The sequence below is a fragment of the Oncorhynchus mykiss genome, chromosome 24 (assembly GCF_013265735.2).
Source record: "Oncorhynchus mykiss isolate Arlee chromosome 24, USDA_OmykA_1.1, whole genome shotgun sequence".
Lineage (NCBI taxonomy): Eukaryota > Metazoa > Chordata > Actinopteri > Salmoniformes > Salmonidae > Oncorhynchus > Oncorhynchus mykiss.
The window spans coordinates 45,396,941-45,930,806 of NC_048588.1; the positions used below are offsets into that span (position 1 = coordinate 45,396,941).

At 43.6% G+C, this 533,866-nt stretch overlaps 1 protein-coding gene across 1 annotated transcript; it reads right to left on the minus strand.

Moving 5' to 3' along the window:
- Positions 1 to 174,137: 174,137 nt before the first annotated feature.
- On the minus strand, positions 174,138 to 486,225 carry LOC110503441 (contactin-5). The gene is made up of 22 exons (XM_036961468.1): positions 485,713 to 486,225; positions 471,563 to 471,686; positions 467,464 to 467,639; positions 415,654 to 415,749; positions 405,898 to 406,101; positions 388,313 to 388,415; positions 363,374 to 363,555; positions 359,264 to 359,400; positions 325,620 to 325,749; positions 312,655 to 312,799; positions 289,562 to 289,689; positions 287,506 to 287,681; positions 270,652 to 270,772; positions 255,191 to 255,349; positions 245,512 to 245,661; positions 238,382 to 238,452; positions 197,036 to 197,270; positions 188,408 to 188,517; positions 188,054 to 188,240; positions 187,202 to 187,314; positions 181,598 to 181,766; positions 174,138 to 175,303 (listed from the first exon to the last, which is right to left on the minus strand). Exons 1-22 carry the CDS (start codon positions 485,876 to 485,878, stop codon positions 175,191 to 175,193), a joined length of 3,195 nt encoding a protein of 1,064 aa, XP_036817363.1. The 5' UTR covers positions 485,879 to 486,225; the 3' UTR covers positions 174,138 to 175,190.
- Positions 486,226 to 533,866: the final 47,641 nt, after the last annotated feature.

Below are 533,866 nucleotides of genomic sequence, written 5' to 3' on the forward strand. Positions count from 1 at the left end.
TTTGGTGGTGACAGAGTGATCCATGTTGTTAGGGGTTTTGGTGGTGACAGAGTGATCCATGTTGTAAGGGGTTTTGGTGGTGTCATTAGAGTGATCCATGTTGTTAGGGGTTTTGGTGGTGACAGAGTGATCCATGTTGTTAGGGGTTTTGGTGGTGACAGAGTGATCCATGTTGTAAGGGGTTTTGGTGGTGTCATTAGAGCGATCCATGTTGTTAGGGTCTTAGTGGTGACAGAGTGATCCATGTTGTAAGGGGTCTTGGTGGTGTCATTAGAGCGATCCATGTTGTTAGGGGTTTTGGTGGTGACAGAGTGATCCATGTTGTAAGGGGTCTTGGTGGTGTCATTAGAGCGATCCATGTTGTTAGGGTCTTAGTGGTGACAGAGTGATCCATGTTGTAAGGGGTCTTGGTGGTGTCATTAGAGCGATCCATGTTGTTAGGGGTCTTAGTGGTGTCATTAGAGTGATCCATGTTGTTAGGGGTCTTAGTGGTGACATTAGAGTGATCCATGTTGTAAAGGTCTTGGTGGTGTCATTAGAGTGATCCATGTTGTAAGGTCTTAGTGGTGACAGAGTGATCCATGTTGTTAGGGGTCTTAGTGGTGTCATTAGAGTGATCCATGTTGTAAGGGGTCTTAGTGGTGTCATTAGAGTGATCCATGTTGTTAGGGTCTTAGTGGTGTCATTAGAGTGATCCATGTTGTTAGCGGTCTTAGTGGTAACAGAGTTATCCATGTTGTAAGGGGTCGTGCTGGCCTCCGTAGCAGACTGGGGTCCGATGACCGTGCCTTTCCTGGAGCTGGACGAAACAGAACCCATCACTGTCCTGGCAGACCTCACTCTCCTGGGGACCCTGGGTCACCTAGTTCTCCTGCTGGCCCCTGACCTCCTTGGCTTCCACTCTGGTCTCCCTGGTACCCCTGCAGCCTGCTCCCCTGAACCCTGACATCTGCCTAGGCCAACTTGGTAAAGTGATAGCCGTTGGAAGCTAGAGGGATGGTGGTGGAGTTGGAGCCGGGGCTGAGATCCACTCTGGTCCCCCCTAAGGCCACCGTCTGACCCTGACCTGACTGACTCTAAATCTTCTCTTCTTTGGCCCTGACTCTCACTCTTCTCTGGCCCTGACTCTCACTCTTCTCTGGCCCTGACTCTCACTCTTCTCTGGCCCTGACTCTCACTCTTCTCTGGCCCTGACTCTCACTCTTCTCTGGCCCTGACTCTCACTCTTCTCTGGCCCTGACTCTCACTCTTCTCTGGCCCTGACTAACTCTTCTCTGGCCCTGACTCTCACTCTTCTCTGGCCCTGACTCTCACTCTTCTCTGGCCCTGACTCTCACTCTTCTCTGGCCCTGACTCTCACTCTTCTCTGGCCCTGACTCTCACTCTTCTCTGGCCCTGACTCTCACTCTTCTCTGGCCCTGACTAACTCTTCTCTGGCCCTGACTCTAGCCCTGCTGGTGGTCTGATGATGCTGAGTTGTGTTTATGTGGAGGTAGTGGCCCTGCTGGTGGTCTGATGATGCTGAGTTGTGTTTATGTGGAGGTAGTGGCCCTGCTGGTGGTCTGATGATGCTGAGCAGTGTTTATGTGGAGGTAGTGGCCCTGCTGGTGGTCTGATGATGCTGAGTTGTGTTTATGTGGAGGTAGTGGCCCTGACTCTAGCCCTGCTGGTGGTCTGATGATGCTGAGCAGTGTTTATGTGGAGGTAGTGGCCCTGCTGGTGGTCTGATGATGCTGAGTTGTGTTTATGTGGAGGTAGTGGCCCTGCTGGTGGTCTGATGATGCTGAGCAGTGTTTATGTGGAGGTAGTGGCCCTGCTGGTGGTCTGATGATGCTGAGTTGTGTTTATGTGGAGGTAGGGGCCCTGCTGGTGGTCTGATGATGCTGAGCAGTGTTTATGTGGAGGTAGTGGCCCTGCTGGTGGTCTGATGATGCTGAGCAGTGTTTATGTGGAGGTAGTGGCCCTGCTGGTGGTCTGATGATGCTGAGTTGTGTTTATGTGGAGGTAGTGGCCCTGCTGGTGGTCTGATGATGCTGAGTTGTGTTTATGTGGAGGTAGTGGCCCTGCTGGTGGTCTGATGATGCTGAGCAGTGTTTATGTGGAGGTAGTGGCCCTGCTGGTGGTTCTGCTCTTTAATGCCGGTTGTCTTAAACATTTCAAATTTGAGAACCAATATTAATACAAACATTTTAAATATATCAGCTACATCATTGGCAGTGTAGAATGTTAATCAGATTTGAATGCATTTAGACTTAACAATTTACATTTAGTAGCATTATAGGTGAAAGGCATAGTATTTTTTATGAATTCTCATGCTGCCTATACACTGACATTTTCCTTATGATTACCTTCCTCGTCTGGGCTTGTCACGAGCACTCTCTTTCTGACTGAAAAACTCTGGCCCCCTCAAAAGAAACATTCACCATGGCAACAAAAACAAGCCATGACCTGGCTGAAAAACTAGTTTGGCTCATTGTCAAAAAGAATGGACTAACCTAGCTATTTAGCTAACTTACTGTATTTAATTACCACTTAAACATCAAGTGGTAATCACAACGTAGACCAAACATTAGCTATTGAAAGTAATGTTATTCAATCAGAGGTGTCTAACATTAGCCACCTAGCTAGCTAACATTACATAGTTAACACTGGCACTAGCTTAGCTAACTAGCTAGCCAGCTTTGTTAGCGGCAACCTAATTAGCTAAATAACGTGGTAGCTTGTTAGTTATTGCCACACACATCTGATTAATATGTTCAGCCTTTATGACAATAACAAGATGGCTAGCTCATTAGCCAACAAGAAGAGATTATAAATTACGGGGAGCTAAAACATGATTAGGAGATGAAACTTTGCTTATCAGACTCAAATACAATGGATTGGGTTAGTCAAAGCTAGGCTGGGCAATAGAACAATTCAAAATTCACCACCCAAGGCAGGAACACTAGCACGAGGCCATAGCAAATTCATTGAAAAAAACCTTTGCAGAGCCTCTTCTGACTGAAATGATGCTTAGAATTCCATTTCCCCTAAATAGCACAACTAAATGTAGCCCTTCTATATTTTACCACTACAATCTGTTCTTAGGATGAAACTGAAAAAAAACAAATTGTGTAGAAAGTAAACAGACATGGCCTTTACGTTGGGGAAATAGGAATGTCTAAAAAGCAGTCTTATTTAATCAGCTTACTATTTATCTGCTACCATTTGCCTTTTTTTGTGTTCAACATTTTGAGGTTTGAACATTAACTTCACTTTTCATTATTCACATTATTCTAATTCTCTGATTACATGGCAAACAGGTTGTAACGGTTTTCTTGGTGAGAAGGAGAGTCGGACCAAAATGCGGCGTGTAGATTACGATCCATGTTTATTGTGACTATAGCAACACGAATCTAAATACAAACACTATCAAAACAATAAACTTAATGAAAACCGAAACAGCCTATACTTGTGTATCCTAACACAGAACAATGACATCAGGACACTAAGGACAGGAACAATCACCCACAAACACACAGTGAAACCCAGGCTACCTAAATATGGTTCCCAATCAGAGACAATGACGAACACCTGCCTCTGACTGAGAACCATATCAGGCTGAACATAGAAATAGACAAACAAGACATGAAACATAGAATGCCCACTCAGATCACACCCTGACCAATCAAAACATAGAAAATACAAAGTAAACTATGGTCAGGGCGTGACACAGGTAGCACACTTCTAAAATCAAATCAAAGGCTCTGAAGATCTACCAAAGACAGAGATAAATACACATCTAATTTCCAGTGTGTGTTTATGTTAAAGGTGAATCAACAGTTACATCAATTGTTTTACTTATACATGAATTATATCTAACTCATTGATTCAGAAAATAATATAACTTATGAGCTTTGTTCAAGTGTCATTCTCTATCAGAACCCAAAATGCAAGCTTGTTTTACTCCAATGTTTGTAAATAAATAAATAAATAAATAAAACTGGTTAACATAAAATGGTTAAACTATCATTTTTGTACCATGGATGGTCAGTCCTGTAGAGTCTCATAACATGGTTAAACTATCATTTTTGTACCATGGATGGTCAGTCCTGTAGAGTCTCATAACATGGTTAAACTATCATTTTTGTACCATGGATGGTCAGTCCTGTAGAGTCTCATAACATGGTTAAACTATCATTTTTGTACCATGGATGGTCAGTCCTGTATAGTCTCATAACATGGTTAAACTATCATTTTTGTACCATGGATGGTCAGTCCTGTATAGTCTCATAACATGGTTAAACTATCATTTTTGTACCATGGATGGTCAGTCCTTGCATCCATAATCCTGTCCATACATTTTAGTGGTTACATTTCTCCAGCCCAATTCCAGCTTTTAGCAAAACAGTGTCAGGAGACCACATTGTTATTTTTTCCAACTGCTGATTGGCATTTAAGAAAGGGTTTGATTTTTTATAATTAACTAAATGTATGGTGTTTTTGGTTTAAGGGTATATGGACCATTGTTGCATTGTTCATTGTAATGTGGTAAATGGCTATTTTATGCTTTTAAGTGATCAAATTAACTAACACATATTGTATATATTGCAATTCTGAGTAATTACTAGGTATACAAGGTATAGAAATTGATGGTCAGATGACGACATGGCTTCGAAAAAAATGATTTGCAGTTGCTAAATAATATCGGCAGCACAACGAATGAAATCTCAGAAGATCCGTTTTCTCTTGAACACACCACTCCCCCCTTCACCCTCACATAAAAACTCCTCCACAAGCTTTTTTCTGTCCCTTTCCACACTGCTAACGCACGAGGAAGGACCAAAACTTCATTTAACAGATGACTGTTTATTACTATAATGATGATACATGTTTATTATTATTATTATTATACTATTTGTATTCTCATGTTTCAAAATTATAGTAGATTACCATTTATTACCATTTAATACCATTTATTACCATTTAATACCATTTATTACCATTTAATACCATTTATTACCATTTATTACCATTTAATACCATTTATTACAATTTATTACCATTTATTACCATTTATTACCATTTATTACCATTTATTACCATGTATTACCATTTATTACCATTTCAAATCAAAGTTTATTTGTCACGTGCGCCGAATACAGCAGGTGTAGTAGACCTCACAGTGAAATGCTGAATACAACAGGTGTAGTAGACCTCACAGTGAAATGCTGAATATAACAGGTGTAGTAGACCTCACAGTGAAATGCTGAATACAACAGGTGTAGTAGACCTTACAGTGAAATGCTGAATACAACAGGTGTAGTAGACCTCACAGTGAAATGCTGAATACAACAGGTGTAGTAGACCTGACAGTGAAATGCTGAATACAACAGGTGTAATAGACCTTACAGTGAAATGCTGAATACAACAGGTGTAGTAGACCTCACAGTGAAATGCTGAATACAACAGGTGTAGTAGACCTCACAGTGAAATGCTGAATACAACAGGTGTAGTAGACCTTACAGTGAAATGCTGAATACAACAGGTGTAATAGACCTTACAGTGAAATGCTGAATACAACAGGTGTAGTAGACCTCACAGTGAAATGCTGAATACAACAGGTGTAGTAGACCTCACAGTGAAATGTCGAATACAACAGGTGTAGTAGACCTCACAGTAAAATGCTGAATACAACAGGTGTAGTAGACCTCACAGTGAAATGCTTACTTACAGGCTCAAACCAATAGTGCAAAAAAGGTATTAGGTAAACAATGGGTAGGTAAAGAAATATAAACAACAGTAAAAAGACAGGCTAAATACAGTAGAGAGGCTATATACAGTAGAGAGGCTATATACAGTAGAGAGGCTATATACAGTCGAGAGGCTATATACAGTAAAGAGGCTATATACAGTAGAGAGGCTATATACAGTAGAGAGGCTATATACAGTAGAGAGGCTATATACAGTAGAGAGGCTATATACAGTAGCAAGGCTATATACAGTAGAGAGGCAATATACAGTAGCGAGGCTATAAGACGCCGGTTAGTCAGGCTGATTTAGGTAGTATGTACATGTAGATATGGTTAGTGAATATGCATATATGATGAACAGAGAGTAGCAGTAGCGTAAAAGAGGGGTTGGCGGGTGGTGGGACACATTGCAGATAGCCTGGTTAGCCAATGTGCCGGAGCACTGGTTGGTCGGCCCAATTGAGGTAGTGTGTATATGAATGTATAGTTAAATAACTATGATCAATAATCTTTAACATTAATTCAGTCACCTCTGGTCGAGAAACTTATTTTCCTAGTTCATCCATTGTCAAATTCATCAACCAGCATCGTCCCGCCCTGCCTTCTCACACAAGTAGCCAACTGGCATGTTCACATGTCTCATACCATTGTCAAATTCATCAACCAGCATCGACCCGCCCTGCCTTCTCACACAAGTAGCCAACTGGCATGTTCACGTGTCTCATACCCATGATCAACTCAACAAGCCACGACAAAAGCTTGTGCTGTCAGCGGCAGTGAGCACTCCGCTTCTCGCACAAGTGAGGAACATGTTGAGGAAAAATGTGCTGACCGCGAGATGTACTTTATTGTTTTCTACTCAGAGGGTGTATGCTCGCAGTGTCATATGAGATATGAAGATTAATATATAATATATGTTTACTAGAGTTGGGGTTAGTGCATCTGACTAGTGATTAGTTAGCCGGTGTTCAACACCTGCTATAGATAGTACATTTTTGCTCTCCCAAAAGCATCACAGGCCTCATACGAGATAGACAGATATAACTGTAAAGTAATGAGTAACCATTTTAGAAAATAATGGGACATATAGTCTTTGGTTGCAATTTCATGTCATTCATATTGCTGCTATAGCCCATAACTGATGCATCATGGTCTCATGCTGCCATCTATTGGAAATATTGAGCAATTCAAAGTTATTAATTCACATAAAGACTATGGTGAGGCAGCTGAGAAATAAAGGGTATTTTTCTTATTAGTTCCTGAGATCAGTCTCAGACCTGCCCCTCCTATCCCACGCCAATTGCTGTACTTCCACATAGAGGTTACTAGGTCACACCTGTTTCAAATAAAACATCACATATAGCTTGATGATCAAGTGTTCTACCTGGCAAAAATAAATAAAAAATAAAAATAAAGACAGCAACATTTTAAATAGCTTTTGATTAGGAAAAATATCATAATGCTATTTAGTGTTATAATGTTATTTACTAATCTAATATTATAACTACCCTACCCTACCCTAAAATTAGGGTTAAAAGTGTTCTACCCTACCCTAAAATTAGGGTTAAAAGTGTTCTACCCTACCCTAAAATTAGGGTTAAAAGTGTTCTACCCTACTCTAAAATTAGGGTTAAAAGTGTTCTACCCTACGCTAAAATTAGGGTTAAAAGTGTTCTATCCTACCCTAAAATTAGGGATAAAAGTGTTCTACTCAATGCTAAAATTACGGTTAAAAGTGTTCTACCCTACCCTAAAATTAGGGTTAAAAGTGTTCTACCCCACGCTAAAATTAGGGTTAAGGCTAAATTAGGTTATACGTAGGTTTAGGGTTTTTAATGCAACAAAACTATATGGATTTCCAGCTCTCTTGCTCCTCCTTGTAGCCTTCTGTGGGTACTACATACCTCATTTGCGACACTTGCTAGGCTCATAATCTGCGTCAGATATACAAATCAATGAGCTAGACCCATCCATTTAGTTGTTCAACTCAGTGAAGATGCGCAGCATTCGCTCAATTCGATGCCTACAAATAAACAAATTTCAAAGCATATCAAATTACCCAGCAGCCATTTATAAACTACAAATCATTTAAAAAAAAAAGGTTATTTCTTCATTTAAAAAATGTGTCTGGCTGTTTAAAATTGGCCACATCTTGAAAAAGAGGACAGGGACATACATTTTGTTTTACAGCTTTTTCTGAAGAAAAAAAAAGGTTTAACATTTAATCGATACGCGCCAGCCATCGGTAACACATTGGCTCACCACAATGTGTAACCAGGCAAAAAGGGTGCTTGTACATCAAGTAGCCATAACCTTGTTAATAATAAGTTACCTGAGGTAAGACTGCAAGGTTAACACAGGCAGATCTTATTGTCAACAATAGTGAAGCTGGCGTTGGGATGCAGAACATTGGCTGGGAACAGAATGTTCGGAAGGAGATTTGGTGCTACGCTGCTCAATAGAACTCATAGGAGCTGGCAGGGTGCAAAATGCACTAAAATGAGGCCTGTTTTTTTGCTACTACTTCAAAACTATGGCAAGCAACTGGGACATATGGTAATATTATGAAAAAAGCATTGTTAAAAATGTTGTGTCCAGCCTACCAAAGCATCTCTTGAGGATAACATACAGTACCCAAATCTAACTGCCGATAACTCAGGACCCGGAAGCAAGGATATGTATATTATTGATACAATTTGAAAGGAAACAATGAAGTTTGTGGAAATGTGAAATTAATGTAGGAGAATATAACACATTAGATCTGGTAAAAGATAATACAAACAAAAACATGAGTTTTTCCCATCATCTTTAAAATGCAAGAGAAAGGCCACACAACGAGATAGGATTCTATGTGTAAGATGCTGTCCACAAGATGGCAGAAGTGTGTGTGCAACGTTTCTGGCTGATTTTTTATTTATTTTACCTTTATTTAACCAGGTTGGCTAGTTGAGAACAAGTTCTTATTTACAACTGCAACCTGGCCAAGATAAAGCAAAGCAGTTTGACACATACAACAACACAGAGTTACACATGGAATAAACAAACATACAGTCAAAAATACAGTATATAAAGTATATATACAGTGTGTGCAAATGAGGTAAGATAATAGAGGTAAGGCAATAAATAGGCCATAGTGATAAGATGGGGCTTTATCTAGCAAAGACTTATAGATGACCTGGAGCCAGTGGGTTTGGCAACAGATATGTAGTGAGGGTCAGCCAACAAGAGCATACATGTCGTAGTGATGGGTGGCATATGGGGCTTTGGTGATAAAACGGATGGCACTGTAATAGACTAAATCCAGTTTGCTGAGTAGAGTGTTGGGGGGTATTTTGTAAATGACATCGGCAAAGTTTATTATCGGTAGGATAGTCAGTTTTACGAGGGTAAGTTTGGCGGCATGAGTGAAGGAGGCTTTGTTGCAAAATAGGAAGCAGATTCTAGATTACATTTTAGATTAGAGATGCTTAATGTGAGTATGGAAGGAGAGTTTACCGTCTAACCAGACACCTAGGTATTTCGCAGTTGTCCACATATCTAAGTCAGATCCGTCCAGAGTCGTGGTGCTAGTCGGGCAGGAGGTGTGGGCAGCAATCGGTTGAAGAGCATGCACTTAGTCTTACTTGCATTTAAAAGCAGTTGGAGGCGACGGAAGGAGTGCTGTATGACGTTGAAGCTCGTTTGGAGGTTTGTTAGCATAGTGTCCAAAGAAGGACCAGATGTATACAGAATGGTGTCGTCTGCGTAGAGGTGGATCAGATAATCACCAGCAGCAAGAGCAACATCACTGATATGTACAGAGAAAATAGTTGGCCCGAGAATTGAACTCTGTGGCACCCCCATAGAGATAGCCAGAGGTCCGGACAACAGGCACTCCGATTTGACACATTGAACTCTATCTGCGAAGTAGTTGGTGAACCATGCAAGGTAGTCATTTGAGAAGCCAATGCTATTAAGTCTGCAGATAAGAATCTGAACAACAACCAGTCTGCTGTGGTTTCACTACCTGAACAACAGCCAATCTGCTGTGGTTTCACTACCTGAACAACAACCAGTCTTCTGTGGTTTCACTACCTGAACAACAGCCAATCTGCTGTGGTTTCACTACCTGAACAACAACCAGTCTGCTGTGGTTTCACTACCTGAACAACAACCAGTCTGCTGTGGTTTCACTACCTGAACAACAACCAGTCTGCTGTGGTTTCACTACCTGAACAACAACCAGTCTGCTGTGGTTTCACTACCTGAACAACAACCAATCTGCTGTGGTTTCACTACCTGAACAACAGCCAATCTGCTGTGGTTTCACTACCTGAACAACAACCAGTCTGCTGTGGTTTCACTACCTGAACAACAACCAGTCTGCTGTGGTTTCACTACCTGAACAACAACCAGTCTGCTGTGGTTTCACTACCTGAACAACAACCAGTCTGCTGTGGTTACACTACCTGAACAACAACCAGTCTGCTGTGGTTTCACTACCTGAACAACAACCAGTCTGCTGTGGTTTCACTACCTGAACAACAACCAGTCTGCTGTGGTTACACTACCTGAACAACAACCAGTCTGCTGTGGTTTCACTACCTGAACAACAACCAGTCTGCTGTGGTTTCACTACCTGAACAACAACCAATCTGCTGTGGTTTCACTACCTGAACAACAGCCAATCTGCTGTGGTTTCACTACCTGAACAACAACCAGTCTGCTGTGGTTTCACTACCTGAACAACAACCAGTCTGCTGTGGTTTCACTACCTGAACAACAACCAGTCTGCTGTGGTTTCACTACCTGAACAACAACCAGTCTGCTGTGGTTACACTACCTGAACAACAACCAGTCTGCTGTGGTTTCACTACCTGAACAACAACCAGTCTGCTGTGGTTTCACTACCTGAACAACAACCAGTCTGCTGTGGTTACACTACCTGAACAACAACCAGTCTGCTGTGGTTTCACTACCTGAACAACAACCAGTCTGCTGTGGTTACACTACCTGAACAACAACCAGTCTGCTGTGGTTTCACTACCCCTCAGGTGGGACGAGAGTTCCAGTAAGAACTTAATTCATATGTTGACCTGAAGCTACAGTGCTGCTTGTAACATTTGGTTCAAACTTCAGCCACTCATCTCTGACTATCATAACCATGCATACCATAGCAGTGAGAGGAGTCACTGGACAGTACGATGGTTTGTTTAAAGCACATGAGAACCAGGGTCCAGCTCGCTAAATAAAAGTTTAAAGATCTGGGACAAAGATCTTAGTAAAGACTACAGGTCTTCACATAACCGCCATTGATGATGTAATCAGTGCTGTGTGCATCAGCTCTACCTTGTTTTTATACAGCTGGAGGACAGTATCTATGATGCAATAGTCTATGTGCCCCGGGGCTAGGGTCAGTCTGTTATATCTGGTGTCATTAGCTGGTGTCCTGTGTGAATTTTAGTATGCTCCCTCTAATTTTCTCTCTCCTCTCTCCCTCCCCTACGGGAGGACCTGAGCCCCAGGAACATGCCTCAGGACTACTTGGCCTGATGACTCCTGGCTGTTCCCAGTCCATCTGGTCGTGTTGCTGCTCCAGTTTCAACTGTTCTGGCTGTGGCTAGAGAACCCTGACCCTGACCCTTCACCTGACGTGCTACCTTGTTCTGGACCTGCTGTTTTCGACTCTCTACCGCATCTGCTGTCTCGTCCTCTGAATGCTCGGCTATGAAAAGCCAACTGACATTTACTCCTGAGGTACTGACCTGTTGCACCCTCGACAACCACTGATTACTATTTGACCCTGCTGATCATCTATGAATGTTTGGACATCTTGAAGAACCATCTGGCCTTAATGGCCATGTACTCTTGTAATCTCCACCCGACACAGCCAGAAGAGGACTGGCCACCCCTCTGAGTCTGGTTCCTCTCTAGGTTTCTTCCTAGGTTCCTGCCTTTCTAGGGAGTTTTTCCTAGCCACCCGTGCTTCTACATCTGCATTGCTTGCTGTTTGGGGTTTTAGGCTGGGTTTCTGTACAGCACTTTGTGACATCGACTGATGTAAGAAGGACTTCATAGTCCCTTGACTACAGCTTGATACAGCTTGACTACAGCTTGACTACAGCTTCTGACCTTCTCCTGTTCTAAGCTCTTATTTTTAGTTCACGTTGGGTTTTGCTCAACCTTGTGTTATTTTTAGTTCACGTTGGGTTTTGCTCAACCTTGTGTTATTTTTAGTATCGCTTTGTTATTGATTACTGCACTGTTGGGTTTAGAGCTTGCAAGAAAGGCATTTCACTGTACTTGTGCACGTAACATAAACAAAACTTGAAACACACACACACACTACTTAAGATTTTAGCTTTTATACGGAGCCTTAGCATTTACACTCTCGCTGCCATAACCCTAGAGGCTTTAATATGGAGCCTTGGCATTTACACTCTCGCTGCCATAACCCTAGAGGCTTTAATATGGAGCCTTGGCATTTACACTCTCGCTGCCATAACCCTAGAGGCTTTAATATGGAGCCTTGGCATTTACACTCTCGCTGCCATAACCCTAGAGGCTTTAATATGGAGCCTTAGCATTTACACTCTCGCTGCCATAACCCTAGAGGCTTTAATATGGAGCCTTGGCATTTACACTCTCGCTGCCATAACCCTAGAGGCTTTAATATGGAGCCTTAGCATTTACACTCTCGCTGCCATAACCCTAGAGGCTTTAATACGGAGCCTTAGCATTTACACTCTCGCTGCCATAACCCTAGAGGCTTTAATACGGAGCCTTAGCATTTACACTCTCGCTGCCATAACCCTAGAGGCTTTAATACGGAGCCTTAGCATTTACACTCTCGCTGCCATAACCCTAGAGGCTTTAATACGGAGCCTTAGCATTTACACTCTCGCTGCCATAACCCTAGAGGCTTTAATATGGAGCCTTGGCATTTACACTCTCGCTGCCATAACCCTAGAGGCTTTAATATGGAGCCTTAGCATTTACACTCTCGCTGCCATAACCCTAGAGGCTTTAATATGGAGCCTTAGCATTTACACTCTCGCTGCCATAACCCTAGAGGCTTTAATATGGAGCCTTAGCATTTACACTCTCGCTGCCATAACCCTAGAGGCTTTAATATGGAGCCTTAGCATTTACACTCTCGCTGCCATAACCCTAGAGGCTTTAATATGGAGCCTTAGCATTTACACTCTCGCTGCCATAACCCTAGAGGCTTTAATATGGAGCCTTAGCATTTACACTCTCCCTGCCATAACCCTAGAGGCTTTAATATGGAGCCTTAGCATTTACACTCTCGCTGCCATAACCCTAGAGGCTTTAATATGGAGCCTTGGCATTTACACTCTCGCTGCCATAACCCTAGAGGCTTTAATATGGAGCCTTGGCATTTACACTCTCGCTGCCATAACCCTAGAGGCTTTAATATGGAGCCTTAGCATTTACACTCTCGCTGCCATAACCCTAGAGGCTTTAATATGGAGCCTTGGCATTTACACTCTCGCTGACATAACCCTAGAGGCTTTAATATGGAGCCTTAGCATTTACACTCTCGCTGCCATAACCCTAGAGGCTTTAATATGGAGCCTTAGCATTTACACTCTCGCTGCCATAACCCTAGAGGCTTTAATATGGAGCCTTAGCATTTACACTCTCGCTGCCATAACCCTAGAGGCTTTAATATGGAGCCTTAGCATTTACACTCTCGCTGCCATAACCCTAGAGGCTTTAATATGGAGCCTTGGCATTTACACTCTCGCTGCCATAACCCTAGAGGCTTTAATATGGAGCCTTAGCATTTACACTCTCGCTGCCATAACCTTAGAGGCTTTAATATGGAGCCTTAGCATTTACACTCTCGCTGCCATAACCCTAGAGGCTTTAATATGGAGCCTTAGCATTTACACTCTCGCTGCCATAACCCTAGAGGCTTTAATATGGAGCCTTAGCATTTACACTCTCGCTGCCATAACCCTAGAGGCTTTAATATGGAGCCTTAGCATTTACACTCTCGCTGCCATAACCCTAGAGGCTTTAATATGGAGCCTTAGCATTTACACTCTCGCTGCCATAACCCTAGAGGCTTTAATATGGAGCCTTGACATTTACACTCTCGCTGCCATAACCCTAGAGGCTTTAATATGGAGCCTTAGCATTTACACTCTCGCTGCCATAACCCTAGAGGCTTTAATATTGAGCCTTAGCATTTACACTCTCGCTGCCATAACCCTAGAGGCTTTAATACGGAGCCTTAGCATTTACACTCTCGCTGCCATAACCCTAGAGGCTTTAATATGGAGCCTTAGCATGTACACTCTCGCTGCCATAACCCTAGAGGCTTTAATACGGAGCCTTAGCATTTACACTCTCGCTGCCATAACCCTAGAGGCTTTAATATGGAGCCTTGGCATTTACACTCTCGCTGCCATAACCCTAGAGGCTTTAATATGGAGCCTTGGCATTTACACTCTCGCTGCCATAACCCTAGAGGCTTTAATATGGAGCCTTGGCATTTACACTCTCGCTGCCATAACCCTAGAGGCTTTAATATGGAGCCTTAGCATTTACACTCTCGCTGCCATAACCCTAGAGGCTTTAATATGGAGCCTTGGCATTTACACTCTCGCTGCCATAACCCTAGAGGCTTTAATATGGAGCCTTAGCATTTACACTCTCGCTGACATAACCCTAGAGGCTTTAATATGGAGCCTTAGCATTTACACTCTCGCTGCCATAACCTTAGAGGCTTTAATATGGAGCCTTAGCATTTACACTCTCGCTGCCATAACCCTAGAGGCTTTAATATGGAGCCTTAGCATTTACACTCTCGCTGCCATAACCCTAGAGGCTTTAATATGGAGCCTTAGCATTTACACTCTCGCTGCCATAACCCTAGAGGCTTTAATATGGAGCCTTGGCATTTACACTCTCGCTGCCATAACCCTAGAGGCTTTAATATGGAGCCTTAGCATTTACACTCTCGCTGCCATAACCCTAGAGGCTTTAATATGGAGCCTTAGCATTTACACTCTCGCTGCCATAACCCTAGAGGCTTTAATATGGAGCCTTAGCATTTACACTCTCGCTGCCATAACCTTAGAGGCTTTAATATGGAGCCTTAGCATTTACACTCTCGCTGCCATAACCCTAGAGGCTTTAATATGGAGCCTTGGCATTTACACTCTCGCTGCCATAACCCTAGAGGCTTTAATATGGAGCCTTAGCATTTACACTCTCGCTGCCATAACCCTAGAGGCTTTAATATGGAGCCTTAGCATTTACACTCTCGCTGCCATAACCCTAGAGGCTTTAATATGGAGCCTTAGCATTTACACTCTCGCTGCCATAACCCTAGAGGCTTTAATATGGAGCCTTAGCATTTACACTCTCGCTGCCATAACCCTAGAGGCTTTAATATGGAGCCTTAGCATTTACACTCTCGCTGCCATAACCCTAGAGGCTTTAATATGGAGCCTTAGCATTTACACTCTCGCTGCCATAACCCTAGAGGCTTTAATATGGAGCCTTGGCATTTACACTCTCGCTGCCATAACCCTAGAGGCTTTAATATGGAGCCTTGGCATTTACACTCTCGCTGCCATAACCCTAGAGGCTTTAATATGGAGCCTTGGCATTTACACTTTCGCTGCCATAACCCTAGAGGCTTTAATATGGAGCCTTAGCATTTACACTCTCGCTGCCATAACCCTAGAGGCTTTAATACGGAGCCTTAGCATTTACACTCTCGCTGCCATAACCCTAGAGGCTTTAATATGGAGCCTTGGCATTTACACTCTCGCTGCCATAACCCTAGAGGCTTTAATATGGAGCCTTGGCATTTACACTCTCGCTGCCATAACCCTAGAGGCTTTAATATGGAGCCTTGGCATTTACACTCTCGCTGCCATAACCCTAGAGGCTTTAATATGGAGCCTTAGCATTTACACTCTCGCTGCCATAACCCTAGAGGCTTTAATATGGAGCCTTAGCATTTACACTCTCGCTGCCATAACCCTAGAGGCTTTAATATGGAGCCTTAGCATTTACACTCTCGCTGCCATAACCCTAGAGGCTTTTATATGGAGCCTTAGCATTTACACTCTCGCTGCCATAACCCTAGAGGCTTTAATATGGAGCCTTAGCATTTACACTCTCGCTGCCATAACCCTAGAGGCTTTAATATGGAGCCTTAGCATTTACACTCTCGCTGCCATAACCCTAGAGGCTTTAATATGGAGCCTTAGCATTTACACTCTCGCTGCCATAACCCTAGAGGCTTTAATATGGAGCCTTAGCATTTACACTCTCGCTGCCATAACCCTAGAGGCTTTAATATGGAGCCTTAGCATTTACACTCTCGCTGCCATAACCCTAGAGGCTTTAATATGGAGCCTTGGCATTTACACTCTCGCTGCCATAACCCTAGAGGCTTTAATATGGAGCCTTAGCATTTACACTCTCGCTGCCATAACCCTAGAGGCTTTAATATGGAGCCTTGGCATTTACACTCTCGCTGCCATAACCCTAGAGGCTTTAATATGGAGCCTTAGCATTTACACTCTCGCTGCCATAACCCTAGAGGCTTTAATATGGAGCCTTAGCATTTACACTCTCGCTGCCATAACCTTAGAGGCTTTAATATGGAGCCTTAGCATTTACACTCTCGCTGCCATAACCCTAGAGGCTTTAATATGGAGCCTTAGCATTTACACTCTCGCTGCCATAACCCTAGAGGCTTTAATATGGAGCCTTAGCATTTACACTCTCGCTGCCATAACCCTAGAGGCTTTAATATGGAGCCTTGGCATTTACACTCTCGCTGCCATAACCCTAGAGGCTTTAATATGGAGCCTTAGCATTTACACTCTCGCTGCCATAACCCTAGAGGCTTTAATATGGAGCCTTAGCATTTACACTCTCGCTGCCATAACCCTAGAGGCTTTAATATGGAGCCTTAGCATTTACACTCTCGCTGCCATAACCTTAGAGGCTTTAATATGGAGCCTTAGCATTTACACTCTCGCTGCCATAACCCTAGAGGCTTTAATATGGAGCCTTGGCATTTACACTCTCGCTGCCATAACCCTAGAGGCTTTAATATGGAGCCTTAGCATTTACACTCTCGCTGCCATAACCCTAGAGGCTTTAATATGGAGCCTTAGCATTTACACTCTCGCTGCCATAACCCTAGAGGCTTTAATATGGAGCCTTAGCATTTACACTCTCGCTGCCATAACCCTAGAGGCTTTAATATGGAGCCTTAGCATTTACACTCTCGCTGCCATAACCCTAGAGGCTTTAATATGGAGCCTTAGCATTTACACTCTCGCTGCCATAACCCTAGAGGCTTTAATATGGAGCCTTAGCATTTACACTCTCGCTGCCATAACCCTAGAGGCTTTAATATGGAGCCTTGGCATTTACACTCTCGCTGCCATAACCCTAGAGGCTTTAATATGGAGCCTTGGCATTTACACTCTCGCTGCCATAACCCTAGAGGCTTTAATATGGAGCCTTGGCATTTACACTCTCGCTGCCATAACCCTAGAGGCTTTAATATGGAGCCTTAGCATTTACACTCTCGCTGCCATAACCCTAGAGGCTTTAATACGGAGCCTTAGCATTTACACTCTCGCTGCCATAACCCTAGAGGCTTTAATATGGAGCCTTGGCATTTACACTCTCGCTGCCATAACCCTAGAGGCTTTAATATGGAGCCTTGGCATTTACACTCTCGCTGCCATAACCCTAGAGGCTTTAATATGGAGCCTTGGCATTTACACTCTCGCTGCCATAACCCTAGAGGCTTTAATATGGAGCCTTAGCATTTACACTCTCGCTGCCATAACCCTAGAGGCTTTAATATGGAGCCTTAGCATTTACACTCTCGCTGCCATAACCCTAGAGGCTTTAATATGGAGCCTTGGCATTTACACTCTCGCTGCCATAACCCTAGAGGCTTTAATATGGAGCCTTGGCATTTACACTCTCGCTGCCATAACCCTAGAGGCTTTAATATGGAGCCTTGGCATTTACACTCTCGCTGCCATAACCCTAGAGGCTTTAATATGGAGCCTTAGCATTTACACTCTCGCTGCCATAACCCTAGAGGCTTTAATACGGAGCCTTAGCATTTACACTCTCGCTGCCATAACCCTAGAGGCTTTAATATGGAGCCTTGGCATTTACACTCTCGCTGCCATAACCCTAGAGGCTTTAATATGGAGCCTTGGCATTTACACTCTCGCTGCCATAACCCTAGAGGCTTTAATATGGAGCCTTGGCATTTACACTCTCGCTGCCATAACCCTAGAGGCTTTAATATGGAGCGTTAGCATTTACACTCTCGCTGCCATAACCCTAGAGGCTTTAATATGGAGCCTTAGCATTTACACTCTCGCTGCCATAACCCTAGAGGCTTTAATATGGAGCCTTAGCATTTACACTCTCGCTGCCATAACCCTAGAGGCTTTAATATGGAGCCTTAGCATTTACACTCTCGCTGCCATAACCCTAGAGGCTTTAATATGGAGCCTTAGCATTTACACTCTCGCTGCCATAACCCTAGAGGCTTTAATATGGAGCCTTAGCATTTACACTCTCGCTGCCATAACCCTAGAGGCTTTAATATGGAGCCTTGGCATTTACACTCTCGCTGCCATAACCCTAGAGGCTTTAATATGGAGCCTTGGCATTTACACTCTCGCTGCCATAACCCTAGAGGCTTTAATATGGAGCCTTGGCATTTACACTCTCGCTGCCATAACCCTACAGGCTTTAATATGGAGCCTTAGCATTTACACTCTCGCTGCCATAACCCTAGAGGCTTTAATACGGAGCCTTAGCATTTACACTCTCGCTGCCATAACCCTAGAGGCTTTAATATGGAGCCTTGGCATTTACACTCTCGCTGCCATAACCCTAGAGGCTTTAATATGGAGCCTTGGCATTTACACTCTCGCTGCCATAACCCTAGAGGCTTTAATATGGAGCCTTGGCATTTACACTCTCGCTGCCATAACCCTAGAGGCTTTAATATGGAGCCTTAGCATTTACACTCTCGCTGCCATAACCCTAGAGGCTTTAATATGGAGCCTTAGCATTTACACTCTCGCTGCCATAACCCTAGAGGCTTTAATATGGAGCCTTAGCATTTACACTCTCGCTGCCATAACCCTAGAGGCTTTTATATGGAGCCTTAGCATTTACACTCTCGCTGCCATAACCCTAGAGGCTTTAATATGGAGCCTTAGCATTTACACTCTCGCTGCCATAACCCTAGAGGCTTTAATATGGAGCCTTAGCATTTACACTCTCGCTGCCATAACCCTAGAGGCTTTAATATGGAGCCTTAGCATTTACACTCTCGCTGCCATAACCCTAGAGGCTTTAATATGGAGCCTTAGCATTTACACTCTCGCTGCCATAACCCTAGAGGCTTTAATATGGAGCCTTAGCATTTACACTCTCGCTGCCATAACCCTAGAGGCTTTAATATGGAGCCTTGGCATTTACACTCTCGCTGCCATAACCCTAGAGGCTTTAATATGGAGCCTTAGCATTTACACTCTCGCTGCCATAACCCTAGAGGCTTTAATATGGAGCCTTAGCATTTACACTCTCGCTGCCATAACCCTAGAGGCTTTAATATGGAGCCTTGGCATTTACACTCTCGCTGCCATAACCCTAGAGGCTTTAATATGGAGCCTTTTTTGCTTTATTTCTTTAACAGCCTCTTCATGTAATTTTGTTTCCTTCAAATCAAAGGGATTAGAGGAAGATTACTATCGAATGCTAATGTACTACAGATGTACACACACACACACACACACACACACACACACACACTTCAATTTCTGTGTCCTGTAGCTTTCTAGGTTAAGGAGGATGAATCACAGTGGATGAAGGGGGAGATATTGTAGCATTACATTTAATACTACAAACACTGGGCCTCGAGGGACCCCCCTTCAAGCTAATCAGGAGTCATTCTGACTTTGGAATTAATACATTTCATATTTGCTATCACAAAAATAATATTTTGGTTGTTTATCAAGGTCTTTGGTAACATTAGAAAACCAAAAAATGATCAAATAACATAACAGCATTTATTAGTTTGTTACTGTAGGCCCCTCAACCTACATCCTGGACCTCCAAGGTCCCTCAACCTACACCCTGGACCTCCAAGGTCCCTCAACCTACACCCTGGACCTCCAAGGCCCCTCAACCTACACCCTGGACCTCCAAGGCCCCTCAACCTACACCCTGGACCTCCAAGGTCCCTCAACCTACACCCTGGACCTCCAAGGCCCCTCAACTTACACACTGGACCTCCAAGGCCCCTCAATTGCACCAGGTAGGGACAATTAATGAATGTATGTCTGTGTGTGTGGATGAGTGTATGTCTGGATGAGTGTTTACCACCATGTGGTTTAGAGAGGGTTAGAGGTTCCACCATGTGGTTTAGAGAGGGTTAGAGGTTCCACCATGTGGTTTAGAGAAGGTTAGAGGTTCCAGCTATTTAACACTGAGGGACACACACTGAGGGACACACACTGAAAGGTATTGTAATACCAGCTATTTAACACTGAGGTACACACACTGAAATGTATTGTAATACCAGCTATTTAACGCTGAGGGACACACACTGAAAGGTGTTGTAATACCAGCTATTTAACACAGAGGGACACACACTGGAAGGTATTGTAATACCAGCTATTTAACACTGAGGGACACACACTGGAAGGTATTGTAATACCAGCTATTTAACGCTGAGGGACACACACTGGAAGGTGTTGTAATACCAGCTATTTAACACTGAGGGACACACACTGGAAGGTGTTGTAATAACAGCTAATTAACACTGAGGGACACACACTGGAAGGTATTGTAATAACAGCTATTTAACACTGAGGGACACACACTGGAAGGTGTTGTAATACCAGCTATTTAACACTGAGGGACACACATTGGAAGGTGTTGTAATACCAGCTATTTAACGCTGAGGGACACACACTGGAAGGTATTGTAATACCAGCTATTTAACACTGAGGGACACACACTGGATGTTGTTGTAATACCAGCTATTTAACACTGAGGGACACACACTGGAAGGTGTTGTAATACCAGCTATTTAACGCTGAGGGACACACACTGGAAGGTATTGTAATACCAGCTATTTAACACTGAGGGACACACACTGGATGTTGTTGTAATACCAGCTATTTAACACTGAGGGACACACACTGGATGTTGTTGTAATACCAGCTATTTAACACTGAGGGACACACACTGGAAGGTGTTGTAATACCAGCTATTTAACGCTGAGGGACACACACTGGAAGGTATTGTAATACCAGCTATTTAACACTGAGGGACACACACTGGATGTTGTTGTAATACCAGCTATTTAACACTGAGGGAAACACACAGGAAGGTATGGTAATACCAGCGATTTAACACCGAGGGACACACACTGGAAGGTATTGTAATACCAGCTATTTAACACTGAGGGACACACACTGAAAGGTGTTGTAATACCAGCTATTTAACACTGAGGGACACCCCCTGAAGGTATTGTAATACAGAGGCACATCAATAAAGCCGAGCTTCAACCTTTTCATCTCGGTAATATAGAGTTTGTCAACAACAATATAGGCTCAGAGTGTGTTTTCCATCGGGAAGAGTGTTTTCCACCTGTTATTTCTTTACTTGGTAAACTGATCCTTTTGCCCAAACTCTGTCCCTTGTAATTCTCTACCCTTGGATTTAACCAGCAATTTTCTTTGTAATGACCGAATTTGGCCACGATGGGGTGAGGAGCACCAGGCATTTTGGCAACCAAGACTCCAATTCTGTGGACTCAGTGAAAACAATGTTTGATGCTTCATCTGCTGGGATCTGGAGTTTTGTATGTATAAAGTATTTTACAATTTCTTCAGCATTTTCATAATTATTCTCAAAAATACCAGGGAAAACCGGGTTCTCTCTCATCCAACGGGACTCAAAAATACCAGGGAAAACCGGGTTCTCTCTCATCCAACGGGACTCAAAAATACCAGGGAAAACCGGGTTCTCCCTCATCCAACGAGACTCAAAAACACCAGGGAAAACCGGGTTCTCTCTCATCCAACGGGACTCAAAAATACCAGGGAAAACCGGGTTCTCTCTCATCCAACGGACTTCAGGTCTAATAATGTCTCTGAGAATTGTATTGTCACTTGATGATGAATTATTGGTGTTTTGACCTTTGAGCTGTAGCTTGTCTTTGATCAGGAATTTTATTTGGAGCTGAATTCCTTACTGGCTTTTAGGTCAATTAACTCTTTGTGCACAACTTCTAGCATTGATAGTTTCTTGTTGATGGACTGTAGTATATCGGTTTCAATCAGAGTTGTTTCCAAGTCGACATTGTCCATAGATGCATTTCTGCATATTTTCACGTCTCGAGAACCTTGTTCTATTGTCATGGTAATGTCTGTGGAGGTATCAGTGCCGGTGATGTCCAATGCCCCAATGACCTTGAAGAATGCGTTGTCAATGAAAAACTATAGTTGGTCTAATTCAGTCTTGCTCCCAGGATGAGAAGCTCAGGTTTCATTTAAAATACCTATCCATTAATGTTGTTTTGGACACACTCTTACCTGCCGACTGTCTCCAGTGTGTTTGTCTAGGAAAGTACTGTGTAAATAATATTATAAACAATGCTGTTATCACTAACATAGTTCAGTTGGCTTTAGGAACAGATACATTGATTCAGCAAAAAGGCCCGTTCAGGTCCTTAAGGGTACGGCCTACACTTGACACTTTCATGTGACTTCTGCTATCAGAATTCAATGCTTGAATTTAAAAGACAAGTCTAGATGCACAGAAGTTGCTTTGTGGTCTGATTGTGTTCAGATCCATCTGACCACTTCATTGTCTGCAGATTCCTCCTCAGTCTGGATGCAATCAGCACACCGACAGCGCCTACAGTGGGCAACGTCATCAGCACTCCTTCCACAAGTCTCCATAAAAATGTTTTGGGCACATTTTCATTATAACGTTGGAGGAAATACGTTCCTAGGATGTGGGGAACGTGTTTGCTGGCCACAATTGCAGGCCAGCTAGCTAATATTTTGAATAAAATGTTTTTGTTTGGCTAGAGTTATGCTAACTCGTTTGCAATCCCTTTAGGGTTGCTTGCTAACTTGCTAGCTACAGAGGTTAGCTAGCTACTTGCCGACAGTAGTTGTTATATTATCATTTACATTTTATAATTGTGTTTGTATAATGCATACTGGCATTTGAATATAGCATGGGAACGGAACCACGTGTGGTCCTGGTGGACAAATTTCAATGAAAATGTAGACATATGACTTGTTGGGAGTTTCTTGATAAAAAACTCCATTATACAACATCTGCATGGACCGTCAAGTCTAGACGCGGCTTGAGACGCATGAACAGGGATTCAATTGTATATGGCGTAGGTCTACATCAGACCCTTTTTGTCCAACAAAAGTTCAACTCATCTCACCTTATTTCAGACGAGTTGTATACGTGCAGACAAATTGTGCCATTTTTTGATGGACAATCATATAATACCTTCATTGATTTGGCAACAGAAGACTCCCATTGAAGAATGATTAGCTCAATTAAAAATGTTCAGACATATCATCTGAGATTGACTCTATAGCAGACTTAACTAAAAGTATTGATAGAAAGTGCATGTTCCCACATCGATCCATTTGTTTAGTGTTTATACACAGTTATTCAAAAGTCACCTTCAGACAATACTGACATGTTGAACAGAGAAATATTGTTTCACAATGGTATGTATGGAAACATTTTTAGTCTCACAGTAAGATGTTGTTTTTTCTTGTAACTGGGACATACCTCTTGTAAGAACGGCTCTTTCTTCCTGGAGGCCATATGCCTCTCTAGAACGGTGTAGTATTTCTCTGTCTCCTTGTCAAACTTCTTCTTCCCTTCCTGAGAAAGACAAACGACAAAAACATTGTTGTAAAGTTCAGTAAGTAGGAAATTCAGCAACTCTTGGACGACAGCGAATGTTGATAAAAATGCTTTATTTAAAATCAACATATTGGTATAAAGTGTTCAAGAGATGGTGTCATTAACCAGATATAACAGCCGGTCTCTTACTGATTGTGTAAAGGTATCATGAAGGTGTCTTGGAGACGTGATGACACCACAAGGCCACTAGGGGGTAGTCTAACTGCATCACACCATGACAATATTCTCAACAAGTAATTTGAATTCTTGTCAATTAGAATGGGCCAAAAAAGCGGCATACAACCATGAAATGATCAGAAAACAATGTGAATATGGTCGCTGAGGACCTCAACATATTATCAATATAGTTCCTAGCAGAGAGACCTTTGCAATACCAGCTACAAAAATCAAAGATAACATATTTTCATAACATTCAGAATAGATAGCATTGACAGAATGGTGTATTTACGACAAAGCATGATATTAAACATAGCACATGTTTTTGATAGCATGTATGTGTGCAACAAGAGTTAGTTCTGTACTAGATACAGAGCATATTGTTCCTGCCTTGCCAAAGCTCCACCTGTTGTATTCAGTCTATTCTGTCTAATTCTATAAGGACCCATCCTCCCAACACTGTCACACTGTTTGGTTAGGTCAGGGTGTGACTCGGGTGGGAAAGTCTGTTTTATATTTCTTTGTTTTTGGCCGTGTGTGGTTCCTAATCAGAGGCAGCTGTCTATCGTTGTCTCTGATTGGGGATCACATATAAGTTGTCATTTTCCTTTTGGGTTTTGTGGGATCTTGTTTTCTGTTTAGTGTCTGTGCCTGACAGAACTGTTAGTTTTCGTTTTGTCATTTGGTTTAAGTGTTTTTTGAAAAAAAGGTATCATGAACACTTAGCACGCTGCGCTTTGGTCCACTCTTCCTACCTTCAACGAGAGCCGTAATACACTCACTGTGTCCCTGTTGTATTCAGTCTACTCTGTCTAATTCTATAAGGACTCATCCTCCCATCACTCACTGTGTCCCTGTTGTATTCAGTCTAATTCTATAAGGACTCATCCTCCCATCACTCACTGTGTCCCTGTTGTATTCTGTCTAATTCTATAAGGACTCATCCTCCCATCACTCACTGTGTCCCTGTTGTATTCTGTCTAATTCTATAAGGACTCATCCTCCCATCACTCACTGTGTCCCTGTTGTATTATGTCTAATTCTATAAGGACTCATCCTCCCAACACTCTGTGTCCCTGTTGCATTCTGTCAATTCTGTCTTCTGGTGGTGAAGGAGACCAGACAAGAGAGGTAAAGAGGGAGTTTACCTGCTGGTGGAGAAGGAGACCAGACTACAGAGGGAGTTTACCTGCTGGTGGTGAAGGAGACCAGACTACAGAGGGAGTTTACCTGCTGGTGGAGAAGGAGACCAGACTACAGAGGGAGTTTACCTGCTGGTGGGGAAGGAGACCAGACTACAGAGGTAAAGAGGGAGTTTACCTGCTGGTGGAGAAGGAGACCAGACTACAGAGGGAGTTTACCTGCTGGTGGGGAAGGAGACCAGACTACAGAGGTAAAGAGGGAGTTTACCTGCTGGTGGAGAAGGAGACCAGACTACAGAGGGAGTTTACCTGCTGGTGGGGAACGAGACCAGACTACAGAGGTAAAGAGGGAGTTTACCTGCTGGTGGAGAAGGAGACCAGACTACAGAGGGAGTTTACCTGCTGGTGGGGAAGAAGACCAGACTACAGAGGTAAAGAGGGAGTTTACCTGCTGGTGGTGAAGGAGACCAGACTACAGAGGTAAAGAGGGAGTTTACCTGCTGGTGGGGAACGAGACCAGACTACAGAGGTAAAGAGGGAGTTTACCTGCTGGTGGTGAAGGAGACCAGACTACAGAGGTAAAGAGGGAGTTTACCTGCTGGTGGGGAAGGAGACCAGACTACAGAGGGAGTTTACCTGCTGGTGGTGAAGGAGACCAGACTACAGAGGGAGTTTACCTGCTGGTGGGGAAGGAGACCAGACTACAGAGGTAAAGAGGGAGTTTACCTGCTGGTGGTGAAGGAGACCAGACTACAGAGGTAAAGAGGGTGTTTACCTGCTGGTGGGGAAGGAGACCAGACTACAGAGGTAAAGAGGGAGTTTACCTGCTGGTGGTGAAGGAGACCAGACTACAGAGGTAAAGAGGGAGTTTACCTGCTGGTGGTGAAGGAGACCAGGCTACAGAGGTAAAGAGGGAGTTTACCTGCTGGTGGTGAAGGAGACCAGACTACAGAGGTAAAGAGGGAGTTTACCTGCTGGTGGTGAAGGAGACCAGACTACAGAGGTAAAGAGGGAGTTTACCTGCTGGTGGTGAAGGAGACCAGACTACAGAGGTAAAGAGGGAGTTTACCTGCTGGTGGTGAAGGAGACCAGACTACAGAGGTAAAGAGGGAGTTTACCTGCTGGTGGAGAAGGAGACCAGACTACAGAGGGAGTTTACCTGCTGGTGGGGAAGAAGACCAGACTACAGAGGTACAGAGGGAGTTTACCTGCTGGTGGTGAAGGAGACCAGACTACAGAGGTAAAGAGGGAGTTTACCTGCTGGTGGGGAACGAGACCAGACTACAGAGGTAAAGAGGGAGTTTACCTGCTGGTGGTGAAGGAGACCAGACTACAGAGGTAAAGAGGGAGTTTACCTGCTGGTGGGGAAGGAGACCAGACTACAGAGGGAGTTTACCTGCTGGTGGTGAAGGAGACCAGACTACAGAGGGAGTTTACCTGCTGGTGGGGAAGGAGACCAGACTACAGAGGTAAAGAGGGAGTTTACCTGCTGGTGGTGAAGGAGACCAGACTACAGAGGTAAAGAGGGAGTTTACCTGCTGGTGGGGAAGGAGACCAGACTACAGAGGTAAAGAGGGAGTTTACCTGCTGGTGGGGAAGGAGACCAGACTACAGAGGTAAAGAGGGAGTTTACCTGCTGGTGGGGAAGGAGACCAGGCTACAGAGGTAAAGAGGGAGTTTACCTGCTGGTGGTGAAGGAGACCAGACTACAGAGGTAAAGAGGGAGTTTACCTGCTGGTGGTGAAGGAGACCAGGCTACAGGGGTAAAGAGGGAGTTTACCTGCTGGTGGTGAAGGAGACCAGACTACAGAGGTAAAGAGGGAGTTTACCTGCTGGTGGTGAAGGAGACCAGACTACAGAGGTAAAGAGGGAGTTTACCTGCTGGTGGAGAAGGAGACCAGACTACAGAGGGAGTTTACCTGCTGGTGGGGAAGAAGACCAGACTACAGAGGTAAAGAGGGAGTTTACCTGCTGGTGGTGAAGGAGACCAGACTACAGAGGTAAAGAGGGAGTTTACCTGCTGGTGGGGAACGAGACCAGACTACAGAGGTAAAGAGGGAGTTTACCTGCTGGTGGTGAAGGAGACCAGACTACAGAGGGAGTTTACCTGCTGGTGGTGAAGGAGACCAGACTACAGAGGTAAAGAGGGAGTTTACCTGCTGGTGGTGAAGGAGACCAGGCTACAGGGGTAAAGAGGGAGTTTACCTGCTGGTGGTGAAGGAGACCAGACTACAGAGGTAAAGAGGGAGTTTACCTGCTGGTGGTGAAGGAGACCAGACAAGAGAGGTAAAGAGGGAGTTTACCTGCTGGTGGAGAAGGAGACCAGACTACAGAGGGAGTTTACCTGCTGGTGGGGAAGAAGACCAGACTACAGAGGTAAAGAGGGAGTTTACCTGCTGGTGGTGAAGGAGACCAGACTACAGAGGTAAAGAGGGAGTTTACCTGCTGGTGGGGAACGAGACCAGACTACAGAGGTAAAGAGGGAGTTTACCTGCTGGTGGTGAAGGAGACCAGACTACAGAGGTAAAGAGGGAGTTTACCTGCTGGTGGGGAAGGAGACCAGACTACAGAGGGAGTTTACCTGCTGGTGGTGAAGGAGACCAGACTACAGAGGGAGTTTACCTGCTGGTGGGGAAGGAGACCAGACTACAGAGGTAAAGAGGGAGTTTACCTGCTGGTGGTGAAGGAGACCAGACTACAGAGGTAAAGAGGGAGTTTACCTGCTGGTGGGGAAGGAGACCAGACTACAGAGGTAAAGAGGGAGTTTACCTGCTGGTGGTGAAGGAGACCAGACTACAGAGGTAAAGAGGGAGTTTACCTGCTGGTGGTGAAGGAGACCAGGCTACAGGGGTAAAGAGGGAGTTTACCTGCTGGTGGTGAAGGAGACCAGACTACAGAGGTAAAGAGGGAGTTTACCTGCTGGTGGTGAAGGAGACCAGACTACAGAGGTAAAGAGGGAGTTTACCTGCTGGTGGAGAAGGAGACCAGACTACAGAGGGAGTTTACCTGCTGGTGGGGAAGAAGACCAGACTACAGAGGTAAAGAGGGAGTTTACCTGCTGGTGGTGAAGGAGACCAGACTACAGAGGTAAAGAGGGAGTTTACCTGCTGGTGGGGAACGAGACCAGACTACAGAGGTAAAGAGGGAGTTTACCTGCTGGTGGTGAAGGAGACCAGACTACAGAGGTAAAGAGGGAGTTTACCTGCTGGTGGGGAACGAGACCAGACTACAGAGGTAAAGAGGGAGTTTACCTGCTGGTGGTGAAGGAGACCAGACTACAGAGGTAAAGAGGGAGTTTACCTGCTGGTGGGGAAGGAGACCAGACTACAGAGGGAGTTTACCTGCTGGTGGTGAAGGAGACCAGACTACAGAGGGAGTTTACCTGCTGGTGGGGAAGGAGACCAGACTACAGAGGTAAAGAGGGAGTTTACCTGCTGGTGGTGAAGGAGACCAGACTACAGAGGTAAAGAGGGAGTTTACCTGCTGGTGGGGAAGGAGACCAGACTACAGAGGTAAAGAGGGAGTTTACCTGCTGGTGGTGAAGGAGACCAGACTACAGAGGTAAAGAGGGAGTTTACCTGCTGGTGGTGAAGGAGACCAGGCTACAGGGGTAAAGAGGGAGTTTACCTGCTGGTGGTGAAGGAGACCAGACTACAGAGGTAAAGAGGGAGTTTACCTGCTGGTGGTGAAGGAGACCAGACTACAGAGGTAAAGAGGGAGTTTACCTGCTGGTGGAGAAGGAGACCAGACTACAGAGGGAGTTTACCTGCTGGTGGGGAAGAAGACCAGACTACAGAGGTAAAGAGGGAGTTTACCTGCTGGTGGTGAAGGAGACCAGACTACAGAGGTAAAGAGGGAGTTTACCTGCTGGTGGGGAACGAGACCAGACTACAGAGGTAAAGAGGGAGTTTACCTGCTGGTGGTGAAGGAGACCAGACTACAGAGGTAAAGAGGGAGTTTACCTGCTGGTGGGGAAGGAGACCAGACTACAGAGGGAGTTTACCTGCTGGTGGTGAAGGAGACCAGACTACAGAGGGAGTTTACCTGCTGGTGGGGAAGGAGACCAGACTACAGAGGTAAAGAGGGAGTTTACCTGCTGGTGGTGAAGGAGACCAGACTACAGAGGTAAAGAGGGAGTTTACCTGCTGGTGGGGAAGGAGACCAGACTACAGAGGTAAAGAGGGAGTTTACCTGCTGGTGGTGAAGGAGACCAGACTACAGAGGTAAAGAGGGAGTTTACCTGCTGGTGGTGAAGGAGACCAGGCTACAGGGGTAAAGAGGGAGTTTACCTGCTGGTGGTGAAGGAGACCAGACTACAGAGGTAAAGAGGGAGTTTACCTGCTGGTGGTGAAGGAGACCAGACTACAGAGGTAAAGAGGGAGTTTACCTGCTGGTGGTGAAGGAGACCAGACTACAGGGGTAAAGAGGGAGTTTACCAAAAAGTCCAACCCACATTTGGTACAATGTGCAATGGTGGGTGAGTGACTTGGCCTTTGTAATAAAGAGCAAGGATGCATGATAAACAGAGTCCTGTCTCTGTCAGACAGATGAGGCTGCATGATAAACAGAGTCCAGCCTCTGTAAGACAGAGGCTGCATGCATTCACAACAAGTCACCAAAATCAATTACAGAGAGAAAAGTGGCCTGAACAAGCTTCTTTCTAGCCATAAGCGAGAAGCAAGCCTTATTACAAAAAAAATATTATTATGCACATTACCTTTTAAAGGACAACTCGTCATCCAACCAAGGCATCTGTAGGTATTTGTAGAATGACACTTTTTCAATGGATAAGCCACCAGATGTAACTAATGTTCTCTGGCAGAGTTCAAGCTCTGGTAAAGGTCATACATTTAGTTTTTCTGAGTTTGAGCCCATAAAGGGAGGTCTGCAGTGACTGAAAATCAGTCTGGAGCTCTTCAACGTCCTGAACCAGAGAAGGAGCACATTAATAAATGACTGTGTCTGTGTCTATCTGTATATAGTAGATGCAACTTTGCTGGTTGAATCCCATTTTTCAAATCGTTAATAAAAATTGAGAACAACACAGGAGCTAAAATGGAACCCTGGGGGACACCTCTATTAATCTCTAGAAAGCTAGACTTGTGATTGTCAGTATATACACATTGTGTTCTGTCAGAAAGATTAGTTCCTAAACCAATTTACTGCCCCTTCACTGAGACCAATGTTACTGAGTCTAGCTAGCAACAATTCATGGTCCACTGAATCAAAGGATTTTGATAAATCAACAAACACAGCAGCACAATGCTGCTTTTTATTATGTGCATTAATGATGTTGTTTACCACCCACTGCCATAGCTGCAGTTGTCGTGCAGTGCACCGATCTAAAGCCAGACTGAACCCCACTCAGTATGTACTTTTCAATTAAGATGTTTTTTTTAAACTGTGAGGTGACTAGATTCATAGACTTTGTCCAGGATAGGGAGTTCACTAGGGATTCATAGACTTTGGCCAGGGTAGGGAGTTCACTAGGGATTCATAGACTTTGGCCAGGATAGGGAGTTCACTAGAGATTCATAGACTTTGTCCAGGATAGGGAGTTCATTAGTGATTCATAGACTTTGGCCAGGATAGGGAGTTCACTAGGGATTCATATACTTTGTCCAGGATAGGGAGTTCACTAGGGATTCATAGACTTTGGCCAGGATAGGGAGTTCACTAGGGATTCATAGACTTTGTCCAGGATAGGGAGTTCACTAGGGATTCATAGACTTTGGCCAGGGTAGGGAGTTCACTAGGGATTCATAGACTTTGGCCAGGATAGGGAGTTCACTAGAGATTCATAGACTTTGTCCAGGATAGGGAGTTCACTAGGGATTCATAGACTTTGGCCAGGATAGGGAGTTCACTAGGGATTCATATACTTTGTCCAGGATAGGGAGTTCACTAGAGTTTCATAGACTTTGTCCAGGATAGGGAATTTAGAGATAGGACGATAGTTATTAGCATCTGAGGGATCTCCTCCCTTTAGCAGTGGGTGGACATAAGCTGATTTCCAAATGCTGGGTATGGAATTGGTCAAGAGACTCAAGTAGAAAATGTGAGCCACAGGTTCAGTAATAATTCCAGCTGCTTTCTTTAAGAGGTAGGGGGTCCAGGTTGTCTGGACCTGCAGCCTTTTTAGTGTCTATTGCCTTTTAGTGCTTTATAGACCTCAGCATAAAAATGATTAAAATGAGCTTACATTAGCGGCCTGGGCCCCCCCATTATCAACAACTGAACCAGCAGATATGAGGTGCTTGTTAAAAAACCCTACAATATCGGCTTTGTGCTTCACTTTTTATTTTATTAATTTATTTAATTTCACCTTTATTTAACCAGGTAGTCTAGTTGAGAACAAGTTCTCATTTACAACTGCGACCTGGCCAAGATAAAGCAAAGCAGTGTGAACAGACAACAACACAGAGTTACACATGGAATTAACAAACATACAGTCAATAATACAATAGAAAAGTCTATATACAGTGAGTGCAAATGAGGTAGGATAAGGGAGGTAAGGCAATAAATAGGCCATAGTGGCGAAATAATTACAATATAGCAATTAAACACTGGAGTGATAGATGTGCAGAAGATGAGTGTGCAAGTAGAGATACTGGGGTGCAAAGGAGCAAAATAAATAAATACAGTATGGGGATGAGGTAGTTGGATGGGCTATTTACAGATGGGCTATTTACAGATGGGCTATTTACAGGTGCAGTGATCATTAGAATCCATCATTAAATGGTCAGGAAGGCCAGAGGAGACATTAGAACCTGACACTGATTTGATTAGCTTCCTGAACTTGGTAGTGTTGTTTAGGTTCTCTGTGACTGCATTTAAATGGTAATCTGATTTAACGCTCTGAAGGAGGCCCAGTCAACAGGAGCATTTGTATGTCTAGCTTGAGCCCAAGATATATCTCTCTTTCTAATTAATTCTGCCAAGTTATCTGAAAACCAGGGATTGACCCTTCCACAGATTCTAAATTTCTTCACAGGGGCATGCTTATCACAAATCGACACAAACGTTAAATGTTTTTGTCCCAGGCAGTGTCAACATCGGGAATCAGACTTACATGACCTGTACCATAATATTGACAGAGTAAGAACGCTCATCAAATTGTCGGTCATTGTTGTATTTCTAACACAAGCAATTATACAGTGATCACTGACATCACTACAGAATATCCCAGTCCATGTGTATTTCATCACTGACATCATTACAGAATATCCCAGTCCATGTGTATTTCATCACTGGCATCATTACAGAATATCCCAGTTCATGTGTATTTCATCACTGACATCATTACAGAATATCCCAGTCCATGTGTATTTCATCACTACAGAATATCCCAGTCCACGTGTATTTCATCACTGATATCATTACAGAATATCCCAGTCCATGTGTATTTCATCACTGATATCATTACAGAATATCCCAGTCCATGTGTATTTCATCAGTGACATCATTACAGAATATCCCAGTCCATGTGTATTTCATCACTGACATCATTACAGCATATCCCAGTCCATGTGAATTTCATCACTACAGAATATCCCAGTCCATGTGTATTTCATCACTGGCATTATTACAGAATATCCCAGTCCATGTGTATTTCATCACAACAGAATATCCCAGTCCATTTGTATTTCATCACTGACATCACTACAGTATATCACTGGCATCATTACAGAATATCCCAGTCCATGTGTATTTCATCACTACAGAATATCCCAGTCCATGTGTATTTCATCACTACAGAATATCCCAGTCCATGTGTATTTCATCACTGACATCATTACAGACTATGCCAGTCCATGTGTATTTCATCACTGACATCATTGCAGAATATCCCAGTCCATGTGTATTTCATCACTGGCATCATTACAGAATATCCCAGTCCATGTGTATTTCATCACTGACATCATTACAGAATATCCCAGTCCATGTGTATTTCATCACCGACATCATTACAGAATATCCCAGTCCATGTGTATTTCATCACTGACATCATTACAGAATATCCCAGTCCATGTGTATTTCATCACTACAGAATATCCCAGTCCATGTGTATTTCATCACTACAGAATATCCCAGTCCATGTGTATTTCATCACAGACATCGCTACAGAATATCCCAGTCCATGTGTATTTCATCACTACAGAATATCCCAGTCCATGTGTATTTCATCACTGACATCATTACAGAATATCCCAGTCCATGTGTATTTCATCACTGCAGAATATCCCAGTCCATGTGTATTTCATCACTACAGAATATCCCAGTCCATGTGTATTTCATCACTACAGAATATCCCAGTCCATGTGTATTTCATCACTACAGAATATCCCAGTCCATGTGTATTTCATCATTACAGAATATCCCAGTCCATGTGTATTTCATCACTGACATCATTACAGAATATCCCAGTCCATGTGTATTTCTTCACTACAGAATATCCCAGTCCATGTGTATTTCATCACTACAGAATATCCCAGTCCATGTGTATTTCATCACTACAGAATATCCCAGTCCATGTGTATTTCATCATTACAGAATATCCCAGTCCATGTGTATTTCATCACTGACATCATTACAGAATATCCCAGTCCATGTGTATTTCTTCACTACAGAATATCCCAGTCCATGTGTATTTCATCACTACAGAATATCCCCGTCCATGTGTATTTCATCACTGACATCACTACAGAATATCCCAGTCCATGTGTATTTCATCACTGGCATCATTACAGAATATCCCAGTCCATGTGTATTTCATCACTACAGAATATCCCAGTCCATGTGTATTTCATCACTGGCATCATTACAGAATATCCCAGTCCATGTGTATTTCATCACTACAGAATATCCCAGTCCATGTGTATTTTATCACTGGCATCATTACAGAATATCCCAGTCCACGTGTATTTCATCACTGACATCATTACAGAATATCCCAGTCCATGTGTATTTCATCACTGACATCATTACAGAATATCCCAGTCCATGTGTATTTCATCACTGACATCATTACAGAATATTCCAGTCCATGTGTATTTCATCACTGACATCATTACAGAATATCCCAGTCCATGTGTATTTCATCACTACAGAATATCCCAGTCCATGTGTATTTCATCATTACAGAATATCCCAGTCCATGTGTATTTCATCACTGACATCATTACAGAATATCCCAGTCCATGTGTATTTCTTCACTACAGAATATCCCAGTCCATGTGTATTTCATCACTACAGAATATCCCCGTCCATGTGTATTTCATCACTGACATCACTACAGAATATCCCAGTCCATGTGTATTTCATCACTTGCATCATTACAGAATATCCCAGTCCATGTGTATTTCATCACTACAGAATATCCCAGTCCATGTGTATTTCATCACTGGCATCATTACAGAATATCCCAGTCCATGTGTATTTCATCACTGACATCATTACAGAATATCCCAGTCCATGATCCAAGATGGCGTAGCAGTAGGACGTATTGTCGTGTTGTGTCCCTTGTATATATCGTTTGTTTTCGTTTTTTTTTCTTCACATATCTTTAAAACTTTTTGCTGAACCTCAACTTCTTCTAAATACTCTCCTGCAACCCGCCTCACCCAACGTAGCTATTTTTCCTAAAGTATTTATATTTACTTCGGACCTTGGAACCCCTCAACCGAAGCTAGCCAACGAACTACCAGCTTCAGCAAAACATTGCTAGCGGTCTTCAGCTAACCGGTCATCAGCTAACCTTTAGCTCGGAAAGCTCTCGCCAGTTCGAACAACGCGACTCTAACCAGAGCATAACGGACCTATTTATTATTTTATTTTATTTTTCATCCCCGGATTCCCATCGCAAACGGAACATTTTGAGCTCCTGGGCTACAATATCCAGACCCACGACCGGTCCATCGATGTCACTGCATGAAGAGGAATAAACAGATACCCCCATCGCGACGTCCCCAAAGGCTAACTCTCTAGCCCCTGCTATCTCCTTGCTTGCAAATTCGGCCTGCTAACTGCTAGCTTGTTTAGCCCGGTCCGCTAACTGCTACCGTGTTTAGCACCGTCTACTAACTGTTAGCTTGTTAGCACAGGCCTGCTAACCGTCTGAATCGCCGCGTCCCAAACACTCACTGAACCCATATTTACTTTCTATCCCTTTTCGATTTTTAATTTGTTTATACCTTCCGGTAACCTGCCTCACCCAATGTGATACGGAACCGCTATTATCTTTACATTTTTAGAACACACTCAAGAACCTCCAGAAGCTAACCAGCTAACTGGCTACAAGCTATTTGGTCATTGTTAGTTTTCTAACCTGGATAACACTCGCCAGTCCAGCTTCCCTGCCCCATCCACCGCTGCCCCTTGGACACTGATCACTTGGCTACATAGCTGATGCATGCTGGACTGTCCATTAATCACGGTAATCCATTCTGCTTGTTTATGTTTTATCTGTCGGCCCCAGCCGCACTTAGGCTCTGTGTGTAGTTAATCCGACCCTCTCTGCCTAATCAATCGCCATTCTACCTGCTGTTGTTGTGCTAGCTGATTAGCTGCTGTCTCACCTACTGTTTTAGCTAGCTCTCCCAATTCAACACCTGTGATTACTGTATGTCTCGCTGTATGTCTTTCTCAAATGTCAATATGCCTTGTATACTGTTGTGCAGGTTAGTTATCATTGTTTTAGTTTACAATGGAGCCCCTAGTTCCACTCTTTATACCCCTGTTACCTCCTTTGTCCCACCCCCCACACATGCGGTGACCTCACCCATTACAACCAGCATGTCCAGAGATACAACCTCTCTCATCATCACCCAGTGCCTGGGCTTACCTCCGCTGTACCCGCACCCCACCATACCCCTGTTTGCGCATTATGCCCTGAATATATTCTACCATGCCCAGAAACCTGCTCCTCTTATTCTCTGTCCCCAACGCCCTAGGCGACCAGTTTTGATAGCCTTCAGCCGCACCCTCATACTACTCCTTCTCTGTTCCGCGGGTGATGTGGAGGTAAACCCAGGCCCTGCATGTCCCCAGGCACCCTCATTTGTTGACTTCTGTGATCGAAAAAGCCTTGGTTTCATGCATGTCAACATCAGAAGCCTCCTCCCTAAGTTTGTCTTACTCACTGCTCTAGCACACTCTGCTAACCCTGATATCCTTGCCGTGTCTGAATCCTGGCTCAGGAAGGCCACCAAAAATTCTGAGATTTCCATACCCAACTATAACATCTTCCGTCAAGATAGAACTGCCAAAGGAGGAGGAGTTGCAGTCTACTGCAGAGATAGCCTGCAAAGTAATGTCATACTTTCCAGGTCCATACCCAAACAGTTCGAACTACTAATTTTGAAAATTACTCTCTCCAGAAATAAGTCTCTCACTGTTGCCGCCTGCTACCGACCCCCCTCAGCTCCCAGCTGTGCCCTGGACACCATTTGTGAATTGATCGCCCCCCATCTAGCTTCAGAGTTTGTTCTGTTAGGTGACCTAAACTGGGATATGCTTAACACCCCGGCAGTCCTACAATCTAAGCTAGATGCCCTCAATCTCACTCAAATCATCAAGGAACCCACCAGGTACAACCCTAACTCTGTAAACAAGGGCACCCTCATTGACGTCATCCTGACCAACTGGCCCTCCAAATACACCTCCGCTGTCTTCAACCAGGATCTCAGCGATCACTGCCTCATTGCCTGTATCCGCTATGGAGCCGCAGTCAAACGACCACCCCTCATCACTGTCAAACGCTCCCTAAAACACTTCTGTGAGCAGGCCTTTCTAATCGACCTGGCCCGGGTATCCTGGAAGGACATTGACCTCATCCCGTCAGTTGAGGATGCCTGGTCTTTCTTTAAAAGTAACTTCCTCACCATTTTAGATAAGCATGCTCCGTTCAAAAAATGCAGAACTAAGAACAGATATAGCCCCTGGTTCACTCCAGACCTGACTGCCCTCGACCAGCACAAAAACATCCTGTGGCGGACTGCACTAACATCGAACAGTCCCCGCGATATGCAACTGTTCAGGGAAGTCAGGAACCAATACACACAGTCAGTCAGGAAAGCTAAAGCCAACTTCTTCAGGCAGAAGTTTGCATCTTGTAGCTCCAACTCCAAAAAGTTCTGGGACACTGTGAAGTCCATGGAGAACAAGAGCACCTCCTCCCAGCTGCCCACTGCACTGAGGCTAGGTAACACGGTCACCACCGATAAATCCATGATTATCGAAAACTTCAACAAGCATTTCTCAACGGCTGGCCATGCCTTCCGCCTGGCTACTCCAACCTCGTCCAACAGCTCCCCCCCCCCGCAGCTACTCGCCCAAGCCTCTCCAGGTTCTCCTTTACCCAAATCCAGATAGCAGATGTTCTGAAAGAGCTGCAAAACCTGGACCCGTACAAATCAGCTGGGCTTGACAATCTGGACCCTCTATTCCTGAAACTATCCGCCGCCATTGTCGCAACCCCTATTACCAGCCTGTTCAACCTCTCTTTCATATCGTCTGAGATCCCCAAGGATTGGAAAGCTGCCGCAGTCATCCCCCTCTTCAAAGGGGGCGACACCCTGGACCCAAACTGTTACAGACCTATATCCATCCTGCCCTGCCTATCTAAGGTCTTCGAAAGCCAAGTCAACAAACAGGTCACTGACCATCTTGAATCCCACCGTACCTTCTCCGCTGTGCAATCTGGTTTCCGAGCCGGTCACGGGTGTACCTCAGCCACGCTCAAGGTATTAAACGATATCATAACCGCCATCGATAAAAGACAGTACTGTGCAGCCGTCTTCATAGACCTTGCCAAGGCTTTCGACTCTGTCAATCACCGCATTCTTATCGGCAGACTCAGTAGCCTCGGTTTTTCGGATGACTGCCTTGCCTGGTTCACCAATTACTTTGCAGACAGAGTTCAGTGTGTCAAATCGGAGGGCATGCTGTCCGGTCCTCTGGCAGTCTCTATGGGGGTGCCACAGGGTTCAATTCTCGGGCCGACTCTTTTCTCTGTATATATCAATGATGTTTCTCATGCTGCGGGCGATTCCCTGATCCACCTCTACGCAGACGACACCATTCTATATACTTCCGGCCCGTCCTTGGACACTGTGCTATCTAACCTCCAAACGAGCTTCAATGCCATACAGCACTCCTTCCGTGGCCTCCAACTGCTCTTAAACGCTAGTAAAACCAAATGCATGCTTTTCAACCGTTCGCTGCCTGCACCCGCACGCCTGACCAGCATCACCACCCTGGATGGTTCCGACCTTGAATATGTGGACATCTATAAGTACCTAGGTGTCTGGCTAGACTCTAAACTCTCCTTCCAGACCCATATCAAACATCTCCAATCGAAAATCAAATCAAGAGTCGGCTTTCTATTCCGCAACAAAGCCTCCTTCACTCACGCCGCCAAACTTACCCTAGTAAAACTGACTATCCTACCGATCCTCGACTTCGGCGATGTCATCTACAAAATTGCTTCCAACACTCTACTCAGCAAACTGGATGCAGTTTATCACAGTGCCATCCGTTTTGTCACTAAAGCACCTTATACCACCCACCACTGCGACTTGTATGCTCTAGTCGGCTGGCCCTCGCTACATATTCGTCGCCAGACCCACTGGCTCCAGGTCATCTACAAGTCCATGCTAGGTAAAGCTCCGCCTTATCTCAGTTCACTGGTTACGATGGCAACACCCATCCGTAGCACGCGCTCCAGCAGGTGTATCTCACTGATCATCCCTAAAGCCAACACCTCATTTGGCCGCCTTTCGTTCCAGTTCTCTGCTGCCTGTGATTGGAACGAATTGCAAAAATCGCTGAAGTTGGAGACTTTTATCTCCCTCACCAACTTCAAACATCTGCTATCTGAGCAGCTAACCGATCGCTGCAGCTGTACATAGTCTATTGGTAAATAGCCCACCCATTTTCACCTACCTCATCCCCATACTGTTTTTATTTATTTATTTTTCTGCTCTTTTGCACACCAATATCTCTATCTCTACCTTTACATAACCATCTGATCATTTATCACTCCAGTGTTAATCTGCATAATTGTAATTATTTGCATACCTTCTCATGCCTTTTGCACACAATGTATATATAGACTCCCCTTTTTTCTACTGTGTTATTGACTTGTTAATTGTTTACTCCATGTGTAACTTTGTGTTGTCTGTTCACACTGCTATGCCTTATCTTGGCCAGGTCGCAGTTGCAAATGAGAACTTGTTCTCAACTAGCCTACCTGGTTAAATAAAGGTGAAATAAAAAATAAAAAAAAATAAATAAATGTGTATTTCATCACTGACACCACTACAGAATATCAAAGTCCATGTGTATTACATCACTACAGAATATCCCCAGTCCATGTGTATTTCATCACTACAGAATATCCCAGTCCATGTGCATTTCATCACTGCAGAATATCCCAGTCCATGTGTATTTCATCACTACAGAATATCCCAGTCCATGTGTATTTCATCACTACAGAATATCCCAGTCCATGTGTATTTCATCACTACAGAATATCCCAGTCCATGTGTATTTCATCACTGACATCATTACAGAATATCCCAGTCCATGTGTATTTCATCACTACAGAATATCCCAGTCCATGTGTATTTCATCACTACAGAATATCCCCGTCCATTTGTATTTCATCACTACAGAATATCCCAGTCCATGTGTATTTCATCACTGACATCATTACAGAATATCCCAGTCCATGTGTATTTCATCACTACAGAATATCCCAGTCCATGTGTATTTCATCACTACAGAATATCCCAGTCCATGTGTATTTCATCATTACAGAATATCCCAGTCCATGTGTATTTCATCATTACAGAATATCCCAGTCCATGTGTATTTCATCACTGACATCATTACAGAATATCCCAGTCCATGTGTATTTCTTCACTACAGAATATCCCAGTCCATGTGTATTTCATCACTACAGAATATCCCCGTCCATGTGTATTTCATCACTGACATCACTACAGAATATCCCAGTCCATGTGTATTTCATCACTGGCATCGTTACAGAATATCCCAGTCCATGTGTATTTCATCACTACAGAATATCCCAGTCCATGTGTATTTCATCACTGGCATCATTACAGAATATCCCAGTCCATGTGTATTTCATCACTACAGAATATCCCAGTCCATGTGTATTTCATCATTACAGAATATCCCAGTCCATGTGTATTTCATCACTACAGAATATCCCAGTCCATGTGTATTTCATCACTGGCATCATTACAGAATATCCCAGTCCATGTGTATTTCATCACTGACATCATTACAGAATATCCCAGTCCATGTGTATTTCATCACTGACATCATTACAGAATATCCCAGTCCATGTGTATTTCATCACTACAGAATATCCCAGTCCATGTGTATTTCATCACTACAGAATATCCCCGTCCATGTGTATTTCATCACTACAGAATATCCCAGTCCATGTGTATTTCATCACTGACATCATTACAGAATATCCCAGTCCATGTGTATTTCATCACTACAGAATATCCCAGTCCATGTGTATTTCATCACTACAGAATATCCCAGTCCATGTGTATTTCATCATTACAGAATATCCCAGTCCATGTGTATTTCATCATTACAGAATATCCCAGTCCATGTGTATTTCATCACTGACATCATTACAGAATATCCCAGTCCATGTGTATTTCTTCACTACAGAATATCCCAGTCCATGTGTATTTCATCACTACAGAATATCCCCGTCCATGTGTATTTCATCACTGACATCACTACAGAATATCCCAGTCCATGTGTATTTCATCACTGGCATCGTTACAGAATATCCCAGTCCATGTGTATTTCATCACTACAGAATATCCCAGTCCATGTGTATTTCATCACTGGCATCATTACAGAATATCCCAGTCCATGTGTATTTTATCACTGACATCATTACAGAATATCCCAGTCCATGTGTATTTCATCACTACAGAATATCCCAGTCCATGTGTATTTCATCACTACAGAATATCCCAGTCCATGTGTATTTCATCATTACAGAATATCCCAGTCCATGTGTATTTCATCACTACAGAATATCCCAGTCCATGTGTATTTCATCACTGGCATCATTACAGAATATCCCAGTCCATGTGTATTTCATCACTGACATCATTACAGAATATCCCAGTCCATGTGTATTTCATCACTGACATCATTACAGAATATCCCAGTCCATGTGTATTTCATCACTGACATCATTACAGAAAGTCCCAGTCCATGTGTATTTCATCACTGACATCATTACAGAATATCCCAGTCCATGTGTATTTCATCACTGACACCACTACAGAATATCCCAGTCCATGTGTATTACATCACTACAGAATATCCCCAGTCCATGTGTATTTCATCACTACAGAATATCCCAGTCCATGTGCACTTCATCACTGCAGAATATCCCAGTCCATGTGTATTTCATCACTACAGAATATCCCAGTCCATGTGTATTTCATCACTACAGAATATCCCCGTCCATGTGTATTTCATCACTGACATCACTACAGAATATCCCAGTTCATGTGTATTTCATCACTGGCATCATTACAGAATATCCCAGTCCATGTGTATTTCATCACTACAGAATATCCCAGTCCATGTGTATTTCATCACTGGCATCATTACAGAATATCCCAGTCCATGTGTATTTCATCACTGACATCATTACAGAATATCCCAGTCCATGTGTATTTCATCACTAACATCATTACAGAATATCCCAGTCCATGTGTATTTCATCACTGACATCATTACAGAAAGTCCCAGTCCATGTGTATTTCATCACTGACATCATTACAGAATATCCCAGTCCATGTGTATTTCATCACTGACACCACTACAGAATATCCCAGTCCATGTGTATTACATCACTACAGAATATCCCCAGTCCATGTGTATTTCATCACTACAGAATATCCCAGTCCATGTGCACTTCATCACTGCAGAATATCCCAGTCCATGTGTATTTCATCACTACAGAATATCCCAGTCCATGTGTATTTCATCACTACAGAATATCCCAGTCCATGTGTATTTCATCACTACAGAATATCCCAGTCCATGTGTATTTCATCACTGACATCATTACAGAATATCCCAGTCCATGTGTATTTCTTCACTACAGAATATCCCAGTCCATGTGTATTTCATCACTGACATCACTACAGAATATCCCCAGTCCATGTGTATTTCAACACTACAGAATATCCCCGTCCATGTGTATTTCATCACTGACATCACTACAGAATATCCCAGTCCATGTGTATTTCAACACTGGCATCATTACAGAATATCCCAGTCCATGTGTATTTCATCACTGACATCATTACAGAATATCCCAGTCCATGTGTATTTCATCACTGACATCATTACAGAATATCCCAGTACATGTGTATTTCATCACTGACATCATTACAGAAAGTCCCAGTCCATGTGTATTTCATCACTGACATCATTACAGAATATCCCAGTCCATGTGTATTTCATCACTGACACCACTACAGAATATCCCAGTCCATGTGTATTACATCACTACAGAATATCCCCAGTCCATGTGTATTTCATCACTACAGAATATCCCAGTCCATGTGCATTTCATCACTGCAGAATATCCCAGTCCATGTGTATTTCATCGCTACAGAATATCCCAGTCCATGTGTATTTCATCACTACAGAATATCCCAGTCCATGTGTATTTCATCACTACAGAATATCCCAGTCCATGTGTATATCATTACAGAATATCCCAGTCCATGTGTATTTCATCACTACAGAATATCCCCGTCCATGTGTATTTCATCACTACAGAATATCCCAGTCCATGTGTATTTCATCACTGACATCATTACAGAATATCCCAGTCCATGTGTATTTCATCACTGACATCATTACAGAATATCCCAGTCCATGTGTATTTCATCACTACAGAATATCCCAGTCCATGTGCATTTCATCACTGACATCACTACAGAATATCCCAGTCCATGTGTATTTCATCACTACAGAATATCCCAGTCCATGTGTATTTCATCACATCCCAGTCCATGTGTATTTCATCACTGACATCAATACAGAATATCCCAGTCCATGTGTATTTCATCACTACAGAAAGTCCCAGTCCATGTGTATTTCATCACTACAGAAAGTCCCAGTCCATAGGTATTTCATCACTGACATCACTACAGAATATCCCAGTCCACGTGTATTTCATCACTACAGAATATCCCAGTCCATGTGTATTTCATCACTACAGAATATCCCAGTCCATGTGTATTTCATCACAGACATCGCTACAGAATATCCCAGTCCATGTGTATTTCATCACTACAGAATATCCCAGTCCATGTGTATTTCATCACTGACATCATTACAGAATATCCCAGTCCATGTGTATTTCATCACTGCAGAATATCCCAGTCCATGTGTATTTCATCACTACAGAATATCCCAGTCCATGTGTATTTCATCACTACAGAATATCCCAGTCCATGTGTATTTCATCACTACAGAATATCCCAGTCCATGTGTATTTCATCATTACAGAATATCCCAGTCCATGTGTATTTCATCACTGACATCATTACAGAATATCCCAGTCCATGTGTATTTCTTCGCTACAGAATATCCCAGTCCATGTCTATTTCATCACTGACATCACTACAGAATATCCCAGTCCATGTGTATTTCATCACTGGCATCATTACAGAATATCCCAGTCCATGTGTATTTCATCACTACAGAATATCCCAGTCCATGTGTATTTCATCACTGGCATCATTACAGAATATCCCAGTCCATGTGTATTTCATCACTACAGAACATCCATGTCCATGTGTATTTCATCACTGGCATCATTACAGAATATCCCAGTCCACGTGTATTTCATCACTGACATCATTACAGAATATCCCAGTCCATGTGTATTTCATCACTGACATCATTACAGAATATCCCAGTCCATGTGTATTTCATCACTGACATCATTACAGAAAGTCCCAGTCCATGTGTATTTCATCACTGACACCACTACAGAATATCCCAGTCCATGTGTATTACTTCACTACAAATATCCCAGTCCATGTGTATTTCATCACTGACATCATTACAGCATATCCCAGTCCATGTGTATTTCATCACTACAGAATATCCCCAGTCCATGTGTATTTCATCACTACAGAATATCCCAGTCCATGTGTATTTCATCACTGCAGAATATCCCAGTCCATGTGTATTTCATCACTACAGAATATCCCAGTCCATGTGTATTTCATCACTACAGAATATCCCAGTCCATGTGTATTTCATCACTACAGAATATCCCAGTCCATGTGTATTTCATCATTACAGAATATCCCAGTCCATGTGTATTTCATCACTGACATCATTACAGAATATCCCAGTCCATGTGTATTTCTTCACTACAGAATATCCCAGTCCATGTGTATTTCATCACTACAGAATATCCCCGTCCATGTGTATTTCATCACTGACATCACTACAGAATATCCCAGTCCATGTGTATTTCATCACTGGCATCATTACAGAATATCCCAGTCCATGTGTATTTCATCACTACAGAATATCCCAGTCCATGTGTATTTCATCACTGGCATCATTACAGAATATCCCAGTCCATGTGTATTTCATCACTGACATCATTACAGAATATCCCAGTCCATGTGTATTTCATCACTGACATCATTACAGAATATCCCAGTCCATGTGTATTTCATCACTGACATCATTACAGAAAGTCCCAGTCCATGTGTATTTCATCACTGACATCATTACAGAATATCCCAGTCCATGTGTATTTCATCACTGACACCACTACAGAATATCCCAGTCCATGTGTATTACATCACTACAGAATATCCCCAGTCCATGTGTATTTCATCACTACAGAATATCCCAGTCCATGAGCATTTCATCACTGCAGAATATCCCAGTCCATGTGTATTTCATCACTACAGAATATCCCAGTCCATGTGTATTTCATCACTACAGAATATCCCAGTCCATGTGTATTTCATCACTACAGAATATCCCAGTCCATGTGTATTTCATCACTGACATCATTACAGAATATCCCAGTCCATGTGTATTTCATCACTACAGAATATCCCAGTCCATGTGTATTTCATCACTACAGAATATCCCCGTCCATGTGTATTTCATCACTACAGAATATCCCAGTCCATGTGTATTTCATCACTACAGAATATCCCAGTCCATGTGTATTTCATCACTGACATCATTACAGAATATCCCAGTCCATGTGTATTTCATCATTACAGAATATCCCAGTCCATGTGTATTTCATCACTGACATCATTACAGAATATCCCAGTCCATGTGTATTTCTTCACTACAGAATATCCCAGTCCATGTGTATTTCATCACTACAGAATATCCCCGTCCATGTGTATTTCATCACTGACATCACTACAGAATATCCCAGTCCATGTGTATTTCATCACTGGCATCATTACAGAATATCCCAGTCCATGTGTATTTCATCACTACAGAAAGTCCCAGTCCATAGGTATTTCATCACTACAGAATATCCCAGTCCATGTGTATTTCATCACTACAGAATATCCCAGTCCATGTGTATTTCATCACTACAGAATATCCCCGTCCATGTGTATTTCATCACTACAGAATATCCCAGTCCATGTGTATTTCATCACTACAGAATATCCCAGTCCATGTGTATTTCATCACTGACATCATTACAGAATATCCCAGTCCATGTGTATTTCATCACTGACATCATTACAGAATATCCCAGTCCATGTGTATTTCTTCACTACAGAATATCCCAGTCCATGTGTATTTCATCACTACAGAATATCCCCGTCCATGTGTATTTCATCACTGACATCACTACAGAATATCCCAGTCCATGTGTATTTCATCACTGGCATCATTACAGAATATCCCAGTCCATGTGTATTTCATCACTACAGAAAGTCCCAGTCCATGTGTATTTCATCACTGACATCATTACAGAATATCCCGGTCCATGTGTCTTTCATCACTACAGAATATCCCAGTCCATGTGTATTTCATCCCTACAGAAAGTCCCAGTCCATGTGTATTTGTGAGGGGTATTCCTTAGAATAATGTCCAATAGAGTTGATTTGTTAGGATTCGGTCTTGCAAGTGCATTAATTTATTGAGTGAGATTCAGAGAGTCACACAGTTCTTTAAAAGAGTCCGATACAGACGTAAGCATGTCCCTATTCAAATCTCCTAAAATAATGAATTCAGAGTCATTTAGCTTGTGCGGAAAGAGAGTTAAGTGCGTCTGTAGTAGGGTGCCGTTTCAAAGACACAGCTGCAGAGTCTGGACAGGCCTTAAAGACGCTCTGTCCAGAAAGTATCTGTCTGGCCCCTGGTCAAGTATCGGACCCTGTCCTTAGCTGTCTGTCTGTCTGTCTTTAGCTGTCTGTCTGTCTTTAGCTGTCTGTCTGTCTGTCTGTCTGTCTTTAGCTGTCTGTCTGTCTGTCTGTCTTTAGCTGTCTGTCTGTCTGTCTGTCTTTAGCTGTCTGTCTGTCTGTCTTTAGCTGTCTGTCTGTCTGTCTTTAGCTGTCTGTCTGTCTGTCTTTAGCTGTCTGTCTGTCTGTCTGTCTTTAGCTGTCTGTCTGTCTGTCTTTAGCTGTCTGTCTGTCTGTCTTTCTGTCTGTCTGTCTGTCTGTCTGTCTTTAGCTGTCTGTCTGTCTGTCTGTCTGTCTTTAGCTGTCTGTCTGTCTGTCTGTCTTTAGCTGTCTGTCTGTCTGTCTGTCTTTAGCTGTCTGTCTGTCTTTAGCTGTCTGTCTGTCTGTCTTTCTGTCTGTCTGTCTTTAGCTGTCTGTCTGTCTTTAGCTGTCTGTCTGTCTTTAGCTGTCTGTCTGTAGCTGTCTGTCTGTCTGTCTGTCTGTCTTTAGCTGTCTGTCTGTCTGTCTTTAGCTGTCTGTCTTTAGCTGTCTGTCTGTCTGTCTGTCTGTCTGTATGTCTTTAGCTGTCTGTCTGTCTGTCTGTCTTTAGCTGTCTGTCTGTCTGTCTTTAGCTGTCTGTCTGTCTGTCTGTCTTTAGCTGTCTGTCTGTCTTTAGCTGTCTGTCTGTCTGTCTGTCTTTAGCTGTCTGTCTGTCTGTCTGTCTGTCTTTAGCTGTCTGTCTGTCTGTCTGTCTGTCTGTCTTTAGCTGTCTGTCTGTCTGTCTGTCTGTCTTTATCTGTCTGTCTGTCTTTAGCTGTCTGTCTGTCTGTCTGTCTGTCTGTCTTTAGCTGTCTGTCTGTCTGTCTGCCTGTCTGCCTGTCTGTCTGTCTGTCTGTCTGTCTGTCTTTCTTTAGCTGTCTGTCTGTCTGTCTGTCTTTAGCTGTCTGTCTGTCTGTCTTTAGCTGTCTGTCTGTCTGTCTGTCTTTAGCTGTCTGTCTGTCTGTCTGTCTTTAGCTGTCTGTCTGTCTGTCTGTCTGTCTTTAGCTGTCTGTCTGTCTGTCTGTCTGTCTTTATCTGTCTGTCTGTCTTTAGCTGTCTGTCTGTAGCTGTCTGTCTGTCTGTCTTTAGCTGTCTGTCTGTCTGTCTGCCTGTCTGTCTTTCTGTCTGTCTGTCTTTAGCTGTCTGTCTTTAGCTGTCTGTCTGTCTGTCTGTCTGTCTTTAGCTGTCTGTCTGTCTGTCTGTCTGTCTGTCTGTCTGTCTTTAGCTGTCTGTCTGTCTGTCTGTCTTTAGCTGTCTGTCTGTCTGTCTGTCTGTCTGTCTGTCTGTCTGTCTGTCTTTAGCTGTCTGTCTGTCTGTCTGTCTTTAGCTGTCTGTCTGTCTGTCTGTCTTTAGCTGTCTGTCTGTCTTTAGCTGTCTGTCTGTCTGTCTGTCTTTAGCTGTCTGTCTGTCTGTCTTTGTCTGTCTTTAGCTGTCTGTCTGTCTGTCTTTAGCTGTCTGTCTGTCTGTCTTTAGCTGTCTGTCTGTCTGTCTGTCTGTCTGTCTGTCTTTAGCTGTCTGTCTGTGTCTGTCTGTCTGTCTGTCTGTCTTTAGCTGTCTGTCTGTCTGTCTGTCTGTCTGTCTGTCTGTCTGTCTGTCTGTCTTTAGCTGTCTGTCTGTCTGTCTTTAGCTGTCTGTCTGTCTGTCTGTCTGTCTGTCTTTAGCTGTCTGTCTGTGTCTGTCTGTCTGTCTGTCTGTCTTTAGCTGTCTGTCTTTAGCTGTCTGTCTGTCTGTCTGTCTTTAGCTGTCTGTCTGTCTGTCTTTAGCTGTCTGTCTGTCTGTCTTTAGCTGTCTGTCTGTCTGTCTTTAGCTGTCTGTCTGTCTGTCTTTAGCTGTCTGTCTGTCTGTCTGTCTTTAGCTGTCTGTCTGTCTGTCTGTCTGTCTGTCTTTAGCTGTCTGTCTGTCTGTCTGTCTGTCTGTCTTTAGCTGTCTGTCTGTCTGTCTGTCTGTCTGTCTGTCTGTCTGTCTGTCTGTCTGTCTTTAGCTGTCTGTCTGTCTTTAGCTGTCTGTCTGTCTTTAGCTGTCTGTCTGTCTGTCTGTCTTTAGCTGTCTGTCTGTCTGTCTGTCTTTAGCTGTCTGTCTGTCTGTCTGTCTGTCTGTCTTTAGCTGTCTGTCTGTCTGTCTTTAGCTGTCTGTCTGTCTGTCTGTCTGTCTGTCTGTCTGTCTGTCTGTCTGTCTGTCTGTCTGTCTGTCTTTAGCTGTCTGTCTGTCTGTCTGTCTTTAGCTGTCTGTCTGTCTGTCTTTAGCTGTCTGTCTGTCTGTCTGTCTTTAGCTGTCTGTCTGTCTGTCTGTCTGTCTTTAGCTGTCTGTCTGTCTGTCTGTCTTTAGCTGTCTGTCTGTCTGTCTTTAGCTGTCTGTCTGTCTGTCTTTAGCTGTCTGTCTGTCTGTCTTTAGCTGTCTGTCTGTCTGTCTGCCTGCCTGCCTGCCTGCCTTGCCTGCCTTGCCTGCCTTTAAATCAGTCAGTCTGCAACCACTTACGGCCCCTCTAACTCTACAAACACACATTAAGGGTCTATGGAGAGAGAAAAGCTAGAGAGAGGGAGAGGGGGGTGATATGGAGGAAACGGACCCTGTAACCAGACCCTGCCTGTCTGTTTTCCTTAGCCCCAACTATACCCCTTATTCTAAACCTAATCCCAACCCTAACCCTAATCTTAGCAAGCAGATGCTTATCAACAAACAGTATAACCATCTGTAGAGCATTTACTATGCGGACAATCCAAATAAAGTGGGACCATAAAGTCCAGGGAAGAGCTTGTGTTGCCTCAGCCCTCCCAAAAGAGTTAGTTCCAGAAAACTACTGGCATAAAAACACACGCATGCACGCACACTGAGAAAGAAAGAAAGAGAAAGATAGAGAGCGTGAAGGACAGACAGAGAATACAAATTCCATCTAGACACCGCTGTCCTATTTTATTTATCCTTTACTTTACCAGGTAAGTTGACAGAGAACACATTCTCATTTGCAGTAACGACCAGGGGAATAGTTACAGGGGAGATGAGGGGGCTGAATGAGCCAATTGTAAACGGGGGATTATTAGGTGATAGTTTGAGGGCCAGATTGGGAATTTAGCCAGGACACCAGGGTTAACACCCCTACTCTTACGATAAGTGCCATGGGATCTTTAATGACCTCAGAGAGTCAGGACACCCATTTAACGTCCCATCCGAAAGACGGCACCCTACACAGGGCAGTGTCCCCAACCACTGCCCTGGGCATTGGGATATTTTTTTAGACCAGAGGAAAGAGTGCCTCCTACTGGCCCTCCAACACCACTTCCAGCAGCATCTGGTCTCCCATCCAGGAACTGACCAGGGCCAACCCTGTTTAGCTTCAGAAGCATGCCAGCAGTGGTATTCAGGGTGGTCTGCTGCTGGTTAAAGGTCCAGTCGCCAGGACCACAAATACAAATTCCATCTAGACACTGTTGCCCTAGAGCACAGAACAAACTACACATATCTTGGCCTAAACATCAGCGCCACAGGTAACTTCCACAAAGCTGTGAACGATCTGAGAGACAAGGCAAGAAGGGCATTCTACGCCATCAAAAGGAACATAAAATTCGACATACCAATTAGGATCTGGCTAAAAATACTTGAATCAGTTATAGAACCCTTTGACCTTTATGGTTGTCTGGGGTCCGCTCACCAATCAAGAATTCACAAAACGGGACAAACACCAAATTGAGACTGCGTGCAGAATTCTGCAAAAATATCCTCTGTGTACAATGTTAAACCACAAATAATGCATGCAGAGCAGAATTAGGACGATACCCACTAATGATCAAAATCCAGAAAAGAGAAATTCTACAACCACCTAAAAGGAAGCAATTACCAAACCTTCCATAACAAAGCCATCACCTTCAGAGGGATGAACCTGGAGAAGAGTCCCCTAAGCAAGCTGGTCCTGGGGCTCTGTTCACAAACAGACCCCACAGAGCCCTAGGACAGCAACACAATTAGACCAAACCAAATCATGAGAAAACAAAAAGATAATTATTTGACACATTGGCAAGAATTAACAAAAAAACTGAGCAAACTAGAATACTATTTGGCCCTAAACAGAGAGAACACTGTGTCAGAATACCTGACCACTGTGACTGACCCAAAATTAAGGAAAGCTTAGGAAAGCTTAGGAAAGCTCAGTGAGCATAGCCTTGCTATTGAGAAAGGCCGCCGTAGGCAGACATGGCTCTCAAGAGAAGACGGGCTATGTGCACACTGCCCACAAAATGAGGTGGAAACTGAGCTGCACTTCCTAACCTCCTGTCCAATGTATGACCATATTAGAGACACATATTTCCCTCAGATTACACAGATCCACAAAGAATTTGAAAACAAATCGGATTTTGATAAACTCCCATATCTACTGGGTGAAATCCCACAGTGTGCATCACAGCAGCAAGATTTGTGACCTGTTGCCACAAGAAAAGGGCAACCATTGAAGAACAAACACCATTGTGAATACAACCCATATTTATGCTTATTTATTTTCCCTTTTGTACTTTAACCATTTGTACATCGTCACAATATGTACATAATATGACATTTGAAATGTCTTTATTCTTTGGGAACTTCTGTGAGTGTAATATTTACTGTTACTTTTTATTGTTTATTTCACTTTTGTATGTTATCAACTTCACTTGCTTTGGCAATGTTAACATGCGTTTCCCATGCCAATAAAGCCCCTTGAATTGAATTGAGAAAGAGAGAGATAGAGCTCATCTGATTAATCAATTTTAAAACTGGTTTACTTGGTGTTGGCCCAGACTGCAGACAGGACGTATGTTAACGGGTTCATAAAGAGAGCTGCTGCTGCTTTCAGGATCAAGCTGATGTTCACTGGTCCCCTGCTGAGAGGCTCTCTCCTCCACCTCAGGCATTTCTTAGAATCACATTGGAATAGGAAATATTTACAGAGCAGGCAACCTGCTGCAGAGAGAGAGCGAGGGAGGGGAGGGGGGAAACCTTTGAAGTCTGGCAGAGGATAGCAGAGGATAAAGTGGAAGGGAAGGCCCGCACCCGACTCTAACCCGCAAGTATAGAAAATGCACTGTACAGTCGGAGATACTGGAACAATATGTGAGAGGTTACTATTCCATTTAACCCATCTGAACAGTACTGTTACTGTACCACCCGTCTTGTGACTGTCAAATTTGTATAGTGCCTCATCATCACACACATTTCCCAAACATTAGGTCACTGTTATGTCCCTCCTTTCTCTTTATTTCAACTCTCCATCTTGTTAAATTAAACTGACTCCTTTATGCCTCAGCAGATCGGCAAGAACTTTTTCTGCTCAAGTTCCCAAAATAATTTGGCGTACATTTGACGTGCGTACAGTTAGACGCTAAAGTTTAGACTTACTCACTTACGCCAGATAATGGAAGAAACCTGTAGAATATACATATGAATTGCACAATAATTATACATTTATGGATTGTATTTTCTCTTTGTTCAACCTGCTTGATATCCACCCGCCCTTCATCCACAAAATATTTTGACCCTACTCCCGCATAGGGTTTAGCTCAGGATCACAGGGCGTCACAAGCAGGTGACCCAGATAGAAACAGGAAGCAGACAGTGAAGTAACAGGAAGGAGACACAGTACAGTAACAGGAAGACAGTACAGTAACAGGAAGGAGACAGTACAGTAAGTAGACAGCCCTGGTTTCATATCTCTAAAGAGCCCAGGTTTCATATCTCTAAAGACAGCCCCAGTTTCATTACTCTAAAGAGCCCAGGTTTAATATCTCTAAAGACAGCCCCAGTTTCATTACTCTAAAGAGCCCAGGTTTAATATCTCTACAGACGGCCCCGGTTTCATATCTTCACAGGATATAGCAAAGCGTAACACACACACACACATTTCACCATGGGCGACAGCTTAAATGGGGTCTGTGAGCAGGAACTTGAAAGCTGGAACCCGGCAGTCCATCTCTGTGTGCTCATTAGAACTATGGAGCAGGACGAAGGTGAGAGGGAGAGAAAGAGAGAGGGAGATAAATTGTGTGTGAGATTGTAAGAAAGGAAAAGAGAGAGGGAGAGAGAAGGTGACAGAGAGAGAGAGAGAGGGCATAAGAAAGGCTTCCGTGGAGCTACTATCCTTTTAGTAAAAAAGCAGGAAAGGTCTTCCCTCTCCCTCCCACACCCCATGCATTCTAAGGAGAAATCACACCTCCTGCTTTCTAAGGAGTCTTCACTCCTGCTTTCTAAGGAGCCATTACACCTGCTTTCTAAGGAGACATCACACCTCCTGCTTTCTAAGGAGTCTTCACTCCTGCTTTCTAAGGAGACATTACACCTGCTTTCTAAGGAGACATCACACCTCCTGCTTTCTGAGGAGTCTTCACTCCTGCTTTCTAAGGAGACGGAGGGAAGTTCCTTAAAGTGGACTGCACTCGCTGATTTGGCCATGTTTTTTGTCTTTCCCCTCAATAACTACTGGCAAGTGTGAGTTGGCTAAGGGGTGTGGTTTGATGTGGCTGTTTCCCCCCACTCAATCACAACAAACAAACCTCCTGTAGGTTCAGTTCAAAATCTAATCTATGGTGAGATGCCGGAGGAAACTTTGAATAGGTCAGTAGCCTACAGAATAATACATTTAATTTATGTAGATATTCAAAACTAAGTGTTTTGATACCTTTCAAATGTAGTAACATAGAATGAAAAACCCTTTACATAATACCATAGAAGCAGTGGCATTGTCATTCCAAGCTGGTAGAGACACTGTGCTAAGGAGACATTTTGTCTGATGGTAATATCTACCATGGTAACATGGTCATAGCTTCCTGTGTGGTGGTAATGGTCTTACCATGGTAACATATCAGAGTGGTCATAGCTTCCTGTGTGGTGGTAATGGGGTTACCATGGTAACATGTCAGAATGGTCATAGCTTCCTGTCTGGTGTCCCCAATACAACAAGAGTTCCTGATCCTGGTGTGGAACACTCAGGGTTTCTCCTTTTACGCACAAACACTCTGAGAGCCTCCAGCCTCCAACGATGCAATGTTGTCGTTCAGGCTCATTCAAAATAAAAGCCTGAAACTATGTATTGTGACACTAGACACATTAGGGAAGCCATAGAAAAAGGAATCTGGTTGATATCTCATTCACTGCTCAATAGGGACGCATAGGAACGCAGAGCTTTCTAAATAAGAGTCCCTTCCTGATTGGAGTTTTCTCAGACTTTCGCCTGCAATATCCATTCTGTTATACTCACAGACAATATTTTTACAGTTTTGGAAACTTTAGAGTGTTTTGTATCCTAAGCTGTCAATTATATGCATATTCTAGCATCTTGTCCTGACAAAATAGCCTGTTTACTTTGGGAACATTGTTTTTCCAAAAATGAAAATAGTGCCCCTTAGTTTCAAGAGGTTAACCTTTGGGCCAACTGGGGGCCCAAGGCTGGTTAGGAGACACCACTATTGTGATGAACTGAGATAATATTAGGGTAGCAATGTAATTCACCTTGTTAGGGCTAGGGTCCATTTTTCTCAATTTGCGCCTGACTGGCGTGCCCAAAGTAAACTGCCTGTTGCTCAGGCCCTGAAGCCAGGATATGTATATAATTGGTACCATTGAAAAGAAAACACTCTGAAGTTTGTAGAAATGTTAACATAATGTAGGAGACTATTACACAATAGATATGGTAGGAGAAAATCCAAAGAAAAACCAACCAGAATATTTTTGTTGTTGTTGAGAGCCTATGCTCTTGCAATGGAAAGTATAGGGAAATAATATATTCTAGCTCTCAGGATGCATGGTTTCCACAGGGTGTCAGCAGTCTATGTTCAAGGTTTCAGTCTTGTAACTTCCAAAACAAATGAGAAAGAATAGTTTTAGAACAGGGACACAGTCTTGGCAATTTGTGTATGTGTGTGCGATGAAGACAGAACGCACCTGCTAAAATCGGTTTCCTATTGAACATACTTCTTTCCGTATTAAATATTATAGTTTGATTACATTTTAGGGTATCTGAGAAGTCAATAGAAACGTATTTTGACTTGTTGAAACAAAGTTTAGGGGTAGATTTTTGGATTTCTATCTCTGCATGTTGAACAAGTTTTTATCTAACAAAATGACACTACATGTTATAGCTGGGACCCTTTGGATGACAAATCAGAGGAAGATTTTGAAAAAGTAAGTGAATATTTAATGGATATTTGTGAATTTAGAAACCTGTGCCGGTGGAAAAATATTTTATGCTGTTTGCCTCTGTTCTTACCTCATTCCCTTTTTGTCTCCTCTCTCCCACCTCATCTTTCTTCATTGTTTTAAAAAGCACATCATATGTGCTTTGAAGTACAGATTAAACTTGTGTTTATAATATAATATTACAATCATCATAATTATAATCCATGTATTATGTATTTATAACACCTGGATAATGAACTTCTTTCAATAAAGCGTTTCACCTTCTCTACTGGTTGAAATTAAGTATCTCCTTGAAATACTATCCTGTGTCCTCAGATTAATGGGAGTTAATGCAGATATGCATAGTTTATGCATAGTTTTTTCTTCTGAATTACAAATCAGCCTTTACTTAAACCGTGTTTCTAGTCTATTGCATAGATGTGTAATCATTGATGTCCCAGGAGTTGTAAAAGCTGTTGAAGTGTATAATTGTAATACATACATGCAGACACAGCATCATTTGAATAATGGAGTTTGATACACCTGGTATTGGATATGACTGAAACATTTTGTTTCAGAGATTCATGCCTGAACCACACCTTTACTTGCCAAGGTAGAGTACATGATCAGTGAATATATTCAATGTACAGGCTACAATGTGGGGATCTCATGCATGGTAATAACTACAGTACATGTAAATAGAACTTTCATCCTTGGCACAATAAAGTTATGTTATTCTACTATATCTATAGGCTCCATTAATGCCATTCAGACGTGAAGTTGATACAACAACTATGATAGCTGAGGTTCATAGATTGGTATGAATATTAGTTCAGAATCTAACGTTTCAGATTGGCTACATACTGTAGCTAGCTACACATCCATAGGCATACAGTTATTTTTATCCTCCACTACGCAATAAGCAAGTAAATAGTGAGCTATGTTAAATCAGCTAGATTGCAAGGCAAGCTTACACAATTGTACATTCAATTTGCAGAAAATGCTTAAGCTAGCTAGATTCTTTACATCCCTAAAATATTAAACACAAATAGAAAATTCCTTCTCCTGGCTAATGTTAGCTAGTCAGATAACTTGCTAAATAGCGATTTTGGTAAATTAACTTTATGACAAACATATATGCAAACATTTGTCTCTACATTAAGGGGGAGGAGAAGGTGGAAAAGAGTTTCCTAGTTAGAGGCAGAAGTTTGACATTTAGAATATAGGTAGAATATGGATTGGCAGCGGATACAGAGGAAGAGAATGTCGAGAGGAGGAAGTGAAAGGATGATAGGTCTTCTGGAAGTTTCGCTCAGCTGTGCTGTCTGCAGCCTTCTTCCGTAAGCTCGCAATGAGTCACTCAACCACGGAGCAGGAGGGGAGGGCCGAGCCGGCCGGGAGGAAAGGAGACAGTGCGAGTGATAGGATGCAGAAAGGGAGGAGAGTAGGGTCAAAGAGGCAGAATCAGGAGACAGGAGGGAGAAGGATTTAGCAGAAGGTCGAGAGAGAAAGAGAGCGAAGATTACGATGGTGCATGATCGTCTGGGTAGGGGCTGAGTGGTTAGGGTTGGAGGAAAGGGAGATGGAAAAGGAAACAAAGTAGTGATCAGAGACCTGGAGGAGGTGACAGTGAGATTAGTAGGAGAACAGAGACCTGGAGGAGGTTACAGTGTGATTAGTAGGAGAACAGAGACCTGGAGGGGTGTTGCAGTGAGATTAGTAGGAGAACAGAGACCTGGAGGAGGTTACAGTGAGATTAGTAGGAGAACAGAGACCTGGAGGGGTGTTGCAGTGAGATTGTTCTCCTACTAGAGACCTGGAGGAGTGTTGCAGTGAGATTAGTAGGAGAACAGAGACCTGGAGGAGGTTACAGTGTGATTAGTAGGAGAACAGAGACCTGGAGGGGTGTTGCAGTGAGATTAGTAGGAGAACAGAGACCTGGAGGAGGTTACAGTGAGATTAGTAGGAGAACAGAGACCTGGAGGGGTGTTGCAGTGAGATTGTTCTCCTACTAGAGACCTGGAGGAGTGTTGCAGTGAGATTAGTAGGAGAACAGAGACCTGGAGGAGGTTACAGTGAGATTAGTAGGAGAACAGAGACCTGGAGGAGGTTACAGTAAGATTAGTAGGAGAACAGAGACCTGAAGGAGGTTACAGTGAGATTAGTAGGAGAACAGAGACCTGGAGGGGTGTTGCAGTGAGATTAGTAGGAGAACAGAGACCTGGGGGATGTTGCAGTGAGATTAGTAGGAGAACAGAGACCTGAAGGAGGTTACAGTGAGATTAGTAGGAGATCAGAGACATGGAGGAGGTTACAGTGAGATTAGTAGGAGAACAGAGACCTGGAGGGGTGTTGCAGTGAGATTAGTAGGAGAACAGAGACCTGGAGGGGTGTTGCAGTGAGATTAGTAGGAGAACAGAGACCTGGAGGAGGTTACAGTGAGATTAGTAGGAGAACAGAGACCTGGAGGAGGTGACAGTGAGATTAGTAGGAGAACAGAGACCTGGAGGAGGTTACAGTGAGATTTGTAGGAGAACAGAGACCTGGAGGGGAGTCACAGTGCGATTAGTAGGAGAACAGAGACCTGGAGGGGGTTACAGTGAAATTAGTAGGAGTACAGAGACCTGGAGGGGGGGGGGGGGGGGGGGGTGCAGTGAGATTCGTAGGAGAACAACAGAGACCTGGAGGGGGTTACAGTGAGATTAGTCGGAGAACAGCCTCTAGTAAAGATGAGGTCAAGCATATTGCCTGCCTTGTGACTTGGAGGAGATTGGGAAAAGGTGAAAGCTCATTGAGGGACTCTCCAAGGGCACCTGGTGGGCGATAGATAACAATAATGTTAAGCTTGAGTGGATAAATGACAATGACAGCACAGAATTCAAATGAGGAGATGGACAGGTGAGAGAGGGAGAAAATATAAAATCTCCACTTAGGAGTAGACCTGTGCCACCACCAAGATGACCAGATGCTCCCTGACTATTAGAGAAAATGTAGTCAGATGAAGAGAGAACAGCTGGAGTAGCACTGTTGTCTGGGGTGATCCATGTCTCTGTCAGGACCAAAAAGTCAAGCTTCTCTCTCTCCCTCTCCCCTCCCTCTCTCCCTCCGTCCCCTAAGGGTGCTGGAGGCAATTATACCCGTTTGCTCTTTAGAAAGAGTCTTTGGTCTTCCCCTGGAATAACACACTTGGGTAGCTGACAAGCCAATCATGGATGGAGAGAGAGAGCGAGATGGAGAGAGAGAGAGCATAGGCACAAATATTCCAGACATGACATCCTGCCAAAGCAGCAGACAATACTACTCTTCATGCCTGAAAAGACAGACAGACTGTTTCTGCTGAAACCAGTAAGACTCTCTGAACCAAACAGCACAGCTGTGAATGATGACGAACATGTACCACCAGACAACATGTTGATAGGTAGAGTATCTGTATTGATGTACCACCAGACAACATGTTGATAGGTAGAGTATCTGTATTGATGTACCACCAGACAACATGTTGATAGGTAGAGTATCTGTATTGATGTACCACCAGACAACATGTTGATAGGTAGAGTATCTGTATTGATGTACCACCAGACAACATGTTGATAGGTACAGTATCTGTATCAGCTGTGAATGAAATAGAAGATGAAAAACAAGTGTAATATTTGTACATTGTTATATTAGCAGAACACCGATGGTTATTCATATATTTATATATCTATATATGTAAACTCATTTCATGAAGCTCCCGTCGACCAGTTATCGTGCTGATGTTGCTTCCAGAGGCAGTTTGGAACTCGGTAGTGAGTGTTGCAACTGAGGACAGACATTTTTTTTGCATTAGGTGCATCAGCACGCGTCGGTCCGGTTCTGTGAGCTTGTGTGGCCTACTACTTCACGGTTGAGCTGTTGTTGCTCCTAGACGTTTCTACTTCACAATAACAGAATTTACAGTTGACAATGGCAGCTCTAGCAGGGCAGACATTTAACTAACTGACTTGTTGGAAAGTTGACATCCGGTGCCATGTTGAAAGTCATTGAGCACTTCAGTAAGGCCATTCTATTGCCAATGCTTGTCTACTGAGATTTCTTGACTCTCTGCTCGATTTTATACACCTGTCAGCAACGGGTGTGGCTGAAATATTCAAATCCACTAATTTGAAGGGGTGTCTCATGAAACACATTCCAGACACTGGTACTTCTTGCTATCTTGGCATAACTGTAATTGGAAGATAAATATTGCTAGCTAGATAGGTTAGCCAGCTGTCGCTATCCTCAAGCTATCCTAGTTAGCTAGCTGCTGTCAAGTTTGCTAAGCACAAGGTCAGCACAGGCTTTGTCCAACAAATAGAAATGAATTAGCAGTTAACATTTAAACAGTCGGCAGTGAAAGTCTGGACACCCTTTGCCTTTGTCTTCACATTTTGATGCCTTAAAATACAATCTAAAAAGTGATTAAATTAGATTGTTTCCTTATCAATCTACACAGCCTACCCCACATTTTCAAAGTCAAATAAAAATTATAGAACATTTTCCAAATGACTATGAAATACAAAATGAGAATGTATGGATTGTGTAGAGTTAGTACTTGGCTGCCATTACAGTTGTGAATAATTTTGAATAATATTCTACTTTGCACATCTATTAGGGTAACATACAGTGCATTCAGAAATGATTCAGACCCCTTTTTAAAAAATGTTGTTATTTTACAGCCAATTTCTAAAATTAATTAAAACACACAATTTACCATAATGACAAAGCAAAAACGGTTTCTTAGACCCTTTCCTCAGTAATTTGTTGAAGCACCTTTGGCATCGAGTACAGCCTCGAGTCTTCTTGTGTATGATGCTACAAGCTTGGCACACCTGTATTTAGGGAGTTTATCCCATTCTTCTCTGCAGATCCTCTAATAATCTGTCAGGTTGGATGGGGAGCGTGGCTGCACAACTATTTTCAGGTCTCTCCTGATGTTCGATAGGGTTCAAGTCCGGGCTCTGGTTGGGCCACTCAAGGACATTCAGAGACTTGTCCCGAAGCCACTCCTGCGTTGTCTTGGCTGTGTGCTTAGGGTCGTTGTCCTGTTGGAAGGTGAACCTTCACCTAAGTCTGAGGTCCTGAGAGCTCTGGAGCAGGTTTTCATCGAGGATTGCTCTGTACTTTGCTCCGTTCATATTTCCCTCGATCCTGACTCATCTCCCAGTCCCTGCCACAGCATGATGCTTTCACCAACATGCTTCACTGTAGGGATGGTGCCAGGTTTCCTAGGCCTTTAGGAGCCTTTTGCCAAGTCCAAGCGGGCTGTTATATATATTTTACTGAGGAGTGGCTTCTGCCTGGCCACACTACCATAAAGGCTTGATTGGTGGAGTGTGCAGAGATGGTTGTCCTTCTCGAAGGTTCTCCCATCTCCACAGAGAAGCTCAGGAGCTCTGTCAGAGTGTCAATCAGATTCTTGGTCATCTCCGTGACTAAGGCTCTTCTCCCCCTATTCTCAGTTTGTCAAGCCAGCTCTAGGAAGAGTCTTGGTGGTTCCAAACTTCTTCCATTTAACCTCTTGATAGAGGCCACTGTGTTCTTGGGGACCTTGAATGCAGCATACATGTTTGTGGTACCCTTTCCCAGTTCTGTGCCTCGACACAGTCCTGTCTCTGAGCTCTACAGACAATTTCTTTGACCTATTGGCTTGGTTTTTGCGCTGACATTCACTATCAACTGCGGGACCTCATATAGACAGGTGTGTGCCTTTCCAAATCATGTCTAATCAATAGAATTTACAACCGGTGCACTCCAATCAAGTTGTACAAACATCAAGTATGATCAATGGAAACAGGATGCACCTGAAATTCGAGTCTCATAGCAAAGGGTCTGAATACTTACAGTACCAGTCAAAAGTTTGGACACACCTACTCATTCAAGAGTTCTTTATTTTGACCATTTTCTACATTGTAAAATAATAGTGAATACATCAAAGTTATGAAATGACACATATGCAATCATGTAGTAAGCAAAAAAGTGTTAAACAAATCAAAATATATTTTATATTTGAGAATCTTCAAAGTAGCCACCCTTTGCCTTGATGAAAGCTTTGGACACCCTTGGCATTCTCTCAAACAGCTTCACCTAGAATGCTTTTCCACCAGTCTTGAAGGAGTTCCCACATATGCTGAGCACTTGTTGGCTGCTTTTTCTTCACTCTGCGGTCCAACTCATCCCAAACCATCTCAACTGGGTTGAGGTCGAGAGTTTGTTGAGGCCAGGACATCTTATGCAGCACTCCATCACTTTCCTTCTTTGTCAAATAGCCCTTACACAGCCTGGAGGTGTTTTGGGTCATTGTCCTGTTGAAAAACAAATGATTGTCCCACTTAGCCCAAACAATATGGGATGGCGTTTCACTGCAGAATGCTGTAGTATCCATGCTGGTTAATTGTGCCTTGAAATCTAAATAAATCACTGACAGTGTCACCAGCAAAGCACCCACACACCATCACAACTCTTCCTCCATGCTTCACGGTGGGAACCACACATGCAGAGATCATCCGTTCACCTACTCTCCGTCTCACAAAAACACGGCAGTTGGAAGCAAAACTATCAAAATATGGACTCATTGGACCAAGAGGACAGATTTCCACTTGTCTAAGGTCCATTGCTCATGATTCTTGGCCCAAACAAGTATCTTCTTCTTATTGGTGTCCTTTTGTAGTAGTTTCTTTGCAGCAATTCGACCATGAATGCCTGATTCACGCAGTCTCCTCTGAACAGTTGATGTCTGTTACTTGAACTCTGAAGTATTTACAGTGGAAGTCGGAAGTTTACATACACCTTAGCCAAATACATTGAAACTCAGTTTCACAATTCCTGACATTTAATCCTAGTAAACATTACCTTGTTTTAGGTCAGTTAGGATCAGCACTTTATTTTAAGAATGTGAAATGTCAGAATAATAGTTGACAGAATGATTTATTTCAGCATCACATTCCCAGTGGGTCAGAAGTTTACATACACTCAATTAGTATTTGGTAGCATTGCCTTTAAATGGTTTAACTTGGGTCAAACGTTTCGGGTAGCCTTCCACAAGCTTCCCACAATAAGTTGGGTGAATTTTGGCCCATTCCTCCTGACAGAGCTTGTGTAACTGAGTCAGGTTTGTAGGCCTCTTTGCCCCCACAAGCTTTTTCAGTTCTGCCCACACAATTCTATAGGATTGAGGTCAGGGATTTGTTATGGCCACTCCAATACCTTGACTTTGTTGTCCTTAAGCCATTTTGCTACAACTTTGGAAATATGCTTGGGGTCATTGTCCATTTGGAAGACCCATTTGTGACAGATGTCTTGAGATGTTGCTTCAATATATCCACACAATATTCCATGCTCATGAAGCTATCTCATGAAGCCATCTATTTTGTGAAGTGCACCAGACCCTTCTACTAGGGGGGGGGGGGTGTTCTAATACGAGGGTGTTCTACTAGGAGGGTGTTGAGTGAAGCTTTATACCTCATTCGGAGGTCTGACAGGCTCTTACCAGACTTTCCACTGCTGCTCAGAGTTTGACCAGATGTGAGTTAGGGGAAGAGGTTGGAGTAGGGAGACTGAGTTGTTTCAGGGAGAACAACTGGCTACTTGAGGGGAAGTTGAGAATTAGACCCACACATCGTGGGTGACATTCCCTATTTAATGAACAACTTTTTTTTTTTTACATTGCCTGGCTCCAGCCACATCTGGTCTCTGTAATCTATTAGTAGATACGAACCCCACAATCTGAATCCCATCTGTTACGCATTGTGCTGAAAGTACACTTTAAAGTACAACCTCGATCTAGCTTCATTAAAAATAATTATAGTAATTTTAACAAACATATGTTACAGAGGTGATATGCTAATTGTGTTGAAAGAAAACAGCTTGTACATGTTTAAAGGATTTCCTGCCTCTCTCACCAGTGACGGGCAGAATGGTACTCTATTCCCTCCATAGTCTGACATTGACTTGCGTGTGTAGACCAGGCCTGGGACATTCGTTTCCATGGAGGGCCAAATTATTTTTGTTTTTTTTGCCATTGCGGGCCAGAATCATATTACAGGATTATGCATCATGTGTATGACTGTGTTGACAGATATATCTACTGTAAATCACATCCAGATATGCGACTTATTTTACTTTTTTAACATGCACAGAAATAAACCACATCCATGTTCTCCTTTTGGTAGGTCTTTTCATGATTTAACATGGAATGAACTACACGGAGGGAAAAGCACACTGTGCATTCAGCACCACAGACAGAACTCTTGTTAATGGGTATGCACAAAAACACAAGAAAGACAGAGTGCTCAACATTACATTTAATCTACTCAATCAGTGTGAGGAGTGAAGTCTCTGATGGGCAGTGAAGTCAGGGATGGTTTCTGACGTCGCTATGCGCAGGATTGCTGAGAGGTGAGAGTCAGTAAGAGATGATATGTGCCTTGACTTGTTATATTTCATAACTGAAAATGTCTGTTCACATACATAAGTTGACCCAAACAGTGCAAACATCTTCTGAGCATGACTCCTAATCTTTGGAAAGTTTTGTTCATCGAGAGATGCGTAGAACCTTGTCAGTGACATTGTTTTGAATAGTTCTCCAATCACTGCATCAGACTGAAGATGGATCAGCTCAAGTTGCAGGTCAGTGGGAGCGTTATTCACATTGAAGGTGAAAGGAGAGGAAACCAACAGCATGTCATTTTCAAACACTTTCAAATCATCAAAATTATGAGAAAACTCACCGTTCAAAGCACGCAGTGATGTGTACTTCTTCCGCTGGTCATCTGATAGGGAACAGACTGGTAGTGTCGGAAGGTGGGTGAGATTGTTGGCTTCTACTTGATGGGTCAGGAGGAGTAATTTTCCCTTGAAGGCTTTGACAAGGCTGTATATCTGATGTGCAAAGAGGCCCTTCTCTTGTAGTTTGGAATTCAGATAATTCATGAGGCCATGATGTCCAGGGTGAAGGCAAAATCAGCCAACCATTCTTCATCTTGCAGTTGAGGGAAATCCACATATTTTCCTATCATTTGCAAGAACTCGGCAATCTCCGACTTAAGGTCCCACACCCTTTAAAGCACCTTCCCGAAACTCAGCCATCTCACGTTTGTGAGAAATGCATGACCCGACTCTGTCTCTTCCGACAGTGAGACAAACTGCCTGTGATTTAAAGATGTTGCGCTTATGAAGTTTACCACTTTAGTGACTGTATCCACAACACGGCTCATTTTCAGAAAATATTTACAGAGCAACTCCTGATGAATAATGCAATGCAGGAAAATACTTTTCTGATCTGGTTTCAGCTCATTTACTTGAGCTCATATCCTTTTCAAAAGGACAATGTTTTTCCTGTCAAGTTTGGACACCCATCAGAGGTCCCACTGGATAACTTTTCAAAAAAAACTTTTCAAAACAAAGCTTTGCCACACACTTATTAACCTCCTCTAATAAATCTTTGTTTTGGTTGTGATCTTCATTGACTGCACTGAATCAAGCTCCTCTGTAATTTCAAAGGTTATGCCTCGTAAGAATATCAACAACTGGACTGTAACGGGTGTGTCGGTGGCAGAGAAGTCAGGCACAGGAAAACGAACTTGGTATAAACGGAGTCATTTAATAAGTGCTCATACAACTCCAAAAACCAAAATATAGAAAAAATAACATAAGTGGGTACAAAACCCGTTGCACACAGACACATGACTTGCACAAACATACAATAAAACAATCTCCGACAAAACATGAGGGGAAACAGAGGGTTAAAACACAACATGTAATTGATGAGATTGGAACCAGCTGTGAAGGAAGACAAGACAAATGGAAAATTAAAAATGTATCAATGATGGCTAGAAGGTTTGTGACGTCGACTGCCGAACACCGGCCGAACAAGGAGAGGGACCGACTTCGGCGGAAGTCGTGACATGGACTGTGTCACATGCATCACTGCTCTAAATCCAGGAGAAATAGGTGAAATCCTTTACCTTGTCTTTGAACTGCTGTTCCATATTCTCTGCGATGTCCTCAACACGCCGTGTCACTTCGTCTTCACAGGGAAACATTTACAAACAGCTCTTTCTTGTCGGAGCAAAGTATTGCTGCAGAGTCAATTAAACATTATTTAATGAATTCACCCTCAGCGAATGGTTGAGCAATTTTTTGGGACAGTACTACATAGCTCTCGCAATTCCATTGTTCGCTGAATGCAGTTGTGTGAAAAGTCCTTGTTGCTTTTGCAGGTCTATAACATGCTGGCAAGTTAGCTAGCTAACTACTAAATGTATTACCATTGTGTGCTAATAGGTGTCTGCACCATATAATGTGTCTACACCATATGTGAACTGATTGCCCCACATCTATCTTCAGAGCTCGTGCTGCTAGGTGTCCTAAACTGGGACATGCTAAACACCCCGGCCACCTTACAATCTAACCTTGATGCCCTCAATCTCACACAAATGATCAATGAACCTACCAGGTACAACCCAAAAGCTGTTAACACGGGCACCCTCATATACATCATCCTAACCAACTTGCCCTCCAAAGACATCTCTGCTGTTTTCAACCAAGATCTCAGCGATCACTGCCACATTGCCTGCATCCGTAATGGGTCTGCGGTCAAACGACCACCCCTCATCACTGTCAAACGCTCCCTAAAACACTTCAGCGAGCAGGCCTTTCTAATCAACCTGGCCCGGGTATCCCGATACTGATATCCCGTCAGTAGAGGATGCCTGGTTATTCTTTAAAACTGCATTCATCACCATCTTAAATAAGCATGCCCCATTCAATTTTTTTTTTACCTGGAACAGATATAGCCCTTGGTTCTCTCCAGACCTGACTGCCCTTGACCAGCACAAAAACATCCTGTGGTGTTCTGCATTAACATTGATTAGCCCCCGTGATATTCAACTTTTCAGGGAAGTTAGGAACCAATATACACAGTCAGTTAGGAAAGCTAAGGCTAGCTTTTTCAAGCAGAAATTCGCATCCTGTAGCACTCCAAAAAGTTCTGGGACATTCTAAAGTCCATGGAGAATAAGAGCACCTCCTCCCAGCTGCCCATTGCACTGAGGCTAGGAAACACTCACCACCGATGTATCCACAATAATTGAGAATTTCTATAAGCATCCCTGCCCCAGTCAACAGCTCTGCACCCCCACAGCAACTCGCCCAAGCCCCCCTGCTTCTCCTTCATTCAAATCCAGATAGCTGATGTTCTGAAAGAGCTACAACATTTGGACCCCTACAAATCAGTCGGGCTAGACAATCTGGACCCTCTCTTTCTAAAATTATCTGCAGAATTTGTTGCAACCCCTATTACTAGCCTGTTCAACCTCTTTCGTATCGTCTGAGATTCACAAAAATTGGAAAGCAGCCACGGTCACCCCCCTCTTCAATTTGGGAGACACTCTAGACAAACTGCTACAGACCTATATCTATCCTACCCAGCCATTCTAAGGTCTTCGAAAGCAAAGTTAACAAACAGATTTCCGACCATTTCGAATCCCACCGTACCTTCTCCACTATCTAATCTGGTTTCAGAGCTGGTCATGGGTGCACCTCAGCCAGGCTCAAGGTCCTAAACGATATCATAACCGCCATCGATAAGAAACAATACTGTGCAGCCATATTCACCGACCTCGCCAAGGCTTTCGACTCTGTCAATCACCACATTCTTATTGGCAGACTCAACAGGTTTCTCAAATGATTGCCTCGTCTGGCTCACCAACTACTTCTCTGATAGAGTTCAGTGTGTCAAATCGGAGGGCCTGTTGTCCAGACCTCTGGCAGTCTCTATGGGGGTGCAACAGGGTTCAATTCCTGGGCCGACTCTTCTCTGTATACATCAATGAAGTCGGCCCGAGAATCGAACCCTGTGGTATCCCCATAGAGACTGCCAGAGGTCCGGACAACAGGTCCTCTGATTTGACACACTGAACTCTGTCCGTATGATATCGATTAGTACCTTGAGCGTGGCCGAGGTGCACCCGTGACCAGCTCGGAAACCGGAGTGCACAGCGGAGAAGGTACGGTGGGATTCGAAATGGTCAGTGATCTGTTTATTAACTTGGCTTTGGAAGACTTTAGAAAGGCAGGGCAGGATGGATATACGTTTACAGGTCTTTAACAGTATGCACCCATTCTCAGTGGTTGATCTATAGCCGCGGACATGCACCCATTCTCAGTGGTTGATCTATAGCCGCGGACATGCACCCATTCTCAGTGGTTGATCTATAGCCGCGGACATGCACCCATTCTCGGTGGTTAATCTGTAGCCGCGGACATGCACCCATTCTCAGTGGTTGATCTATAGCCGCGGACATGCACCCATTCTCGGTGGTTAATCTGTAGCCGCGGACATGCACCCATTCTCAGTGGTTGATCTATAGCCACGGATATGTGCCTTCTCAGTGGTTGATTAGAATAGGGGGTTTCAGAACCTCGTGATACTTCACCTTCTCGCACCCATTTCAGCAGGCAGGTAGTACCCGCTCTATATAAGCAAGCCAAACTCTTGCAAGGCTAGACCTCCAGGGCTACTTAACAAGGACAGCCCATCACATTACCCTGGAGTGGGACATGAGATGTACCGTGCTACAGACATGCCCCCTTTATGAGAGTCTCCCAAGTGTGCATATTTCTCTCTGTTAAGAAAACATTATAGCATAGGCCTATACAATGTCTGAGCCGTGTTTACAAATTGATTTCACATTCATATTGCACTTTATTTTAGTGTGGTTGATGATTAATCATGTTTTCATTGAAGAAAATGCAAAGTGTTGTTATTCCTGAAGGTGCTCTCATCAGGCCTTACAGTTGAAGTTGGAAGTTTACATACACTTAGGTTGGAGTCATTAAATCTTGTTTTTCAACCACTCCAAATGTCCTGTTAACAAACTATAGTTTTGGCAAGTCGGTTAGGACATCTACTTCGTGCATGACACAAGTCATTTTTCCAACAATTGTTTACAGACAGATTATTTCACTATATCACAATTCCAGTGGGTCAGAAGTTTACATACACTAAGTTGACTGTGCCTTTAAACAGTTTGGAAAATTCCAGAAAATGATATCGCTTTAGAAGCTTCTGATAGGCTAATTGACATAATTTGAGTAGATTGGAGGTGTACCTGTGGATGTATTTCAAGGCCTACATTCAAACTCTGTGCCACTTTGCTTGACATCATGGGAAAATCAACAGAAATCAGCCAATACGTCAGAAAATAAGGTTCATCCTTGGGAGCATTTTCCAAATGCCTGAAGGTACCTTGTTCATAAGTACAAACAATAGTACGCAAGTATTAACACCATGGGACCACTCAGCCGTCATACTGCTCAGGGAGGAGACGCGTTCTGTCTCCTAGAGATGAACGTACTTTGGTGCGTACCAAGTGCAAATCAATCCCAGAACAACAGCAAAGGACCTTGTGAAGATGCTGGAGGAAACAGGTACAAAAGTGTCTATAGTCACAGTAAAACACGTCCTATATTCACACAACCCTTAAAGGCCGCTCAGCAAGGAAGAAGCCACTGCTCCAAAACCTCCATAAAAAAGCCAGACTACGGTTTGCAACTGCACATGGGGACAAAGATTGTACTTTTGGAAAAAAGTCCTCTGGTCTGATGAAACAAACTTTAAACGGTTTGGCCTTTCTAGGGAGTTTTTCCTAGCCACCGTGCTTCTACACCTGCATTGCTTGCTGTTTGGAGTTTTAGGCTGGGTTTCTGTAGAGCACTTTGAGATATCAGCTGATGTAAAATGGGATATATAAATACATTTGATTTGGTCATCATGACCAAATCAAATCAAATGTTATTCGTCACATACACATGGTTAGCAGATGTTAATGCGAGTGTAGCAAAATGCTTGTGTGTTTGGAGGGAAAAGGGTGAGGCTTGCAAGCCGAAGAACACCATCCCAAGCGTAAAGCACGGGCGTGGCAGCATCATGTTGTGAGGGTGCTATGCTGCAGGAGTGACTGGTGCACTTCACAAAATAGATGACTTCATGAGCAAGGAAAATTATGTGGATATATTGAAGCAACATCTCAAGACACCTGTCAGGAAGTTAAAGATTGGTCACAAATGGATCTTCAAAATGGACAATGATCCCAATCATACTTTCAAAGGACAACAAAGTCAAGGTATTGGAGTGGCCATCAAAAAGCCTGGTCTTCAATCCCATAGAAAATGTGTACTATTATTCTGAAATTAAAATAAAGTAGTGATCCTAACTGGATTAAATGTCAGGACTTGTGATAAACTGAGTTTAAATTTGTTTGGCTCAGGTGTATGTAAACTTCCGACAGCGGTATATGAGTGAAATATGGAGTCAGGAATACCAACACTTTGTAGTTTATTAAATGAGAACAATTACTCATTACCAGTAATATCGTTAAATTGTTTTATTTATTTATTAAATAACAGTAACTTCATTTCATTATCCACTGAAACGGAACCGTGACTCAAACTGCAATACATACCGAACCCTGACTCAAACTGCAATACGTACCGTACCGTTACTCAAACTGCAATACGTTCCATACCCTGACTCAAACTGCAATACGTACCCTGACTCAAACTGCAATACGTACCGAACCCTGACTCAAACTGCAATACGTACGAACCCTTACTCAAACTGCAATACGTACCGAACCCTGACTCAAACTGCAATACGTACCGTACCCTGACTCAATCTGCAATACGTACCCTGACTCAAACTGCAATACGTACCGAAACCTGACTCAAACTGCAATACGTACCGAACCCTGACTCAAACTGCAATACGTACCGAAACCTGACTCAAACTGCAATACGTACCGAACCCGGACTCAAACTGCAATACGTACCGTACCCTGACTCAAACTGCAATACGTACCGTACCCTGACTCAAACTGCAATACGTACCGAACCCGGACTCAAACTGCAATACGTACCGTACCCTGACTCAAACTGCAATACGTACCGTACCCTGACTCAAACTGCAATACGTACCGTACCCTGACTCAAACTGCAATACGTACCATACCCTGACTCAAACTGCAATACGTACCGAACCCGGACTCAAACTGCAATACGTACCGTACCCTGACTCAAACTGCAATACGTACCATACCCTGACTCAAACTGCAATACGTACCGAACCCGGACTCAAACTGCAATACGTACCGTACCCTGACTCAAACTGCAATACGTACCGTACCCTGACTCAAACTGCAATACGTACCGTACCCTGACTCAAACTGCAATAAGTACCATACCCTGACTCAAACTGCAATACGTACCGAACCCGGACTCAAACTGCAATACGTACCGTACCCTGACTCAAACTGCAATACGTACCATACCCTGACTCAAACTGCAATACGTACCGAACCCTGACTCAAACTGCAATATGTACCGTACCGTTACTCAAACTGCAATACGTACCGAACCCTGACTCAAACTGCAATACGTACCGTTACTCAAACTGCAATACGTATCATACCTGACTCAAACTGCAATACGTACCGAACCCTGACTCAAACTGCAATACGTACCGAACCCTGACTCAAACTGCAATACGTACCCTGACTCAAACTGCAATACGTACCGTACCCTGACTCAGTTTGAGTCAGGGTACGTACCGTATTACAGTTTGAGTCAGGGTACGTACCGTATTACAGTTTGAGTCAGGGTTCGGTACGTATTGCAGTTTGAGTAACGGTACGGTACGTATTGCAGTTTGACTCAAACTGCAATACGTACCCTGACTCAAACTGCAATACGTACCATACCCTGACTCAAACTGCAATACGTACCGAACCCTGACTCAAACTGTAATACGTACCGAACCCTGACTCAAACTGCAATACGTACCCTGACTCAAACTGCAATACGTACCGTATCCTGACTCAAACTGCAATACGTACCCTGACTCAAACTACATTACGTACCATACCCTGACTCAAACTGCAATACGTACCGTACCCTGACTCAAACTGCAATACGTACCGTACCCTGACTCAAACTGCAATACGTACCGTACCGTTACTCAAACTGCAATACGTACCGTTACTCAAACTTCAATACGTACCGTACCCTGACTCAAACTGCAATACGTACCCTGACTCAAACTGCAATACGTACCGTACCCTGACTCAAACTGCAATACGTACCGTACCCTGACTCAAACTGCAATACGTACCGTACCGTTACTCAAACTGCAATACGTACCCTGACTCAAACTGCAATACGTACCGAACCCTGACTCAAACTGCAATACGTACCGTACCCTGACTCAAACTGCAATACGTACCGTACCCTGACTCAAACTGCAATACGTACCGTACCGTTACTCAAACTGCAATACGTACCGAACCCTGACTCAAACTGCAATACGTACCGTACCGTTACTCAAACTGCAATACGTACCATACCCTGACTCAAACTGCAATACGTACCGAACCCTGACTCAAGCTGCAATACGTACCGAACCCTGACTCAAACTGTAATACATACCGAACCCTGACTCAAACTGCAATACGTACCGAACCCTGACTCAAACTGTAATACGTACCGTACCGTTACTCAAACTGCAATACGTACCGTACCCTGACTCAAACTGCAATACGTAACATACCCTGACTCACACTGCAATACGTACCGTACCCTGACTCAAACTGCAATACGTACCCTGACTCAAACTGCAATACGTACCGTACCGTTACTCAAACTGCAATACGTACCGTACCCTGACTCAAACTGCAATACGTACCGTACCCTGACTCAAACTGCAATACGTACCATACCCTGACTCAAACTGCAATACGTACCGTACTCTGACTCAAACTGCAATACGTACCGTACCCTGACTCAAACTGCAATACGTACCGTACCGTTACTCAAACTGCAATGCGTACCGTACTCTGACTCAAACTGCAATACGTACCGTACTCTGACTCAAACTGTAATACGTACCGAACCCTGACTCAATCTGCAATACGTACCGTACCCTGACTCAAACTGCAATACGTACCGTACCGTTACTCAAACTGCAATACGTACCATACCCTGACTCAAACTGCAATACGTACCGAACCCTGACTCAATCTGCAATACGTACCATACCCTGACTCAAACTGCAATACGTACCGTACCCTGACTCAAACTGCAATACGTACCGAACCCTGACTCAAACTGCAATACGTACCGTACCCTGACTCAAACTGCAATACGTACCCTGACTCAAACTGCAATACGTACCCTGACTCAAACTGCAATATGTACCGTACCCTGACTCAAACTGCAATACGTACCCTGACTCAAACTGCAATACGTACCCTGACTCAAACTGCAATACGTTCCATACCCTGACTCAAACTGCAATACGTACCCTGACTCAAACTGCAATACGTACCGAACCCTGACTCAAACTGCAATACGTACGAACCCTTACTCAAACTGCAATACGTACCGAACCCTGACTCAAACTGCAATACGTACCGTACCCTGACTCAATCTGCAATACGTACCCTGACTCAAACTGCAATACGTACCGAAACCTGACTCAAACTGCAATACGTACCGAACCCTGACTCAAACTGCAATACGTACCGAAACCTGACTCAAACTGCAATACGTACCGAACCCGGACTCAAACTGCAATACGTACCGTACCCTGACTCAAACTGCAATACGTACCGTACCCTGACTCAAACTGCAATACGTACCGAAACCTGACTCAAACTGCAATACGTACCGTACCCTGACTCAAACTGCAATACGTACCGAACCCGGACTCAAACTGCAATACGTACCGTACCCTGACTCAAACTGCAATACGTACCGTACCCTGACTCAAACTGCAATACGTACCGTACCCTGACTCAAACTGCAATACGTACCATACCCTGACTCAAACTGCAATACGTACCGAACCCGGACTCAAACTGCAATACGTACCGTACCCTGACTCAAACTGCAATACGTACCGTACCCTGACTCAAACTGCAATACGTACCATACCCTGACTCAAACTGCAATACGTACCGTACCCTGACTCAAACTGCAATACGTACCGAACCCGGACTCAAACTGCAATACGTACCGTACCCTGACTCAAACTGCAATACGTACCGTACCCTGACTCAAACTGCAATACGTACCGTACCCTGACTCAAACTGCAATACGTACCTTACCCTGACTCAAACTGCAATACGTACCGAACCCGGACTCAAACTGCAATACGTACCGTACCCTGACTCAAACTGCAATACGTACCATACCCTGACTCAAACTGCAATACGTACCGAACCCTGACTCAAACTGCAATACGTACCGTACCGTTACTCAAACTGCAATACGTACCGAACCCTGACTCAAACTGCAATACGTACCGTTACTCAAACTGCAATACGTATCATACCTGACTCAAACTGCAATACGTACCGAACCCTGACTCAAACTGCAATACGTACCGAACCCTGACTCAAACTGCAATACGTACCCTGACTCAAACTGCAATACGTACCGTACCCTGACTCAGTTTGAGTCAGGGTACGTACCGTATTACAGTTTGAGTCAGGGTACGTACCGTATTACAGTTTGAGTCAGGGTTCGGTACGTATTGCAGTTTGAGTGACGGTACGGTACGTATTGCAGTTTGACTCAAACTGCAATACGTACCCTGACTCAAACTGCAATACGTACCATACCCTGACTCAAACTGCAATACGTACCGAACCCTGACTCAAACTGTAATACGTACCGAACCCTGACTCAAACTGCAATACGTACCCTGACTCAAACTGCAATACGTACCGTATCCTGACTCAAACTGCAATACGTACCCTGACTCAAACTGCTATAGGTACCGAACCCTGACTCAAACTGCAACACGTACCGAACCCTGACTCAAACTGCAATACGTACCGTACCCTGACTCAAACTGCAATACGTACCGTACCCTGACTCAAACTGCAATACGTACCGTACCGTTACTCAAATTGCAATACGTACCGTTACTCAAACTTCAATACGTACCGTACCCTGACTCAAACTGCAATACGTACCCTGACTCAAACTGCAATACGTACCGTACCCTGACTCAAACTGCAATACGTACCGTACCCTGACTCAAACTGCAATACGTACCGTACCGTTACTCAAACTGCAATACGTACCCTGACTCAAACTGCAATACGTACCGAACCCTGACTCAAACTGCAATACGTACCGTACCCTGACTCAAACTGCAATTCGTACCGTACCCTGACTCAAACTGCAATACGTACCGTACCCTGACTCAAACTGCAATACGTACCGTACCGTTACTCAAACTGCAATACGTACCGAACCCTGACTCAAACTGCAATACGTACCGTACCGTTACTCAAACTGCAATACGTACCATACCCTGACTCAAATTGCAATACGTACCGAACCCTGACTCAAGCTGCAATACGTACCGAACCCTGACTCAAACTGTAATACATACCGAACCCTGACTCAAACTGCAATACGTACCGAACCCTGACTCAAACTGTAATACGTACCGTACCGTTACTCAAACTGCAATACGTACCGTACCCTGACTCAAACTGCAATACGTACCATACCCTGACTCACACTGCAATACGTACCGTACCCTGACTCAAACTGCAATACGTACCCTGACTCAAACTGCAATACGTACCGTACCGTTACTCAAACTGCAATACGTACCGTACCCTGACTCAAACTGCAATACGTACCGTACCCTGACTCAAACTGCAATACGTACCATACCCTGACTCAAACTGCAATACGTACCGTACTCTGACTCAAACTGCAATACGTACCGTACCCTGACTCAAACTGCAATACGTACCGTACCGTTACTCAAACTGCAATGCGTACCGTACTCTGACTCAAACTGCAATACGTACCGTACTCTGACTCAATCTGCAATACGTACCATACCCTGACTCAAACTGCAATACGTACCGAACCCTGACTCAATCTGCAATACGTACCATACCCTGACTCAAACTGCAATACGTACCGTACCCTGACTCAAACTGCAATACGTACCGAACCCTGACTCAAACTGCAATACGTACCGTACCCTGACTCAAACTGCAATACGTACCCTGACTCAAACTGCAATACGTACCGAACCCTGACTCAAACTGCAATACGTACCGTACCCTGACTCAAACTGCAATTCGTACCGTACCCTGACTCAAACTGCAATACGTACCGTACCCTGACTCAAACTGCAATACGTACCGTACCGTTACTCAAACTGCAATACGTACCGAACCCTGACTCAAACTGCAATACGTACCGTACCGTTACTCAAACTGCAATACGTACCATACCCTGACTCAAATTGCAATACGTACCGAACCCTGACTCAAGCTGCAATACGTACCGAACCCTGACTCAAACTGTAATACATACCGAACCCTGACTCAAACTGCAATACGTACCGAACCCTGACTCAAACTGTAATACGTACCGTACCGTTACTCAAACTGCAATACGTACCGTACCCTGACTCAAACTGCAATACGTACCATACCCTGACTCACACTGCAATACGTACCGTACCCTGACTCAAACTGCAATACGTACCCTGACTCAAACTGCAATACGTACCGTACCGTTACTCAAACTGCAATACGTACCGTACCCTGACTCAAACTGCAATACGTACCGTACCCTGACTCAAACTGCAATACGTACCATACCCTGACTCAAACTGCAATACGTACCGTACTCTGACTCAAACTGCAATACGTACCGTACCCTGACTCAAACTGCAATACGTACCGTACCGTTACTCAAACTGCAATGCGTACCGTACTCTGACTCAAACTGCAATACGTACCGTACTCTGACTCAAACTGTAATACGTACCGAACCCTGACTCAATCTGCAATACGTACCGTACCCTGACTCAAACTGCAATACGTACCGTACCGTTACTCAAACTGCAATACGTACCATACCCTGACTCAAACTGCAATACGTACCGAACCCTGACTCAATCTGCAATACGTACCATACCCTGACTCAAACTGCAATACGTACCGTACCCTGACTCAAACTGCAATACGTACCGAACCCTGACTCAAACTGCAATACGTACCGTACCCTGACTCAAACTGCAATACGTACCCTTATTCAAACTGCAATACGTACCCTGACTCAAACTGCAATATGTACCGTACCCTGACTCAAACTGCAATACGTACCCTGACTCAAACTGCAATACGCACCGTACCCTGACTCAAACTGCAATACGTACCCTGACTCAAACTGCAATACGTACCCTGACTCAAACTGCAATATGTACCGTACCCTGACTCAAACTGCAATACGTACCCTGACTCAAACTGCAATACGCACCGTACCCTGACTCAAACTGCAATACGTACCCTGACTCAAACTGCAATACGTACCCTGACTCAAACTGCAATATGTACCGTACCCTGACTCAAACTGCAATACGTACCATGACTCAAACTGCAATACGTACCCTGACTCAAACTGCAATACGTACCCTGACTCAAACTGCAATACGCACCGTACCCTGACTCAAACTGCAATACGTACCCTGACTCAAACTGCAATACGTACCCTGACTCAAACTGCAATATGTACCGTACCCTGACTCAAACTGCAATACGTACCGAACCCTGACTCAAACTGCAATACGTACCGTTACTCAAACTGCAATACGTACCGTATCGTTACTCAAACTGCAATACGTACCGAACCCTGACTCAAACTGCAATACGTACCGTATCGTTACTCAAACTGCAATACGTACCGTACCCTGACTCAATCTGCAATACGTACCCTGACTCAAACTGCAATACGTACCCTGACTCAAACTGCAATACGTACCGAACCCTGACTCAAACTGCAATACGTACTGTACCGTTACTCAAACTGCAATACGTACCGTACCCTGACTCAAACTGCAATACGTACCGAACCCAGACTCAAACTGCAATACGTACCGTACCCTAACTCAAACTGCAAAACGTACCGAACCCTGACTCAAACTGCAATACGTACCATACCCTGAATCACACTGCAATACGTACCCTGACTCAAACTGCAATACGTACCGTACCGTTACTCAAACTGCAATACGTGCCGAACCCTGACTCAAACTGCAATACGTACCGTAGCCTGACTCAAACTGCAATACGTACCGTACCGTTTCTCAAACTGCAATACGTACCCTGACTCAAACTGCAATACGTACCGTACCGTTACTCAAACTGCAATACGTACCCTGACTCAAACTGCAATACGTACCGTACCGTTACTCAAACTGCAATACGTACCCTGACTCAAACTGCAATACGTACCCTGACTCAAACTGCAATACGTACCGTACCGTTACTCAAACTGCAATAGGTACCGAACCCTGACTCAAACTGCAATACGTACCGAACCCTGACTCAACCTGCAATACGTACCGTTACTCAAACTGCAATACGTACCGTATCGTTACTCAAACTGCAATACGTACCGAACCCTGACTCAAACTGTAATACGTACCGAACCCTGACTCAAACTGCAATACGTACCGTACCCTGACTCAAACTGCAATACGTACCGAACCCTGACTCAATCTGCAATACCTACCGTACCCTGACTCAAACTGTAATACTTACCGAACCCTGACTCAAACTGCAATACGTACCGAACCCTGACTCAAACTGTAATACGTACCGTACCCTGACTCAAACTGCAATACGTACCGAACCCTGACTCAATCTGCAATACGTACCGTTACTCAAACTGCAATACGTACCGTATCGTTACTCAAACTGCAATACGTACCGTACCCTGAATCAAACTGCAATACGTACCGTACCCTGACTCAAACTGCAATACGTACCGAACCCTGACTCAATCTGCAATACGTACCGAACCCTGACTCAAACTGCAATACGTACCGAACCCTGACTCAAACTGCAATACGTACCGAACCCTGACTCAATCTGCAATACGTACCGTTACTCAAACTGCAATACGTACCGTACCCTGACTCAAACTGCAATACGTACCGTACCCTGACTCAAACTGCAATACGTACCGAACCCTGACTCAAACTGCAATACGTACCGAACCCTGACTCAAACTGCAATACGTACCGAACCCTGACTCAAACTGTAATACGTACCGTACCCTGACTCAAACTGCAATACGTACCGTACCCTGACTCAAACTGCAATACGTACCGTACCCTGACTCAAACTGTAATACGTACCGAACCCTGACTCAATCTGCAATACGTACCGTTACTCAAACTGCAACACGTACCGTACCGTTACTCAATCTGCAATACGTACCCTGACTCAATCTGCAATACGTACCCTGACTCAAACTGCAATACGTACCGTACCGTTACTCAAACTGCAATACGTACCCTGACTCAAACTGCAATACGTACCGTACCCTGACTCAAACTGCAATACGTACCGTACCCTGACTCAAACTGCAATACGTACCGTACCCTGACTCAAACTGCAATACGTACCTTACCGTTTCTCAAACTGCAATACGTACCGAACCCTGACTCAAACTGCAATACGTACCGTACCGTTACTCAAACTGCAATACGTACCCTGACTCAAACTGCAATACGTACCCTGACTCAAACTGCAATACGTACCGTACCGTTACTCAAACTGCAATACGTACCGAACCCTGACTCAAACTGTAATACGTACCGTACCCTGACTCAAACTGCAATACCGTACCGTGTGTTTGGTAAACCGTTACTCCCCTATATGGAACGAAACACTTGTGGATAGACAACTATTTTCTTGCAAGTGACAACAGCTTTTATTTTATTAACGTGACTATAAAATATGCATTTTCATAACTAATTCAGATGATATGCTACTACCGGTAAAGTACTTGAAATATTTCTTACATCTGACTTATTATTCTGTGAAACTTCTAGTGCTACTCTTTTACAATTATACTGAACAAAAATAGAAACGCAACATGTAAAATGTTGATCCCATGTTTCTTGAGCTGAAATGCACAAAAATCTTATCTCTCTCAAATGTTATGCACAAATTTGTTTCCATCCCTGTTAGGCCTGTCAGTGAGCATTTCTCCTTTGCCAAGATAATCCATCCACCTGACAGCTGTGGCATATCATGAAGCTGATTAAACAGCATGATCATTACACAGGTGGACCTCGTGCTGGGGACAATAAAAGGCCACTCTAAAATGTGCAGTTTTGTCGCACAACATATTCCCACAATGTCTCAAGCTGAGGGAGCATGCAACTGGCATGCTGACTACAGGAATGTCCACCAGAGCTGTTGCCAGAAAATTGAATGTTAATTTCCCTACCATAAGCCGCCTCCAACGTTTTTAGAGAATTTGGCAGTATGTCCAACCGGCCTCACAACCGTAGACCACATGTAACCACACCAGCCCAGGACCTCCACATCCAACTTCACCACCTGCGGGATCATCTGAGACCAGCCACCAGACAGCTGATGAAACTGAGGAGTAGTTATGTCTGTAATAAAGTGAGGAAAAACTTATTCTGATTGGCTGGGCCTGGCTTCCTAGTGGGAGGGCCTGTGCCCTCTCAGGCCCACCCATGGCTGTGCCCCTGCCCAGTCATGTGAAATCCATAGATTAGGGACTATTTAATTGATTTAAATGGACTGATTTCCTTATATGAACTGAATATCTTTGAAATTGTGGCATGTTGTGTTTATTTATTTTTTGTACATTTAACTAACTATTTAGCAGTCTTATGGCTTGAAAGTAGAAGCTATTCAGGTTCCTGTTGGTTAAAATACCAGGTGGTAAAATGCAGCTCCTCAATGGAGCATCTGTAGAACATTTTGAGGATCTGAGGGCCAAATCTGTGGTGCGTAATATATATATATATATATACAGTGCCTTGCGAAAGTATTCGGCCCCCTTGAACTTTGTGACCTTTTGCCACATTTTGGCTTCAAACATAAAGATATAAAACTGTATTTTTTTGTGAAGAATCAACAACAAGTGGGACACAATCATGAAGTGGAACGACATTTATTGGATATTTCAAACTTTTTTAACAAATAAAAAACTGAAAAATTGGGCGTGCAAAATTATTCAGCCCCCTTAAGTTAATACTTTGTAGCGCCACCTTTTGCTGCGATTACAGCTGTAAGTCGCTTGGGGTATGTCTCTATCAGTTTTGCACATCGAGAGACTGAAATTTTTTCCCATTCCTCCTTGCAAAACAGCTCGAGCTCAGTGAGGTTGGATGGAGAGCATTTGTGAACAGCAGTTTTCAGTTCTTTCCACAGATTCTCGATTGGATTCAGGTCTGGACTTTGACTTGGCCATTCTAACACCTGGATATGTTTATTTTTGAACCATTCCATTGTAGATTTTGCTTTATGTTTTGGATCATTGTCTTGTTGGAAGACAAATCTCCGTCCCAGTCTCAGGTCTTTTGCAGACTCCATCAGGTTTTCTTCCAGAATGGTCCTGTATTTGGCTCCATCCATCTTCCCATCAATTTTAACCATCTTCCCTGTCCCTGCTGAAGAAAAGCAGGCCCAAACCATGATGCTGCCACCACCATGTTTGACAGTGGAGATGGTGTGTTCAGCTGTGTTGCTTTTACGCCAAACATAACGTTTTGCATTGTTGCCAAAAAGTTCAATTTTGGTTTCATCTGACCAGAGCACCTTCTTCCACATGTTTGTTGTGTCTCCCAGGTGGCTTGTGGCAAACTTTAAAGGACACTTTTTATGGATATCTTTAAGAAATGGCTTTCTTCTTGCCACTCTTCCATAAAGGCCAGATTTGTGCAATATACAACTGATTGTTGTCCTATGGACAGAGTCTCCCACCTCAGCTGTAGATCTCTGCAGTTCATCCAGAGTGATCATGGGCCTCTTGGCTGCATCTCTGATCAGTCTTCTCCTTGTATGAGCTGAAAGTTTAGAGGGACGGCCAGGTCTTGGTAGATTTGCAGTGATCTGATACTCCTTCCATTTCAATATTATCGCTTGCACAGTGCTCCTTGGGATGTTTAAAGCTTGGGAAATCTTTTTGTATCCAAATCCGGCTTTAAACTTCTTCACAACAGTATCTCGGACCTGCCTGGTGTGTTCCTTGTTCTTCATGATGCTCTCTGCGCTTTTAACGGACCTCTGAGACTATCACAGTGCAGGTGCATTTATACGGAGACTTGATTACACACAGGTGGATTGGATTGTACATTAGTCATTTAGGTCAACATTGGATCATTCAGAGATCCTCACTGAACTTCTGGAGAGCGTTTGCTGCACTGAAAGTAAAGGGGCTGAATAATTTTGCACGCCCAATTTTTCAGTTTTTGATTTGTTAAAAAAGTTTGAAATATCCAATAAATGTCGTTCCACTTCATGATTGTGTCCCACATGTTGTTGATTCTTCACAAAAAAATACAGTTTTATATCTTTATGTTTGAAGCCTGAAATGTGGCAAAAGGTCGCAAAGTTCAAGGGGGCCGAACACTTTCGCAAGGCACTGTATATGTATGTATGTATGTATGTATGTATGTATGTATGTATGTATGTATGTATGTATGTATGTATGTATGTATGTATGTATGTATGTATATATATATATATATATATATATATATATATATAATAACCAGGACTAAAACTATCCAGAAAAATATAGATCACACTAATACACCAACACCAAATAACAGAGAACAAGCCCGCACAATACCCAGCGGGCCTAGTGCCCTTAAATAGCCTACAAACAAAACTAACTCAAAACAGGTGTAACCAATAGACCCAATTAACAGAAACAAACGGAAAGGGAATCGATGGCAGCTAATAGGCCGGCGACGACGACCGCCGAGCAGGAAGAGGGACCATCTTCGGCGGGATTCGTGACACATATACATTTCTTAGGGATGTTGACACCGAAAAACTTGAAGCTCCACTACAGCCCTCCGTTTCCTGTTGTCCACAATCAGCTCCTTTGTCTTGCTGACATTGAGGGAGAGGTCGATGTCCTGGCACCACACTGTCAGGTCACTGACCACCTCCCTATAGGCGGTCTCACCGTTGTCAGTGATCAGGCCAACTACCGTCGTGCCGTCAGCAAACTTGATGATGGTGTTAGAGTCATGCGCAGCCACTCAGTCGTGGGTGAACAGAGGGAGAACAGCAGGGAACATTCCTGAGGGGCCCCGTGTTAAGGGTCAGCATAGGGGTTGTTGCCTACCCGACTGTTTGGGGACGGCCCATCAGGAAGTCCGGGATCCAGTTGCAGAGGGTGGTGTTTAGTCCCAGGGTCCTTAACTTGGTTATGAGCATTGTTGTTTGAATTAGTGTCGCACTCCTTGAAAGTGGCAGCTCCTGCCTTTAGCTCAGTGCGGATGTTGCCTGTAATCCATGGCTTCTGGTTGGGATATGTACATACATACGGACACTGTGGGGTCGTCCCGATGCACTTATTATTAGTACACTCCTCAATGTTATCAGATGAATCATGGAACACTGAGCACCACACCATCATAATATAATCTAATGTAAGTTCTTCCCACTTCAGAACACTGAGCACCACACCATCATACTATAATTTAATGTAAAGTTCTTCCCACTTCAGAACACTGAGCACCACACCATCATAATATAATCTAATGTAAAGTTCTTCCCACTTCAGAACACTGAGCACCACACCATCATAATATAATCTAATGTAAAGTTCTTCCCACTTCAGAACACTGAGCACCACACCATCATAATACAATCTAATGTAAAGTTCTTCCCACTTCAGAACACTGAGCACCACACCATCATAATATAATATAATGTAAAGTTCTTCCCACTTCAGAACACTGAGCACCACACCATCATAATATAATCTAAATGTAAAGTTCTTCCCACTTCAGAACACTGAGCACCACACCATCATAATATAATCTAATGTAAAGTTCTTCCCACTTCAGAACACTGAGCACCACGCCATCATAATACAATCTAATGTAAAGTTCTTCCCACTTCAGAACACTGAGCACCACACCATCATAATATAATCTAATGTAAAGTTCTTCCCACTTCAGAACACTGAGCACCACACCATCATAATATAATATAATGTAAAGTTCTTCCCACTTCAGAACACTGAGCACCACACCATCATACTATAATTTAATGTAAAGTTCTTCCCACTTCAGAACACTGAGCACCACACCATCATAATATAATCTAATGTAAAGTTCTTCCCACTTCAGAACACTGAGCACCACACCATCATAATATAATCTAATGTAAAGTTCTTCCCACTTCAGAACACTGAGCACCACACCATCATAATATAATCTAAATGTAAAGTTCTTCCCACTTCAGAACACTGAGCACCACACCATCATAATATAATCTAATGTAAAGTTCTTCCCACTTCAGAACACTGAGCACCACACCATCATAATATAATCTAATGTAAAGTTCTTCCCACTTCAGAACACTGAGCACCACACCATCATAATATAATCTAATGTAAAGTTCTTCCCACTTCAGAACACTGAGCACCACACCATCATAATATAATCTAAATGTAAAGTTCTTCCCACTTCAGAACACTGAGCACCACACCATCATAATATAATCTAATGTAAAGTTCTTCCCACTTCAGAACACTGAGCACCACACCATCATAATATAATCTAATGTAAAGTTCTTCCCACTTCAGAACACTGAGCACCACACCATCATAATATAATCTAATGTAAAGTTCTTCCCACTTCAGAACACTGAGCACCACACCATCATAATATAATCTAATGTAAAGTTCTTCCCACTTCAGAACACTGAGCACCACACCATCATAATATAATCTAAATGTAAAGTTCTTCCCACTTCAGAACACTGAGCACCACACCATCATAATATAATCTAATGTAAAGTTCTTCCCACTTCAGAACACTGAGCACCACACCATCATAATATAATCTAATGTAAAGTTCTTCCCACTTCAGAACACTGAGCACCACACCATCATAATATAATCTAAATGTAAAGTTCTTCCCACTTCAGAACACTGAGCACCACACCATCATAATATAATCTAATGTAAAGTTCTTCCCACTTCAGAACACTGAGCACCACACCATCATAATATAATCTAATGTAAAGTTCTTCCCACTTCAGAACACTGAGCACCACACCATCATAATATAATCTAAATGTAAAGTTCTTCCCACTTCAGAACACTGAGCACCACGCCATCATAATACAATCTAATGTAAAGTTCTTCCCACTTCAGAACACTGAGCACCACACCATCATAATATAATATAATGTAAAGTTCTTCCCACCATCATAATACAAGAGGCAGGGTCTTGACCTTCATAAGAAAACAACAATTAAGATTTCTTTATTGCCTCCACATCAAAATGGCCTGTCCCATTGAGTCAGTGACAATATCAATCTGGCCTGTCCCATTGAGTCAGTGACAATATCAATCTGGCCTGTCCCATTGAGTCAGTGACAATATCAATCTGGCCTGTCCCATTGAGTCAGTGACAATATCAATCTGGCCTGTCCCATTGAGTCAGTGACAATATCAATCTGGCCTGTCCCATTGAGTCAGTGACAATATCAATCTGGCCTGTCCCATTGAGTCAGTGACAATATCAATCTGGCCTGTCCCATTGAGTCAGTAATAAAATCAATCTGGCCTGTCCCATTGTCCCACTGGCCTGTCCCATTGACTCAGTTATAACAGAACACATTATGAAGAGTTCCAAAATACTACCCTATTCCCTTTATAGCCTCATGGGCCCTGGTCAAAAGTAGTGCACTATATAGACAACAGGGTGCCATTGGGGACCCCCTCTTGGTTATTATTATTATTTTTTAAACATGATGGACTGACTGGTTTAAATGTGTATGATGTGAGAATGTATGTGTATGTGATTATTTTAAATGAAGGTGATGCCTAAGAAAAATGTCCATCCTGGATGGACAATAAAGTTGAATTTGATTCTATTTAACCTTTATTTAAGTATATTTAATTACCTCTATGGAGTGAATGTTGTCTTCTGAACCAGCTCCACAGTAGCAGGAAATTACTCTTGATTGGAAGCCAGAGAGGGACAGATTGGCTCTAAATTACCTCATGTTAATAACTTAACTGCCGTTAAGTCATAATGAGGCCATATTCAGAGGGGGGTTTTCAACAGACACAATAATTGGTCATATTCAACCTTCCCTATCAGGCAATTTTGGCTGCGGTTGGTAGTCTGGGGGTAGAGACATAGAAGTCACACTTTACATAGTCATATGGATATTAGACTACAGTACCGGTACAGAATACATGGTTTTTTAGCATCATGTAGCAGCCATCTTGGCCCACACAGATAGACTGGGATTCTACCAATACATCTAGCATCCAGCTTGGCCCACACAGATAGACTGGGATTCTACCATGACATCTAGCATCCAGCTTGGCCCACACAGATAGACTGGGATTCTACCATGACATGTAGCATCCATCTTGGCCCACACAGATAGACTGGGATTCTACCATGACATGTAGCATCCATCTTGGCCCACACAGATAGACTGGGATTTTACCATGACATCTAGCATCCAGCTTGGCCCACACAGGTAGACTGGGATTCTACCATGACATCTAGCATCCAGCTTGGCCCACACAGATAGACTGGGATTCTACCATGACATCTTGCATCCAGCTTGGCCCACACAGGTAGACTGGGATTCTACCATGACATTATTATTTCCTGATAAGCCTTGTTGTAGACCCCTATTATTTAATGATAAACCTTGTGTAGTAGAGCCCTATTATTTAATGATAAATCTTGTGTAGTAGAGCCCTATTATTTAATGATAAACCTTGTGTAGGAGAGCCATATTATATCCTGATAAGCCTTGTGTAGTAGAGCCCTATTATTTAATGATAAACCTTGTGTAGGAGAGCCCTATTATATCCTGATAAGCCTTGTGTAGTAGAGCCCTATTATTTCCTTTAATTGCTCGGAGGTGGATGTGAATCTGGAGAAGGTGGAGGAAGAGGAGGATGTGGAAGAGGTAGAGGATGTGGAAGAGGAGGAGAAGGAAGAGGAGGAGTTGGAAGTGGATCTGGAGGAGGAGGAGGTGAAGGAAGAGGAGGAGGATGTGGAAGAGGAGGAGAAGGAAGAGGAGGAGTTGGATGTGGATCTGGAGGAGGAGGAGGTGAAGGAAGAGGAGGAGGAACAGTATGTAGTGAAACATCCCTTACATACTGTGTCCTTTCTATTAACCTATATAGTAGCCTGTGCAGTAGCCTGTATAGTAACATGTGTAATAGCCTGTGTATTAGCCTGAATAGTAACATGTGTAGAAGCCTGTACAGTAGCCTGTACAGTAGCCTGCGTGGACTTTTCACCTTGTTCTTTATTAACAAGGTTGAGAATACAGGCCATATATACAGTAACTCATCCCCCTGGTCAGATACAGGGAGGCCATATATACAATAACTCATCCACCTGGTCAGATACAAGGAGACGGTATGAGGCTATATGGGCCTTTCAGTTTAATCTGAAGGCTGCAGGGTTAACCCTAACCCTATATGGGCCCTTCAGTTTAATCTGAAGGCAGCAGCCAATACTGTTCTCCTTGGAGACGTCTTACATAAATGCCAGTGAAAGGTCAATATTAAGATGACAATCCAACCCATCTGGGTGGGTGGAGAGATAGAGGAAGGAGATAAGGAGAGAGAGAGAGGGGAGAGGGAGAAAGAGACGGAGAGAGAGAGACAGAGGAGAGAGAGACAGAGGAGAGAGAGACAGAGGAGAGAGAGACAGAGGAGAGAGAGGAGAGAGAGACAGAGGTGAGACAGACAGAGGAGAGACAGACAGAGGGGGAAAGAAAGAGAGGAAGAGAGCGAGCCCTTCTCTCCTCGGCCTGGTCTCATTGGACTTACCAATATTGACCTCGTCGTCCGTCTCTGCGTCTCCTGTACACTCAAACTGGAACTCCTTGAGGGACTGAGAGAACTTATGGACAGCATTCGACAGATCTGGAGGAAGAGAGGGTCTGTGTACTGTATATCAGGTTTTATGGTTCTGAGTATTACTGTATTACTGGGGTGAAAGGACAGAGCTTTTGTAGCAGATGGGGATTTGGGAAAATCACTCCTCAGCCTGAAATCTTGTCACTTGCACTGCCGAATTGGGCCTTTTTCTGTGGCGCAGCTGTTTAGAACCAGAGAGCCCTTGGTTAGAGCCGTTGTAAATGACAAAGTACACAGATAGGGAGGAAGCTAAGCTGGCAACACTGTGGTCCATCACAGCGGCAGAAACAGGAACATTCCAGGAGATGATGGAAAACTCTTCTTACTGTCATTATACAGTGCCTTCAGAACATTTTCAGACCACTTAATTAACTTTTAAGACATTTTGTTACGTTATAGCCTTGTTCTAAAATGGAAAAGGCAAAACTCCATTATCACTTAGCAAAAACCATATTTTTGACATTATTGCAAATTTATAAAAATAAAAACAGAAATACCTTATTTACATAAGTATTCAGACATTTTGCTATGAGATCAGTTGTATCCTGTTTCCATTGATCATCCTTGACATGTTTCGACAACTTGATTGGAGTCAGTTTTATGGGGTATTGTGTGTCGATTGATGAGGGGGAAAAAATTATTTAATACCATTTTTTAAAAGGCTGTAATGTAACAACATTTGGAAAAAGTCAAGGGGTCTGAATACTTTCCGAAGGCATTGTAGATAGTAGCATGTACATAGTATACAAGTAGAGTATATAACGTAACATGGGAACTACCTGCCGTAACATCAGGAGACTAAACAACAACATGGATACTATCCACTATAACAGCAGGAGAAAAAACAACATGGATACTATCTACTGTAACAGCAGGAGAAAAAACAACATGGATACTATCTACTGTAACAGCAGGAGACTAAACAACATGGATACTATCTACTGCAACCTAAGGAGACTAAACATGGATACTCTCTACTATAACAACAGGAGACTAAACAACATGGATACTCTCTACTATAACAGGATACTAAACAACATGGATACTATCTACTATAACAACAGGAGACTAAACAACATGGATACTATCTACTGTAACAGCAGGAGACTAAACATGGATACTCTCCACTATAACAGCAGGATACTAAACAACATGAATACTATCTACTATAACAACAGGAGACTAAACATGGATACTCTCTACTATAACAACAGGAGACTAAACAACATGGATACTATCTACTGTAACAACAAGAGACTAAACAACAACATGGATACTATCTACTGTAACAGCAGGAGACTAAACAACAACATGGATACTATCTACTGTAACAGCAGGAGACTAAACAACAACATGGATACTATCTACTGTAACAACAAGAGACTAAACAACAACATGGATACTATCTACTATAACAACAAGAGACTAAACAACAACATGGATACTATCTACTGTAACAACAAGAGACTAAACAACATGGATACTATCTACTGTAACAGCAGGAGACTAAACAACAACATGGATACTATCTACTGTAACAACAAGAGACTAAACAACAACATGGATACTATCTACTGTAACAACAAGAGACTAAACAACAACATGGATACTATCTACTGTAACAACAAGAGACTAAACAACAACATGGATACTATCTACTGTAACAACAAGAGACTAAACAACAACATGGATACTATCTACTGTAACAACAAGAGACTAAACAACATGGATACTATCTACTGTAACAGCAGGAGACTAAACAACATGGATACTATCTACTGTAACAACAAGAGACTAAACAACATGGATACTATCTACTGTAACAGCAGGAGACTAAACAACAACATGGATACTATCTACTGTAACAGCAGGAGACTAAACAACAACATGGATACTATCTACTGTAACAACAAGAGACTAAACAACAACATGGATACTATCTACTGTAACAGCAGGAGACTAAACATGGATACTATCTACTGTAACAACAAGAGACTAAACAACAACATGGATACTATCTACTGTAACAACAAGAGACTAAACAACAACATGGATACTATCTACTGTAACAACAGGAGACTAAACAACATGGATACTATCTACTGTAACAACAGGAGACTAAACAACAACATGGATACTATCTACTGTAACAGCAGGAGACTAAACAACAACATGGATACAATCTACTGTAACAACAAGAGACTAAACAACAACATGGATACTATCTACTGTAACAACAAGAGACTAAACAACATGGATACTATCTACTGTAACAACAAGAGACTAAACAACAACATGGATACAATCTACTGTAACAACAAGAGACTAAACAACAACATGGATACTATCTACTGTAACAACAAGAGACTAAACAACATGGATACTATCTACTGTAACAACAGGAGACTAAACAACAACATGGATACAATCTACTGTAACAACAAGAGACTAAACAACAACATGGATACAATCTACTGTAACAACAAGAGACTAAACAACATGGATACTATCTACTGTAACAACAAGAGACTAAACAACAACATGGATACTATCTACTGTAACAACAAGAGACTAAACAACAACATGGATACTATCTACTGTAACAACAAGAGACTAAACAACATGGATACTATCTTCTGTACCAGCAGGAGACTAAACAACAACATGGATACTATCTACTGTAACAACAAGAGACTAAACAACATGGATACTATCTACTGTAACAACAAGAGACTAAACAACATGGATACTATCTACTGTAACAACAAGAGACTAAACAACAACATGGATACTATCTACTGTAACAACAAGAGACTAAACAACATGGATACTATCTTCTAACAGCAGGAGACTAAACAACAACATGGATACTATCTACTGTAACAACAAGAGACTAAACAACAACATGGATACTATCTACTGTAACAACAAGAGACTAAACAACATGGATACTATCTACTGTAACAACAAGAGACTAAACAACAACATGGATACAATCTACTGTAACAACAAGAGACTAAACAACATGGATACTATCTACTGTAACAACAAGAGACTAAACAACAACATGGATACTATCTACTGTAACAACAAGAGACTAAACAACATGGATACTATCTACTGTAACAACAAGAGACTAAACAACAACATGGATACTATCTACTGTAACAACAAGAGACTAAACAACAACATGGATACAATCTACTGTAACAACAAGAGACTAAACAACATGGATACTATCTTCTAACAGCAGGAGACTAAACAACATGGATACTATCTCGCTATCTACTGTACCAGCAGGAGACTAAACAACAACATGGATACTATCTACTCTCTACTGTAACAGCAGGAGACTAAACAACATGGATACTATCTCGCTATCTACTGTACCAGCAGGAGACTAAACAACAACATGGATACTATCTACTCTCTACTGTAACAGCAGGAGACTAAACAACATGGATACTATCTACTAACTACTGTAACAGCAGGAGACTAAACAACAACATGGATACTATCTACTCTCTACTGTAACAGCAGGAGACTAAACAACATGGATACTATCTACTAACTACTGTAACAGCAGGAGACTAAACAACAACATGGATACTATCTACTGTAACAACAAGAGACTAAACAACATGGATACTATCTACTGTAACAGCAGGAGACTAAACAACAACATGGATACTATCTACTGTAACAGCAGGAGACTAAACAACAACATGGATACTATCTACTGTAACAACAAGAGACTAAACAACAACATGGATACTATCTACTGTAACAGCAGGAGACTAAACAACAACATGGATACAATCTACTGTAACAACAGGAGACTAAACAACAACATGGATACTATCTACTGTAACAACAAGAGACTAAACAACAACATGGATACTATCTACTGTAACAACAAGAGACTAAACAACATGGATACTATCTACTGTAACAGCAGGAGACTAAACAACATGGATACTATCTACTGTAACAACAAGAGACTAAACAACAACATGGATACTATCTACTGTAACAACAAGAGACTAAACAACATGGATACTATCTTCTAACAGCAGGAGACTAAACAACATGGATACTATCTACTGTAACAACAAGAGACTAAACAACAACATGGATACTATCTACTGTAACAACAAGAGACTAAACAACATGGATACTATCTACTATAACAACAAGAGACTAAACAACAACATGGATACTATCTACTGTAACAACAGGAGACTAAACAACATGGATACTATCTACTGTAACAACAAGAGACTAAACAACAACATGGATACTATCTACTGTAACAACAAGAGACTAAACAACATGGATACTATCTACTATAACAACAAGAGACTAAACAACATGGATACTATCTACTGTAACAACAGGAGACTAAACAACAACATGGATACTATCTACTGTAACAACAAGAGACTAAACAACATGGATACTATCTACTGCAACCTAAGGAGACTAAACATGGATACTCTCTACTATAACAACAGGAGACTAAACAACATGGATACTCTCTACTATAACAGGATACTAAACAACATGGATACTATCTACTATAACAACAGGAGACTAAACAACATGGATACTATCTACTGTAACAGCAGGAGACTAAACATGGATACTCTCCACTATAACAGCAGGATACTAAACAACATGGATACTATCTACTGTAACAGCAGGAGACTAAACAACAACATGGATACTATCTACTGTAACAACAGGAGACTAAACAACAACATGGATACAATCTACTGTAACAACAAGAGACTAAACAACAACATGGATACTATCTACTGTAACAGCAGGAGACTAAACAACATGGATACTATCTACTGTAACAACAGGAGACTAAACAACATGGATACTATCTACTGTAACAGCAGGAGACTAAACAACAACATGGATACAATCTACTGTAACAACAAGAGACTAAACAACAACATGGATACTATCTACTGTAACAACAAGAGACTAAACAACATGGATACTATCTACTATAACAACAAGAGACTAAACAACATGGATACTATCTACTGTAACAGCAGGAGACTAAACAACATGGATACTATCTACTGTAACAACAGGAGACTAAACAACATGGATACTATCTACTGTAACAACAAGAGACTAAACAACATGGATACTATCTACTGTAACAGCAGGAGACTAAACAACAACATGGATACTATCTACTGTAACAACAAGAGACTAAACAACAACATGGATACTATCTACTGTAACAACAAGAGACTAAACAACATGGATACTATCTACTATAACAACAAGAGACTAAACAACATGGATACTATCTACTGTAACAACAGGAGACTAAACAACAACATGGATACTATCTACTGTAACAACAAGAGACTAAACAACATGGATACTATCTACTGTAACAACAAGAGACTAAACAACATGGATACTATCTACTGTAACAACAAGAGACTAAACAACATGGATACTATCTACTGCAACCTAAGGAGACTAAACATGGATACTCTCTACTATAACAACAGGAGACTAAACAACATGGATACTCTCTACTATAACAGGATACTAAACAACATGGATACTATCTACTATAACAACAGGAGACTAAACAACATGGATACTATCTACTGTAACAGCAGGAGACTAAACATGGATACTCTCCACTATAACAGCAGGATACTAAACAACATGGATACTATCTACTGTAACAACAAGAGACTAAACAACATGGATACTATCTACTGTAACAGCAGGAGACTAAACAACAACATGGATACTATCTACTGTAACAACAAGAGACTAAACAACAACATGGATACTATCTACTGTAACAACAAGAGACTAAACAACATGGATACTATCTACTATAACAACAAGAGACTAAACAACATGGATACTATCTACTGCAACCTAAGGAGACTAAACATGGATACTCTCTACTATAACAACAGGAGACTAAACAACATGGATACTCTCTACTATAACAGGATACTAAACAACATGGATACTATCTACTATAACAACAGGAGACTAAACAACATGGATACTATCTACTGTAACAGCAGGAGACTAAACATGGATACTCTCCACTATAACAGCAGGATACTAAACAACATGGATACTATCTACTGTAACAGCAGGAGACTAAACAACAACATGGATACTATCTACTGTAACAGCAGGATACTAAACAACATGGATACTCTCCACTATAACAGCAGGATACTAAACAACATGGATACTATCTACTGTAACAACAAGAGACTAAACAACATGGATACTATCTACTGTAACAGCAGGAGACTAAACAACAACATGGATACTATCTACTGTAACAACAAGAGACTAAACAACAACATGGATACTATCTACTGTAACAACAGGAGACTAAACAACAACATGGATACTATCTACTGTAACAACAAGAGACTAAACAACATGGATACTATCTACTGCAACCTAAGGAGACTAAACATGGATACTCTCTACTATAACAACAGGAGACTAAACAACATGGATACTCTCTACTATAACAGGATACTAAACAACATGGATACTATCTACTATAACAACAGGAGACTAAACAACATGGATACTATCTACTGTAACAGCAGGAGACTAAACATGGATACTCTCCACTATAACAGCAGGATACTAAACAACATGGATACTATCTACTGTAACAGCAGGAGACTAAACAACAACATGGATACTATCTACTGTAACAGCAGGAGACTAAACAACAACATGGATACTATCTACTGTAACAACAAGAGACTAAACAACAACATGGATACTATCTACTGTAACAGCAGGAGACTAAACAACAACATGGATACTATCTACTGTAACAGCAGGAGACTAAACAACAACATGGATACAATCTACTGTAACAACAAGAGACTAAACAACAACATGGATACTATCTACTGTAACAGCAGGAGACTAAACAACAACATGGATACAATCTACTGTAACAACAAGAGACTAAACAACAACATGGATACTATCTACTGTAACAACAAGAGACTAAACAACATGGATACTATCTACTGTACCAGCAGGAGACTAAACAACATGGATACTATCTACTGTAACAACAAGAGACTAAACAACAACATGGATACTATCTACTGTAACAACAAGAGACTAAACAACAACATGGATACTATCTACTGTAACAACAAGAGACTAAACAACATGGATACTATCTACTGTAACAGCAGGAGACTAAACAACAACATGGATACTATCTACTGTAACAACAAGAGACTAAACAACAACATGGATACTATCTACTGTAACAACAAGAGACTAAACAACATGGATACTATCTACTGTAACAGCAGGAGACTAAACAACAACATGGATACTATCTACTGTAACAACAAGAGACTAAACAACAACATGGATACTATCTACTGTAACAACAAGAGACTAAACAACAACATGGATACTATCTACTGTAACAGCAGGAGACTAAACAACATGGATACTATCTACTGTAACAACAGGAGACTAAACAACATGGATACTATCTACTGTAACAACAAGAGACTAAACAACATGGATACTATCTACTGTAACAGCAGGAGACTAAACAACAACATGGATACTATCTACTGTAACAACAAGAGACTAAACAACAACATGGATACTATCTACTGTAACAACAAGAGACTAAACAACATGGATACTATCTACTGTAACAACAAGAGACTAAACAACATGGATACTATCTACTAACTACTGTAACAGCAGGAGACTAAACAACAACATGGATACTATCTACTGTAACAACAAGAGACTAAACCGCATGGATAAAACCTATCTACAGTAACATCAGGAGACTAAAAAACAACATGGATACTATCTACTGAAAACAGCAGGAGACTAAACAACATGGATACTATCTTCTGTACCAGCAGGAGACTAAACAACAACATGGATACTATCTACTGTAACAGCAGGAGACTAAACAACATGGATACTATCTACTGTAACAACAAGAGACTAAACCGCATGGATAAAACCTATCTACAGTAACATCAGGAGACTAAAAAACAACATGGATACTATCTACTCTCTACTGTAACAGCAGGAGACTAAACAACATGGATACTATCTACTGTAACAACAAGAGACTAAACCGCATGGATAAAACCTATCTACAGTAACATCAGGAGACTAAAAAACATGGATACGACCTACTGAATACAGCAGGAGACTAAACATGGATACTCTCTACTACCTAGTGTAACAGCAGGAGACTGAACAACAACATTTATACTACCTACTATCTACTGTAACAGCAGGAGACTAACAAACATGGATACGACCTACTGAAAACAGCAGGAGACTGAACAACAAGGATACTATCTACTGTAACAGCAGGAGACAAAACAACAACATGGATACTATCTACTGTAAGAGCAGGAGACTAAACAACATGGATACTATCTACTATAACAGCAGGAGACTAAACAACATGGATAATACCTACTAACAGCAGGAGACTAAACAACAAAATGGATACTATCTACTGTAACAGGAGACTAAACAACAACATGGATACTATCTACTGTAACATGAGACTAAACAACAACATGGATACAATCTACTACCTATTTTAACACATGAGACATACAGTAGGTAGTATCCATGTTGTTGTAACAGGAGACTAAACATGGATATTATCTCGCTATCTACTGTACCAGCAGGAGACTAAACAACATGGATACTATCTACTGTAACAGCAGGATACTAAACAACAACATGGATACAATCTACTGTAACAACAGGAGACTAAACATGGATACAATCTACTGCAACAGGAGACTAAACAACAACATGGATACTATCTACTGTAACAACAGGAGACTAAACATGGATACAATCTACTGCAACAGGAGACTAAACAACAACATGGATACTTTCTACTGTAACAACAGGAGACTAAACAATAACATGGATACAATCTACTGTAACAGGAGACTAAACAACAACATGGATACAATCTACTGTAACAGGAGACTAAACAACAACATGGATACAATCTACTGTAACAGGAGACTAAACAATAACATGGATACTATCTACTGTAACAGCAGAAGACTAAACAATAACATGGATACAATCTACTACCTATTTTAACACATGAGACATACAACAACATGGATACTAACTACTGTAGGAGACTAAAGAACAGCGTTGATACTATCTACTGTTACAGCAGGAGACTAAACTACAACACACATGGTTTAGGTTCAGGATATAATAAAACTGTACATTCCTTTTTAAAGTACCTCCCTCTCCCACCTCTCCCTCTTTTTCGCAATCACCTATCCCCTACACAATTCCCTAATGGTAAAGCAGTGAAAACTACAGTATGACTGCATCGGGCCTCCAAGCCCCACAGGGCCTGTACCTGTCACTCAGTGTAATAGCAATTTTTTATAGTCCTCGTTTTAGCAGTGAAAGAAGCTCTGTGTTGCAACAGAATGCAGTTTGAAGGCTAGATATGTAGTCCCTCTCTCCCCGCCTGTAACCCCAGGATCTCTCTAACATCTTTCTCTAGCCCTGGGATATCTGTACTCAGAAACCCTTACTGCTCCTGTTCTGTTAGCAGGAATAATGAATATAGGGCAGGAGAGTGAGAGAAGAGAGTGAGGAGAGGAAGAGAGAAAGGAAGGGAGAAAGAGCGAGAGTGGGGAAAAAAAATAATCATGAGCTTAACGTGTTGTTTACATCTTCCAAATGAGATGAAAGAACCACCCCGAGAACCACTTTCTCTCTCTAATCACTGTAAATACACACACACAGTATCACACAGTACTACACAGCAAAACAACCACGGATTAAGTTTAAAAATAAGTTTAGTCCCAGGTTGACACATGGTGAAATAACACAACAGGAGGGAAGCACAGGAGCCTGCGGAGAACAAAGAGCATAACAGAGAATGATGACGCATCCTTGTGAGCTGTCACATCAACTGACAGGAGGAGGGAGGAAGCAGCAGGGAGAGAAGTGTCCACAGCACATCTCACCGTCCGAACACACGCAGCACTGACCTCATTCCATCATCCCACCATGGCTAGAAGAAAAACTGATTGTGTCGTGTAATTCAAGGGAGTGGAGGGTTTACTGCTTTGTGCTGCCTTCATATTTCCACTACAGCACATTGGTAGTGTTGGCATCATCCCACCCAGGGTAACAACACTAGCAATGTGCATGCACCGCCCACATGACGATGTGTCTGTTTCAGCCATCTATATCCTGGGTTTGAGGAAGTCTCGCCGGGTTGACTGCTTTCCATTCACTCCTGAGACTATTTCATTCTCTTCTTGCACCTGTCATTTCCTGTTAACGTTATGAAATCAAATTGTATTTGTCAACTGCGCCGAATACAACAGGTATAGATTTTACAGTGAAATGCTTACTTACAAGTCCTTAACCAACAATGCTTTAAGAAGTTAAGAAAATAAGTGTTAAGTAAAAAATAGAAAATAAAGTAACAAATAATTTAACGGCAGCAGTAAAATAACAATGTGGAGGCTATATACAGGTTATTACGGTACAGAGTCAATGTGGAGGCTAAGAACAGGGGGTACCGAGTCAATGTGGAGGCTATATACAAGGTATTACGGTACAGAGTCAATGTGGAGGCTATATACAGGGTATTACGGTACAGAGTCCAAGTGGAGGCTATATACAGGGTATTACGGTACAGAGTCAATGTGGAGGCTATATACAGGGGGTACCGGTACAGAGTCAATGTGGAGGCTATATACAGGGGGTACCGGTACAGAGTCAATGTGGAGGCTATATACAGGGTGTTACTTTGAGGGATAGTTTGTTTTTTCCTGGCACCACACGGCCATGTCTCTGACCTCCTCCCTATAGACTGTCTCGTCGTTGATCAGACCTACCACTGTTGTATCATCGACAAACTTAATAATGGTGTTGGAGTGGTGCAGTCATGAGTGAACAAGGAGTACAGGAGGACACTTAGCACGCAGAAGTGTTTGTACTGACCTGTCAAAAAACACCCCTGTAATGGCTGAAATGGGCTCAATGGAATAAGTTGTCTTCCAATTGAATCTCTTAAAAATGCTAAAGCTTTGTCAGGGTTGTAACGCAACCGTCAAGTCTTCCATCACAAGAAAGAAGAGTGCTCATCAAGCCAAACTAGTGGTGACGTGTTACTGTAAAACCAAAGACTGGTCATTAGAACCACACTACATGGAGTCAAAAGTTCATTCCAAATGGGCTTTTCCTCCATTTGTCTTTCAAATGATTTTCAGAATTTGTGCTTTTCTAAAATCAGACGTCACTACTGAGAAAACAAAAACTCACAATGAACACGTTGTGCTTTGAACACAACACAATGTGTCACAGTACGTGCTAGCTGCCATCTGCTCAGGATTTGTTACAGTGTTCAGACAACACTTCATTTCACCTAGCATTTAATTTGCACACATTTCGTCAAAGATCAATTATTTCTCTCAATGGGTGTGATCAACAGAGGCAACAGCAGGCAGTACACGTGTGAAGAGCAAGGGTGTGTGTATTTACTTTCATCTCCTGTCGGTAGGAGAGGGCTGTAGCTGCCATCGCCACACGCCCTTGAACCCCTGTGTAGAACCTGGGTGCATCCCAAATGGCACCTTATTCCCAATAGTGCACTACTTTTACACTATGGGCCCTGGTCAACAGTAGTGCACTATGGGTCCTGGTCAACAGTAGTGCACTATATAGAGAATAGCGTGTCATTTTGGACTCATACTCTGTGCCTGTCACCAGGGTGATCACGCGTCCAACGGACCCCTGGGTAAAGAGCCGGGCTGGGAATTATCAGGGACTTCACGATACGATATTATCACGATATTTCGGTGCCAATATGATATGTATTGCGATCCTCACGATTCTATCTGCATTGCGATTCAGTGCTGTCATTTTATTGCAATTCGACGTTCCAACATATTAAACACCGGATGTCTGCTACAGAGGAACAAGCGAGAGCATAAGAACATTTGTTATGATCACTTGTGGAAATGAATGCAAAAAAATACTTCCTATTTAAAAAGAAGATGGAGAATAAGCTATGAATGAAAAATACTGGAGTTTTGGTGCAGATACAGCCAACTGGCAAACAAATTATATTGCGATATTGTCAAAACGATATGATACGATATATAGCTGAAAATAATATCCCATTATGCAACTTTATCGATCCCCCCTCACTAGTAAATTCTCCAGAATGTCCACTCGACCAACAACACCCTGGGAAGAGAGTGTATTTGTCACCAGGACCGACCACATTCCAACACATCCCGTCAGGTACCAACTCAGGACCGACCACATTCCAACACATCCCGTCAGGTACAAACTCAGGACCGACCAAATTCCAACACATCCCGTCAGCTACAAACTCAGGACCGACCACATTCCAACACATCCTGTCAGGTACAAACTCAGGACCGACCACATTCCAACATATCCCGTCAGGTACAAACTCAGGACCGACCACATTCCAACATATCCCATCAGGTACAAACTCAGGACCGACCACATGTGGAAATTAAACTTGGAACACCAAAAACCTTCTGGTGCGTTTGTCACAGCTGTAAAAAGCTTGCTAGATAAGCTAGCGAACTTAGTCTAGTTGTTTTCTCAAGGTGAACATTTTCCTTTTTGACCACAGTATTCGGTGGGATGGTCCTTACAACCGAGGACGAAGCTATTTTTTCATTTTTTATTAAAGTTTCTAGATTTCCCGAAGGAGCATTTCAGTGAGCTACATTGCCTGCATGGATAGTTACGTTAGCAGCAGCAGGTGACTGTGTAGCACATGGGTAAGCTATTTGTCATGTTAACCATATATTATAGGTACGGCAGCCATTAATGTTAGTTTTTTTTAATGATCAAACTGTAGCTGATCTGTTAAAAACAACATTAGGTACCTAGCTAGTACAGTAGCTAATCTAGCTAGGTAATTGACAGATTTCCACTCCCAAAGAGAGAACTATGACAATACAAAAAACACAATTTCAATAAAATATGAAATGATAAAGAAAGTCTAGGTCTAATTTCAATATTTCCTCCGACGCATATACCTGTGGAAGCTGCTAAACCCTGTCTGACACAGATACCTGTGGAAGCTGCTAAACCCTGTCTGACACAGATACCTGTGGAAGCTGCTAAAACCTGTCTGACACAGATACCTGTGGAAGCTGCTAAACCCTGTCAGACACAGATACCTGTGGAAGCTGCTAAACCCTGTCTGACACAGATACCTGTGGAAGCTGCTAAACCCTGTCCGACACAGATACCTGTGGAAGCTGCTAAACCATGTCCGACACAGATACCTGTGGAAGCTGCTAAACCTTGTCAGACACATACCTGTGGAAGCTGCTAAACCCTGTCTGACACAGATACCTGTGGAAGCTGCTAAACCCTGTCTGACACAGAGACCTGTGGAAGCTGCTAAACCCTGTCTGACACAGATACCTGTGGAAGCTGCTAAACCTTATCTGACAGATACCTGTGGAAGCTGCTAAACCCTGTCTGACACAGAGACCTGTGGAAGCTGCTAAACCCTGTCTGACACAGATACCTGTGGAAGTTGCTAAACCCTGTCTGCGATGCCTCCCGAGTGGCGCAGCGTTCTAAGGCTCTACTGCAGCCTCTGGTTCCATCCCAGTCTGTGTCACATCCGACCGTGACCGGGAGCACCATAGGGCGGCGCACAACTGGTCCAGTGTCGTCCAGGTTAGGGGAGGGTTTGGCCGGGGGGGATTTCCTTGGCTCATTGTGCTCTAGCAACTCCTTACGGCGGGCTGGGTGCCTGCAAGCTGACTTCAGTTTCAGACACATTGGTGCGGCTGGCTTCTGGGTTAAGCAAGCATCATGTTAAGAAGCACGAAAAGAAGGACGAAAAGAAAGTTCTGGAGAGACTGAAGGGTACATCTCCAGTGGGTTATATAGTTGAAGTCGGAAGTTAACATACACTTAAGTTGGAGTCATTAAAACTCGTTTTTCAACCACTCCACAAATGTATTGTTAACAAACTATAGTTTTGGAAAGTCGGTTAGGACATCTACTTCATGCATCACCCAAGTCGTTTTTCCAACACTTGTTTTCAGAGTTTATTTCACTTATAATATCACAATTCCAGTGGGTCAGAAGTTTACACACACTGTTCACTGTGCCTTTAAACAGCTTGGAAAATGTCATGGCTTTAGAAGTTTCTGGTAGGCTAAATTACGTTTGAGTCAATTGGAGCTGTACCTGTGGATGTATTTCAAGCCCTACCTTCAAACTCAGTGCCTCTTTGCTTGATATCATGGGAAAATCAAAAGAAATCAGCCAAGACCTCAGAAAAACAGTTGTAGACCTCCACAGGTCTGGTTCGTCCTTGGGAGCAATTTCCAAACGCCTGAAGGTACCACGTTCATCTTTACAAAAAAATAGTATGCAAGTATAAACACCATGGGACCACGCAGGCGTAATAACGCTAAGGAAGGAGATGTCTTCTGTCTCCAAGAGATGAAAGCACTTTGGTGCGAAAAGTAGAAATCAATACCAGAACAACAGCAAAGGTCCTTGTGAAGATACTGTGGGAAATAGGTATAAAAGCATCTACATCCACAGTAAAACGAGCCCTATATCGACATAACCTGAAAGGCCGCTCAGGAAGGAAGAAGCCACTGCTCAAAAACCGCCATAAAAAAGGCGGACTACGGTTTGCAACTGCACATGGGGACAAAGATCGTACTTTTTGGAGAAATGTCCTCTGGTCTCATGAAATAGAACTGTTTGGCCATAATGACCATTGTTATGTTTAGAGGAAAAGGGGTGAGGCTTGCAAGCCGAAGAACACCATCCCAACCGTGAAGCACGGGGGTGGCAGCATCATGTTGTGGGGGTGCTTTGCTGCAGGAGGGACTGATGCACTTCACAAAATAGATGGCATCATGAGGAAAGAAAATTATGTGGACATATTGAAGCAACATCTCAAAACATCAGTCAGGAAGTTAAAGCTTTGTCGCAAATGGGTCTTCCAAATAGACCCTAAGCATACTTCCAAAGTTGTGGCAAAATGCCTTAAGGACAACTATGTCAAGGTATTGGAGTGGCCACAAAGCCCTGACCTCAATCCTATAGAAAATGTGTGGGCAGAACTGAAAAAGCGCTTGCGAGCAAGGAGGCCTACAAACCTGACTCAGTTACTCCAGCTCTGTCAGGAGGGAGGAATGGGCCAAAAATCACCCAACTTTTTGTGGGAAGCTTGTGGAAGATTACCTGAAACGTTTTACCCAAGTTAAACAATTTAAAGGCAATGCTATCAAATACTATTTGAGTGTATGTAAACTTCTGACCCACTGGGAATGTGATGATAGAAAAAAAAACTGAAAAAAAAATCACTCTAGTATTATTGTCTCTACTAAAATCATTCTCTCTGCTATTTTTCTGACATTTCACATTCTTTAAAAAAGGTGGTGATCCTAACTGACCTAAGACAGGGATCTTTACTAGGATTAAATTGTGAAAAACCGAGTTCAAATGTATTGGCAAAGGTGTATGTAAACTCCGACATCAATCGTAGATACAGGTTAGGTATAGATACAGTTTAGGTATAGTTTCGCACACAGGTTAGGTATAGATAGAAGTTAGATATAGATTAAGGTAAGGTGTAGTTCCACATACAGGTTAGGTATAGAAACAGGTTTGGTATAGTTTCTCATAGAGGTTAGGTATAGATACAGGTTAGGTATAGATACACATACAGGTTAGGTATAGATACAGGTTAGGTGGTTAGACGGCCTATAGGGAGGAGGTGAGGGCCCTCGGAGTGTGGTGTCAGGAAAATAACCTCACACTCAACGTCAACAAAACTAAGGAGATGATTGTGGACTTCAGGAAACAGCAGAGGGAACACCCTCCTATCCACATCGATGGAACAGTAGTGGAGAGGGTAGCAAGTTAAGTTCCTCGGCATACACATCACAGACAAACTGAATTGGTCCACTCACACAGACAGCATCGTGAAGAAGGCACAGCAGCGCCTCTTCAACCTCAGGAGGCTGAAGAAATTCGGCTTGTCACCAAAAGCACTCACAAACTTCTACAGATGCACAATCGAGAGCATCCTGGCGGGCTGTATCACCGCCTGATATGGCAACTGCACTGCCCTCAACCGTAAGGCACTCCAGAGGGTAGTGAGGTCTGCACAACGCATCACCGGGAGCAAACTACCTGCCCTCCAGGACACCTACACCACCCGATGTCACAGGAAGGCCATAAAGATCATCAAGGACATCAACCACCCGAGCCACTGCCTGTTCACCCCGCTATCATCCAGAAGGCGAGGTCAGTACAGGTGCATCAAAGCTGGGACCGAGAGACTGAAAAACAGCTTCTATCTCAAGGCCATCAGACTGTTAAACAGCCACCACTAACACTGAGTGGCTGCTGCCAACACACTGACACTGACTCAACTCCAGCCACTTTAATAATGGGAATTGATGGGAAATGATGTAAATATATCACTAGCCACTTTAAACAATGCTACCTTATATAATGTTACTTACCCTACATTATTCATCTCATATGCATACGTATATACTGTACTCTATATCATCGACTGTATCCTTATGTAATACATGTATCACTAGCCACTTTAAACTATGCCACTTTGTTTACATACTCATCTCATTTCCACATGCTGTACTCAATACCATCTACTGTATCTTGCCTATGCTGCTCTGTACCATCACTCATTCATATATCCTTATGTACATATTCTTTATCCCCTTACACTGTGTACAAGACAGTAGTTTTGGAATTGTTAGTTAGATTACTTGTTATTACTGCATTGTCGGAACTAGAAGCACAAGCATTTCGCTACACTCGCATTAACATCTGCTAACCATGTGTATGTGACAAATACAATTTGATTTGGTATAGATCCACACATACAGGTTAGGTATAGATACAGATCCACACATACAGGTTAGGTATAGCTCCACATACAGTTCTCCGTTAGGGGCTAGAAATTAGAGATAATAGATAAATAAGTATCAGATATTCTTACTGTAACAAGACAAGAAACCATTGAGACAGACAGAACTAGCTAGTTAATTACAGTCAACATGTGACGGCTTTAAAACACCATGGGGCTACTTGTCTGAAATGGTGTGTAGTCCTGTCGCCATCTAAACAAGGACTCTATTTCTGAATACTGCTAAAGCATGAAGGCCAAACAACGTGTGGTTCGATTGCTTTGTTTTCTCTAGGAATACTTTAGTATGTGTTGAGATCTGGGAAATGGAGAATGTTGTTGATAGTGTTGCTGTTCCAATGGCTGGGAGGCATACAACTCTGATAAAACCAGACTGAAGAGTAAGAGTAACCTTCAACTGCATACTCTGATGCCTACGTAGCTGCTGCTCAGTGCTCCCACAGCACCACTGCCCCCTCCTTGACATGGAGGGTACACTGCAACCTGGGAAACTTAATGTTGAAGCCTAGGTTACACTAAGCATCTGGTCGACATGTTCAAACTAAGCATTCCACACCTCAAGCATGATTTCATGTTCATTCTTCAGGATCGTTGTAAGGCAACGTTTCACACAAAATGCATGATTGACATGTTGGTATAAACTTCGTCTGGTGTAACAGTATTGCAAACACAACAAAAAGGCAGTCTATTTCATGTTCTGAATTACATGCAGATATATAGGCAAGCATATCAAATACAAGCAAGACAGACAGGCAGTCCAAACAGCATTTGTTTTCTCATTATCATTGCAAACATTGGCTAGTTATCTCTCGCTACAACATTGCATAATCTATGTAGATTATCATCACCAATAGGAGACAATCTAAAGCAGCAGTTAACTATGAAGAATGTCACTTTAAATGTACTACTAATTAAAGTGGTCTCTAAAATGCACTCCCTTTAAACTTACTACTAATTTGTCACGGTTGTCGTAAGAACGGGACCAAGGCGCAGCGGATGTCAAGTTCCACATATTTATTTCCAAGTGAAATTTAAGTAAAACAAAAACTATATCACTAAACGAACAACTAAACGTGACTACGTGGTGCACAAACACAAAACAATATCCCACAAACATAGGTGGGGAAATTAGCTACTTAAATATGATCCCCAATTAGAGAAAATGATACCAGCTGCCTCTAATTGGGAATCATACAAAACACCAACATAGAAAAATAAACTAGAACACAACATAGAAATAATAAACAAGAATACCCCCTAGTCACGCCCTGACCTACTACACCATAGAGAAAAAATGGCTCTCTATGATCAGGGCGTGACATAATTAAAGTGGTCTCTAGGCTGCTATTCCTTTAAACTTGTCCTCTAGACTGCTCTCCCTTTAAACCTGTCCTCTAGACTTCTCTCCCTTTAAACCTCTCCTCTAGACTGCTCTCCCTTTAAACCTGTCCTCTAGACTTCTCTCCCTTTACACCTGTCCTCTAGGCTGCTCTCCCTTTAAACCTGTCCTCTAAGCTGCTCTCCCTTTAAACCTGTCCTCTAGACTGCTGTCCCTTTAAACCTGTCCTCTAGGCTGCTTTCCCTTTAAACATGTCCTCTAGGCTGCTCTCCCTTTAAACCTGTCCTCTAGACTGATCTCCCTTTAAACCTGTCCTCTAGACTGCTCTCCCTTTAAACCTGTCCTCTAGACTGCTCTCCCTTTAAACCTGTCCTCTAGACTGCTCTCCCTTTAAACTTGTCCTCTAGGCTGCTCTCCCTTTAAACCTGTCCTCTAGACTGCTCTCCCTTTAAACCTGTCCTCTAGACTGCTCTCCCTTTAAACCTGTCCTCTAGACTTCTCTCCCTTTACACCTGTCCTCTAGGCTGCTCTCCCTTTAAACCTGTCCTCTAAGCTGCTCTCCCTTTAAACCTGTCCTCTAGACTGCTGTCCCTTTAAACCTGTCCTCTAGGCTGCTTTCCCTTTAAACCTGTTCTCTAGGCTGCTCTCCCTTTAAACCTGTCCTCTAGACTGCTCTCCCTTTAAACCTGTTCTCTAAGCTGCTCTCCCTTTAAACCTGTCCTCTAGACTGCTCTCCCTTTAAACCTGTTCTCTAAGCTGCTCTCCCTTTAAACCTGTCCTCTAGACTGCGCTCCCTTTAAACATGTCCTCTAGACTGCTCTCCCTTTAAACCTGTTCTCTAAGCTGCTCTCCCTTTAAACCTGTCCTCTAGACTGCGCTCCCTTTAAACCTGTCCTCTAGACTGCTCTCCCTTTAAACCTGTTCTCTAAGCTGCTCTCCCTTTAAACCTGTCCTCTAGACTGCGCTCCCTTTAAACCTGTCCTCTAGACTGCGCTCCCTTTAAACCTGTCCTCTAGACTGCTCTCCCTTTAAACCTGTTCTCTAAGCTGCTCTCCCTTTAAACCTGTTCTCTAAGCTGCTCTCCCTTTAAACCTGTCCTCTAGGCTGCTCTCCCTTTAAACCTGTCCTCTAGACTGCTCTCCCTTTAAACCTGTTCTCTAAGCTGCTCTCCCTTTAAACCTGTCCTCTAGACTGCTCTCCCTTTAAACTGCATTATATATTGCAAACTGGAATAATTTCATATTTCAATCTTGACATCTGTATTTTTCTTTGCAATCCTTTGTAAATATATTAATGGTTCAAAAATGAATAGCAAGGAGAAAGAGAGTGAATAAATGGAATGTCCACTTATTATCAGTGCTAGACTGGGGCGCTTGGTAAAAGTGTAATTTTCCTCTTCAGCTGTGTTAACATTACCTGCCATGAACCTCGACGAGACGGTTCAATTGGGGAAATTCGATGTGGAATGGATGGTGAGATTATATGACAAACATTAACCTATAAAAGAAACACTATTTCTTCCAAGATATTAACACGTTTTAGATATTCAAATACATTTAACAACACATTTTGAAATAGTGATGATATCAGAAGGCTATTTACTCTTCAGTTATCAACATGGTCCCTTTGATCAATTCATTGATGAATTTGTTAGTCCGGTCCAATTCAATTTCATGGTATTTTAGCCGTTCTCTGAAGTCAGGGCTATCCAGAAAATGATTGCTAAACACCAAAGTTGGTTGTCCCATTGTGAACTCAGAAAGAAGGACCGCTTATGTGTCACACACAATAAACTTGTTGTAAATTCTACAGGTGCTCTTCGCAAACTCAAGTTGTCGGGAACTTTTTTCCCTGTGCTTCCGCCATACTTTTATTTTCTTAGTAACATTTTCTCCAGAAACCATCACCAAAATAGCCAGTGATTGTGAGACACCTGCTGCTAAATTTTGGACACGTTTGGGTTGGCTTTTAGACACTGATTAACCCCACCTAGATACTAAATAAAAGCACATGAAGAAAGGTAGATGACGTTGCAAATGTCCTTTGTGTTTTCTTACCCTTCATGTCATAATACTTTTAATAAATACAAATACTTGAACAAAAACAACAAACGAACTGTTCTGCAAGGTGCAATACACACAAAACAGAAAGCAACTACCCACAACCCATAGTGGGAAAACAGGCTGCCTAAGTATGGTTCTCAATCAGAGACAACGATTGACAGCTGCCTCTGATTGAGAACTATGCCCGGCCAAACACAAAGAAATAAAAAAACATAGAACGCCCACCCTAGTCACACCCTGGCCTAACCAAAATAGAGAATTTAAAGCCTCTCTATGGCCAGGGCGTGACAATATCGCTGATTGAACTGAATTGAAAAGTGTAGTATAGTTCTGCACATACAGGCCAGCCTGTCAAGCAAAAACATAAGATAAATAGAATCTGTAAGGGAACACAGCTAGACGGTTTTACACTAAATTGTATTCCCATACAACCAAAGCAATGCTTATGACCCAAAGCAATACAGAGTTTGATGAAGGAATTGAGATACATTTGTGCTCATTATAAATACCAGGGAGAATACAGCCAAACAGAATATTGTACAGCAAGTACACACACTCTATCACAACAACTATTAAAATCCCATAAATGTTACTCCTTATGCCCTGTGACATAGCACCAACACAATAGAGGTGTTAAAACACCACACTAGTTCCTCAGCCCACATAGTTGAGGTCATCGATAGATGAATACAACATTCAACCCAGGACCATCTAGTCAGTATTAGATGAATACAACATTCAACCCAGGACCATCTAGTCAGTATTAGATGAATACAACATTCAACCCAGGACCAACAAGTCAGTATTAGATGAATACAACATTCAACCCAGGACCAGCTAGTCAGTATTAGATGAATACAACATTCAACCTAGGACCAGCTAGTCAGTATTAGATGAATACAACATTCAACCCAGGACCAGCTAGTCAGTATTAGATGAATACAACATTCAACCCAGGACCATCTAGTCAGTATTAGATGAATACAACATTCAACCCAGGACCAACAAGTCAGTATTAGATGAATACTGATGAATGTTTGTTGTCACAGGATAGGACTGTTTTGCGTTTTCACATTTCTTGTTTTTGTTAGTTTGTTCATGTGAAGTTATTTATTAAAAACATGAATCAAAACAACCACGCTGCGCTTTGGTCCGCCTCTCGTACAGACGAATGTCATTACAGAATCACCCACCCCAACAGGACCAAGCGGCGTGGTTACGGGCAACGGCAAGAGGAGCAGCAGGAGAAGCAACAGAGGCAGCAGCAACAGGAGCAGCAGCAGCAGCAGTGGGAGAGGCTGCACTATTTGGAGAAATGGACATGGGAGGAAGATTTGGATGGTAAAGGACCCTGGGCTCAGCCAGGAGAATATCGCCGCCCCAAGGAAGAATGGGAGGCGGCGAAAGCGGAGAGGCGCCGGTATGAGGAGGCAGCGCGGCGTCGTGGATGGAAGCCTGAGAGTCAGCCCCAAAAATGTATTGGGGGGGGGGGCTAACAGGGAGTAGGGCTACGCCAGGTAGGAGACCTGAGCCAACTTCCTGTGGTTACCGGGGGGCTAGAGAGAACGGGCAGGCACCGTGTTATGCTGTGGAGCGCACGGTGTCCCCAGTGCGGGTGCACAGCCCGGTGCGGTACATTCCAGCTCCGCGTATCGGCCGGGCTAGAGTGGGCATCGAGCCAAGTGCCATGAAGCCGGCTCTACGCATCTGGTCTCCAGTGCGTCTCCTTGGGCCGGCTTACATGGCACCAGCCTTGCGCACGGTGTCCCCGGTTCGCCTGCATAGCCCAGTGCGGGCTATTCCACCTCGCCGCACTGGCAGGGCGACCGGGACCATTCAACCGGGTAAGGTTGGGCAGGCTCGGTGCTCAAGAGCTCCAGTGCGCCTGCACGGCCCGGTCTATCCGTCACCACCTCCACGCACCAGCCCTCCGGTGGCAGCCCCCCGTACCAGGCTGTCTCTCCGGCCCATCCTTACAGGGGCTCCCTCCTCTCCAGCGCTGCCGGAGTCTCCCGCCTCTCCGGCGCTACCAGAGCCTTCCTCCTGTCCAGCGCTGCCGGAGTCTCCCGCCTGTTCGGCGCTACAAGAGCTACTCAGTCCGGCGCTTCCAGAGCCTTCCTCCTCTCCAGCGCCGCCAGTGCCGCCCGTCTGCCCAGCGCCGCCTTTGCCGCCCGTCTGCCCAGCGCCGCCAGTTCTGCCCAGCGCCGCCAGTGCCGCCCGTCTGCCAGGGGCCGCCAGGGGCCGCCAGTGCCGCCAGTCAGCCAGGGGCCGCCAGTGCCGCCAGTCAGCCAGGGGCCGCCAGTGCCGCCAGTCAGCCAGGGGCCGCCAGTGCCGCCAGTCAGCCAGGGGCCGCCAGTAAGCCAGGGGCCGCCAGTCAGCCAGGGGCCGCCAGTAAGCCAGGGGCCGCCAGTGCCGCCAGTCAGCCAGGGGCCGCCCGAGCAGCTGCCTCTCTGTCCCGAGCTGCTATCGCCCCTCTGTCCCGAGCTGCTGCCGCCCCTCTGTCCCGAGCAGCTGCCGCCCCTCTGTCCCGAGCAGCTGCCGCCCCTCTGTCCCGAGCAGCTGCCGCCCCTCTGTCCCGAGCTGCTGCCGTCCCTCTGTCCCGAGCTGCTATCGCCCCTCTGTCCCAAGCTGCTACCGCCCCTCTGTCCCGAGCAGTTGTCCCTCTGTCCCGAGCAGCTGCTTCACCTCTGTCTCGAGCTGCCCCTCTGTCCCAAGCAGCCCCTCTGTCCAGTGGGGTCATTGAGAAGGGTGGCCATGGTGAGAAAGCCACGGAGGCGGACAATAAGGCGGACTAAGACAATGGTGAAGTGGGGTCTGCGTCCCGCGCCAGAGCCGCCACCGTGGACAGACGCCCACCCAGACCCTCCCCTATAGGTCAAGGTTTTGCGGCCGGAGTCCGCACCTTTGGGGGGGGTACTGTCACGTTCTGACCTCTATTTCCTTTGTTTTGTATGTAGTTAGTATGGTCAGGGCGTGAGTTGGGTGGGCAGTCTGTTTGTTTTTCTATGATTTGGGTATTTCTATGTTTCGGCCTAGTATGGTTCTCAATCAGAGGCAGGTGTCATTAATTGTCTCTGATTGAGAATCATACTTAGGTAGCCTGGGTGTCACTGTGTGTTTGTGGGTGATTGTTCCTGTCACTGTGTTTGTTGTCACAGGATAGGACTGTTTTGCGTTTTCACATTTCTTGTTTTTGTTAGTTTGTTCATGTGAAGTTATTTATTAAAAACATGAATCAAAACAACCACGCTGCGCTTTGGTCCGCCTCTCGTACAGACAAACGTCATTACACCGACCAAGACAGAGCAACTTTTAAAGTTAATTCTGACCCACTAGCACACACACAGGACACACAACATAACTGAATTAACTCTTGACCCCTCACCATTATCGATCACCACTTAGCTGACAGTTCTAGTTGACAGAAAACCTAGGAATGCACTCACTGCCTTATCTTAAACACCCCAGAGCTAAGTTTTGTCGGTTCAACCATAGGTTAACGACCCTATCTGCTTACTTCACCCACAACCCATTCCTCCCCAGACTAGTTGGAATGGTGTTCATTATGTTTAATTACTCCTTGTTCATGCCACATAATCCCTTCTTTATGAACTAACATTATTAATCAGATATTGTAAAACAGGGTATAGTTTACTTAGTTACAGTTCTATTTAAAATGGGGATATTGTTCAGTCATTTATTCATAAAATTCCTAACAACAACCCAGGACCAGCTAGTCAGTATTAGATGAATACAACTTTCAACCCAGGACCAGCTAGTCAGTATTAGATGAATACAACATTCAACCCAGGACCAGCTAGTCAGTATTAGATGAATACAACATTCAACCCAGGACCAGCTAGTCAGTATTAGATGAATACAACATTCAACCCAGGACCAGCTAGTCAGTATTAGATGAATACAACATTCAACCCAAGACCAGTGATGTCAGTATTATTGTGTGTAATGATGTTTTCGGATGGATCTCACAGGGGAATTAACAAGGCTAGAAGGACTCAAAGCTGTGTTATTTTAATACCTGGGTAAATTAATGTGGTGTGTGTGTGTGTGTGTGTTTATAGATCAGTGAATGAATACCTTGGTTAAGGAGAGCCATACCACTACAGTATAATACTGTAGAACCTAATTGGAGCCAGAGGAATCACTCATTTAGAGAACACAGAGGGATAATTATGATAGTGATTTCAAAACTCAAAATTAGCATTCGCTAGGTTGGCACAGACGAGTGGATTCATAGTGCTTAAAATACCACTTGTGTTTGAGCATCGTGTGGCTGAAACATCTGTTTTTGCTGCTGTGGATATTTAAAATACATTACAACTGTGAAGCTTGAAGAATACCAGTGTGTCATGCTGAAGAGGAGATGAGAGGAGAAAGGCACAATTAAGTGTTGGTGTTATGTGAACATAGGTCATCATAAGCAGCAATGCATCAGTCTGGTACAGTAGTATTCTGCATTATCAGTCTGGTACAGTAGAATTCTGCATCAATCTGGTACAGTAGTATTCTGCATCAATCTGGTACATTAGCATTCTGCATCATCAGTCTGGTACAGTGGTATTCTGCATTATCAGTCTGGTACAGTAGAATTCTGCATCAATCTGGTACAGTAGAATTCTGCATCAATCTGGTACAGTAGTATTCTGCATCAATCTGGTACATTAGTATTCTGCATCATCAGTCTGGTACAGTGGTATTCTGCATTATCAGTCTGGTACAGTAGTATTCTGCATTATCAGTCTGGTACAGTAGAATTCTGCATCAATCTGGTACAGTAGTATTCTGCATCAATCTGGTACATTAGTATTCTGCATCATCAGTCTGATACAGTGGTATTCTGCATCAATCTGGTACAGTAGTATTCTGCATCATCAGTCTGGTACAGTGGTATTCTGCATCAGTCTGGTACAGTAGTATTCTGCATCAGTCTGGTCCAGTAGTATTCTGCATCATCAGTCTGGTACAGCAGTATTCTGCATCAGTCTGGCACAGCAGTATTCTGCATCAGTCTGGTACAGTAGTGTTCTGCATCAGTCTGGCACAGCAGTATTCTGCATCAGTCTGGTACAGTAGTATTCTGCATCATCAGTCTGGTACAGCAGTATTCTGCATCAGTGTTGTACAGCAGTATTCTGTATCAGTCTGGTACAGTAGTATTCTGCATCAGTCTTGTTCAGTAGTATTCTGCATCATCAGTCTGGTACAGTAGTATTCTGCATCAGTCTGTTACAGTAGTATTCTGCATCAGTCTGGTACAGTAGTATTCTGTATCATCAGTCTGGTACAGTAGTATTCCGCATCATCAGTCTGGTACAGTAGTATTCTGCATCATCAGTCTGGTACAGTAGTATTTTGCATCATCAGTCTGGTACAGTAGTATTCTGCATCATCAGTCTGGTACAGTAGTATTCTGCATCATCAGTCTGGTACAGTAGTATTCTGCATCAGTCTGGTACAGCATTATACTGCATCATCAGATTGGTACAGTAGTATTCTGCATCATCAGTCTGGTACAGCAGTATTCTGAATCAGTCTGGTCCAGTAGTATTCTGCATCATCAGTCTGGTGCAGTAGTATTCTGCATCATCAGTCTGGTACAGTAGTATTCTGCATCATCAGTCTGGTGCAGTAGAATTCTGCATCATCAGTCTGGTACAGTATTATTCTGCATCATCAGTCTGGTTCAGTAGTATTCTGCATCATCAGTCTGGTACAGTAGTATTCTGCATCATCAGTCTGGTATAGTAGTATTCTGCATCAGTCTGGTACAGTAGTATTCTGCATCATCAGTCTGGTAGTGTAGTATTCTACATCATCAGTCTGGTACAGTAGTATTCTGCATCATCAGTCTGGTACAGTAGTATTCTGCATCAGTCTTGTCCAGTAGCATTCTGCATCATCAGTCTGGTAGTGTAGTATTCTGCATCATCAGTCTGGTACAGTAGTATTCTGCATCATCAGTCTGGTACAGTAGTGTTCTGCATCATCGGTCTGGTATAGTAGTATTCTGCATCAGTCTGGTACAGTAGTGTTCTGCATCATCAGTCTGGTACAGTAGTATTCTGCATCATCAGTCTGGTATAGTAGTATTTGGCATCAGTCTGGTACAGTATTATTCTGCACCATCAGTCTGGTACAGTAGTATTCTGCATCAGTTTAATACAGTAGTATTCTGCATAGTTTAGTTTGATGTGTAGGGTACTTAGAGGGGCAGTGGGTTGTTAGACATGTGTGAGGTAGGATGTGTGGGGTAGGCTGGGGAGCTGTGGGTTTTTAGACATTCATGGGGCAGGATAGGGGCTGTGGGGGTTAGACCTGCATGGAGTAGGGAGGGGGGTTAGTGGGTGGTTAGACTTGTGTGGGGTATGTAGGGGGCTGTGGGTGGTTAGACATGTGTGGGGCAGGGTGTGGTGCTGTAGGTGGTTAGACATGCGTGGGGCAGGGTGTGGGGCTGTGGGTGGTTAGACATGCATGGGGCATGGTGTGGGGCTGTGGGTGGTTAGACATGCGTGGGGCAGGGTGTGGGCTGTGGGGAGTTGGACATGCGTTGGGCAGGGTGTTGGGCTGTGGGTGGTTAGACATGCGTGGGGTAGGATGTGGGGCTGTGGGTGGTTAGACATGCGTGGGCAGGGTGTGGGGCTGTGGGGGGTTAGACATGCGTTGGGTAGACTGTGGGGCTGTGGGGGGTTAGACTTGTGTGGGGTAGGATGTGGGCTTTGGGGAGTTGGACATGCGTGGGGCAGGGTGTGGGGCTGTGGGGAGTTAGACATGCGTGGGGTAGGGTGTGGGGCTGTGGGGGTTTAGACATGCGTGGGGCAGGGTGTGGGGCTGTGGGGAGTTGGACATACGTGGGGTAGAGTTATGTGGGGGTTAAATATGCATATGGTAGTTTAGTGAGATGTGGGTGATTAGACATGCGTGGTATAGGGTAGTGTGCTGTGCGGGTTTAACGTGCATGAGGTAAAGTGATGTGGGGGTTAAATATGTGTGGGGTTGGGTAGGGGGCTGTGGGGGGTTGGACATGTGTGGGGTAGATAATTACTATGGGTTGTCAGACAAGCGAGGGGTAGGGTAGGGAGCTGTGTGGGTTAGACGTGCATGGGGTAGGGTGATGCGGGATGTCAGACAAGCGAGGGGTAGGGTTCTGGACTGTGGGGGGTTAGACGTGCGAGGGGTAGGTTTCTGGACTGTGGGGGGTTAGACTTGCATGGGGTAGGGTTCTGGGCTGTGGGGGGTTAGACGTGCATGGGGTAGGGTTCTGGACTGTGGGTGGTTAGACGTGCATGGGGTAGGGTTCTGGACTGTGGGGGGTTAGACGTGCATAGGGTAGGGTTCTGCACTGTGGGGGGTTAGACGTGCATGGGGTAGGGTTCTGGACTGTGGGGGGTTAGACGTGCGAGGGGTAGGGTTCTGGACTGTGGAGGGTTAGACGTGCATGGGGTAGGGTTCTGGACTGGGGGAGGTTTAGACGTGCATGGGGTAGGGTTCTGGACTGTGGAGGGTTAGACGTGCATGGGGTAGGGTTCTGGACTGTGGGGGGTTAGATGTGCGAGGGGTAGGGTTCTGGACTGTGGGGGGTTGGACATGCGTGGGGCAGGGTGTGGGGCTGTTGGGGTTTAGACGTGCATTGGATAGGGTTCCGGACTGTGGGGGGTTAGACGTGCATGGGGTAGGGTTCCGGAGTGTGGGGGGTTTGCCAAGGCAGAAGCTAGTCTTCCTGGGGGTTTATTATGTTCTGAAAGATCTGAAAAATCTGGACCCCTACAAATCAGCTGGGCTAGACAATCTGGACCCCTACAAATCAGCTGGGCTAGACAATCTGGACCCCTACAAATCAGCTGGGCTAGACAATCTGGACCCCTCCTACAAATCAGCTGGGCTAGACAATCTGGACCCCTAAAAATCAGCTGGGCTAGACAATCTGGACAACTCCTACAAATCAGCTGGGCTAGACAATCTGGACCCCTACAAATCAGCTGGGCTAGACAATCTGGACCCCTACAAATCAGCTGGGCTAGACAATCTGGACCTTGTCTTTCTAAAAGATCCCCAAATATTGGAAAGCAGCCACCGTCATCCCCCTCTTCAAAGGGGGTCACTCTAGACCCAAACTGTTACAGATCTATATCTAGCCATCCATGCCTTTCTAAAGTATTCGAAAGCCAAGTTAACAAACAGATTATCGACCATTTCTAAACCCACTGTACCTTCTCCACTATGCAATCAGGTTTCCAAGCTGTTCATGGGTGCACCTCAGCTACACTCAATGTCCTAAACGATATCATAACTCCATCGATAAGAGACTTTACTGTGCAGCTGTATTCATCGACCTGGCCAAGGCTTTCGACTCTGTCAACCACCACATTCTAATCGGCAGACTCAACAGCCTTGGTTTCTCAATTGAATGGTTCACCAACTACTTCTCAGATAGAGTTCAGTGTGTCCCATCAGAAGGCCTGTTGTCCGGACCTCTGTCAGTCTCTATGTGGGTGCCAAAGGGTTCAATTCTTGGGCCAAATCTTTTCTCTGTATACATCAATGATGTCACTCTTGCTGCTGGTGATTCTTTGATCCACCTCTATGCAGACGACACCATTCTGTATACTTCTGGCCCTTCTTTAGACACTGTGTTAACTAACCTCCAGACGAGCTTCAATGCCGTATAACTCTCCTTCCATGGCCTCCAACTGCTCTTAAACGCTAGTAAAACTAAATGCATGCTATTCAACCGATTGCTGCCTGCACCTGCCCGCCCGCCTAGCATCACTGCGCTGGACGGTTCTGACTTAGAATATGTGGACAACTATAAATACCTAGGTGTCTGGTTAGACTGTAAACTCCTTCCAGACTCACATAAAACATCTCAAATCCAAAATTAAATCTAGAATCGGCTTCCTATTTCGCAAAGAAAGCACCCTTCACTCATGCTGCCAAACATACCCTTGTAAAACTGACTATCCTACCAATCCTCGACTTCGGCGATGTCATTTACAAAATAGCCTCCAACACTCTACTCAGCAAATTGGATGTAGTCTATCACAGTGCCATCCGTTTTGTCACCAACGCCCCATATACTACCCACAACTGCGACCTATATGCTCTCATTGGCTGGCCCTCGCTTCATATTCATCACCAAACCCACTGGCTCCAGGTCATCTATAAGTCTTTGCTAGGTAGAGCCCCGCCTTATCTCAGCTCACTGGTCACCATAGCAGCACCCACCCGTAGCACGCACTCCAGCAGGTATGTTCCACTGGTTATCCCCAAAGCCAACTCCTGCCTTTGGCCGCCTTTCCTTCCAGTTCTCTGCTGCCAATGACTGGAACGAATTGCAAAAATCACTGAAGCTGGAGTCTTATCTCCCTCACTAACTTTAAGCATCAGCTGTCATAGCAGCTAACCGATCGCTGCAGCTGTACATAGCCCATCTATAAATAGCCCACCCAACTACCTCAGTCCCATATTGTTATTTATTTTTGCTCCTTTGCACCCCAGTATCTCTACTTGCACACTCATCTTCTGCACATCTATCACTCCAGTGTTTAATTGCTAAATTGTAATTATTTCGCCACAATGTCCTATTTATTGCCTTACCTCCCTAATCTTACTACATTTGCACACACGGTATATAGACTTTTCTATTGTGTTATTGACTGTACTTTTGTTTATCCCATGTGTAACTCTGTGTTGTTTGTGTTGCACTGCTTTGCTTTATCTTGGCCAGGTCGCAGTTGTGAATGAGAACTTGTTCTCAACTGGACTACCTGGTTAAATAAAGGTGAAAAAAATAAAAGTAAAATAAAAAATAAAAAAAATAGCTTGGATCCCCATTGGTTCCTGCCAAGGCAGCAGCTACTCTTATTGGGATCTGGCTAAATTAATCAAATGTAAATCACATTACAATACATTCTTTACAGAATTCACAACACACTAAGTGTGTGCCCTCAGGCCCCTACTCCACTACCACATATCTACAACACACTAAGTGTGTGCCCTCAGGCCCCTACTCCACTACCACATATCTACAACACACTAAGTGTGTGCCCTCAGGCCCCTACTCCACTACCACATATCTACAACACACTAAGTGTGTGCCCTCAGGCCCCTACTCCACTACCACATATCTACAACACACTAAGTGTGTGCCCTCAGGCCCCTACTCCACTACCACATATCTACAACACACTAAGTGTGTGCCCTCAGGCCCCTACTCCACTACCACATATCTACAACGCAAAATCGGTGTTATCGTGTGTGTGTCTGTGCCTATGTTTGTGTTGTTTCACAGTCCCCGCTTTTCCATAAGGTGTATTTTTACCTGCTTTTTAAATCAAATTCTACTGCTTGCATCAGTTACCTGATGTGGAATAGAGTTCCATGTAGTCATGGATCTATGTAGTACTGTGCGCCTCCCCCCATAGTCTGTTCTGGACTTGGGGACTGTGAACAGACCTCTGGTGCCATGTCTTGTGGGGTATGTATGGGTGTCTGAGCTGTGTGTTAGTAGTTTAAACAGACCTCTGGTGGCATGTCTTGTGGGGTATGCATGGGTGTCTGAGCTGTGTGTTAGTAGTTTAAACAGACCTCTGGTGGCATGTCTTGTGGGGTATGTATGGGTGTCTGAGCTGTGTGTTAGTAGTTTAAACAGACCTCTGGTGGCATGTCTTGTGGGGTATGCATGGGTGTCTGAGCTGTGTGTTAGTAGTTTAAACAGACCTCTGGTGGCATGTCTTGTGGGGTATGTATGGGTGTCTGAGCTGTGTGTTAGTAGTTTAAACAGACCTCTGGTGGCATGTCTTGTGGGGTATGCATGGGTGTCTGAGCTGTGTGTTAGTAGTTTAAACAGACCTCTGGTGGCATGTCTTGTGGGTATGTATGGCTGTCTGAGCTGTGTGTTAGTAGTTTAAACAGACCTCTGGTGGCATGTCTTGTGGGGTATGCATGGGTGTCTGAGCTGTGTGTTAATAGTTTAAACAGACCTCTGGTGGCATGTCTTGTGGGGTATATATGGGTGTCTGAGCTGTGTGTTAATAGTTTAAACAGACCTCTGGTGGCATGTCTTGTGGGGTATGTATGGGTGTCTGAGCTGTGTGCTTTAAACAGACAGCTCAGTACATTCAGCTTGTCAACACCTCTTACAAAAACAAGTAATGATGAAGTGAATCTCTCTTCCAATTTGAGGCAAGAGAGATTGACATGCATGTCATTAATGTTATGTAATGTTAGAGCTGTGTAATTTTAAGGGCCAGCCTGTGACGGCCGTCGTCTTCCTCTGAGGAGCAGGAGTAGGAAATATCGGACCCGTGTGGTAAGTGTTTGTCATATTTATTACACTGAACACAGAAAAACAACGAACAAGCGAATAAAGAAAAACCGAAACAGTCCCTTATGGTGAAAAACACTGAAATGGAAAATAACCACCTACAACCCATAGTGGGAAAACAGGCTACCTAAGTATGGTTCCCAATCAGAGACAACGATGAACAGCTGCCTCTGATTGGGAACCATACCAGGCCAAAACACATAGAAATTCTTAACACATGAAAAAAACATAGAATGCCCACCCCAACTCACGCCCTGACCAACCTAAAATAGAGACATACAAAAGGAACTAAGGTCAGGACGTGACACAGCCGTGCTGCCCTGTTCTGAGCCAACTGCAATTTTCCCAAGTCCCTCTTTGTTGCACCAGACCACACGACTGAACAGTAGTCGAGGTGCGACAAAACCAGGGCCTGTAGGACCTGCCTGGTTAAAAGTGTTGTTAAGAAGGTAGAAACTAGGGCCTGTAGGACCTGCCTTGTTGATAGTTTTGTTAAGAAGGTAGAAACTAGGGCCTGTAGGACCTGCCTTGTTGATAGTGTTGTTAAGAAGGTAGAAACTAGGGCCTGTAGGACCTGCCTTGTTGATAGTTTTGTTAAGAAGGTAGAAACTAGGGCCTGTAGGACCTGCCTGGTTAATAGTGTTGTTAAGAAGGTAGAAACTAGGGCCTGTAGGACCTGCCTGGTTAAGAGTGTTGTTAAGAAGGTAGAAACTAGGGCCTGTAGGACCTGCCTTGTTGATAGTGTTGTTAAGAAGGTAGAAACTAGGGCCTGTAGGAACTGCCTTGTTGATAGTTTTGTTAAGAAGGTAGAAACTAGGGCCTGTAGGACCTGCCTGGTTAATAGTGTTGTTAAGAAGGTAGAAACTAGGGCCTGTAGGAACTGCCTTGTTGATAGTGTTGTTAAGAAGGTAGAAACTAGGGCCTGTAGGACCTGCCTGGTTAATAGTGTTGTTAAGAAGGTAGAAACTAGGGCCTGTAGGAACTGCCTTGTTGATAGTGTTGTTAAGAAGGTAGAAACTAGGGCCTGTAGGACCTGCCTGGTTAATAGTGTTGTTAAGAAGGTAGAAACTAGGGCCTGTAGGAACTGCCTTGTTGATAGTTTTGTTAAGAAGGTAGAAACTAGGACCTGTAGGACCTGCCTTGTTGATAGTTTTGTTAAGAAGGTAGAAACTAGGACCTGTAGGACCTGCCTTGTTTATAGTGTTGTTAAGAAGGTAGAAACTAGGGCCTGTAGGAACTGCCTTGTTGATAGTGCTGTTAAGAAGGTAGAAACTAGGGCCTGTAGGACCTGCCTTGTTGATAGTGCTGTTAAGAAGGTGGAGCAGCACTTTATTATGGACAGACTTCTCCCCATCCTAGCTACTGTTGTATCAATGTGTTTTCCCCGTGACAGTTTACAATTCATGGTAATTCCAAACACTTTAGACACCTCAACTTGCTCAATTTCCACATTAATGATTACTAGGGCCTGTTGAGGTTTAGCGATTAGAGAATGAGTTGTCCCAAATACTTTGCTTTACATTTCATATTCATAATCTGGTCAGATATTCTTGGATGTGCAGTGTCAGCGTTTGTTGCTGGCATGTCATCCCTACGTTTACTTATCTTGCCAATGAAAATGTAATTAAAATAGTTGGCAATATCAGTGGGTTTTGTGATAAATGAGCCATCTGACTCAATGAATGATGGAGCCGAGTTGGCTTTTTTCTCCCAAATTTCATTTAAGGTGCTCCAAAGCTTTTAATTTTTATTTAGCTTAGTCACATGATTTCTTAATGTGCAGTACATTTGCCAATACGTTGGGCTGCCAGACTTATTTGCCATACCTTTTGCCTGATCCCTCTCAACCATATCATTTTTAAATTCCTCATCAATCCAAGGGGATTTAGCAGTTTTTACAGTCATTTTCTTAATGGGTGCATGCTTATTAGTATCTTGGGCAAGCAATTTCATAAATGCGTCGAGTTCGGCATCTGGTTGCTCCTCATTACACACCACAGACCAGCGAATATTCTTTACATCATCAACATATGAACCACTACAAAACATATTGTATGACCTCTTATACACTGTATTAGGAAAGCCTTTGGTTTTCCTAGATATGACTACTATATTGTGATCACTACATCCTATGGATTTGGACTCTGCTATAGAGCAGATTTCTGCAGCATTAGTAAAGATGTGATCAATACATGTTGATGATTTCATTCCTGTGCTGTTTGTAACAACCCTGGTAGGTTGACTAATAACCTGAACCAGGTTGCAGGCACTGGTTACAGGTTGAAGTTTTTTCCTGAGTGGGCAGCTTGATGAGAGCCAGTCAATATTTAAATCGCCCAGAAAATATACTTTTCTGTTGATATCACAACCATTATCAAGCATTTCACACGTTATCCAGATACTGACTGTTAACACTTGGTCTATAGCAGCTTCCCACCAGAATGGGCTTCAGGTGAGGCAGATGAACCTGTAGCCATATTACTTCAACAGTATTTAACATTATCCAGATACTGACTGTCTATAGCAGCTTCCCACCAGAATGGGCTTTAGGTGAGGAAGATGAACCTGTAGCCATATTACTTCAACAGTATTTAACATGAGATCGTATCTAAGCTTTACAAGAATGTGGTTCTGAATATAAACAGCAACACTGCCCATGTTGGCTTTTCTGTCTCTTCTGTATATGTTATTACCACTGTACAATGTACACTGTGGTGGTAGTAGTAATGATGGTGGTGGTAGTAATGATGATGGTAGTTGTAGTAGTAATGATGATGATGGTAGTAATAATGATGATGGTAGTAGTAGTAATGATGGTGGTAGTTGTAGTAGTAATGATGGTGGTAGTTGTAGTAGTAATGATGATGGTAGTTGTAGTAGTAATGATGATGGTAGCTGTAGTAGTAATGATGATGGTAGTAGTAGTAATGATGATGGTAGTAGTAGTAATGATGATGGTGGTAGTAGTAATGATGATGGTGGTAGTAGTAATGATGGTGGTAGTAGTAGTAATAATGATGGTAGTACTAGTAGTAATGATGATGGTGGTAGTAGTAATGATGATGATGGTAGTAGTAATGATGGTGGTAGTAGTAATGATGGTAGTAGTAGTAGTAATGATGATGGTGGTAGTAGTAATGATGGTGGTGGTGGTGGTAGTAACGATGGTGGTAGTAGTAGTAATAGTAAAGTAGTAGTAGTAGTAGTAATGACGATGATGGTGGTAGTAGTAGTAATGATGGTGGTAGTAGTAATGATGGTGGTGGTAGTAGTAATGATGATGGTAGTTGTCCAATCTTGACTACTCTTCCTCAGATGACGAGGAGAACATTTGCAGTGTACAATTTATCGTAATTCTGTTCCGGCCCCGTGACCAGCCGCTCCTCGGCTCCATTTGATGATCCCTACTTCTCTGTCTGAGACTTTGTTCACGCTGTGCGTTCCAGCGTATGGATGGACGCTGACCTTTCTAAGTTCTATATCTTCTCAGCAGAGTTGAGGTAGCTGTCTACAGAAAGACCACAGAAACAAAGTGGTCTTGGTTTCTTTTAACATTGTTGACCTTCACAGAGAAGTCCTTGTCTTGTCAGGGCCCAGTAAGCAGAGTTAGCTCTGGGTGACAAATTACAAGCCTTGTGTGTGTGTTTTTTTGTTTAATTTTTAGAGGGTAGATCAACTTTAATATTGCAGATAGATTGTGGCTTCCATTAATGTAATTGTCTTCTTCATTTCCAATCTCCCATATATAAAGTTTTTGTAAATATATATACTGTATATATAAAATATATATTTTGTAAATAAAATAAACGTTACTATTGTCCCCTAACGCTACCACCCCTACCCTAAATGGAGTAAACTAATGGACAGCAACACAGGCTTCAACTTCCAGCTTATAAACTCGGCAAAAAAAGTAACGTTCCTTTTTCAGAACCCTGTCTTTCAAAGATAATTCATAAAAATCCAAATAACTTCACAGATCTTCATTGTAAAGGGTTTGAACACTGTTTCCCATGCCCAATGAACTATAAACAATTAATGAACATGCACCTGTGGAACGGTCATTAAGACACTAACAGCTTACAGATGGTAGGCAATTAAGGTCACAGTAATGAAATGTTAGGACACTAAAGAGGCTTTTCTACTGACTCTGGAAAACACCGAAGAGAGATGCCCAGGGCCCCTGCTCATCTGCGAAACGTGCCTTAGGCATGCTGCTAGGAGGCATGAGGAATGAAGATGTGACCAGCGCAATAAATTACAATGTCCGTACAGTGAGATGCCTAAGACAGAGCTACAGGGAGACAGGACAGACGGCTGATCGTCCTTGCAATGGCAGACCACGTCTAACAACACCTACACAGGATCGGTACATCCGAACAACACACCTGCGGGACAGGTACAGGATAGGAACAACAACTGCCCGAGTTACACCAGGAACGCACAATCCCTCCATTAGTGCTCAGACTGTCCGCAATAGGCTGAGAGAGGCTGGACTGAGGGCATGTTAGCCTGTTGTAAGGCAGGTCCTCACCAGACATAACCGGCAACAACGTAGGTGCATTGTTCATAGTTCATATCTATTGGTCTATTGGTTTATAATGCACAGTATCAGCATGCTGCTCTGTCTGTCTTTTGGTTTATAATGCACAGTTTCAACATGCTGCTCTGTCTGTCTATTGGTTTTTGATGCACAGTCTCAGCATGCTGCTCTGTCTGTCTATTGGTTTATAATGCACAGTCTCAGCATGCTGCTCTGTCTGTCTATTGGTTTATAATGCACAGTCTCAGCATGCTGCTCTGTCTGTATTTTGGTTTACAATGCACAGTCTCAACATGCTGCTCTGTCTGTCTATTAGTTTTTGATGCACAGTCTCAGCATGCTGCTCTGTCTTTCTATTGGTTTATAATGCACAGTCTCATCATGCTCTGTCTTTCTATTGGTTTATAATGCACAGTCTCAGCATTCTCTGTCTTTCTATTGGTTTATAATGCACAGTCTCAGCATGCTGCTCTCTGACTATTGGTTTACAATGCACAGTCTCAACATGTTCTGTCTGTCTATTGGTTTATAATGCACAGTCTCAGCATGCTGCTCTCTGACTATTGGTTTATAATGCATAGTCTCATCATGCTCTGTCTTTCTATTGGTTTATAATGCACAGTCTCAGTATGCTGCTCTCTGACTATGGGTTTATAATGCACAGTCTCAGCATGTTGCTCTCTCTGACTATTGGTTTCTAATGCACAGTCTCAGCATGCTCTGTCTGTCTATTGGTTTATAATGCACAGTCTCAACATGCTGCTCTGTCTGTCTACTGGTTTATAATGCACAGTCTCAACATGTTGCTCTGTCTGTCTATTGGTTTATAATGCACAGTCTCAGCATGCTGCTCTGTCTTTCTATTGGTTTATAATGCACAGTCTCAACATGTTGCTCTGTCTGTCTATTGGTTTATAATGCACAGTCTCAGCATGCTGCTCTCTGTTTATTGGTTTATAATGCACAGTCTCAGCATGCTGCTCTGTCTGTCTATTGGTTTATAATGCACAGTCTCAGCATGTTGCTCTCTGTTTATTGGTTTATAATGCACAGTCTCAGCATGCTGCTCTGTCTGTCTATTGGTTTATAATGCACAGTCTCAGCATGCTGCTCTCTGTTTATTGGTTTATAATGCACAGTCTCAGCATGCTGCTCTCTGACTATTGGTTTACAATGCACAGTCTCAGCATGCTGCTCTCTGTTTATTGGTTTATAATGCACAGTCTCAGCATGCTGCTCTGTCTGTCTATTGGTTTATAATGCACAGTCTCAGCATGTTGCTCTCTGTCTATTGGTTTATAATGCACAGTCTCAGCATGTTGCTCTCTGTCTTTTGGTTTATAATGCACAGTCTCAGCATGCTCTGTCTGTCTATTGGTTTATAATGCACAGTCTCAGCATGTTGCTCTCTGTCTTTTGGTTTATAATGCACAGTCCGAACATGTTGCTCTTTCTGTCTATTGTTTTATAATGCACAGCCTCAACATGTTGCTCTGTCTGTCTATTGGTTTATAATGTACATCCTCAATATGAATTGTCCAGGATGGGATCGTGCCTCTGCATTCCCATTAGAAACACTTCAGGCCTTTGTCTAATAGTTATCTAAAAACAATTACTTAACTAAGTGTTCCTCTCTCCAAAACTGTTCCTCCCTCCCAGACTGAGCTGGAGTCTAAGCAAGCATCCAAATGACAAGGTTTTTATTTTATTTGACATCAATTGGACACAGTTCTTTTGGTGGATTGTTAGGATAAGTTAAAAATATAGTTGTTTTAGCATCAGATTATGCTATGGAGGTTGAAAGGCACGTCTCCGTTATATAGACTGCCCATTTTGTTCCAGAGATCACACTATATGCTGTAACAGCATCTTTAACATTGTGGTCACCACATGTCTCTTGATGTCTGGGACCTTTCAGTCTCTGTAAGTGTGTGTGTGTCTTCCTGCCTGCCAACCATCTCCTGTGCACCACCAGTCTCCCCTCACCAGTCTCCCCTCACTCCCCTCTCCCGTCACGCCTCTCCCCTCACTCCCCTCTCCCCTCACTCCTCTCCCCTCACTTCCCTCTCCCCTCACTCACCTTTGCCCTCACTCCCCTCTCCGCTCACTCCTCTCCCCTCACTCCCCTCTCCCCTCACTCCTCTCCCCTCACTCCCCTCACTCCTCTCCACTCACTCCCCTCACTCCTCTCCCCTCACTCCTCTCCCCTCACTCCTCTCCACTCACTCCCCTCACTCCTCTCCCCTCTCCCCTCACTCCCCTCTCCCCTCACTCCTCTCCCCTCACTCCCCTCACTACTCTCCACTCACTCCCCTCCCCTCACTCCCCTCTCCCCTCACTCCCCTCTCTCCTCACTCCTCTCCCCTCACTCCCCTTTCCCCCCACTCCTCTCCCCTCACTCCCCTCTCCCCTGTTAGGCAGAAGGATGGTAGCTAAGAGGTGCATCCGATCAGTGAGGATGCTCCAATAGACAAGGGCTCAATGACTCAAGGTCACAGCATTTAACAGACAAAGACAACAGGCTTATCTAACCGCTTTCCTCTGCCCTTCTATCACCAGCAATCCCAGTCATAGCCCCTGAGTGACAGCTCCTCGTTAAAGATTTATGCTAATCACACAGTCCGTTAATCAAATCTTTAAGACCTTTAAACAGGTCAACATTCACAAGGCTGCAGGGCCAGACAGATTACCAGGACGTGTACTCAGAGCATGCGCTGACCAACTGGCAAGTGTCTTCACTGACATTTTCAAACTCTCCCTGTCTGAGTCTGTAATACCAACATGTTTCAAGCAGACCACCATAGTCCCTGTGCCCAAGAACACTAAAATAACCTGCCTAAATGACTACCGACCCGTAGCACTCACATCTGTAGCCATGAAGTGCTTTGAAAGGCTGGTTATGGCTCACATCAATACCATCATCCCGAAAATCCTAGACCCACTCCAATTCAAATACCATCCCAACAGATCCACAGATGACGGAATCTCAATCGCACTCCACACTGCCCTTTCCCACTGGACAAATGGAACACCTATGTGAGAATGTTGTTCATTGACGACAGCTCAGCGTTCAACACTATCATCACTATGCTAAGGACTCTCGGACGAAACACCTTCACATGGACTTCCTGACGGGTCGCCCGCAGACAGTGAGGGTAGGCAACACATCTGCCACGCTGATCCTCAACACGGGGCCCCTCAGCGGTCGTCAGCAACAATGAGACAGCCTACAGGGAGGAGGTCAGAGACCTTGCAGTGTGGTGCCAGGACAACAACATCTCCCTCAAAGTGAGCAAGACAAAGGAGCTGATCGTGGAATACAGGAAAAGGAGGGCCAAAGACGCCCCATTCACATCAACGGGGCTGTAGTGGAGCGGGTCGAGAGCTTCAAGTTCCTTGGTGTCCACATAGTATATTTAATCAAATATTTTCTTGACTGCATTGTTGGTTATAGGCTTGTAAGTAAGCATTTCACAGTAAAATCTACACCTGTTGTATTCATTGCATGTGACAAATACAGTTTGATTTGATCACTAACCTTGCTGAGGTTATAGGTGTCAGGTGTCAAGACAAAAGAAACACAGAGTAATTGATAACAGAGAAGACCAACCAACCTTTCTCTCCTGTTTTTGAGATTACTGATTGAGGTTGAATGTACTGACTCTGTAGTATCTATGGATACGAGTGTCTGCTAAATCACAAACATGTATAGTGGTTCGTCCTTTAAAAGTTGCAGCGTACTGCAGTACAGCTTGAGTGGTGCCGCAGATTTCTGCCAACCACTGGTACCATTAATGCTAGTTAGAGCTAGTTTGACCACCAGAGGACATATTTGAGAAGCATTTGAAAGCCTTCAATGTCAGCACGGTAATTAGTGAAATGCCCCTTAAAGTGAGCCATGACCAATATGACCAATATATATTCTCCTGCTAATAACAGGGTTAGTAATATATCTGTGAGAATATCCAAGGGGCTTTTGTATAACTCTAAATTGATAATAATAATAGTTGCTTTGTTTAAAAAATAACAATATTTTGGAGATTATTTCCTTTTCAAATAATGTAAAATGAGTGAGAAAAAGGCCATTCTTGAACATGGGGTGAGACACTTGTCAATAAAGCCATTTTGTTAATTTGAATATTTTTTTGCTGTTTTTAGATGGAGAGAAACCAAAAACCAACAGTCATCTAGTGGGTCTCCCAGTCAAGGCTGGCACGAGAATGGAACCAGCATCTGTAACAACAAAGCATGCACTGCTATGCAGTGGCTTTCGACCATTGTGCCACTCTAGCACTGATTGGTTGGGAGTGGGCCACACTACTACAGTAAAAGCAAAATAATCCTAACAAAATAAAATAGTAAAAACCTTAGTGTAACCACAGTTTTAGTTAATAATACTGAAGTCGTGCACATTCATCAGTCTCAATTTAGGTTCATGTCGCCCATTCATTGTCAGTTAGAGACACATTAGGACCCAAAAGCATAATTAGTGCTCTAACTCCCCCTTGTGGTGGTCTGGAGCAATGAAGTGGTGACGCAGGGTACCGTTTCTTGGCTAATGGTGTTGATGTGAGACATGACCTGCCTTTCAAAGCACTTCATGGCTACAAACGTGATTGATACGGGTTGGTAGTCATTTAGGCAGGTTATCTTAGTGTTCTTGAGTATAGGGACCATGGGGGTCTGCTTGAAACATGTTGGTATTAAAGACTCAGTCAGGGACAGGTTGAAAATGTCAGAGAAGACACTTGCCAGTTGGTCATCGTACACGTCCTGGTAATCCGTCTGGCCCTGCGGCCTTGTGAATGTTGATGTTTTTTAATTTTATTTTATTTCACCTTTATTTAACCAGGTAGGCTAGTTGAGAACAAGTTCTCATTTGCAACTGCGACCTGGCCAAGATAAAGCATAGCATTGTGAACAGACAACACAGAGTTACACATGGAGTAAACAATAAACAAGTCAATAACACAGTAGAAAAAAAGAGAGTCTATATACATTCTGTGCAAAAGGCATGAGGAGGTAGGCAAATAATTAAAATTTTGCAGATTAACACTGGAGTGATAAATGATCAGATGGTCATGTATAGGTAAAGATATTAGTGTGCAAAAGAGCAGAAAAGTAAATAAATAAAAACAGTATGGGGATGAGGTAGGTAAAATTGTGTGGGCTATTTACCGATAGACTATGTACAGCTGCAGCAATCGGTTAGCTGCTCAGATAGCAGATGTTTGAAGTTGGTGAGGGAGATAAAAGTCTCCAACTTCAGCGATTTTTGCAATTGGTTCCAGTCACAGGCAGCAGAGAACTGGAACGAAAGGCGGCCAAATGAGGTGTTGGCTTTGGGGATGATCAGTGAGATACACCTGCTGGGGCGTGTGCTACGGGTGGGTGTTGTCACCCATGTTGACCTGTTTAAAGGTCTGACTCACATCGGGCATGGAGAGGGTGATCACACAGTCGTCCGGAACAGCTGATACTCTCATGCATGTTTCATTGTTTCTTGCCTCAAGCAAAGAAGTAATTTAGCTCGTCTGGTAGGCTCGTGTCACTGGGCAGCTCGCGGCTGTGCTTCCCATTGTAGTATATAGTAGTTTGCAAGCCCTTCCACATCCGAAGAGCGTCGGAGCCGGTGTAGTATGATCAAATCTTAGTACTGTATTGACACATTGACTGTTTGATTGTTCGTTGGTGGTCATAGAGGGATTTCTTATCAGCTTCCAGGTTAGAGTCCCGCTCCTTGAAAGCAGCAACTCTACCATTTCGCTCAGTGCTGATGTTGCCTGTAATCCATGGTTTCTGGTTTGGGTATGGTTGGGGTATAGATTATGGATGTGAATCTTTAGTGCTCGTAATTGCTCTGAAACACAGACCACCGCCCCCAGGGAAGACCAGTGAGAAAAAAAATTGGTCAAACTTGTGAACGGAAGCTTGATTGTGTCAGCTGGAGAAAGAGACGAAGGAGCCAAAGAGTCTAACATAAGGCTTAGGTGGTGTAGTTGTTTGAAAGGGGGTCGATCTTAGGCTTGAATGTGATTGTTTGAGTGTCTACAAAGCCGTGCTTTGATTGGAAATATTAATCCGAGATCAGATCTGTAGAATACATGGAGTCACTGAAGAGTCCCGCTGATGTAAAACCCTGCCACTGACCCAGTCAGACTATACAGTTAGATCGTTAGACCAACCGAATATGCAGTTAGACTAACAGACTATACAGTAAGGCTGGAAAACTATATAGTTAGACATTTAGACTAGCAGACTAGACAGTTGGACTGGCAGACTGTACAGTTAAACAGTTAGATTGGCAGACTACAGTTAGACAGTTAGACTGGCAGACTATACAGTTAGACTAGCAGACTGTAAAGTTAGTACTGTACAGTTAGACAGTTAAATGAGGCCTCACCTCCTGGCTACACTAGTGACCATATCCTCCGTGCATCCCGCAAAGGCGGAGGTGTTGCTAACATTTACGAAAGCAAATTTCAATTTACAAAAAACAAAAAGGCGTTTTCGTCTTTTGAGCGTCTAGTCATGTAATCTATGCAGCCTACTCAATCACTTTTTATAGCTACTGTTTACAGGCCTCCTGGGCCATATACAGCGTTCCTCATAGAGTTCCCTGAATTCCTATCGGACCTTGTAGTCATAGCAGATAATATTCTAATCTTTGGTGACTTTAATATTCACATGGAAAAGTCCACAGACCCACTCCAAAAGGCTTTCGGAGCCATCATCGACTCAGTGGGTTTTGTCCAACATGTCTCTGGACCCACTCACTGTCACAGTCATACTTTGGACCTAGTTTTGTCCCATGGAATAAATGTTGTGGATCTTAATGTTTTTCCTCATAATCCTGGACTATCGGACCACCATTTTATTACGTTTGCAATTGCAACAAATAATCTGCTCAGACCCCAACCAAGGAACATCAAAAGTCGTGCTATAAACTCACAGACAACACAAAGATTCCTTGATGTCCTTCCAGATTCCCTCTGTCTACCCAAGGACGCCAGAGGACAAAAATCAGTTAACCACCTAACTGAGGAACTCAATTTACCCTTGCGCAATACCCTAGATGCAGTTGCACCCCTAAAAACTAAAAACATTTCTCATAAGAAACTAGCTCCCTGGTACACAGAAAAACCTGAGCTCTGAAGCAAGCTTCCAGAAAATTGGAACGGAAATGGCGCCACACCAAACTGGAAGTCTTCCGACTAGCTTGGAAAGACATTACCGTGCAGTATCAAAGAGCCCTCACTGCTGCTCGATCATCCTATTTTTCCAACTTAATAACTGAGGAAAATAAGAACAATCTGAAATTCCTTTTTGATACTGTCGCAAAGTTAACTAAAAAGCAGCATTCCCCAAGAGAGGATGGCTTTCACTTCAGCAGTGATAAATTCATGAACTTCTTTGAGGAAAAGATCATGATTATTAGAAAGCAAATTACGGACTCCTCTCTAAATCTCCGTATTCCTTCAAAGCTCAGTTGTCCTGAGCACAACTCTGCCAGGACCTAGGATCAAGAGAGACGCTGAAGTGTTTTAGTACTATATCTCTTGACACAATGATGAAAATAATCATGGCCACTAAACCTTCAAGCTGCATGCTAGACCCTATTCCAACTAAACTACTGAAAGAGCTGCTTCCTCTGCTTGGCCCTCCTATGTTGAACATAATAAACGACTCTCTATCCACCGGATGTGTACCAAACTCAATAAAAGTGGCAGTAATAAAGCCTCTCTTGAAAAAGCCAAACCTTGACCCAGAAAAGGCTGTTGCGCAGCAACTCACTGCCTTCCAGAAGACAAACAATGTGTACGAAATGCTTCAGTCTGGTTTTAGACCCCATCATAGCACTGATACTGCACTTGTGAAGGTGGTAAATTACCTTTTAATGGCGTCAGACCGAGGCTCTGCATCTGTCCTCGTGTTCCAAGACCTTAGTGCTGCTTTTGATAGCATTGATCACCACATTCTTTTGGAGAGATTGGAAACCCAAATTGGTCTACATGGACAAGTTCTGGCCTGGTTTAGATCTAATCTGTCAGAAAGATATCAGTTTGTCTCTGTGAATGGTTTGTCCTCTGACAAATTAACTGTAAATTTCGGTGTACCTCAAGGTTTCGTTTTAGGAACACTATTGTTTTCACTATATATTTTACCTCTTGGGGATGTGATTCGAAAACATAATGTTAACTTTCACTGCTATGCGGATGACACACAGCTGTACACTTCAATGAAACATGGTGAAGCCCCAAAATTGCCCTCGCTAGAAGCATGTGTTTCAGACATAAGGAAGTGGATGGCTGCAAACTTTCTACTTTTAAACCCGGACAAAACAGAGATGCTTGTTCTAGGTCCCAAGAAACAAAGATATCTCCTGTTGAATCTACCAAGTAATCTTAATGGTTGTACAGTCGTCTCAAATAAAACTGTGAAGGACCTCGGCCTTACTCTGGACCCTGTTCTCTCTTTTGAAGAACATATCAAGACTGTTTCAAGGACAGCTTTTTCCATCTACGTAACATTGCAAAAATCACAAACTTTCTGTCCAAAAATTATGCAGATAAATTAATCCATGCTTTTGTCACTTCTAGGTTACACTACTGCAATGCTCTACTTTCCGGCTACCCGGATAAAGCACTAAATAAACTTCAGTTAGTGCTAAACACGGCTGCTAGAATCGTGACTAGAACCAAAAAATGTGATCATATTACTCCAGATAGCCTCCCTACACTGGCTTCCTGTCAAGGCAAGGGCTGATTTCAAGGTTTTACTGCTAACCTACAAAGCATTACATGGGCTTGTTCCTACCTATCTCTCTGATTTGGTCCTGCCGTACATACCTACACCTACGCTATGGTCACAAGACGCAGGCCTCCTAATTTTCCCTAGAATTTCTAAGCAAACAGCTGGAGGCAGGGCTTTCTCCTATAGACCTCCATTTTTATGGAATGGTCTGCCTACCCATGTGAGAGACGCAAACTCGGTCTCTACCTTTACAGTCTTTACTGAAGACTCATCTCTTCAGTGGGTCATATGATTGAGTGTAGTCTGGCCCAGGAGTGTGAAGGTGAACGGAAAGGCTCTGGAACAACGAACCGCCCTTGCTGTCTCTGCCTGGCCGGTTCCCCTCTTCCCACTGGGATTCTCTGCCTCTAACCCTATTACAGGGGCTGAGACACTGGCTTACTAGGGCTCTTTCATACCGTCCCTAGGAGGGGTGCATCACTTGAGTGGGTTGAGTCACTGATGTGATCTTCCTGTCTGGGTTGACGCCCCCCCTTGGGTTGTGCCGTGGCGGAGATCTTTGTGGGCTATACTCGGCCTTGTCTCAGGATGGTAAGTTGGTGGTTGAAGATATCCCTCTAGTGGTGTGTGGGCTGTGCTTTGGCAAAGTGGGTGTGGTTATATCCTTCCTGTACGGGGGTGTCCTCGGATGGGGCCACAGTGTCTCCCGACCCCTCCTGTCTCAGCCTCCAGTATTTATGCTGCAGTAGTTTGTGTGTCGGGGGGCTAGGGTTAGTTTGTTATATCTGGAGTACTTCTCCTGTCCTATCCGGTGTCCTGTGTGAATTTAAGTATGCTCTCTCTAATTCTCCCTTTCTCTCTTTCTTTCTCTCTCTCGGAGGACCTGAGCCCTAGGACCATGCCTCAGGACTACCTGACATGATGACTCCTTGCTGTCCCCTGTCCACCTGGCCGTGCTGCTGCTCCAGTTTCAACTGTTCTGCCTGTGATTATTATTATTTGACCATGCTGGTCATTTATGAACATTTGAACATCTTGGCCATGTTATGTTATAATCTCCACCCAGCACAGCCAGAAGAGGACTGGCCACCCCACATAGCCTGGTTCCTCTTCCTTCCTAGGTTTTGGCCTTTCTAGGGAGTTTTTCCTAGCCACTGTGCTTCTACACCTGCATTGCTTGCTGTTTGGGGTTTTAGGCTGGGTTTCTGTACAGCACTTTGAGATATCAGCTGATGTACGAAGGGCTATATAAATAAATTTGATTTAAATTTGATTTGATTTGCAGCCGTTATGCAGGTTTAGTTCTGCAGCAGGTATACAGGTTTAGTTCTGCAGCAGGTATGCAGGTTTAGTTCTGCAGCAGGTATGCAGGTTTAGTTCTGAAGCAGGTATACAGACATAGTCCTGCAGCAGGTATACAGACATAGTTCTGCAGCAGGTATACAGACATAGTCCTGCAGCAGGTATACAGACATAGTCCTGCAGCAGGTATGCAGACATAGTTCTGCAGCAGGTATGCAGACATAGTCCTGCAGCAGGTATGCAGACATAGTTCTGCAGCAGGTATGCAGACATGGTACTGCAGCAGGTATGCAGACATAGTCCTGCAGCAGGTATGCAGACATAGTTCTGCAGCAGGTATGCAGACATGGTACTGCAGCAGGTATGCAGACATAGTTCTGCAGCAGGTATACAGGTTTATTTCTGCAGCAGGTATGCAGACATAGTTCTGCAGCAGGTATGCAGACATGGTACTGCAGCAGGTATGCAGACATAGTTCTGCAGCAGGTATACAGACATGGTACTGCAGCAGGTATGCAGACATAGTTCTGCAGCAGGTATGCAGACATGGTACTGCAGCAGGTATACAGACATAGTTCTGCAGCAGGTATGCAGGTTTAGTTCTGCAGCAGGTATGCAGACATAGTTCTGCAGCAGGTATACAGGTTTATTTCTGCAGCAGGTATGCAGACATAGTTCTGCAGCAGGTATGCAGACATGGTACTGCAGCAGGTATGCAGACATAGTTCTGCAGCAGGTATACAGGTTTAGTTCTGCAGCAGGTATACAGGTTTAGTTCTGCAGCAGGTATGCAGACATAGTTCTGCAGCAGGTATACAGGTGTATTTCTGCAGCAGGTATGCAGGTTTATTTCTGCAGCAGGTAAACAGTTAGACTGGCATACTAAACAGAATAGATAATTAGACTGGCAGACTATACAGTTAGACTGGCATACTAGACAGTTGGACTGGCAGGCTAGACAGTTAGACAGTTAGACTGGCAAACTAGACAGTTAGACAGTTAGACTGGCAGACTACAGTTAGACAGACTGGCAGACTATACAGTTAGACAGTTAGACTGGCAGACTATACAGTTAGACTTGCAGACTAGACAGTTAGACAGTTAGACTGGTAGACTATACAGTTAGACTGGCAGACTATACATTTAGACAGTTAGACTGGCAGACTATATAGTTAGACCGTTAGACTGGAAGACTATACAGTTAGACTGGCAGACTAGACAGTTAGACTGGCAGACTATACAGTTAGACCATTAGACTGGCAGACTATACAGTTAGACCATTAGACTGGCAGACTATACAGTTAAACAGTTCGACTGGCACACTATACAGTTAGACTGGTAGACTATGCAGTTAGACTGGCAGACTAGACAGTTAGACTGGCAGACTAGACAGTTGTTCTGGCAGACACGACAGTTAGACAGACTGGCAGACTAGACAGTTAGACTGGCAGACTATACAGTTAGACAGTTAGACTGGCAGACTAGACAGTTAGATAGTTAGACTGGCAGACTATGTAGTTAGACAGTTAGACTGGCAGACTCTACAGTTAGACCGTTAGACTGGCAGACTAGACAGTTAGAAAGGCAGACTATACAGTTAGACAGTTAGACTGGCAGACTCGACAGTTAGACAGTTAGACTGGCAGACTCTACAGCTAGACCGTTAGACTGGCAGACTAGACAGTTAGACAGTTAGAAAGGCAGACTATACAGTTAGACCGTTAGACTGGCAGACTCGACAGTTAGACAGTTAGACTGGCAGACTATATAGTTAGACCGTTAGACTGGCAGACTATACAGTTAGACTGGCAGACTATATAGTTAGATCGTTAGACTTGCAGACTATACAGTTAGACCGTTAGACTGGCAGACTATACAGTTAGACTGGCAGACTATGCAGTTAGACTGGCAGAGTATATAGTTAGACCGTTAGACTGGCAGACTATACAGTTAGACAGTTCGGCTGGCACACTATGCAGTTAGACTGGCAGACTATACAGTTAGACTGGCAGACTATATAGTTAGACAGTTAGACTGGCAGACTATACAGTTAGACAGTTCGACTGGCAGACTATACAGTTAGACTGACAGACTATACAGACAAAATCAAATCAAATTTTATTTGTCACATACACATAGTTAGCAGATGTTAATGCGAGTGTAGCGAAATGCTTGTGCTTCTAGTTCCGACAATGCAGTAATAACCAACAAGTAATCTAACTAACAATTCCAAAACTACTGTCTTGTACACAGTGTGAGGGGATAAAGAATATGTACATAAGGATATATGAATGAGTGATGGTACAGAGCAGCATAGGCAGATACAGTAGATGGTATCGAGTACAGTATATACATATGAGATGAGTATGTAAACAAAGTGGCATAGTTAAAGTGGCTAGTGATACATGTATTGCATAAGGATACAGTCGATGATATAGAGTACAGTATATACGTATGCATATGAGATGAATAATGTAGGGTAAGTAACATTATATAAGGTAGCATTGTTTAAAGTGGCTAGTGATATATTTACATAATTTCCCATCAATTCCCATTATTAAAGTGGCTGGAGTTGAGTCAGTGTCAGTGTGTTGGCAGCAGCCACTCAATGTTAGTGGTGGCTGTTTAACAGTCTGATGGCCTTGAGATAGAAGCTGTTTTTCAGTCTCTCGGTCCCAGCTTTGATGCACCTGTACTGACCTCGCCTTCTGGATGATAGCGGGGTGAACAGGCAGTGGCTCGGGTGGTTGTTGTCCTTGATGATCTTTATGGCCTTCCTGTGACATCGGGTGGTGTAGGTGTCCTGGAGGGCAGGTAGTTTGCCCCCGGTGATGCGTTGTGCAGACCTCACTACCCTCTGGAGAGCCTTACGGTTGAGGGCGGAGACAGACCGTTAGACTGGCAGACTATACAGTTAGACTGGCAGACTATATAGTTAGACAGACTGGCAGACTAGACTGGCAGACTGGCAGACTATACAGTTAGACTGGCAGACTGGCAGACTATACAGTTAGACTGGCAAACTATACAGTTAGACAGTTCGACTGGCAGACTATACAGTTAGACTGGCAGACTGGCAGACTATACAGTTAGACTGGCAAACTCGACAGTTCGACTGGCAGACTATACAGTTAGACTGGCAGACTGGCAGACTATACAGTTAGACTGGCAGACTGGCAGACTATACAGTTAGACTGGCAAACTCGACAGTTAGACTGGCAGACTATACAGTTAGACCGTTAGACTGGCAGACTATACAGTTAGACCGTTAGACTGGCAGACTATACAGTTAGACTGGCAGACTATACAGTTAGACATTTAGACTGGCAGACTATACAGTTAGACTGGCAGACTATACAGTTAGACTGGCAGACTAGACAGTTAGACTGGCAGACTATGCAGTTCGACTGGCAGACTACAGTTAGACTGGCAGACTATGCAGTTAGACAGTTCGACTGGCAGACTATACAGTTAGACCGTTAGACTGGCAGACTATAGAGTTAGACATTTAGACTGGCAGACTATACAGTTAGACATTTAGACTGGCAGACTATACAGTTAGACTGGCAGACTATACAGTTAGACATTTAGACTGGCTTACTATACAGTTAGACTGGCAGACTATACAGTTAGACTGGCAGACTATACAGTTAGACAGTTCGACTGGTAGACTATACAGTTAGACTTGCAGACTATACAGTTAGACTGGCAGACTAGACAGTTAGACTGGCAGACTATGCAGTTCGACTGGCAGACTATGCAGTTAGACAGTTCGACTTGCAGACTATACAGTTAGACCGTTAGACTGGCAGACTATAGAGTTAGACATTTAGACTGGCAGACTATACAGTTAGACAGTTCGACTGGCAGACTATACAGTTAGACTTGCAGACTATACAGTTAGACTGGCAGACTAGACAGTTAGACTGGCAGACTAGACAATTAGACAGTTAGACTGGCAGACTATACAGTTCGACTGGCAGACTATACAGTTAGACCGTTAGACTGGCAGACTAGACAGTTAGACTGGCAGACTATACAGTTAGACTGGCAGACTATAGAGTTAGACTGGCAGACTGGCAGACTATTCAGTTAGACTGGCAGACTATACAGTTAGACTGGCAGACTATACAGTTAGACTGGCAGACTATACAGTTAGACAGTTCGACTGGCAGACTATACAGTTAGACAGTTAGACTGGCAGACTATACAGTTAGACTGGCAGACTATACAGTTCGACTGGCAGACTATACAGTTAGACCGTTAGACTGGCAGACTATACAGTTAGACTGGCAGACTATACAGTTCGACTGGCAGACTATACAGTTAGACCGTTAGACTGGCAGACTAGACAGTTAGACTGGCAGACTATACAGTTAGACTGGCAGACTATAGAGGTAGACTGGCAGACTGGCAGACTATACAGTTAGACTGGCAGACTATACAGTTTGATTGGCAGACTATACAGTTAGACAGTTCGACTGGCAGACTATACAGTTAGACCGTTAGACTGGCAGACTATACAGTTAGACATTTAGACTGGCAGACTATACAGTTAGACAGTTAGACTGGCAGACTATACAGTTATACTGGCAGACTATACAGTTAGACAGTTCGACTGGCAGACTATACAGTTAGACTTGCAGACTATACAGTTAGACTGGCAGACTAGACAGTTAGACTGGCAGACTAAACAGTTAGACAGTTCGACTGGCAGACTATACAGTTAGAATTGCAGGCTAGACAGTTAGACTGGCATACTAGACAGTTAGACTGGCATACTAGACAGTTGGACTGGCAGGCTAGACAGTTAGACAGTTAGACTGGCAAACTAGACAGTTAGACAGTTAGACTGGCAGACTACAGTTAGACAGACTGGCAGACTATACAGTTAGACAGTTTGACTTGCAGACTATACAGTTATACTGGCAGACTATACAGTTAGACTGGCAGACTATACAGTTAGACAGTTCGGCTGGCACACTATACAGTTTGACTGCCAGACTATACAGTTAGACTGGCAGACTAGACAGTTAGACTGGCAGACTATACAGTTAGACTGGCAGACTAGACAATTAGACAGTTAGTTTGGCAGACTATACAGTTAGACTGGCAGACTATACAGTTAGACAGTTCGGCTGGCACACTATACAGTTTGACTGCCAGACTACACAGTTAGACTGGCAGACTAGACAGTTAGACTGGCAGACTATACAGTTAGACTGGCAGACTAGACAGATAGACTGGCAGACTAGACAGGTGTACTGGCAGACTAGACAGGTGTACTGGCAGACACGACAGTTAGACAGACTGGCAGACTAGACAGTTAGACTGGCAGACTAGACAGTTAGACTGGCAGACTAGACAGTTAGACTGGCAGACTATATAGTTAGACCGTTAGACTTGCAGACTAGACAGTTAGACAGTTAGTTTGGCAGACTATATAGTTAGACAGTTGGACTGGCACACTATACAGTTAGACTGGCAGACTATACAGTTAGACTGGCAGACTATATAGTTAGACCGTTAGACTTGCAGACTAGACAGTTAGACAGTTAGTTTGGCAGACTATATAGTTAGACAGTTGGACTGGCACACTATACAGTTAGACTGGCAGACTATACAGTTAGTCAGTTCGGCTGGCACACTATACAGTTTGACTGCCATACTATACAGGTAGACTGGCAGACTAGACAGTTAGACTGGCAGACTATACATTTAGACTGGCAGACTAGACAGTTAGACAGTTAGTTTGGCAGACTATACAGTTAGACTGGCAGACTATACAGTTAGACAGTTCGGCTGGCACACTATACAGTTTGATTGCCAGACTACACAGTTAGACTGGCAGACCAGACAGTTAGACTGGCAGACTATACAGTTAGACTGGCAGACTAGACAGATAGACTGGCAGACTAGACAGGTGTACTGGCAGACACGACAGTAAGACAGACTGGCAGACTAGACAGTTAGACTGGCAGACTATACAGTTAGACAGTTAGACTGGCAGACTATACAATTAGACAGTTAAACTTGCAGACTATACAGTTAGACAGTTAGACTGGCAGACTATACAGGTTGACAGTTAGACTGGGAGACTAGACAGTTAGACAGTTGGACTGGCAGACTATATAGTTAGACAGTTAGACTGGCAGACTATACAGTTAGACTGGGAGACTATACAGTTAGACTGGCAGACTATACAGTTAGACAGTTAGACTGGCAGACTATACAGTTAGACTGGCAGACTATACAGTTAGACTGGCAGACTATACAGTTAGACTGACAGACTCGACAGTTAGACTGGCAGACTATACAGTTAGACCGTTAGACTGGCAGACTATACAGTTAGACCGTTAGACTGGCAGACTATACAGTTAGACAGTTAGACTGGCAGACTATACAGTTAGATTGGCAGACTATACAGTTAGACATTTAGACTGGCAGACTATACAGTTAGACTGGCAGACTATACAGTTAGACCGTTAGACTGGCAGTCTATACAGTTAGACTGGCAGAGTATACAGTTAGACATTTACACTGGCAGACTATACAGTTAGACTGGCAGACTATACAGTTAGCCTGGCAGACTAGACAGTTAGACTGGCAGACTATACAGTTAGACTTGCAGACTATACAGTTAGACTGGCAGACTATACAGTTAGACTTGCAGACTATACAGTTAGACTGGCAGACTATGCAGTTAGACAGTTCGACTGGCAGACTATACAGTTAGACCGTTAGACTGGCAGACTATACAGTTCGACATTTAGACTGGCAGACTATACAGTTAGACAGTTAGACTGGCAGACTATACAGTTAGACTTGCAGACTATACAGTTAGACTGGCAGACTAGACAGTTAGACTGGCAGACTAGACAATTAGACAGTTAGACTGGAAGACTATACAGTTCGACTGGCAGACTATACAGTTAGACCGTTAGACTGGCAGACTAGACAGTTAGACTGGCAGACTGGCAGACTATACAGTTAGACTGGCAGACTATACAGTTAGACTGGCAGACTATACAGTTAGACAGTTCGACTGACAGACTATACAGTTAGACCGTTAGACTGGCAGACTATACAGTTAGACATTTAGACTGGCAGACTATACAGTTAGACAGTTCGACTGGCAGACTATACAGTTAGACTTGCAGACTATACAGTTAGACTGGCAGACTAGACAGTTAGACTGGCAGACTAGACAATTAGACAGTTAGACTGGCAGACTATACAGTTAGACCGTTAGACTGGCAGACTATACAGTTCGACTGGCAGACTATACAGTTAGACTGGCAGACTATAGAGTTAGACTGGCAGACTGGCAGACTATACAGTTAGACTGGCAGACTATACAGTTAGACTGGCAGAAAATACAGTTAGACTGGCAGACTATACAGTTAGAATGGCAGACTATACAGTTAGACAGTTCGACTGGCAGACTATACAGTTAGACAGTTAGACTTGCAGACTATACAGTTATACTGGCAGACTATACAGTTAGACTGGCAGACTAGACAGTTAGACTGGCAGACTATACAGTTAGACTGGCAGACAATACAGTTAGACTGGCAGACTATACAGTTAGAATGGCAGACTATACAGTTAGACAGTTCGACTGGCAGACTATACAGTTAGACCGTTAGACTGGCAGACTATACAGTTAGACCATTAGACTGACAGACTACACATTTAGACAGTTAGACTGGCAGACTAGACAGTTAGACATTTAGACTGGCAGACTATACAGTTAGACAGTTAGACTGACAGACTACACATTTAGACAGTTAGACTGGCAGATTATACAGTTAGACAGTTAGACTGGCAGACTACACATTTAGACAGTTAGACTGGCAGACTATACAGTTAGACAGTTATACTGGCAGACTATACAGTTAGACTGGCAGACTATACAGTTAGACAGTTCGGCTGGGACACTATACAGTTTGACTGCCAGACTATACAGTTAGACTGGCAGACTATACAGTTAGACAGTTAGTTTGGCAGACTATACAGTTAGACTGGCAGACTATACAGTTAGACAGTTCGGCTGGGACACTATACAGTTTGACTGCCAGACTACACAGTTAGACTGGCAGACTAGACAGTTAGACTGGCAGACTAGACAGATAGACTGGCAGACTAGGCAGACTATACAGTTAGACAGTTAGACTGGCAGACTATACAATTAGACAGTTAAACTTGCAGACTATACAGTTAGACAGATAGACTGGCAGACTATACAGGTTGACAGTTAGACTGGGAGACTTGATAGTTAGACAGTTAGACTGGCAGACTATATAGTTAGACAGTTAGACTGGCAGACTAGACAGTTAGACAGACTGGCAGACTATAGAGTTAGACTGGCAGACTAGACAGTTTGACTGGCAGACTAGACAGTTAGACAGACTGGCAGACTATAGAGTTAGACTGGCAGACTATACAGTTAGACTGCCAGACTATACACTTAGAAAGTTAGACTGGCAGACTCGACAGTTAGACATTTAGACTTGCAGATTATACAGTTAGACAGGTAGACTGGCAGACTATACATTTAGAAAGTTAGACTGGCAGACTATACAGTTAGACAGTTAGACTGGCAGACTATGCAGTTAGACTGTTAAAATGGCAGCCTCTCCAGTTTGACAGTTAGACTGGCCAAATACAGTTAGACAGTTTGCCTAACATTCAGTTGAAATTCCAAAGTTAACAATACATACCAATGGGCATGTGTGTTAACTGTCCAGTTGGGAAGTAGGGGAAAGTGGGAGTTAACTGTCAAATTGGGATGTATTTGGGATGTAGGGGAAAGTGGGAGAGAACTGTCTAATTGTGATGTATTTGGGATGTAGGGGAAGGTGGGAGTTAACTGTCCAATTGGGATGTTTTTGGGATGTAGGGGAAGGTGGGAGGTAACTGTCCAATTGGGATGTATTTGGGATGTAGGGGAAGGTGGGAGTTAACTGTCCAATTGGGATGTTTTTGGGATGTAGGGGAAGGTGGGAGGTATCTGTCCAATTGGGATGTTTTTGGGATGTAGGGTGAAGGTGGGAGGTAACTGTCCAATTGGGATGTATTTGGGATGTAGGGGAAGGTGGGAGTTAACTGTCCAATTGGGATGTTTTTGGGATGTAGGGGAAGGTGGGAGGTAACTGTCCAATTGGGATGTTTTTGGAATGTAGGGGAAGGTGGGAGTTAACTGTCCAATTTTGATGTAGGGGAAAGTGGCAGACTATACAGTTAGAATGGCAGACTATACAATTAGACAGTTAGACTGGCAGACTTTGCAGTTAGACAGTTAGACTGGCAGACTATACTGTTAGACTGTTAGACTGGCAAACTATACTGTTAGACTGTTAGAATGGCAGCCTCTCCAGTTTGACAGTTAGACTGGCCAAATACAGTTAGACAGTTTGACTAACATTCAGTAGAAATTCCAAAGTTAACAATACACACCAATGGGCATGTGTGTTAACTGTCCAGTTGGGAAGTAGGGGAAAGTGGGAGTTAACTGTCCAATTGGGATGTATTTGGGATGTAGGGGAAAGTGGCAGACTATACAGTTAGACCGTTAGACTGGCAGACTAGACAGTTAGACTGGCAGACTATATAGTTAGTTAGACTGGCAGACTAAAGAGTTAGACTGGCAGACTATATAGTTAGACTGGCAGACTACAGTTAGACTGGCAGACTATACACATAGACTGGCAGACTGGCAGAATATACAATTAGACTGGCAGACTCGACAGGTAGACTGGCAGACTATACAGTTAGACTGGCAGACTATATAGTTAGACCGTTAGACTGGCATACTATACAGTTAGACTGGCAGACTATACAATTAGACTGGCAGACTCGACAGTTAGACTGGCAGACTATACAGTTAGACTGGCAGACTGTATCACAATACATTATTTTGACTTTTTCTTGGATCTTAACACATTTTCTATGTGGTTTCATCTTTTCCCAGACTTCACGACGTGATCACCTCAGTTGTGTATTGTTTCCTACAAACAAGTTTTTTCTCAACTAACCCCTTGGCTCAATTTACCCCCCTACTAAAGCCACGATTAAATAGATCTGGTGCCAGTTCTCCAACACAGTACAAGACAGGACAAGACAGGACAAGACAAGCTGGATGGATGTAGTGGTGATCCACAAAATGGCTACCAAAAAATATTTGCCACCATTGGCTGCTGTCCTAATGGTTAGCTAATCAAAGTGAAAGCAACAAGGCTACCTCTCTTTACGCGGTTCGTAATTCCTCTGGGTCTGATACTTGAGATCTCAGCATGACCCTCAGTTCAACATCAAAGTCCTCTAACAGAGTTTGACGTGTGTTTTATCCCACTACGTAGTGCTTTAGTGATTTAAATAGATGATCTTAAATCCAACCAACCAACCATCTATTAATTATCACCATCTGACTCTACATAGTTATGCAGATGTGCAGATGAATTAAAATAACAAATCTGTATCTGCTGTCAAATTCCTGCTTGTCCACCAGTCCCTCTGTTTCCTCTGTGTTTCCTCTCTGTGTTTCCTCTCTGTGTTTCCACTCTGTGTTTCCTATCTGTGTTTCCTCTCTGTGTTTCCTCTCTGTGTTTCCTTTCTGTTTCCTCTCTGTGTTTCCTATCTGTGTTTCCTCTCTGTGTTTCCTCTGTGTTTCCTCTCTGTGTTTCCTATCTGTGTTTCCTATCTGTGTTTCCTCTCTGTGTTTCCTATCTGTGTTTCCTCTCTGTGTTTCCTCTCTGTGTTTCCTCTCTGTGTTTCTTAATGTGTGAATTAATGTTTTCTGAACAGTCTGATAATCTTTAATGTGCAACATCAAACGTTCATGCATCAGGGCTATTCCAATATGAGAGACCATCTCATTTGCTGCTCTAGCTCTCTGCATGCTTCTGGCTGTGTGATGTTTGTGGAAAGGAGCTCAGACTGCCCCTGCTATTATTTCATTATTTAGACGTAATTTCTTCATGTCTGGGTATCTGCTTTGGTCATCTTTTCTATCTTTACTTCCCGCTGTTCCACCCTTCTCTTCGCTTTCTCTTAACTTTGTCTTCTCTTTTCTTCTCTTCTCTTTATCTGCTTTGTTGCTTCACATTTTCTTTGCTTTATCAGGACCTATACATGAAAACGTCCTAATTCTCCATTTGTCGCCATGACAACAACCTGCATCCAGTGGCCTTCTTCCCTGCTTCTTCTTTGGAACTCAAAATGTTGATGTTCCATTCAGCTCCCAGCATCAGTGAACCCTCTGGCTGACCTGCATGCCAACTGTTGACAGTTGCTTTCTTTCATTCAAACACTTTGAAATCACTGGGATGTTCTGCTTTAATGGAAATGGATTGAAATGCTTCCAGTACTATATCGTTATTTTCTCACCCCCAACAAGGGAAATATGCCTTCTACACTGTAGGAGTATCATACCGTACTGAAAAAGAACAGTTGAAAAGCCCAAACAAATGCTTAATACAGTGCCTTGAAAAGGTATTCATCCCCCTAGGCATTTTCTCTGTTGTTGCATTACAACCTTAATTTAAATAGATTGCCATACGGATTTCATGTAATGGACATACACAAAATAGTCCAAATTTGTGAAGTGAAATGAAAAAAAAAACATACTTGTTTCAAAATAAAAAACTGAAAAGTGATGCGTGCATATGTATTCTCTTTGCTATGAAGCCCCTAAATAAGATCTAATGCAACCAATAAGTTGGTGCCCAGAGTAAACTGCCTGCTACTCAGGCCCAGAAGCTAAGATATGCATATTATTAGTAGATTGATAGAAAACACTCTGAAGTTTCTAAAACTGTTTGAATGATGTCTGTGAGTATAGCAGAACTCATGTGGCAGGCATAAACCTGAGAAAAAATCCAACGAAGAAGTGGGAAATCTGAGGTTTGTAGTTTTTCAACTCTTTGCCTATCCAAGATACAGTGAAAATTTGGTCCGATTGCACTTCCTAAGGCTTCCACTAGATGTCAACAGTCTTTAGAACCTTGTTTGAGGCTTCTACTGTGAAGGAGGAGAGAATGAGAGCGGATTGAGTAAGAGGTCTGGTAGAGTGCCATGAGAGGTAGCTGCGTTCCATTGCATTTCTAAAGACAAAGGAATTCTCCGGTTGAATGAAACATTATTGAAGATTTATATTAAAAAGATCCTAAAGATTGATTCTATACATCGTTTGACATGTTTCTACGAACTGTAATGGAATTTTCGTCTGGCCTGCGCGTCGTGATTTTGGATTTGTGAACTAAAGGCGCGAACAAAAAGGAGCTATTTGAACATAAATGATGGACTTTATCGAACAACACAAACATTTATTGTGGAACTGGGATTCCTGGGAGTGCATTCTGATGTTAAGTGAATATTTATAATGCTATTTCTGACTTCTGTTGACTACACAACATGGCGGATATCTGTATGGCTTGTTTTGGTCTCTGAGCGCTGTACTCAGATTATAGCATGGTGTGCTTTTTCGGTAAAGCTTTTTTGAAACCTGACACAGCGGTTGCATTAAAGGAGAAGTTTATCTAAAGTTAGTCTGTATAGTCTGTTAGTCTACTAGTCTACCTGTATAGTCTGCTAGTCTACAAGTCTACTAGTCTTTCTGTATAGTCTACTAGTCTACCTGTATAGTCTGTTTGTCTACTAGTCTACCTGTATAGTCTGTTAGTCTACTAGTCTAACTGTATAGTCTGTTAGTCTACTGGTCTAACTGTATAGTCTGTTAGTCTACTAGTCTAACTGTATAGTCTGTTAGTCTACTAGTCTAACTGCATAGTATGTTAGTCTACTAGTCTAACTGTATAGTCTGTTAGTCTACTAGTCTGACTGTATAGTCTGTTAGTCTTCTAGTCTAACTGTATAGTCTGTTAGTCTACTAGTCTAACTGTATAGTCTGTTAGTCTACTAGTCTACCTGTATAGTCTTCTAGTCTACCTGTATAGTCTTCTAGTCTACCTGTATAGTCTACTAGTCTACCTATATATTCTTCTAAAGTACTAGTCTACTAGTCTAACTGTATAGTCTGTTAGTCTACTAGTCTAACAGTATAGTCTGTTAGTCTTCTAGTCTACCTGTATAGTCTGTTAGTCTACTAGTCTACCTGTATAGTCTTCTTAGTCTACTAATCTACCTGTATAGTCTACTAGTCTAACTGTATAGTCTGTTAATCTACTAGTCTACCTGTATAGTCTGTTAGTCTACTAGTCTACTAGTCTAACTGTATAGTATTTTAGTCTACTAGTCTACCTGTAAAGTTTGTTAGTCTACTAGTCTAACTGTATAGTTTGTTAGTGTACTAGTCTACCTGTATAGTCTGTTAGTCTAATAGTCTACTAGTCAAACGGTATAGTCTGTTAGTCTACTAGTCTACTAGTCTAACTGTATAGTCTGTAAGTCTAATAGTCGAACTGTATAGTCTGTTAGTCTACTAGTCTACTAGTCTAACTGTATAGTATTTTAGTCTACTTGTCTAACTGTATAGTCTGTTAGTGTACTAGTCTACCTGTATAGTCTGTTAGTCTACAAGTCTACCTGTATAGTCTGTTAGTCTACTAGTCTACCTGTATAGTCTGTTAGTCTACTAGTCTACCTGTATAGTCTGTTAGTCTACTAATCTACCTGTATAGTCTACTAGTCAAACGGTATAGTCTGTTAGTCTACTAGTCTACTAGTCTAACTGTATAGTCTGTAAGTCTACTAGTCGAACTGTATAGTCTGTTAGTCTACTAGTCTACTAGTCTAACTGTATAGTATTTTAGTCTACTTGTCTAACTGTATAGTCTGTTAGTCTACTAGTCTACCTGTATAGTCTGCTAGTGTACAAGTCTACTAGTCTTTCTGTATAGTCTACTAGTCTACCTGTATAGTCTGTTAGTCTACTAGTCTACCTGTATAGTCTGTTAGTCTACTAGTCTAACTGTATAGTCTGTTAGTCTACTGGTCTAACTGTATAGTCTGTTAGTCTACTAGTATAACGGTATAGTCTGTTAGTCTACTAGTCTAGCTGTATAGTCTATTAGTCTACTAGTCTAACTGTATAGTCTGTTAGTCTACTAGTCTAACTGTATAGTCTGTTAGTCTTCTAGTCTAACTGTATAGTCTGTTAGTCTACTAGTCTAACTGTATAGTCTGTTAGTCTACTAGTCTACCTGTATAGTCTTCTAGTCTACCTGTATAGTCTACTAGTCTACCTTTATGGTCTACTAGTCTACTAGTCTACCTATATATTCTTCTAAAGTACTAGTCTACTAGTCTAACTGTATAGTCTGTTAGTCTACTAGTCTAACTGTATAGTCTGTTAGTCTACTAGTCTAACTGTATAGTCTGTTAGTCTACTAGTCTACCTGTATAGTCTACTAGTCTGTTAGTCGACCTGTATTGTCTGTTAGTCTACTAGTCTAACTGTATAGTCTACTAATCTAACTGTATAGTCTACTAGTCTAACTGTATAATCTGTTAGTCTTCTAGTCTAACTGTGTAGTCTGTTAGTCTTATAGTCTAACTGTATAGCCTGTTAATCTAATAGTCTACCTGCATAGTCTACTAGTCTACCTGTATAGTCTGTTAGTCTAATAGTCTAACTGTATAGTCAACTAGTCTGTTATTCTACCTGTATCGTCTACTAATCTAACTGTATAGCCTGCCAGTCTAACTGTATAGTCTGCTAGTCTACTAGTCTAACTGTATAGTCTGCTAATCTACTAGTCTAAGGATATAGTCTGTTAGTCTGCTAGTCTAACTGTATAGTCTGTTAGTCTACTAGTCTAACTGTATAGTCTGTTAGTCTGCTAGTTAAATAAACTGTATATTCTACGAGTCTACTAGTCTAACTGTATAGTCTGTTAGTCTACCAGTCCAACTCTATAGTCTGTTAGTCTGCTAGTTAAACTGTATAGTGTACGAGTCTACTAGTCTAACTGTATAGTCTGTTAGTCTACTAGTCTAACTGTATAGTCTACTAGTCTACCTGTATAGTCTGTTAGTCTACTAGTCTAACTGTATAGTCTGTTAGTCTGTTAGTCTACCTGTATCGTCTACTAATCTAACTGTATAGTCTGTTTGTCTACCAATCTACCTGTATAGTCGGTTAGTCTACTAGTCTAACTGTATAGTCTGTTAGTCTACTAGTCTAACTGTATAGTCTACTAGTCTACCTGTATAGTCTGTTTGTCTACCAGTCTACCTGTATAGTCGGTTAGTCTACTAGTCTAACTGTATAGTCTGTTAGTCTACTAGTCTAACTGCATAGTCTACTAGTCTACCTGTATAGTCTATTAGTCTGTTAGTCTAACTGTATAGCCTACTAGTCTACCTGTATAGTCTGTTAGTCTACTTGACTACCTGTATAGTCTGTTAGTCTACTTGTCTACCTGTATAGTCTGTTAGTCTTCTAGTCTAACTGTATAGTATGTTAGTCTACTAGTCTAACTGTATAGTCTGTTAGTCTACTTGTCTGTTATTCTACCTGTGTCGTCTGTTTGTCTACTAGTCTCCCTGTATTGTGTGTTAGTCTACTAGTCTACCTGTATAGTCTGTTAGTGTACTAGTCTAACTGTATAGTCTGTTAGTCTACTAGTCTAACTGTATAGTCTGTTAGTCTACTAGTCTAACTGTATAGTCTACTAGTCTGTTTGTCTAACTGTATAGCCTACAATTCTACTAGTCTAACTGTATAGTCTGTTAGTCTACTTGTCTAACTGTATAGTCTACTAGTCTACCTGTATAGTCTGTTAGTCTACTTGTCTACCTGTATAGTCTGTTAGTCTACTTGTCTACCTGTATAGTCTGTTAGTCTACTAGTCTAACTGTATAGTCTACTAGTCTAACTGTGTAGTCTGTTAGTCTACCTGTATAGTCTGTTAGTCTACTAGTCTACCTGTATAGTCTGTTTGTCTACCTGTATAGTATGTTAGTCTACTGGTCTACCTTTATAGTCTACTAGTGTACCTATATATACAGTGGGGAAAAAAAGTATTTTGTCAGCCACCAATTGTGCAAGTTCTCCCACTTAAAAAGATGAGAGACGCCTGTAATTTTCATCATAGGTACACTTCAACTATGACAGACAAAATGAGAAAAAGAAATCCAGAAAATCACATTGTAGGATTTTTAATGAATTGATTTGCAAATTACGGTGGAAAATAAGTATTTGGTCAATAACAAAAGTTTATCTCAATACTTTGTTATATACCCGTTGTTGGCAATGACAGAGGTCAAACGCTTTCTGTAAGTCTTCATTCCTCCATGCAGATCTCCTCCAGGCCTCTCTCATCTTTTTAAGTGGGAAAACTTGCACAATTGGTGGCTGACTAAATACTATTTTGCCCCTCTGTATATACAGGTACACTACTGTACTGTATAGTGTGCTAGTCTAACTGTAACCCTACCTAAAACCCCAAACCACAAGTAATGCTTAAAGGACTACATAGCCATCAAGGCCAGATCGTTCTTCAAGATGTTGAAACGTTCATAGATGACCAGCAGGGTCAAATAATAATCACAGATGTTGTAGAGGGTTCAACAGGTCACCTCAGGAGTAATGAGAGAGAGAGAGTAAGATAGAGAGTCAAAAACAGCAGGTCTGGAACAAGGTAGCATAGACAAAATAATACATGCTGTGGTGAAGATAAACATCAGTGTCCAACACTTTTAAACAAACCTTTTTAAGTTCAGGAACTTTGGATTTAGATTTTAGGTATGTCTAATGTGAATATGATTTAGACTCCAGGTTGGTTTGAAGTGAATATGATTTAGACGCCAGGTTGGTTTGAAGTGAAAATGATATATATATATATATATATAAATATATATAGCACACAGCATAACAGCTGCACCAACGCATAGGTACTCACACCACCAACGAACAAGGGAACAATAACCGACAAAGACAGAGGGAACAGAGGGCACATATATAGGATACTAATCAGGGGAAATGGGAACCAGGTGTGTGTAATCAGACAAGACAGTCCGGGGTTGATGATAATGAATCCTGTTCAGTGAAGCCTAGAAAGCCGGTTACATAGACCTCTGAATCTGGTGACCGGAATGAGCATCAGTACTAGGGGGATTCGTGAACCCCCAACGACACCAACCCCAGGGGACGGAATGAGGGGGGGATGGAATGAGCATCAGTACTAGGGGGATCCGTGACCCCCCCAACGACACCGACCCCAGGGGACGGAATGAGGGAGGGACAGAATGAGCATCAGTACTAGGGGGATCCGTGACCCCCCCAACGACACCGACCCCAGGGGACGGAATGAGGGGGGACGGAATGAGCATCAGTACTAGGGGGATCCGTGACCCCCCCAACGACACCAGCCTCAGGGGACGGAATGAGGGGGGAACGGAATGAGCATCAGGACTAGGGGGATCCGTGACCCCCTCCAATGACACCGACCCCAGGGGACGAAATGAGCATCAGTACTAGGGGGATCCATGACCCCCCTCCCAACGACACCGACCCCAGGGGACGGAATGAGTATCAGTACTAGGGGGATCCGTGAACCCCCCCCCCCAACGACACCGGCCCCAGGGGACGGAATGAGCATCAGGACTAGGGGGATCCGTGACCCCCCCAACGACACCGACCCATGGGACGGTCTGGGCGCCGATGGTGAAAATCCCTGGTCAGCGAGTCTTCCTGGATGCCCACCGCAGGACCCCAGCACCGCTCCTCTGGGCCGTACCCCTCCCAGTCGATGAGGTACTGGAGACGTCCCCCCCCACCTCGAATCCAGGACCTCCGGACCAAGGACGTCGGACTTCACTCGATGTCCAGAGGAGTAGGTAGGGTGTCACTGAGCCCATCCTCAGCGAGGGGACCAGGCTCCACTGATCTGAGGAGAGACACAGTCCTGAGCAGGGATAATGAGGTAACGCACCATTTACAACTCCCTGTTGATTACAGCAATGGCCCAACAAACCACGGGCTCAGATTCTGGCAGGGCAGGCGGAGGGGCAGGTTTGCGTAATGAAAGTTCAAGGGGGATCCGTGACACATAGAGTACAGTGATGTGTCCTATAAGGAGCATTGGCGGCAAATCTGATGGCTGAATAGTAAAGAACCTCTAACCGCTCAGATGTTACCTGCCGATCTATAAATTACGTCTCCGTAATCTAGCATGGGCAGGATGGTCATCTGAATCAGGGTTAGTTTGGCACCTGGGGTGAAACAGGAGCGATTACGATAGAGGAAACCAAGTCTAGATTTAACTTTAGCTTGCAGCTTGGATATGTGCTGAGAGAAGGACAGTGTACCATCTAGCCATACTCCCAAGTACTTGTATGAGGTGACTACCTCAAGCTCTAAACCCTCAGAGGTAGTAATCACACCTGTGGGGAGAGGGGCATTTTTCTTACCAAACGACATGACATTTGCTTTGGAGGTGCTCAGAACAAGGTTAAGGGCAGAGAAAGCTTGTTGGACACTAAGAAGGCTTTGTTGTAGAGCGTTTAAGATAAAATCTGGGGAGGGGCCAGCTGAGTATAAGACCGTATCATCTGCATATAAATGGATAAGAGAGCATCCTAGTGCCTGAGCTATGTGGATGTAAATTGAGAAGAGCGTGGGGCCTAGGATCGAGCCTTGGGGTGCACCCTTGGTGACAAGCAGTGGCTGAGACAGCAGATGTTCTGACTTTATACGTTGCACTCTTTGAGAGAGGTAGTTAGAAAACCAGGCCAAAGACCCCTCAGAGATACCAATACTCCTTAGCCGGCCCACATAAAATCAAATGTATTTATATAGCCCTTCTAACATCAGCTGATATCTCAAAGTGCTGTTCAGAAACCCAGCCTAAAACACCAAACAGCAAGCAGGTGTAGCACGGTGGCTAGGACCAACTCCCTAGAAAGGCCAAAACCCAGAGGAACCAGGCAATGAGGGGTGGCCAGTCCTCTTCTGGCTGTGCCAGGAGATTATAACAGAACATGCCCAAGATGTTCAATTGTTCATAAATGACCAGCATGGTCAAATAATAATAATCACAGTAGTTGTCGAGGGTGCAGCAAGTCAGCATTCAATGAATGGAATGGTCTACTGTATCAAAATCTTTGGCCAAGTCAATAACAATAGCAGCACAACATTGCTTAGAATCAAGGGCAATGGTGACATAATTGAGGACCTTTAAGCTCTCTAGGCTAGCGTCCCACCTGGCCAACATCCAGTGAGATTGCAGAGCGCCAAATTCAAATACAGAAATACTCATTATAAAAATTCAGAAAAGATACAACTATTGAATATAGGTTTAAAGACTAACTTCTTGTGAATCCAACCACAGTGTCAGATTTAAAAAATGCTTTACAGGGAAAGCATAACTTATAATTATTTGAGAACATAGCCCAGCAGATAAATCATTACAAACAGTAACCAACCAAGTAGAAGTCAGATATAGAGATAAAATTAATCACTTACCTTTGATGATCTGCATATGTTTGAACTCAGAAGACATTCATTTATTCAATAAATGTTCCTTTTGTTTGATAAAGTCTCTCTTTATATCTGAAAACCTCAGTTTTGTTCGAGCGATTTCTTCAGTAATCCACAGGCTCAAACACAGTCACAACAGGAAGACAAAAGAAATCCATATTTTATCCGTGAAGTTCATAGAAACATGTCAAACGATGTCTATATTCAATCCTCAGGTTGTTTTTAGCCTAAATAATCGATAATATTTCAATCGGACAATAACGTTGTCAATATAAAAGGTAAACAAGAAAGGCACTCTCTCTGGTCGCGCGCATGAAAAAGCTCTGTGACACGGCAGGGTCGACTCATTCAGACTGCTCTTACTCCCTAATTTTTCAGAATACAAGCCTGAAACAATTTCCAAAGACTGTTGACATCTAGTGGAAGCCATAGGAACTGGAATTTGAGTCCTAAGTCAATGGATACTGTAATGGCATTGAATAGAAAACCACCAAAAAAAAAAAACCTACTTCCTGAATGGATTTTTCTGAAGTTTTCGCCTGCTAAATCAGTTCTGTTATACTCAAATACATTATTTTAACAGTTTTGGAAACTTTAGAGTGTTTTCTATCCAAATCTACTAATTATATGCATATCCTATCTTCTGGGCCTGAGTAGAAGGCAGTTTACTTTGGGCATGCTTTTCATCCAAAATTCCAAATCCTACCCTAGAGAAGTTTTAAGGTTACAGCGACACATCCATAACCTGAGCCGAAACCAGATTGCATACCCGTGAGAATGCCATTAAATCAAGAAAGCCAGACAGTTGATTATTGACAAGTTTTTCCCACAGTTTTGATAAATAGTGAAAAATAGAAGTAGGCCTATAACAGTTAGGATCAGCTTGATCTCCCACTTTAAATAAAGGATGAATCATGGCTGCCTTCCAAGCAATGGGATCCTCCCCAGAAATGAAATACAGGTTAAAAAGGCTGGAGATAGGCTTGGCGGAAAAGAGAAAGGGTCTAAACCATTTGAAGTTTTCTGGGTGTCAAGATTAAAACTTCTTCAGTCTTGGGTCCTTTTTTCTGAAATTCCGCCTGACTGACGTGCCCAAAGTAAACTGCCTGTTACTCAGGCCCAGAAGCCAGGATATGCATATAATTCGTACCATTGGAAAGAAAACACTTTGAAGTTTGCACAAATGTTAAAACAATTTATGAGACTATAACACAATAGATATGGTAGGAGAAAATCCAAAGAAAAACCATCCGGAATTTTGTTGTTGTTGTTGAGAGCCCATGCTCTTCCAATTGAACGTATAGGGTCATATCTAAATCAAAATCCAGCTCCCAGATTGCAATTCCTATGGCTTCCACTAGATGTCAACAGTCTTTGTTCAAGGTTTCAGGCTTGTTTCTTCCCAAATGAGGAAGAATTTTGAGTTTTAGTAATGAGAGTCAGAGTTGGAAATCAGTCTGTGCGCGCGGCGAAGAGAACGAGCACCTGCTAACTTTGCTTTCCTTTTGAAATACTTCTTTCCGTATGAAAGATTATAGTTTAATTACATTTTAGGGTACCTGAGGATTGAAGAAAAACATAATTTGACTTGTTTTAACAACGTTTAGCGGTAGCTTTTTGGATTCCTTTCTCTGCATGTTGAACGAGTGGATTACTCAAAATGATGGCGCCAAAAAAACAGACTTTTTGGGATATTAAGAAGGATTTTATCTAACAAAACGACCATGTATGTTGTAGCTGGGACCCTTTGGATTGCAAATCAGAAGAAGAGGAAGATGGTCAAAAAGTTAATATTTAATAGCTATTTTTTTATTTTATGTGCTGGTTGAAAAATATTTTGATGTGGGGTGCCGTCCTCAAACAATCGCAAGGCATGCTTTCGCTGTACAGCCTATTGTAAATCAGACAATGCAGTTAGATGAACAAGACTTTACGTTTTTAACCGATATAAGACAATTGTATGTACTTAAATGTTTAATATCCATAATTGTTATGATTATTTATATGAATTTTATGCCCTCCAATTTCACAGAAATTGTCGACAGGTGTCCCGCTGGCAGGACTCCCAGCCTTATACAATGTATTTAAAAATGCAGTAACAACCTCATCATCAACTTTAAGGGACATGGGCAGTTATGGGGAGGAGGGATTATTCACCAGCTCTTTAATCGTTTTCCAGAACTTCTTGGGGTGAGACCCACAGAGAGAGAACTGCTCCTTAAAGTAGCTAACTTTGGCCTTCCGCATAGCCTGAGTGCTCTTATTTCTCATTTGCCTGAACGAGAGCCAGTCAGCCTGAGTATGCGTGTGCCGAGCCTTTTGCCAAATGCAATTCTGGAGGTGGATTAACTGTGCAATATCACGGTTGAACCAGGGGCTGAACCTGCTTTTAATTATCATGTTCTTTATGGGGGTGCGTTTTGTAGTGGTAATTTCCTGTATTACTAAACATTGAGAGAGCAAACCACACACAAGTCAGAGTTATATTATAAAGTCCATCTTTAATTATATATGAGCTTCACCATAGCCCTGTGACAGGTCAATTCAGTGTCTATAAATGAATTACCTGAGTGTTTACAAAATAGTTCTTAGTATCATTTATAGCCAAGACAAACCCATCTCAACTCACATGACGAAACACAGATCTTAGGAACATTACAAAGAAAGACTTTACTTGAGAGAGAAGTATCCCATAGCCAGACAGCATTAGCTATGAATTATCGTTCAGTTTGCTCTCTTAGACAACGTTCTACTTCTCGTTCTTGGTACTTCATATTACCAAACCATTACCTCATCCAATGGCATATATCAATTGTCAATTCTAGATACTCCCATCTCAAATACAACTCCTCCTGGACAAGCTCACAGAGACAGTGAGCATCTTAGGTCATATACTATGTCTAGATAAGGGCAACCTCAGAGGGGACATACAATAGTTAAGCACATTCCCATAAGAAGACAAGCTTTCATTCTGTCCTCCTCCCCTTCTGATATTCTTCATAGCATCACATGGTTTAACAGATACATTGACATATGATGATGACAAGCCTGACCTCTCCCCTCTCTGGGCCCCAAGTGACTAAGCCCTAGCTGAGAAGAGATAACTGCAACTGCCAACAGTATAGTCCAAGAATAAGATAAAACATCTTATTTATCTATGTTACCTAACTAATTCAGTTTGTTAACAATACCACTGAAAATATCAAAAAGAAGGTGAAAGCGTCTTGGACAGAGGGGATCAAGCTGATTCTATACCATTTTACAGAAGGTGAAAGCGTCTTGGACAGAGGGGATCAAGCTGATTCTATACCATTTTACAGAAGGTGAAAGCGTCTTGGACAGAGGGGATCAAGCTGATTTTATACCATTTTACAGAGGCCAGGTCATGAAGGGTGGCTTGCTCATTTAAGTTTTTTAGCAAGCGTCTGCGACAAATCAGGACAGGTCGTTTCACTGAGCAGCCATCATGAACACAGGCTGTAAAACAGTGATTACTAAGGTCATTACAGAAAACACCAGACTGGCACCATTGAGGAAAATAGCCTTTTCTGGGTGTCTGGAGTCATACCTTGTGGGATTGGTAATAATCTGAGAAATATTTAGGGAGTCCCATTGCTTTAGGACTTGGTCAGTTGGTTCAAGCATGTCCCAGTTTAGATCACCTAGCAGGACAAATTCAGACTTAGTGTAAGGGGCCAGGAGAGAGCTTAGGGCAGGTAGGGTACAGGTCGGTGCTGATGGAGGACGATAGCACCCAGCAACAGTCAACAAAGAGCTATTTGAACGTTTAATGTATAAAACCAGCAAATCAAATTGTTTGGGAACAGACTTGGTGGAGACAACTGAGCACTGAAGGTGATCCTTGGTAAAGATTGCCACTCCCCCAACTTTGGAAGATCTGTCTTGCCGAAAAAGGTTATAACCAGAAAGGTTAACATCAGTATTCAAATCACTCTTCCTTAACCACGTCTCAGTAATGACCAACACATCTGGATTGGAGCTGTTAACCCTCACTTTCAATTGATCCAGTTTAGGTAATAAGCTTCTAGTGTTAACGTGCAGAAAACCCAGACTTTTACGAGAAAACAGTGAAGCAGATATCAGAGAAATCAAATCACATCGAACTATATTTGCCACATGTCTCGAATACAACAAGTGTGGCCTTTACCTTGAAATTCTTACTTACAAGCCCTTAACCAAAAGTGCAGTTCAAGAAGAAGAAAATATTTACCAAGTAGACTAAAATAAAAAGTAACACAATAACAATAACAAGGCTATATACAGGGGACACCGGTACCGAGTCAGTGTGCAGGGGGTACAGGCTAGTTGAGGTCATCTGTACATGTAGGTGGGGGCGAAGTGACTATGTATAGGTAACAAACAGCAGCAGTGTACAAGAGGGGGGTGGGGGGTGTCATTGTAAATTGTCCGGTGGTGATTTTTATGAATTGTTCAGCAGTCTAATGGCTTGGGGGTAGAAGATGTTGAGGAGCCTTTTGGTTCCTGGACTTGGCGCTCTGGTACCGCTTGCCGTGCAGTAGCAGAGAAAACAGTCTAGAACTTGGGTGACTGGAGTTATTGACAATTTTATGGGCTTTCCTCTTACACCGCCTATTATATAGGTCCTGGATGGCAGGAAGCTTTGCCCCAGTGATGTAGTGGGCCGTTCGCACTACCCTCTGTAGCGTATTAAGGTCAGATGCCGAGCAGTTGCCATACCAGGTGGTGATGCAACCGGTCAGGATGCTCTCGATGGCGTAGCTGTAGAACCTTTTGAGGATCTGGGGGCCCATGCCAAATCTTTTCAGTTTCCTGAGGGGGAAAAGGTTTTGTCGTGCCCTCTTCAGGACTGTCTTGGTATGTTTGGACCATGATAGTTCGTTGGTGATGTGGACACCAAGGAACTTGAAACTCTCGACACGCTCCACTACAGCCCCATCAAAGTTAATGGGGGCCTGTTCGGCCCACCTTTTCCTGTAGTCCCCGATCGGCTCCTTTGTCTTGCTCACATTGAGCACAAGTCAGAATTGGGGCTAGCAACAGTAGATGGGCCAGGCTATACATGCACATTCCCAGATATCATCAACAGTAATCAAGGCACGGCAGAGGACAGAGAGAGCTCTGCATTGTTGATAAGATGGTAAAAATGTCATATTTTAAGACATGTTTGTTTTCCTGTGACTGCACATTCACCCACAGAACAGAGTTTATCCTGTTTGTTCTCCTGTGACTGCACATTCACCAACAGAACAGTTCATCCTGTTTCTTCTCCTTTGACTGCACATTCACCAACAGAACAGAGTTCATCCTGTTTGTTCTCCTGTGGCTGCACATTCACCAACAGAACAGAGTTCATCCTGTTTGTTCTCCTGTGACTGCACATTCACCCACAGAACAGAGTTCATCCTGTTTCTTCTCCTGTGACTGCACATTCACCAACAGAACAGAGTTCATCCTGTTTCTTCTCCTGTGACTGCACATTCACCAACAGAACAGAGTTCATCCTGTTTCTTCTCCTGTGACTGCACATTCACCAACAGAACAGTTATTCCTGTTTCTTCTCCTGTGACTGCACATTCACCAACAGAACAGAGTTCATCCCGTTTCTTCTCCTGTGACTGCACATTCACCAACAGAACAGAGGCAGTCTATTAGTTTGCTGACTTTATATAGTTAGGACGCCTACCTCTTTTTCGCCACAGCTTCCTCTTTCTTGTCCTGGGTATTTTTGCCTGGTCCGGAGTAAGCAGACCGTGTTGCGCCGCCGTCAACTTGTTGAAGTAGAAATCTTCCTCCAAATCAAGGTTAGTGATCGATGTTCTGATGTCCAGCAGATGTTTTCGGTCATAGGAAATGATGGCAGAAATATTATGTACAAAAAAAAGTTAGGATCAGCATAAAAATAAATAAAAAATAGCGGAATTGGTTGAGCTCGTAAAACGGACGCTATCCACTGGAGGGTGTTACAGTGGGAGAGTCAAAAAGTGGATAGTCATTGCCTTAAGCAGACCTTTTTGGCTGTCCTTCTTGGCTGATTAATGGTGCCATTGTTGGTCTCTAATTGTACTACCTGGTGTTATTGGTTGTCTGCAGGACATTGGGAATCTGAGTTCACGTGACCTAGCCAGTCTGGACACTTCATTGAAGAGAATTAATAAACAGGAGACGTTACCAGTTTATTGCCATAAATAGATTTATTGAATGGGAGTTCTAGCCGAGAAGCCTATTCAATGAATCACAATAAGGAGCCACCCATCTTCAGAATATTACCAGACATTGGATCATAGAAAACAAACATCAAGGTCTATTCATATGAAAATCTCAACAAAAAGTGTCATCAACAATATCCAATTATTTTTAATGTGGAAAAGTATTCATTATAAATTGCTCAGTATTATGTTCTCTTCCTTTGCTTACTCGGTAGAGGTGAATGATTGGATTGGTACTGTAGTGACCACCAACAGGTTATCTTACTCGGTAGAGGTGAATGATTGGATTGGTACTGTAGTGACCACCAACAGGTTCTCTTACTCGGTAGAGGTGAATGATTGGATTGGTACTGTAGTGACCACCCACAGGTTCTCTTACTCAGTAGAGATGAATGATTGGATTGGTACTGTGTAGTGACCACCCACAGGTTTTCTTTGTATCTTTTCTCTCTATATGGCACACCTCTCCAGCTCCTCTTTAATCCAACTGACCTATCCCAGTAATACTGACACACGGATTAAAATGACAAACTTTGAAAGCATTTAAACTTTCCTTCCTCATTAGCAAAAACTCCTCTAAGCCTCTCCCATACCAGAGCAGAGTAGGAAATGGACAATGTGACAAATACATCCGCGTGACACTCGAGAGGCCAGACAAGCCAAGATACAGGAGAAGAAAAGTCTGGTCAGTTCTTTATTACTTTGATTTCACAGTGCAGGGCCACTCAAATTGGCCTGACTGATCTGGATGTTACTGTAGCCTGCCTCACAGCCACCAAGTGAAGCCTCCAGTCATCAAATATGTCAGCCGGCTGAAGGGTTCAGTACATCAGGATTTACTGAGTATGAGAACACACACACCTACACACACACCAACACACGCAGGCACATACCACAAATGCACTCACACACATCCTGTAGAAAGATTTTAATGGAGCAACGATTGTTTCTTTATTATGTAAATATGTCTACCATAATTAATGCATATATTCAACATAACTTACAAAGAAAACTTTGATCTGTGAATATTTTAAACATTTCGAAATAAAACCATAATCCTTGAATATGTAAAAATATTTCACAAACATCCGTAAATGTAATTGTTTTTTATTCACAAATGAAACCATGATCCATACGCACTTTCAGCAAAAGTCAAATACCTCCATGATCCTTAAATACATGGAAACTTCACATAAACCACATATAAACCACATATAAACCACATACTGTATAAACCACATATATACAACATATAAACCAAACAACAAACTTAAACATATAAACAACAAGTAAACCAAACATAAATATCAAATAGACCAAACAACAAATAAACAACATATAAACAAAACAACAAACAAACATATAAACCAAACATAAACAACATGAAGTGAGGGAGATAAAGCTTTGCTTTATCTTGGCCAGGTCGCAGTTGTAAATGAGAACTTATTCTCAACTGGCCTTCCTGGTTAAATAAAGGTGTTCTCAACTGGCCTTCCTGGTTAAATAAAGGTGAAATAAAAATAGAAAATACAAATAAACAACATGTAAACCAAACAACATTTAACCACATATAAACAAAACAACATTTAAACCAAACAACATTTAAACAACATATAAACAACATGCAAACAAAACAACATACAAAACCAAACCACATATAAACAACATGCAAACAAAACAACATATAAACCAAACAACATTTAAACAACATGCAAACAAAACCACATATAAACAACATGCAAACAAAACAACATATAAACCACACCACATATAAACAACATGCAAACAAAACAACATATAAACAACATGCAAACCACATAAAAACAAAACAACAGTTAAACCAAACAACATGAACCACATATAAACCACATAACATATAAACCATGTATATAACACATAACATATAAACCACATATATAACATATAACATATAAACCACATATAAACCACATAAACCATACAAACCAAACAACATAAACAACATATAATCCACAAATATAACATATAACACATAACATATAAACCACATATTAAGCACATATATAACACATAACATATAAACCACATATAAACCACACAAACCATACAAACTAAACAACTTAAACAACATATAAACCATATGTGGTTTACATGTGGTTTATATGTGGTTTATATGTTGTTTATGTTGTTTGGTTTGTATGGTTTATGTGGTTTATATGTTATGTGTTATATATGTGCTTAATATGTGGTTAATATGTGGTTTATATGTTGCTTGGTGTATATTTTGTTTATATCAAATCCAGTCAGCTGATGTTCTGAAAGAGCTGCAAAATCTGGACTCTTACAAATCAGCCGGGCTAGACAATCTGGACACTCTCTTTCTAAAATTATCTGCCGAAATTGTTGCAACCCCTATTACTAGCCTGTTCAACCTCTCTTTCGTGTCGTCTGAGATTCCCAAAGATTGCAAAGCAGCTGCGGTCATCCCCCTCTTCAAAGGGGGGGACACTCTAGACCCAAACTGCTACAGATCTATCCTACCCTGCCTTTCTAAGGTCTTCGAAAGCCAAGTTAACAAACAGATTACTGACCATTTTGAATCCCACCATACCTTCTCCGCTATGCAATCTGGTGTCAAAGCTGGTCATGGGTGCACCTCAGCCACACTCAAGGTCCTAAACCATATCTTAACCACCATCGATAAGAAACAATACTGTGCAGCCGTATTCATTGACCTGGCCAAGGCTTTCAACTCTGTCAATCACCACATCCTCATCAACAGACTCGACAGCCTTGGTTTCTCAAGATTGCCTTGCCTGGTTCACCAACTACTTCTCTGATAGAGTTCAGTGTGTAAAATCAGATATGTTGTCCGGGCCCCTGGCGGTCTCTATGGGGGTGCCACTAGGTTAAATTCTTGGACCGACTCTCTTCTCAGTATACATCAATGATGTTGCTCTTGCTGCTGGTGAGTCTCTGATCCACATCTACGCAGACGACACCATTCTGTGTACTACTGGCCATTCTTTAGACACTGTGTTAACTAACCTCCAGACGAGCTTCAATGCCATACATCTCTTCTTCCGTGGCCTCCAATTGCTCTTAAATACAAGTAAAACTAAATGCAAGCTATTCAACCGATCGCTGCCTGCATCTGCCCGCCTGTCCAACATCACTACTCTGGACGGTTCTGACGTAGAATATGTGGACAACTACAAATACCTAGGTGTCTGGCTAGACCGTAAACTCTCCTTCCAGCCTCACATTAAGCATCTCCAATCCAAAGTTAAATCTAGAATTGGCTTCCTATTTCGCAACAAAGCATCCTTCACTCATGCTGCCAAACACACCCTTGTAAAACTGACAATCCTATCGATCCTTGACTTCGGCGATGTCATTTACAAAATAGCCTCCAATACCCTACTCAATAAATTGGATGCAGTCTATCACAGTGCCATCCGTTTTGTCACCAAAGCCCCATATACTACACACCAGAGCGACCTGCACACTCTCGTTGCCTGGCCCTCGCTTCATACTCATCGCCAAACCCACTTGCTCTAGGTCATCTACAAGTCCTTGGTAGGTAAAGGCCCCCCTTATCTCAGCTCGCTGGTCACCATAGCAACACCCACCTGTAGCACGCGCTCCAGCAGGTATATCTCTCTGGTCACCCCTAAAACCAATTCTTCCTTTGGCCTCTTCTTCCAGTTCTCTGCTGCCAATGACTGGAATGAACTACAAAAATCTCTGAAACTGGAAACACTTATCTCCCTCACTAGCTTTAAGCATCAACTGTCAGAGCAGCTCACAGATTATTGCACCTGTACATAGCCCATCTATAATTTAGCCCAATCAACTACCTCTTCCCCTACTGTATTTATTTATTTATTTTGCTCCTTTGCACACCATTATTTCTATCTCCACCTTGCACGTTCTTCCACTGCAAATCTACCATTCCAGTGTTTTACTTGCCATATTGTATTTACTTCGCAACCAAGGCCTTTTTTTTGCCTTTACCTCCCTTTTCTCACCTCATTTGCTCACATTGTATATAGACTTATTTTTCTACTATTATTGACTGTATGTTTGTTTATTCCATGTGTAACTCTGTTGTTGTTGTATGTGTCAAACTGCTTTGCTTTATCTTAGCCATGTCACAATTATAAATGAGATCTTGTTCTCAACTTGCCTACCTGGTTAAATAAAGGTGATCTGGTCTACCTGGGTTAAATAAAGGTGATCTGGCCTACCTGGTTAAATAAAGGTGATCTGGTCTAACTGGTTAAATAAAGGTGAAATAAATCAATATATAAAAAAAATCTTGTTTATATGCAGTTTAAATTTTGTTTGGTTTATATATGGTTTAAATCTTGTTTATATGTAGTTTATATATTGTTTATATGGTCAACTTCCTTGATTGAGTATCTCCCACCCAACCCAGAATTTGATTAGCACCGTCAGCATGTTGCTGGAGGCTAATAATGAACAAAACAAAATATTTCCACTACTTTACTAATGTGTACTTTTCTTTCAAAATGTAATGGTTATAGCAAGAATGAATAACTACATATCTATTACATTTGAATACTGTTTTCAACAAACTGCCAGGGGTATGTTGAGCATTCGTCAGCATTGTCATCACTGTCGTCGTCCTAGGGCCAGACTATTTGTGTAAATTCAATCTAATAGAAAAAGGGAAATAATTCAAGCACCTCTTGAAAATAACTTGAACCAAAACAAAGTGCAAGCTGTTCTCTAGGCTGATATCCAGCCCCTGTGGTATAAATCTTCTTAAGGATAGGGGGCAGTATTTCCCCTTTGGATGAATTGGTGCCCATAGTGAACTGCATCAAAATCTGTCCTAAATTGCTAATGTGTGCATATTATTATTATTATTGGATAGAAAACACTCTGAAGCTTCTAAAACCGTTTGAATTATGTATGTGAGTATAACAGAACTCACAGGGCAGGCAATCTTCCAAACTAGTTTTGGAATTCTGAAAGTTGGGGCAACTTTGACGTCATCGCCCCCTCCCTTCCCAACAAGTTATGGATCTGAAAACACTTCCTATGTTTTCCACTAGATGTCCTCATTCAGTAGAAAGTGGAATGGAGCATATGCTGTGAACTTTGACCTAATGGGATGAAATGTTGTAAGTGTCGCAAAGATTTTCATGTGCGTGAAGGCACGCTTGGGAAAGAGTGCTTCCTTTGTTCCAATCAGCCTCAAATGAACATGGATGTCCCGGTTGGAATGATATTCGATCTGTATGATTATAACATCCTGAAGATTGATTCTGCACTTAGTTTGACCAGTTTCGTCGACCTGTAATATGTAATTTGGAAGTTTTGATGAACAATTATTCTGGACCAGAAGTATTTTTTGGGGCATTTGAGCTGCAAGTGTTAGCAGATGCTACTACATGGACACTAGAATTGAACATTATGAAACAAAACTATTTATTGTTGAAGTAGGACTCCTTCCACTACATTCTGATCGAAGACCATCAAAGGTAAGGGAATATTTATGTTGTAATTTTGTATTTCTGTTGACTCCAACATAGCGGAGAAATATTGTTACGTCTGAGCGCCGTCTCAGATTATTGCAATGTTAGGCTTTTTCCGTAATGTAAAAAAAAAATGTGACACAGCGGTTGCATTAAGAGCCAGTGTATCTTTCTAAGTATATGTAGCACATGTATCTTTAGTCAAAGTTTATGATGAGTATTTCTGTTATCTGGCGTAGCTTTCTATAATTTCTCCGGACATTTTGGAGAATTTTCTGAACATGGCGTCAATGTAAACCGAGATTTATGGATATAAAATGCATATTATCGAACAAAACATAAATGTACTGTTTAACATGTCATATGACTGTCATCTGATGAAGATTTTCAAAAGGTTAGTGAATGATTTTTCTTTTAATCCTGCTTTTGTGATTGTATCTTTTGTTCTACAAAATGGCTGCCCATTGTCTTTGTTTTGGTGGTGGTCTAACATAAATATGTGCTATGTTTTCGCCGTAAAACATGTAAAAAATCTGACACGCTGGGTAGATGAACAAGGTGTTTATCTTTCATTTGAGGTATTGGACTTGTTAATGTGTGGAGGTTAAATATTTCTAAGAATATTTTTGCATTCCCTGCGCCACCCGGGGGGGTGTAGTTCCCGCATGGGAACCCATAGGCACAACAGGTTTATAACATAACCTGACATACCATCTAGCCCCATGGTATAACATAACCTTACGTACCATCTAGCCCCATGGTATAACATAACCTTACGTACCATCTAGCCCCATGGTATAACATAACCTTACTTACCATCTAGCCACATGGTATAACATAACCTTACGTACCATCTAGCCCCATGGTATAACATAACCTTACGTACCATCTAGCCCCATGGTATAACATAACCTTACATACCATCTAGCCCCATGGTATAACGTGCGCGTGCGTGCGTGCGTGCGTGTGAGAGTGACAGAGGGATGCAACCAGTGTAAAAGCACATCCACCCTATTATTGTGCCAGTGACATCAAAGATCTGCCCTAGAGAGCCTAATATGCCTCTGGCCATGGACAGGTGAAGGGTAGAGATTTACTTAAATATTAAGCCCAGAAGGGTACTTCTGGGCTTAAGACAGCAGCTGCCACTCCCTGAAAAACCAACAGAACAATGTCTGGTCTCTGTATCAGGAGGTTCCACATGGTGGACTCCTGAAGGCCCTTTGTCATTTGCTTCACCTGTCTCATTGTTTGTCAGACCACCTTAAAGACAAAATTACAATGTACACAAGCCTGTGGTGATGGGGAAGCAGTGTAGCTTTACCAGGCCTTTAAAAATGTTAGTGTCATGCAGTTAGACTTCTGGATATTGGTAGTTAGACTGCTGGATATTGACAGTTAGACTGCTGGATATTGGCAGTTAGACTGCTTGATATTGGCAGTTAGACTGCTGGATATTGACAGTTAAGACTGCTGGATATTGGCAGTTAGACTGCTGGATATTGGCAGTTAGACTGCTGGATATTGACAGTTAGACTGCTGGATATTGGCAGTTAGACTGCTGGATATTGACAGTTAGACTGCTGGATATTGGCAGTTAGACTGCTGTATATTGACAGTTAGACTGCTGGATATTGGCAGTTAGACTGCTGGATATTGACAGTTAGACTGCTGGATATTGGCAGTTAGACTGCTGGATATTGACAGTTAGACTGCTGGATATTGACAGTTAGACTGCTGGATATTGACAGTTAGACTGCTGGATATTGGCAGTTAGACTGCTGGATATTTACAGTTAGACTGCTGGGTATTGACAGTTAGACTGCTGGATATTGACAGTTAGACTGCTGGATATTGACAGTTAGACTGCTGGATATTGACAGTTAGACTGCTGGATATTGACAGTTAGACTGCTGGATATTGGCAGTTAGACTGCTGGATATTGGCAGTTAGACTGCTGGATATTGGCAGTTAGACTGCTGGATATTGGCAGTTAGACTGCTGGATATTGACAGTTAGACTGCTGGATATTGGCAGTTAGGCTAATCTGAAAACAAGACTCCCTAAATTTTATCAGCATATCGATTGCGCAACCAGGGGTGGAAAGACATTGGATCATTGTTACTCTAACTTCCGCGACGCATATAAGGCCCTGCCCCGCCCCCCTTTCGGAAAAGCTGACCACGTCTCCATTTTGTTGATCCCTGCCTACAGACAGAAACTAAAACAAGAGGCTCCCACGCTGAGGTCTGTCCAACGCTGGTCCGACCAAGCTGACTCCACACTCCAAGACTAATTCCATCACGTGGACTGGGAGATGTTTCGTATTGCGTCAGATAACAACATTGACGAATACGCTGATTCGGTGTGCGAGTTCATTAGAACGTGCGTTGAAGATGTCGTTCCCATAGCAACGATTAAAACATTCCCTAACCAGAAACCGTGGATTGATGGCAGCATTCGTGTGAAACTGAAAGCGCGAACCACTGCTTTTAATCAGGGCAAGGTGTCTGGTAAGGTGTCTGAATACAAACAGTGCAGCTATTCCCTCCGCAAGGCTATCAAACAAGCTAAGCGCCAGTACAGAGACAAAGTAGAATCTCAATTCAACGGCTCAGACACAAGAGGCATGTGGCAGGGTCTACAGTTAATCACGGACTACAGGAAGAAATCCAGCCCAGTCACGGACCAGGATGTCTTGCTCCCAGGCAGACTAAATAACTTTTTTGCCCGCTTTGAGGACAATACAGTGCCACTGACACGGCCTGCAACGAAAACATGCGGTCTCTCCTTCACTGCAGCCGAGGTGAGTAAGACATTTAAACGTGTTAACCCTCGCAAGGCTGCAGGCCCAGACGGCATCCCCAGCCGCGCCCTCAGAGCATGCGCAGACCAGCTGGCCGGTGTGTTTACGGACATATTCAATCAATCCCTATACCAGTCTGCTGTCCACACATGCGTCAAGAGGGCCACCATTGTTCCTGTTCCCAAGAAAGCTAAGGTAACTGAGCTAAACGACTACCGCCCCGTAGCACTCACATCCGTCATCATGAAGTGCTTTGAGAGACTAGTCAAGGACCATATCACCTCCACCCTACCTGACACCCTAGACCCACTCCAATTTGCTTACCGCCCAAATAGGTCCACAGACGATGCAATCTCAACCACACTGCACACTGCCCTAACCCATCTGGACAAGAGGAATACCTATGTGAGAATGCTGTTCATCGACTACAGCTCGGCATTCAACACCATAGTACCCTCCAAGCTCGTCATCAAGCTCGAGACCCTGGGTCTCGACCCCGCCCTGTGCAACTGGGTACTGGACTTCCCGACGGGCCGCCCCCAGGTGGTGAGGGTAGGCAACAACATTTCCACCCCGCTGATCCTCAACACTGGGGCCCCACAAGGGTGCGTTCTGAGCCCTCTCCTGTACTCCCTGTTCACCCACGACTGCGTGGCCACGCACGCCTCCAACTCAATCATCAAGTTTGCGGACGACACAACAGTGGTAGGCTTGATTACCAACAACGACGAGACGGCCTACAGGGAGGAGGTGAGGGCCCTTGGAGTGTGGTGTCAGGAAAATAACCTCACACTCAACGTCAACAAAACTAAGGAGATGATTGTGGACTTCAGGAAACAGCAGAGGGAACACCCCCCTATCCACATCGATGGAACAGTAGTGGAGAGGGTAGCAAGTTTTAAGTTCCTCAGCATACACATCACAGACAAACTGAATTGGTCCACTCACACAGACAGCATCGTGAAGACGGCGCAGCAGCGCCTCTTCAACCTCAGGAGGCTGAAGAAATTTGGCTTGTCACCAAAAGCACTCACAAACTTCTACAGATGCACAATCGAGAGCATCCTGGCGGGCTGTATCACCGCCTGGTATGGCAACTGCACCGCCCTCAACCGTAAGGCTCTCCAGAGGGTAGTGAGGTCTGCACAACGCATCACCGGGGGCAAACTACCTGCCCTCCAGGACACCTACACCACCCGATGTCACAGGAAGGCCATAAAGATCATCAAGGACAACAACCACCCGAGCCACTGCCTGTTCACCCCGCTATCATCCAGAAGGCGAGGTCAGTACAGGTGCATCAAAGCTGGGACCTAGAGACTGAAAAACAGCTTCTATCTCAAGGCCATCAGACTGTTAAACAGCCACCACTAACACTGAGTGGCTGCTGCCAACACACTGACACTGACTCAACTCCAGCCACTTTAATAATGGGAATTGATGGGAAATGATGTAAATATATCACTAGCCACTTTAAACAATGCTACCTTATATAATGTTACTTACCCTACATTATTCATCTCATATGCATACGTATATACTGTACTCTATATCATTGACTGTATCCTTATGTAATACATGTATCACTAGCCACTTTAAACTATGCCACTTTGTTTACATACTCATCTCATTTGTACATACTGTACTCGATACCATCTACTGTATCTTGCCTATGCTGCTCTGTACCATCACTCATTCATATATCCTTATGTACATATTCTTTATCCCCTTACACTGTTTACAAGACAGTAGTTTTGGAATTGTTAGTTAGATTACTTGTTATTACTGCATTTTCGGAACTAGAAGCACAAGCATTTCGCTACACTCGCATTAACATCTGCTAACCATGTGTATGTGACAAATAAAATTTGATTTGATTTGATTTGATATTGACAGTTAGACTGCTGGGTATTGACAGTTAGACTGCTGGGTATTGACAGTTAGACTACTGGATATTGACAGTTAGACTGCTGGATATTGACAGTTAGACTTCTGAATGTTGACAGGATATTGGCTCCTTTACTCAAAAAAAGAAAACAACAAATGCACCTGGTTCTGCCAGTGGCGCTGTTTTGCCTTTTGCGTACCTCAGGGTTCAGCCCCAGCCCCCATGTGTTGGGAAAAAGACCTGTCTAAATGTGGAAAAACAAGACCTGACCGAGACTAACCATCTTTAAATAACATAGAAATAAGTCATTGGCACATTTTTGGTTGAGATGGGGATCAATGAGATTACAACCTACACTGAGTATAGAAAACATTAAGAACACCTGTTATTTCCATGATAGACTGACCAGTTGAATCCACTGGTTTGTGTCATTAATTGCAATGCTGCCGGGTTATTCACGGTCAACAGTTTCCCGTGTGAATCAAGAATAGTCCATCACCCAAAGGACATTCAGCCAACTTGACACAACTGTGGGAAGCATTGGAGTCCACATGTGCCAGCATCCCTGTCGAACCTTGTAGAGTCCATGCCCAGATGAATTGAAGCAGTGCTGAGGGCAGAAGGTGGGTATGCAATTCAATATTAGGAAGATGTTCCTAATGTTTGGTATACTTATTGTATATTCACCCACTCAAAAAGACAGCCAAAAGTTAGCTGAACTTCCAGTGCTATCACTATGCTCTCAACCATCTAAAAGCACGAAAAACTCCAATAGAAAAACCATGTCTTATTTTTGGTTAAGTTGTCACCAAATGTTTATCACTGTGCTTTCTACCATCTGAAAGCATATCAAAGTTCAAATGGGAATACAATGTCAGATAAAGTGTGTTTGGAAAGTATTCAGCCCCCTTGACATTTTTCACATTCTGTTATGTTACAGCCTTATTCTAAAATGTATTAAATCGTTTTTTTCCCTCAATGTTCAAGTCTAAACCATAATGACAAAGCAAAAACAGATATTTTTAAAATGTTAGCAAATTTATTAAAAATGCAAAACTTAAATATCACATTTACATAAGAATTCAGACTCTTTACTCAGTACTTTGTTGAAGCACCTTTGGCAGCAATTACAGCCTCAAGTCTTCTTGGGTATGACGCTACAACCTTTGCACACCTGTATTTGGGGAGTTTCTCCCATTGTTCTCTGCAGATTCTCTCAAGCTCTGTTAGGTTGGAAGGGGAGCGTCGATGCACAGCTATTTTCAGGTCTCTCCAGAGCTGTTGGATCGGGTTCAAGTCCGGGCTTTGGCTAGGCAACTCAAGAACATTCAGAGACTTGTCCCGAATTGTCCCGAAGTTGTCTTGGCTGTGTGCTTAGGGTCGTTGTCCTGTTGGAAGGTGAACCTTCATCCCAGTCTGAAATCCTGAGCGCTCTGTGCAGGTTTTCATCAAGGATCTTTCTGTAATTTGCTTGATTCATCTTTACTTTGATCCTGACTAGTCTACTAGACAGACTAAAACAACCATATGGTCTCAGCAAAGTAGTCAGACTAAAACAACCAGCAAAGTAATCAGACTAAAACAACCAGCAAAGTAGTCAGACTAAAACAACCAGCAAAGTAATCAGACTAAAACAACCAGCAAAGTAATCAGACTAAAACAACCAGCAAAGTAGTCAGACTAAAACAACCAACAAAGAAGTCAGACTAAAACAACCAGCAAAGTAGACAGACTAAAACAACCAGCAAAGTAGACAGACTAAAACAACCAGCAAAGTAGACAGACTAAAACAACCAGATGGCCTCAGCAAAGTAGACAGACTAAAACAACCAGATGGCCTCAGCAAAGTAGTCAGACTAAAACAACCAGCAAAGTAGACAGACTAAAACAACCAGATGGCCTTAACAAAGTAGTCAGACTAAAACAACCAGCAAAGTAGTCAGACTAAAACAACCAGCAAAGTAGTCAGACTAAAACAACCAGATGGCCTCAGCAAAGTAGTCAGACTAAAACAACCAGCAAAGTAGTCAGACTAAAACAACCAGCAAAGTAGTCAGACTAAAACAACCAGCAAAGTAGTCCGACTAAAACAACCAGCAAAGTAGTCAGACTAAAACAACCAGCAAAGTAGTCAGACTAAAACAACCAGCAAAGTAGTCAGACTAAAACAACCAGCAAAGTAGTCAGACTAAAACACCAGCAAAGTAGTCAGACTAAAACCACCAGCAAAGTAGTTGGACTAAAACTACCAGCAAAGTAAACAGACTAAAACAACCAGCAAAGTAGTCAGACTAAAACAACCAGATGGCATCAGCCCAGTAGACAGACTAAAACAACCAGCAAAGTTGTCAGACTAAAACAACCAGATGGCCTCAGCCATGTAGACAAACTAAAACAACCAGCATTGTAGTCAGACTAAAACAACCAGCAAAGTAGTCAGACTAAAACAACCAGCAAAGTAGTCAGACTTAAACAACCAGCAAAGTGGTCAGACTAAAACAACTAGATGGCCTTAGCCATGTCGACAAACTAAAACAACCAGATGAACTCAGCCATGTAGACAAACTAAAACAACCAGATGAACTCAGCCATGTAGACAAACTAAAACAACCATATGGCCTCAGCCATGTAGACAAACTAAATCAACCATATGGCCTCAGCCATGTAGACAAACTAAATCAACCATATGGCCTCAGCCCAGTAGACAGACTAAAACAATGATATGGCCTCAGCACCGGTAGACAGACTAAAACAATGATATGGCCTCAGCCAAGCAGAAAGACTAAACAACTATATTGCCTCAGTGAAGTAGACAGACTAAAACAACCAGCAAAGTAGACAGACTAAAACAACCAGCAAAGTAGACAGACTAAAACAACCATATTTTCTTAGCCAAGTCTACAGACGAAAAGAAGACAGACTAAAACAATGATATTTTCTTAGCCAAGTCTACAGACGAAAAGTAGACAGACTAAAACAACCAGCAAAATAGACAGACTAAAAGTACAAGCAAAGTAGTCAGAATAAAACAACGAGCGAAGTAGACAGACTAAAACAACCATCAAAGTAGACAGACTAAAACAACCAGCAAAGTAGACAGACTAAAACAACCAGCAAAGTAGACAGACTAAGACAACCAGCAAAGTAGACAGACTAAAACAACCAGCAAAGTAGACAGACTAAAACAACCAGCAAAGTAGACAGACTAAAACAACCAGCAAAGTAGACAGACTAAGACAACCAGCAAAGTAGACAGACTAAAACAACCAGCAAAGTAGACAGACTAAGACAACCAGCAAAGTAGACAGACTAAGACAACCAGCAAAGTAGACAGATAGACTAAAACAACCAGCAAATTACACAGAATAAAACTACCAACAAAGTAGACGGCATAAAATAGTAGACAGGAAATAAGTTGAAAGAACAACAATGAGCAGCTATGGTTAATGATTCCTACGCAACATTTTTGGACAAGGAAAGACCTGCCCTGAGATGAGTGAAACAGCGCCTCACGTGTGTCTGTCTGTGGAAATGATACCAGATGGAGAGCAGCTTGATCTAATCCAATTGTTGAAGCAGGCTCAACCGATACCCTGCACGTTTCCTTACAGACAGAAGAACTAGCAAATAGTTGTTTTGAGCACACAACATTTCATTGTTTGAGTGAAAGAGAGATGCGTGCTGGCAACAAAAAACATGTTATGCCGATCATGGATAATTACAAAATATACTTGTGTCAAAATCGTGTTTGTAAAATTCTCGTTTTGTCCGAGTTACTCAGCACACTCCTACATTTTAGTAGAGTCGGAAAGGGACAATGCCCCTCGGTGTCAACTTCTTCCAGATTATAGTAAAGACAGACAGACTAGGGCTGGGAAATATAATGAAATTTGATGGTATTTGATGTTTTTGAATAATACAACTTAAATGTGCTTTATGAGTAGTGCATGACCCTACGGTGGCAACACATACATTGTAAGTGATTTCAATGTGTCTTTCTCCATTCTGATTGGTTTATACTGTTCAATTCAACTTCAAACAAAAATAATTTCCTGCATTTCCAACTATTTCTGCACTTCCTGTACTCATTTGAGATCATTTACACATTGCCAGTTATGGCTACATGATATGGGCAAGGAAATGAGGCCTTATTTTTAACCAAATGTTGCAATTGCGATTTGACTTGCGATTTAGAACAAAACACTTGGGTGAACTGTCTGAATCATGGAAATAGAATGATTATTCTAATTCTATACTTATAATATATATAATAGTGGGCACTTTGAATACAGTGTTTGACATGACAATGAATGAAAATTCCAGGGAGGTGTTATTGTGACATGTTAGGAAAAAAGGGATGGTCAGTGTTTCCTAGGAAACCCTATAATCAACATATTCACGCTTATTATATTTCTCTTTGATTTAGAAGATACTGTTGTACAAACAACATGCTGATATAGGCCTAGACCAGCACTGGTATCAGGCTGTATTAGCTAGCTACGTCTGCTCTGACTCAGTACATTTACAAGCAAGCAAGCTAACTAGGGATTAGCATTAGCAGCAAACACAATTTAGCTAAAATTGCTAAGAAACCAGCTGTTTGCTGGAAACACAAACTAATAGTGTGGTTATGGAACACTTGGAAAGTGGACACACCGTTGTCATCAACATTGTTGCATGAGCTGCATTGACCATGCAGACTGAACGCATGTGTCTCTTGGTCAAACGACAACAATTGTGCTCCTAGAGTGACAAGGGGCGGGGCTAGCTGTGTTTGGAAAGCAGCATGGAGAGAGAGCGGAGAGGGATGACTCAAGTAGCATGTAAACTATAAAAATGGATGTTACACACGACGTTTAACAAACCAAACATTCAAATACCATTATAGAAGGTGAAGTAAAAACCCAAACCGATCCGTGCATCAATACTGGTATAGCAAAATAGTTGGTATACCGCCCTAAGACAGGCAACCAGTTAAAAACATATATAGTGAAGACAGATAGCGGCAGGGTAGCCTAGTGGTTAGAGCGTTGGACTAGTAACCGGAAGGTTGCCGAGCTGACAAGGTACAAGTTTGTCGTTCTGCCCCTGAACAGGCAGTTAACCCACTGTTCCTAGGCCGTCATTGAAAATAAGAATTTGTTCTTTAACTGATTTGCCTAGTTAAATAAAGGTAATTGAAAAATAGACAGACAACCATTTAAAAAATATACATCACATTTATTTGTACTGACACCAATGAGTCTCCACAGACTTATCAAGTCTTTGTCTAAAGATGTGTTTGGGCACTACAGGTGAGGACAGGTATCACCTTACCTCTGATAAATCCAGCAGTCCAACACATGTGCTGAAAAGCATTGCTCTTTGCTATCAGAAAAACAGAAACTGTGACCTAGCTGAAACACACACCACTCACTTTTTTGTTTTGTTTCTAAAGGTAACACAATGTACAAAAAGCTAGTCTGGGAGTAGTAACATTTCTCGGGTACTATAAAACATGTTTATTCTTTCACTTCACTCTGTATGAATAAGGAAACATTGATCTTGACTGAGCTGCTGCTTGTTAGGCAGCCAAGGACTACATGGATACAGATAACTAATGAGAAGAGAGGCTGAATCAGGCTGATCACAGTATTACAGCCTTACAGACAGCCAGACAGTCGGACAGAGACAGCCAGACAGCCAAACTGCCTCAGCAGCAGCTTTCAGGGAATTGTTCACACTCTGTAGAGCCTTATGGCTTTGGCCGCCTGGAAGCAGTTAGAGGCCAGTCAGGTAAGAAAACAACGGCCCATAAAGTTAAAGTAAAATGCTTCCCAAATGGCACCCTATTCCCTACATAGTGCACTACTTTTGACCAGGCCCATAGGGCACTATATAGGGAATAGGGTGCCATTTGGGGTGCCCTTAAATTATTAAACAAAAAGTATTTCCACAACAATGTACAGTTACAGTACAACACAAGTAATGTTGGGAAAAAAGTGCAAAAAAAACATGTTTTCACAAATAATGTTTAGTTCAGCTCCTGAAAAATGTATACTTAAATAAAATAAATTAATGTTATTTTTTGACCATCCATTGTTTTGTTGGTGTCAAAAATGGATGTCCTCGGCAGGCCCCAGGCCTGGTTGGCTTATGGATAAGGTCAGAGAAAACAGACCGTCTGAGGAAGGGAGGGATGAAAGAGGTCCCTCCATGTATAGGAGGATGGCGGGATGGAGGAGCGAGGGAGGAGGTCTCTCTGTGTAGGCCTCACCAGGAAGCTGAAGGCACCAGAGGAACGGAGAGGAGCATAGCAGTAGTCCATGGCAGGCCCCACGGTAGCAGGCTGTGAACCGAACACTGGCCACTCTTCGCTCGGACACCTGGGTTAGAGGGATGGAGGGGTGGAGGGACGGGAAGACGAGGGGGACAGGGAGAATGAAGGAGTGAGGAAACAGGGGTGGAGGAATGGGGGCAATTGGGGTAGACAGGGAGATGGGGGATGGAGGGATGGAAGACAGGGGTGGAGCGATGGAGAGATGAGGATGGGGTAGACAGGGAGATGGGGATGGGGATAGACACAGGGATAGAGGGATGGGGTAGACAGGGAGATGGGGTGGGGGTAGACAGGGAGATGGGGATAGACACAGGGATAGAGGGATGGGGTAGACAGGGAGATGGGGATAGACACAAGGATAGAGGGATGGGGTAGACAGGGGGGATTGGGGGGTGGGGGTAGACAGGGAGAGAGAACATCTAGTCATTAGAGAGTCCATACCAGGGTTGGGGAGCAACAGACAACATGTAGCCTGGAATCCAGACCCGAGTTGGGGTAAATTCAATTTCAATTCCAGTCAATTCAGAAAATAACCAAAATTCCAATTCCAAAAATGTTAAAAAGCATTGAAGAGATTTGGAATTGGAATGTCAGTGTACTTTCTGAACTGACTGGAATTTAAATGGAATTGACTCCAACCCTGATCCAAATTGAAGATTGCTCCGATTCACTATAATGCCATCAGTGAAGTGAAATGATGTGTACCAAGTTTCATGATTTTATAAAATGTAACAATTAGACCTACAATTTGCACATCAAGCTTGGACTAACAGCATTACAGAGCTGCAGTATATTCAGTTTAACTAATTAGACAGCAGACTAGACAGCAGATTAATTAGAAAACAGACTAGACAGCAGATTAATTAGACAGCTGACTAATTAGAAAACAGACTAGACAGCAGATTAATTAGACAGCTGACTAATTAGAAAACAGACTAGACAGCAGATTAATTAGACAGCAGACTAATTAGAAAACAGACTAGACAGCAAACTAATTAGAAAACAGACTAGACAGCAGATTAATTAGACAGCAGACTAATTAGAAAACAGACTAGACAGCAGATCAATTAGACAGCAGACTAATTAGAAAACAGACTAGACAGCAGACTAATTAGAAAACAGACTAGACAGCAGATTAATTAGACAGCAGACTAATTAGAAAACAGACTAGACAGCAGATTAATTAGACAGCAGACTAATTAGACAACAGACTAGACAGCAGATTAATTAGACAACACACTAGACAGCAGATTAATTAGACAGCAGACTAATTAGAAAACAGACTAGACAGCAGATTAATTAGACAACAGACTAGACAGCAGATTAATTAGACAACAGAATAATTAGACAGCAGATTAATTAGACAACAGACTAATTAGACAGCAGATTAATTAGACAGCATACTAATTAGACAGCAGTTTAATTAGACAGGAGATTAATTAGACAACAGACTAATTAGACAGCAGATTAATTAGACAGCAGATTAATTAGACAGCAAAATAATTAAACAGCTGACTAATTAAACAACTGACTATTTAGAAAACAGACTAGACAGCAGAATAATTAGACAGCTGACTAATTGGACAGCAGACTAATTAGACCGCAGACTAATTAGACAACAGACTAATTAGACAACAGACTAATTAGACAACAGACTAATTAGAAAACAGACTAATTGGGCAACAGACCAATTAGACAACGTACTAATTAGACAGCAGGCTAATTAGACAGCGCAACAGACTAATTAGACAACTGGCTAGTTAAACAACAAGACTAAGTAGACAGCAGGCGAAGGTAATAACAAGGTATGACAGGCAGGCAGGCCTGTGCTATAATAAATCCAAACATTTCCGATAAACAGAAAATAATTTTTGTAAGGACTGGTTTCTTCTCACAGACACAATTTAATCTAAAATAATTCGCAAGCACCCACAGTAGTTTGAAGTATGCTAATTGTTGACATTAACTCTCAGGGGCTTTGAAATTGCAGAAATGAATCATTCGTCTGGCAGAGAAATAATAAAATGCACGTTTATGTGTTTGGACTAAAAAGCTTGTTACTTGTGTTTCTACAAATTATGGTAAACTTAACATTTGTCTTGTTTGAGACTAACTTAGCTGTGCAAGGAAAAGTCTCCCTCGTGGGGACATTTACTAATTCCCCAAGAGGACATAGGCTATTTTAAGCTTAGGGGTTAGGTTCAGCGTAAGGTTTAGAATTAGGGTTAGGGTAAGGGGTTAGTGATTAGGGTTAGGGTAAGGGGTTAGTGGTTAGAATAAGGGGTTAGTGATTAGGGTTAGGGTAAGGGGTTAGTGATTAGGGTTAGGAGTTAGGTTCAGCGTAAGGTTTAGAATTAGGGTTAGGGTAAGGGGTTAGTGATTAGGGTTAGGGTAAGGGGTTAGTGGTTAGAATAAGGGGTTAGTGATTAGGGTTAGGGTAAGGGGTTAGTGATTAGGGTTAGGAGTTAGGTTCAGCGTAAGGTTTAGAATTAGGGTTAGGGTAAGGGGTTAGTGATTAGGGTTAGGAGTTAGGTTTGGGTTAGGGTTATGGGTAAGGGGTTAGTGGTTAGGGTTAGGGGAGGAGGAGAAACAGGGGGGGAGGAAAATAGGGGATGAGAAACAGGGGAGGAGGAGAAACAGGGGAGGAGAAAAATAGGGGAGGAGGAAATAGGGGAGGAGGAGAAACAGGGGAGGAGGAGAAACAGGGGAGGGGAAAATAGGGGAGGAGCAAATAGGGGAGGAGGAGAAACAGGGGAGGAGGAGAAACAGGGGAGACGAAACAGGGGAGGAGGAGAAACAGGGGAGGAGAAAATTGGGGAGAAGGAGAAACAGGGGAGGAAGAGAAACAGGGGAGGAGAAAAAAATAGGGGAGGAGGAGAAACAGGGGAGGAGAAAAACAGGGGAGTAGAAACAGGGGAGGAGGAGAAATAGGGGAGGAGGAGAAACAGGGGAGGAGAAACAGAGGAGAAGAAAAATAGGGGAGGAGGAACAGGGGAGGAGGAACAGGGTAGGAGGAGAAACAGGGGAGGAAGAGAAACAGGGGAGGAGAAACAGAGGAGGAGAAAAATAGGGGAGGAGAAACAGGGGAGGAAGAACAGGGTAGGAGGAGAAACAGGGGAGGAAGAGAAACAGGGGAGGAGGAGAAACAGGGGAGGAGGAGAAACAGGGGAGGAGGAACAGGGGAGGAGAAAAAATAGGGGAGGAGAAACAGGGGAGGAGGAGAAACAGGGGAGGAGAAAAATAGGGGTGGAGTAACAGGGGAGGAGGAGAAACAGGGTAGGAGAAAAAAAGGGGAGGAGAAACAGGGGTGGAGAAACAGGGGAGGAAAAAAATAGGGGAGGAGGAGAAACAGGGGAGGAGGAAAATAGGGGAGGAGGAGAAACAGAGGAGGAGGAGAAACAGGGGAGGAGAAACAGGGGAGGAGAAAATAGGGGAGGAGAAACAGGGGAGGAGAGGAAACAGGGGAGGAGGAGAAACAGGGGAGGAGGAGAAACAGGGGAGGAGAAAAATAGGGGAGGAGAAACAGGGGAGGAGGAGAAACAGGGTAGGAGAAAAATAGGGGAGGAGAAACAGGGGATGGAGAAAACAGGGGAGGAGAAAATAGGGGAGGAGTAGAAACAGGGGAGGAGGAGAAACAGGGGAGGAGAAACAGGGGATGAGAAAAATAGGGGAGGAGAACAGGGGAGGAGGAGAAACAGAGGAGGAAGAACAGGGGAGGAAAAACAGGGGAAGAGGAGAAACAGGGGAGGGGGAGAAACAGGATCTAGTAGAGATAATATTCCAGTCAGTCTGTTTATGAGTCCTAGCCTGGTGTTTCAGTCTGTTTATTAATCCTAGTCTGGTGTTCCAGTCTGTTTATTGATCCTAGCCTGGTGTTCCAGTCTGTTTATTAATCCTAGTCTGGTGTTCCAGTCTGTTTATTAGTCGTAGCCTGGTGTTCCAGTCTTATTCATAAGCTCTAGTCTGGTGTTCCAGACTGTCTATTTATTTGCCCTTGTATGGTGGTCCAGTCTCTTTATGAATCCTAGCCTGGTGTTCCAGTCAGTTTATTATCCCTCGTCGGGTGTTCCAGTCTGCCTGGAAGTAATTTATACATACAGTTAATTCTGAAAATATTCAAACCCCTTGACATTTTCCACATTTTGTTATGTTACAGCCTTATTCTAAAACTGTTTTAATAACTTTTTCCTCATCAATCAACACACAATACCCCGAAATGACAAAGCGAAAACATAGAAAATAGCAAATTTAAAAATTCAGACCCATTGATATGAGTGTAACGTAGACGCTGCGAGTCAAGAATCAAGAACAGGGGGTGGATTTAATAATACAGAAAATATGGAACAATACAAACAAGAGTAGCGTCTGGACATGAGAAACACAACTAATACTGGCTGGGGAAAGAAACAAAGGGAGTGACAGATACAGGAGAGTTAATCATAGAAGTGATGGAGTCCAGGTGAGTCTCATGAGGCGCAGGAGCGCGTAACGATGGTGACAGGTGTGTGTAGCAATAAGTAAACTGGTGACAATGAGAGCAGAGAGGAGGAGAGGGAGTAGACATGACAGTACCCCCTCCCTGATGCGTGGCTCAGGCTGCAGGACGCCTACCAGAGGAACGGTCCCAATGACCAGGAGCAGGACGGTCACCTCTGATGAGGCGCGGGATCCTGAAGAGCCAGCTGAGGCGCGGGAACCTGAAGAGCCAGCTGAGGCGCGGGAATCTGAAGAGCCAGCTGAGGCATGGGAACCTGAAGAGCCAGCTGAGGCGCGGGAACCTGTAAACCCGGCTGAGGAACGGGAACTAGTGGAACCGGCTGAGTTGCGGGAGCCTGACGAACCTGCTGAGGCACGGGAGCCTGATGAACCGGCTGCGGTAGCCTGACAAACCGGCTTAGGCGCGGGAGCCTGACGAACAGGCTGAGTTGCGGGAGACTGACGAGCCAGCTGAGGCGCGGGAGACTGACGAACCAGCTGAGGCTTGGAAGCCTGATGGGATGGCTGAGGTATCCCCAGTTGCATTGACAATGGAAGCCTGATGAGCCAACCAAGGCTTGAGAACCTGACTATCCAGGTGAGGCATCCCCGGTTGCTTCGACAGTGGCCCTTGTACCCGACGTCACCAGCGAAAAATAAATTATTTAAAAAATCCCTGTTGCTTCCATTTTTTGAGGCTGTATTCTGTAACGCAGACGCTGGGCGTCAGGAATCAAACACAGGGGTGAATTTAATAATACAAAAAACATGGAACAATACAAAACAAGAGTAGCGTCTGGATGAGAAACACAAGTAATACTGGCTGGGGAAAGAACCAAAGGGAGTGACAGATACAGGAGAGGTAATCATAGAAGTGATGGAGTCCAGGTGAGTCTCATGAGGTGCAGGAGCTCGTAACGATGGTGACAGGTGTGTGTAGCAATAAGTAAACTGGCGACAATGAGAGCAGAGAGGAGGAGAGGGAGTAGACATGAAAATGAGACTCGTAGAGCTCCGAGACAGGATTGTGTCGAGGCACAGATCTGGGGAAGGGCTCCAAAAAATTTCTGCAGCATTGAAGGTCCCCAAGAACACAGTGGTCTCCATCATTCTTAAATGGAAGAAGTTTGGAACCACCAATACTCTTCCTAGAGCTGGCTGCCCGGCCAAACTGAGCAATGGGGGTAGAAAAGGCCTTGGTCAGGGAGGTGACCAAGAACCCAATGGTCACTGACAGAGCTCCAGAATTCCTCTGTGGATATGGTAGAACTTTCCAGAAGGACAACCATCTCTGCAACATTCCACCAAGCAGGTATTTATGGCAGAGTGGCCAGATGGAAGCCACTCCTCAGTTAAAGCCACATAACAGCCAGCTTGGAGTTTTCCAAAAGGCACCTAAAGGACTCTCAGACAATGAGAAACATATATACAGTAGACAGATGTGTGCCTTTCCAAATCATGTCCAATCATTTGAATTTACCATAGGTGGACAATCAAGTTATAGAAACATCTCAAGGATGATCAATGGAAATAGGATGCACCTGAGCTAAATTCATTGCAAAGAGTCTGAATACATATCTAAATAAGGTATTATTGTTCCAGTTTTTTTGTAGAATAAATTTGCTACAATTTCCCATTATGGGGTATTGTGTGTCGATTAATGAGTAAAACAAAATGCTGAAAAATTTAAATGGGTCTGAATACTTTCTGAATACACTGTATATACTGTATATTTAAGGTGACCTGGAAGTAACAGTAGGTTCCAGTCCTCCAATAGCCATGCTGTGACTGTATTTGACCAATTGAAACACGCTAGTAATTACAGAAGCACATTAGTTTGATTTGGGCTCAGTGTCTGTCTTACCTGAAGAGGTGAGTACTCTGACCTGGGAGCTGGTTGCTCCCTCTCCCCCCTCACTCACCGCCCGCACCTCAATGATGTATGTGCCCCCCTCAGGGAGAGAGAGGACAGCCGAGGGGGTGATGGTCCTCATTACCTGATGGTGGACACGCCCCTCCTGGCTCAATAACACCTGTAGCAGGACAATAAATAAATCAATTAATCAACGGTGGACAAGCTCATCTCAAGCCCACTCGACACCTGTGGTCGGACACGCAAACAAACAATCAATCAATTAACCAATTCATCAATCAATAAATCAGGTAATTAATTAATCAAATAATTATCAATGTTGGACACACCCCTCCTGTCCCAATAACCCCTCCTGACCCAAAAAACCCTCCAGCAGGACACACCCCTCCTGACCCAATAACCCCTCCAGTAGGACACACCCCTCCTGACCCATTAACCCCTCCTGACCCAATAACCCCTCCTGACCCAATTACCCCTCCTGACCCAATAACCCCTCCTGACCCAATAACCCCTCGACCAGGACGCACCCCTCCTGACCCAATAACCCCAATAACCCCTCCTGACCCAATAATCCCTCCTGACCCATTAACCCCTCCTGACCCAATAACCCCTCCTGACCCAATAACCCCTCCTGACCCAATAACCCCTCCTGACCCAATAATCCCTCCTGACCCAATTACCCCTCCTGACCCAATAACCCCTCCTGACCCAATAACCCCTCGACCAGGACGCACCCCTCCTGACCCAATAACCCCAATAACCCCTCCTGACCCAATAATCCCTCCTGACCCATTAACCCCTCCTGACCCAATAACCCCTCCTGACCCAATAACCCCTCCTGACCCAATAACCCCTCGAGCAGGACGCACCCCTCCTTACCCAATAACCCCTCCTGACCCAATAACCCCTCCTGACCCAATTACCCCTCCTGACCCAATAACCCCTCCTGACCCAATAACCCCTCCAGTTGGACACAAACAACAATATGGTTGAGACTGCTGATATCATATATCTAAATGAATGACTTTATTTGTGAGTAAAGAACGTCTATTTCTTCTGAGTTTGACGACTCCTATCTGTATAAGAGTTGAGCACAACATCTCCAGTTGTGAATATAACCTTGGTTCCATCACGAGGAGAATACATTACACAAGATAACAGAGAAAGAAAAGCCAACCGCTATGTTTCTACAGACACTGTCTTATTCCTGCAGCCACATACACAATGTTTCAGTTTCAATAGCCTTCCTATTGTTGTATACATGTTAGCTATGTTAATTCAGTGGGTCACTCTGCCAGAACTAATAATACATAAACGTGTGCTGGGCCTGTGGTTACTGGCTCCAGAGTGGTAATGGTGTTGGCTAAAGGCAGATTGTCTGTGTCTGGATAGTTTATGTATAAGGTGTATTGTACCAGGTAAGATGACTGAGAAGTTGACAACACATTCTCGTTTACAGCAACAATCAAAGGAAAAGTAGCAGGGAAGATGAGAGGGGTTGGATGAGTAAGCTGGGGTTGATTAGGTGGCTATATTATTGTGGAGGCGATAGCGCCCACAACAGTACGGCATTGGTTGAAGCTAGGGCCAATAGTTTGGCACTGGTTGAAAGTAGGGCTAATAAAATAGCATTGGTTGAAGCTAGTGCCAAAAGAAGGGCATTGGTTGAAGCTAGAGCATTGGTTGAAGCTAGGGCCAATAGGATTGCATTGGTTGAAGCTAGGGCTAATAGTAAGGCATTTGTTGAAGCTAGGGCATTGGTTGAAGCTATGGCCAATAGAATTGCATTGGTTGAAGCTAGGGCTAATGGTATGGCATTGGTTGAAGCTAGGGCAATAGCAAGGCTTTGGTTGAAGCTTGGGCAAATAATATGGCATTGGTGGACGCTATGGCTAATAGTATGGCATTGGTTGAAGATAGGTCATTGCTTCAAGCTAGAGCTAATAGTAGAGCATTGGTTGAAACTAGGGTATTGGTTGAAGCTTGGGCCAATAGTAGGGAATTTGTTGAAGCTAGGGCTAATGGTATGAGATTGGTGGAAGCTGGGGTAATGGTATGGCATTGGTTGAAGCTAGGGCCAATAGAAGGACATTGGTTGAAGCTAGGGCATTGGTTGAAGCTAGGGCCAATAGGATTGCATTGGTTGAAGCTAGGGCTAATAGTAAGGCATTGGTTGAAGCTAGAGCATTGGTTGAAGCTAGGGCCAATAGGATTGCATTGGTTGAAGCTAGGGGCAATAGTAGGGCATTGGTTGAAGCTAGGGCATAGGTTGAAGCTAGGGCTAATGGTATGGCATTGGTTGAAGCTAGGGCCAATAGGATAGCATTGGTTGAATCTAAGGCAATAGCATGGCATTGGTTGAAGCTTGGGCCAATAATATGGCATTGGTGGAAGCTAGGGCTAATGGTATGGCATTGTTTGAAGGTAGGGCCACTATGGCATTGGTTGAAGTTCTAGGGGCAATAGTAGGGCATTGGTTGAAGCTAGGGCTAATAGTATGGCATTGGTTGAAGCTAGGTCATTGGTTCAAGCTAGAGCTAATAGTAGGGCATTGGTTGAAGCTTGGGCCCATAGTAGGTAATTGGTTGTAGCTAGGGCATTGGTTGAAGCTAGGGCTAATGGTATGGCATTGGTTGAAGCTAGGGCCAATAGAAGGGCATTGGTTGAAGCTAGGGCATTGGTTGAAGCTAGGGCCAATAGGATTGCATTGGTTGAAGCTAGGGCGTTGGTTGAAGCTAGGGTATTGGTTGAAGCTTGGGCCAATAGTAGGGAATTGGCTGTAGCTAGGGCTAATGTTATGGCATTGTTGTAGCTAGGGCTAATAGTATGGCATTGGTAGAAGCTGGGGTAATATTATGGCATTGGTGGAAGCTAGTGCTAATGGTTTGGCATTGGTTGAAGGTAGGGCCAATAGTATGGCACTGGTTGAAGCTCTAGGGCCAATAGAAGGGCATTGGTTGATGCTAGGCTATTGGTTGAAGCTAGGGCCAATAGTAGGGCATTGGTTGAAGCTAGGGTCAATAGGATTGCATTGGTTGAATCTATGGCAATAGCATAGCATTGTTTGAAACTTGGGCCAATAGTAGGGCATTGGTTGAAGCTGGGACATTGGTTGAAGCTAGGGTATTGGTTGAATCTTGGGCCAATATTAAGGCATTGATTGAAAATTGTGCCAATCGTGTGGCATTGGTTGAAGCTATGGCTAATAGCATGGCATTGGTTGAAGCTAGTGCTATTATTATGGCATTTTATTTAAACTTTATTTTTAAATAGGCAAGTCAGTTAAGAACAAATTCTTATTTTCAATGACGGCCTAGGAACAGTGGGTTAACTGCCTTGTTCAGGAGCCGAACAACATATTTTTTTCCTTGTCAGCTCGGGGATTTAATCTTGCAACATTTTGGTTACTAGTCCAACACTAGGCTACCTGCCGCTCCAGGTTAGTTGAAGCTAGGGCCAATAGTATGTCATTAGTTGAAGCTAGGGCCAATAGTATGGCATTGGTTGAAGCTACGGCATTGGTTGAATCTAGGGTAAATAATATGGCATTGGTTGAAGCTAGGGCCAATAGTATGGCATTGGTTGAAGCTAGGGCCAATAATATGTCATTGGTTGAAGCTAGGGCTAATAGTATGGCATTGGTTGAACCTGTGACCAATAATATGGCATTGGTTGAAGCTAGGGCCAATAGTATGGCATTGGTTGAAGCTACGGTTAATAAATAAAAATCTCCCTACCATCAAATCTTATCCAATTTGACACCAATGTCAAATCAGCATGATTGGAAGCACACAACAAACTCTCCACCTCTCATCATGAGGTCCAGTCATTACCGAGAAAAACACACCGATTTTTTAAATGGTAGTTATCAATTGAGTTCTCAGAGTATTTACTAGGCCAACCTAACGTTAGCTGAAATTCTAGACGTTGGATTAAACTGAGACTATAAAAAAGTATCAAATGCCACCTTTGTTTAATTAGGCAAGTCAGTTACAAATTATTATTTACAATTTCAGCCTACTGGGGAACAGTGGGATAACTGCTTTGCTCAGGGACAGAATGACACATTTTTACCGCGTCAGCTCAGGGATTCAATCCAGCGACTTTTCAGTTTCTTGCCCAATACTCTAACCACTAGGCTACCTGCCACCCCACAGTATGTGTAATTTATCACTCTCATATGCTAATTTATGTCCATTAAGAACAAACAATGCGCTACCTTTTCTAAAACCGAGACCAGCAACTCGGTTGCTGCACAACAGCAGCTATCTAGTAGCAGGCTAGCAGCTGTAGCTAGCTAGCTAACACCAGTCAGATGAGAAGCAAGCTACAAAGAAGCAGGCTAGCTAGATATATTAATCTTTGGAAAGTTTTTCATTTGGATGTAGTCAGTTTGAGAAGGTTTGAATCTTAAGCAACCTGCCTTCACATAGTTTGAAGTACAATAGACCAACATGGCTACTGTAGTAGGTCAAAGCTGTGTGCTGGAAAAACCTTGGTAGAGCATGGGTGGAGTAGGCATTGTAGTGCTTCAGACCAATGCATACTTCTCACTTAAAACCTATTGTTTTGTTTATAATACAATATGATAGTATTATTGGATGAGTTAGCTGGGGGTGATTAAGAGACTATATACAGTATGGTTGGATGAGTTAGCTGGGGATGATTAGGAGGCCATAATAGTAAAATGGTCAGATTTTGAATTTAGCCAGGACAACGGGTCAGGATTGGCATTGAGCCAGGACACCAGGTCAGGATGGATATTGAGCCAGGACACTGGGCCAGGATGGATATTGAGCCAGGACACTGGGCCAGGATGGATATTGAGCCAGGACACCGGGCTAGGGTGGATATTGTGCCAGGACACCAGGCCAGGATGGATATTGAGCCAGGACACCAGGCCAGGATGGGCATTGAGCAAAGACACAAAGTCAGGATGGGAATTGAGCCAGGACACCCGGTCAGGATGGGCATTGAGCAAAGACAAAAAGTCAGGATGGGCATTGAGCCAGGACACCAGGTCAAGGTGGGAATTGAGCCAGGACACCAGGTCAGGATGGATATTGTGCCAGGACACCAGGCCAGGATGGATATTGAGCCAGGACACCAGGCCAGGATGGGCATTGAGCAAAGACAAAAAGTCAGGATGGGCATTGAGCCAGGACACCAGGTCAAGGTGGGAATTGAGCCAGGACACCAGGTCAGGATGGATATTGAGCCAGGACACCAGGTAAGGATGGATATTGAGCCAGGGCACCAGGTCAGGATGGACATTGAGCCAGGACACCAGGTCAGGATGAGTATTGAGCCAGGACACCGGCTCCTAGATAGGATGAGTATTGAGCCAGGACACCGGCTCCTAGATAGGATGAGTATTGAGCCAGGACACCGGCTCCTAGATAGGATGAGTATTGAGCCAGGACACCGGCTCCTAGATAGGATGAGTATTGAGCCAGGACACCGGCTCCTAGATAGGATGATTATTGAGCCAGGACACCGGCTCCTAGATAGGATGATTATTGAGCCAGGACACCGGCTCCTAGATAGGATGAGAATGAGCTGAGACGGTTGTAGAGTATTGTAAGGTGGGCGTACCTTGTATCCTATGACATCTGACTCGTTGTCTTTAGACTTGACCGGCTCCCAGTTTAGAGACACGTTAGTTCCTTCCTGAATCCACATGAGGTTGGCTGGAGGCTGGACTGGAGCTGATTAGAAAGCACAGAGATCAATTAACAATACAACTAAATACAAGCACAGGGAGTTATAATCTATTTGGTCTATTGTGGTACATTTCTGTTTCTTGCGTGCACAATAAAATATAATATGTCTAACAGTAATCAATCAATCAAATGTATTTATAAAGCCCTTCTTACATCAGCTGATGTCAAAAAGTGCTGTACAGAAACCCAGCCAAAAACCCCAAGAAGCAAGCAATGCAGGTGTAGAAGCACGGTGGCTAGGACAAACTCCCTAGAAAGGCCAGAACTTAGGAAAAAACCTAGAGAGGAACCAGGCTATGAGGGGTGGCCAGTACTCTTTTGGCTGTGCCGGGTGGAGATTACAACAGAACATGGCCAAGATGTTAACATATCGAATGAGAAAATGTCTCCATATCAGAATCAGCATCAGAATCACCTTTAATTGTCAAGTACATTTACATGTACCAGGAATTTGATTTGCATATACAGATATATCAAAGAAGTGAATGTCTCTTTATACAGTATGGCTGGTATGAGGGAATGTATTTACATACAGAATGGCTGGTATGAGGGAATGTATTTACATACAGTATGGCTGGTATGAGTGAATGTATTTACATACAGTATGGCTGGTATGAGGGGTGTACTCACTGTCTTTCCTGGTCTGTGCAGAGCTAGGTGGGCTGGCTGGTAGTGTGTGAGTTGCTAGTGTGTGAGTTGATAGTGTATGAGTTACTGTACTCACGATCTTTCTTGGTCTTGGCGGTGTTAGCGGTTGATGCAGGGCCCTGGCCGATACTGTTGAAGCCTCTGACTGTGATGACGTACACACTGTTCCCCTCCAACCCTGTCAGCACCATAGATGTCTCGTTACCTGCTGTCTTCTTCTTCTTCCCTGACTCCTCCTGCTCACTGTCCTTCCTGTAGCTCACCTGAGGGAAAGGACGAGTTGGGTTCTTTCCAATGACTGTTTCCTTTATCCTAGTATTTAGTAAAGAGGTGAAATCTAAAAATATTTGAGAAAATAGTACATGCACACAAACGTGCACACACACACACACACACAGTCATACACACAGATAGGCACACACACACTCACCTCGTATCCCCGTGGTCTCCCAGGACCAGGGTTGATCTGTCTCCAAGTGACCTTAATTTCCTTAGAGGAAATGCTGGAAGCTTTCACCTCAGATGGGGCGTCCCTGGGCTCTGTGGACGGAAACACACACACACACAGTCAACCTTAGAAACCCCAGGAAATATGGTGTCACACTATAACTGCTGCTAGCTCTTCTATTTTTATACAGAATGATGATAGATGTGTTGAAATTGAGATATTTACCCTACAGACACTAATACAGAATGATGGATAGATGTGTTGAAATTGAGATATTTACCCTACAGACACTAATACAGAATGATGGATAGATGTGTTGAAATTGAGATATTTACACTACATACACTAATACAGAATGATGGATAGATGTGTTGAAATTGAGATATTTACCCTACAGACACTAATACAGAATGATGGATAGATGTGTTGAAATTGAGATATTTACACTACAGACACTAATATGAATAATGACGGGGATATCATTATAATGAGGGGATTATTTAAAAGGCATACTATGAACATCAATCAGTATTATTCATCACAGTAAACATCAAATCAGTTGTCATGACTCTCCTGTGAAGATCTGAAGGATCAGGTTACAGTGGGTCAGCTCTACAGCGCCCTAACTGACAGGGTCAGTGTTACCAGACAGTGTTCAGACTGACAGACTCAGTGTTACCAGACAGTGTTCAGATTGATAGACTCAGTGTTACCAGACAGTGTTCAGATTGATAGACTCAGTGTTACCAGACAGTGTTCAGATTGATAGACTCAGTGTTACCAGACAGTGTTCAGATTGATAGACTCAGTGTTACCAGACAGTGTTCAGACTGACAGACTCAGTGTTACCAGACAGTGTTCAGATTGATAGACTCAGTGTTACCAGACAGTGTTCAGACTGATAGACTCAGTGTTACCAGACAGTGTTCAGACTGACAGACTCAGTGTTACCAGACAGTGTTCAGACTGACAGACTTAGTGTTACCAGACAGTGTTCAGATTGATAGACTCAGTGTTACCAGACAGTGTTCAGATTGATAGACTCAGTGTTACCAGACAGTGTTCAGACTGACAGACTTAGTGTTACCAGACAGTGTTCAGATTGATAGACTCAGTGTTACCAGACAGTGTTCAGATTGATAGACTCAGTGTTACCAGACAGTGTTCAGATTGATAGACTCAGTGTTACCAGACAGTGTTCAGACTGACAGACTCAGTGTTACCAGACAGTGTTCAGACTGACAGGCCCTGTCATGATCTCCTGTGAGGATCTGAAGGATCAGGTTACAGTGTGTCAACTCTACAGCGCTCTCTCCCGCAGAGGGGGAGAAGGGATGGAGTTGGCCATTTTATGACGGTCGTAAATACTTTGTAGGAACTCTGCCTTTGGACTTTGCAGGAGGAGGGGAAAGAAACTCCTTTCTTACAAGGAGATTCCTCCCACCAAAATGGTTGGAATCCATGGGCACTGAAAGAACAATTATGTCAGATCAGTTGTTGCTTTGTGACGTAACTGTATCTCTTAATGTTTATATTTCCCAGTTATCAAATTTACATCTAAATGTCGTGGAACTTATATGATTGAATATGAAACTATTTGTGAGAAGATGAAATGTGATGTTAGCCTTCTAAATGAGAATTGTTTTTCATATAAAAGTTTTAACCAGTCAGTAATCACAGTGAGCACAGACATTATGTCGGCGTCATGGAACGCCCCTTTCACAAGAGTTTATAAAAGGACTCGCTAACAAAATGTATATTAGACCAGAGAACCGTCCACATGCTGAAATGGTTACCATTTAAATAGACCAGCTATGTGCAGCGCCAGCTGAATACGTTATCAAATGGTTAAGAAATGTAAATCTCTAGAGACCAGCACATTGCCGGGTTGCTACGGGGAAATGGTTCTAGCTCTACAATAGACCAGTGTGACCTACAGCATGAGCTGAAAGTTACGGAAGGGTTAGAAACTCTGAAACTTTCTCTTGAAGAAGAAGACTACACAGGAACATTCAGTCTGCTGCTGTTTAAGTACTTTAGTCTAGTAAACGTGACAGAGGACGAGAAGACAAACAATTTATTCTCATCACTATAGACACCTCTATTCTAACGAACAGAGCCCGCTGAATAATGCGGGGTAGACCTATGGAGGATCCGTCCTCACGTACACTCCGAAATCTACTACAAATACAAAGGACATGGTGATCTCTGTTGGACAACCAGAGATTTTCTGTTGAATTACTCCCCGTAGATGGATTGAGTGTTTTCAACAGAGAGACAGCAAATACATACACACTTAAATATGTACATTGAAATTATTTTGAATGAGCGGACGTTCATTTGCAAAGTTTTCGCATTTGCACACATTGTATATAGATTTTTATATTGTGTTATTGACTGTACGTTTGTTTAGCCCATGTGTAACTCTGTGTTGTTGTATGTGTCAAACTGCTTTGCTTTATCTTCGCCATGTCGCAGTTGTAAATGAGAACTTGCTCTCAACTGGTCTACCTGGTTAAATAAAGGTGATCTGGTCTACCTGGTTATATAAAGGTGAAATAAAAAATAAAATAAAACAATTTCCATCAGCATAGTTACCAACTGTATGTATGTTAGTGAAGTCCTTTGTCTTTTCTCCCGCTCTTTCTTACATGCCCCTCCCTTTCCCTTTCTTTTGAATCCGCCATTTTGTGTAACAAGCCATCATATCGGTTTAGTCCACTAGGGACTTTTCATTGCATTGTGTCGTAATCCATGTTAAAGCTATCCTGTTTGTGTGTTTATGTAATTTTGTGTGATTATTTAGTTAGTTGGTAAATAAATAAATAATTAAGCCAATTTGTATATTGCTGATTCATAATTTATGCGTGCAGATATTCAAGAGTTTTGAAACATTCAGAATGAGACTGATAAGAGGTCAGAAAAAGTAATTATTTGACTGTGACTGAGAGATATTTATATCTTTAGAGTTTAGTCGGGAGATAGTAACTCGGTAAATAACTTTTCCTGTGGTGCCCCAGATTACTAATTAATGAATTGTTATATGATTAATTTAATTGCGTAATAATTGAACGTGTTATGTAATTATTTTATAAATAACTGTCACGTTCTGACCATAGTTCTTTTGTGTTTTCCTTGTTTTAGTGTTGGTCAAGACGTGAGCTGGTTGGGCATTCTATGTTGTGCGTCTAGCGTTTGACTGTTTTGGGTTTTGCCACGTTTGTTATTTTGTATTTGTGTAGTTGTTCACGTTATCGTCTTTTATTAAACATGTTGAACACGAACTCCACTGCGTTTTGGTCCTCCTCTCCTTCAACGGAAGAAAACTGTAACAATAACAGTCAAACACATTAATGATAGCCAAGACATGACTAAGTATATATTCATAACAGTAAACATCAATCAGTATATATTTGTTACAGTAAACATCAATCAGTACATATTCATTATAGTCAAGATCAATCAATGGATTGGAATTGTAGGTTATTGCTATTGCCTATAATTCCAACTCATTATAATGATTTTCCATTGACTCAAGTGGGTGGATTATTCCCAATGATATCAGAACTACTTTCAGAATATATCATCCATACATACTGTATATAGTATTTCAATCCTTGGGAGGTCAGAGGATATGTTGAAAAAAAGTGATACATTGAAAGTGGTCATTCCAAGTGACACCCTATTCAAAGTCCTTCCATGGAGGGCTGTGTCTGCTGCTTCCTGTTATTTTCTCCAATAAACAAACTCTCTGACAGAAAAGGGCCTGTGTGGCATCAATATGAGTCAGGAACATTATTTCCAAATACCCCATTTCCAAATACGCCATTTCAGGGCCCCCATACTACACAACGAGGATAAGGAAGTGGTTTTCTGTTTGGGGTAAGTTTTACAAAAAACGAGTGAAATCACAAAGAACGGTGTCTGGACCCTTCTATAACATACCATTTACACAGTGACGTATACTCATGGATACCAAGTGAAGCCAGACTTCCCCCAAAAATGGACCAATAATAAAAGAAAAAAACTTGTACAATTATTTATCTTTCATCTCTCTGTGTTTCATAATTTTCTTTCAATTCGCAAGAAGCTGAATGTCATCCGAGCGAGGGAAACAGCGCCCCTATGTTTTTTATTTTTTTATTTGATTTATTTCACATTTATTTGACCAGGTAGATAGCCTAGTTGAGAAGATGTTCTCATTTGCAACTGCGACCTGAAAAGATAAGCAAAGTAGTTTGACATATACAACAACAGAGTTACATATGGAATAAACAAACATACGATCAATAATACAGTAGAAAAATCTATATACAGCAAGTGCAAATGAAGTAGGTTAAGAGAGGTAAGGCAATAAATAGACGTGGTGGCAAAGTAACTACAATAAAGCAATTAAACACTGGAATGGTAGGATGTGCAGAAGATTAATGTGCAAGTTGAGAAACTGGGGTGCAAAGGAGCAAGATCAATAAAGAAATAAATACAGTATGAGGATGAGGAAGATTGGGTGGGCTATTTACAGATGAGCTATGTACAGGTGCAGTGATCTGTGAGCTGCTCTGACAGCTGGTGCTTAAAGCTAGTGAGGGAGATGAGAGTCTCAAGCTTCAGAGATTTTTGCAGTTCGTTCCAGTCATGGGCAGCAGAGACCTGGAAGGAGAGGCGGCCAAAGTAAGAATTGGATTTGGGGGTGACCAGTGAGATATACCTGCTGGAGCGCGTGCCACGAGTGGGTGCTGCTATGTTGATGAGTGAGCTGAGATAAGGCGGGGCTTTACCTAGCAGAGACTTGTAGATGACCTGGAGCCAGTGGGTTTGGCGAGAAATATGAAGCGAGGGCCAGCCAACAAGATCATACAGGTCGCAGTGGTGGGTAGTATATGGGGCTTTGGTGACAAAACAGATTGGACTGAATCCAATTTGTTGAGTAGAGTGTTGGAAGCTATTTTGTAAATTCGATGCTAATGCAGAACGCCACAGGATGTTTTTGTGCTGGTCAACGGCAGACAGGTCTGGAGTGTACCAAGGCCTATATCTATTCCTAGTTCTACATTTTTTTAATGAAGCATGCTTATTTAAGATGGTGAGGAAGGCACTTTTAAAGAATAACCAGGCATCCTCTACTGACGGGATGAGGTCAATGTCATTCCAGGATACCCCGGCCAGGTCAATTAGAAAGGCCTGTTTGCTGAAGTGTTTTAGGGAGCGTTTGACAGTGATGAGGGATGGTCGTTTGACCGCAGACCCATTACGGAAACAGCCAATGAGGCAGTGATCGCTGAGATCTTGGTTGAAAACAGCAGAGGTGTATTTGGAGGGCGAGTTAGTTAGGATGATATCTATGAGGGTGCCCGTGTTTACGGATTTGGGTAATACCCAATCAGTGTTGAGCTAAACTGAGTGAGCCAAATTGTGAATGGTCCTGGAGCACCAAAGTGTCAAGGGAAGCCAGTTTGGATTTGGCGTCACACCAATCACATCACAACAAAAGCAAAATGTCATTACTGACAGAAAAAACTTGAATTGTTCCATCTCATTGTGTTGTTGTTTTCCGGTGGTTAGCTAGCTAGCTAAAATTGGCCCTTTCCTAAATTAGCTATGGGTGGAGATAGGGATTTGGACTTGTACCATAGACAGCCACATCATATTTAGCTTATGTTGCATGGACTAAATAGTTTTTGGTATCTTTTATTTGTTACCAGTGGTGGAAAAAGTGCCCAGTTGTCATACTTGAGTAAAAGTAAAGATACCTTAATAGAAAATAACTCAAGTAAAAGTGAAAGTCACCCAGTGAAGTATGACTTGAGTAAAAGTCTAAAGGTATTTGGTTTTAAATATACTTAAGTATCAAAAGTAAATGTAATTGCAAAAATATGTTTAAGGATTATATCAAAAGTAAAAGTTAAAGTAAAAATAACTCAAAATTCCATATATTAATCAAACCCGATGGCATCATTTTCTTGTTTTTGAAATGTACGGATAGCCAGGGGCACACTCCAACACTCAGACATAATTTATAGATAGCCAGGGGCACACTCCAACACTCAGACATAATTTATAGATAGCCAGGGGCACACTCCAACACTCGGACATTTATAGATAGCCAGGGGCACACTCCAACACTCAGGCATCATTTATAGATAGCCAGGGGCACACTCCAACACTCAGACATCATTTATAGATAGCCAGGGGCACACTCCAACACTCAGACATCATTTATAGATAGCCAGGGGCACACTCCAACATTCAGACATCATTTATAGATAGCCAGGGGCACACTCCAACACTCAGACATCATTTATAGATAGCCAGGGGCACACTCCAACACTCAGACATCATTTATAGATAGCCAGGGGCACACTCCAACACTCAGACATCATTTATAGATAGCCAGGGGCACACTCCAACACTCAGACATCATTTATAGATAGCCAGGGGCACACTCCAACACTCAGACATCATTTATAGATAGCCAGGGGCACACTCCAACACTCAGACATCATTTATAGATAGCCAGGGGCACACTCCAACACTCAGACATCATTTATAGATAGCCAGGGGCACACTCCAACACTCAGACATCATTTATAGATAGCCAGGGGCACACTCCAACACTCAGACATCATTTATAGATAGCCAGGGGCACACTCCAACACTCAGACATCATTTATAGATAGCCAGGGGCACACTCCAACATCATTTATAGATAGCCAGGGGCACACTCCAACACTCAGACATCATTTATAGATAGCCAGGGGCACACTCCAACACTCAGACATCATTTATAGATAGCCAGGGGCACACTCCAACACTCAGACATCATTTATAGATAGCCAGGGGCACACTCCAATACTCAGACATCATTTATAGATAGCCAGGGGCACACTCCAACACTCAGACATCATTTACAAATGAAGCACGTGTGTTTAGTGAGTCCGCCAGATCAGAAGGCAGTAGGGATGACCAGAGATGCTATCTTAATAAGTGTGTGAATTGTCCTGCTAAGTATTCAAAATGTAACGAGTACTTTTGGGTGTTGGGAAAATGTCTGGAGTAAAAAGTACATCATTTTCTTTATGAATGTAGTGAAGTAAATGTAAAAGTTGGCAAAAATATAAATAGTAGAGTTCAGATATCCCAAAAAAATACTTCAGTAGTACTTTCAAGCATTTTTACTTAAGTACTTTACACTACTGATTGTTACTGTATTAGACTAAACAGGTGATCGATGATGTTGTTAAAGTTCAAATGGTGCTGGACTAGTGGAGGCAGCTCCTGTTGTTGACATGGTGCTGGACTAGTGGAGGCAGCTCCTGTTGTTGACATGGTGCTGGACTAGTGGAGGCAGCTCCTGTTGTTGACATGGTGCTGGACTAGTGGAGGCAGCTCCTGTTGTTGACATGGTGCTGGAATAGTGGAGGCAGCTCCTGTTGTTGACATGGTGCTGGACTAGTGGAGGCAGCTCCTGTTGTTGACATGGTGCTGGAAAAGTGGAGGCAGCTCCTGTTGTTGACATGGTGCTGGACTAGTGGAGGCAGCTCCTGTTGTTGACATGGTGCTGGACTAGTGGAGGCAGCTCCTGTTGTTGACATGGTGCTGGACTAGTGGAGGCAGCTCCTGTTGTTGACATGGTGCTGGAATAGTGGAGGCAGCTCCTGTTGTTGACATGGTGCTGGAATAGTAGCGGCAGCTCCTGTTTTCTAGTAGATTTGTGGTAACTCTCTGTGGGTCTAAATCAATGGTTGTTTACTAAAACATTTCAGAAAGATTAACTTGATTGACCATGCTGTAGGTCATGTAACTGTTTGTTACATACAATATGCTTTGTGGACTCCACCAGACAGATGTTGCTCTCCGGTTTTATGATGAAATAAAGGCGTGGTTGAATTTATTCTGTAACCGTGTTTTCTTACTGTCTGCATTTAGGCCTATATATCACTGTGTCAAGGCATATGAACTAACAGGTTATAGAGCAAACAACACAATTATCACAACACATAGGTTGTAATATGACTTTTTCCAAAATAAAAATAAAAACTTGAACATGGACAGATTTTGGGTGGAGTGAACCCACTCGCTTCGGCTCTTACTCTCAGTCACTCTATAAGACCTGTAGAACCAGGTGAGGGGAATTCCCTGGTTCAGTCACTCTATAAGACCTAGAGAACCAACCAGGTGAGGGGAGTTCCTTACTAATCAGTGAGCTTAATTCACCAGACAAGTACAATGATTGGAGGAATAAGTGTAGGAGGTCCTTTACTTTGAATAACTATTTTACATTTCCAAAACCAACAAATCAACCCATTGGCTAGATGACTATGGTGTGCTCTTTTGATCTTTAGACTTCTGAGATCATAGGACATGACATAAGAACTCTTTGGACATGACATTATAACTCTTAGGACATGACATGATAATTCATTGGACATGACAGAAGAATTCATTGGACATGACATAAGAACTCATAGGACATGACATAAGAATTCCACCCCTCAGCAGACACTAGTACATTAGATAAACAGGGGGTGAAGGAGCCACTTCCCTTTGAAGAACGTCAACCTTCCCAACACCTGCAAAGCCATCCTTAGATGTGTGAGTGCAAGAACTCACCTCCCTCTGCAGAGTACACAGTGACCACACCACTGAAGGGTCCGTCTCCCTTGTTGTTGTACACGCCCACTTTCACTTCGAAGGGGGTGAGGGGAGGGAAGGTCTCGTCTCTGTACTTGTATGTAGTGGAATCTGCTGATGTCACCATCTTCTCCTTCCAGCCTCGCGTACCATTGGCTCGGAATGCCACGATGTAGCCAAAGCCCTTGCCATTCTGGAACTCCTCAGACACAGGCTGGAAAACAAGGAAAGAGATTCAGTTTTATTTGATTGGATATAAAACCCAAATCAATGACCACAACATTGGTCATTTAAATATCTGAATACATTAATTTACATTCATAAATGAATTAATCTGTTCAAAAATCAGCCCAGCCTGCTGTAGATATTAATAATTGTATTGTATTCAAGAAGGATCCTTACAGGAGCCAATCTCGCCGCTCGTATCTAGCTTACAATATCATAATACAGACAGTTGTACCTACATCACCTTGTATCTACAGCACCTTGTACCTAGATCACATTGTACCTAGATCACCTTGTACCTAGACCACCTTGTACCTACATCACCTTGTAACTACATCACCTTGTAACTACATCACCTTGTACCTACATCCCGTTCTAACTACATCACCTTCTAACTACTTCACCTTGTACCTACATCACCTTCTAACTACATCACCTTCTAACTACTTCACCTTGTACCTACATCACCTTGTACCTACATCACCTTGTAACTACATCACCTTGTGCCTAGAGCACCTTGTAACTACATCACCTTGTAACTACATCACCTTGTAACTACAGCACCTTGTGCCTAGATCACCTTGTATCTACAGCACCTTGTACCTACTTCACCTTGTTCCTACTTCACCTTGTACCTAGATCACCTTGTGCCTAGATCACCTTGTAACTACATCACATTGTACCTAGAGCACCTTGTGCCTAGATCACCTTGTACCTACATCACCTTGTACCTGGACCACCCATAGCACATTGTACCTAGACAACCTAGAGCACATTGTACCTAGAACACATTGTACCTAGAGCACATTGTACCTAGACAACCTAGAGCACCTTGTACTTAGAGCACCTTGAACCTAGAGCACCTAGAGCACCTTGTACCTAGAGCACCTAGAGCACATTGTACCTAGACAACCTAGAGCACATTGTACCTAGAGCACCTTGTACCTAGAGCACCTTGTACCTAGATCACCTAGAGCACATTGTACATAGAGCACCTAGAGCACATTGTACCTAGAGCACATTGTACCTAGTTCACCTAGAACACATTGTACCTAGAACACAATGTACATAGAGCACATTGTACATAGAGCACATTGTACCTAGACCCCCTAGAGCACCTTGTACCTAGAACACCGTGTACCTAGAGCACCTAGAGCACCTTGTACCTAGAGCACCTAGAGCACATTGTACCTAGACAACCTAGAGCATATTGTACCTAGAGCACCTTGTACCTAGAGCACCTAGAGCACCTTGTACCTAGAGCACCTAGAGCACCTTGTACCTAGAGCACCTTGAACCTAGAGCACCTAGAGCACCTTGTACCTAGAGCACCTAGAGCACATTGTACCTAGACAACCTAGAGCATATTGTACCTAGAGCACCTTGTACCTAGAGCACCTAGAGCACCTTGTACCTAGATCACCTAGAGCACATTGTACATAGAGCACCTAGAGCACATTGTACCTAGAAAACCTAGAGCACATTGTACCTAGAGCACCTTGTACCTAGGGCACATAGAGCACATTGTACCTAGACCACATTGTTCCTGGAGCAGCTTATACCTAGACAACCTAGAGCACATTGTACCTGGAGCACCTTGTACCTAGAGCACCTAGAGCACCTTGAACCTAGAGCACCTAGAGCACATTGTACCTAGAGCACCTAGAGCACATTGTACCTAGACAACCTAGAGCACATTGTACCTAGAGCACCTTGTACCTAGAGCACCTAGAGCACATTGTACCTAGACCACATTGTTCCTGGAGCACCTTATACCTAGACCACCTAGAGCACCTTGTACCTAGACCACCTAGAGCACCTTGTACCTAGAGCATCTAGAGCACATTGCACCTAGAGCACATTGTACCTAGAGCATCTAGAGCACATTGCACCAAGAGCACGTTGTACCTAGAGCACATTGTACCTAGAGCACCTTGTACCTAGATCACCTAGAGCACCTTTCACCTAGAGCACCTTATACTTAGACCATCTAGAGCACCTTGTACCTAGAGCAACTATAGCACATTGTACCTAGAGCACCTTTCACCTAGAGCACCTTATACCTAGACCACCTAGAGCATCTTGTACCTAGAGCACATTGTACCTATAGCACATTGTACCTAGAGCACCTTGTACCTAGAGTAAATCAAAAAGAGAGTAGAGATATGAGAGTACATGGAAATATCATCCCTTTAACCCTGCTTGGTTTCCCACATATGCTGACAACTTGTTGGCTGCTTTTCCTTCACTCTGCGGTTCAACTCATCCCTAACCATCTCAATTGAGTTGAGGTCGGGGTATTCTGGAGGCCAGGACGTCGGATGCAGCACCCCATCACTCACCTTGGTCAAATAGCCCTTACACAGCCTGGAGGTGTGTTTTGGGTCATTGTCTTGTTGGAAAACAAATGATAGTCCCACTAAGCGCATACCAAATGGGATGACGTATAGCTGCAGAATGCTGTGGTAGCCATGCTGGTTAAGTGTGCCTTGAATTCTAAATAAATCATAGACAGTGTCACCAGCAAAGCAACCCCACACCATCACACCTCCTCCTCCATGCTTCACCATGGGAACCTCACATGCAGAGATTATCTGTTCCGCAACCAGAAATCCCCATGAAATCTGCCCACAAAACATAGCTATACCAATCCCCATGATATCTGCCCACATAACATAGCTATATCAATCCCCCTTGAGAAATGCCCACATACAGTGCATTCGGAAAGTATTCAGACCCCTTCACTTTTTCCACATTTTGTTATGTTACAGCCTTAATCTAAAAATGTATTAAATTGTTTTTTTCCTCATCAATCTACAAACAATATCTCATGATGATAAAGCAAAAACAGGTTTTAACCAATTTTTGCAATTAAAAAAATTAATAAAATATTTATATAAGTTTTCAGACCCTTTAGTACTTTGTTGAAGAACCTTTGGCAGCGATTACAGCCACAAATCTTATTGGGTATGATACTACATGCTTGACAGATCTATATTTGGTGAGTTTCTCCGATTCTACTCTGCAGATCCTCTCAAGCTCTGTCAGGTTGGATGGGGAGCGTGGCTGCACAGTTATTTTCAGGTCTCTCCAGAGATGTTCGATCGGGTTAAATTCCAGGCTCTGGCTGGATCACTCAAGGACATTCAGAGATTTGTCCCGAAGCCACTCCTGTGTTGTCTTGGCTGTGTGCTTAAGGTCGCTGTTGGAAGGTGAACATTCACCCCAGTCTGAGGTCCTGAGCGCTCTGTACAGGTTTTCATCAAGGATTTATCTGTACTTGCTTGATTCTATACAGGAACATTAATACAGTGTTCTGCATGGGAGACCAACTGATTCAGAACAGACTGAGGACTGCCTTAATTTAACCTTGATTTAACCAGCTAAGTCATTTAGAACACATTCTCTTTTACAATAAAGACCTGACCATGCAGTAAAGTAGACAAGTGCATCTCATCTAATCTAGCTTGACCACTACTTGTAATGTTTGTCTCTAGCTCGGTGGACTAACACAGTCTTGTGGCATGCAGGAGACCCACGTTGACAGCCAGGTGTATAGGTGTGCCTCCCTTACAGTGGTGTAGTGGAGGGTAAACACACGTAAACACTGTTTACTTATGGGTATACCTCCCTTACAGTGGTGTAGTGGAGGGTAAACACTGTTTACTTATGGGTATACCTCGCTTACAGTGGTGTAGTGGAGGGTATGGCCCCTACGACACAATACCATCATCTGTTGATCTATAAATCAAATCAATTTATTACATTTTGTATTAGTCGCATGCTTCACCTCCATATCTTTTTTTCAATAACCTCTTTGGTGATATGATTGTATGAACGTCTGCAAATGAAACACTAAACAGTAATTAAATCAAGATGTCACAAAGTCACAGCTGAATCCCAGTCGCTTCCCAGCTGTAATCTAACTTCTGTTCATTGTGATCAGCAAGTAACAATTTGGTGTTGTTTTTGAAGATATCCTGTCTCTAGATAAAATACAGGGTTTACTGGTGTTGTTTCTGAAGATATCCCGTCTCTAGATAAAGTACAGGGTTTACTGATGTTGTTTCTGAAGATATCCCGTCTCTAGATAAAGTACAGGGTTTACTGGTGTTGTTTCTGAAGATATCCTGTCTCTAGATAAAGTACAGGGTTAATGGTGTTGTTTCTGAAGATATCCCGTCTCTAGATAAAGTACAGGGTTTACTGGTGTTGTTTCTGAAGATATCCCGTCTCTAGATAAAGTACAGGGTTTACTGGTGATGTTTCTGAAGATATCCCATCTCTAGATAAAGTACAAGGTTTACTGGTGTTGTTTCTGAAGATATCCCGTCTCTAGATAAAGTACAGGGTTTCTGAAGATATCCCGTCTCTAGATAAAGTACAGGGTTAATGGTGTTGTTTCTGAAGATATCCCGTCTCTAGATAAAGTACAGAGTTTATTGGTGTTGTTTCTGAAGATATCCTGTCTCTCAGTAAAGCACATCCAGGATGTACTGTCGGTAAGTCCTATTGTGTGAATATTTTGTAAACGTTGATTGTTCATCTCTTGAGTTTGGTTTTCCCAATGTCAAACCTACCACCATCTTTCTCACATTGAGAGGTTGGAAATGTGATATTCTGATTCCCTTACAATAGATACAAGTGGATTGATTCTGATTAACTATCTACAGATACAAGTGGATTGATTCTGATTCACTTACTAAAAATACAAGTGGATTGATTCTGATTCACTTACAATAGATACAAGTGGATTGATTCTGATTAACTATCTACAGATACAAGTGGATTGATTCTGATTCACTTACTAAAGATACAAGTGGATTGATTATGATTCACTTACTGTAGATACAAGTGAATTGATTCTGATTAACTATCTATAGATACAAGTGGATTGATTCTGATTCCCTTGCAATAGATAGAAGTGAATTGATTCTGATTAACTATCTACAGATACAAGTGGATCTTTACTTCCGGCGCAGGCAGAGATGGCCGCCTCGCTTCGCGTTCTTAGGAAACTATGCAGTTTTTTGTTTTTTTACGTGTTATTTCTTACATTGGTACCCCAGGTCATCTTAGGTTTCATTACATACAGTCGAGAAGAACTACTGAATATAAGAGCAGCGTCAACTCACCATCAGTAAGATCAAGAATATGACTTTCCCGGAGCGGATCCTTTGTTCTGCCTTTCACCCAGGACAACGGAATGGATCCCAGCCTGCGTCCCAAAACAACAACGTTGTAAAAGAGGCAAACGAAGCGGTCTTCTGGTCAGGCTCCGGAGACGGGCACATCGCTCGCCACTCCCTAGCATACTACTCGTCAATGTCTAGTCTCTTGACAACAAGGTTGATGAAATCCGAGCAAGGGTAGCATTCCAGAGGGACATCAGGGACTGTAACGTTCTTTGCTTCACGGAAACATGGCACACTCTAGAGACGCTATCGGAGTCGGTGCAGCCAGCTGGTTTCTCCACGCATTGTGCCGACAGAAACAAACATCTTTCTGGTAAGAAGAGGGGCGGGTGCGTATGCTTTATGGTTAACGAGACGTGGTGTGGTGTGGTGTGGTCACAACAACATACAGGAGCTCAAGTCCTTCTGTTCACCTGATTTAGAATTCCTCACAATCAAATCTCGACCACATTATCTACCAAGGGAATTCTCTTCGATTATAATCACAGCCGTATATATTCCCACCCAAGCAGACACATCGATGGCTCTGAACGAACTGTATTTGACTCTTTGCAAACTGGAATCCATATATCCTGAGGCTGCATTCATTGTAGCTGGGGATTTTAACAAGGCTAATCTGAAAACAAGACTCCCTAAATTGTATCAGCACATCGATTGCGCAACCAGGGCAGGTAAAACCTTGGATCATTGCTATTCTAACTTCCGCGATGCATATAAGGCCCTCCCCCGCCCTCCTTTCGGAAAAGCTGACCACGACTCCATTTTGTTGCTCCCTTCCTACAGACAGAAGCTAAAACAAGAAGCTCCCACGCTGAGGTCTGTTCAACGCTGGTCCGACCAATCTGATTCCACGCTCCAAGACTGCTTCCATCACGTGGACTGGGATATGTTTCGTATTGCGTCAGACAACAACATTGACGAATACGCTGATTCGGTGAGTGAGTTCATTAGAACGTGCGTTGAAGATGTCGTTCCCATAGCAACGATTAAAACATTCCCAAACCAGAAACCGTGGATTGATGGCAGCATTCACGTGAAACTGAAAGCGCGAACCACTGCTTTTAATCAGGGCAAGGTGACCGGAAACATGACAGAATACAAACAGTGTAGCTATTCCCTCCGCAAGGCAATCAAACAAGCTAAGCGTCAGTATAGAGACAAAGTAGAATCGCAATTCAACGGCTCAGACACAAGAGGTATGTGGCAGGGTCTACAGTCAATCACGGATTACAAAAAGAAAACCAGCCCAGTCACGGACCAGGATGCCTTGCTCCCAGGCAGACTAAATAACTTTTTTGCCCGCTTTGAGGACAATACAGTGCCACTGACACGGCCCGCAACTAAAACATGCGGACTCTCCTTCACTGCAGCCGAGGTGAGTAAAACATTTAAACGTGTTAACCCTCGCAAGGCTGCAGGCCCAGACGGCATCCCCAGCCGCGCCCTCAGAGCATGCGCAGACCAGCTGGCTGGTGTGTTTACGGACATATTCAATCGATCCCTATCCCAGTCTGCTGTCCACACATGCGTCAAGAGGGCCACCATTGTTCCTGTTCCCAAGAAAGCTAAGGTAACTGAGCTAAACGACTATCGCCCTGTAGCACTCACTTCCGTCATCATGAAGTGCTTTGAAAGACTAGTCAAGGACCATATCACCTCCACCCTACCTGACACCCTAGACCCACTCCAATTTGCTTACCGCCCAAATAGGTCCACAGACAATGCAATCTCAACCACACTGCACACCGCCCTAACCCATCTGGACAAGAAGAATACCTATGTGAGAATGCTGTTCATCGACTACAGCTCGGCATTTAACACCATAGTACCCTCCAAACTCGTCATCAAGCTCGAGACCCTGGGTCTCGACCCCACCCTGTGCAACTGGGTACTGGACTTCCTGACGTGCCGCCCCTAGGTGGTGAGGGTAGGTAACAACATCTCCACCCTGCTGATCCTCAACACTGTGGCCCCACAAGGGTGCGTTCTGAGCCCTCTCCTGTACTCCCTGTTCACCCACGACTGCGTGGCCACGCACGCCTCCAACTCAATCATCAAGTTTGCGGACGACACAACAGTGGCATCTTGCCTATGCCGCTCTGTACCATCACTCATTCATATATCTTTATGTACATATTCTTTATCCCTTTACACTTGTGTGTATAAGGTAGTAGTTTTGGAATTGTTAGCTAGATTACTCATTGGTTATTAATGCATTGTCGGAACTAGAAGCACATGCATTTCGCTACACTCGCATTAACATCTGCTAACCATGTGTATGTAAAATATAACATTTGATTTGATTTTGATTTGATTTTGATTCTGATTCACTTACAATAGATATAAGTGGATTGATTCTGATTCACTTACTATAGATACAAGTGGATTGATTCTGATTCACTTACTAAAGATACAAGTGGATTGATTCTGATTCACTTACTATAGATACAAGTGAATTGATTCTGATTAACTATCTACAGATACAAGTGGATTGATTCTGATTCCCTTGCAATACTGATAGAAGTGAATTGATTCTGAGTCCCTTGCTATAGATAGAAGTGGATTGATTCTGATTCACTTACTATAGATAGAAGTGTATTGATTCTGATTCCCTTGCATACCTCTTACTATAGTTAGAAGTGGATTGATTCTGATTCACTTACTATAGATACAAGTGGATTGATTCTGATTCCCTTGCTATAGTTAGAAGTGGATTGATCCTGATTCACTTACTTTTGGTACAAGTGGATTGATTCTGATTAACTATCTATAGATACAAGTGAATTGATGAATCACTTTAAACTGAACACTGATGTAAGAACTGATCAATGATGATCATTTGTTTGGTCGGTATCACAAGCCAAGGATGATCATTCGTTTGGTCGGTATCACGAGTCAAGGATGATCATTTGTTTGGTCGGTATCACGAGTCAAGGATGATCATTCATTTGGTCGGTATCACGAGTCAAGGATGATCATTCACTTGGAGGGCATCACAAGCCAAGGATGATCATTCGTTTGGTCGGTATCACTCATCTATGATATTCATTCTGTCATGACTGTCCTGACCAGGTCAGGTTACAGGAGACCACAACCCTACAGATTATCTCTCAAGCCCAACAGAGGAGGAGAGATCCAGAGGTCTGAAGATGTGGGGGTTTTATGACCTCTCACGCCCCTGGTAAATCTCAGGCCATAGACAAATTCCTTTGTCCTGTTACTATGGAGAACCAGCCTCAGAACATTAAACATTAAATAAAGGGACTTTCGAACAATGGTTTCTGTCAGGCACAATGGTGGTCATGACAATAGATGGAATGTGAAAATGTATGTCATTTTTGTTTTGTTATTAAAGGTTAATAGATGACGTTATTACGAAAACATTGTAACGTGAAGAGTTTTCCTAGAATATGTTTGATGTTTATACATTGTACATTGTATGGAAAATATCCAAATCAAAGAGAAGGTTTTGGGGGAGATGAAATGTTAAGTTAGTTGTCTAAAATTGGATTTGAATAAAATCTAGACCTTGCCTCATTAACTTGGTACGCCCAGAGAATTGCCCTAAAGGTGGTTACGCCCACTTCTGACCCAAGGGTATAAAACCTGTGAGTAAAGAATTCACAGAGAAGACTACATGACCCAAGCTGCAGCCAAGGTCTAAAAAGTCAAAGAAACTCAGAACGCAACACAAGTTTGAAGACAGAGAAATCTTTTTCTACCCAAGCTACAGATGAGTAGCTGTGTCTAAGCGGGTGAATTCAAGCCGGACCCCCTTAGCATCCAATCCCAGCGAATCGAGGTATCTAAAGGGTTTCATTCCTATGCTGTGAGCTCTGAGCTACAGAGCTGTCTGTCCTCAGAAGACCCTTTCCAGAGCAAAGGGTGAGGGAACAGACTCCTAAGCCAAAAGGACACTGACATTGGGAGGACGATCAGAGAGTTGCGCCGGAGTAGTGCGTCATCGAGCAGCCTGAACGGTCCACGCAAAGAATCTCGGAGATCATCCCCACGTAATTACATCATTATATTCTGACCCATAAGAGCGGCAGTTTGGGGCAAGGCTAGGGTTAGAATAGCATAGCTGACAAATTCACCCAAATGTATATTTCTCTCGTGTACTTTCTTTTTTCTCTCTCTTTGAAATCCCCATTTTGGGTAACACGCGCCATACTGTGTTGGCCTGTTATACTAAGTTCTAATCAATAGCCTATAATGTGTTTTGGCTATGTGTATCTTTTATCATCATTTTAGCTTTTTAGTAAATAAATATTCAATTAAGATTGGTGTGGTACGAACTCATTGGTGAGACCCTGGTCAGTGCAGATTCACGGGCTATACGACGTTCAGAACGAGATTGGTAGAGGTAACTGGTTAATTAGCGGCTGTTGTAAAATCGATATGCTGATATTCTTTGAGTTAATTTGGGAAATAGGAACTCAATAAAAACTAGTTTTCCCATGGTGCCCCAGGTTAATGAGTTAATAATCGCTTTTTTCAGTTAATCATGCAATCAGAAACTTCCAATCATTCGGTGAGCAACAGTCGTCATATTAACTAATACAACGTCACGAAAATTCCTTTGGTCGGTATCACGAGTCAATGATGATCATGCGTTTGGTCGGTATCACGAGTCAATGATGATCATTTGTTTGGTCGGTATCACGAATCAATGACGATAATTTGTTTGGTCGGTATCACGAGTCAATGATGATCATTCATTTGGTTGGTATCACGAGTCAATGATGATCATTCGTTTGGTCGGTATCAAGAGTCAAAGATGATCATTCGTTTGGTCGGTATCTCGAGTCAAGGATGATCATTTGTTTGGTCGGTATCAAGAGTCAATGATGATCATTCGTTTGGTCGGTATCACGAGTCAATGATGATCATTCGTTTGGTCGGTACCACGAGTCAATGATGATCATTAGTTTGGTCGGTATCACGAGTCAATGATGATCATTCGTTTGGTCGGTATCACGAGTCAATGATGATCATTCGTTTGGTCGGTATCACGAATCAATGATGATAATTTGTTTGGTCGGTATCACGAGCCAGTGATGATCATTCATTTGGTTGGTATCACGAGTCAATGATGATCATTCGTTTGGTCGGTATCAAGAGTCAAAGATGATCATTCGTTTGGTCGGTATCACGAGTCAAGGATTATCATTAGTTTGGTCGGTATCACGAGTCAAGGATGATCATTCGTTTGGTCGGTATCACGAGCCAAGGATGATCATTCGTTTGGTCGGTATCACGAGTCAAGGATGATAATTCATTTGGTCGGTACCACGAGTCAAGGATGATCATTCGTTTGGTCGGTATCACGAGTCAATGATGATCATTGGTTTGGTCGGTATCAAGAGTCAAGGATGATCATTCGTTTGGTCGGTATCACGAGCCAAGGATGATCATTCACTTGGAGGGCATCACAAGTAGTGTACTACATTTGACCAGAACCCTATGGGTCTGGCATTATGTAGGGAATAAGGTCCCATTTGGAACGCACACCTGGTTCCAGATGCAGCTAAATGTTTCTGGATATAAATCAGGAAGTCTGCAGCATGTCTGCGATCAATAGAGATTAATATTGAAACAGACAGAGCACTAATGTGTGCGAGCTGCTTCTGGCAGCCAAAGTGCGTGATAGGGCTGGGGCTGGGGAGGGGGCTGGAGCAGCCAAGGTTGTGGGCTCAGTCAGGTTATTAAGTAGGATGCATGTGTGTATGAGAGGTCTGGGGATGGGGATGGAGCAGCCAAGGTAGTGGGCTCAGTCAGGTTATTAAGTAGGATGAATGTGTGTGTGTGTGTGTGTGTGTGTGTGTGATGGCTGCTCCCTCACTAGGAGACTATTGAGTAGAACATTACAGATGCCCTCTCAGTCACCCAGATAGAGCCACTGAGGGAGAGACACCCAGCAGGTCGGCTGGCTGGGGGGGGCGGGGGGGGGGGGGGGGGCTGTTTGGGCTAGACTGTATCAGCTTAGCCCTAGCAGCCCCCCCTATACAGTCTAGCCCAAGCAGCCCCCCCTATACAGTCTATCCCAAGCAGCCCCCCCCAGCCAGCACAGACCTAGCAGCCCCCCAGCCAGCCCTGACCTTAGCAGCCCCCCCTAACCAGACCATCCCTAGCAGCCCCCCCTATCCAGCCTAGCCATCGCAGCCCCCCCTATCCAGCCTATCCCTAGCAGCCCCCCTAGCCAGCCTAGCCATAGCAGCCCCAGCCTATCCCTAGCAGCCCCCCCTAGCCAGCCTAACCTTAGCAGCCCCCCCTCCTAGCCAGCCTAACCTTAGCCCCTCCCAACCAGCCTAGCTCCAGCAGCCCCCCCAGCCAGCCAGCCATATCATGCAGCACCCCATCACTCACCTTGGTCAAATAGCCCTTACACAGCCTGGAGGTGTGTTTTGGGTCATTGTCTTGTTGGAAAACAAATGATAGTCCCACTAAGCGCATACCAAATGGGATGACGTATAACTGCAGAATGCTGTGGTAGCCATGCTGGTTAAGTGTGCCTTGAATTCTAAATAAATCATAGACAGTGTCACCAGCAAAGCAACCCCACACCATCACACCTCCTCCTCCATGCTTCACCATGGGAACCTCACATGCAGAGATTATCTGTTCCGCAACCAGAAATCCCCATGAAATCTGCCCACAAAACATAGCTATACCAATCCCCATGATATCTGCCCACATAACATAGCTATATCAATCCCCCTTGAGAAATGCCCACATACAGTGCATTCGGAAAGTATTCAGACCCCTTCACTTTTTCCACATTTTGTTATGTTACAGCCTTAATCTAAAAATGTATTAAATTGTTTTTTTCCTCATCAATCTACAAACAATATCTCATGATGATAAAGCAAAAACAGGTTTTAACCAATTTTTTCAAATTAAATTAAAAAAATTAATAAAATATTTATATAAGTTTTCAGACCCTTTAGTACTTTGTTGAAGAACCTTTGGCAGCGATTACAGCCACAAATCTTATTGGGTATGATACTACATGCTTGACAGATCTATATTTGGTGAGTTTCTCCGATTCTACTCTGCAGATCCTCTCAAGCTCTGTCAGGTTGGATGGGGAGCGTGGCTGCACAGTTATTTTCAGGTCTCTCCAGAGATGTTCGATCGGGTTAAATTCCAGGCTCTGGCTGGATCACTCAAGGACATTCAGAGATTTGTCCCGAAGCCACTCCTGTGTTGTCTTGGCTGTGTGTGTCACGCCCTGGTCGAAGTATTTTGTGTTTATCTTTATTTATTTGGTCAGGCCAGGGTGTGGCATGGGTTTTTGTAGGTGGTATGTATGGGGATTGTAGCTAGTGGGGTGTTCTAGCTAAGTCTATGGCTGTCTGAAGTGGTTCTCAATCAGAGGCAGGTGTTTATCGTTGTCTCTGATTGGGAACCATATTTAGGCAGCCATATTCTTTGAGTTTGTCGTGGGTGATTGTCCTTAGTGTCCTGATGTCATTGTTTCTGTGTTAGGATACACAAGTATAGGCTGTTTCGGTTTTCGTTTAAGTTTATTGTTTTGGTAGTGTTTGTGTTTAGTGTGTTTCTTCATTAAACATGGATTGCAATAGACACGCCGCATTTTGGTCCGACTCTCCTTCACACCTAGAAAACCGTGACAGAATCACCCACCACAAAAGGACCAAGCAGCGTGTCAACAGGCAGGAGCAGCGCGAGGAGATGCGCAATAAGGATTTCTGGACATGGGAGGAAATCCTCGACGGGAGAGGACCCTGGGCTAAACCAGGGGAGTGTAGCCGCCCAAAGGTGCAGCGGGAGAAGAAACAACAGGAGCAGCCCAAAGAGGAGTACAGTATGGAGTATACGACTTGGGAGGAGATCGACAGGTGGGCGGCCGACCCAGGGAGAGTGCCGGAGCCCGCCTGGGATTCGATGGAGCAGTGCGCGGAAGGATATAGGAGAATGGAGTTTGCGAAGCAAGCAAGGCGGCGCGGACGGAGGCCCCATAGTCAGCCCCAAAAATTTATTGGGGGGGGGGCTCAGGGAGAGTGTGGCAGAGTCAGGAGCCAGACCTGAGCCAACTCTCCCTGTTTATCGTGAGGAGCCAAGGAGGAGACCAGAACCAGAGCCGGTGTTGGAGGTGAGTGAAACAGAGACTGTGAAGGAGTTAATGGGGAAATTGGAGGAGAGAGAAATGAGGGAGTTGCTGTGTTGGTGCATTTTGCATAGAATTCGCCTGACGGAACGTGTCAGGGATTTGATGGCACCTGGGTTAGCGCTCCATACTCGTCCTGAGGTCCGTTTTAGTCGGCTGGTGAAGTTGGTTCCAGTCTCACGCATCAGGCCTCCTGTGCCCATCCCTAGCCTTGCACGTCCTGTGCCAGCACTATGCATCAGGCCTACAGTGCGCCTCGCCTGTTCAGCGCAGCCAGAGCCTTTCTGCTCTCCTGCGCTGCCGGAATCTCCCGCCTGTTCAGCGCAGCCGGAGCCTCTCTCCTCTCCTGCGCTGTCGGAGTCTCCCGCCTGTTCAGCGCAGCCAGAACTGCCAGTCTGCATGAAGCAGCCCGAGCTGCCAGTCTGCAAGGAGCTGCCAGTCTGCAAGGAGCTGCCAGTCTGCAAGGAGCTGCCAGTCTGCAAGGAGCTGCCAGTCTGCAAGGAGCTGCCAGCCTGCAAGGAGCTGTCAGTCTGCATGGAGCAGCCTGAGCTGTCAGTCTGCATGGAGCAGCCTGAGCTGTCCGTCTGCATGAAGCAGCCCGAGCTGTCAGTTTGCAAGGAGCAGCCAGAACTGTCAGTCTACATGAAGCAGCCAGAGCTGCCAGTCTGCAAGGAGCTGCCAGTCTGCAAGAAGCTGCCAGTCTGCAAGGAGCTGCCAGTCTGCAAGGAGCTGCCAGTCTGCAAGGAGCCGCCAGAGCTGCCTGTCTGCAGGATGCCGCTAAAGCTGCCAGCCTGCAAGGAGCTGCCAACCTGCAAGGAGCTGCCAGTCTGCAAGGAGCTGCCAGTCTGCAAGGAGCTGCCAGCCTGCAAGGAGCTGTCAGTCTGCATGGAGCAGCCTGAGCTGTCAGTCTGCATGGAGCAGCCTGAGCTGTCAGTCTGCATGGAGCAGCCTGAGCTGTCCGTCTGCATGAAGCAGCCCGAGCTGTCAGTTTGCAAGGAGCAGCCAGAGCTGTCAGTCTACATGAAGCAGCCAGAGCTGCCAGTCTGCAAGGAGCTGCCAGTCTGCAAGGAGCTGCCAGTCTGCAAAGAGCTGCCAGTCTGCAAAGAGCTGCCAGTCTGCAAGGAGCTGCCAGTCTGCAAGGAGCTGCCAGTCTGCAAGGAGCTGCCAGTCTGCAAAGAGCTGCCAGTCTGCAAAGAGCTGCCAGTCTGCAAGGAGCCGCCAGAGCTGCCTGTCTGCAGGATGCCGCTAAAGCTGCCAGTCTGCAAGGAGCCGCCAGAGCTGCCAGTCTGCAAGGAGCCGCCAGAGCTGCCAGTTAGCATGGAGCAGCCAGGGCCGCCAGTCAGCATGGAGCAGCCAGTCAGCATGGTGCAGCCAGAGCTGCCAGTCGGCATGGAGCTGCCAGTCAGTATGGAGCAGCCAGTGCCGCCAGTCAGCATGGAGCAGCCAGTCAGCATGGAGCAGTCAGAGCTGCCAGTCGGCATGGAGCTGCCAGTCAGCATGGAGCAGCCAGAGCTGCCAGTCAGCATGGAGCAGCCAGTCAGCATGGAGCAGCCAGAGCTGCCAGTCGACCAGACTCTCCCAGATCTGCCGGTCGACCAGACTCTCCCAGATCTGCCGGTCGACCAGACTCTCCCAGATCTGCCGGTCGACCAGACTCTCCCAGATCTGCCGGTCGACCAGACTCTCCCAGATCTGCCGGTCGACCAGACTCTCCCAGATCTGCCGGTCGACCAGACTCTCCCAGATCTGCCGGTCGACCAGACTCTCCCAGATCTGCCGGTCGACCAGACTCTCCCAGATCTGCCGGTCGACCAGACTCTCCCAGATCTGCCGGTCGACCAGACTCTCCCAGATCTGCCGGTCGACCAGACTCTCCCAGATCTGCCGGTCGACCAGACTCTCCCAGATCTGCCGGTCGACCAGACTCTCCCAGATCTGCCGGTCGACCAGACTCTCCCAGATCTGCCGGTCGACCAGACTCTTCCAGATATGCCAGTCGACCAGACTCTTCCAGATCTGCCAGTCGACCAGACTCTTCCAGATCTACCAGTCGGCCAGGATCTGCCAGCCGGCCAGGATCTGGTAGATTCATCAACCTGCCTGAGCTTCCCCTCAGTCCCGAGCTGCCTCAGTCCCGAGCTGCCCCTCAGTCCCGAGCTGCTCCTCAGTCCAGTGGGGTTCTGGGTGAGGACTACTAGGCCATGGTCGGCAGCGAGGGTGGACTATCCAGGGACGCGAGGAGAGGGGACTAAGACATTGATTGAGTGGGGTCCACATCCCGCGCCGGAGCCGCCACCATGGACAGACGCCCACCCGGACCCTCCCTATTGTTTTGAGGTGCGTTCGGGAGTCCGCACCTTAGGGGGGGGGTTCTGTCACGCCCTGGTCGAAGTATTTTGTGTTTATCTTTATTTATTTGGTCAGGCCAGGGTGTGGCATGGGTTTTTGTAGGTGGTATGTATGGGGATTGTAGCTAGTGGGGTGTTCTAGCTAAGTCTATGGCTGTCTGAAGTGGTTCTCAATCAGAGGCAGGTGTTTATCGTTGTCTCTGATTGGGAACCATATTTAGGCAGCCATATTCTTTGAGTTTGTCGTGGGTGATTGTCCTTAGTGTCCTGATGTCATTGTTTCTGTGTTAGGATACACAAGTATAGGCTGTTTCGGTTTTCGTTTAAGTTTATTGTTTTGGTAGTGTTTGTGTTTAGTGTGTTTCTTCATTAAACATGGATTGCAATAGACACGCCACATTTTGGTCCGACTCTCCTTCACACCTAGAAAACCGTGACAGTGTGCTTAAGGTCGCTGTTGGAAGGTGAACATTCACCCCAGTCTGAGGTCCTGAGCGCTCTGTACAGGTTTTCATCAAGGATTTATCTGTACTTGCTTGATTCTATACAGGAACATTAATACAGTGTTCTGCATGGGAGACCAACTGATTCAGAACAGACTGAGGACTGCCTTAATTTAACCTTGATTTAACCAGCTAAGTCATTTAGAACACATTCTCTTTTACAATAAAGACCTGACCATGCAGTAAAGTAGACAAGTGCATCTCATCTAATCTAGCTTGACCACTACTTGTAATGTTTGTCTCTAGCTCGGTGGACTAACACAGTCTTGTGGCATGCAGGAGACCCACGTTGACAGCCAGGTGTATAGGTGTGCCTCCCTTACAGTGGTGTAGTGGAGGGTAAACACACGTAAACACTGTTTACTTATGGGTATACCTCCCTTACAGTGGTGTAGTGGAGGGTAAACACACGTAAACACTGTTTACTTATGGGTATACCTCGCTTACAGTGGTGTAGTGGAGGGTATGGCCCCTACGACACAATACCATCATCTGTTGATCTATAAATCAAATCAATTTATTACATTTTGTATTAGTCGCATGCTTCACCTCCATATCTTTTTTTCAATAACCTCTTTGGTGATATGATTGTATGAACGTCTGCAAATGAAACACTAAACAGTAATTAAATCAAGATGTCACAAAGTCACAGCTGAATCCCAGTCGCTTCCCAGCTGTAATCTAACTTCTGTTCATTGTGATCAGCAAGTAACAATTTGGTGTTGTTTTTGAAGATATCCTGTCTCTAGATAAAATACAGGGTTTACTGGTGTTGTTTCTGAAGATATCCCGTCTCTAGATAAAGTACAGGGTTTACTGGTGTTGTTTCTGAAGATATCCTGTCTCTAGATAAAGTACAGGGTTAATGGTGTTGTTTCTGAAGATATCCCGTCTCTAGATAAAGTACAGGGTTTACTGGTGTTGTTTCTGAAGATATCCCGTCTCTAGATAAAGTACAGGGTTTACTGGTGATGTTTCTGAAGATATCCCATCTCTAGATAAAGTACAAGGTTTACTGGTGTTGTTTCTGAAGATATCCCGTCTCTAGATAAAGTACAGGGTTTCTGAAGATATCCCGTCTCTAGATAAAGTACAGGGTTAATGGTGTTGTTTCTGAAGATATCCCGTCTCTAGATAAAGTACAGAGTTTATTGGTGTTGTTTCTGAAGATATCCTGTCTCTCAGTAAAGCACATCCAGGATTTACTGTCGGTAAGTCCTATTGTGTGAATATTTTGTAAACGTTGATTGTTCATCTCTTGAGTTTGGTTTTCCCAATGTCAAACCTACCACCATCTTTCTCACATTGAGAGGTTGGAAATGTGATATTCTGATTCACTTACAATAGATACAAGTGGATTGATTCTGATTAACTATCTACAGATACAAGTGGATTGATTCTGATTCACTTACTAAAAATACAAGTGGATTGATTCTGATTCACTTACTGTAGATACAAGTGAATTGATTCTGATTAACTATCTATAGATACAAGTGGATTGATTCTGATTCCCTTGCAATAGATAGAAGTGAATTGATTCTGATTAACTATCTACAGATACAAGTGGATCTTTACTTCCGGCGCAGGCAGAGATGGCCGCCTCGCTTCGCGTTCCTAGGAAACTATGCAGTTTTTTGTTTTTTTACGTGTTATTTCTTACATTGGTACCCCAGGTCATCTTAGGTTTCATTACATACAGTCGAGAAGAACTACTGAATATAAGAGCAGCGTCAACTCACCATCAGTAAGATCAAGAATATGACTTTCCCGGAGCGGATCCTTTGTTCTGCCTTTCACCCAGGACAACGGAATGGATCCCAGCCTGCGTCCCAAAACAACAACGTTGTAAAAGAGGCAAACGAAGCGGTCTTCTGGTCAGGCTCCGGAGACGGGCACATCGCTCGCCACTCCCTAGCATACTACTCGTCAATGTCTAGTCTCTTGACAACAAGGTTGATGAAATCCGAGCAAGGGTAGCATTCCAGAGGGACATCAGGGACTGTAACGTTCTTTGCTTCACGGAAACATGGCACACTCTAGAGACGCTATCGGAGTCGGTGCAGCCAGCTGGTTTCTCCACGCATTGTGCCGACAGAAACAAACATCTTTCTGGTAAGAAGAGGGGCGGGTGCGTATGCTTTATGGTTAACGAGACGTGGTGTGGTGTGGTGTGGTCACAACAACATACAGGAGCTCAAGTCCTTCTGTTCACCTGATTTAGAATTCCTCACAATCAAATCTCGACCACATTATCTACCAAGGGAATTCTCTTCGATTATAATCACAGCCGTATATATTCCCACCCAAGCAGACACATCGATGGCTCTGAACGAACTGTATTTGACTCTTTGCAAACTGGAATCCATATATCCTGAGGCTGCATTCATTGTAGCTGGGGATTTTAACAAGGCTAATCTGAAAACAAGACTCCCTAAATTGTATCAGCATATCGATTGCGCAACCAGGGCAGGTAAAACCTTGGATCATTGCTATTCTAACTTCCGCGATGCATATAAGGCCCTCCCCCGCCCTCCTTTCGGAAAAGCTGACCACGACTCCATTTTGTTGCTCCCTTCCTACAGACAGAAGCTAAAACAAGAAGCTCCCACGCTGAGGTCTGTTCAACGCTGGTCCGACCAATCTGATTCCACGCTCCAAGACTGCTTCCATCACGTGGACTGGGATATGTTTCGTATTGCGTCAGACAACAACATTGACGAATACGCTGATTCGGTGAGTGAGTTCATTAGAACGTGCGTTGAAGATGTCGTTCCCATAGCAACGATTAAAACATTCCCAAACCAGAAACCGTGGATTGATGGCAGCATTCACGTGAAACTGAAAGCGCGAACCACTGCTTTTAATCAGGGCAAGGTGACCGGAAACATGACAGAATACAAACAGTGTAGCTATTCCCTCCGCAAGGCAATCAAACAAGCTAAGCGTCAGTATAGAGACAAAGTAGAATCGCAATTCAACGGCTCAGACACAAGAGGTATGTGGCAGGGTCTACAGTCAATCACGGATTACAAAAAGAAAACCAGCCCAGTCACGGACCAGGATGCCTTGCTCCCAGGCAGACTAAATAACTTTTTTGCCCGCTTTGAGGACAATACAGTGCCACTGACACGGCCCGCAACTAAAACATGCGGACTCTCCTTCACTGCAGCCGAGGTGAGTAAAACATTTAAACGTGTTAACCCTCGCAAGGCTGCAGGCCCAGACGGCATCCCCAGCCGCGCCCTCAGAGCATGCGCAGACCAGCTGGCTGGTGTGTTTACGGACATATTCAATCGATCCCTATCCCAGTCTGCTGTCCACACATGCGTCAAGAGGGCCACCATTGTTCCTGTTCCCAAGAAAGCTAAGGTAACTGAGCTAAACGACTATCGCCCTGTAGCACTCACTTCCGTCATCATGAAGTGCTTTGAAAGACTAGTCAAGGACCATATCACCTCCACCCTACCTGACACCCTAGACCCACTCCAATTTGCTTACCGCCCAAATAGGTCCACAGACAATGCAATCTCAACCACACTGCACACCGCCCTAACCCATCTGGACAAGAGGAATACCTATGTGAGAATGCTGTTCATCGACTACAGCTCGGCATTTAACACCATAGTACCCTCCAAACTCGTCATCAAGCTCGAGACCCTGGGTCTCGACCCCACCCTGTGCAACTGGGTACTGGACTTCCTGACGTGCCGCCCCTAGGTGGTGAGGGTAGGTAACAACATCTCCACCCTGCTGATCCTCAACACTGTGGCCCCACAAGGGTGCGTTCTGAGCCCTCTCCTGTACTCCCTGTTCACCCACGACTGCATGGCCACGCACGCCTCCAACTCAATCATCAAGTTTGCGGACGACACAACAGTGGCATCTTGCCTATGCCGCTCTGTACCATCACTCATTCATATATCTTTATGTACATATTCTTTATCCCTTTACACTTGTGTGTATAAGGTAGTAGTTTTGGAATTGTTAGCTAGATTACTCATTGGTTATTAATGCATTGTCGGAACTAGAAGCACATGCATTTCGCTACACTCGCATTAACATCTGCTAACCATGTGTATGTAAAATATAACATTTGATTTGATTTTGATTTGATTTTGATTCTGATTCACTTACAATAGATATAAGTGGATTGATTCTGATTCACTTACTATAGATACAAGTGGATTGATTCTGATTCACTTACTAAAGATACAAGTGGATTGATTCTGATTCACTTACTATAGATACAAGTGAATTGATTCTGATTAACTATCTACAGATACAAGTGGATTGATTCTGATTCCCTTGCAATACTGATAGAAGTGAATTGATTCTGAGTCCCTTGCTATAGATAGAAGTGGATTGATTCTGATTCACTTACTATAGATAGAAGTGTATTGATTCTGATTCCCTTGCATACCTCTTACTATAGTTAGAAGTGGATTGATTCTGATTCACTTACTATAGATACAAGTGGATTGATTCTGATTCCCTTGCTATAGTTAGAAGTGGATTGATTCTGATTCACTTACTTTTGGTACAAGTGGATTGATTCTGATTAACTATCTATAGATACAAGTGAATTGATGAATCACTTTAAACTGAACACTGATGTAAGAACTGATCAATGATGATCATTTGTTTGGTCGGTATCACAAGCCAAGGATGATCATTCGTTTGGTCGGTATCACGAGTCAAGGATGATCATTCGTTTGGTCGGTATCACGAGTCAAGGATGATCATTCATTTGGTCGGTATCACGAGTCAAGGATGATCATTCACTTGGAGGGCATCACAAGCCAAGGATGATCATTCGTTTGGTCGGTATCACTCATCTATGATATTCATTCTGTCATGACTGTCCTGACCAGGTCAGGTTACAGGAGACCACAACCCTACAGATTATCTCTCAAGCCCAACAGAGGAGGAGAGATCCAGAGGTCTGAAGATGTGGGGGTTTTATGACCTCTCACGCCCCTGGTAAATCTCAGGCCATAGACAAATTCCTTTGTCCTGTTACTATGGAGAACCAGCCTCAGAACATTAAACATTAAATAAAGGGACTTTCGAACAATGGTTTCTGTCAGGCACAATGGTGGTCATGACAATAGATGGAATGTGAAAATGTATGTCATTTTTGTTTTGTTATTAAAGGTTAATAGATGACGTTATTACGAAAACATTGTAACGTGAAGAGTTTTCCTAGAATATGTTTGATGTTTATACATTGTACATTGTATGGAAAATATCCAAATCAAAGAGAAGGTTTTGGGGGAGATGAAATGTTAAGTTAGTTGTCTAAAATTGGATTTGAATAAAATCTAGACCTTGCCTCATTAACTTGGTACGCCCAGAGAATTGCCCTAAAGGTGGTTACGCCCACTTCTGACCCAAGGGTATAAAACCTGTGAGTAAAGAATTCACAGAGAAGACTACATGACCCAAGCTGCAGCCAAGGTCTAAAAAGTCAAAGAAACTCAGAACGCAACACAAGTTTGAAGACAGAGAAATCTTTTTCTACCCAAGCTACAGATGAGTAGCTGTGTCTAAGCGGGTGAATTCAAGCCGGACCCCCTTAGCATCCAATCCCAGCGAATCGAGGTATCTAAAGGGTTTCATTCCTATGCTGTGAGCTCTGAGCTACAGAGCTGTCTGTCCTCAGAAGACCCTTTCCAGAGCAAAGGGTGAGGGAACAGACTCCTAAGCCAAAAGGACACTGACATTGGGAGGACGATCAGAGAGTTGCGCCGGAGTAGTGCGTCATCGAGCAGCCTGAACGGTCCACGCAAAGAATCTCGGAGATCATCCCCACGTAATTACATCATTATATTCTGACCCATAAGAGCGGCAGTTTGGGGCAAGGCTAGGGTTAGAATAGCATAGCTGACAAATTCACCCAAATGTATATTTCTCTCGTGTACTTTCTTTTTTCTCTCTCTTTGAAATCCCCATTTTGGGTAACACGCGCCATACTGTGTTGGCCTGTTATACTAAGTTCTAATCAATAGCCTATAATGTGTTTTGGCTATGTGTATCTTTTATCATCATTTTAGCTTTTTAGTAAATAAATATTCAATTAAGATTGGTGTGGTACGAACTCATTGGTGAGACCCTGGTCAGTGCAGATTCACGGGCTATACGACGTTCAGAACGAGATTGGTAGAGGTAACTGGTTAATTAGCAGCTGTTGTAAAATCGATATGCTGATATTCTTTGAGTTAATTTGGGAAATAGAAACTCAATAAAAACTAGTTTTCCCATGGTGCCCCAGGTTAATGAGTTAATAATCGCTTTTTTCAGTTAATCATGCAATCAGAAACTTCCAATCATTCGGTGAGCAACAGTCGTCATATTAACTAATACAACGTCACGAAAATTCCTTTGGTCGGTATCACGAGTCAATGATGATCATGCGTTTGGTCGGTATCACGAGTCAATGATGATCATTTGTTTGGTCGGTATCACGAATCAATGACGATAATTTGTTTGGTCGGTATCACGAGTCAATGATGATCATTCATTTGGTTGGTATCACGAGTCAATGATGATCATTCGTTTGGTCGGTATCAAGAGTCAGGTTATTAAGTAGGATGAATGTGTGTGTGTGTGTGTGTGTGTGTGTGTGTGTGATGGCTGCTCCCTCACTAGGAGACTATTGAGTAGAACATTACAGATGCCCTCTCAGTCACCCAGATAGAGCCACTGAGGGAGAGACACCCAGCAGGTCGGCTGGCTGGGGGGGGCGGGGGGGGGGGGGGGGGCTGTTTGGGCTAGACTGTATCAGCTTAGCCCTAGCAGCCCCCCCCTATACAGTCTAGCCCAAGCAGCCCCCCCTATACAGTCTATCCCAAGCAGCCCCCCCCAGCCAGCACAGACCTAGCAGCCCCCCAGCCAGCCCTGACCTTAGCAGCCCCCCCTAACCAGACCATCCCTAGCAGCCCCCCCTATCCAGCCTAGCCATCGCAGCCCCCCCTATCCAGCCTATCCCTAGCAGCCCCCCTAGCCAGCCTAGCCATAGCAGCCCCAGCCTATCCCTAGCAGCCCCCCCTAGCCAGCCTAACCTTAGCAGCCCCCCCTCCTAGCCAGCCTAACCTTAGCCCCTCCCAACCAGCCTAGCTCCAGCAGCCCCCCCAGCCAGCCAGCCCTAGCAGACCCCCCCCCCGTAGCCAGCTCTGATAATGACAGTTTGATGGAAGCTAATCCGTTTTCTAGGAACACCGTAGTTAGTTAATTATCCAGCCATGGTGATTGGTCCTCATGGAGGGTTGAGTTGTGAGTTCCAACTCCCTCCACCTCCACTCTCCCTCAGGTCCCACAGACCTGATGCCAAGACACTGACTGTGCAGGTGTTTGTCACTTTATTTCATTTAGACAAAGATTTAATTCTGGCAGTTAACATTTTTCGATTAAATACCTATCTTGTCTAATAGATTCCATTAAAATGTGGAGCAGGTCTCTTTAGAAAAGAACACAAACACGCATCCAATGTGGTCTCACTGTTTAAAATGATATCTTATTCCATAACAAATGCTATTGTGCTACCTTCACATATCTTTAAGTAAATGTTATAAAGCGTAATCATAACCACATGCAAAAAACCACAAAGCACTCACGGATCAAGATAGCCTTAACCCGACACCATGTTGTGCTACTGGTACTTTTTGAACAAACATTTATAGTGGTTTGTAATTAAAATGTCAGCATAGATCCAGATAAATGAACTGTCAGCGTAGATGCAGATATAAGTGTAGTGATTATTCTGTTGGTAGTCTAATGAGAGGTTATTTTTATTTATTCTAATGAAAACAGTTTTAAATGTATTTCCTGTTTTCCTCCCCAATTTTGTGATATCCAATTGGTAGTCTTGTCCCATCACTGCAACTCCCGTACGGACTTGGGAGAGAAAAAGGTTGAGAGCCGTGCATCCTCCGAAACACGACCCTGCCTTGCCACACTGCTTCTTGACACAATGCTAGCTTTACCTGGAAGCCAGCCGCACCAATGTGCCGGAGGACACACTGTACACCTGGTGACTGTGTCAGCGTGCATGCGCCTGGCCCACCACAGGAGTCGCTAGAGTGCGATAGTACAATGACAACCCGGCCAGCCAAACCCTCACCAAACCCATACAACGCTGGGCCAATTGTGTGCCACCTCATGGGTCTCCCAGTTGCGGCCGGCTTCAACACAGCCTGAGATTGAACAAGGATCTATAGTGACGCCTTAGACCACTGCGCCACTCGGGAGGCCTCTTCCTGAGAGGTTCACCGCTGAACAGCAGAGCACAGCCTAACAGCAGAGCACCGCCAAACAGCAGAGCACCGCCTAACAGCAGAGCACCGCCAAACAGCAGAGCACCGCCTAACATCGGAGCACCGCCTAACAGCAGAGCACCGCCTAACAGCCCAGATAAACATCCTACTATATGGAACCTGGGCTGATAAGCATCCTGCTATATGGAACCTGGGCTGATAAACATCCTGCTATATGGAACCTGGGCTGATAAACATCCTGCTATATCGAACCTGGGCTGATAAACATCCTGCTATATGGAACCTGGGCTGATAAACATCCTGCTATATGGAACCTGGGCTGATAAACATCCTGCTATATGGAACCTGGGCTGATAAACATCCTGCTATATGGAACCTGGGCATACGACGCGGCAGGGTAGCCTAGTGGTTAGAACGTTGGGCTAATAACTGGAAGGTTGCAAGTTCAAATCCCTGAGCTGACTGTTGTTCTGCCCCTGAACAGGCAGTTAACCCACTGTTCCTAGGCCGTCATTGAAAATATGAATTTGTTCTTAACTGACTTGCCTAGTTAAATGAAGGTAAAACAAACACTTCTCCTCAATGTGAATATTATTTTCCTTCTTTGCCACCCAAATGGCACTCTATTTCTTATATAGTGTACTACTTTTGACCGTGAACCCTAAGGGATATATAGGGACACAGCCCCAGTGACAGTTGAACCTGCATAATGTACTTAATAAGAATATCCATCACCTACATCCACATCTGGTCCCTCGTTCCCCAGTCAATAGCACCTTTAACTGCCCCCATTTCATATGCTACAGCTTTGTTCACTTGTCTACGCCTCCTTTCCTCTGCACAATTACAATGACTGCATCCCAAATGGCACCCTATTCCCAATATAGTACACTACTTTTGAACAAATCTTTATGGGCCCTGGTCAAAAATGGTGCACTAGGGTGCCATTTGACACTCAGGCAATTCTCTCTCGCCACTACTCTTCAGATAGAGCCAAAGGTGCTCTCTCAGATGACAAACATTCCACGCTAATATGGTGGTAACATGGTGAGAGATTGATGAAGTTTTGTAGCAGCATTGTAAAGAAGAAGAGGGACAGCAGATGTTCCTAAACATCCCTGCATGGCATTATGGGGGATTGGATGGAGACTGAAGGTTAATGATCATTACTGCTCTCTATGGAGACCACAGCTTCATAATCATCCATTCCACACTGCTGCAGATAAGACTAAAAAACTTACATGCAGGCACCACACACACTAACTAAAAACTACAAACAGACCTGCCTGCTCACAACAATACAGTCCATCAGAAGTCAACAAACATGTAACAGCTTTCAATAATGTTGCAGTAACAGGTCACCTGAAACAAACACCACTAACTGCCATTTGGTACGAAACAATCTTGTGAGAGACGGTACCAAATATTACCCACATTTTCCACTAAATAACAGCTAAATATGAACTGAAACTGAGTACTGTATAAATCAAATCACTGCAGAGAGGAAAACTACTTCCCTTCACAAGCAGGGAAAAACTACATGGAATCAATATAAATAATAATTTATTAGATTTATATAAACGTTTTACATAGTAAGAGGGGGATATAGCAATTGTTTTGATATGCAATTAAGCCATGCAGTATGCCAGAACCACACATTATGTTGGGCTGATATGCATGTGATTATGTTGGGCTGATATGCATGTGACTATGTTGGGCTGATATGCATATGATTATGTTGGGCTGATATTGATGTGACTATGTTGGACTGATATGCATATGATTATGTTGGGCTGATATTGATGTGATTATGTTGGGCTGATATGCATATGATTATGTGGGGCTGATATTGATATGATTATGTTGGGCTGATATGCATATGATTATGTTGGGCTGATATTGATGTGATTATGTTGGGCTGATATTGATGTGATTATGTTGGGCTGATATTGATGTGATTATGTTGGGCTGATATTGGTGTGATTATGTTGGGCTGATATTGATATGATTATGTTGGGCTGATATTGGAGTGATTATGTTGGGCTGATATTGGTGTGATTATGTTGGGCTGATATTGATATGATTATGTTGGGCTGATATTGATATGATTATGTTGGGCTGATATTGATGTGATTATGTTAGGCTGATATTGATATGATTATGTGGGGCTGATATTGGTGTGATTATGTTGGGCTGATATTGATGTGATTATGTTGGGCTGATATTGATATGATTATGTTGGGCTGATATTGATATGATTATGTTGGGCTGATATTGGTGTGATTATGTTGGGCTGATATTGATATGATTATGTTGGGCTGATATTGGTGTGATTATGTTGGGCTGATATCCATATGATTATGTTGGGCTGATATTGGTGTGATTATGTTGGGCTGATATTGGTGTGATTATGTTGGGCTGATATTGATATGATTATGTTGGGCTGATATTGGTGTGATTATGTTGGGCTGATATCCATATGATTATGTTGGGCTGATATCCATATGATTATGTTGGGCTGATATTGGTGTGATTATGTTGGGCTGATATCCATATGATTATGTTGGGCTGATATTGATATGATTATGTTGGGCTGATATTGGTGTGATTATGTTGGGCTGATATTGATATGATTATGTTGGGCTGATATTGGTGTGATTATGTTGGGCTGATATTGGTGTGATTATGTTGGGCTGATATTGATATGATTATGTTGGGCTGATATTGGTGTGATTATGTTGGGCTGATATTGGTGTGATTATGTTGGGCTGATATTGGTGTGATTATGTTGGGCTGATATTGATATGATTATGTTGGGCAGATATTGGTGTGATTATGTTGGGCTGATATTGGTGTGATTATGTTGGGCTGATATTGATATGATTATGTTGGGCTGATATCCATATGATTATGTTGGGCTGATATTGGTGTGATTATGTTGGGCTGATATTGGTGTGATTATGTTGGGCTGATATCCATGTGATTATGTTGGGCTGATATTGATATGATTATGTGGGGCTGATATTGATATGATTATGTTGGGCTGATATCATATGATTATGTTGGGCTGATATTGATATGATTATGTTGGGCTGATATTGATATGATTATGTTGGGCTGATATTGATATGATTATGTTGGGCTGATATTGATATGATTATGTTGGGCTGATATTGATATGATTATGTTGGGCTGATATTGGTGTGATTATGTTGGGCTGATATTGGTGTGATTATGTTGGGCTGATATTGATATGATTATGTTGGGCTGATATTGATATGATTATGTTGGGCTGATATCCATGTGATTATGTTGGGCTGATATTGATATGATTATGTGGGGCTGATATTGATATGATTATGTTGGGCTGATATTGATGTGATTATGTTGGGCTGATATTGATATGATTATGTTGGGCTGATATTGATATGATTATGTTGGGCTGATATTGATGTGATTATGTTGGGCTGATATCCATGTGATTATGTTGGGCTGATATTGATATGATTATGTTGGGCTGATATTGATATGATTATGTTGGGCTGATATCCATGTGATTATGTTGGGCTGATATTGATATGATTATGTTGGGCTGATATCCATGTGATTATGTGGGGCTGATATCCATGTGATTATGTTGGGCTGATATTGATGTGATTATGTTGGGCTGATATTGATGTGATTATGTGGGGCTGATATCCATGTGATTATGTTGGGCTGATATTGATATGATTATGTTGGGCTGATATTGATGTGATTATGTTGGGCTGATATCCATGTGATTATGTGGGGCTGATATCCATGTGATTATGTTGGGCTGATATTGATATGATTATGTTGGGCTGATATTGATGTGATTATGTTGGGCTGATATTGATGTGATTATGTTGGGCTGATATTGATGTGATTATGTTGGGCTGATATCCATGTGATTATGTTGGGCTGATATTGATGTGATTATGTTGGGCTGATATTGGTGTGATTATGTTGGGCTGATATTGATGTGATTATGTTGGGCTGATATTGATGTGATTATGTTGGGCTGATATTGATGTGATTATGTTGGGCTGATATTGATATGATTATGTTGGGCTGATATTGATGTGATTATGTTGGGCTGATATTGATGTGATTATGTTGGGCTGATATTGATATGATTATGTTGGGCTGATATTGATATGATTATGTTGGGCTGATATTGATGTGATTATGTTGGGCTGATATTGATGTGATTATGTTGGGCTGATATTGATATGATTATGTTGGGCTGATATTGGTGTGATTATGTTGGGCTGATATTGGTGTGATTATGTTGGGCTGATATTGATGTGATTATGTTGGGCTGATATTGATATGATTATGTTGGGCTGATATTGGTGTGATTATGTTGGGCTGATATTGATGTGATTATGTTGGGCTGATATTGATGTGATTATGTTGGGCTGATATTGATATGATTATTTTGGGCTGATATTGATGTGATTATGTTGGGCTGATATTGATGTGATTATGTTGGGCTGATATTGATATGATTATGTTGGGCTGATATTGGTGTGATTATGTTGGGCTGATATTGATATGATTATGTTGGGCTGATATTGATATGATTATGTTGGGCTGATATTGGTGTGATTATGTTGGGCTGATATTGATATGATTATGTTGGGATGATATTGGTGTGATTATGTTGGGCTGAGATTGATGTGATTATGTTGGGCTGATATTGATATGATTATGTTGGGCTGATATTGATATGATTATGTTGGGCTGATATTGATATGATTATGTTGGGCTGATATTGGTGTGATTATGTTGGGCTGATATGCATGTGACTATGTTGGGCTGATATTGATGTGATTATGTTGGGCTGATATTGATATGATTATGTTGGGCTGATATTGATATGATTATGTTGGGCTGATATTGATGTGATTATGTTGGGCTGATATTGGTGTGATTATGTTGGGCTGATATTGATGTGATTATGTTGGGCTGATATTGATATGATTATGTTGGGCTGATATTGGTGTGATTATGTTGGGCTGATATTGATATGATTATGTTAGGCTGATATTGATGTGATTATGTTGGGCTGATATCCATGTGATTATATTGGGCTGATATTGATGTGATTATGTTGGGCTGATATCCATACGATTATGTTGGGCTGATATCCATGTGATAATGTTGGGCTTATATCCATGTGATTATATTGGGCTGATATTGAAGTGATTATGTTGGGCTGATATTGATGTGATTATGTTGGGCTGATATTGATTTGATTATGTTGGGCTGATATTGGTGTGATTATGTTGGGCTGATATTGGAGTGATTATGTTGGGCTGATATTGATATGATTATGTTGGGCTGATATCCATGTGATAATGTTGGGCTTATATCCATGTGATTATGTTGGGCTGATACTGATATGATTATGTTGGGCTGATATCCATATGATTATGTTGGGCTGATATCCATGTGATTATGTTGGGCTGATATTGATGTGATTATGTTGGGCTGATATTGATATGATTATGTTGGGCTGATATTGGAGTGATTATGTTGGGCTGATATTGATATGATTATGTTGGGCTGATATCCATGTGATAATGTTGGGCTGATACTGATATGATTATGTTGGGCTGATATCCATATGATTATGTTGGGCTGATACTGATATGATTATGTTGGGCTGATATCCATATGATTATGTTGGGCTGATATCCATGTGATTATGTTGGGCTGATATCCATATGATTATGTTGGGCTGATATCCATGTGATTATGTTGGGCTAATGCTGATGTGATTATGTTGGGCTGATATCAATATGATTATGTTGGGCTGATATTGATGTGATTATGTTGGGCTGATATCCTTGTGATTATGTTGGGCAGAAATCCATTTGATTATGTTGGGCTGATATCCATACGATTATGTTGGGCTGATATCCATGTGATAATGTTGGGCTTATATCCATGTGATTATGTTGGGCTGATACTGATATGATTATGTTGGGCTGATATCCATATGATTATGCTGAGCTGATATCCATGTGATTATGTTGGGCTGATATCCATATGATTATGTTGGGCTGATATGCATGTGATTATGTTGGGCTGATATCCATGTGATTAATTTGGGCTGATACTGAAGTGATTATGTTGGGCTGATATCCATGTGATTATGTTGGGCTGATATCCATATGATTATGTTGGGCTGATGTCCATATGATTATTTTGGGCTGATACTGATGTGATTATGTTGGGCTGATACTGGTGTGATTATGTTCGGCTGATATCCATGTGATTATGTTGGGCTGATATCCATATGATTATTGTGGGCTGATATTGATGTGATTGTGTTGGGCTGATATCCACATGATTATGTTGGGCTTATATCCATGTGATTATGTTGGGCTGATACTGATATGATTATGTTGGGCTGATACTGATGTGATTATGTTGCGCTGATTTCCATGTGATTATGTTGGGCTGATATCAATGTGATTATGTTGGGCTGATATCCACATGATTATGTTGGGCTGATATGCATGTGATTATGTTGTGCTGATATCCATGTGATTATGTTGGGCTGATATCCATGTGATTATGTTGGGCTGATATCCATATGATTATGTTGGGCTGATATCCATGTGATTATGTTGGGTTGATATCCATATGATTATTTTGGGCTGATACTGATGTGATTATGTTGGGCTGATACTGGTGTGATTATGTTCGGCTGATATCCATGTGATTATGTTGGGCTGATACTGATGTGATTATGTTGGGCTGATACTGGTGTGATTATGTTCGGCTGATATCCATGTGATTATGTTGGGCTGATATTGATGTGATTATGTTGGGCTGATATTGGTTTGATTATGTTGGGCTGATATTGATATAATTATGTTGGGCTGATATTGATGTGATTATGTTGGGCTGATATCCATGTGATTATGTTGGGCTGATACTGATGTGATTATGTTGGGCTGATATCCATGTGATTATGTTGGGCTGATACTGATGTGATTATGTTGGGCTGATATCCATATGATTATGTTGGGCTGATATTGATGTGATTATGTTGGGCTGATATCCATGTGATTATGTTGGGATGAAATCCATTTGATTATGTTGGGCTGATATCCATACGATTATGTTGTGCTGATATCCATGTGATAATGTTGGGCTTATATCCATGTGATTATGTTGGGCTGATACTGATATGATTATGTTGGGCTGATATCCAGATGATTATGTTGGGCTGATATCCATGTGATTATTCTGGGCTGATATCCATATGATTATGTTGGGCTGATATGCATGTGATTATGTTGGGCTGATATCCATGTGATTATGTTGGGCTGATATCCATGTGATTATTTTGGGCTGATACTGGTGTGATTATGTTGGGCTGATATCCATGTGATTATGTTGGGCTGATGTCCATGTGATTATTTTGGGCTGATACTGAAGTGATTATGTTGGGCTGATATCCATGTGATTATGTTGGGCTGATATCCAGGTGATTATTTTGGGCTGATACTGGTGTGATTATGTTGGGCTGATATCCATGTGATTATGTTCGGCTGATATACATGTGATTATTTTGGGCTGATACTGGTGTGATTATGTTGGGCTGATATCCATGTATTTATGTTGGGCTGATATCCATGTGATTATGTTGGGCTGATATCCATGTGATTATGTTGGGCTGATATCCATGTGATTATGTTGGGCTGATATCCATATGATTATGTTGGGCTGATATCCATGTGATTATGTTGGGCTGATATCCATGTGATTATGTTGGGCTGATATCCATGTGATTATGTTGGGCTGATATGCATGTGATTATGTTGGGCTGATATTCATATGATTATGTTGGGCTGATATCCATGTGATTATGTTCGGCTGATATTCATATCATTATGTTGGGCTGATATCCAAATTATTATGTTGGGCTGATATCCCTGTGATTATGTTGGGCTGATATCCATATGATTATTTTGGGCTGATACTGGTGTGATTATGTTGGGCTGATATCCATGTGATTATTTTGGGCTGATATCCATGTGATTATTTTGGGCTGATACTGATGTGATTATGTTGGGCTGATATCCATGTGATTATGTTGGGCTGACATCCATATGATTATGTTGAGCTGATATCCATGTGATTATGTTGGGCTGATATCCATATGATTATGTTGGGCTGATATCCATGTGATTATGTTGCGTTGATATCCATATGATTATTTTGGGCTGATACTGATGTGATTATGTTGGGCTGATATCCATATGATTATTTTGGTCTGATACTGGTGTGATTATGTTGGGCTGATATCCATGTGATTATGTTGGGCTGATATCCATGTGATTATGTTGGGCTGATATCCATGTGATCATGTTGGACTGATATCCATATGATTATGTTGGGCTGATATCCATGTGATTATGTTGGGCTGATATCCATACGATTATGTTGGGCTGATATCCATATGATTATGTTGGGCTGATATCCATATGATTATGTTGGGCTGATATCCATACGATTATGTTGGGCTGATATCCATATGATTATGTTGGGCTGATATCCATATGATTATGTTGGGCTGATATCCATACGATTATGTTGGGCTGATATCCATATGATTATGTTGGGCTGATATCCATATGATTATGTTGGGCTGATATCCATATGATTATGTTGGGCTGATATCCATATGATCATGTTGGGCTGATATCCATATGGTTATGTTTGGCTGATATCCATACGATTATGTTGGGCTGATATCCATATGATTATGTTGGGCTGATATCCATACGATTATGTTGGGCTGATATCCATATGATTATGTTGGGCTGATATCCATATGATTATGTTGGGCTGATATCCATATGATCATGTTGGGCTGATATCCATATGATTATGTTGGGCTGATATCCATGTGATCATGTTGGGCTGATATCCATGTGATTATTTTGGGCTGATACTGGTGTGATTATGTTGGGCTGATATCCATGTGATTATGTTGGGCTGATATCCATGTGATTATGTTGGGCTGATATCCATATGATTATGTTGGGCTGATATCCATGTGATTATGTTGGGCTGATGTCCATGTGATTATGTTGGGCTGATATCCATACGATTATGTTGGGCTGATATCCATGTGATTATGTTGGGCTGATATCCATGTGATTATGTTGGGCTGATATCCATACGATTATGTTGGGCTGATATCCATGTGATTATGTTGGGCTGATATCCACGTGATTATTCTGGGCTGATGTCCATGTGATTATGTTGGGCTGATATCCATGTGATTATGTTGGGCTGATATCCATGTGATTATGTTGGGCTGATATCAATATGATTATGTTGGGCTGATATCAATATGATTATGTTGGGCTGATATCCATGTGATTATGTTGGGCTGATATCAATATGATTATGTTGGGCTGATATCCACATTAATGTGTTTCAAAGTTATTCTTATGTACGGCATGCTGTTGTGTCCTTGAATAGAGGCCATCAGATCGATCACCATATTCTCCATACAGAGTCCTTACAGTATACAGTATCTTCTCTGGAGAGAGGAGCCTCATTCATAAAGGAATCCACATTACCCACACATAACATAAGATCACATGTTGTAGCTCCACATAATAATTAGTCACAGTGATTCCTTACATGCTTAGTAATCTACACACATGGTCCATAAACTACGCTTAATGAAGTTGAAACATCTGACAAGTATTCCCCGGAACGATGAGAAGTACCTAATGAAAGACACATAGAGCCCTCTACAAGATCGTCAGTCACCACACAGGAGGCTGGACCACTCTGACTGATACCTGGCAACCAGCGTTGGCTGCTTGTGAAGTTGCGGATGTAGAAAGTGTCATTGGGTTTTAACTGTCTCTCCCTTGCGTGGTGGTCAGGTCTCTCTTTTTGTTTCTCCTGCTTCTGTTCCACTCATGCTTTGATGTCCGGACATCTCAACTGGAGCTTGACCTGTGGTTGTTTGTGGCGTGATGCGGCACTGGAACAAGAACCGAGAGAGCTTAGTTGTAATGGTTCCCCCAGTCATCTTTTTGAGCCCTTCTTTCAGTGTCTGCACACCCCGCTCCACTAAGCCATTTGAGGACGGGTGAAACGGAGCGCTGCGGAAATGGCGAATAACGTTTCTCCGCATGAATTCTTGGCACAAGTCACATGGGAAGGTTGTCGCATTGTCAGACACAAAAGAGTCAGGCAGACTATGGAAACACCTGGCGAAGCTTTGGGATGGTTGTGGTCGCTGTGATGTTGCTCATGATGTGAGCCTCCAGCCACTTGGTGCGTGTCCACCATGACAAGTAACGTGATCCACAAAAGGGCCTGCAAAGTCTATTTGCAGCCTGTAGTACAGATGTAGTGGCGTGGGCGGAGACATCTTCTGGTTGATCTGGCACTCAGAACATGATTTCACATTGGTTTCTGCATCCTGATCCATGTTATGCCACCAAACCTGGCTAAACTTTTCACCCGGGAGGCACCCGGGTGAGCCTCATGGACCTCATCCATGACTTGTGTACGGCCAGGGGCCGGAACAACCACTCTGGACCACCAGAGTATGCAGCCATCCTGCACACTCAGCTCAGTTTAACACTTTGCAGAAGGTCTCAGTCCACCATCCTCTATGACAGGAGGCCAAACCTGCCTGTTATGGATGATGCGAATTTTCGCAGCTTTTTGTAAAAAATCACGCAACATTTCAAAGTCCTGCTACTCATGCCAGGAATATAGTATATGCATATGATAAGTACGTGTGTATAGAAAACACTCTGAAGTCTCTAAAACTGGTTAAATCGGGTCTGTGGCTATAACAGAACGTGTTTAGGAGTAAAAATCCCTGGTAAAACTTTTTACCAAAAACACAAAAAAAAGATTTGTCCGCAATTCAATGTATTATTTAAGGCGACAGAAAATATGTAAACGCCTACAGCTTCCACACGATGTCGCCATTGCTGTCAATTTCTGACTCATTTGTCCTTGGTTACAACACGAATAGACCCCTCCTTTCTTGAGGCGCACCACAGTATGTTGTGAAACTGAAAAAATGGACGATGATTTCCAGACTTGCTGCTATCGAATACAGATCGCCCCGTGATCAATTTGATACATCATTAACGTTTATTAATACCTAAAGTTGGTTTAGAAATGTCGTTTGAAGTGATTTGTAAAAGTTTATAGGCGACTTTTGTAATTTAAAAAGTGACGTTGCGTCTTGTAAATGGGCTTTTTGCAGCACCAGACTGGCCTTCAGCAAATTACATTTTGGGTATACAATGACGGATTTAATCGGGAAAAAGACCCAATTGTGATGTTTATGGGACATATAGGAGTGCCAACAAAGAAGCTCGTCCAAGGTAATGAATGTTTTATATTTTATTTCTGCGTTTTGGGTAGCGCCGGCTACCGCAAAATCTGTTGTTTACGTGTCGTGCTGGTATTTTGGGGGGTGCATGCTATCAGATAATAGCTTCTTATGCTTTCGCCGAAAAGCATTTTACAAATCTGACTTGGTGGCTAGATTCACAACGAGTGTAGCTTTAATTCAGTACCTTGCATGTGTATTTTTATGAAAGTTTGAGATTTATCGAGTACTATACTCGAGTACTATAGGTGGCGCTCTGAAATTTCCGCTGAGCTGTCCCTGTGCAGGGACCACCTCCGTAAGGTGATAAGAACCTTTTCACCTGGGCCAGGATAGGATCCCGGTCTGTCCACTGTTTGATCTATTTGGCATTCATAGATGAGTTTGACAATCTCTCCATTAGGAAAATTGTCTCGGGAGGCACCACAATTGTGGCAGGCATCTCTGGTAGCGGGAGATGGCTGAGCGCGTCTGCATTTGCATTGTCCTTCCCCGCTCTGTACACGATAGTGTACTGGTAAGCTGACAGTGTAAGGGCCCAGCGCTGAAGCCATGTAAGCAATGCATCTTGATTCACTGAAAAGTCTCATCAGTGGTTTGTGGTCAGTGCATATGGTGAGGCACGAATGAAAGCGTTTCAAAGCAAAGACTATGGCCAGACCTTCCTTGTCTAACTGTGAATAACGCTTCTCAGAACTCGTCAGCGTGTGTGATGCGAATCCAATGGGTTTCTCTGACCCGTACTCCATCTGATGACAGCGTACTGCCCCGACGCCATAGGGCGAGATGTCACATGACAGAATGATCTCTTTGTCATGATCAAAAGGAACCAGCAGTTGTGCTGATTGTAGTAGTGCTTTCTCTAACCCTAACCCTAACTATAACCCCTAACCCCTAACCCCTAACCCTAACCCCTAACCCTAACCCTAACCCCTAACCCCTAACCATAACCCCTAACCCTAACTATAACCCCTAACCCTAACCCCTAACCCTAACCCTAACCCCTAACCCTAACCCTTTCTCTTCCTTGAAAGCTTTCTCTCCCCAGTTCCATTTACAGTTTTTGTGGCGCAGCTGATAAAGTGGAGCTAATACTGTTGACAGCTCAGGGAGGAACTTGGTAATTCACTCCTCCTCCATTTTATTTTTAATGGCATAAAGCACTGTCCTGGGCTTGAAAAAGCGAGACTAGGCCTGAGGATCCACAAACAGCTTAACTGCAGTTCGCCCAGTTCATCTTTGAATCCGGGTACTTTTGAATGACATTCTCAGTCTTTCGTGTGTGTTTTTCTCACCCCAGTTCAGTTGTATTTTGGTGAGCCAGTCACACCCTAGTAAACCAGGCCCATTCCCTTTAACCACCAGGAGCCGTGCTCTCGCTTCCTGGCTGTTGTATGCAATGTCCACCTCCAGAGCCCCCAGCAATGGTATGATCTCCCCAGTGTACATACACAGTCTGATCCCCGCCAGTGTGAGGGCGAAAGCCTGTTTTGAACCCCACATTTGTTTTGTAGGTCTCCTCACTGATAACAGAGGCAGAGCCCACTGTGTCAACCCCCATCCTCATCTGCTTTCCATCTAACTCCACTGTGACATAGATGGGCTCAGTGCGTGGCTCACTCACAATAAACATGTTGTAGGAACAATGCTCTTCCACCTCCTCTGTGCTCTCTAGGTGGTGCTGTGAACTTGCGTTTGTCCAGTCTGCCCATCCTCTGGCTTGGTCCTAGGACCCCTGCATTTTTTAGCTAAATGTCCCTTTTTGTTGCAATTGTGACAGACAGTAAGTACCCTTGAACTTACAGTTGTTTGCATAATGTGTTCCCCACATCTGAAACATTCCACTGCTTTTCCCCTTTTTTTCTGCCGACTCTTTAGTCACCTGATGCGCTGCACCACTACTACAGTTGTCCTTTTGCATATTTTTACATTACTAGCGGCCATCTCCATCCCTTGAGATAGTTCCAATGCTCTCTTGAAAGTCAGTGTGGTTTCCCCAGCAAACGGTGCTGTGTGCCGTCTTCATTAATGCCACAGACTAATATGTCACATGTCCTATAACACAGCCCCAAATGCACAACGCTCAGAGAGTTCACACAATTAAACAACAAAACAAAACAGACTGACCACTTTTCTGGAAATGGCAGTTAAACGTGAACCTCTGGACAACCACTGAAGGTGTTGGATTGTGGTGAGTCTGAACGAGAGCAACTCCCGGTGTCCGTGGTGTTGCCAAATTCCTCAGTAGCTTGTAGGTTTTAGTCCCACACACACTCAAGAGTGTGTTTAGCCTAATCTGTAATTCCATTTCCCCAAAAAATGTGTCCCAAACTTTCCACATATTCCATCCAGTCCTCGTTCTCTTCCACAAAGTCAGTGATAGTCCCAAACATTGCCATTATAATGCCAACTTGTCATTGATCCTCATTAGTGATCAGCCACAGCCTCGAGGCTGTGGTTAGTAGCTCCAGGCTGTGGTTAGTAGCTCCAGGCTGTGGTTAGTGGCTCCAGGCTGTGGTTAGTAGCTCCAGGCTGTGGTTAGTAGCTCCAGGCTGAGGTTAGTAGCTCCAGGCTGTGGTTAGTAGCTCCAGGCTGTGGTTAGTAGCTCCAGGCTGTGGTTAGTAGCTCCAGGCTGAGGTTAGTAGCTCCAGGCTCTGGGCATGTATACATGCTTTCTTTATAGTCATTTTAGGGCCTTATTCTGACTCAAGCCCTGTGCAATCGGTTTGGATCAATGACATACAGTTCCTGGTGTCACATATGTTAGTAGCTAGTGTCATGACACCTGGCTGAGGATGTTATTAAAAACTGTATGAACTAAATACTGTAACTTAGGAAGGAAATCCCCTTTATCTGTCAAGTTTCCATCAAATACATTGTCTGTAATATCAAAATGGATTAAACAATTTGTGTTAAGATAGGAATGTGATTTTAGGAGTCATAAGAGAGAACTTCTAATCATATCCTTTGCACATTAAGTAGTCACGCCCCAAATGAGGTCAGAAAGCTTGTCAGTGGGATGACACTGCCCTAATATGCATATATTAGCATTTGGGACTGAGTAAGAGGCAGTTTACTCCTATCCCAAAGAAGTTCTTTAAACAGCTTGGAAAATATCAGAAAATTATGTCATGGCTTTCGAAGCTTCTGATAGGCTAATTGACATCACTTGAGTCAACTGGAGGTGAACCTGTGGATGTATTTCAAGCCCTACCTTCAACCCAGTGCCTCTTTGCTTGACATCATGGGTAAATCAAAAGAAATCAGCCAAGACCTCCGAAAAAACTGTAGACGTCCACAAGTCTGGTTCATCCTTGGGAGAAATTTGAAGGTACCACATTCATCTGTACAAACAATAGTACGCACGTATGAACACCATGGGACCACGCAGCCATCAAACAGCTCAGGAAGGAGACGCATTCTGTCTCCTAGAGATGAACGTACTTTGGTGCGAAAAGTGCAAATCAATCCCAGAACAACAGCAAAGCACCTTGTGAAGATGCTGGAGGAAACAGGTACAAAAGTATCTATATCCACAGTAAAACGAGTCCTATATCGACAAAACCTGAAAGCCCGCTCAGGAAGGAAGAAGCCACTGCTCCAAAACCGCCATAAAAAAGCCACACTACGGTTTGCAACTGCACATGGGGATAAGGATCGTACTTTTTTGAGAAATGTCCTCTGGTCTGATGAAACAAAAATAGAACTGTTTGGCCATAATGACCATCGTTATATTTGGAGGAAAAAGGGGGAGGCTTGCAAGCCGAAGAACACCATCCCAACTGTGAAGCACGGAGGTAGCAGAATCATGTTGTGGGGGTGCTTTGCTGCAGGAGGGACCGGTGAACTTCACAAAATAGATGGCAACATGAGGTAGGAAAATTATATGGATATATTGAAGAAACATCTCAAGACATCAGTTAAAGTTAAAGCTTGGTCACAAATGGGTCTTCCAAATGGACAATGACCCCAAGTATACTTCCAAAGTTGTGGACAACAAAGTCAAGGTATTGGAGTGGCCATCACAAAGCCCTGACCTCAATCCTATAGAACATTTGTTGGTGTCACGGCCGTCAGAGGAAGAGGACCAAAGCACAGCGTGGTGGGCGTACATATTCATTTTTATTAGGGTTAGGATGACGCCGACAGACACAATAAACAATACAAAAACAACCGTGAAGCTTAAGGACAATGTGCCACAAACAAAGTTAACTTCCCACACTGAGAGGAGGGAAAGGGCAACCTAAGTATGGTTCCCAATCAGAGACAACGATAGACAGTGGTCCCTGATTGAGAACCATACCCGGCCAAAACATAGACATACAAAATCATTGAAGACAAAAACATAGAATGCCCACCCCAAATCACACCCTGACCAAACCAAATAGAGACATAAAAAGGCTCTCTAAGGTCAGGGCGTGACAGTGGGCAGAAATGAAAAAGCGTGTGCGAGCAAGGAGGCCTACAAACCTGACTCAGTTACACCAGCTCTGTCAGGAGGAATGGGCCAAATTCACCCAACTTATTGTGGGGCGCTTGTGGAAGGCAACCCAAAACGTTTGACCTAAGTTAAACAGTTTAAATGCAATGATACCAAATACTAATTGAGTGTATGTAAACTTCTGACCCACTGGGAATGGTATGAAAGAAATTAAGGCTGAAATAAATCATTCTCTCTTCTATTATTCTGACATTTCACTTTCTTAAAATAAAGTGGTGATCCTAACCGACCTAAGACAGGGAATTGTTACTAGGATTATATGCCAGGAATTGTGAAAAACTTAGTTTCAATGTCTTTGGCTAACGTGTATGTAAACTTCCGACTTCAACTGTATGTAGCATATCTGTATATATATCAATTGTATAAATTATTGAGTTTAATTTGGGAGATAGTAACTCGTTAACAACTTCTTCCATGGTGCCCCAAATTCCTAATGAGTTAATTGTTATGTGATTAATTGAATCGGGTAACAATTAAACATAGTTAGTGGAATAAATAAATAACAGTCATCAGATTAATAAAAGTCACGACACTAAGCGCCTGAAATAGGAGAGTTCTGTTTTATGGAGTGGGGTTAAGAGGACTAGGGTTAGTGTGTGAGAGAGTGAGTGAGTGTGTGTATCTGTGTGTGTGAGAGTGAGTGAGTGAGTGGGTGTGAGTGTATCTGAGCTAGCGAGGGCAGTGTTGTTGAGGATTAGAGGTTAAAAAAGGCTCTTACCTCCCAGGAGGTGACCAGTTCATGCCTGCGGCCGTTCCCTCCACTGACGTTAGCTGGGGCCACCGAGGGGACTGGAAGTTTTGGACACAAGAAAAAAACAACACCAGCCATCACACGTCATATCTCCTGCCAGACCCTAGTTGACTGTTATTTACCAAGTCAGTTCAACTCTGCTCAACCCATAGCTATACTCATTTGAAGAGACTCAAGACCAGTTGAAATGTGGAAAATACAAGCTTCAATACCACTACAGTATCGATGACCTATAGCTCTTGTCCCAAGAAACTCAAACGGAATCGTAAAAGTAGAGTTATACCAGTATATGCCATTTAGAATACTTTTTATTTATAAAGAATCACTATTCATAATATACAGTGGGTGGACACCTCCTCATCCAACATCTCATGGACACCTCCTCATCCAACCTTCTCATAGACACCTCCTCATCCAACATCTCATGGACACCTCCTCATCCAACATCTCATGGACACCTCCTCATCCAACATCTCATGGACACCTCCTCATCCAACCTTCTCATGGACACCTCCTCATCCAACATTTCATGGACACCTCCTGATCCAACCATCTCATAGACACCTTCTCATCCAATATCTCATGGACACCTCCTCATCCAACATCTCATGGACACCTCCTCATCCAACATCTCATGGACACATCCTCACCCAACATCCTCACCCAACATCTCATGGACACCTCCTCATCCAACATCTCAAAGACACCTCCTCATCCAACATCTCATGGACACCCCCTCATCCAACATCTCATTCCAAAACCATAGGTATTAATATGGAGTTGGTCCCCCCTTTACTGCTATAACAGCCTCCACTCTTCTGGTAAGGCTTTCCACTAGATGTTGGAACATTGCTGCAGGGAGGGCATCCTGACTGGTTGCATCACTGCCTCGTATGGCAACTGCTTGGCCTCTGAGCGCAAGACACTACTAGGTAGTGCGTATAGCCCAGTTCATCACTAGGGTAAGCATCCTGCCAGGACCTCTATACCAGGTGGTGTCAGAGGAAGGGCCTAAAAATTGTCAAAGACCCCATAGACTGTTCTCTCTGCTACCGGTACCGGAGTGCCAAGTCTGGGTCCAAGAGGCTTCTAAACAGCTTCTACCCCCAAGACATAAGACTCCTCAACAGCTAATCAAATGGCTACCCAATGTCACCCACCACCTTTTTACGCTGATGCTACTCTCTATTTATCTATGTATAGTCACTTTACCTCTACCTACAGGTACATATTACCTCAATTACCTCGACTAACCGGTGCCCCGCACATTGACTCTGTACCGGTACCCCCTGTATATAGCCTCCACATTGACTCTGTACTGGTTCCCCTTGTATATAGCCTCCACATTGACTCTGTACCGCTACCCCCTGTATATAGCCTCCACATTGACTCTGTACCAGTATCCCCTGTATATAGCCTCCACATTGACTCTGTACCGGTACCCCCTGTATATAGCCTCCACATTGACTCTGTACCGGTACCCCCTGTATATAGCCTCCACATTGACTCTGTACTGGTTCCCCTTGTATATATCCTCCACATTGACTCTGTACCGGTACCCCTGTATATAGCCTCCACATTGACTCTGTACCGGTACCCCCTGCATATAGCCTCCACATTGACTCTGTACTGGTTCCCCTTGTATATAGCCTCCACATTGACTCTGTACCGGTACCCCCTGCATATAGCCTCCACATTGACTCTGTACCAGTATCCCCTGTATATAGCCTCCACATTGACTCTGTACCAGTATCCCCTGTATATAGCCTCCACATTGACTCTGTACCGGTACCCCCTGTATAAAGCCTCCACATTGACTCTGTACCGGTACCCCCTGTATATAGCCTCCACATTGACTCTGTACTGGTTCCCCTTGTATATAGCCTCCACATTGACTCTGTACCGGTACCCCCTGTATATAGCCTCCACATTGACTCTGTACCGGTACCCCCTGTATATAGCCTCCACATTGACTCTGTACTGGTTCCCCTTGTATATAGCCTCCACATTGACTCTGTACCGGTACCCCCTGTATATAGCCTCCACATTGACTCTGTACCGGTAACCCCCTGTATATAGCCTCCACACTGACTCTGTACCGGTACCCCCTGTATATAGCCTCCACATTGACTCTGTACTGGTTCCCCTTGTATATAGCCTCCACATTGACTCTGTACCGGTACCCCCTGTATATAGCCTCCACATTGACTCTGTACCGGTACCCCCTGCATATAGCCTCCACATTGACTCTGTACTGGTTCCCCTTGTATATAGCCTCCACATTGACTCTGTACCGGTACCCCCTGTATATAGCCTCCACATTGACTCTGTACCGGTACCCCCTGCATATAGCCTCCACATTGACTCTGTACTGGTTCCCCTTGTATATAGCCTCCACATTGACTCTGTACCGGTACCCCCTGCATATAGCCTCCACATTGACTCTGTACTGGTTCCCCTTGTATATAGCCTCCACATTGACTCTGTACCGGTACCCCCTGCATATAGCCTCCACATTGACTCTGTACTGGTTCCCCTTGTATATAGCCTCCACATTGACTCTGTACCGGTACCCCCTGCATATAGCCTCCACATTGACTCTGTACCGGTACCCCCTGCATATAGCCTCCACATTGACTCTGTACTGGTTCCCCTTGTATATAGCCTCCACATTGACTCTGTACCGGTACCCCCTGCATATAGCCTCGCTACTGTTATTTTATTGTTGCTTTTTTATTAATTCGTTTTTTACTTCAGTTTATTTTAATAAAGATTTTCTTAACACTGATTTTTCTTAAAAATGCATTATTGGTAAAGGGCTTGTCAGTCAGCATTTCACTGTAAGGTATACAGTCGTGGCCAAAAGTTTTGAGAATGACACAAATATTAATTTTCACAGTCTGCTGCCTCAGTTTGTATGATGGCAATTTGCATATACTCCAGGCCATTTTGGAGGATGGCCTGGTGTCAAGAAGGGCAGCAAAGAAGCCACCTCTCTCCAGGAAAAACATCAGGGACAGACTCATGTTCTGCAAAAGGTACAGGGATTGGACTGCTGAGGACTGGGGTAAAGTCATTTTCTCTGATGAAACCCATTCCCGATTATTTGGGGAAAAAAGCTTGTCTGGAGAAGACAAGGTGAGCGCTACCATCAGTCCTGTGTCATGCCAACAGTAAAGCATCCTGTGACCATTCATGTGTGGGGTTGCTTCTCAGCCAAGGGAGTGGGCTCACTCACAATGTTGCCTAAGAACACAGCCATGAATAAAGAATGGTACCAACACATCCTCCGAGAGCAACTTCTCCCAACAATCCAGGAACAGTCTGGTGACAAACAATGCCATTTCCAGCATGATGGAGCACCTTCCCATAAGGCAAAAGTGATAACTAAGTGGCTCGGGGAACAAAACATCGATATTTTGGGTCTATGGCCAGGAAACTCCCCAGACCTTAATCCCATTGAGAACTTGTGGTCAATCCTCAAGAGGCGCATGGACAAACAAAAACCCACAAATTCTGACAAACTCCAAGCATTGATTATGCAAGAATGGGCTGCCATCAGTCAGGATGTGGCCCAGAAGTTAATTGACAGCGTGCTAGGGCGGATTGCAGAGGTCTTGAAAAAGAAGGGTCAACAATGCAAATATTGTTGTGAAATGCTTGTAATTATACTTCAGTCTTCCATAGTAACATCTGACAAAAATATCTAAAGACACTGAAGCAGCAAACGTTGTGGAAATTCATTTTTGTGTAATTCTCAAGACTTTTGGCCACGACTTGCATTCGGCGCAAGTGACAAATAACATTTGATTTGATTGGATTTGATTTCATTACATTCAGCCACAAGAGTATTAGTGAGACTGGTACTGATGTTGGGTGATTGGAGATGATGTAGACAATTACATCGATGAAATCTACAATCTAGCTGCAATATTAAAGCTGATTCACCCCCTACAAACGGTTTAATTAAACATAAAAACATGTCCTTTTAGTGGAACTAAGGGAACTAGCCCAAACCATGAAAAACAGGCCAAGACCATCATTCCTCATCCACCAAACTTTACAGTTGGGACTATGCATTGGGGCAGGTAGCGTTCTCCTGGCATCCGCCAAACCCAGATTTGTCCGTCGGACTACCAGATGGTGAAGAGTAGTGATTAATCACTCCAGAGAACGCATTTCCACTGCTCCCTAGTCCAATGTCGGCAAGCTTTACTCCACTCCAGCAGACACTTGGTATTGCGCATGGTGATCTTGGGCATGTGAGCAGCTGCTTTAATTGGTTGAGGAGTTTGTTAAATAAGCAGATGCAAGGCAGAGACACAGATACAGAGACATAGAGAAACAGAGCCTCAGAGCCTCATAGCCACAGAGAGAGAGAGCCCCAGAGCCACAGAGCCACAGAGCCTCAGAGACACAGTCTCAGAGACACAGAGACACATAGCCTCAGAACCACAGAGTCTCAGAGCCTCAACCTCTCAGAGCCTCAGCCACTCAGAGCCTGAGCCACTGGGCCACTCAGAGTCTCAGCCACTCAGAGTCTCAGCCACTCAGAGTCTCAGCCACTCAGAGCCTCAGCCACTCAGAGCCTCAGCCACTCAGAGCCTCAGCCACTCAGAGCCTCAGCCACTCAGAGTCTCAGCCACTCAGAGCCTCAGCCACTCAGAGCCTCAGCCACTCAGCCACAGAGTCTCAGAGCCCCAGAGTCTCAGCCACTCAGCCACTGAGCCTCTCCGAGCCTCAGCCACTCAGCCTCTCAGAGTCTCAGAGCCTCAGCAACTCAGAGTCTTATAGCCTCAGCCACTCAGAGCCTCTCAGAGCCTCAGCCACTCAGCCTCTCCGAGCCTCAGCCACTCAGCCTCTCAGAGTCTCAGAGCCTCAGCAACTCAGAGTCTTATAGCCTCATCCACTCAGAGCCTCAGCACCTCAGCCACTCAGAGCCTCAGCGACTCAGCCTCTCAGAGTCTTATAGCCTCAGCCACTCAGAGCCTCAGCACCTCAGCCTCTCCAAGCCTCAGCGACTCAGCCTCTCAGAGTCTTATAGCCTCAGCCACTCAGAGCCTCATCACCTCAGCCACTCAGAGCCTCAGCACCTCAGCCTCTCCGAGCCTCAGCGACTCAGCCTCTCAGAGTCTCATAGCCTCAGCAACTCAGAGTCTTATAGCCTCAGCCTCTCAGAGTCTCAGAGCCTCAGCCTCTCAGAGTCTTATAGCCTCAGCCACTCAGAGCCTCAGCACCTCAGCCACTCAGAGCCTCAGCACCTCAGCCTCTCAGAGTCTTATAGCCTCAGCCACTCAGCACCTCAGCCACTCAGGCTCTCCGAGCCTCAGCCACTCAGCCTCTCCGAGCCTCAGCCACTCAGCCTCTCCGAGCCTCATAGCCTCAGCCTCTCCGAGCCTCAGCACCTCAGCCACTCAGCCTCAGCACCTCAACCACTCAGAGCCTCAGCACCTCAGCCATGGCCAGGTTAATATATTATATTTCTGGAAAACAATCCCTGGTTTGGATTACATACATACGCACAGTTAGGAACAGAAACAGTCTATATCCCAAATGGAACCCTATGGGCCCTGGTCTAAAGTAGTGCACTACAGAGGGAATAGGAACCCTTTGGGCCCTAGTCTAAAGTAGTGCACTACATAGGGAATAGGAACCCTTTGGGCCCTAGTCTAAAGTAGTGCACTACATAGGGAATAGGGTGCCATTTGGGACGCACAGGGAAATGCCGTAGCAAAGTTAACTGGTGTAAATAGTCTATTTTACCAGCTGCTTTATCTGCATTGCGTTTTTAACAGGAGATAATGATTTCATGAATGCTTTGTATATTTCTATTTTAGAAATAGTATACTGCCGAGACGGGTTATTTTGTTTTGCTAGTTGAGTAAGAAAAACATGTCAGTTAAATGTGATGCTTTCGCTTAGTGAGATAAATTATTTTTGGATTGAACTGTAGTCAGTTACATACTGTATGTTCATACATACATACTGTATGTAACTGACTCTGTAGTCAGTTACATACTGTATGTTCTCACCCAGCTGGACCCACACCCCAACCAGACCTCCACCTGCTAGGCCCACACCCCAACCCAGACCTCCACCTGCTAGACCCATACCCCAACCCAGACCTCCACCTGCTAGGCCCACACCCAACCCAGACCTCCACCACCTAGACCCACACCCCAACCCAGACCAATACCTGCTAGACCCACACCCCAACCCAGACCTCCACCTGCTAGGCCCACACCACAACCCAGACCAATACCTGCTAGACCCACACCCCAACCCAGACCTCCACCTGCTAGACCCACACCCCAACCCAGACCAATACCTGCTAGGCCCACACCCCAACCCAGACCTCCACCACCTAGACCCACACCCCAACCCAGACCTCCACCTGCTAGGCCCACACCCAACCCAGACCTCCACCACCTAGACCCACACCCCAACCCAGACCAATACCTGCTAGACCCACACCCCAACCCAGACCTCCACCTGCTAGGCCCACACCACAACCCAGACCAATACCTGCTAGACCCACACCCCAACCCAGACCTCCACCTGCTAGACCCACACCCCAACCCAGACCAATACCTGCTAGGCCCACACCCCAACCCAGACCTCCACCACCTAGACCCACACCCCAACCCAGACCTCCAACACCTAGACCCACACCCCAACCCAGACAAATACCTGCTAGACCCACACCCCAACCCAGACCACCACCTGCTAGGCCCACACCCCAATCCAGACCAATACCTGCTAGACCCACACCCCAACCCAGACCTCCACCTGCTAGGCCCACACCCCAACCCAGACCAATACCTGCTAGGCCCACACCCAAACACAGACCTCCACCACCTAGACCCACACCCCAACCCAGACCTCCAACACCTAGACCTACACCCCAACCCAGACCAATACCTGCTAGGCCCACACCCCAACCCAGACCAATACCTGCTAGGCCCACACCCCAACCAAGACCTCCAACACCTGAAGGGGAGCTATATTCCATCATGAGGGACCCACAGAGGTGGTGTTGGTGGCACAGTTTCACACACACACACACACACACACACACACACACACACTAAAGTTACCTGCTTCTTTAGTACGGACCCTTCTGGATGGGGCACTGGGGTCTCCTGTCCCGATAGCGTTGCTGGCCACCACCCTGAATTCATAGTCCACCCAGGGGTTCAGGTCCACAGCCATGGCTGACTCCATGTCCCCTGTCACTGGCTCTGGGTCTGGAGAGGACGGAGGGAGAGGGGAGATAGAGAGACATTCACGACCAGAACCGCATGATAAACAGGGCCAGAACAGTCGAAATACATCAGTGGAGAACAGAGATGTTGGCTCAGAATTAAACAGGACATGTTGACACCGCAGCATTGCAGTAGGGAAAATATTGTATGTTCAAATCATAACTCTGTTATTGAAATACACTCATGGAATGGTATGATGTAATCTTGCCACAATGCAGATACACTGACTCTGCAGTTGAACTGATCACTATACGCTCTGATGATCCACTACAGTTATATTGTATCGTACTCTCTGATTCCTTATTATGGCTGACTTTCTAATATTGTAAAGATAAATATGACAGGACAGGACTGGCTGGCTGGGATAGCCAATGCCGGCTGGCTAGCCACAAACCCAGCTTGTCAAGGTTAAACCAATTATCCATAGGGCAAGTAAGTGAACAGTTGGCTAAAAAAAGTAGATGGATTCGTCCCAAATGGCCCAATTCCAGTTATAAAGCACTTCTTTTGACCAGGGCACCAGACTGCCTCTACCATTCCTCATATTCACCACCAGACTGCCTCTACCATACCCCATATTCACCACCAGACTGCCTCTACCATTCCTCATATGTTTAGATCACTGTGGAGTGACAAATATTCCAAGGCATAATTGGCTGGGTTGGACAATACCCCTTATGCACATTCCATCATTTAATATTCTAAACACACCTCCTACCGGCGTGGAAATTTCCAGTGTCGCATATTATAGAACGGAAGTCAGTCTCGTTGTTATCGACGATATAACGTTACTACCACTATGTCACAGTTTTTTACTAGGTGTCTTCAGGACTTGCCTCAAATTAATATTAATGATGTACGTTGAATTGTTAAATCAGCCTCCGAGACTCGCAAGAATGAAAAGGGGTTCAAGATGTACAGTGGGGAGAACAAGTATTTGATACACTGACGATTTTGCAGGTTTTCCTACTTACAAAGCATGTAGAGTTCTGTAATTTTTATCATAGGTACACTTCAACTGTGAGAGACGGAATCTAAAACAAAAATACAGAAAATCACATTGTATGATTTTTAAGTAATTATTATTAATAAATAACCCATCCAATCTACCTGTCATGTCTTTACTATCCTTAACTGAAGACTTTTAGTTTTTCATCAAAGATTCACTGTAATTAGCATTACGCGATTAAACGGATTAATCATGTAACTGTAATTAACTAGGAAGTCGGGGCAACAAGGAAAATATTCCGATTACAAAGTTATAATTTTCCTAATATTACTTTTCAGATATTTTCATATCTGATCAATAGTCTTCTGTTTAATGAATTCTTCTTTACCTCATGTTAGTCAAGGCAAGCTTCAATGCCATACAACTCTCCTTCCGTGGCCTCCAATTGCTCTTAAATACAAGTAAAACTAAATGCATGCTCTTCAACCGATCGCTGCCTGTACCTGCCCGCCTGTCCAACATCACTACTCTGGACGGCTCTGACTTAGAATACGTGGACAACTACAAATACCTAGGTGTCTGGTTAGACTGTAAACTCTCCTTCCAGACCCACATCAAACATCTCCAATCCAAAGTTAAATCTAGAATTGGCTTCCTATTTCGCAACAAAGCATCCTTCACTCATGCTGCCAAACATACCCTTGTAAAACTGACCATCCTACCAATCCTCGACTTCGGCGATGTCATTTACAAAATAGCCTCCAATACCCTACTCAACAAATTGGATGCAGTCTATCACAGTGCAATCCGTTTTGTCACCAAAGCCCCATATACTACCCACCATTGCGACCTGTACGCTCTCGTTGGCTGGCCCTCGCTTCATACTCGTCGCCAAACCCACTGGCTCCATGTCATCTACAAGACCCTGCTAGGTAAAGTCCCCCCTTATCTCAGCTCGCTGGTCACCATAGCATCACCCACCTGTAGCACGCGCTCCAGCAGGTATATCTCTCTGGTCACCCCCAAAACCAATCGTTCCTTTGGCCGCCTCTCCTTCCAGTTCTCTGCTGCCAATGACTGGAACGAACTACAAAAATCTCTGAAACTGGAAACACTTATCTCCCTCACTAGCTTTAAGCACCAACTGTCAGAGCAGCTCACAGATTACTGCACCTGTACGTAGCCCACCTATAATTTAGCCCAAACAACTACCTCTTTCCCTACTGTATTTATTTTATTTATTTGTTTTGCTCCTTTGCACCCCATTATTTTTATTTCTACTTTGCACATTCTTCCACTGCAAATCTACCATTCCAGTGTTTTACTTGCTATATTGTATTTACTTTGCCACCATGGCCTTTTTTTTGCCTTTACCCCCCTTATCTCACCTCATTTGCTCACAACATATATAGACTTGTTTATACTGTATTATTGACTGTGTTTGTTTTACTCCATGTGTAACTCTTTGTCGTTGTGTGTCTCGAACTGCTTAGCTTTATCTTGGCCAGGTCGCAATTGTAAATGAGAACTTGTTCTCAACTTGCCTACCTGGTTAAATAAAGGTGAAATAAAAAAAATAAAGTCTAATTTCAAACGTCGTAAATTGTTGGTTTTCTACACAAACCCAGTCTTCACTATGAGTCATCCATACATCAATTGTCTTAAAATCATTTATTTACTAACTAAATTATTCACAGAAATGCAAATTCACACAAACAGTAGATAGTTACAAGGAAATGATAACGGAGTTTCCCTAGTGGGATAAACCGGCATCGTGGCTTGGTGTACAAAAGGGAAGTAGGGGTCGACTGAGATAAGACAACACACAGTTGAAAATTATAACAAATGAAATGCTAATCGTTTGCACATGAACGCTCACTCATTCGGGAATAATTGCAATCAATATATTGTGAGCGGACCAAGTAATTGGGCGTCACTCTAAAGCGGGAAGGTGGAATAAACGAGTCAGGAGTAGGTTTTCTTGATTGAACACAGTTCTCTATTGAGGGCATTTGGTCAACACAAACACTCCAACATAATCAATGAAAATCTTCCAAGGAAAAACATACATCTTCTCCAGATGAAACAGGAACACAATAGGATTATCTTTGAACTACAACAAAAGTCACGGGATTGTCACCGTGTTAGTGGTTCTTCCTGGATAGCTCTTCTCTCTCGGTGGCCATCTTCCAGAGATAGTTTTCCCCTTCCTTCTCTGCTGGTTCCATTCTCTCTCTTATAGGGGAAGGAGAGCATGTCATTAGTACCGTTAGCTGTGCTTAATTGCCTCTGGTTACATTGTCTCCCATGCCTTGTTGGGCTACTATCCGTGAGCCCAGCCTACCCTCTGGTGGTCCTTCCACAATATATATTTACGCTCAGTGTGTCGTCGGGTCTCTGTTGAAAAGTTTGTTTCTGTTGGAGAGTCTGTCCGTCCTCTCTCTCTCCCTTAGAATGGGGAGTTCAGAGTGACATTCATTCATGTCGTTATAGAATAGATGTTTCGGTGGTTGTCGGCAGACTAGTAATTAATATCAAAGACTTGTTCTTATTCTGTCGGTATCGATAGTCTAAGAGTTTAACCATGTGGGATGGTTAAAAGATTCAGCAGTCTGGTCTCAAACCTTGTTCCTCTCGCTATCGAGGTAAGCTGGTCTGCAACCTTTGTCCTCTCGTAATTGAGAGCAACATGGTCTGTTGAGAAATTTTCAAAGTGGGGGTTTTATTCGGGAGAGCAGAAAAAGCTTTCTCATGACGCCAGGTCCTAACTGTGCTCATGGGCGGTCCTCTGATTTAGTTAACCTGTCTGGGAACGGGGTCCCTCTGTCTCCCATGAGTTGCACAAAATTGTACCAAACGGACCAGTTCATAGCTGGATTCTTCACCGATATTTTATACCTTCTCCAGAACATGAATTTAGTTTGGTTCTCCAGTTCTGTGAGGTGGAAGAAATTCCTTTGTTCTCTATGAAAATTCACTCTGTCTCTATACTGTGGCCATGAGGAGATAATCTCCTCCAGGAATTTACGACCTCTCTGACCACAGCAGCCTGGGTGTAGGAGACAGGGAGAGGGGGGTGGGGCTTGCTGTACCCAAAGAGGGCAACGTCATGACATGCCTCATCACCATATTGTTATTTATTTAGCTCCTTTGCACCCCAGTACCGCTACTTGCACACTCATCTTCTGCACATCTATCACTTCAGTGTTTAATTTAAATAACAGTGAACATGTTCTTCAATGTAAGATGAACTTTGGGATAATAATTAATAGTAAATAAACAATAGTAATACTTGATAATAATAAATATGGTATAGGGCACCCCTCAGCAGGAAAAACAACTAGACAGTCATTTGTGCCATCCCTCCTAAATAGCTCGGGCTAATGTTCCTATGGAGTCAGTAAGGCCACCAGGCTAGTCTGTTTATTAAAAATGTTTTATTGGTATGTAACTGTTATGAAGGTTGTATTGTCAATTTTGTTTTGTATTTAAATGCCACTTTAAATGTGTACATGACGCTGAAACAAAATTTCCCCATGGGGACAATAAAGTCATGAATGATTACTGTACCTTGTGTAAAAATGTATATCCTCGTCAGAACCAGCAAATCGCTGTAGACCAAAGCCGTGTTGGGCGGTCAGTTTCTCCAGCTTGGATTGAAGCTCCTCAATTTCTCTTACGTGCTTATGGTTTGCCATGTCCAGGGCTGCGGGGTCAGAGACTGCACAGTAATCATGTGTCTGGACCGGATCAGAGACGGCACAGTAATCATGTGTCTGGACCGGATCAGAGACGCCACAGTAATCATGTGTCTGGACCGGATCAGAGACGGTACAGTAATCATGTGTCTGGACCGGATCAGAGACGGCACAGTAATCATGTGTCTGGACCGGTTCAGAGACGGCACAGTAATCATGTGTCTGCACCGGATCAGAGACGGCACAGTAATCATGTGTCTGGACCAGATCAGAGACGGCATGGTCCATAGGCAGCACACCTTGTTCCTCATCCTCCTCAGTCGAAGCAGAAGGTTTCAGTCTTCTTTCCCAAACACCAGGTCTCTTTTGAATGTGCTAGTTCCACGCGAAGACTGTAGGAACAACACCCTTTTTCAGGTATTGTCACCCCCCAATTTTTCCCTCAACTAAGTCACTCTCGACGAAATGTGTACTACACACCTTTGCGTGTTTGGTGACAGTAAAGTTGTCACGACGTACAGCCACCAACCACCTTTTACTGTGCTCTACGTTGAACGGGATACTATGATAGCTCACAATACCATGACATTTGGAATAAACTGAACACAGAGGCACTGAACAATGTGAACAATCTGAACAACTAATGATAAAAACAAAAGCAGAAATCGCTCCGGAAGTCATCAACCCGGTAGGATGTAAATTAGAACATTGGATGCGGTGTAATGCATAGAGCCTATTCTGAGTAGCAAGCCTTGAATCCAGTTTGTCAATGTTCATATTATACACATCACTGTGTATAAGTAGCTCCGTCTCATCAAAAAGATACAAACACACCATAATGGAAAACTGTCGTTTATACTGTCATTTGGGGTATCATCAACAGTAAAATCATCTGAAACGTTTTACTTTAAAAGATGGTGCATTGTGGGAAAATGTTGTTGGCTTGGAAAGAATAGCTGTATTTCGAACGGTAGTGTAATTCAACCCCACAGAATACAGTGCCATATTGTATTTCTGGTGGTCCAAAAACCGATTGACTGCTAGTGGGTGCATGGCGTTGATGTTTCTGGCTCATTCATTTATTTTGAGGCGTGTCTTGTAAGAGGCTATATTTGTTGCACCCTTTAGTGAGAATGCTGTACCAATTAAACTCCTTATGAGGTTACAGTGCCTCATCCATTTAAAATCTATAGGGGACAAATTCGAGTGGCAGGAAGTCATCACCCTTAAATGGTTGAGCATGTTGCCATGTTCTTTTGGTCTGTTTTTCCATGTAGTCACCAGTTTGGAAGCCTTTGGCTCTAGAAGTGTAAGTCATATGAAACACCAAATATTCATTAATATGCTGTAATGTGGAAATACTTTACCTAGCAGCCAACATGCTTTCACCAATCCCTTGTAAATACAGTAAAATACTATAAAATACAAACCCATCCCCTCAATGAATTTCATTCATTCATCCATTCATTCAGTCAAACATTCACTCCAATTATGGTAGCTTTTAATTTTGTACAGTATGATACAGTCAATTTTAGGGTATTGTACTAAGTGATGTGTGCTTTGATAACATAATAATAATAATATTAATATAAATATAATATTAATATAATATAAGAATACTGTAGTTATACTGAAATATGAAATACTGAATTTAATAATAATAATATAATATAATAATACTGTAGATATACTGCAATATGAAATACTGTTTTGAATAATAATAATATAATAATACTGTAGATATACTGTAATATGAAATACTGAATTTAATAATAATAATAATATAATAATACTGTAGATATACTGTAATATGAAATACTGACTTTAATACTAATAATATAATATAATAATACTGTAGATATACTGTAATATGAAGTACTGAATTTAATCCTAATAATATAATATAATAATACTGTAGATATACTGTAATATGAAATACTGAATTTCACTTGCCACTGAGCTGCCTGTAAGTTACTGTCAAATTCACGGCAACCCTTTTACATTGCAATGGCCTTTCTTCCCAGTCTGTGTTGTTGAACAAGGCCTAATGGCCTTTCTTCCCAGTCTGTGTTGTTGAACAAGGCCTAATGGCCTTTCTTCCCAGTCTGTGTTGTTGAATAAGGCCTAATGGCCTTTCTTCCCAGTCTGTGTTGTTGAACAAGGCCTAATGGCCTTTCTTCCCAGTCTGTGTTGTTGAATAAGGCCTAATGGCCTTTCTTCCCAGTCTGTGTTGTTGAACAAGGCCTAATGGCCTTTCTTCCCAGTCTGTGTTGTTGAACAAGGCTTAATGGCCTTTCTTCACAGTCTGTGTTGTTGAACAAGGCTTAATGGTCTTTCTTCCCAGTCTGTGTTGTTGAACAAGGCTTAATGGCCTTGCTTCCTAGTCTGTGTTGTTGAACAAGGCTTAATGGCCTTTCTTCCCAGTCTGTGTTGTTGAACAAGGCTTAATGGCCTTTCTTCCCAGTCTGTGTTGTTGAACAAGGCTTAATGGCCTTTCTTCCCAGTCTGTGTTGTTGAATAAGGCCTAATGGCCTTTCTTCCCAGTCTGTGTTGTTGAACAAGGCCTAATGGCCTTTCTTCCCAGTCGGTGTTGTTGAACAAGGCTTAATGGTCTTTCTTCCCTGTCTGTGTTGTTGAACAAGGCTTAATGGCCTTTCTTCCCAGTCTGTGTTGTTGAACAAGGCCTAATGGCCTTTGTTCCCAATCTGTGTTGTTGAATAAGGCTTAATGGTCTTTCTTCCTAGTCTGTGTTGTTGAACAAGGCTTAATGGCCTTTCTTCCCAGTCTGTATTGTTGAACAAGGCTTAATGGCCTTTCTTCCCAGTCTGTGTTTTTGAATAAGGCATAATGGCCTTGCTTCCCTGTCTGTGTTGTTGAACAAGACCTAATGGCCTTTCTTCCCAGTCTGTGTTGTTGAACAAGACCTAATGGCCTTTCTTCCCAGTCTGTGTTGTTGAACAAGGCTTAATGGCCTTTCTTCACAGTCTGTGTTGTTGAACAAGGCCTAATGGCCTTTCTTCCCAGTCTGTGTTGTTGAATAAGGCCTAATGGCCTTTCTTCCCAGTCGGTGTTGTTGAACAAGACCTAATGGCCTTTCTTCCCAGTCTGTGTTGTTGAATAAGGCCTAATGGCCTTTCTTCCCAGTCTGTGTTGTTGAACAAGGCTTAATGGCCTTTCTTCCCAGTCTGTGTTGTTGAATAAGGCCTAATGGCCTTTCTTCCCAGTCTGTGTTGTTGAACAAGGCTTAATGGCCTTTCTTCCCAGTCTGTGTAGTTGAATAAGGCCTAATGGCCTTTCTTCCCAGTCTGTGTTGTTGAATAAGACCTAATGGCCTTTCTTCCCAGTCTGTGTTGTTGAACAAGGCTTAATGGCCTTTCTTCCCAGTCTGTGTTGTTGAACAAGGCTGAATGGCCTTTCTTCCCAGTCTGTGTAGTTGAATAAGGCCTAATGGCCTTTCTTCCCAGTCTGTGTTGTTGAACAAGGCTTAATGGTCTTTCCTCCCAGTCTGTGTTGTTGAATAAGGCTTAATGGCCTTTCTTCCCAGTCTGTGTTGTTGAATAAGACCTAATGGCCTTTCTTCCCTGTCTGTGTTGTTGAACAAGGCTTAATGGCCTTTCTTCCCAGTCTGTGTTGTTGAACAAGGCTTTAATGGCCTTTCTTCCCAGTCTGTGTTGTTGAACAAGGCTTAATGGCCTTTCTTCCCAGTCTGTGTTGTTGAACAAGGCTTAATGGTCTTTCTTCACAGTCTGTGTTGTTGAACAAGGCTTAATGGTCTTTCCTCATGTTCTATGTTAATGAACAAGGCATAATGTAAAATAACAAAATGAAAAGGGGTTGCATCCCAAATGGCACCTTATTCACTTGTGCACTACATTTGACCAGAACCCATAGGGATCACCATAGGGCTCTAGTCAAAAGTAGTGTTCTATCTAGGGAATAGGGTGTCATTTGGGCCACAGGTATTGTGAATCATCCTAAATCTATCGACATGATTCATTATGGAGCTCTAAACTTTTCTATTATTCTTATCCTCCCAACGCAGAAGCAGCAGCGGTACAGATTACACCTACTGAGTCAGCAGTCATCCTCTGACATGAACAGATAATTATATGGTATTACTGTCATGGTACGGGGAAATAAACCCAATGAAATAGCGACAGCTCAGTAAAAATCCTGTGGTTTCTCACTGCCACCTCAGGAATGAGCTTTGCCATTCATAACGGATAGAGGTTAATTTTCCGGTAATATCGGACATAATTCTGCATGTAATTTAGACCACTGAAATTACCTTTTGAGCTCCACAGACTTGTTTTTATTAAGCTCTGTTGAACAACAGCCAAGTTCTGAACAGGAAATTACAGTTACAATGAATACATCATCGTGGACAAGAACAAAACAATGCACATCCAGCGTTAGTCTCCAGTCGGGGACATTCGAAGTCTAGAGTTGATATTTCCTTCGATATCGGTTTCCACAAGCCAATATATCCTGTATGTAACTTAACATCTCTGGCCTCCATATCGGTTTCCACAAGCCAATATATCCTGTATACATCTCTGGCCTCCATATCGGTTTCCACAAGCCAATATATCCTGTATGTAACTTAACATCTCTGGCCTCCATATCGGTTTCCACAAGCCAATATATCCTGTATGTAACTTAACATCTCTGGCCTCCATATCGGTTTCCACAAGCCAATATATCCTGTATGTAACTTAACATCTCTGGCCTCCATATCGGTTTCCACAAGCCAATATATCCTGTATGCAACTTAACATCTCTGGCCTCCATATCGGTTTCCACAAGCCAATACATCCCCTATGGAGCTAAACATCTCTGGCCTAAAACAGGACAGCATCCATACCTGTCCTGAGGGTCTGCCAGCCCAGGGAAAAAGGGCTCCGGGCCTGGAGATTGTAGCTGCTGATGGGGCTGTGGTTGTCCACCCCTCCACTCCACGACAGGGTGGCTGTAGTGTCCGTGATCTCCTCTACTATCACCACACCAGGGGGTCCTGGGGGGCCTAGAGGGGGATTTATAGAGAGAGAGAGAGAGACGGAGAGAAATTTAGAAACCTAAACATAGAGACCAAGACCTAAACATAGAGACCAAGAAAATCTGGTCACTATGGTGAATCACAAAAACAATACAGAAATACACTACGGACAAAGAAGGAGCATCACTACAAGAATACATAGAATCTAACCACTTCTGGGAAAATTTGAAAACTCTAAACAACACGAAGCATTTTCTATCCAAAACCACTTCTCCAAACTTTTTGGCTCTATAACAAAGAACAAACAGCAAAAACACATAAAGTTGAAGTCGGAAATTTACATACACCTTAGCCAAATACATTTAAAGTTTTTCACAATTCCTGACATTCAATCCTTGTAAAAATCACCACTTTATTTTAAGAGTGTGAAATGTCAGAATAATAGTAGAGAGAATGATTTATTTCAGCTTTTTTTCCTTCATCACATTCCCAGTGGGACAGAAGTTTACATACAATCAATTAGTATTTGGTTGAATTGCCTTTAAATTGTTTAACTTGGATCGAACGTTTCTGGAAGCCTTCCACAAGCTTCCCACAATAAGTTGGGTGAATTTTGCTCCATTCCTCCTGACAGAGCTGGTATAACTGAGTCAGGTTCGTAGGCCTCCTTGCTCGCACACACTTCTCAGTTCTGCCAACAAATTTAATATGGGATTGAGGTCAGGGCTTTGTGATGGCCACTCCAATACCTTGACTTTGTTGTCCTTAAGCCATTTAGCCACAACTTTGGAAGTATGATTGAGGTCATTGTGCATTTGGAAGACCCATTTGCGACCAAGCTTGAACTTCCTGACTGATGTCTTGAGATGTTGCTTCAATATATCCACGTAATTTTCCTACCTCATGATGCTGTCTATTTTGTGAAGTTCACCAGTCCCTCCTGCAGCAAAGAATCCTATTTCAGCTTCCTATTTTGCAACAAAGGCTCCTTCACTCTCGCTGCCAAACATACCCGCGTAAAACTGACTATCCTACCGATCCTTGACTTCTATCACAGTGCCATCCGTTTTGTATTCCAAAGCCCCATAGACTACCCACCACTGCGACCTGTATGCTCTCGTTGGCTGGTCCTCGCTACATATTCGTCGCCAAACTCACTGCCTCCAGGTCATCTATAAGTCTTTGCTATGTAAAGCTCCACCTTATCTCAGTTCACTGGTCACCATAGCAACACCCACCTGTATCACAAGCTCCAGCAGGTACAGTGCCTTGCAAAAGTATTCGGCCCCCTTGAACTCTGCGACCTTTTGCCACATTTCAGGCTTCAAACATAAAGATATGAAACTGTATTTTTTTGTGAAGAATCAACAACAAGTGGGACACAATCATGAAGTGGAATGACATTTATTGGATATTTCAAACTTTTTTAACAAATCAAAAACTGAAAAATTGGGTGTGCAAAATTATTCAGCCCTCTTAAGTTAATACTTTGTAGCGCCACCTTTTGCTGCGATTACAGCTGTAAGTCGCTTGGGGTATGTCTCTATCAGTTTTGCACATCGAGAGACTGAAATGTTTTCCCATTCCACCTTGCAAAACAGCTCGAGCTCAGTGAGGTTGGATGGAGAGCATTTGTGAACAGCAGTTTTCAGTTCTTTCCACAGATTCTCGATTGGATTCAGGTCTGGACTTTGACTTGGCCATTCTAACACCTGGATATGTTTATTTTTGAACCATTCCATTGTAGATTTTGCTTTATGTTTTGGATCATTGTCTTGTTGGAAGACAAATCTCCGTCCCAGTCTCAGGTCTTTTGCAGACTCCATCAGGTTTTCTTCCAGAATGGTCCTGTATTTGGCTCCATCCATCTTCCCATCAATTTTAACCATCTTCCCTGTCCCTGCTGAAGAAAAGCAGGCCCAAACCATGATGCTGCCACCACCATGTTTGACAGTGGGGATGGTGTGTTCAGCTTTGTTGCTTTTACGCCAAACATAACGTTTTGCATTGTTGCCAAAAAGTTCAATTTTGGTTTCATCTGACCAGAGCACCTTCTTCCACATGTTTGGTGTGTCTCCCAGGTGGCTTGTGGCAAACTTTAAACGACACTTTTTATGGATATCTTTAAGAAATGGCTTTCTTCTTGCCACTCTTCCATAAAGGCCAGATTTGTGCAATATACGACTGATTGTTGTCCTATGGACAGAGTCTCCCACCTCAGCTGTAGATCTCTGCAGTTCATCCAGAGTGATCATGGGCCTCTTGGCTGCATCTCTGATCAGTCTTCTCCTTGTATGAGCTGAAAGTTTAGAGGGACGGCCAGGTCTTGGTAGATTTGCAGTGGTCTGATACTCCTTCCATTTCAATATTATCGCTTGCACAGTGCTCCTTGGGATGTTTAAAGCTTGGGAAATATTTTTGTATCCAAATCTGGCTTTAAACTTCTTCACAACAGTATCTCGGACCTGCCTGGTGTGTTCCTTGTTCTTCATGATGCTCTCTGCGCTTTTAACGGACCTCTAAGACTATCACAGTGCAGGTGCATTTATACGGAGACTTGATTACACACAGGTGGATTGTATTTATCATCATTAGTCATTTAGGTCAACATTGGATCATTCAGAGATCCTCACTGAACTTCTGGAGAGAGTTTGCTGCACTGAAAGTAAAGGGGCTGAATAATTTTGCACGCCCAATTTTTCAGTTTTTGATATGTTAAAAAAGTTTGAAATATCCAATAAATGTCATTCCACTTCATGATTGTGTCCCACTTGTTGTTGATTCTTCACAAAAAAATACAGTTTTATATCTTTATGTTTGAAGCCTGAAATGTGGCAAAAGGTTGCAAAGTTCAAGGGGGCCGAATACTTTCGCAAGGCACTGTATATTTCACTGGTCGTTCCCAAAGCCAACACCTCCTTTGGCCTCCTTTCCTTCCAGTTCTCTGCTGCCAATGACTGGAACGAATTGCAAAAATCACTGGAGTTGGAGAATTATATCTCCCTCACTAACTTTAAGCATCAGCTGTCAGAGCAGCTTACCGATTGCTGCAGCTGTACACAGCCCATATGTAAATAGCCCACCCACCTACATCATCCCCATTTTTGTTTTTGATTTTCTGCCCTTTTGAGCACCAGTATTTCTACTTGCACATCACACCTCATCTGCACATCTTTCAATCCAGTGTTAATATCTCATGTGTAACTCTGTGTTGTTGTTTTTGTCGCACTGCTTTGCTTTATCTTGGCCAGGTCGCAGTTGTAAATGAGAACTTGTTCTTAACTGGTCAACAGGTTAAATAAAGGTGAAATAAAAAAACAACAGCAACTCAAGACCTTTTGTTCACCCGACCTATAATAACTCACAATCAAATGTATTCCCCCTCAAGTCGATACCACGATGGCCCTCAAGGAACACTGGACTTTTTGCAAACTGTAAACCACATATCCTGAGGCCGAATTTATTGTAGCTGGGGATTTTAACAAAGCAAATTTGAGGAAAACGCTACTGAAGTTTTATCAACACATTACCTGTAGTTGTTGCTCTGGTATAACACTTGTCCACTGCTACTCCCCCTTTTGAAATGCCTACAAGGCCCTCCCCTGCCCTCATTTCAGCAAATCAGATCACAACTCCATTTTGCTCCTCCCTTCCTATAAGCAGAAATTCAAACAGGATGTACCCGTGCTAAGGTCTATTCAACGCTGGTCTGGCAAATTAGAATCCATGCTTCAAGATTATTTTGATCACGTGGACTGGGAAATGTTCCAGGTAGCCTCTGAGAATAACATTGACGTATACATGGAGACAGTGACTGAGTTCATCAGGAAGTGTATATGGGATATTGTTCCCATTTTGACTATTTAAACCTATCCAAACCAGAAACCGTGGATAGATTGCACCCTTCACGTAAAACTGAACGCATTTAACAAGGTGACTGGGAATATGGATGAATACAAACAGTGTAGTTATTCCCTCCATAAGGCAATCAACCAAGCAAAATGTCAGTACGGAAACAAAGTTGAGTTGCAATTCAACGAGACGTATGTGGCAGGGTCTACGGATTACAAAAGGAAAACCAGCCACATATTGGACACCAACGTCCTGCTGCCGGAGAAGCTAAACACCTTCTTCGCCCTCTTTGAGGATAACACAGTGCCATCGACGCAGCCCGCTCTCATTCTCCATTGCAGACGTGAGTAAGACATTTAAAGGTATTAACCCTCGTAAGGCTGCCGGCCCAGACGGCATCCCTAGCCGCTTCCTCAGAGCATGTGCTGGCCAGTTGGCTGGTGTGTTTACGGACATATTCAATCTCTCTCTATCCCAGTCTGCTGTCCCCACATGCTTCAAGATATCCACCATTGTTCCTGCACCCAAGAAAACGAAAGTAACTGAACTAAATGACTATCGCCCTGTAGCACTCACTCATCGCCCTGTAGCACTCACTTCTGTCATCATGCTTTGAGAGGCTAGTTAAAGGTAATATCACCTCTACCTTACCTGACACCCCAGACCCACTTCAATTAGTTTATACCACCCCAATAGATCCACAGACGAGTCAATCATTGACTATAGCTCAGCTTTCAACACCATAGTACCCTCCAAGCTTATCATTAAGCTCGGGGCTCTGGGTCTGAACCCACCCTACGCAACTGGGTTCTGGACTTCCTGACAGTTTGCCCAGGTTTGCTGAAGGTGCGAAACCTCCACTTCGCTGATCTTCTATACAGGTGCCCCACAAGGGTGCGTGCTCAGCCCTGTACTCTCTGTTCACCCATGACTGTGTGGCCACGCACGTCAACTCAATCATCAAGTTTGTAGACGACACAACAGTAGTGGGACTGATTACCAACAATGATTAGACGGCCTACAGGGAGGAGGTGAGAGTCCTGGCGGAGTGGTGCTAGGAAAGTAACCTCTCCCTCAACGTCAACTAAATGGAGCTGATCAAGGACTTCAGGAACAACAGAGGGAGCACGCCCCTAAGTTCCTCGCAGTACACATCACTGACAGTGTGGTGAAGAAGGTGCAACAGTGCCTCTTCAACCTCAGGAGGCTGAACATTTTTTGCTTTGCCCTTAAGACTCTTTCCAACATGTACAAGATCCACAATTGAGAGCTTCCTGTAAGGCTGTATCACCGCCTGGTACGGCAACTGCAGCGTCCGCAACAGCAGGGCTCTCTAGAGGGTGGTGCGGTCTGCTTAACGCATCACCGGGTGTACACTGCCTGCCCTCCAGGACACATACAGCACCCGATATCACAGGAAGGCAAAAAAGACAATCAAGGACATCAACCACCCGAGCCACAGCCTGTTCACCCCGCTAGCATCCAGAAGTCGAGGTCAGTACAGGTGCATAAAAGCTGGGCCCGAGAGACTGAAAAACAGTATCTATCTCAAGTCCATCAGACTGTTAAACAGCCATCACCAGCTGGCTACCACCCAGTTACTCAACCCTGCACCTTAAAAGTTGCTGCCCAATATACATAGACATGGAATAACTGGTCACTTTAATAATGGAACACTAGTCACTTTAATAATGGAACACTGGTCACTTTAATAATGGAACACTAGTCACTTTAATAATGGAACACTAGTCACTTTAATAATGGAACACTAGTCACTTTAATAATGGAACACTAGTCACTTTAATAATGGAACACTAGTCACTTTAATAATGGAACACTAGTCACTTTAATAATGGAACACTAGTCACTTTAATAATGTTTACCTGCTGCTTTACTCATCTCACATGTATGTCCCTCCTCTATCACACTGGAACTGATCACCAAACATTTTGCTCCCTGCTTTTATGTGACCATCTACTCTGGTCTGGATTTTAGCGATTTTTATTACCGTTCTGGTTTGCGATTATATCATCTTCATGGTCTTGCCCCCCCCCCCCCCCCCCCCTACTCTGGTCTGTCTCTCCCAGTCTGGTACAGGTGCCCCCCCCCCTGCCCTGGTCTGTCTCTCCCAGTCTGGTACAGATGCCCCCCCCCCAGTCTGTCTCTCCCAGTCTGGTACAGGTGCCCCCCCGGTCTGTCTCTCCCAGTCTGGTACAGGTGCCCCTCCCCAGTCTGTCTCTCCCAGTCTGGTACAGGTGTCTCCCCCCCTGCCCTGGTCTGTCCCCCCCAGTCTGGCACAGGTGCCCCCCCCCCCAGTCTGGTACAGGTGCACCCCCCAAGTCAGTAGAACAAAACAAAACAAGAAGTCTATATACAGTGAGTGCAAATGAGGTAAGATAAGGGAGTTAAGGCAATAAATAGGCCATGGTGGCGAAGTAATTACAATATAGCAATTAAACACTGGAATGGTAGATGTACAGAAGATGAATGTGCAAGTAGAGATACTGGGGTGCAAAGGAACAAGATAAATAAATAAATACAGTATGGGGATGAGGTAGGTAGATAGATGGGCTGTTTACAGATGGGCTATGTACAGGTGTAGTGATCTGTGAGCTGCTCTGACAGCTGGCGCTTAAAGCTAGTGAGGGAGATATGAGTCTCCAGCTTCAGAGATTGTTGCAGTTCGTTCCAGTCATTGGCAGCAGAGAACGACCAAAGGAGGAATTGGCAGGGAAGACGACCAAGGGAGGAATTGGCTTAGTGGGTGACCAGTGAGATATACAGTGCCTTGCGAAAGTATTCGGCCCCCTTGAACTTTGCGACCTTTAGCCACATTTCAGGCTTCAAACATAAAGATATAAAACTGTATTTTTTTGTGAAGAATCAACAATAAGTGGGACACAATCATGAAGTGGAACGACATTTATTGGATATTTCAAACTTTTTTAACAAATCAAAAACTGAAAAATTGGGCGTGCAAAATTATTCAGCCCCCTTAAGTTAATACTTTGTAGCGCCACCTTTTGCTGCGATTACAGCTGTAAGTCGCTTGGGGTATGTCTCTATCAGTTTTGCGAGACTGAAATGTTTTCCCATTCCTCCTTGCAAAACAGCTCGAGCTCAGTGAGGTTGGATGGAGAGCATTTGTGAACAGCAGTTTTCAGTTCTTTCCACAGATTCTCGATTGGATTCAGGTCTGGACTTTGACTTGGCCATTCTAACACCTGGATATGTTTATTTTTGAACCATTCCATTGTAGATTTTGCTTTATGTTTTGGATCATTGTCTTGTTGGAAGACAAATCTCCGTCCCAGTCTCAGGTCTTTTGCAGACTCCATCAGGTTTTCTTCCAGAATGGTCCTGTATTTGGCTCCATCCATCTTCCCATCAATTTTAACCATCAGTTTGAAATATCCAATAAATATCCAATAAATGTCGTTCCACTTCATGATTGTGTCCCACTTGTTTTTGATTCTTCACAAAAAAATACAGTTTTATATCTTTATGTTTGAAGCCTGAAATGTGGCAAAAGGTCGCAAAGTTCAAGGGGGCCGAATACTTTCGCAAGGCACTGTACCTGCTGTACCTGCTGGAGTGCGTGCTACGAGTGGGTGCTGCTATGGTGACCAGTGAGCTGAGATAGGCCGGGGCTTTACTTAGCAGAGACTTGTAGATGACCTGGAGCCAGTGGGTTTGGCGACGAGTATAAAGCGAGGGCCAGCCAACGAGAGCGTACAAGCCACAGCGGTGGGTAGTATATGGGGCTTTGGTGACAAAATGGATAGCACTGTGTTAGACTGCATCCAGTTTGTTGAGTAGAGTGTTGGAGGCTATTTTATAGATGACATCACCGAAGTCGATGATCGGTAGGATGGTCAGTTTTACGAGGGTATGTTTGGCAGCATGAGTGAAGGATGCTTTGTTGCGATATAGGAAGCCGATTCTAGATTTAATTTTGGATTGGAGATGCTTAATGTGAGTCTGAAAGGAGAGTTTACAGTCTAACCAGACACCTAGGTATTTATAGTTGTCCACATATTCTAACTCTGAACCGTCCAGAGTAGTGATGCTGGACGGGCGGCCAGGTGCAGGCAGCGATCGGTTGAATAGCATGCATTTAGTTTTACTTGCATTTAAGAGCAGTTGGAGGCCACGGAAGGGGAGTTGTATGGCATTGAAGCTTGTCTGGAGGTTAGTTAACACAGTGTCCAAAGAAGGGCCAGAAGTATACAGAATGGTGTCGTCTGCGTAGAGGTGTATCAGAGAATCACCAGCAGCAAGAGCAACATCATTGATGTATACAGAGAAGAGAGTCGGCCCGAGGGTTGAACCCTGTGGCACCCCCATAGAGACTTCAAGAGATCTGGACAACAGGCCCTCCGATTTGACACACTGAACTCTGTCTGAGAAGTAGTTGGTAAACCAGGCTAGGCAATCATTTGAGAAACCAAGGCTGTCGAGTCTGCCAATAAGAATGTTGTAATTGACATAGTCGAAAGCCTTGGCCAGGTCGATGAATATGGCTGCACAGTATTGTCTCTTATCGATGGCGGTTATGATGTCGTTTAGAACCTTGAGTGTGGCTGAGGTGCACCCATGACCAGATCTGAAACAAGATTGCATAGCGAAGAAGGTATGGCGGGATTAGAAATGGTCGGTAATCTGTTTGTTGACTTGGCTTTCGAAGACCTTAGAAAGACAGGGTAGGATAGATAGTAGTTAGTTAGTCCACACCGGTTGTTACCAAGCATGACAAATACAATTTTATACTGTTGGAGACAGTATAAATTATGATTTAGAGGGAACCTGAGATACTGGTGGAGACAGTCTGATTTAGAGGGAACCTGAGATACTGGTGGAGACAGTCTGATCTAGAGGGAACCTGAATCTGTACCAGTTGTGGTTGTGTCTGATCTAGAGGGAACCTGAGATACTGGTGGAGACAGTCTGATCTAGAGGGAACCTGAGATACTGGGGGAGACAGTATAAATCATGATTTAGAGGGAACCTGAGATACTGGTGGAGACAGTCTGATTTAGAGGGAACCTGAGATACTGGTGGAGACAGTCTGATCTAGAGGGAACCTGAGATACTGGGGGAGACAGACTCACTTTGCCCAGAAGGCCAGCCCAAAGCCGCTCAGCGATCATCTAAAGACTCACCTTGCCCAGAAGGCCAGCCCAAAGCGGCTCAGGGATCAGCTAAAGACTTACCTTGCCCAGAAGGCCAGCCCAAAGCGGCACAGGGCTCAACTAAAGACTCACCTTGCCCAGAAGGCCAGCCCAAAGCGGCACAGGTCAAAGTTAAAACACAACACAAGAAGTGGGAGGCCTGGAGGGTGCCCAGGCTTGCAAATTTGGTATTAAAATGAATACGAATGAGGTTTTTATTTCAATCACTTCATGATTATGTGATGGTGTGGATGTGGACCCTTCTCCGGTTTCAAACTGTCAAACATATGCTTACCTCAGCAGCTTCATCTGAAGTATGTGTAATCTGCAAGTGGTGCAACACATACAAACACACATTCCAAAAAGTCTGAAGGAGAGGACAGGAGGAGCCGTGAGAGACACGCTGGAAATCAACCTCTCCTGACAGCTGGTGCTGGCCAATGAAAACCAACGCTGTGTATCTCAGAGAAGGGTCCACAAAAGGGTCGGTTTGAAAGTTACATTTGCATTCCGAGGAGGGATATTAATATTTAATATGCATTCTGTGTCGCCATGGGAACTAGCTAACCAGTAGAGGAGGATTGTTTTTTTTAGTCTGGATGAACAGCGTGAAATACGTTTCCCTGTCTGGTCTGTATGGCCCTTAATAGGTTCTGCTCCACAGCAGTCAGTCAGTCATTAAAACCGAGGTGTATGAAACCATCAAACCATCAAATCACTGCACACGAGTGAGTTAACAGAATTTAGGAAATCATTAGGGTGTCATTGAGCTCCATTTGATTCCTGTGTGATTCCCATGTCTATTGAGAGGACTATGAGCGAGCCATGTGGCATGGTGAATTTAATAAGTAATCTGAATGGTGGAGAATAGATCATGGTGGAGTCAGATTCAGACATTAGAGTGTAGCTCAGGGAAGGAAGCCCATCTCATCTTTTCACTAAAAGAGCCTGTTAAGGGCCCTCCATGGGTGATGCAGCAGGAGACAAAATAGTGACCTGCTGAGACATTCAAACAGGCCAATACTTGGTTCTGTTCAAACAAATCCCTCCTCCTGTCATCCTCCTCCTGTCCTCCTCTTCCTCCTGTCCTCATCTCCTCCTGTCCTCATCCCCTCTTGTCCTCCTCCTGTCCTCCTCTCCTAGTCCTTGTCCTCCTCCAGTTCTCTTCTCCTCCTCCTGCTGTCCTCCTCCTCCTTCTTCTGTCCTCCTCTTCTCCTGTCTTCTTCTCCCCCTGTCCTCCTCCTCCCCCTGTCCTCCTCCTCCTCCCCCTGTCCTCCTCCTGATCTCCCTGTACTCCTCCTCCTCCTCCTGTCCTCCTCCTGTCCTCCTCCTCCTCCCCATGTCCCTCTCCTCCTCCTGTCCTTTCCTCTTCCCCCTGTCCTCCTCCTGTTCTCTTCTCCTCCTCCTGCTGTCCTCCTCCTCCTCCTGTCCTCCTCTTCTCCTGTCCTCTTCTCCCCCTGTCCTCCTCTTCTCCTTCTCCTGTCCTCCCCCTGTCCTCCTACCCTGTCCTCCTCGTCCTCCTCCTCCTCCTGTCCTCCTGTCCTCCTACTCCTCCCCATGTCCTCCTCCTCCTCCTGTCCTTTCTTCTTCCCCCTGTCCTCCTCCTGTTCTCTTCTCCTCCTCCTCCTCCTCCCCCTGTCCTCCTCTCCTAGTCCTGTCCTCCTCCTGTTCTCTTCTCCTCCTCCTGCTGTCCTCCTCCTCCTCCTCCTGTCCTCCTCTTCTCCTGTCCTTTTCTCCCCTGTCCTCCTCTCCTCCTTCTCCTGTCATCGACCTGTCCTCCTCCCCCTGTCGTCCTCCTCTCCCTGTCCTCCTCCTCCTCCTCCTCCTCCTCCTCCTCCTCCTGTCCTTCTACTCCTCCCTCTGTCCTCCTCCTCCTCCTGTCGTTTCCTCTTCCCCCTGTCCTCCTCTCCTCCTCCTAATGTCCTCCCCCTGTCCTCTTCTCCTCTTCCCCTTATAATCCTGTCCTCCTCCTCCTGTCCTCCTCCTTCCCCTGTCCCTCCTTTCCTCCTCCCCCTGTCCTCTTCTCCTCCTCCTGCTGAGACTGCTGAGACATTCAAACAGGCCAATACTTTGTTCTATTCAAACAAATCCCTCCTCCTCCTCCTCCTCCTCCTCCTCCTACTCCTCCTCCTGTCCTCTTCTCCTCCACCTCCACCTCCTGCCCCCCTCCTCCTCCTGTCCTCATCTCCTCCTGTCCTCCTCTACTCCACCTCCTCCACCTCCTCCTCCTCATCCTGTCCTCCTCAAATCAAACCAAATCAAATCAAATCAAATGGTATTTGTCACATACACATGGTTAGCAGATGTTAATGTGAGTGTAGCGAAATGCTTGTGCTTCTAGTTCCGACAATGCAGTAATAACCAACAAGTAATCTAGCTAACAATTCCAAAACTACTACCTTATACACACAAGTGTAAAGGGATAAAGAATATGTACATAAAGATATATGAATGAGTGATGGTACAGAGCGGCATTGGCAAGATACAGTAGATGGTATTGAGTGCAGTATATACATATGAGATGAGTATGTAAACAAAGTGGCATAGTTTAAAGTGGCTAGTGATACATGTATTACATAAAGATGCAGTAGATGATATAGAGTACAGTATATACATATACATATGAGATGAATAATGTAGGGTATGTAAACATTATATTAGGTAGCATTGTTTAAAGTGGCTAGTGATATATTTTACATAATTTCCCATCAATTCCCATTATTAAAGTGGCTGGAGTTGAGTCAGTGTGTTGGCAGCAGCCACTCAATGTTAGTGGTGGCTGTTTAACAGTCTGATGGCCTTGAGATAGAAGCTGTTTTTCAGTCTCTCGGTCCCAGCTTTGATGCACCTGTACTGACCTCGCCTTCTGGATGATAGCGGGGTGAACAGGCAGTGGCTCGGGTGGTTGTTGTCCTTGATGATCTTTATGGCCTTCCTGTGACATCGGGTGGTGTAGGTGTCCTGGAGGGCAGGTAGTTTGCCCCCGGTGATGCGTTGTGCAGACCTCACTACCCTCTGGAGAGCCTTACGGTTGTGGGCAGAGCAGTTGCCGTACCAGGCGGTGATACAGCCCGACAGGATGCTCTCGATTGTGCATCTGTAGAAGTTTGTGAGTTCTTTTGGTGACAAGCCGAATTTCTTCAGCCTCCTGAGGTTGAAGAGGCGCTGCTGCGCTTTCTTCACGATGCAGTCTGTGTGGGTGGACCAATTCAGTTTGTCTGTGATGTGTACGCCGAGGAACTTAAAACTTACTACCCTCTCCACTACTGTTCCATCGATGTGGATAGGGGGGATGTTCCCTCTGCTGTTTCCTGAAGTCCACAATCATCTCCTTAGTTTTGTTGACGTTGAGTGTGAGGATATTTTCCTGACACCACACTCCGAGGGCCCTCACCTCCTCCCTGTAGGCCGTCTCGTCGTTGTTGGTAATCAAGCCTACCACTGTTGTGTCGTCCGCAAACTTGATGATTGAGTTGTAGGCGTGCGTGGCCACGTAGTCGTGGGTGAACCGGGAGTACAGGAGAGGGCTCAGAACGCACCCTTGTGGGGCCCCAGTGTTGAGGATCAGCGGGGTGGAAATGTTGTTGCCTACCCTCACCACCTGGGGGCGGCCCGTCAGGAAGTCCAGTACCCAGTTGCACAGGGCGGGGTCAAGACCCAGGGTCTCGAGCTTGATGACGAGCTTGGAGGGCACTATGGTGTTAAATGCTGAGCTGTAGTCGATGAACAGCATTCTCACATAGGTATTCCTCTTGTCCAGATGGGTTAGGGCAGTGTGCATTGTAGTTGAGATTGAATCGTCTGTGGACCTATTTGGGCGGTAAGCAAATTGGAGTGGGTCTAGGGTGTCAGGTAGGGTGGAGGTGATATGGTCCTTGACTAGTCTCTCAAAGCACTTCATGATGACGGAAGTGAGTGCTACTGGGCGGTAGTCGTTTAGCTCAGCTACCTTAGCTTTCTTCGGAACAGGAACAATGGTGGCACTCTTGAAGCATGTGGGAACAACAGACTGGGATAGGGATTGATTGAATATGTCCGTAAACACACCAGCCAGCTGGTCTGCGCATGCTCTGAGGGCGCGGCTGGGGATGCCGTCTGGGCCTGCAGCCTTGCGAGGGTTGACACGTTTAAATGTTTTCCTCACATCGGCTGCAGTGAAGGAGAGTCCGCATGTTTTAGTTGCGGGCCGTGTCAGTGGCACTGTATTGTCCTCAAAGCGGGCAAAAAAGTTATTTAGTCTGCCTGGGAGCAAGACATCCTGGTCCGTGACGGCGCCAGGTTTTCTTTTTGTAATCCGTGATTGACTGTAGACCCTGCCACATACCTCTTGTGTCTGAGCCGTTGAATTGAGATTCTACTTTGTCTCTATACTGACGCTTGACTTGTTTGATTGCCTTGCGGAGGGAATAGTTACACTGTTTGTATTCGGTCATGTTTCCGGTCACCTTGCCCTGATTAAAAGCAGTGGTTTGCGCTTTCAGTTTCACGCGAATGCTGCCATCAATCCACGGTTTCTGGTTTGGGAATGTTTTAATCGTTGCTATGGGAACGACATTTTCAACGCACGTTCTAATGAACTCGCTCACCGAATCAGCGTATTCGTCAATGTTGTTGTCTGACGCAATACGAAACATTTCCCAGTCCACGTGATGGAAGCAGTCTTGGAGTGTGGAGTCAGATTGGTCGGACCAGCGTTGAACAGACCTCAGCGTGGGAGCTTCTTGTTTTAGTTTCTGTCTGTAGGCAGGGATCAACAAAATGTAGTCGTGGTCAGCTTTTCCGAAAGGAGGGCGGGGCAGGGCCTTATATGCGTTGCGGAAGTTAGAATAGCAGTGATCCAAGGTTTTTCCACCCCTGGTTGCGCAATCGATATGCTGATAAAATTTAGGGAGTCTTGTTTTCAGATTAGCCTTGTTAAAATCCCCAGCTACAATGAATGCAGCCTCCGGATAAATGGATTCCAGTTTGCACAGAGTCAAATAAAGTATGTTCAGAGCCATCGATGTGTCTGCTTGTGGGGGAATATATACGGCTGTGATTATAATCGAAGAGAATTCCCTTGGTAGATAATGCGGTCGACATTTGATTGTGAGGAATTCTAAATCAGGTGAACAGAAGGACTTGAGTTCCTGTATGTTGTTTTGGCCACACCACGTCACGTTAACCATGAAGCATACGCCCCCGCCCCTCTTCTTACCAGAAAGATGTTTGTTTCTGTCTGCGCGATGCGTGGAGAAACCAGCTGGCTGCACCGACTCTGATAGCATCTCTCCAGTGCTCCTCCTCCTCCTCCTGTCCCCCTCCTCCTCCCCCTGTCCTCCTCCTCCTCCTGTCCTTTCCTCTTCCCCCTGTCCTCATCTCCTCCTCCTCCTGTCCTCCCCCTGTCCTCTTCCCCTTCTCCTCTTCTCCTCCTGTCCTCCTCTCCTCCTCCCCCTGTCCTCTTCTCCTCCTCCCCTTATCCTCCTCCTGTCCTCCTCCTGTCTTCCCCCTGTCCCCCTCTCCTCCTCCTGTCCTCCTCCCCTCCTTCTTCTATTCCTCCTCTTCATCTTACTCATCTGCCGCCACTTCTTCCACCTCAACCTAATCTTCTTCATCATCTTCCTCCTCTTCCTCATCCTCCTCATATTCCTCCTCCTTTTCATCGTCCTCCTCCTCTTCCTCCTTCTCCTCTTCCTCCATCCCTCCTCATCCCGTCAAAATGAAAGGGGATTTTCAGTGTAATACCAATCACACAGTGTAACCCTCCATGGGTGATGTAGCAGGAGGCAAGCAGTGATCCGTGTCAGAGAGGTTGAGTGATAGTATCAGGAGGAGGGTTGAATGTGACCCAAACCACAGGTATAGGATAAATGTAACCCTAACCTTAACCATTAGAGGATGAAACAAAATATGACCCTGGATCAGGGGATTAGGGGCATTTATTTATTTATTTATGTATTTATTTCTCTCTCTCTCTCTCTCTCTCTCTCTCTCTCTCTCTCTCTCTCTCTCTCTCTCTCTCTCTCTCTCTCTCTCTCTCTCTCTCTCTCTCTCTCTCTCTCTCTCTCTCTCTCTCTCTCTCTCTCTCTCTCTCTCTCTCTCTCTCTCTCTCTCTCTCTCTCTCTCTCTCTCTCTCTCTCAGAGCTACAGTACAGAGGCAACCTACAGATAACAAGGTAGTAGGTAGAAATTAGCCCCCCTAACTACTAATCCACAGTCAGCTTTTTCTCATCCCCCTGATAGTTTAGTTTATCACAGGGGGTAGGTTCGGGCTAGTTCCCAAATGCCCCATGTTCCTACTGTCGACTTGAGAGATAATGAGCTCACCTCTGACAAGGACTTCAGCCTCAGCAAACAAAGTGTCAGCGCTGGTCTGAGCCCGGCAGCTGTATTTCCCAGCATGCTGCAGTAAGATGCTTCTGATCATCAGGTCCACCGTGGAGGACTGCTGTGTGACAGGCAGAGAGTCAACAACAACATCAAATTAGAGAGAGTGTGGGGGAGGGGGGTATGTTTGTGTGTGTGTGTGTGTGTGGGGGGGGGGGGGGGGTGGAGTGTGGAGGGGTATGTTTGTGTGTGTGGGGGGGTGGAGGGGTATGTTTGTGTGTGTGTGGGGGGGGGGGGGGGGTGGAGGGGTATGTTTGTGTGTGTGTGTGGGGGGGGGGGGGGGGTGGAGGGGTATGTTTGTGTGTGTGTGTGTGTGGGGGGGTGGAGGGGTATGTTTGTGTGTGTGTGGGGGGGGGGGGGGGGTGGAGGGGTATGTTTGTGTGTGTGTGGGGGGTGGAGGGGGGTGGAGGGGTATGTTTGTGTGTGTGTGTGTGGGGTGGAGGGGTATGTTTGTGTGTGTGTGTGTGGGGTGGAGGGGTATGTTTGTGTGTGTGATGTGCGTGTGTGGGGGGTGGAGGGGTATGTTTGTGTGTGTGATGTGTGTGTGTGTGGGATGGAGGGGTATATTTGTGTTTGTGATGTTTGTGTGTGTGGGGGTGGGGGGGTATGTTTGTGTGTGCTTATGTGTGCACATGTATAATTGTTTGAGTGTGTAACATAAACTTAGCAAGAGATATCCAAATCCGGCCTCTCTGTAGCAGAGAGATATCCAAGTCCGGCCTCTCTGTACTTGGCACCTGAGAAATCTGATGCTGCTCACATCCTGTACTAGGCTCATGCAGGCTTTAAAGAGATTCTTGTCAAGTTCAGGTGCTTGCTAGCTGTTACTTTTCCTCCACTCCTCACTCGTCTTTCTTCACTCTCTCTCTCTCTCTTGAAATGAGAAACGCCTAAGGCAAGACTGTGGAATTATTCAGTCTAAAGACACCTGTTTAGCACGAAACCTGATTACAATGACATCCCATGAAGCAGACTGATAGGATTCCTGTGTGCCAGAAGACTGTTGTCACTGCTAGCACCTGAGGTCTCCAGAGGATGGGTGATAGGATGTCTAGCTATCTGGAGACAGGGGAGGATGGGTGATAGGATGAGTAGCTATCTGGAGATAGGGGAGGATGGGTGATAGGATGTCTAGTTATCTGGAGACAGGGGAGGATGGGTGATAGGATGTCTAGCTATCTGGAGACAGGGGAGGATGGGTGATAGGATGTCTAGCTATCTGGAGACAGGGGAGGATGGGTGATAGGATGAGTAGCTATCTGGAGACAGGGGAGAGTGTAGGGTATTGTCACCCCAGGTTTTTCAACAACCTATCTGTAGACTGTGAGGCATAGCATCAATACTGCTCCCCTGTCTCCAGATAGCTAGACATCCTATCACCCATCCTCCCCTGTCCAGACTCACATTAAGTGTCTGCCCACTTGGCACAGATGTCAATTCAACAATTTTGTTTGTGAAATGACGTGGAAACAACGTTGAAACAACATTGATCCAACCAGTGTGTAGCCAGTGGCATTGATAACATGTAAGTGTGTTCATTGTCTGTAACTGATGCCTGCCCATACCATAACCCCACTGCCACCAAAGGGCACTCTGTTCACAGCGTTGACATCAGCAAACCGCTTGCCCACACAATGCCATCTGCCCGGTACAGTTGAAACCCAGATTCCCCCATGAAGAGCACACTTCTCCAGCGTGCCAGTGGCCATCGAAGGTGAGTATTTCCCCACTGAATTCGGATGCCTAACTTCCTTTAGGTTAAGCTGCTGGTGAGAACGCCGAGTACGCAGATGAGCTTCCCTGGAAGGTTTCTGACACAGAACATAAATATCAAAGCAACATGTAAAGTCATGTTTCATGAGTTGAAATAAATTCTAGACGCACAAAACACGTATTTCTCTCAAATGTTGTTGCACAAATTTGTTTACATCCCTATTAGTGAGCATTTCTCCTTTGCCAAGATAATCCATCCACCTGACAGGTGTGGCATATGAAGAAGCTGATTAAACACCATGATCATTACACAGGTGCACCTTGTGCTGGGGACAATAAAAGGCCACTCTAAAATGTGCAGTTTTGTCACACAACATAATGTTTGAAGGGGTACGGGACTATAAACGTTTGGGATCCACTGTTATAGAGAATTTGGCATTACGTCCAAACGGCCTCACAACCGCTGACCACTTGTAACAAAGCTGCGCCCCTGCCTAGTCAACTGAAATCCATAGATTAGGGCCTAATACATTTATTTCAATTGACTGATTTCTTTATGTGAACAGTAACTCAGTCAAATCTTTGAAATGGTGATATGGTGTGTTTATATGTTTGTTCAGTAAAAATATATATACATATGTATACAGTGGAAGCAGGAAGTTTACATACACCTTAGCCAAAGACATTGAAACTCTGTTTTTCACAAATCTTGACATTTATTCCAAGTAAAAATTCCCTGTTTTAGGTCAGTCAGGATCACCACTTCATTATAAGAAAGTGAAATGTCAGAATAATAGAAGAGAGAATGATTTATTTCAGCTTTTATTTCTTTCATCACATTCCCAGTGGGTCAGAAGTTTACATACACGCAATTAGTATTTGGTAGCATTGCCTTCAAATTGTTTAACTTGGTTCAAACATTTTGGGAAGCCTTCCACAAGCTTTCCACAATAAGTTGGGTGAATTTTGTCCCATTCCTCCTGACAGAGCTGGTGTAACTGAGTCAGGTTTGTAGGCCTCCTTGCTCGCACACACTTTTTCAGTTCAGCCCTCTATGGGATTGAGGTCAGGGATTTGTGATCACCACTCCAATACCTTGACTTTGTTATTTTTACTTTGGAAGTATGCTTGGGGTAATTGTCCATTTGGAAGACCCATTTGTGACCAAGTGTTAACTTCCTGACTGATGTCTTGAGATGTTGCTTCAATATATCCACATAATGTTGCTTCAATATATCCACATAATTTTCTTTCTCACGGTGCAATCTATTTTGCACCAGTCCCTCCTGCAGCAAAGCACCCCCACAACATGATGCTGCCACCCCCACAATGTGATGCTGCCACCCCACAACATGATGCTGCCACCCCCACAACATGATGCTGCCACCCCCACAACGTGACTCTGCCATCCCCACAACGTGACTCTGCCACCCCCACAACGTGACTCTGCCACCCCCACAACGTGACTCTGCCACCCCCACAACGTGACTCTGCCACCCCCACAACGTGACTCTGCCACCCCCACAACGTGACTCTGCCACCCCCACAACGTGACTCTGCCACCCCCACAACGTGACTCTGCCACCCCCACAACGTGATGATGCCACCCCCACAACATGATGATGCCACCCCCACAACATGATGCTGCCACCCCCACAACATGATGCTGCCACCGCACAACATGATGCTGCCACCCCCACAACATGATGCTGCCACCCCCACAACATGATGCTGCCACCCCCACAACATGATGCTGCCACCCCACAACATGATGCTGCCACCCCCACAACATGATGCTGCCACCCCCACAACGTGATGCTGCCACCCCCACAACGTGACTCTGCCACCCCCACAACATGACTCTGCCACCCCCACAACGTGACTCTGCCACCCCCACAACGTGACTCTGCCACCCCCACAACGTGACTCTGCCACCCCCACAACGTGACTCTGCCACCCCCACAACGTGACTCTGCCACCCCCACAACATGACTCTGCCACCCACATAACATGACTCTGCCACCCCCACAACATGACTCTGCCACCCCCACAACATGATGCTGCCACCCTCACAACATGATGCTGCCACCCCCGTGCTTCACGGTTGGGATGGTGTTCTTCGGCTTGTAAGCCTACCACTTTTTCCTCCAAACATAATGATGGTCATTATGGCTAAACATTTCTATTTTTTTTTCATCAAACCAGAGAACGTTTCTCCAAAAAGTATGATCTTGGTCCCCATGTGCAGTTGCCAACCGTAGCTTTTTTATGGCAGTTTTGGAGCAGTGGCTTCTTCCTTGCTGAGCGGCCTTTCAGGTTATGTCGATATAGGACTTGTTTTACTGTGGATATAGATACTCTTGTACCTGTTTCCTCCAGCATTTTCACAAGGTCCTTTGCTGTTGTTCTGGGATTGATTTGCACTTTTTCCACCAAAGTACGTTCATCTCTAGGAGACAGAATGTGTCTCCTTCCTGAGCGGTATGACTGTATGCCCATGGTGTTTATACTTGTGTACTATTGTTTGTACAGACAAACCTGGTACCTTCAGGCATTTGGAAAATGCTCCCAAGGATGAACCAGACTTGTGGAGGTCTACCATTTTTTCTGAGGTCTTGGCTGATTTCTTTGGATTTTCCCATAATGTCAAGCATCTGTTTTGTCAAAGCATCATATACAACCCACCACTGCGACCTGTATGCTCTTGTTGGCTGGCCCTCGCTTCATACTCGTCGCCAAACCCACTGGCTTATAGATGACCACATCTATAAATTGCTGCTAGGTAAAGCCCTGCCTTATCTCAGCTCACTGGTCACCCACCCGTAGCACGTGCTTCAGCAGGAATATTTCACTGGTCATCCCCAAAGCCAACTTCTCTTTGGCCACCTTTTCTTCCAGTTCTCTGCTGCCAATGACAGGAACGAATTGCAAAAATCACTGAACCTGGAGTCTTATATCTCCCTCACTAAATGTATTAAGCATCAGCTGTCAGAGCAGCTTACTGATCATTGCACCTATAATCAGCCCATCTGTAAATAGCCCACCCAACTACCTCATCCCCATATTGTTATTTTTTTTTTGCTCCTTTGCACCCCAGTATCTTTACTGCACATTCATCTTCTGCACATCTATCACTCCAGTGTTTAATTGCTAAATTGTAATTATTTCGTTACTATGGCCTATTTATTGCCTTACCTCCCTTATCTTACTACATTTGCACACACTGTATATATACACTGCTCAAAAAAATAAAGGGAACACTAAAATAACACATCCTTGATCTGAATGAATGAAATATTCTTATTAAATACTTTTTTCTTTACATAGTTGAATGTGCTGACAACAAAATCACACAAAAATTAGCAATGGAAATCAAATTTATCAACCCATGGAGGTCTGGATTTGGAGTCACACTCAAAATTAAAATGGAAAACCACACTACAGGCTGATCCAACTTTGATGTAATGTCAAAATGAGGCTAAAACAAGTCAATGAGGCTAAAACAAGTCAAAATGAGTCAATGAGGCTAAAACAAGTCAAAATGAGGCTCAGTAGTGTGTGTGGCCTTCACGTGCCTGTATGACCTCCCTACAACGCCTGGGCATGCTCCTGATGAGGTGGCGGATGGTCTCCTGAGGGATCTCCTCCAGGACTAAAGTATCCGCCAACTCCTGGACAGTCTGTGGTGCAACATGGCGTTGGTGGATCGAGCGAGACATGATGTCCCAGATATGCTCAATTGGATTCAGGTCTGGGGGACGGGCTGGCCAGTCCATAGCATCAATGCCTTCCTCTTGCAGGAACTGCTAACACATTTCAGCCACATGAGGTCTAGCATTGTCTTGCATTAGGAGGAACCCAGGGCCAACCGCACCAGCATATGGTCTCACAAGGTGTCTGAGGATCTCATCTCGGTACCTAATGGCAGTCAGGCTACCTCTGGCGAGCACATGGAGGGCTGTGCGGCCCCCCAAAGAAATGCCACCCCACACCATGACTGACCCACCGCCAAACCGGTCATGTTGGAGGATGTTGCAGGCAGCAGAACGTTCTCCACGGCATCTCCAGACTGTCACGTCTGTCACATGTGCTCAGTGTGAACCTGTTTTCATCTGTGAAGAGCACAGGACACCAGTGGCGAATTTGCCAATCTTGGTCTTCTCTGGCAAATGAAAAACGTCCTGCACGGTGTTGGGCTGTAAGCACAACCCCCACCTGTGGACGTCGGGCCCTCATACCACCCTCATGGAGTCTATTTCTGACCATTTGAGCAGACACATGCACCTTTGTGGCCTGTTGGAGATAATTTTGCAGGGCTCTGGCTCTGTGCTCCGCCTCCTTTTCCCCCGATTGCTCAGTTTGTCTGGGCAGCCAGCTCTAGGAAGAGTCAAAACTTCTTCCATTTAAGAACGATGGAGGCCACTGTGTTCTTGGAGACCTTCAATAGTGCAGTTATTTTTTGGTATGTTTCCCCAGATCTGTGCCTCAACACAATCCTGTCTCTGAGCTCTACGGACAATTCCTTCCACCTCATGGATTATTCTTTGCTTTGACATTCACTGTCAACTGTGGGATCTTACATGCAGTATACTGTACATCATCATCTTCATGGTCTGTCAGGCAACATCAGACAGTTTGAGATGAGATGAAGGATCTTTATTTGAGACAGTTTGCTTCAGCAGGAAGATAATCCTGTATCGACAAGAAATGTGAATTATTATGTGATATAATTAATGGACATTTTTGTAAGGATTGATACCTTTTTTCGTAAGGGAAAATCAAGTCTGAAATTTAAAAGTGGAAATGACCAAATTACCAACTACAGAAGCGTTTTTAAACATCAAATGCATTACTTTTCAGGATGTTTTCACACATTATATGTATCGTTCCAATCAGAGTTGGATTGTTTTTTACGTTGTATTTTTTTCATTTGGTCAGGTTGGTTTTTTATTGCCAACTGTCAAATGAAATAAAATGCCTCACGTTTCATGCAAGTCATTTTTTTTATTGTAGAAAAAGAAATCTATGATTATCTTGAAACATAACTCACGACTTCCGCCGAAGTCGGTCCCTCTCCTTGTTTGGGCGGTGTTCGGCGGTCGACGTCACCGGCCTTCTAGCCATCACTGATCCATTTTTCATTTTCCATTGGTTTTGTCTTGTCTTCCTTCACACCTGGTTCCAATCCCATCAATTACATGTTGTGTATTTAACCCTCTCTTTCCCCTCATGTTTTGTCGGAGATTGTTTGATTGTATGTGATGTGCATGTATTATGTTGGTGTGCGACGGGTTTTGTTCCCACTTATGTTATTTTCTACATTTTGGTTTTTGGAGTTTTATCAGCATTTAAACAACTCTGTTTATTCCAAGTTTGTTATCCTGTGCCTGACTTCCCTGACACCAACACGCACACCTTACAAGTGCGCTCCTTAGAGTGGATAGTTTTCACACCAGTCCAAAGAAACCGAAGGGTGGAAACCCGCCAGTTTGGAAAAACCGCTCCGAACCAATTTGGTGTAAAATACCAGTTAAAGAAAAGTTCTCCTGCAACAGGTTTATCAAATTAAGGTCCTACATCTGTAAGGAACCCTGAATCTCACCTTTAGTTTCAGTACCGAACATGGCAGAAATGGAAGTACCAACTGTCATTACAGGCAGTTTCTAATTAAGGGAAAGGGAAATGTAGAGTAAGTATCTGGATTCATCAAATGTGTTTTAGTTTATTTTCCTGTCTTCTACATACAGCACATGCTGTTTAGTTTCATTATCACTCCATTTGATTACCCAGAGACGAATCAAGGGTTAATAAATTAGCCAACCCCATCTGACTGCCAGCTTTTAAAACTTAGCCATCCCAATTACTGAGCTCAATGAGTCCTTCATAGCTCAGCAATGATAAGTGAAGATGGTATAAAATTAACAATATTAAAGGCATAAGCCTGAAGGAAGAGGCAGAGAGGCAGATCAGTCTGAAATGTGCTAGTGAGGTGTGAGTTGCTGCTGTATGGGAGCCAATGGCATTAGGAACGGAAGGAGAACAGGGAGATTCATCCCCATTAGGAACGGAAGGAGAACAGGGAGATTCATCCCCATTAGGAACGGAAGGAGAACAGGGAGATTCATCCCCATTAGGGAGAGAAGGAGAACAGGGAGATTCATCCCCATTAGGAACAGAAGGAGAACAGGGAGATTCATCCCCATTAGGAACGGAAGGAGAACAGGGAGATTCATCCCCATTAGGGAGAGAAGGAGAACAGGGAGATTCATCCCCATTAGGAACAGAAGGAGAACAGGGAGATTCATCCCCATTAGGAACGAAAGGAGAACAGGGAGATTCATCCCCATTAGGAACAGAAGGAGAACAGGGAGATTCATCCCCTTTAGGAACGAAAGGAGAACAGGGAGATTCATCCCCATTAGGAACAGAAGGAGAACAGGGAGATTCATCCCCATTAGGAACAGAAGGAGAACAGGGAGATTCATCCCCATTAGGAACGAAAGGAGAACAGGGAGATTCATCCCAATTAGGAACAGAAGGAGAACAGGGAGATTCATCCCCATTAGGAACAGAAGGAGAACAGGGAGATTCATCCCCATTAGGAACGGAAGGAGAACAGGGAGATTCATCCCCATTAGGGAGAGAAGGAGAACAGGGAGATTCATCCCCATTAGGAACAGAAGGAGAACAGGGAGATTCATCCCCATTAGGAACGGAAGGAGAACAGGGAGATTCATCCCCATTAGGGAGAGAAGGAGAACAGGGAGATTCATCCCCATTAGGAACAGAAGGAGAACAGGGAGATTCATCCCCATTAGGAACAGAAGGAGAACAGGGAGATTCATCCCCATTAGGAACGAAAGGAGAACAGGGAGATTCATCCCCATTAGGAACGGAAGGAGAACAGGGAGATTCATCCCCATTAGGAACAGAAGGAGAACAGGGAGATTCATCCCCATTAGGAACAGAAGGAGAACAGGGAGATTCATCCCCATTAGGAACGAAAGGAGAACAGGGAGATTCATCCCCATTAGGAACAGAAGGAGAACAGGGAGATTCATCCCCATTAGGAACAGAAGGAGAACAGGGAGATTCATCCCCATTAGGAACAGAAGGAGAACAGGGAGATTCATCCCCTTTAGGAACGGAAGGTGAACAGGGAGATTCATCCCCATTAGGAACAGAAGGTGAACAGGGAGATTCATCCCCATTAGGACAGGGATGAGAACAGGGAGAATGATCCCATTAGGACAGGGATGATGATAACAGGGATGATTTCTTTGAGTGGGAGTTAAACCTAATGCCATATGGGGTGTGTTTGTGTGTGTCTCTGCTCACAAGTGTGCATACATGTGATGTGTGTGTGGGATCATGAGTGTGTGCGTGCTTGTGCATTTGTGAGTTTGTGTGTCTGTCTGTGTGTTTCGCCTGGCACCGCCTGGGTACTGTAGCCTCCCCCTGTACCCTCCCCCTTAATCAATACTTGAAGACTGTGTTAACCTTTTCATTTCCCTGCCAAGGTCATTTAAGCCATCAGCCCTTCCTACTCCATCCTTGGCAAAGGGAGAATGACACTTTCTAAGCAAGAACTTATAACGGCTCATATAATCTTCAGTTGCATCTTGGTCTGGTCAGCAGGTAGGAAGCATTTTTCATGTGACCAGTCAACCTTGGTCTGGTCAGCAGGTAGGAAGCGCTGGGCTGTTTGAACATGAGAGTATCACCTACTGTGTGTGTTTGTGTGTGTGTGTCACCTCTGTGTTGTAGATGTGTATCAGTCCTGTGTTGTAGATGTGTATCATTCCTGTGTTGTAGATACCTATCACCTGTGTTGTAGATACCTATCACATGTGTTGTAGATGTGTATTATCCCCTGTGTTGTAGATACCCATCACCTGTGTGGTAGATGTGTATTATCCCTGTGTTGTAGATACCTATCACATGTGTTGTAGATGTGTATTATCCCTGTGTTGTAGATACCCATCACCTGTGTGGTAGATGTGTATTATCACCTGTGTTGTAGATACCTATCACCTGTGTTGTAGATACCTATCACCTGTGTTGTAGATACCTATCACATGTGTTGTAGATACCTATCACATGTGTTGTAGATGTGTATTATCCCTGTGTTGTAGATACCTATCACATGTGTTGTAGATGTGTATTATCCCTGTGTTGTAGATACCTATCACCTGTGTGGTAGATGTGTATTATCCCTGTGTTGTAGATACCTATCACATGTGTTGTAGATGTGTATTATCCCTGTGTTGTAGATACCTATCACCTGTGTTGTAGATACCTATCACATGTGTTGTAGATACCTATCACATGTGTTGTAGATGTGTATTATCCCTGTGTTGTAGATACCTATCACATGTGTTGTAGATGTGTATTATCCCTGTGTTGTAGATACCTATCACCTGTGTGGTAGATGTGTATTATCCCTGTGTTGTAGATACCTATCACATGTGTTGTAGATGTGTATTATCCCTGTGTTGTAGATACCTATCACCTGTGTTGTAGATACCTATCACCTGTGTGGTAGATACCTATCACATGTGCTGTAGATGTGTATTATCCCTGTGTTGTAGATACCCATCACCTGTGTGGTAGATGTGTATTATCCCCTGTGTTGTAGATACCTATCACATGTGTTGTAGATGTGTATTATCCCCTGTGTTGTAGATACCCATCACCTGTGTGGTAGATGTGTATTATCCCTGTGTTGTAGATACCTATCACATGTGTTGTAGATGTGTATTATCCCCTGTGTTGTAGATGTGTATTATCCCTGTGTTGTAGATGTGTATTATCCCCTGTGTTCTAGATGTGTATTATCCCCTGTGTTGTAGATGTGTATTATCCCCTGTGCTGTAGATACATATCATCCCTGTGTTGTAGGTGTGTATTATCGCTGTGTTGTAGATGTGTATTATCCCTGTGTTGTAGGTGTGTATTATTGCTGTGTTGTAGATGTGTATTATCCCTGTGTTGTAGGTGGGTATTATCCCCTGTGTTGTAGATGTGTATTAACCCCTGTGTTGTAGATGTGTATTATCCCCTGTGCTGTAGATACCTATCATCCCTGTGTTGTAGGTGTGTATTATCGCTGTGTTGTAGATGTGTATTATCCATGTGTTGTAGGTGTGTATTATCCCCTGTGTAGTAGATACCTACCATCCCTGTGTTGCAGTTGTGTGTTATCACCTGTGTTGTAGGTGTGTATTATCCCCTGTGTTGTAGATATCTATCATCCTTGTGTTGTAGATGTGTATTATCCGCTGTTTTGTAGATGTGTATTATCCGCTGTTTTGTAGATGTGTATTATTCCCTGTGTTGTAGATGTGTATTATCCCCTGTGTTGTAGATGTGTATTATCCCCTGTGTTGTAGGTGTGTATTATCCCTGTTTTGTAGATGTGTATTATCCCATGTGTTGTAGATTAGTATTATCCCCTGTGTTGTAGATTATTATTATCCCCTGTGTTGTAGGTGTGTATTATCCCCTTTTTTGTAGATGTGTGTTATCCCCTGTGTTGTAGGTGTGTATTATCCCCTGCGTTGTAGGTGTGTATTACCCCCTGTGTTGTAGATGTGTATTATCCCTGTGTTGTAGGTGTGTATTATCCCCTGTGTTGTAGATGTGTATTATCCCCTGTGTTGTAGATGTGTATCATCGCTGTGTTGTAGATATGTATTATCCCCTGTGTTGTAGGTGTGTATTATCCCCTGCGTTTTAGGTGTGTATTACCCCCTGTGTTGTAGATGTGTATTATCCCTGTGTTGTAGGTGTGTATTATCCCCTGTGTTGTAGATGTGTATTATCCCCTGTGTTGTAGATGTGTATTATCCCGTGTTGTAGATGTGTATTATCCCCTGTGTTGTAGATGTGTATTATCCCGTGTTGTAGATGTGTATTATCCCCTGTGTTGTAGATGTGTATTATCCCCTGCGTTGTAGGTGTGTATTATCCCCTGTGTTGTAGGTGTGTATTATCCCCTGTGTTGTAGATGTGTATTACCCCCTGTGTTGTAGATGTGTATTATCCCCCGTGTTGTAGATGTGTATTATCCCCTGTGTTGTAGATGTGTATTATCCCCTGTGTTGTAGATGTGTATTATCCCCCGTGTTGTAGATGTGTATTATCCCCTGTGTTGTAGATGTGTATTATCCCCCGTGTTGTAGATGTGTATTATCCCCTGTGTTGTAGATGTGTATTATCCCTGTGTTGTAGATATGTATTATCCCCTGCGTTGTAGGTGTGTATTATCCCCTGTGTTGTAGGTGTGTATTATCCCCTGTGTTGTAGGTGTGTATTATCCCTGTGTTGTAGATACCTATCATCCCTGTGTTGTAGGTGTGTATTACCCCCTGTGTTGTAGGTGTGTATTATCCCTGTGTTGTAGATACCTATCATCCCTGTGTTGTAGATGTGTATTATCCCTGTGTTTTAGGTGTGTATTATCCCCTGTGTTGTAGATGTGTATTATCCCTGTGTTGTAGATGTGTATTATCCCGTGTTGTAGATGTGTATTACCCCCTGTGTTGTAGATGTGTATTATCCCTGTGTTGTAGATGTGTATTATCCCTGTGTTGTAGATGTGTATTATCCCCTATGTTGTAGATGTGTATTATCCCCTGTGTTGTAGATGTGTATTATCCCTGTGTTGTAGATGTGTATTATCCCCTGTGTTGTAGTTGCGTATTATCCCCTGTGTTGTAGTTGTGTATTATCCCCTGTGTTGTAGATGTGTATTATCCCCTGTGTTGTAGATGTGTATTATCCCCTGTGTTGTAGATGTGTATTATCCCTGTGTTGTAGATGTGTATTATCCCCTGTGTTGTACATACCTATCATCCCTGTGTTTTAGGTGTGTATTATCCCCTGTGTTGTAGATGTGTATTATCCCCTGTGTTGTAGATGTGTATCACTGTGTCTCTGTAGACGTTATTAAAATTAACTGTGTGATTCACTCTGTCTCTATGTAGACGTCGATACACTTGATAGTGTAATTATCTGCATCTCTGTGTCTCTGTCACTGTGTATACGTTGATAAACATGATTGAGAGATTCACTGTCTTTTTGTCTCTGTGTAGAAGTTGATACACTTGATTGTGTGATTTACTGCATCTTTAATCATGGTGACATCAGGGATTATGTGACCTTGACATTAATTGATCCTAATTCAAGAAGTCTTTGGTGCAATGAGCCGTGCCTAAACTCAGTAACTATAAACCCTCCCCCTCAAACCTACCAAATGCCTGGGTAAATTGTAATTCTTAAGAAAATGGATTTTAGGCATATGGCTCTGCATATGGCACTTCTAGGATAGGAAAATACAGGTTAGATCATCCAACAAACTGCTTTAGTCAATATGATCTACACTTCTACTAAATGTTTATCCATTACACAGAAACAATGGGGTCTTTCATTCTACTTTATTTATCCAGGTTTGTCCATTTATCCTCACTGAAATACATCTTCCTTACAGGAGAGACTACGTGTTTTTTTTCATGACAATTAGAAATGAGAAAAATCGAAATCATAGACAATTTAGGTGTAACTACCTACTGTATTGAGGTATAAAAGCCAACTGTATTGAGGTATACCGACCTACTGTTTTGAGGTATAAAGGTCTACTGTATTGTGGTATAAAAGCCAACTGTATTGAGGTATATTGGCCTACTGTATTGAGGTATAATGACCTACTGTATTGAGTTATTACGACCTACTGAATTGAGGTATAACGATCTACTGTAATGAGGGATAACGGCCTACTGTGTTGATGTATAATATCCTACAGTATTGAGGTATATTGGCCTACTGTATTGAGGTATAACAACCTACTGTATTGAGGTATAACGACATACTGTATAACGGCCTACTGTATTGAGGTATAACTATCTGGTGTATTGAGGTATAACGGCCTACTGTATTGAGGTATAACTATCTTGTGTATTGAGGTATAACAGCCTAATGTATTGAGGTATAACAGCCTAATGTATTGAGGTATATTGTCCTACTGTATTGAGGTAAAACTATATTGTGTATTGAGGTATAATGGCCTAATGTATTGAGGTATAACGGCCTACTGTATTGAGGTATAACAACCTACAGTATGGAGGTATAACGACCCACTGTATTGTGATATAACGGCCTATTGTATTGCGGTAAAATGTTCTATTGTATTGAACTATAAGACGACAATATTCAGGTATAACAGCTACTGTATTGAGGTATAACGACCTACTGTGTTAAGGTATAATGGCCAACTGTATTGAGGTATACAGTACCCCTTGATTTATTTCACATTTTGTTACGTTACAACCTTAATCTAAAATGGATTAAATAAAAAAAATCCTCAGCAGTCTAAACACAATACGCCATAATGATAAAGTGAAAACAGGTTTTGAAATAATAATAAAAAACAGATACCTTATTTACGTAAGTATTCAGACCCTTTGCCATGAGACTCAATTGAGCTCAGGTGCCTCCTGTTTCCATTGATAATCCCTAAAATGTTTCTACAACCTGATTGGCGTCCAACGGTTTGACACACCCTGTCATTAATGTAAAGGAAAGGAGATCTCGGTCTCAAAACCAAGGAATGTTCTTTATTAACATACTTTTTCGCGCCAAAACTCTAACACGTTCTAAAGCAAATACTGGAACAATATTTCTAACATAAGAACGAGGGATGGTCAGAGATGATCTGTAGAAAATGAATGTTATATTGTTTTTTATTTTGTGATGTCATTAACATGTTTATAAAGGAAATACTGTAACTTAAAGTATTTACTCTACATGTATGAAGTCTCCATCCTTAACGTTGTATATGAAAAAGTATAAGTATTTTTGTTAAGATGTGATTTCAGGAGGTATAAGAGAATCTATCTCCTAGAAACTGAGCATAGTAAGTAGCCATGCCCCAAGTGAGGTCAGAGAGCGTGTCAGACTGACGGAACCGTCCCCTTCGGCCAGAGTGCTTAAAAGGATTGATAACAGAAATTCACATTAGACCAGAAAAGCGTGGAGGAGGTAGCTACATGTTTGAAATGGTTGGAACTGTGAACCTCAACACAAGGTGAAGAAAATAAACTCACCTCCCAGACTAGACCAGAAGATCGCCAGGCTGCAGCTGCACATGTAAAAAGTGATGACTAAACTCTGACTAACAACACGATTTGGAGAGAGGAGAAAACTCCCCTCTTGAACAAAGACTGGAAGGGCTGATAAGCTGTCCTGAGTCAAATATCTACAAAAGCAAACTCTTCAAACCATCCTATTACTCTTGTCAAATCCCCGTAGTACACTCATCACCCCACTGGATCATCGGCTGGCTGGCCTATCTTCAAATAAGCAGCTTCAGGAGCAGATGGAACATTTTTGTTATTAAACTGCACCGTTTGGAAACAGTTTTCGCTCTTCTCTGCCGCCAGTACGCACCCCTTACAGTCTCTCTCTCTCTCTCTCTCTCTCTCTCTCCCCTCTCGCTCTCTCTCTCTCTCTCCCCTCTCTCTCTCTCTCCCCCCTCTCTCTCTCTCTCTCTCTCTCTCTCCCCTCTCTCTCCCCTCTCTCTCCCTCTCTCTCTCTCTCTCTCTCTCTCCCCTCTCGTTCTCTCTCTCTCTCTCCCCTCTCTCTCTCTCTCTCTCTCTCTCTCCCCTCTCTCTCTCCCCTCTCTCTCTCTCTCTCCCTCCATATTCTTCGTAACAAGCCGCCATATGTTTTCAGTCCGCATGGGACCTTTTTACCATTAAGTGTTTATTCTGTGTTATTACTTAGTTAGCTAGCAAATAAATAATTAAAGCAATTATTGTAGTACTGAATCATAAGTAAGGCTTGTGTTTTTACAAATGCAGGAAGTTACGACTGTTCAGAATGATGATATGATAAGATGTTATGATTTAATACCTTTGGAGTTTAATTAATACCATTGGAGTTTAATTTAGAAGATGGTAACTCTTTAAACAACCACTCTCGTGGTGCTCCAAATTCCTAATGAGTTAATTGTTTCATTATTCATTTAATCGGGTAACAATTAAACATAGTCAGTGGATTAAATAAATAAGGGGTCATCAGATTAATGAAAGTCACGTCACGACACAGTGCATGTCAGAGCAAAAAACCAAGCCATAAGGGCGAAGGAATTGTCGAGAGCTCCAAGACAGAATTGTGTTGAGGCACAGATCTGGGGAAGGGTTCCAAAAAAGTTCTGCAGCATTGAAGGTCCCCAAGAACACAGAGGCCTCCATCATTCTTAAATGAAATAAGTTTTGAACCACCAAGACTATTCCTAGAGCTGGCCGCCCCGCCAAACTGAGCAATCGGGGGAAAAGGGCCTTGGACAAGGAGGTGACCAAGAACCCGATGGTCACTCTGAATGCCAAAAGTCACGTCTGGAGGAAACCTGGCACCATCCCAACAGAGAAGCATGGTGTTGGCAATCAGGCTGTGGGGATGTTTTTCAGCGGCAGGGACTGTGAGACTAGTCAGGATCAAGGCAAAGATGAACAGAGCAAAGTTCAGAGAGATCCTTGATGAAAACCTGCTCGAGAGCACTCAGGACCTCAGACTGGACTCAGGACCTCAGACTAAGGACCTCAGACTTAAGTTATAACTAGCTACTGTATTGAGTTATAACTAGCTAGTGTAGAGTTAAAACTAGCCTCTTTATTGAGTTATAACTAGCTACTGTATTGAGTTATAACTAGCTACTTTATTGAGTTAAAACTATCTACTGTATTGAGTTATAACTAGCTACTTTATTGAGTTATAACTAGCTACTGTACTGAGTCATAACTAGCTACTTTATTGAGTTATAACTATTTACTGTATTGAGTTATAACTAGCGACTGTATTAAGTTATAACTAGCTACTGTATTAAGTTATAACTAGCTACTGTATTAAGTTATAACTAGCTACTGTATTGAGTTGTAACTAGCTACTGTATTGAGTTATAACTAGCTACTGTATTAAGTTATAACTAGCTACTTTATTAAGTTAAAACTAGCTACTGTATTGAATTATTACTAGCTACTGTATTAAGTTATAACTAGCTACTTTATTGAGTTCGCTACTTACTCTTTGGATGTATTCAAAATGTCCACCCTCCTGTTGGAAGTTGAGGGGCTGCTGGTTGAGGAGCCACTGGAAGGCCACTTCCAGAGACGGGTCATGTGACACCTTACAGCTGAGCACCACGCTCTCCCCCACCGTCACCTCCACTTTGCACGGGCTCAATTCCACACGCATGGCCTCTGAAAGCACAGCAATGCTATATCTTATCACTGTCATCACAGTACTGCTACATCTTATCACAACACCTCTGAACAGGACACAACACTGCTGCACTGTTAGGTTATAACGCTAACGCTGATATAGACTCAGTGATCTTCACATGCTAATACTGCTGCACTGTTAGGTTATAACACTAACGCTGATATAGACTCAGTCATCTTCACATGCTAATACTGCTGCACTGTTAGGATATAACACTAACCTAGACTAGGTCTCTTCACATGCTAATACTGCTGCACTGTTAGGATATAACACTAACCTAGACTAGGTCTCTCCACATGCTAATACTGCTGCACTGTTAGGATATAACACTAACCTAGACTAGGTCTCTTCACATGCTAATACTGCTGCACTGTTAGGATATAACACTAACCTAGACTAGGTCTCTTCACATGCTAATACTGCTGCACTGTTAGGTTATAACGCTAACGCTGATATAGACTCAGTCATCTTCACATGCTAATACTGCTGCACTGTTAGGATATAACACTAACCTAGACTAGGTCTCTTCACATGCTAATACTGCTGCACTGTTAGGATATAACACTAACCTAGACTAGGTCTCTTCACATGCTAATACTGCTGCACTGTTAGGATATAACACTAACCTAGACTAGGTCTCTTCACATGCTAATACTGCTGCACTGTTAGGATATAACACTAACCTAGACTAGGTCTCTTCACATGCTAATACTGCTGCACTGTTAGGATATAACACTAACCTAGACTAGGTCTCTTCACATGCTAATACTGCTGCACTGTTAGGATATAACACTAACCTAGACTAGGTCTCTTCACATGCTAATACTGCTGCACTGTTAGGATATAACACTAACCTAGACTAGGTCTCTTCACATGCTAATACTGCTGCACTGTTAGGTTATAACGCTAACGCTGATAGAGACTCAGTCATCTTCACATGCTAATACTGCTGCACTGTTAGGATATAACACTAACCTAGACTAGGTCTCTTCACATGCTAATACTGCTACACTGTTAGTATATAACACTAACCTAGACTAGGTCTCTTCACATGCTAATACTGCTGCACTGTTAGGATATAACACTAACCTAGACTCTGTCCTGTTCAAGTGATAACGCTGGGTATTGTCAACTCGTCTGACTATTAGTGTCATACCATCTATGGTGTGTCTATGGTTTATAATACAAGACAAAGATAGTCAGAGATAACCACTAACTCTAGCCCATTACATTGCCATCTTAGGACCCACCATAGCTGACGCTAGACTGGTCACAGATCTGGATGTGCTGACCTGAGACAATTCTGACTATCTGTGTTATTTTATACATTTTTTAGCAGACACTCTTATCCAGAGCTACTTACAGTAGTGAGAGCATCAGTTTTCATTCTGGTCCCCCAGGGGAATCACAATGCTCTACCAGCTGAGCTACATGGGACTATGCCTTGTAGGCCTATGGCTAGAGTGGCATGGCAACAATAATCCAGAGAAATTGACAAAAGCACATTTGGCATCTGAAGTGTCATTATCAAAACAAATCCTGAACACTAAACCCTGATGCAGGTCAAGCACTCTACACCCAGGGTCTCTTTAGATCTCAGCTGTGAATGCTGCATTACATTACAGGCCCTTTTACCCTGTCAAATAGTGTTCCCTTGTGAAATTATTCTTGAATGTGAAAACCCTTTTGCTTCACGGTCGAGCGAACAGAAAGTCCGTTCCTTCTCCCCCTCTCTCTCACCTCCGCTCCGCCCCGGCACTCAGGCAAAGGTGGCGGAAACGACATTGGGGAACTGTTTACTGGTGGGTGACCAGCATTAATTTGGCAGAAAAATAAAGCCCCCCTGGGCATCACTTACCTTTTACCCGGAGCATGGCCGTCATCTCAGCCGAACCAAACTGATTCTCAGCTCGACATACATAGTCCCCCTCGTCAGAGCGACTGGAGTTGATGATCCTCAGAGTGTTATTTCGTAATAACATTATCCTGTCAGAGAAAATATAGAACAAAGGCAATACAAATCAATACAGGTATGGAAACAAAACAGCTTCATGCAGGTTTAGTAGCTTGTATTATTCATTAAAATCATATGAAGTTGCTGGAAGAGGGAAGATCAGCTCAGAAAGTCAAAGAGCAGCATATGTAGGTGTTTTAGAACGTCCCTTTGGGCATATTAAACATTTCCTGTACTGTATGTTCTATCTAGGTCCGACAAAATGATTGTACTGATTTCCAAGGGCAAGTTGTGCAGATAGAGCCCACGGAAAGGTCATGCTCTATGTATGTAGTATATGTATGTAGTATATGTATGTACTGTATATGTATGTAGTATATGTATGTAGTATATGTATGTACTGTATATGTATGTAGTATATGTATGTACTGTATATGTATGTAGTATATGTATGTACTGTATATGTATGTATGTAGTATATGTATGTACTGTATATGTATGTATGTAGTATATGTATGTACTGTATATGTATGTATGTAGTATATGTATGTACTGTATATGTATGTATGTAGTATATGTATGTACTGTATGTATGTACGTAAGTACTGTTCATATGTGCTGTATATGTACGCTAAATTGCGTTTCAAATCGGTGACGTCACTTGCTCGGAGACCTTGAAGTAGTGGTTCCCCTTGCTCTGCAAGGGCCGCGGCTTTTTTGGAGCGATGGGTAACGATGCTCCGTGGGTGACTGTTGTTGATGTGTGCAGAGGGTTCACGCCCGGGTATGGGTTTAAAGTTATACTGTTACATATGGTATGTATGTACTGTACATATGTACTGTGTATATGTACTGTATTTATGACTGTATATGTACTGTATACTTTTGAATGTGTACTTTTGAGAAATGAACAAGTATGGCTGTTCAGAACGAGGGTCGAGTCTAGTGTACTGATGTGTTTGGGGCGTACGACCTAGCGCTCGCTCCACTTCATTTTTTCAGCTGTTGAACATGGTTTATTCAATCTTAAATTTGATAGATTATTTAAGGTATAAATACCTAAAGTTATATTAGGAAAGTTGTTTGAAATGTTTGGACCAAGATTACAGGTAACTTATTAGATAATGTGTAGTCATGTTGGGCGAATTGGAACCAGTGTTTTTCTGAATTAAACGCCAAATAAATGGACATTTTGGAGATATAACGACGGAATTAATCTAACAAAAGGACCCTTTGTGATGGTTATGGGACATATTGGAGTGCTAACAGGAGAAGATCTTCAAAGGAAAGGTATGAATTATATCGTTATTTCTAAGTTTTGTGTCGCGCCTGGCGGGTTGAAATATGATTGTCATGTGTTTGTTTGATGGGGTGTTATCATCAGATAATAGCATGGTTTGCTTTCGCCGTAAAGCCTTTTTGAAATCTGGGATGGTGGCTGAAGTTAAGAGGTTAAGGTGAATTTTAGTGTATTACACTTGTGATTGTATGACAGTTAAATATATCTAATAATTTATTTTGAATTTCGCGGTCTGCATTTTCACCGGATGTTGTCGAAACGTTGCGCCAGTGGAACCCCTAGCCGTAAATTACTATTGTAGCTGAAACCGGCAGATTTTTCATGGAATATCTGCGAAGGCGTACAGAGGCCCATTATCAGCAACCACCACTCCTGTGTTCCAATGGCACATTGTTTTAGCTGAGTCTATCATTTTAAAAGACTAGTTGATCATTAGAAAACCCTTTTGCAATGAAATAGTACCCACAAAAAAACAGTCTCAACATCAACAGTGAAGATGAGAGTCTGGGATGCTGGTGTTCTTTTATTTGTATTGTCTGAGATATGGCATTTTCTTTGCAACTCTGCCGAGAACGCAGCAACCCGGAGTCGCCTCTTAAATGTTGACGTTGAGACTGTTTTGCGGGTACTATTTAATGAAGCTGCCAGTTGAGGACTTGTGAGGCGTCTGTTTCTCAAACTAGACACTCTAATGTACTTGTCCTCTTGCTCAGTTGTGCACCGGGGCCTCCCACTCCTCTTTCTATTCTGGTTAGAGACAGTTTGCGCTGTTCTGTGAAGGGAGTAGTACACAGTGTTGTATGAGATCTTCTGTTTTTTGGCAAATTCTCCCATGAAATAGCTTTCATTTCTCAGAACAAGAATTGACTGACAAGTTTCAGAAGAAAGTTATTTGTTTGTGTCAATTTTGAGCCCGTAATCGAACCCACAAATGCTTATGCTCCAGATACTCAACTAGTCTAAAGAAGGCCAGGTTTATTGATTCTTTAATCAGAACAACAATTTTCAGCTGCGCTAAGATATTTGCAAAAGGGTTTTCAAATGATCAATTAGCCTTTTAAAATTATAAACTTGGAATAGCTAACACAACGTGCCGTTGAAACACAGGAATGATGGTTGCTGATAATGGGCCTCTGTACGCCTATGTAGACATTCCATAAAAAATGTTGCCGTTTCCAGCCAAAATAGTAATTTACAAAATTAACAATGTCTACACTTTTATTCGGATCAATTTGATGTTATTTTAATGAACAAAAATATGCTTTTCTTTAAAAAACAAATCAAAACAAATGTTATTTGTCACATACACATGGTTAGCAGATGTTAATGTGAGTGTAGCGAAATGCTTGTGCTTTTAGTTCCGACAATATAGTAATATCCAACGAGTAATCTAACCTAACAATTTCACAACAATTAACTTATACACACACAAGTGTAAAGGAATGAATACGAATATGTACATAAAAATATATGCTTGAGCGATGGCCGAACGGCATAGGCAAGATGCAATAGATGGCATAGAGTACAGTATATACATATGAGATGAGTAATGTAGGGTATGTAAACATTATATAAAGTGGCATTGTTTAAAGTGACTAGTGGTACATTTATTACATCAAATGTTTCATTATTAAAGTGGCTAGAGATTTGAGTCAGTATGTTGGCAGCAGCCACTCAATGTTAGTGATGGCTGTTTAACAGTCTGATGGCCTTGAGATAGAAGCTGTTTTTCAGTCTCTCGGGCCCTGCTTTGATGCACCTGTACTGACCTCGCCTTCTGGATGATAGCGGGGTGAACAGGCAGTGGCTCGGGTGATTGTTGTCCTTGATGATCTTTTTGACCTTCCTGTGACATCGGGTGGTGTAGGTGTCCTGGAGGGCAGGTAGTTTGCCCCCGGTGATGCGTTGTGCAGACCTCACTACCCTCTGGAGAGACGTACGGTTGTGGGCGGAGCAGTTGCCGTACCAGGCTGTGATACAGTCCGACAGGATGCTCTCGATTGTGCATTGTAAAAGTTTGTGAGACAAGCCACATTTCTTCAGCCTCTTGAGGTTGAAGAGGTGCTGTTGTGCCTTCTTCACCACGCTGTCTGTGTGGGAGGACCATTTGTTTGTCTGTGATGTGTACGCCGAGGAACTTAAAACTCTCCACCCTCTCCACTACTGTCCCATTGATGTGGATAGGGGGGTGCGCCCTCTGCTGTTTTCTGAAGTCCACGATCATCTCCTTTGTTTTGTTGACGTTGAGTGTGAGGTTATTTTCCTGACACCACACTCTGAGTGCCCTCACCTCCTCCCTGTAGGCCGTCTCATCGTTGTTGGTAATCAAGCCTACCACTGTTGTGTCGTCTGCAAACTTGATGATTGAGTTGGAGGCGTGCATGGCCACGCAGTCATGGGTGAACAGGGAGTACAGGAGAGGGCTGAGAACGCACCCTTGTGGGGCCCCAGTGTTGAGGCTCAGTGAGGTGGAGATGTTGTTTCCTACCTTCACCCCCTGGGGGGGGGCGGCCCGTCAGAAAGTTCAGGATCCAGTTGCACAGGGCGGGGTCAAGACCCAGGGTCTCAAGCTTAATGACGAGTTTGGAGTGTACTATGGTGTCAAGGAAATGTCTAAGTGAGACCAAACTTTTGAACTGTATTGTATAAGCTACATAAACTGGTTCACTGTGAACCGAAGTGGTGCCTTCCTATTTTAGGATCAACTTTTCTGGGTGACCTTCAATACGATGACCTGAAATCAGTTTCTGACGTGATTCTAAGTACCACACCAATAACAACAGCAGACAGAGTGAAATGGATAAACAGCTCAATACATGTTATTTTTCCATCTACCGACCAATCAACAATTTAAATTCCTTAATCAAGGCGATTTACTGATAACATTAAATAAGTCTAATCTCCAATAAGATTACAACACTGCTGTTATGGGTTGCGATAAGGTCTAAGCTAATAGGGAACAAGCGTTGACTGGAAATTCAGCCACTTTCATTCCAGCCTCAGTGGAATATGCATTAGACTGAACAGTGTTAAAACAATGTCCCTAATGGGGACCTATTCCCTGTATAGTGTACTACTTTTGTAAAATAAAAGTAGTTTACTGTATTGGAAATAAGGTGCCATTTGGGACAGGAACTCACACAGTTATATTGTTTTAAATGACCAAACAGCTGCTAATTGTGTTGTAATAAAGCAACAACACATGGAGCGTGTACATTTTCAAGTAGGCTACCCTTCATGGTGTGTCAATGTATATGATCTGAAGCATGGTGTATTTAAAGGGAACAAGGCACCACTTTCAACCAATGTACCACATTTGATTACCTGTGTAGTGTGCATGTGCCATTGATTACCGGTGTGGTGTACATGTGCCATTGATTACCGGTGTGGTGTACATGTGCCATTGATTACCGGTGTGGTGTACATGTGCCATTGATTACCGGTGTGGTGTACATGTGCCATTGATTACCTGTGTAGTTTACACATACAATTGATTACCTGTGTAGTGTACATGTATAAGTGATTACCTGTGTAGTGTAGATGTACTATTGATTACCTGTGTAGTGTACATGTACCATTTGATTACCTGTGTAGTGTACATGTACTATTGATTACCTGTGTAGTGTACATGTACCATTGATTACCTGTGTAGTGTACATGTACCATTTGATTACCTGTGTAGTTTACATATACAATTGATTACCTGTGTAGTTTACATATACAATTGATTACCTGTGTAGTGTACATGTGCCATTGATTACCTGTGTAGTTTACATGTACCATTTGATTACCTGTGTAGTGTACATGTGCCATTGATTACCTGTGTAGTTTACATATACAATTGATTACCTGTGTAGTTTACATATACAATTGATTACCTGTGTAGTGTACATGTGCCATTGATTACCGGTGTAGTTTTTGTATTAATTAGGGATCCCCATTAGTTTTAGAAGAAAGGTCTTTGTTTCTGACCATTTTGAGCCTGTAATTGAACCCACAAATGCTGATACTCCAAATACTCAACTAGTCTAAAGAAGGCCAGTTTTATTGCTTCTTTAATCAAAACAACAGTTTTCAGCTGTGCTGACATAATTGCAAAACGGGTTTTCTAATGATACATTTGTCTTTTAAAATGATAAACTTGGATTAGCTACCACAACCTGCCATTGGAACACAGGAGTGATGGTTGCTGATAACGGGCCTCTGTACGCCTATTTAGATATTTCATTTAAAAAAAACGCAGTTTCCAGCTACAATAGTCATTTACAACATTAACAATGTCTAAACTGTATTTCTGATCATTTTTATGTTATTTTAATGCACAAAAAAATTCCTTTCAAAACCATATATACAGTGGGGCAAAAAAGTATTTAGTCAGCCACCATAATTTGCAAATCAATTCATTAAAAATCCTACAATGTGATTTTCTGGATTTTTTTTCTCATTTTGTCTGTCATAGTTGAAGTGTACCTATCTTTTTAAGTGGGAGAACTTGCAAAATTGGTGGCTGACTAAATACTTTTTTGCCCCACTGTATATATATATATATATATATAGAGAGAGAGAGGAGAGAAATAAAAGGCTCATTACAGTGGAGAGGTTCTGACAGTCATCCAACTCAGTGGAGGTTGGTGAAGAGAGCAGATGGCTTTAGACTGTGGACCTACTGACAGACCAGGACCTAGTGTAGAGAGCAGATGGCTTTAGACTGTGGACCTACTGACAGACCAGGACCTGGTGTAGAGAGCAGATGGCTTTAGACTGTGGACCTACTGACAGACCAGGACCTGGTGTAGAGAGCAGATGGCTTTAGACTGTGGACCTACTGACAGACCAGGACCTGGTGTAGAGAGCAGATGGCTTTAGACTGTGGACCTACTGACAGACCAGGACCTGGTGTAGAGAGCAGATGGCTTTAGACTGTGGACCTACTGACAGACCAGGACCTGGTGTAGAGAGCAGATGGCTTTAGGCTGTGGACCTACTGACAGACCAGGACCTGGTGTAGAGAGCAGATGGCTTTAGACTGTGGACCTACTGACAGAACAGGACCTGGTGTTGAGAGCAGATGGCTTTAGACTGTGGACCTACTGACAGACCAGGACCTGGTGTAGAGAACAGATGGCTTTAGACTGTGGACCTACTGACAGACCAGGACCTGGTGTAGAGAGCAGATGGCTTTAGGCTGTGGACCTACTGACAGACCAGGACCTGGTGTAGAGAGCAGATGGCTTTAGACTGTGGACCTACTGACAGACCAGGACCTGGTGTAGAGAGCAGATGGCTTTAGACTGTGGACCTACTGACAGACCAGGACCTGGTGAAGAGAGCAGATGGCTTTAGACTGTGGATCTACTGACAGACCAGGACCTGGTGTAGAGAGCAGATGGCTTTAGACTGTGGACCTACTGACAGACCAGGACCTGGTGAAGAGAGCATACGGCTTTAGACTGTGGACCTACTGACAGACCAGGACCTGGTGTAGAGAGCAGATGGCTTTAGACTGTGGACCTACTGACAGACCAGGACCTGGTGTAGAGAGCAGATGGCTTTAGACTGTGGACCTACTGTGAACATGGCTTATTGGCTACAGTCTCTGTTCTCCTTTCAGTGACTGACAGACCGAAAGGATTAGTCCTTTCCAAACTTCCTTTTATGTTTGCAGATTTTCAATCCCATTATATTTGAGCTTGGACCTCAGGAATATAGATGCATATTTACCAAGTTGTATTTTTTTATAAAAAAATGATTTTTTTCAATTCCAAAAAACAAACAGATATTATCTGAATGACATTGGCTGGGAGAAAGGGGAGAGAGAGAGAGGGGGTATCTTGGCTCCTCTCTAAGTTGCCTTGTAGGCAGGCAGGGAACTCATCAAGGCAAAACAGAATCTTCATAAGGAGACTGAAGCTTGGAAACATTCTTCAAATTAGGGAAAGATAGCACACATCCACAAAGGATGGAAGAGGCAGGAAGGAAGACCACATGCTAGTTGGGTATACAGCACTATGCAATTGAAACCAACCTGACAGAGAGAAAATAAATGGTGTCTGGCTATGTGATAGAATAACTTGTTTTGTTGTTTTATCATCTCATAATAACAATAAGACAATGGGGGTTTTATTAGGTCTTATTTAAGAACAAGGCTTTCTAAGAATGAAATAAATTAAAATGGTATTCAAATACTAATGTGTTTAATAATGTTTATGAAACACTAAATAATTATGCCCATTCTTCTGTCTGTTTGACAATTGATTCTGTCTGTCTGTCTGTCTATCTGAAACTAACAGTGACTTTCCATTAAGGAGACAACAACGCAGAACATTAGCGGAAATCCATGTTAATTACAAACATTCATTAAGTCAGCACAGCTGTCAATGTCTGATAAACGCTAACGGATGTAGCTGCTTCGATTCCACTCCTCTACCCCTACACCCCTGCTCTGCCAGAATGTAACTTCTCGCCCTCCCTGCCTCCACAGAGGTCTTTCTTGCCAATCGTTAATGTCAGAGACAGACAATCTTCTGAGAATTTGTAATCCTGGCCAAGACATGGAGACGCATCAGTCTTCAGTTTATCTCAGTTCAGCTGAAGGAGGATCATCTCTCAAGGCGGTAATGAGAAGCATTATGGATATTTACCTTCGGTATCAGAGATGTATGTCTGTACTTTCAGAAATCAGCCCTCAGACACTGTTCAGTAGGCTGCAACAGATTTCCCTGTGAAAATATAATTAGCATAATAAAAAAAAATCCCCATCAGAATCCATCTGTTTAAGATCAGAATTTTTTTTGGCTGGGTCTCAATCCACGGCCAGATACCATGTTGTCCTTTCGAATATATGGTGGAAGGTCACAGAGTTACAGCGGTGTTTGTTAGACCAGGAGACATCCCGAAAATCGTTTTTCTCGCAAAAACGTCAGAAGCGTCCAAACAGTTTGGGCTACAAACTAGTATGATCCCACTATGGAAAATGAGACTCTTTAGGACTAAGCCTCTTTTTCCTCAATTTCCGCATGACTGACGTGCCCAAAGTAAACTGCCTGATGCTCGGGCCCTGAAGGCCCTGAAGCCAGGATATGCATATAATTGTTTCTGTTTATTGGGTTTAATTGGGTACACCTGTTTTGAGTTAGTGTTTGTTTGTTGGCTATTTAAGGGCACTAGGGCTGCTGGGTATTTGTGCGGGCTCGTTCTCTGTTATTTTGGTGTTGGTGTAGAAGTGTATTCTCATTATTTTCCGGACAGTTTTAGTCCGGTGTATTTTGGTCTGTTGGTTTCTTACGCCCTAATGTTGGCATGTCCATGTCTCCGCTGTCATTGGAATAAATAGATTCACGTACGACATTACCTGCTCTCTGCGTTTGACTCCTCCACCGCACCATTTGTAGAAGTCATAATAGGAAGTTGTCTCGCTAGTGGGATGCCTAGCCATAAAAGGTTTTAAGGTGTTCTCCGTTTTGCTCTGTACTGCCCACAAGTCTCAAAATACTCATATGAAGGTAACCCAGTACCAGTTAAAAAATTACTGGAGGTACTGTATTTTTGGAAGTACTTTAGTGCCAAAAGAAATGGGTAAAATATGGTAACCTATTTTTTTTTACAAAAATCCCAAGCATTCGTATATCTCTCAGATATAGGACAGACACTTAAAAACCTACTTCCTTTTTTGTGACCAACTTTTTATCTAGTTTGTCATTTCTTCAGAAGGGGGTTTACATGTACAGGTAAAACATTCAAAGTCATTTGCATGAGCTTTCCAGTAGTTGTTTATATATATATATATTACAGAGATGAATCCTTTCGGGAGACCAGATAATCTGTTTGCAAATTACATAATTGGATGGTTCGACAGCTGGGTTTCCCATGGAACTCATAGCCAGCATAGTGTCCAATGGAACTCATAGCCAGCATAATTTCCCATGGAACTCATAGCCAGCATAATTTCCCATGGAACTCATAGCCAGCATAGTTTCCCATGGAACTCATAGCCAGCATAGTTTCCCATGGAACTCATAGCCAGCATAGTTTCCCATGGAACTCATAGCCAGCATAGTTTCCCATGGAACTCATAGCCAGCATAGTGTCCAATGGAACTCATAGCCAGCATAATTTCCCATGGAACTCATAGCCAGCATAGTTTCCCATGGAACTCATAGCCAGCATAGTTTCCCATGGAACTCATAGCCAGCATAGTTTCCAATGGAACTATTTAGCCAGCATAGGTTCCCATGGAACTCATAGCCAGCATAATTTCCCATGGAACTCATAGCCAGCATAGTTTCCCATGGAACTCATAGCCAGCATAGTTTCCCATGGAACTCATAGCCAGCATAGTTTCCATTGGAACTCATAGCCAGCATAGTTTCCCATGGAACTCATAGCCAGCATAGTTTCCCATGGAACTCATAGCCAGCATAGTTTCCAATGGAACTATTTAGCCAGCATAGGTTCCCATGGAACTCATAGCCAGCATAATTTCCCATGGAACTCATAGCCAGCATAGTTTCCCATGGAACTCATAGCCAGCATAATTTCCCATGGAACTCATAGCCATAATAGTTTCCCATGGAACTCATAGCCAGCATAGTTTCCCATGGAACTCATAGCCAGCATAATGTCCAATGGAACTCATAGCCATCATAGTTTCCCATGGAACTCATAGCCAGCATAATTTCCCATGGAACTCATAGCCAGCATAGTTTCCCATGGAACTCATAGCCAGCATAGTTTCCCATGGAACTCATAGCCAGCATAGGTTCCCATGGAACTCGTAGCCAGCATAGTTTCCCATGGAACTCATAGCCAGCATAGCTATAATGGAGAGTGATACCTGGTAATGCTTCTTTCAGATCTTGAAATGTCCTCAAATCAGTACTATCCATGACATCACCAAGGGTACGGATACAGCATTTTGACCATTGGGGCAATGTGAAAGGAAGTCCTCCAGATCACAAGGCATTGTTGTTAAATAATGGAGTCAGGGCATACCTGTAAGGTCCTGGGTGCCGTGAGGGTGAAATCAGGCGCAGGAAAGCAGAGTTCAATAAAGTGCTTCTTTAATGCACACACTGTGAACCACGGTCACCCCACTTTCGGGTGCTCAAACTAAATGCCCCAGACACAGGGAACGAAAACAGTCCAGCACTAAATACATGAACATCTAATGCAAACACCAGGGTTACAATAATCAATCCTGCACAAAGAACCAGGCGGGCCGGCTGACTAATAAAGCCTCACTAATTATAACCAACTCAAAACAGGTGTACTCAATAAACACATAAGGAGGGGGAGAAAAGAATCAGTGGCAGCTAGTAGGCCGGCGACGACGACAGCCGAGCGCCACCCGAACGGGAAGGGGAGCCACCTTCGGTCGGAGTCGTGACAATGCCCTTTCGTTTCCCAATTGCATAGCTTTTAAAATTTGTTTCAAACAGAAATTGTTAGAGCAATAATAGGACCAATGCGTAGTTTAAATTGTTAAAGAGAAAATGAACACCATTTCTTCCAGGGCAATGGGAGCCATCATATTTCTCTCTATTCTCAGCCAGGGAGCTGAAGAGTCATGTCTAAACCAATTTGTAATTGGGTGAAATGCTAAAGCTGGAAATACAGTTAGAAGTTTGGAACAGATTGTCCTCCAGTGTCTTTCCCTCTCTGTAAATGTGTTCATTTAATCCGGGACATTTGACCTTTCCATATTTATTTTGAAAACGCACTGTGGATTTTATCCCGATTGCTGGAAGGGGGAGACATTGGAAGCATTGAGGTCACGAAATTCAACCGAGGCAATATATTACGTAATTTTCACAATAGGTATTCTGCTGGTTAGAGTGACTGGGATGTTAATCAATACACTGAGGTCTGATTTAATTGATTTAAGTGTTCTGTTGAAGTTTTTGGCAATGGTTTTATCAAAAAAAGGAAATATATCTACTCCTAAATATTTGTGATGAGTTGCGATCGGGATTCCATAAGTATTGATTGGAGTCTCTTTCCTTGAGGGGGAGTAGGGCAGATTTGGTTAAATGTATTTTACAGTGCCTTCGGAAAGTATTCAGACTCCTTGACTTTTTCCTCATTTTATTACGTTACAGCCATGTTCTAAAATTGTTTTTTTTTTAATCCTCAGCAATCTAAACACAATACCCCATAATGACAAAGCAAAAACAGGTTTTAGATTTTTTTGCTAATTTATTAAACATAAAAGACAGATACCTTATTTACATATGTATTCAGACCCTTTGCTATGACAATAGTAATTGAGCTCAGGTGCATCCTGTTTTCATTGATCGTCCTAGAGATGTTTCGCGCAACTTGATTGATTGGACTTTTCCATATAAGGTCCCACAGTTGACAGTGCATGTCAGAGCAAAAACCAAGCCATGAGGTCAAAGGAATTGTCTGTAGAGCTCCGAGACAGAATTGTGTCGAGGCACAGATCTGGGGAAGGACTGAGCAATCGGGGGAGAAGGGACTTGATCAGGAAGGTGGCCAAGAAGCCGATGGTCACTCTGACAGAGCTCTAGAGTTCCTCTGTGGAGATGGTAGAGCATTCCAGAAGGACAACCACTGCAGCCCTCCACCAGTCTGGTCCTTGTGATAGAATGGCCGGACCCACTCCTCAGTAAAAGGCACATGACAGCCTGCTTGGAGTTTGCCAAAAAGCACCTAAAGGACTCTCAGACCATGAGAAACAAGATTCTCTGGTCTGATGAAACCAAGATTGAACTCTTTAGCCTGAGGAAACCCGTCTGGTGGAAACCTGGCACCATCCCTACTTTGAAGTATGGTGGTGGCAGCATCATGCTGTGGGGATGTTTTTCAGCGGCAGGGACTGGGAGACTAGATATAATAATAAGTCAAATATGTATTGCTGTAGACTACACCACTGCTGTTATCCTTAACGGCAAGCGTTTATTCAAGTTGGATAATCTTTGGTTGCCGACAGCAGTCGTACCATTGGAAGACAGCTTGGACAGTAGCCTACAAAAGCCTATTCCAGCTCTTATCCCGCGATCCATCACACATGATTGGTGTGTCATCATACTGGTCGCTGACTTGTGGTCAGAACCAGCTTAAACGTGCACATTTTTTCCAATGCTGATTTGAATGTCATTGAGAAAACAGAAGTGTCAAATATTTTTTCGCAAACATCCTTTCTGAATTAAAAAATAATCCTTGAAGTAATCATTGAGATTTTCAAAAGTGTCTGTAATCTGATTACAATGTTTTCGCTGGTAATGTAACAGATTACAGTTACCGTATCTTGCTAATCGCTTACATGTAATGGATTACATCTCAGCATCCTGGTCCCTCCTTCACTACCTCTCAGCATTCCTTAGACATTGTACACCAGCTGTTACTGACAAATACAGTGCCTTGCAAAAGTATTCAACCCCCTTGGAGATTTTCCCGATTATGTTGCAATACAACCTATAATTCAAATAGATTTTTATTTGGATTTCATGTACTGGACATACACAAAATAGTCCAAATTGGTGAAGTGAAATTAAAAAAATTACTTGTTTCAAAAATAAAGAAATAAAGAAAAAGCTGAAAAGTGGTGCATATGTCCTCAACCACTTTGCTATGAAGCCCCTGAATAAGATCTGGTGCAACAAATTACCTTCAGAAGTCACATAATTAGATAACTAAAGTCCACCTATGTGCAATCTCAGTGTCACATGATCGCAGTATATACAGTTGAAGTCGGAAGTTTAAATACACTTAGGTTGGAGTCATTAAAACTCATTTTTCAACCACTCCACAAATTTCTTGTTAACAAACTATAGTTTTGGTAAGTCGGTTAGAACATCTACTTTGTGCATGACACAAATAATTTTTCCAACAATTGTTTACAGACAGATTATTTAATTTATCATTCACTGTATCACAATTCCAGTGGGTCAGAAGTTTACCTTGACATGAACGTACTTTGGTGCAAAAAGTACAATTCAATCTCAGAACAAGAACAAAAAACCCTGTGAAGATGCTGGAGGAAACAGGTACAAGTATCTATATCCACAGTAAAACGAGTCCGATATCGACATAACCTGACAGGCCGCTCAGCAAGGAAGAAGCCACTGCTCCAAAACAACCATAAAAAGCAAGACTATAGTTTGCAACTGCACATGGTGAGAAATGTCTTCTGGTCTGATAAAACAAAAATAGAACTGTTTGGCCGTAATGACCATTATGTTTAAAGGAAAAAGGGGGAGGCTTGCAAGCCGAAGAACAACATCCCAACAATAAAGCACGGGGATGCCAGCATCATGTTATGGGGGGTTCTTTGCTGCAGGAGGGACTGGTGCAGTTCACAAAATAGATGGCCTCATGGGGAAGGAAATTTACGTGGATATATTGAAGCAACATCTCAAGACATCAGTCAAGCTTGGTCACAAATGGGTCTTCCAAATGGACAATGACCCCAAGCATACTTCAAAAGTTGTGGCAAAAAAATAAAATAAAAAAAGTCAAGGTATTGGAGTGGCCATCACAAAGCACTAACCTCATTCCTATAGAAAATGTGTGGGCAAAACTAAAAAAGCGTGTGCGAGCAAGGAGGCCTCCAAACCAAAGACTCAGTTACACCAGCTCTGTCAGGAGGAATGGGCCAAAATTCACCCAACTTATTGTGGGAAGCTTGCGGAAGGCTACCCAAAATGTCTGACCCAAGTTAAACAATTTAAAGTCAATGCTACCAAATACTAATTGAGTGTATGTAAACTTCTGACCACTGGGAATGTGATGAAAGAAATAAAAGCTGAAATAAATAATTCTCTCTCCTGTTATCCTGACATTTCACACTCTTAAAATATGTGGTGATCTTAATAAACTAACTGACCTAAAACAGGGAATTTTTACTAGGATTAAATGTCAGGAATTGTGAAAAACTGAGTTTAAATGTATTTGGCTAAGGTGTATGTAAACCTCCGACTTCAATTGTATACACCTGCTCTGAAAGGCCCAGGATTCTTGGTCTTGGCCATGGTGGAGAGTTTGGAATCTGATTAATTGTTTGCTTCTGTGGACAGGTAACAAACTGAGATTAGGAGCATTCCCTTTAAGAGCGTGCTCCTAATCTCAGCTCGTTACCTGTATTAAAGACACCCGGGAGCCAGAAATCTTTCTGATTGAGAGGGTGTCAAATACTTATTTCCCTCATTGTAGTCTCACTTTTGTTATTTTACTGCTGCTCTTTAATTAATTGTTACTTTTATTTCTTATTGTTTTAGGTATTTTTCTTAAATCTGCATTGTTGGTTAAGGGCTTTGTTATGTGAATTATGTTATCAATGTTCATGAACTGAACTTCAATTAAACTGCTCAGTCTGCAACCCAGAATTTGTAAGAGTCCCAGCTACAATAGTCTGAAAGTTTATTCACGAGAGCTCTCCCCCGTTGTACAAAACCATCCATTTTATACTGGCTCCTTACGCACATACCTTCACACACAAACAGTAGGTATCCTACGCACATACTGTATCACTACCCAGCCGACAAAGTTTAGGGAGACCGTGAGAAGTACTCCCTGCCCTCTCCTAAATCTCCCAGCCTAGCCAGGTCGGCACCAAATTTTGCTCAGACAGTCTGTGTTTACGATACTATAAAGATACAGTGCCTTGCGAAAGTATTCGGCCCCCTTGAACTTTGCGACCTTTTGCCACATTTCAGGCTTCAAACATAATGATATAAAACTGTATTTTTTTGTGAAGAATCAACAACAAGTGGGACACAATCATGAAGTGGAACGACATTTATTGGATATTTCAAACTTTTGTAACAAATCAAAAACGGAAAAATTGGGCGTGCAAAATTATTCAGCCCCCTTAAGTTAATACTTTGTAGCGTCACCTTTTGCTACGATTACAGCTATAAGTTGCTTGGGGTATGTCTCTATCAGTTTTGCACATCGAGAGACTGAATTTTTTTCCCATTCCTCCTTGCAAAACAGCTCGAGCTCAGTGAGGTTGGATGGAGAGCATTTGTGAACAGCAGTTTTCAGTTCTTTCCACAGATTCTCGATTGGATTCAGGTCTGGACTTTGACTTGGCCATTCTAACACCTGGATATGTTTATTTTTGAACCATTCCATTGTAGATTTTGCTTTATGTTTTGGATCATTGTCTTGTTGGAAGACAAATCTCCATCCCAGTCTCAGGTCTTTTGCAGACTCCATCAGGTTTTCTTCCAGAATGGTCCTGTATTTGGCTACATCCATCTTCCCATCAATTTTAACCATCTTCCCTGTCCCTGCTGAAGAAAAGCAGGCCCAAACCATGATGCTGCCACCACCATGTTTGACAGTGGGTATGGTGTGTTCAGGGTGATGAGCTGTGTTGCTTTTACGCCAAACATAACGTAACATTTTGCATTGTTGCCAAAAAGTTCAATTTTGGTTTCATCTGACCAGAGCACCTTCTTCCACATGTTTGGTGTGTCTCCCAGGTGGCTTGTGGCAAACTTTAAACAACACGTTTTATGGATATCTTTAAGAAATGGCTTTCTTGCCACTCTTCCATAAAGGCCAGATTTGTGCAATATACGACTGATTGTTGTCCTATGGACAGAGTCTCCCACCTCAGCTGTAGATCTCTGCAGTTCATCCAGAGTGATCATGGGCCTCTTGGCTGCATCTCTGATCAGTCTTCTCCTTGTATGAGCTGAAAGTTTAGAGGGATGGCCAGGTCTTGGTAGATTTGCAGTGGTCTGATACTCCTTCCATTTCAATATTATAGCTTGCACAGTGCTCCTTGGGATGTTTAAAGCTTGGGAAATCTTTTTGTATCCAAATCCGGCTTTAAACTTCTTCACAACAGTATCTCGGACCTGCCTGGTGTGTTCCTTGTTCTTCATGATGCTCTCTGCGCTTTTAACGGACCTCTGAGACTATCACAGGGCAGGTGCATTTATACGGAGACTTGATTACACACAGGTGGATTGTATTTATCATCATTAGTCATTTAGGTCAACATTGGATCATTCAGGGATCCTCACTGAACTTCTGGAGAGAGTTTGCTGCACTGAAAGTAAAGGGGCTGAATAATTTTGCACGCCCAATTTTTCAGTTTTTGATTTGTTAAAAAAGTTTGAAATATCCAATAAATGTCGTTCCACTTCATGATTGTGTCCCACTTGTTGATTCTTCACAAAAAAATACAGTTTTATATCTTTATGTTTGAAGCCTGAAATGTGGCAAAAGGTCGCAAAGTTCAAGTGGGCCGAATACTTTCGCAAGGCACTGTATATTGTACAGATATATTGTTATACCCTAATTCTGACTAAAACTACACACATAATTAATTATACTTTTACTGACTAAAACTACACACATCATTAATAATAATTGTATGATTCTAATCAATTTCATACAATTATATGGTTTCAGGGAATATTCTAATCATGAATTTAAACATATAAATTCCATTATCAAATATAAATTCCATTATCAGGCTTGTAAGTAAGCATTTCACTGTAAGGTTAGGGTTAGGGTTACCTGTTGTAACCCTAACCTGTTGTATTCGGTGCATGTGACAAATACACTTTGATTGGATTTGAATAATCTTGAAATGTATTCTAAAACTCACAGGCAGCCAGTGCAGAGACTTTAAAACCCGGTGTAATGTGTGTTCTCCGTCTGGTCTTAGTCAGTACCCGTGCTGCAGCATTCTGTATGTTTTACAGTTGACCAACGGCTCTCTTGGGTAGACCAGATAGGAGAGCATTACAGTAGTCAAACCTGCTTGTCATAAAAGCACAAATGAGTCTCTCTGTATCAGCCTGAGAGAGAAATGGCCGCACCTTGGCAATGTTCCTCAGGTGGTAAAAAGCAATTTTGTTCAAATTACTAATCTGTGAATTTAAATTTAGAACAGAATCTGAAATAACACTTAGGTTTTTTTACCTGGTGTTTTATCTTTGTGGCCAGTGATTTAAAATGTGCAGATTCTGTCTTTGTGCTTTGGCTCCAACAATAAGTTGATTTAGCTGGAGGAAGTTGTGAGCCATCCAAGTATTTAAATCACTAATACAGTCTAATCATTTATCTGTCGAGCTAAAATCCTCTGGTAACACAAAAATGTAAAGTTGTGTATCGTCTGAGTAGCAGTGAATATCAATGCTGTGCTTTCTGATAATTCTGCCACGGGTAACATATATGAACTAAACAGTACCGGACCCAAAATAGAACCTTGTGGAACACCACATGTTATATGTGTTTTCTCTGAGTTATGTTCTCCAAGGTTGATAAAAAAACTATTGACCGATTAAATAAGTCCTAAACTAATTTAGAACTGGACCGGAGAGGCCAACCCACCTCTCCAGACTGTCCCGAAGGACATCATGGTCAACAGTGTTGAATGTAGCACTTAAATCCAAGAGTACAAGGCCGGAGAGCTGTTTGGCATCTGTGTTGGCTCTAAGATCATGTACCACTTCAACTAAGGCTGTTCCTGTGCGGTGGTGGGCACAAAAAACAGTTCGGATTTTTTTAAAAATACAGTTGCCACTTCAAAAGTTATTTTGCTGTTTGAAAATCAATTTCTCCAGAATTTTGCTTAAGGATGGAAGATTGGAGATTGGCCGAAAATTGCTTATAGATGAACAATCGAGATGACTTTTCACCAGAAGGGGTTTCACCATAACAGTTTTGAGTGCAGTGGGGAAAGTGTCTGTGAACAGGGAATGATTAACAATAGCTTGCACTTCTTCAGATATGCAATTAAAAACTGTTTTGTATAAGGTGGTGGGGATATGATCTAGAAGGCAGTTGTGATCTCAATTTCCTGACCATGTCTGTGTCAACCAGGAAAATAAATCCATAATGCCTTTGCGTGGTAGGCTAGGACACATATCATCAAACTTCTCATTAGGTCTTGCTTGTCTGATACCCAGCCTAATGTTTGCTATCGCTGAAATATGCCGCAAAATCATGACATTTACATGTGGAGGAAAGTTCACATAGGTTTGTGGGGGTAGGATTTATCAGGCCATCGACGGTCAAGAAGATACCTCTCTTGTTAGTGATCAAGTTAGTCAAATGAGACCATATGGCATTTTTAATGGCCTTGTTATATATACAAAGTTGCTCTCTTAGAATATCATAAAAGACCTGGCAAAATGTAAAGTATGGGCCCCTGAGTGGCACAGCGGTATAAGGCACTGCATCTCAGTGCAAGAGGTGTCAGTACAGTCCCTGGTTTGAATACAGGCTGATTCACATCCGCCTGTGATTGGGAGTCCCATAGGGCGGCCCACAATTGGCCCAGCATCGTCCAAGTTTGGCCGGGGTAGGCCGTCATTGTAATTAAGAATTTGTTCTTAATAACTGACTTGTTGAATAAAATAGTAAAACTTTAGGACTAATGTAAAGTGACAGTAGGAGTAATGTAAGTTGACACTTTAGGACTAATGAAAAGTGACATGTTAGGACTAATGAACAGTGACACTTTAGGACTAATGTAATGTGACATGTTAGGACTAATGTACAGTGACACTTTAGGACTAATATAATGTGACATGTTAGGACTAATGTAATGTGACATGTTAGGACTAATGAACAGTGGTGACATGTTAGGACTAATGAACAGTGGTGACATGTTAGGACTAATGAACAGTGGTGACATGTTAGGACTAATGAACAGTGACACGTTAGGACTAATGTAATGTGACATGTTAGGACTAATGAACAGTGGTGACATGTTAGGACTAATGAAAAGTGACATGTTAGGACTAATGAACAGTGGTGACATGTTAGGACTAATGAACAGTGGTGACATGTTAGGACTAATGAACAGTGGTGACATGTTAGGACTAATGAACAGTGACACTTTAGGACTAATGAACAGTGACACGTTAGGACTAATGTAATGTGACATGTTAGGACTAATGAACAGTGGTGACATGTTAGGACTAATGAAAAGTGACATGTTAGGACTAATGGACAGTGACATGTTAGGACTAATGAACAGTGGTGACATGTTAGGACTAATGAACAGTGACACTTTAGGACTAATGAACAGTGACACGTTAGGACTAATGTAATGTGACATGTTAGGACTAATGAACAGTGACATGTTAGAACTAAAAGACAGTGGTGACATGTTAGGACTAATGAAAAGTAACATGTTAGGACTAATGAACAGTGACACTTTAGGACTAATGAACAGTGAAATGTTAGGACTAATGAACAGTGACACTTTAAGACTAATGAACAGTGGTGACATGTTAGGACTAATGAACAGTGGTGACATGTTAGGACTAATGAACAGTAACATGTTAGGACTAATGAAAATTGACATGTTAGGACTAATGAACAGTGACACGTTAGGACTAATGTAATGTGACATGTTAGGACTATTGAACATGTTAGAACTAATGAACAGTCGTGACATGTTAGGACTAATGAACAGTGGTGACATGTTAGGACTAATGAAAAGTGCAACCTCTGTTCCAACCTCTCTGTTCCAACCTCTCTGCTGCAACCTCTCTGCCCCTCACCTCTCTGCTCCAACCTCTCTGCTGCAACCTCTCTGCTGCAACCTCTCTGCTGCAACCTCTCTGCTGCAACCTCTCTGCTGCAACCTCTCTGCCCCTCACCTCTCTGCTCCAATCTCTCTGCTCCAACCTCTCTGCTGCAACCTCTCTGCTGCAACCTCTCTGTTCCAACCTCTATGTTCCAACCTCTTTGTGCCAACCTCTCTGTTGAAACCTGTCTGCTCCAAAACCTCTGCTCCAACCTCTCTGCTCCAACCTCTAACCTTTCTGTTCCAACCTCTCTGCTCCAATCTATCTGCTCCAACCTCTCTGCTCCAATCTCTAACCTTTCTGTTCCAACCTCTCTGCTCCAACCTATCTGTCCCAACCTCTCTGCTCCAACCTCTCTGCTCCAACCTCTCTGCTGCAACCTCTCTGCTGCAACCTCTCTGCTTCAACTTCTCTGCTTCAACCTCTCTGCTCCAATCTCTCTGCTCCAACCTCTCTGCTGCAACCTCTCTGCTACAACCTCTCTGTTCCAACCTCTATGTTCCAACCTCTTTGTGCCAACCTCTCTGTTGAAACCTGTCTGCTCCAAAACCTCTGCTCCAACCTCTCTGCTCCAACCTCTAACCTTTCTGTTCCAACCTCTCTGCTCCAATCTATCTGCTCCAACCTCTCTGCTCCAATCTCTAACCTTTCTGTTCCAACCTCTCTGCTCCAACCTATCTGTCCCAACCTCTCTGCTCCAACCTCTCTGCCCCTCACCTCTCTGCTTCAATCTCTCTGCTCCAACCTCTCTGATTTAACCTCTAACCTTTTTGTTCCAACCTCTCTGCTCCAACCTCTCTGTTCCAACCTCTCTGCTCCAACCTATCTGCCCCTCACCTCTCTGTTCCAACCTCTCTGCTCCAACCTCCAACCTCTGCTCCAACCTCCAACCTCTCTGCTCCAACCTCCAACCTCTCTGCTCCAACCTCCAACCTCTCTGCTCCAACCTCCAACATCTCTGCTACAACCTCCAACCTCTCTGCTACAACCTCCAACCTCTCTGCTACAACCTCCAACCTCTCTGCTACAACCTCCAAACTCTCTGCTCCAACCTCTCTGCTGCAACCTCTCTGCTCCAACCTCTCTGCTCCAATCTCTAACCTTTTCTGTTCCAACCTCTCTGCTCCAACCTCTCTGCCCCAACCTCTCTGCTCCAACCTCTCTGCTCCAACCTCTCTGCTCCAACCTCTCTGCCCCTCACCTCTCTGCTCCAACCTCTCTGCTCCAACCTCTCTGCTCCAACCTCTAACCTCTCTGCTCCAACCTCTAACCTCTCTGATCCAACCTCTCTGCTCCAAGCTCTCTGCTCCAACCTCTCTGATTTAACCTCTAACCTTTCTGTTCCAACCTCTCTGCTCCAACCTCTCTGTCCCAACCTCTCTGCTCCAACCTCTCTGCTCCAACCTCTAACCTCTCTCCTCCAACCTCTAAGCTCTCTGCTCCAACCTCTCTGTTCCAACCTCTCTGCCCCTCATCGCTCTGCTGCAACCTATCTGCCCCTCACCTCTCTGCTCCAACCTCTCACCTCTCTGCTCCAAACTCTCTGCCCCTCACCTCTCTGCTCCAACCTCCAACCTCTCTGTTCCAACCTCTCTGCCCCTCACCTCTCTGCCCCTAACCTCTCTGCTGCAATCTCTCTGTTCCAACCTCTCGCTCCAACCTCCAGCCTCTCTGCTCCAACCTCCAGCCTCTCTGCTCCAACCTCCAGCCTCTCTGCTCCAACCTCCAACCAGCCTCTCTGCTCCAACCTCCAACCTCTCTGCTCCAACCTCTCTGCTCCAACCTCTCTGCTGCAACCTCTCTGCTGCAACCTCTCTGCCCCAACCTCTCTGCTTCAATCTCTAACCTTTCTGTTCCAACCTCTCTGCTCCAACCTCTCTGCCCCTCACCTCTCTGCTGCAATCTCTCTGCTCCAACCTCTCTGATTTAACCTCCAACCTCTCTGCTCCAACCTCTTACCTCTCTGCTCCAACCTCTAACCTCTCTGCTCCAACCTCTCTGCTCCAACCTCTCTGCCCCTCATCGCTCTGCTGCAACCTCTCTGCCCCTCACCTGTCTGCTCCAACCTCTCACCTTTCTGCTCCAACCTCTCTGCTCCAACCTCTCTGCCCCTCACCTCTCTGCTCCAACCTCCAACATCTCTGTTCCAACCTCTCTGCTACTACCTCTCTGCCCCTCACCTCTCTGCTGCAACCTCTCTGTTCCAACCTCTCTGCTGCAACCTCTCTGCACCAACCTCTCTGCTCCAACCTCTCTCCTCTAACCTTCAACCTCTCTGCTCCAACCTCCAACCTCTCTGCTCTTAACTCCAACCTCTCTGCTACAACCTCCAACATCTCTGCTACAACCTCCAACCTCTCTGCTCCAACCTCTCTTCTGCAACCTCTCTGCTGCAACCTCTCTGCTGCAACCTCTCTGCTCCAACCTCTCTGCTCCAACCTCTCTGCTCCAACTTCCAACCTCTCAGCTCCAACCTCCAACCTCTCTGCTCCAACCTCTCTGCTCCAACCTCTCCGCCCCAACCTCTCTGCTCCAACCTCTCTGCCCCAAGCTGTCTGCCCCAATCTCTCTGCTCCAACCTCTCTGCCCCAACCTTTCTGCTCCAACCTCCAACCTCTCTGCACCAACCTCCATCCTCTCTGCTCCAACCACTCTGCTCCAACCTCCAACCTTTCTGCTCCAACCTCTCTGCTCCAACCTCTCTGCTCCAACCTCTAACTTCCCTGCTCCACCCTCTAACCTTTCTGCTCCAACTTCTCTGCCCCAACCTCTCTACTCCAACCTCTCTGCTCCAACCTACAACCTCTCTGCTCCAACCTCTCTGCCATAACCTCTCTGCTCCATCCTCCAACCTCTCTGCTCCAACCTCCAACCTCTCTGCTCCAACCTCTCTGCTCCAACCTCTCTGCTCCAAACTCCAACCTCTCTGTGTGCATTTTAGAGGGTTGGGATAAAACAAAAGTGACATTTCCATTTAAGCTTTGTGTTGGAAAATAAAATAATTTTAGGGGTTGGTTTCCTACAAACAGATTAAGCCTAGTTCTGTACTAAAAAGCAAGCTCAATGGATAATCTCCATCGGAAATAATGTCTTAGACCAGGACTAAGCTATTTCGTTGTCTGGGAAACTACCCATAAACCTTGTTGCTTCTTTTCAAATTCCATCCATACCTTCTGCTGGGATGAATGCGTCTGTCTCCTCTCCTCCATGTTACTCTAGGCTTGGGTGATGCTCGGGGTTTACACTCCAACAACACGTCCTTCCCCAACGTGGCGATCAGACGGACAGGGTTAAGGCTGAAGACTGGGGGCGATGCTGTGGAACAGGCCAAAGTGGGCATAATACTATCAAATCAAAAGAGACGCATAACCGTTCAACATGATGGAAATTGAATATTTTACCTTGCAAATAAATATCATAATAATTGTTTTGGTCCATTTAACAATTATCAAGAGCTACAACAAGAGCTACAACAAGAGCTACCTCAAAACAATTTAGAACCAGGAACAGATATAACCCTTGGTTCACTGCAGACCTGTCTGCCCTTGACCAGCACAAAAACATAATGTGGTGTTCTGCATTAGCATCAAATAGCCCCCGTGATATGCAACTTTTCATGGAAGTTAGGAAACAATATACACAAGCAGTTAGGAAAGCTAAGGCTAGCTTTTTCAAGCAGAAATTTGCATCCTGTAGCACAAACTCAAAAAAGTTCTGGGAAACTGTAAAGTCCATGGAGAATAAGAACACCTCCTCCAAGCTGCCCATTGCACTGAAGATAGGAAACACTTTCACCACCAATAAATCCACGAAAATTTAGAATTTCAATAAGCATTTTTCTATGGCTGGCCATGCTTTCCACCTGGCTACCCCTACCAAGGTCAACTGCCCGGCACCACCCACAGCAACTTACCCAAATAGCTGATGTTCTGAAAGAGCTGCAAAATCTGGACCCCTACAAATCATCCGGGCTACACAATCTGGACCCTCTCTTCCTAAAATTATCTGCCAACATTTTTGCAACCCCTATTACTAGCCTGTTCAACATTTATTTGGTATCGTCTAAGATCCCCAAAGATTGGAAAGCTGCTGCGGTCATCCCCCTCTTCAAAGGGGGAGACACTCTAGACACAAACTGCTACAGACCTATATCTATCCTACCCTGCCTATCTAAGGTCTTCGAAAGCAAAGTTAATAAACAGATCACTGACCATTTCGAATCCCACCGTACCTTCTCCGCTATGCAATCTGGCTGCCGAACTGGTCATGGGTGCACCTCAGCCACGCCCAAGGTCCTAAACGATATCATACCCGCCATCGATAAGAAACAATACTGTTCAGCCGTATTCATCGACCTCGCAAAGGCTTTCCACTCTGTCAATCACCACATTCTTATCAGCAGACTCAACAGCCTTGGTTTGTCAAATGACTGCCTCGCCTGGTTCACAAACTACTTCTCTGATAGAGTTCAGTGTGTCAAATAAGAGGGCCTGTTGTCTGGACCTCTGGCAGCCTCTATGGAGGTGCCACAGGGTTCAATTCTCGGGCCGACTCTCTTCTCTGTATACATCAATGATGTTGCTCTTAATGCTGGTGATTCTCTGATCCACCATGCAGACGACACTATTCTGTATATTTCTGGCCCTTCTTTGGACACTGTGCTAACTAACCGCCAGACAAGCTTCAATGACTTACAATGCCATAGGCATCTCCAATCCAAAATTATATCAAGAATCGGTTTCCTATTTAGCAAAAAAAGCATCCTTCACTCATGCAGCCAAACATACCCTCGCAAAACTGCCCATCCTACCGATCCTCGACATCGGCGATGTCATTTACAACATAGCCTCCAGCACTCTACTCAGCAAATTGGATGCAGTCTATCACAGTGCCATCTGTTTTGTCATCAAAGCCCCATATACTACCCACCACTGCGACCTGTACACTCTCGTTGGCTGGCCCTTGCTTCAAACTCGTCACCAAACCCACTAGCTCCAGGTCATCTATAAGTCTTTGCTAGGTAAAGCCCCACCTTATCTCAGCTCACTGATCACATAGCAGCACCCACCCGCAGCACGTGCTCCAGCAGGCATATCTCACTGGTCACATAGCAGCACCCACCCGCAGCACGCGCTCCAGCAGGTATATCTCACTGGTCACAGTGTAAATGAGAACTTGTTCTCAACTGGCCTACCTGGTTAAATAAAGGTGATCTGGTCTACCTGGTTAAATAAAGGTGATCTGGCCTAGCTGGTTAAATAAAGGTGATCTGGCCTACCTGGTTAAATAAAGGTGATCTGGTCTACCTGGTTAAATAAAGGTGATCTGGTCTACCTGGTTAAATAAAGGTGAAATAAAACACATTTAAAAAAAGAGTTACATCAAGAAAAATATAACATGTTAAGCATCAAAATCAAATCAAATCAAATTGTATTTGTCACATACACAAGGTTAGCAGATGTTAATGCGAGTGTAGCGAAATGCTTGTGCTTCTAGTTCCCGACAATGCAGTAATAACCAACAAGTAATCTAGATAATAATTCCAAAACTACTACCTTATAGACACAAGTGTAAGGAGATAAAGAATATGTACATAAAGATATATGAATGAGTGATGGTACAGAGCGGCATAGGCAAGATACAGTAGATGGTATTGATTGCAGTAAATACATATGAGATGAGTATGTAAACAAAGTGGCATAGTTAAAGTGGCTAGTGATACATGTATTACATACAGATGCAGTAGATGATATAGAGTACAGTATATACATATACATATGAGATGAATAATGTAGGGTATGTAAACATTATATTAGGTAGCATTGTTTAAAGTGGCTAGTGATACATGTATTACATAAAGATGCAGTAGATGATATAGAGTACAGTACATACGTATACATATGAGATTAATAATGTAGGGTATGTAAACATTATATTAGGTAGCATTGTTTAAAGTGGTTAGTGATATATTTTACATAATTTCCCATCAATTCCCATTATTAAAGTGGCTGGAGTTGAGTCAATGTGTTGGCAGCAGCCACTCAATGTTAGTGGTGGCTGTTTAACAGTCTGATGGCCTTGAGATAGAAGCTGTTTTTCAGTCTCTCGGTCCCAGCTTTGATGCACCTGTACTGACCTCGCCTTCTGGATGATAGCGGGGTGAACAGGCAGTGGCTCGGGTGGTTGTTGTCGTTGATGATCTTTATGGCCTTCCTGTGACATCAGGTGGTGTAGGTGTCCTGGAGGGCAGGTAGTTTGCCCCCGGTGATGCGTTGTGCAGACCTCACTACCCTCTGGAGAGCCTTACGGTTGTGGGCGGAGCAGTTGCCGTACCAGGTGGTGATACAGCCTGACAGGATGCTCTCGATTGTGCATCTGTAGAAGTTTGTGAGTGCTTTTGGTGACAAGCCAAATTTCTTCAGCCTCCTGAGGTTGAAGAGGCGCTGCTGCGCCTTCTTCACAATGCTGTCTGTGTGGGTGGACCAATTCAGTTTGTCTGTGATGTGTACGCCGAGGAACTTAAAACTTACTACCCTCTCCACTACTGTTCCATCGATGTGGATAGGGGGGTGTTCCCTCTGCTGTATCCTGAAGTCCACAATCACTTACTACAGTCTGGATAATACAGTATGGATAATACAATATGGATAATACAGTATGGATAATACAATATGGATAATACAGTCTGGATAATACAGTATGGATAATACAATATGGATAATACAGTATGGATAATACAGTATGGATAATACAATATGGATAATACAATATGGATAATACAGTCTGGATAATACAGTATGGATAATACAGTATGGATATTACAGTATGGATTACACAGTATGGATAATACAGTATGCATAATGCAGTATGGATAATAAAGTATGGATATTTTTTTACAGTATGGATAATACAGTATGGATAATACAGTATGCATAATGCAGTATGGATAATACAGTATGGATATTTTTACAGTATGGATAATACAGTATGGATAATACAGTATGCATAATGCAGTATGGATAATACAGTATGGATATTTTTACAGTATGGATAATACAATATGGATAATACAGTATGGATAATACAGTATGGATAATACAGTATGGATAATACAGTATGGATAATACAGTATGGATATTTTTACAGTATGGATAATACAATATGGATAATACAGTATGGATAATACAATATGGATAATACACTATGGATAATACAGTATGGATAATACAGTATGGTTATACAGTATGGATATTTTTAAAGTACATGTTCTCTGAGAAATATGCAGTCATAATTATCCAGTCCATAAATAAACTAAAGTGTTCTACCAGAGATAAAACAAATCCAGGCTAAATGATCAAAATGATTCAACCCTCCCTCTCTCATCTTCAACATGTACAGTTAATTACTGCTGCTGTTTCCCCAGGGAATCCTTATGACAAATCAGATGACTCAAATGTTTTCCAAGCCAACTGATCAAATCATGGACTTAATTGAGTTGACATTTGAAAAATGTGTCTCAAATGGCACCCTATTCCCTTTATAGGGCACTACTTGTGGCACTATATAGGAGACCCTATTCCCTTTTTATAGGGCACTACTTGTGGCACTATATAGGAAACCCTATTCCCTTTATAGGGCACTACTTTAGGCACTATATAGGAGACCCTATTCCCTTCATAGGGCACTACTTTAGGCACTATATAGGAGACCCTATTCCCTTTAGCAGGCACTGCTTTAGGCACCATATAGGAGACCCTATTCCTTCATAGGGCACTACTTTAGGCACTATATAGGAGACCCTATTCCCTTCATAGGGCACTACTTTAGGCACTATATAGGAAACCCTATTCCCTTCATAGGGCACTACTTTAGGCACTAAATAGGAAACCCTATTCCCTTCATAGGGCACTACTTTAGGCACTATATAGGAAACCCTATTCCCTTCATAGGGCACTACTTTAGGCACTATATAGGAAACCCTATTCCCTTCATAGGGCACTACTTTAGGCACTATACAGGATACCCTATTCCCTTCATAGGGCACTACTTTAGGCACTATATAGGAGATAGGATGCCATCATTGCGTGCAACGTGTGCCATAAGCGAGGGAACATGTGGAAGGTCACGCAGATGACAGACGGGTTGTTATTTGGTCTCTAATTTGTCAACGTGCTGTAAAATCTTCTGTCAAAACAATTAGTACATAGCATTTACAGTTTACTGCTGTCACGTCTGTTGGATAGTGTATGTCGAGATAGTTCCCCAAACAATAGACATTTAGATAAATACAATGAAAAACTAAAACATTTCTGATACTGTTTGATTCTCATTTGAAAATATATTGGTATTTTTCTCTCAGTTTAGTACCAAAATAATTACAAACAATTTCAAACTGTGTCACAAAGCTAACGTTTACAATGTGAAACAACATCAGGATCATCTGAGCACAAACGATATGCAGCAGTAGTTGTGCATGCTACAAGGTCACCAACTTGAGAACTGTGTAAATAGGAGACATTGCTTCAAAGTAAAGTTCTCTGTCTGCATACACTAACGCAGTGAGCAGGGCTCTGGGGCCCAGGGTCTATAAGCTGGGAGGCTTTGTCATCACCGGTTATTTAGAAACTGACTGATGCTTTGGAGGTGACAGAGATGAGGACATCTCCTAGTCAGCTAGCGCTGGTTCCTGACTGTTGGCCAGCCCCTACCCCTTCTTTCCATCCATCGCCCTCTCCATCCCTCCCAGCATCCCTCTCTCCATTCCCTCCCTCCATCCCCCTCTCCATCCCTGTCTGTCCCCCCCTGTTTCCCCTCTCTTCCAGCAAGCCCCTGCACCATCTACCACCCACTCCATCCCTCCATTCCCTCTCTCTTCTCCTAGAATTGACAGAGACCAGTCTGACTGTGGCAGGGATGGCACAGATCCCCTAGGCCATGGAAACCACCAGGGAGAAAACACAGCACTTGCTGTGAGGGAGGGGTAGGAATCTCGATCTCAGTCAAGAGAGAGAGAGGGAGGGAGGAAAGAGGCGGAGGGAGGAGGAGGGGGAGTAGAGGGGGAGTAGGGAGGGAGGAGAGGGGAGTAGGGAGGGAGGAGAGGGGAGTAGGGAGGGAGGATAGAGGGGGAGGAGGGAGGGATGGTGGGTAGGCATCTTCCTATCAGCCAAGAGAGAGTGAGGGGAAGGTGGAGAGAGGTGGAGGAGTGAGGGAGGGTGGGGTATGCTGGAGAGGAGAGGAGATGAGAGGGGAGAAGAACACGTATGGTCCCATATTGAAGCTGACAGGGAGAAAATGAGTGTATCAACAGAGAGAAGTGGACATAGAGAGAGAGAGAGAGAGAGAGAGAGAGAGAGAGAGAGAGAGAGAGAGATGTAGTATGATGGAGAGGTAGACATTTATCATTTCTCTCAGGCCTTTGAATTCACCAGAGACACTGTCACAACTGACGAGCAGAATCTCCAAAGAACTACACTGAACAAAATTATAAACGCAAGAAGCAAGAATTTCAAAGATTTTACTGAGTTACAGTTCATATAAGGAAATCAGTAAATTGAAATCAATTCATTAGGCCCTTATCTTTGGATTTCAAATGACTGGGAATACAGATCTGTTGGTCACACATACCTTTAAAAAAAAGGTATTGAAGCAGCATCTCAAGACATCAGTCAGGAAGTTAAAGCTTGGGTCTTCCAAATGGACAATGACCCCAAGCATACTTCCAAAGTTGTGGCAAAATGGCTTAAGGACAACAAAGTCAAGGTATTGGAGTGGCCATCACAAAGCCCTGACCTCAATCCTATAGAAAACTTGAGGGCAGTACTGAAAAAGCGTGTGCGAGCAAGGAGGCCTAAAAACCTGACTCAGTTACACCAGCTCTGTCAGGAGGAACGGGCCAAAATTCACCCAACTTATTGTGGGAAGCTTGTGGAAGGCTACCTGAAACGTTTGACCCAAGTTAAACAATTTGAAGGCAATGCTACCAAATACTGATTGAGTGTATGTAAACTTCTGACCCACTGGGAATGTGATGCAAGAAATAAAAGCTGAAATAAATTATTCTCTCTACGATTCTGACATTTCACATTCTTTAAATAAAGTGGTGATCCTAACTGACCTAAGACAGGGGATTTTTACTAGGATTAAATGTCAGGAATTTGTGAAAAACTGAGTTTAAATGTATTTGGCTAAGGTGTATGTGAACTTCCGACTTCAACTGTATATACAGGAGGTATGGGTACAGAGCCAACGTGGAGGCTGAAATAATTTGTCTGTAAACAAATGGATAAAAAATTACTTGTTTCATGCACAAGGTAGACATCCTAACCGACTTGACAAAACAAGAAATGTGTGGAGTGGTTGAAAAACGAGTTTTAATGACTCCAACTCTGTACTGGTACCTCCTGTATATAGCCTCCACATTGACTCTGTACCGTAACACCCTGTATATAGCCTCCACATTGACTCTGTACCGTAATACTCTGTATATAGCCTCCACATTGACTCTGTACTGGTACCCCCTGTATATAGCCTCCACATTGACCCTGTACTGGTACCCCCTGTATATAGCCTCCCCATTGACTCTGTATCGGTACCCCCTGTAAAAGCCTCCACATTGACTCTGTACCGGTACCCCCAGTATTTAGCCTCCACATTGACTCTGTACTGTAACACCCTGTATATAGCCTACACATTGACTCTGTACCGGTACCCCCTGTATATAGCCTCCACATTGACTCTGTACCGGTACCCCCTGTATATAGCCTCCACATTGACTCTGTACCAGAACCCCCTGTATATAGCCTCCACATTGACTCTGTACCGGTACCCCCTGTATATAGCCTCCACATTGACTCTATACTGTAACACCCTGTATATAGCCTCCACATTGACTCTGTACCGTAACACCCTGTATATAGCCTCCACATTGACTCTGTACCGGTACCCCCTGTATATAGCCTCCACATTGACTCTATACCGTAACACCCTGTATATAGCCTCCACATTGACTATGTACCGTAACACCATGTATATAGCCTCCACATTGACTCTGTACCAGTATCCCCTGTATATAGCCTCCACAATGACTCTGTACCGTAACACCCTGTATATAGCCTCCACATTGACTCTGTACTGGTACCTCCTGTATATAGCCTCCACATTGACTCTGTACCAGTATCCCCTGTATATAGCCTACACATTGATTCTGTACCGTAACACCCTGTATATAGCCTCCACGTTGACTCTGTACCAGAACCCCCTGTATATAGCCTCCACATTGACTCTGTACCGGTACCCCCTCTATATAGCCTCCACATTGACTCTATACCGTAACACCCTGTATATAGCCTCCACATTGACTCTGTACCGTAACACCCTGTATATAGCCTCCACATTGACTCTGTACCGTAACACCCTGTATATAGCCTCCACATTGACTCTGTACCGTAACACCCTGTATATAGCCTCCACATTGACTCTGTACCGTAATACCCTGTTTATAGCCTCCACATTGACTCTGTACCATAATACCCTGTATATAGCCTCCACATTGACTCTGTACCAGTATCCCCTGTATATAGCCTCCACATTGACTCTGTACCAGTATCCCCTGTATATAGCCTCCACATTGACTCTGTACCGTAATACCCTGTATATAGCCTCCACATTGACTCTGTACCAGTATCCCCTGTATATAGCCTCCACATTGACTCTGTACCGTAATACCCTGTATATAACCTCCACATTGACTCTGTACCGGTACCTCCTGTAAATGGCCTCCACATTGACTCTGTACCGGGACCCCCTGTATATAGCCTCCACATTGACTCTGTACCCGTATCCCCTGTATATAGCCTCCACATTGACTCTGTACCGTAATACCCTGTATATAGCCTCCACATTGACTCTGTACCAGTATCCCCTGTATATAGCCTCCACATTGACTCTCTACTGGTACCCCTGTATATAGCCTCCACATTGACTCTACACCGGTACCCCCTGTATATAGCCTCCACATTGACTCTGTACCGTAACACCCTGTATATAGCCTCCACATTGACTCTGTACCAGTATCCCCTGTATATAGCCTCCACATTGACTCTGTACCGTAATACCCTGTATATAGCCTCCACATTGACTCTGTACCGTAATACCCTGTATATAGCCTCCACATTGACTCTGTACCGTAATACCCTGTAGGAGACTTTTATCTCCCTCACCAACTTCAAACATCTGCTATCTGAGCAGCTAACCGATCGCTGCAGCTGTACATAGTCTATTGGTAAATAGCCCACCCATTTTCACCTACCTCATCCCCATACTGTTTTTATTTATTTATTTTTCTGCTCTTTTGCACACCAATATCTCTATCTCTACCTTTACATAACCATCTGATCATTTATCACTCCAGTGTTAATCTGCATAATTGTAATTATTTGCCTACCTTCTCATGCCTTTTGCACACAATGTATATATAGACTCCCCTTTTTTCTACTGTGTTATTGACTTGTTAATTGTTTACTCCATGTGTAACTCTGTGTTGTCTGTTCACACTGCTATGCCTTATCTTGGCCAGGTCGCAGTTGCAAATGAGAACTTGTTCTCAACTAGCCTACCTGGTTAAATAAAGGTGAAATAAAAAATAAAAAAATAAATATAGCCTCCACATTGACTCTGTACCGGTACCCCCTGTATATAGCCTCCACATTGACTCTGTACCAGTACCCCCTGTATATAGCCTCCACATTGACTCTGTACCGGTACCCCCTGTATATAGCCTCCACATTGACTCTATACCGTAACACCCTGTATATAGCCTCACTACTGTTAATATACTGCTGCTCTCACTATTTGTTATTTGTATTTGTTATTTTTTACTTATCTATTTTTTTTAAACACTTATTTTTATTTAAACTGGATTGTTGGTTAAGGGCATGTAAAGTAAGCATTTCACTCCACACCTATCGTATTCGACACAAGCCTACAAGTGAATACTGCAGGACAGACAAACAGCTTTAATAGAAACATACCAGTGAATACTGCAGGACAAACAAACAGCTTTAATATAAACCTACCAGTGAATACTGCAGGACAAACAAACAGCTTTAATAGAAGCCTACCAGTGAATACTGCAGGGCAGACAAATAATTTTTGTACAAAACACAAAATATTGTTCACTAGTGTTGTGGTCGTTCAGGATAAATCACCAACATCTTTCTCCTTTCTCCTCCTGTCATCTTTCCCCTTGAGCATCTAACCCTCTAAGTCACTGTTATCCATTCCTCCTCTGAAATAGAGACAAAATAAACTACTCTGGGCTGCCAACCTTCAGTCTGATGCATACAGACATCTCTTTGCATATAACCACAAGGCTCTGCATGCATCCCAAATGGAACTCTTTTCCCTAAATAGTGCACTTTTTTTTGACCGGAGCCTTATGGACATAGTGCACTATATAAGGAATAGGGTACAATTTGAAACACATCCTCTGTCTTTCTTCTATTCATGGGAACAACTGTTCAGGTTCAATCAGGCTCCATTGATTGCCAATTAGCCTTCTCAACATTTAGTTTTATTCTCTTGTGTTGCTATCTTTCTACCTTATCAGGCTGTGGCCTATTTAATGTTGCTATGCCAGTTTCACTGTTTATAGAGTCACAGAAAAGACTAGGCTTACCTTTGTGGATGAACAGGCCATTTTAAATGAACCTTTGTGGATAAACAGGCCATTTTAACTGAACCTTTGTGGATGAACAGGCCATTTTAACTGAACCTTTGTGGATAAACAGGCCATTTTAACTGAACCTTTGTGGTTAAACAGGCCATTTTAACTTAACCTTTGTGGATAAACAGGCCATTTTAAATGGACCTTTGTGGATAAACAGGCCATTTTAACTGAACCTTTGTGGATAAACAGGCCATTTTAAATGAACCTTTGTGGATAAACAGGCCATTTTAACTGAACCTTTGTGGATAAACAGGCCATTTTAAATGAACCTTTGTGGATAAACAGGCCATTTTAACTTAACCTTTGTGGATAAACAGGCCATTTTAAATTAACCTTTGTGGATAAACAGGCCATTTTAACTGAACCTTTGTGGATAAACAGGCCATTTTAACTTAACCTTTGTGGATAAACAGGCCATTTTAAATGAACCTTTGTGGATAAACAGGCCATTTTAACTGAACCTTTGTGGATAAACAGGCCATTTTAACTGAACCTTTGTGGATAAACAGGCCATTTTAAATTAACCTTTGTGGATAAACAGGCCATTTTAACTGAACCTTTGTGGATAAACAGGCCATTTTAACTGAACCTTTGTGGATAAACAGGCCATTTTAACTTAACCTTTGTGGATAAACAGGCCATTTTAACTGAACCTTTGTGGATAAACAGGCCATTTTAACTGAACCTTTGTGGATAAACAGGCCATTTTAACTGAACCTTTGTGGATAAACAGGCCATTTTAAATTAACCTTTGTGGATAAACAGGCCATTTTAACTTAACCTTTGTGGATAAACAGGCCATTTTAAATGGACCTTTGTGGATAAACAGGCCATTTTAACTGAACCTTTGTGGATGAACAGGCCATTTTAAATGAACCTTTAAAGATATCTTATTTAGAAAAACCTTTATGAATAAAGGTTAAATACACCTTCCCTTTAACATAATGACAAACACACCAGAACAGACCTTCCCTTTAACATAATGACAAACACACCAGAACAGACCTTCCCTTTAACATAATGACAAACACACCAGAACAGACCTTCCCTTTAACATAATGACAAACACACCAGAACAGACCTTCCCTTTAACATAATGACAAACACATCAGAACAGACCTTCCCTTTAACATAATGACAAACACATCAGAACAGACCTTCCCTTTAACATAATGACAAACACACCAGAACAGACCTTCCCTTTAACATAATGACAAACACACCAGAACAGACCTTCCCTTTAACATAATGACAAACACACCAGAACAGACCTTCCCTTTAACATAATGACAAACACACCAGAACAGACCTTCCCTTTAACATAATGACAAACACACTAGAACAGACCTTCCCTTTCACATAATGACAAACACACCAGAACAGACCTTCCCTTTAACATAATGACAAACACACCAGAACAGACCTTCCCTTTAACATAATGACAAACACACCAGAACAGACCTTCCCTTTAACATAATGACAAACACACTAGAACAGACCTTCCCTTTAACATAATGACAAACACACTAGAACAGACCTTCCCTTTAACATAATGACAAACACACTAGAACAGACCTTCCCTTTAACATAATGACAAACACACCAGAACAGACCTTCCCTTTAACATAATGACAAACACACCAGAACAGACCTTCCCTTTAACATAATGACAAACACACTAGAACAGACCTTCCCTTTAACATAATGACAAACACATCAGAACAGACCTTCCCTTTAACATAATGACAAACACATCAGAACAGACCTTCCCTTTAACATAATGACAAACACACCAGAACAGACCTTCCCTTTAACATAATGACAAACACACTAGAACAGACCTTCCCTTTAACATAATGACAAACACACCAGAACAGACCTTCCCTTTAACATAATGAAAAACACACCAGAACAGACCTTCCCTTTAACATAATGACAAACACACCAGAACAGACCTTCCCTTTAACATAATGACAAACACACCAGAACAGACCTTCCCTTTAACATAATGACAAACACACCAGAACAGACCTTCCCTTTAACATAATGACAAACACACCAGAACAGACCTTCACTTTAACATAATGACAAACACACCAGAACAGACCTTCCCTTTAACAAAATAACAAACAGCAACAAACCGGAGATAGCTGGTGGGTACGCAGCTGTGGTTGGTTCAGGAAGCAAACTGAAATTCCAATTCCAAGCAAAGAGGAACATTTGAATTTCTGTTTATTTCCTTTATTGACTGAATTGAAATGGAATAGACTCCAACCCTGGTTTGCTGTAGGGCTTTTCCCAGTTTACATTATTATTTTATTGTATTAAGTTCCATTTAGTACCAATAACTAAAGGCACACATAGTGTTACAAGGAATAGAACAACAACAGGAAAAAAAAAACAGCATACCTAAGATCTTGAGTTCTGCGCTGCAGTAGATGGCTCCGTATTTGTTCTCAGCGACACACTGGTACATCCCAGAGTCAGCCTGTTGGACCTTCTGGATAATGAGCTCTCCATTCACCACCTCCACCCTGCTCTGAAACACAACATACTCCATTCACCATCTCCACCCTGCTCTGATACACAACATACTCCATTTACCACCTCCACCCTGCTCTGAAACACAACATAATGCATTCACCACCTCCACCCTGCTCTGAAACACAACATACTCCATTCATCACCTCCACCCTGCTCTGAAACACAACATACTGCATTCACCACCTCCACCCTGCTCTGAAACACAACATACTCCATTCACCACCTCCACCCTGCTCTGAAACACAACATACTCCATTCACCACCTCCACCACCTCCACCCTGCTCTGATACACAACATACTCCATTCACCACCTCCACCCTGCTCTGATACACAACATACTCCATTCACCACCTCCACCCTGCTCTGATACACAACATACTCCATTCACCACCTCCACCCTGCTCTGATACACAACATACTCCATTCACCACCCCCACCCTGCTCTGATACACAACATACTGCATTCACCATCTCCACCCTGCTCTGATACACAACATACTCCATTCACCATCTCCACCCTGCTCTGATACACAACATACTGCATTCATATTCTAGAACTGGGTATATTGCTGAAATGATGCTGTGTATTCTAGAACTGGGTATATTGCTGAAATGATGCTGTGTATTCTAGAAATGGTTATATTGCTGAAATGATGCTGTGTATTCTAGAACAGGGTACATTGCTGAAATGATGCTGTGTATTCTAGAACTGGGTATATTGCTGAAATCATGCTGTGTATTCTAGAACAGGGTACATTGCTGAAATGATGCTGTGTATTCTAGAACTGGGTATATTGCTGAAATAATGCTGTGTGTTCTAGAAATGGTTGTATTGCTGAAATGATGCTCTGTATTCTAGAACTGGGTATATTGCTAAATAATGCTGTGTATTCTAGAACTGAGTATATTGCTGAAATGATGCTGTGTATTCTAGAACTGGGTATATTGCTGAAATCATGCTGTGTGTTTGAGAACTGGGTGTATTGCTGAAATGATGCTGTGTATTCTAGAACTGGGTATATTGCTGAAATCATGCTGTGTTTTTGAGATCTGGGTATATTGCTGAAATGATGCTGTGTATTCTAGAACTGGGTATATAACTGAAATCATGTTGTGTATTCTAGAACTGGGTATATTGCTGAAATGATGCTGTCTATTCTAGAACTGGGTATATTGCTGAAATGATGCTGTGTATTCTATAAATGGTTATATTGCTGAAATGAGGATCTGTATTCTAGAACTGGGTATATTGCTAAAAGATGCTGTGTATTCTAGAACTGGGTATATTACTGAAATGATGCTGTGTATTCTAGAACTGGGTATATTGCTGAAATCATGCTGTGTGTTTGAGAACTGGGTATATTGCTGAAATGATGCTGTGTATTCTAGAACTGGGTATATTGCTGAAATCATGCTGTGTTTTTGAGAGCTGGTTATATTGCTGAAATGATGCTGTGTATTCTAGAACTGGGTATATTACTGAAATCATGCTGTGTATTCTAGAACTGGGTATATTGCTGAAATGATGCTGTGTATTCTAGAACTGATTATATTGCTGAAATGATGATGTGTATTCTAGAACTGGGTATATTGCTGAAATCATCCTGTGTATTCTAGAACTGGGTATATTGCTGAAATCATGCTGTGTATTCTAGAACTGGGTTTATTGCTGAAATGATGCTGTGTATTCTAGAACTGGGTATATTGCTGAAATTATGCTGTGTATTCTAGAACTGGGTATATTGCTGAAATAATACCTGTTTATTCTAGAACTGGGTATATTGCTGAAATGATGCAGTGTATTCTAGAACTGGGTATATTGCTGAAATTATTCTGTGTATTCTAGAACTGGGTATATTGCTGAAATGATGCTGTGTTTTCTGGAACAAGGTATTTTGCTGAAATCATACCTGTGTATTCTAGAAATGGTTATATTGCTGAAATGATGCTCTGTATTCTAGAACTGGGTATATTGCTAAATGATGCTGTATATTCTAGAACTGGGTATATTGCTGAAATGATGCGGTGTATTCTAGAACTGGGTATATTGCTGAAATCATGCTATGTATTCTAGAACTGGGTATATTGCTGAAATGATGCTGTGTATTCTAGAACTGGGTATAATGCTGAAATTATGCTGTCTATTCTAGAACTGGGTATGTTGCTGAAATGATGCTGTGTATTCTAGAACTGTGTTTTTGCTGAAATGATGCTGTGTATTCTAGAACTGGGTATATTGCCGAAATCATGCTGTGTGTTTGAGAACTGGGTATATTGCTGAAATCATGCTGTGTATTCTAGAACTGGGTATATTGCTGAAATTATGCTGTGTATTCTAGAACTGGGTATATTGCTGAAATCATGCTGTGTATTCTAGAACTGGGTATATTGCTGAAATGATGCTGTGTATTCTAGAACTGGGTATATTACTGAAATCATGCTGTGTATTCTAGAACTGGGTGTATTGCTGAAATAATGCAGTGTATTCTAGAACTGGGTATTTTGCTGAAATGATGCTCTGTATTCTAGAACTGGGTATATTGCTAAATGATGCTCTGTATTCTAGAACTGGGTATATTGCTGAAATGATGCTGTGTATTCTAGAACTGGGTATATTGCTGAAATCATGCTGTGTTTTTGAGATCTGGGTATATTGCTGAAATGATGCTGTGTATTCTAGAACTGGGTATATAACTGAAATCATGTTGTGTATTCTAGAACTGGGTATATTGCTGAAATGATGCTGTCTATTCTAGAACTGGGTATATTGCTGAAATAATGCTGTGTATTCTATAAATGGTTATATTGCTGAAATGAGGCTCTGTATTCTAGAACTGGGTATATTGCTAAAAGATGCTGTGTATTCTAGAACTGGGTATATTACTGAAATGATGCTGTGTATTCTAGAACTGGGTATATTGCTGAAATCATGCTGTGTGTTTGAGAACTGGGTATATTGCTGAAATGATGCTGTGTATTCTAGAACTGGGTATATTGCTGAAATCATGCTGTGTTTTTGAGAACTGGTTATATTGCTGAAATGATGCTGTGTATTCTAGAACTGGGTATATTACTGAAATCATGCTGTGTATTCTAGAACTGGGTATATTGCTGAAATCATGCTGTGTTTTTGAGATCTGGGTATATTGCTGAAATGATGCTGTGTATTCTAGAACTGGGTATATAACTGAAATCATGTTGTGTATTCTAGAACTGGGTATATTGCTGAAATGATGCTGTCTATTCTAGAACTGGGTATATTGCTGAAATAATGCTGTGTATTCTATAAATGGTTATATTGCTGAAATGAGGCTCTGTATTCTAGAACTGGGTATATTGCTAAAAGATGCTGTGTATTCTAGAACTGGGTATATTACTGAAATGATGCTGTGTATTCTAGAACTGGGTATATTGCTGAAATCATGCTGTGTGTTTGAGAACTGGGTATATTGCTGAAATGATGCTGTGTATTCTAGAACTGGGTATATTGCTGAAATCATGCTGTGTTTTTGAGAACTGGTTATATTGCTGAAATGATGCTGTGTATTCTAGAACTGGGTATATTACTGAAATCATGCTGTGTATTCTAGAACTGGGTATATTGCTGAAATGATGCTGTGTATTCTAGAACTGATTATATTGCTGAAATGATGATGTGTATTCTAGAACTGGGTATATTGCTGAAATCATCCTGTGTATTCTAGAACTGGGTATATTGCTGAAATCATGCTGTGTATTCTAGAACTGGGTTTATTGCTGAAATGATGCTGTGTATTCTAGAACTGGGTATATTGCTGAAATTATGCTGTGTATTCTAGAACTGGGTATATTGCTGAAATAATACCTGTTTATTCTAGAACTGGGTATATTGCTGAAATTATGCAGTGTATTCTAGAACTGGGTATATTGCTGAAATTATTCTGTGTATTCTAGAACTGGGTATATTGCTGAAATGATGCTGTGTTTTCTGGAACAAGGTATTTTTCTGAAATCATACCTGTGTATTCTAGAAATGGTTATATTGCTGAAATGATGCTCTGTATTCTAGAACTGGGTATATTGCTAAATGATGCTGTATATTCTAGAACTGGGTATATTGCTGAAATGATGCGGTGTATTCTAGAACTGGGTATATTGCTGAAATCATGCTATGTATTCTAGAACTGGGTATAATGCTGAAATTATGCTGTCTATTCTAGAACTGGGTATGTTGCTGAAATGATGCTGTGTATTCTAGAACTGTGTTTTTGCTGAAATGATGCTGTGTATTCTAGAACTGGGTATATTGCCGAAATCATGCTGTGTGTTTGAGAACTGGGTATATTGCTGAAATCATGCTGTGTATTCTAGAACTGGGTATATTGCTGAAATTATGCTGTGTATTCTAGAACTGGGTATATTACTGAAATCATGCTGTGTATTCTAGAACTGGGTATATTGCTGAAATCATGCTGTGTATTCTGGAACTGGGTATTTTGCTGAAATCATACCTGTGTATTCTAGAACTGGGTATATTGCTGAAATTATGCTGTGTATTCTAGAACTGGGTATATTGCTGAAATAATACCTGTGCATTCTAGAGCTAGGTATATTGCTGAAATTATGCGGTGTATTCTAGAACTGGGTATATTGCTGAAATCATGCTGTGTATTCTGGAACAAGGTATTTTGCTGAAATCATATCTGTGTATTCTAGAAATGGTTATATTGCTGAAATGATGCAGTGTATTCTAGAACTGGGTATATTGCTGAAATCATGCTGTGTATTCTAAAACTGGGTATATTGCTGGAATCATGCTGTGTATTCTAGAACTGGGTATATTGCTGAAATCATGCTGTGTATTCTAGAACTGGGTATATTGCTGAAATGATGCTGTGTATTCTAGAACTGGGTATATTACTGAAATCATGCTGTGTATTCTAGAACTGGGTATATTGCTGAAATCATGCTGTGTATTCTGGAACTGGGTATTTTGCTGAAATCATACCTGTGTATTCTAGAACTGGGTATATTGCTGAAATGATGCTGTGTATTCTAGAACTGGGTATATTGCTGAAATAATACCTGTGCATTCTAGAGCTAGGTATATTGCTGAAATTATGCGGTGTATTCTAGAACTGGGTATATTGCTGAAATGATGCTGTGTATTCTAGAACTGGTTATATTGCTGAAATGATGATGTGTATTCTAGAACTGGGTATATTGCTGAAATCATCCTGTGTATTCTAGAACTGGGTATGTTGCTGAAATGATGCTGTGTATTCTAGAACTGTGTTTTTGCTGAAATGATGCTGTGTATTCTAGAACTGGGTATATTGCTGAAATCATGCTGTGTGTTTGAGAACTGGGTATATTGCTGAAATGATGCTGTGTGTTCTAGAACTGGGTATTTTGCTGAAATCATGCTGTGTATTCTGTATCTGGGTATAGTGCTGAAATCATGCTGTGTATTCTAGAACTTGGTATATTGCTGAAATGATGCTGTGTATTCTATAACTGGGTATATTGCTGAAATGATGCTGTGTATTCTGTAACTGGGTATATTGCTGAAATGATGCTGTCTATTCTAGAACTGGGTATATTGCTGAAATAATGCTGTGTATTCTATAAATGGTTATATTGCTGAAATGAGGCTCTGTATTCTAGAACTGGGTATATTGCTAAAAGATGCTGTGTATTCTAGAACTGGGTATATTACTGAAATGATGCTGTGTATTCTAGAACTGGGTATATTGCTGAAATCATGCTGTGTGTTTGAGAACTGGGTATATTGCTGAAATGATGCTGTGTATTCTAGAACTGGGTATATTGCTGAAATCATGCTGTGTTTTTGAGAACTGGTTATATTGCTGAAATGATGCTGTGTATTCTAGAACTGGGTATATTACTGAAATCATGCTGTGTATTCTAGAACTGGGTATATTGCTGAAATGATGCTGTGTATTCTAGAACTGATTATATTGCTGAAATGATGATGTGTATTCTAGAACTGGGTATATTGCTGAAATCATCCTGTGTATTCTAGAACTGGGTATATTGCTGAAATCATGCTGTGTATTCTAGAACTGGGTTTATTGCTGAAATGATGCTGTGTATTCTAGAACTGGGTATATTGCTGAAATTATGCTGTGTTTTCTGGAACAAGGTATTTTGCTGAAATCATACCTGTGTATTCTAGAACTGGGTATATTGCTGAAATCATGCTGTGTATTCTGGAACTGGGTATTTTGCTGAAATCATACCTGTGTATTCTAGAACTGGGTATATTGCTGAAATGATGCTGTGTATTCTAGAACTGGGTATATTGCTGAAATAATACCTGTGCATTCTAGAGCTAGGTATATTGCTGAAATTATGCTGTGTATTCTAGAACTGGGTATATTGCTGAAATCATGCTGTGTATTCTGGAACAAGGTATTTTGCTGAAATCATACCTGTGTATTCTAGAAATGGTTATATTGCTGAAATGATGCAGTGTATTCTAGAACTGGGTATATTGCTGAAATCATGCTGTGTATTCTGGAACTGGGTATATTGCTGAAATCATATCTGTGTATTCTGGAACAAGGTATTTTGCTGAAATCATATCTGTGTATTCTAGAAATGGTTATATTGCTGAAATGATGCAGTGTATTCTAGAACTGGTTATATTGCTGAAATGATGCAGTGTATTCTAGAACTGGGTATATTGCTGAAATCATGCTGTGTATTCTAGAAATGGTTATATTGCTGAAATGATGCAGTGTATTCTAGAACTGGGTATATTGCTGAAATCATGCTGTGTATTCTAGAACTGGGTATATTGCTGGAATCATGCTGTGTATTCTAGAACTGGGTATATTGCTGAAATCATGCTGTGTATTCTAGAACTGGGTATATTGCTGAAATGATGCTGTGTATTCTAGAACTGGTTATATTGCTGAAATGATGATGTGTATTCTAGAACTGGGTATATTGCTGAAATCATCCTGTGTATTCTAGAACTGGGTATGTTGCTGAAATGATGCTGTGTATTCTAGAACTGTGTTTTTGCTGAAATGATGCTGTGTATTCTAGAACTGGGTATATTTCTGAAATCATGCTGTGTGTTTGAGAACTGGGTATATTGCTGAATTGATGCTGTGTGTTCTAGAACTGGGTATTTTGCTGAAATCATGCTGTGTATTCTGTAACTGGGTATAGTGCTGAAATCATGCTGTGTATTCTAGAACTTGGTATATTGCTGAAATGATGCTGTGTATTCTATAACTGGGTATATTGCTGAAATGATGCTGTGTATTCTGTAACTGGGTATATTGCTGAAATGATGCTGTGTATTCTAGAACTGGTTATATTGCTGAAATGATGATGTGTATTCTATAACTGGGTATATTGCTGAAATGATGCTGTGTATTCTGTAACTGGGTATATTGCTGAAATGATGCTGTGTATTCTAGAACTGGTTATATTGCTGAAATGATGATGTGTATTCTAGAACTGGGTATATTGCTGAAATCATCCTGTGTATTCTAGAACTGGGTATGTTGCTGAAATGATGCTGTGTATTCTAGAACTGTGTTTTTGCTGAAATGATGCTGTGTATTCTAGAACTGGGTATATTGCTGAAATCATGCTGTGTGTTTGAGAACTGGGTATATTGCTGAAATGATGCTGTGTGTTCTAGAACTGGGTATTTTGCTGAAATCATGCTGTGTATTCTGTAACTGGGTATAGTGCTGAAATCATGCTGTGTATTCTAGAACTTGGTATATTGCTGAAATGATGCTGTGTATTCTATAACTGGGTATATTGCTGAAATGATGCTGTGTATTCTGTAACTGGGTATATTGCTGAAATGATGCTGTGTATTCTAGAACTGGTTATATTGCTGAAATGATGATGTGTATTCTAGAACTAGGTATATTGCTGAAATCATGCTGTGTATTCTAGAACTGGGTATTTTGCTGAAATGATGCTGTGTATTCCAGAACTGGGTATATTGCTGAAATGATGCGGTGTATTCTAGAACTGGGTATAATGCTGAAATGATGCTGTGTATGCTAGAACTGGGTATATTGCTGAAATGATGCTGTGTATTCTAGAACTGGGTATTTTGCTGAAATCATACCTGTGTATTCTAGAACTGGGTATATTGCTGAAATTATGCTGTGTATTCTACAACTGGGTATATTGCTGAAATAATACCTGTGTATTCTAGAGCTAGGTATATTTCTGAAATCATGTTGTGTATTCTAGAACTGGGTATATTGCTGAAATGATGCTGTGTATTCTAGAACTGGGTATATTGCTGAAATAATACCTGTGTATTCTAGAACTGGGTATATTGCTGAAATGATGCGGTGTATTCTAGAACTGGTTATATTGCTGAAATGATGCTGTGTATTCTAGAACTGGGTATATTGCTGAAATAATACCTGTGTATTCTAGAACTGGGTATATTGCTGAAATGATGCGGTGTATTCTAGAACTGGTTATATTGCTGAAATGATGCTCTGTATTCTAGAACTGGGTATATTGCTAAATGATGCTGTGTATTCTAGAACTGGGTATATTGCTGAAATGATGCGGTGTATTCTAGAACTGGGTATATTGCTGAAATCATGCTGTTTATTCTAGAACTGGGTATAATGCTGAAATTATGCTGTGTATTCTAGAACTGGGTATAGAAATGATGCTGTGTATTCTAGAACTGGGTATGTTGCTGAAATGATGCTGTGTATTCTAGAACTGGGTATATTGCTGAAATGATGCTGTGTATTCTAGAACTGGGTATATTGCTGAAATCGTGCTGTGTGTTTGAGAACTGGGTATATTGCTGAAATGATGCTGTGTATTCTAGAACTGGGTATTTTGCTGAAATGATGATGTGTATTCTAGAACTGGGTATATTGCTGAAATCATGCTGTGTATTCTAGAACTGGGTATATTGCTGAAATGATGCTGTGTATTCCAGAACTGGGTATATTGCTGAAATGATGCGGTGTATTCTAGAACTGGGTATAATGCTGAAATGATGCTGTGTATTCTAGAACTGGGTATATTGCTGAAATTATGCTGTGTATTCTAGAACAGGGTATATTGCTGAAATAATGCTGTGTATTCTAGAACTGGGTATATTGCTGAAATGATGCGGTGTATTCTAGAACTGGGTATAATGCTGAAATGATGCTGTGTATTCTAGAACTGGGTATATTGCTGAAATGATGCTGTGTATTCTAGAACTGGGTATATTGCTGAAATGATGCTGTGTATTCTAGAACTGGGTATATTGCTGAAATAATGCTGTGTATTCTAGAACTGGGTATATTGCTGAAATGATGCTGTGTATTCCAGAACTGGGTATATTGCTGAAATCATGCTGTGTGTTCGAGAACTGGGTATATTGCTGAAATTATGCTATGTATTCTAGAACTGGGTATATTGATGAAATGATGCTGTGTATTCTAGAACTGGGTATATTGCTGAAATGATGCTGTGTATTCTAGAACTGGGTATATTACTGAAATTATGCTGTGTATTCTAGAACTGGGTGTATTGCTGAAATGATGCTGTGTATTCCAGAACTGGGTATATTGCTGAAATCATCCTGTGTATTCTAGAACTTGGTATATTGCTGAAATTATGCTGTGTATTCTAGAACTGGTTATATTGCTGAAATGATGATGTGTATTCTAGAACTGGGTATAATGCTGAAATTATGCTGTGTATTCTAGAACTGGGTATAGAAATGATGCTGTGTATTCTAGAACTGGGTATGTTGCTGAAATGATGCTGTGTATTCTAGAACTGGGTATATTGCTGAAATGATGCTGTGTATTCTAGAACTGGGTATATTGCTGAAATCGTGCTGTGTGTTTGAGAACTGGGTATATTGCTGAAATGATGCTGTGTATTCTAGAACTGGGTATTTTGTTGAAATTATGCTGTGTATTCTGTAACTGGGTATATTGCTGAAATCATGCTGTGTATTCTAGAACTTGGTATATTGCTGAAATGATGCTGTGTATTCTAGAACTGGGTATATTGCTGAAATGATGATGTGTATTCTAGAACTGGGTATATTGCTGAAATCATGCTGTTTATTCTAGAACTGGGTATATTGCTGAAATGATGCTGTGTATTCCAGAACTGGGTATATTGCTGAAATGATGCGGTGTATTCTAGAACTGGGTATAATGCTGAAATGATGCTGTGTATTCTAGAACTGGGTATATTGCTGAAATGATGCTGTGTATTCTAGAACTGGGTATATTGCTGAAATGATGCGGTGTATTCTAGAACTGGGTATAATGCTGAAATGATGCTGTGTATTCTAGAACTGGGTATATTGCTGAAATGATGCTGTGTATTCTAGAACTGGGTATATTGCTGAAAAGATGCTGTGTATTCTAGAACTGGGTATATTGCTGAAATAATAATGTGTATTCTAGAACTGGGTATATTGCTGAAATGATGCGGTGTATTCTAGAACTGGGTATAATGCTGAAATGATGCTGTGTATTCTAGAACTGGGTATATTGCTGAAATGATGCTGTGTATTCTAGAACTGGGTATATTGCTGAAATAATGCTGTGTATTCTAGAACTGGGTATATTGCTGAAATGATGCTGTGTATTCCAGAACTGGGTATATTGCTGAAATCATGCTGTGTGTTCGAGAACTGGGTATATTGCTGAAATTATGCTATGTATTCTAGAACTGGGTATATTGATGAAATGATGCTGTGTATTCTAGAACTGGGTATGTTGCTGAAATGATGCTGTGTATTCTAGAACTGGGTATATTGCTGAAATTATGCTGTGTATTCTAGAACTGGGTATATTGCTGAAATAATACCTGTGTATTCTAGAGCTAGGTATATTGCTGAAATCATGTTGTGTATTCTAGAACTGGGTATATTGCTGAAATGATGCTGTGTATTCTAGAACTGGGTATATTGCTGAAATAATACCTGTGTATTCTAGAACTGGGTATATTGCTGAAATGATGCGGTGTATTCTAGAACTGGTTATATTGCTGAAATGATGCTGTGTATTCTAGAACTGGGTATATTGCTGAAATAATACCTGTGTATTCTAGAACTGGGTATATTGCTGAAATGATGCGGTGTATTCTAGAACTGGTTATATTGCTGAAATGATGCTCTGTATTCTAGAACTGGGTATATTGCTAAATGATGCTGTGTATTCTAGAACTGGGTATATTGCTGAAATGATGCGGTGTATTCTAGAACTGGGTATATTGCTGAAATCATGCTGTTTATTCTAGAACTGGGTATAATGCTGAAATTATGCTGTGTATTCTAGAACTGGGTATAGAAATGATGCTGTGTATTCTAGAACTGGGTATGTTGCTGAAATGATGCTGTGTATTCTAGAACTGGGTATATTGCTGAAATGATGCTGTGTATTCTAGAACTGGGTATATTGCTGAAATCGTGCTGTGTGTTTGAGAACTGGGTATATTGCTGAAATGATGCTGTGTATTCTAGAACTGGGTATTTTGCTGAAATGATGATGTGTATTCTAGAACTGGGTATATTGCTGAAATCATGCTGTGTATTCTAGAACTGGGTATATTGCTGAAATGATGCTGTGTATTCCAGAACTGGGTATATTGCTGAAATGATGCGGTGTATTCTAGAACTGGGTATAATGCTGAAATGATGCTGTGTATTCTAGAACTGGGTATATTGCTGAAATTATGCTGTGTATTCTAGAACAGGGTATATTGCTGAAATAATGCTGTGTATTCTAGAACTGGGTATATTGCTGAAATGATGCGGTGTATTCTAGAACTGGGTATAATGCTGAAATGATGCTGTGTATTCTAGAACTGGGTATATTGCTGAAATGATGCTGTGTATTCTAGAACTGGGTATATTGCTGAAATAATGCTGTGTATTCTAGAACTGGGTATATTGCTGAAATGATGCGGTGTATTCTAGAACTGGGTATAATGCTGAAATGATGCTGTGTATTCTAGAACTGGGTATATTGCTGAAATGATGCTGTGTATTCTAGAACTGGGTATATTGCTGAAATAATGCTGTGTATTCTAGAACTGGGTATATTGCTGAAATGATGCTGTGTATTCCAGATCTGGGTATATTGCTGAAATCATGCTGTGTGTTCGAGAACTGGGAATATTGCTGAAATTATGCTATGTATTCTAGAACTGGGTATATTGATGAAATGATGCTGTGTATTCTAGAACTGGGTATATTGCTGAAATGATGCTGTGTATTCTAGAACTGGGTATATTACTGAAATTATGCTGTGTATTCTAGAACTGGGTGTATTGCTGAAATGATGCTGTGTATTCCAGAACTGGGTATATTGCTGAAATCATCCTGTGTATTCTAGAACTTGGTATATTGCTGAAATTATGCTGTGTATTCTAGAACTGGTTATATTGCTGAAATGATGATGTGTATTCTAGAACTGGGTATAATGCTGAAATTATGCTGTGTATTCTAGAACTGGGTATAGAAATGATGCTGTGTATTCTAGAACTGGGTATGTTGCTGAAATGATGCTGTGTATTCTAGAACTGGGTATATTGCTGAAATGATGCTGTGTATTCTAGAACTGGGTATATTGCTGAAATGATGCTGTGTATTCTAGAACTGGGTATATTGCTGAAATAATAATGTGTATTCTAGAACTGGGTATATTGCTGAAATGATGCGGTGTATTCTAGAACTGGGTATAATGCTGAAATGATGCTGTGTATTCTAGAACTGGGTATATTGCTGAAATGATGCTGTGTATTCTAGAACTGGGTATATTGCTGAAATAATGCTGTGTATTCTAGAACTGGGTATATTGCTGAAATGATGCTGTGTATTCCAGAACTGGGTATATTGCTGAAATCATGCTGTGTGTTCGAGAACTGGGTATATTGCTGAAATTATGCTATGTATTCTAGAACTGGGTATATTGATGAAATGATGCTGTGTATTCTAGAACTGGGTATGTTGCTGAAATGATGCTGTGTATTCTAGAACTGGGTATATTGCTGAAATTATGCTGTGTATTCTAGAACTAGGTATATTGCTGAAATAATACCTGTGTATTCTAGAGCTAGGTATATTGCTGAAATCATGTTGTGTATTCTAGAACTGGGTATATTGCTGAAATGATGCTGTGTATTCTAGAACTGGGTATATTGCTGAAATAATACCTGTGTATTCTAGAACTGGGTATATTGCTGAAATGATGCGGTGTATTCTAGAACTGGTTATATTGCTGAAATGATGCTGTGTATTCTAGAACTGGGTATATTGCTGAAATAATACCTGTGTATTCTAGAACTGGGTATATTGCTGAAATGATGCGGTGTATTCTAGAACTGGTTATATTGCTGAAATGATGCTCTGTATTCTAGAACTGGGTATATTGCTAAATGATGCTGTGTATTCTAGAACTGGGTATATTGCTGAAATGATGCGGTGTATTCTAGAACTGGGTATATTGCTGAAATCATGCTGTTTATTCTAGAACTGGGTATAATGCTGAAATTATGCTGTGTATTCTAGAACTGGGTATAGAAATGATGCTGTGTATTCTAGAACTGGGTATGTTGCTGAAATGATGCTGTGTATTCTAGAACTGGGTATATTGCTGAAATGATGCTGTGTATTCTAGAACTGGGTATATTGCTGAAATCGTGCTGTGTGTTTGAGAACTGGGTATATTGCTGAAATGATGCTGTGTATTCTAGAACTGGGTATTTTGCTGAAATGATGATGTGTATTCTAGAACTGGGTATATTGCTGAAATCATGCTGTGTATTCTAGAACTGGGTATATTGCTGAAATGATGCTGTGTATTCCAGAACTGGGTATATTGCTGAAATGATGCGGTGTATTCTAGAACTGGGTATAATGCTGAAATGATGCTGTGTATTCTAGAACTGGGTATATTGCTGAAATTATGCTGTGTATTCTAGAACAGGGTATATTGCTGTAATAATGCTGTGTATTCTAGAACTGGGTATATTGCTGAAATGATGCGGTGTATTCTAGAACTGGGTATAATGCTGAAATGATGCTGTGTATTCTAGAACTGGGTATATTGCTGAAATGATGCTGTGTATTCTAGAACTGGGTATATTGCTGAAATAATGCTGTGTATTCTAGAACTGGGTATATTGCTGAAATGATGCGGTGTATTCTAGAACTGGGTATAATGCTGAAATGATGCTGTGTATTCTAGAACTGGGTATATTGCTGAAATGATGCTGTGTATTCTAGAACTGGGTATATTGCTGAAATAATGCTGTGTATTCTAGAACTGGGTATATTGCTGAAATGATGCTGTGTATTCCAGAACTGGGTATATTGCTGAAATCATGCTGTGTGTTCGAGAACTGGGAATATTGCTGAAATTATGCTATGTATTCTAGAACTGGGTATATTGATGAAATGATGCTGTGTATTCTAGAACTGGGTATATTGCTGAAATGATGCTGTGTATTCTAGAACTGGGTATATTACTGAAATTATGCTGTGTATTCTAGAACTGGGTGTATTGCTGAAATGATGCTGTGTATTCCAGAACTGGGTATATTGCTGAAATCATCCTGTGTATTCTAGAACTTGGTATATTGCTGAAATTATGCTGTGTATTCTAGAACTGGTTATATTGCTGAAATGATGATGTGTATTCTAGAACTGGGTATAATGCTGAAATTATGCTGTGTATTCTAGAACTGGGTATAGAAATGATGCTGTGTATTCTAGAACTGGGTATGTTGCTGAAATGATGCTGTGTATTCTAGAACTGGGTATATTGCTGAAATGATGCTGTGTATTCTAGAACTGGGTATATTGCTGAAATCGTGCTGTGTGTTTGAGAACTGGGTATATTGCTGAAATGATGCTGTGTATTCTAGAACTGGGTATTTTGTTGAAATTATGCTGTGTATTCTGTAACTGGGTATATTGCTGAAATCATGCTGTGTATTCTAGAACTTGGTGTATTGCTGAAATGATGCTGTGTATTCTAGAACTGGGTATATTGCTGAAATGATGATGTGTATTCTAGAACTGGGTATATTGCTGAAATCATGCTGTTTATTCTAGAACTGGGTATATTGCTGAAATGATGCTGTGTATTCTAGAACTGGGTATATTGCTGAAATGATGCGGTGTATTCTAGAACTGGGTATAATGCTGAAATGATGCTGTGTATTCTAGAACTGGGTATATTGCTGAAATGATGCTGTGTATTCTAGAACTGGGTATATTGCTGAAATGATGCGGTGTATTCTAGAACTGGGTATATTGCTGAAATGATGCGGTGTATTCTAGAACTGGGTATAATGCTGAAATGATGCTGTGTATTCTAGAACTGGGTATATTGCTGAAATGATGCTGTGTATTCTAGAACTGGGTATATTGCTGAAATAATGCTGTGTATTCTAGAACTCGGTATATTGCTGAAATGATGCTGTGTATTCCAGAACTGGGTATATTGCTGAAATCATGCTGTGTGTTCGAGAACTGGGTATATTGCTGAAATTATGCTATGTATTCTAGAACTGGGTATATTGATGAAATTATGCTGTGTATTCTAGAACTGGGTATGTTGCTGAAATGATGCTGTGTATTCTAGAACTGGGTATATTACTGAAATTATGCTGTGTATTCTAGAACTGGGTATATTGCTGAAATGATGCTGTGTATTCCAGAACTGGGTATATTGCTGAAATCATCCTGTGTATTCTAGAACTTGGTATATTGCTGAAATTATGCTGTGTATTCTAGAACTGGTTATATTGCTGAAATGATGATGTGTATTCTAGAACTGGGTATATTGCTGAAATCATGCTGTGTATTCTAGAACTGGGTATATTGCTGAAATGATGCTGTGTATTCCAGAACTGGGTATATTGCTGAAATGATGTGGTGTATTCTAGAACTGGGTATAATGCTGAAATGATGCTGTGTATTCTAGAACTGGGTATATTGCTGAAATGATGCTGTGTATTCTAGAACTGGGTATATTGCTGAAATAATGCTGTGTATTCTAGAACTGGGTATATTGCTGAAATGATGCTGTGTATTCTAGAACTGGGTATATTGCTGAAATGATGCTGTGTATTCTAGAACTGGGTATATTGCTGAAATGATGCTGTGTATTCTGGAACAAGGTATTTTGCTGAAATCATACCTGTGTATTCTAGAAATGGTTATATTGCTGAAATTATGCTCTGTATTCTAGAACTGGGTATATTGCTAAATGATGCTGTGTATTCTAGAACTGGGTATATTGCTGAAATGATGCGGTGTATTCTAGAACTGGGTATATTGCTGAAATCATGCTGTGTGTTCGAGAACTGGGTATATTGCTGAAATTATGCTATGTATTCTAGAACTGGGTATATTGATGAAATTATGCTGTGTATTCTAGAACTGGGTATGTTGCTGAAATGATGCTGTGTATTCTAGAACTGGGTATATTACTGAAATTATGCTGTGTATTCTAGAACTGGGTATATTGCTGAAATGATGCTGTGTATTCCAGAACTGGGTATATTGCTGAAATCATCCTGTGTATTCTAGAACTTGGTATATTGCTGAAATTATGCTGTGTATTCTAGAACTGGTTATATTGCTGAAATGATGATGTGTATTCTAGAACTGGGTATATTGCTGAAATCATGCTGTGTATTCTAGAACTGGGTATATTGCTGAAATGATGCTGTGTATTCCAGAACTGGGTATATTGCTGAAATGATGTGGTGTATTCTAGAACTGGGTATAATGCTGAAATGATGCTGTGTATTCTAGAACTGGGTATATTGCTGAAATGATGCTGTGTATTCTAGAACTGGGTATATTGCTGAAATAATGCTGTGTATTCTAGAACTGGGTATATTGCTGAAATGATGCTGTGTATTCTAGAACTGGGTATATTGCTGAAATGATGCTGTGTATTCTAGAACTGGGTATATTGCTGAAATGATGCTGTGTATTCTGGAACAAGGTATTTTGCTGAAATCATACCTGTGTATTCTAGAAATGGTTATATTGCTGAAATTATGCTCTGTATTCTAGAACTGGGTATATTGCTAAATGATGCTGTGTATTCTAGAACTGGGTATATTGCTGAAATGATGCGGTGTATTCTAGAACTGGGTATATTGCTGAAATAATACCTGTGTATTCTAGAGCTAGGTATATTGCTGAAATTATGCAGTGTATTCTAGAACTGGGTATATTGCTGAAATGATGCTGTGTATTCTAGAACTGGGTATATTGCTGAAATGATGCTGTGTATTCTGGAACAAGGTATTTTGCTGAAATCATACCTGTGTTGTCATGTACTGTCATGTTGTGTCTTGTCTCTGTCCTTTCCCTTCATCCTGTCTCCCTCTGCTGGTCGTTGTTAGGTTACCTTTTCTCCCCCTCTTTCCCCCAGCTGTGCCTTGTCTCCTCCTAACCACCTCGTCACCCCTTTTCCCACCTGTTCCCTTTTTCCCTCTGATTAGGTCCCTATATCTCTCTCTGTTCCTGCTCCTGTCCTTGTCGGATTCTTGTTTGTTGTGTTTCATGCCTGAACCAGACTGTCGTCATGTTTGCTGTAACCTTGTCTTGTCCTGTCGGAATCTGCCGGTCCGTCTGAGCCTACCTATGTTTGGTAATTAAAGAAGCTCTGTTTAAGTTAATTCGCTTTTGGGTCCTCATTCACGCTCCGTAACAGAAGAATCCGACCAAGAATGGACCCAGCGACTTCGGATCCTCTCCACTCAGCCGTCGGGATCCAGGGAGCGATGCTAGGCAGACACGAGCAGGAATTGTCTGCTGCTCGACATGCCGTTGAGACCCTGGCCACCCAAGTCTCCAACCTCACAGAACAGGTTCACCATCTCCGCCTCGATCCACCGGCCACTTCCAGGGCTTTCGAATCTCCGGAGCCCAGAATCAATAACCCGCCGTGTTACTCTGGGGAGCCCACTGAATGCCGCTCGTTCCTCACCCAGTGTGATATTGTGTTTTCTCTCCAGCCCAACACTTACGCCAGGAGCACTGCTCGTGTCGCCTACGTCATATCTCTCCTTACTGGACGGGCTCGTGAGTGGGGCACGGCAATCTGGGAGGCAAGGGCTGAGTGTACTAACCAGTATCAGGACTTTAAGGAGGAGATGATACGGGTTTTTGATCGATCTGTTTTTGGGGAGGAGGCTTCCAGGGCCCTGTCTTCCCTATGTCAAGGCAATCGATCCATAACAGACTACTCTATTGAGTTTCGCACTCTTGCTGCCTCCAGTGGCTGGAACGAGCCGGCTTTGCTCGCTCGTCTTCTGGAGGGTCTCCGCGCAGAGGTAAAGGATGAGATTCTCTCCCGGGAGGTTCCTTCCAGCGTGGATTCCTTGATTGAACTCGCTATTCGCATTGAGCGACGGGTTGATCTTCGTCACCGAGCTCGTGGAAAGGAGCTCGCGTTCTCCGTTGCCCCCCTCTCCGCATCACTACCATCTTCCTCTGCCGGCTCGGGAGCTGAGCCTATGCAGCTGGGAGGTATCCGCATCTCGACTAAGGAGAGGGAACGGAGAATCACCAACCGCCTCTGTCTCTATTGCGGTTCTGCTGGTCATTTTGTCACTTCATGTCCAGTAAAAGCCAGAGCTCATCAGTAAGCGGAGGGCTACTGGTGAGCGCTACTACTCCTGTCTCTCCTTCAAGATCCTGCACTACCTTGTCGGTCCATCTACGCTGGACCGGTTCGTCAGCTTCCTGCAGTGCCTTAATAGACTCTGGGGCGGAGGGCTGTTTTATGGACGAGACCTGGGCTCGGGAACATGACATTCCTCTCAGACAGTTAAAGGAGCCCACGGCCTTGTTCGCCCTGGATGGTAGTCCTCTCCCCAGGATTCAGCGTGAGACGCTACCTTTAACCCTCACTGTTTCTGGTAATCATAGTGAAACCATTTCTTTTTTAATTTTTCGTTCACCTTTTACACCTGTTGTTTTGGGCCATCCCTGGCTAGTTTGTCATAATCCTTCCATTAATTGGTCTAGTAATTCTATCCTCTCCTGGAACGTCTCTTGTCATGTGAAATGTTTAATGTCTGCTATCCCTCCTGTTTCCTCTGTCTCTTCTTCACAGGAGGAGCCTGGTGATTTGACAGGGGTGCCGGAGGAATATCACGATCTGCGCACGGTGTTCAGTCGGTCCAGGGCCACCTCTCTTCCTCCACACCGGTCGTATGATTGTAGTATTGATCTCCTTCCGGGAACCACCCCCCCCCGGGGTAGACTATACTCTCTGTCGGCTCCCGAACGTAAGGCTCTCGAAGATTATTTGTCTGTAGCTCTTGACGCCGGTACCATAGTCCCCTCCTCCTCTCCCGCCGGAAAGGGGTTTTTTTTTGTCAAGAAGAAGGACGGGTCTCTGCGCCCCTGCATAGATTATCGAGGGCTGAATGACATAACAGTGAAGAATCGTTATCCGCTTCCTCTTATGTCTTCAGCCTTCGAGATCCTGCAGGGAGCCAGGTTTTTCACTAAGTTGGACCTTCGTAACGCTTACCATCTCGTGCGCATCAGGGAGGGGGACGAGTGGAAGACGGCGTTTAACACTCCGTTAGGGCACTTTGAATACCGGGTTCTTCCTTTCGGCCTCGCTAACGCTCCAGCTGTCTTTCAGGCATTAGTCAATGATGTCCTGAGAGACATGCTGAACATCTTTGTTTTCGTTTACCTTGACGATATCCTGATTTTTTTCACCGTCACTCCAGATTCATGTTCAGCACGTTCGACGTGTCCTCCAGCGCCTTTTAGAGAATTGTCTTTTTGTGAAGGCTGAGAAGTGCACTTTTCATGCCTCCTCCGTCACATTTCTCGGTTCTGTTATTTCCGCTGAAGGCATTAAGATGGATCCCGCTAAGGTCCAAGCTGTCATTGATTGGCCCGTCCCTAAGTCACGCGTCGAGCTGCAGCGCTTTCTCGGCTTCGCGAACTTCTATCGTCGTTTCATCCGTAATTTCGGTCAGGTGGCAGCTCCTCTCACAGCCCTTACTTCTGTCAAGACGTGCTTTAAGTGGTCCGTTTCCGCCCAGGGAGCTTTTGATCTCCTCAAGAATCGTTTTACATCCGCTCCTATCCTTGTTACACCTGACGTCTCTAGACAGTTCGTTGTCGAGGTTGACGCGTCAGAGGTGGGCGTGGGAGCCATTCTTTCTCAGCGCTCCCTCTCTGACGACAAGGTCCACCCATGCGCGTATTTTTCTCATCGCCTGTCGCCGTCGGAACGTAACTATGATGTGGGTAACCGCGAACTGCTCGCCATCCGGTTAGCCCTAGGCGAATGGCGACAGTGGTTGGAGGGGGCGACCGTTCCTTTTGTCGTTTGGACTGACCATAGGAACCTTGAGTACATCCGTTCTGCCAAACGACTTAATGCGCGTCAGGCGCGTTGGGCGCTGTTTTTCGCTCGTTTCGAGTTCGTGATTTCTTATCGTCCAGGCTCTAAGAACACCAAGCCTGATGCTTTGTCTCGTCTCTTCAGTTCTTCAGTAGCCTCCACTGACCCCGAGGGGATTCTCCCTGAGGGGCGTGTTGTCGGGTTGACTGTCTGGGGAATTGAGAGGCAGGTAAAGCAAGCGCTCACTCACACTCCGTCGCCGCGCGCTTGTCCTAGGAACCTTCTTTTCGTTCCCGTTCCTACTCGTCTGGCCGTTCTTCAGTGGGCTCACTCTGCCAAGTTAGCCGGCCACCCTGGCGTTCGGGGTACGCTTGCTTCCATTCGCCAGCGTTTTTGGTGGCCCACCCGGGAGCATGACACGCGTCGTTTCGTGGCTGCTTGTTCGGTCTGCGCGCAGACTAAGTCCGGTAACTCTCCTCCTGCCGGCCGTCTCAGGCCGCTTCCTATTCCCTCTCGACCGTGGTCTCACATCGCCTTAGATTTTGTCACCGGACTGCCTTCGTCAGCGGGGAAGACTGTTATTCTTACGGTTGTCGATAGGTTCTCTAAGGCGGCTCATTTCATTCCCCTTGCTAAGCTTCCTTCTGCTAAAGAGACGGCACAAATCATCATCGAGAATGTTTTCAGAATTCATGGCCTTCCGTCAGACGTCGTTTCGGACAGAGGTCCGCAATTCACGTCTCAATTTTGGAGGGAGTTTTGCCGTTTGATTGGGGCTTCCGTCAGTCTCTCTTCCGGCTTTCACCCCCAGTCTAACGGTCAAGCAGAACGGGCCAATCAGACTATTGGTCGCATCTTACGCAGTCTTTCTTTTCGCAACCCTGCGTCTTGGTCAGAACAGCTCCCCTGGGCAGAATACGCCCACAACTCGCTTCCTTCGTCTGCGACCGGGCTATCTCCTTTTCAGAGTAGCCTCGGGTACCAGCCTCCGCTGTTCTCATCTCAGTTCGCCGAGTCCAGCGTCCCCTCCGCTCAGGCTTTTGTCCAACGTTGCGAGCGCACCTGGAAGAGGGTCAGGTCTGCACTTTGCCGTTATAGGACGCAGACTGTGAGGGCTGCTAATAAGCGTAGAACTAAGAGTCCTAGATATTGTCGCGGTCAGAGAGTTTGGCTCTCCACTCAGTACCTTCCCCTTAAGACGGCTTCTCGCAAGTTGACCCCGCGGTTCATTGGTCCGTTCCGTATTTCTCGGGTCATTAATCCTGTCGCAGTTCGACTTCTTCTTCCGCGATACCTTCGTCGCGTCCACCCGGTCTTCCATGTCTCCTGCATCAAGCCCGTCCTTCGCGCCCCCGCTCGTCTTCCCCCCCCCCCCCCCCATCCTTGTCGAGGGCGCACCCATCTACAGGGTCCGTAGAATTTTGGACATGCGTCCTCGGGGCCGTGGTCACCAGTACCTCGTAGATTGGGAGGGGTACGGTCCTGAGGAGAGGAGTTGGGTTCCCTCTCGGGACGTGCTGGACCGTGCGCTGATCGAGGATTTCCTCCGTTGCCGCCAGGTTTCCTCCTCGAGTGCGCCAGGAGGCGCTCGGTGAGTGGGGGGGTACTGTCATGTACTGTCATGTTGTGTCTTGTCTCTGTCCTTTCCCTTCATCCTGTCTCCCTCTGCTGGTCGTTGTTAGGTTACCTTTTCTCCCCCTCTTTCCCCCAGCTGTGCCTTGTCTCCTCCTAACCACCTCGTCACCCCTTTTCCCACCTGTTCCCTTTTTCCCTCTGATTAGGTCCCTATATCTCTCTCTGTTCCTGCTCCTGTCCTTGTCGGATTCTTGTTTGTTGTGTTTCATGCCTGAACCAGACTGTCGTCATGTTTGCTGTGACCTTGTCTTGTCCTGTCGGAATCTGCCGGTCCGTCTGAGCCTACCTATGTTTGGTAATTAAAGAAGCTCTGTTTAAGTTAATTCGCTTTTGGGTCCTCATTCACGCTCCGTAACATGTGTATTCTGGAAATGGTTATATTGCTGAAATTATGCTCTGTATTCTAGAACTGGGTATATTGCTAAATGATGCTGTGTATTCTAGAACTGGGTATATTGCTGAAATGATGCGGTGTATTCTAGAACTGGGTATATTGCTGAAATCATGCTGTGTGTTTGAGAACTGGGTATATTGCTGAAATGATGCTGTGTATTCTAGAACTGGGTATTTTGCTGAAATCATGCTGTGTATTCTAGAACTGGGTATATTGCTGAAATCATGCTGTGTATTCTAGAACTGGGTATATTGCTGAAATCATGCTGTGTATTCTAGAACTGGGTATATTGCTGAAATGATGCTGTGTATTCTAGAACTGGGTATATTGCTGAAATCATGCTGTGTATTCTAGAACTGGGTATATTGCTGAAATCATGCTGTGTATTCTAGAACTGGGCATATTGCTGAAATGATGCTGTGTATTCTAGAACTGGGTATGTTGCTGAAATGATGCTGTGTATTCTGTAACTGGGTATATTGCTGAAATCATGCTGTGTATTCTAGAACTGGGTATATTGCTGAAATGATGCTGTGTATTCTGTAACTGGGTATATTGCTGAAATCATGCTGTGTATTCTAGAACTGGGTATATTGCTGAAATGATGCTGTGTATTCTAGAACTGGGTATATTGCTGAAATTATGCTGTGTATTCTGTAACTGGGTATATTGCTGAAATCATGCTGTGTATTCTAGAACTTGGTATATTGCTGAAATGATGCTGTGTATTCTAGAACTGGGTATATTGCTGAAATCATGCTGTGTATTCTAGAACTGGGTATATTGCTGAAATGATGCTGTGTATTCTAGAACTGGGTATATTGCTGAAATCATGCTGTGTATTCTAGAACTGGGTATATTGCTGAAATCATGCTGTGTATTCTAGAACTGGGCATATTGCTGAAATGATGCTGTGTATTCTAGAACTGGGTATGTTGCTGAAATGATGCTGTGTATTCTGTAACTGGGTATATTGCTGAAATCATGCTGTGTATTCTAGAACTGGGTATATTGCTGAAATGATGCTGTGTATTCTGTAACTGGGTATATTGCTGAAATCATGCTGTGTATTCTAGAACTGGGTATATTGCTGAAATGATGCTGTGTATTCTAGAACTGGGTATATTGCTGAAATGATGCTGTGTATTCTGTAACTGGGTATATTGCTGAAATCATGCTGTGTATTCTAGAACTTGGTATATTGCTGAAATGATGCTGTGTATTCTAGAACTGGGTATATTGCTGAAATGATGTGGTGTATTCTAGAACTGGGTATATTGCTGAAATGATGCTGTGTATTCTAGAACTGGGTATTTTGCTGAAATCATGCTGTGTATTCTAGAACTGGGTATATTGCTGAAATCATGCTGTGTATTCTAGAACTGGGTATATTGCTGAAATCATGCTGTGTATTCTAGAACTGGGTATATTGCTGAAATGATGCTGTGTATTCTAGAACTGGGTATATTGCTGAAATCATGCTGTGTATTCTAGAACTGGGTATATTGCTGAAATCATGCTGTGTATTCTAGAACTGGGCATATTGCTGAAATGATGCTGTGTATTCTAGAACTGGGTATGTTGCTGAAATGATGCTGTGTATTCTGTAACTGGGTATATTGCTGAAATCATGCTGTGTATTCTAGAACTGGGTATATTGCTGAAATGATGCTGTGTATTCTGTAACTGGGTATATTGCTGAAATCATGCTGTGTATTCTAGAACTGGGTATATTGCTGAAATGATGCTGTGTATTCTAGAACTGGGTATATTGCTGAAATGATGCTGTGTATTCTGTAACTGGGTATATTGCTGAAATCATGCTGTGTATTCTAGAACTTGGTATATTGCTGAAATGATGCTGTGTATTCTAGAACTGGGTATATTGCTGAAATGATGCTGTGTATTCTAGAACTGGGTATATTGCTGAAATGATGCTGTGTATTCTAGAACTGGGTGTATTTCTGAAATGATGCTGTGTATTCTAGAACTGGGTATATTGCTGAAATCATGCTGTGTATTCTAAAACTGGGTATATTGCTGAAATCATGCTGTGTATTCTAGAACTTGGTATAGTGCTGAAATGATGCTGTGTATTCTAGAACTGGGTATATTGCTGAAATCATGCTGTGTATTCTAAAACTGGATATATTGCTGAAATTATGCTGTGTATTCTGGAACAAGGTATTTTGCTGAAATCATACCTGTGTTTTCTAGAAATGGTTATATTGCTGAAATGATGCTCTGTATTCTAGAACTGGGTATGTTGCTGAAATGATGCTGTGTATTCTAGAACTGGGTATGTTGCTGAAATGATGCTGTGTATTCTAGAACTGGGTTTTTGCTGAAATGATGCTGTGTATTCTGGAACAAGGTATTTTGCTGAAATCATACCTGTGTATTCTAGAAATGGTTATATTGCTGAAATGATGCTCTGTATTCTAGAACTGGGTATATTGCTAAATGATGCTGTGTATTCTAGAACTGGGTATATTGCTGAAATGATGCTGTTTATTCTAGAACTGGGTATAATGCTGAAATTATGCTGTGTATTCTAGAACTGGGTATAGAAATGATGCTGTGTATTCTAGAACTGGGTATGTTGCTGAAATGATGCTGTGTATTCTAGAACTGGGTATATTGCTGAAATGATGCTGTGTATTCTAGAACTGGGTATATTGCTGAAATCGTGCTGTGTGTTTGAGAACTGGGTATATTTCTGAAATGATGCTGTGTATTCTAGAACTGGGAATTTTGCTGAAATCATGCTGTGTATTCTGTAACTGGGTATATTGCTGAAATCATGCTGTGTATTCTAGAACTTGGTATATTGCTGAAATGATGCTGTGTATTCTAGAACTGGGTATATTGCTGAAATGATGCTGTGTATTCTAGAACTGGGTATATTGCTGAAATGATGCTGTGTATTCTGTAACTGGGTATATTGCTGAAATTATGCTGTGTATTATAGAACTGGGTATATTGCTGAAATGATGTTGTGTATTCTAGAACTGGGTATATTGCTGAAATGATGCTGTGTATTCTGGAACAAGGTATTTTGCTGAAATCATACCTGTGTACTCTAGAAATGGTTATATTGCTGAAATCGTGCTGTGTGTTTGAGAGCTGGGTATATTTCTGAAATGATGCTGTGTATTCTAGAACTGGGAATTTTGCTGAAATCATGCTGTGTATTCTGTAACTGGGTATATTGCTGAAATCATGCTGTGTATTCTAGAACTTGGTATATTGCTGAAATGATGCTGTGTATTCTAGAACTGGGTATATTGCTGAAATGATGCTGTGTATTCTAGAACTGGGTATATTGCTGAAATGATGCTGTGTATTCTGTAACTGGGTATATTGCTGAAATTATGCTGTGTATTATAGAACTGGGTATATTGCTGAAATGATGTTGTGTATTCTAGAACTGGGTATATTGCTGAAATTATGCTGTGTATTCTGGAACAAGGTATTTTGCTGAAATCATACCTGTGTATTCTAGAAATGGTTATATTGCTGAAATTATGCTCTGTATTCTAGAACTGGGTATATTGCTAAATGATGCTGTGTATTCTAGAACTGGGTATATTGCTGAAATGATGCGGTTTTATTCTAGAACTGGGTATATTGCTGAAATCATGCTGTGTGTTTGAGAACTGGGTATATTGCTGAAATGATGCTGTGTATTCTAGAACTGGGTATTTTGCTGAAATCATGCTGTGTATTCTAGAACTGGGTATATTGCTGAAATCATGCTGTGTATTCTAGAACTGGGTATATTGCTGAAATCATGCTGTGTATTCTAGAACTGGGTATATTGCTGAAATGATGCTGTGTATTCTAGAACTGGGTATTTTGCTGAAATCATGCTGTGTATTCTAGAACTGGGTATATTGCTGAAATCATGCTGTGTATTCTAGAACTGGGTATATTGCTGAAATCATGCTGTGTATTCTAGAACTGGTTATATTGCTGAAATAATTATGTGTATTCTAGAACTGGGTATATTGCTGAAATCATGCTGTGTATTCTAGAACTGGGTATATTGCTGAAATCATGCTGTGTATTCTAGAACTGGGCATATTGCTGAAGTGATGCTGTGTATTCTAGAACTGGGTATGTTGCTGAAATGATGCTGTGTATTCTGTAACTGGGAATATTGCTGAAATCATGCTGTGTATTCTAGAACTGGGTGTATTTCTGAAATGATGCTGTGTATTCTAGAACTGGGTATATTGCTGAAATCATGCTGTGTAATCTAAAACTGGGTATATTGCTGAAATCATGCTGAGTATTCTAGAACTTGGTATAGTGCTGAAATGATGCTGTGTATTCTAGAACTGGGTATATTGCTGAAATCATGCTGTGTATTCTAAAACTGGATATATTGCTGAAATTATGCTGTGTATTCTGGAACAAGGTATTTTGCTGAAATCATACCTGTGTATTCTAGAAATGGTTATATTGCTGAAATTATGCTCTGTATTCTAGAACTGGGTATATTGCTAAATGATGCTGTGTATTCTAGAACTGGGTATAATGCTGAAATGATGCGGTGTATTCTAGAACTGGGTATATTGCTGAAATCATGCTGTGTATTCTAGAACTGGGTATGTTGCTGAAATGATGCTGTGTATTCTAGAACTGGGTATATTGCTGAAATGATGCTGTGTATTCTAGAACTGGGTATATTGCTGAAATCATGCTGTGTGTTTGAGAACTGGGTATATTGCTGAAATGATGCTGTGTATTCTAGAACTGGGTATTTTGCTGAAATCATGCTGTGTATTCTAGAACTGGGTATATTGCTGAAATAATGATGTGTATTCTAGAACTGGGTATATTGCTGAAATCATGCTGTGTATTCTAGAACTGGGTATATTGCTGAAATCATGCTGTGTATTCTAGAACTGGGTATATTGCTGAAATGATGCTGTGTATTCCAGAACTGGGTATATTGCTGAAATGATGCGTTGTATTCTAGAACTGGGTATAATGCTGAAATGATGCTGTGTATTCTAGAACTGGGTATATTGCTGAAATGATGCTGTGTATTCTAGAACTGGGTATATTGCTGAAATGATGCTGTGTATTCTAGAACTGGGTATATTGCTGAAATGATGCTGTTTATTCCAGAACTGGGTATATTGCTGAAATCATGCTGTGTGTTCGAGAACTGGGTATATTGCTGAAATGATGCTGTGTATTCTAGAACTGGGTATATTGATGAAATCATGCTGTGTATTCTAGAACTGGGTATATTGCTGAAATGATGCTGTGTATTCTAGAACTGGGTATATTACTGAAATTATGCTGTGTATTCTAGAACTGGGTATATTGCTGAAATGATGCTGTGTATTCCAGAACTGGGTATATTGCTGAAATCATCCTGTGTATTTTAGAACTTGCTATATTGCTGAAATCATGCTGTGTATTCTAGAACTGGGTATATTGCTGAAATGATGCTGTGTATTCTGGAACTGGGTATTTTGCTGAAATCATACCTGTGTATTCTGTAACTGGGTATATTGCTGAAATGATGCTGTGTATTCTAGAACTGGGTATATTGCTGAAATAATACCTGTGTATTCTAGAGCTAGGTATATTGCTGAAATGATGCCAGTGTATTCTAGAACTGGGTATATTGCTGAAATGATGCTGTGTATTCTAGAACTGGGTATATTGCTGAAATGATGTTGTGTATTCTAGAACTGGGTATATTGCTGAAATGATGCTGTGTATTCTGGAACAAGGTATTTTGCTGAAATCATACCTGTGTATTCTAGAAATGGTTATATTGCTGAAATTATGCTCTGTATTCTAGAACTGGGTATATTGCTAAATGATGCTGTGTATTCTAGAACTGAGTATATTGCTGAAATGATGCGGTGTATTCTAGAACTGGTTATATTGCTGAAATCATGCTGTGTATTCTAGAACTGGGTATGTTGCTGAAATGATGCTTTGTATTCTAGAACTGGGTATATTGCTGAAATGATGCTGTGTATTCTGTAACTGGGTATATTGCTGAAATCATGCTGTGTATTCTAAAACTGGGTATATTGCTGAAATGATGCTGTGTATTCTGGAACTGGGTGTTTTGCTGAAATCATACCTGTTTATTCTAGAACTGGGTATATTGCTGAAATGATGCTGTGTATTCTGGAACTGGGTATATTGCTGAAATCATACCTGTGTATTCTAGAGCTAGGTATATTGCTGAAATGATGCCAGTGTATTCTAGAACTGGGTATATTGCTGAAATCATGCTGTGTATTCTAAAACTGGGTATATTGCTGAAATCATGCTGAGTATTCTAGAACTTGGTATAGTGCTGAAATGATGCTGTGTATTCTAGAACTGGGTATATTGCTGAAATCATGCTGTGTATTCTAAAACTGGATATATTGCTGAAATTATGCTGTGTATTCTGGAACAAGGTATTTTGCTGAAATCATACCTGTGTATTCTAGAAATGGTTATATTGCTGAAATTAAGCTCTGTATTCTAGAACTGGGTATATTGCTAAATGATGCTGTGTATTCTAGAACTGGGTATATTGCTGAAATGATGCGGTGTATTCTAGAACTGGGTATATTGCTGAAATCATGCTGTGTATTCTAGAACTGGGTATGTTGCTGAAATGATGCTGTGTATTCTAGAACTGGGTATATTGCTGAAATGATGCTGTGTATTCTAGAACTGGGTATATTGCTGAAATCATGCTGTGTGTTTGAGAACTGGGTATATTGCTGAAATGATGCTGTGTATTCTAGAACTGGGTATTTTGCTGAAATCATGCTGTGTATTCTAGAACTGGGTATATTGCTGAAATCATGCTGTGTATTCTAGAACTGGGTATATTGCTGAAATCATGCTGTGTATTCTAGAACTGGTTATATTGCTGAAATAATGATGTGTATTCTAGAACTGGGTATATTGCTGAAATCATGCTGTGTATTCTAGAACTGGGTATATTGCTGAAATCATGCTGTGTATTCTAGAACTGGGTATATTGCTGAAATGATGCTGTGTATTCCAGAACTGGGTATATTGCTGAAATGATGCGGTGTATTCTAGAACTGGGTATAATGCTGAAATGATGCTGTGTATTCTAGAACTGGGTATATTGCTGAAATTATGCTGTGTATTCTAGAACTGGGTATATTGCTGAAATGATGCTGTGTATTCTAGAACTGGGTATATTGCTGAAATGATGCTGTTTATTCCAGAACTGGGTATATTGCTGAAATCATGCTGTGTGTTCGAGAACTGGGTATATTGCTGAAATGATGCTGTGTATTCTAGAACTGGGTATATTGATGAAATCATGCTGTGTATTCTAGAACTGGGTATATTGCTGAAATGATGCTGTGTATTCTAGAACTGGGTATATTACTGAAATTATGCTGTGTATTCTAGAACTGGGTATATTGCTGAAATGATGCTGTGTATTCCAGAACTGGGTATATTGCTGAAATCATCCTGTGTATTCTAGAACTTGCTATATTGCTGAAATCATGCTGTGTATTCTAGAACTGGGTATATTGCTGAAATGATGCTGTGTATTCTGGAACTGGGTATTTTGCTGAAATCATACCTGTGTATTCTGTAACTGGGTATATTGCTGAAATGATGCTGTGTATTCTAGAACTGGGTATATTGCTGAAATAATACCTGTGTATTCTAGAGCTAGGTATATTGCTGAAATGACGCCAGTGTATTCTAGAACTGGGTATATTGCTGAAATGATGCTGTGTATTCTAGAACTGGGTATATTGCTGAAATGATGCTGTGTATTCTGGAACAAGGTATTTTGCTGAAATCATACCTGTGTATTCTAGAAATGGTTATATTGCTGAAATTATGCTCTGTATTCTAGAACTGGGTATATTGCTAAATGATGCTGTGTATTCTAGAACTGGGTATATTGCTGAAATGATGCGGTGTATTCTAGAACTGGTTATATTGCTGAAATCATGCTGTGTATTCTAGAACTGGGTATGTTGCTGAAATGATGCTTTGTATTCTAGAACTGGGTATATTGCTGAAATGATGCTGTGTATTCTGTAACTGGGTATATTGCTGAAATCATGCTGTGTATTCTAAAACTGGGTATATTGCTGAAATGATGCTGTGTATTCTGGAACTGGGTATTTTGCTGAAATCATACCTGTGTATTCTGTAACTGGGTATATTGCTGAAATGATGCTGTGTATTCTAGAACTGGGTATATTGCTGAAATAATACCTGTGTATTCTAGAGCTAGGTATATTGCTGAAATGATGCCAGTGTATTCTAGAACTGGGTATATTGCTGAAATGATGCTGTGTATTCTAGAACTGGGTATATTGCTGAAATGATGTTGTGTATTCTAGAACTGGGTATATTGCTGAAATGATGCTGTGTATTCTGGAACAAGGTATTTTGCTGAAATCATACCTGTGTATTCTAGAAATGGTTATATTGCTGAAATTATGCTCTGTATTCTAGAACTGGGTATATTGCTAAATGATGCTGTGTATTCTAGAACTGAGTATATTGCTGAAATGATGCGGTGTATTCTAGAACTGGTTATATTGCTGAAATCATGCTGTGTATTCTAGAACTGGGTATGTTGCTGAAATGATGCTTTGTATTCTAGAACTGGGTATATTGCTGAAATGATGCTGTGTATTCTGTAACTGGGTATATTGCTGAAATCATGCTGTGTATTCTAAAACTGGGTATATTGCTGAAATGATGCTGTGTATTCTGGAACTGGGTGTTTTGCTGAAATCATACCTGTTTATTCTAGAACTGGGTATATTGCTGAAATGATGCTGTGTATTCTGGAACTGGGTATATTGCTGAAATCATACCTGTGTATTCTAGAGCTAGGTATATTGCTGAAATGATGCCAGTGTATTCTAGAACTGGGTATATTGCTGAAATCATGCTGTGTATTCTAAAACTGGGTATATTGCTGAAATCATGCTGAGTATTCTAGAACTTGGTATAGTGCTGAAATGATGCTGTGTATTCTAGAACTGGGTATATTGCTGAAATCATGCTGTGTATTCTAAAACTGGATATATTGCTGAAATTATGCTGTGTATTCTGGAACAAGGTATTTTGCTGAAATCATACCTGTGTATTCTAGAAATGGTTATATTGCTGAAATTAAGCTCTGTATTCTAGAACTGGGTATATTGCTAAATGATGCTGTGTATTCTAGAACTGGGTATATTGCTGAAATGATGCGGTGTATTCTAGAACTGGGTATATTGCTGAAATCATGCTGTGTATTCTAGAACTGGGTATGTTGCTGAAATGATGCTGTGTATTCTAGAACTGGGTATATTGCTGAAATGATGCTGTGTATTCTAGAACTGGGTATATTGCTGAAATCATGCTGTGTGTTTGAGAACTGGGTATATTGCTGAAATGATGCTGTGTATTCTAGAACTGGGTATTTTGCTGAAATCATGCTGTGTATTCTAGAACTGGGTATATTGCTGAAATCATGCTGTGTATTCTAGAACTGGGTATATTGCTGAAATCATGCTGTGTATTCTAGAACTGGTTATATTGCTGAAATAATGATGTGTATTCTAGAACTGGGTATATTGCTGAAATCATGCTGTGTATTCTAGAACTGGGTATATTGCTGAAATCATGCTGTGTATTCTAGAACTGGGTATATTGCTGAAATGATGCTGTGTATTCCAGAACTGGGTATATTGCTGAAATGATGCGGTGTATTCTAGAACTGGGTATAATGCTGAAATGATGCTGTGTATTCTAGAACTGGGTATATTGCTGAAATTATGCTGTGTATTCTAGAACTGGGTATATTGCTGAAATGATGCTGTGTATTCTAGAACTGGGTATATTGCTGAAATGATGCTGTTTATTCCAGAACTGGGTATATTGCTGAAATCATGCTGTGTGTTCGAGAACTGGGTATATTGCTGAAATGATGCTGTGTATTCTAGAACTGGGTATATTGATGAAATCATGCTGTGTATTCTAGAACTGGGTATATTGCTGAAATGATGCTGTGTATTCTAGAACTGGGTATATTACTGAAATTATGCTGTGTATTCTAGAACTGGGTATATTGCTGAAATGATGCTGTGTATTCCAGAACTGGGTATATTGCTGAAATCATCCTGTGTATTCTAGAACTTGCTATATTGCTGAAATCATGCTGTGTATTCTAGAACTGGGTATATTGCTGAAATGATGCTGTGTATTCTGGAACTGGGTATTTTGCTGAAATCATACCTGTGTATTCTGTAACTGGGTATATTGCTGAAATGATGCTGTGTATTCTAGAACTGGGTATATTGCTGAAATAATACCTGTGTATTCTAGAGCTAGGTATATTGCTGAAATGACGCCAGTGTATTCTAGAACTGGGTATATTGCTGAAATGATGCTGTGTATTCTAGAACTGGGTATATTGCTGAAATGATGCTGTGTATTCTAGAACTGGGTATATTGCTGAAATGATGCTGTGTATTCTGGAACAAGGTATTTTGCTGAAATCATACCTGTTTATTCTAGAAATGGTTATATTGCTGAAATTATGCTCTGTATTCTAGAACTGGGTATATTGCTAAATGATGCTGTGTATTCTAGAACTGGGTATATCGCTCAAATGATGCGGTGTATTCTAGAACTGGGTATATTCCTGAAATCATGCTGTGTATTCTAGAACTGGGTATGTTGCTGAAATGATGCTGTGTATTCTAGAACTGGGTATATTGCTGAAATGATGCTGTGTATTCTAGAACGGGGTATATTGCTGAAATCATGCTGTGTGTTTGAGAACTGGGTATATTGCTGAAATGATGCTGTGTATTCTAGAACTGGGTATTTTGCTGAAATCATGCTGTGTATTCTAGAACTGGGTATATTGCTGAAATCATGCTGTGTATTCTAGAACTGGGTATATTGCTGAAATCATGCTGTGTATTCTAGAACTGGGTATATTGCTGAAATCATGCTGTGTATTCTAGAACTGGGTATATTCCTGAAATCATGCTGTGTATTCTAAAACTGGGTATATTGCTGAAATCATGCTGTGTATTCGTGGGAACCTGTGTGTGAGTACCTGTGGTGTGATCAACTCTCCATTGCGGAGCCAGCGGTAGGTGGGTCTAGGGATCCCTGTGGCCTTGCACTCCCAGTGCAGCTGATCTCCACTGTCTAACTGGCTGTCGTTTATCGTGCTGATCCACTGGGGGAAGGCTGAGGAGGAGAGAACAGATGAAATAGGAAGGCATATACACAGCACGCCTACACCCTTACCAGCATGCACGTGTATGCTGACACGTGAGAACACTGCCTCATCAATCCCTCTGTCACACACACACACACACACACACTCACACATCATTTTGCACCACACTACGTTGTCCTGACCTTGCAGTATTTTGCCCAGTTTATAACACTGTAATGACTGTTATGTTGTCCTGACCCTGCAGTATTTAGCCCAGTGTTTAACCCTGCCCAATTAAGCTGCCAGGTTAGTCTTTCCTTCAGAGTGACGGTTATTTTCTCCAAGGTTTTGACATAGATAAATTCCTGCTATCAAAACTAAATGAGACTGAAATCAAATTTGTCAAACAGCTATGACCAGTGAATTTTATGAGAGTGAAAAAGAAGGTTTGGGATTAAAACCCCATGCCTGGTTCCACAGTTGTTACCTGGATGAACTGAATTAGATAGACCTCTAATTTATACACATATGTAACTGGTGGCAGGTAGCCTGGTGGTTAGAGTGTTGGACTAGTAACCAGCAGGTAGCCTAGTGGTTAGAGCGTTGGACTAGTAACCAGCAGGTAGCCTAGTGCTAAGAGCGTTGGACTAGTAACCAGCAGGTATCCTAGTGGTTAGAGCGTTGGACTAGTAAACAGCAGGTAGCCTAGTGGTTAGAGTGTTGGACTAGTAACCAGCAGGTAGCCTAGTGGTTAGAGCGTTGGACTACTAACCAGCAGGTAGCCTAGTGGTTAGAGCGTTGGACTAGTAAGCAGCAGGTAGACTAGGTGTTAGAGCGTTGGACTAGTAACCAGCAGGCAGCCTAGTGGTTAGGGCGTTGGACTAGTAATCAGCAGGTAGCCTGGTGGTTAGAGCGTTGGACTAGTAACCAGCAGGTATCCTAGTGGTTAGAGTGTTGGACTAGTAACCAGCAGGTAGCCTTGTGGTTAGAGCGTTGGACTAGTAACCAGCAGGTAGCCTAGTGGTTAGAGCGTTGGACTAGTAACCAGCAGGTAGCCTAATGGTTAGAGAGTTGGACTAGTAACCAGCAGGTAGCCTAGTGGTTAGAGCGTTGGACTAGTAATCAGCAGGTAGCCTAGTGGTTAGAGCGTTGGACTAGTAACCAGCAGGTAGCCTAGTGGTTAGAGCGTTGGACTAGTAACCAGCAGGTAGCCTAGTGGTTAGAGCGTTGGACTTCTAACCGAAAGGTTGCAAGATTGAATCCCTGAACTGACAAGGTAAAAATATGTTGTTCTTCCCCTGAGGCAATTAACCCACTGTTCCTAGGTCGTCATTGAAAATAAGAATTAACTAGCTTGCTGTCACGAATCCCGCCGAAGATGGTGCCGCTTCCTGTTCGGGCGGCGCTTGGCGGTCGTCGTCGCCGGCCTACTAGCTGCCATCGATTCCCTTTTTTGTTTCTGGTAGTTTGGTCTGATTGGTTACACCTGTTTTGAGTTTAGTTTTGTTTGTGGGCTATTTAAGGGCACTAGGCCCGCCGGCTTTGTGCGGGCTTGTTTTCTGTTCATGATGTTGGATTATTTGTGGATTCTATTTTTCCGGACAGTTTAGTCCTGTTTGTTTGGACTGGGTATTTTATGCGCCCTTCTGTTTGGCATGTCCATTTTCACTATTTTTGGAATAAAGATCCACGTTCTGAACTACCTGCTCTCTGCGCTTGACTCCTCCACCCACTACTCCTAGAAGCCGTTACACTTGCCTAGTTAAAGAAACGGTTGATAATTTAATGCTACTAGTCAGCAGAGATAGAGACACCTCCTATCTTCCAGTTTGTTTTGTAGTCATTCATCCAGCTGCATCTTCTGTCCAGTCACTGAGAGAACGCTGGCTACAGTAACTTCTAAGCAAAGACTGGGCATCCTTGAGTTACCAGCCCTCTGATTGGGTACCTGCCTGTCCAAACACAAACAAGCATATGTGCTCAAGCGCGCATGCGCACACACACACACACACACACACACACACACACACACACACACACACACACACACACTTCCTGGGCACCTGTACTTTCTGGCAGCTCGCTCTTCTCCCTGAATCACACAGAGCCAGGGAGATAGTCATTGGTAGCAGGCTCACAATGCATGTCATTTAAACAGGTCAGCCTTTTGTTTGAACCTTCATTATGAGCAGAGACTTTCCTGACCATAATAGTCCAATCAAACCACACAGAGAAAAGGCATCACCCTGAAGATGCCAAGACTAGAGGAGGAAGTGCCTGGCATACAACAAAGTAAAATCACAGCGAGACCGCAGGAAGACCAAGTTCAGAAACAGCACAGCAACACCACAGTAACACCACAGTAACACAGTAGATTCAGTAAACTAACACCACAGTAACACCCCAGTAACAGCAGGTTCAGTAGCACCACAGTAACAGCAGGTTCAGTAACACCACAGTAACATCACAGTAACACCACAGTAACAGCAGGTTCAGTAACACCACAGTAACACCACAGTAACACAGTAGATTCAGTAAACTAACACCACAGTAACACCCCAGTAACAGCAGGTTCAGTAGCACCACAGTAACAGCAGGTTCAGGAACACCACAGTAACATCACAGTAACACCACAGTAACATCACAGTAACACCACAGTAACATCACAGTAACACCACAGTAACAGCAGGTTCAGTAACACCACAGTAATACCACAGTGACACAACAGTAACAGCAGGTTCAGTAACACCACAGCAATACCACAGTGACACCAGGTTCAGTAATACCACAGTAGCAGCATAGTAACACCACAGTAACAGCAAGGTAATACCACAGTAACAGCATAGTAACACCACAGTAACAGCATAGTAACATCATTGTAACACCATAGTAACACCACAGTAACAGCATAGTAACACCATAGTAACCGCGTAGTAACATCATAGTAACACCACACAACCGTTCTTTTGTATTTTTTTTGTACCATCATCTTTAAAATGCAAGAGTAAGGACATAATATATTATTCCAGCCCAGGTAGAATTTAGATTTAGGCCACTAAATGGCAGCAGTGTATGGGCAAAGTATTAGACTGATCCAATTAACCACTGTATTCCTTTTAAAAATGTTGCATCAAGACTGCCCAAATGTGCCTAATTTGTTTGTTAATAACTTTTCATTTTCAAAATTGTGTAATCTCCTCAAACAATAGAATGGTATTACTTCACTGCAATATCTACTGTAAATTGGTCAGTGCAGTTAGACTAACAAGAATTTAAGCTTTCTGCCAATATCAGATATGTCTATGTCCTGGGAAATCTTCTTGTTACTTACAAACTAATGCTAATCGCATTAGCCTACGTTAGCTCAACCGTCCCGTGGAAGGGACACTGATCCCGAAGAAGTGACCACAGTCACAGATTTAATACCACAGTCACAAATTAACACCACAGTCACGTATTAACACCACATTCAAGGAATAATACCACAGTCACAGACTGACACCACAGTCACAGACAAACACCACAGTCACACATTAAAACCACAGTCACAGATTAATACCAGTCACATATTGACACCACAGTCACAGATTAATACCACAGTCTCATATTAACCCCACAGTCACATATTAACCCCACAGTCACAGATTAACACCACAGTCCCATATTAACGCCACAGTCACATATTAACGCCACAGTCACAGATTAAAATGAACGCCACAGTCACAGATGAACGCCACAGTCACAGATGAACGCCACAGTCACAGACTAACACTACAGTAATATATTAACACCACAGTAACATATTAACACCACGGTCACAGATGAACGCCACAGTCACAGATGGAAGCCACAGTCACAGATTAATACCACAGTCACAGATGAACGCCACAGTCACAGATTAATACCACAGTCACAGATGAACGCCACAGTCACAGATGAACAAACAAACAAACAATTAGACAACAACAACATGTAGCTCCAGTCCATCCCTCCTTAACTTACTGTAGATCTGGATGTGTCCCTTAAAGGCTGTTCCTCCTCTGGGGTTCTCCGCTTTACACTCGTAGGTCCCAGTGTCCTCAAGCTGTACATTAGGGATCTCCAGAACAGCCTGGGACTTCCTCAGACGAGCCTTCTTAGGGATGTTACCATTCATCTTCCTCCACGTTATGGTTGGGACGGGACTTGGAGGAAGAGAGTGGAGAGGGTTAAAATACTACATTTTTGCATTCTGTCGATAATATTTACAGCATGTGAACTCATACATAATACATTTGTGATATACAGGACAAGGAGAGCAGAGAGTTGATTGTTGTGACATGACTAGGAAGAGAAAGTTAATTTGACAACTCCAATTCCAGCCAGACAAGTGGATACATTTACAACCAGAATATAGTAAAGGACTAGCAGAAGAGGAAAGTGGAAAGTCAGGGATTCAGTTCCCACGTTGTACACAGACCTATCCTGGCTATAGAAACTGATACTTAATATACCGTATGTGACTGTGTTTTGTGTCCATCTACACACTAAAACACCTCTAAATAATTTACTGTGCCGTAATCCAGAGTGACCTTGTATCTCTGAGTCTCTCTCTGCCCAAATGACCTCCAACTGAGAACGATGTCATTGACTACATGATATATTCACATCAGGTTACCAGAAAACTAATCATCATGATTTCTATGATTAGTATGTGTGTGTGTGGCTGTTCATCATCCGTTTGTTGATGCTCCTCTATGCCCTTGTGACTGCTCTGCTCTCTCCATGATAGATGGGTTGAACATGTAGCAGGAGAACGTCATACTATACTATATCAGCAAGGCTCTGTGTATGACAGCTCCATTTGACAGCTCTCAGAAAGATGGAAATGTGACACCCCTGGAAATCCCCGGTGCTCCCATCCATCACTCGGCACAGATGAAAATGTTACATCGCTTTTTATCACTTCCAAATTCACAAAGACATTTTAATATCGCTCAGAGTCCCAGTTGCCATGGTCTCTGTGAGTTAGATTCAGAGCACGTTCAGAGCTAACCACAGCCGTTACAGCTCAAAATCACTCCTGGAAACCATGGACACTAAGGGAGTGAAGGGATGTCTGGACACCATGGGCATTAAGGGAGTGAAGGGATGTCTGGACACCATGGACACTAAGGGAGTGAAGGGATGTCTGGACACCATGGGCATTAAGGGAGTGAAGGGATGTCTGGACACCATGGGCACTAAGGGGTGAAGGGATGTCTGGACACCATGGGCATTAAGGGAGTGAAGGCATGTCTGGACACCATGGGCACTAAGGGGGTGAAGGGATGTCTGGACACCATGGGCACTAAGGGGGTGAAGGGATGTCTGGACGCCATGGGCACTAAGGGGGTGAAGGGATGTCTGGACACCATGGGCACTAAGGGGGTGAAGGGATGTCTGCACACCATGGGCACTAAGGGAGAGAAGGGAATTCTGGACACCATGGGAACTAAGGGGGTGAAGGGATGTCTGGACACCATGGGCACTAAAGGGGTGAAGGGATGTCTGGACACCATGGGCACTAAGGTGGTGAAGGGATGTCTGGACACCATGGGCATTAAGGGGGTGAAGGGATGTCTGGACACCATGGGCATTAAGGGGGTGAAGGGATGTCTGGACACCATGGGCATTAAGGGGGTGAAGCGATGACTGGACACCATGGGCACTAAGGGGGTGAAGGGATGTCTGGACACCATGGGCATTAAGGGAGTGAAGGGATGTCTGGACACCATGGGCACTAAGGGGTGAAGGGATGTCTGGACACCATGGGCATTAAGGGAGTGAAGCCATGTCTGGACACCATGGGCACTAAGGGGGTGAAGGGATGTCTGGACGCCATGGGCACTAAGGGGGTGAAGGGATGTCTGGACGCCATGGGCACTAAGGGGGTGAAGGGATGTCTGGACGCCATGGGCACTAAGGGGGTGAAGGGATGTCTGGACACCATGGGCACTAAGGGGGTGAAGGGATGTCTGGACACCATGGGCACTAAGGGAGAGAAGGGAATTCTGGACACCATGGGCACTAAGGGAGTGAAGGGATGTCTGGACACCATGGGCACTAAGGGAGTGAAGGGATGTCTGGACACCATGGGCACTAAGGGAGTGAAGGGATGTCTGGACACCATGGGCACTAAGGGGGTGAAGGGATGTCTGGACACCATGGGCACTAAGGGGGTGAAGGGATGTCTGGACACCATGGGCATTAAGGGGGTGAAGTGATGTCTGGACACCATGGGCATTAAGGGTGAAGTGATGTCTGGACACCATGGGCACTAAGGGGGAGAAGGGATGTCTGGACACCATGGGCATTAAGGGGGTGAAGTGATGTCTGGACACCATGGGCACTAAGGGGGTGAAGGGATGTCTGGACACCATGGGCCAGGGGTTCCAAAAATGTTTTGGCACACGATCCCATGTGAAAAAACATTGTGTAATTGACAGCCAATGTACTTTTGTAATTTGGGCTATGGCATTTAATTGTATAACATTCTAACATTATTTCTGATTGTATTCTTACCTCACCATTGTAAGGGAATACCCCCCTGATTTGGACAAAAACAAATGGCGGTATATTGGCATTGGACAAACCATATACACGATGGTCAATACCACCCAATTTGGCGTTGATTCATGCAAAGTATATTGCAAATGCCATATGGCAATTGCCAATTGTAACACTTCAAAATTCCAATAGGGGGCGTGTGCGTTCCACCGGGGCATTTCATATTGCAAATGGCACCCAAGTCAACATCCAAAAGCCAAATTTTGAAAAATGACATTTTTTAAAAAAAACTTAAAAACCCTTAAAAAAGTGCTTTCTGGACCTTTTTTCGAAATTCTTTCGAGTTTTTTGTCAATTACACATGGGTAAGTACTGTATGAGTATACTTTTGTCATCATATATATATTTTTTTTAAGTACATGCGCATAAGGCATATGTTTTGTCCATTTGCAATATGATTTCATAGGAAGTCAAAAGTCAAAAGTCAAAAATGTCAAAATTTGGTAAAAAACTTCACACATCCTTAAAAAAGTGCTTTCTGGACCTTTTTTCAAAATTCTTTCGATTTTTGTGTCAATTACACATGTATAAGAACTTTATCAACATACTTTAGTCATACTTTATTATCATATATATATTTTTTTTTTTACTTGTGCATAAGGCATATGTTTTCTCCATTTGGAATATGATTTCATAGGAAGTCAAAAGTCAAAAGTCAAAAATGTCAAAATTTGGTAAAAAACTTCATACATCCTTAAAAAAGTGCTTTCTGGACCTTTTTTCAAAATTCTTTCGATTTTTGTGTCAATAACACATGTATAAGAACTTTATCAACATACTTTAGTCATGCTTTATTATCATATTTTTTTTACTTGTGCATAAGGCATATGTTTTCTCCATTTGCAATATGATGTCATAGGAAGTCAAAAGTCAAAGTCAAAAGTAAATATTTTCCTCCGTGCAACTGATGATCTAAAATGTGCAACAAAATTTTTTTGATTTTTTTTGTTTATGTTTCCTTACTTTTTCAAAGTCACTGTGCATTTGCAATATGTTTTAATGGGCAGATACCATCACGAATTTGTCATGCTCAAAATTCAAACTTTACTTTGCTCAAACTATACCTTGGTCAACTTGTATTACATATTTCTTTTTGTTTTACTTGTGCATAAGGCATATGTTTTCTCCATTTGCAATATGATGTCATAGGAAGTCAAAAGTCAAAGTCAAAAGTAAATATTTTCCTCCGTGCACCTGGTGATCTGAAATGTGCACCTGGTGACCTGAAATGTGCACCTGGTGATCTAAAATATGCAACTGGTAACCCAAAAAAAAAATTTTGGGATGTTTTTTTGTTTATGTTTCCTTACTTTTTCAAAGTCACTGTGCATTTGCAATATGTTTTAATGGGCAGGTACCATCACGAATTTGTCATGCTCAAAATTCAAACTTTACTTTGCTCAAACTATACCTTGGTCAACTTGTATTACATATTTCTTTTTGTTTTACTTGTGCATAAGGCATATGTTTTCTCCATTTGCAATATGATGTCATAGGAAGTCAAAAGTCAAAGTCAAAAGTAAATATTTTCCTCCGTGCACCTGGTGATCTGAAATGTGCACCTGGTGACCTGAAATGTGCACCTGGTGATCTAAAATATGCAACTGGTAACCCCAAAAAAAAAATTTGGGATGTTTTTTTGTTTATGTTTCCTTACTTTTTCAAAGTCACTGTGCATTTGCAATATGTTTTAATGGGCAGGTACCATCACGAATTTGTCATGCTCAAAATTCAAACTTTACTTTGCTCAAACTATACCTTGGTCAACTTGTATTACATATTTCTTTTTGTTTTACTTGTGCATAAGGCATATGTTTTCTCCATTTGCAATATGATGTCATAGGAAGTCAAAAGTCAAAGTCAAAAGTAAATATTTTCCTCCGTGCACCTGGTGATCTGAAATGTGCACCTGGTGACCTGAAATGTGCACCTGGTGATCTAAAATATGCAACTGGTAACCCAAAAAAAAATTTTGGGGATGTTTTTTTGTTTATGTTTCCTTACTTTTTCAAAGTCACTGTGCATTTGCAATATGTTTTAATGGGCAGGTACCATCACGAATTTGTCATGCTCAAAATTCAAGCTTGTGATCTAAAATATGCAGCTGGTTACCCAACATTTTTTGGGATGTTTTTTTGTTTATGTTTCCTTACTTTTTCAAAGTCACTGTGCATTTGCAATATGTTTTAATGGGCAGGTACCATCACGAATTTGTTTATCGAATTTGTTTATGTTTCCTTACTTTTTCAAAGTCACTGTGCATTTGCAATATGTTTCAATGGGCAGGTACCATCACGAATTTGTCATGCTCAAAATTTTTTAGATGTATTTTTTTTTGTTTCTTACTTTTTCAAAGTCACTGTGCATTTGGAATATGTTTTAATGGGCAGGTACCATCACGAATTTGTTTATCGAATTTGTTTATGTTTCCTTACTTTTTCAAAGTCACTGTGCATTTGCAATATGTTTCAATGGGCAGGTACCATCACGAATTTGTCATGCTCAAAATTTTTTAGATGTATTTTTTTTTGTTTCCTTACTTTTTCAAAGTCACTGTGCATTTGGAATATGTTTTAATGGGCAGGTACCATCACGAATTTGTTTATCGAATTTGTTTATGTTTCCTTACTTTTTCAAAGTCACTGTGCATTTGCAATATGTTTCAATGGGCAGGTACCATCACGAATTTGTCATGCTCAAAATTTTTTAGATGTATTTTTTTTTGTTTCTTACTTTTTCAAAGTCACTGTGCATTTGGAATATGTTTTAATGGGCAGGTACCATCACGAATTTGTTTATCGAATTTGTTTATGTTTCCTTACTTTTTCAAAGTCACTGTGCATTTGCAATATGTTTCAATGGGCAGGTACCATCACGAATTTGTCATGCTCAAAATTTTTTAGATGTATTTTTTTTTGTTTCTTACTTTTTCAAAGTCACTGTGCATTTGGAATATGTTTTAATGGGCAGGTACCATCACGAATTTGTTTATCGAATTTGTTTATGTTTCCTTACTTTCTCAAAGTCACTGTGCATTTGCAATATGTTTCAATGGGCAGGTACCATCACGAATTTGTCATGCTCAAAATTTTTTAGATGTATTTTTTTTTGTTTCCTTACTTTTTCAAAGTCACTGTGCATTTGGAATATGTTTTAATGGGCAGGTACCATCACGAATTTGTTTATCGAATTTGTTTATGTTTCCTTACTTTTTCAAAGTCACTGTGCATTTGCAATATGTTTCAATGGGCAGGTACCATCACGAATTTGTTTATCGAATTTGTTTATGTTTCCTTACTTTTTCAAAGTCACTGTGCATTTGGAATATGTTTCAATGGGCAGGTACCATCACAAATTTGTCATGCTCAAAAAATTTTAGATGTATTTTTTTTGTTTCCTTACTTTTTCAAAGTCACTGTGCATTTGGAATATGTTTTAATGGGCAGGTACCATCACGAATTTGTTTATCGAATTTGTTTATGTTTCCTTACTTTTTCAAAGTCACTGTGCATTTGCAATATGTTTCAATGGGCAGGTACCATCACGAATTTGTCATGCTCAAAATTTTTTAGATGTATTTTTTTTTGTTTCCTTACTTTTTCAAAGTCACTGTGCATTTGGAATATGTTTTAATGGGCAGGTACCATCACGAATTTGTTTATCGAATTTGTTTATGTTTCCTTACTTTTTCAAAGTCACTGTGCATTTGCAATATGTTTCAATGGGCAGGTACCATCACGAATTTGTTTATCGAATTTGTTTATGTTTCCTTACTTTTTCAAAGTCACTGTGCATTTGCAATATGTTTCAATGGGCAGGTACCATCACGAATTTGTCATGCTCAAAATTTTTTAGATGTATTTTTTTTTGTTTCTTACTTTTTCAAAGTCACTGTGCATTTGGAATATGTTTTAATGGGCAGGTACCATCACGAATTTGTTTATCGAATTTGTTTATGTTTCCTTACTTTTTCAAAGTCACTGTGCATTTGCAATATGTTTCAATGGGCAGGTACCATCACGAATTTGTCATGCTCAAAAAATTTTAGATGTATTTTTTTTTGTTTCTTACTTTTTCAAAGTCACTGTGCATTTGGAATATGTTTTAATGGGCAGGTACCATCACGAATTTGTTTATCGAATTTGTTTATGTTTCCTTACTTTTTCAAAGTCACTGTGCATTTGCAATATGTTTCAATGGGCAGGTACCATCACGAATTTGTTTATCGAATTTGTTTATGTTTCCTTACTTTTTCAAAGTCACTGTGCATTTGCAATATGTTTCAATGGGCAGGTACCATCACGAATTTGTTTATCGAATTTTTTTATGTTTCCTTACTTTTTCAAAGTCACTGTGCATTTGCAATATGTTTCAATGGGCAGGTACCATCACGAATTTGTCATGCTCAAAATTTTTTAGATGTATTTTTTTTTGTTTCTTACTTTTTCAAAGTCACTGTGCATTTGGAATATGTTTTAATGGGCAGGTACCATCACGAATTTGTTTATCGAATTTGTTTATGTTTCCTTACTTTTTCAAAGTCACTGTGCATTTGCAATATGTTTCAATGGGCAGGTACCATCACGAATTTGTTTATCGAATTTGTTTATGTTTCCTTACTTTTTCAAAGTCACTGTGCATTTGCAATATGTTTCAATGGGCAAGTACCATCACGAATTTGTCATGCTCAAAATTTTTTAGATGTATTTTTTTTTGTTTCCTTACTTTTTCAAAGTCACTGTGCATTTGGAATATGTTTTAATGGGCAGGTACCATCACGAATTTGTTTATCGAATTTGTTTATGTTTCCTTACTTTTTCAAAGTCACTGTGCATTTGCAATATGTTTCAATGGGCAGGTACCATCACGAATTTGTTTATCGAATTTGTTTATGTTTCCTTACTTTTTCAAAGTCACTGTGCATTTGCAATATGTTTCAATGGGCAGGTACCATCACGAATTTGTCATGCTCAAAATTTTTTAGATGTATTTTTTTTTGTTTCTTACTTTTTCAAAGTCACTGTGCATTTGGAATATGTTTTAATGGGCAGGTACCATCACGAATTTGTTTATCGAATTTGTTTATGTTTCCTTACTTTTTCAAAGTCACTGTGCATTTGCAATATGTTTCAATGGGCAGGTACCATCACGAATTTGTCATGCTCAAAATTTTTTAGATGTATTTTTTTTTGTTTCTTACTTTTTCAAAGTCACTGTGCATTTGGAATATGTTTTAATGGGCAGGTACCATCACGAATTTGTTTATCGAATTTGTTTATGTTTCCTTACTTTTTCAAAGTCACTGTGCATTTGCAATATGTTTCAATGGGCAGGTACCATCACGAATTTGTCATGCTCAAAATTTTTTAGATGTATTTTTTTTTGTTTCCTTACTTTTTCAAAGTCACTGTGCATTTGGAATATGTTTTAATGGGCAGGTACCATCACGAATTTGTTTATCGAATTTGTTTATGTTTCCTTACTTTTTCAAAGTCACTGTGCATTTGCAATATGTTTCAATGGGCAGGTACCATCACGAATTTGTTTATCGAATTTGTTTATGTTTCCTTACTTTTTCAAAGTCACTGTGCATTTGCAATATGTTTCAATGGGCAGGTACCATCACGAATTTGTCATGCTCAAAATTTTTTAGATGTATTTTTTTTTGTTTCTTACTTTTTCAAAGTCACTGTGCATTTGGAATATGTTTTAATGGGCAGGTACCATCACGAATTTGTTTATCGAATTTGTTTATGTTTCCTTACTTTTTCAAAGTCACTGTGCATTTGCAATATGTTTCAATGGGCAGGTACCATCACGAATTTGTTTATCGAATTTGTTTATGTTTCCTTACTTTTTCAAAGTCACTGTGCATTTGGAATATGTTTTAATGGGCAGGTACCATCACGAATTTGTTTATCGAATTTGTTTATGTTTCCTTACTTTTTCAAAGTCACTGTGCATTTGCAATATGTTTCAATGGGCAGGTACCATCACGAATTTGTCATGCTCAAAAAATTTTAGATGTATTTTTTTTTGTTTCTTACTTTTTCAAAGTCACTGTGCATTTGGAATATGTTTTAATGGGCAGGTACCATCACGAATTTGTCATGCTCAAAAAATTTTAGATGTATTTTTTTTTGTTTCTTACTTTTTCAAAGTCACTGTGCATTTGCAATATGTTTTAATGGGCAGGTACCATCACGAATTTGTCATGCTATAAAAATCCTGCAGGAATGTGAAATTGACTGGCCCGATGAACTCGGGATGGCTTTGCAGTGATTCTGGGTCATCTCAATCGCTCGTTTGGGTTGATTTCAGAATGTCGCTTTTGGTGATGTTTTTTCACTATAGAATCATATTGCAAATGTACAAGAGTCAAGTGGACAAGAGTCCATCAGTCAATTAGATATCATTCTGACCACCAAACTGATACAAACTGACACCAAACCCACTTTTTCCAACTCGTTTAGTAGCCAACTATTACATACTTCAGAGCTGGCCCAAAATTCACAACGCCTTCGGTACAAACCATAAAAAAACCATAAAACACGTAGTTACGTTCTAGCTGCGGGTCCATTTCTTATGTTATGTGTTGGCCTAGCTGAGGCGACCCCGAATCCCAAGTTTCGGCTCGATAGGTCATTTGGTGTCCGAGAAAAACCCTAATTGGTGCTGAAAATCCACTATTTTCCATGACTTGCTACGGGGTCCTTGAATGAGATATCGGACAGAAACGTTGGGGTCTGTCTATATGGGCCGAGACGTTCGCAATGCACCTAGTCTTGCGACTCTGGGACATTTCTAAATGTCGTCATTTTCGTGATGCAAAAATGAATTGAAGTTATTTCAAATGTACGAGGCTGTTTCTCGGTCCGAGAACCGTCTAGAGCCACGTAACTCGCCACGCACCATGGCCCGGAGGTCTAGAACAGGTTTCTAAAGTTTCGGAACTCTAGGTCCGACCGTTCTTTTTTAGCTCCAACAAAGCTAACTATTGCGGCCACTGTCTGTCTCTACGCACCCCAATACGTCCCTCCATCCAAGTTGTGTTTTAGTGCAATTTTTTTTTCCTTTGATTTTTTTTGGGAAAAATGACTGATTTACAGTTCATGGGGGTTGCCTAATCACATATATGAAGTTTTGGACAGATCTGACTTTTTTAACCCTTCGAAACAGCCCCTGAGACACCAATTATGGCACTTCCGGTTGGCACAGGAAGCTATAAATCACCACATGTCTTGATTGACATGGCCACTTACAGAATCCCGAGTTTTAAGTCTTTACGTTAAGAATTGACTGATCTACACAGGGTTGAATGCACTATGTCTATCAAACTGCATGCAATGTATGGGTAAACACTTTTAGGGTGATTTGAACCACTTCCGGTTGGTCCAGGAAGCTTAGAATCAACACAGGTAGACCTCATAGTGGCCTGATGGACTGGTACCGAAGACAGGTTCATACGGCATTCATAACCCACATAGGCCTCAGGTTGAATTTTGTGGTGCAGGCAATGTATTCCTATGGGGAGAGATGACACTGTAATCTGTGAGATCAAAAAACACTGTTTTACTGTGAAGGGTTAATGCCACACGGTCAAGGTTAGGCTTGTTCAGATCGGGAGGACCTTAGAAACATTCCTATGGTGGAATTTTTCTTCTCACCCTAACGGTTCTCTCACTGTCACTCAAAAGCAAATGACATTGTGGGGCAGGCTTCATTTTGGGCCTAATATTCTAATGGTTGCTGCGCCTAGACCGAGCGAGCTACGGTCAAGCGGGATAGCTCGTTGAACTCAGCACAGTCTGGAGACTATGGTGATGCCATTTTTTGTGTTGATTTCAGAATGCCATTTTGGTGATGGTCCCTCTCTGTTTAAACATATTGCAAATGTACAAAAGTCAACTAGCAAGTCAGTGTCCATCAGTCAATTAGATGTCATTATGACACCAAACCCACTGTTTCCTACTCATTTAGATGCCAACTATCATATATGTCAGAGCAGTCCCATAATTCACAGCGCCTCTAGTTTAAAACATAATAAAAAGGTAAAACACATAGTTACGTTCTAGCTGCGGGTCCAGTTCGGACATTATGTGAAGTCCTATGTGAGGCGACCCCGAATCCCGAGTTTCGGCTCGATAGGTCATTTGGTGTCCGAGAAAAACCCTAATTGGTGCTGAAAATCCACTTATTTCCATGCCTTGCTACGGGGTCCTTGAATGAGCTATCGGACAGAAACTTTGGGGTCCGTCTCTATGGGCCGAGCCGGTTTCAACGCACCTAGCCTTGCGTCTCTGAGACTTTTCTAAACGTCGTCATTTTCGTGATGCAAAAATGAATTGAAGTTATTGCGAATGTACGAGGCTGTTTCTCGGTCCGAGAACCATCTAGAGCCACGTAACTCGCCACGCACCATGGCCCGGAGGTCTAGAACAGGTTTCTAAAGTTTCGGAACTCTAGGTCCGACCGTTCTTTTTTAGCTCGAACAAAGCTAACTATTGCGGCCACTGTCTGTCTCTACGCACCCCAATACGTCCCTCCATCCAAGTTGTGTTTTAGTGCAATTTTTTTTTCCTTTGATTTTTTTTGGGAAAAATGACTGATTTACAGTTCATGGGGGTTGCCTAATCACATATATGAAGTTTTGGACAGATCTGAATTTTTTAACCCTTCGAAACAGCCTCTGAGACACCAATTATGGCACTTCCGGTTGGCACAGGAAGCTATAAGTCACCACATATCCTCATTGGGGTATGCTGTTACAGAATCCTGAGTTTTAAGTCCTTACGTTAAGAATTGACTGATCTACACAGGGTTGAATGCACTATGTCTATCAAACTGCATGCAGTGTATGGGTAAACACTTTTAGGGGCATTTGAACAACTTCCGGTTGGTCCAGGAAGCTTAGAATCGACACAGGTAGACACAGGTAGAGCCTGATGGACTGGTACCGAAGACAGGTTCATACGGCATTCATAACCCACATAGGCCTCAGGTTGAAATTAGGGGTGCAGGCAATGTATTCCTATGGGGAGAGATGACACTGTAATCTGTGAGATCAAAAAACACTGTTTTACTGTGAAGGGTTAATGCCACACGGTCAAGGTTAGGCTTGTTGAGATCGGGAGGACCTTAGGAACATTCATGTGGTGGAATTTTTCTTCTCACCCTAACGGTTCTCTCACTGTCACTCAAAAGCAAATGACATTGTGGGGCAGGCTTCATTTTGGGCCTACTATTCTAATGGTCGGTTATTGTGTTATTTCAGAAAATCATAGAAAATCACAGAAATGTCGCAGAGCTCCGCAGCACACTTTAAAAAGATTCGTATGAACACCCTGCAACTGGATCTGTAACCGTTGAAAAAAAAAAAACGCCTATTTGTGACCATCACCAATTTGTCATTGTTCCGTTTCTCTTAAATGACGATAGATAAATGGCTGGTTCTTTTTTTATTGACACCGGAGGCTCCTTGGCTTTGACCCGAAGTGGAAAAATAATTTCTCTACTTCCATTTTAAGCCTTTAATCCCAGAAAAATGGCCGTAGCAAAAAAACCGTCGAGGCCTAGACGCCATCCCGTTCGGGGCCAACTGCCCCTTGAGCCAAACCTACGCTCGCCAAGTTTCGGCTTCGAAATATTTTCAGTTTTTGAGATAAGGCCCCGTCGCGATTCGTGATGTTTTGCCAAATTGCCATATGATTCCGTATGCCATCTGGTGGGAGTGTCCGGGACGGCGGAAAAACGGTCCGAAACTTGTTTTTTTTTTTAAACGGGAACCGAAAGTCCGACAAAGTTCATTCGATGACTTCCCGGTAGGTCTGGCCCTACCGCACGGCCCGACGCCGACCGCGAATTTTACAAACGATTTCGGACGTCGGGTAAGGGACCGTACATTTGCAATATGGACTTTCTCACTGATCATACACGAAATGCCGAAATGTTCCCTTAAGGTATGCAGAGCTTCTCAAAGTCAGGAGGCGTGGTCGACAGTGTGCACCTCATCTTTCCGATCAGATCCAACCTGGATCGTTATTTGTTTTTAATGCAGACGAGAGCACTAAAATCAAATAGAATCATACAACAGGTGTAGTTGTTAACCAACAACGCAGTTTTAATAAATAAATCCATAAAAATTTCAAAGAATTAAATAGCAGCAGTAAAATAACAATATCGAGGCTATACTACAGGAGATATCAGTACAGAGTCAGTGTGCGGGGGCACTGGTTAGTCAAGGTAATTGAGGTAATATGTACATGTAGGTAGAGTTATTCAAGTGACTATGCATAGATAATAACAGAGAAAAGCAGCAGTATAAAATAAGGGGGGGGGGGAGTCAATGCAAATAGTCGTAGCCCTTTGATTAGATGTTCAGGAGTCTTAAGGCTTTGAGGTAGAAGCTGTTTAGAGGCCTCTTGGTCCTAGACTTGGCGCTCCGGTACTGCTTGCCGTGCGGTAGCAGAGAGAACAGTCTATGACTAGGGTGGCTGGAGTCGTCGACAATTTTTAGGGTCTTCATCTGACATCGCCTGGTATAGAGGTCCTGGATAGCAGGAAGCTTGGCCCCAGATGTACTGGGCCGTACGCACTACCCTCTGTAGTGCATTGAGGTCGGAGGCCGAGCAGTTGCCATACCAGACAGTGATGCAACCCATCAGGATGCTCTCGATTGTGCAGCTGTAGAACCTTTGGAGGATCTGAGGACCCATGCCAAATATTTTCAGTCTCCTGAAGGGGAATAGGTTTTGTCGTGCCCTCTTCATGATTGTCTTGGTGTGTTTGAACCATGTCAGTTAGTTTGTGATGTGGACACCAAGGAACTCTCAACCTGCTCCACTACAGCCCTGTTGATGAGAATGGGGAAGTGCTCAGCCCTCCTTTTCTTGTAGTCCACAATCATCTCCTTTGTCTTGATCACATTGAGGGAGAGGTTGCTGTCCTGGCACCACACGGCAGGTCTGTGACCTCCCTATAGGCTGTCTCGTTGTTGTCGGTGATCAGGCCTACCACTGATGTGTCATTGGCAAACTTAATGATGGTGTTGGATTCATGACTGGCTGGGCAGCCATGAGTGAACAGGGAGTGCAGGCGGGGACTGAGCACGCACCCCTGAGGGGCCCCTGTATTGAGGATCAGCATGGTGGATGTGTTATTGCCTTCCCTCAACACCTGGGGGCGGCCCGTCTGGAAGTCCAGGATCCAGTTGCAGAGGGAGGTGTTTAGTCTCAGAGTCCTTAGCTTAGTGATAAGCTTTGAGGGCACTGTGGTTTTGAACTCTGAGCTGTAGTCAATTAATAGCATTCTCACATAGGTGTTCCTTTTGTCCAGGTCTGAAAGGGCAGTGTGGTGTGCAACAGAGATTGCATCATCTGTGGATCTGTTGATGTGGTGCGCAAATTGGAGTGGGTGTAGGGTTTCTGGGAAAATTCTGTTGATGTGAGCCATGACCATCCTTTCAAAGCAGTTCATGGCTACAGACGTGAGTTCTACGACTAGGGTAGTAGTCATTTAGGCAGGTTATCTTAGTGTTCGTGGGCACAGGGACTATTGTGGTCTGCGTCGGAGCCGGTGTAGTACGATTCAATCTTTGCCTGTTTGATGGTTCGTCGGAGGGCATAGCTGGATTTCTTATAAGCTTCCAGGTTAGAGTCCCGCTCCTTGAAAGCGGCACCTCTACCCTTTAGCTCAGTGCAGATGTTGCCTGTAATCCATGGCTTCTGGTTGGGGTATGTACATACGGTCACTGTGGGGATAACGTCATCGATTCACTTATTGATGAAGCCAGTGACTGATGTGGTGTACTCCTCAATGCAATTGGAAGAATCTCGGAACATATTCCAATCTGTGCTAGCAGTCCTGTAGCTTAGCATCTGCTTCATCTGACCACTTTTTTAGTGGCCTTATCACTGGTGCTTCCTGCAATAATTTTTGCTTGTAAGCAGGAATCAGGAGGATAGAAATGTGGTCAGATTTACCAAATGGAGTGTGAGGGAGAGCTTTTTACGTGTCTCTGTGTGTGGAGTAAAGGTGGTTTAGAGTTTTTCCCCTCTGGTTGCACATTTAACATGCTGGTAGAAATTAGGTAAAGCAGATGTAAGTTTCCCTGCATTAAAGTCCCCTGCAATAGGAGTGCTGCCTCTGTATGATCGTTTTCCTGTTAGCTTATGACCTTTTACAGCTCATTGAGTGTGGTCTTAGTGCCAGCATCTGTTTGTGGTGGTAAATAGACAGCTACGAAGAATATACATAAACACTCTCTTGGTAGATAGTGTGGATTACAGTTTATAATGAGATACTCTACCTCAGGTGAGCAAAGCCTTGAGACTTCCTCAGATATCGTGCACCAGCTGTTGTTTACCGATATACATAAACCTTCACCCTTGTCTTACCAGAGGCTGCTGTTTTATCCTGCCAATACAGAGTATGACCTGCCAGCAGTATGTTATTGAAGTCAACGTTCAGCCATGACTAGGTGAAACATAAGACATCACTGTACCAAGAGTTATAATGCTCAGAAGGAGAAAACACAGTATTCCCTTTCAGCCAGGAACCAAAACTCCTCCATAGTAAAATGTGAATGTGTTTTCTGCAGTATTCAGTCACAGGACAGCTCGATCAGCTCTTCAATTTCACTTACCATCATATCAACTTAGCCAGGACACAGTCAAACAGATTTAGCTGATTTGGTAGATCTGCAAGCTTGCCTTCAGTTTGTTCGGTTTCCCAAGTATCTTAGTTACATAGACAAGAAGACACATTTTCTTTTCATTACACAGAATGTCAATAAAGCCTTTTTTTTACATCCATTGCGAATGACAACAGTTCCTCTCTCAATTCAGAAAATCTTTCCAACACTCCCCCTCGATAACCACCGAGCCTCTGTGTGAAATAGAACACTGTCATGCTCTGATCCCGTATCTCCACATAGTTTTGCATGATGTAGTTCATGATGTAGTTTACAATCAAAGTTACCTGTTGCATGTCTCATAGTTCTGAGACCAGGTTTTTTGCCGCCAGTTGCTCTCGGTGTATCCATTATAGCTCAGTGGGAGTATCATACAATGCATCCATATGGCAAAGGGAGACATAGTCATATCCGGAGTGAAGAGGCCTGCCCGTCGTCCCGTGAATAATGGAGCCCCATCTGTGTAACAGCCCACCATTTGATGCCATGGAATCTGTTTTTTGTCAATATAGTCAAGCAGTAGAATGAACATGAACAATGAACATCCCCCTTGCCGTTTCATACCCGGGAATCGTGAGACAGAGCAATATGTCCTAGTGAACAGCATCCTCCGACATTTATAGCGAATGAAAGTCAATGCATCTCGGCCCTCACAGCTAACGTCCATTTGGAGAGCATAAGGTAAGGAGTTTGAGTCATTTAGTCAGTTTCCTCTTGATTGCAAGCTATAGCATCAATTCTTAGTTTCACAGTGTTAACTGACAAATGTATCGATGTAAGTTTCTGATACTCTGCCTCCCCACACATTGTTTTCACCATATCAATTGCAGCCGGTAATATCAAAGTCTCTACAATAATGTGTGGTTTAATAGTGTAGAAGGCTTAGCCATTCACTGTGGGAATGAATCCAGTGCAACGGTCAAGTGTGGCATTTTCCCCTAGTTTTAGAAGCCATAAGTATTAATTTCTTGGGGATAGGGGGCCTTATTTTCACTTTTGGATAAATAGCGTGCCCAATTTCAACTTCCTGCTACTCATGCCAAGAATATAAGATATGCACATTATTCATAGATTTGGATGGAACACACCCCGTTTCTAAAACTGTTTGAATCATGTCTGTGAGTATAACAGAACTTATGTTGACAACATTGTCTTTGCCATTGGATATTTAATAGGAACCCATGTTCAGTTCCTACCGCTTCCACACGATGTCGCCAGTCTTCGGAATATGGTTGAGGTTATTCCTTTGTGCATTGAATAAGTAGGCCAACTCAGAACTGGGGACACATTTGTGAGTTGAGCAAGACATGAACAGCAGTGCTGGTTTGGTTTCGTTCCTGTATTGATTGCCCTGTCTACAATTTGATCGATTAGTAGCGTTTAAAAACACCTAACTTTTTATTACAAAAGTAGCTTGAAATATTTTGCCAAAGTTTATAGGCAACTTTTGAAATATTTTGTAGTGACGTTGTGTTTTGGTAAGCTGTTTTATTCTGGATCAAACGCGCTTTATAAATGGACATTTTCGATATATATGGGTGGAATTAATCAAACAAAATAACCAATTGTGATGTTAATGGGACATATTGGAGTGCCAACAAAAGAAGCTCGTCAAAGGTAATGCATATTTTATATTTTATTTCAACGTATTGTGTTGCGCCTGCTACGCTAGCTCATTTGTTTACTGCTGGTGCAGATGGGTGCATGCTATCAGATAATAGCTTCTTATGCTTTAACTGAAAAGCATTTTTTAAATCTGACATGTTGGCTGGATTCACAACGAGTGTAGCTTTAATTGAGTATCTTACATGTGTGATTTAATGAAAGTTTGAATTTTATAGGACTTTATTTGAATCTGAAACACTGCATTTCCCCTGGAAATTGGCCAGTTGAGACGCTAGCGTCTCCCCTATCCATACAAGGTTTTAAGGTAGTGAAGGGATGTCTGATCACCATAGACATTAAGGTAGTGAAGGGATGTCTGATCACCATAGACATTAAGGTAGTGAAGGCATGTCTGATCACCATAGACATTAAGGTAGTGAAGGGATGTCTGATCACCATAGACATTAAGGTAGTGAAGGGATGTCTGATCACCATAGACATTAAGGTAGTGAAGGCATGTCTGATCACCATAGACATTAAGGTAGTGAAGGCATGTCTGATCACCATAGACATTAAGGTAGTGAAGGGATGTCTGATCACCATAGAACTATTATAATTAGAACTATAAGAACTATTACAACTAATATAATTACAACTATTAGAACTAGAACTATTACAACTATTACAACTATTATAAATATTAGAATTAGAACTATTAGAACTATTATAAATATTAGAATTGGAACAATTATAACTATTTGAACTATCAGAACTATTAGAAATATACATATTAGAACTATTAGAAATAGACATATAAAACCTATCGGAACTATTATAACTACAACAATTTGAACAGTTTGAACTATTAGGACTATTATAATTAGAACTATTGTAACAATTAGAACTATTCAACTATTCAACTATTAGAACTGTTAGAATGAGAACAATTGGAACAATTAGAACTATTATAACTATTAGAATTATAACTATTAGAACCATTAGAACTACAACTATTAGAACTATTAGAAATATAACTATTAGAACCATTAGAACTACAACTACTAAAACTATTAGAATTAGAACAATTAGAACTATTAGAACTAGTGGAACTACTATAAAAATGAGAAATACAAGAAATATTAGAACTAGAATAAACTATTATAAAAATAAAACCTAATTAACCATTTGAACAAGAACAAATAGAACTATTAGAAATATTACAACTACTATAACTATTACAACTATTACAACTACTAGAACCATTAAAACAAGAACAATTAGAACAATTAGAACTATTACAACTACCCGAACTATTAGAACTATTACAACTACTAATACTATTAGAACTATTACAACTACTAGAACTATTACAACTATTACAACTACTAGAACTATTAGAACAACTAGAACTATAAGAACTTGGAGAACTACAAAAACAATTAGAATTATTAGAAACACTAGAATTATTAGAACTACTAGAACTATGAGAAACACCAGAACTAAGAGAACTATTAGAACTACTAGAACTATTAGAACATCTAGAACTATAAGAACTTGGAGAACTACAATAACAATTAGAACTATTAGAAACACTAGAACTATTAGAACTACTAGAACTATGAGAAACACCAGAACTAAGAGAACTATTAGAACTACTAGAAGTAAAATAACTATGAGATCTATTATAAATATTATAACTATGAGAACTATTAGAACTATGAGAACTATTAGAACTATGATAATTATGAGAACTGTTAGAACTATTAGAAGCACAACAACTACTAGAACTATTAGAACTATTAAAACTGCTAGAACTATTAGAATAAGAATAAGAGCACCTCCTCCCAGCTGCCCACTGCTCTGAGGCTAGGAAACACTGTCACCACTGATAAATCCACAATAATTGAGAATTTCAAGAAGCATTTCTCTACGGCTGGCCATTCTTTCCACCTGGCTACCCTACCCCGGTCAACTGCCCGGCACCCTCCACAGCAACCCGCCTTTACCCAAATCCAGATAGCTGATGTTCTGAAAGAGCTGCAAAATCTGGACTCCTACAAATCAGCCGGGCTAGACAATCTGGACCCCCTCTTTCTAAACCGATTGTTGCCGAAATTGTTGTCACCCCTATTACTAGCCTGTTCAATCTCTCTTTCGTATCGTCGACACTAATCAATCCATAGAACATGGTCCTTCTGACAGGACACTAATCAATCCATAGAACATGGTCCTTCTGACAGGATACTAATGAACCCATAGAGCGTCAATGTACAGTAGCCCAACATGGACAAAATGTCATCATAGACCATTTAAAAACATTGTTTAATTTTTACACATACAGGCCAGTTTAATTTTTTAAGCCTGTAAACAGTTCATTCATTGACAGATATCCCTAAGCTGACATCCAGCCAGACAGACAGCCAGACAGACAGCCAGACAGACAGACAGCTGGTGTTGTCTACACTACAGAGAATAAAAAAAGCTTGGGCCTTTTCCAATATCCACACCAAGACCATTCTGTCTTCCATCTGAACCTGCGGCCATCATACATATTGATCGACAGGAACGAGAACTAAACAAATGTCAAGTTCACAGTATAAAGACTGGCATTTCCTAATAGACAACATTGATAAAACATTCATTTGTTGGTGTAGAGGGGTAAAGTCACCAGGATCACCATGCCAATGACAGCAATCAGGCCCAAATTAGTTAAGAGACCGGGTCTGCCTCCCAAATGGCACCCTATACCACTATGGGCCCTGGTCAAAAGTAGTGCACTACATAGGGAATAGGGTATCATTTGGGATGCATGCGGGGAGAGCAGGTCAAGGTCTACTGCAGTCTGTTTGCTGAGCTCCTGTATAAGTTTTAATAGAATAAAGTCAAGCAGAGGAGATGGGAGAGTAAGCATGCAGTCAGGGTAATGTCTATAGGCTTTGGTAATTACTTATTATTCTAATGTAGATCATTCATTGTAAATGACTGACTCAGACAGCAACCCCTTGAAAACATTGTAAATAATTACTAGGTCCTTCAGTGGTAGCTTCAGATTAGAGGCTGTTTGCACTCTAGTTGGGAATCGGTTATGCATTATTCAACACAAATAATCATTATAAACAACATAAGAAGTAGGAATGAAACAGGATTATGTTTGGATAGGAACAATTATCTTGTTATGCAAAACAATCCTTTTAAGCTCTGCCTTGGGAGATCAACAAGAGGGTGTAAACATCTTTAACCAACTCTGTCGTTGGTGTGATCGCCTGTCTCTGTCTGTCTGATGCTCTACAGATTTATTCAATTACATGTTCATTTGATATTTGTATTTATTTTCAAAGTGCTGCCTGTTCTACATCCAGAATCCATTAGGGCTACATCAAGCTTTTACAGAATGATCATTATTATCACACAGTATACAGCAGCAGTTAAAACTCCACCCTTCATGTCACGCTGCTTTGAAAACCAAGAAACCAGGCACCGTAGGTGACACTCAGCAGCATAGACAAGTGGTCCTGGTCTCTGTGATATTGGCCTGTACCGTGCTGACAAATGTGAGTGTGTTTTTCCCTCTTGGGCAGTCCGCTGGTGGTGGCTCTATCTTTCACAGCCTTAACCTTGGCTTCCACGCTACACAACAGACATTAAAAAACACCCTGCAAACACTGGCTGGCATTACTTTCCATTATCACAACACATGGCTCCCCAGGGCTCAGTTTCCTCTCCACTCCTGCTTCCACCAGCACTAACAAGCCATCTAGCCGGCCAAGATGGCTCAAACTGGTAATACAGTGGCTCAACATCCAGCCTGGAGTGAATGTTAATATAGGAAAGGTTTTTGGCTCTTATAGACGTTTACAATAGTGAGTGGATGTGTAGCCGAGTCATAGCCTACACAACAGTGTTCTGTACATGGTCATTAGTCTTATAGCCTTCTCCATGTTTGTATACGGCTCTGAACTGTAGTGTGTTGCTGTTTAGGGTTTGGTTAACCCACTTTACAAGAAACATAGCAATTAGTATAAGTAGTGTATGGGAATGATTTCATCTGGAAAATGTTTTAATACAACCATTATGAAAATGTATTTAACCAAGCATATTATTACACTGAATAAGGTATTATTGTAAATTAATATAGTGGTGGTTGTTGATAGTGTTGAATAAGGGATTATAGTAAATTAATCTAGTGGTGGTTGTTGATAGTGTTGAATAAGGGATGGTAACAACAGGATCAACTGGTGGTTGTTGATAGTGTTGAATAAGGGATGGTAACAACAGGATCTACTGGTGGTTGTTGATAGCGTTGAATAAGGGATTATAGTAAATTAATCTACCGGTGGTTGTTGATAGTGTTGAATGAGGGATTATAGTAAATTAATCTATCGGTGGTTGTTGATAGTGTTGAATAAGGGATTATAGTAAATTAATCTAGTGGTGGTTGTTGATAGTGTTGAATAAGGGATGGTAACAACAGGATCTACTGGTGGTTGTTGATAGTGTTGAATAAGGGATGGTAACAACAGGATCTACTGGTGGTTGTTGATAGTGTTGAATGAGGGATTATAGTAAATGAATCTACCGGTGGTTGTTGATAGTGTTGAATGAGGGATTATAGTAAATGAATCTACCGGTGGTTGTTGATAGTGTTGAATAAGGGATTATAGTAAATTAATCTACCGGTGGTTGTTGATAGTGTTGAATAAGGGATTATAGTAAATTAATCTAGTGGTGGTTGTTGATAGTGTTGAATAAGGGATTATAGTAAATTAATCTACCGGTGGTTGTTGATAGTGTTGAATAAGGGATTATAGTAAATTAATCTACCGGTGGTTGTTGATAGTGTTGAATAAGGGATTATAGTAAATTAATCTACCGGTGGTTGTTGATAGTGTTGAATAAGGGATTATAGTGAATTAATCTAGTGGTGGTTGTTGATAGTGTTGAATAAGGGATTATAGTAAATTAATCTAGTGGTGGTTGTTGATAGTGTTGAATAAGGGATTATAGTAAATTAATCTAGTGGTGGTTGTTGATAGTGTTGAATGAGGGATTATAGTAAATTAATCTACCGGTGGTTGTTGATAGTGTTGATTGAGGGATTATTGTAAATTAATCTACCGGTGGTTGTTGATAGTGTTGAATAAGGGATTATAGTAAATTAATCTACCGGTGGTTGTTGATAGTGTTGAATAAGGGATTATAGTAAATTAATCTAGTGGTGGTTGTTGATAGTGTTGAATAAGGGATTATAGTAAATTAATCTAGTGGTGGTCGTTGATAGTGTTGAATAAGGGATTTTAGTAAATTAATCTAGAGGTGGTTGTTGATAGTGTTGAATAAGGGATTATAGTAAATTAATCTACCGGTGGTTGTTGACAGTGTTGAATAAGGGATTATAGTAAATTAATCTACCGGTGGTTGTTGATAGTGTTGAATAAGGGATTATAGTAAATTAATCTACCGGTGGTTGTTGATAGTGTTGAATAAGGGATGGTAACAACAGGATCCTTCCTGTTTGGCCCTGTCCGGGGGTGTCCTCGGATGGGGCCACAGTGTCTCCTGACACCTCTTGTCTCAGCCTCCAGTATTTATGCTGCAGTAGTTTATGTGTCGGTGGGCTAGGGTCAGTTTGTTATATCCGGAGTACTTCTCCTGTCCTATTCGGTGTCCTGTGTGAATCTAAGTGTGCGTTCTCTAATTCTCTTCTTCTCTCTTTCTTTCTCTCTCTCGGAGGACCTGAGCCCTAGGACCAAGGGATTATGGTAAATTAATCTACCGGTGGTTGTTGATAGTGTTGAATAAGGGATTATAGTGAATTAATCTACCGGTGGTTGTTGATAGTGTTGAATAAGGGATTATAGTAAATTAATCTAGTGGTGGTTGTTGATAGTGTTGAATAAGGGATGGTAACAACAGGATCTACTGGTGGTTGTTGATAGCGTTGAATAAGGGATTATAGTAAATTAATCTACCGGTGGTTGTTGATAGTGTTGAATGAGGGATTATAGTAAATTAATCTATCGGTGGTTGTTGATAGTGTTGAATAAGGGATTATAGTAAATTAATCTAGTGGTGGTTGTTGATAGTGTTGAATAAGGGATGGTAACAACAGGATCTACTGGTGGTTGTTGATAGTGTTGAATAAGGGATGGTAACAACAGGATCTACTGGTGGTTGTTGATAGTGTTGAATGAGGGATTATAGTAAATGAATCTACCGGTGGTTGTTGATAGTGTTGAATGAGGGATTATAGTAAATGAATCTACCGGTGGTTGTTGATAGTGTTGAATAAGGGATTATAGTAAATTAATCTACCGGTGGTTGTTGATAGTGTTGAATAAGGGATTATAGTAAATTAATCTAGTGGTGGTTGTTGATAGTGTTGAATAAGGGATTATAGTAAATTAATCTACCGGTGGTTGTTGATAGTGTTGAATAAGGGATTATAGTAAATTAATCTACCGGTGGTTGTTGATAGTGTTGAATAAGGGATTATAGTAAATTAATCTACCGGTGGTTGTTGATAGTGTTGAATAAGGGATTATAGTGAATTAATCTAGTGGTGGTTGTTGATAGTGTTGAATAAGGGATTATAGTAAATTAATCTAGTGGTGGTTGTTGATAGTGTTGAATAAGGGATTATAGTAAATTAATCTAGTGGTGGTTGTTGATAGTGTTGAATGAGGGATTATAGTAAATTAATCTACCGGTGGTTGTTGATAGTGTTGATTGAGGGATTATTGTAAATTAATCTACCGGTGGTTGTTGATAGTGTTGAATAAGGGATTATAGTAAATTAATCTACCGGTGGTTGTTGATAGTGTTGAATAAGGGATTATAGTAAATTAATCTAGTGGTGGTTGTTGATAGTGTTGAATAAGGGATTATAGTAAATTAATCTAGTGGTGGTCGTTGATAGTGTTGAATAAGGGATTTTAGTAAATTAATCTAGAGGTGGTTGTTGATAGTGTTGAATAAGGGATTATAGTAAATTAATCTACCGGTGGTTGTTGACAGTGTTGAATAAGGGATTATAGTAAATTAATCTACCGGTGGTTGTTGATAGTGTTGAATAAGGGATTATAGTAAATTAATCTACCGGTGGTTGTTGATAGTGTTGAATAAGGGATGGTAACAACAGGATCCTTCCTGTTTGGCCCTGTCCGGGGGTGTCCTCGGATGGGGCCACAGTGTCTCCTGACACCTCTTGTCTCAGCCTCCAGTATTTATGCTGCAGTAGTTTATGTGTCGGTGGGCTAGGGTCAGTTTGTTATATCCGGAGTACTTCTCCTGTCCTATTCGGTGTCCTGTGTGAATCTAAGTGTGCGTTCTCTAATTCTCTTCTTCTCTCTTTCTTTCTCTCTCTCGGAGGACCTGAGCCCTAGGACCAAGGGATTATGGTAAATTAATCTACCGGTGGTTGTTGATAGTGTTGAATAAGGGATTATAGTGAATTAATCTACCGGTGGTTGTTGATAGTGTTGAATAAGGGATTATAGTAAATTAATCTAGTGGTGGTTGTTGATAGTGTTGAATAAGGGATGGTAACAACAGGATCTACCGGTGGTTGTTGATAGTGTTGAATAAGGGATTATAGTAAATTAATCTACCGGTGGTTGTTGATCGTGTTGAATAAGGGATTATAGTAAATTAATCTACCAGTGGTTGTTGATAGTGTTGAATGAGGGATGGTAACAACAGGATCTACCGGAGGTTGTTAGAGTGTTGAATGAGGGAGGATGGGGAATGGTTCTACTGGTGGTTGTTGCGAGTGTTGAAAGAGATATGATAGTCAGTGAATCTACTGGGGGTTCTTGTTAGCATTTTACTTAGAATTCCAGTAATGTTCCCAATTTTTCCCAGTTATTCCCACAATGCCTGTTGGAGAGTTCCTGGATTTCCTTTTAATTCCTTCCCATTCCAGGAATCTTCCAGCTGGGATTTCTGGAAAACTGGGGAATTTTAGGAAAGTAAAATGAACTCTGTAACACTAAATTCCACCATAACGGAGATATGTGGATGTTCAGGGGATCAAACAGCTTGGATGTTTCTGTACTTACTTCCCCAGGGCGAAACACTCCAGACTCACGGTGACTCCTCTGGCAGCCAGGACAGACTGGGGGAAATGCACCTCGATTTTAGGCTCATATTCTCCCATTGTACCTGAAAATGAAAAGATGACAGAAGAGAGAAGTGATATCAAGTTTAGTGATCAGCAGGACATGAAACACCATCCATTCCCCAGCCATGCCATCTCCCCTAGCTAGAAGTTACACAGACAGCGGCTGAAGAAAGACTGTCTGGGAAATGTGAGATAAAAATTGTATGTTAACCACACACACAACCACAACCACACAACCACACAACCACACACACACACACACACACACACACACACACACACACACACACACACACACACACACACACACACACACACACACACACACACACACACACACATACACACACACCTTCCCTCATCTGGAATCACACACCCCATTACCACTCTGTGTTGAATCTGTAGTGCAGATGTTAAGATGACAAAGACGCAGAAGTGCATTGGGTAGAAATGTACTGATGATGCTTGGCGCCTGGGGTATCCTAGTGTGTGTGCATGTCTGTGTGTGTATTTGTATTTGTGTCTGCCGAGGCAGCAGCTTCTCGTAGGAGGGTTAACAGGCCTGCTTGGGTCTCGTTACTCATGCGGAACACTAAATAATACAGTTCACAAGCCTATGGATTTCTCTTCTGCTGCTAGCATCCATTACTAAAACCTTCTACTGCTAGCATCATTACTAACACCTTCTGCTGCTAGCATCATTACTAACACCTTCTGCTGCTAGCATCATTACTAACACCTTCTGCTAGCAGGCATCCATTACATACATCTTCTGCTGCTAGCATCCATTACTAACACATTCTGCTGCTAGCATCCATTACTAACACTTTGTGCTGCTAGCATCATTACTAACACCTTCTGCTGCTAGCATCATTACTAACACCTTCTGCTGCTAGCATCCATTACTAACACCTTTTGCTGCTAGCATCCATCACTAACACCTAGCATCCATTACTAACACCTAGTATCCATTACTAACACCTAGCATCCATTACTAACACCTTCCACTGCTAGCATCCATTGCTAACACCTTCTGCTGCTAGCATCCATATCTAACACATTCTGCTGCTAGCATCCATTACTAACACCTAGTATCCATTACTAACACCTAGCATCCATTAATTACAACTTCTGCTGTTAGCATCCATTACTAACCTGCTAGCATCCATTACTAACCTAGCATCCATTACTAGCCTTCTGCTGCTAGCGTCCATTACTAACACCAAGCATCCATTACTAACACCTAGCATCCATTACTAACACCTTCTGCTGCTAGCATCCATGACTAACACCTAGCATCCATTACTAACACCTAGCATCCATTACTAAAACCTAGCATCCATTACTAACACCTAGCATCCATTACTAAAACCTTCTGCTGCTAGCATCCATTATTAACACCTTCTGCTGCTAGCATCCATTACTAACACCTTCAGCTGCTAGCATCCATTACTAACACATAGCATCCATTACTAACACCTAGCTTCCATTACTAATACCTAGCATCCATTACTAAAATCTTCTGCTGCTAGCATCCATTACTAAAACATTTTGCCGATAGCATCCATTACTAACACATTCTGCGCTAGCATTCATTATGAACACCTTCTGCTGCTAGCATCCATTACTAACACTTTCTGCTGTTAGCATCCATTACTAACACCTAGAATCTATTACTAACATCTAGCATCCATTACTAACACCTATCATCCATTACTAACACCTATCATCCATTACTAACACCTTCTGCTGCTAGCATCCATTACTAACACCTATCATCCATTGCTAACACTTTCTGCTGCTAGCATCCATTACTAACACTTTCTGCTGCTAGCATCCATTACTAACACCTAGCATCCATTACTAACACCTAGTGTCATTACTAACACCTAGCATCCATTACTAACACCTAGCATCCATTACTAACACCTAGCATCCATTACTAAAACCTAGCATCCATTACTAACACCTTCTGCTGCTAGCATCCATTACTAACACTTTCTGCTGCTAGCATCCATTACTAACACCTAGCATCCATTACTAACACCTTCTACTGCTAGCATCCATTACTAACACCTTCTACTGCTAGCATCCATTACTAACACCTTCTGCTGCTAGCATCCATTACTAACACCTAGCATCCATTACTGCAACCAACATCACACATGTTTAGCCACAAAGCTTCAACATGCCTTCATCTGCAGACATTTTCATGAGTTCATACACAGACATACAAACAGTTTAAATGATTACACTCCCCACAGATATAGCAAGTGACCATCTGTTGCACCATATTTCAGGAAGTACATACTGCCGGTACCAGACAGACACATACACACTCACTGACGGAAGGACAGATGGATGACCCCATGCTGACGTACATATGCAAGCGAGCATGCACACATGCACGCACACGCACACCCTCACTTTTCACACACAGCCTACCCCCACAGGGAATAGGATTATATTGAGATGTGGGCTACTGACTGTACATGTTGAGATGTGGGGGACTGACTGTACATGTTGAGATGTGGGGTACTGACTGTACATGTTGAGATATATGGGACTGACTGTACATGTTGAGATATAGGGGACTGACTATACATGTTGAGATATAGGGGACTGACTATACATGTTGAGATGTGGGGGATTGACTGTACATGTTGAGATGTAGGGGACTGACTGTACACGTTGAGATATAGGGGACTGACTGTGCATGTTGAGATGTAGGGGATTGACTGTACATGTTGAGATGTAGGGGACTGACGGTACATGTTGAGATGTGGGGGACTGACTGTACATGTTGAGATATAGGGGACTGACTATACATGTTGAGATGTGGGGGACTGACTGTACATGTTAAGATGTGGGGGACTGACTGTACATGTTGAGATATAGGGGACTGACTGTACATGTTGAGATGTAGGGGATTGACTGTACATGTTGAGATATAGGGGACTGACTGTACATGTTGAGATGTAGGGGACTGACGGTACATGTTGAGATGTGGGAGACTGACTGTACATGTTGAGATGTAGGGGACTGACTGTACATGTTGAGATGTGTGGGACTGACTGTACATGTTGAGATATAGGGGACTGACTGTACATGTTGAGATGTAGGGGATTGACTGTACATGTTGAGATATAGGGGACTGACTGTACATGTTGAGATGTAGGGGACTGACGGTACATGTTGAGATGTGGGAGACTGACTGTACATGTTGAGATGTAGGGGACTGACTACACATGTTGAGATGTAGGGGACTGACTGTACATGTTGCCTACAAGACATTTTACAATGCTTGTCCCAAACCACTCTTCTATTTCAATCTCATTCCACTCACTTATACGGCTCCAAAGAAGCCCTCTTCATTTAATGAATGTGCAATATTTCACCTGGTTTATTTCACAATATATTCAATATCAAAAATCAGGCTATCTGCAGAGCCAGAGCATTTAAATAATGGAATGCTTTCTGGGTTTTGTGTACTCTGAAAAACACAAATTGTGACTGACTGTTTTATGTCCCAATTGATTTATTAAGCCTAAATGTATTTTTTCTTGTTTATGATGCTTTCCTCTTTCTGGCAAGCCGTGGCAACCAATTACATGATACAATCTGTGTGAGCCAGTCAAAGCCCCTTTAAATCCCAGTCTTGATCAAAGTAGACCTTAGTATTCCTTTGGAACCATTGGAGAAAATCTAAAATGAACACCATGAAACGCTTACTGACCCAAATAACATTGTATAGTAAGACAACTAACTAGTGTGGAGATTTTCAACCACCATCAACATTTTCAACCACTATTCAATTATTTGGTTTAAACATGTGCCATTCAACCACTATAAACATTTTCAAACACTATTCAATTATTTGGTTTAAACATGTGACATTCAGCCACTATTAACATTTTCAACCACTATTAAAATATATAGTTTAAACATGTGATATTCAACCACTATTAATACAATTTTGTTAATAACAAAAACGTATATTTTCCAAACAAACACAATAAATAGACTGAACAACAATATAAACGCATGTGAAGTGTTGGTGCCATGTTTCATGAGATGAAATAAAAAATCCCAGAAATGTTCCATACGAACAACAATCTTATATCTGTTTGGGTACACATTTGTTTACATCCCTGTTAATAAGCATTTCTCATTTGCCAAGGTAATCCATCCCCCTTACAGGTGTGGCATATCAAAAATCTGATTAAACAGGAGGATCAATACACAGGTGCACTTTGCGTTGGGGACAATATAAGGCCACTCTATTAAATGTGCAGTTTTGTTACACAACACAATGCCATAGATATCTCAAGTTTTGAGGGAGCATGCATTTGCCATGCTGTCCACAGGAATGTCCGCCAGAGCTGTTGCAAGATAATTGAATGTTGATTTGTTTATTATAAGTTGCCTCCAACGTCGTTTCAGAAAATTTGGCAGTACGACCAACTGGCCTCACAACCGCACACCACGTGCAACCACGCCTGCCCAGGACCTCCACATTTGGCTTCTTCACCTGCAAGATCGTGTGACCAGCCATCCCGACAGCTGATGAAACTGTGGGTTTGCACAATAGCAGAATTTCTGCTCAAACTGTCAGAAACCATCTAAGGGAAGCTGATCTGTGTGCTCGTGTCCTCAAAAGGGTCTTGACCTGACTGTAGTTTGGCAACGTAACCGACTTCAGTGGGCAAAAGCTCACCTTCGATGGCCCCTGTAACGCTGGCGAAGTGTGCTCTCCATGGATGAATCCCCATTTCAACTGTACCTGACAGATGGAAGACAGCGTGTAAGGCGTTGTGTGGCCGAGGGATTTGCTGATGTCAACGTTGTGAACAGAGTGCCCGGTGGTGGCGGTGAGGTTATGGTATGGAAAGGCAGGCATATGCTACGGACAACGAACAAAATTGTATTTTATCAATGGTAGTTACCGTGACGAGATCCTGAGGCCCATTGTCGTGCCATTCATCCGCCGCCATCACCTCATGTTTCACCATGATAATGCACGGCCCCCCTAAGCTTGTCTACTTTATTGTCCAAGGACTGAACATTAGCGAGTAAAATACTTGGAAGCGGTGGATGGTGTGCACGCCTCCTGAGTCGGACTAGAAGTCCACTCTGAATACCTCTTCTCCACCTCTTCTTTGTCTCATGTGCCGAATACAACCTTACAGTGAAATTATTCTAGGAGCTAGAAGCAGAGCATTCACGTCTGTCAGTGCCATCTTGGAACAGTGGCTCAGAACAGGAGAGTGCGGCTGGCCCTTAAATGTACAGTACATGGAGAGCTAATATTAATAATATGCATATAAATCTCTCATGGCTCTAAGTGGAGGAGAGATTGACTTCATCACTACTTGATCTTGTAAGAAGTGTTGACATCCTGAATGCATCGAGGTGTCTGTTTCAACTACTAGCACACAGCTCAGACACCATTGCATACCCCACAAGACATGCCACCAGAGGTCTCTTCACAGTCCCCAAGTCCAGAACAGACCATGGGAGTACTACATAGAGCCAAGGCTACATGGAACTCAATTCCACATCAGGTAATCAGATTTAAAAAACATATAAATACACCAAATGGACACACATATACATGATAAGACAGACACTCTACACACACTACACATGATAAGACAGACACTCTACACACACTACACATGATAAGACAGACACTCTACACACACTACACATGATAAGACAGACACTCTACACACACTACACATGATAAGACAGACACTCTACACACACTACACATGATAAGACAGACACTCTACACAAACTACACATGATAAGACAGACACTACACATGATAAGACAGACACTCTACACACACTACACATGATAAGACAGACACTCTACACACACTACACATGATAAGACAGACACTACACACACTACACATGATAAGACAGACACGCTACACACTACACATGATAAGACAGACACGCTACACACACTACACATGATAAGACAGACACTCTACACACACTACACATGATAAGACAGACACTCTACACACACTACACATGATAAGACAGACACTCTACACACACTACACATGATAAGACAGACACTCTACACACACTACACATGATAAGACAGACACTCTACACACACTACACATGATAAGACAGACACTACACACACTACACATGATAAGACAGACACTCTACACACACTACACATGATAAGACAGACACTCTACACACACTACACATGATAAGACAGACACTCTACACACACTACACATGATAAGACAGACACTCTACACACACTACACATGATAAGACAGACACTCTACACACACTACACATGATAAGACAGACACTCTACACACACTACACATGATAAGACAGACACTACACACACTACACATGATAAGACAGACACGCTACACACTACACATGATAAGACAGACACGCTACACACACTACACATGATAAGACAGACACTCTACACACACTACACATGATAAGACAGACACTCTACACACACTACACATGATAAGACAGACACTCTACACACACTACACATGATAAGACAGACACTCTACACACACTACACATGATAAGACAGACACTCTACACACACTACACATGATAAGACAGACACTACACACACTACACATGATAAGACAGACACTCTACACACACTACACATGATAAGACAGACACTCTACACACACTACACATGATAAGACAGACACTCTACACACACTACACATGATAAGACAGACACTCTACACACACTACACATGATAAGACAGACACTCTACACACACTACACATGATAAGACAGACACTACACACACTACACATGATAAGACAGACACTCTACACACACTACACATGATAAGACAGACACTATACACACATTACACATGATAAGACAGACACTCTACACACACTACACATGATAAGACAGACACTCTACACACACTACACATGATAAGACAGACACTCTACACACACTACACATGATAAGACAGACACTCTACACACACTACAGATGATAAGACAGACACTCTACACACACTACACATGATAAGACAGACACTACACACACTACACATGATAAGACAGACACTACACACACTACACATGATAAGACAGACACTACACACACTACACATGACAAGACAGACACTCTACACACATTACACACAATAAGACAGACACTCTACACACACTACACATGATAAGACAGACACTACACACACTACACATGATAAGACAGACACTACACACACTACACATGACAAGACAGACACTCTACACACATTACACACAATAAGACAGACACTCTACACACACTACACATGATAAGACAGACACTACACACACTACACATGATAAGACAGACACTACACACACTACACATGATAAGACAGACACTGCATCAGGGATCGCGTTCACAGAAGTTTCGGTATTTGACATCCATGTCATCCATGCCATCCATGTCTGAGGATGATGGGAGAGGACGTGGACACCGGCCACTAGGGGAAACAGTGAGCTCTGTTACCTTCAAGTAGGTTTCGGTTGTGCTAGGGCGTTGTGGACGGCGGATGGGCGTTAGCATCTGGTTCTGGTGCCAATGTTTGAATCCACAGATTGTTGTTTTAAGCCTATCCCAAACCTTATCCCTTACCTTAACCATTCAGTGTTAATGCTTGAACATAACCCTAACCTTAAAACAACTTCAAAATTTGACTTTTGAGAAACATGGATGAAGGTTTAATTCTGATATGCGACTGTGAGACCTTGTTGCATAGATTTGGAAGACATTTTTAGAATGGCAATTTTTTCTCAGACCTGCAAATGCAACGATAGATTCATGCAATGCTTTTACTATAAAGGAAATGTTTCCACCCCTGCTCTTGTCCACAGTGGTCTGCGAACCCACAGCATTCTGGCCCGCAGTCCCTTGTGCTAATCATAATTCCTGCTTTGCCTTGTAACGCTTAGAGGATGAAGAACAGTTTCTAAAACTGTCTCAGAAAACTGTTTCTAAATCTCCAAGAAGTGAACTAAAACGGTAGTTCTCTGCAATCCACTTTGTTTTCATGGTTATTTTGGATGTAAGGGATGGTCACTTGTATTTCTTCAAACATTTGGGGAGGTTTTCATTAAAATATATTTAGCTAAAATGAGGGCGATCCATTTCGGTAGAATAAATTTAGCTAAAGTGAGGGCCATTTCGGTAGAATATATTTAGCTGAAGTGAGGGCCATCCATTTCGGTAGAATATATTTAGCTGAAGTGAGGGCCATTTCAGTAGAATATATTTAGCTGAAGTGAGGGCCATTTCAGTAGAATATATTTAGCTGAAGTGGGGGCCATTTCAGTAGAATATATTTAGCTGAAGTGGGGGCCATTTCAGTAGAATATATTTAGCTGAAGTGAGGGCCATTTCAGTAGAATATATTTAGCTGAAGTGGGGGCCATTTCAGTAGAATATATTTAGCTGAAGTGGGGGCCATTTCAGTAGAATATATTTAGCTGAAGTGAGGGCCATTTCAGTAGAATATATTTAGCTGAAGTGAGGGCCATTTCAGTAGAATACATTTAGCTGAAGTGGGGGCCATTTCAGTAGAATATATTTAGCTGAAGTGAGGGCAGAGAGGTCAGATTATCTCCTTGTAGCCCTTTTATTTTTTTAAATACAACCCACTAGAAGCACAGACTGGAGTATAGATTACAATCAAAACAGTATCAAAATGGATGAGCCATTTATATTAAGCAGTGCATTGCATAAGTTCCCAACCCCCTTGGTATCTGCACTACATTATCTGCAACACTTTTACAACTCCAATGTCTCCAAACAAATTAATCTCCCAGTGGGAGCTGTGTGCTCCCACTCTGACACTCTGTCCCTAACACAGGAACTCATCAATCCTATCTGTCTGTCTGTCTGTCTAACTGCCCATCTCTTCCATTCTCCTAATTTCTTCCTGTTGCGTTGTGAAGGGAAGATCCATGACTTTACCGCAGGGGTGTAACAGAGCCCAGATGCAGTGAGGCAGGTTTGATTAAGAGTGTTAGAACCAGGACAGGACAGAGGTGAGGCAACACACAGATCCAGCTTGAGCTTCTAAACCTCCAAGGTAATTACCATCCACTTGCTCTGGGGCACAGATACCAGCATCTCATTGGTCAGCGGCATAGATTGCACGCTCCAATTGGTCAGATTCCAGCAGCTGTGGGCAGACACAGCTTGCAGGCCCCGAGGGGTTCAGAGTAAGGTGTGCCAATGTCATTTTCAGCCTTTTAGACACAGATTCTCAGTACATAAGGCCGAGGCTGAATAAGTGGGAGGCTTACCAAAAACTGTGGCTGTCAAGAAAATGTTTGGTGTAATGGGCTGTACAGCCTTGAATTAGACACGTTTTTGTTCCGGATGAGAGATGCTACCCTTAGTACCCACACTACCCCGAGCAGACCCTGTACTCAAGTACCCCTCCTCAAGAACCTCACCAGACCATGATATGATATCTAAACAGGACTGCCAGCCTGTTTACGTGAGCAGGTCCCCTTCTCATTTTCCATCTTTGTAAATGAGAGGAACAATCCAATTTACTATGGTAACGAGTTTAGAATTCTGTACATCTCTAAGGAGCATTTCACAACAACAAGATTATGCAAATCCAGTCAGAAAGAGAGAGGAGCTGTAGCTGGAAGGGACGTTGTATCTCATAAATACATCCTGCCACATCAACCACTTCCGCCAACCTGCTTTCCGGGCATGAAAGTCATTTTCATCAAAACGCATTGGGAACCTGGGAACACATTCTCAATGGTCCTCTGAAACCTTGACAATGACAAGCTCCTGTGATGTGCTAGGTGCTGATGGACGGCCCTCTGTTTAGTCAAACGTATTAAAACCCTGAGATGACATGTTAACCTTAATCGAACACCTTAATCGAACACCTCTCCTCTCTCTAGGACCACCGTCCCAGCCTAGACCCCTGAGAGGCTTTTATAAAAGACCTAGGATCCCATTCACCACTGACGACCATTGATTCAGTTTATTTTATGCAGGAGAGATGATTTCCCTGATGGCTGGTTTCATCAAAGCACATTGTGTGTGTGTGTGTGTGTGTGTGTGTGTGTGTGTGTGTGTGTGTGTGTGCAGAAAGCAGTCTACTACACTAATGATACAGCTTCCCTGACTATCTATTTAGAGTTTCTATATTGTTCCTGTGCTATTGCCATTGTGTCCCTCTCTACGGCATGCAGAGCTGCGGTCCTCAGCAAAAGAAGAGGAACATCCCCACATCCTTTCAAATGAATATCTGATTTCATGTTTATGTACACATAAGTGTGTGAAATATTAGATCATTTGCAGGTGGCGTACCTGAGTGCTCATGCACTACAGATCTCAATCTGCCATTAGGTTTCCACCTGGGAATCACGTCATGATGACAGTCAATCTGCCATTAGGTTTCCACCTGGGAATCACGTCATGATGACAGTCAATCTGCCATTAGGTTTCCACCTGGGAATAACGTCATGATGACAGTCAATCTGCCATTAGGTTTCCACCTGGGAATCACGTCATGATGACAGTCAATCTGCCATTAGGTTTCCACCTGGGAATCACGTCATGATGACAGTCAATCTGCAATTAGGTTTCCACCTGAGAATCACGTCATGATGACAGTCAATCTGCCATTAGGTTTCCACCTGGGAATCACGTCATGATGACGTCATGATGACAGTCAATCTGCCATTAGGTTTCCACCTGGGAATAACGTCATGATGACAGTCAATCTGCCATTAGGTTTCCACCTGGGAATCACGTCATGATGACAGTCAATCTGCCATTAGGTTTCCACCTGGGAATCACGTCATGATGACAGTCAATCTGCCATTAGGTTTCCACCTGGGAATCACGTCATGATGACAGTCAATCTGCCATTAGGTTTCCACCTGGGAATCACGTCATGATGACAGTCAATCTGCCATTAGGTTTCCACCTGGGAATCACGTCATGATGACAGTCTATCTGCCATTAGGTTTCCACCTGGGAATCACGTCATGATGACAGTCAATCTGCCGTTAGGTTTCCACCTGGGAATCACGTCATGATGACAGTCAATCTGCCATTAGGTTTCCACCTGGGAATCATGTCACGATGACAGTCAATCTGCCATTAGGTTTCCACCTGGGAATCACGTCATGATGACAGTCAATCTGCCGTTAGGTTTCCACCTGGGAATCACGTCATGATGACAGTCAATCTGCCATTACGTTTCCACCTGGCAATCACGTCATGATGACGTTATGATGACAGTCAATCTGCCATTAAGTTTCCACCTGGGAATCACGTCATGATGACAGTCAATCTGCCATTAGGTTTCCACCTGGGAATCACGTCATGATGACAGTAAATCTGCCCATTAGGTTTCCACCTGGGAATCACGTCATGATGACAGTCAATCTGCCGTTAGGTTTCCACCTGGGAATCACGTCATGATGACAGTCAATCTGCCATTAGGTTTCCACCTGGGAATCACGTCATGATGACAGTCAATCTGCCATTAGGTTTCCACCTGGGAATCACGTCATGATGACAGTAAATCTGCCCATTAGGTTTCCACCTGGGAATCACGTCATGATGACAGTCAATCTGCCGTTAGGTTTCCACCTGGGAATCACGTCATGATGACAGTCAATCTGCCATTACGTTTCCACCTGGCAATCACGTCATGATGACGTTATGATGACAGTCAATCTGCCATTAAGTTTCCACCTGGGAATCACGTCATGATGACAGTCAATCTGCCATTAGGTTTCCACCTGGGAATCACGTCATGATGACAGTAAATCTGCCCATTAGGTTTCCACCTGGGAATCACGTCATGATGACAGTCAATCTGCCGTTAGGTTTCCACCTGGGAATCACGTCATGATGACAGTCAATCTGCCATTAGGTTTCCACCTGGGAATCACGTCATGATGACAGTCAATCTGCCATTAGGTTTCCACCTGGGAATCACGTCATGATGACAGTCAATCTGCCATTAGGTTTCCACCTGGGAATCATGTCATCATGACAGTCAGTCTGCCATTAGGTTTCCACCTGGGAATCACGTCATGATGACAGTAAATCTGCCCATTAGGTTTCCACCTGGGAATCACGTCATGATGACAGTCAATCTGCCGTTAGGTTTCCACCTGGGAATCACGTCATGATGACAGTCAATCTGCCATTAGGTTTCCACCTGGGAATCACGTCATGATGACAGTCAATCTGCCATTAGGTTTCCACCTGGGAATCACGTCATGATGACAGTCAATCTGCCATTACGTTTCCACCTGGGAATCACGTCATGATGACAGTAAATCTGCCATTAGGTTTCCACCTGGGAATCACGTCATGATGACAGTCAATCTGCCATTACGTTTCCACCTGGCAATCACGTCATGATGACGTTATGATGACAGTCAATCTGCCATTAAGTTTCCACCTGGGAATCACGTCATGATGACAGTCAATCTGCCATTAGGTTTCCACCTGGGAATCACGTCATGATGACAGTAAATCTGCCCATTAGGTTTCCACCTGGGAATCACGTCATGATGACAGTCAATCTGCCGTTAGGTTTCCACCTGGGAATCACGTCATGATGACAGTCAATCTGCCATTAGGTTTCCACCTGGGAATCACGTCATGATGACAGTCAATCTGCCATTAGGTTTCCACCTGGGAATCACGTCATGATGACAGTCAATCTGCCATTAGGTTTCCACCTGGGAATCATGTCATCATGACAGTCAGTCTGCCATTAGGTTTCCACCTGGGAATCACGTCATGATGACAGTCATTCTGCCCATTAGGTTTCCACCTGGGAATCACGTCATGATGACAGTCAATCTGCCATTAGGTTTCCACCTGGGAATCACGTCATGATGACAGTCAATCTGCCATTAGGTTTCCACCTGGGAATCACGTCATGATGACAGTCAATCTGCCATTAGGTTTCCACCTGGGAATCACGTCATGATGACAGTCAATCTGCCATTACGTTTCCACCTGGGAATCATGTCACGATGACAGTCAATCTGCCATTAGGTTTCCACCTGGGAATCACGTCATGATGACAGTAAATCTGCCATTAGGTTTCCACCTGGGAATCACGTCATGATGACAGTCAATCTGCCATTAGGTTTCCACCTGGGAATCACGTCATGATGACGTCATGATGACAGTCAATCTGCCATTAGGTTTCCACCTGGGAATCACGTCATGATGACAGTCAATCTGCCATTAGATTTCCACCTGGGAATCACGTCATGATGACAGTCAATCTGCCATTAGGTTTCCACCTGGGAATCACGTCATGATGACAGTAAATCTGCCCATTAGGTTTCCACCTGGGAATCACGTCATGATGACAGTCAATCTGCCATTAGGTTTCCACCTGGGAATCACGTCATGATGACAGTCAATCTGCCATTAGGTTTCCACCTGGGAATCACGTCATGATGACGTCATTATGACAGGGAGAGAGAAGACCTGCTCTTTCATTGAGAGGAGGAAGTCAATGTTAAAATGAATGAAAGAGTTTAGAGGTGAAGGAAATCAATCTGAAATCTTTCAGTTTCAAAGCTTTTCCTAGGGTCCATCATTAAATCACACCTGGTTTATATAAGGGCATGATAAAGGTTACAGTCTAACAACACTATTGATCCATACATAGCACTCACACAAACACATGGTTCATGTTCTGGAAATGTCAGGGCTGAGAAGGGTGCAGTGTGTGAAACCAAACACTTGGTAGTGTCACTTCAAACTGGGTAAAGTTAAAGAGTTGTCTGGGGCTGATGGGAGTATTGTGTCTGTCTAAAGATGTGAGACCTAGGTTTCCACCTGGGAATCACATCACTATGACAGTAAATCTGTCATAGGGCTGATGGGAGTCATGTGTCTGTCTCAAGCTGTAGTCTATAGGGCTGATGGAAGGAATGTGTCTGTCTCAAGCTGTAGTCTATAGGGCTGATGGAAGGAATGTGTCTGTCTCAAGCTGTAGTCTATAGGGCTGATGGGAGGAATGTGTCTGTCTCAAGCTGTAGTCTATAGGGCTGATGGGTGGAATGTGTCTGTCTCAAGCTGTAGTCTATAGGGCTGATGGGAGGAATGTGTCTGTCTCAAGCTGTAGTCTATAGGGCTGATGGGTGGAATGTGTCTGTCTCAAGCTGTAGTCTATAGGGCTGATTGGAGGAATGTGTCTGTCGAAAGCTGTATTCTATAGGGCTGATGGAAATAAGATGTTTGTCTAAAGCTGTAGTCCATAGGGCTCGTTTAATGCAGGGAAACTTACATCCATCCGCTTTACTAAATGTTTATCAGCATGGTGAATGTGATTCCAGAGGAAAAGGAACTCTGGACCACCTTTACTCCACACAGTACCGCGTACAAATCTCTCCCTCACCCTCCATTTGGCAAATCTGACCATAATTCTATCCTCATGATTCATGCTTACAAGCAAAAATTGAAGCAGGAAGCACCAGTGACTCAGTCAATTAAAACGTTTTCAGAGGAAGCAGATGTTAAGCTACATGACTGTTTTGCTAGCACAGACTGGAATACGTTCTGGGGAGGACACCACATCAGTCATTGGCTTCATCAATAAGTGCATCGATGACATCGTGCATACCCCAACCAGAAGCCTTGGATTACAGGCAGCATCCACACTGAGCCAAAGAGTAGAGCTGCCGCTTTAAAGAAGCAGGACTCTAACCTGGAAGCTTTTAAGAAATCCCTATACCCTCCGACGGACCATCAAACAGGCAAGGCATCAATACAGGACTAAGATCTAATCAAACTATATCGGATCTGACGCTCATCGGATGTGGCAGGGCTTGCAAACCATTGCAGACGACAAAGGGAATCACAGCCAAGAGCTGCCCAGTGACACAAGCCTACCAGATGAGCTAAACTACTTCTATGCTCGCTAGTAGTCCCTGTGCCCAAGAACACTGAGGTAAGATGCCTAAATTACAACCAACCCATAGAACTCACATCTGTAGCCATGAAGTGCTTTGAAAGGCTGGTCATGGCTCACATCAACACCATCCTCCCAGAAACCCTAGACCCACTCCAATTGGCATACTGCCCCAACAGATCCACAGATGATGCAATGTCTTTTGCACTCCACACTGCCCTTTCACACCCGGACAAAAGGAACACCTATGTGAGAATGCTATTCATTGACTATAGCTCAGCGTTCAACATCACAGTGCCCTAAAAGCTCATCAATAGGCTAAGGACTCTGATACTAAACACCTCCCTTTGCAACTGAATCCTTCCTAATGGGCCGCCCCCAGGTGGTAAAGGTAGGTAACAACACATCCGCCACGCTGATCCTCAACACAGGGGCCCCTCAGGTGTGCATACTCAGTCCCCTCCTGTACTCCCTGTTCACTCATGACTGCACGGCCCGGTACGACTCCAACACCGTCATTACATTTGACGATGACACAACAGTGGTAGGCCTGATCACCGACAACAATGAGACAGACTATAGGGAGGAGGTCAGAGACCTGGCCATGTGGTGCCAGAACAACAACTTCTCCCTCAACTTCTCCCAGGGAGAGGGGTGAGGAGTGTCCAGGGAGACGGGTGAGGAGGGTCCAGGGAGAGAGGTGAGGAGGGTCCAGGGAGAGGGGTGAGGAGGGTCCAGGGAGAGGGGTGAGGAGGTTCCAGGGAGAGAGGGGAGGAGGGTTCATGGGGAGTAGGGAGGATGGTCCATTTTGCTGCGCAAAACTTCAACGCCCAAAACTTCAACATCAAACAATGAACACTGGGACAATACATTTCAACATCCGAATTTTGGGAATGATGAGAGATGGAATATGGAAAGTTCATTTGTATTTTGTGATCTCATTAAAACTTGTATAAAGACTTTTTAATGACAACATTGTAACTTGAAGAGCTTTTGCACGGTGTATATCAGGTTTACATCCTATACGTTGTATAGAAAATATCAAGGAAAAAGATCATGTTTTTGTGATGATAGGATTGTGATTTTAGATCTCTAATGAGATCATTGTAATTAAGATACTTTGCCTCGTAACCCAGTGCCCAGGGAGCAAAGGGAGTGTGTCAGCATGACGAAAACACCCCCTTTCTTACCCGAGGGTATATACCCGAGGGTATAAAAGATTGAGTTAAGAATGAACATATCAGACTAAACGGACCACAAGCTGCAGCTAGGTCCACATTAGCCATGACCCTGAGAATCAACACAGGGTTGAAGAAGACAAAGGAACCTCTAACAATCACTGTTACGGTTGAGTAGCAGTTCTAAGTACTGTATCTTAGAAGGTGAATTTAAGTAGGACCATCCGGTTATTCTCTCCGAATCATCGTCGCCTACACTGCTCTCATCACCACTCTGGGGATCATCAACACGGATGACTAGCCGTCTTCAGGAGACCACTCTTCCAGAACGAGTCCAAGTAAACAGACAACTAAGAAGGACTTTGTAACTTCTTGTGGACAATCAGAGACTTAGACCAGAGAACTAAGGAAAAAGCCATCTGAAGAAGAAGGGCCAAGCATCCCGGAGTCGCCTCTTCAATGTTGACGTGGAGACTGGTGTTTTGTGGGTACTATTTAATGAAGCAGCCAGTTGGGGACTTGTGATGCGTCTGTTTCTCAAACTAGACACTCTAATGTACTTGATCGTTTGCTCAGTTGTGCACCAGGTCCTCCCACTCCTCTTACCTTTCTTGTTAGAGCCCGTATGCGCTGTTCTGTGAAGGGAGTAGTACAAAGCGTTGTACGAGATCCTCAATTTCTTGCCAATTTCTCGCATGGAATAGCCTTCATTTCTCAGAACAAGAATAGACTGACGAGTTTCAGAACAAAGTCCTTTGTTTCTGGCCATTTTGAGGCTGTAATCCAACCCACAATTGTAAATGCTCCAAATACTCAACTAGTCTAAAGAAGGCCAGTTGTATTGCTTCTTTAATCAGACAAACAGTTTTCAGCTGTGAAAACATAATTGCAAAAGGGTTTGCTAATGATCAATTAGCCTTTTAAAATTATAAACTTAGGTTAACTAACACAACTTGCCATTGGAACACAGGTTTGATGGTTACTGATAATGGGCCTCTGTACACCTATGTAGATATTCCATTAAAAATAATATGCAGTTTCCAGCTACACCAGTCATTCACAATATTAACAATGTCTACACTGTATTTCTGATCAATTTGATGTTATTTTAATGGACAAAAATGTGATTTTCGTTCAAAAACAAGGACATTTATAAGTGACCCCAAACTTTTGAACAGTAGTGTAAATTCATGAGTTAATTCGGGAGACTGTAACTCGTTAAACAACTTCTCCCATGGTGCCCCAAATTCCTAATGAGATAATTGCTACATTATTTAATCGGGTAACAATTAAACATAGTAGGTAATTATTCGATAAATAACACATTTATGAGAGTCACAACAGGGGTGTGAATGGTGTGAATGGTATGAGTCTCACCATCTGTTCTGAGTGTGAGTGGAGTGGGCGGGCTGAGGACCCTGGCGTTGGTCACCGTGTTCTTCACCAGACAGATGTAGCTGCCCACGTCGCTAGGCTGCACCTTGGAGACATACAGGTTGCCCGTTACCTGTGAGATAAACCGCCGGCTGTCCTCGGCAACAAATGACGGGAACTCGTTGAAAACCCAGGTGTAGATAATCTCTAGGGAAGAGAGGACAAGATGAGTTAGAAACACACACACACAGTGTGTACTATAGCAAATTCCCAAGCTGGCATGAAACAAAACTATGTGTTTCTATCCTTGTGTGTGTGTGTGTGTGTGTGTGTGTGTGTGTGTGTGTGTGTGTGTGTGTGTGTGTGTGTGTGTGTGTGTGTGTGTGTGTGTGTGTGTGTGTGTGTGTGTGTGTGTGTGTGTGTGTGTGTGTGTGTGTGTGTGTGTGTGTGTGTGTGTGTGTGTGTGTGTGTGTGTGTGTGTGTGTGTGTGCGTGTGTGCGTGCGTGCGTGCGTGCGTGCGTGCGTGTGTCCATCATAGGACAGATAAAGACTGTCATCTGCACGGACACAATCATTTGTTCATCACCGATTCATCTACAATATAATTTTTGCATGAATTTCATAGCCCATTGATTTCAGTGTTTAAAATGTGTACATACTTCAGGTTGTGTGAGCCAGACTGATACACCACTGAAGAAACTGTAGGTGTACATCCCAAATGGCACCCTATTCCTTTTATAGTGCACTACTTTAGACCAGGGCCTATATGGTGCCATTAGCGATCTGGGCATAAGTAGTGCACTGTATTGGGAATAGGGTGCCATTTGGGATTCACTATGCAACTCTTTAAATGCGTCACCAATAACTGTTGTGTTAATGAAGCTGTGACTCCTCCAAGGCAAAGCATGTCTGTTATTCTATAGAATGTATTGTATGTTATCCAATAGAATGTATGTTATTCTATAGAATGTCTGTTATTCTATATAATGTATTGTATGTTATCCAATAGAATGTATGTTATCCAATAGAATGTCTGTTATTCTATAGAATGTCTGTGATTCTATAGAATGTCTGTTATCCAATACAATGTATGTGATTCTATAGACAGAACAAATAGCTGTAGATTACATTAGTGTGTTTAGGCTTGAACATTCCTGGAAAAGATTTCCAGTTAACTAATGGGGTGAAAGATCCAATGTGTATTCACTAGTGTTATTGTGTGATATATCCAAGATGGATTCATTTTTGACGCAATGTTCAGATGAAAACAAATCACTAAATTCACTTGAATGTTGAATTATAAGGAATACATTTCCAATTAAGTACAAGCAAAGGACTGATTGGCACAACTGAAGCAAACTGCTGCAACTAATATACACAAAGGTTATCTAGTAGTTAATAACTTCACAGAAGCATCTTCTCGTTGATCAAAAACAAAACAGAACAACTCCCCATACAGAGCCAAAGCCATAAAATTGAAAATAATAACCTTTTTTCACATTCCACTGCGTCCAAATTATTTTCAATTACCTCACTGTTCTAATTTCCCTTTCATCTCCACGTGTTAATAGCTATAATCCTCCAACACAATCCAAATAATGAAATATAAATCAACCTCTACATTTGCTTCATTTTCCCTTTATAAAGTGTATAATTATCCTCACTTTCATAACACCTCTAAATAGTATTACTCATTAAACTCCCAAATATTTAAAAGGGGCAAACTACATTTCAAACAACAACAAAGTTACCATCCCACCACTGTTTTGGCACATTTCTGAGGGATGGAGAAATGTAACCACTCTCAAATTCATAGACAGAGCTACGGATGCAAGGACTGACCATCCATGATATCAACATTATAGTTAAAAACATGTTTTGAGGCTATACATTTTAAAAAAAATTTTTTTTACAATTAGATGGTTTACAAAAAATAAGCTTATAAAACAAGTTTATAGTTTAAGTTATGATGGGGTACTAGTTAGTTGTTTAATAGTTATATTCTTCCAGAATCTATGACTATATATTATTAATATATACCAACAAAGATATACATGTACACACATATTGCCCCTTTAAGCAAGATTGCAAATATGAAATGGATACTATTCATGACTACGTCAGTCCATCCTCAACCTTCACAAGGCTATGCAGTATCCACAGGATCAAACATCCGTTTTGATAACTTGACATACAAGCCCAGTGTTATGTAGTCAACTTGACATGAAATGCTAAGTATTCATTTATTCAATGTATACCATATTGATCGAGTCAATCAAACGATTCCTGCTACATTCTCTGTACCAATCAATCAATCAAGCAAATGTATTTATAAAGCGCTTTTTACATCAGCCAATGTCACAAATTGCTATAAGGAAACCCAACCGAAAACCTAAACAGCAGAAACCCAGCCTAAAACCCCAAAGAGCAGAAACCCAGCCTAAAACCCCAAACAGCAGAAACCCAGCCTAAAACCCCAAACAGCAGAAACCCAGACTAAAACCCCAAACAGCAGAAACCCAGCCTAAAACCCCAAACAGCAGAAACCCAGCCTAAAACCCCAAACAGCAGAAACCCAGCCTAAAACCTAAACAGCAGAAACCCAGCCTAAAACCCCAAACAGCAGAAACCCAGCCTAAAACCCCAAACAGCTGAAACCCAGCATAAAACCTAAACAGCAGAAACCCAGCATAAAACCCCAAACAGCAGAAACACAGCCTAAAACCACAAACAGCAGAAACACAGCCTAAAACCCCAAACAGCTGAAACACAGCCTAAAACCCCAAACAGCATAAACACAGCCTAAAACCGCAAACAGCAGAAACCCAGCCTAAAACCCCAAACAGCAGAAACCCAGGCTAAAACCCCAAACAGCAGAAACACAGCCTAAAACCACAAACAGCAGAAACCCAGCCTAAAACCCCAAACAGCAGAAACCCAGCCTAAAACCTAAACAGCAGAAACCCAGCCTAAAACCACAAACAGCAGAAACACAGCCTAAAACCCCAAACAGCTGAAACACAGCCTAAAACCCCAAACAGCATAAACACAGCCTAAAACCGCAAACAGCATAAACACAGCCTAAAACCGCAAACAGCAGAAATCCAGCCTAAAACCCCAAACAGCAGAAACCCAGGCTAAAACCCCAAACAGCAGAAACCCAGCCTAAAACCCCAAACAGCAGAAACCCAGCCTAAAACCCCAAACAGCAGAAACACAGCCTAAAACCCCAAACAGCAGAAACACAGCCTAAAACCCCAAACAGCAGAAACCCAGCCTAAAACCTAAACAGCAGAAACCCAGCCTAAAACCCCAAACAGCAGAAACCCAGCCTAAAACCCCAAACAGCTGAAACCCAGCATAAAACCTAAACAGCAGAAACCCAGCCTAAAACCCCAAACAGCAGAAACACAGCCTAAAACCACAAACAGCAGAAACACAGCCTAAAACCCCAAACAGCTGAAACACAGCCTACAACCCCAAACAGCATAAACACAGCCTAAAACCGCAAACAGCAGAAACCCAGCCTAAAACCCCAAACAGGAGAAACCCAGGCTAAAACCCCAAACAGCAGAAACACAGCCTAAAACCCCAAACAGCAGAAACCCAGCCTAAAACCCCAAACAGCAGAAACACAGCCTAAAACCCCAAACAGCAGAAATACAGCCTAAAACACCAAACAGCAGAAACCCAGCCTAAAACCCTAAACAGCAGAAACACAGCCTAAAACCTTAAACAGCAGAAACACAGCCTAAAACCCCAAACAGCAGAAACACAGGCTAAAACCCCAAACAGCAGAAACCCAGCCTAAAACCCTAAACAGCAGAAACACAGCCTAAAACCCTAAACAGCAGAAACACAGCCTAAAACCTTAAACAGCAGAAACACAGGCTGAAACACCAAACAGCAAGCAATGCAGATGTAGAAGCACTCATACCTGTTTGCCATTCCGACAATCCTACTCCATTTTTAGACTCCTGTTCTGTGTTTCAAATGGCACCATATTCCCTATATACAGTAGTACACTACTTTTGAAAAGAGCCTTATGGGCCATAGTCAAAAGTCACACACTATGAAGGGAATATGATGCCATTTGGAACACACCCCTTTTCTGAGTGAGTAAATAGGCTCTAACGGACATGACATAATAGAAAATAATTTAGCTGATCTCATTTCACAACCTGGCAGGCCAAAGCATTGTTTAGCACAGATATATATATATACTGTACATATACATATACATTGGACAACAAACTGAAGTGGAAAACATATGATACCTGCTGAACAATCAGTTCCATCAAGGAGAGTGCCGCTGAACACTCAGAGCCATGAAGGAGAAGTCCTGCTGAACACTCAGAGCCATCAAGGAGAAGTACTGCTGAACACTCAGAGCCATCAAGGAGAAGTCCTGCTGAACACTCAGAGCCATGAAGGAAAAGTCCTGCTGAACACTCAGAGCCATGAAGGAGAGGTCCTGCTGAACACTCAGAACCATGAAGGAGAAGTTCTGCTGAACACTCAGAGCCATGAAGGAGAATTCCCACTGAACACTCAGAGCCATCAAGGAGAAGTCTTGCTGAACACTCAGAGCCATCAAGGAGAAGTCCTGCTGAACACTCAGAGCCATGAAGGAGAAGTCCTACTGAACACTCAGAGCCATGAAGGAGAGGTCCTGCTGAACACTCAGAGCCATGAAGGAGAAGTCCTGCTGAACACTCAGAGCCATGAAGGAGAAGTCCTGCTGAACACTCAGAGCCATGAAGGAGAGGTCCTGCTGTACACTCAGAGCCATCAAGGAGAAGTCCTGCTGAACACTCAGAGCCATCAAGGAGAAGTCCTGCTGAACACTCAGAGCCATCAAGGAGAAGTCCTGCTGAACACTCAGAGCCATCAAGGAGAAGTCCTGCTGAACACTCAGAGCCATGAAGGAGAAGTCCTGCTGAACACTCAGAGCCATCAAGGAGAAGTCCTGCTGAACACTCAGAGCCACGAAGGAGAAGTCCTGCTGAACACTCAGAGCCAAGAAGGAGAAGTCCTGCTGAACACTCAGAGCCATCAAGGAGAAGTACTGCTGAACACTCAGAGCCATCAAGGAGAAGTCCTGCTGAACACTCAGAGCCATGAAGGAGAAGTCCTGCTGAACACTCAGAGCCATGAAGGAGAAGTCCTGCTGAACACTCAGAGCCAAGAAGGAGAAGTCCTGCTGAACACTCAGAGCCATCAAGGAGAAGTCCTGCTGAACACTCAGAGGCATCAAGAAGAAGTCTTGCATTCTCCTGCAAAATGTCTTGATAAAGTTGGGAAGTCATTTTTTCCGTTGATGATCACAAGCTGTCCAGGCCCTGAGGCAGCAAAACAGCCCCAAACCATGATGCTCCCTCCACCATACTTTACAGTTGGGATGAGGTTTAGATGTTGGTGTGATGTGCCTTTTTTTCTCCACACAGTGTTGTGTGTTCCTTCCTTCCAAACAATTCAACTTTTGTTTCATTTGTCCACAGAATATTTTGCCAGTAGCTCTGTGGAACATTCAGGTGCTCTTTTGCAAACTTCAGACAGTAATGTTTTTTTTGGACAGCAGTGGATTTTTCCGTGGTGTCCTCCCATGAACACTATTCTTACTTAGTGTTTTACCTATCGTAGTTCCGTCAACAGAGATGTTAGCATGTTCCAGAAATTTGTGTGTCTTTAGCTGACACTCTAGGATTCTTCTTAACCTCATTGAGCATTCTGCGCTGTGCTCTTGCAGTCATCTTTGCAGGACGGCCACTCCTAGGGAGTTTAGCAACCGTACTGAACTTTCTTCATTTACAGTGAGGGAAAAAAGTATTTGATCCCCTGCTGATTTTGTACGTTTGCCCACTGACAAAGAAAGTATCAGTCTATAATTTTAATGGTAGGTTTATTTGAACAGTGAGAGACAGAATAACAACAAAAAATCCAGAAAAATGCATGTCAAAATGTTATAAATTGATTTGTATTTAATGAGGGAAATACGTATTTGACCCCTCTGCAAAACATGACTTAGTACTTGGTGGCAAAACCCTTGTTGGCGATCACAGAGGTCAGACGTTTCTTGTAGTTGGCCACCAGGTTTGCACACATCTCAGGAGGGATTTTGTCCCACTCCTCTTTGCAGATCTTCTCCCTAAGTCATTAAGGTTTCGAGGCTGACATTTGGCAACTCGAATCTTCAGCTCCCTCCACAGATTTTCTATGGGATTAAGGTCTGGAGACTGGCTAGGCCACTCCGGGACCTTAATGTGCTTCTTGTCGAGCCACTCCTTTGTTGACTTGGCCGTGTGTTTTGAGTCATTGTCATGCTGGAATACCCATCCACGACCCATTATCAATGCCTTGATTTGACCGTACATGGCCCCGTCCATTGTCCCTTTGATGCGGTGAAGTTGTCCTGTCCCCTTAGCAGAAAAATACACCCAAAGCATAATGTATCCACCTCCATGTTTGGCGATGGGGATGGTTTTCTGGGGTCATAGGCAGCATTCCTCCTCCTCCAAACACGGCGAGTTGAGTTGATGTCAAAGAGCTCCATTTTGGTCTCATCTGACCACAACACTTTCACCCAGTTGTCCTCTGAATCATTCAGATGTTCATTGGCAAACTTCAGACGGGCATGTATATGTGCTTTCTTTAGCAGGGGGACCTTGCGGGCGCTGCAGGATTTCAGTCCTTCACGGCGTAGTGTGTTACCAATTGTTTTCTTGGTGACTAGGGTCCCAGCTGCCTTGAGATCATTGACAAGATCCTCCCGCGTAGTTCTGGGCTGATTCCTCACCGTTCGCATGATCATTGCAACTCCACGAGGTGAGATCTTGCATGGAGCCCCAGGCAGAAGGAGATTGACAGTTATTTTGTGTTTCTTCCATTTGCGAATAATTGCACCAACTGTTGTCACTTTCTCACCAAGCTGCTTGGCGATGGTCTTGTAGCCCATTCCAGCCTTGTGTAGGTCTACAATCTTGTCCCTGACATCCTTGGAGAGCTCTTAGGTCTTTGCTATGGTGGAGAGTTTGGAATCAGATTGATTGATTGCTTCTGTGGACTGGTGTCTTTTATACATGGTAACAAGCTGAGATTAGAAGCACTCCCTTTAAGAGCGTGCTTCCCCCTAATCTCAGCTCGTTACCTGTATAAAATACACATGGGAGCCAGAAATCTTTGATTGAGAGGGGGTCAAATACTTATTTCCCTCATTAAAATGCAAATCAATTCATAACATTTTTGACATGCGTTTTATCTGGATTTTGTTGTTGTTGTTCTGTCTCTCACTGTTAAAATAAACCTACCATTACAATTATAGACTGATCATTTCTTTGTCAGTGGGCAAAAATCAGCAGGGGTTCAAATACTTTTTTCCCTCACTGTATAGACCATTTGTCCTACTGTGGACTGATGGACATCATGGCATTTAGATATACTTTTGTAAGCCTTTCCATATTTATGCAAGTCATCCATTCTAAATCTGAGATCTTCTGAGATCTCTTTTGGAGAAGTCGTTAGCCTAAGGGTTCACATACTTTTTTCAGCCTACCCTGTGAATGTTTAAATTATGTATTCAATATAGACAAGAAACATATAATACTGTGTGTGTTATTAGTTTAAGAACACTGTGTTTGTCTATTGTTTTGACTTTGATCAAATTTTATGACCAATTTATGCAGAAATCCAGGTAATTCCAAGGGGCTAACATACTTTTTCTTGCCACTGTATATAGTGTTAATTCATTCCTACTTATATTTGTGTGTATTTTGTATATGTTGTGTAATCTGTTAGATATTACTTGTTAAAACTAACACTAAAAGTGTATGACAGAGTCATAGACCATCATGAAAGTTAGGAGGATGGATTTGGCATTTCTCTATAAGTACGATGTCAACATTTTGTTTTCTACTTGCTCTCACAGACACACACATAAATCAGCCCCTTGGACAGCCACACCATTTGATTGGACTAAATCATTTTTGGTATATTTAAGTTGTCACTCTATTCAACTAAGCATAAGTGATTTGATGATGTTGAAATGTTGAAGTTGAAATGGTGCTGGCAGCTCCTGTTTTCTTTTTGATTTACAGTTCCAAATCAATAGTTGTTTAGTAAAACCATACTGTAGGTCATGTAACTGTTTGTTACATACAATATGCTTTGTGGACTCCACCAGACAGATGTTGCTCTCCGGTTTTATGACGAAATAAAGGCGTGGTTGAATTTATTCTGTAACCGTGTTTTCTTACTGTCTGCATTTAGGCCTATATATCACTGTGTCAAGGCATATGAACTAACTGGTTATAATATGGCTTTTTCCCTGGCTTAGCTTCCCCAGTGATTTTCCCCACACACTGCTACTGGAGGAGGAAAAGGAGAGGAGAGGAAAGGAAGAATAGAGGAAGAGAAGAGGAACAGACAGGAAAGGATGGGAAAGAAAGAGCGGAGGAAGAGAAGTGGAGAGGAAGAGGGAGAGGGAGAGGGAGAGGAGATGAAGAGGGAGAAGAGAGGAAAAGGGAGAGGAAAGGAAAAGGTGAGGAAGAGGGAGAAGAGAGGAGATGAAGAGAAGAGGAAAATAGAGGAGAGGAAGAGAAGAGGGAGAGGAGAGGAAGAGGGAGATGAAGAATGATAGGAGAGGAAGAGGAAGAGAAGAGGAAGCCGAAGAGGAAGAGGAGAGGAGGAGAAGAGAGGAAGAGGGAGAGTAAGAGGAGAGTAGAGGAAGAGGAAGAGGGAGAGGAGAGCAGAGGAAGAGGAAGAGGACAGGAGAGCAGAGGAAGAGGAAGAGTGAGAGGAGAAGAGAGGAAGAGGAAGATGTGGAAAGGAGAGGAGAGGAGAGGAGAGGAGAGGAGAGGAGAGGAGAGGAGAGGGAGCGGAGAGTAGAGGATGAGGGAGATGAGAGGAAGAGGGAGATGAGAGGAAGAGGAGTGGAGAGGAAGAGAAGAGGAAAATGAGAGGAGAGGAAGAGGAGAGGAACAGGAGAGGGAGAGGAAGAGGGAGAGGAAAAGGAGTGGAGAGGAAGAGGGAGTGACCTGGCTGTCCATAAACAGATGAAAGATCTTAATTTGATCTCTATTTTGTTGCTGGGAATTTAATGTAAAGCAGGAAATGCAAACTTGTAGTGTATTTGAGTTTCAAAAAGGCTTCTAAAGTTAATAATTTCCTCTTTTTGACCTGATTTTTCCTAACAAAAAATGGATCAACCCTTAAAAAAATGTTTATTAATTATAATCCACATGATCATTCACCTTTCCTGTTTCTGCAGGATTATTTTCCTATTGTACCAAACTGGCTCAAATAAAGATCCTACATCGGTATATGGCTGATTAAAGCTTTATGTGATGATGAAGAAATTTTGTAACAATACACATGAGGGGGTGAAGTATACATGAGCAGGGTTAGGGGTCAGGGTCTTACCTCGTGAATGAGGGGGTGAAGTATACATGAGAAGGGTTAGGGGTTAGGGGTCGGTCAAGGTCTTACCTTGTGAAAGAGGGGGTGGAGTATACATGAGAAGGGTTAGGGGTTAGGGGTCAGTGGTCAGGGTCTTACCTGGTGAATGAGGGGGTGGAGTATACATGAGAAGGGTTAGGGGTCAGTGGTCAGGGTTCAGGGTCTTACCTGGTGAATGAGGGGGTGGAGTATACATGAGAAGGGTTAGGGGTTAGGGGTCAGGGTTCAGGGTCTTACCTGGTGAATGAGGGGGTGGAGTATACATGAGAAGGGTTAGGGGTTAGGGGTCAGGGTTCAGGGTCTTACCTGGTGAATGAGGGGGTGGAGTACACATGAGCACCACTCCTTGTCCTTCCCTTACAGACACGCCTCCTCTCGTCCTCCCACTGAAGGACCCCAGATCTGCAACATACAGCATTTACAGTTGCCAGACTATTCTGTACACACAGTTACCAGACTATTCTGTACACACAGTTACAAGACTATTCTGTACACACAGTTACCAGACTATAATGTACACACAGTTACCAGACTATTCTGTACACACAGTTACAAGACTATTCTGTACACACAGTTACCAGACTATAATGTACACACAGTTACCAGACTATTCTGTACACACAGTTACCAGACTATTCTGTACACACAGTTACCAGACTATAATGTACACACAGTTACAAAACTATTCTGTACACACAGTTACCAGACTATTCTGTACACACAGTTGCCAGACTATTCTGTACACACAGTTACCAGACTATAATGTACAAACAGTTACCAGACTATTCTGTACACACAGTTACCAGACTATTCTGTACATACAGTTACCAGACTATAATGTACACACAGTTACCAGACTATTCTGTACACACAATTACCAGACTATTCTGTACACACAGTTACCAGACTATAATGTACACACAGTTACCAGACTATTCTGTACACACAGTTACCAGACTATAATGAATACACAGTTACCAGACTATAATGTACACACAGTTACCAGACTATAATGTACACGCAGTTACAAAACTATTCTGTACACACAGTTACCAGACTATAATGTACACACAGTTACCAGACTATTCTGTACACACAGTTACCAGACTATTCTGTACACACAGTTACCAGACTATTCTGTACACACAGTTAACAGACTATTATTTACACACAGTTACCAAACTATGATGTACACACAGTTACAATACCATTCTGTACACACAGTTACCAGACTATTATTTACACACAGTTACCAGACTATTCTGTACACACAGTTACCAGACTATTCTGTACACACAGTTACCAGACTATTATTTACACACAGTTACCAGACTATGATGTACACACAATTACCAGAATATTATTTACACACAGTAACCAGACTATTCTGTACACACAGTTACCAGACTATAATGTACACACAGTTACCAGACTATAATGTACACACAGTTACAAAACTATTCTGTACACAAAGTTACCAGACTATAATGTACACACAGTTACCAGACTATAATGTACACACAGTTACCAGACTATAATGTACACACAGTTACCAGACTATTCTGTACACACAGTTACCAGACTATTATTTACACACAGTTACCAGACTATAATGTACACAGTTACCAGAATATTATTTACAAACAGTTACCAGACAATTCTGTACACACAGTTACCAGACTATAATGTACACACAGTTACAATACTATTCTGTACACACAGTTACTAGACTATAATGTACACACAGTTACAATACTATTCTGTACACACAGTTACTAGACTATAATGTACACACAGTTACCAGACTATAATGTACACACAGTCACCAGACTATTCTGTACACACAGTTACCAGACTTTTCTGTACACACAGTTACCAGACTATAATGTACTCACAGTTACCAGACTATAATGTACACACAGTTACCAGACTATAATGTACACACAGTTACCAGACTATAATGTACTCACAGTTACCAGACTATAATGTACTCACAGTTACCAGACTATTCTGTACACACAGTTACCAGACTATTCTGTACACACAGTTACCAGACTATTCTGTACACACAGTTACCAGACTATTCTGTACACACAGTTACCAGACTTTTCTGTACACACAGTTACCAGACTATTCTGTACACACAGTTACCAGACTATTCTGTACACACAGTTACCAGACTATAATGTACTCACAGTTACCAGACTATTCTGTACACACAGTTACCAGACTATAATGTACTCACAGTTACCAGACTATTCTGTACACACAGTTACCAGACTATTCTGTACACACAGTTACCAGACTATAATGTACACACAGTTACCAGACTATTCTGTACTCACAGTTACCAGACTATTCTGTACACACAGTTACCAGACTATAATGTACACACAGTTACCAGACTATAATGTACACACAGTTACCAGACTATTCTGTACTCACAGTTACCAGACTATAATGTACACACAGTTACCAGACTATAATGTACACACAGTTACCAGACTATTCTGTACTCACAGTTACCAGACTATTCTGTACACACAGTTACCAGACTATAATGTACACACAGTTACCAGACTATAATGTACACACAGTTACCAGACTATAATGTACACACAGTTACCAGACAATTCTGTACACACAGTTACCAGACTATAATGTACACACAGTTACAATAGAGCTTGGTTCAACCATAGATAGTGTGATCTATAGAGACTGGCTCAGCTATTCTGAGACTGGGCCAGCTATAGAGACTGGTTCAGCTATACATTATGTGATCTATAGAGACTGGTTCAGCTATACATAGTGTGATCTATAGAGACTGGTTCAACCATAGTAAGTGTGATCTATGGAGACCGGTTCAGCTATACATAGTGTGATCTATAGAGACTGGTTCAGCTATGCATAGTGTGATCTATAGAGAATGGCTCAGCTATACACAGTGTGATCTATAGAGACTGGTTCAGCTATACATAGTGTGATCTATAGAGACTGGCTCAGCTCTACATAGTGTGATCTATAGAGACTGGCTCAGCTCTACATAGTGAAGAGGAGAGATCAAAGTCAAAGCTTTCCTTAAAAATATAAAATGGCTCCTGCAGTGAGAAGAAAAGCTAGTATACCTGGAGCCCTGGAAAGTTAGAGGCAATATTAATATTAGACACACATTTTGTAGCTACATTTTATTTAACAATTCATGAAGGTTGGCATATCCATTTTGAAGCATTATGAAGAGTACTGGGTCCCCACCGACAAAAGCAATATTAAAATGTTTTTCATTTTGATTGAATCATTCTCAAGAGGCTTAACAGTGAACAAGAATGTCAGCGTTTATGCTATCATCAGTGTACTTTGAAGCTAACCCATCTTCCGCAGCAGCTCACTATGTGAAACCTAAGAAATGTTGAGTAGGGTTGAAAAATGTTTTACTACAATGTGCTCTGTTAAACATGACACAGGCTTCAGTTCCCTCCCTAATAAGCTGCCACCAGAGTGAAGGAATGGAAAGCCTTAGTCTGAATAGCACTGTCACTGTGGTGGCCATGAACTGATCAGCTTCTGGCTGTGTTTTAAATGGCACACTGTTCACTCTATAGTTCTCTACTAATGACCAGAGCCCTATGAGGTTAATGCACTATATCAGGAATAGGGTGCATTTGGGACACCAGTGACTCACTTAAATAAATAAGGTATCACCATGAGGATTGGGTGTTGAGGAGAGGCTGTACTGAAGGGTTGAGGAGAGGCTGTTCCGAAGGGTTGAGGAGAGGCTGTACCGAAGGGTTGAGCAGAGATTGTACCGAAGGGTTGAGCAGAGACTGTACCGAAGGGTTGAGCAGAGGCTGTACCGAAGGGTTGAGGAGAGGCTGTACCGAAGGGTTGAGGAGAGGCTGTACCGAAGGGTTGAGCAGAGACTGTACCGAAGGGTTGAGCAGAGGTTGTACTGAAGGGTTGAGGAGAGGCTGTACTGAAGAGTTGAGAAGAGGCTGTACTGAAGGGTTGAGGAGAGGCTGTACTGAAGGGTTGAGGAGAGGCTGTACTGAAGGGTTGAGTAGAGGCTGTACCGAAGGGTTGAGGAGAGGCTGTACCGAAGGGTTGAGGAGAGGCTGTACCGAAGAGTTGAGAAGAGGCTGTACTGAAGGGTTGAGGAGAGGCTGTACTGAAGGGTTGAGGAGAGGCTGTACTGAAGGGTTGAGGAGAGGCTGTACTGAATGGTTGAGAAGAGGCTGTACCGAAGGGTGGAGAAGAGGCTGTACTGAAGGGTTGAGAAGAGGCTGTACCGAAGGGTTTAGCTTTTTACTACTTTGCTATACATTCCAGTGGCAGGTGATAGCAGTACAACAATCTCCAGGTGTCAGCGATCAAGCTGAGACTTTGGTTCTGCTATAACGATCTATAGAGACAGTAAAACATCATCTCCAGGTGTCAGAACCTTGTTATCAAAGACATAAAGACAACACAGTTGTCAGATCATACTGGCTGCCTCTGAAATGGCACCCTATTCCCTATATAGTTCACTACTTTTAACCAGGGCCCATAGACCTCTGGTCAAAAGAAGAGTATAATTTGAGACATAGCCGGTGTCAAGAGGAGAAGAGAGTAAAATGTGTTGAGCGGCTGACTACAGCTTTATTTCCTTTCTTTTTATTGCAATACCCTCTCATGTTTCTCTGGACCAATCAGATATCTTTTTATTGCAATAACCTCTCATGTTTCTCTGGACCAATCAGATCTCTTTTTATTGCAATAACCTCTCATGTTTCTCTGGACCAATCAGATATCTTTTTATTGCAATAACCTCTCATGTTTCTCTGGACCAATCAGATCTCTTTTTATTACAATACCCGCTCATGTTTCTCTGGACCAATCGGATCTCTTTGCAATGTAAAGTGATGTTTCTCTGGATCTATCGGATATATCTGTAATGGGAAAGTCAAGTCAGGAGATAAATATGAATGTGTTAACAATGCAACAACCATGGATGTGTTATTAGATAAGAATGGAAGAGAATAATTATGCCATTTGAATAAGTATCTGTCAATCTACTGACTGGTTCTCTGAAGACTAGTCCATAGCCTGAACAGTGCTCAAAGCATAACCTCATTATTGTATTTTAATCATTCAGTTAAAATAGGTTTGTAATTCAATATGGACAATCAATATGAAAAAGGTAAAGGCATAAAAGACAGTATGCATCTCTGTTAAACCCATTGTTCAGTTGTGGTTCATTTTCCTTGAGATCATGTGATCTTACCTGTGTCTGCGGTCACAGCATCACTTCCATCTAGATCTTAATGGACGATAGACTGGTGGAGATAGAACCTGACATTGCTCTGATGTCAATGGAGCTCACTAGACCTATTTCTACTGTAGTTCTAGAGCCCACAGTAACAAAATACCTGACTCTTATCATCATAGAGGCCGTGGAATGGGGGAGACAGAGAGAGAGCGAGAGAGAGGGGGAGGGAGAGAGATAGAGGGAGACAGAGAGACAGAGAGAGAGAGAGAGAGAGAGAGAGAGAGAGAGAGAGAGAGAGAGAGAGAGAAAGAGAGAGAGAGAGGGTAGGATCTCAATAGGGAGTCAGATCACATGTCTCCCCTCCCTCTCCTCTCCATCTCTCCCCTCACCTCCCTACCCTCCCTCTCCACTCCATCTCCTCCCTCCCTCCCATCCCTCTTCTCCCCCCCTCCTTCTCCTCCCTCTCCTCACTCCCCCCCATCTCCCCCCCCCCCCCCCTCCCCTCCATATCCTCCCTCCCCTCCATCTCTCCCCTGCATCTCCTCCATCCATCTCCTCCCTCCCCTCGGGCTGCTACTGCTGCTTTTGATGCAATCAGGAAGTTTGACAGCCTGCCACCCCAGCCTCCTCCAACCTCCAATCTAGATCCCTGGAAGTGCTAAAGAAATGCTTCTAGCTACAGTACAAATCAAATTGTATTTGTAACATGCGCCGAATACAAATGCTTACTTACAAGCCCTTAACCAATAATGTTAGTTTTAAGAAAATAAGTACTAAATAAACTAAAGTCAATGTAAATAGTCTGGTGGCTGTTTGGGGGTGGAAGCTGTTAAGGAGCCTTTTGGACCTAGACTTGGCGCTCTGGTAAGACTTGCCTTGTGGAAGCAGAGAGAACTGTCTATGACTAGGGTGGCTGGAGTCTTTGACAATTTTTTCTTCTGATGGCAGGAAGCTTGGCTCATTGACGTACTAGGCTGTACAAACTACTCTCTGTAGTGCCTTGCAGTCGGAGGCCTAGCAGTTGACATACCAGTGATGCAACCAGTCAGAACGGTCTCGATGCTGCAGCTGTAGAACTACAGTATTTGAGGATCTGAGAACCCATGCCAAACATTTCCAGTCTCCTGAGGGGAAATAGGCATTGTCAAGCCCTCTTCACAACTATCTTGGTGAGTTTGGACCATGATAGTTTGTTGGTAATGTGGACACCAAGGAAGCTCTCGACCTGCTCCACTACAGCCCTGTTGATGTGAATGGGGGTCGGCCCTCCTTTATCTGTAGCCCACTATCATGTCCTTTGTCTTGCTCACATTGAGGGAGAGGTTGTTGCCAGGTCTCTGACTTCCTCCCTGTAGGCTGTTGAGGATCAGCGTGGTAGATGTGTTGATGCCTACCCTTACCACCTGGTGGCAGCCAGTCCAGGATCCAATTGAAGAGGGAGGTGTTCAGTAATAGGGTCCTTAGCTTAGTGATGAGCTTTGAGGGCACTATGGTGTTGAACGATGAGCTGTAGTCAATGAACAGCATTCTCACGTAGGTGTTCGTTTTGATAGGGCAGTGTGGAGTGCAATATAGATCGCATCATCTGTGGGTTTAGGGGCAATATGTTGGGTAATATGCAAATTGAAATGGGTCTAGGGTTTACGGGAGTATGGTGTCGATGTAAGCCACAACCAGCCTTTCAAAGCACTTCATGGCTACAGATGTGAGTGCTACGGGTCTGTAGTCATTTAAGCAGGTTATCTAGGCGTTCTTGGGCACAGTGACTATGGTGGTCTGCTTGAAACACGTAGAAATTACAGACTCGGTCAGGGAGAGGCTGAAAATGTCAGTGAAGACACTGGCCAGTTGGTCAGCGCATGCTCTGAGTACACGTCGTGGTAATTCGTCTGACCTGTTTAAAGGTCTTGCTCACACCGGCTACAGAGAGCATGATCACACAGTCGTCTGGAACATCTGGTGCTCTCATGCATGTTTCAGTGTTGCTTGCCTCGAAGTGCGCATATGAGTAATTTACCTTGTCTGGTAGGCTCGTGGCACTGGGCAGCTCACAGCTGGGCTTCCCTTTGTAGTCCATAATAGTTTGTAAGCCCTGCCACACCTGATGAAAATCAGATCCGGTGTAGTAGGATTCAATGTTAGTCCTGTATTAAAACTTTGCCTGTTTGATGGTTCATCGGAGGGTGAAGCGGGATTTCTTATAAGCGTTCGGGTTAGTGCGGATGTTGCCTGTAATCCATGGCTTCTGGTTGGGGTACGTATGGTCACTGTGAAGATGATGTCATCGATGCACTTATTGATGAAGCCGGTGACTGATGTGGTGTACTCTTCAATGCCATCGGATGAATCCCGGAACATATTCCTGTCTGTGCTGGTAAAACTGTCCTGTATCTTAGCATCTGCGTCATCTGAACAGTTCCGTATTGAGTGAGTCACTGGTACTTCTTGCTTTAGTTTTTGCTTGTAAGCAGGAATCAGGAGGATAGAATTATGGTCACATTTGCCAAATGGAGGGCAAGGGAGAGCTTTGTACGCGTCTATGTGTGTCAAGTAAAGGTGGTCTAGGGTTTTTTTCCCCACATGTGACATGCTGATAGAAATTAGGTAAAACGGATTTCAGTTTGCATTAAAGTCCCCTATACCTCCCTGTACCTCCCTAAACCTCCCTACTCCTCCCCAATCCTCCCTGTACCAACCTATTCCTCCCTATTCCTCCCTATTCCTCCCTGTACCAACCTATTCCTCCCTATACCTCCCTACAACTCCCTATTCCTCCTTATACATCCCTATGCCTCCCTATCCCTCCTTATACCTCCCTATTCCTCCCTATTCCTCCCTATTCCTCCCTATACCTCCCTAATCCTCCCTGTACCTACCGATTCCTCCCTATTCCTCCCTATACCTCCCTATACCTCCCTATTCCTCCCTATACCTCCCTAAACCTCCCTGTACCTCCCTAATCCTCCCTAATCCTCACTTGTCCTCCATAATCCTCCCTATTCCTCCCTATTCCTCCCTATACCTCCCTAATCCTCCCTGTACCTCCCTAATCCTCCCTATACCTCCCTAATCCTCACTAGCCCTCCCTAATCCTCCCTATTCCTCCCTATTCCTCCCTATACCTCCCTAATCCTCCCTGTACCTCCCTAATCCTTCCTAATCCTCACTAGTCCTCCCTAATCCTCCCTATTCATCCCTATTCCTCCCTATACCTCCCTAATCCTCCCTGTACCTCCCTAATCCTCCCTATTCCTCCATAATCCACACTATTGCTACCTATTCCTCCCAATTCCTCCCTACTCCTCCCTATACCTCCCGATTACTCCCTAATCCTCCCTAATCCTCACTAGTCCTCCTTAATCCTCCCTATTCATCCCTATTCCTCCCTATACCTCCCTAATCCTCCCTGTACCTCCCTAATCCTCCCTATTCCTCCCTATTCCACCCTATACCTCCCTATACCTCCCTATACCTCCCTATTCCTCACTATCCCCCCCTTGTACCTCCCTATACCTCCCTATTCCTCCCTGTACATCCCTATCATCCCTGTACCTCCCTACTACTCCCTATAACTACCTATTCCTCCCTATACCTACCCATTCCTCCCTATACCTCCCTATTCCTCCCTATCCCCCCCTTGTACCTCCCTATACCTCCCTATTCCTCCCTGTACCTCCCTATCACCCCTGTACCTCCCTACTCCTCCCTATAGCTCCCTATACCTCCCTATTCCTCCCTATTCCTCCATATTCCTCCCTATCCCCCCCTTGTACCTCCCTATTCCTCCCTATACCACACTACACCTCCCTATTCCTCCCTAATCCTCCCTGTACCTACCTATTCCTCCCTATACCTACCTATTCCTCCATATTCCTCCCAATTCCTCCCTATACTCCCTATACCTCCCTGTACCTCCCTATTCCTCCCTATACCTCCCTATTCCTCCATGTACCTCCCTATACCTCCCTATTACTCCCCAATCCTCCCTGCACCTCCCTATTCCTCCCTATTCCTCCGTATCCCCCACTTGTAACTCCCTATTCCTCCCTATACCTCCCTACTCCTCCCCAGTCCTCCCTGTACCAATCTATTCCTCTCTATTCCTCACTATACCTCCCTACAACTCCCTATACCTCCCTACACCTCCCTGTACCTCCCTATTCCTCCCTATACCTCCCTATTCCTCCAAGTACCTCCCTATTAATCCCCAATCCTCCCTGTACCTCCCTATTCCTTCATATACATCCCTATTCCTCCCTGTACCTCCCTATTCCTCCCTATACCTCCCTATTCATCCCTTACCTCCCTATACCTCCCTATCCTCCCTGTACCTCCCTATTCCTCCCTATCCCCCTCTTGTACCTCCCTATACCTCCCTACTCCTCCCTATACCTCCTTATTCCTACCTATTCCTCCCTATTCCTCCCTATACATCCCTATGCCTCCCTATACCTCCCTATTCCTCCCTGTACCTCCCTATACCACTCAAATCCTCCCTGTACCAACCTATTAATCCCTATTCTTCCCTATTCCTCCCTATACCTACCTATTCCTCCCTTTCCCTCCCTATACCACCCTATATCTCCCTGTACCAACCTATTCCTCCCTATTCCTCCCTATACCTACCTAGTCCACCCTATTCCTCCCCAATCCTCCCTGTACCAACCTATTCCTCCCTTTTCCTCCCTATACCTCCCTGTACCTCCTTATTCCTCCCTATATCTCCCTGCACCTCCCTATTCCTCCCTATTCCTCCGTATCCCCCACTTGTAACTCCCTATTCCTCCCTATACCTCCCTACTCCTCCCCAGTCCTCCCTGTACCAATCTATTCCTCTCTATTCCTCACTATACCTCCCTACAACTCCCTATACCTCCCTACACCTCCCTGTACCTCCCTATTCCTCCCTATACCTCCCTATTCCTCCAAGTACCTCCCTATTAATCCCCAATCCTCCCTGTACCTCCCTATTCCTTCATATACATCCCTATTCCTCCCTGTACCTCCCTATTCCTCCCTATACCTCCCTATTCATCCCTGTACCTCCCTATACCTCCCTATCCTCCCTGTACCTCCCTATTCCTCCCTATCCCCCTCTTGTACCTCCTTATACCTCCCTACTCCTCCCTATACCTCCTTATTCCTACCTATTACTCCCTATTCCTCCCTATTCCCCCTATACCTCCCTTTACCTCCCTAAACCTCCCTACTCCTCCCCAATCCTCCCTGTACCAACCTATTCCTCCCTATTCCTCCCCAATCGTCCCTGTACCAACTTATTCCTCCCTATACCTCCCTACAACTCCCTATTCCTCCTTATACATCCCTATGCCTCCTTATACCTCCCTATTCCTCCCTATTCCTCCCTATACCTCCCTAATCCTCCCTGTACCTACCGATTCCTCCCTATTTCTCCCTATACCTACCCATTCCTCCCTATACCTCCCTATTCCTCCCTATCCCCCCCTTGTACCTCCCTATACCTCCCTATTCCTCCCTGTACCTCCCTATCACCCCTGTACCTCCCTACTCCTCCCTATAACTACCTATTCCTCCATAATCCACCATATTGCTACCTATTCCTCCCTATACCTCCCGATTACTCCTTAATCCTCCCTATTCCTCCCTATCCCCCTCTTGAACCTACCTATAAATCCCTACTCCTCCCTATACCTCCCTATACCTCCCTATTCCGACCTATTCCTCCCTAATCCTCCCTGTACCTCCCTAATCCTCCCTATTCCTCCCTATTCCTCACTATTCCTCCCTAATCCAACATATTGCTACCTATTCCTCCCAATTCCTCCCAATTCCTCCCTATACCTCCCGATAACTCCCTAATCCTAACTACTCCTCCCTATAACTACCTATTCCTCCCTATACCTCCCTATTCCTCCCCATTCCTCCCTATACCTCCCTATTCCTCCCTATCCCCCCCTTGTATCTCCCTATACCTCCATATTCCTTACCTATACCTCCCTATTCCTCCCTGTACATCCCTATCCTCCCTGTACCTCCCTATGCCACCCTATTCCTCCATATCCCCCTCTTGTACCTACCTATACATCCCTACTCCTCCCTATAGCTCCCCAATCCTCCCTGTACCAACCTATTCCTCCCTATTCCTCCCTATACCTCCCTATAACTCCCTATTCCTCCCTATACATCCCTATGCCTCCCTATACCTCCCTATTCCTCCCTGTACCTCCCTATACCACCCTATATCTCCCTGTACCTCCCTACTCCTCCCCAATCCTCCCTGTACCAACCTATTCCTCCCTATTCCTCCCTATACCTACCTAGTCCACCCTATTCCTCCCCAATCATCCATGTACCTCCCTATTCCTCCCTATACCTCCCAATCCCCCCTTATACCTCCCTATTCCTCCATATACCTCCCTATTCCTCCCTGTACCTCCCTATTCCTCCCTATACCTCCCTACTCCTCCTCAATCCTCCCTGTACCAATCTATTCCTCCCTATTCCTCCCTATTCCTCCCTATACCTACCTATTCCTCCCTATTCCTCCCCAATCCACCCTGTACCAACCGATTCCTCCCTATTCCTCCCAATCCCCCCTTATACCTCCCTATTCCTCCATATACCTCCCTATTCCTCCCTATACCTCCCTCCTCCTCCTCAATCCTCCCTGTACCAATCTATTTCTCCCTATTCCTCCCTATACCTCCCCAATTCACCCTGTACCAACCGATTCCTCCCTATTCCTCCCTATACCTCCCTATTCCTCCATGTACCTCCCTATAACTTCCCAATCCTCCCTGTACCTCCCTATTCCTCCATATACTTCCCTATTCCTCCCTATACCTCCCTATTCCTCCCTGTACCTCCCTATACCTCCCTGTACCTCCCTATTCCTCCCTATCCCCCTCTTGTACCTCCCTATACGTCCCTACTCCTCACTATACCTCCCTATACCTCCCTATTCATACCTATTCATCCCTATTCCCCCTATACCTCCCTGTACCTCCCTAAACCTCCCTACTCCTCCCAGATCCTCCCTGTACCAACCTATTCCTCCCTATTCCTCCCTATACCTACCTATTCCTCCCGATTCTTCCCCAATCCTCCCTGTACCAACCTATTCCTCCCTATTCCTCCCTATACCTCCCTACAACTCTCTATTCCTCCCTATACATCCCTATGCCTCCCTATACCTCCCTATTCCTCCCTGTACCTCCCTGTACCTCCCTAAACCTCCCTACTCCTCCCAGATCCTCCCTGTACCAACCTATTCCTCCCTATTCCTCCCTATACCTACCTATTCCTCCCGATTCTTCCCCAATCGTCCCTGTGCCAACCTATTCCTCCCTATTCCTCCCTATACCTCCCTACAACTCCCTATTCCTCCCTATACATCCCTATGCCTCCCTATACCTCCCTATTCCTCCCTGTACCTCCCTATACCTCCCCAATCCTCCCTGTACCAACCTATTCATCCCTATTCCTCCCTATACCTACCTATTCCTCCCTTTTCCTCCCTATACCACCCTATATCTCCCTGTACCTCCCTACTCCTCCCCAATCCTCCCTAATCCTCCCTATTCCTCCCTATTCCTCACTATTCCTCCCTATTCCTCCCTATTCCTCCCTATTCCTCCCTATTCCTCCCTAATCCACCCTATTCCTCCCTATGACTACCTATTCCTCCCTATACCTCCGTATTCCTCCCTATACCTCCCTATTCCTCCCTATCCCCCTTGTACCTCCCTATTCCTCCATATACCTCCCTATTCCTCCCTGTACCTCCCTATTCCCCCTATACCTCCCTACTCCTCCCCAGTCCTCCCTGTACCAATATATTCCTCCCTATTCCTCCCTATACCTACCTATCCTTCACTATTCCTCACTATACCTCCCTACAACTCCCTATACCTCCCTACACCTCCCTGTACCAGCCTATTCCTCCCTATACCTCCCTATTCCTCCCTGTACCTCCCTATACCTCCCTACTACTCCTCAATCCTCCCTGTACCAACCTATTCCTCCCTATTCCTCACTATACCTCCCTACAACTCCCTATACCTCCCTACACCTCCCTGTACTTCCCTATTCCTCCATATACCTCCCTGTACCTCCCTATTCCTCCCTATACCTCCCTATTCCTCCGTGTACCTCCCTATACCTCCCTATTACTCCCCAATCCTCCATGTACCTCCCTATACCTCCCTATTCCTCCCTGTACCTCCCTATTCCTCCCTATACCTCCCTACTCCTCCTCAATCCTCCCTGTACCAATCTATTCCTCCCTATTCCTCCCTATTCCTCCCCAATCCACCCTGTACCAACCGATTCCTCCCTATTCCTCACTATACCTCCCTACAACTCCCTATACCTCCCTACACCTCCCTGTACTTCCGTATTCCTCCCTATACCTCCCTATTCCTCCATGTACCTCCCTATAACTTCCCAATCCTCCCTGTACCTCCCTATTCCTCCATATACTTCCCTATTCCTCCCTATACTTCCCTATTCCTCCCTGTACCTCCCTATACCTCCCTATCCTCCCTGTACCTCCCTATTCCCTCCCTATCCCCCTCTTGTACCTCCCTATACCTCCCTAATCCTCCCTATACCTCCCTATACCTCCCTATTCCTACCTATTCCTCCCTATTCCCCCCATACCTCCCCGTACCTCCCTAAACCTCCCTACTCCTCCCCAATCCTCCCTGTACCAACCTATTCCTCCCTATTCCTCCCTATACCTCCCCAATCCTCCCTGTACCAGCCTATTCCTCCCTATACCTCCCTATTCCTCCATGTACTTCCCTATACCTCCCTATTACTCCCCAATCCTCCCTGTACCTACCTATTCCTCCCTTTTCCTCCCTTTACCACCCTATATCTCCCTGTACCGCCCTACTCCTCCCCAATCCTCCCTGTACCAACCGATTCCTCCCTATTCCTCCCTATACCTACCTAGTCCACCCTATTCCTCCCCAATCCTCCTTGTTCCAACCTATTCCTCCCTATTCCTCACTATACCTCCCTACACCTCCCTGTACCAGCCTATTCCTCCCTATACCTCCCTATTCCTCCATGTACTTCCCTATACCTCCCTATTCCTCCCAATCCCCCCCTTGTACCTCCCTATTCTACCATATACCTCCCTATTCCTCCCTATTCCTCCCTATACCTCCCTACTACTGCTCAATCCTCCCTGTACCAACCTATTCCTCCCTATTCCTCACTATACCTCCCTACAACTCCCTATACCTCCCTACACCTCCCTGTACGTCCCTATTCCTCCCTGTACCTCCCTAAACCTCCCTACTCCTCCCCAATCCTCCCTGTACCAACCTTTTCCTCCCTATTCCTCCCTATACCTACCTATTCCTCCCGATTCCTCCCCAATCCTCCCTGTACCAACCTATTCCTCCCTATTCCTCCCTATACCTACCTAGTCCACCCTATTCCTCCCCAATCCTCCCTGTACCAACCTATTCCTCCCTATTCCTCCCTATACCTCCCTGTACCTCCTTATTCCTCCCTCCACCTCCCTGTACCTCGCAATTCCTACCTATACCTCCCTATTCCTCCCTATCCCCCCTTGTACCTCCCTATACCTCCCTATTCCTCCATATACCTCCCTATTCCTCCCTGTACCTCCCTATTCCCCCTATACCTCCCTACTCCTCCCCAGTCCTCCCTGTACCAATATATTCCTCCCTATTCCTCCCTATACCTACCTATCCTTCACTATTCCTCACTATACCTCCCTACAACTCCCTATACCTCCCAACACCTCCCTGTACCAGCCTATTCCTCCCTATACCTCCCTATTCCTCCATGTACCTCCCTATAACTTCCCAATCCTCCCTGTACCTCCCTATTCCTCCATATACTTCCCTATTCCTCCCTATACTTCCCTATTCCTCCCTGTACCTCCCTATACCTCCCTATCCTCCCTGTACCTCCCTATTCCCTCCCTATCCCCCTCTTGTACCTCCCTATACCTCCCTAATCCTCCCTATACCTCCCTATACCTCCCTATTCCTACCTATTCCTCCCTATTCCCCCCATACCTCCCCGTACCTCCCTAAACCTCCCTACTCCTCCCCTATCCTCCCTGTACCAACCTATTCCTCCCTATTCCTCCCTATACCTCCCCAATCCTCCCTGTATCAGCCTATTCCTCCCTATACCTCCCTATTCCTCCATGTACTTCCCTATACCTCCCTATTACTCCCCAATCCTCCCTGTACCTACCTATTCCTCCCTTTTCCTCCCTTTACCACCCTATATCTCCCTGTACCGCCCTACTCCTCCCCAATCCTCCCTGTACCAACCGATTCCTCCCTATTCCTCCCTATACCTACCTAGTCCACCCTATTCCTCCCCAATCCTCCTTGTTCCAACCTATTCCTCCCTATTCCTCACTATACCTCCCTACACCTCCCTGTACCAGCCTATTCCTCCCTATACCTCCCTATTCCTCCATGTACTTCCCTATACCTCCCTATTCCTCCCAATCCCCCCCTTGTACCTCCCTATTCTACCATATACCTCCCTATTCCTCCCTATACCTCCCTACTACTGCTCAATCCTCCCTGTACCAACCTATTCCTCCCTATTCCTCACTATACCTCCCTACAACTCCCTATACCTCCCTACACCTCCCTGTACGTCCCTATTCCTCCCTATACCTCCCTGTACCTCCCTAAACCTCCCTACTCCTCCCCAATCCTCCCTGTACCAACCTTTTCCTCCCTATTCCTCCCTATACCTACCTATTCCTCCCGATTCCTCCCCAATCCTCCCTGTACCAACCTATTCCTCCCTATTCCTCCCTATACCTACCTTGTCCACCCTATTCCTCCCCAATCCTCCCTGTACCAACCTATTCCTCCCTATTCCTCCCTATACCTCCCTGTACCTCTTTATTCCTCCCTATACCTCCCTGTACCTCGCAATTCCTACCTATACCTCCCTATTCCTCCCTATCCCCCCTTGTACCTCCCTATACCTCCCTATTCCTCCATATACCTCCCTATTCCTCCCTGTACCTCCCTATTCCCCCTATACCTCCCTACTCCTCCCCAGTCCTCCCTGTACCAATATATTCCTCCCTATTCCTCCCTATACCTACCTATCCTTCACTATTCCTCACTATACCTCCCTACAACTCCCTATACCTCCCTACACCTCCCTGTACCAGCCTATTCCTCCCTATACCTCCCTATTCCTCCCTGTACCTCCCTATACCTCCCTACTACTCCTCAATCCTCCCTGTACCAACCTATTCCTCCCTATTCCTCACTATACCTCCCTACAACTCCCTATACCTCCCTACACCTCCCTGTACTTCCCTATTCCTCCATATACCTCCCTGTACCTCCCTATTCCTCCCTATACCTCCCTATTCCTCCGTGTACCTCCCTATACCTCCCTATTACTCCCCAATCCTCCATGTACCTCCCTATACCTCCCTATTCCTCCCTGTACCTCCCTATTCCTCCCTATACCTCCCTACTCCTCCTCAATCCTCCCTGTACCAATCTATTCCTCCCTATTCCTCCCTATTCCTCCCCAATCCACCCTGTACCAACCGATTCCTCCCTATTCCTCACTATACCTCCCTACAACTCCCTATACCTCCCTACACCTCCCTGTACTTCCGTATTCCTCCCTATACCTCCCTATTCCTCCATGTACCTCCCTATAACTTCCCAATCCTCCCTGTACCTCACTATTCCTCCATATACTTCCCTATTCCTCCCTATACTTCCCTATTCCTCCCTGTACCTCCCTATACCTCCCTATCCTCCCTGTACCTCCCTATTCCCTCCCTATCCCCCTCTTGTACCTCCCTATACCTCCCTAATCCTCCCTATACCTCCCTATACCTCCCTATTCCTACCTATTCCTCCCTATTCCCCCCATACCTCCCCGTACCTCCCTAAACCTCCCTACTCCTCCCCAATCCTCCCTGTACCAACCTATTCCTCCCTATTCCTCCCTATACCTACCTATTCCTCCCGATTCCTCCCCAATCCTCCCTGTACCAACCTATTCCTCCCTATTCCTCCCTATACCTCCCTACAACTCCCTATTCCTCCCTATACATCCCTATAACTCCCTATACCTCCCTATTCCTCCCTGTACCTCCCTATACCTCCCCAATCCTCCCTGTACCAGCCTATTCCTCCCTATACCTCCCTATTCCTCCATGTACTTCCCTATACCTCCCTATTACTCCCCAATCCTCCCTGTACCTACCTATTCCTCCCTTTTCCTCCCTATACCACCCTATATCTCCCTGTACCGCCCTACTCCTCCCCAATCCTCCCTGTACCAACCGATTCCTCCCTATTCCTCCCTATACCTACCTAGTCCACCCTATTCCTCCCCAATCCTCCTTGTTCCAACCTATTCCTCCCTATTCCTCACTATACCTCCCTACACCTCCCTGTACCAGCCTATTCCTCCCTATACCTCCCTATTCCTCCATGTACTTCCCTATACCTCCCTATTACTCCCCAATCCTCCCTGTACCTCCCTATTCCTCCCTATACCTCCCTATTCCTCCCAATCCCCCCCTTGTACCTCCCTATTCTACCATATACCCCCCTATTCCTCCCTATACCTCCCTACTACTCCTCAATCCTCCCTGTACCAACCTATTCCTCCCTATTCCTCACTATACCTCCCTACAACTCCCTATACCTCCCTACACCTCCCTGTACGTCCCTATTCCTCCCTATACCTCCCTGTACCTCCCTAAACCTCCCTACTCCTCCCCAATCCTCCCTGTACCAACCTTTTCCTCCCTATTCCTCCCTATACCTACCTATTCCTCCCGATTCCTCCCCAATCCTCCCTGTACCAACCTATTCCTCCCTATTCCTCCCTATACCTACCTAGTCCACCCTATTCCTCCCCAATCCTCCCTGTACCAACCTATTCCTCCCTATTCCTCCCTATAACTCCCTGTACCTCCTTATTCCTCCCTATACCTCCCTGTACCTCCCTATTCCTCCCTATACCTCCCTATTCCTCCCTATCCCCCCCTTGTACCTCCCCATACCACCCTATTCCTCCATATCCCCCTCTTGTACCTACCTATACATCCCTACTCCTCCCTATACCTCCCTATACCTCCGTATTCCTACCTACATATCCTTCACTATTCCTCACTGTACCTCCCTACAACTCCCTATACCTCCCTACACCTCCCTGTACCAGCCAATTCCTCCTTATACCTCCCTATTCCTCCATGTACTTCCCTATACCTCCCTATTACTCCCCAATCCTCCCTGTACCTCCCTATTCCTCCCTATACCTCCCTATTCCCCCCAATCCCCCCCTTGTACCTCCCTATTCTACCATATACCTCCCTATTCCTCACTGTACCTCCCTATTCCTCCCTATACCTCCCTACCACTCCTCAATCCTCCCTGTACCAACCTATTCCTCCCTATTCCTCACTATACCTCCCTACAACTCCCTATACCTCCCTACACTTCCCTATTCCTCCCTATACCTCCCTGTACCTCCCTATTCCTCCCTATACCTCCCTATTCCTCCGTGTACCTCCCTATACCTCCCTATTACTCCCCAATCCTCCATGTACCTCCCTATTCCTCCCTATACCTCCCTATTCCTCCAAAACCCCCCCCTTATACCTCCCTATTCCTCCATATACCTCCCTATTCCTCCCTGTACCTCCCTATTCCTCCCTATACCTCCCTACCCCTCCTCAATCCTCCCTGTACCAATCTATTCCTCCCTATACCTCCCTACACCTCCCTGTACTTCCGTATTCCTCCCTATACCTCCCTATTCCTCCATGTACCTCCCTATAACTTCCCAATCCTCCCTGTACCTCCCTATTCCTCCCTATACGTCCCTACTCCTCCCTATACCTCCCTATACCTCCCTATTCCTACCTATTCCTCCCTATTCCTCCCTATTCCCCCTGTACCTCCCTAAACCTCCCTACTCCTCCCCAATCCTCCCTATACCTACCTATTCCTCCCGATTCCTCCCCAATCCTCCCTGTACCAACCTATTCCTCCCTATTCCTCCTTATACCTCCATACAACTCCCTATTCCTCCCTATACATCCCTATGCCTCCCTATACCTCCCTATTCCTCCCTGTACCTCCCTATACCTCCCCAATCCTCCCTGTACCAACCTATTCATCCCTATTCCCCCTATACCTACCTATTCCTCCATTTTCCTCCCTATACCACCCTATATATCCCTGTACCTCCCTACTCCTCCCCAATCCTCCCTGAACCAACCTATTCCTCCCTATTCCTCCCTATACCTACCTAGTCCACCCTATTCCTCCCCAATCCTCCCTGTACCAACCTATTCCTCCCTATTCCTCCCTATACCTCCATGTACCTCCTTATTCCTCCCTATACCTCCCTGTACCTCCCTATTCCTCCCTATAGCTCCCTATTCCTCCCTATCCCCCCCTTGTACCTCCCTATACCTCCCTATACCTCCCTATTTCTCCCTGTACATCCCTATCCTCCCTGTACCTCCCTATGCCACCCTATTCCTCCATATCCCCCCCTTGTACCTCCTTATTCCTCCCTACTCCTCCCTATACCTCCCTATTCCTCCCTACCCCCCCCCCCTTGTACCTCCCTATTCCTCCCTATACCACACTACACCTCCCTATTCCTCCCTAATCCTCCCTGTACCTACCTATTCCTCCCTATACCTACCTATTCCTCCATATTCCTCCCAATTCCTCCCTATACTCCCTATACCTCCATAGTCCTCCCCATTCCTCCCTATACCTCCCTACTCCTCCCCAATCCTCCATGTACCAATCTATTCCTCCCTATTCCTCCCTATACCTACCTATTCCTCACTATACCTCCCTACAACTCCCTATACCTCCCTATTCCTCCCAATCCCCCCCTTATACCTCCCTATTCCTCCATATACCTCCCTATTCCTCCCTGTACCTCCCTATTCCTCCCTATACCTCCCTACTCCTCCTCAATCCTCCCTGTACCAATCTATTCCTCCCTATTCCTCCCTATACCTACCTATTCCTCCCTATTCCTCCCCAATCCACCCTGTACCAAACGATTCCTCCCTATTCCTCACTATACCTCCCTACAACTCCCTATACCTCCCTACACCTCCCTGTACTTCCGTATTCCTCCCTATACCTCCCTATTCCTCCATGTACCTCCCTATAACTTCCCAATCCTCCCTGTACCTCCCTATTCCTCCATATACTTCCCTATTCCTCCCTATACCTCCCTATTGCTCCCTGTACCTCCCTATACCTCCCTATCCTCCCTGTACCTCCCTATTCCTCCCTATCCCCCTCTTGTACCTCCCTATACGTCCCTACTCCTCCCTATTCCTCCCTATTCCTCCCTATTCCCCCTATACCTCCCTGTACCTCCCTAAACCTCCCTACTCCTCCCCAATCCTCCCTGTACCAACCTATTCCTCCCTATTCCTCCCTATACCTACCTATTCCTCCCGATTCCTCCCCAATCCTCCCTGTACCAACCTATTCCTCCCTATTCCTCCCTATACCTCCCTACAACTCCCTATTCCTCCCTATACATCCCTATGCCTCCCTATACCTCCCTATTCCTCCCTGTACCTCCCTATATCTCCCTGTACCTCCCTACTCCTCCCCAATCCTCCCTGTACCAACCTATTCCTCCCTATTCCTCCCTATACCTACCTAGTCCACCCTATTCCTCCCCAATCCTCCCTGTACCAACCTATTCCTCCCTATTCCTCCCTATACCTCCCTGTACCTCCTTATTCCTCCCTATACCTCCCTGTACCTCCCTATTCCTCCCTATACCTCCCTATTCCTCCCTATCCCCCCCTTGTACCTCCCTATACCTCCCTATTCCTCCCTATACCTCCCTATTTCTCCCTGTACATCCCTATCCTCCCTGTACCTCCCTATGCCACCCTATTCCTCCATATCCCCCCCTTGTACCTTCTTATTCCTCCCTACTCTTCCCTATACCTCCCTATACCTCCCTATTCCTACCTATTCCTCCATATCCCCCCCTTGTACCTTCTTATTCCTCCCTACTCCTCCCTATAGCTCCCTATACCTCCCTATTCCTCCCTATTCCTCCATATTCCTCCCTATCCCCCCCTTGTACCTCCCTATTCCTCCCTATACCACACTACACCTCCCTATTCCTCCCTAATCCTCCCTGTACCTACCTATTCCTCCCTATACCTACCTATTCCTCAATATTCCTCCCAATTCCTCCCTATACTCCCTATACCTCCCTGTACCTCCCTATTCCTCCCTATACCTCCCTATTCCTCCATGTACCTCCCTATACCTCCCTATTACTCCCCAATCCTCCCTGCACCTCCCTATTCCTCCCTATTCCTCCGTATCCCCCACTTGTAACTCCCTATTCCTCCCTATACCTCCCTACTCCTCCCCAGTCCTCCCTGTACCAATCTATTCCTCTCTATTCCTCACTATACCTCCCTACAACTCCCTATACCTCCCTACACCTCCCTGTACCTCCCTATTCCTCCCTATACCTCCCTATTCCTCCAACTACCTCCCTATTAATCCCCAATCCTCCCTGTACCTCCCTATTCCTTCATATACATCCCTATTCCTCCCTGTACCTCCCTATTCCTCCCTATACCTCCCTATTCATCCCTTACCTCCCTATACCTCCCTATCCTCCCTGTACCTCCCTATTCCTCCCTATCCCCCTCTTGTACCTCCCTATACCTCCCTACTCCTCCCTATACCTCCTTATTCCTACCTATTCCTCCCTATTCCTCCCTATACATCCCTATGCCTCCCTATACCTCCCTATTCCTCCCTGTACCTCCCTATACCACTCAAATCCTCCCTGTACCAACCTATTAATCCCTATTCTTCCCTATTCCTCCCTATACCTACCTATTCCTCCCTTTCCCTCCCTATACCACCCTATATCTCCCTGTACCAACCTATTCCTCCCTATTCCTCCCTATACCTACCTAGTCCACCCTATTCCTCCCCAATCCTCCCTGTACCAACCTATTCCTCCCTATTCCTCCCTATACCTCCCTGTACCTCCTTATTCCTCCCTATATCTCCCTGCACCTCCCTATTCCTCCCTATTCCTCCGTATCCCCCACTTGTAACTCCCTATTCCTCCCTATACCTCCCTACTCCTCCCCAGTCCTCCCTGTACCAATCTATTCCTCTCTATTCCTCACTATACCTCCCTACAACTCCCTATACCTCCCTACACCTCCCTGTACCTCCCTATTCCTCCCTATACCTCCCTATTCCTCCAAGTACCTCCCTATTAATCCCCAATCCTCCCTGTACCTCCCTATTCCTTCATATACATCCCTATTCCTCCCTGTACCTCCCTATTCCTCCCTATACCTCCCTATTCATCCCTGTACCTCCCTATACCTCCCTATCCTCCCTGTACCTCCCTATTCCTCCCTATCCCCCTCTTGTACCTCCTTATACCTCCCTACTCCTCCCTATACCTCCTTATTCCTACCTATTACTCCCTATTCCTCCCTATTCCCCCTATACCTCCCTGTACCTCCCTAAACCTCCCTACTCCTCCCCAATCCTCCCTGTACCAACCTATTCCTCCCTATTCCTCCCCAATCGTCCCTGTACCAACTTATTCCTCCCTATACCTCCCTACAACTCCCTATTCCTCCTTATACATCCCTATGCCTCCTTATACCTCCCTATTCCTCCCTATTCCTCCCTATACCTCCCTAATCCTCCCTGTACCTACCGATTCCTCCCTATTTCTCCCTATACCTACCCATTCCTCCCTATACCTCCCTATTCCTCCCTATCCCCCCCTTGTACCTCCCTATACCTCCCTATTCCTCCCTGTACCTCCCTATCACCCCTGTACCTCCCTACTCCTCCCTATAACTACCTATTCCTCCATAATCCACCATATTGCTACCTATTCCTCCCTATACCTCCCGATTACTCCCTAATCCTCCCTATTCCTCCCTATCCCCCTCTTGAACCTACCTATAAATCCCTACTCCTCCCTATACCTCCCTATACCTCCCTATTCCGACCTATTCCTCCCTAATCCTCCCTGTACCTCCCTAATCCTCCCTATTCCTCCCTATTCCTCACTATTCCTCCCTAATCCAACATATTGCTACATATTCCTCCCAATTCCTCCCAATTCCTCCCTATACCTCCCGATAACTCCCTAATCCTAACTACTCCTATCTATAACTACCTATTCCTCCCTATACCTCCCTATTCCTCCCCATTCCTCCCTATACCTCCCTATTCCTCCCTATCCCCCCCTTGTATCTCCCTATACCTCCATATTCCTTACCTATACCTCCCTATTCCTCCCTGTACATCCCTATCCTCCCTGTACCTCCCTATGCCACCCTATTCCTCCATATCCCCCTCTTGTACCTACCTATACATCCCTACTCCTCCCTATAGCTCCCCAATCCTCCCTGTACCAACCTATTCCTCCCTATTCCTCCCTATACCTCCCTATAACTCCCTATTCCTCCCTATACATCCCTATGCCTCCCTATACCTCCCTATTCCTCCCTGTACCTCCCTATACCACCCTATATCTCCCTGTACCTCCCTACTCCTCCCCAATCCTCCCTGTACCAACCTATTCCTCCCTATTCCTCCCTATACCTACCTAGTCCACCCTATTCCTCCCCAATCCTCCCTGTACCAACCTATTCCTCCCTATTCCTCCCTATACCTCCCTGTACCTCCTTATTCCTCCCTATACCTCCCTGTACCTCCCTATTCCTCCCTATACCTCCCTATTCCTCTCTATCCCCCCCTTGTACCTCCCTATACCTCCCTATTCCTCCCTATACCTCCCTATTCCTCCCTGTACATCCCTATCCTCCCTGTACCTCCCTATGCCACCCTATTCCTCCATATCCCCCTCTTGTACCTACCTATACATCCCAACTCCTCCCTATACCTCCCTATACCTCCCTATTCCTACCTACCTATTCTTCACTATTCCTCACTATACCTCCCTACAACTCCCTATACCTCCCTACACCTCCCTGCACCAGCCTATTCCTCCCTATACCTCCCTATTCCTCCCTATTCCTCCTTATACCTCCCTACTACTCCTCAATCCTCCCTGTACCAACCTATTCCTCCCTATTCCTCACTATACCTCCCTAGAACTCCCTATACCTCCCTACACCTCCCTGTACTTCCCTATTACTCCCCAATCATCCATGTACCTCCCTATTCCTCCCTATACCTCCCAATCCCCCCTTATACCTCCCTATTCCTCCATATACCTCCCTATTCCTCCCTGTACCTCCCTATTCCTCCCTATGCCTCCCTACTCCTCCTCAATCCTCCCTGTACCAATCTATTCCTCCCTATTCCTCCCTATTCCTCCCTATACCTACCTATTCCTCCCTATTCCTCCCCAATCCACCCTGTACCAACCGATTCCTCCCTATTCCTCCCAATCCCCCCTTATACCTCCCTATTCCTCCATATACCTCCCTATTCCTCCCTATACCTCCCTCCTCCTCCTCAATCCTCCCTGTACCAATCTATTCCTCCCTATTCCTCCCTATACCTCCCCAATCCACCCTGTACCAACTGATTCCTCCCTATTCCTCACTATACCTCCCTACAACTCCCTATACCTCCCTACACCTCCCTGTACTTCCGTATTCCTCCCTATACCTCCCTATTCCTCCATGTACCTCCCTATAACTTCCCAATCCTCCCTGTACCTCCCTATTCCTCCATATACTTCCCTATTCCTCCCTATACCTCCCTATCCTCCCTGTACCTCCCTATACCTCCCTATCCTCCCTGTACCTCCCTATTCCTCCCTATCCCCCTCTTGTACCTCCCTATACGTCCCTACTCCTCACTATACCTCCCTATACCTCCCTATTCATACCTATTCATCCCTATTCCCCCTATACCTCCCTGTACCTCCCTAAACCTCCCTACTCCTCCCAGATCCTCCCTGTACCAACCTATTCCTCCCTATTCCTCCCTATACCTACCTATTCCTCCCGATTCTTCCCCAATCCTCCCTGTACCAACCTATTCCTCCCTATTCCTCCCTATACCTCCCTACAACTCTCTATTCCTCCCTATACATCCCTATGCCTCCCTATACCTCCCTATTCCTCCCTGTACCTCCCTGTACCTCCCTAAACCTCCCTACTCCTCCCAGATCCTCCCTGTACCAACCTATTCCTCCCTATTCCTCCCTATACCTACCTATTCCTCCCGATTCTTCCCCAATCGTCCCTGTGCCAACCTATTCCTCCCTATTCCTCCCTATACCTCCCTATTCCTCCCTATACATCCCTATGCCTACCTATACCTCCCTATTCCTCCCTGTACCTCCCTATACCTCCCCAATCCTCCCTGTACCAACCTATTCATCCCTATTCTTCCCTATTCCTCCCTATACCTACCTATTCCTCCCTTTTCCTCCCTATACCACCCTATATCTCCCTGTACCTCCCTACTCCTCCCCAATCCTCCCTATTCCTCCCTAATCATCCCTATTCCTCACTATTCCTCCCTATTCCTCCCTATTCCTCCCTAATCCACCCTATTCCTCCCTATGACTACCTATTCCTCCCTATACCTCCCTATTCCTCCCTATACCTCCATATTCCTCCCTATCCCCCTTGTACCTCCCTATTCCTCCATATACCTCCCTATTCCTCCCTGTACCTCCCTATTCCCCCTATACCTCCCTACTCCTCCCCAGTCCTCCCTGTACCAATATATTCCTCCCTATTTCTCCCTATACCTACCTATCCTTCACTATTCCTCACTATACCTCCCTACAACTCCCTATACCTCCCTACACCTCCCTGTACCAGCCTATTCCTCCCTATACCTCCCTATTCCTCCCTGTACCTCCCTATACCTCCCTACTACTCCTCAATCCTCCCTGTACCAACCTATTCCTCCCTATTCCTCACTATACCTCCCTACAACTCCCTATACCTCCCTACACCTCCCTGTACTTCCCTATTCCTCCATATACCTCCCTGTACCTCCCTATTCCTCCCTATACCTCCCTATTCCTCCGTGTACCTCCCTATACCTCCCTATTACTCCCCAATCCTCCATGTACCTCCCTATACCTCCCTATTACTCCCCAATCCTCCATGTACCTCCCTATACCTCCCTATTCCTCCCTGTACCTCCCTATTCCTCCCTATACCTCCCTACTCCTCCTCAATCCTCCCTGTACCAATCTATTCCTACCTAGTCCACCCTATTCCTCCCCAATCCTCCCTGTACCAACCTATTCCTCCCTATTCCTCCCTATACCTCCCTGTACCTCCTTATTCCTCCCTATACCTCCCTGTACCTCCCTATTCCTCCCTATACCTCCCTATTCCTCCCTATCCCCCCTTGTACCTCCCTATACCTCCCTATTCCTCCATATACCTCCCTATTCCTCCCTGTACCTCCCTATTCCCCCTATACCTCCCTACTCCTCCCCAGTCCTCCCTGTACCAATATATTCCTCCCTATTCCTCCCTATACCTACCTATCCTTCACTATTCCTCACTATACCTCCCTACAACTCCCTATACCTCCCTACACCTCCCTGTACCAGCCTATTCCTCCCTATACCTCCCTATTCCTCCCTGTACCTCCCTATACCTCCCTACTACTCCTCAATCCTCCCTGTACCAACCTATTCCTCCCTATTCCTCACTATACCTCCCTACAACTCCCTATACCTCCCTACACCTCCCTGTACTTCCCTATTCCTCCATATACCTCCCTGTACCTCCCTATTCCTCCCTATACCTCCCTATTCCTCCGTGTACCTCCCTATACCTCCCTATTACTCCCCAATCCTCCATGTACCTCCCTATACCTCCCTATTCCTCCCTGTACCTCCCTATTCCTCCCTATACCTCCCTATACCTCCCTACTCCTCCTCAATCCTCCCTGTACCAATCTATTCCTCCCTATTCCTCCCCAATCCACCCTGTACCAACCGATTCCTCCCTATTCCTCACTATACCTCCCTACAACTCCCTATACCTCCCTACACCTCCCTGTACTTCCGTATTCCTCCCTATACCTCCCTATTCCTCCATGTACCTCCCTATAACTTCCCAATCCTCCCTGTACCTCCCTATTCCTCCATATACTTCCCTATTCCTCCCTATACTTCCCTATTCCTCCCTGTACCTCCCTATACCTCCCTATCCTCCCTGTACCTCCCTATTCCCTCCCTATCCCCCTCTTGTACCTCCCTATACCTCCCTAATCCTCCCTATACCTCCCTATACCTCCCTATTCCTACCTATTCCTCCCTATTCCCCCCATACCTCCCCGTACCTCCCTAAACCTCCCTACTCCTCCCCAATCCTCCCTGTACCAACCTATTCCTCCCTATTCCTCCCTATACCTACCTATTCCTCCCGATTCCTCCCCAATCCTCCCTGTACCAACCTATTCCTCCCTATTCCTCCCTATACCTCCCTACAACTCCCTATTCCTCCCTATACATCCCTATAACTCCCTATACCTCCTTATTCCTCCCTGTACCTCCCTATACCTCCCCAATCCTCCCTGTACCAGCCTATTCCTCCCTATACCTCCCTATTCCTCCATGTACTTCCCTATACCTCCCTATTACTCCCCAATCCTCCCTGTACCTACCTATTCCTCCCTTTTCCTCCCTATACCACCCTATATCTCCCTGTACCGCCCTACTCCTCCCCAATCCTCCCTGTACCAACCGATTCCTCCCTATTCCTCCCTATACCTACCTAGTCCACCCTATTCCTCCCCAATCCTCCTTGTTCCAACCTATTCCTCCCTATTCCTCACTATACCTCCCTACACCTCCCTGTACCAGCCTATTCCTCCCTATACCTCCCTATTCCTCCATGTACTTCCCTATACCTCCCTATTACTCCCCAATCCTCCCTGTACCTCCCTATTCCTCCCTATACCTCCCTATTCCTCCCAATCCCCCCCTTGTACCTCCCTATTCTACCATATACCCCCCTATTCCTCCCTATTCCTCCCTATACCTCCCTACTACTCCTCAATCCTCCCTGTACCAACCTATTCCTCCCTATTCCTCACTATACCTCCCTACAACTCCCTATACCTCCCTACACCTCCCTGTACGTCCCTATTCCTCCCTATACCTCCCTGTACCTCCCTAAACCTCCCTACTCCTCCCCAATCCTCCCTGTACCAACCTTTTCCTCCCTATTCCTCCCTATACCTACCTATTCCTCCCGATTCCTCCCCAATCCTCCCTGTACCAACCTATTCCTCCCTATTCCTCCCTATACCTACCTAGTCCACCCTATTCCTCCCCAATCCTCCCTGTACCAACCTATTCCTCCCTATTCCTCCCTATACCTCCCTGTACCTCCTTATTCCTCCCTATACCTCCCTGTACCTCCCTATTCCTCCCTATACCTCCCTATTCCTCCCTATCCCCCCCTTGTACCTCCCTATGCCACCCTATTCCTCCATATCCCCCTCGTGTACCTACCTATACATCCCTACTCCTCCCTATACCTCCCTATACCTCCCTATTCCTACCTACATATCCTTCACTATTCCTCACTGTACCTCCCTACAACTCCCTATACCTCCCTACACCTCCCTGTACCAGCCAATTCCTCCCTATACCTCCCTATTCCTCCATGTACTTCCCTATACCTCCCTATTACTCCCCAATCCTCCATGTACCTCCCTATTCCTCCCTATACCTCCCTATTCCTCCCAAACCCCCCCCCCTTATACCTCCCTATTCCTCCATATACCTCCCTATTCCTCACTGTACCTCCCTATTCCTCCCTATACCTCCCTACGCCTCCTCAATCCTCCCTGTACCAATCTATTCCTCCCTATACCTACCTATTCCTCCCTATTCCTCCCCAATCCACCCTGTACCAACCGATTCCTCCCTATTCCTCACTATACCTCCCTACAACTCCCTATACCTCCCTACACCTCCCTGTACTTCCGTATTCCTCCCTATACCTCCCTATTCCTCCATGTACCTCCCTATAACTTCCCAGTCCTCCCTGTACCTCCCTATTCCTCCCTATACGTCCCTACTCCTCCCTATACCTCCCTTTACCTCCCTATTCCTACCTATTCCTCCCTATTCCTCCCTATTCCCCCTGTACCTCCCTAAACCTCCCTACTCCCTACCCAGAAGAGGACTGGCCATCCCACATATGCTCTCTCTAATTCTCTCTTTCTTTCCCTCTCTCGGAGGACCTGAGCCCTAGGACCATGCCCCAGGAATACCTGACATGATGACTCCTTGCTGTCCCCAGTCCACCTGACTGTGCTGCTGCTCCAGTTTCAACTATTCTGCCTTATTATTATTCGACCATGCTGGTCATTTATGAACATTTGAACATCTTGACCATGTTTTGTTATAATCTCCACCCGGCACAGCCAGAAGAGGACTGGCCACCCCACATAGCCTGGTTCCTCTCTAGGTTTCTTCCTAGGTTTTGGCCTTTCTAGGGAGTTTTTCCGAGCCACCGTGCTTCTTCACCTGCATTGCTTGCTGTTTGGGGTTTTAGGCTGGGTTTCTGTACAGCACTTTGAGATATCAGCTGATGTACGAAGGGCTATATAAAATAAATTTGATTGATTGATGATTGATACTCCTCCCCAATCCTCCCTATACCTACCTATTCCTCCCGATTCCTCCCCAATCCTCCCTGTACCAACCTATTCCTCCCTATTCCTCCTTATACCTCCATACAACTCCCTATTCCTCCCTATACATCCCTATGCCTCCCTATACCTCCCTATTCCTCCCTGTACCTCCCTATACCTCCCCAATCCTCCCTGTACCAACCTATTCATCCCTATTCCCCCTATACCAACCTATTCCTCCATTTTCCTCCCTATACCACCCTATATATCCCTGTACCTCCCTACTCCTCCCCAATCCTCCCTGTACCAACCTATTCCTCCCTATTCCTCCCTATACCTACCTGTACCTCCCTATTCCTCCCTATAGCTCCCTATTCCTCCCTATCCCCCCCTTGTACCTCCCTATACCTCCCTATTTCTCCCTGTACATCCCTATCCTCCCTGTACCTCCCTATGCCACCCTATTCCTCCATATCCCCCCCTTGTACCTCCTTATTCCTCCCTACTCCTCCCTATACCTCCCTATTCCTCCCTACCCCCCCCCCCCCTTGTACCTCCCTATTCCTCCCTATACCACACTACACCTCCCTATTCCTCCCTAATCCTCCCTGTACCTACCTATTCCTCCCTATACCTACCTATTCCTCCATATTCCTCCCAATTCCTCCCTATACTCCCTATACCTCCATAGTCCTCCCCATTCCTCCCTATACCTCCCTACTCCTCCCCAATCCTCCATGTACCAATCTATTCCTCCCTATTCCTCCCTATACCTACCTATTCCTCACTATACCTCCCTACAACTCCCTATACCTCCCTATTCCTCCCAATCCCCCCCTTATACCTCCCTATTACTCCATATACCTCCCTATTCCTCCCTGTACCTCCCTATTCCTCCCTATACCTCCCTACTCCTCCTCAATCCTCCCTGTACCAATCTATTCCTCCCTATTCCTCCCTATACCTACCTATTCCTCCCTATTCCTCCCCAATCCACCCTGTACCAAACGATTCCTCCCTATTCCTCACTATACCTCCCTACAACTCCCTATACCTCCCTACACCTCCCTGTACTTCCGTATTCCTCCCTATACCTCCCTATTCCTCCATGTACCTCCCTATAACTTCCCAATCCTCCCTGTACCTCCCTATTCCTCCATACACTTCCCTATTCCTCCCTATACCTCCCTATTGCTCCCTGTACCTCCCTATACCTCCCTATCCTCCCTGTACCTCCCTATTCCTCCCTATCCCCCTCTTGTACCTCCCTATACGTCCCTACTCCTCCCTATACCTCCCTATTCCTCCCTATACCTTCCTATTCCTCCATGTACCTCCCTATAACTTCCCAATCCTCCCTGTACCTCCCTATTCCTCCATATACTTCCATATTCCTCCCTATACCTCCCTATTGCTCCCTGTACCTCCCTATACCTCCCTATCCTCCCTGTACCTCCCTATTCCTCCCTATCCCCCTCTTGTACCTCCCTATACGTCCCTACTCCTCCCTATTCCTCCCTATTCCTCCCTATTCCCCCTATACCTCCCTGTACCTCCCTAAACCTCCCTACTCCTCCCCAATCCTCCCTGTACCAACCTATTCCTCCCTATTCCTCCCTATACCTACCTATTCCTCCCGATTCCTCCCCAATCCTCCCTGTACCAACCTATTCCTCCCTATTCCTCCCTATACCTCCCTACAACTCCCTATTCCTCCCTATACATCCCTATGCCTCCCTATACCTCCCTATTCCTCCCTGTACCTCCCTATATCTCCCTGTACCTCCCTACTCCTCCCCAATCCTCCCTGTACCAACCTATTCCTCCCTATTCCTCCCTATACCTACCTAGTCCACCCTATTCCTCCCCAATCCTCCCTGTACCAACCTATTCCTCCCTATTCCTCCCTATACCTCCCTGTACCTCCTTATTCCTCCCTATACCTCCCTGTACCTCCCTATTCCTCCCTATACCTCCCTATTCCTCCCTATCCCCCCCTTGTACCTCCCTATACCTCCCTATTCCTCCCTATCCCCCCCTTGTACCTCCCTATACCTCCCTATTCCTCCCTATCCCCCCCTTGTACCTCCCTATACCTCCCTATTCCTCCCTATACCTCCCTATTTCTCCCTGTACATCCCTATCCTCCCTGTACCTCCCTATGCCACCCTATTCCTCCATATCCCCCCCTTGTACCTTCTTATTCCTCCCTACTCTTCCCTATACCTCCCTATACCTCCCTATTCCTACCTATTCCTCCATATCCCCCCCTTGTACCTCCCTATTCCTCCCTATACCACACTACACCTCCCTATTCCTCCCTAATCCTCCCTGTACCTACCTATTCCTCCCTATACCTACCTATTCCTCCATATTCCTCCCAATTCCTCCCTATACGCCCTATACCTCCATAGTCCTCCCTATTCCTCCCTATACCTCCCCAATCCTCCATGTACCAATCTATTCCTCCCTATTCCTCCCTATACCTACCTATTCCTCACTATTCCTCCCCATACCTACCTATTCCTCACTATTCCTCACTATACCTCCCTACAACTCCCTATACCTCCCTGTACCTCCCTATTCCTCCCTATACCTCCCTATTCCTCCATGTACCTCCCTATACCTCCCTATTACTCCCCAATCCTCTCTGCACCTCCCTATTCCTCCCTATACCTCCCTACTCCTCCATATCCCCCACTTGTACCTCCCTATTCCTCCATATACCTCCCTATTCACCCCTATACCTCCCTGTACCTCCCTAAACCTCCCTACTCCTCCCCAATCCTCCCTGTACCAACCTATTCCTCCCTATTCCTCCCTATACCTACCTATTCCTCCCTATTCCTACCAAATCCTCCCTGTACCAACCTATTCCTCCCTATACCTCCCTACAACTCCCTATTCCTCCTTATACATCCCTATGCCTCCCTATACCTCCCTATTCCTCCCTGTACCTCCCTATCCTCCCTGTACCTCCCTATTCCTCCCTATCCCCCTCTTGTACCTACCTATACATCCCTACTCATACCTATACCTCCCTTTTCCTCCCTATACCACACTACACCTCCCTATTCCTCCCTAATCCTCCCTGTACCTACCTATTCCTCCCTATACCTACCTATTCCTCCAGATTCCTCCCAATTCCTCCCTATTCCTCCCTATACCTTCCTATACCTCCCTATTGCTCACTATACATCCCTGTACCTACCTCTCCCTCCCTATTACTCCCTATACCTCCCTATTCCTCCCTATACCTACCTAATCCTCCCTAATCCTCCCTATATCTCACTAGTCCTCCCTAATCATCCCTATTCCTCCCTAATCATCCCTATTCCTCACTATTCCTAACTATTCCTCCCTATTCCTCCCTAATCGCATCTATTCCTACCTATTCCTACCAATTCCTCCCTATACCTCTCGATTACTCCCTAATCCTACCTATTCCTCCCCATAACTACCTATTCCTCCCTATACCTCCCTATACCTCCCTATTCCTCCCTATACCTCCCTATTCCTCCATGTTACTTCCCAATCCTCCCTGTACCTCCCTATTCCTCCCTGTACCTCCCTATTCCTCCCTATCCCCCTCTTGTACCTCCCTATACCTCCCTATTCCTCCCTATTTCCCCTATACCTCCCTAAACCTCCCTACTCCTCCCCAATCCTCCCTGTACCAACCTATTCCTCCCTATTCCTCTCTATACCTACCTATTCCTCCCTATTCCTCCCTATACCTACCTATTCCTCCCTATTCCTCCCCAATCCCCCCTGTACCAACCCATTCATCCCTATACCTCCCTACAACTCCCTATTCCTCCCTATACATCCCTATGCCTCCCTATACCTCCCTATTCCTCCCTATACCTCCCTATACCTCCCCAATCCTCCCTGTACCAACCTATTCATCCCTATTCTCCCCTATTCCTCCCTATACCTACCTATTCCTCCCTATACCACCCTATATCTCCCTGTACCTCCCTACTCCTCCCCAATCCTCCCTGTACCAACCTATTCCTCCCTATTCCTCCCTATACCTACCTAGTCCACCCTATTCCTCCCCAATCCTCCCTGTACCAACCTATTCCTCCCTATTCCTCCCTATACCTCCCTGTACCTCCTTATTCCTCCCTATACCTCCCTATACCTCCCTATTCATCCCTATACCTCCCTATTCCTCCCTGTACCTCCCTATTCCTCCCTACTCCTCCCTATCCCCCCTTGTACCTCCCTACTCCTCCTTTCTCCTCCCTATACCCCCCTATTCCTCCCTAATCCTCCATGTACCTACCTATTCCTCCCTGTACCTCCCTATTCCTCCCTACTCCTCCCTATCCCCCCTTGTACCTCCCTACTCCTCCTTTCTCCTCCCTATACCCCCTATTCCTCCCTAATCCTCCATGTACCTACCTATTCCTCTCTATACCCCCTTGTTCCTCCCTACTCATCCCTATACCTCCTTGTTCCTCCCTATCCCCCCATGTACCTCCCTGTTCCTTCCTATTCCTCACTATATTTCCCTCTTCCTCCCCATATCCCCTGTACCTCCCTGTTCCTCCCTACACCTCCCAATTCCTTCAGGACAGGGACGTTAGCCACTATAGCCACGTGGGAGCAGCTAGCTAGCAGCGATGATCCGATGCAAAAGTCCAGAGCTTACGGCAAGGATCCGGTAGAGTAGTGAAATGTGTTGGGGAAGAGTCTGGGAGGAATCAGCTGTGTAGCCGAGTGATCACTGAGCGGGCTGGGAGGTGGGCCTAACTCGGTGGCAGCTAGCTAGCTGTGATGATCAGGAGTAATGGTCCAGGGCTTACGGCAGGAATCCGGCGTTGTGGTGGAGAAAACAGTCCGATACCGGCAGGCTGGCAAGTGTTTTCCAGGCTAAGAGCAACTGGAGTCTGTGCCGAAGGTAAAGGCTGCTAGCAGTGGCTGACAATGACTAAATAGCTAGTAGCTAATTAGCTGGTTAGATTCTAATGGCTAGCTGCTGATGGAGATTCTGATGGATAGCTTCTGATGGAGGTTCTGATGGCTAGCTTCTGATGGAGGTTCTGATGGCTAGCTTCTGATAGAGGTTATGATGGCTAGCTTCTGATAGAGGTTATGATGGCTAGCTTCTGATGGAGGTTCTGATGGCTAGCTTCTGATGGAGGTTATGATGGCTAGCTTCTGATGGAGGTTCTGATGGCTAGCTTCTGATGGAGGTTCTGATGGCTAGCTTCTGATGGAGGTTCTGATGGCTAGCTTCTGATGGAGGTTCTGATGGCTAGCTTCTGATGGAGGTTCTGATGGATAGCTTCTGATGGAGGTTCTGATGGATAGCTTCTGATGGAGGTTCTGATGGCTAGCTTCTGATGGAGGTTCTGATGGCTAGCTTCTGATGGAGGTTCTGATGGCTAGCTTCTGATGGAGGTTCTGATGGTTAGCTTCTGATGGAGGTTCTGATGGCTAGCTTCTGATGGAGGTTCTGGCTAAAAGGTCTAAAAAATAGCAGATCCGTATCACATTGGGTGAAGCGGGTTACCGGAAGGTATATTTAATTTAAAAATGGAAAAGAGTTTGAAAATAAATTGAAATATATACAAAAATTGACAAAAAATACAAAATGTACAGAAGAGAACGACAAACCACGTCTGCACTGCTTGGATCACATTGGATTAGAAATATATGGAAACATATGCTGACATTGTGTTAGATTGGAGTTGACCATGCAGTGTAGAGGTCATCCTGTAGTTACAGGAGGATAAAGGAGGCCCTGTATCAAATCACCCAATGGCAAGACAGCATTGTCAATTCTAAACCCACACAGACAAGACAAAGTGAACGGTGGAGAACCAGTCACACGTCGTCATGGTTTTAGGCAAATATGAGTGTTCAACTGAGTAGAGGGCAGGAAGGAAGGACAATAACAATCCATGCCCACCAAAACCCTTTTCTTCAGCTCAGTAAAAACACGGACTGCGTAATAGCCAAACAGTTGTTAGTATATGAACCAATGTATCACTTTTCACCTGGATCTATGACCCCTTAAACAACAACATACAGTCTCTCTGGACTAAAACCTAATTATGATAAGTGTACAATATTAACAGTATTGGATCTTTAAAAAATACAACTTTTACATTACCCTGCAGATTACCTACAAAATGGGCTGATGGTGAATTAGACATACTCGGTATTCATATCACAAAATATATAACTGAGCTCTCCACCATGAATTTCAATAGAAAACTTGTAAAAAATAGACAAGATCCTGCAACCATGGAGATGTAAATACCTGTCTTTTTATGTATAAATAGCCCTGAAACTCTTTAGTCATATCTCAGTTTACTCACTTACTTATGGTGATGCCTACTCCTGATGATTCATTTTTCAAATCATATGAGCAAAAAATATTTCTCTCTATCTGGGAAGCTAAACCAGACAAAATAAAGCATGCATATCTGTATAATGAATATGAACTGGATGGGTTGAGATTATTAAATATGAAAGCACTAAACCTCTCTCTAAAAGCTTCACTTATTCAAAAGTTTGACTTGAACCCGAAATGGTTCTCAAGTAGATTACTAAGAAAAGCTCATCCATTGTTTAAATGCCTTTTTGCCTTTGTGCAGATTGCTATGTCTCATTTTCGATTAATTGAAAATTTTACTTTTTTCAAAGTAACTCTCTTTTTCAAACAAGCATTGCAGAGCTGGCTACAATTTCAATTTCATACCCCTGAAAAGATAGAACAAATATTCCCCCTGAAAATATGTAATATAAATGTGCTGGTTGATAAATACCCATATTTAGGGGAAAGGGTATTTTGTTCTTAAATGATATTGTAAATTGGAATGGTAGAGTTATGTCCTTCATGGAGTTATCAGAATTGTACGGGAAGGTCTACTCAATCCAAGAGTACAACCAATTGATTACAGCATTACCCCAAAAATGGAGGAGGCAGGTGGCAGCAGGAGGAGGTAGGGAACTGGTCTGTCTGCCCAATATAAAGGATCAAAACTGGAGGAGGAGGGTGGCAGCGGGAGGAGGTAGGGAATTGGTCTGTCTGACCAATATAAAGGATAAAACCTGGCAGAGGAATAAAAATAGCATAAATATGAAAGTTTAATTTGAGGACCAGGATGTTGACAACTGAGCCATACAGATTGCAAAAGAGTTGGGAAGAGATTTGTAATGTACCGATTCCATGGTTTGAGTTGATATATAAAACGACGCAAGATTCAAGACTTCATGCTTTTCAGCTAAAATGATTATATAGAATTCTTGCCACCAACAAAATGTTGAATATTTGGGACATAAAATCCTCAAAGCTCTGCAAATTTTGTTGGGAGGATACAGAATCAACAGACCATTTATTTTGGTATTGCCCTCAGGTAGCCTGTTTCTGATCTCATTTTCAGGAATGGCTGAAAATGCAGAACACTGATTTAAAATTGACCCTAGAAATAGTACTGTTAGGAGATCTGGAGAGACCGGGTCAGTCAATTACTAATATACTAATACTCTTAGTAAAAGTATTTATCTTCAACTCGCAATCTGTGGACTCAATTTGATTAGATATATTGAAATAGTATGTTAAACAACACAGCATAGTTGAAAGATATATGTTGCAAAGAAATCCGAAGAGGTTGGCCAGCAGAGATAAGTGGGATGGGCTGAGGGAAGCTGAGGGTTGGTATGTGGAATTGGAGACAACTGGGAGTGGAGTCGCTGGGCGGGGGATAGAATGAAGTAAAATAAAAGTATAAAAAGGTACGTTTGTCACCACTTCTGCCGAAGTTGGTCCCTCTCCTTGTTCGGGCGGCGTTCAGCGGTCGTCGTCACCGGCTTTCTTGTCACCACCGATCCATGTTTCATTTTCGTTTTGTTTTGTCTTCATTATACACACCTGGTTTCCATTCCATAATCAATGTTCCTTATTTAACCCTCTGGCTTCACTTTCTGTTTTGTGCGTGATTGTCGTTGTCATGTGGTTTCGTTATTTTGTGCTCTGGATATTTGTGTTTTTCCTTGTCGGAACACTGCTTAATTTTTGAGTAAATTCTCTGATTATTACTCATACCTGTGTCCTGCACCTGACTCCGCCTCCATTCACCTAATCGCTGACAAAGTTTGAATGACCAAGAGGGCAGTGTTTTTATACCGGTTTGCCGGCTGATGCCGTGCAGGTGTTTGTACACAGACTCTCATTCAAATGCACACGGACACGGACACACACACACATGTAAATAGTGCCAGACATGAACTCAAACATGTATAGTTGACCTTGAGGTTATGATTTTAGTTGTCCTTGATGTTCTTTGTTTTTTGCATTGTTGTTTTCTGTTTTCCTTTGCCTTTTTGTTCTGTTTAGTTCATTTTCTTGATTGGGGGGTTATTGGAGGTGGGGAATGGAATTATTATTATTATTTTGGGTGATCATGGAGGGCTGGCGGTTGAAAGCTTGGGCTGGTGGCCGATGGATTGCTGATTTGGCTCCCCGTTTTTGGCCTTGTGGGAAATCTGTCGACATGCCCTTGAGCAGGGCGTTGACCCTGGATGCTTCTGTGTGTCGTTCTGAAAGGCAGTCTGTTGGATAACAGCTGTGTTGTAGTTATTGAGCAGCTTCACTGCAGGTATATTGTATGTTTTGGATATTCAATAAAAAGAAAAAGAAAAGAAAAACAACATACAGTACCACCATCCCTGTAGGCATGGCGATAAGGTTATTATGGCCTGCTCTCCTGCAGAAACTGGAAGCTAAACTAACAATGTGTTTCTCCAGCGAGCAGAGCACAGTTGCTCCTGGGCTCGCGGTCGGTATGCTTCCTTGGCTTGTGAGGATGTTTTGGAGCCTGGCCAGAGAATTACTGAAGAAAGAAATGGTGCCTGCTTCCCAAATGGCACCCTATTCCTACACCCTATCCCCAGCGTGCTCTGGCCAAAAGTAGTGCACTATATAGAGAGTAGGCTGCCGTTTTCTGCTGCTTCCATTCACCCATCACCCCAAGCTAGGGACACTTCACCACCAGTGATAACAGCAGCTACCTACCCAGTGGCAGTGGATCCCAACACAGCACTGCATGTCTGAACATCAGGTATATGTCCCAAATGGCACCCTATTCTCTATATAATGAACACCGTTTGACCAGGGCCCATAGGGATCTGGCCAAGGGGCCCTGGTCAAAAGGGAAGTGGTTGCCATTTGGGACTTAACCTTAGTTTAGCCACTGATTGTGTATTTAGCCCTGAAACCATACAAGGTCTACTTTGAAGTCAAATAGGGAGTAGAGCTTTACGCTAATCACATGCATTTGGAAGTAGAATCATCTCATAGCAGAGAATAACCACAACGTTATTTTTTATCATGCCAGAGGTACTGAGAATATTTTTTTGTATTCACCTCATCATAACTATTCTGAAATCTTTAAGGGTCTGCATTTAGTAATACTCCTCGATAGGCTGAGAGCTACTTTTCAGGATATTTCAGGGACTGATCATTTCAGCATAGGAGATAATACTTTGAGAAGAGGAGATATGGAGCGATCAGAGAGAGAGATCAGAGAGAGAGAGTAATCATAGAGGGATCAGAGAGATCAGAGAGCTATCATGGACAGAGAAAGAGCAGAGATATCATAGACAGATAGAGATCAGAGAAAGAGAGATCAGAGAGATAAGCGAGAGATCAAATAGGGATCAGAGATAGAGATCAAAGAGGGATCACAAAGAGATCAGAGAAAGAGTGATCAGAGAGAGATCAGAGAGAGAGGGAGCAATCAGAGATAGCAAGAGAGATCAGAGATAGAGTGAGACTTGAGCTTAATAAGAGAGAGATCAGAGATATGTCAAAGAAAGAGATAAGAGAGAGACAAGGGAGAGATCAGAGAGAGATCATAGAGGGATCATAGAGGGATGAGAGGTCAGAGAGAGATCATAGAGGGATCAGAGCGAGATCAGAGAGAGATCAGAGAGGTCAGAGAGAGATCAGAGAGAGATCAGAGAGAGATCAGAGAGAGATCATAGAGGGATCAGAGAGGTCAGAGAGAGATCAGAGAGAGAGAGAGAGAGAGATCAGAGATAGTTCTGAGAGGGATCATATAGAGTTTAGAGAGGGATCAGAGAGAGAGCGATAGAGATAGAAAAGAGATACAATTGAATTCGGAAATGTACATACACCTGAGCCAAATATATTTAAACTCAGTTTTTCACAATTCCTGACATTTAATCCTGGTAAAAATCCATCCTCTGTTTTAGGTCAGTTAGGATTACCACTTTATTTTAAGAATGTGAAATGTCAGAATAATAGTAGAGAGAATGATTTATTTCAGCTTCTATTTCTTTCATCACATTCCCAGTGGGTCAGAAGTTTACATACACTCAATTCGTATTTGGGAGCATTGCCGTTAAATGGTTTAACTTGGGTCAAACATTTTTTGGAAGCCTTCCACAAGCTTCCCACAATAAGTTCTGGCCCATTCCTCCTGACAGAGCTGGTGTAACTGAGTCAGGTTTGTAGGCCTCCTTGCTTGCACATACTTTTTCAGTTCTGCCCACACATTTTCTGTAGGATTGAGGTCAGGGCTTTGTGATGTCCACTCCAATACCTTGACTTTTTTGTCCTTAAGGCAATTTTTGCCACAACTTTGGAAGTATGCTTGGGGTCATTGTCCATTTGGAAGACCCATTTGCGACCAAGCTTTAAATTCCTGACTGATGTTTTGAGATGTTGCTTCAATATATCCTCATAATTTCCCACCTCATGATGCCGTCTATTTTGTGAAGTGCACCAGCCCTCTTGCAGCAAAGCACCCCCACAACATGATGCTGCCACCCCTGTACTTCACGGTTGGGATGGAGTTCTTCGGTTTGCAAGTCTCCCCCTTTTTCCTCCAAACTAACGATGGTCATTATGGCCAAAATATTATATTTTTGTTTCATCAGACCAGAGGACATTTCTCCAAAAATTATAATCTTTGTCCCCATGTGCAGTTGCAAACCGTAGTCCGGCTTTTTATGGTGGTTTTGGAGCAGTGGCTTCTTCCTTGCTGACCTTTCAGGTTATGTCAATATAGGACTCGTTTTACTGTGGATATAGATACTTTTGTACCTGTTTCCCCCAGCATCTTCACAAGGTCCTTTGCTGTTGTTCTGGGATTAATTTGCACTTTTCTCACCAATGTACGTTCATCTCTAGGAGAGAGAACGTGTCTCCTTCCTGAGCGGAATGACGTCTGTGTGGTCCCCATGGTGCTTATACTTGCAAACTATTATTTGTACAGATGAACGTGGTACCTTACGGCATTTTGAAATTGCTCCCATAGATGAACCAGACTTGTGGAGGTCTACAATTTTCTTCAGATTTTCCCATGATGTTAAGCAAAGAGGCACTGAGTTTGAAGGTAGGCCTTGAAATACATCCACAGCTACACCTTCAATTGACTCAAATTATGTCAATTAGCCTATCAGAGGCTTCTAAAGCCATGACATAATTTTCTGGAATTTTCCAAGCTGTTAAAAGGCAACAGTCAACTTAGTGTATGTAAACTTCTGGCCTACTGGAATTGTGATATACTGAATTATAAGTGAAATAATCTGTCTGTAAACAATTGTTGGAAAAAGTACTTGTGTCATGCACAAAGTAGATGTCCTAACCGACTTGTCAAAACTATAGTTTGTTAACATGAAATGTGTGGAGTGGTTGAAAAACGAGTTTTAATGACTCCAACCTAAGTGTATGTAAACTTCCAACTTCAACTATAGATTAAATCAAATCAAATCAAATTTTATTTGTCACATACACATGGTTAGCAGATGTTAATGCGAGTGTAGCGAAATGCTTGTGCTTCTAGTTCCGACAATGCAGTAATAACCAACAAGTAATCTAACTAACAATACCAAAACTACTGTCTTATACACAGTGTAAGGGGATAAAGAATATGTACATAAGGATATATGAATGAGTGATGGTACAGAGCAGCATAGGCAGGATACAGTAGATGGTATCGAGTACAGTATATACATGAGGTGAGTATGTAAACAAAGTGGCATAGTTAAAGTGGCTAGTGATACATGTATTACATAAGGATGCAGTCGATGATATACAGTATATACGTATGCATATGCGATGAATAATGTAGGGTAAGTAACATTATATAAGGTAGCATTGTTTAAAGTGGCTAGTGATATATTTACATCATTTCCCATCAATTCCCATTATTAAAGTGGCTGGAGATGAGTCAGTGTCAGTGTCAGTGTGTTGGCAGCAGCCACTCAATGTTAGTGGTGGCTGTTTAACAGTCTGATGGCCTTGAGATAGAAGCTGTTTTTCAGTCTCTCGGTCCCAGCTTTGATGCACCTGTACTGACCTCGCCTTCTGGATGATAGCGGGGTGAACAGGCAGTGGCTCGGATGGTTGATGTCCTTGATGATCTTTATGGCCTTCCTGTAACATCGGGTGGTGTAGGTGTCCTGGAGGGCAGGTAGTTTGCCCCCGGTGATGCGTTGTGCAGACCTCACTACCCTCTGGAGAGCCTTACGGTTGTGGGCGGAGCAGTTGCCGTACCAGGCGGTGATACAGCCCGCCTGGATGCTCTCGATTGTGCATCTGTAGAAGTTTGTGAGTGCTTTTGGTGACAAACCAAATTTCTTCAGCCTCCTGAGGTTGAAGAGGCGCTGCTGCGCCTTCTTCACGATGCTGTCTGTGTGAGTGGACCAATTCAGTTTGTCTGTGATGTGTATGCCGAGGAACTTAAAACTTACTACCCTCTCCACTACTGTTCCATCGATGTGGATAGGGGGGTGTTCCCTCTGCTGTTTCCTGAAGTCCACAATCATCTCCTTAGTTTTGTTGACGTTGAGTGTGAGGTTATTTTCCTGACACCACACTCCGAGGGCCCTCACCTCCTCCCTGTAGGCCGTCTCGTCGTTGTTGGTAATCAAGCCTACCACTGTTGTGTCGTCCGCAAACTTGATGATTGAGTTGGAGGCGTGCGTGGCCACGCAGTCGTGGGTGAACAGGGAGTACAGGAGAGGGCTCAGAACGCACCCTTGTGGGGCCCCAGTGTTGAGGATCAGCGGGGTGGAGATGTTGTTGCCTACCCTCACCACCTGGGGGCGGCCCGTCAGGAAGTCCAGTACCCAGTTGCACAGGGCGGGGTCGAGACCCAGGGTCTCGAGCTTGATGACGAGCTTGGAGGTACTATGGTGTTGAATGCCGAGCTGTAGTCGATGAACAGCATTCTCACATAGGTATTCCTCTTGTCCAGATGGGTTAGGGCAGTGTGCAGTGTGGTTGAGATTGTATCGTCTGTGGACCTATTTGGGCGGTAAGCAAATTGGAGTGGGTCTAGGGTGTCGGGTAGGGTGGAGGTGATATGGTCCTTGACTAGTCTCTCAAAGAACTTCATCATGACAGAAGTGAGTGCTACCGGGCGGTAGTCGTTTAGCTCAGTTACCTTAGCTTTCTTGGGGACAGGAACAATGGTGGCCCTCTTGAAGCATGTGGGAACAGCAGACTGGTATAGGGATTGATTGAATATGTCCGTAAACACACCGGCCAGCTGGTCTGCGCATGCTCTGAGGGCGCGGCTGGGGATGCCATCCGGGCCTGCAGCCTTGCGAGGGTTAACACGTTTAAGTGTCTTACTCACCTCGGCTGCAGTGAAGGAGAGTCCGCATGTTTTCGTTGCAGGCCATGTCAGTGGCACTGTATTGACCTCAAAGCGGGCAACAAAGTTATTTAGTCTGCCTGGGAGCAGGACATCCTGGTCCGTGACTGGGCTGGATTTCTTCTTGTAGTCCGTGATTGACTGTAGACCCTGCCACATGCCTCTTGTGTCTGAGCCGTTGAATTGAGATTCTACTTTGTCTCTGTACTGACGCTTAGCTTGTTTGATAGCCTTGCGGAGGGATTAGCTGCACTGTTTGTATTCGGTCATGTTACCAGTCACCTTGCCCTGATTAAAAGCAGTGGTTCGCGCTTTCAGTTTCACGCGAATGCTGCCATCAATCCACGGTTTCTGGTTAGGGAATGTTTTAATCGTTGCTATGGGAACGACATCTTCAATGCACGTTCTAATGAACTCGCACACCGAATCAGCGTATTCGTCAATATTGTTATCTGACGCAATACGAAACATGTCCCAGTCCATGTGATGGAAGCAGTCTTGGAGTGTGGAGTCAGCTTGGTCGGACCAGCGTTGGACAGACCTCAGCGTGGGAGCCTCTTGTTTTAGTTTCTGTCTGTAGGCAGGGATCAACAAAATAGAGTCGTGGTCAGCTTTTCTGAAAGGAGGGGGGGGGCAGGGCCTTATATGCGTCGCAGAAGTTAGAGTAACAATGATCCAAGGTTTTTCCACCACTGGTTGCGCAATCGATATGCTGATAAAATTTAGGGAGTCTTGTTTTCAGATTAGCTTTGTCAAAATCCCCAGCTACAGTGAATGCAGCCTCCGGATAAATGGATTCCAGTTTGCAAAGAGTCAAATAAAGTTTGTTCAGAGCCATCGATGTGTCTGCTTTGGGGGGGATATATACGGCTGTGATTATAATCGAAGAGAATTCTCTTGGTAGATAATGCGGTCTACATTTGATTGTGAGGAATTCTAAATCAGGTGCACAGAAGGATTTGAGTTTGTGTATGTTTCTTTCATCACACCATGTCTCGTTAGCCATAAGGCATACGCCCCCGCCCCTCTTCTTACCAGAAAGATGTTTGTTTCTGTCGGCGCGATGCGTGGAGAAACCCGCTGTCTGCACCGCCTCCGATAGCGTCTCTCCAGTGAGCCATGTTTCCGTGAAGCAAAGAACGTTACAGTCTCTGATGTCCCTCTGGAATGCTACCCTTGCTCGGATTTCATCAACCTTGTTGTCAAGAGACTGGACATTGGCGAGAAGAATGCTAGGGAGTGGTGCACGATGTGCCCGTCTCCGGAGTCTGACCAGAAGACCGCCTCGTTTCCCTCTTTTTCTCGTTTTTTTGGGTCGCTGCATGGGATCCATTCCGTTGTCCTGGGTGAAAGGCAGAACACAGGATCCGCGTCGTGAAAAACATATTCTTGGTCATACTGACGGTGAGTTGACACTGATCTTATATTCAGTAGTTCTTCTCGACTGTATGTAATGAAACCTAAGATGACCTGGGGTACTAATGTAAGAAATAACACGTAAAAAAACAAAACACTGCATAGTTTCCTAGGAACGCGAAGCGAGGCGGCCATCTCTGTCGGCGCCGGAAGCTAGCTAGATTAGAGAGATATCAGGGATAGAGATCAGAGAGAGAGATCAGATATGAATCAGAGAGAGATTGAAGCGAGAGAGAGGGAGACCAGAGCTACATAAGAGCAAGATCAGAGACAGGGATCAGAGAGATATCAAAGAGAGAGATAAGGGAGAGTTCAGAGAGAGATCAGACAGAGATCAGAGAGATATTGATCAGAGAGGGATCAGAGAGAGATCAGATATGGATTAGAGAGGGATCAGAGAGCGATCAGAAGACTTAGCTTCCACAAAGCTGTGAACGATCTGAGATATAAATCAAAATCAAATCATATCAAATGTATTTATATAGCCCTTCGTACATCAGCTGATATCTCAAAGTGCTGTACAGAAACCCAGCCTAAAACCCCAAACAGCAATTAATGCAGGTGTAGAAGCACGGTGGCTAGGAAAAACTCCCTAGAAAGGCCAAAACCTAGGAAGATACCTAGAGAGGAACCAGGCTATGTGGGGTGGCCAGTCCTCTTCTGGCTGTGCCGGGTGGAGATTATAACAGAACATGGCCAAGATGTTCAAATGTTCATAAATGACCAGCATGGTTGAATAATAATAAGGCAGAACAGTTGAAACTGGAGCAGCAGCACGGCCAGGTGGACTGGGGACAGCAATGAGTCATCATGTCAGGTAGTCCTGGGGCATGGTCCTAGGGCTAATGCCAGAAGGGCCTTCTACAACATCAAAAGGAACATACAATTTGAAATACCAAATAGGATCTGGCTAAAAATACTTGAATCAGTTGTAGAACCCATTGCCCTTTATGGTTGTGAGGTAAAGGGCCCGCTCACCAACCAAAATTCACAAAATGGGGCAAACACCAAATTGAGATGCAGAATTCTGCAAAAATATCCTCTGTGTACAACGTAAAACACCAAATAATGCATGCAGAGCAGAATTAGCCCGATACCAGCTAATTATCAAAATCCAGAAAAGAGCAGTTAAATTCTACAACTCCTAAAAATAAATTATTCCCAAACCTTCCAAAACAAAGCCATCACCTACAGAGAGATGAACCTGAAGAGTCCCCTAAGCAAGCTGGTCCTGGGGCTCTGGACACAAACAGAAACACACCCCACAGAGCCCCAGGACAGAAACACAATTAGACCAAACCAAATCATGAGAAAACTAAAAGATTATTACTTGACCCATTGGAAAGAATTAACAATAAACAGAACAAACTAGAATTCTACTTGGCCCTAAACAGAGAGTACAGAATACAGAATGGCAGAAAACCTGACCACTGTGATGGCACAAAATGAGGTGGAAACTAAGCTGCACTTCCTAACCTCATGCCAAATGTATGACCATATTAGAGACACATATTTCCCTCAGATTACACAGATCCACAAGGAATTTGAAAACAAAACCAATTTTGATAAACTCCCATATCTACTGGGTGAAATACCAGTGTGACATCACAGCAGCAAGATTTGTGAACAGTTTTTTTTTATTTCCCCTTTTGTACTTTCACTATTTGCACATTGTTACAACGCTGTATAACGACATAATATGACATTTCAAATGTCTTTATTATTTTGGAACTTTTGTGAGTTTAATGTTTATTGTACATTTATTTCAGTTTTGTTTATTATCTATTTCACTTGCTTGGCAAATCATGCCAAACATATGTTTTCCATGCCAATAAAGTCCTTCAGTTGAATTGAATTGAATTGAGAGAGAGGAGAGAGAGGGAGAGGGAGAGGGAGGGGGAGAGGGAGAGAGAGAGATTAGATCAACACTTGTCACATATGTTGCATTTTTCTTGTTGTCTATTTCTATAATTTCTCTTTCTTGCTACTGAAGAATGTTTTTAGTTGAAACACACACAGCACAACATGTCCTCTTGTGTTGGTCGTGGTTGTTGCTCTTAGTCTAAGTATTGTGGGGGTTCATCAACCACACACATAATACAACACACCATACTGTATATCCTCAGTCACATCTACTGCAGGAAAACTCACACCCGCACCCCCCCCCACCTCACACACACACCAACCAGTTTCATGAAGTTGTCACCTGGAATACATTTCAATTTACAGGTGTGCCTTGTTAAAAGTTCATTTGTGGAATTTCTTTCCTTCTTAATGTGTAATGTGTTTGAGCCAATCAGTTGTGTTGTGACAAGGTAGGGTTGGTATACAGAAGACAGCCCTATTTGGTAAAAGATAAAGTCCATATTATGGCAAGAACAGCTCAAATAAGCAAAGAGGAACGACAGTCCATCCTTACTTTAAGACATGAAGGTCAATAAGCAACATTTCAAGAACATTGAACATTTCTTCAAGGGCAATCGCAAAAACCAACAAGCGTTACGATGAAACTGGCTCTCATGAGGACCGCTACAGGAATGGAAGACCCAGAGTTACCTCTGCTGCAGAGGAAAAGTTCATTAGAGTTACCAGCCTCAGGAATTGCAGCCCAAATAAATGCTTCACAGAGTTCAACAGACACATCTCAACATCAACTGTTCAGAGGAGACTGCGTGAATCAGGCCTTCATGGTCGAATTGCTAAAAAGAAACCACTACTAAAGGACACCAATAAGAAGAAGAGACTTGTTTGAGCCAAGAAACATGAGCAATGGACATTAGACTGGTGGAAATGTGTCCTTTGGTCTGGAGTCTAAGTTGGAGATTTTTGGTTCCAACTGCCGTGTCTTTGTGAGAAGCGGTGTGGGTGAATGGATGATCTCTGCATGTGTATTTCCCACCGTAAAGCATGGAGAAGGGGGTGTTATTGCGTGGGGGGGGTGCTTTGCTGGTGACACTGTCTGTGATTTACTTAGAATTCAAGGCACACTTAACCAGCACGGCTACCACCGTATTCTGCAGTGAAGCACCATCCATCTGATTTGGGCTTAGAGGGACGATCATTTATTTTCCAACAGGACAATGACCCAACACACCTCCAGGCAGTGTAAGGGCTATTTTTACCAAGAAGGAGAGTGATGGAGTGCTGCATCAGATGACCTGGCCTCCACAATCCACCGACCTCAATCAAATTGAGTTGGTTTGGGATGTTGGACAGCAGAGTCAAGGAAAAGTAGCTAACAAGTGCTCAGCATATGTGACCTGATTCAGGAAACTAGGCATATGTATTCACAAGTCAGAACATTAATCTTTTTTTTGTTGTCTTTTAACATCTAACTTATATGCCATCTGTAAATACAAATACAATTGTTACATTACTAGCCTACAGTGGTTCCTCATTTAAAAGTTGCGTCATACTACGGCACACCTAGCGGGTTGCTGCAGCATTCTGTGGCACGTCATTTAATTGTCAGCTATTTTCTCTGTTACTGCAAGTTATTGCTAGCTCGACCACCAGAGGGCATCTTTGAGAAGCAAGGGAGAGCAGGCCATGTCTGCACTACAGAATGCAGGGCACGCGGGAGTCCGGGATGCAGAGAATGCGGGAAACCGGGATGCAGGGAATGAGGGAGACTGGGATGAAGGGAATGCGGGAGTCTGGGATGCAGGGAATGCGGGACACCGGGATGCAGGTAATGCGGGAGACCGGGATGCAGGGCACATGGGAGACCGGGATGAAGGGAATGCGGGAGTCCGGGATGTAGGGAATTCGGGAGACTGGCATGAAGGGAAAGCAGGAGACTGGGATGCAGGGCACGCGGGAGACCGGGATGCAGGGTACGTGGGAGACCGGGAGGCGGGAGACCAGGATGCAGGGCACGCGGGAGACAGGGATGCAGGGAATGCAGGAGACTGGGATGCAGGGAATGCAGGAGACCGGGATGCAGGGCACGCGGGAGACCGGGATGCAGAGCACGTGGGAGACCGGGAGTCAGGGCACACGGGAGACCGGGATGCAGGGCACGTGGGAGACCGGGATGCAGGGCACGTGGGAGACCGGGATGCAGGGTACGTGGGAGACCGGGATGCAGTGCACGTGGGAGACAGGGATGCAGGGTACGTGGGAGACCGGGATGCAGTGCACGTGGGAGACAGGGATGCAGGGCACGTGGGAGACCGGGATGCAGGGCACACGGGAGACCGGGATGCAGGGCACACGGGAGACCGGGATGCAGGGCACGCAGGAGACCGGGATGCAGGGCACGTGGGAGACCGGGATGCAGGGCAAACGGGAGCCCGGGATGCGGGAGACCGCGATGCGGGAGACCAGAGTTATTTCATAGTTGTGATGTCTTACTATTATTCTACAATGTAGAATGGCACTGTGATAGACTACATCCAGTTTGCTGAGTAGAGTGTTGGAGGCTATTTTGTAAATGACATCGCTGAAGTCAAGGATCGGTAGGATAGTCAGTTTTACGAAGGTATGTTTGGCAGTATGAGTGAAGGAGGCTTTGTTGGGAAATAGGGAGCCAATTCTAGATTTAATTTTGGATTGGAGATGCCTAATGTGAGTCTGGAAGGAGAGTTTACAGTCTAACCAGACACCTAGGTATTTGTAATTGTCCACATATTCTAAGTCAGTCCCGTCCAGAGTAGTGATGCTAGTCGGGCGCGCGGGTGCGGGCAGCAATTGGTTGAAGAGCATACATTCATCTTACTGTGACAATCAGTTTTATGATAATCTCCAAAGAGAGACCAACCAGTTTCAAGCTGAGGGAAATGTGCTTTTGTGTAGAGATTTTAATGCTCTGAAAATGAAATTACATTTTATTTGTCATTTGTGCCGAATGTTTCCTTGCAAGCCCCTAACCAACAATGCAGTTCAGGAAATAGAGATAATAAAATATTTAGTAGATAAACTAAAGTAAAAAAAAAAATGTAATCAATGAAAAAGTAACAAGAAATGTACACAAACATAAGGATATATACAGGGGTACCGGTACTGAGTCAATGTCCACGGGTCAAATCACATTTTATTGATCACATACACATATTTGTGGGTGGGGGGGGGGGGGGGCAATTTGATTAGTTGTTCAGTAGTCTTATGGCTTGGGGGTGGAGCCTGTTATTCCCAGACCTCGACCTCCGGTACCGCTTGCTGTGCGGTAGCAGAGAGGACAGTCTATGACTAGGGTGACTGGTGTCTTTGACTGCAGCACTCCACCAATCGGGCCTTTATGGTAGAGTGGCCAGACAGAAGCCCCTCCTCAGTAAAAGTAACATGACAGCCCGCTTGGAGTTTGCCAAAAGGCACCTAAACGACTCTCTGACCATGAGAAACAAGATTCTCTGGTCTGATGAAACCAAGATTGAATTATTTGGCCTGAATGCCAAGCGCCTGGAGGAAATCTGGCACCATCCCTGCGGTGAAGCATGGTGGTGGCAGCATCATGCTGTGGGGATGTTTTTTAACGGCAGGGACTGGGAGACTAGTCAGGATTGAGAGAAAGATGAACGGAGCAAAGTAAAGAGAGATCATTGATGAAAACCTGTTCCAGAGAGCTCAGGACCTCATACTGGGGCAAAGGTTCACCTTCCAACAGGACAATGACCCAAAGCACACAGCCAAGACGACACAGGAGTGTCTTCGGGACAAGTCTCTGAATGTCCTTAATTGGCCAAGTCAGAGCCCAGACTTCAACCCGATCAAACATCTCTGGAGAGACCTGAAAATAGCTGTGCAGCGACACTCCCCATCCAACCTGACATTGTTTGAGCGGATCTGCAGAGAAGGGAGAAACTCCCCACATACAGGTGTGCCAAGCTTGCAGCATCATACCCAAGAAGACCGAGGCTGTAATCACTGCCAAAGGTGCTTTAACAAAGTACTGTGTAGGGTCTGAATACTTATGTAAAAATTATATTTCTGTTTTTATTTTTAATACATTTGCTAAAATAAAACATAAAAACGTTTTTATTTGTCATTATGGGGTATTATGTGTAGATTGATGAGGACAAAACAATATTTAATCCATTTTAGAATAAGGCTGTAATGTAACAAAATGTGTAAAAAGTCAAGGGGCCTTAATACTTTCCGAATGCACTATATATATATATATATATATTTTAACAAAGGGCTTTCCAAGAGTCCATTTTGTAGAGTGGAGAGATTTTTTTTATTTAAATAAATAAATATATGTATTTATTTATTTTATTTAAAAAAAAAAAAATATATATATATATATATATATATATATGGGGGAATGAAAATAAAGCAGACAATTACATTGATGGGAGCCAATCTATCTGCAATATTAAAGCTGATCTACCCACCCAAAATAAATCAAATCAAATAATAATAGAGATGGCCGCCTGAAGAGGAGCGTCTATGTGGTCACCGCATGACACAGGGAGGTACAATGTGCTTTCTCCTCTACTGTGAGAAATACTACCAACTAAGATTATTTTTCTTCAAGAAAATATCTCAATCAATCCTCAACTTCTGTGCATTTACCAATGACATAAAGCTGGGAATTATTGTGGGAGAGGAAGAAACCGCAAATATTACTGCTAGATATGTATTAGTCAGAGGGACATCCCGTGACCATTAATTCCCTGAAGTATTAACATTGTATATAACTAACAAGTCATACATAGTGGAACCATCATCCATGTATATTTTATTGTTTATTTATTAGCAATTCACAATTTTTTATAAACACATGTTTCATTTAATTAGACCTAAGATTCCACAATACTACAGCAGTAGTGTTGTACCTGTATACATGATTATACACTGCCATTATTATTACTCCTGAAATGAACTGGATTTCATTATCCTCATTGCATTGTACTGTATTTACTGAAATGCTGTACCACTGTACTGCTTTGGCAAAATCTACAAATTGTATTTAATGCCAATAAACCATTCTGAATTTGAATTTGAGATCAGAGAGAGATCAGAGAGAGAGATTAGAGAGAGACCAGAGATGGATAAGAGAGATATCAGAGAGAGATCAGCGAGAGATCAGCGAGAAATCAGAGAGAGAGAGAGAGAAAGAGAGATCAGAGAGAGATAAGAGAGGTCAGAGAGAGATCATAGAGAAGGTCGGAGAGAAAGTCGGAGAGAGAGCCGAGAGCGATCAGAGAGAGATACTCACAGGTAAACTGTAGCAGTGCATCCCGACTCAGGACCGTCCCGTAGCTGTTCTCTGCCTTACACTGGTATCTCCCATAGTCTGCCGTCTCGCTGGCATTGGTTATTATCAAGTTGCCGTCGATCAAGCTGTAACGGTAAACTGCCTCAATATCCACTTCTGTTCCATTGATAAACCAACTGCAGAGACAAAGATCACATAAATGTCTTTACACAAAAAGGTAAACAATCTGATGTTTTGATTTGAATGAATATGAACAAATAGAGACGGAAAAGGGTTTATTGTCACATCCACCAGATAGGTGTTTTACAGGGTCAGTCATATTAGTATGATAGGTGTTGTTTTACAGTGTCAGTTATAGTAGCATGATAAGTGCAGTGTAATGTGTTGTTTTACAGCGTCAGTCATAGTAGTATGATAGGTGTTGTTTTACAGGGTCAGTCACAGTGGTATGATAGGTGTTATTGTACAGGGTCAGCCATAGTAGTATGACAGGTTGTTTACAGGGTCAGCCATAGTAGTATGACAGGTTGTTTACAGGGTCAGCCATAGTAGTATGACAGGTTGTTTACAGGGTCAGCCATAGTAGTATGACAGGTTGTTTACAGGGTCAGCCATAGTAGCATGATATGTGCAGTGTAATGTGTTGTTTTACAGGGTCAGTCATAGTAGTATGACAGGTTGTTTACAGGGTCAGTCATAGTAGCATGATACGTGCAGTGTAATGTGTTGTTTTACAGGGTCAGCCATAGTAGTATGACAGGTTTTTTTTAGGATCAGCCATAGTAGTATGACAGGTTGTTTACAGGGTCAGTCATAGTGGTATGACAGGATGTTTACAGGGTCAGTCATAGTGGTATGATAGGTGTTATTGTACAGGGTCAGTCATAGTGGTATGATAGGTGTTATTGTACAGGGTCAGCCATAGTAGTATGACAGGTTGTTTACAGGGTCAGCCATAGTAGTATGACAGGTTGTTTACAGGGTCAGCCATATAAGTATGACAGGTTGTTTACAGGGTCAGCCATAGTAGTATGACAGGTTGTTTACAGGGTCAGCCATATAAGTATGACAGGTTGTTTACAGGGTCAGCCATATAAGTATGACAGGTTGTTTACAGGGTCAGCCATAGTAGTATGATAGGTTGTGTCATGATGTTGCCCTGTTGGTGGAGGTTTATGACCCCCATAAATACCTTTCCTCCTTTTCTCTCCATAGTACAAATGAACTCTTGGAAAGCCCTTTGTTAAAATAGAGAGAGTATGGTAACATAAAAAGGTTGGGGGTAAAAAACTATATTTCTGTAATCCAACTAGTTGAAAGTGTCCGTTGGTACTTAAAGAATATGATGTCAGATCAGTTGGTGTTTGGGACATTAAATCTGATGATAGGACGACATAAATTGTATATTGGAAAGTCACATTCTAGTTATCACATTCTAGTTATCAGATTCACATTGAATTGTTGTGCAATTTAAATGTTTAAATATGAAACTTCTTGAAAAGAGTAAATGTAATTTTAGCTTCTAAATGAGAGAATTGTTTTCATAAAGTAAACTATGCTCACTCAGTGGCCACACCCAAGTGAACAGACATTGGTTGAGAACTATGAAATACGCCCTAATCTCCCACAATACAAAAACCTGTTGACGGAAGTGAACTTCTTTAGGATAGGGGGCAGCATTTTCACTTTTGGATGAATAGCGTGCCCAGAGTAAACTGCCTCCTACTCAGTTCCAGATGCTAATATATGCATATTATTACTATTGGATAGAAAACACTCGGACGTTTCTAAAACTGTTTGAATGATGTCTGTGAGTATAACAGAACCTATATGGCAGGCAAAAACCTGAGAAAAAATCCAAACAGGATGTGGGAAATCTGATGTTTGTAGATTTTGATCTCAGCCCCTATCGAATACACAGTGGGATATGGGTTATTTTGCCTTCCTAAGGTTTCCACTAAAGATGGATTCTATACTTAGTTTGACAAGTTTCCTCGACCTGTAATATAACTTTTTGAACTTTTAGTCCGACTGGACCTGAATGCGCGTTTGGTTTTGTTTTCCAAATGCGCTAACAAAAGAAGCTATTTTGACATAAATGATGGACATTATCGAACAAAACAAACATATTGTGGAACACCAATTCCTGGGAGTGCATTCTGATGAAGATCATCAAAGGCAAGTGAATATTTATAATGCTATTTTTGACTAATGTTGACTGCGCAACATGGCGGATATTTCTTTTGGCTGGTTTGGGCTCTGAGCGCCGTACTCAGATTATGCTTTTTCCGTAACGTTTTTTGAAATCTGACACAGCGGTTGCATGAAGGAGAAGTGTATCTAAAGTTCTATGCATAACACTGCAATTTTTATCAACATTTATAATGATTATTTCTGTGAATTCATGTGGCTCTCTGCACAGTCACTGCATGTTTTAGAACTACTGAACGAAATGCGCCAATGTAAAATGAGATTTTTTATATAAATATGTATTTTATCGAACAAAACATACCTGTATTGTGTAACATGAAGTCCTATGAGTGTCATCTGATGAACACATCAAAGGTTAGTGATACATTTTATCTCTATTTGTGCTTTTTGTGACTCCTCTCTTTGGCTGGAAAAATGGCTGGGTTTTTCTGTGGCTTTTAGGTAACCTAACATAATCGTTTGTGGAGCTTTCGCTGTAAAGCATTTTTGAAATCAGACACTGTGGCTGGATTAATAACGAGAATTGTATCTTTAAAATGGTGTAAAATACTGAGATTTCTGTTGATTTGTATTTGGCGCCCTGCAATTTCATTAGTTGTTGGTAAGGGGTTCCGCTATCATAGTAGTATGATAGGCTGTTTACTGGGTCAGCCATAGCAGTATGATAGGTGTTATCAATCTTTTTTTTAAGCTGTTGCGCAGCAACTCACTGCCGTCCTGAAGACAAAAAATGTATAGGAAATGCTTCAGTCTGGTTTGAGACCCAATCATAGCACTGAGACTGCACTTGTGAAGGTGGTAAATTACATGTTAATGACGTCAGACCGAGGCTCTGCATCTGTCCTCGTGCTCCTAGAACTTAGAGCTGCGTTTGACACCATCGATCATCACATTCTTTTGGAGAGATTGGAAACCCAAATTGGTCTACACTGACAAGTTCTGGCCTGGTTTAGATCTTATCTGTCGGAAAGATATCAGTTTGTCTCTGTGGATGGTTTGTCAACTGTACATTTCGGTGTTCCTCAAGGTTCCGTTTTAGGACCAATATTGTTTTCACTATATATTTTACCTATTGGTGATGTCATTCGAAAACATAATGTTAACTTTCACTGCTATGCGGATTATACACAACAGTACATTAATGAAACATGGTGAATCACAAACATTTCCCTCCCTGGAAACCTGTGTTTCAGACATAAGGAAGTTGATGGCTGCAAATGTTTTACTTTTAAACTCTGACAAAAAAAGAGATGCTAGTTCTAGGTCCCAAGAAACAAAGAGATCTTCTGTTGGATCTGACAATTAATCTTGATGGTTGTACAGTCGTCTCAAATAAAACTGTGAAGGACCTCAGCGTTACTCTGGACCCTGATCTCTCTTTTGACGAACATATCCATAATGTTTAAAGGACAGCTTTATTGCATGTACGTAACATTGCAAAAATCTGAAACTTTCTGAAACTTTCTGTCCAAAAATGATGCAGAAAAATGTATCCATACTTTAGTCACTTCTAGTTAAGACTACTGCAATGCTCTACTTTCCGGCTACCTAGACAAAGCACTAAATACACATCAGTTAGTGCTAAACACGGATGCTAGGTACAGGGTTAGAGACAGAGACAGAGTCATACCTGTATGCAGGTGCAGGGTTAGAGACAGAGTCATACCTGTATACAGGTACAGGGTTAGAGACAGAGACAGAGTCATACCTGTATACAGGTACAGGGTTAGAGACAAAGTCATACCTGTATACAGGTACAGGGTTAGAGACAGAGTCATACCTGTATGCAGGTGCAGGGTTAGAGACAGAGTCATACCTGTATACAGGTGCAGGGTTAGAGACAGAGTCATACCTGTATACAGGTGCAGGGTTAGAGACAGAGTCATACCTGTATGCAGGTGCAGGGTTGCCTCTGGCTTCACAGCTCATCATGACTTTCTTCTCCTCAGAGTGCAACGGAAAGATGGCGTCATCTGGTTCCTGGACAAACACTGGCCCACACTCTTCCCTCGCTAAAACACGGAGAAGACAGAGAAGAGTTTGAGGGAGATACACATGTTGAAGAAGGTTGAAACGTTAAGAAGGTTGAAGAAGGTTGAAACGTCTGATGGTTTTAGGAGTTACACCAACACTACATAATTCAGTGTTAAATCAGATGATTTTAGAGGGAGTTACAACACTACATAATTCAGTGTTAAATCAGATGATTTTAGAAGGAGTTACAACACTACATAATTCAGTGTTAAATCAAATGATTTTAGAAGGAGTTACAACACTACATAATTCAGTGTTACATCAGATGATTTTAGAGGGAGTTACAAAACTACATAATTCAGTGTTACATCAGATGATTTTAGAGGGAGTTACAACACTACATAATTCAGTGTTACATCAGATGATTTTAGAAGGAGTTACAACACTACATAATTCAGTGTTACATCAGATGATTTTAGAGTTCGAACACTACATAATTCAGTGTTACATCAGATGATTGTAGAGTTCGAACACTACATAATTCAGTGTTACATCAGATGATTTTAGAGTTCGAACACTACATAATTCAGTGTTACATCAGATGATTTTAGAAGGAGTTACAACACTACATAATTCAGTGTTACATCAGATGATTTTAGAAGGAGTTACAACACTACATAATTCAGTGTTACATCAGATGATTTTAGAGTTCGAACACTACATAATTCAGTGTTACATCAGATGATTTTAGAAGGAGTTACAACACTACATAATTCAGTGTTACATCAGATGATTTTAGAGTTCGAACACTACATAATTCAGTGTTACATCAGATGATTTTAGAGTTCGAACACTACATAATTCAGTGTTACATCAGATGATTTTAGAGTTCGAACACTACATAATTCAGTGTTACATCAGATGATTTTAGAAGGAGTTACAACACTACATAATTCAGTGTTACATCAGATGATTTTAGAGTTCGAACACTACATAATTCAGTGTTACATCAGATGATTTTAGAGTTCGAACACTACATAATTCAGTGTTACATCAGATGATTTTAGAAGGAGTTACAACACTACATAATTCAGTGTTACATCAGATGATTTTAGAGTTCGAACACTACATAATTCAGTGTTACATCAGATGATTTTAGAGTTCGAACACTACATAATTCAGTGTTACATCAGATGATTTTAGAAGGAGTTACAACACTACATAATTCAGTGTTACATCAGATGATTTTAGAGTTCGAACACTACATAATTCAGTGTTACATCAGATGATTTTAGAGTTCGAACACTACATAATTCAGTGTTACATCAGATGATTTTAGAGTTCGAACACTACATAATTCAGTGTTACATCAGATGATAGTCATTGACCCCACATCATACAGTCTCTAGTCTCTGGTCATGGATCCCACATCATAGTCTCTAGTCATTGACCCCACATCATACTGTCTCTAGTCTCTAGTCATGGACCCCACATCATACTGTCTCCACTCTCTGGTCATTGACCCCACATCGTCATATCTCTAGTCTCTGGCCATTGACTCCACATCATACTGTCTCTAGTCTCTGGTCATTGACCCCACATAATTCTGTCTCTAGTCATTGACACCAGATCATACTGTCTCTAGTCATTGACCCCACTCATACTGGCTCTAGTCTTTGGTCATTGACCCCACATCATAGTCTCTAGTTATTGACCCCACATCATACTGTCTCTAGTCTCTGGTCATTGACCCAACATCATACTGTCTCAAGTCTCTAGTCATTGACCCCACATCATATTGTCTCTTCTCTGGTAATTGACCCCAAATCATACTGTCTCTAGTCAATAGTCATTGACCCCCCATCTTCCTGTCTCTAGTCATTGACCCCACATCCTCATGTCTCCAGTCTCTGGTCATTGACCCCCCCATTGACCGCATATCATATTGTCTCTAGTCATTGACCCCACATCATACTGGCTCTAGTCTCTGGTCATTGACCCCAAATAATATTGTCTCTTCTCTGGTCATTGACCCCACATCATACTGTCTCTAGTCTCTGGTCATTGACCCCACATCATATTGTCTCTTCTCTGGTCATTGACCCCACATCATACTGTCTCTAGTCAATAGTCATTGACCCCACATCTTCCTGTCTCTAGTCATTGACCCCACATCCTCATGTCTCCAGTCTCTGGTCATTGACCCAAAATCATCCTGTCTCTAGTCTCTGGTCATTGACCCCATATCATACTGTCTCTAGTCATTGACCCCACATGATACTGTCTCTAGTCTCTGGTCATTGACCCCACATCACACTGTCTCTAGTCTCTGGTCATTGACCCCAAATCATCCTGTCTCTAGTCTCTGGTCATTGACCCCACATCATACTGTCTCTAGTCATGGACCACACATTATCCTGATTCTAGTCATTGACCCCACATCACCCTGTATCTAGTCATTGACCCCACATCATACTGTCTCTAGTCATTGACCCCACATCATACTGTCTCTAGTCATTGACCCCACATCATACTGTATCTAGTCTCTGATCATTGACCCCACATCAAACTGTCTCTAGTCTCTGGTCATTGACCCAAAATCATCCTGTCTCTAGTCTCTGGTCATTGACCCCACATCATACTGTCTCTAGTCATTGACCCCAAATCATCATGTCTCTAGTCTCTGGTCATTGACCCCACATCATACTGTCTCTAGTCATTGACCCCACATCATACTGTCTCTAGTCATTGACCCCACATCATACTGTCTCTAGTCATTGACCCCACATCATACTTTCTCTAGGCATTGACCCCACATCATACTGTATCTAGTCTCTGATCATTGACCCCACATCAAACTGTCTCTAGTCTCTGGTCATTGACCCGAAATCATCCTGTCTCTAGTCTCTGGTCATTGACCCCACATCATACTGTCTCTAGTCATTGACCCCACATCATACTGTGTCTAGTCATTGACCCCACATCATACTGTCTCTAGTCATTGACCCCACATCATACTGTCTCTAGTCTCTGATCATTGACCCCACATCATACTGTCTCTTGTCATTGACCCCACATCATACTGTCTCTCGTCTCTTGTCAATGACCCCACATCATACTGTCTCTCGTCTCTTGTCATTGACCCCACATCATATTGTCTCTTCTCTAGTCATTGACCCCACATCATTCTGTCTCTAGTCATTGACCCCACATCATACTGTCTCTAGTCATTGACCCCACACCATACTGTCTCTAGTCTCTAGTCATTGACCCCACATCATACTGTCTCTAGTCTCTAGTCATTGACCCCACATCATATTGTCTCTTTTCTGGTCATTGACCCCACATCATACTGTCTCTAGTCTCTAGTCATTGACCCCACATCATATTGTCTCTTCTCTGGTCATTGACCCCACATCAGACTGTCTCTAGTCTCTAGTCATTGACCCCACATCTTCCTGTCTCTAGTCATTGACCCCACCTCCCCATGTCTCCAGTCTCTGGTCATGGATCCCAAATCATCCTGTCTCTAGTCATTGACCCCACATCATATTGTCTCTAGTCTCTAGTCATGGACACCACATCATACTGTCTCTACTCTCTGGTCATTGACACCACATCATCCTGTCTCTAGTCTCTGGCCATTGACTCCACATCATACTGTCTCTAGTCATTGACCCCACATCATACTGTCTCTAGTCATTGACCCCACATCATCCTGTCTCTAGTCATTGACCCCACATCATCCTGTCTATAGTCATTGACCCAAAATCATCCTGTCTCTAGTCATTGACCCCACATCATACTGTCTCTAGTCATTGACCCCACATCATACTGTCTCTAGTCATTGACCCCACATCATCCTGTCTCTAATCTCTGGCCATTGACTCCACATCATACTGTCTCTAGTCTCTGGTCATTGACCCGACATCATACTGTCTCTTCTCTGGTCATTGACCCCACATCTTCCTGTCTCTAGTCATTGACCCCAAATCCTTATGTCTCCAGTCTCTGGTCATTGACCCCAAATCATCCAATCTCTAGTCTCTGGTCATTGACCCCACATCATACTGTCTCTAGTCATTGACCCCACATCATACTGTCTCTGGTCATTGACCCCACATCATGCTGTCTCTAGTCATTGACCCCACATCATGCTGTCTCTAGTCATTGACCCCACATCATCCTGTCTCTAGTCTCTAGTCATGGACCCCACATCATGCTGTCTCTAGTCATTGACCCCACATCATCCTGTCTATAGTCATTGACCCCACATCATACTGTCTCTAGTCATTGACCCCACATCATACTGTCTCTAGTCATTGACCCCACATCATACAGTCTCTAGTCATTGACCCCACATCATCCTGTCTCTAGTCTCTAGTCATTGACCCCACATCATACTGTCTCTAGTCATTGACCCCACATCATACTGTCTCTAGTCATTGACCCCACATCATACTGTCTCTAGGTATTGACCCCACATCATACAGTCTCTAGTCATTGACCCCACATCATACTGTCTCTAGTCATTGACCCCACATCATACTGTCTATAGTCTCTGATCATTGACCCCACATCATACTGTCTCTAGTCATTGACCCCACACCATACTGTCTCTAGTCTCTTGTCATTGACCCCACATCATCCTGTCTCTAATCTCTGGCCATTGACTCCACATCATACTGTCTCTAGTCTCTGGTCATTGACCCCACATCATACTGTCTCTTCTCTGGTCATTGACCCCACATCTTCCTGTCTCTAGTCATTGACCCCACATCCTTATGTCTCCAGTCTCTGGTCATTGACCCCAAATCATCCAATCTCTAGTCTCTGGTCATTGACCCCACATCATACTGTCTCTAGTCATTGACCCCACATCATACTGTCTCTGGTCATTGAACCCACATCATGCTGTCTCTAGTCATTGACCCCACATCATGCTGTCTCTAGTCATTGACCCCACATCATCCTGTCTTAGTCTCTAGTCATGGACCCCACATCATGCTGTCTCTAGTCATTGACCCCACATCTTCCTGTCTATAGTCATTGACCCCACATCATACTGTCTCTAGTCATTGACCCCACATCATACTGTCTCTAGTCATTGACCCCACATCATACAGTCTCTAGTCATTGACCCCACATCATCCTGTCTCTAGTCTCTAGTCATTGAACCCACATCATACTGTCTCTAGTCATTGACCCCACATCATACTGTCTCTAGTCATTGACCCCACATCATACTGTCTCTAGGTATTGACCCCACATCATACAGTCTCTAGTCATTGACCCCACATCATACTGTCTCTAGTCATTGACCCCACATCATACTGTCTATAGTCTCTGATCATTCACCCCACATCATACTGTCTCTAGTCATTGACCCCACACCATACTGTCTCTAGTCTCTTGTCATTGACCCCACATCATACTGTCTCTGGTCTCTAGTCATTGACCCCACATCATCCTGTCTCTAGTCTCTAGTCATTGACCCCACATCATATTGTCTCTTCTCTGGTCATTGACCCCACATCATACTGTCTCTAGTCTCTAGTCATTGACCCCACATCATACTGTCTCTAGTCTCTAGTCATTGACCCCACATCATATTGTCTCTTCTCTGGTCATTAACCCCACATCATACTGTCTCTAGTCTCTAGTCATTGACCCCACATCTTCCTGTCTCTAGTCATTGACCCCACATCCTCATGTCTCCAGTCTCTGGTCATTGATCCCAAATCATCCTGTCTCTAGTTATTGACCCCACATCATACTGTCTCTAGTCTCTAGTCATGGACCCCACATCATACTGTCTCTACTCTCTGGTCATTGACCCCACATCATCCTGTCTCTAGTCTCTGGTCATTGACTCCACATCATACTGTCTCTAGTCATTGACCCCACATCATTCTGTCTCTAGTCATTGACACCACATCATACTGTCTCTAGTCATTGACCTCACGTTATACTGGTTCTAGTCTCTGGTCATTGACCCCACATCATACCGTCTCTAGTCGCTAGTCGTTGACCCCACATCATACTGTCTCTAGGTATTGACCCCACATCATACAGTCTCTAGTCATTGACCCCACATCATACTGTCTCTAGTCATTGACCCCACATCATACTGTCTATAGTCTCTGATCATTGACCCCACATCATACTGTCTCTAGTCATTGACCCCACACCATACTGTCTCTAGTCTCTTGTCATTGACCCCACATCATACTGTCTCTGGTCTCTAGTCATTGACCCCACATCATCCTGTCTCTAGTCTCTAGTCATTGACCCCACATCATATTGTATCTTCTCTAGTCATTGACCCCACCTCATTCTGTCTCTAGTCATTGACCCCACATCATACTGTCTCTAGTCATTGACCCCACACAATACTGTCTCTAGTCTCTTGTCATTGACCCCACATCATACTGTCTCTAGTCATTGACCCCACATCATATTGTCTCTTCTCTGGTCATTGACCCCACATCATACTGTCTCTAGTCTCTAGTCATTGACCCCACATCATACGGTCTCTAGTCTCTAGTCATTGACCCCACATCATATTGTCTCTTCTCTGGTCATTGACCCCACATCATACTGTCTCTAGTCTCTAGTCATTGACCCCACATCTTCCTGTCTCTAGTCATTGACCCCACATCCTCATGTCTCCAGTCTCTGGTCATTGATCCCAAATCATCCTGTCTCTAGTTATTGACCCCACATCATACTGTCTCTAGTCTCTAGTCATGGACCCCACATCATACTGTCTCTACTCTCTGGTCATTGACCCCACATCATCCTGTCTCTAGTCTCTGGTCATTGACTCCACATCATACTGTCTCTAGTCATTGACCCCACATCATTCTGTCTCTAGTCATTGACACCACATCATACTGTCTCTAGTCATTGACCTCACGTTATACTGGCTCTAGTCTCTGGTCATTGACCCCACATCATACTGTCTCTAGTCGCTAGTCGTTGACCCCACATCATAGTCTCTAGTTATTGACCCCACATCATACTGTCTCTAGTCATTGACCCCACCTCATCCTGTCTCTAATCTCTGGCCATTGACTCCACATCATACTGTCTCTACTCTCTGGTCATTGACCCCACATCATACTGTCTCTAGTCATTGACCCCACATCATATTGTCTCTTCTCTGGTCATTGACCCCACGTCATACTGTCTCTAGTCTCTAGTCATTGACCCCACATCTTCCTGTCTCTAGTCATTGACCCCACATCCTTATGTCTCCAGTCTCTGTTCATCGACCCCAAATCATCCTGTCTCTAGTCTCTGGTCATTGACCCCACATCATCCTGTCTCTAGTCATTGACCCCACAGCATACTGTCTCTAGTCTCTGGTCATTGACCCCACATCATACTGTCTCTGGTCATTGACCCCACATCATGCTGTCTCTAGTCATTGACCCCACATCATCCGGTCTCTAGTCTCTAGTCATTGACCCCACATCATACTGTCTCTAGTCATTGACCCCACATCATCCTCTCTAGTCATTGACCCCACATCATCCTGTCTATAGTCATTGACCCAAAATCATCCTGTCTCTAGTCATTGACCCCACATCATACTGTCTCTGGTCATTGACCCCACATCATACTGTCTCTGGTCATTGACCCCACATCATGCTGTCTCTAGTCATTGACACCACATCATACTGTCTCTAGTCATTGACCTCACGTTATACTGGCTCTAGTCTCTGGTCATTGACCCCACATCATACTGTCTCTAGTCGCTAGTCGTTGACCCCACATCATAGTCTCTAGTTACTGACCCCACATCATACTGTCTCTAGTCATTGACCCCACCTCATCCTGTCTCTAATCTCTGGCCATTGACTCCACATCATACTGTCTCTACTCTCTGGTCATTGACCCCACATCATATTGTCTCTTCTCTGGTCATTGACCCCACATCATACTGTCTCTAGTCATTGACCCCACATCATACTGTCTCTAGTCATTGACCCCACATCATACTGTCTCTAGTCATTGACCCCACATCATCCTCTCTAGTTATTGACCCCACATCATCCTGTCTACAGTGATTGACCCCAAATCATCCTGTCTCTAGTCATTGACCCCACATCATACTGTCTCTAGTCTCTGGTCATTGACCCCACATCATACTGTCTCTGGTCATTGACCCCACATCATGCTGTCTCTAGTCATTGACCCCACATCATCCTGTCTCTAGTCTCTAGTCATGGACCCCACATCATACTGTCTCTAGTCATTGACCCCACATCATACTGTCTCTAGTCATTGACCCCACATCACCCTGTCTCTAGTCATTGACCACACATCATACTGTCTCTAGTCTCTGATCATTGACCCCACATCATACTGTCTCTAGTCATTGACCCCACATCATATAGTCTCTAGTCTCTGGTCAATGACCCCACATCATACAGTCTCTAATCTCTAGTCATTGACCCCATATCATCCTGTCTCTAGTCATTGACCACACATCATCCTGTTTCTAGTCTCTGGTCATTGACCCCACATCATCATGTCTCTAGTCATTGACCCCACATCATACTGTCTCTAGTCTCTAGTCATTGATCCCACATCATGCAGTCTCTAGTCTCTGGTCATGGATCCCACATCATCCTGTCTCTAGTCTCTGGCCATTGACTCCACATAATACTGTCTCTAGTCTCTGGTCATTGACCCCACATCATTCTGTCTCTAGTCATTGACCCCACGTCATACTGGCTCTAGTCTCTGGTCATTGACCCCACATCATACTGTCTCTAGTCTCTGATCATTGACCCCACATCATACTGTTTGTTTGGCAGCATGAGTGAAGGAGGCTTTGATGGGAAATAGGAAGCCGATTCTAGATTACATTTTCGATTGGAGATGCTTAGTGTGAGTCTGGAAGGAGAGTTTACAGTCTAACCAGACACCTAGGTATTTGTAGTTGTCTACATATTCTAAATCAGAACCGTCCAGAGTAGTGATGCTAGTCGGACGGGCAGGAGCGGGCAGCAATCGGTTGAAGAGCATGCATTTAGTTTAACTAGCATTTAAACGAAGTTGGAGGCCACAGAAGGAGTGTTGCATGGCATTGAAACTTGTTTGGAGGTTTGCTAACACAGTGTCCAAAGAAGAGCCAGATGTATACAGAATGGTGTTGTCATGACGTTGCCCTCTTTGGGTACAGCAAGCCCCATCCCCCTCTCCCTGCCTCCACCTTGCCTCCTTCAACTAGGCTGCTGTGGTCAGAGAGAGGTCGTAAATTCCTGAGGAGAGGATCTCCTCATGGCCACACAGTATAGAGGTAGAGTGAAGTTTCATAGAGAACAAAGGAATTTCTTCCACCCCACAGAACTTGAGGTTCGAACAATGTTTACGTTCCGGAGAAGGTATAAAAGATTGGTGAAGAATCCAGCTACGAACTGGTCCGTTTGTTACAACTTGGGGAAGCTCATGGGAGACGGTGTGGCCACATTACCATAACGCTGTTTATATAATAGCCTCAGATATGAGGTTTACATCTAATTGTTGCATAAGATGAATGAAACTCCAATTCCCTTTTGAGTTGAACAAAATCAGAGGACCGCCCATGAGCCCAGTTAGGGTCAGGCATCCTGGCACAGCCCTTTTCTGCAATTCCGAATAAAACCCAACTTTGAGAAATTCTCAGAAGACCAGTACAAAGGTAGCAGACCATTGCTGAATGTTTTAACCATACCACGTGGTTAAACTCTTAGACTAACGATACCGACAGAATAAGAACAAGTCTTTGATATTAATTACTAGTCTGCAGCTAGGAATTCGCTGTCATTGAACGTGAAGAACGACAACCGCCGAAACATCCATTCTATGATGAAACTAATGAATGTCACTCTGAACCACAGAGAGAGAGAGAGAGAGAGAGAGCGAGCGAGAGAGAGGACGAAAACTCTCCAACAGAAAAAAACTTTTCAACAGCGATCAAGACGACAGACTGAGCGTAAATATATGGTGGGGAGAACAAGTATTTGATAGGATTTTGCAGGTTTTCCTACTTACAAAGCATGTAGAGGTCTGTAATTTTTTATCATAGGTACACTTCAACTGTGAGAGACGGAATATAAAACAAAAATCCAGAAAATCACATTGTATGATTTTTAAGTAATTAATTTGCATTAACAGGATTTCTGTTTGAAAAAGCTAGCCTCAGCTTTCCTAACTGGCTGTGTATATTGGTTCCTGACTTCCCTGAAAAGTTGCATATCACGGGGGCTATTCGATGCTAATGCAGAACGCTACAGGATATTTTTGTGCTGGTCAAGGGCAGTCAGGTCTGGGGAGAACCAAAGGCTAGATCTGTTCTTAGTTCTATATTTTTGTAGACCTTGTGCAGGTCTAAGATGGAGAGGAAAGCACTTTTAAAGAGCAACCATCCTCTACTGACGGGATGAGGTCAATATCCTTCCAGAATACCCGGGCCTGTATCCTAGAAGGCAGGAGACAATGACGCAGTGATAGCTGAGATCCTGGTTGAAAACACGCAGGCAAAGAGGCAGTGATCGCTGAGATACTGGTTGAAGACAGCATAGTTGTATTTAGAGGGCAAGTTGGTCAGGATGATATCTAAGATGGTTACGGATTTAGGGTTGTACCTGGTAGGTTCCTTGATAATTTGTGTGAGATTGAGGGCATCTAGTTTGGATTGTAGGATGGCCTGGGTGTTAAGCATAACACCTAACAGTATCAACTCTGAAGATAGATGGGGGCAATCAATTCACATATTGTGTCCAAGGTACAGCTGAAGTCTATAGAAAGTGGCAATGTTGAGAGACTTGTTTCTGGAAAGGTGTATTTTTAAAAGTAGAAGCTCGAATTGTTTGGGCACAGACCTGGATAGTATGACAAAACTCTGCAGACTCTCTCTGCAGTAATTGCAACTCCGCCCCCTTTGGCAGTTCTATCTTGTAGGAAAATGTTAAAATATTAGTAGATTGACATGTCTTTATCTTCTCCAGAAACATGGATATATCTGGGACAGGATGGAGCTGACCAATATAGAAACCGTGTGTTTGTTCCAGCTGTAGTCAGTCACAGACCAATATAGAAACCATGTGTTTGTTCCAGCTATAGTCAGTCACAGACCAATATAGAAACCATGTGTTTGTTCCAGCTATAGTCAGTCACAGACCAATATAGAAACCATGTGTTTGTTCCAGCTGTGGTCAGTCACAGACCAATATAGAAACCATGTGTTTGTTCCAGCTGTAGTCAGTCACAGACCAATATAGAAACCACGTGTTTGTTCCAGCTGTGGTCAGTCACAGACCAATATAGAAACCATGTGTTTGTTCCAGCTGTGGTCAGTCACAGACCAATATAGAAACCATGTGTTTGTTCCAGCTGTGGTCAGTCACAGACCAATATAGAAACCATGTGTTTGTTCCAGCTGTGGTCAGTCACAGACCAATATAGAAACCATGTGTTTGTTCCAGCTATAGTCAGTCACAGACCAATATAGAAACCATGTGTTTGTTCCAGCTATAGTCAGTCACAGACCAATATGGAAACCATGTGTTTGTTCCAGCTGTAGTCAGTCACAGACCAATATAGAAACCATGTGTTTGTTCCAGCTGTAGTCAGTCACAGACCAATATAGAAACCACGTGTTTGTTCCAACTGTGGTCAGTCACAGACCAATATAGAAACCATGTGTTTGTTCCAGCTGTGGTCAGTCACAGACCAATATAGAAACCATGTGTTTGTTCCAGCTGTGGTCAGTCACAGACCAATATAGAAACCATGTGTTTGTTCCAGCTGTAGTCAGTCACAGACCAATGTAGAAACCATGTGTTTGTTCCAACCATGTGTTTGTTCCAGCTGTAGTCAGTCACAGACCAATGTAGAAACCATGTGTTTGTTCCAGCTGTAGTCAGTCACAGACCAATGTAGAAACCATGTGTTTGTTCCAGCTGTGGTCAGTCACAGACCAATGTAGAAACCATGTGTTTGTTCCAGCTGTAGTCAGTCACAGACCAATGTAGAAACCATGTGTTTGTTCCAGCTGTGGTCAGTCACAGTGTGCCTCCCTGGCTCCTAGGCTTCTGGAAATAAATACTTCCCTTTTTGACAAATCCATCTTCTCTCTTCCTACAGTGACAAGAGTCCAGGGAGTCCACGGAGTCCAGGGAGGGGCAGATATTGAAATGATCCCTCAATTTCACAGAGGGCAGGAACCGGGTCACTACATACTATCCACAGCCTATGATGGATAGGTGGGATTCATTTCCGGACTGACCGGGGATGCATCCGAAATGGCACCCTATTCCCCTTTGAGTGTACTCCTTTAGACCAGAGCCCTGGTAAAAAGTAGTGAGCATTTGTCAAATTTGTGCACTATATAGGGAACAGGATGCCATTCGGGATGCATCCCAGGGTCAAACCAAGCATCCATGGCCATGCAGTCTGAAGGTCCAAACCAAGCATCCATGGCCATGCAGTCTGAAGGGTCAAACCAAGCATCCATGGCCATGCAGTCTGAAGGGCCAAACCAAGCATCCATGGCCATGCAGTCTGAAGGGCCAAACCAAGCATCCATGGCCATGCAGTCTGAAGGGCCAAACCAAGCATCCATGGCCATGCAGTCTGAAGGGCCAAACCAAGCATCCATGGCCATGCAGTCTGAAGGGCCAAACCAAGCATCCATGGCCAGGCAGTCTGAAGGGCCAAACCAAGCATCCATGGCCATGCAGTCTGAAGGGCCAAACCAAGCATCCATGGCCATGCAGTCTGAAGGATCAAACCAAGCATCCATGGCCATGCAGTCTGAAGGGCCAAACCAAGCATCCATGGCCATGCAGTCTGAAGGGCCAAACCAAGCATCCATGGCCAAGCAGTCTGAAGGGCCAAACCAAGCATCCATGGCCATGCAGTCTGAAGGGCCAAACCAAGCATCCATGGCCATGCAGTCTGAAGGGTCAAACCAAGCATCCATGGCCATGCAGTCTGGAGGGCCAAACCAAGCATACATGGCCATGCAGTCTGAAGGGCCAAACCAAGCATCCATGGCCATGCAGTCTGAAGGGCAGGCAGAGACAGGGACGGAGCACCCCAATAGAGCTGTAGTAGTAACATCTGACTCTCACCCTGTAGAGGTGAATTTAATTTAAATGAATTGGGTAACAGAAGTATACAACAACATGTACATTGGGGCACCAGACTATAGCGCTTAAATGCATTAATTAAAACACTTGTTTTCAAAGTGGTCCTCGACGGGTTCATGTATTATTTCAAATCATTAAACAACTTTTAGCATTTGATTTAGATTGCCATGGGAAGGGGTTGTATTTCATGGACTTGTAAGCATTTCACTGTTAGTCTACACCTGTTGTTTACCAAGCATGTGACAAATACATTTGATTTGACCAGTCCATTGTTTCCATTGTGACAGGAAAGCTCAATCAAACTATGTTAAAGTTATAGAAATAGATTTGGTGCGGCTAAAGTATAGTATAATACAATGGAACAAATGCAATACTCCAAAGCAAACCCTTACGATCTGGTATCTTTCTGATTTAGAAGATTCCACAACTATTGTATTCCTGCCAGGTCTAACTGATGAAAGCACAGTAACTGCAGTCAACTGTTGTATTTTGGGCACAGTAATAGCAGAATAACTGTAGTGTACTGCAGTTTAACTGCAGTTATACTGCACTGTAACTGCAGTCCACTACAACATTTCTGCAGTAAGAAAAGGCTGTAATTTTGGATGCAGTATTTGAATACTGCAGTTATACTGCACTCTGACTACAATTATATTACAGTGTACTGCAGTTATATTGCACTCTGACCGCAATCTTTTTTCGTAAGGGACTGACTGATGTTGGCTACTGTATTCCTCCTGGGAGTTGAGCAGACTGAGTGTTAGGTCTGTCTGACTGACTGACTGTCTGACCTTGCTAGTGTATTCCTCCTGGGAGCTGAACAGACTGAGGGTTAGGTCTGTCTGACTGTCTGACCTTGCTAGTGTATTCCTCCTGGGAGCTGAACAGACTGAGGGTTAGGGTTGGTCTGACTGACCTTGGCTACTGTATTCCTCCTGGGAGCTGAGCAGACTGAGGGCAGACAGGTGATGGTTGGAGAAGGATGCCGGCCAGTCAGGCGTCAAAATCCCTACACCGTGGTCATGTCTGTGTCGAAGCTGTGGCCGTGAACTTAGCAGTGACGACGAGCTGTCCGGTTTCATTCTCAACACTGCTGCGTATGATACTTGCCTCCATGCTACAGTTTTGGAAAAATCTGCAACACATAGAAGGAGGGAATATGAAGTGAGTTACATTTGAGTGGCTTATTTACCTGACACTGTGCAACATACAGTGTATATTTTTCTAAAAAGTTTTTCTAAATACTGTGCGTTACACGCTGATCAGTTTCACCTGTCCTTGTTATTGTCTCCACCCCCTCCAGGTGTCACTTGTTATCCCTGGTGTATTTATCCCCGGTGTATTTATCCCCGTGTTTCCTGTCTCTCTGTGCCAGTTCGTCTTGTATGTCTTGTATCCAAGTCAACCAGAGTGTTTTTCCCCATGCTCCTGGTTTTCCTATTCCATTTTTCTAGTCCTCCCGGTTTTGACCCTGTTGAGCCTGTTTCTTGGACTTAATCCACCTGCCTGACCATTCTGCCTGCCCTGACCTCAAGCCTGCCCGACTCACTCTACCTCTGAACTGGTTTTGACTTTTTCCCTGTCCATGACCATTCTCTTGCCTACCCCTTTTGGATATATCAAAGATTCAAACCATCTGCCTCCTGTGTCTGCATCTGGGTCTTGATTAAAGATTTCCCAAGCTTTAAACATCCCAAGGAGCACTGTGCAAGCGATAATATTGAAATGGAAGGAGTATCAGACCACTGCAAATCTACCAAGACCTGGCCGTCCCTCTAAACTTTTAGCTCATACAAGGAGAAGACTGATCAGAGATGCAGCCAAGAGGCCCATGATCACTCTGAATGAACTGCAGAGATCTACAGCTGAGGTGGGAGACTCTGTCCATAGGACAACAATCAGTCGTATATTGCACAAATCTGGCCTTTATGGAAGAGTGGCAAGAAGAAAGCCATTTCTTAAAGATATTCATAAAAAGTGTCGTTTAAAGTTTGCCACAAGCCACCTGGGAGACACACCAAACATGTGGAAGAAGGTGCTCTGGTCAGATGAAACCAAAATTGAACTTTTTGGCAACAATGCAAAACGTTATGTTTGGCGTAAAAGCAACACAGCTCATCACCCTGAACACACCATCCCCACTGTCAAACATGGTGGTGGCAGCATCATGGTTTGGGCCTGCTTTTCTTCAGCAGGGACAGGGAAGATGGTTAAAATTGATGGGAAGATGGATGGAGCCAAATACAGGACCATTCTGGAAGAAAACCTGATGGAGTCTGCAAAAGACCTGAGACTGGGACGGAGATTTGTCTTCCAACAAGACAATGATCCAAAACATAAAGCAAAATCTACAATGGAATGGTTCAAAAATAAACATATCCAGGTGTTAGAATGGCCAAGTCAAAGTCCAGACCTGAATCCAATCGAGAATCTGTGGAAAGAACTGAAAACTGCTGTTCACAAATGCTCTCCATCCAACCTCACTGAGCTCGAGCTGTTTTGCAAGGAGGAATGGGAAAAAATTTCAGTCTCTCGATGTGCAAAACTGATAGAGACATACCCCAAGCGACTTACAGCTGTAATCGCAGCAAAAGGTGGCGCTACAAAGTATTAACTTAAGGGGGCTGAATCATTTTGCACGCCCAATTTTTCAGTTTTTGATTTGTTAAAAAAGTTTGAAATATCCAATAAATGTCGTTCCACTTCATGATTGGGTCCCACTTGTTGTTGATTCTTCACAAAAAAATACAGTTTTATATCTCTATGTTTGAAGCCTGAAATGTGGCAAAAGGTCGCAAAGTTCAAGGGGGCCGAATACTTTCGCAAGGCACTGTAAAAGGCCTCCTGTGGGGACTGGGGCTGGGATTAAAAATACAATTGTAAGACAAAACACACATCGTGACAATAGAGACACCACAACACTACATAAAGAGAGACCTAAGACAACAACACAGCATGGTAGAAACACCACATGGTAGAAACACCACATGACAACACAGCATGGTAGAAACACCACATGACAACACAGCATGGTAGAAACACAACATGGTAGAAACACCACATGACAACACAGCATGGTAGAAACACCACATGACAACACAGCATGGTAGAAACACCACATGACAACACAGCATGGTAGAAACACCACATGACAAAACAGCGTAGTAGCAACACAGCATGGTAGAAACACCACATGACAACACAGCGTAGTAGCAACACAGCATGGTAGAAACACAACATGACAACACAGCGTAGTAGCAACACAGCATGGTAGAAACACCACATGACAACACAGCGTAGTAGCAACACAGCATGGTAGAAACACCACATGACAACACAGCATGGTAGCAACACAACATGGTAGAAACACCACATGACAACACAGCATGGTAAAAAACACCACATGACAACACAGCGTAGTAGCAACACAACATGGTAGAAACACCACATGACAACACAGCATGGTAGAAACACAACATGACAACACAGCGTAGTAGCAACACAGCATGGTAGAAACACCACATGACAACACAGCATGGTAGAAACACAACATGACAACACAGCATGGTAGAAACACCACATGACAACACAGCATGGTAGAAACACCACATGACAACACAGCATGGTAGAAACACAACATGGTAGAAACACCACATGACAACACAGCATGGTAGAAACACCACATGACAACACAGCATGGTAGAAACACAACATGGTAGAAACACCACATGACAACACAGCATGGTAGAAACACAACATGACAACACAGCATGGTAGAAACACCACATGACAACACAGCATGGTAGAAACACAACATGGTAGAAACACCACATGACAACACAGCGTAGTAGCAACACAGCATGGTAGAAACACCACATGACAACACAGCATGGTAGAAACACAACATGGTAGAAACACAACATGACAACACAGCGTAGTAGCAACACAGCATGGTAGAAACACCACATGACAACACAGCATGGTAGAAACACAACATGGTAGAAACACAACATGACAACACAGCGTAGTAGCAACACAGCATGGTAGAAACACCACATGACAACACAGCATGGTAGAAACACAACATGGTAGAAACACAACATGACAACACAGCGTAGTAGCAACACAGCATGGTAGCAACACAACATGGTAGAAACACCACATGACAACACAGCATGGTAGAAACACCACAAAACAACACAGCATGGTAGAAACACCACATGACAACACAGCATGGTAGAAACACCACATGACAATACAGCATGGTAGAAACACCACATGAAAACACAGCATGGTAGAAACACAACATGGTAGAAACACCACATGACAACACAGCGTAGTAGCAACACAACATGACAACACAGCATGGTAGAAACACAACATGGTAGAAACACCACATGACAACACAGCATGGTAGAAACACCACATGGTAGAAACACCACATGGTAGAAACACCACATGGTAGGAACACCACATGACAACACAACATGGTAGAAACACAACATGGTAGAAACACCACATGACAACACAGCATGGTAGCAACACCACATGACAACACAGCATGGTAGAAACACAACATGGTAGAAACACCACATGACAACACAGCATGGTAGAAACACAACATGACAACACAGCATGGTAGAAACACCACATGACAACACAGCATGGTAGAAACACAACATGGTAGAAACACCACATGACAACACAGCGTAGTAGCAACACAGCATGGTAGAAACACCACATGACAACACAGCATGGTAGAAACACAACATGGTAGAAACACAACATGACAACACAGCGTAGTAGCAACACAGCATGGTAGAAACACCACATGACAACACAGCATGGTAGAAACACAACATGGTAGAAACACAACATGACAACACAGCGTAGTAGCAACACAGCATGGTAGAAACACCACATGACAACACAGCATGGTAGAAACACAACATGGTAGAAACACAACATGACAACACAGCGTAGTAGCAACACAGCATGGTAGCAACACAACATGGTAGAAACACCACATGACAACACAGCATGGTAGAAACACCACATGACAACACAGCATGGTAGAAACACCACATGACAACGCAGCATGATAGAAACACCACATGACAACACAGCATGGTAGAAACACCACATGACAATACAGCATGGTAGAAACACAACATGGTAGAAACACCACATGACAACACAGCGTAGTAGCAACACAACATGACAACACAGCATGGTAGAAACACAACATGGTAGAAACACCACATGACAACACAGCATGGTAGAAACACCACATGGTAGAAACACCACATGGTAGAAACACCACATGGTAGGAACACCACATGACAACACAGCATGGTAGCAACACAACATGGTAGAAACACCACATGACAACACAGCATGGTAGAAACACAACATGGTAGAAACACCACATGACAACACAGCATGGTAGAAACACAACATGACAACACAGCATGGTAGAAACACAACATGGTAGAAACACCACATGACAACACAGCGTAGTAGCAACACAACATGACAACACAGCATGGTAGAAACACAACATGGTAGAAACACCACATGACAACACAGCATGGTAGAAACACCACATGGTAGAAACACCACATGGTAGGAACACCACATGACAACACAGCATGGTAGCAACACAACATGGTAGAAACACCACATGACAACACAGCATGGTAGAAACACAACATGGTAGAAACACCACATGACAACACAGCATGGTAGAAACACAACATGGTAGAAACACCACATGACAACACAGCATGGTAGAAACACAACATGACAACACAGCATGGTAGAAACACAACATGGTAGAAACACCACATGACAACACAGCGTAGTAGCAACACAACATGACAACACAGCATGGTAGAAACACAACATGGTAGAAACACCACATGACAACACAGCATGGTAGAAACACCACATGGTAGAAACACCACATGGTAGGAACACCACATGACAACACAGCATGGTAGCAACACAACATGGTAGAAACACCACATGACAACACAGCATGGTAGAAACACAACATGGTAGAAACACCACATGACAACACAGCATGGTAGCAACACAACATGGTAGAAACACCACATGACAACACAGCATGGTAGAAACACCACATGACAACACAGTATGGTAGAAACACAACATGGTAGAAACACCACTTGACAACACAGCATGGTAGAAACACCACATGACAACAGAGTAGTAGCAACACAGCATGGTAGAAACACCACATGACAACACAGCATGGTAGAAACACCACATGACAACACAGCATGGTAGCAACACAACATGGTAGAAACACCACATGACAACACAGCATAGTAGCAACACAACATGGTAGAAACACCACATGACAACACAGCATGGTAGCAACACAACATGGTAGAAACACCACATGACAACACAACATGGTAGAAACACCACATGACAACACAGCATGGTAGCAACACAACATGGTAGAAACACCACATGACAACACAGCATGGTAGAAACACCACATGACAACACAGCATGGTAGAAACACAACATGGTAGAAACACCACATGACAACACAGCGTAGTAGCAACACAGCATGGTAGCAACACAGCATCATAGCACAGCAGTATCAGCACACTTCGACTCCCCAACCATACTCCACTTGAACAACACAATGGAATAAATCACGGTTCACCAGAAGAGATTTACAAAAAACCTTAGTAAAAGGTGACCCTTTTAGCTAATTAAGTTAAGGATTGTTTTGATAATTGAATTAATCGAATGTAACATTATTTTTAGATTCAAGTCCATTTGAAAAAGTCAGTTCTGACACATCAATAAAGAAAAACAAAACAAGCCACTATGTTTGTACGAGTGGAAATAATATCATATATAATAAATATATATGCCATTTAGAAAAACACTTTAACCTAAGCATCTATCTTACGTATAGGTAGTCCCAGGAATTGAACCCACTATTCTGGTGTTGAAAACCCCATGCTCCTACCAACTGAGCTACAGAGGATAACAATGAAAGTAAATTAGAAGAAAAAAAATAACGATACTGCATGCAGGGGGGAAAAGACTGCAAAGAATGAGCGGTTGAGAGAATATCTAATCAAACTGACTGAAAGGTTGATCAGATTATCTAATCAAACTGACTGAAAGGTTGATCAGACTGTCTAATCAAACTGACTGAAAGGTTGATCAGACTGTCTAATCAAACTGGCTGAAAGGTTGATCAGACTGTCTAATCAAACTGAATGAAAGGTTGATCAGACTGTCTAATCAAACTGACTGAAAGGTTGATCAGACTGTCTAATCAAACTGACTGAAAGGTTGATCAGATTGTTTACCCAGGGATCATAACGGTGAGCTGCTGTCTGCTCTGGAAAAAAACTACCGCTCTCTGAAAATGTAAAGTAGACCATTACTCTACATCTTCATAATTGCATTAAGGCTTAATCAACATGCAGTGGGTAATTCATATACCAGGAAACTTGAACGAGGAAGGGCGAGCGAGAATCTATTTAAAATTAAAGATGTCTTTGCGTTTGACAGTGGATAAGCAGAGAATTTGTTATTTGAACAGGAGCCAATTAGTTACCTGCTGCACACAGAGCTAACTGACAACTTCATTAAATAGCGCCCGCAAAACACCAGTCTCAATGTCAACAGTGAAGAGGCGACTCCGGGATGCTGGCCTTCTAGACAGAGTTCCTCTGTCCAGTGTTTGTTATTTTTCCCACCTTAATCTTCTATTTTTATTGGCCAGTCTGAGATATGGCTCATTCTTTGCAACTCTGCCTAGAAGGCCAGCATCCTGGAGTCACCTCTTCACTGTTGACGTTGAGACTAGTGTTTTGCGGGTACTATTTAATGAAGCTGCCAGTTGAGGACTTGTGAGGTGTCTGTTTCTCAAACTAGACACTCTAATGAGCATCTCCTCTTTCTCAGTTGTGCACCGGGGCCTCCCACTCCTCTTTCTACTCTGGTTATAGCCAGTTTGCGCTGTTCTGTGAAGGGAGTAGTACAAAGCGTTGTAAGAGATCTTCAGTTTCTTGGCAATTTCTCACATAGAATAGCCTTCATTTCTCAGAACAAGAATAGACTGAAGAGTTTCAGAAGAAAGTTATTTGTTTGTGGCCATTTTGAGGCTGTAATCGAACCCACAAATGCTGATGCTCCAGAAACTCAATTAATCTAAAGGCGGCTAGTTTTACAGTTTTCAGCTGTGCTAACATAATTGCAAAAAGGTTTTTCTAATGATCAATTAGCCTTTGAAAATGATCAACTTGGATTAGCTAAAACAACGTGCCATTGTAACACAGGAGTGATGGTTGCTGATAATGGGCCACTGTACTTGTTTACAACATTAACAATGTCTACACTGTATTTCTGATCCATTTGATGTTATTTTAATGGACACATTTGTTTTGCTTTTCTTTCAAAAACAAGGACATTTCTAAGTGACCCCAAACGTTTGAACGGTAGTACACATCAGAGCTGAGTCCAACAGTAGAGATTCTGTGGATGCATCAGACAGAGTCACAGAGACAATTATTAAACCTTGGCTTACCTGGGCTTCCGAGTGGGGCAGCAGTCTAAGGCACTGCATCTCAGTGCTAGAGGTGCCACTACAGACACCCTGTTTTGAATCCATTCTGTATCACAACCGGATGTGATTGGGCGTCCCATAGGGCGGCACACAATTAGCCCAGTGTCGTCCGGGTTTGGCCAGTGTAGGCCACCATTGTAAATACAATTGTGTTCTTAACTGACTTGCCTAGTTAATAAAAAAAAGTATATAAATAAACAAATAAAAACTCTGCCTAACTTATTGCCTGCCTAACAGCTTGCCTGCCTGCCTAGCAGCCTAACTGCCTAACTAGCAGCCTAACTGCTTGCCTGCCTGCCTAGCAGCCTAACTTCCTGCCTGCCTACCTAGCAGCCCAACTGCTTGCCTAGCAGCATAACTGCCTGCCTAGCAGCCTAACTGCTTGCCTAGCAGCCGAACTGCCTACCTAGCAGCCTAACTGCTTGCCTGACTGCCTACCTAGCAGCCTAACTGCTTGCCTGCCTGCCTACCTAGCAACCTAACTACTTGCCTGCCAGCCTGCCTAACTGCTTGCCTGTCTGCCTGCCTAACTGCTTGCCTGCCTGCCTAGCAGCCTAACTGCAAGCCTAGCAGCCTAACTGCTTGCCTAGTAGCCTAACTGCCTACATAGCAGCATAACTGCCTACCTAGCAGCCTAACTGCTTGTCTGCCAGCCTACCTAGCAGCCTAACTGCTTCCCTGCCTGCCTAACTGCTTGTCTGCCTGCCTGCCTAACTGCTTGTCTGCCTAACTGCTTACCTAGCAGCCTAACTGCTTGCCTGCCTAACTGCCTACCTAGCAGCCTAACTGCTTGCCTGCCTAACTGCTTGCCTAGCAGCCTAACTGCCTGCCTAGCCCTAGCAGCCTAATTGCCTACCTAGCAGCCTAACTGCTCCCCTGCCTGCCTACCTAGCAGCCTAACTGCTTGTCTGCAAGCCAATCTAACTGCTTGCCTGCCTGCCTGCCTGCCTAACTGCTTGTCTGCCTAACTGCTTACCTAGCAGCCTAACTGCTTGCCTGCCTAACTGCCTACCTAGCAGCCTAACTGCTTGCCTGCCTAACTGCTTGCCTAGCAGCCTAACTGCCTGCCTAGCCCTAGCAGCCTAATTGCCTACCTAGCAGCCTAACTGCTCCCCTGCCTGCCTACCTAGCAGCCTAACTGCTTGTCTGCAAGCCAATCTAACTGCTTGCCTGCCTGCCTGCCTGCCTAACTGCTTGCCTGCCTGCCTGCCTAGCAGCCTAACTGCAAGCCCAGCAGCATTCCTAGCAGCCTCGCTGCCTGCCTAGCAGCCTAACTGCCTGGCCTAGCAGCCTAACTGCCTGCCTGGCAGCTAACTGCCTACCTAGCAGCCTAACTGCTTCCCTGCCTGCCTAACTGCTTCCCTGCCTGCCTGCCTAACTGCTTGTCTGCCTAACTGCTTGTCTAGCAGCCTAACTGCTTGCCTGCCTAACTGCCCACCTAGCAGCCTAACTGCCTGCCTGGCAGCCTAACTGCTTCCGTGTCTGCCTAACTGCTTCCCTGCCTGCCTGTCTATCTGCTTGTCTGCTTAACTGCTTGCCTAGCAGCCTAACTGCTTGCCTAGCATCCTAACTGCTTGCCTGCCTAACTGCTTGCCTAGCAGCATAACTGCCTGCCTAGCAGCCTAACTGCCTGCCTAGCAGCCTAACTGCCTACCTACCAGCCTAACTGCTCCCCCGCCTGCCTACCTAGCAACCTAACTGCTTGCCTGCCAGACTGCCTAACTGCTTGCCTGTCTGCCTGCCTGCCTAACTGCTTGCCTGCCTGCCTAGCAGCCTAACTGCTTGCCTAGTAGCCTAACTGTCTGCCTTGCAGCCTAATTGCTTGCCTAGTTGCCTAACTGCTTGCCTGCCAGCCTACCTATCAGCCTAACTGCATGCCTAACTGCTTGCCTAACTGCTTGCCTGCCTTCCTAGCAGCCTAACTGCATACCTAGCAGCCTAACTGCCTACCTAGCAGCATAACTGCTTGCCTAGCAGCCTAACTGCCTACCTAGCAGTCTAACTGCCTACCTAGCAGAATAACTGCTTGCCTAGCAGCCTAACTGCCTCCCTAGCAGCCTAACTGCTTGCCTGCCAGACTGCCTAACTGCTTGCCTGCCAGACTGCTAACTGCTTGCCTGCCTGCCTAGCAGCCTAACTGCAAGCCTAGCAGCCTAACTGCCTACATAGCAGCCTAACTGCCTAAATAGCAGCCTAACTGCCTGCCTAGCAGCCTAACTGCTTGCCTACCTAGCAGTCTAACTGCCTACCTAGCAGCATAACTGCTTGCCTAGCAACCTAACTGCTTGCCTGCCAGACTGCCTTCTTAGCAGCCTAAGTGCCTACCTAGCAGCCTAACTGCTTGTCTGCCTGCATAACTGCTTGCCTGCCTGCCTAGCAGCCTAACTGCTTACCTGCCTAACTACTTGCCTGCCTGCCTGTCTAACTGCTTGCCTGCCTGCCTAGAAGCATAACTGCCTGCGTAGCAGCCTAGCTGCCTACCTAGCAGCCTAACTGCTTGCCTATTAGCATAACTTCCTGCCTAGCAGCCAGACTGCCTGCCTAGCAGCCTAACTGCCTACCTAGCAGACTAACTGCCTGCCTAGCAGCCTAACTGCCTGCCTAGCAGCCTAACTGCATGCCTGTTAGCATAACTGCCTGCCTAGCACCCTAACTGCCTGCCTAGTAGCCTAACTGTCTGCCTAGCAGCCTAACTGCTTGCCTAGCAGCCTAACTGCTTGCCTGCCAGCCTACCTATCAGCCTAAATGCATGCCTAACTGCTTGCCTAACTGTTTGCCTGCCTGCCTAGCAGCCTATCTGTCTGCCTAGCATCCTAACTGCTTGCCTAGCAGCCTAACTGCCTACCTAGCAGCCTAACTGCCTGCCTGCTTGCCCACCTGCTTGCCTGCCTGCCTACCTGCTGGCTGTGGACATCAGTGTGAAACATTAATTAAAATAACATACTGTAAGCAGGTGAGACGTGGGCTCAAGTAGATGGACATGATTAGCCACAGCCCGGTAAGATTAATGAACACCTTTACTGGGAGATTATATTGACTGAAGCTGACTATGCTTGAGACCATTTATTCACTGGCATATCATTACAGATAGAACTATCCATACATCATATGCAATAACCCCCCACCACCTTCCTCGCGCTCCCCTTCCCCTCCCTTCAGAGCAAAACTGACATCCTACTAAACCATTTCCTTTGATCCTTAACTCACCAAATGATCCTCGCTTCAACCTTTTACAAATGCAAAAGTGAAGTTAGAAATAAAATTCAGTTTTGGCACGGTGATATTAGTAGGAATATGCTGGGGCATTTCGCTACACTCGCAATAACATTTGCTATCCATGTGTATGTGACCAATAACATTTGATTTGATTTGATTTGAAGGTTATAGACATGGACAGCCGCAGTATAGTGGTATACTGGTGCTCCGATAGAGGTCTAAAGTATAGTGCTGCTCCCATAGTGATGTATAGTATAGTGGTGCTCCCATAGTGCTCTACATTATAGTGGTGTTCCCATAGTGGTCTACAGTATAGTGGTGTAGTGATCCTCCCATGGTGATATATAGTATAGTGGTGTAGTGGTGCTCCGATAGTGGTCTACAGTATAGTGGTGCTCCCATAGTGCTCTACAGTATAGTGGTGCTCCCATAGTGGTTTACAGTAAAGTGGTGTTCCCATAGTGCTCTACAGTGTAGTGGTGCTCCCATAGTGATCTACAGTATAGTGGTGCGCCGATAGTTATATATAGTAAAGTGGTGTAGTGCTGCTCCCATAGTGGTCTACAGTATAGTGGTGCCCCCATAGTGCTCTACAGTATAGTGGCGTAGTGGTGCTCCCATAGTGCTCTACAGTATAGTGGTGCTCCTATAAGTGATATACAGTATAGTGGTGCTCCCATAGTGGTCTACAGTAGAGTGATGCTCCCATAGTGCTCTACAGTATAGTGGTGACACAATAGTGCTCTTCAGTATAGTGGTGACACAATAGTGCTCTACAGTATAGTGGTGCTCCCATAGTTGTCTACAGTATAGTGGTGCTCCCATAGTGGTCTACAGTATAGTTGTGTAGTGGTGCTCCATTGTGCTCTACAGTATTGTGGTGCTCCCATAGTGGTCTAAAGTATAGTGATTATCCCATAGTGTTCTACAGTATAGTGGTTCTATAGTATTTGGACAGACATCTATTCAGCTATCTCTACCACACATTATACTCTGATTTAGGACAAACTGTGTATTTCAAGTAACTAGATTGGTAATACTAGTCATCTTGACTGGTAACGGACTTTTCAGTCACCTTGCAAAATGATTGTTTATAATGCTCAGTTTTCAAAGTCAAATTGGCACAGCCATCTTGCAAATGCTATGCATGACAGTTACTAGGAAACTAGTTGTAGTGGATATAATGGACACGATACATACATGTAAGGCCAGCAACTATCAACCTATATGAATATATCCCCTGTGGACCTGTAATTGTTAGGGACTATGTTACATGTAGTCACAGCATAGTACAAACATGAGAACACCACTACTCATCAATAACAAAGTACATTGCCTTCATTATTCTACAGGGATACCCCTACTAACCAGGTAGCCTTCTACTACTAACCAGGGGCAATGCATAGAGAGACAATGAACAAAATAATACCATGAGTAATACTAGCTACCGCATTATGAAATAAGGGACAACTACAAAACAGTGGATTTGCTCAAACAATAGAAAGGAACAAACATCAGCATTACACTAGACTAGCCACTGAACAAACCATAGTACAAGAGGAATTGCATAATGGACAAAGTGAACAAAATAGTCTTATCTTGTTGAGGATAGGGGGCAGTATTTTCACTTTGGATGAATTGCGTGCCCATAGTGAACTGCATCCTACTCTGTCCTAGATTGCTAATATAGAAAACACTCTGAAGTTTCTAAAACTGTGAGAACTCATAGGGCAGGCAATCTTCAAAACAAGAACTGATATTCTGAATGTGGCGTCATCGCCCCCTCCTTTCCCAACAAGATATGGATCTGGAGGCACTTCCTACGCCTTCCACTAGATGTCCTCATTCAGTAGAAAGTGGAATGGAGCATTTTTTTAAATATTTTTTTTTACCTTTATTTAACCAGGCAAGTCAGTTAAGAACAAATTCTTATTTTCAATGACGGCCTAGGAACAGTGGGTTAACTGCCTGTTCACGGGCAGAACGACAGATTTGTACCTTGTCAGCTCGGGGGTTTGAACTTGCAACCTTCTGGTTACTAGTCCAACGCTCTAGGCTACCCTGCCGCCCCCATTTGCTGTGAACTTTGACCGAATGGGAGGGGAAATAGTCAGTGTCCCGACAGAATGCCATTTTCCTTTGGCGCATTTCTGTGTGGGTGCTACCGCCGTTCCATTTGGCTCCAGCTGAAAATGTATGATCCGGTTGGAACATTATTGGATATATATGATAATAACACCCTCAAGATTGATTCTCTACTTAGTTTGACCAGTTTATTCAACCTGAAATATATCTTTTGGAAGTTTTCATGCGAGTTATCCTGGACCAGCAGTCAGTTTTTGGGCATGTGAGCTGAAAGTGATAGCAAATGCAGCTACCTGGACACTAGTATTGGACATTATGGAACAAAACAACGATTTATTGCGGAACTAGGACTCCTTGCACTACATTCTGATGAAAGATCATCAACGGTAAGGGAATATTTATGTTGTAATTTTGTATTTCTGTTGACTCCAACATGGCGGAGAAATACTTTTACGTCTGAGCGCCGTCTCAGATTATTGCAATGTTAGGCTTTTTCCGTAACATTTTTAAAAAATCTGACACAGCGGTTGCATTAAGAACCAATGTATCTTTCGTTATATGTAGAACATGTATCTTTAGTCAAAGTTTATGATGAGTATTTCAGTTATCTGGCGTAGCTTTCTGTAATTCCTCAGGATATTTTAGAGGCAGTTCTGAACATGGCGTCAATGTAACCCGAGATTTATGGATATAAAATGCATATTATCGAACAAAACATAAATGTATTGTGTAACATGTCATATGAGTGTCATCTGATGAAGATTTTCAAAAGGTTAGTTATTCATTTTATCTCTAATCCTGCTTTTGTGACTCTATCTTTGTCTGGAAAAAATGGCTGCGTTTTCCCTTTGATTTGGTGGTGGTCTAACATAAATATAAGTTGTGTTTTCACTGTAAAAAAAAAAAAATCGGACATGATGGGTAGATGAACAAGATGTTTATCTTTCATTTGAGGTATTGGACTTGTTAATGTGTGAAAGTTGAATATTTCTAAATAATATTTTTGAATTCCCTGCGCCACCTTTTCAGCTGAATGGTGGGGTGGAGTTCCCTGAGGACAACTAATAACAAATATATTGAGATCAACAAAAGAAGCAAAGGTCAGCCTAACAATAGACTTTAGACACAAGCCTCAACACAGTGATAACAGCAGCCTAACACTAGCCAGTGCACAGTTACAACAGTAGCCTAACACTAGCCTCTGAACAGTGACAACAGCAGCCTAACACTAGCCAGTGCACAGTGACAACAGCAGCCTAACACTAGCCAGTGCACAGTGACAACAGCAGCCTAACACTAGCCACTGAACAGTGACAACAGCAGCCTAACACTAGTCACTGAACTGTGACAACAGCAGCCTAACACTAAACAAAGCACAGTGACAACAGCAGCCTAACACTAGACAATGCACAGTCACAACAGCAGCCTGAGACTAATCACTAAACAGTGACAACAGCATCCTAACACTAACCACAGTGACAATAGCAACCTGAGCTCCAGCCAACCTGAGCTCCAGCCAATATATAGCAACACTAGCCTCAACACAGTGACAACAGCAGCCTAACACTAGCCTCAACACAGTGACAACAGCAGCCTAACACTAGCCTCAACACAGTGACAACAGCAGCCTAACACTAGCCTCAACACAGTGACAACAGCAGCCTAACACTAGCCACTGAACAGTGACAACAACAGGCTAACACTAGACAATGCACAGTCACAACAGCAGCCTGAGACTAATCACTAAACAGTGACAACAGCAGCCTAACACTAACCACAGTGACAATAGCAACCTGAGCTCCAGCCAATGCACAGCAACAACAGCAGCCTAACACTAACCCCAGCAACAACAGCAGCCTAACACTAACCAAAGTGACAATAGCAACCTGAGCTCCAGCCAATGCACAGCAACAACAGCAGCCTAACACTAACCCCAGCAACAACAGCAGCCTAACACTAACCACAGTGACAATAGCAACCTGAGCTCCAGCCAATGTACAGCAACAACAGCAGCCTAACACTAGCCTCAACACAGTGACAACAGCAGCCTAACACTAGCCTCAACACAGTGACAACAGCAGCCTAACACTAGCCTCAACACAGTGACAACTGCAGCCTAACACTAGCCTCAACACAGTGACAACAGCAGCCTAACACTAGCCTCAACACAGTGACAACAGCAGCCTAACACTAGACACTGCACAGCGATAACAGCAGCCTAACACTAGACACTGCACAGTGACAACAGCATCCTAACACCAGGCACTACCTATTTACAACAAGAGTCAAACACTTGCCTCTACACAGTCACAACAGCAGCCTAACACTAGCCACTGAACAGTGACAACAACAGGCTAACACTAGACAATGCACAGTCACAACAGCAGCCTGAGACTAATCACTAAACAGTGACAACAGCATCCTAACACTAACCACAGTGACAATAGCAACCTGAGCTCCAGCCAACCTGAGCTCCAGCCAATATATAGCAACACTAGCCTCAACACAGTGACAACAGCAGCCTAACACTAGCCTCAACACAGTGACAACAGCAGCCTAACACTAGCCTCAACACAGTGACAACAGCAGCCTAACACTAGCCTCAACACAGTGACAACAGCAGCCTAACACTAGCCACTGAACAGTGACAACAACAGGCTAACACTAGACAATGCACAGTCACAACAGCAGCCTGAGACTAATCACTAAACAGTGACAACAGCAGCCTAACACTAACCACAGTGACAATAGCAACCTGAGCTCCAGCCAATGCACAGCAACAACAGCAGCCTAACACTAACCCCAGCAACAACAGCAGCCTAACACTAACCAAAGTGACAATAGCAACCTGAGCTCCAGCCAATGCACAGCAACAACAGCAGCCTAACACTAACCCCAGCAACAACAGCAGCCTAACACTAACCACAGTGACAATAGCAACCTGAGCTCCAGCCAATGTACAGCAACAACAGCAGCCTAACACTAGCCTCAACACAGTGACAACAGCAGCCTAACACTAGCCTCAACACAGTGACAACAGCAGCCTAACACTAGCCTCAACACAGTGACAACTGCAGCCTAACACTAGCCTCAACACAGTGACAACAGCAGCCTAACACTAGCCTCAACACAGTGACAACAGCAGCCTAACACTAGACACTGCACAGCGATAACAGCAGCCTAACACTAGACACTGCACAGTGACAACAGCATCCTAACACCAGGCACTACCTATTTACAACAAGAGTCAAACACTTGCCTCTACACAGTCACAACAGCAGCCTAACACTAGCCACTGAACAGTGACAACAACAGGCTAACACTAGACAATGCACAGTCACAACAGCAGCCTGAGACTAATCACTAAACAGTGACAACAGCAGCCTAACACTAACCACAGTGACAATAGCAACCTGAGCTCCAGTCAATGTATAGCAACAACTGAAGCATAACACTAGCCTCAACACAGTGACAACAGCAGCCTAACACTAGCCTCAACACAGTGACAACAGCAGCCTAACACTAGCCTCAACACAGAGACAACAGCAGCCTAACACTAAGCTCAACACAGTGACAACAGCAGCCTAACACTAGCCTCAACACAGTGACAACTGCAGCCTAACACTAGCCTCAACACAGTGACAACAGCAGCCTAACACTAAACACAGTGACAATAGCAACCTGAGCTCCAGCCAATGCACAGCAACAACTGCAGCCTAACACTAGCCAGTGCACAGTTACAACAGCAGCCTAACACTAGCCTCAACACCGTGACAACAGCAGCCTAACACTAGCCTCAACACAGTGACAACAGCAGCCTAACACTAGCCTTAACACAGTGACAACAGCAGCCTAACACTACACAGCACAGTGACAACAGCATCCTAACACCAGGCACTACCTATTTACAACAAGAGTCTAACACTAGCCTCAACACAGTGACAACAGCAGCCTAACACTAGCCTCAACACAGTGACAACAGCAGCCTAACACTAGCCTAAAAACACAGTGACAAAAGCAGCCTAACACTAGCCTCAACACAGTGATAACAGCAGCCTAACACTAGCCACTGAACAGTGACAACAACAGCCTAACACTAGCCTCAACACAGTGACAACAGCAGCCTAACACTAGCCTCAACACAGTGACAACAGCAGCCTAACACTAGCCTCAACACAGTGACAACAGCAGCCTAACACTAGCCTAAAAACACAGTGACAAAAGCAGCCTAACACTAGCCTCAACACAGTGATAACAGCAGCCTAACACTAGCCACTGAACAGTGACAACAACAGCCTAACACTAGCCTCAACACAGTGACAACAGCAGCCTAACACTAGCCTCAACACAGTGACAACAGCAGCCTAACACTAGCCTCAACACAGTGACAACAACAGCCTAACACTAGCCTCAACACAGTGACAACAGCAGCCTAACACTAGCCTCAACACAGTGACAACAGCAGCCTAACACTAAGCTCAACACAGTGACAACAGCAGCCTAACACTAGCCTCAACACAGTGACAACTGCAGCCTAACACTAGCCTCAACACAGTGACAACAGCAGCCTAACACTAAACACAGTGACAATAGCAACCTGAGCTCCAGCCAATGCACAGCAACAACTGCAGCCTAACACTAGCCAGTGCACAGTTACAACAGCAACCTAACACTAGCCTCAACACAGTGACAACAGCAGCCTAACACTAGCCACAACACAGTGAAAACAGCAGACTATCACTAGCCTCAACACAGTGACAACAGCAGCCTAACACTAGCCTCAACACAGTGACAACAGCAGCCTAACACTAGCCTCAACACAGTGACAACAGCAGCCTAACACTAGCCTCAACACAGTGACAACAGCAGCCTAACACTAGCCTCAACACAGTGACAACAGCAGCCTAACACTAGCCTCAACACAGTGACAACAGCAGCCTTACACTAGACACTGCACAGTGACAACAGCATCCTAACACCAGGCACTACCTATTTACAACAATAGTCTAACACTAGCCTCAACACAGTGACAACAGCAGCCTAACACTAGCCTCAACACAGTGACAACAGCAGCCTAACACTAGCATCAACACAGTGACAACAGCAGCCTAACACTAGCCTCAACACAGTGATAACAGCAGCCTAACACTAGCCACTGAACAGTGACAACAACAGCCTAACACTAGCCTCAACACAGTGACAACAGCAGCCTAACACTAGCCTCAACACAGTGACAACAGCAGCCTAACACTAGCCTCAACACAGTGACAACAGCAGCCTAACACTAGCCACTGAACAGTGACAACAGCAACCTAACACTAGACAATGCACAGTCACAACAGCAGACTGAGACTAATCACTAAACAGTGACAACAGCAGCCTAACACTATCCACAGTAACAATAGCAACCTGAGCTCCAGCCAATGTATAGCAACAACTGCAGCCTAACACTAGCCTCAACACAGTGACAACAGCAGCCTAAGACTAGCCTCAACACAGTGATAACAGCAGCCTAACACTAGCCTCAACACAGTGACAACAGCAGCCTAACACTAGCCTCAACACAGTGACAACAGCAGCCTAACACTAGCCACAGTGACAACAACAACCTGAGCTCCAGCCACTGCATAGTGACAACAGAAGCATTAGCTCCAGGCACCACAGTGACAAGAGCAGCCTTAGCTCCAGCCACTGTACAGTGTCAACAGAAGAATTAGCTCCAGCCACTGTACAGTGACAACAGAAGAATTAGCTCCAGCCACTGCACAGCGACAACAGAAGCATTAGCTCCAACACTGCAAAGTGACAACAGAAGCATTAGCTCCAACACTGCACAGTGACAACAGCAACCTGAGCTCCAAAACTGCACAGTGACAACAGAAGCATTAGCTCCAACACTGCACAGTGACAAAATAATCATTAGCTCTAGGCACCACAGTGACAAGAGCATCCTTAGCTACAGCCACTGTACAGTAACAGAAGTCTTAGCTTCAGCCACTGCATAGCGACAACAGCAGCCTAACAAAAGCCACAGTGAAAACAGCAACCTGAGCTCCAGCCACTGCACGGTGACAACATAAGCCTTTGCTCCAGCCATACTATCTAGTAGCATGTATCGCCAGGGAGAGAGCAGAGAGACCATGCTATCTAGTAGCAGGTATCCCCAGGGAGAGAGCAGAGAGAACATGCTATCTAGTAGCAGGTATCCCCAGGGAGAGAGCAGAGAGACCATGCTATCTAGTAGCAGGTATCCCCAGGGAGAGAGAAGAGAGACCATACTATCTAGTAGCAGGTATCCCCAGGGAGAGAGCAGAGAGACCATGCTATCTAGTAGCAGGTATCCCCAGGGAGAGAGCAGAGAGACCATACTATCTAGTAGCAGGTATCCCCAGGGAGAGAGCAGAGAGACCATGCTATCTAGTAGCAGGTATCCCCAGGGAGAGAGCAGAGAGACCATGCTATCTAGTAGCAGGTATCCCCAGGGAGAGAGAAGAGAGACCATACTATCTAGTAGCAGGTATCCCCAGGGAGAGAGCAGAGAGACCATGCTATCTAGTAGCAGGTATCCCCAGGGAGAGAGCAGAGAGACCATACTATCTAGTAGCAGGTATCCCCAGGGAGAGAGCAGAGAGACCATGCTATCTAGTAGCAGGTATCCCCAGGGAGAGAGCAGAGAGACCATGCTATCTAGTAGCAGGTATCCCCAGGGAGAGAGCAGAGAGACCATGCTATCTAGTAGCAGGTATCCCAGGGAGAGAGCAGAGAGACCACACTATCTAGCAGCAGGTATCCCCAGGGAGAGAGCAGAGAGACAATGCTATCTAGTAGCAGGTATCCTAGGGAGAGAGCAGAGAGACCATACTATCTAGTAGCAGGTATCCCCAGGGCGATAGCAGAGAGTCCATGCTATCTAGTAGCAGGTATCCCCAGGGCGATAGCAGAGAGTCCATGCTATCTAGTAGCAGGTATCCCCAGGGAGAGAGCAGAGAGACCATACTATCTAGTAGCAGGTATCCCCAGGGAGAGAGCAGAGAGACCATGCTATCTAGTAGCAGGTATCCCCAGGGATAGAGCAGAGAGACCATGCTATCTAGTAGCAGGTATCCCCAGGGAGAGAGCAGAGACCATGCTATCTCGTAGCAGATATCCCCAGGGAGAGAGCAGAGAGACCATGCTATCTCGTAGCAGGTATCCCCAGGGAGAGAGCAGAGAGACCATGCTATCTCGTAGCAGGTATACCCAGGGAGAGAGCAGAGAGACCATGCTATCCCGTAGCAGGTATACCCAGGGAGAGAGCAGAGAGACCATGCTAGTCTCATTCAAAACCATAAGACACATGCGACACACTCCACTGAAAATACCATTTGACATTTCATTTGGTCCATGGAATATTAATAATGTGCTCATGACAACAGCAGCCTCTGAACAGCCTTCCTCGAATACACCCAGCAAGGTCCTGAAACCCACGGCCAGAGAGGACAAAAGTCAGGACCCATCTGTCTGTCTGGCTGTCTGTCTGCACTTGCTTTGGGTTGATTACTGTATCTGGCCTAGGGACAAACTACAGCCAAGATGTCCATGCATAGCAAACATGGTGGGTATGACTGAATCAACCAGGAAGTATGCAAGCACATCCTGGGTCTGACACAAGAAGGAAAATCTCTATTAGGAGCAAAAAAACAGAGGTACATATTTGACGTATAATGTATTGATGCTTGATATGCTTTCTTGTGGCTTGGGCTATTCCCCAAAGTCCAACATCCTCTAGGAGGATATATATCACTAAAACATATAGGAATCAGTTCAATCGACCTAAAAGTCTGGAATCAAATCATTAAATGTGACCTGATTCAGGAAACTAGACGTATGTCACAAGTCATGACTTCACAGGAAAGACGTTTGTTTGATGAAAATGTATGTATGTAAATAAAATAAATACAGTAGGGAAAGAGGTAGTTGTTTGGGCTAAATTATAGGTGGGCTATGTACAGGTGCAGTAATCGGTGAGCTGCTCTGACAGCTGGTGCTTAAAGCTAGTGAGGGAGAAAAGTGTTTCCAGTTTCAGAGATTTTTGTAGTTCGTTCCAGTCATTGGCAGCAGAGAACTGGAAGGAGAGGCGGCCAAAGAAAGAATTGGTTTTGGGGGTGACCAGAGAGATATACCTGCTGGAGTGCGTGCTACAGGTGGGTGATGCTATGGTGACCAGCGAGCTGAGATAAGGGGGGACTTTACCTAGCAGGGTCTTGTAGATGACATGGAGCCAGTGGGTTTGGCGACGAGTATGAAACGAGGGCCAGCCAACGAGTGTGTACAGGTCGCAATGGTGGGTGGTATATGGGGCTTTGGTGACAAAACGGATTGCACTGTGATAGACTGCATCCAATTTGTTGAGTAGGGTATTGGAGGCTATTTTGTAAATGACATCGCCGAAGTCGAGGATTGGTAGGATGGTCAGTTTTACAAGGGTATGTTTGGCAGCATGAGTGAAGGATGCTTGTTGCGAAATAGGAAGACAATTCTAGATTTAACTTTGGATTGGAGATGTTTGATGTGGGTCTGGTAGGAGATTTTACAGTCTAACCAGACATCTAGGTATTTGTAGTTGTCCACGTATTCGAAGTCAGAGCGGTCCAGAGTAGTGATGTTGGACAGGCGGGCAGGTGCAGGCAGCGATCGGTTTAAGAGCATGCATTTAGTTTTACTTGTATTTAAGAGCAATTGGAGGCCATGGAAGGAGAGTTGTATGGCATTGAAGCTTGCCTGGAGGGTTGTTAACACAGTGTCCAAAGAAGGGCCAGAAGTATACAGAATGGTGTCGTCTGCGTAGTGGTGGATCAGAGACTCACCAGCAGCAAGAGCGACATCATTGATGTATACAGAGAAGAGAGTCGGTCCAAGAATTGAACCCTGTGGCACCCCTATAGAGACTGCCAGAGGTCCAGACAGCAGACCCTCCGATTTGACACACTGAACTCTATCAGAGAAGTAGTTGGTGAACCAGGCGAGGCAATCATTTGAGAAACCAAGGCTGTCGAGTCTGCCGATGAGGATGTGGTGATTGACAGAGTCGAAAGCCTTGGCCAGATCAATGAATACGGCTGCACAGTAAAGTTTCTTATCGATGGCGGTTAAGATATCGTTTAGGACCTTGAGCATGGCTGAGGTGCACCCATGACCAGCTCTGAAACCAGAATGCATAGCAGAGAAGGTATGGTGAGATTCGAAATGGTCGGTAATCTGTTTGTTGACTTGGCTTTCGAAGACCTTAGAAAGGCAGGATAGATATAGATCTGTATCAGTTTGGGTCAAGAGTGTCCCCCCCCCTTTGAAGAGGGGGATGACCGCAGCTGCTTTCCAATCTTTGGGAGTCTCAGATGACACGAAAGAGAGGTTGAACAGGCTAGTAATAGGGGTGGCAACAATTACGGCAGATAATTTTAGAAAAAAAGGGCTGGGCAGCCTGGTTCCCTTGAGCACCAGGGAGGGAGAGTGGGTGCAGGTGTGACAACTCCCTGATCTTATCAAAAAGATAAGTTTGTCTAGATGGGTCCAGCCCAGGTGGTTCTTGTACAGGCAGGTGGTGCTTGTACTATTAATGGGAGGAAGGATGTAAGCGTTGCGCAGCAGCTGAAATCTGGTCCCAACTGAGTCAGAACACTCCTTGGTGACAACAACACCAGGCTCCAGAGCATCGAAGCCGTAAAACAGGAAATAACAACAACTAAAAATCAGAAGATATTACAATCCTGCACAACATCAAATCACCTACGAAGTTTAGATATGAAGAATAACCTCATGCAATGCAATGACAATTATTTTTACCTGAAGTGCTGGTACTGCTTGATTTGTGGCAGCAACCTCATGTGTTGTTGCCAGCCATAGCTTTCTACCAGCACCATACCATCCTCCAGTTCAACCAGCTGTGGGATGTTGTTGGTGTAGCGAAGGACAGCAATCTCATACAAAGTCTTCTCTCTGGTCTTTCTGAAGCGCTGCTTGATGAGGCTGAAGTACCAGTCGGGGGCAAACTTGATGTGGCCTGTGATCAGGAAGTGAAGGTCCAGACTGTGGTGGAGCTTGTGTATGGTACGCCAGGCACAATTCCAGAGCACAAACTTGTTCTTGTTTTGGCCACTGCACAATTCAGGTCCACACATGTTTCCTCAACTCTGTAATTGATGAAGAAATGGTGCATGTAGTTGATGACTGCGCTGCTGCCTTTGCCTGCTTGGGCAAACTCTCTTTTCGATTGGAAGCATTAGACCATTCTCCTTGTATGACTTGTGGAGCAGAGTCAGGCCTGTTCTACTGATGCAGATAGACACATTCTAGATACAAATATTTTAGCAATAGGCTATAACTAGCAATGTGAAATGGCATTCTGAGAAAACATCACTAATGTTGCACACATTTCATACATGTAAATTAATGTTAGCTAGCAAGTAAGCCATCTAACCTCAGCTAATGTTAGTTAGCTAACAGTAAGCTTTACCTTGGGGTCTTTTGTTTAGACATGTCACGTTAAATTTAGCTAGCTAAAAAATTAACTATAATCCCAATCCATAGAGTAACGCTACTAGCAATACACAACCGATTGTCATAGCTAAAGTTAACCAAATAAATTAGGTTGAATGTTAACATTAGCTAGCAAGCCAGCCATCGAACTCCAGCTGGCCAGCTAACCTCTTGCCATAACTTGCAATGAAAACAACTTTCTGACAAAATTAGAAACGTATAATATCTGAAACTGTGGCTATATTCTTGCCCGTATACAACCACTTTCATTAAATAAGACGTCCTGTGTCACTTCCGTTTAGTTTGGACAGCTTGTTTGGCCTGTTGCGTTCCACTGATTTCAAAACTCGGTCAACTTCTTCCGTGACAACAACACTGTTCATCGCCATTTCTGCACAGTCACAGTCATCAGAAGACTCTACAATATCTTCTTCAATGATTAATTTTCAGTGAGAGTCAGCATGAAGTCGATCGTCCTCCAGGAAGTAGACTATCACAACTTTTTCCCACTGACCTTTGTCGATAGCGCCTGATAAATTCAGGGCAGCAATGTTATTGAGAGCAGTAGCAATGTTATTGAGAGCAGTAGCAACATATTTGCAGTTCTCGATGGCTAACATTATATCTTTAGAAAAAAATATGTTAGAAAGGATTATCTACGCATAACGAGCAGCTCATTTTGGTGACACAAGATGCTCCAATCTGAAACTCATCTCTCTCTATGTCCAGCCCACTCATTATCTCAGCCAATCATGGCCAGCGGGAAGGTTCCTGGCTTTTCTTTGGCTAAACCAACTAGGCTCTTAATTGATCAACTTTATTCATATTTACAGATGGTATACAAGTTTGTTATCAAGGCACATTAAAGTTCACATGATTGAGAAGGCATTTCTACCAAAAAGCGTATTTTGGGAAATAAAATGTTACAATAAATATGTGTAAAAAGCTAGCCTTGGATTTTCTAACTGCCTGTGTATAATGGTTTCTAGCTTCCCTGAACAGCTGCATATCAGGAGGCTGTTCGATGCTAATGCAGAACGCCATAGGATGTTTTTGTGTTGGTTAAGGGCAGTCAGGTCTGGGGAGAACCAATGGCTATATCTGTTCCTGGTTCTAAATTTCTTGAATGGGGCATGCTTATTTAAGATGGTTAGGAAGGCATTAAAAAAGATAACCAGGCATCCTCTACTGACGGGATGAGATGAATATCCTTCCAGGATACCCCGGCCAGGACGATTAGAAAGGCCTGCTCGCTGAAGTGTTACAGGGAGCGTTTGACAGTGATGAGTGGAGGTCGTTTGACCGCTGACCCATTACGGATGCAGGCAATGAGGCAGTGATCGCTGAGATCTTGGTTGAAGACAGCAGAGGTGTATTTAGAGGGCAAGTTGGTTAGGATGATATCTATGAGGGTGCCAGTGTTTAAGGCTTTGGGGAGGTACCTGGTAGGTTCATTGATAATTTGTGTGAGATTGAGGGCATCAAGTTTAGATTGTAGGATGGCTGGGGTGTTAAGCATGTTCCAGTTTAAGTCGCCTAGCAGCACGAGCTCTGAAGATAGATGGGGGGCAATCAGTTCACATATGGTGTCCAGGCAGGCAGCAACGGTGAGAGACTTGTTTTGGTGGATTTTTAAAAGTAGAAGTTTAAATTGTTTGGGTACAGACCTGGATAGTAGGACAGAACTCTGCAGGCTATCTTTGCAGTAGATTGCAACAGGCTAGTATGTGTTTTGAAGTTTGAAGTTTATGGAAAATAAAAAATATATATAAAAAGGTATGTGAAGAAAGTTGTAAATATATATATATACGGGACTCGACAAGACGAGGACAAAAGACGTCTGAACTGCAATGCCATCTTGGAGCGAAGTTAGGCTACTACCACTTTTAGTCTAAAACTCAAAGGCCCTTTTCCCAAAAGTGAGATTACAAATGAATTAACATTCAAAGCAGAATGACTTACCCATTGTTCCTCAAAAGTGCGGTGTATGATATACCATTCTGTAGCTCTTGAGTCTCTACTTATATCCAATGTGAAAAAAAACACAATTTAAAATGTTGCTACATAAGACCGAATCCAGTCACATAAACACTTGGCAATCAGAAGACATCCATCTGACTTTTCCCCCTGGCTAGTCACAGTCATGCACATGCCTTCCACTGTCGCTAGCTCCGCATTTAATTAATGGAATGGACTGTAACATATATGGTGAAGGCAGACAGAAAACCTGGGTACATCAGGCAGGCAGGCAGGCAGGCAACCAAGAAACCAGGCAGGAAGGTAGGCAGGTTTGGTAAGGGAGGAATCACATTGGGATTATGAGTTTGGGGGGGGGGGGGGGGGGGGTAGAGGGGTGACGTTGAGTTTATGAGTTGGAGGTTAGAGAGAACACTTTGGGTCTATGAGTTGGGGGGGGGGGGGGGTTGTGGGATCATATTGGGTTTATGAGTTGGGGGGGGTCACATTGGGTCTATGAGTTGGGGGGGTCACATTGGGTTTATGAGTTGGGGGTCACTTTGGGTCTATGAGTTGGGGGGTCACTTTGGGTCTATGAGTTGGGGGTAGAGGGATCACATTGGGTTTATGAGTTGGGGGGGTAGAGGGATCACATTGGGTCTATAAGTTGGTGAGGGGTAGAGGGATCACATTGGGTTCATGAGTTGGAAGGTAGAGGGATCACATTGGGTCTATGAGTTGGTGGGTAGATGGATCATATTGGGTTTATGAGTTGGTGGGTAGAGGGATCACATTGGGTCTATGAGTTGGTGGGGGTAGAGGGATCACATTGGGTTTATGAGTTGGGGGGTAGAGGGATCACATTGGGTCTATGAGTTGGGGGTAGAGGGATCATATTGGGTTTATGAGTTGGTGGGTAGAGGGATCACATTGGGTCTATGAGTTGGGGTAGAGGGATCACATTGGGTTTATGATTTGTGGGTAGAGGGATCACAATGGGTCTATGAGTTGGTGGGTAGAGGGATCATATTGGGTTTATGTGTTGGGGGGTCAGATTGGGTCAATGAGTTAAGGGGTAATATTGGGTCTATGAGTTGGAGGTCACTTTGGGTCTATGAGTTGGGGGTAGAGGGATCATATTGGGGTTATGAGTTGGTGGGTAGAGGGATCACATTGGGGCAATGAGTTGGGGGTAGAGGGATCACATTGGGTCTATGAGTTGGGGGTAGAGGGATCACATTGGGACTATGAGTTGGGGGGGTAGAGGGATCACTTTGGGTCAATGAGTTGGTGAGGGGTAGAGGGATCACATTGGGTTTATGAGTTGGGGGGTAGAGGGATCACATTGGGTCTATGAGTTGGGGGTGGAGGGATCACATTGGGTTTATGAGTTGGGGGGGGTAGAGGGATCACATTGGGTTTATGAGTTGGGGGTCACTTTGGGTCTATGAGTTGGGGGTCACTTTGGGTCTATGAGTTGGGGGGTCACTTTGGGTCTATGCGTTGGGGGTAGAGGGATCACATTGGGACTATGAGTTGGGGGGGTAGATGGATCACATTGGGTCTATGAGTTGGTGAGGGGTAGAGGGATCACATTGGGTTTATGAGTTGGAGGGTAGAGGGATCACATTGGGTCTATGAGTTGGGGATAGAGGGATCATATTGGGTTTATGAGTTGGTGGGTAGATGGATCACATTGGGTCTATGAGTTGGGGGTAGAGGGATCACATTGGGTTTATGAGTTGGGGGTAGAGGGATCACATTGGGTTTATGAGTTGGGGGGGTAGAGGGATCATATTGGGTTTATAAGTTTGTGAGGGGTAGAGGGATCACATTGGGTTTATGAGTTGGGGTAGACAGATCACATTGGGTCTATGAGTTGGGGGTAGAGGGATCATATTGGGTTTATGAGTTGGTGGGAAGAGGGATCACATTGGGAATATGAGTTGGGGGTAGAGGGATCATATTGGGTCTATGAGTTGGGGGGTCACATTGGGTCTATGAGTTGAGGGGTAACATTGGGTCTATGAGTTGGGGGTCACTTTGGGTCAATGAGTTGGGGGGGTAGAGGGATCGTATTGGGTCTATGTGTTGGTGAGGGGTAGAGGGATCACATTGGGTTTATGAGTTGGGGGGTATAGGGATCACATTGGGTCTATGAGTTGGGGGTAGAGGGATCATATTGGGTTTATGAGTTGGTGGGTAGAGGGATCACATTGGGTCTATGAGTTGGTGGGGGTAGAGGGATCACATTGGGTTTATGAGTTGGGGGTAGAGGGATCACATTGGGTCTATGCGTTGGGGGTGGAGGGATCATATTGGGTTCATGAGTTGGGGGGTAGAGGGATCATATTGGGTCTATGAGTTGGGGGGTCACATTGAGTCTATGAGTTGGAGGGTCACATTGGGTCTATGAGTTGGGGGGGGTAGAGGGATCATATTGGGTCTATGAGTTGGGGGGTATCACTGGGTCTATGAGTTGGGGGGTAGAGGGATGACATTGGGTCTAAGAGTTGGGGGTAGAGGGATCATATTGGGTTTATGAGTTGGTGGGTAGGGATCACATTGGGTCTATGAGTTGGTGGGGGTAGAGGGATCACATTGGGTTTATGAGTTGGGGGTAGAGGGGTCACATTGGGTCTATGAGTTGAGGGGTAACATTGGGTCTATGAGTTGGGGGTCACTTTGGGTCAATGAGTTGGGGGGGGTAGAGGGATCGTATTGGGTCTATGTGTTGGTGAGGGGTAGAGGGATCACATTGGGTTTATGAGTTGGGGGGTAGAGGGATCACATTGGGTCTATGAGTTGGGGGTAGAGGGATCATATTGGGTTTATGAGTTGGTGGGTAGAGGGATCACATTGGGTCTATGAGTTGGTGGGGGTAGAGGGATCACATTGGGTTTATGAGTTGGGGGTAGAGGGATCACATTGGGTCTATGCGTTGGGGGTGGAGGGATCATATTGGGTTCATGAGTTGGGGGGTAGAGGGATCATATTGGGTCTATGAGTTGGGGGGTCACATTGAGTCTATGAGTTGGAGGGTCACATTGGGTCTATGAGTTGGGGGGGTAGAGGGATCATATTGGGTCTATGAGTTGGGGGGTAACACTGGGTCTATGAGTTGGGGGGTAACATTGGGTCTATGAGTTGGGGGGTCACATTGGGTCTATGAGTTGGGGGGTCACTTTGGGTCTATGAGTTGGGGGTAAAGGGATCACATTGGGACTATGAGTTGGGGGGGTAGATGGATCACATTGGGTCTATGAGTTGGTGAGGGGTAGAGGGATCACATTGGGTTTATGATTTGGGGGTAGAGGGATCACATTGGGTTTATGAGTTGGGGGTAGAGGGATCACATTGGGTCTATGAGTTGGGGGGGTAGAGGGATCATATTGGGTTTATGAGTTGGGGGTAGAGAGATCACATTGGGTCTATGAGTTGGGGGTAGAGGGATCATATTGGGTTTATGAGTTGGTGGGTAGAGGGATCACATTGGGAATATGAGTTGGGGGTCACATTGAGTCTATGAGTTGGGGGGTCACATTGGGTCTATGAGTTGGGTGGGTAGAGGGATCATATTGGGTTTATGAGTTGGGGGGGTAGAGGGATCATATTGGGTTTATGAGTTGGGGGGGTAGAGGGATCATATTGGGTCTATGAGTTGGGGGGTCACATTGGGTCTATGAGTTGGGGGGTAACACTGGGTCTATGAGTTGGGGGGTAACACTGGGTCTATGAGTTGGGGGGTAACATTGGGTCTATGAGTTGGGGGTTCACATTGGGTCTATGAGTTGGGGGGTCACTTTGGGTCTATGAGTTGGGGGTAAAGGGATCACATTGGGACTATGAGTTGGGGGGGTAGATGGATCACATTGGGTCTATGAGTTGGTGAGGGGTAGAGGGATCACATTGGGTTTATGAGTTGGGGGGTAGAGGGATCACATTGGGTCTATGAGTTGGGGGTAGAGGGATCATATTGGGTTTATGAGTTGGTGGGTAGAGGGATCACATTGGGTTTATGAGTTGGGGGTAGAGGGATCACATTGGGTCTATGGGTTGGGGGTAGAGGGATCATATTGGGTTTATGAATTGGTGGGTAGAGGGATCACATTGGGTCTATGAGTTGGGGGGTCACTTTGGGTCTATGCGTTGGGGGTGGAGGGATCATATTGGGTTCATGAGTTGGGGGTAGAGGGATCATATTGGGTCTATGAGTTGGGGAGTCACATTGGGTCTATGAGTTGGGGGGTCACATTGGGTCTATGAGTTTGGGGGTCACATTGGGTCTATGAGTTGGGGGGTAACTTTGGGTCTATGTGTTGGGGGTGGAGGGATCATATTTGGGTTTATGAGTTGGTGGTAGAGGGATCATATTGGGTTTTTGAGTTGGGGGGTAGAGGGATCACATTGGGTTTATGAGTTGGGGGTGGAGGGATCACATTGGGTTTATGAGTTGGGGGGGTAGAGGGATCACATTGGTTTATGAGTTGGGGGTCACTTTGGGTCTATGAGTTGGGGGTCACTTTGGGTCCATGAGTTGGGGGTAGAGGGATCACATTGGGACTATGAGTTGGGGGGGGGGGGGGGGGGGGGGGTAGATGGATCACATTGGGTCTATGAGTTGGTGAGGGGTAGAGGGATCACATTGGGTTTATGATTTGGGGGTAGAGGGATCACATTGGGTTTATGAGTTGGGGGTAGAGGGATCACATTGGGTCTATGAGTTGGGGGGGTAGAGGGATCATATTGGGTTTATGAGTTGGGGGTAGAGAGATCACATTGGGTCTATGAGTTGGGGGTAGAGGGATCATATTGGGTTTATGAGTTGGTGGGTAGAGGGATCACATTGGGAATATGAGTTGGGGGTCACATTGAGTCTATGAGTTGGGGGGTCACATTGGGTCTATGAGTTGGGTGGGTAGAGGGATCATATTGGGTTTATGAGTTGGGGGGGTAGAGGGATCATATTGGGTTTATGAGTTGGGGGGGTAGAGGGATCATATTGGGTCTATGAGTTGGGGGGTCACATTGGGTCTATGAGTTGGGGGGTAACACTGGGTCTATGAGTTGGGGGGTAACACTGGGTCTATGAGTTGGGGGGTAACATTGGGTCTATGAGTTGGGGGTTCACATTGGGTCTATGAGTTGGGGGGTCACTTTGGGTCTATGAGTTGGGGGTAAAGGGATCACATTGGGACTATGAGTTGGGGGGGTAGATGGATCACATTGGGTCTATGAGTTGGTGAGGGGTAGAGGGATCACATTGGGTTTATGAGTTGGGGGGTAGAGGGATCACATTGGGTCTATGAGTTGGGGGTAGAGGGATCATATTGGGTTTATGAGTTGGTGGGTAGAGGGATCACATTGGGTTTATGAGTTGGGGGTAGAGGGATCACATTGGGTCTATGGGTTGGGGGTAGAGGGATCATATTGGGTTTATGAATTGGTGGGTAGAGGGATCACATTGGGTCTATGAGTTGGGGGGTCACTTTGGGTCTATGCGTTGGGGGTGGAGGGATCATATTGGGTTCATGAGTTGGGGGTAGAGGGATCATATTGGGTCTATGAGTTGGGGAGTCACATTGGGTCTATGAGTTGGGGGGTCACATTGGGTCTATGAGTTTGGGGGTCACATTGGGTCTATGAGTTGGGGGGTAACTTTGGGTCTATGTGTTGGGGGTGGAGGGATCATATTTGGGTTTATGAGTTGGGGGTAGAGGGATCATATTGGGTTTTTGAGTTGGGGGGTAGAGGGATCACATTGGGTTTATGAGTTGGGGGTGGAGGGATCACATTGGGTTTATGAGTTGGGGGGGGGGGTAGAGGGATCACATTGGTTTATGAGTTGGGGGTCACTTTGGGTCTATGAGTTGGGGGTCACTTTGGGTCTATGAGTTGGGGGGTCACTTTGGGTCCATGAGTTGGGGGTAGAGGGATCACATTGGGACTATGAGTTGGGGGGGGGGGGGTAGATGGATCACATTGGGTCTATGAGTTGGTGAGGGGTAGAGGGATCACATTGGGTTTATGATTTGGGGGGTAGAGGGATCACATTGGGTCTATGAGTTGGGGGTAGAGGGATCACATTGGGTTTATGAGTTGGGGGTAGAGGGATCACAGTGGGTCTATGAGTTGGTGGGGGTAGAGGGATCACATTGGGTTTATGAGTTGGGGGGGTAGAGGGATCATATTGGGTCTATGAGTTGGGGGGTCACATTGGGTCTATGAGTTGGGGGGTAACACTGGGTCTATGAGTTGGGGGGTAACACTGGGTCTATGAGTTGGGGGGTAACATTGGGTCTATGAGTTGGGGGTTCACATTGGGTCTATGAGTTGGGGGGTCACTTTGGGTCTATGAGTTGGGGGTAAAGGGATCACATTGGGACTATGAGTTGGGGGGGTAGATGGATCACATTGGGTCTATGAGTTGGTGAGGGGTAGAGGGATCACATTGGGTTTATGAGTTGGGGGGTAGAGGGATCACATTGGGTCTTTGAGTTGGGGGTAGAGGGATCATATTGGGTTTATGAGTTGGTGGGTAGAGGGATCACATTGGGTTTATGAGTTGGGGGTAGAGGGATCACATTGGGTCTACGAGTTGGGGGGGGTCACATTGGGTCTATGAGTTGAGGGGTGACATTGGGTCTATGAGTTGGGGGTCACTTTGGGTCTATGAGTTGGGGGTAGAGGGATCACATTGGGTTTATGAGTTGGGGGTAGAGGGATCACATTGGGTCTATGAGTTGGGGGGGTAGAGGGATCATATTGGGTTTATGAGTTGGGGGTAGAGAGATCACATTGGGTCTATGAGTTGGGGGTAGAGGGATCATATTGGGTTTATGAGTTGGTGGGTAGAGGGATCACATTGGGAATATGAGTTGGGGGTCACATTGAGTCTATGAGTTGGGGGGTCACATTGGGTCTATGAGTTGGGTGGGTAGAGGGATCATATTGGGTTTATGAGTTGGGGGGGTAGATGGATCACATTGGGTCTATGAGTTGGTGAGGGGTAGAGGGATCACATTGGGTTTATGAGTTGGGGGTAGAGGGATCACATTGGGTCTACGAGTTGGGGGGGGTCACATTGGGTCTATGAGTTGAGGGGTGACATTGGGTCTATGAGTTGGGGGTCACTTTGGGTCTATGAGTTGGGGGTAGAGGGATCACATTGGGTTTATGAGTTGGGGGTAGAGGGATCACATTGGGTCTATGAGTTGGGGGGGTAGAGGGATCATATTGGGTTTATGAGTTGGGGGTAGAGAGATCACATTGGGTCTATGAGTTGGGGGTAGAGGGATCATATTGGGTTTATGAGTTGGTGGGTAGAGGGATCACATTGGGAATATGAGTTGGGGGTCACATTGAGTCTATGAGTTGGGGGGTCACATTGGGTCTATGAGTTGGGTGGGTAGAGGGATCATATTGGGTTTATGAGTTGGGGGGGTAGAGGGATCATATTGGGTTTATGAGTTGGGGGGGTAGAGGGATCATATTGGGTCTATGTGTTGGTGAGGGGTGGAGGGATCACATTGGGTTTATGAGTTGGGGGATAGAGGGATCACATTGGGTCTATGAGTTGGGGGTAGAGGGATCATATTGGGTTTATGAGTTGGTGGGTAGAGGGATCACATTGGGTCTATGAGTTGGTGGGGGTAGAGGGATCACATTGGGTTTATGAGTTGGGGGTAGAGGGATCACATTGGGTCTAAGAGTTGGGGGTAGAGGGATCATATTGGGACTATGAGTTGGTGGGTAGAGGGATCATATTGGGTTTAAGAGTTGGTGGGTAGAGGGATCACATTGGGTTTCTGAGTTGGGGGTAGAGGGATCACATTGGGTTTATGAGTTGGGGGGGGGGTAGAGGGATCACATTGAGTTTATGAGTTGGGGGGGTAGAGGGATCATATTGGGTTTATGAGTTGGGGGGGTAGAGGGATCATATTGGGTTTATGAGTTGGGGGGGTAGAGGGATCATATTGGGTCTATGAGTTGGGGGGTCACATTGGGTCTATGAGCTGGGGGGTAACACTGGGTCTATGATTTGGGGGGTAACATTGGGTCTATGAGTTGGGGGGTCACTTTGGGTCTATGCGTTGGGGGTGGAGGGATCATATTGGGTTCATGAGTTGGGGGGTAGAGGGATCATATTGGGTCTATGAGTTGGGGGGTCACATTGAGTCTATGAGTTGGGGGGTCACATTGGGTCTAAGAGTTGGGTGGGTAGAGGGATCATATTGGGTTTATGAGTTGGGGGGGGAGAGGGATCATATTGGGTTTATGAGTTGGGGGGATAGAGGGATCATATTGGGTCTATGAGTTGGGGGGTCACATTGGGTCTATGAGTTGGGGGGTAACACTGGGTCTATGAGTTGGGGGGTAACATTGGGTCTATGAGTTGGGGGGTCACATTGGGTCTATGAGTTGGGGTTCACTTTGAGTCTATGAGTTGGGGTAAAGGGATCACATTGGGACTATGAGTTTGGGGGTAGATGGATCACATTGGGTCTATGAGTTGGGGGTAGAGGGATCATATTGGGTTTATGAGTTGGTGGGTAGAGGGATCACATTGGGTCTATGAGTTGGTGGGGGTAGAGGGATCACATTGGGTTTATGAGTTGGGGGTAGAGGGATCACATTGGGTCTATGCGTTGGGGGTGGAGGGATCATATTGGGTTCATGAGTTGGGGGGTAGAGGGATCATATTGGGTCTATGAGTTGGGGGGTCACATTGAGTCTATGAGTTGGGGGGTCACATTGGGTCTATGAGTTGGGGGGGGGTAGAGGGATCATATTGGGTCTATGAGTTGGGGGGTAACACTGGGTCTATGAGTTGGGGGGTCACATTGGGTCTATGAGTTGGGGGGTCACTTTGGGTCTATGAGTTGGGGGTAAAGGGATCACATTGGGACTATGAGTTGGGGGGGTAGATGGATCACATTGGGTCTATGAGTTGGTGAGGGGTAGAGGGATCACATTGGGTTTATGAGTTGGGGGGTAGAGGGATCACATTGGGTCTATGAGTTGGGGGTAGAGGGATCATATTGGGTTCATGAGTTGGTGGGTAGAGGGATCACATTGGGTCTATGAGTTGGGGGGTCACTTTGGGTCTATGCGTTGGGGGTGGAGGGATCATATTGGGTTTATGAGTTGGGGAGTCACATTGGGTCTATGAGTTGGGGGGTCACATTGGGTCTATGAGTTTGGGGGTCACATTGGGTCTATGAGTTGGGGGGTAACTTTGGGTCTATGTGTTGGGGGTGGAGGGATCATATTTGGGTTTATGAGTTAGGGGTAGAGGGATCACATTGGGTTTATGAGTTGGGGGTGGAGGGATCACATTGGGTTTATGAGTTGGGGGGGGTAGAGGGATCACATTGGTTTATGAGTTGGGGGTCACTTTGGGTCTATGAGTTGGGGGTCACTTTGGGTCTATGAGTTGGGGGGTCACTTTGGGTCCATGAGTTGGGGGTAGAGGGATCACATTGGGACTATGAGTTGGGGGGGGGGGGGTAGATGGATCACATTGGGTCTATGAGTTGGTGAGGGGTAGAGGGATCACATTGGGTTTATGATTTGGGGGGTAGAGGGATCACATTGGGTCTATGAGTTGGGGGTAGAGGGATCACATTGGGTTTATGAGTTGGGGGTAGAGGGATCACATTGGGTTTATGAGTTGGGGGGGTAGAGGGATCATATTGGGTCTATAAGTTGTTGAGGGGTAGAGGGATCACATTGGGTTTATGAGTTGGGGGTAGAGAGATCACATTGGGTCTATGAGTTGGGGGTAGAGGGATCATATTGGGTTTATGAGTTGGTGGGTAGAGGGATCACATTGGGAATATGAGTTGGGGGTCACATTGAGTCTATGAGTTGGGGGGTCACATTGGATCTATGAGTTGGGTGGGTAGAGGGATCATATTGGGTTTATGAGTTGGGGGGGTAGAGGGATCATATTGGGTTTATGAGTTGGGGGGGTAGAGGGATCATATTGGGTCTATGAGTTGGGGGGGTCACATTGGGTCTATGAGTTGGGGGGTCACATTGGGTCTATGAGTTGTGGTTCACTTTGAGTCTATGAGTTGGGGTAAAGGGATCACATTGGGACTATGAGTTTGGGGGTAGATGGATCACATTGGGTCTATGAGTTGGTGAGGGGTAGAGGGATCACATTGGGTTTATGAGTTGGGGGGTAGAGGGATCACATTGGGTCTATGAGTTGGGGGTAGTGGGATCATATTGGGTTTATGAGTTGGTGGGTAGAGGGATCACATTGGGTCTATGAGTTGGTGGGGGTAGAGGGATCACATTGGGTTTATGAGTTGGGGGTAGAGGGATCACATTGGGTCTATGCGTTGGGGGTGGAGGGATCATATTGGGTTCATGAGTTGGGGGGTAGAGGGATCATATTGGGTCTATGAGTTGGGGGGTCACATTGAGTCTATGAGTTGGGGGGTCACATTGGGTCTATGAGTTGGGGGGGGTAGAGGGATCATATTGGGTCTATGAGTTGGGGAGTAACACTGGGTCTATGAGTTGGGGGGTAACATTGGGTCTATGAGTTGGGGGGTCACATTGGGTCTATGAGTTGGGGGGTCACTTTGGGTCTATGAGTTGGGGGTAAAGGGATCACATAGGGACTATGAGTTGGGGGGGTAGAGGGATCATATTGGGTTTATGAGTTGGGGGGGTAGAGGGATCATATTGGGTCTATGAGTTGGGGAGTAACACTGGGTCTATGAGTTGGGGGGTAACATTGGGTCTATGAGTTGGGGGGTCACATTGGGTCTATGAGTTGGGGGGTCACTTTGGGTCTATGAGTTGGGGGTAAAGGGATCACATTGGGACTATGAGTTGGGGGGGTAGAGGGATCATATTGGGTTTATGAGTTGGGGGGGTAGAGGGATCATATTGGGTTTATGAGTTGGGGGGGTAGAGGGATCATATTGGATTAATGAGTTGGGGGGTAGAGGGATCATATTGGGTCTATGAGTTGGGGGGTCACATTGGGTCTATGAGTTGGGGGGGGTAGAGGGATCATATTGGGTCTATGAGTTGGGGGGTAACACTGGGTCTATGAGTTGGGGGGTAACATTGGGTCTATGAGTTGGGGGGTCACATTGGGTCTATGAGTTGGGGGGTCACTTTGGGTCTATGAGTTGGGGGTAAAGGGATCACATTGGGACTATGAGTTGGGGGGGTAGATGGATCACATTGGGTCTATGAGTTGGTGAGGGGTAGAGGGATCACATTGGGTTTATGAGTTGGGGGGTAGAGGGATCACATTGGGTCTATGAGTTGGGGGTAGAGGGATCATATTGGGTTTATGAGTTGGTGGGTAGAGGGATCACATTGGGTCTATGAGTTGGGGGTAGAGGGATCACATTGGGTCTATGAGTTGGGGGTAGAGGGATCATATTGGGTTTATGAATTGGTGGGTAGAGGGATCACATTGGGTCTATGAGTTGGGGGGTCACTTTGGGTCTATGCGTTGGGGGTGGAGGGATCATATTGGGTTTATGAGTTGGGGAGTCACATTGGGTCTATGAGTTGGGGGGTCACATTGGGTCTATGAGTTTGGGGGTCACATTGGGTCTATGAGTTGGGGGGTAACTTTGGGTCTATGTGTTGGGGGTGGAGGGATCATATTTGGGTTTATGAGTTAGGGGTAGAGGGATCACATTGGGTTTATGAGTTGGGGGTGGAGGGATCACATTGGGTTTATGAGTTGGGGGGGGTAGAGGGATCACATTGGTTTATGAGTTGGGGGTCACTTTGGGTCTATGAGTTGGGGGTCACTTTGGGTCTATGAGTTGGGGGGTCACTTTGGGTCCATGAGTTGGGGGTAGAGGGATCACATTGGGACTATGAGTTGGGGGGGGGGGTAGATGGATCACATTGGGTCTATGAGTTGGTGAGGGGTAGAGGGATCACATTGGGTTTATGATTTGGGGGGTAGAGGGATCACATTGGGTCTATGAGTTGGGGGTAGAGGGATCACATTGGGTTTATGAGTTGGCGGTAGAGGGATCACATTGGGTTTATGAGTTGGGGGGGTAGAGGGATCATATTGGGTCTATAAGTTGTTGAGGGGTAGAGGGATCACATTGGGTTTATGAGTTGGGGGTAGAGAGATCACATTGGGTCTATGAGTTGGGGGTAGAGGGATCATATTGGGTTTATGAGTTGGTGGGTAGAGGGATCACATTGGGAATATGAGTTGGGGGTCACATTGAGTCTATGAGTTGGGGGGTCACATTGGATCTATGAGTTGGGTGGGTAGAGGGATCATATTGGGTTTATGAGTTGGGGGGGTAGAGGGATCATATTGGGTTTATGAGTTGGGGGGGTAGAGGGATCATATTGGGTCTATGAGTTGGGGGGGTCACATTGGGTCTATGAGTTGGGGGGTCACATTGGGTCTATGAGTTGTGGTTCACTTTGAGTCTATGAGTTGGGGTAAAGGGATCACATTGGGACTATGAGTTTGGGGGTAGATGGATCACATTGGGTCTATGAGTTGGTGAGGGGTAGAGGGATCACATTGGGTTTATGAGTTGGGGGGTAGAGGGATCACATTGGGTCTATGAGTTGGGGGTAGTGGGATCATATTGGGTTTATGAGTTGGTGGGTAGAGGGATCACATTGGGTCTATGAGTTGGTGGGGGTAGAGGGATCACATTGGGTTTATGAGTTGGGGGTAGAGGGATCACATTGGGTCTATGCGTTGGGGGTGGAGGGATCATATTGGGTTCATGAGTTGGGGGGTAGAGGGATCATATTGGGTCTATGAGTTGGGGGGTCACATTGAGTCTATGAGTTGGGGGGTCACATTGGGTCTATGAGTTGGGGGGGGTAGAGGGATCATATTGGGTCTATGAGTTGGGGAGTAACACTGGGTCTATGAGTTGGGGGGTAACATTGGGTCTATGAGTTGGGGGGTCACATTGGGTCTATGAGTTGGGGGGTCACTTTGGGTCTATGAGTTGGGGGTAAAGGGATCACATAGGGACTATGAGTTGGGGGGGTAGAGGGATCATATTGGGTTTATGAGTTGGGGGGGTAGAGGGATCATATTGGGTCTATGAGTTGGGGAGTAACACTGGGTCTATGAGTTGGGGGGTAACATTGGGTCTATGAGTTGGGGGGTCACATTGGGTCTATGAGTTGGGGGGTCACTTTGGGTCTATGAGTTGGGGGTAAAGGGATCACATTGGGACTATGAGTTGGGGGGGTAGAGGGATCATATTGGGTTTATGAGTTGGGGGGGTAGAGGGATCATATTGGGTTTATGAGTTGGGGGGTAGAGGGATCATATTGGGTTTATGAGTTGGGGGGTAGAGGGATCATATTGGGTCTATGAGTTGGGGGGTCACATTGGGTCTATGAGTTGGGGGGGGTAGAGGGATCATATTGGGTCTATGAGTTGGGGGGTAACACTGGGTCTATGAGTTGGGGGGTAACATTGGGTCTATGAGTTGGGGGGTCACATTGGGTCTATGAGTTGGGGGGTCACTTTGGGTCTATGAGTTGGGGGTAAAGGGATCACATTGGGACTATGAGTTGGGGGGGTAGATGGATCACATTGGGTCTATGAGTTGGTGAGGGGTAGAGGGATCACATTGGGTTTATGAGTTGGGGGGTAGAGGGATCACATTGGGTCTATGAGTTGGGGGTAGAGGGATCATATTGGGTTTATGAGTTGGTGGGTAGAGGGATCACATTGGGTCTATGAGTTGGGGGTAGAGGGATCACATTGGGTCTATGAGTTGGGGGTAGAGGGATCATATTGGGTTTATGAATTGGTGGGTAGAGGGATCACATTGGGTCTATGAGTTGGGGGGTCACTTTGGGTCTATGCGTTGGGGGTGGAGGGATCATATTGGGTTTATGAGTTGGGGGTAGAGGGATCATATTGGGTCTATGAGTTGGGGAGTCACATTGGGTCTATGAGTTGGGGGGTCACATTGGGTCTATGAGTTTGGGGGTCACATTGGGTCTATGAGTTGGGGGGTAACTTTGGGTCTATGTGTTGGGGGTGGAGGGATCATATTTGGGTTTATGAGTTGGGGGTAGAGGGATCACATTGGGTTTATGAGTTGGGGGTGGAGGGATCACATTGGGTTTATGAGTTGGGGGGGGTAGAGGGATCACATTGGTTTATGAGTTGGGGGTCACTTTGGGTCTATGAGTTGGGGGTCACTTTGGGTCTATGAGTTGGGGGGTCACTTTGGGTCCATGAGTTGGGGGTAGAGGGATCACATTGGGACTATGAGTTGGGGGGGGGGGGGGTAGATGGATCACATTGGGTCTATGAGTTGGTGAGGGGTAGAGGGATCACATTGGGTTTATGATTTGGGGGGTAGAGGGATCACATTGGGTCTATGAGTTGGGGTAGAGGGATCACATTGGGTTTATGAGTTGGGGGTAGAGGGATCACATTGGGTTTATGAGTTGGGGGGGTAGAGGGATCATATTGGGTCTATAAGTTGGGGGTAGAGGGATCATATTGGGTTTATGAGTTGGTGGGTAGAGGGATCACATTGGGTCTATGAGTTGGGGGTAGAGGGATCACATTGGGTCTATGAGTTGGGGGTAGAGGGATCATATTGGGTTTATGAATTGGTGGGTAGAGGGATCACATTGGGTCTATGAGTTGGGGGGTCACTTTGGGTCTATGCGTTGGGGGTGGAGGGATCATATTGGGTTTATGAGTTGGGGGTAGAGGGATCATATTGGGTCTATGAGTTGGGGAGTCACATTGGGTCTATGAGTTGGGGGGTCACATTGGGTCTATGAGTTTGGGGGTCACATTGGGTCTATGAGTTGGGGGGTAACTTTGGGTCTATGTGTTGGGGGTGGAGGGATCATATTTGGGTTTATGAGTTGGGGGTAGAGGGATCACATTGGGTCTATGAGTTGGGGGTAGAGGGATCATATTGGGTTTATGAATTGGTGGGTAGAGGGATCACATTGGGTCTATGAGTTGGGGGGTCACTTTGGGTCTATGCGTTGGGGGTGGAGGGATCATATTGGGTTCATGAGTTGGGGGTAGAGGGATCATATTGGGTTTATGAGTTCATGGGTAGAGGGATCACATTGGGAATATGAGTTGGGGGTCACATTGAGTCTATGAGTTGGGGGGTCACATTGGGTCTATGAGTTGGGTGGGTAGAGGGATCATATTGGGTTTATGAGTTGGGGGGGTAGAGGGATCATATTGGGTCTATGAGTTGGGGGGTCACATTGGGTCTATGAGTTGGGGGGTAACACTGGGTCTATGAGTTGGGGGGTAACATTGGGTCTATGAGTTGGGGGGTCACATTGGGTCTATGAGTTGGGGGGTCACTTTGGGTCTATGAGTTGGGGGTAAAGGGATCACATTAGGACTATGAATTGGGGGGGTAGATGGATCACATTGGGTCTATGAGTTGGTGAGGGGTAGAGGGATCACATTGGGTTTATGAGTTGGGGGGTAGAGGGATCACATTGGGTCTATGAGTTGGGGGTAGAGGGATCATATTGGGTTTATGAGTTGGTGGGTAGAGGGATCACATTGGGTCTATGAGTTGGGGGTAGAGGGATCACATTGGGTCTATGAGTTGGGGTAGAGGGATCATATTGGGTTTATGAATTGGTGGGTAGAGGGATCACATTGGGTCTATGAGTTGGGGGGTCACTTTGGGTCTATGCGTTGGGGGTGGAGGGATCATATTGGGTTCATGAGTTGGGGGTAGAGGGATCATATTGGGTCTATGAGTTGGGGAGTCACATTGGGTCTATGAGTTGGGGGGTCACATTGGGTCTATGAGTTTGGGGGTCACATTGGGTCTATGAGTTGGGGGGTAACTTTGGGTCTATGTGTTGGGGGTGGAGGGATCATATTTGGGTTTATGAGTTGGGGGTAGAGGGATCAAATTGGGTTTTTGAGTTGGGGGGTAGAGGGATCACATTGGGTTTATGAGTTGGGGGGGTAGAGGGATCACATTGGTTTATGAGTTGGGGGTCACTTTGGGTCTATGAGTTGGGGGTCACTTTGGGTCTATGAGTTGGGGGGTCACTTTGGGTCCATGAGTTGGGGGTAGAGGGATCACATTGGGACTATGAGTTGGGGGGGGGGGGGGGTAGATGGATCACATTGGGTCTATGAGTTGGTGAGGGATCACATTGGGTTTATGATTTGGGGGGTAGAGGGATCACATTGGGTCTATGAGTTGGGGGTAGAGGGATCACATTGGGTTTATGAGTTGGGGGTAGAGGGATCACATTGGGTTTATGAGTTGGGGGGGTAGAGGGATCATATTGGGTCTATAAGTTGGGGGTAGAGGGATCATATTGGGTTTATGAGTTGGTGGGTAGAGGGATCACATTGGGTCTATGAGTTGGGGGTAGAGGGATCACATTGGGTCTATGAGTTGGGGGTAGAGGGATCATATTGGGTTCATGAATTGGTGTGTAGAGGGATCACATTGGGTCTATGAGTTTGGGGGTCACATTGGGTCTATGAGTTGGGGGGTAACTTTGGGTCTATGTGTTGGGGGTGGAGGGATCATATTTGGGTTTATGAGTTGGGGGTAGAGGGATCACATTGGGTCTATGAGTTGGGGGTAGAGGGATCATATTGGGTTTATGAATTGGTGGGTAGAGGGATCACATTGGGTCTATGAGTTGGGGGGTCACTTTGGGTCTATGCGTTGGGGGTGGAGGGATCATATTGGGTTCATGAGTTGGGGGTAGAGGGATCATATTGGGTTTATGAGTTGATGGGTAGAGGGATCACATTGGGAATATGAGTTGGGGGTCACATTGAGTCTATGAGTTGGGGGGTCACATTGGGTCTATGAGTTGGGTGGGTAGAGGGATCATATTGGGTTTATGAGTTGGGGGGGTAGAGGGATCATATTGGGTCTATGAGTTGGGGGGTCACATTGGGTCTATGAGTTGGGGGGTAACACTGGGTCTATGAGTTGGGGGGTAACATTGGGTCTATGAGTTGGGGGGTCACATTGGGTCTATGAGTTGGGGGGTCACTTTGGGTCTATGAGTTGGGGGTAAAGGGATCACATTAGGACTATGAATTGGGGGGGTAGATGGATCACATTGGGTCTATGAGTTGGTGAGGGGTAGAGGGATCACATTGGGTTTATGAGTTGGGGGGTAGAGGGATCACATTGGGTCTATGAGTTGGGGGTAGAGGGATCATATTGGGTTTATGAGTTGGTGGGTAGAGGGATCACATTGGGTCCATGAGTTGGGGGTAGAGGGATCACATTGGGTCTATGAGTTGGGGTAGAGGGATCATATTGGGTTTATGAATTGGTGGGTAGAGGGATCACATTGGGTCTATGAGTTGGGGGGTCACTTTGGGTCTATGCGTTGGGGGTGGAGGGATCATATTGGGTTTATGAGTTGGGGGGTCACTTTGGGTCTATGCGTTGGGGGTGGAGGGATCATATTGGGTTTATGAGTTGGGGGTAGAGGGATCATATTGGGTCTATGAGTTGGGGAGTCACATTGGGTCTATGAGTTGGGGGGTCACATTGGGTCTATGAGTTTGGGGGTCACATTGGGTCTATGAGTTGGGGGGTAACTTTGGGTCTATGTGTTGGGGGTGGAGGGATCATATTTGGGTTTATGAGTTGGGGGTAGAGGGATCAAATTGGGTTTTTGAGTTGGGGGGTAGAGGGATCACATTGGGTTTATGAGTTGGGGGGGTAGAGGGATCACATTGGTTTATGAGTTGGGGGTCACTTTGGGTCTATGAGTTGGGGGTCACTTTGGGTCTATGAGTTGGGGGGTCACTTTGGGTCCATGAGTTGGGGGTAGAGGGATCACATTGGGACTATGAGTTGGGGGGGGGGGGGGGGTAGATGGATCACATTGGGTCTATGAGTTGGTGAGGGATCACATTGGGTTTATGATTTGGGGGGTAGAGGGATCACATTGGGTCTATGAGTTGGGGGTAGAGGGATCACATTGGGTTTATGAGTTGGGGGTAGAGGGATCACATTGGGTTTATGAGTTGGGGGGGTAGAGGGATCATATTGGGTCTATAAGTTGGGGGTAGAGGGATCATATTGGGTTTATGAGTTGGTGGGTAGAGGGATCACATTGGGTCTATGAGTTGGGGGTAGAGGGATCACATTGGGTCTATGAGTTGGGGGTAGAGGGATCATATTGGGTTCATGAATTGGTGTGTAGAGGGATCACATTGGGTCTATGAGTTGGGGGGTCACTTTGGGTCTATGCGTTGGGGGTGGAGGGATCATATTGGGTTTATGAGTTGGGGTTAGAGGGATCATATTGGGTCTATGAGTTGGGGAGTCACATTGGGTCTATGAGTTGGGGTGTCACATTGGGTCTATGAGTTTGGGGGTCACATTGGGTCTATGAGTTGGGGGGTAACTTTGGGTCTATGTGTTGGGGGTGGAGGGATCATATTTGGGTTTATGAGTTGGGGGTAGAGGGATCATATTGGGTTTATGAATTGGTGGGTAGAGGGATCACATTGGGTCTATGAGTTGGGGGGTCACTTTGGGTCTATGCGTTGGGGGTGGAGGGATCATATTGGGTTCATGAGTTGGGGGTAGAGGGATCATATTGGGTCTATGAGTTGGGGAGTCACATTGGGTCTATGAGTTGGGGGGTCACATTGGGTCTATGAGTTTGGGGGTCACATATTGTCTATGTGTTGGGGGTGGAGGGATCATATTTGGGTTTATGAGTTGGGGGTAGAGGGATCATATTGGGTTTTTGAGTTGGGGGGTAGAGGGATCACATTGGGTTTATGAGTTGGGGGTGGAGGGATCACATTGGGTTTATGAGTTGGGGGGGGGTAGAGGGATCACATTGGTTTATGAGTTGGGGGTCACTTTGGGTCTATGAGTTGGGGGTCACTTTGGGTCTATGAGTTGGGGGGTCACTTTGGGTCCATGAGTTGGGGGTAGAGGGATCACATTAGGACTATGAGTTGGGGGGGGGGGGGGGTAGATGGATCACATTGGGTCTATGAGTTGGTGAGGGGTAGAGGGATCACATTGGGTTCATGATTTGGGGGGTAGAGGGATCACATTGGGTTTATGAGTTGGGGTAGAGGGATCACATTGGGTTTATGAGTTGGGGGGGTAGAGGGATCACATTGGGTCTATGAGTTGGGGGGTCACTTTGGGTCTATGCGTTGGGGGTGGAGGGATCATATTGGGTTTATGAGTTGGGGGTAGAGGGATCATATTGGGTCTATGAGTTGGGGAGTCACATTGGGTCTATGAGTTGGGGGGTCACATTGGGTCTATGAGTTTGGGGGTCACATTGGGTCTATGAGTTGGGGGGTAACTTTGGGTCTATGTGTTGGGGGTGGAGGGATCATATTTGGGTTTATGAGTTGGGGGTAGAGGGATCAAATTGGGTTTTTGAGTTGGGGGGTAGAGGGATCACATTGGGTTTATGAGTTGGGGGGGTAGAGGGATCACATTGGTTTATGAGTTGGGGGGCACTTTGGGTCTATGAGTTGGGGGTCACTTTGGGTCTATGAGTTGGGGGGTCACTTTGGGTCTATGAGTTGGGGGTAGAGGGATCACATTGGGACTATGAGTTGGGGGGGGGGGGGTAGATGGATCACATTGGGTCTATGAGTTGGTGAGGGATCACATTGGGTTTATGATTTGGGGGGTAGAGGGATCACATTGGGTCTATGAGTTGGGGGTAGAGGGATCACATTGGGTTTATGAGTTGGGGGTAGAGGGATCACATTGGGTTTATGAGTTGGGGGGGTAGAGGGATCATATTGGGTCTATAAGTTGGGGGTAGAGGGATCATATTGGGTTTATGAGTTGGTGGGTAGAGGGATCACATTGGGTCTATGAGTTGGGGGTAGAGGGATCACATTGGGTCTATGAGTTGGGGGTAGAGGGATCATATTGGGTTCATGAATTGGTGTGTAGAGGGATCACATTGGGTCTATGAGTTGGGGGGTCACTTTGGGTCTATGCGTTGGGGGTGGAGGGATCATATTGGGTTTATGAGTTGGGGGTAGAGGATCATATTGGGTCTATGAGTTGGGGAGTCACATTGGGTCTATGAGTTGGGGGGTCACATTGGGTCTATGAGTTTGGGGGTCACATTGGGTCTATGAGTTGGGGGGTAACTTTGGGTCTATATGTTGGGGGTGGAGGGATCATATTTGGGTTTATGAGTTGGGGGTAGAGGGATCACATTGGGTCTATGAGTTGGGGGTAGAGGGATCATATTGGGTTTATGAATTGGTGGGTAGAGGGATCACATTGGGTCTATGAGTTGGGGGGTCACTTTGGGTCTATGCGTTGGGGGTGGAGGGATCATATTGGGTTCATGAGTTGGGGGTAGAGGGATCATATTGGGTCTATGAGTTGGGGAGTCACATTGGGTCTATGAGCTGGGGGGTCACATTGGGTCTATGAGTTTGGGGGTCACATATTGTCTATGTGTTGGGGGTGGAGGGATCATATTTGGGTTTATGAGTTGGGGGTAGAGGGATCATATTGGGTTTTTGAGTTGGGGGGTAGAGGGATCACATTGGGTTTATGAGTTGGGGGTGGAGGGATCACATTGGGTTTATGAGTTGGGGGGGGGGGGTAGAGGGATCACATTGGTTTATGAGTTGGGGGTCACTTTGGGTCTATGAGTTGGGGGTCACTTTGGGTCTATGAGTTGGGGGGTCACTTTGGGTCCATGAGTTGGGGGTAGAGGGATCACATTGGGACTATGAGTTGGGGGGGGGGGGGGTAGATGGATCACATTGGGTCTATGAGTTGGTGAGGGGTAGAGGGATCACATTGGGTTTATGATTTGGGGGGTAGAGGGATCACATTGGGTCTATGAGTTGGGGGTAGAGGGATCACATTGGGTTTATGAGTTGGGGTAGAGGGATCACATTGGGTTTATGAGTTGGGGGGGTAGAGGGATCATATTGGGTTTATGAGTTGGTGGGTAGAGGGATCACATTGGGAATATGAGTTGGGGGTAGAGGGATCATATTGGGTTTATGAGTTGGGGGGGTCACATTGGGTCTATGAGTTGATTGGTAACATTGGGTCTATGAGTTGGGGGTCACTTTGAGTCTATGAGTTGGGGTGGGGGTAGAGGGATCGTATTGGGTCTATGTGTTGGTGAGGGGTAGAGGGATCACATTGGGTTTATGAGTTGGGGGGTAGAGGGATCACATTGGGTCTATGAGTTGGGGGTAGAGGGATCATATTGGGTTTATGAGTTGGTGGGTAGAGGGATCACAGTGGGTCTATGAGTTGGTGGGGGTAGAGGGATCACATTGGGTTTATGAGTTGGGGGTAGAGGGATCACATTGGGTCTACGAGTTGGGGGGGGTCACATTGGGTCTATGAGTTGAGGGGTAACATTGGGTCTATGAGTTGGGGGTCACTTTGGGTCTATGAGTTGGGGGGGGTAGAGGGATCATATTGGGTCTATGTGTTGGTGAGGGGTGGAGGGATCACATTGGGTTTGTGAGTTGGGGGGTAGAGGGATCACATTGGGTCTATGAGTTGGGGGTAGAGGGATCATATTGGGTTTATGAGTTGGTGGTTAGAGGGATCACATTGGGTCTATGAGTTGGTGGGGGTAGAGGGATCACATTGGGTTTATGAGTTGGGGGTAGAGGGATCACATTGGGTCTACGAGTTGGGGGTAGAGGGATCATATTGGGACTATGAGTTGGTGGGTAGAGGGATCATATTGGGTTTAAGAGTTGGTGGGTAGAGGGATCACATTGGGTTTCTGAGTTGGGGGTAGAGGGATCACATTGGGTTTATGAGTTGGGGGGGGGGGGGGTAGAGGGATCACATTGAGTTTATGAGTTGGGGGGGTAGAGGGATCATATTGGGTTTATGAGTTGGGGGGGTAGAGGGATCATATTGGGTTTATGAGTTGGGGGGGTAGAGGGATCATATTGGGTCTATGAGTTGGGGGGTCACATTGGGTCTATGAGCTGGGGGGTAACACTGGGTCTATGATTTGGGGGGTAACATTGGGTCTATGAGTTGGGGGGTCACTTTGGGTCTATGCGTTGGGGGTGGAGGGATCATATTGGGTTCATGAGTTGGGGGGTAGAGGGATCATATTGGGTCTATGAGTTGGGGGGTCACATTGAGTCTATGAGTTGGGGGGTCACATTGGGTCTATGAGTTGGGTAGGTAGTGGGATCATATTGGGTTTATGAGTTGGGGGGGGTAGAGGGATCATATTGGGTCTATGAGTTGGGGGGTCACATTGGGTCTATGAGTTGGGGGGTAACACTGGGTCTATGAGTTGGGGGGTAACATTGGGTCTATGAGTTGGGGGGTCACATTGGGTCTATGAGTTGGTGAGGGGTAGAGGGATCACATTGGGTTTATGAGTTGGGGGGTAGAGGGATCACATTGGGTCTATGAGTTGGGGGTAGAGGGATCATATTGGGTTTATGAGTTGGTGGTTAGAGGGATCACATTGGGTCTTGGGGGTAGAGGGATCACATTGGGTTTATGAGTTGGGGGTGTACAGGGATCATATTGGGTCTATGAGTTGGGGGTAGAGGGATCATATTGGGTCTATGAGTTGGGGGTAGAGGGATCACATTGGTAATATGAGTTGGGGGTAGAGGTATCATATTGGGTTCATGAGTTGGTGGGTAGAGGGATCACATTGGGTC

What these genes read in the sequence shown, in the direction of transcription:
- LOC110503441 (XM_036961468.1), bottom strand. Translation starts at nt 485,878, where the DNA reads ATGAAACCGGACAGCTCGTCGTCACTGCTAAGTTCACGGCCACAGCTT. An exon ending in CGCAGAACTCAAGATCTTAG is followed by an intron (nt 312,800 to 325,619) that starts GTATGCTGTTTT and finishes CCTGTTCCACAG; the next exon opens with CATCGCCCCCAGTCTTCAGC. An exon ending in ATTTTGAATACATCCAAAGA is followed by an intron (nt 270,773 to 287,505) that starts GTAAGTAGCGAA and finishes CCTGTCACACAG; the next exon opens with CAGTCCTCCACGGTGGACCT.